Source organism: Ursus americanus, chromosome 5 (assembly GCF_024610735.1).
Source record: "Ursus americanus isolate L20-20 chromosome 5, mUrsAme1.1.p, whole genome shotgun sequence".
In the NCBI taxonomy this organism is placed as follows: domain Eukaryota; kingdom Metazoa; phylum Chordata; class Mammalia; order Carnivora; family Ursidae; genus Ursus; species Ursus americanus.
In genome coordinates this window covers 19,286,610-19,863,325 of record NC_142131.1, presented here as the reverse complement: position 1 = coordinate 19,863,325, position 576,716 = coordinate 19,286,610, and the positions used below count along the sequence as shown (strand labels likewise).

The 576,716-nt window shown below is 36.2% G+C and overlaps 1 long non-coding RNA gene across 1 annotated transcript; it reads right to left on the bottom strand.

The window, feature by feature from the left end:
* Positions 1–212,814: 212,814 nt before the first annotated feature.
* LOC123791492 (uncharacterized) lies at positions 212,815–576,511 on the bottom strand. The gene is made up of 14 exons (XR_006779396.2): positions 574,457–576,511; positions 525,393–525,453; positions 412,822–412,952; positions 362,854–362,991; positions 362,650–362,750; positions 337,633–337,720; positions 236,523–236,642; positions 229,255–229,345; positions 225,919–226,017; positions 224,565–224,708; positions 222,799–222,880; positions 217,072–217,351; positions 215,235–215,453; positions 212,815–214,766 (listed from the first exon to the last, which is right to left on the bottom strand). It is a non-coding gene; the product is annotated as an uncharacterized LOC123791492 (long non-coding RNA).
* Between the last annotated feature and the right edge of the window lie 205 nt (positions 576,512–576,716).

The following is a 576,716-nucleotide window of genomic DNA, read 5'->3' as shown; positions in this document are numbered from 1 at the left end:
TGTAGGCTTGGTTATTAAAGCCTGCTCACATGTTGAATTTGCTAATGTTTCTCATAAAAATAGTAAATAAATCAGTTAATAATATGCACCATAGTTCAGGAAAATAATCTTAAGTGATATGGCAAAAGAGTCCTTAGCTACTCTTTAAGAAAGCAGATGAATTGTATAACTGGATACCAAGACAGAGCCATAGATCAGAGAGGTAAAATGTGGATACTTTTCAACAGTTGGATGAAAAAATAGGCATTACCCAGGGAACTGAAGAAACAGTTGATCAATCTGTCAAAATAGTAATTTTTCCTAAATATTGTAAACATGACTGCCTGCTGAGTTAAGAATACAATGCTAAAATTAGATGAGGAGTATGGCCAGATCTTCCAAGTAAAGCGATTGTCATAATAACAACTGAATATCTATTGTATGTTGGCTTTTACACTGCCACACAACTGGTTTGCCTCTAACATCGTATGAAATGGTATTATACCTGTAGTGACCAGTAAATTGCCTTGCTTGAAGTAGCTGTTCTATAAATATTTCTTATACTGAATGAATGAGTTGCAACTGGATGTAATTTATATTTATATAAATGTCTTATATTTATATTAAAGGATTTTATGTTAAGAGTCTTATATTAAAATGAACAAAATGCCATGGCTTAAAGAGAATTGCAGTATGGGACACTTCATTACTATATTTATTATTATTTTATTATTTATGACATGCTCATGAAGTTTGTTCAGAAATGAACCATGGGTTTTTTATGCTGGATAAGACACAGTCAGCACACTTTCTTTTTTCTCTGTCACTGAATGCAGCTATAAGTCCTGGAGAGAATGCATTGAGCAGCTCTGAAAACTGTGAAGAGCAAACAGCAGAGCAATTGTAGAAGATCAGAATTTGAAGTTTAATCTAACTGGCAGTGAGTTCACCTTTTTGTTTCCCCTAGTTACCCCAGGCCTAGACTCAACTCATTCTGAAATTTGGAAGTGGGCATCAGCATGGATAGAGGAAGTGCAAAAGGAAACCCTCTAGTTTAGGGGTATCCTATCAGCAGCAGTGTCACAGCAGGGGACCCACAACTCTAAAACTCTGAGGGATAAAACCTTCCTGTGTTGGGATCTGTGGTCCCATGTGGGCTGGACAAACCCATTTCCTTTTCCTTTGTCTGCCCTCCTGTTCCTTGACCCTGGATGAGGGTGCAGTAGTGTAACGTGCACAAGATAGAAGGACAACTAAATCTCCAGCTTTCTGGCCAGAAAGTACTGGGGATATCAATGAAAAGGGAGAAATTTGGAGAGATGACCACTAAAGTTGTTTATAAACTCTGGGCTTACTCCTCAGCTTTGTATACATGGATCTGATCCTAAATGTTATACTAAAATTTCTGGGAACTGAAATAAGACATAGACTACCACCAGTCTTAGACTGGCAACTGGGTGTAGCAAACACAGGAGATATAAATAGCATTTCAAAGGCTTTGAAAATGGAACTGACACTAAAACCACAACCCTCAAAAGCCTAGTTAGAATTTATGGCCTGAATCCAACTGAGTCAATTGCCTTCTAAACCAAATACCAACATTCTCCTAAGGATTTAACCAAGACCCAGACTATCATAACATAGCAAAGTGTTCAGAACGTGATCCAAAATTTGTCAGCATAGGAAGAACCAGGAAAGTCTTAACTGATATAGGAGACACAAATACCCAGTTGGTATAGAAGCCAAGGACTTTAAAGTGGCTATTACGAAAAATGATACAAGAAGTAAGGGCAAACACTCTTGAAATGAATATTAAAACAGATATTACCAGCAAAGCAAAAGAAAATCAAAACAAGGACCAAATAGAAATTTTGGAACTAAAAATTAAAGTATATAATTATATATTATATATATAAGTATATTAAAATAACAAAACTCATTGAATGGGTTCAGTAGCAGATGACAAAAGAATGGATCACTAAACTAGAAGATGACAGATGATCAGAAATTATTCATTCCAAATATAAAGAGAAAATATACTTAAAAGTAAATGGACATAATCCCAGGGACTTGTGGAACAATACCCAAAGTTTTTTGGAGTTCCAGAAGAAGAAAAAAGGTAAGAAAAAGAAAAAATTTGAAAAAAAATAATGGTTTAAACTTCTCAAGTTTGGTAAAAAATGTAAACCTATGGTTTCAATCAGCTCATTAATCCCAAACATGATAAACATAAAGAAATTTAGGTCCAGACATATCATAATCAAACTGTTGAAAACTAAAGAAAAATTTCTTCAAATCAGCTAGAGAAAAATGATGTGCTATATATAAAAGAACAAATCATTTGAATGATTGTGGATCTCTCTATAAAACAATGTGGTCAAAACAAAATGCAACAGTTAAACAAGTGCCAAAAAGAATTGTCAACATAACAATCTTATCCAGTGAAAATACCTTTCAAGAATAAAGGTGAAATAAATACATTCTAAGGTAGAGGAAACTAGGAGAATTCATTGTCTGAAGACCTGCTCTAAAATAATTCAGAAGAAGATTTTCACAAAGAAGGGGAATTTTTTTTTTTTGGAAGAAGTCTCAAAACATTTGGAATAAAGTAAAAGAAATAGAAATGCTAAACATCTAGGTAAATATAATAGACTATATTTCCTTTCGGTTCTTTATTTTTTATTTTTCATTTTTTTAGAGATTTTATTTATTTGACAGAGAGAAAGACAGCCAGTGAGAGAGGAAACACAAGCAGGGGGACTGCGAGAGGAAGAAGCAGGCTCCCAGCGGAGGAGCCTGATGCGGTGCTCGATCCCAGAACTCCGGGATCACGCCCTGAGCCAAAGGCAGATGCCCAATGACTGAGCCATCCAGGTGCCCTCCCTTCAGTTCTTTAAATGTTTTTCAGAGTTGAAAGAAAAAATCATAACATTTTATGAAGGAGTTTTTAATGTATGTAGATGTAATACATAAACCAATGTAATATAAAGAAGGGAAGGTAAAGAGACATCTGAGTTGGTAAGTTTTCTACATTCCACTTGGAGTAGTAAAAAGTTAATTCTAAGTAGACTGTTAAAAGTTAAGAATGTGTATTATAAACCCTAGAACACTTACTAAAAAACTCATACAAGATATATAGTCCAAAAACAATAGATATGTTAAAATGGAATACTAGATGAGGGGGACGAGATCTAATAGTCCAAAGAAACACAGAAGGGGAAGGAAACAGATAAAACAAAAAAGAAGGAACAAACAAAAAAAAGGTAACCTAAACACACACATATAACTACAATCAATGTAAATGGTTTACAAACCCCAAATAAAAGACAGAGACTATCAGAGTGGATTAAAAAAATGACCCAACTATACTAATTTTGTGTGTCAACTTGACTGGCCCATAAGGTACTCAGATATTTGATCAAATGTTATTTTGGATGTGTACATGAGGGTGTTTTTGGATGAGGATAACATCAGAATCAGTAGACCGAATAATGCAGATTGCTCTCTCTAATGTGGGTGTGCTTCTCCCATTCAGTTAAAGGCCTTAATAGAACAAAAAGGCTGACTCTCCTGAGAAGAAGAAACTCTATCTATGTAATCATAAGGTTACCGATCAGTTGACCTTACTTTAAGATTACCCCAGTGCAACTAAATTAATCATATGATCCCTTTTAAAAAGTTCTAGGTATCTAAAGCCTGTTTGACTGCGACCCACTGTCATATAGTGATTCTTAAGCACAAGGAATCTGCTCTAAAGCTTCTAAGGCTGTTCTTTGTGACTAGCTCATTTACAAGGAATAATTTCATTACTTGAAGAGTAATATTTTATCTAATTAATCATCTTGACCAGAGTAGGTTATCATTATATACTTGCTGAAGTAATGAATGAACGAGCTATACAGCTGCATAATCCCCTTTCCCATGTAAAGGTTTTTATTTTTGTTTTTAATTTAGGAAGCATTAGGGTACCGTGATGAAAAATCTTGGAACCCTCATCAAATATAGCAGGTGAGCTCTGTCCCATCCTTGTGCAACAGCAAGTTCTTGGTAGTTTCTAATGAGCAACTCTGGCACAATTTTTCACATCCTGCTCTCTCCTTTTATACTAGCTCTCATCTGGAATCCTGGTTCTCCTTGCAGCATCATTCACATGCACCTGAATATGCAGTTAAGAGTGCTCAGTGGATCCATCTGTGAATCATCATTTGTATTCTGTACGCACATCACGAATCAACTGCAGATTTGAAATAACTAGGATAATGTTTAAAACACTCTTTGCTAACTCATTCAGCTTTGATTTATGTACTCACCATTGTACTTTCTACAGGCACTTAAAATTAATCATTCACTACATGTATACACACTGGGAAATAGCAAGTCTGAGCCAGAAGAAAGCCATACACACAATTTAGGCAATGAGTTTCAAATAGTGGCCAATCAAGGACAAAGGTTTTTTTCTAGAGGTGCTGGAAGAGGCTTTGAGTTCATCTATTCAAGGAAAGACCTTCAACAGCACTTGCTAAGAGTGGCCAAATAGCCTCTGTGTTGAGCACACATTCTCACTCTCAGGAGAGGCATCTGTTTGCCAGCAGAGATTCTGGCTGCCAGGTAATGACCAGGCTGTACTCACTACCCACACAAAACAGCCTGGATAATTTCCATTCCTGCCAGGTAGAGATTTTTACAATGGCCAGCCCCTAATGCTCCTGGCTCCAGAAAAGTGCTCGAAGTCTATTCCTTATCTGAGGTCAGGTCATCCCAGAAGGAAAACCTGAGCCAAGATTTCAAGTGCAAGTTATTTATTAAAGCAGTGCTCCCAGGAGAAACTGTTAATGGAGTTCAGAATAGGGAGAAAGAAGAACCAAAAAAAGGGGGGGGGGTACTATCAGGTGAAATTCCAGGCACAGCCAGATTCCAGAAAAAGCTGTGGAGCTTAAATAGCAAGTCAGTTTGTCGTGTCTCTATGCAAAGGACTGGGCTTTGTATCATTTTACCAGACAGTCCTTGAGTCACCCCAGGGAGACATAAACTCCCAGGCATTTTCCAGCTAGCTCTCTTTCAAGAGCAAAATAGCTCCAGTAACCTCAGTACAATCCTTTGAGAGATGTTAGAACAAAACATACAGAAGTGGAGCACACATCATGGTTAAAGGGGATTGAGGGATCTGGCCAGGGTACCAAGTGAGGGCCATTATATATCTTAGTTCTGTAGATCTCTGGTCAAGGGCTCACCTATGTCCTACAATCTGTCTCCCACCTCTATGACTCTCCTCCTAGCTGTTTCTCAGAGAATCACCCTATTGCTTGTGTGGACTTTCAGGCAGGGAAGTGGGAAAGATTTCCAGTGCTACAAGTTACCATAACCAATATAACAGAAACAGATACAAAGGAATTTTGGCTCCAAGAACAAGTTCGTCACACAAACATTATGTTCATTAATAAGCTGTTCTGGGTGTTTTCTAAAGACCCCTTGGAGACATAGTGCTTTGGAAGGCAGTGTGGTATGGCACAAAAAAAGAGCACAGGCGTCAGAATCATGAAGACAGAGTAGGCACCCATAACCTCTGCGCTGGTGTTATTCCCTGGCAATTACGTTACATGGCAAAAGGGATTCTGTAGACATAAACAAGATCACTAATGAAGTGATCTCAAGATGGGGAGATTTGTCTGGTGGGCCAAACCTATTGGGGTGATTCCTCCCTGAGCCTCCAGGTAAGATCCCAGTATGGCTAACATGTTGATTTCAGCCTGGTGAGACCCTAAGCAAAAAAATCGCAGTTTCAGCCCGCCCTGAATGTCTGACCTACAGAACTGTGAGAGAATAGATGCGTGTTGTTTTAAGCAGCGAAATCTGTGATAATTTGTAATGCAGTATAATACTAATACATTGTGTTCAAATTCTAACATTATTACTGCCAAAGTGCTGTAGGTGTGTATTAGTTTCCCCCAGGCTGCTGTAACAAAGTACCACATGTATGGTGACTTAAAAGCAACAGAAATTTAATTTCTCACAGGTTCAGAGTCCTGAAGTCTGAAATCAGAATCACAGAGCCAAAATCAAGACGTCAGTAAGACTACGCTCCCTCTGGGGGCTCTAGGAGAATCCGTCCCTTACCTCTTACGTCTCTTGGTGGCTGTTGGTATATTTCCTGGTTTCTGGTTGTATCACTTCGATCTCTGCCTCTGTCTTCACAATGCCTCCTTTTCCTTCTTCTCCTTATTCCCCACCGCCTGTGTGTGTGTGTGTGTGTGTGTGTGTGTGTGTGTGTGTTTAAACTCTCCTCCCACTTTCCTTTTATAAGAGTACATGTCACTGTACTTAGGGACTTTCTGGATAATCCAGAGTAATATCGCCATTTCAAGATCCATAACTTAATCACATCACAGCTGCAAAGATTCTTTTCTATTGCAATATAAGGTAACATTCACAGATTTCAGAGATTACATCATGATATCTTTTGAGGGGCCATTTTTCAGTCTGCCGCACATTATGAGCATTCAATATCCCTGTGGATTTTGGTTTCCTCATTGAAAAAATGGGACGAAATAGGACTATTTCAAGAGGTTAGTATAACAAGTAGTAAAATAATGTGTCTAAAATGTCTACCATAATGCCTAGGATGGGACTTACACTCAATTAGAGACAATTATCACTGTTAACAGAAAAGCCATGATCAATGGGGACACAGGTATCTGAAAATCCAAGATGAAAAAAAAAATGAGAACCTTCTAACGAAGATATAAGCTCATCTTTCTTTAATCCTTTTGATGCTAGAAATTGTCCATTTATCAGCTGTGTGTCTGTTTTAGAAAATTGTCAGATGACTGCTGTCTTACTACCATTGCAATTCAATTGGATTTCACTTTAACTCTGCAAATGTTCACTCATTCTGCTATGTGCAAGGAACTCTGCTGTTCACCAGGACATGCATATCTAAGCAGGACACAATCTGTGATGTAGTCAGCCTTACCATCCAGCAGGAAAATAAGAGTTTTCCATAAATACTTGCTTCATAGAACACACACTATGTCCCTTAAATAAGTTAAATATTAACTTAGTTATTCCCCTTTTATGAGATTTGCATCCAAACTTGAAAACAAATACCATGAACAAGAAAGTACATTAGCTACAATTGTTATATTCACTGTGATATGACAACATAGTACTCATAAATTGTTGTGTATGAATTTTCTATAACTTTAACAAGCACACATTGTTCTAAGAAATATTTGAAAATAATTACAATCACAGGTTTCATTAAGCAGCTGACTCAGTCAAGGCTGCAAGCCCCTGTATCTCTCAGTAGGGTTGCCTTGGGCTAACTGGAACTCACAGAGGAACAACTGGCTCCTGGACCCTCATCGAGTCCTTGGGAATGTTTTATGAAAATTTAGGCATCCACGATAACATGAATGACTCTGAAATAATTTTTTTTGCTTTAAATATTTTTGTCATAAAACTATACTTGTGTTATTGCTGTCTATGTTGGCAGTAGTGTTTTAAGTCAACAGAATTTCCTATAAAACAAAACGAAAAGACAGTGACTCACTAATCTGTTTAAAGCAGACAAAACATTAGATAAAGCAACAGAAATTGTTCCAAGGTTTTATGTTTTCCCTTCTCTCTCTCTGTTTCGTTCTTTTTTTCTTTTCCTTCTTTCTTCCTTTTTCTCCTTTGGTTTTTGTCCATTTAGATTTACTTCTGCAATTAAGTTTGCCTCAATCGTTTTGTGATACATAAGGTTAACTGTCACCCTCAAAATATTCCAATGCGGTCTTCCCCCTCCCATCATCATCTGGTGTTCCATAGACGTAAACAGAATATAGCATATAAGGACTGGGAAGAAAGTGCAATAAAATTAAGATTTATGCGGAGATTTTGTTGTTGTAGAAATCTTTATCTTTTACAAGAGAGGCCAACTGCCAGCAAAAGCAACTGGCAAAATAGCACACAAGCTGGTAAGGGGCTGGATGTTAATATCTGAACTATGATTCTTTAAATCTGGGGGGATGGGAATACCTTATCTCCCCCATGCTAGGGTAACACCTCATGAAACAGACCTGAATAACAGTTATTCAGTGCTCAAAAAGATTCTTTGTATGTTTGTGGGATGATGCAACTTCCAAGTGGAATATTTTTGAAACGGTATTGTTAAGCAAATTATTAGACTGTTACAGTAGACTTTCAGTGCTACATATATTCCTGCTTGATTTGTGACCTCTACAGAACAAGCAATCCAGAGGATATAGAGAGACAAATTTCAGAAAGAATAGCTTCTTTCTAACTTTAATGTGGACAGAGTAAATTATGCTTTCCTTCTTGAAAAATAAAATTAAAAGCTAGAAGCCTTTTTTTATTGTTTATTTTTTGTTGCTATTCCCTGTCTAGACACAAATTCAGGATACCAGATGAGCATCTAAGATCTGACAAAGAAGTAGCAATTTGGTGGCCTTATGCATGTCTGGGTATAGTGTCATTATAAAAGTTCCCTGCACATTTTGCTCACTACTACAACTAGTTTATGGTTTAATAATGATAAAAGAAGAACTTGTCCTGGGTGAGAAATAAACAAAGAACCATAAAAGAAGTGATCCTCATTAAAGGGCCACCTCACAGATTTCAGGCTCCTTTCCTTTGCCCTACCTTTTGTACCTAGTCCCACCTGTAAGGATGCCAGGTAAGGCCAGGATTGAAAGACTGTGATTAGAGATGTCAGAATTCATTTTGCAAAATGTTTTCCTTCATCAGTAGATGTTTTTATTTTCCCAAAGGGGTAAAAAGTCATTCACTTTGTTTCTCATTTATTTGAATAGAATCACTTGATGTAATAGTGAAGCAGTGCCTGTTTGCTAGTCAATATCATAATAAAAGAGGATTCCATTTTACATAAGCCATAATTTTGCCACCCTCCCAGAGGTGAGCAATAATAAAAGTGTGGGTATCATACATCTGAAAAATGCAGAGGATCAGCTTTCACGGACTCTAATCAGAAATTAAAATTTACTCCTATAGGCTAGAGCCTGTGAACTTCACTGACCTGCATCTAGATGGGGCAAACTTCCATAATTTTCAGGATGGGAGGAAAACACCCACACATATTTCAGAAAATATTATGGTTTCCATTCTAATCTAAGAAGTAAATAGAGCTCTGGGTTTTGACAGATTCACCGCTGCAATGTGTTGGGAAAGAAGAACAGAAAAAAGGATGGGACTGACCCCCATCTCACTGCCTAATTTTGCCAAAAGGAAAACAGACTCAGTGCCATCGGTATGTGGCACACGACTTCTCTTTGTCCTTTCTAAAACGATGGTGTTTAAAAGCATGTGCTGGAGTCGCAAAATTTCCCAGGTCAGTTTACAAAGAAAAAGGGATCTTCCAACCATAGCTCTGGATGCGGGTACTTGCTGCAGCAATGAATTTGAGAAGGTGACAGGTTACATAATGGGTTTGCAGTTATGATTGCACCTGGCCCTGGAAGGTGGCCATGCCATGAAAAGAGAGTATCAGCTCACTTGCACTGGTGAACAACAAGCTAGTGCTGCCGTTGCACACTTGATAAGCTGCTCTTGTTATTAGGGACACTGATTCAGCTGTTCCAGCTGTATATGCTTTTGTTTGTTCTTACTTGCTCACCATATATAATGATTTCCTCAGATACGCAAGAATACTTGGACTTCGCTTTTATTTAGAAACTGTTTTTTTTTTATACATGAGTGATTGTTGAGTATTCAATTACAGCTGAATTTGAAATGGTTGGGATCCAATTCTAATTGATTTCAGTGAAAATCAATAGAGTTTCTAATCAAGCAGATAGAGCTGTATGAAGTTCAATGCTGAATGACTAGTTAAACCTCTACCATTTTTACTCATGTCTAAATCAATAAGCAGTATTTCATTTCATTTTTAACTGGATCTTTTTGCGTCTTGAATTGAGGCATTTATAGCAGTTTGCTGACATTCAAATGATGTGTATTATTTTGTTAACCTGTATATTCCAGGCCAGATAGAAGCACTTAAAATGTAAAAGTTATGAACAGAAGTACCCAGGAAGATTTTTAAATCTAAGGAACATTTTTTAGGGGAGGTGAACAAAACCAGGAGCTATTTGACAATAGGTGTTCAGACTGCCGGTTTATGGTAAACAAAAGAAGTTTAGTGTTGTTGTTGGTTTTTTTTTTTCTTAAATTCATAATATCATGATTACAGAGCATCACTGCAAAGAGGGTTAGGCTTCAGAAGATAACCAGACAAACCAGTTCTTAAGAGGGTGGCTGATTGGCTGCTTTGCTAAAGATAAATTTTTCCTCTTCCAAATATTCTGAAAAAAAAAAAGTAGACTAATAGCGAGAAGTGTAGTGATTTGCACATTATCCAAGCCATTGAGTTATTCCTGCCTGTCCTCATTCTGGTTCTTGATTTGCAGGCCAGCTATGCTCTGCAGCTGGAGCAAATTATATCAGAGAAGTGCTGATGTGACCACAAGTTGACAAAAGGACATGATTTCTAGTAGCAAAAAAGCAACTAGATTTTATGAAATTGTATCTAATAATGTTGTTTAACTCATGGATCCTGCATCTGACGCCTGCTTTTTATCCAGTCCTTTCAGCGGCCCTTTGTTAACAGTCACTCAGAAGAGGAAATAAAATGTAGCCATTGAAATAAAAATTGCTCTACTCTTTTTAATAGCTCAGCTGCAGGCTCTATTGTTTTATTTAATGGATTGTGTAACTGAAGTCTCTCCTCCTGATGATTCCCATTTGGCTTCTGAGTCCCCAAACTCTGTCAGAATCTTGGGGGTTCCAGAAAGGAGGGGAGTCTGGTGTTTTGCTTTTTCAGAATACAAGTGGATAGTAAAAGTACTAAGATTCTTTAAAATGTAATTCCCACTATGGACTTTACAGTACTCTGTGCAAGAAACAGAGCTTTCGCATCAAAAGTAAGCAAGATTAGACTGTCCCTAGATTCAAAAATTCTAGTTCACGACAGAGAAGTTTGCTTGGCTTAAGTACACAGAGGCAAGTAGGGTTGGAGGCAGTGGCAAAGAGATAAAAAGGAAATAGAGAGACTGGAATAAATAATTGTCTTCACTCTTGTCAAAATCACTGCTGTCCTCTAATTGATAGATGTGTTCTCTGCCCTAGATTCCCTGCAGTGGGTCCTTCTCTACTCCTCCCTATCCATGGCCAACGTGCAAAGTATACCTACAAGTCATTTGACTTACTGCCATTCTAAAGAGTATCACATGAATATTATATTTTAAATTTTAAAATGTTTTTTGGTTCTTCAGAGCAGTTACGATGTGTCTGGATTCTGCTGGAAGGATTACAGGTGACTTTAAAAATATGTATTTTGCTTCTGCTTTTTAAAGATAAATTGCATTATGGGTATATTCAAAAGATCAAAGTTAAAGAAAAGTGCCTCCTATATACGAAAGGTGATATAAAATACCAAGGGAAAGGATCGACTCCTCTGTTCCATACTACTTATAAACATCTTAAACATGAATGAATTGCAGACTATTTACGTGACTAAAATAAGCTGTTATGTGATGGTTCTTGGAGGATTCTGCAAAAAGCTTTTATCATGTATTTCTGTCCTGCCTTGATATGTTCCTTCAAAGCAGGTTCATTGTTTTAGAAGGTAGAGGAGAAAGATTTGTTAAATCCTGAAGTGTAAGAAGCCTTTCAGCTGAGGAAGATACACAATGTACAAAGCAGTTAAAACAAATCATACAGTATAACCTGTTAAGGATGTAATTGAGATACATGTAATCATTAACCTTGGAACAGACTGGGAATCCGTTAATGAATCAAATCAATACCCTCTCCACTGATCCATAATAATTTGAAAGAAATGAAAAATTTAACAGTTACTGTATGTGAGGTTATCGTGGGCTGCAATTAGCTAGCCTCCAGGAGATTATGTTACCTAGTTACCAGAAGGTACGTATAATTTCCGTAGATGTTCTGGAAAGATTGTCATAAAGACAGGTGTCAGACGTGGAAATGGGTCAGGAAAAGATATTTGCTACGGCCAAAACCTGGGTTATCTTTCTGTTATTTCATTCCATACATCCTTCTTAGAACATTTCCTACTTCCAGTTAATATGGATGAATTGCTTTGAAAAGACATTACAATTGAATTTTGTCAGTAAAAAAAAAAAAAAAAAAAGTGATTATCTCTTTTTATATCTTACTACCCATCTAGATTTCACATGAGATGGCAAAGAGGTCAAGGCAAAAATTCTACATTTGGTAACAGAATAACACATGAGCTTTCTGCTGGAGGCAAGATACTTGTGTATGAAAATATTTCATGTTTGTACAACTCCCTCATCTTAACATTCCCAGCATGGTCATTATTGCCAGTGTAATTTTATAAAAGGATAGTGGAAAGAAGTGAATGTTTCTGAATCCCCACATTTTTATGCCCCCATTTTACAAGTAGTATGCGGCGCCCTACAAAATAGTGTGGAGAGAACAAAATGATCCCAGGGCCCATGGCTTTTACATACATTGCTTTTATGTAAATCTTAGAAGCAACAGTCTCAGTATGTGAACTTCCATAGGCAAATCTCAATTTAGGGGAGATATAAAAAGAGATATTGCCATTCTCTAGGGAATCAGTAAATAAAACGGAGAACAGAATTTTAAAAAATGCATGTAAAATATATGCGTATGGAAATGTTAAGAGCCTTATTTTATAATGCCAAGGAGGGCACAAGATAAAAACTGTTGTCATTTGTTTCCAGGGAAAGCAGTCGGTGAGACCCAGGCACAGTAGGATAGTTAGTTAGCTACCACATGTAAAGCTGAGAGCAGATGGTGCCGTTGATATAGAGCGCAGGAATGTGCGTGTGTATGCGGGTGCGTTTCTGTGCGTGTGCGTGTGGAAACCAGCAAGGAGTTTGACACTGATGTACTCCATCAAGTCCAGTTATAAAGAACAAGTAGATAGAACAACATTCTGTGCATCTGGCAGCCTAACTAGCTCTGTCAATCTGTGGATACTGCTGACATTGTACTATAAGCTTCGATTCCATCTGTGTTGTTTATTTTGAGCTGGATTTACTGCACACTATGTGAATTGATGATGGCTAGAAGGTCCAAAAGATTCTGAGTCTGTTTAAAGTTCCAAGGTGTCAAATTACACAGGCTTGTGTCACGAACATTATGAAAGGGTAAGTGGAGAGGCAAACTGATTTCAGTATTTGTGAGACGTCCAAGAAAAATTGCCGAAAATATAGATGAAGAAGGTTTATGAAAACATCTAAAGAGTACATATGAACTCCTGCAATCAAATGTTTCTTTTTCAAGTTGTATTGTGTCATTTTAAAAAATTCAAAATATGTACAAACAAATAGACAAGTCAAATCAGCTCTCCACTCTGAGGTTGTGACATGCATATTATTCAAAACTTCCTGATCAGAACCATATAAATTTGCCAGAATAAAGGAACGGACTTAATGGGTTAGGGTTGCACCTGCCTTCTTTCTGAATCATTAGAACTGAGGAACAAGTATATTTCTGTACATTTACTGTTAAGTTATTCTGTGACATTCTTTTCTTGCTTCAGTTTCTTCCCCTATAATAAGGTATTTATAAATCTTTCTACTATACAGTTAAGGGACAGGCTTTGCTATCTTCACCCAGAAATCATTAAAGAGTCTAGAATACAATTTTTAATGAAAATTATATACATTTATATGAGGAAGAACAGCACTGTTTGATGTATGTCATCTATATCAAGGCTTTTGTTTATTTTCATTTTCAGCATAATGTGCAGCTGAATGCTATGTCTGTATAATGCCAGAACATTCCTATGAACTTGAAGAAAAGAGATTTAATGATTCAGGTGTTACATAAGCATCTGCATATCTTATGTCATTCAATTCTTATAGCTGTTCTTGTCTGCTTGTGTGGTGAGTAGCCCGGATTAAAATTTTCCTGAACCACAAATGATACAGACGAGACTATATGCAATTTGGCTTGTAGTCACTGAATGAAAAAGCATTCTGCTTATAGTATACAAATTTCAATTCATGCTTTCAATCCCCATTCAGTTAGTGGTTAGTTACGGATTAATTGTGTCACTGAATACAGATATATGTAACTCTGTCCTTAAAGGGAAAAAATTTAATCATCCCGCCTCATCCATCTCAGAGCTAGGCCATCAGACAGAATCTATGAAAGTGGTTCAATTGTTTGGCAATGTTTAATATTCATTGTTTATAAGTATTCATATTCATAATATATGCTAGTTAATGTAAAATACACAGCTTATATACTATATGATCCTTATCCTCAAGAAACTAATTATCTAATTGATGAGTTAAGACATTCTTATAAAAATGTCAAATAGCAATACATATGTTAAATATCAGTTAAAAAACACAAGGTGACACGAAGTAGACTAAACTTAAGGTGAAAAACATCACAACAGTCTTCTATACTGCTAGGTAGCAGACTGGAGGCTTCCTCTCCATTAGGTATCTCACCTAACTTCTCAACCCTGTGAAATGTCCTTGCACTTTTCAGGGAAGACAGGGGCTGGGGAAGTAGATTATCTGGGTCACAAAGCCACTGAGTGACTAAACAAGGTTTTTCTTCAGCTCACCTCCATAAACATATATTGAACATCTGTTTTGTACCAGGCATAGTATTTGGCACTGGGATAAATAAAATTAAAAACCAGTCTGAGTAAGTGTGCAGGCTTCTAAGGAATAGATATAAAAAGTTTAATGTGAGCATAATGTCGTAAGTGCTGAAATAGATGTGTGCATATGGAACGAGGAGAACAGAGAGGGCACCTAACTTAGAAAGCTGATGAAGCTAGACAGGGAAGGAAAAGGTGACAGGCTTCCCAGACAGGCACACGCATGACAGGGAGAGTGGGAAATGCAGCTCTGTGGCACATGCTAGTAACTCAGTTAGGCCACTGAGGGAAACACATTGAATATTACACATTTATAACAGCAAGTAATCCCAGGAACTGAGGTAATAAGGAAAGGTTTGAATGACGTTGGCCTTGACTTATGAAGGGTGGGTAGATTCTGAATAGAGAGATAAGGAATAATTGGATATTGTACGGAAAGGCAAAAGAGACCAACAAATACTTGCAGATAAAGATGTATAAAACCAATACGATGAAGGGATGCACAGGCAAATATGGCTGAATGTTCATTTTCCATTTTTGGCTATCAGTTCCCATGTAGAAACTTGAAATTTGTTATTCCTAGAACTAATCCATCTCTAAAATTTTAAATTTCCCTCTCTGGCAACAATTTCTTAGCCTTCCAGGTTTCATTCAGTCATCTCCATTATCCAAACTGATCAAGACCTTTAGTCCCTTAATTCTGAAAAGTGTGTATCTCCATTAGCCCTGATCTAATTCCCGACAGATTGAGACTCCCTGGTCTACTACTTCAATCTCTTTTTTCACCTCAAAGTCCTTCCCAGATTTTCCTTCTGTATCACCATCTTCGTGGAAAATCCTCAAGATTAGATCAATTCTTCCTTGTTCTGGCTCTCTTTCCCATTATTCAAGAGACAGTTTTTGTCTCTATTCTCCTTTATGCTGGCCACCTTTCTACCTTCAGCTTACTGTCTCTCCACGAAGAAAACAGAACCCATAATCAAGCAAATGAACATCAGTACCCACTGCTTCTAACTCTTCCATCCCAGGTGTAGAGGTGTTATTCCTCATACATGAGAGGCCAATCCTTCTCCCTCTTCCTGCCCCCCACACACCCGTCTTGGGTTGTTAAGGGTCATAGTAGCTCAAAAATCCTGTATTTTTTAGATTCTTATATTTTTAACTGGATTTTCTCAAATAATATTGTTTCAATATTCTTAAGTCTCTCCAATTTTAAAAATAAACCACCATCCTCATCCTCAAGTCACTTTTTAAATACTGTCTTATCTCTTCCTTTTATAGACAAACTTTTTGAAAAAGTGGCCTAGAGTCACTGTTTTACCCTTGCCTCATTTTCTAAGCATTCCTTAACCCACTGCAATCTGGAAACCACCCCCAAGAATTTCCTGAAACTGTTCTTGTTAAGGTCATCAATGATGTCTTATTTCTAAATCTGTTCTTACCTTATTTTACTTGTAAAATTTGATATTCCTAATTCCTCCTCTTTGAACACATTTTTTTTTTTTTGGTTCAGTAATATAACACTCTGTCATTTTCTTTGTAGACTCTTCTTTCACTGCCATTTTCCTAAATATTAGTGTCTTCAGGGCTATCTCTTAAACCCTTGGCTTGTATCAGTATACTCCTTCTACCTGAAGAATATAATTTATAGCTTTAATTGCTATCTACATGCTTGTAGCTTCACTTACCACCTCCATGTGAAAGAATCTAATCCAAGGAATAAGTCCTCAACTATTATCTTTTTGATGAGCTTCAGTCAATCCTACATATTTAACTACTCAACTTCTCTGCTTCAATGTCCCATAACTATATGGAATTACATGTCTAAAACTGAATGTATAATCTCCTTCCCTCCTCCTTCCAGACAAACTTCCTAAATATTTCTCAAATCCGTGAACTTTTTTTTCTAAAAACGTTCTTCTCATTCAGACTAAGGTAAATTAAGTGACCTAGTCATTTAAGACATTTATTATTGAGTATGAAAGTTATAATTCAGAGAGATAAAGGAAACAATTAAAATTAAATGGACCCAACAATATACTTCTTCGAATTGTAACAGTTGAATGAACCACAGCTAAAATACTAAATTTCAAAAGCCTAAGTGATAAGAAATACTTTAAGCAAGTTAAAGACAAAAAGCCTTTCATTTTTATCTTCATATTCTTAGCTCTAAGCACTGTGAACCACAAAAGAGTTGCTGGTCAATTAATCCTTCTTTAATAAATTAGTAGGTTTGTTTTTCAATCCTGCAGAAAAGTAAGAAGCAGTACAGGATTGTCACCAAATAATTCACATACTATTATGACTCTCCTAACTTTTCTGTATTCTGAATGGCTGATGAACTGAGGATGTCAAGACTTTTCCTATTTATGTCTGATGGAATTACAGATTTCCTTAAAACATAATAATAAAGGAATATCAGGCATTACAATGATTAGCCAAACTAACTTTGTATAAAAACAAAGCTCTACTCTATAGCCTTAGTCTGCAAAACTGACCACTATCATAGGGATTTTTTTTTTTTTCTAGCTCAACCCACCTATCACCATAAATGGAAAACTAGCATTTTATACAGTTGCTAATGAAGAAAGTGGATTCTCCTTTAGACGAAACAAACTTTATCTTCTTTTTCCTCAATAAAGTCATTTCCTTCCCGATCAGTGAGTATGGACTAAAATGTTGATAGAAACTGGTAAGTCCAGTTCAACTTTAAGTAATTCTCTGGACCTAGAGCAAACTGGACCTAAATTTTACTGTGGTGTCATCCTTCTATTGTGAAATATGCAGATATAAAGGACAGAATAGAAAACCTAAGTGCATAATTTAATGAATTACAATAAATCAAATATCTCTGTAATCACCACCAGGTTACAAAATAGAAGTTTCCCAACAGTCTACCCAACTGCAACACCTTCCCTCCTACTCTGTCTGGATGTTTATGGCAATCATTTCCTTGCTTTTCTTTGTAGTTTTATCACCTGAAAATGTATCAGTAAATAATATAACTCAGTCTTGCCTGTTGTGAACTTTATATAAATGGAATCATAATTATATATTTATTTGGTGTGACTTCTGACCTCTTTCATCCAGTGTTAGCTTTTAAGATTTCTGAGGTGTATCTATCTTTCATTCATTTGAATTGCTGTTAATAATCCTTTGTATGAATATGTGTTATTTTATTTTTCCATCTATTGCCGATCCACATTTTGATTGCTTACAGTTTTTGGGTATTATGAATAAAGATGCTATGGCATTTGTGCATACATATACTAATGTATCTAATCATGCCTTTTTTATGCTATATAATTAGAAGTGAATTGCTGGGTATGAAAACATATATATCCTTAACTTCACTAAAAACAAAAACAATGAAATTAAAAAAAATTTTTTTACCAGCTGGTTGTACCAGTTTAACTGGTTTTATTTAAGAAAAGAGTTTCTTAAATTCTAAAGGCAAATTCCATCTAGTATTCCATAGTTCACATGGAAAGAAATGCATAGTATGACAAAAATTTCACAATAAAAGGCAAATCAAGTATTAATGCCTAAAACAGATTTAAAATATTTGTACTTTTTTCTGATGAAAATACATGTTTTTCTCATAAAAGTGCCAAGAATGTATTAACCACATTTTTCTGAATTCTTAGTCAAGCAATAGTGTAAAAGAAAAAGAATACAGAATATTGAATATAACGCTTAGATTTTCATTTTATGGAATTCACATTTCTTTCATAATTTTAGAAATGCTGGAAATTTTGCCCGACATGCAATTAAACAATCACTGTATGGGCTCATACATTGTATGGGTTCTTAATATGTAGCTCCCACTTTTATATTTATAAAATCTCAAGCAGGGGAGGCAGCTTCACACTAAAAACAGCTAATAAAAATAGTACTCTCTTTGACCTGGGAACTACTTGTAAAAAAAAAAAAAAGTCCCCATGCTTTATCATAAAATCCCTTTTCTTAAATTACATCAGGGTTTTTGGAACCAGCATATGAGAGATTTTTTAGAAAGTATGTGTCACAGTCCTAAAGATGCCACTGAGAAGAAGGTAGATTTGGTCTCTGCTGTCATATAGTTTAGAGTCAGAAGGGAAATGCAGAAGAGGAGAGAAACCGAGATACTATGACAGAGTAAAAAGGCACATTAAAAAGGGCACTTAATCAAGGAAGACCTGAAGGATGAAAAAGGCATGACGGAGAGGGAAGGACAAGCTGTCTTCTAGGAAGAGGAACAATGGCCCAGAAATGAGAAAGGAACGATAGGAGGATCATAAATTCACATAAGCATCTTTGAAGTCAGGCAGACATAGGATGAAATCTCAATTCCTTCAATTAACAGCTGTGCGACTTTGGTTAAGTCACTTACCACTTCTATTTCTCCCTGTAAAATGGGGATAACAGTACTTCAATAAGATCCTTGCAGGGATAAGCTAAGCTAATGTTTACAAAGCAAAACAACCCTCCACAAAGGTAGATGGCAATTTTTGTAGCAGAATCAGATATTTTGGAGTTAGGTGAGGCGGGATAAGGAGAAATGAGTAGTTTAAGTCATCAAGATCATTTGGGACACATTAAACAATCTAGTCCTTAATGCTGAGAATAAGAGGGAGCGGCACTGGCACGTCTGCTTCAGAAAGGATACTCAGGGCGAAGGAGAAGTGGTTGGAAGGGGGGAAAAAAAGGCAGAAAAACAAGTGAGGACCTGAATAAGGTTAGTGGCAGTATAGATGGTGGGAACTGGATGCATTTAAAAGATGCTGAAAATGAAGGACATCCATTTCTGGCGGTATGACAGATGTGGACTAAAACTCTTCCTTGATATATCTTAATAATTGTGTGTGTGTTTCTGTAGGCATACAGTTTATCTATATGCTTTCTTTAATAAATAAATTAGTATTCAAGTAGGAAAGGAAATGCAAATGCTCTGGGACCAGAAATGCAGCATGGACATGAATCCAGTGAAGTCAGTAAGCAGTGAAGGTTAACTGCTACCCCGGTTGTGTCTACTGATCTTGGGTAGCCTAGAGCTTAGATTTTAATGGCCGGCATATGTGGGGGACAAAAGACAAAAGCCATCCTCTATATCGACCCCTTACTAACCTCCACACGGATCCTGGATTCATAAAGAGCTACTTCAAGAAAAAGGATAATCTACAAAATAATACTATGTAATATTAATATCATATAAGTAGTGTGAAGGCAAAAATCCCATTGCTAGAAATGAAAAAGGTAATAATAGAATGATAAATGCTTCAATTCATCAGGAAGATGCAATAATTTTAAACTTCCCAACACCTAATAATATAGCTTTAAAATACATGAAGTGAAAATTTGACATCAAAACGAGATATTTCAACACAGTTTACAACTATTGAATCAAGATGAAATAATCAATAAGGATAAAAAAGATTTTAATGACACTAATATACTAGGTTTTGTTTAATAAATAACACATATGTGTAAAGTACATGTAAAGAACTGTACACCCACCTTCTGTTGTTGTTTCAGGAAGTCTTGAAAAATTCAGAGTCCATACACACCGATCAGAATTGCTTAATACTAAATTAATGTCTAAATTACTAAAATTTAGTATGTTTAGAAATCAACAAAACCAAAAATATATTAATTTTTTTTAAATCATACATTGCATAAGCAACTCATGGGTCAAAGCAAACTTCATAACAGAAATTAGAAAATATATAGACCTGATCAATAATAAGGAAAATTTCAAATCTTGTGGGATGCAACCAAAAAAATTCTCAAAAGGAAATCTATACCCTTTAATATTGATCTCAGAATTTAAAAAGCTGTATTCAACTTCAGAAGTTAGCAAAAGCATAAAAAACTGAAAAGCACATAAAGTAGGAGTAAGGATATAATAAGGTTAGAATCAGAAATTAATGAAATAGAAAATGAAGTGACTGTTAACAAAGCCAAAAGTTGAACTGTAAGGAAAAAAAAATGATAAGATAGAGGTAAATTATTACTGCTTCCACTTACCTTATTCTAGATGTCCCGAAACTCTCTGTAAAACAAGAAAAATAAATAAGTCTTAGGTGTTAGAAAAGAAGAAACAATACTGTCATAAATAGATGACATAAATCTATATGAAAAACTCAAAAGACCAATTATTAGAATGAAAGTATAGCAACTTATTATATATAATAAGTATACCATGTTCAAGAATATGTTTATTCAATATTGTGACAATGTCAGTTCTCTGCAAACATACTGATACTTTCAACACAAATTCAACAGGATTTTTCGTAGGCTATGGCAATTTTTAAAAAATGTAAAGGAAAGAGAAAAACATATTCAGGACACTCTTGAAGCAAAGCAAGGTGGACTTGCTCTATTGGACACCCAGACTTATGATGAAGCCACAGATTTAACGGTGTGATTTTGGCATAAGGATAGAAAATATACCAACAAAAGACAGCCACGAAGTAGACCCACCATATAAAAACATGATCCAAAATGGGGAAACTGACACATTGTGCAATCAATGGTAACTGAATAATCAGTTTCTAATTGTAAGAAGAAAGAACGAAAGAAAAGGAAAAAGAAGGAAAGAAAAGAAAAGAAAGGGAAGGAGGGAGGGAGTGAGGGAGGAAGGAAGGAAGAAAAACTCTTTCAGGAAGGAAGGAGGGAAGGAAGGAAGAAACTCTCTGGTATCACATCATACACAAAAATCAATCTCAGATGGGTTAAAATCTTAAATATTGAAGAAATATTTAACATTGTTTAGAAGATTTTATTTATTTATTTGTGTGTGTGTGAGAGAGAGAGAGAGAGGGAAAGAGAGAGAACACAAGCAGGGGTGTGGCAGGCAGAGGGAGAAGCAGACACTCCGCTGAGCAAGGAGCCCAATGTGGGATTTGATCCTAGGACCCTGGGATCATAACCTGAGCTGAAGGTAAATGCTTAACCAACTGAGCCACCCAGGTGTCCCAGAAAAATTTTAAATTTTTACAAGAAATTGAAAGATATCTCTATGACTTTGGCAGTGTAAATGGATTTCTTAAATGAGACACAAAATCACTTAACAGAAAAAAATTAGAATTACCTAATCTACATTAAAAATACGAACTATTGATCAGAAGAGCTCTTCTGTTGATTACAAATAAATAAGAATAAGCCACCAGTTGGGAGAATAAAATTTGCATACTCTTAACTGGAAAATAATGTCTATAATATTCACTAAGAAATGACAACCTAATAGAAAAATGGACAAAAATATATACACATATATTTCACAGAAAACAAGTGGCCAACAATAAATAAAAGTATATCCACCTACATTACATTTCAGAAAAATTCACATCACACCCACCATACTGACAAAAATAAATGTCTTGAAAAATCAAATGTTGGTCAGGATATGGAGCAACAAGAACTCTCAAACACTGCAAGAGGGAGTTTAAATTTTTAATCTATACACTGGAAAATAACTTAGCATCAACTTGTAGAGTTGGAATTACGCATGTGCTACAATCCATAAATTAAGGCTCTTCTTCATATCACGTGACTTGAGGATACGTACAATTTCATAGTAGCATTGTAATAAAAGAAAAATTAAAACACAAACGACCACCTTTAAGTAAATGTATAAAGTTATATATTTACAAAATGTTATACTGTTGTACCACACAGATTTCAAGTTAACTACCTCTACGTGCAAAAAGATGGATAAATCTCAAGACAGCACTGCGTGAAAAAAGCAAATTATTGAAGAAAGCTTACATTAGAATACCATTTTTATAGAGTTCAAAACCAGGCGATGCTAAATGTGTTGTTGGGGGATACATATAAAGAAGAACAAGATAATGATTAACACAAAATTTAGAACAGTAATTAACTCTGGGGGAGGAAGAACTGGGATATGCTCTATAGAGAAACACAAAGTGAAATTCAACAGAAAGTAATAGTGACTTTCTAAATTTGAGTGATGGGTTTATGGGTTTAATTTTATGATTATGCTTTATATATCTGTGCTACAAATATACAACATTCATCATTAAAATTTTAAATGAAGCTCAAGTTGAATTGCCAGTATTTGTTAATTTGTAAATGGTAAGGAAGAGGACAGAGCAAAGGAGTGCTATGCTGGTGAATTGAGCCACTGAGTGGATGGTGTTGCTTTTAATGATGAAGCGGATCAGGTGAGTGGGGTGTGAGCAAGTAGGGGGGAAGAATGGTGATGAATTAAGGTTTGAACTGTTTAGATTCAGTTACCTGTATTACATCTTAGTAAAATGTTGGAGATTAATTATGATGTAGGACTGAATATGGAAAGAGAAGTTTGGCCTTTACATAGATAGTTCTGGGAATCACTGGCATATCAGATTGGCTCTGAGGCCCCTGAAATGAATGAAATTACCTGGGGGTGAGGGTGGAGGTTGAGTAGTAAAGGAGAATAGAAGGGAGCTGGTATATACCTTAATATATGTCACAAGTTGGAAATTCCAGGGAGCTCTCAGGAAGTAAAGGATTAATAAGTATAAGCTCTTGAACTGAAATTTACATACAATAAATTATGCAAGTCCTTCTTTGAGTCCCAGAATACGCAGAGAAATGTACAGCAGGGAGTCTTTACAATCCCTGATTTTAGACTGGCTGCAAGAAAAGCCCAAGTAAAGCTCTTCCTCCTTGATGTGGCCTGCTGGCACACGATCATCTCTAAATAAGTTTCTTTCTTTCTTTCTTTCTTTCTTTCTTTCTTTCTTTCTTTCTTTCTTTCTTTCTTTCTTTCTTTCTCTTTCTTTCTTTCTCTCTCTCTTTCTTTTCTTCCTTCCTTCCCTTTCTTCCTTCCTTCCCTTTCTTTCTTTCTTTCTTTCTTTCTTTCTTTCTTTCTTTCTTTCTTTCTTTCTTTCTTTTCTTTTCTTTTCTTTTCTTTTCTTTTCTTTTCTTTTCTTTTCTTTCTTAACACTAGAGCCTAGGGAATTCTGAAATGCTCCACTCTCACTCTCCTGTCTGCCTTAAAGAAGCAAACAGTGCCAGTGTGAGCCACCTATGGAGAGGCCCAGGTGGCAAGGAAGTGCAGACAGCCTGCAGAACCTACAGGCCTTGGTCATATAGCCACAACAAAGTGGATTCTATCCAAACCTGAATCATCTTGGAAGTAGACTCCTCCCCAGATGACCTTCCAGATGAGAACCCAGCCCAGGTGACATGTGGGTTGAAGCCATATGAGAGTCAGAGAAGAAAAGCAAACTAAGCCACACCCAGAATCCTGTCCCACAGAAACTGTGAGATGATAATGTGCACTATGTTATTTAAGGTGCTATGTTTGTAGTAATTTGTTATGCATCAATATAAAACAAATGTGTGTGTGTGTGTGTGTGTGTGTGTGTTGTATATATTCATCAAAACCTATCTGCACAGTGGGGAGGAAAGCGCAAAAGATTGCAGGCATATTTCTGTAGGAAGATTTTTTTTCCTGAAAGTTTAATGGTTTGGTGGAACCAGCCTTCTGCTCAAAGAATGTATGTATTAAAGTAGAAGTCCTCATCACGGTAAGATGAATGAATCGGAAATATCAATTTCTGAATGGGCAGAGTGCTAGAACTTTGCTTGCAGATTGTACCACTTACTCCCTCAGCTTTTCATTTGATCATTTTGAGTTTCTGTCCTTAACTGATGTGTCTCTCTTCTAAGATAAGCATTCGTAGTTTGCAAGAGGCAATAGCCAACGGCAGTGCTCTCCTGTTTGAAACCCAACTTCCAACGAGTAACATTTCTCCCTCGTTTAAAATGCTACAAAGCCTAAATTGGGCTGGTTAAGCAAAGAGAATGAGTTCAGTTTTTCTGAGCCCCTGATATCACTGACTGACTGCTTTTACAAATTGGTTCAAATTGACAAGCAAATAATAAAACCCTGGAATGCTTGGGGGAACAGACAAAGAAAGGGATAGAATTAGGATAAAAAAAAGTGATAATATTAGGAATTCTTTAGTATTAATTCCATTTAACATTAAGAAACTATTTGTATCAGGCACAAAAGAGTATAAACCCGGACCTCACGAATTCTTAGTAAAAAGAAATTCTCAATGAAATATTGGGCATCTTAAATGCCTCTCTTTTTCATGTGTCTTTCATTGATGCTACAAAGAACTCATTGAAGGTCAGCCATTCTTTTTGAGGTCTCCATAGTGACTGTGATCTTTAACCACATCTTTGATTTAGAACATCAAAATGTCAAAATTGATATCAAACTCATGAACATCAGATCAGGGCACTGGTACCATTTTTGATGCAACATCAAAAGTACTCACTTGTTTGTTCTTGTGTGTTCATATTGTTTCGAGCTCTCTTCTTCTATTTTATGTCTTCCCTCATAAGGGACATAACTAGGAAATCTGAAAATACTGACAACGGAGAACTTATCTGTAGGCCAAAATATACCACAACAGCTGGAGAAGTTGCCGATATACTTAAGGGGAAGCCTCCAAAGCTGATTTTTATAAGGCAGGAGCAGCTCACTGGTTGAACCATTAGATGAGAATTATAAAAATTAGGAGTGTGTGATTTGATTCTAGAAAGATATTTTATTTAATTCTTTTAAAAGATTAGTGCTATTTATTTACTTATGTATTTGAGAGAGAGAGAGAGTGAGCATGAGTGGCGGGGGGGGGTGGGGACAGAGGGAGAGAAGCAGACTCGCTGATAGGCAGGAAGTCTGATGCGGGGCTCAATCCCAGGACCCCGAGATCATGACCTGAGCTGAAGGCAGACGCTTAACCAACTGAACCACCCAGGTGCCCCTAGAAAGACATTTTAATCAGAGAGGGTAAGCTAGATGAATATTACAAAGAAAAAAGAATGGCAATAGTCATTGGAAAAACAGAAGAACAACCAGAGAAATAAATGCAGAAGGATTATATTAGCAAATGAAGTTGGGAACTGCCCTAAGAGTATAACAGGTGGAGGAAACATCAGACCTTGAAGGGAGCAGAATTCCTTTGAACTACTTATAGATGGTGACCTCAAAGGCTGGTAAATTCGGGAGACAGCCTCAGCTTTAACGCAGCTGCTCTCTGGCATTATTAATGGCATGAGAATGGATCTAGGAATTGGTAAAATAGTAACAGCTAAACCAACAGTTAAAAAATAGAAGTCTGCAAGTCATGAGGCCTATCCATCAATTATGTAAGAAGGGTTCCTTCTTGCTAGAAATGAAGACAAGGCAAGAAGCCTCAGCTCATATTAATCTCAACAACTCTGTCTTTAACTCTAGTTCATTTTGATTTAAATCCAGCCTAGTTTAAGTGTCTAGTTTATGGTACAACTCATTTTTGAGCTTTAGCTCAGTTGTCCCTATACTTTCCTCCCCAGCTGCACAAAGGGACCACTCTGGGAAGATGAGAAAAAAGGTAAGATGAGGTTCTCAATGATCCATCCAAGCACTGAAAAAACTCTTTCCAGTGGTCTGTTATTTATAATTATACCATTTGCCCGAAGGAAAAAGAGAGAGAAGGTATGCTGCCTTTTCAGTGATTGAGCTCAACCCACTAAGTAGCTATCATAAAAAACAAAAAACAAAACCAAACCAAAAAAAAAAAAGAGCTACTTCAGGGCTCAGAAAAATTATTATTCTAAGACCAGAGCATGTCACACCTTAGTGTACATAATGATCACCTGGGGAGCTTGTTAGAGCAAAGATCTGGCCCCTGTGCTCAGAGTGTCTCAGCAGAGCTCTTCAGTGATGGTTTTTCCCTTATCCGGCCCACACCAAACGCTTAACAGTGAGGCTTGGCTAGAGAAAATTAGGTCTGTAGGAAATTCTGTATCTCTCACTTTTTTCAAACACATCTCAGTAGATGCTAAGAAAGGTAGAATTGTCATCAATCAGTACCTTGGCCTTATTAACATTTCTGTTTAAATTAAAAACTTTCATACGATTGGTTTAACATCTTACTAAAAGATGCTAAATATTATAAAAGTTTTGTAAGATTGCTTAGCTTCCTGTTTTTAGTAGGAGCATCTAAAATTTCCCCACATTCTGAGAGAAAAGAGGTGCTGATACTTATTGGACATCTACCATGCCCAGGCACAGTACTAGTCCTTTATTTAAATGACTTTACTTAGTTACTTAATCCCCACAATAGCCCTTATGAAATAGGACTATTCTCATCCTCGTTTTATAAATGATATGAGATACAGAGATATTGAGTCCCTTCATAAAACTGCATGGCTCAAAAGCAAATAAACTCAGGTTTGAATCTCATTTCTCATGATTTTGTCAAATAATTTGTCTGATTTTCTGAAATGCTTTAAATTGCAAATTACCCCAGGGTCATTCTGGTCACACTTCCAACATCTTTTCTATCCTAAAAGGTAGGAAATCCCTCAATTTATATTAAATAATTATTTTGTCTGTTCACAAACTGAGAGCCTGGTGAAGACAGTATTACCTTTCTTGTTCTTTTTCCTTTATTGTTCACTGACAATCTAACCAAATTAAAATACACATGAAAATATCTCTGGTTCCCCATAAAAGTGGGTCAGCAGTGCATTTATTCCATGCTTAATAATTGTTATCACCACACTCCTTAATCTATTTAAAATGTCCTCTAAGAATAAGGAATGAGAGAACTTTTAAGACACCATTTCATAGGTTAAAGCCAAATTTATACCATTTAGGAAAAAAAATGCTTTCAAATGCATCATAAAAACTTGGCCTCCTTGGACACAATACAATTAGAAAGAAACTTGTACGTTTCCCTTTTTCTTGAAGAGATCAGTAATTTTCAGCCCCATTACAAATTAACAAGGCCTTTTAAGAAAAATGAGGCTATTTTTTTATATTGTCAGCTACCCCTAGTTTCTTAATCTATTCATGTATTCAACAAAACTTTACTGTACTCTTATTGTGTGTTCAGCATAAAGAATACACTTGTAAACAAAACTGATCAGTTGTTATCTCCACTTTCATGAAATCTGAAGGTCTTTCATGAAATCTGTGATCATCACTCAATTCCTCCAAATTTCTATATAAAGTGTAGTGATAAAAATCCTAAAGCAATCTTATGAAAGTTTTTAATTTAAATAGAAATGTTAATAAGGCCAATTCACTGATCCATAACAATACTGCCTTTTTAGCATCATAAATTTATGTTAATTGTGTGATTCAATCACAAAACTAAGATTTTCATGGCATTTTTCCCCCTCTGGGGTAGAGTTTCAAGTTCCACGTAATAATAATAATAATACTAAATCTAGTAACATTAACAGGAGGAATGAGCTGTTAGATGTTTTACATAGTACAATTTCTACCTTTAACTTACTAATTAGAATATCTTTAGAAACTGAAGTAAATATGATTACATTGCTTATTTTTATTTTATTTTATTTATTTTTTTTTAAAGATTTTATTTATTTATTTGACAGAGATAGAGACAGCCAACGAGAGAGGGAACACAAGCAGGGGGAGTGGGAGAGGAAGAAGCAGGCTCATAGCGGAGGAGCCTGATGTGGGGCTCGATCCCAGAACGCCGGGATCACGCCCTGAGCCGAAGGCAGACGCTTAACGACTGCGCCACCCAGGCGCCTCTACATTGCTTATTTTTAGATGTCTTTAAATATATAGATGTTTTTTTACAAGAAAAAGTTTCTATCCAAACCCTTTTGTCTCTTCCTTTCAAGTACTACCCTCTTAACACACTTCCATCTTTCATTCCTACAAAAAAATTATCATTCTGGTGATCATTAATCAAAGGGTCAACTCTCTTTGATAAAGATCTTACAAAAATACATTGGACAAAGGCACCAAGAATATACAATGAGGAAAGGATAGTCTCTTCCACAAATAGTGTCAGAAAAACTGGACGGCTACATGCAAAACAAAGAAACTGGATCACTATCTTACACCATATACAAAAATCAACTTGAAATGGACTAAAGATGTGAACATAAGACCAGAAACCATAAAACTCTTAGAAGAAAACATGCGGTAAGCTCCTTAACATTGGTCTTGGCAATGACTTTTTTGGACTTAACGAAAACAAAGGCAACAAAAGGCAAAATAAACAAGTGGGACTTTATCAAACTAAAAAACTTCTGTAGGGCAAAGAACCATCAACAAAACGAAAAGGTGACCCACTGAATGGGAGAAAATATTTGCAAGTCATGTATCTGATAAGGGATTAATATCTAAAATATAGAAAGAATTCATACAACAGAAAAAAACCCCAACCAATCCAATTAAAAATGGGCAGGTGATCTGAATAGACGTTTCCAAAGGTTATACAAATGGCCAACAGGTACATGAAAAGGTGCTTAACATCACTTATCATCAGGGAGATGTAAATCAAAACTACAATGAGATATCACTTCACACCTGTTAGAACAACTGTTATTAAAAAGACAAGAAATGAAAAACACTGGCACGGATGTTAAGAAAAGGGAACCCTCATGCACTGTTGGTGAGAATGTAAATTTGGTGCAGTCTATGGAAAATAGTACGGAGGTTCCTCAAAAATTTAAAAACAGGACTACCATTTGATACAGCAGTTCCACTTCTAGGTATTTATCTGAAGAAAATGAAATCACTAACTGAAAAAGATACTTGTACCCCCGTGTTCATTGCAGCACTATTTACAATAGCCAAAACATGGCAACAACCTAAGTGTCCATCAACAGATGAATGGATAAATATATAAATGTATTTATGTATATATGTATACTTATATGTTTATATGCATATATTATATATATATATGTTTCTATATACATATATATTTATATATATAAAATTCAGCCATAAAAAGGAAGGAATACCTGCCATTTGCAACAGTGTGAATGGACCTCAAGGGCATTATGCCATGTGAAATTTAGATAGACAAATATGGTATGATCTCACTTATATGTGCAATCAAAAACAAAAACAACACAAAAAAACTCATATACAGAGAGCAGAATGATCGTTGCCAGAGGCAGGGGGTTAAAGGGTGGGCACAGTGGTTGAAGGTGGTCAAAAGGAACAAACTTCCAGTTATAAGATAAATAAGTTCAGGGACGTAATATACAACATGGAGACAATAGTTAATAACATATTGTATCTCCAAATGATGTAGGAAAGTAAAAGTTCTTAAAGTTCTTAAAAGTTCTCATCACAGAAAAAAAAATTAGAACTATGTAGTGATGGATGTTAACTTATTGTGGCATTCATTTCATAAAATATATATAATAAATAATAAACATATTACACATCATATATATCAAGTCACTGTGTTATATAATATATATTATCAAATTATTGATTTGTATACCCTAAACTAATACAATGTTATATTTCAATTATTTTTGAATTAAAAATGCACTTAAAGTTGTCTGTAGTGACCCTTTAAAACAGAATAAAGCAGGGGCAGATAGGTTAAAAGCAACATTTCATAAGTGCATTAAATATTATAGATTATGAAAAATGAAATTTGATCAAGTGTCTATTAAAATACTTACTAGTTTTATAAGGTTTAAATAAGAGTGACAAATAGACACATAAAAATACCTGAAGCATAAAAAAACAAGATGAGAATCACTAATTTGAAAGAGCTAGAACAATGAAAAAAAAAAACTGCAGCTGAGTATCTTTGAAAGTATACAATTGACCTGATTCTCCATGACATTACATCGATTTCTATCATCTGCTTAATTCAAGGGACTTTGTATACAGAGAGTGATAGACGTGTCCTTGTTGCTTATTACCTGTGAGATAGGGATGCATTTTACACTGCCCACGTTTTCATAGAGGAAAGCAAATTTCTGCTCCACTTTGCCAGAAAGGAGAAGTATGAGAAGGATACTTGCAATATTTCTCCCTCCTTTCTTTTTCTCCATTCAATGAATCTGGAGTGACTTACCTGAGGGACGAGTTTAAGAGAAAAGCTGAATATAATTGAATGTACCTTTGTACTTTTTCAGAGCCACACTCTGATACATGCATTCTTTTCTACTCTCTGCACTATGGTTATGCTCTTAAGAGCAGTCTGTATCTCTCTGGGGGCATTAGTTCTTATCCATTCAAATCTGATTAATTAATTTAGCTAACTCATTTGGTCACAGATCAAAAGTCATTCTCTCTGATAAACATTATCAATAATAAAACTAATATTTTGTGCTTCATTTGTCATTTCTCAAGTAGTTACAAACTCAGAAGGAAGAGATAAATAGGAGTGTCATTTATTGAATCCCTACCCTAAAATTCTTGTATTACAAATTCAATTTCTTGGCATTAGGAACATCTGTTTCTTTACAGAAGAATTCTGAATAGTTTTTAGGCAACTTCAAGCATAAAATTCATTAAATGGTCGAGCTTATGAAAAGGATGATGTGAGTTTAGTATAAATGTCAAGAATATATAAGAACCACAGATATAAATATAGAGAACGAGAAATGATAGTTCTTTTCAATACAATTTTCAATACTAAGTTATCCAGTTTTCGAAGAATTGACACAGGGGCACCTGGGTGGCTCAGATGGTTAAGTGTCTGCCTTTAGTTCAGGTCGTGATCTCAAGGTCCTGGGATCGAGCCCCACATTGAGCTCCCCACTCAGCAGGGAGTCTGCTTCTCCCTCTCCCTCTCCCTACTGCTCAAGCTCTTGTGCTGTCTCCTTCTCTTTCTCTCAAATGAATAAAATCTTAAAAAAAAAAAAAGAATTGACACATTAAGCTTATGCAAAATTAATCAAATTTTTCCAAACCTATATTATCACCGGAGAAACACTATCAAGTTTTAAGTTGATTATTTAATCATAATTCATTTATTTCAGTTTTTGGTTATAGTCCTTTTGGTTTAAGAGTTTCACTATGATCATTGTACTCAAATTTTTTTTCCTTCCACCGGTTACAAAATTGTGTGTGCCTGTTTGTGGGTAACGTACATGTGTACACACACTTACAATTGAATTTTTAAGTTACTTGCTGTCAAGAAGGTCTTTCCCTGGAAAAGCATGCTTTCTAACCTTTATATTATTGAATAGAAATTCTTTGGGTGGTTTTAACTTTACACCGCATTAGAAGCAGAACTATAAGCAAAGTAATCAGACCCATGTAACAAACATTTCCTTCCTCATCATCCAAAAGCTAGCGTTCCTCTTAGCCTTTAAGAACCAAATTTTATTATTTCCTCATATGTATTTATTCACAAGAATGCTATGCATACCTAAACACATAGCATATATACACATAAATACACGGCATTTTTTATTGCATCCTCACATGCATACACGTACAAACAGGGATACATTACTCCTTTTTCTCTGCTAAGTAAGCATTTAAATGCCCAAACAACTGTGAGGAAACTAATCCATTAAATGCCAATTGCTTGCATACAATAATTTATTTTTCAAAGGATGTTTTATGTTAAGATAGCCCTTAGTTTACTGTTCCTTGTTCATCTATACCTCACATTTTCAAATAGTTAAAATTAAAATATGTTGTCTGGGCTTTTTCTCTATTTTCTCTCTGGGTGACCCATAACTTTACCAATTGTGTATACTCTGAGCTCCTAGAGAGAGAGAGAGAGAGAGAGAGAGAGAGAATGTATACATTCAATAATATATATTCAATTCAATCATATATACTATCTACCTACCTACCTACCTACCTACCTACCTACCTACCTATCATCTATCTATTGAACTACTTATCTTGCTGCCCGCTGCATATCTCCAACATGTCTAAAATTGAATATCTGAAGTCAACATGCCTAAGAGTGAATTTGGATCTTTCCTCTCACACATGCTCATCTTATGTTCCTTATCTCAGAACGGGCACCTCCACCCAAACCAGAGATCTTGCTTTCATCCTGGGTACCTTCCTCTCCCTACTTCATCAATCATTTGCTTCATATCTGATTAGTCATCAAACTTTAATCTCCCTAAACATACTCTGTCTGTTCACAGACCATCACTTCTCACTAGATTTTAACAAGTTTCTTGATTTATTTCCAATCTGTTCTGTCCATAACCTCTACCAATCTACCCTCCATCTTAGTGTCAAAATGATCTAACATGCAAACATGATCATGTTGACTCTCAAAGAGTTATAGGGCTCATCCCATTTCTGACATCACTATGATATGGAAAGATCAGATAATTTGGTAACTTAAGGGCATGAACACTCTTACCTTCCTATCTAGTGCTCTTTAAATTATACCATCATGCGATGTTCTAAAACAAAAGAAGAGTAGACTGATCAGTAAGGAAGGCATTCCTATAATGCATGTTTTGGTTTAAGGATGAAAACTAGTTGCTGCTTTTTCTGTTTGGTGGAAGGAAATAGTTGAGGCCCTCCTGAGTCAGCAGTTGTGCAATATTGTCTTGACTATTTCAGGCCCTGATTTCTACAACTTGATATAATGCTATAGTTTGCAAATCTTCACTTCACCAATAAACTGCCAAGTTATTTAATTTCACATAGCTCATGCATTCAACATAATTCCTGGAGCAAGGTGGCCTAGGATCTCTTGCACCTAACATCCTCTGTCTTCATATCAGAGCTCAGCATGTAGGAGTCAAATGTGTGGTGGGGTTGTCCTCCAACAACCGCTCTTCCAACATGAAGCTGTTATCAGCAACAGAACCAAGCAGAGGAAGCAAGTTTACAAGATCACACCAACATCCTAGTCCCCAGTCAGGCCTCTGTGGTTTTAAAAGCTACAAATTCTGCCAACAACAAAGACTACATATCCTGTTTTTCTATTTTACTATGGCCCTCTAGTTTATTCCCCAACTCCAATATCTGTCAGTTTCTTACTTCCAATGATCACCAAAGGTCAAGTCAAACATTCTCTGCTTTACCCAGTGATAATGTGGATTCCTATCAAAGTCACACATGGTTCCTTAGACACACGTCAACTTGACTGCTCCTTTACTCTCATCTTTTCCCAATCTTGTGAATTCATTTTTCTATACCATCAAACACTTTTCCATTACTCCGCCTTTCATAGAAACTTGACTTTACCTTTGATTTGATCATTTTCTTAATGACCCCTCACTAAACAATTCTTAGGGAGCTGCATACCTGTCTTCTTTTCACTGACAATTCTATTCTACTGTTCTAAATTATTTCTGAGTGTTTCATGTCCATCATTTGCCTTACAGTTTCAATTGTCATCTTATGCACCCAAGACCCAATCACATGTTATGCTATTAATAACTTGCTAGATTCCCAGATACGTATTTACTTGACTATTTTAATATATAGGTATTTTAATGTCTATATGTATTCCATTTTTCTAAAATAAATTGAATTTACTGTATTACCAGAATTTTCTTTAATAAAAATTAATGTGTGCAACAGGTAACCTACATCCTTTTTTTAAATTCAGCCTAATGCCTTACTTAATTTCTCTGTCATTTCATTACTGATAATCATGTCTAATCTCTAACCCTGCAGCTCACTCTGTCCCTAACATTTACCTTTTCCTTGGAGTGAGACCCAGATTTAGGTAGTGGTCATTTATAAGTTGGCTCAGTCATATGTCAGGAATGAGGGAGAGGCAAGAATTGAATCTCAGGGATAGGGTGTAGATCAAAGATGAGGTGACCGTCAGGACTAGTTTGAGGCTTACATATTTGATGGAGATCAAATACAGAGTTAACATCAGAGAGAAGCTGAGTCTCCAGTGATGAAAAAAATCTGAAAAAATGATAAACTATAAAAGTTTATTGTTTGTTTTTCTGATCATGAAATGCCCCAAATCTTAAAATGGATTCCTCAATCTTTTCAACTTTAGATACATACCTATTGTCTTGTACCATGCCAGCATTTCTATCTCCCTAGTCTTGAATGGAATTCCACTGACCATTTTCTCCGACTTGACTTTCAAGCTCCTGGTCATTGCTGAGACTGTTGCGAATCTAAAATTAACTATGTTTATGATATATCTGTGTATCCGGATCCACTTTAGCAGAGCCCGTAGCTCCTAAAACTTCTGATCTGACATTGTATGAATCCTCCTTGTCACATTGCCAATATCCTAGTATTTCTAATGTTTCAGTGCTCTCCAACATCCTCAAGCCCCAAAGCCACGCTCTACCTTCCTTTTGTTCTATAATCAGAATAACTTTTTTACTGAGATCAGAGTTAGCTTCTGATAAGAGCTATTGAAGTAAAGTTGAAGACTTTACTCTCTCTATAACAGAATTTGTTTTTAACTCATCCAGATCTTCTCTGTTGCCACAGGCAAGAGATGCTCTCACCCTTTTCAATATCACATCTTTACTTGCACACTATCACTAATTTCAAAACCTTGCTCAATTGATCTTCATCTTCAGTCACATTTCCATTGACTTTTTTTTAATTTACTAACATAAAAGTAAATAAGTAAACGTCTTGAAAAGCATGAATGTGTATGTGTGTATATGAATGACTATCTTTCCTGTCCCTTGCTGACCATTTCTTTGTGGGTTAGACATATTTTATGAACACCACAAAAGTGTGTGCTATTCCCAGCTAGCTGATGGCCTTGCATTGGAAATTCCAGCTTAAGTACTGAAAGTGTAGAATGTGGCCATCAGTCAGCATGGAGGGAGTGGTTTATGGGTTCTAACCTTACTCCTTGGTTGTTTCTGAGCTAGACACAGGTCTAACACTAAACTGTAGGCGGTGAGGGCTGACTTAGTAGGGACGTTGTCTCCACTCTTCAGTGTCGGGTTATGATTTCTCTGAGGCCTAAGCAATGGTCAGGATAAGCCATGTTCAGTTTCTGGGTTGAAGTTTTATCACAGCCTTTCCAACTTTCAAATGAACTGGGGTCAGGGTTGGTGAATTTTTTTTAACTGATCTATGATTTAAGTAAATGCATTTATATTAAGTACATTAATTGAGATTTTTCTCTAAAATGTGTCAAAGACATCATAATTATCAATAGTTTTGCTTAACTAGAAACATACAAATAGACTGTATAAAAAAGGATGTAAAAACAATCAAGAAAACCAAGAATTTGAGGAATGTGTCCTATCTATGCAGAATCCATTTTACAATTCAAATCTTATCAAGAATAGGCCATTGTGTTTTACATGCATTTAATTTAAGCACTTATAAAATGCTGAAATTATCTATGATACTGCTTTATATTCTATCACTGGAAATAAAACAAGATTATTTTTCTTTCTTTTGCAAAGAGCAAAGGGTTTCAGAATCAAGTTTGTCTTCAAGCATCAGCAAAGGCTTGCTGACAAGATATTTTGGAACAACTTGCTATTAGGAAGGAAGTCTGAGTAGGAGGATGAGAAATAGCTCATGCCCATATGACACATACAAGTTGTGAACGTGTTCAAAGTCCATGATGTAGAACATAAAAGGATGTAACAATTTATCTCAGTGACATAAAGGATCTTATTCCATTCTTTTGTTTTTAAAGCTCTATGCTGAATTAGATTTTCTTTCTCTCTCTTCTCATTTGCCTGATGGTTATAAACATTACAATTTATTACATCATGAGAAAATGCAGAACCTGTCAAAATATCTTGAACAAACTGCACGGATTTTCATGTTGAAGCCATTTGACCCTGTTTGTCTAGGTACATGGTACAAACACTGCTACATGAGAAATATCAGTAAACTCTATCCTCTTTTTTTTTAATCTAATAACTTATGCTTTTAGAGTTACTTTATCTAAAACTGTCACAAGGGCTTCATATGTAAACTCTGCATCTCGTAGAAATTGGTAGCAAAAAAACTTCACAAAAACCAAAACCCTAAAAACACCACTGTCAAATTATTATCCTAGGACCGAGGTAACCACATGATTCCTTTCTAACATTATAGTACACAGAAATTGGAAACCCAACTAACATAACATAATAAAAAATTAAAAAAAAAAAGAAATTGGAAACCCATGCAATAATTTTTCAACAATTCTTGAGCTCCTATACATTTTGAAATTCTAACAGGTGTTTGAGGAATCCATAGATGAATGGGCCAAAAGCCTCTATAATCCCATTTTTATCACCGCTATATCCCCTGTATTTACACTTATCTCTATCCTCTAGCAAACAGACTCTCCCCTTTAAGCCCTCATAATATTCTGAATTTCCTTATGCAACAAAGTTTTGTCATTCTTGTATCACAGTCACATATTTCCTTATACAAATCATCTGACTAGCTTGTAAGACACTGAGTTCCTTGAGGGCAGGAACAATACTGTATATAAGTTTTATCTTCTAAAATAGAGGGCTTAGTACCTTAACCTTTGTAATAAAATCTCTTCTACCCATCTCACAGGGCAGTTTAGAGGGAATGCCAGATGAATGGTATAAATAGTTAAGAGTTATGGGGAAAAAGAAAAAGGGAGGGCAACTTCCAGCTTCAGGCCACATAGAAATGTTACGGAGAGGCAGCATTTGAATTACAGACCAAGTGACACCCTTTGATGAGTAACATTAAGATGTATACTTTCCTAAATTTTTAAATTTATTTATTTTTTTTTTAAAGATTTATTTATTTATTTGACAGAGATAGAGACAGCCAGCGAGAGAGGGAACACAAGCAGGGGGAGTGGGAGAGGAAGAAGCAGGCTCATAGCGGAGGAGCCTGATGTGGGGCTCGATCCCATAACGCCGGGATCACGCCCTGAGCTGAAGGCAGATGCTTAACCGCAGTGCCACCCAGGCGCCCCCTAAATTTTTAAATTTAAATTACCAAATTAGCCAATGGGGAAAAGGGACATTCACAATCTTTGTTTTATTTATTCATAGGAATTATAAGATTAGTGCAGATTTGTTTCAATTACGTACTACATAATTACATGTTTATTTCATCCCGAAACTTAATAGAATAAAACAACAACTATTTCATTTTGTTCATGATTTGCTGGGTCATGAATTCAGGTAGGACATAGCAAAGCGGCTTATCTTTTCTACACGATGTCTGTGTCTCAACTGGGGTGGCTCAAACATCTGGAGATGACTAGGGAGGCTTGCCTGGGGCCTCTGTTCTCCCTGTCCGTGGTATTCCTTCGTTCTTCTCCACAATGTTCTTGCAGGTGCTGGCTGGAATACCTGGCATGGCTGGGGGGCCCACCCAGCCACTTTCTTTCCACTCAGCCTCTCCATGTAGCTAACTTGAGTATACTCATAGCAAGATGGTCTTAGGGAATGTATGGTAGCAAGAAAACTTCAATGAGCATTCCCACTCAAAAGGGGGAAAGAAGGCAAAGTAGTAGTTACAGTCCATAACAGTTCTGAAATCCAGCCAGGACACCAATGCCAGTTCCTTAATTAGAGCCCAGTCCTGCCTTCTTTGATCTGTTTTCTATGGTTTTAGACTCCACTCTCCAGCTTATTGGCTCCACACTCTTAAGCATCCTTCCTTTTCCATAGGAAATGGCCCATGTTTGCAGCTGTTTAACTTTCTCATCCTGCTCTCTGCCTGTAGAAAGTCTGGGACTCTATGATATTTTTCTTTTGAACTGACCCTCTTTCATTTAATATAGGTGTCAGTCTTTCCACAAGTATAATTGTCCTAAAAACATTGTGGTTTTCTCGGGAATATTATTGATGTTTATTAGACAAAAGCACATCACAAATGTCTTTGAAATAGGTGGCTCTGTCTTGGGCTGAGAGTCAGGGTGCTGTGGTATAGCACCCTTAAAATCCATAAAAAACACTCTAGGAAAAGAGGTCTAACAGGTGAGCTTACAGCTTTGTTGTCCTTGTCATCTTTGTCTAGTGGAGAGGGTCTGTGAGGAATATCATTAGATCAATCTCCAGTCTCAATAAAGGAATCAAGCTGCATTCCTGCCTCCATCTTTAAACTGAGATGGTATTTTATTAGCAGGTTGCCAGGTTGATCATTACCCTGAGGCCACTTCTTACTTTGTGATCCTTATTCTAGATGGTCAACTTTCCTTTACCTAACTCTATAGTCCCTCTAAATTCTTCTAAAAAGTAAACACTTCCTCTGTAAGTTTACCTCTTTTCTCATATTTTGCCATATGTAGTTAGAAGCAGCCAGTTAGAACTTCCAACCTTCTCTTTAGCCAGATCAATGAGTTCCTTAGGTAACCTTTCTGTTTTCCATGTTACCACAAGTAAGGCTAATATTTCTGCTAATACATAACTTGAGCTCCCTTTCCTCCGGCTTCCAATAATAATTTCAGTGTTACCCTGTAAGTCTTCACTGACCCTGTAAGTGTCCTTGCAGCCTCTTTCCATTACCAGCCTAAAAGTGGATGTCTCTGTTTTAGTTTTTTTATGAAAATCAACCCAGTTCTGATTCCAATAACTCTATCAGTCCATATTCAATCAGAGATGCAGAAGCACTATGTGCAGTATTGGGGAAAAAGAAATGTATTATAGGAATTAGGACTTCTACAATTGTGAAAGAAGCTAGAAATGTAAAAATTAAAAAAAAAAGGAGTCCTAACTTCAGAGAAAATTAACTAACCCCACCTGTCAGAGGTGAAAGAGTTGGTTCTTACACGGAAATCTAAAAGCTATGCGTATCCAGCTGGAGAACTGGGGTCACAAAAGGAGGCAGGTGTAGAAATCTGTGCAAGGTTATTGGCTCTTCCTGACTATGTTCTCTGTGAGTTCATTGTAAAACATCTGGTGGTGAGCCTAGGGCTGATTTTCGCCAGAAGATTTGTCAGTCAGGAAGGAGAACTAGACACAAAGATGGGGAGAGAAAGGAAAAATGGGAAACCACCTGCAGCTCTCTATCTGTTTCTCATTGTCTGTGGCTAATAATAACCATTAGGGTATGACTGTATTTTGCCTCCATCTTCCAGAACACACACATCACTTTTGGTCAGTTAAAACACAGAGCCACCCAGGGAAGGGGCTTCCAGAAAACATAGTTCCCCACCTAATCAAGTTGATAAGAGTACATAACTATAGTCATCGAAGAAACTGTGAAAATTACAAAAAACATATAAGAAGAATAAAAATTATCCATATGATCAGGACTGAGAGATAAATGCTATTAACACGTAACAGATCTTTACTCTGAAACACTTCATTTTATTATAGAGGATTTAACATTGGCAACATAGTGATTATAAAGTACAACATGATGATTAAGGGCCAGGTTTTGGTTTGCTTAGCTAGGTTTGAATACCAGATTTCTCACTAAGTTTATGACCTTTGAACAAAATAATGAACGTTTCTTTACTGTTTATTTTATCCAAAAGAAAGATAAAAATAAATAGAACAGATCTGTGGTATAGCTTTCCAACAGTGTCCATGTCCTAATCCCCAGAACCTGTGACTATATTAGGTTTCATGGAAAAGGGGCATTAAGACTGAAAATGGAATTAAGTTTGCTAGTTAACTAGTAGACTGTGAGATGGGGATAGTTTATCCTGAATTATCCAGGTAGACCCAATGTAACCACAAGCAGTTTTACAAATAGAAGAGGCAAGAGAGAGACAGGAGTTGTGGCCATGTGAAAAGAACACAGCCTGACCTTTCTCTTAAAAGATATAGAGAGTGCCCAAACCCAAGCTAGAAAGAATCCATAAAAGGGAAGAAAACAAACTATCTCTAAAGCCTCCAGAAGGACACAGCCCTGCCAATACCTTGAGTTTAGCTCAGTGAGACCCATTTTGGACTTCTGACCTCCAGAACTGTAAGAAAAGAAACTTGGGTTGTTTTAACCATTACAGGCTCTGGTAATTTGTTATAGCAAGAATAGGAAATACATGCACTACATCATGGCAGTGCTTTGAGGATTAAATTAGATGATACATGTAATCATGATTAAAATAGGTCCTGGCACAGGGTTAACTTCCCAATACATGTGATTAATCGCTATCAAAATTTATAATTTTCCCATTGATGTGTATCTAAATCTATATATAGATATATCAATATCCACATCTACATCTGTATCTATAGATATAAAATATCTCCCCTGTTGTTGGACAGTTAAGTTGTATTCAATTTCTTGTTATTAGAAAAATGCTTCAACGGAAAAACTCAATGGAGACCTGGTCTGTCTTGATGCCTATTATAGACTCCACGGCTAATACACTATGAGACACATAGTAGGAACTCTATAAATATTCATTAAACAGATAAATGAAGAAATGATCAACATATTTGTGCCTATATATATTTTCACATTTGTCTTTTGTCTTTAGGCTAGATTCCCAGAAATGGTATTACTGGATCAAAATGAGCTGAACATTTTCATGCTCTTTATACCTACTGCCAAATGGATTTTCAGAAAGGTTACACCAATTTACACTCCCACAGCATTGTATGAATGTGACTTTGTCATCCTACCCATGCTAACATTGAGTATCCTACATTTGAAAATCTCTGATAACTTTTTGCCTATTTTTATCATTCCTTTAATTGCATTTTTTGATTATTTATAATGTTGAAAAACTCTTTAATGATTTTACTATTTGTCTTTTTTAATAATTTGTGAATTCTGTGATGATTATTTTCATATTACAAATGATTTTAAAGATAAGGAACATAAGGAAGGTACAGAAAATAAGCTCTCCTTAACCCTCCAGCAAAGTTTGACAAATGTTAACAATTTTATGATATTAGCTTCATTTATTGATTTATTTATTTTTGAAACAGATCATGATAGCTAAGTTTGAAACATCTTCTATTTTCCCTTTCCCCTTTCTCTCTCCCTAGGGAGTATTTCTGCATATTTTTGTTTATATTTTTGTACTTTCATGTGTTCACACGCAACACACGTGCGCACACAATTAGTATGAATTATCTATTTCCTTTTCCAGTGTGCTAGTATTTTTCATATTAATCAATGAGTACTTTGTGTCAGAGGATTTAACTTTGTTTGTCATATTTGCTGTGCACATTCTCCCAGTTAGTCATTTTATTTGCTTCTAAATTGATTTTTAACTGATTACATTTATTTGATAGTATAGAATTGTATAGAATTAGTATTAAAGTTACATGGGTTTCATTCATATAATTAGGTAAATGGCAAAGCCTGAAGGTAGTAATTATTAACTTTCTGATTCATGATTTCTGATCTTAGAATAAATTGCCATAAATAGAGGCTGATAGCAGCTATTAAAATCTGTATTATCTGATTATCTTAGCGTGGAATTTGCAAAATTTAAGATCTCTTTATGTTTTGTATCTTGATTAATTCTCTCTTTTTACAATATTAGCATATAGTGGAGGCTGAAATGATAGTGTCAGTAATTAAAACTTATCCAAAGAAAAACAAATTCCAGAGATGTTCCAATATTCATTAAATTTCAAGTAATTTTGGGAGAACACACTTTTTCTGAGCTATTAAAAGGAAAGGAGTAAAACATGACTTTCAGTGGTAGGTACACTTCCCTGATCTTAATGGATAGGATAGAAATCATTCGACAATGTTTAAGGCTGTGATATTTTCATGAAACATAAAAATGAATGCAATCAAATAGATGTAAGGTATAATAAAATGGCTTCCTAGTATATATAGGCAAGAGATTATAAAAAGAATTTAAGAATAAAAAACTTTATTTTAAAATATCAGACAAAATTTTGCCAGTACTTCCTCTAAACCAGTAACATCTAATCAATGGGTAAAAATCTAGGAATCACCTTCCCCTGAATTTTCCTTAGATGCAAACTGTCAGAAACGAGAAGCAAAATGAGCCAAAATGTTGTTGTAGAAATTTGTGGAGAAAGACACGATTTCCCCTGGCCCCCAGAAAACATATAAAAATATGACCATTTATTAGACGAAAAGAGTAAGTTATAATCTTAAAATCTTCCATTGGAAAGTATGTTCAAGGTGAAGGAGCTATGTTTACGTGTTCAGAAGTCAGCAGACAGAATACAAGGGGTATATTTCTACATTCGAAGATAGCAATTACCTAATATCAAAGTATTTTAAATTTTTGAACATAGGCACACAAAACAATACAAAGCTGCTGCATCTAATGTTATCTCTGACCACAGACACAATAAAAACAAAATGAAAAATAAAGGATGAACAGCTAGAAATTGGGTTTAGCTGATACTACTACACAGAAATATTTCATTTAAAAATGTGAAATTTAAATACATTTCGATAAAGTAAACAAACAGGCACAATTAAGTCTACATTTGTAAGTAAATGATAAAGAGAAGAAATTAAAATGTGCCTTTGGTGAACTCTCTGTTAAGAAAGTGCAACCACTTAACCTATTCACTCTGATTTTAAATCAGTGCCCTTCAGCTTTCTCTCAGCCAGCTCTGCTGGAAACTGGCAAAGAGCACAAATGGAGACTAAACTTAGATTCTATTGCTTTCCTCTAAAAACGACTCATCAATTTAAAATGCTTGGGCAAATGAAACTGACAAATGGCTTTCTACACTGCATATACCTAAGAGCTATGAAAATGATAATAATTTGCTTTTTACTCCTCTATTCATGTAATAAGAAAGGTTACGAATTTCATAGGAGATAGGGCACTATTGTGGGAAATAGTTTCAGGAATGAAAACATTAGAAGGTAGGCTATTTATAACTTTGTATAATCTGATGTAAATATCCACTGGCAATGGGATAGCCAGACTTGAATTTGAAAACTTCCTACTGTTATTCAGAAAGCGTTCCACTGTTTCATTACGTGTCTTTTTTTTTTTTTTTCTTTCCCCTCTTTCTTTCAGGATTAAAGTGTATGTAGAAGGCTATCTTTAGTAACCTGACCTAATGGTCTCTTTCATCCACTCCTTCCCAAAAGCCCACCCTAATAGAAGGAACCTTTCCCAAGTGCCCTGGGAAGAAATCTCCTTGGGAAATTCTTCAGAAAGCTATTTAGAGAACACATGGTGACTGAAATAGTTTCTGAGGAGATGCACTGGCTTTTCTTGAGGGAGGGACTGTCTGGGCCTCCCTTGCCAGATTCTTCTGTGGATAGTTCTTTACTCTCTCTGGTCTTTAGCCTGGTGGAACTTTATTTATTCCATTAGATTTACATAATTTATTTTTTACAGAAAAGAGATTTCACAGTCAACACTCATTTATAGTAAGAAATTTGGAAAAAGAATCAAAAGGGAAAACCTGAAGAAAAGGGATGGGGAGAGTGATTAGAATTCAAAAAGTTTAGAAAGTGAAGAAAATATGGAGTTTAGGGTGCCGCCAACTGGACACTCTGTTGGATGCCAGAAAAGGTCTCCACGACACCTTCTGACAGCTGCTAAATTGTACAAAGATGAACATGTATTTTAATAAATACATCTCTTGGGTGAGATCTGGCCTGTCTGGCAGAGATTATAAAATAAGGGAGTTAGAATTTTTAATTACATTTCTAACCTACATCTTACTTATTTTTAAAAAAGTTTTTGTCTCTAACTCCTTAGCAAATACATTACCCTAAGAACAATATAGTTCTAAAGATACTGACTTCATTTCCAAAGATGAGATAGTTTCATTTTGTTCTCTTTTTTTCCCAGGCCACATCCCTAACTGTGGCCAGTTCGTGCTGCGACAGCCATGATGTTTTAAAAAGAAGCTCACATTTTAAAAAGAAACCTTTAAATCGGATTTATCCTAAAGCTTTCCACACAATCCAGTTGTCCAGGTTTTGCAATTAATCATGAAAATAACATGTAGAAAATAAACCAAGCATGTAGACGACCGTGGAAACTTTACTACCCATCCTACACTAGCCTCGATTTTAGAACTGATGCTGGGAAATATCTTGTTGATGAAGATTGATAATATCCAATTCAGGTATTTCCATCAGAAAGACAAAGATCCTCCAAGTCAAATATTATCTACATGAAGAAAAGAAGGACAGGCTCAAACGACAAGCTCAGCTCCTGACTAATTGCCACAATAAGACAATGCGTGGCTTTGCTGCTAGAGAGCTAAATTGGCACACTGTACGTTCTTGTTGGAATTAAAAGATGGCTGGGGGGGAATACAAGAATACTCTTATAAAAAAAGTTAGGAGGTAATCTCGTTATAAGTTTTCCAAACTTCCCTACTGAATGTTTGTTCCAAACTTTATTTAAATAGCATGTTACAGCGATACCTCATTTACATGGTATGTCAAAGTGTTATAATTTCCACATTTCTAGATTCCCAGGTCCAAGACAGCATTGCATAATGAAGGGAAAGGTTACAAGATTTCTAGGAATGAATTTCAGGGTAAATAATAATCAGTTATTTTATCAACCTTCCGTGGACAATGAGGTATCTCTGATGTGTTGGCTATTATATACTCAATGTTTTGACCCTCCATGGATTTAGGCACTTTTAGTAAACACGGAAAGGAGATTCATTATACTGTGGAGTATTTCTTTTTAAATTCTGTTACTTTTTTTTTTTTTTTTGCATTTGCGTTTTATCACAAAATTCATCTAAGCATAGAAATGGTTGTTTCTCATTGGGGAGTTTATCTGCCAAAATGTTATTGCTATAGGAAATGTATGTCACATTGGATTATCACTTGGCACTATCAAGCCAGAACAGTGTGAGCTTTAAACTTGGTTTAAAGAAATCTAATTAGTATCAACTGAAAAAGAAGATCCCTAAAGATATTTCTTACTTACTTTCCCTAATATAAAAGGTGATTTGTGATAAAATTGTTAATCTGTAATCATTTTTGCTACTCAAAGATCAAATGTGACACTTTCGGAACATATTATTCTTAGTAATAGGCAAATTTCCTTAAAACAAACCTAAAAATATAGAGGGGGATAATGAATGAATAGAAAATATTGATCCTAGTGAATAGGAACCATGAAGACACTGGTGAATGAAAATATTATAAGGCTCTAAGGTATTTGTAAGTGTGTTTGGTACAGTTCTCCACACAAATTTAGTGATGTTTTATTTATTCAACCAATAATTTATTGAGTAATTACTATGTACCAGATATTGTATTAACAAAGGAAATGCAAAGCATCACACACATATATGTATTTATATATAAACATATATACATATCTGGACATACATATGCACATTTATATGATATGTGTATGTTTGTGCACACATATTTGCATGTACACACAAGTAAAAGGATGAGTTAAAAAAAGCACACAAAGAGCATCCTCTACAGAATCCGACATACTTGAATGTTCTGTGAAAAATGTTGAGCCTCAATTTTTTCATCTATGATTGGGATTGACAATACTGCCTACAGAGGATTTTTTTAAAGTATTAAGACAAATAAGAGATGCAAAGAATTTAGCTCAGTGTCTGCCATATGAAAGCAAAAGAGAGCTATAGTTATTATTTTGTTTTCTTTTGGGAGACTTCTTGGAGGAGGCACTGTATAAGCAAGCATTAAGAGATGGGAATATGAACTAGTTCCATTTAAAAATAGGTAATATGAATATATTGTTAGGAAAGAAGGAGAAAGTCATTCAAGAACAGGTATGAACTTCTACCACCACCAAGTAGTATATGACAATTTACTATTCCATGTGAAATAAAATTCTAAGCCTGAAAGGAGGGTGTTTTTTTAAAAAAGAAATTACTGTTTACAATGAAATAAAGATGTCAGCTTAGATCTAAAGTACACTAGAGAAATTAAAACATAGTTAGTGAGGAAGATATATTATTTATTCAGGAAAGTTTAGGGAAGATGAGGAAGAAATAGGAATTTAAGGCATCATCCATAAGTTTAAATTAAAAAAATACATTTCTGTGATTAAAAATATGAAAATATTTTGGTTTTAACTGGATCCTAGAATAAACTCATTACACACACTCCCCTGCCCTCACCCCTCCCTTTCTCTTTTTTAAACAAATATTTCACATTAATACTTATTTATATTTCTTCTTTTAAATTGGTTTTTCCATTAACACAAATCTTATCCTTTGGGGTGACTGCTTTCAGATAAGAGAGATTTGAATTTATATTTAAATTGGGAGTCTTTGTGGTATAGAATTTCACCTATGAATTATCTTAAAAACATGAGTTTAGGCCGGGTCACTCTGAAAAATTTCTATGAAAGCATTTCACAGAGAGCTCTGAAGCATTACAAATGCTCTGGCATGACATCTGGGGGTGGTATTTTGAGAACAGACTTCTGTAAAACACACACATACATATTTGTAACTCTCTAATCTATCATAGACAAAATTAGGTAGGAGATAGTTTACACATATATAATAGTTGAAAATAGGAATTGATAGAAAAAATAGATGATGGAAATGGATTAGAGATAGAGGTGGAAATGAAAAATCCATTTTGTACAAGCTGCTCATTCATGAGCTCTGGCTGCTTAGGGTTGGTCTCCTGAGTGTATAACTTAATATCACTTCCTCTCTCTTACAGATCATTTGCCTTCTACTTACTGAGTCAAAGTGAGCTAATGACTTTATTGAGTTTTATTATAAGCAGTTTTATGTGAGTAGACTTATACTGGCTTTCATCCTTGAGTTATGCCCCCGCCCCCATAACTTTCCATTTTGAATTCTTGACCTTTTTAATAGTACCATTCCAAATGCCAGCCCTGCCAGGAAGTCTTTTCTGATGCTTCAGACATTTTAGATCCCTGTAAATTCCCATAGCATTTTGTTTATACTTTTTGAGTGATGGATTTGTCATGTTTTTGTTTTTTTTTTTTTTGTTTTTTTGTTTTTTTTGGTGTGAGGGTGCGGTATTCCTTCCCTTCCTAGAAACACTTTGTGAGAAAAACTGGCATAGAGTAGGATCTTGATAAACATTTGTTGAGTTGCACTGAAATGAACGAAATTTGTAGACAACTTGTAAGCTGAATGATTAAATAGTACCTTTCTAAAAGCCCATTTATCTGCTCTATTGATAGCAGTTATGCACTATCTTCCTAATTCTAGTTATAGATATACAGATATAAATAAGCTCATCACTTCATGTATTAGAATTACTAATTTTTCATTAGTTTTTCTGAGTATAGGCCTGTCATTCATCAACAACGTTATGGTATAACTTTCATACTAACAAGCATCTAGCACTATTCGTTGCACTCTATGCAACTGTCATATTTTAAATGGTTTAATGATAGCAAGTAACAAATCCTTCAAGTACTTCGTATCAGCCTATTTATCCATATTCTCATTTGTTTTGAGGTAGAAACACTAAATATTATATAAATCACTGTATAGGCAATGTAAATGTTACCATCATGACTGCCCCAACAGGTGTGTAATACTTTAAAATGTAACAGCAACATAGTGAAGAGTTAAAACAATTTCATTGATTTTGATTTCTAGCTCTTAATGCATCACTGGTCTTCTTCCTCTCATGAGTCAATTTCCTTTACTACTCTTGCTCATTCAGGAAAATTTTTTCTGTCATAGTTCTGCTACCATCACTAATAATTAAAATATATGGGAATATCCTAATGCTTAGCTACAATATTTCCAGAGACAATGGCAATGGAACTACCGTTTGTGGGAAACCGCCTTATACTTTTGCTTTCCAAAAGTCATTTTTGGTACTCTCCTTTGATTAAGAGTCCACGCTTCACTCAAACAGAAGTCTATCCTGAAATTCTGGTCCATTACATAATTTTCAGAAGCTGGAAGAAAGGCATTTGCATCATTTCTGTTCCCAGATCTGTTCAATATATACTTCCAGTCTGTCATGCCTGAAATTAATTTTTTACAATCTGGATCTTTACTATATGCTAAAAATTCAGTACAAAAAAGGACCTCCTTCTGCAGAGAATATGTAAGCCAGAACATCATGTTCCATCTTTATAATGAAACACATAGTTCCTATCAAAAGGCAAATTTTTTGTTTCAAAATGTTTGAAGAGAATAATGCTTCAAAAGATTTCAAATAGTTACTTTTATGAAAGTGAAAAGATTCCTATGTCAGATATATTTTAGCCTGGATTATACAATTTTTGTATAAACTGAACAACTTTTTATTTACTTAAAGCTATTTTCCTCTGTATTTCATGCTTATGAGGTTGGAAAACAAAAGCAAATAATCCTAGAAATAGTTTCTCTCAAAACACTCACATTTAAGTGAATAGCTATTAAAACGCAAACTAACCATTAATATCTATCGAGTTTAAAGCAAATGATAATACACCACTTTTGTCTCTCGAGTCAAGAAGCTTATCACACTCCCACCTTAATATTTTGTTTTCTCAAAGTACGGAATTACGTGTCTTGATTTTTTCAAACTAGTGTAGCCTCCCAAAAATAAATTTCAAGTATCATAAAAAAAACCACGATGACATTCAAAACCAAACAAATACACTCTGTATGATCTTTGACAAATTAATTACCTCCGAAAGTGTGTTCATTCTTCTGTTAAATAGGAATATGTGCATGGGGGGATATGATGAAATAATATACATAAGGGTCATAACACAGGACCTGGATTAGGTTCTTCTCTTCCTCCTCCTCCTCCTCTTCCCTCTCTGTCTCCCCACCAACCCTTCTCCTTCATCTGCTTCTCTTCATCTCATTTTCCTTTCTATTCCTTATTCTTCCTTAATTTCAAAAAATAGAAATTTTTGAGGCTTCAGAACTTCATAGCATTTGACCTGGGTCCAGGATTCAAAATGAGACCTATACCACAACATAATCTTTCTTCATCCTAACTTATTAATTTTCTCTAGAGGTTCTATTAATTTTGCATAGTGAATGTGCCACAGTCTATGACAATAAAACTTGCTTTATTTTCTTACAAATACTGTATTTCTAAATATTTTTGCTTAATTCTTTTGGGTGCTATATCGTTTGGTGCATGGGTACTTATTAATGTTTGGCCTTTATAATTTTTTCAAACCTAAATAATAAATAATAAACTTTAGTTTTTTTCATTAATTTCTAATTTGTTTGATAATACTAACACTCATATGATAGATTTATACAAAACTTATTCATAAATATTTGTCATTATTCTAGCTATGTGATTCTTTTTGCTCTGGGTCCATTTCTTACACATAGCTAGCATTTTTTTTTCTATTCAATCTGGTATTTTTTATTTTGTTTGTACTTCATTTCCACTCATCTTTATATAAGGTTTGCTCTTTGTCATCTTCTGCATGATTTTATTAGTTAGGTTTAACTGATACTTCCTTTTCTACCATTGGTTTTATATTACGTTGTTTATATTACGTTGACTACCATAAGACATTATACAAATATCCTTATGCACACTACATATACCGGTCTAAACTTTTATGGAGCATAAAGAATACTGTGCTTTTGTACAACCTCTTTCCCTGATCTTTTAATTTTTCACTGATTTTATCTGTATATTTGACATTGATTCTTTTCTTTTTGTATTCTTATTACTATCGCTATCCCTTCCATTTGTTAAAAGTAAGTCTTCTTTGGATTGCTCAACCAGTCAAGATCCACTTCTCTGTTACATCGCAAACTGATCATGAAGGGGCACTACTTAAGTCACCTGGCTACATGTGGCTACGTGTGGCTAAAAACTCAATTCATAGTGGCTTAGATAAACCAAAAGTTTATTTTTGTCACATCACCATATTCTGAAGGGGAGAAGTCCAGGGCTCTTGTGCCAGGTTTTCCATGACATTAATGATGTGATCTCCTTTAGGCTTTCTACTCAGGTGAGTTTAGAATGATCTTTTGCCATTGGGCTTATCATTCCAAGCTCGTGAAATGGCTAGATACCACCAGCGTTTATCTGAGTTTTGGGGAAGAAGAATATTAAAACCAAAGACAAAAGCTTTATGACTTCTAACATGTTGCTGTCCCATGCAAAATCAGGATTCTATTATAAAAATAAAGATGTAAAAAACAGATCCTGGATAGGCAAGTAGCAAAGTCTGCCAAGGGGACTATTTCCATGTCAGTATCATAGGATTCTACTGTCCCCTACCCAACCCCCAGTCACTGCTGATTTGTTGTGTGGTGGATTGGACCCCTAACTTTGAGTAAAACAGATTTTCCTATTTGTCAACTGGAAGTTGTGATTCAAAGAGAATATTTAATCTGTGTTGGATGCTGGAGCTCAGAACCAAGGCTGGGGCATTCATTGTCTACCGTATGTATATTGAATTAGGGACAGTCCGGAGAGAGAAAAGAGGAAAAAAAAAATTCCTCTCCAGAAAATCGCAGAGCTTAAATAGCATGTAACTTCAGTAGACAGAGAGCAATTCCTCCCCCTATTCCTGCAACACATTACCCTTTTTGTTCCAAGTAGTTTGACAGTGTTTCTGTTTCCCAGTTCAGATATGCAGAAGACTATGGTATTCGCTCTTGGCATTTTTATTTAATTTTTATTTTGTTTTCGTACTTCTGTCTAGCAAAAATTTAAATGCTGTGGAAGCAGGTATCGCTATGTCTGCTCAACATTGAATTTCCTCAGCTTAGCATGGCATGTATCAATAAATATTTGTTTAATGAATAAAGCTTTATTATAAACTAAGCATCCCCTAATTCTTTTTATTATTTCTTATCTTTGATTTTTTGGTTGGTTTCACTAGTAATTACTGGTTATTTTCTACAGCAGTATTCTCTTTCAAAAGTACCTTTGTTGAAAAATATCCAGACAAGGCTCTTAATGGTCTTGTAGGAACAGTTAATTTTGGTGTGGTCAGTTACCTGAAAGTATACTTTTTTTTTTTTTAACGTTCAGTTAGCCACTGTAGAGTACATCATTAGTTTTTGATGAGAAAATCTTTCTTTTGCCTTCACATAGGTTAGTATTTGAGGACACGAACAATTAGCATCTGCATATTCCCTGCCATATTCATAAACCAACTGAGAAATAATATAAGGAGAAAGATAGAGATGGCAACTAAAATAATATTTCAATAGCAACTATTCAAGGAAGACTAGTATTCTAGTATGCTTCCTAATGCTGAACCTCCGAATTAGGCATACTCACTCACCCAGAGGCTCTGGAATAAGACAAAAAGCATGCATTAAATTACACTGCCCTTATGAGATAAAGTTCAAAGAAATTAAAGTGAAGAAACCCAGTTGGGAGAACTCTCCCAACAAAAGGTTAATTTTGGCACTATGCATTTAGCATATGGTGGGGTTTGTAATCCACTTATTCAGAATTCCTCCTCTCAGAGTTCCATTTGAGCCATCATTACATTCTTCCATATGTTTGTATGGCAGAATATGACTTGGTAGCATCCCCATTGTGAGGTCTTTTACAAAGTTCTTTCTTTCCTACACAGAGCAACTGAATTCCCGTTTCCCTCCAGTCCCATATTTTCTGCTCTGCAGAACTGCACTGACTTTTCACCCACAAAGACCACAGCCTACTTCTAAGCAGGCATTTTCTGATCTCTGGCACTGAGATTATTTCCACTGCCTCTTATGGAATTGCCCAGGCATCCTACTAAATACACTTGTGAAGGAAGTTTTCCTTCTCATATTTAACCAATTCAGAACAAATGTGTAATCACGTGGTGGAAGGTAATTCTTGAGCCTTATGCAAAAGGCTACATTAGTTTTAGATTACTCTCCTTACTTTTTCCTTCCTGATACTGAATGTAAAGTGGATTTGCGTTAGCTGATCTAGAACGGTCTGTCTAGGGATGGAGCTCCAATTTAAATTAGAATTTCACTAGGTCACGAAACACATTTGTTAGTCAATTTAAAAGCAGTGATACTGTTTTTAACCCACTGCTATAAAGACTCAAGAAGCCTGCTCTCTGTGACCCTGCTCGCCTCCCCCACAATTAAATCTTTGCCTCAGCTGCTCCTGCTTTTGTGTAATTTGGGAAATGGAAAGAGGCCAGGAATGTTAGGCGGACAGAACCCCGACCTACAGAGGAGAAAGAAGCTTCCCGTCCCCCACTCCCTCACTCCTTAATTCCAGCCATAAATTAATGACAACTCAGTTTTGCATGGCGTTTATGTATTACTGTCTTGCTTTAAGCATTCTGAGGTTAGCCTTCCCTTATATTCTGGCATTGACTTGATACCAACTTTAGATTCAGTTTAGATTTAGATTTGGTTAAACCTCTCAAGTCTTTTCTAATTTACTCTCTATTTTCTTTTTTTCTCTCCAACGGATCTGTCAAAGACATTGCACTGCTTCTTTCACAGAATTTCCCATAATCAGATATTTCTTACTGCATTTTTATATGTTCCTCTGTACCCTGCACGTTGGGATTAGATCATTAGGCTCAATGAGATTCAAGTTTGAGTTTTTGGCAAAAATTCTCCACAACCGGTGTTGTATACTTCCTTCATAATGTATAAAATTTCCAGGTATCTCAATTTGTGATATTAATTGGCACTGGTAATCATCACCCAGAAACGGTTTCATTAGACATTTTAAAAATGGTGATATTCTTCCACTGTCTTCAATGTCTGTCATTTTATCTCATAATTTATGATATCTTCCACATTTCACATGTTTCTTAATTCTATTTCCTGTTTTATGAACTGATGGCCAGACCATTTACTTTTCACTACTTACATTATTTTTAAAAATGACTTGAACTGTTCTTTAATAAGGCGTACTCGGTTCAGGTTTTGTTTCCCAGCTACTCTGCTGTCTTTTATTCCTTATAAAAGAAAAGCAGCTGTTTTCAAAATTTACATTTGTGTTGTTCTATATCAGGGATGGGATAGATATTATTTCCCTCACCTTTTTCTCTTTTACTTGGTTCTTTAAAACTTGATTATTTCAGTTATTATTATTGTTCCTCAACTTCCCTGATGATTATTTCGCTAAAACTTGGAGACCGTGTCTAAGAGCAAACAGATCTGTGGTACAGTGCCAGTTCCTCAGTTTATGGTTCTATTTCATACTGGGTGAAGTCCTCCTGGTGTCATTGCTAGAAGACAAATTCCGAGATCCAGCTATAAACTCAAGAAATGATTTAATGGGGAACAAAGGAAATTTATTTCTTTGATGCTAAAACTTCTGTTCTTGTGTATTGGCTTTATATTCATTGAAGAATTATTGGCATGATGTATCACACGGACTTGGGAATGAAGAGCACACTATCTTGAAGAGAAGTTTTATTCCTCTTCCCATACTCTGTGCAGTAAAGGTTGGCCCTTCTTAGTAGCAGAGTGTATCTTCTGTATTTAAAAAGTAGGAATGTGTCAACTGGAGAGCATTTCATTCCTGCTCTTTTTCTGAGAATTGGATTTAGGGTTCAGGCCAATTTTTTTTCCAGGTTTACTGCAGTATAATTGATACATAAAAAAACTGCACATTTTTAATGTAAAGAACTTACGAGTTCAGACATATGCATACACCTGCGATACTATAACCACAATCAAGGTAATAAACATAACCATCACTTCCAAAAGTTTCCTTGTGTCCATTTGTTTTGTTTTCTAGGTAAGAACACTTACAATGAGGTGGACCCTCTTAACAAACTTTGAAGTGCACAATACTGTATTGTTGACTATACATATGCAAGCCAATTCTCGCATCTACTATTTTCTTCTTCCAGGCCTGACATAATTGGTCGTACTAGGGGCTGAAATGTTGAGGCCATCCTCAATATTATATTCCCTATACAGTACCCAGAAGATTGATCCTACTAAGCCAGGTTCCAGAAATCCAAGCTGTAACTATAGTGGCAGCAGTTCATACCTCTCTTGTTTGCAACACCTGACCCCTGGCAGCATGCCTTTTCAGAAAGACTGCCTAGGGATCTGAATGACAGAAGACACTTTTTTTGGGTTCTACCCTATCTATCTATTAGGTGAGAGAATCTAGAAATTCTTGTAAGTTTTGGAAGTTTGATTTCTATCATTCTTCTAAATAGTTAAGGATTATTTTTATCTTTTAGATAATTTCATGGATATATGAGATAGAAGAAAAGGGGTATTTTTTTTATATTTGTATCTTGTAAGAACGTTGTATTTATTTATAAAAAGCTATTTATTTCTTAATATGCACCCATTGTAATTATTTTACCTTTACATAAGAATGCAGATTATCTAATACTTGAATATTACTTTTGTATTCCCCACCTTAGTTTGGCAAAACTGCCCTCCTTCCAGTCAGTCATACTAGAAAATGACTTTGTCCTACATCAACGTAGGCTGCTGTGGTGAGAAACCCCTGAGAACACCAGGAGTTTCATAAAGTCAAGATAGCTCTTTCTGTGATAAATGTTACCTCTTTTTTTCAGGGCATGGATCAGAATTATCAAAAAAGAATTAATTGGAAACAGTGCCTAGAATACAATTCTGAATATCATCCTAATTTGGCATAAAATATAGTTCTCTTATTTCCTACCTAAACTTGAGATTTTCATTTTGATTTTAAAAAATGAAAGAAAATTTCAACTAATAAAGTGATCAAAAGGCTACCTTCAGAATAAGATTATTAAACACTGGGACTAGTATATTTACAATGCAATGTGTAAGTGGAAGGTTTCTCTCCTCTGTCGTCTCTCCATCCTCCCCTTCCATCCATCCATCCTTCCTTCCTCCCTCCCTCCCTCTCTTCCTTCCTTCCTATCTTCCTTTCTTAAGAAAGTTTTAACTCCACATTTTGTGTTCATTTCTCACTTAGGGAAGGGCAAAATGAGTTAGAATACAGAAATGTGTGAAAACTGTATTCAGAGTTGCTCTGTATAATTAATGAGTCATCATCTCCCTTAAGCAGAGAATCAGGATGTTAGATTTTGCTGACTGTGATTATTAGTTTGGAATCTCTCCATTCTGACTCACTATTTTCTCATCCTTAAGGTCTTAATCTTTACTAGTATTCATATCACAAATGTTGAACCCAAAGGATTTGACCCTGGCCTAAAAGACTTCAATACCAGTTTCTGTAGACTTGTGGGCCTCCAAAGAGAAATAAGAACATTCTTATCCAAGTGCTACTAACCTCAGTTGCCTGAGTTACTGGACTAACTTCTAAATGTTTAACTATTCAGTAATAAAATGTTGGTAATAACAATTTTGTTTAGTCAAAGTGCCACACTGAAATTTATAGAGATGAACTTATTTTTTTGCAGTGGTAATAATAAATAAGCCAAATTGAGTAAATTCTTTTATGAGTGAAGGAGACATAATCTGACATTTCCAATTTTTGCAACAATAGTATCTCATGGAGAACTGCATCCGATCATAGAATCTGTTATTTAGCAACCTTAGTCACTTTTCAAGCCACCCCTTCTTTTCCTTTTTTGTATTTTCTCTTCCTAAAAGGTTGGAGTTACTTAGTCTATCCTCTCTCTGCTCACTTCACATATACTATTACATGGTTAATTAATAACATCATCTCACATATACAGTATTTCTCAAGTCACTTTTCATTTGTTACATTGTCAAATGTGTGATATATTTACTTAAAGCAAAAATACTACCACCACCACACTCAATTTATTCTGGTTGCCAAGATACACATTAAAATATCCCAAATGTGTGTTTGTCTTTCTATCTTCACTACTATTGTACTCCATGCCATCAGAAAATTCAACTTGCCTGCACTACGGATTCTGGAAAAGCTTCCTATTTTCCTGCCACAGTTTTCCTGCTTCACCACTTTTTGTACCATTTTGCGACTAGAGTTACCCATCTAAAAACTAGAAACAATTTTGTCCTTCCCTCCCATAAAACCTTTACTGAACTGCCTTTTGCACACAGACCTCCTTAGTTTGATGTATACAGCCTTTGGAATCCACCTCAAACTTGGATTTGGTAGATGTTCTCCTCTACAGTCCAAGTGACCCTCCTGTACTTTTAGTAAGAGAAAAACAAAGGTCCAGGTAGAACTCTGGTTTTACATCTGGCAGGAAGAGAGGTTTGACACATTTCAATGTCAGTTGTGGTGACATCGACTCCTTCAGAATAGTCTATAAATAAGGACAGACTCAAATAAAAAGTCCAAAACACAGCATTTCAGCCTAGAAACCATACATCTCAAAACATCTTAGAGGGAATGGCCCAATGGAGGTGTAAAATCTTAAATGGTTTAAAAGCCAAAGTAACCCTAGGCAGTGGAGTCTAACAGGTGAATCCATGGGTGAGAGTCAGGAGGTATGACCATTTTAAACTTTTGAGCAGCCACCTTCATTAATTTGTATTTACTCAGAGGGATAGTAAGTTGATGCAGGGTCCTGGATGATTAGAAAATGAATACTGAGTGTAAAATTATCTCTTGCATTATATTAGTCAACTTATGGTGCTTTAATAAGTAACTCTGAAATCTTAATCACTTACAAGAACAGACATTAATTTTTTAACCTGCAGGTTTGCAGGTTAGCTCAGCTTTACTCCATGTGTCTTCTTATTTTATGAACCTAGGCTGAAGGCAGCCTCTATCTGGGATATGCTGTTCTTTTGGCAGAGGACAGAAGCAAGAACCCAACCAAACCATGCACGCACATTTAAAGCTTCAGCTGAGAGGGTATATGTCACATTCATTGGCGAAAACAAGTCACATGGCTAATCCTGACAATGAGGTAGGAAAGTGTCCACCTACAGAAAGGCATGGTAACAGTGGGGGTAAATTACACTGGTTAAAGGGAAAGAGTGGATAATTGACAGCAATAATAAAATATATCATAGATCTCAAATATACTAACCCTTATGATTCATCCCTTCTCTCATATAGAATTCATCATTTCAGGAAAATATTTTGTATGCTCAGCCTTGTCTTAGAGTACTTGGAATATTTGGTATCATATGGGCTCAGATTATATATGAAATCAGGTGATCATCTATAATAGAATGAATGACAGCTTTTAAGCACTATGGAGTTATTTTCATTATTATTTGTGTGCATATCTTTACTTAGATTACTGGATCACAATCTAAACTTTCAGGCACTTATAAACCATATATAAGGCATTTTCTTGTAGTGCATCCTGGCAACTGCTCTGGTGCATGCTTCTTCATTTCCTGATATTAAAGTGGTTCAAATATGACTTTTCAACCCTTTTTCTCTGTGTGCATGACTTCCAGTGGGTACACTGGGTAGGCATAACACATACTACCAATATACTAGATTCACCTATACTTCCAGGTTAACTGAATGTCATACTTTATATGTATTTGTATGCAATGATCCATAAAAATATTCTTTACAGATATTAGTTTATCCTAATATCATGAACATGGATTTGAGACAATGCTATTATACCACATGTAAAGTCTCCAAATAAGTACATTACTTTGAGGTTCAGGGTAGATAACCAAGTCAGAATAGCAAGAAACTAAAAATTCTGAAGAATTTAATAAGTTTTCATGAGTTTTTATTGAATATTTGATTTTTACTTTCAAGTTTAGCTATTCATATATAAGAAATTAAATAGAAATTGGACCCTCTGAGCTTTTTTTTTTTTTAAAGATTTTATTTATTTGTTCGACAGAGATAGAGACAGCCAGCAAGAGAGGGAACACAAGCAGGGGGAGTGCGAGAGGAAGAAGCAGGCTCATAGCGGAGGAGCCCGATGTGGGGCTTGATCCCATAACGCTGGGATCACGCCCTGAGCTGAAGGCAGATGCTTAACTGCTGTGCCACCCAGGTGTCCCCGACCCTCTGAGCTTCTGATAGTATAGTTATGCATTAGACAAACCTCAGCGTGGGTTAGAATACTCTCCAGTGAGCTCACTGGAGCAAAAAATATATATAAAAAAACAGGGATAATGACTAAATACAGGGCTTGCACTGAATCATGAAAAATTTAACATTTTCTTTACTCTAATTTGCAATTTTGTTCCCATGACATTTTCCCCTGTTTTTCAGTTCTTTATCTTTGCTATGCTGATCCTGCTACAAGTCATACAATAGGGATGACATGTACATGAAACATGAGTAAAATGCTATCATTACATTTCCTTCCTATATCAGGATGGTGAGATTTGAATTGTTTACTTTTCCATTTATCAAGAAGAATCTCAGGATGGAGGACTTTTTAATCAATTTATGTAATTATCTAGTTTGTGGATTATTCCCCTGGTGCTTAATTTGCTAATTTCCTACAGACTGAATGAAATCTATCTGTTGTGTTGTTAATTGGACAGCAATACAAAAAGAAGTAAATATTTTGTCTATCCATTTTGCTACAGGATAATTGCACTAATAAAATTTCGTAAGAAATTATTGGTTGGAATTCTTGAATGAGATAATGGTCAAGTAGAAAAAGAACATTTTACTTTGTTTGATTTCTCCTTGCTAACTCTATGTTGTGTCCCATAGAAAATTTTGCTGCATGTTTTCATTGTTTCATTTTAGGATGCATAATAATTTTTTAAATATGTGTAATAATTTTAAAATCTGTAAGCCACCCAATCTTGCACTTGTTTTTAATATTTATGGTATTTTGGAAAGAGTGAGAAGTCTGGATGTGTGATTGAGCATTAAAATACTAAGTCAGTAAATATTAAATATTTAGTAATCAGAAAGATAACCAGTTAAATATGGGGCCTACCGATTATGTGACAGATATAGAGAAAAGCTACTAAAAGACACATCACTTATAGCATCTTCTTACTGCCCCTGTTTCATGTTCTTCTGGATAGGAAGTTGACTTAACTGGTGAGTTAAGAGGTCCCTGGCTGACAGGTAGAGAGGACAACAGGAAGACTGGGGGAAAGTTCAGTCTTCTGCTACCTACAAAGAAAAAGGTAACATCTGGAAGAGAGAAAAAAAATGATACACAAGAAGAAGTCAGAGAAGCTTGATAAAAAAGAGAAGAGAAACGTGAGTATAAAAATACAGCATGGGACGGAACACGCCAAAGGGATGTAAGTGCCAACCTGGATGATTTCTCAATGGTCAAACTTGGAACAATTTGAGCAACAAAATAAACAGCATAGTTTTATTGGCTTTGTAGGTTGCCACAAGAAATTACCACAAACTGGGTGCTTAAAACAACAGAAATTTATTTTCTGCCAGTTCTGGAGTCTAGAAATCTGAAAACTAGGTGTTAGCAGAGCAATGCTCTCTCGGAAGGTTCTAGGGGAGGATTTTTCCTCACCTCTTTCTTGCTTCTAGTGGTTGCAAGCAATCCTTGGCATTGTGGTTTGTAAGGCCACGTCATTCTAGTCTCTGCCTCTGCCGTGGTGTTCACTCCTGTCAGTATGCCAAATTTCCCTCTTCTTGAAGGACATGACTGATACTGGATTTACGATCTATCCTAATTCAGCAGGACCTCATATTAACTTGATTAAATATGCAAAGCCCCTATTGCCAAATAAAGTTACATTCACACAATTGGGTGGACAGGAACCTTAAGAGGTACTATTCAATCCAGTACAATGATATAAAATTGGAACCCAAGGTATAAAACAGATATATATGAATACATACTGGCATAAACAAATAATGAAATAAAATAAATAAGTGGGGGAGAAGAGGCAATCACTACATGCAAAATAATTTCAAATATACATGCAGATACTCCTGTTTAAGAGGTGCAGCATATTTCCCCAACCTCCTCCACCACCATCATACCACACACAAACACACACACACACACCAACCCACCCACCCACACACACACCTTGAATATGTGATGGATTTAGTAACTCATTCAAAGAATGGAGTATGGAAACAGAAACCAAAGTAATTTACAGAGGAGAAATATGACAAACATGGCTTTACCCAAATGATCAAGTTAACATCACCTCGATACATTTTATGATAATAAGTACACCTTAATATGTTAAGTAAGGAAATTCACCCATGTGTTATACTCTAAAATGCAGAACCCCAAACTAAACATGAGAAAAATATCAGAGAAGACCACATCAAAGGACATTCTACAAAAATACCTGACCAGTAATCCTCTAAACAGTTAAAAACATTAAAAACAAAGAAATATGGGAAAAAATGCCACAGATCAGAGAAAACTAAAGGAGGCAGGATGATTGAATGTAAGATGGTATTCCGAAGTCAAACATGGGACAAGGAAAAAGAACATTAATATAAATCTAAATTAAGTGAAATCTAAATCAAGCCTTGAGTTTAGTTAAAAGTAATGTACCAGCGTTGACTTCTTAGTTTTCACGGATGTACCATGGCAATGTAAGATGTTAACATCAGGGAAAACTTCATGAGGAATAGAGGGGAACTCTATGTTCCCATTTCGATATTGCTAAAATCTAAAATTATTCCAAAATGGAAAGGTTTATTAGGAAAAGCACCTGGTATTTTTTAAAAAGATGAAAAATATGAACAATTGTTTGATGTCTGAGACCCTGGGGAAAGCACTGGACATGGAGTTAGTTTAAAGGAGATTTACAGTGTTTGTGCAATGTGCTGTACCTTCACTGTGTTCTTAAAAGATGATGGACATTAATTTATTTTAAAAATCATTTTCCTCAGATCTTAGTTCCTTCTGATGTGATTCTATATTGAGACTGACCTTGAGGTGGGAAGCAAAAAGCTGTTTTGATTACATACAAGATTTGAAAACAACCCACAACTTTCATTGTATAGTTACAGGAGTTAAAGAAATGGAAGCTGTCTTGTAGAACAGTTTAAAACAAACTTGTTTTATATCAAAAATTCTTAACCCCACAGAATTTACCTCTGCCCCTTCCTTGATTAACAATATTACGACATTCTATCTTCCATTTTAAAATCTAATCTTTTCAAATGAAGGATTCTTCCTGGCTTCTTTCTCCAGAACCTTATGTAATGCTTTATTTAATAGAAATACACAAATACTGGCTGTTGAACTTGTGGCTATGACTCTCAAAATTCTTTAAAAGTGTTGCCCTAATGAGTTATTTTAATGTTAAACAAAATTTCTATTTTTCAGTTATCTGATATCTTTGAATACTCTTTCATTTTTCCGGTTCTTAGGCAACCTAAATAGTTGGGCTGTGTGAACTCTCTGAGATCAAATCAGAGAACTCCATCCAGCATTAATAGGCAACTTCTCATGAAAAAGTATGAAGTAGAGCTAGATATTTTTTATATAAAATGTGCCTTAGTTCTTGAATTCCATTTGAAAAAATGAAAATTAAAACCTTCCTTTCAATCTATTTCACCTCGCCTTGTTAAAATGTACCTACTACTGAATTTTAAACCTCTGTATGTAAACACACTTGTATGTGTGTTAGAGACACTCATTTAACCTACGTACTTACTTAACTATTGAAACGATTTTCTAGAATACACTATAATCATAATTTAGGAAGCAAGTTTGGCTTTTAGGAATGTAAGAATGTGAGAACTGTTGCTATTAGTACTAATAAAGAAAAAAGTTGAGTATCAGTATATTCATGGCTGAAGTTTCAAAATGTACTTTAATTATAACTCTAATGCAAAGGCATTATCAGGTGTATGCTAAATTTAAAATGGATATTTGTACAGATAGAGTGGCTAGAAAACATTTAAATAGTTGTATTTATAGACCACTTTTCCCTCCCTCCCTTCCTTCCTCCCTTCCTTAGAGAGAGAGAGAGCACGCACACAAGCAGAGGGAGGGGGGAATCTAAGCAGGCTTCACGCCCAGCATGGAGCCCGACGTGGAGCTCCATCTTACCACCCTGAGATCATAAGCTGAGCCAAAATTGAGTCTGACACGTAACCAACTGAGCCACCCAGGCGCCCCTATGCACTACTTTTATACTGTTTTGAGACAAAAATATTTCTCTTCAAGATAAAAGATATAGACTATTACGATATGTATAATTTATAAGATATTTTAGACATATCAGTAATAGAAATAATCATTACCTTTAAGATATTTTAGTCTTGAGTAGTTATATTATCACCACAGTTTTGTCATTCACCATTTAGAATTTTAGTCAACAATGCTAAGACCCATGATAGAAACATCTAACCAAATTTATACTTGCCTCTCATACTGACTGGTGATGGAACAAACGATAATCATGGGAGAGAAGGGTAAAAGAATAAGGAGGTTTCCCATGCACACAGACCTCTGCGAAGGATAAGACAACCACTGATAGGTCCTGGACAGGAGGATCTGGTTTGGGAGACTGACAGAAGCAGATGGAGATGAAAATGTGACTATCAGGGAAATAAAGGGACACTGAAGATTTAAAAACAATAACAACAACAACAACAAAAACAGAAGTAAAGAGCAAATTGAACTAAGGACCATTCCAAAGAAATCACTGTCTTGAGCAATCAGCTTAAAATAACACCAGTACGATTTTATTTAACCTTTAGTTAAAAGTCATTTCCTACCACAGAACCATTTTTTGCTGGTCCCATGGGTTATCTCCTCAGACAGATTTAATGGAATTTCTCTGTGAAATGTATGTACAACCCACAGACTAATTTCTAATGCTAGATTCCAGTGAGGATTAATGTTTGGTGTCCATCAATAATATCTGTAGCCATTTTGAGAAGAAAGACCCCATGAATTTGATTCTTTCTGTTTCTCCTTTTTTTTTTTTTTTTTTTACCATTATGTATCTCTTAAAATAACCAGTTCCTTTGGGTATATTATGATAGTTTTCAAATCTTCACTGAATCATTTGTCAGTAATCTTCTAGTTGTTAGGAGAGTTCAAAAAGGTATATAATTTAGTTAATCTCCATTAATTACTATAATTTCAATTGACTTTAAGAAAATGTGATAATTGAAAATTATACTGTGATGGAAAGAATCATCAAGAAGATTGGCTGAGGATTGGCATAATAAATAAGGTTTTGTTTAAATAACTGAAAATGGCCTAAATATCATTTATTACATTTTAGCAACAAAATGGTATATTCACTAATCATCAGTTTGACTCATCTCCCTATCATTGATTATTGATATTTTATAATTAACAACTTAAAATTCCTTAAAATGAGATCTGAACCGGAAAATAGAATCTTTATAAAGATAATTTCATTAATTTTGATATGGTTAAATAGTTGTTTCATAAACTGATTCTTGAAAGATCTTCTCAAATAAGAATGAATAAAAATGTAAATTAATAGAAATATTTTTGAAATTATTTTTTCCAGCTTTATTGACGTATAACTGATATACAGCACTGTATAAATTTAATGTAGACAGCATAATGATTTGACTTACATATATTATGAAACGATGACCACAATAAGTTTAGTTAGCATTCATCATCTCATACAGGTATTAAAAAAAAAAAAGAAAAAAATTTTTCCTGCGACGATAACTCTTAGGATTTACTCTCTTAATTTTCAAATATACCATATAGCAGTGTTAACTACAGTCATCACATTCTACGTAATTACATCTTTAGTACTTAATCATCTTAAAACTAAAATTTTGTATCTTTTTACCACCTTCATCCAATTCTCCCTCCCCACCCTCCCAGGTTCTGATAACCACAATTGTGACCTTTTCTTCTATGAGGCTGTTTTTGTTTGTTTGTTTTTAAATTCCACATACTGTATGAGATCATATAGTATTTGTCTCTAACTTACTTCATTCAGCATAATTTCCTTAAGGCCCACCCATGTTTCTGCAAATGGCTGAATATTTCATTGTATATGTATACCACAACTTCTTTATCCATTTATCCATCGACAGACACACAGGTTGTGAAATTCTTAACGGTGTTTAAAACAGTGAGTTCTCGTAGCTCTAATTGTAATTTATTCAAACTATTTTTCCAAAAAAAATTAAAGGTAAACTTAATCTTCTTGTTCAAAATGGTCAAAATATGTGTTTTCTTTCTCTCAAATTCTCTTTGAAGAGAAATGATAAATTTAAATGAATGATATCATGACACTCTGGGAAACAAGAAATGTGTACCATCAGTGAACCAAAATTTTATAAAAATTCTGGGAAGATAGCAAACAAATGAAATATGACTGGTGGAGAAATGAAAGATAAAATTTAACAAAAGTCATGAGAGATTCCCAAGATGAATCAACAAACACAGTGGGCAGGGATAGGCCAGGGGCCAATCTGAGGTCATTATTTAGTAATCTGCTTTCCAAACAGCTGAGGAAGTTGAACTCTCTACCTCTACAGGTGTAAACAGAGCTATGGTTTGAAAGCAAAGGCTTCTGCTTAGCAGCGAAAGCCCAAGAGCTGTTCTCAGAATCAAGTAGGCACGTGGGTAATGTTCCTAAGAAAGTTCTCTCGTGAAGATGCTGCCATCTGAGAGGGAAGTTGAGCAGACCCCCACACACCTCTAGACTGCCAGGCAGACACAGAAAACTACAGGTTTAAAGTGACAGAAAGCACTCCCTTTCGGGAGTGGAATATCCTAGGCCTGGAGGAGGTTCTTCTTCTGCAACCTGCTTTTTTCCCAGGGGCACTTGAAAGAGACTGCCTGTCAAAACATTCCCCTGACTTTCCCTACTTACGCAGAACCTTCAGTCAGCTTGATTCCCACTGAGGTGAGAGGCCTCATGGGGAAAGAGTCCCAAACAAAAGCAGAGTATGTGCCAGCTACCTTTACTATTCAATATAGTCCATCATTTGTAAGTGTGACTACACATCCAAAAATCTTGAGAAAGTTGAGGAAAACCAACCATACAAAAAACGAATATGAACAAACAAGCAAACCGATGCACTTGTCCTCAGGACTGAGGGAAGTGGTACGAGACTTTTCAATAGGGGGTAGATTTGATATTATTTGAATTTTCGGATTATATACTCACTGCAATATGGAGAATTTCAGGGGAGCTCAACCAAAAGAAACCATTTAGGAAACTGTTTCAGTGATTCAGGGGAAACATAATGGTGACTGGAGAGGATGTGGTAAAGAAACTCATGAATGTAACAGAAGTTTAAGAGACAGACCTGGCGCTGATTAGAAGTAGGGGCAAGGGAGAGTCAGGAGTCAAGGCGATACCCAAATTTCTGACTCACACTTTCACCTTCATTATTTTCATTTTAGAGGTGAGGGGATATTCTTCTCCAACTGCCTGGGCCAAGTTACTCAGCAAGGGACATAATGAAACCCACCTGGTCCAATTTGCTTTCTGATGAAGCTGTGAACAGTGCACTGATTCAAAGGCAGCCTAAGTCTGCTAAGTTCCCAACTACCTGGTTTTGGCCCTCAAGTCACCTTACTGTTCAATAAATCACTGTATGTTAAGTATCTGCGTAGTTTATAGAGTTACCAGAGCCCTTCAAAGATAAAGAGGATAAGAATAATTTTAAAGTATAATATTAACATAGATCCAGGAAAAAACCTGATTTTGTGATAGAATAATGTTGAGGAGATTTGAGATTGTTAATTATACATGCATATATTTGTATGTATTTATATATATCAATATATAATATATAATAAACAAGTATTATAAAGATATATTTAAAATCTGTTCCTAATTGGTTTTATTTTTTATATTTGGTATATAGTATGATGTTTCATAGTTTAGAAAGAATAAGATCCATTGCGAAATACTTTAGAATATTAGCATTGGTAGTTGAAATTCATTCAGCTTTTCATCAAATAGAGCTATCAATTAGACATATAATATGACACATGCCATAATCCTAAATCTACGCAATTGCAATCTATGAAAACGGGTCATATAGTGTTTGGTTTTGCCCTAGACCACTTTTGGGTAAAGTGGAAATGTCTGGCTGAACGTACTTCATTTTAACTTGTATTTTCTAATGCTTCATGCACTGTGGGTATAAATGGACCTCAGTGACAATAATATAGAAAGCTTTACTCTTTCTTGTCTCCATTTCAATCTGTTAAACAGAGGACCGAATCCTCTGAAATATTTCCTCAATTACATCTCGAAGTTACCAAAGGCTGTTTCTTGGATTCCAAAATAAAACCATGCACTCTAATAAATGCTTTGTATGATACAAAATTAAAACCCTATTTTTAATTTTAGTTCAGTTTTAGTTTAATTTTAGTTTAGTTTAATTTTAGTTTTCACATATGTTCAAATATCTTCGAATCCGTACCTAGAATAAAACTTGGTACCCCGCGAATAAAAGAAAAAGGCACAGACCATAAAAGGGAGATAAATCAACGTTGTCTTAAGTGTTAAAGGATCCTTAGAACTGTATTGAGTTTCCTGGCATCCTAAAAGGTAGAAATAAGCATTTGTATGTAGGCATCCCAACAATTACTTTATAAAATCTGAAATGGCAGTTAATTTCAGTTCCAAGAAAGTAGTGACGTTGTAATTTCCCTAAATATATTGAACTTCATTTCCACAACAAATTAGTTCTAATATAGAGGAAGAGAAAGTATTTTAAGGTTGCATTTTGTTCCATCTTATAGTATTTAATTAAAATAGGTTAAATTTGCATCATGTTCCTAACTTTGTCTAAGCATCCTTGTATCCAATAGTTCAGTGGATCTCCACCATCTTTTGGGGCACAGCTAGAATCACCATCTCATTTGACTCATGAGGGTCTCTGAGACCCAAAGAGATGAAGCGATCTTCCTAAGAACATAGGGCTAGTGATTGCTAGGACCATGGCTGGAAAGCCGGGTTCATGACTTATAAACCAGTATTTCATTTAGAAATTAGCAAAAATGAATATCTGAATTACAAATACAGAAGTTAAAGGCCACACAAATGGTATGATTTGAGAGACTTCGATATTTTCTCAACTGCCTTCCACAGAGCCTGAACGCCTCACTGTTCCAGTGAAGTCACTATCCCCAGAAAGTCCCTAGTTGAATGCAAATACCCAGGGTTTCTGATTTACCTCAAATCAATGTACACAATACCTTCTTGCCTGCCACACTTTTCCCACACACTAGTCCCTTGCAGCTGCTGAAATGGGAACCACAATGCAGACGAACGGGACTTTTTACAGATTCTATGGTGCAAGAAGTTGAAAATGAAAAAAGGTCCCTGAATCATGAGCATTACAGACAGAAAGATCCAGAGGCAAAAGTCTAGACTGGTATGATTTGCCCATGTGTTGGCGGCTGCAAAATAAATCCTTACATATTATCTGAACATTTTTAGCTGTAGTTTTTTCTGTTGTATTACGGTTCTACAAATACATGATTTATTTCGGTAACAACTATTCTAACCACTCAACCTTTGGGAGTTTAAGGGATTAACAGTCATTCGCACTTTCATGAAAGAGTGGGAATTAGTACTCTCAGACTGTTTTCCACCAACATAGCTGAGATCACCTATTCTAGGAGACTGACATTTCTGATCAGGAGAAGGGGTGGCCAGGAGGGGAGCAGGGGTACTCAATGTTAAATATAAGTTCAAGATTTTATTTGTTTTCTGTGAATTTAGAAGCACAGAAACCATTTATAACATTATTTCTGTAGATAATTCTCTGAACAAAATCCCTTGATAGAGCGGATGTTTGCTTGCTTGTTACATAGGATGTGTAGCAGAGATTGGTACCGTTTCATTACAGTCCATGGCACTCAGAACTCTAGTCCAGAAAATTGTAACAATCAATGAGAATGAACAAAATATATAAATAGGGCACTTTCTAAAAACCCTACATTCTTAGGGGCAATAAACTGTGGGTTCCTTGGGGCTTTGGAGAGGGAACACAATCTAGAAAAATGTACTAGAATATATACGAGAATAAGAAGAAGAGATGCAGAAGGCAATAGAACAAAAACTGACTCCTTCCCACCACTTATATAGGGCCGGCTTTGACAAAGAATAATTTTCATGACAAAACAGATGTAAGAGATCTCAGGCACTATTCCTAGCCTCCATTTTCAATTTTAATTTTATAAAGAAATTCAGGACACATGCTCGAATTAAAGTGCCTTCTTTATTTCAAGGCAACATGTGAACAAAGTGACAAACTTCACAAACATCCTCACCCTGTAAAAGAGCAGAACACAACTTCGCCTGTTTCATTTTGAGATTCCGTGTGTGTGTGTGTGTGTGTGTGTGTGTGTGTGTTGAGACTAGAACAACCTCAATTTGTTCAACCATCACATTAAAAGAAAACAATAAAAGGACTCCCCTGCATCTTTTAAATGTAATCTTATGTCCCACATTTAGCCAATTCTTATCCACAGTGCAAAGGATAAGTTACTTATCCTGGTTATTATGCATTTAATTCTAACCTAACTATGACCCAAACATTTTTAAAATAAGATTTTCTTTAAGAAAGTACTTGTTTTAGAGATAACTACATGAGTTATACTTCTGTTGTTGTAGTCGTTTATGTGTACACACACACACACACACACACACACACACACAGAGTTTACTACATTTAAGCACGCTCAGTGGAAAACTTTTTTAACTTTTGAGGGTCATGGCTGCAATATATCTAATTATCCTGTAAAAAGTAGACAAAAGAATAAGACTATTAGTGTAAAGTCTTATTTTTAATCCTAAGTCAAATTTCAACTGGATATACATCATTTGGTTACTTCCAAAGGTGACTGTCTAACATAATTTGTTGGAAGATGTATAAAATCTAGAAATCCTGAGGACAGTATTTCTCATAATATTCAATGTGCTATAAGTGCATTTTCATCCTAGAATTTTTCTTAGCTTCTCAACTGCTTGGGTTGGGAGCCTCGGTGTCCAAAACTGCAACTGACACTAGAAACACAATGTCAGATATTCTCTCTCCACTCTGCTTTACTGTTTCATTTAAAAATTGGTGTATTACATTTCTGCTAATAAAAGCCTTTCTAAGGATTCTGTATCACTCTTTTGCAAGGCACATTCACATCCTTCAATGAAAGTTGCTATTATCAGAGCAATGTGCTCTTACTATTTATTTATTACAACAGCCCTCATGACTGCTTACCAGGCAAGCACTAGAAATATCTAACTCATTACCACTACATAAAATAGCATGGGGTATTTACAGAATGAAAGAGATCAGAGCATGACAAATTCTAAAGTTGCTCGTGTCCCTGTTTCTAAAGAAAAGGAATGCTTTTCGACAAGCTCTGGTAACTTGAACTATCGAAGAACATATATTAGACTTCAAGTGAAAGTACTGCCCAGACAAGATCTTGGTGGAAATACCTACTTGCCATCCCCCCCCCCGCCCCGCCCTTTGTTCCAGTATGGTCCGATACCCCGGGGACGCTCTCAGGCCAGCCGATGAAAGAAAACGGACCCAGATGGAGTCCGAAACCGAAAATGCCTATTGACTTACTCAGCTGGAAGTTGATCCCGGTTGCTATTTCAATCTACTGCTTTAAGTGTCAGCAGACATGCTGCATTCCTTACAGTGGTTCAGAGGGCAGACATTTGGGTCAAAATATTCTTGCCCATTCTGCACCTAAGGTAGGCTTTACAATGTTTACAAACAGCTGCTACAATAACCCAAAGATTCAAAGAAAAATGTGACATAGTCAAGAGTCTGACAGCTAAAACCGAGCATTTGTTCAGATAGCACCTTGTGGTTGGAGGTAATAAGACCCATGATGATAATGGTATTTGTCACATTCAGAGCAGCTGTATTCATGAAAGTGGAAGTGACTACCCTCTTCCACACCCAGCCACTACTTTGAACCCAGGTCTATATTTTGGCTGCCTTGGCAACAGTGCAGCATAACAACTGGAGCCATAATGGCGGTGTCAATCCCAAGACATTTTTGGATAAAACAGGAGTCTTCACTTTGAATACAGAGAGACAGAGAGAAAGCCTGTAAAAGAAACCGAGAAGACGGTATCCCCAGCACAGATATATGGAGTATACAGAGACTTTATAGACAGAGACTCTAGGATCTTTATTGTAATAATTAAGTTTTTAAAAGGCCAACAATTTTCTAGTGGCTGTTCTTGTGTGGAAGAAACATGTCAGGAAGAAGGATCTTGGTAAGAAGGGGACTTTTTTTTTTTTTTTTTTGGTCTGAAACGAAACTATAAAGAATAAACTATTCATTAAGTTTGACCATGTTAATCAATGTGGGTTTCCACATAATCATTATGATGAGAAGAATTATAAACAACAATGAAAACAGACAAAATGGACCGCTCGGCCTTCCCACTGGTTAGTCTAACTGTGACTGGCCACTAGTAACTCTTCTTTGGGTCACACGGTAAAATTGCATTTCCCTGTCCTCATGACATGAAACCCTTTTATATCCTTATGACTTGCTCTGGTTAATGAAATGTGAGAAGTGACAGGTGTCACCTCAAGATGGAATCTTTAAAAGAAAAAGTTCAATTTGCTGTTCCCTTCTCCTCCCAGTAACCTTCCAAAGGATAGAAACATCTGCCTGGAGTGAGAAGATGAAGAACAGTGTTCCCAGGTGTCCTGGTATGCGCGAGAAGCTCACGTACGTTGTGCTGACGTACTGCACTGTTGGAGTTGCTATCTCAGTATAAGCCAGCCTCTCCTGGTTATGCTCACAGTATGATTTGCAGAAATTTGAAGAATACTATTCTTTGTTGAAAGCTACTGGACATACAATACCGCGTAAATGTAAGTTTCAATTATAAATAAATACACATGTTAAAAAATAAAAAAAGAACATCATTCTTTATCTTTTCACAGAATCAGAGGCTATAATGAAGATAATCCTTCAACTGTTTTCACTGGAATAAGAGAGACTGTTTCTGTTCTGGCTAGAGATAAAGTGCAGGATCATGAATTTATAGTCGAAGTATGCTCTTCAGACGGAAACTCAAATGCACACTAGGCCCAATCCAGATGAACCATTTCACTGCCTACACTAACCAGAAATAATTTCTTTAACTTGCTGTCTTGTAAATCAAACCAAAATTGTATGAAATAATACTAGTTTTCAGCCAGACCCCATTCATCTTCCTTTTTATTAGCCTTTTCCTTCCGTATAGTAAACTTCACACCCTATCTTTTTTCCCTAGAGCCTCTTTCTCTCTCCTTTACTTAAATGGTATTCTCCTGTCTGACAACAAGAGAAAGTGATTATTACTACTTTATATAACAGATTCTGGCAAAGTATTTGTGCTTCTGTTTTCACATAATTTCAACTGTTTCTGCTGTAAGTGGAAAGCAAAGTTAGATGTTGGCCTTATGGAATCTTTGCTAGGATTATCAGTTCCATTCGGTATTTCTAGACTCCAAAAAATATTTGGGTCCTTTGTAATATGGGTAAAATAAAAACACATGTAACTCTTCAGCAGTCCTATTGTATTTCTCTGTTTACTTGTGAGATTATTCCAGAACAACAGCTTGAGTGGTATTTCTGTGAGCACAATTAAATGCATAAAATCAAGGAGTGTATGTACATACATGCTCATATATTTAAAGTAAAAAAAAAGAATAATCAGTTAAAATGGACATTTCTAAATTTTTAAATTATGACAAGCGATACCATATTTGCTCATACTCTTTCTCCAGAATTACTGCAATAAAACTCCACACTTATGGACTTACTTGGCAGAAGGCCATGAGGACTTCCAAAAAAATCTAAATAGTGACAAAGTGTATTATTTACATTACTGATTGGAAGTAAATTCTTCTTCTTAGGCCTCAGAAATTGTGAAGCATTAATTAATTAAAAGGTAATGAAGTATTATGGTATGGTATATTTTTTTCAGAAAGATTCTTTTCCTTTGCAGAGTAACAATTTTTCTGTAAAACAGTGGTTTTGCACAAGGTTTACTAGTAGTCAGTTCCACTTACAGTATATGCACCAATAGACAGTCTGTAGGTTTATAAAATTTATTTGACTATGACAATAACACAATTCTAAGTATTATTTGAATGGCTCACATTCCATATTCATGTTCTCTGAATCATGGATTGGGATGTATATACATGAATTAAGGAGAATTTGTTAGCAAAGAAATAATTTTGATAATTTTTTAGTGTACTCATAACTCAGGATAATTATGGCTTTCAACAGGGGATTTTTCAAAGAAAACTCCCCTACCAGAGTCACCCACATACATCTTTAAAATATGAAAATCTACTTCACATTGATCAGTCTTTATTAAGAAGACTGTTGACTTTAATACGAAAAACATCCCAAAGAAGGTCTCATTGTTCCAGAAAATTTCTGAGCAATCACTTTTCCGGTGATCGAGCTGATCACGCACCATTAGACAGTACAGGATGAGGTAGGCTGGGGTGGGGGACTTGACGTTTTCTAAGCACCCACTATGGGCCCAAACCTCTTTTGGGCACTTTACATATATTATCATGTTTAGTATTCATAATCAGTCCATGATGAAGCAATTATTATCTCCTGATTACAGAGGAGGAGGCTGAGGCTCAGGGAGGTACGTAATTTGACAGGGGCCACATACCTGGTAAGAAATGGAGTAAGAATTTATAATTTAGGTCTTTTGATTTTAATGTCTGTATTATTCCATTACGTTACATTGCTTCCCAGAGAATGCAATTGCTGCTTCTCTAATTTAGGGCTTATTTTCAAATGCAGTGTCTATAAGTACTTGGCCAATTATTTTCCTATGAAATTAATTTAAAATATAAAGAAGATGTATGGTTCAAATTTTTCATCATTGATATTCATCAAGAATTTGACACAGCACCAACAACAAAAGATAATTTGACAGAACTGGAAAGAATTACTGAAGAAAACTTCATTAACAGGACCAAAAAATGTACAAGACATGCCTTACAGTTGTAGCTTAAGTCCTACTTAGGAAGGGTTGGACTGACCCTGTTTCTACTCCGTGGTCTCTCTTTCCAATCTCTTTTCTTCCTTTCTTTTCTCTCTTTTTCCTTTTCTTTTTTCCTTTCTTTGGAGGGGGGGCGGCTTAGTATACTAGAGATGAAGCAGTTCCTTGATCTCTACCCATTTATCCCGGATTTGGAAAACTCTGAGTTAGAACTGTAATTTACTCTCTCACTGCCAGTTGAAATGAAAATGTAAATATATGGGCATTTTATCTACTACCCATACAGAGTTCTGCTGCTTTGATCCTGCTTCCTTCCCAGATCAGATCCTGGACATCTCACTAATTCCACTTTATGTTATTGAGAGGGTGCTGTGCTTCTTATTTTCAAACACATAAAATCTTTTGGTATCTTTCCACTCATGTTGATAATTCTGACTTTGATTTTGGCATTCACATCTTCTAAATTTTAAAATAAGGCCTTTCTGCAATACTTTGTTCCTCACTAAGAGTCGTGGCAAAATTCTAATTAACAGATTGAACAACAAAAGAACCCACTGAACATCCCCTAGATTTTTTTTTTTTTTGAAGGGGGAAAACATTCTATAAAAAAACACTGACTGCTGTAAGACACACACTGATGAACACCTAGTGCTTAATGAAATTCATCACCACCTAAATTCAGTTCCTTCCCGCCCCACTTCATTGCTTCTATCCCCTCTACACACACACAAAAGCCCTTGTAAGATCATTTTTAATAGCATCTACACCATAAAATACATTTTTCGAAGAGGGTTTGTAAAACTGGAAAACTTGGTTTGTGTTTCAAATAGATGAGCTAATAGTTTCTCTGATGTCTGCGTTCCATTTTGTGGCATCAAACTAGACGAGTCACTCTGTGCCCTCCTAATTTAAGGACCATTTAAAAAATATTCCCTTCTTTCTAGAAATTATAAAAATATAATTTGCTGAAATTTTTTTATGGTAGACTTTTTAAAGAAATGTAGTTTTTTCAGCAAATTAACTCGTGATAACCGGAATTAAGCCAGAAACACACGAAGGAATGATTTATGATGGACTATAGATGACAGCAGTGTTGAGCAAAGGTTTTTCTTTTAACGTAAAATATATGACAGGTAGTGTTCAGCCATTTTGTAATGTAAACTCCAGAAGATATCACTTTGGGCTATACTTAGTGTAGGTATAAGCACATATATCATAGGTGTTAAGAATGAAAAAAAAAAACACTTGCTTATACATTATTAAGTTTTGGGGAGAGGGGAGAGCCTAGCAATTTTTACATAAGCAAGGTTTAGGCCATAAAGAGGATAGAAATATCTTATTTTCTATTCAGTTAACAGGTTTTAGCAGTTTTCTGAATACTTATGAGTAGCTCAGAAATTCATATAAGTTCATGTAATTCACACAGCATCTGTTGTGAAAAAATAAAGTGATAATTTACATCCAATTAAAATATTTTTCATTAGATAAAATGCTTTAATAAACTAACAAACATACAAGAAAATAGTATTCATTGGAAATAAAACAAGTTAAATTTCTATAGAGCATGAAAAAAAATCCAAAATTGGTCAACTAAAAAAAGAATTAAGAGCCCAAGTCTTTCATATAAAAATTTAATCCACTGAATACTTTTTAAAAAACTGTGTGTCCTTAATGCCTTACAATTTATGTAAGTTACCTGAAAGCATATCTGCTTACTGGGTGCATTCTTATTAAACTACTAAAAAATATGTATCTACCAACCCCTTCATATCTACTATACAAGGAGAAATATCAGGAGTGCTGCTGAAACATAATCACCTTTTGTCTTTTAAATGTTTGACAATTACACTACCCGAAATATATGCAGCCATGGCTTAAAAAGAAGTTAAAGGTTTTTGTTTTTTTTTTTAATTAATTTCTTTTTTCTGATATAAGGATTCTTTACCTTTAAAAATAAGCTTATATCCAATTTGGCAGGCAATTATGCAAATGTATTCTGTTAGGGCAGATTCCAATGGTAAAACATAAAATAAACTTAAGAAAAATGGGGGAGTCAAGCAAAGAGAAAGTTGGTGGGTCTTGCTATTTTTTTTTTTACTTTAAATATTTTTAGGCCTCTTTACCACTGCTGTTGGGTCATTTCTCTTAGCTATACTAAAGAGCCTTTGTCAGTCTGGAGGAGGCAGCCATGTGTCCATGAATGCTTATTTAGTACGCTGAGGACAGATGGCCTAGAATTGCTGAAGAAGACCTTAAGATATATTTAAAAGAGGAAAGGGAAAGAAACAATAAGGGAGGAAATAAATTAGAGAAGAGGCAAATGTGTAGCCAGGAAAAGTACCCGCATACACACACACACACACACACACACACACACAGGCACACACACAGGCACACACACACAAATGAAGGCAAACTATAAAGTGGTAAGTAGGACCTGATTTTTTATAGAGTTGCTTTTTCTGTAGAAACTTTAATTTTCATTATTGTTGATTTGTTGTCTTTTTAGGAGAAACCTGACAATCATAGTCACTGCTGGTTTGGGCTTAGTCTGTTTTAGTTGATATATAACTGCACTTTTGCTTCTTATAGCATCCAAACTTGAAATATAAATTTTGATTCAGAAAAGCTCAAGGGATTTACTTAAATCAAACTGAATTAAATTGAAATCCCCGACACCCTAAGAGTCAATGCTTTAACACAATTTGTTTGAGTCTATCGTAATTAATTTACCCTGCTCAGCATTTTATTTCATTTTTTTCTGTTATTTTAAGAAAATGTACACACGACTGCCCAATCCAAACCTCAGGAAGGGTTGTTTTCTGTGTACTGGGAGTGGGAGAGGACGTGAGGGTGGAGAACGGACAGGCAAGGAGGCGGCAGTGGGTAACACTGTTTTTGTTTTTTTGTTTTTTGTTTTTTTCAAATACACTGTGTGAGATGTTGGGAGATGATTAAAAACTGACATTAGTGGATTTTTACTGCATATTTTTTTCTTTCCAAGTTATCAAATTAACATTTTCCCATTTTCTTCAGATTTATTCTATTTCAACCATGCTCTGACTATGCCAGGTAACAGAGGGCTGCTGCTTCAATTGCCAGGTTTTCTAATGCTCATAAAAAAAATATTAGATTCCAAATTTCTTATTGCCTTCTGAGTTGTCATGGTTATCAAATGACACCTTCTCTAAATTCTCTCTCATTTTAACTCTTTTTCGTGCTTTGTATAAACAGGCTGCTTGAAAATCAAGAAAAAAAAAACCATCAAGTTTGGGTGCTATAAGAAGCAAGAAACACAGAAGGAAAGAAATATTTTGTTAACCACAAATTGAAAGTGGAAAGATTTTATCCAGAAGCATTAAATGTCATTAAACATAAGAAGTCTAAAAAATACCTGCTTTATATAATGGTTCTCTGAACAAGCTCTTGGTAACTTGCAGCCTGCTAAGTGAGTGACTCTTGCATTGTGGTTAGAGCTTCTCTGCAACAACCACCCCCCACTTCACCCTCCCCAACACACCCACCAACCACCACCACCAATGAAATGGGCATCAAGGATGCTGGATCATTCTAAAGTAAATATAAGGGATATTTTTTGGATACAAGCACCTTTAAAAATAGAAAGGCAAGAGGATTCATAAACAGAGCCTTTGAAAATGTACAATACTTTTGTCTTACAAAAACATCTGTTGCTCAGATGAGTATTTGGAACACTGAGTGCTTCAGATTACCCCTCAGAAGGTGTGCTGGGAGGTGGCTCTCTATGGACTTGGCCCCAGGGGAGGTCAACCCGACTCTCGGCCTGTTGGCTCAGCAATTTACCAGTGGTCAGCCCGTCTTGCCATAATCATATGCTGGCGCCCCAAGCCTGTTTCTTAACTGTACTCTGTACCTTCTAATGAAAGCATCCCAAAATATCTCCAACCGCCCAAATTCTGGGACAGCCATGACCTCAGACTGGAGTGCTGGACATGCTGCATTTGCTCAGACAGAATCACTGATAAAAATCTCCCTGCCTTGATGACTGAAATTCTCACTCTGCTGGTTCTTGTCACTTCCTAACTTATGGTTACTTGCATGAATTCCAGAATCTTTGATGTGTAGCTGATGAGGAAGCTCTAACCCAATGTATAACACCACCATCTCATGTCACTTGGAGCTTTTACAATCAAGAAAAGAAAAAATAGGGGGGAAAGGTCATTATAAAATAACTTTTTATGCTTAAAGCAATAAATACAACAGCAACAAAAAGTAACATGTGCAAATCAAAAGAGATAATTCACTGGCAAGTTATTTGAAAACTGTAGTTTATCTCCTATACAAATGGGAAAGGATTTCATGGTGGAGCCACCCTAAAGTGGCCGTGGATGAATGTGTACGATCTCAGACTTTACTACAGCCCTTTAGGTAAGCTTTCAGCTTTGAGGATAATAATACAAAATGAGGAGATACCAGTTTTCCTGAAAAGTTCAAATGGAAGAACAAACAAACAAACAAGAACTCTATTTAAATTCAACAGGTGTCCTTTGGACACCTTCATCTTGTCAAGCCTTTGTGTTATCAAGTAAGGTAACTCAGGGTCTTGTTCAATGTGGCTCGAACAGAAAAAAAGAGAAAAATTAACAATCTGTTAAGGAAATAAGCAAAAGATAAAACTTAGATAAAAAACCAGATCTCTATTGTTGTTTTGCCATGTTTTATATGCATTTTGAAAGCTTTGAAGCCTCTTCAAAATAATGCTCATAGATATCCAGCACAATTTGCACAACTTGATTCTTAAAAGTGCCTTCTGTACTTGGATAATATCAGTTAAAGCCTGTGTTTGAACTAGCCTCCCAGTATTAATGCTTTTATTTTCTTATTTCAGAGAAAAAATTCACTTGTAAAAAATGGGTAATACAAAACATACCGACATGGTTTTGTTAAAAAATACAAAGCATTATCATTTATGTGATAGTGACTTTCTCCCACAAGTATGCTTTGAAAACGTGATTGAATGAGAAGGAGAAAAAAATCTTTTATTATCTCAGCTCTCAAAAGCTTTACTGTTTAAGCTACACTTGCTCCTAAGTATAGCAGAATTACAACACGTCAGGATGTTGTAGAGCAAGCAACTAACAAGGCACTAATAAGGATCCTTGCATGCATTTAAGTACAGGTTGGCAAAAATAATTCCTCTATTATTTATTTAAAAATATAATGCTGAAGGCCCAAATTCTGATGTAGTGTTTCTATTACTAGCCCATTTCCTTCTAAGATTCACATATTTCAAATCTATGCATTTCATTTTGCAGTGAGTCAATAGTGTTTCCTAAATGTATGCAAACATATTTATGTATAGAAGTCAAATACATGTGTATAAATGCAGATTATATATATTTATCTCATTGTATATGTCTTTACATATATGATAATAATTACAGTGCACTTCTTACAACTAGGAGGGAAAAAAAGCACAAATTCACTGTAACCTAGGAACTCCGTGGGTCTTTGGCTACTTTTATTTTTCTTTCTCCAGGGGTGGGACAAATCTGTTGACATCACAAGCAGTGTTGAAATCAAGTGTGAGTCAATAGTACCTTGCTAATTTTTCATACGCCTTTTTTTTTTTTTAACTGCAGGAGCTTTCTTTTTTTTTTTTCTTTTTCTTTTCAGAATCACTTAAAAATTTTTTTTTGCAATCTATTTTTTCCCCTAGAAAGTAACCCCTTGTGTCCTACCTTAGGCTCCTCACTGAATGATCTCTTTTTCTTCTAATTATATTTCTTCACCTTGGGAGGGACTCACACTGCTTCAGGATAAGCAACCCAGAAGAGCCTAAGGTCAGGTGTGCCCTAGAATCCAACTCTAGAAATTACAATCACGGAATAAGAGCAAGAGAGGGAAAGAAGAGGCAGAAGAGGGAATTTCTAATGATATTGAGGCTCATTCTGAGGAATAATTAACCGAACAGCACCCTATGTTACATCACTTGCTTGAAATCTCAGAGGACAGACTAAAGAATTTAGGAAGCTGATCTGAATCAGTCTCCTACAGCCATGAGGTTAACACAGTAGTTGTAACAGTGATCAAGCCTCCAAGTTTTATTTCCCAAGTATTTACCGCTCGGGGTCCAAAAAAAAAAAAAAAAAAGAGAGAGAATTTTATTCACAAACCAGCAGAACACAGAGAGTAACGATGGCCTCTTACACATTAAGGATACTCAAATTTAAATCGTCCAAAGAGTATGAAATAGACTTAATTTGATAGGAGGCTTTCATTCCTCTTAAAATGGGGTTCAGTGAAGGAATTCATGGGGGTCAGCAAGACAGAAGATTTCTAAGATAATCTTGAAGTAAAAGGAAGAAGTGCGGGGACATTTGTGAAATGCAAACTCTTCAGGTAGAGGAACTGTAGGTAGAAAAGGGAAGAACATTGGGAGAGCTTTTAAACCAGATTTTCAGCTGGGCTTTTGTTTAACACATATGCAAATGTGTGCACTGCTTCATTTGAATATTTATTTACTGCATTTGTGAAGGAAATTGGGGGATTATAGCCTCTTCCCAGCTGTGTTTTAGTTAATGACTGGTCAGCCTATTAGCCTGCTCCACTAAACGGATTCTCTGCACAAGCAACACCTTTTTTACCCTGCCTAGAAATTCTTCACATAAACAACAGTGGGGAAAACAGCAAACCAAATCCAGGGAGCTTTACACCAAGAATGAAAATATTCCCCCAGAATTATTAGAAATAAGTAAGAAAGTTATTTGACAATGATGACTTTTGCATTTTTATAATAAACAAAGCAAACATTTGCTATCAAACGTTGTAGGGGAAAGGGGAGCCAGCTAATCAAAATTTCTCTTTACTGAGAATGAATTCAGGTTACTGCTCTAAATGGTCTTTCTTTTCTTTCCCTGGTACTTGCTCACTTATTGTCCCCTTATGAGCATAAACACACACGTCAATGAAAATGTCGTGAATTACTTGGGCAATTATTAACATTTGACAAATTCATTGGAATGTGAATTTCATAATTTCCCCCTATCTCCTCACTACCAAAAAAACGCAGGAGGAGCAAGAGTAAATAACATTTCTCTAGCAACCAAACTCAGTGTACTGTCATTGCTCAAACCAACTTATTTAGAGGCATCAGTACTGGTAATGAGATTAAAGACTTATAGCAAGACAAGCTCATTTCTGAGGATTAACGGTGAGCAAATCTTTAGGTTGGAAAGCTCTAACATAACGTGGGTAGCAGTCTATAACTTATTGATTGTTATTGGGGAAAAGCAGCGTCTATTTTCTGCTAAGTTTAAATGTCTCAACCAATAGGAAAAAGCTGACCTTATTTCCAAAATGTCTGTCTTCTTTATATCGTTTCAGATTTTATTTACTAAAGATCCAGCCATCCAGGTGAGAACACGCACTAATTTTAATACAGTCAGAATTAATCCATGGAAATACAAGAGCCAAATTCTTATCATCAAAATTCTGAATTTTCCTGTCTGGATCTAAGAAAAGCCTGAACTTCAATTTTATTAGCAAGGTGATTTTTATAGAATACATTTATAAAATAGTTATTTATCAGAAGTACTAATACTTAGGAGGATTTTTTGTCAACAGCTTGTTTGTGCTTGCTTATGTATGAAGTATTATGGCAAATAAAGAGACAACAACGGAGGACCTAAGAGCCACAAGGACATGAGAAACTGTGGAGTAACGTTATCATTTCCCACAGTTGGAAAAACTGAGTATCATACAATAGACTGAGAATTCAAATATTTATCGAACAAAAACAAATAATAAAGGAGGACATGCTGTCAGACCTCAAGAGATATGGAGAAGTAACAGCTATGTTGACGAAAGAATATTACAAGAATAAATATTCTACCTAAGAAAACACCATTAGCTACTTCATTGCTAAGATCCTATCGGTCCTGCCCCTTATACTTAAAACCATGCAAAAGAGCAGAAAGAAGTTTCGGGGACACATTTCATGCCATCCTTCTACATCAGAAGTGAATGGTGTGCACTTCTCAATGGCATCGTTTCCCCCCCTTCCTACATGAGGTTCGAAACCATCTCATAAGCTTGTCAGGCGTATTTCTTGTTCATTCCTTCTGTGGGGCAGAGGCAGACAGATTGCTGGATCAGAGAGTGCAATACGCTGTATACTGCATTTGAAATGTGCCTTTTTTTAAAGCAGCAGATTTATTGATTTTCTTAAGTAGAAAATATGCACCCGGACATTAGACAAACACAGACTAAACACAGACTGAGGAAAAGCTGATAATTTGATTAAACTGACTGAGCTTTTGTTGTCTGTGTTTGGGGAATTTCCAATAATGCACAAGTGCCAAGCGCCCCTCTTCTTCTGAATTTAACAAATGTAATCCCTAAGCCCAATGAATGTTACAATTATACTGTATTTGGAGAATTGTTTTTCTTTAGGAAAATATTTTGATGAGCCCATATATTGCTTAGGTTGAAAGGAAGGTGGGGTGAAAATCTTGCCTTGCTCAAGATATAGGACTTTACTCAGAAAGGGGTAAGTATTAGCTAGGCAAAAATCATCCGTTCTACGGAAATATTTTCTTTCTTTCTATCTACCTACCTATCAAGATTACGGAGATATAATTGATTAGATGTAATTTGCTCAATTTGGGGGTCAAATTGAGTTCAATATTTAAGGTTTGTAATGCTTCACAGTGTCATTTCACATGTCTTAGGGAACAGTTTAGTTGTCTCGAGATGTCAAAAAGCTCTGGTTATTTAATTTACTCTTGTGGATGCCTGCAATGAAGTTAGTGGCAGAAGGTGTGTGTGTGTGTGTGTGTGTGTGTGTGTGTGTGTGGGAACAGGGATGAGGGAATCACAGCTGAAGGTATGTGAGGATTACTGAGTTTTATGCATCAGTTGAATGATACCTTGTGAACCTCAACTGTAAACACCTCTGTCCCTGTAGCTTTTTTTTTTCTTCATCATTTAGACTACAATATTGAGAACAAAATCTAATTCCCTAATATCCTGCAAGGACTGTGGCACAAAAATACCCATTTTTAGCCACTTAACCGTAAAGGCCTTCACCTTTATTATTTTCTATGCCTACATTTACGGGATTTTTAATCATTCATAGTGTTCTCCACCTTCTATCAACCATTCTTTTGCAATGCTGTTTTGTTCCTTCTTTTCCACTGGCTCAATCCTCAGGATTTTATGTGTTGCCCTAATGATATTTAACCTCCTGCTACTTTTTGCCTAGTCCAGTTCATATTGGATAGCTTTCCTAAAACTCTCTACTCCAGCTAATCTGGCTAATAATACAACTGATTACAACTTTTCACAAGTTTGTTGTGATCATATTTCAACGCGGGGCTCTTTTCCTTGGCCTATGCCTTTTCCCAAGCATAGGCTTAGACCCCAAGTAGGTAATCATTACGGTGACCAGATACAATCATAACCTAGAAGGTCACCACTTAACAACTGCTCATCAATGATGGGACAGCTAAACTATTAGCAAGATCATCTCAGTTTTGTTTTTACTTACTGAAATGAATTTCAATTACAGATTCTACTGTTCTTCTTAAATTTCCTTTGAGTCAAGGATATTTATGCACAAATTCAGGTAACACTGAAGTTTAAAATCACTTTGCCTTCCTTGTATTAATATAGGAATTTATTTAATGATTCATCTCAGCTGGCCTGAGGATGTTTAAACAGAGCCACATAGGAGATAGATTTAAAGATAATTTAAATCTATCCTTTTTCTGACTTGCCTCTCTGCCTTTTCAAATGCATGACAAAGATAATTTCCACTAACTCTTTTTCATCCCGCATGAACTCATGAAGGAAATAACATATAAAAAAAGCTGCCAATTTTTAGAGAACATTTTATAATTGTTGTGAAGCTTATCGCAATACGTCCAATGGCAATTCAAGCATATTCCATCTCCTCCCACCATTTGTAATTTTAGCATTTAGAAATTGTGTGTGTGCATATGTGTGTGTGTATATATATATATATAAATTTATCTAATTATATGAAAATATATAAATATAAATTATTTAATTATATAAAATATTTATATCTGTATCTTATATAAATTTTCTTTGGGGTTCTAAGAACTAAATCATATGTAACCAAATAATTATGGTCCGTTTTAATTTGACATACATTCCTGCTCTTTTAATCTGCTCTTTTAAAAAGAATCTAGGGGAAAAAGGTATTTTTGCTATTAAATACAACATTCGTTGCTTAATATTAAGGTGGTAATTTTCTTTAGAGAAGTCAGCTTATGAAGTCCAACGACTAGAAGTCAGGAAGCCTATATTCATCTTGGGATTCTACCTTGGGCAACTTACTTACCTTTCTCGGTCTGTTTCCTTATCCACAAAGTCACAAAGTTAGAATAAATGTCCTTTACAACTTAAGAATTGAAAGTCATACATTTAAGTTCTGTGGATTTTTATTTTCTCTGTGTGAAAACTTTTTTGGCAGTGATGAGAATCTTTGAAATCAACAATCAGGGCTTCACTACATTCTCAGATGTCTGGGTACTGAATTGAACTTCTAAGACCCACACTCCATGAAACCCTAATTCAAATCAAGAAATGTGCTGTGGGTGGTGTAGGTGAGCTCCACCAGCACACAGGAAGCTTTACCGGAAGGTATCAACTGAAAGGAAATACACATGGAAATATCCTGTCACCCATACTGAAACCTTTTGCAGCCAACCGAGGCCTTTTATGGGATCTCCCAAGCATGGCCACCCACAGCTGCCATCGCCTCAGCCAGCATCTCTTCTCTCTTTTAAATAATTACTAAATATAGGCTTTTATGATGTGTGTTTTGCTGAGGATGTATCTTCTGTATACCTTCAAATAACTGGCTTTTCTGACAGGGTTTTAAGGCCTTTTTTAACCTCGGGCTTTCTACACTACTTGAAATTTCTTGGACTTCAGTGGAATTGAGGGAAAAGAAAGACTTTGTAACCTCTATTAAGAAAAGTAGTTTTGAGCATAACAATGTTATTTCCCATTTTTAAAAAGGAAAAAAAAAAAAAACCTCACTCTGCCTTATATATAACTTATTAAATTACTTTTTGAAAGTAGCAGAAAGGTTTATTCTATTAAAATAATCTTATCTCTTGCCAAAAATAATTATTGAATATAGGCTCTTTAACTTGTATTGTTTTCATGGAATAAACTATACATTTTACATATATTATGACACTCATTAACTGGACTATTATTCTATTACAGATTAACTATGACCAAATTTTATCCATAATCTATTTTTTAAAAATTATTTTTCTATTCAAAATTCTACCCCTAATGCAGATACATACATTCATGCAAACAAAATTACAGTTACCCATTTTACATGCAAACATGGAGGTTTTTAAAAAACAGAAGGATGCAGCTGCCCATGTCACATCCTACCAACAAAATACATTAAAAAAACTAAAGACTTCTTCCTCTAACCATTAACAGTATAATAATTATTTTAAATAGTTAATTGTGTCAGAAATAACAACTAGTGATAAGAACTGAGAATTTTTCTTAGTAGTAATTTAATTATTTTATTTTATATTTATTCAAAATATATTTATCAAGACTTAATCTGCATTATTTGAACAGATATTTATGGAGCCATGCAATTTTATTTGGTGGGGAGGAGAAAGATATAAATAAGACCTGATTCTGGGCACAGAGATCTTTCTAATATATTAGATGAGATAAGGAGGGGGTATAAATAGCTTTAGTACAAGATTCAATCTGGTAAGGCACTGAAGTTTAAAAATGTGCATGTGCGCACACGCGCATGTGATGAAGAACGTTTGGGCAGGTAGAAACAGGGAAGATTTCAACTGAGGTTGAAGTCTGGGCTGCCCTTTGAAGGAAGAACAAGTCGACAAGTGGGAAGAGTGGGGAAGCATCTCGGCCATGTGAAGGCAGTAGCATCACCAAGGTGTTTGTAACTACATTCATTCAATAGTGGTCAATTCTGACTTAGCTGTAACAGCGCAGGGTGACTGAAGGGGACTTCTCAGTGGAGCATCATAAAAATGAGGTACAGCCTAATTTGCAGAAGGCCTTGAAAGCCAGGGTGATGCCCAGGGTTTGTTTGATGGGCCCCGAGGACTTATTCGCGGGGATAAAGATAAAAAAGAAAAGGAGTGGCTGAAATGGTGATCTTCGCAAGAGAGGATGAACAGAAACAGAAGCATCATTTAGGAGGGAACACAATGTGGGCCATGTAAAACAAGAGTCTGAACAAAATAATGAAAAGAGAAATGACATGGAAGTATAGGGTACAAGAGAAATTCCCAACAGGATCAGAGTTGTTGATGACCAATAGATACTGTGAATTGGGGAGAATATGAGGATGCTGAAGAGGTCTGAGTTTGGATTATGGGCAGGGAGATAAAACTACTAACATTAAACATGGGGATGGTTACAAAAGAAGACCGATAGGGGGAAATCAACTCTATACACACACTCTCTAGGAGATATCCAAATGGCAACCTGAAAAGTAAGTCAACTGTACCAATGTGATTATGATACAGGGTAGGAGGGGAAGCCTGAGTTTTTGTTTTGTTTTGTTTTGTTTGTTTGTTTTTAACACTGAAAGAGTAATTTAAAGTGTTAAATGAAGTGGTCAGATCATGAATCAGCTAAGAAGGCTGTCAAAGAGACTCATCTTAATTATTTCAGCGCTCAGTCATCAATCAGAAACGTCATGTCTTCTTCCTCCCTGCCCTGTAAGCTCACATGCTCCCTTTTCAGGCCTGATCCTTTCCCAGGACTCGGATCCTGCTGATGGCCTGAATCTTAAAGTCTGGAGCTGCAAAGTTAGAATAAAGAAAAGAGGGGGATGTCATGTTCACAAAGGCAAAAATAAAACTTTTGGAAGTGGATGGTATCACTATAAGCAGAGGGAACAGGGAGGAAAGGGAAGTGGCCTTAGGGGAAACACTAAGATTTAGGTTTGCAGAAGAAGCAGGAAAAATTACAGATGGCATGGTAAGAGGCATTGGAGGAGGATCTGGGGATAAAGTGTCAGGAAAGCTGAGTTTCCTGAAGAGCAGAAAAGAGAAGTGGTCAAGGAATCTGAAATGTTGCCGGCAGATTCATGCACAGAGTTCTGAGGAAAAGCAACGGAGAAGAGATGTTATTATAAGAAGGTTAAATCAAGGCAAGATTTTCAGAGTTACTAAAGGGAGAATTGGGGACTATATTGACTAAGCGTGAGTAGGATAAGATGAGCACTAGACGGGGAGGAGATGGGTGGACAGGATAGGTCAAAGTTGGCTAAAGAAAGATTAAAAAAAAAACAGTGGAGAGAAAAGGTCAGAATTTGTGTCAGACTGGTAATTGTGCGTAACAGTTAATTGGAGCAGTGTGCAGGGACTTCTTAGGGAATAAAGGAGATTTTGATTAAACTAACATATAGAGCTAATCAAAATAAAATCCGCAGTTACAATGCCAAAATGTCTTACAATGTGGAATCTCTGTGATCAATGTTTATTGGTTCTGCTGAAAACTTTTCCAACAATCTGATGAAATCAGGTTTCGAATTTTGAAACAAGTCTGCTAAGGACTGAACTGGGTACCACCCCCCCACACACACACAAATTTAGATTTTGAAGCCCTAAATCTAATGTGATGGCATCTGAAGATGGAGTCTATGGGAGCTAATTAGATAATCAGGTTTAAATTAGGTCTTAAGGGTCATAAGGGTAGCGCTCTCATGGTGGGATTAGTGCCCTTATAAGAAGAGACACCAGAGAGCCTGAATCTCTCTTTCCCACCATGGGAAGACATAAGGAGAAGGTAACCATTTGCAAGTCAGGAAGAGAGCTCTCACCAGAAATTGATCATGCTGGCGCCCTGATCTCAGATCTCTAGCCTCCAGAAATGTGGGGAAATAAGTTTGTTGTTTAAACCCCCCAGTCTATGGAATTTTGTTATGGCAGTCCAAGTTAATTATGACACAGTCAGTGATTTTTGTCCCTAATTTAGGGTATTTTTAGTATAATATTTAATTAAAGTATAATATCCAAGTTAAGATTATGGAACTTTATAAAACAAAACAGAATCTTACTCTTTATAAGGTTTGAAGACAAATTTAGAAGCAGAAAAAAATGAAAGAAAGGAAGAAAGGAAGGAGCAAAGAAACAGAGTAATTTGGAAAATCTTTAAACATCTTGCAAATGTCCTCAAATAAATAGCTAAGAATAGTAATAACGGAACTTGATCTTTTCCTGTGTCCCTAGCGCCTTCCCAAACCATCTCATTTAATCCTCAGGAGAACCCTTTAAGGTAGGTAACACACTACTGCTACCCACTTTTCATAAGGAAAAAAAGAGCCAGGGTACTAAAATGAAACTTGCCCAATATTACCCACATGCCATTAAAAGAGCTAGAATCTTCCTTCTACAGTATCCATATGCTTTGAAGATTTACTTCAATTAAAAAAAATCATTTTCCTTCATTTTCTTACTTTCATATAAAGCTACACTTATAAAAAAATATTCCACGCTAGCATTTGTTTACTATCTCTCTGTCTCAAAATGGAGACAGTGAGCAGCAAGGGTAGAGACTAACATATACATGAAATGTCTAGAACAAGGTTTAGATTTTGGATTTTCAAGGTCATGTTCATTGCAGCATTATTCACAGTAACCAACATATGGAAACAACATAAATGTCCTTCTACAGACGAATGTATATATCTATCTACCACATTCCCTCCTTCCCTCCCTCCATTATGGAATATTACTCCTTAAAAAAGAAGAAAATCCTGTCACTTGCAACAACACAGCTGGAGCTGGAGGACATTATGCAAGACACAGAAAGACAAATACTGTATGACCTCACTTATATGTGGTCTGCATAGATGCAGACCGTAGGATGGTGGTTGGCAGGGTTGGGGGGGAAGGGAAATGGGGAGATATTGGTGAAAGGATACAAAATTTCAGTCGTGAGAGATGAAAAGTTCTGGAGATCTAATACACTGCATGGTGATGGTAGTCAACAATAGTATAGATATACTTGAAATTTGCTAAGAAGATAGATCTTAACTTAAATCTCACCACACCTACAACAACACAGGTGATGGATATGTTGATTCATGTGGGGTGATCATTATATGGTGTATACATTTATCAAAGTATATTTATACACCTTAATATATATAATTTGTATATGTCAATAACTCAATAAGTTGTTAGGAATTGTTTTCTGAAACGTCCATTATTTAGCTAAACTCTTATTTTTTTTTTATCGTACACAAAACCTCAGCAAAGATCTAGTTTCTTGATCAGTCCAAGTGACAGTGAAGAACTTCTAACCCTCAAAATGTCTCTTCTCTCTTAATTGCAAGTTTTTAAAAAGCCGTCTATCCAAAATTAGCTGTAACATTCAAACTTGGATTTTAAAAAAAGAAAAGGGAAATACAATGATCTTCTAAGTGTAAGTCTACAGTTTAGGTGCACTGTCATTTCACAGAGCCAGGAACAAGCTCCTACTCTATCTAGCCCAGGCAGTTTTACATTTAGTTGTTTTTACTAATGAGAGTTCATTCAACCCCCCCCCCCCATCTCTTGGCAAGAGCAGTGACTGAGCTAGGTGGCCTGTGCCTTATTTAGATCAGCACATCGTGTGGCTGTAGGATCGTGGCACATTTCCTTGGGGCCCGGAGGTTGTGGAGGCAAGTAAAGTTTTACTAGGTGGCCTTTGGGGGAATCCGTGGTTTTATACTTTTTCCAAGAGTTGAGGAGCAATAGGGAATGACTTGATCCTGCTGGAGACATTGCCCAGTGGTCTGTTAGCAGGAGAGCTGAGAGTGTCTAGGGCAGAACTGGCCAACTCTGCCAGCGGCCAGCAGGTATTCATGTGGTGTATCAGGATCATCCCTATGACTGTCACTGAGGAAGCAACATTTCACTTCTTAAAATATCCTGTACAAAACTAAAAGGAAATTGTACCAAGTATGGCATCTGGGAGCGAGGTACACAGCTGCTAAAGACAGGAAATTCAAATTAAAGCTGCTTTCCCCCATCCCCCCCGATTAGATTCCTTTTTATATTTTTTTCAGTTCTCATGATAATAGAAGATGAATGCAGAGTGTCAGAGAGATTGTGGAATTTCTCTATTTTCTAAGCAGTCCAATCCAATGGACCTCAAATTTTCCACTGGGGGTTGGTCCGATGATGTAAAGAAGAAGGAATAGGTTGGTGGTTTGAAGAAAAAAGAAGAGGAGGCAGAACAACTTCCAATTGCTCTCAATTTACTGTTGGCCGAGCAGTAAACGTAACTTCTAGACTTGCCAGCCTCCTTACGCTGGCCATTTTTATCTCCCTTTCTCTCTCCGTAAGCTGCTCAAAGCCATACCCCAAAGTACTCTGACACAAAACCATTGGAGGGTGTGGTCTCTGCTTGTACTGGGCAATGAATAGGGAAGCTATTTATTTCTAGGGCATCTCTGTTCAGTGACTCATGTTTGGACTGGAAAATTGGCCACAGCTTTCTAGCAGCTCTTTCCTGCCAGCTATCCTGGCATTCTACCCAGTGCTTCCACTGCCCCTCCCCCTTTCTCCTTGCCCAGTCTGCTTTTATATTCCTAAAGCCCCCACTTAATAATAGTCATTGTTCCACGTTAACCTTGAGGATCTGGGAGGAAGGACAGTGAAGGGCGTAGCTGTATGCTATAATGAGCATTTGGCGCTATAGCAGGTGGAAAAGGCTTTGGGGATCTGGGCAGATTAGGAGGAGAGGGGGCTCTAGCAGATGTTGAAGCAAGATGATGTATTGCTGCTCACTCTGGGATTCAGACAATACCAGTGCAAAAGTGGAACAGGGGAAAGGGGGAAAAATTGATCCCTTTTGATACAAACTGGGCTAGAAACCAGACACACTTGAAAGTAAGCTTTTAAGGAAGACAAATTTGTTTCCAGGCACTGGGTTTTCCATTTGTCCGTTTTTTGTTTTTGTTTTTGTTTTTTTTTCCCTAATGGCAGATCAATTGCCAAATTGTTCTTTTAATTTAAATGTTAACTGCATCCAAGGCTTGACTTATTTCCCCTCAGCTAAAGGCTCCTGTTAATCTGACTTCCTTGTAGTAAAAGAAAAATAGAAATAGTTGCATCAAGAATTTCAATTTAGCCTGCCTTCAGAACTGAGAACCCCAAAAAAGCAAAGGTGAATGATGTTTAATTAATGATTGGTTTTACCATTTGAAGAAATATATACTTAACGTTATTCGTTTGCTTTGTAACGTTATTCGTTTGCTTTGTACTAAGCAATTAAATAATTTTAAAAGTTGATGCAAACAAATGTTCTATTCACTTTACAAAGAATAAGAATGAAAATTAATCTTAATAGATCAATGCTAACTATTCCAGTTCTAATTTCTAATATTTATTTCAATATGTTTTGTGAAATTCTAAAAATAGACAAAGATAAATTACCTACTGTACTATATGGTTTGCTTATTCACACATATTTGCACATATACATACACCCACACACATATGTATACACATATACACACATACATGTATATAAGCATATAACATATTTTGAATGTGGATGGACAGATGGTACCCAAGAGCTAATCAAATGTAACAACAACAACAAAAAAATCACAGTCCTTAAATGTTGATAGCACTGTTAAAGACAGTTATAACCAAATATATTTTAGGGAATATTATATATAGGAATTGAATTGTTAAAAATTATTTCTAGAAATTTTGGCCTCTTCCCTTTCTCCAGAACTCAATACATGTATTCTACTAAATCAATTTGGGTAAAAAGGGGACTAAAGCCTATCTATATTTCACTCTAGTCAAGGATGACTAACTTGTGTAACTTAGACTGCATCGTTTATGACTTGATTGGTTTAGGGACCATCTATATGACTGGAAAACGATCATACGGTAAGCAAAGAAAAATTCTGAGAAGAAATTATGAGAATGTTGTCAAGGTTCTCCAGAGAAACAGAGCCAATAGATCATTTATTTATTATAGGAATTGGCTCACTGATTTTGGAAACCAAGAATTCCCTTGATCTGCCTGATGGAGGTTAAAGAACCAGAACAGCCACTGATATAATTCAAAATCGGAAGGCCTGAAAACCAGGTGATCCAAAAGATAGTATCTGAGAAAGAAAAGCCAGAAAGTGAGTAGTCTAAAAGACCAATGAGGAAGCGGCAAGGCTCCTCTGACAGCCTTAGAAGTCACGTGGTTTCCCTCCTGCCACATTTGATTGGTTTCAAGAGCCCCTAAGGCCAGCCTAGATTCAAGAGGTAGGGAAAAAGACTCCACAACTTGATGGGGAGTGGTAAGGTCACACTGCAGAGGAGCGTGTGGGATAGACTACGGTTGCGGCCATCTGTGGAAAATGCAAAGGGCAACGAGTTTTTTGTACAAAATATTACAGTCAGTTCTTCCATTTTTTAAAGCCAAACTTTACACAATTTCTGAAAATAAAAATACGTGCACATAAATATAATAAAAATATTAAAAATCTGTAAATATCTATAGATTTCTAAAGCACTGATGGTTGATTGTGGTTATTAAACCATATTTTCTTGAGATCTGATAAATCAGTTTGAATCCATTTTTCTACTCACTAGATGTAAACATTGGGGAACTTTATAAAATCCCTGGAGCCTCAATTTTTTCTCATCTGCAAAATGAAATTATGAAAATAATTTCATCTACAAAATGAAAATAATATGAAAATTATGAAAATAATATATGCTTTATACAATTACTAGGGTTAAGTGAGATATATATATATATATATATATATATATATATTTTTTTTTTTTTTTTTTTTTTAAAGATTTTATTTATTTGAGAGAGAGAGAGAGAGAGACAGCCAGCAAGAGAAGGAACACTAGCAGGGGGAGTGGGAGAGGAAGAAGCAGGCTCGCAGCGGAGGAGCCTGATGTGGGGCTCAATCCCAGGACCCTGGGATGAGGCCCTGAGCTGAAGGCAGACGCTTAACGACTGAGCCACCCAGGTGCCCCATGTTAAATGATATATAACAATGAAACCAAACAACTTTTAGGATCTCAAAAAATGCTTGTTATCTCTGGGTGTAGGCATTGTCTGTGACTATAGAGATAGGAATCCAGACATTTCTAAATTAATATGAACAAGAGTATCATATGGTACGATTTGTGACAAATGTTCTAAAGTAATACAATGCTTTATTTTTTACTTAATATTATTAAAATTTTTGGTAATTTTTTCTGACATTTACCGAAGCCTCCAACACTAAGTAAAATGCATCTCTAAATCATGTGGTTCCTTGTATACAGACTACATTATTGTCACCTCCAGAACTATTAAATCAACATTCACCCACTCAATGACTATTAAGGTCTTTTAAGCCAGTCCCCAGTGATACACTGGTGATAAAGACGGAGTTTTAAAAACAAAAAACAAAAAACCACAGAGCTTACAATTTATGGTAAGGAGAACGTCTTGTGTTAATTCAGCTTGTGTTAATTCAGCTATGTGAGAAATATTAGGAGAGATTAAAATGACAGAGCCAATGGACACAAGAAAAATTCATCCATCCATCCATTCAACAAATACTCAACCAAGTAACCACTGTAATGCAGATTCTTATAGTAGAAAGTTAACACAGAAAGATGATTAAGACACAATCCCTGCCTTAGAGGAACTCTCCTTCCCTAAGGGAAACTGACACATTAAAAGACAATTCTAAAAACAAAATGTGGGAGTAGTAATAAGCACATTTGTGTTTGGGTGGGGAAGGCTTCTTGAAGGAGGTGATGCAGAAGCTTTGTCTCAAGGACAGTTATGAATTAACTTGATGAAATCAAGTGGGAGAGAGGTGTGGGGAAAAAAAGGTTCACCAACTTTCCCTGGAAGGTTTATTCTGAACTTATACTATTTGTCTAGATAAACATGAGCGAATATGAGGTGGATGTTTTGCCCAGTTCATCCTTGGAGGAGGAGTTTGTGGTCCACATACTGGACATGCTATTAGAAGATAAACTTTTGCTGGGAGGCCCTTCAAGAGATTGTCTCATCTGGACAGAGCAGCCTCATCTAAGGCTACGCCTTGTCTGGGAGGCCAACATACCATGACATTTGGGTACAAAGACTTGGCCATTTTGGAGTCAAGATGGGGCAAGAATGAAGGGCCAATTTAGTTACAGAGCTCCCAGTGGGGTCAACCAAGGTTGACATGGGGCTTATGACATAGTTCAAGTTCTCCCTCTGCTCCCTTTCTTTCCTTTCACAGGTATTGATTTTTAAGGGCCCTTCTCAATAAACATCCTAAATCTCTGTCTCAGAGTCCATTTTCTGAAAAACCCAACCTGGGACAGTAAGATAAGCAGAAGGCATTTAACAGAATTTGATTGTGAATTTATCTTTGTACATTTGATCCCTCTAATAGGAGCATTTCTCCCACTTTATGTTTTTAACAGACTGCTCAAATATTAGTCACATCAGTCTGCATTGTAAAAATAATTACTCAAATTTGGTTGAAAAATATTACTTAGAAAGCACAGCATAAAGCTGGGTTTTACTCATGAATCTCTCATCCATTTATCATTTGATCATATTTTTGGATAACTGCTTGCCAAAGCTAAAAATTTTAATCAGAGCCATTTTTGAGTAGGAAAAGCAAAAAGGATGCCTTTGAAAGCAATAATTCCTTTTTTGTTTCTTTTTACTTTTATACAATTTAAAAACAGTCAACTGGATTTTTAAATTTTAAACTGATAAATAAAAATGCATTTGATCCTCGCCAAGTTGACTCATATTTTATAGATGAAATTAGATTAATTAAGATACTACAAATTCCATGAAGTTATTTATTTTACTCTTCTGTTGAATAGCAAATATTAGCTTTGGTTACACAATGATCATGAGAAATAATTATCTTGAGAGGTTTCACAATATTATTATGATAATTTGTTATATTGCATTTACATAATATTTTTAAATATTTTGTAGTCTTAGAGCCCAATCTTGCCATGCATACTCACAAACAGGGTTTGTTTCTTGATGCACATATGTAATGACTTTTCCCAAATACTGTGGTAAAAATATAATGGAAAAAACACAGCTCTTTAGCTTTGCCATCTTTGCTTCAGCTGACATTGATGTGGCCCCCATTCTTCTCCTTTCTTTGCCCTATTCCTTTCTGTAAAACCCCAGGACCATGTGAAAGATAACAATAACAATGATGCCAATAATAATAGCAGGTATTTGTTGAACTTATACTACGTGCTTGTCATTGTTCTAATTCCTCCACCTATTTCAATTCATTTAATTCTCGTAACAAAACTTTGTACGGAGGTACTATTATTTTCCCCATTTTAAAGATAACAGATGACCCTTACCTAGAATGGGACAGGACCACTGAAAGAATATTGTACATTATGATTACTTTCACTTTGGAGTTAAATATAATCTCCACCTGCTTATGAGATGAGAGGCATAGCTTGTATGTTCATTAGGAGCCGTGAGGAAAAGAACCAGAGTGTTCATGTAAGTGTATCAAACTCTTCTGAGTACGAGGCAAGGAATTCAGAAATCAAGAGACTGAAATGCAGACACACCAGTGGGTTTTTAGATCTATTTAATATAGAGAAAAGCTACCGTTGTGCATGTTCGGGCAAGTGTGTTGGAGGGGAGGTTGCTGAAAAATGGAGAGAGAATTTACCAAATTGTCCAGTGTCTGTCCATGCATGCTGGAAAAAGTGACATTTTCTCTTTGAATTTCCATAATTTCTGGTTTTCTATAATGAGTATGCCTTACTTATATATTTGAAATACTAATATGAAGGAATTTTAAATGCTAACATTCTATTTTCATAAATACTTGTCTGCTCCTACAACAAACGACTATGCCCTGTTACCTTACTTCCAAAGAGTAACTCCTTTCTTTCACTGTATGATTGTGGGGCTGCCTGGGTCCTACACATGCAGGGATGAGGACTGACGAAATGAAGGCTCCAGAATCATCTTTATCAAATTCTGAATATGACAGGGAATATCAGGCTACTTAGGCTTCTTATATACCTTCACAGTCATTAATGTTTTAAATGGGAAGTTAATGTGACTAATATTACTAATTTATATATTAGGGCCTCGTTATAATGCCATCTTCTCATTCTTTGTGGTAGTATTATCTGAAGCAAAACCCACTATGCATCAGGGACACAGGGACTAGATTACTGAGCAAGAGCAAAACGGTCCTAACCTGACTAAAGCACAGACAGGGGCAGAGGACCCAACTTTGTTTCAGAACATCATTCACATCTTTCATTTCACTTGGCTTTTTATTATTATTTTTTGTTTAAGGATGGTAAAATTTCATGTTATATTACATTTTCGTGTCTTAGCTGATTTTCTGGAAAGATCTTGGTTAATATCTAATAAGAATTCAAGTAGTCAACTTATTTAAGTTTTGCTTAGCACACTCCAGCTGACTTCACAAGCAAAGCCAAGCATAGAAAGAAGGTTTTTAGATACAGGGGGAGTTGGTGATTCTTCTCATTTCGTGGAAAATATGAACTGCTAATTATTTACATATTGACAACTAGTAAAACTACTAGCTCTGCCCAGTGTATACACTTCTGAGCTTGATGACAAAAACTTCATAGTAACTTGAAACTTTGGATTTTTTGTTTTCTTGAAGAAAATGCTTCTAGTCTGTTAACATTTTTAAATGTTAAACTTTTAACAAATTTCGTCTATGTATACCAGTGGGCATAAAAACCTACTCTGAAATATTTACTGTCATTTTGAATTTATTCAAAAGTCACCATGAACATGTGTACATTTCTTATACCTAAGGGGATGTTATTGGTGAGACGATCTCGTATGTGTCAATACCTTGAGGATAGGGACTTACTCAGGCTCGCCTCTAGCAAGCACTAAGTGCCTGGGAACATATAATAAATATTTGATGACAGCAAGATGTTAGAATAAGAGGAAAAACCAGATTCTTAACTAAAGAAATTATACTTATTATGTTTTCATTTGTATGCCATTATAACTATAAAAATACTTTAGTTAGGAATTAATTTGTATTATTAATACAAATACTTGTTTTCTCTAAGACTACCACACACACACTACTGAAAACTTAGCTATCACAAAAATTTGCAACATATATATGCGTGTGTGTGTGTGTGTATGTGCAGAGAGAGAATAAAATAATAAAATTTTCATTCTACCATACAGAAATAACTACCATTTGACATTATTTGCCTTATAAATGTGTAGTTTCACATAGCTAAGGTTATCTAATATATTCACTTCTGAATCTCATTTTTAACTAAATATCATATACATTAGAATGTTCAATGACATTACTTATACATGTCTTTAAGAAATCTGAAAAAAATAGGATAATTTATATCTCTACAATTATTTAAGGTTATCTAAAATTTAGGGCTTTTATTGATAGTAGCAATTTGCAATCGTTTCTTGAGAGTTTGCTCTGTCAGTTACCATGTCCTTTTTATAACAAATCCATGATATTAGGTAAATTATCTTCAATTTCAGATGAAAGATTTCAGTTAAAAGAGGTTCAACATTTGTCTCAAACTAAATGCTAGTTCAAGGTGGAGGCAGGATTTTAAGACAGGTTTTACCTGACTTCCAAGCTTGCCTGTTAACCACTTTGCTGTTTTGGCCCCATATTAGATGTTTCACGTTGTTCAGCATCTTTGTGGTACAGACTTTGTGCACTTTTTGGGTGACAGCCTTAAGTATATTCTCAGAAACAGAATTAGAGAGGCAAAGGCGTGAAACCTTATTGAAGCTCTTAATATGTTTGTCCAAATGGGGGCGACTGGGTGGCTCAGCTGGTTGAGCATCTGCCTTGGGCTCAGGTCATGATCCTGAGCTCCTAAGATCCTGGGATGGAGCTGCGTTGGGCCTCCCTATTCAGCCGGGAGTCTGCTGCTCCCTCTCCCCCCCCCCCCCACCGTGCTCTCTCTCTCTAATAAATAAAATCTTTAAAAAACATGTTTGTCCAAGCTATTTTCCATATGTGTTAATCAAATTTACACTGCTATCTGAATTCAGGGGATCATATTAGTATTAGTTAGTCTCACTTTATTTAAGAGTTATTATATAGAGAAGCCAAAATGTATTTTATGGATTTAATATTCATATTTTTGATTTTAGAAATAACAACCATCTTTTAATTTACTGACTAGCTATTTGTATTAATTCTTATGTGAATACTCTTATTATACTGCTTCGTTTATCAATTAGGTATTAGTGCTAATCTTACTGATCTCTAAACTTGTCAGCTATTTAGGGTGTTACCCATCACTGACGTATTTTAAACAAATTTTTACATATGCATTCCTCAGTGTCACAGTTCAGAGCATTTTATATTTGTCCCTCACAATCATTTCTAGAGATGGGTACTATTGTTATCCCTATTTTTACAGATGAGGAAGTCTGAGCACAAGAGACAGTGAGTACTTTCCCCAGCTCATAGAGCTAGTGAGTAAGGAAGTTCAAACTCAGGCAGGCTGGTTTGAGCCATCATGTTTTTATACTACATATGTCTTACAAATATTCCACAAACTTCACATTTTCCATTTTATTTTGTTTATTATTACATATGTGAAAAATTAGGTTTCAGGGGCACCTGGGTGCTCAGTCGGTTAAGCGTCTGCCTTCAGCTCAGGTCCTTATCTTGGGGTCCTGCAACTGAGCCCCGCATTGGGCTCCCTGCTTAGTTGGGAGTCTGCTTCTCCCTCTCCCTCTCCCTCTGCCCTTCCCCCTGTTTGTGCTTTCTCTCCCTCTCTCTCTCAAATTAATAAATCTTTTAAAAGATAGGTTTTATATAATCAATTACACTGATATATACCTTCTTCCTTGGTATAATTTTTTCCAAATGTATCCCAAGGAAATCAAACTGCACAAAGATGTTTGATCAAGTACATTTGTACTGATATTGTTTAGAAGAGCAAAACAACCAGAAGCAATTTAAATGTTCAACAACTAAGAACTGAACAAATATACTGTGATATATTCATACACAGAACTTGTAGTGCTATCAGAAATGATGGGCAATCTATATTTGCTGACAGAGAATATGGTCATGTCATACCGGCAAATACAAAGGTAAAACTTGGAAATACAAGCTCACTATGTTTAAAAAACATGTGAATTACATTTTTACCTAAACCTATTCATACATTAGTAAGAATTTCTCTTGGTAAAAAAATAGCTTTTTCAAAAGAATCAAGGCCCAACTCTTTCACCAATGCACCTGGTTCACTGATTAAAATCAAGAAACATCCTTATTTCCAGGAAAAAAAGCCTTTTTTCATCAAGAGTCCAAAGAAACATGCACTTGTTTGGGCACTGATAGTTTTTCTAAAAAATAAATAATCAATATTAAGCAAACATGTTTTTTGTACCTCTTTCTAGATCTCCTTATGCACTGTAGGTTGCAAATACAAGTAATCCATTTGTAGGGTAAGACTGGCCACAACCTCTTACACATAGACATCTCTAACAATCCTCTCAATACACCATTATTAACTGAATACTTATGCTAGGGGTCCATAATAGGCACAAAGTAAACATGCGCTCCCTACTCAGCACTAGCATGCTAACCAGAGTTCAAATTTAATCCCACTGAAAGTTAAAATCAGAAGCCTGTTCTTATTCTTAAAATGATTATAAAACATGTATATATGTGCACCGAAATGTAAACTTTGAGGGTAGAGATTTTTATTGCCTGGTCATCGCTTCATCCTTAGTTTCTGGATCAGTGCCTGGCACAGAACAGATGCTTGATAAATGTCATTTTAAAAAGTAAATGAATTATGTACTATGTAAAATAACCCATTTTTAGAAAATAACCCATTTGTCCTAATAACTGACAACTGAGGTCAGTTTTATTGTCACCATGTCACAGATTACAAACTAAAACTCACAGATTACGTAACTTGACCAAGGTTTCACAGCTGATAAATGCTGGATCTGGGACTCAAAGCCTCTTGGTCTGACTTTCAAGTTCATGGAGGCATGCGTTACAGCTTCTCTGAACACACCACTCTGGGAGCTCTCTGAGGAAACGGAGACTTACGGAACATGCTACCCTACTCTATGGCTACTCAACTGTCCTTTCGTTCATTTGTTGACCAAATATTTACTGATTCCCCAGCACACACCTGTTTAGACACCGGGATTGCAATGGTTAAAAAAAAAAAAAAGTCAGGTGAGGTCTGCTCTCACATAGTTCTTACATTCTCCCATTGAAGGCAAAAACAACAACATGCCAACTGGGGAATAAATAAGGTAATTTTAGAGACTCATATGTGCTCTGAGGAAACTTTAAATAGGTTGATGAGGGATGGTGCTTCTTAGCAGGAGGCCCCCTCCACACAAAGATTTAGGGAAGACTGTTATAGGCACAGGATCAAATAGCAAGTTCAAAAGCCCTGAGTAAGAAGTAAATAAGGTCGGCACATTTGAAGATATAAAATGGTCAGTGTGCCTGGAACCAGGGAAACAGTCGGGAAAATGAGAGCTAGGTGGGAAGTCCTGCCAACTCATTTTTATTTCTTTGGAATTCTTAAAGCTACTATGGAATAGGTACTCGATTCAGGCACATTAAGCTAAATAATTAATGTAATGTCCCAGTAAACCACAATTACAAATTATTAATCCTTCTATCCAAAACTAAGAGTTATTTTAACTTTCAACAATACTTTTTTTAAAGTAAACAGAGAAAATAGAGATAGTATAAATTAGTATTATGAATGCAGTGAAAGATGAATTTAAAATCAATTACAAGGGATGTTAGACTGGCTACAGAAAAAGTTGCTTAATACTGGCATTGGCTTTCAAGAGAAATCATGGAATCTCCCCTCTGGAAATGGTTTAAAATAGGATTAGATATATTCACTCAGCGCAGTCTTGCCTGAAAGCCTCCGCTGACCTCTCAAGGTCTTGCCAGTCCTGTGATTCTGTGATAAAATTAGACTCTTTCATTGGGCGAAAACAACCCAGGGTTCACCATGCCAGCTGCAACCTGGAATAATTGGAAGGGACTGATTTTGGAGTAGTGTACCTCCTACCTCTGAGACAAGATGCAATTAACAGATCCCCGAACCTCTCTTATTTCATGCTGTACTGAGTACTCCGCTGGTTCTCAGCCAATAACGGCTGGTATCAGTGATACAAGCAAAGTCAAGTGGTCTGATCCATGATTAAACAGTAGATGTCTTTTTTAGGTGCTGACCTTGCTTTGAACAGCATGCCTTCAAGAATTGTGTACCTATTAGCTGATTCTTTGATCCTTGAAAATAGGAACCAGATGAATCCAATATGCATTTTTATTTGGCCTCTTTTCTGCCAATTCTCAAGATGAAATAACTCAAGTTCTGATGCCATGAGCCTTCACATCATTAAACGACTCAGCTCCACTGTTCCAGATACTTAATCATCAGCACTTACCCACTGTATTTTCTCATTTAACAATCCCTACTTTGACTATGACTTCAAGCAAATTTTTTTTTCTTTAATGCCAGCTCTTTCCCACCCAAGGTGTGTGAACCTGAAGAAGTTGCCAAACTACTGAGAACATTAATTTTTTTTTTATCTTTGTATTAGGGATACCAGGAATCATACCTCACAGACTTGATATTAGGATTAAATGAGATAATGTAAAGAAGCCTTCTTCCCTCATCTTCTGCATTGTTTTTCATCCTACCTCTGATGCTCATTTAACATAGAAACTATCAGATATATAATTTCCTATATATTTATATGTTGACTTATTATTCTTTCACGTCCCACCTTTACCCTCTGTACACACACACACACACACACACCCAGAGGTTAAGCTCCATGAGGCAGAGACCCCTTTTGGTTTGTCCACAGTGTCTACAAAGAGGCTGCATAAAAATGTTTCTGGGAAAATATCATGGAGAAAGTGAAAGCACGAAAAAACTTGTACAGTGGTGTCTGATATGTGATCAGCATTCCACAGAATACTAGGTGACTTTTTCTCTTGGAAATAATGGAAGGTTTACTACACCCATCGGTTCAATATCTGAAGCAGCCTTGGGCCAAGGACAGAGTGAAGGAAGCCTCTTCAACAGATGAGAGCTCAATTCTGGCTCTGAAAATAGTAACGAAACCTGCAACAAACCATTTTATTGCTTTGGATTCCTCACATGCAAATTACTCCCATATATGAGATTGCCTGAGATCTATGTTCTGACTGATACTGTCACTGACTATTGTGTAAATACAGATCATGTTCCTTAGTAAAAGTGACAAAAAAGACCAAGGGAAATATGCAGGTAGGCTGTTGGATGCTTTTAGAAACAGCTTGCCAAATTCTGGGCATCTCCAATTAACTTCACTGTAAATTGAGGATATAAGGAAACAGATGAAGGAATGGATGAGTACGTAAGCCCTTCCCAATGAATATCTGCATTGCTACCCTTTTTTACCCAGTCTTGCCCCAGAAAATCCCTCAAGCTTGGCTCAACCAAAAGAATCTGAGCAGCTTGGTGTGAGTTCCTGGATCTTATCTGTCTACCTTGCACGCCAAGATACCTACATGTTTGTGTTCCAGAAAAAGTGTTTCTTTAGTCTCTTTCATAGAATTTCCTTTGCTTTTTAACTTACTTTTCATACTTATCCATCACATTCATCCTGTACATTCAGGTCTCACAAGCTAGGCAGGGCAAGGCTGGGAAGCAGAGCAGTTCATGGCATGAGACCAAAATTGTGAAAGGAGGAAGAGCTAACCTGGAGATTCAGACTCTCACATAGCTCCTTTCAATATAAAATTTTAAATATTTATGCAAATTGAGGATTAAAGTATACATGCTGCTTTGTGTTTCATTAAGTACTTATCTGATGAACATTACAGGATGGTACGGATAATCATGGAAAAAGAAGAAAAGGGACAAGAAGACAGAATATAGACAAGAAAATGTATGAAAGAAAGAATAAAAATAAATGCAAACTCAAAATGAAAAGAAATGCCATCAACAGGTGGACTAATAACTAGAAAAAGTGCTTTAAGGGCAAAGTTTTTAATTAAAATTTTTTTTCAGAATTTAGAAATTAGATGGTGATTTGATTGGAGAGATGTTTTGAAAAGGGAAAAAATGAATAGTAGAAATGTCTAAAGATGCTGATTGAGAGGAACAACAAAGCCAGATGGCATAAATGGCATCTTTAGGGATTTTGTGGCAGAAGAAGCTATGCTAAAAAGTGCCCCCGGTGTCCTGAAAATGCTGCAGTCACACTCTGAGCATGCTCTGTGTCCTAGCTAGCCACAATAACCCACTTACTGGGCTCAACCCTACACCCTCTCACTCGCTCTCAGCCACTCAGGCCTTTGCTTTTTCAGCTGTCTTCAGTACTTCATCAAGCAGATTTTGCTGCCCCTGTGGATATCTTAATCAGTTAAAGTTGTCTTCTTTGTGAAATTGTTATGACACAACCACACTCACCAATTTTAAGCAGCTATTAAAAAGAATGGGAACATGTATATCTAATGAACCTAGATGAAGTTAAAAATTAAGCTGCAGAATAATTTATATAGTGTGATTCAATTTTGATTACCAACAACATGTGTATCATTTATTTGTATAATTCTAGAGAAATGTGGGAAAATACACCTAACTGCTAGTTTTGGTTTTCTGAGAGGTAGGGAGGGAGACCGAATGGCGGAGAGAAATGGGGGAAATTATTAACGTTTTCTTCATACTTCTACGTTGTTTGTTATAATAACGATGCATTGCTTTATTGTGAAATAGTAATTAAAAAACTATTCAAAGACTTCCTTACAGTTATTGTGGAGGACTGTTAATTTCTATGGACTAATCTTTCATGTGAATTATTTGGAAGCTCATTCATAGTCAACTAATTCTCACGTTTGGTATTTACTCTATGCATAGTTCAAACACTGTCACAGACACTGCTAATTGTCTATCCAATAACCATTTGCCTTCTTCCTTACTGTATGAAACTTTAGAACAGTAGCCAGCTTAAAAATAAAATAGAACAAAAATTAAAAATAAAATAGAACAGAATGAAACAAAACAAAACAAAATCCAAACAAAATAGAAGCTTTTATCTCCACACAACTAAGGGCGGTCATGAGAGTAAAATCTAGCCAAAGTGACATAAGAAGTTGTGTAGGGCTTGCAGAGCTCCTTAAAAAGGAAATCAGGCAGCCTGTGCACATTCTTCTGCCTTTCCCATCATGCCTCTTCCTGCTGCATGGAACAACGACGTGAGGACAGAAGCTCCAGCAGCGAACCTGAACCACAGGGTGACACTGAGGATGGAAGACACAGTGAGGACGAATAGAGCAGAAAAAGAAAGGAAGGATTTCTGGTGACTCCATGGTTCCAATTATCACCCTTGACTGCCTACTTCTGAACTTCTTTTATCTGAGGGGATGAATTTGGTCATGTGTTCAATCACCACTATTTTTGGATTTTCTGCTATATGCAGAGGAATTCAGTACTAATTCATATAGACATATAAAGACAAATGAAGTGCATGTGGAAAATAAAAATTCTTACGGGAAAAACAGAATTATAAAATTAGATTCCATATTTTTGCTTTTGTAGTAACAGCCATATTCTTTTCATGGCCAGATCTAGAGTGGCTCCTTGCTATATCATGATAATTCTGGTTGTGTCTATTTTGCTTCCATAAAACACTACCAATTCTGATGAATAACTGAGTGCTTAGAGCTGTCATGAAAGTTTTTGGTCTCTGTCTTTCTCCTGCTAACAACAGAAAGTTTTGATGAACTAAGTAAAAATAAAAGTGCAGTGAGGTACGAGTGCTACAATCACATAATCCTGTTTTTAAGGGGTCAAAGTGCTAATCTGTGAAATTTTAGACAACAAAACATCACTGCAAATAAGAAATCTGAGCTGAAATGGAGCACAAGACTTGTTCAATGACATGAGAACAGACCTGGAAGTAAACTGTCTAATGGGTTCTAATTCTGGCTCTACCATCTAATTATCTTTTGTGCCTAAGTGATATCATTTAGCTTATCCATGCCTCATTAATGAAATGGGATAACTGACCCATAGGGAAAGGAAATATTTCATGGTGGAGTGAAGCATGGGTTGAGAGAACTTTGTAAAAGTCTTCCCTCTATGAAAGAACATACGGTATGTTCTGAATGCCCATGTGCCTAGCAATCCTGATATACTTTTGCTCAAAGGATGATTTGATCCCTGGCAAATCGTGCTTTGAACATATGATGAGAGGCAAAGAACAGAGAAGGTTATTGTGTATAGGGGCTTTGTGAGCAAGCACCACGCTTTCTTCCTCACTCCTCCCTGTTTTGTCAATTGCCATGACAGTAAGAAGTAACTGTAGTGCTAGCTCCTTTCATTACATAGAAAATAGCTCATGTTACATAATTTTAGAAAGCATCCTGAATCTCCTGTGCAATATGTTTTTTAAAATTTGATTAAGCAGACAATGGGAATTACTATCTTTATTTTACAGATGAGACTACTGAAACCCAGAGACAAGATGTAGGTTGACCAAGGTCACCCAGGAATCGAATGGCAGAGCCAGAACCCAAACTTAGAGTTTTCTTTATTTGAGACTTTAAGTCTAATAGTCTAAATATAACATTTACTGGTTTGCATGAGATAAAGGAAAGCAGGATGTAACTAAAGTGCAAGCTTGAGAGGCATATTTGAAGGCGTGTGAATTATTCTCTCATTACCTTTCCCTCCGAGCTGTGTACATTCTTAACTAACCAAATATTTTCAAGTACACACACATGGGTGCGCATGCATATACATACTCCATGTCTACAGGTTGAAAAGGGAAAGAAAAACCATGTCCTAGGTTCCCTGAGAGGAGGATATATATGAGCAAGAGCCTTTACACGAAGATATAGTATATATCTATATATAAGATATACAGTAATATAAAGATATAAAGTAATATAAAGATATAAAGTAATATATATATATATTTGTGAATAAAGGTATGTTTGAACAAAATCCTTCTACCTGTAAGTGAAGGGTCCTTTTGAATGTCTAGTCATTCTGAAAATCTGATAGCTTTATAAGCCACTCAGTTCAGGTTCTTGGATCTATAAGACTAGAAATTTAAGAACTTTGCACAATGACATTACAAGATTCTAAGCCCATGAGGGCAGGGAAAGATGACTTTTGTTTTTACTAGTGTGTTCTCATGAATATCATAGTGCCTGGCACAATTTAATGTTGCAAAGTTCATAAATCAACGATGCACTAGGTTCATTTTCATGTAAATAATGGCTTTGCTACAGTAACTAGAAATTGAATGGCTTTGAAGAGTTAATGCAGCTTTTACAAGAGGCTAACTTTACACTTGGTAGCAATGTTGGCACTACAAAGTTCAGTTTCCAATGGAATCATTTATTTATGTAAAATTAAGGAAATCTTAAAAGAAAAACAAAATGTATGGATTAGGCCATCAATTACCATGGCTTTAAGTTTAGACCAAAAGGACAAAGAATGTTCCTCTGTTCACCTCTTGCTCCAACACAGGTAATAGTGAAGACATTAATTTGGATTACAATTGCCCTCACTACATGTAACAAGAATTTGTTTTTGTTATTGTGACCACATGATATGCACCAACACTCCTGAGTTTATGGAATTTCCCTCAAGCAGATGGGAAGCCATTTACTCTGGGAAGGGCATAACCCTTTTTAAGATTTGATTTGACAAGAGAACATCAAATGAGAGAAATCTGGTGGCTCTGGAGCAAGGTCCCTCTGCCAAGAGGACCGAGAAGGAATTTCTCTGGGAATCATACAGGAAGAAATGCTTCAAGGAATACATAGGAACTTAGACCATTAGGCCCTTTCACCTTCTGCTAAGGACAAGGATTAAAAATCTAAATGAATCCAGGGGCGCCTGGGTGGCACAGCGGTTAAGCGTCTGCCTTCGGCTCAGGGCGTGATCCCGGCGTTATGGGATCAAGCCCCACATCAGGCTCCTCCACTATGAGCCTGCTTCTTCCTCTCCCATTCCCCCTGCTTGTGTTCCCTCTTGCTGGCTGTCTCTATCTCTGTCGACCAAATAAATAAGATCTTTAAAAAAAATAAAAATAAAAAAAAATAAAAATCTAAATGAATCCAAAGAAATCCAAAAACGGGATGAAAAACAACCTAGAGTACAATGCTTATTTTGTCTACATATGTCTTTTCTCCACTGAATACAAAGTCAGGGGCTTTCCCTGGCCAGAGACTCAGACTACAACAGAGAATAAACTATTTATTAAACCATATAGATGAGAAATAAAAACAAACTTACAACAATACAAATGAGCCAGATAAGAAAAATAAATTGTCCAAATCACTCTATTGCTTCTTGGCAGACCTAAATTTAAAACCCAATTCTTAATTCCCAACCAATTTAATGTAGTAAACATTTGGGATTGTTTTATAAATAACTGCACCACATTTGCCAAAGAAGCTAGAAACCTATTCTATAAAAATAAAATTTTAATTATGATTTTTGAATTCGCCATCATCAATCACCGAAATTCAGATTTAACACTACACATTTCCCAAAATAGGTAAAATAAAAAATATAATACAAAAACAGTCTTGGGAAGGACTTGAAGCAATTGGAATTCTTATACACTGGTAGGAATGTAAACTGCCTCAACCACTTCATAAGAATATTTGTCAGTATCCACTAAAGCTACACATATAGCACTCTATAATTCCAGAAATTCCACTTCAACACATAAACCTAACAAGATAAATGAAAGCATGTTCGCACAAAGACTTGAACATGAATGCTTCTGTCACTTTATTCATAAAGGTCAAAAACTAAAAACAGCCCAAATGTCCACTAATAGGATGCTAAATCAATATATTTTGTTATATTCATATGATGGAATACTACACAGCCATAAAAACTAAATTGCTGCTTCATACAACAACTGGATGACTATCACAGAAATAATAATGAATGAATGAAGCCAGACACAAGAGACAACCACTGTATATGATTTCATTTACGTGATGTTCAAGAACAGGCAAAATTAATCAGTGATGACAGAAATCAAAATAGTGGTTACTTCTTGGCAGGGGGTGGTGGTGAGATGTGGATCAATGTTGGTATTGGCTATGAACCGAAACAGGGAACCTTCCAGTGTAATAGAAATGTTTTATATCCTAATCTGGGTAGTATTTAAATATACATAGGTATGTATGCATGTGTCTATCTATTCATCTATCTATATGGTATATGTGTTATGTGTCCATTTAACCACTCCCAGCTATACACAAAAATACACACCATGGCTATCAATTGAGCTGTACACTTTAGGCCTACACACTTTCCCCCCTCATTGTGTATATTTACACCTCAATTAAAGGTCGTGTCTAAAATATTTATCTTGAAAACAATTTAAAAATATAAATTGTATATATTCTCATTGAACATAAAGGTACAGTAATCTTTCCAATAAAAATACAGTGTTTGACAAATGAGGGCTACTGAATGACATATTAAAGGGATAGCTATTTACTTAACCTACAGAAGCAAAAGATGCCCATAGTACCAAAACTGTGAGTTATAATAATCCATCAAAGGGCAATAAAGTCATCTCTTTAAAATATTTTGTATTCTTTCACCTTTGCTCCTTATGTTCAGAAAATGTAATCTTAAGATGAATAATACTAGTTGAGATGAATAAGAAGAGCTGATTAAGGAAAGGATCAGATGACTCAAAGAAGTACGAGGAAAGACAGCATGGGCAGGTGATGTACTGTCAGTGCATTTTTGTCTTGACTCACAACTTAAGCCATCTCTGAGATGGCTCAAAGAATAAAAGGAAACATAAGACACAGAGCAATTCTAGGGATTTTAGGGGTTAAGATGGGAGATGTTGTCACTAACACTGCCATCCCCTCTCACCATGTTTCATAATTTTCTTAGGCACCTCTACATGGAGAAGAACATGTCCACAGGTTTAGGGTCTCTTCTTACAGTTCATGAACACAGCCTAAGGTTTCGATTTTGTCGAAAAGACAAACACCAATTTTTTTCATCCCACTTTTGTTGAAGACTTGCCCTATGTATCAGAATAAGGTCATATCAAAATAGGAAAGTAATAATGGGGATACCTGGGTAGTTCAGTTGGTTAAGCATCTGACTCTTGATTTCAGCTCAGGTCATGATCTCAGGGTCCTGAGATCTAGCCCTGTATTGGGCTCCGCACTCAGCAGGGAGTCTGCTGGAGATTCTCTCTCTCTCCCTTTCCCTCTGCCCCACTGTCTCCTACTCTCTCACTCTACCTCTCAAATAAGTAAATAAATCTTTTTTTAAAAATTGGGAAATAATAAGCCAGAAGGTTTTGTCAGTTGTCAAGTCCAAAAACTATGAGTAGAACTTGTTCTTTCTCATGTTTTGCCCCTAAGAGCCATAAAAATAGTTAGCCCTGCTTTTCCTCTTCCAATGAATTCAACTTACTTAATGTTCGTCTGGATGTCTGATCTTACACAGCTCGCATTTTGCTCTTTCATAGCACTTTGACAGCTCTATGGTCAAATAATCACAGTAAATCATGTTGACTGACTGACAAACTATTTCCTTTTCATATCAAAATATCTCAAAAGACTTCCTCTTAAAGACTACTGACATCCACAGTTCATCATATAACTGGTATTACTAGCCATAAAAATATTTTTATTTGAAGGGGATTCTGCTGATGATATTGCTACTCCAGGGTCTGACAGAGCTTACTGGGCAAACTGTTTCACGATTAGCCAGTATCTGGCAGTAATTCTTCCTATTTAGCCCCCAGGTTTTTTCTTCTTAAAGTCCATAATAACCCTTAAACTCAGAGTCCTCATCTTTGACTGCTATGCAGCAGGTCACTCTAAGTGCCTTTCTTGCAACTGGTTTAAATAACTCAAACTTGTATGTTCATCAAAATTTCATGATTTACTACCAGTGACTAAATAATTTTGAGCTATCTTAACAAAGCTTGCAGAAAATACTCAGATCAGAATTCTACCAGCATATATTTATATATTTAAACAAGCTGAATATTAAGAAGGGCTTCAAAGTCATCTTAAGGTCATCTTAAGAGCTAGAGAAGGCTTCAAGGTCATCTTCAGACCTAGAGAAATTAAGCGACTTGTTTGAAGCCATATGTTTCACTGGCAGATGAAGAAAGTAACACAACAATAAAAACTAAGAGCCAACATCTGTTGGATGCCCACAATGTGTCAAGTGCTACAGTAAGTGCTGTAGGTGAATTATCTCATTTAATCCCCACAGCAAATCTACAAGGTAGGTTCTATCATATCCTCTGATAGCCAGGTTGAATGTTTTTTCCGCTGACTTGTAAGACCTCTTGTTAATGTTTGAGGAATGATGATGTGCTTAGCATTGATGTTAATCTTTTCACAGAAGTGAAATGATAGAATGCTAAGACTGTGTTTGTTTTTGACATTTTTAATGTCAGTTATATGATATCCATATTATAATTTAGACAGTGATTTTCTTAACTTTATCCCCATATTATTGTGCTATCATCCTCTGACCATTGTGATTTGTTTTTCTACTTTATTATAAGTCGGTAACTGAACCTTGGCAGTAAAAGCCAGTGGCTTTCATTAAGTAATTCGGAGATAATCATTGGTTGCATTTTTATTTTATGAAATCTGACTGGTATATATTAATCCAGAGGTCTTTGAAGAATATGCAAAATAACCTGTTTCATGAGTTTGTGATATATATGAGGTCATTTCTATTTCTAGTATTCAAATTAATCTCTAGAGCCTTTACACGCCCATTAGCAGAAACTCAAGTATCTCTCTTGGGACACCTCCAACTCCCCACATATTTCAGAACTCTGGAGACTTTCTCACTCAAAGTGATCAGTTCTGCTTCACACTTTGAGAAAAGAACTAGAAAATCTATCAGTTCAATGGAAGAAAGTTCCCCTGTTTCTGATGCGATCACCTTGTTCTTAGCCACATTTGTCATTATAGAACACATGTGGACCCATATATTGGGATGCTAAATTTATCTGCTGCTGATATCACTGGCATTCTGGCAATACTTTCTCATGGTCTAAAGGGCAGGAGGTATATTTACCAAATATTTCTTTAACCACTACAAGCCTAAGTCCCAGTTCTGAAATTATTCCTACCATCTTGGATCTCAGCCCTGAAAGTAAGATCCCATGGTGTGAGTATGCAAGGGACAAGGGTGCCCCAAGCCTGGGATCCCAAAACGTTGTAGTACAAAAATTGGTAGACACTAGAGTCAAACTGCCTGAGGTCACCCCTGGGTCAACCACTTAATAGCTGTGTGATCTTGGTCAAGTCAATCTCCCAACTTTCCTATGGGCAAGATGTATATCTAAAAGTTGTTTTGAGCAGATTTATATGAGACACACAGAAAAATCCTTGCTACAGTAATGTTATTATTTATTGTTATTAATAATAAATAGCATTATGTGAAAACACAGGCTTTTGAAATCATGTATGTCTTCACTATGCTATTGTTAATTCAGAGAAGAACTGATTAAAATTCTCCACTATGGAAAACCATCTGTAGTAGATAGGTCCACAAAAGCTTTTTACGAAGTTGCATTGCTGGTAATCTGATCGTATTCTATGCAAACATAAATCTCCCTCAACATCACACCTTTTACTATGTCTGCATATAGTAGTAATGTACCTAACACTGTGTCTGTGCATCCAGTAAATATTTAACCCACTCTATTTATTACATGTTTTAAATCTATCTTTATACTATATACATTCTTTGCCAGTGAGTACTCTATGTTTGTGTTGTCTCTTTCACTTAAAAGGGACCAAGGTAATGAAAAACTTGATATAAACATTGTGCACTTCAGAATGCTCATACTAAAAACTAGAAAATAATGATTATACTTCATACAATCTCATAAAAATCATATAGTATAAAATAGAATTCATAGAAATAATATTTTTATGTTTTGAAGGACCAGGGAGAAAAGAATGTATCACACTTTTAAAAAACAGTCAAATTAACAAAAACCATTAGAATTTATACACAGGGTGACTGAAATGAGATCTTCTGCCCCAAGAATCTAGGGTTCTATCATCTAGTTATTTGAGAAGTGATTGTTGTTGGTTTATAAAGTATACTGTGGTCAGGACATAATTTTTAAAGGAAAAACCACATGATACTTAAGTGTGAAAAGTAGATGTGCATTACTTACAGTCTTTGCTTATGACACAGCAGAGCATCAACATCACTTTAACTGTCTTTGTAGCAAGACTGCTATGCTGCCATCAAGAGAACCAAACTTTGGTAGTCCAAGTTCATGGATACCCTATTATAATGCCATTATGGTAGGAAAATGATTTCAGCGCAAGTTAATGGAAACCACATTATACTGGTAAGCGATTTTATTGTAAGTCTACGAAGACCACATTATAATGGTCAAACAATTTCCCTGTAAGTCTATGAAGGCTGCATTAATAATGCCATTAGAAGAGCAAAACAATTTCAAATAAACTCTACGGGGACTCATTTCACTGTCATGATGGTGGCAAAATGATTTCAGGGTATGTTTATGGAGAACCCCTTACAATGCCATTATGACAGCATTACAATAGTAAAAAGAAATTGTGGGGAGCCCATTATAATGCCATTATAATTCCATTACATTGGTTAAAAGATTTCAGAGTAGTTCTACAGCAACACTACTACAATGGTAACAATTAGGTCATAGAAAATATCACAGTGGATAACACTTACAAGGAAAAATCTTTCTATGTTGGGAAAGATCAGATTAATGTCCAGGAAAAAAATCAGGTCTACTAAAGTCTTAACCTTACTGAGGTTGTATAATTTTATGAAAATTTCACCTCTAGATTATCCAATCTGTCATCAGGGATGGAGGTATTGTGATTTAAATTAAAAATTCAATCCCTTCTCTATAAGTTATTTTTATTGTCCCTAATACATTACCACCTAGAATATGGTGCCCCTGGGGAACCTATCCTACCTGTGGACTTCTATTGTCTAGCTGCCACAATCCATTAAGGATGATTGAACTTTGAGCCCCAAGAGGGAAACAGTGGAGGGTCTTGATCTCTTTGTTCCTAAAAGATTCCTTGACTTTATGCAAATTTGCTCATGCAAATTTTAAGTGGATATTCAGAAACCAATTCATAGTTGGCTAATGTTCAAGATTCTGCTACCCCATCAGTCGAATTCAGTCTCATGAAAATCAGTCTATTGTAGGACTATGAATTATATCCCTATCTTCATCTAGCTGATCAACAAGCATGGGCTACTGACAGAGTGTAAGGTATGTAAGGAAGATTCTACATGGCTTAGTATGGTAGGCTGAATAATGGCCCCTCAAAGATGCTCACGCCCTAATCCCTAGAACCCGTGAATATGTTCTCTTACGTGCTAAAAGGGTCTTCACAGACGTGGTTACATTAAGGATGCTGAAACGGGAAGATTATCCTGAACTATCAGGGTGGGCCCATTATTTTTTTAAGAGTCTTTATGAGAGGGCGGCAGGAGGGTCAAAGACAGTGAAAGTGATATAAATGCAGAAGCACAGATCAGTGAGATGAGACCATGACCCAAAGAATGCTGGAGGTCTTTACAAGTTGCAACAGGCAAAAACCAGATTTTTTTCCCCTAGAAATTCCGGAAAGAACCGGCCCTGCCAACACCTTGATTTTAGCCCCATAAGACTCATTTTGGACTTCTTACCTTCTCTTCTTTATAAGAGAATAAATTTCTGTTATTTTAAACCACTATGCTTGTGGTAATTTGTTAAAGCAACAATAGGAAGCCAATATACTTGGTGAAATGGATTTGTCACCTATGAAATGAGCAAATTTAAAAACTTTGTTCTAGTGACAAGACCAAAATCATCACATTACATTCAACTTCTAAAAGAGACAAGATATAATTATTGATTTTTAGTTACTTACTTGTTTGCATGTCTTCAGGTGTTGGATGTTTACCCTTGATCTTAGCGAAAAGGCCAGAAGCGAGAGGTGTTGGATGTTTTAAAGATAACTGTTTTCTTCCACCGTTATCATACTTTTCCTCTGGATTCAAGTCCTTCCAATACTGTCTTTCAAATAAGACATGTGGAGAAAAGGAGAAATACCAGACACTTTGAAAACATAAAGAATGATACTGGCACTAAGAAACAGGAAATTTGGATGAATATTTTAAACTAAAGGTATCTCTAGAAACATCTCAACCTACAAATATTTATTTTTTCTTTCCTGGAACGGGAGAGAATATATGCATATGGAGATACTTCAGGGGCTAAGAAACAGAAAAAATAAAAGGACAGAAGATCAGTTAGCCAGCTTGGAGTGAGGGTAGAGCAAGTTTGGCATGGCATATAAGAACCAATAGTGCTCAGCAAGGGTCACTGTGCTCATTCACACTTCCCAGCCTGCTTTGCATTTGGGCTATAGACACAGAAGTGAGTTCTTGGCATATGAAAAATGTGAGTAAAAGTGATGTGTCACTTCTTGTTCAGAGCACATAACAGTCAGTGGCCTCCTACTCTCTTCCCTCTACAACGAACTTGGAAGTCATATGATGATAAGGGGACAGGACAAAATGGAAGAAACTTGGATCCTTGAGTTACCAAATGGAAATGAACTCTCTGCTAAGCAGTGTGGCATACTTTCTTGCGTGAAGATACAAAGACTTTGGAGTTTCTCTGTTGTGGCCACTAGCATTAATTACCTTAACTAGTAACAGACGGGGAACAAAAAGGATAATTGAAAATTCCATCCCAGAGTTATTCTTACATTTAGAATGAACTCCATTTTTTCCAGAGGTCATAGTATCCGACGTCAAAATAAAGGCTATATAGTTCTTAATTGCCACACCGACATAAGAGAAAAAACTATAGGAGATGGAACTTAGAGATACGATTCTTCAAAAAGAGATTGTATAAAGAATTGATATCCTAGAAGAGCATTACTGTGAGAAGGGTGTTACAAAGGGACTTATTTTATAACTATTTATCATTTAATTTTCTTAGATTTGGAGAAGGAATGAAAATAAAAACAAAAGAAACTTTTGAAGAGGTAGAAGGAAGTTCAAGAGCAAGGTAAGCTTTGGGAAGCCTAACCTCAAAGGTGTTTGCTCAGAGAAGGGGAATGAATCTAGTTTAATGTAATTGTGTGAGCTGACTTACACCTAAACAACTAGTTTTCCAATGGAAGGCTCATTTTAAGACACACTAGTGAATTTCGAGCCCCTAGAAAAAGACTCCTGCTTTACCAGTATTCAAGAGCATGTGAGCAAGAACGTTATGGCACTAAGCTCTACCCAACAAAACCTGGTCATGGGCACAATTAGCTGAAGGCCTTCGGCTGGAGCACCTCTAGATCCACTCTGTTTTCGGTGCTGAGTCCTTGCTTCCCCTAACTTACACCATGCCCAGGGACAGACTCCAGTAAGCGGCCTTTGCTAGGGGACTCCTCATCAGGCTGGCTGATAATTTCTTGGAACTGCAATGTATCTGAAGTGTTTCCTATCCAGTTCCCCTGTCTTCCCATTCTCTTTGCATAGATGTCAGACAGGCATTGTGCCAGGGCACAGGTCTTCTTCTCTTCTACTACCCTACCCCCTCAACCTTCACAGACTTTTCCAGCTTGTCATCCAATGTTTCTTAAAAGACCTAGAGTGACACAAGTGACACTGGAAGTTACAAACGAGGGCTAGCCCTCCTCCCACTCAGAGAGCAATGAGGAAACCCAGCCTGGGTTAGCGCCTGGCACCAGGTGACTGCTACTTTTTTTAATATCAGGGTTTTTTTAATCCAAAAATTATGTATGTGTTTACCTATTTTCTCATTGTCCTATTCATAGGTTTTGTCTGGCTGTTGGGCAATCTAGACTTGCTGTGGGTCAGTGAAAACCGAAACAACATCAGTGAGGTACATCAACAATTTATGCCAAACCTACTTTGTTCATATTCATTTTAGCCTAAAGAATCAGAAAAACCAGGCTTCCTCACTGCCCCATCCCAAAGTTGCCTAGTAAATCATTTCATGAAAGTAAATCATTGCACACATGTATAAGCAGTATACGTAGATCTTCCTTTAACCTTCAAGGTTTGTATCTTTCAGATACTGACCTTAGGAGACATTTGAAAGAATTTATCTCTTGATTCCCTCATACACAAGAGGAACGGATCAAGCTGGTATATGGATCAATAAAGATGTCTTGTGTGTCCTTATCTATAACAACTTTTGACCTTCGAAGCAGATGAAGTATAGTATCTTTTCTATAGTATCTATCCCTGGTCTCCCATGTTACAAAACCTAGTTTGTAGTTAATTTTGTGGAGCATGCTGGTGTGGTGCTGGTTAGGGGAAAGAGAAAAGGTAACCAAAGGTACAGAACATTTGCCTTTGGACAGAATTTATTATTGGATTTAAAATTGTGTGAAAAGTCCCCATGTGCAAGAACTCAACAGATATAAGGCCTTTGCATATCTGTGTGTAGAGTGTGTACTCAATACGTGTCTATTGTTCTTCAACAAAATTAACAAAGGCAACATTACAACCAGAGTGTGCTAAAAATGTTCCTTTAAACAAATCCACTACAAGAGAAAAATGAATTGCCAAAATAAATGCGATTAAACAAAGGTAGACGAAAATTACTAAAAGGTGGATGGAAGATCATACCGAACCTGTCATGGAAATCAACCTACTGGAAATCAAAGTGTGGAAATGTTCAGTATTATTGACATGGACTATTAAAAGTAACATAGCAATTGCTTAGGATTGTTGAGGCTTCTAACAAACTTGATCCAACAAAAACTGTAGATAATCCATGTTAAAAACCACAGACTCATCCCTAGAATTTTGTAATACCAAAGCCATGTTTCCTGTAAGGATTTATTAATGGTGCACTTGATAATACATATGGTTAGAAGAATAAAAATATGTTAGCATAAAGCAAAATAGAAAAGCAAAGCAAAACATCCTCTGGAAATAGAGTAAGTCAAATTTGAGGTTGTCACTATAAATATTGAAGACCAATTTCTCCTTGATTCTATTTCATACATAAAAAATAAGGCATCACACAACATTCATGCACCCCCACACCCCAAATTTCCAAAATAATATTTTGGATATTTTTGGTTCGGTGAAGTCTAAAACTGTTTTACTCTCTTCCCTTTTAGTATTAGCAACTATGTGCAATTTCAGAGATACTTCATCCTTATGTTTCTGATTCATTTGCAATTATAATGATTCAAAAAGTAACTTTTGATGTTTTTAGAATTTTTCTCCACAAAGAAAGGGAGGTCATGCTTTTCCAAGAAGGTATGAACTTGAATATTCAAAGGTTTACGTTAGGTTTAAAATTTCAACCACAAAAACATTCACTGAGTTCTCAACCCAGAGAAATAAGTTCGCAAATTTTCTGTTTCTTACTGACTAAACTTCCCAGTGTCCTGACAGGCATCTTAACTAATAAATTTGAGCCTCTCTAAAGGTGAGAAATGACTGAATTTTGTGAAGACGGGGAAGCTATGTTCTAGATATGTCCATCTCTAATCCTGAGGCTATGAGAAGGGACAGGATTACTGGGGACAAAAATATAGCCTCTCGAAACCCACTGATACCACCTGTACATCTCCTGAATTCTGACAGATATTAAGATCTAGGTTCAGATGCATTCCCAAGCCACACGGACTTACAGTGGTGCATTCTAGAAAGCCGACGATGCTTTCTAGACAAGATCCTACAGAAAGTTATCCAAAGCTAGATTGAGGTATACTTTGTACGACACTTCTGCTTGGTTCCAGTGAAGCCAACGCTAGATTTATCTTACACTGTGTGAGGAAAAGTGAAGATCAAGTTGATCTCAGAGAGTTTCCGAATCTGTTTTTCATGAGAAAAACCAGTTTTTTCTGAGAAAGGGTCAGATGGACTTCTGCCTTTAAGCTGGACCTGAGTTCAGAGCGAACTACAGCAGGAGAGCTTTCAGGCACCTACACCTTGCCCTTGTGCATGACTTACATTTCCCTGGTTTTTCCAGGGTAGCAGAAGGCACATAAATGGCCTGTTGCCCTGGAAACTTCGAAGTGGGCTGCCACAGTACTTTCCTGGCCTGTGTGGGGAGGTGGACAAACCCTACTTGACTGCCGTCATTATTAAATGCAGAAGGAGAAAATAGTAACAGTTAAGTGCTTCACACAATACCCTACTGTTTATACCCACTTCTGCCTTCCTAGTTGCTTTTAAGGGCCAGGGTTGGGACAAAGTCTATCTTTATTTTATACATAGCAGCAACCATCACTGACACACTAGAGAGGGTAAGAAGTGTGGTCGAAAGGACACTGGACTGAAAGTTGCAAGATTTGGTGTTAGCCACAAACCAGTTCTGTGACCTTTCACAAGTCACATAAGTTAAGCCATTCCCAGTATTCTCATTTGGAAAAAAAAAAAAATGCCCTGGTGATCCTTTGATTTCCTCATTTCTGTACAAAAGTATAGTTCTGTGTTTTTAAGTGGTGGCATAGGGATCAGCAGGAGTTACAGAATGTCCTTTACTAATACATAGGTTATTTTCACAGAAAGGTTAGACTGTGTTTGTGTCGTGCTGAAATTAAAATTTCATCCAATTTCCAGGTGTTTTAGTTCCATGAAAGGACGGAACTGGTGCTTCGGGGTATATAAATAGATGAGCTGTTTAGGTTAGCCTGGAAAAATATCTTGGTTGCATGTGCCATACAGGGGCCATAAGTGATGGGGAAACAGAGTCCAGTCGGTTCATCTCATGTCATACTTGAAAGATCATTTATGCATTTGTGCATTTATGCTTAAAAGAGCTGACTCAGGAATGCTGTGACAGCTTTTAACTTAGAATTCTCTTATTTTTCTGGATTTCTGTCTCCTTCTTAATGGTATTTTAATGCAGTTTTTGTGTTCAATTATAATAGTGTTGCTAAATACAGTAGGTCTGATTCCACAGAAGAAGAATAGTTTTTTCAAAATCAGCATTTTCCTGCTGATTTGCCAGCTGTTTCAATAAATACTCATCTCCCAACTTCAAACGAGTATATTGCACTCTTACTAAATATAAATGCCATCCACAGCTACTGTATTCTGGCTTTTGAGTTCTCCTTAGAATCAAACACAAAATCTGCTCTATGAGGGACCCCTTTCTCGACCATGTGCAGGTGATTTTGCTGACTCAGGTGTCCTAACAAGTAGTCAATGATTGTTTCTCCAATCATTTCTTCCCCATGTAGAGGGCTAAACACGAGCAAGTGAATTAGCACTGCCTCTTCTGGTTTTGCCATCTCTACTATTTCTATCTTTAAACTACAAGAAATGATTAGTCAGGGCAACTTACATCTATAATAACAATCATACCATGTCTATTTCATACCTGTTTTTTTTCCCCCCTAAAAAAGACTTCTGACCTACCTAGCAGGATAGAATCAAATGTGTATTAGGTTCCAAGCATAAATTCTTACTTTTGGACACAGTGAAGCAATAAGACACATAAATACAATGTAAAGAAAGGGTATTATTAAAAAGAAACTAAAATGGTAGTATCTAGTACCCTCAATATAAATGTTGTACTTTTATACACGAATATTGTAATAACCGTGGCTAAGGATCAGCAGGGACATCGGAGTATGTTTTCAGACGTACATTGTTTTTCTAACAGTCCTCACTGAATTGTATGTGAGCATTTTTCTTATTTTTAATCAGCATTACAAGAAATCCAACCAATTAAGCCTTTCAATATCTCCTAACAATAGTAAAAAGGCAGCTATAGTAATTGCAGTAAGTATATTTGTTGGTGTTTGTATTTAGAAAAATACTAGTTGGTCTTTTATTTGACAGAAACTAAAGCTGGGGAATTGTTACAGAAACAAATGCAATTCAAAAGCAAAGTTGCTTCACTTAAAATAAAAAAATGTTATGCAAGTCTTCGCTTTTGAGTAAACAGTGCTATCCAACAGACCAGGGAGGTTAATGAGGGTACGCTTGCTGGGTTCTTAGGTAGCAGCCCCTCTTGGTTGATCCTTGGACAGATAACAAGCCTCTATGGTGACTATGTCTCTGCAACCGCCAGGGAGACTATTTTCCAATCAAAGTATTTTCCCCCCACACCTTCAGAAGATGAGAAAAAAATGTGAGGCCCTAAGGTACTCAGCCTGGAGTACTACATTCTTAGACATGTGGGTGGCCAAGAGCAAATGGCCAGAAAACACTCTTATTTGGTAACATGTTGTTTTCACAAAATGACATTAGTGGCCCACCCTGAATTCTTGATACACAGACTATCTATACATAAGCGCCAACTTGAGGCAGCAAGAAGGCTAAATGCAAACAACCAGGTATTTACTAGATTTGGCCACTTTTGGTTGTTGGTTTTGTCAAAATAACTGGCCATTTAAATGAATTCAATCATTTTTAAAATCAGTTTGTGGATGCAGACACAGCCACAGTCTAACATAGTTGACATTCTTTTCCTTGCAGCTGGAATTAGAAAGTAGACACTTTTTTAGACTCTCATCCATTCATAGCCCATTTTCTTTGCATACTTTATGGTTTGAGATTTCTGAAATAAATCTTATATGCAATGTTTGATTTAAAATGTTGTAAGTCAGTGTAATGGGAATTGTTTGCAGCATTTTCTGTGACTTTTATCACATGATCGTCATACTTACATTGAATCATACACATTTGGAGACAGTCTGAAGTTTGATAGGAGATTTACAGATAAAACTTCTAGTTTAGTATAATTTTTACAGTTTATTCAGAAATTTTGGTAAAATTTGCAATTTGAAGAAGAGCTGTCTTTCTGATTTTCCAAAGCAATAACTGATTAGAAATTTTTAAATAGCTCTAATTTCTCAACCATTTAGAACGCAAGTGTGTTTATTTATTCCACCCACTGTACCATAAGCTCTCTGAGGGCAGGGACTTCGTCTGTGGTTTTCATAGCTGTATTCTCAAAGCCTAGAGCAGTGCTTATTTAATTACAGCATGCTGCCACCAAATATATATTATATTAAGATATTTCACGAAATGTTATTATGTGCATGACACATTCCAATGCCATGGTACCTTGCCTTGGTTCCGTAGTGTAATGGTCATCATATTCACCTCACAAATGCCACGGCAGATTCTGGGGTCACCATACAAAAGATGAGCTTTTTGTAATAAGGGAGCTAATGGTCCAGTAAAGAGAGATGAATAAAGAGATGATTACAATATAGAATAAATATCATTAGATGTAAAGACGGAGAGATGTGAAAGCACAGAGGAGAGATACCCTAATTTAGAAAAGTGGAATCAGAGAAAATTATCCCACATAAGTGATGTCCCTGCTGAGATTTTTAAGGATGCACAAGAATTGGCCAAATCAAGGAGCAACAGACCGATGGCTAAAGAAGTAGGTAGGGAACTAAATCTTGAAAAGCCAAGTGAACTCAATTAAAAAAAAAAAAAGACCATAATTTGAAGGGAACAAAATCACTGAAAGGTTGTTTTGGGAACATGGCATAGAAGAGTTGAGGTTCAGAAAGACAGTTAACTACAGTATGGAGAATGGGTTGGAAGAATGGCTGAAAATAATTCACTTGAGGCATAGTGCAGATCTAAAACAGAGGAATGGCTTGGGAGCTGGAGAGACTTAAATGGATTTGAGAGAGTTAAGAAGTAGCATAGAAAGAACTGAGACACTCACAGGTTTAGAAATGGGATGAAAGAGTTGGTAGAGCTAAGGGTGATTGATTCCCAGTGCACAGCTTAGAAGATGGACTAGATGGTGGTGCCACGCAACAAGACAGAGAATATGGAAGAAGTAAAAGTTTACAGGAGGTGGGTGGTTGGGAATCATATAATTAATTTAGAGCATGTCAAACTTGAGATGCAGTGTCACACAGAAGAGCAAGTGTCCAGTAGAAAGTGAGAAATATATGAGCGCTGCTGCAGAGTGATGCAGGTTGACAGAAGGGCCTTGGAAGTCATCACATGGAGATGAAGTGAGATCATAAGATGAGATCATGAGAAGAGAGCTGAAGATGGAACCAAGAAAAAAGAAGCATTCTAAATCAGAATTAATAAAAATGTAAGAAAAGAACATTTAAAAAGGCATTGAAAGAAGTGAACTTTAAGGGGAACAGAGCTGCTGTCAAAAGTGACATTAAAATCAGGTAAGATGAGGACAGAAAAAAAAAAGGTATTGAAAATAAAAGTCTATCAGACTTGGCAATTAGGTGGTTATTGGTCAACCACACTGAAACAGAATAGTGTGGTCAGTGGCCTGGAAAATAGAGAGGTTAGGAAGTGAAGGACAGACTCCTTTTCATAGACCTGGCTAGAGCATGAAAGAAATCCAGAAGCTTATAAGGCACAGAAGATTTACAGAGCAGCTTTCCAGTTTTAGCCATGAGTATTTGTTTACTCATTTGTTTGTTTCAATATTGGATAGAGTTAAAAAATTATAATGAAAAGAATAGAGTCTCTGAGTAGGTGTAAGTCAATGGGATCCAGGCCACAAGGGATGTTATTAGCACTGCTGGGGGAGAGGCAACAGTTCTCTGAGATACTAGGGGAGGAATGATGTGTATGTGGGTACAGATAAGCTAGTTGGGGGGCACCTCATGGCTTCCATTTGATCTTTGAAGTCAGGCCAATAATGGGGTAAGCTTTAGCAAGCTACCAATGTTTTGAAATAACTCCTGTACAGAATGGGAGAAAAATCTCTCTGGGGTGCATTTTACAATATAGCAGCGTAGGTTTAATCTTGTCCAGCTTTAGGTATTTTTATGTTTAGTGGTTGTTTATCAACATCTATAATCAATGCAGGACACCTGCGTGGCTCAGTCGGTTAAGTGTCTGCCTTTGGCTCAGGTCATGATCCCAGAATCCTGGATCCCAGAGTCCTGGGATCGAGTCCCATATCAGGCTCCCTGCTCAGCGTAGAGCCTGCTTCTCCCTCTTCCTCTGCCTCTCCCCACCTCTGCTCATGCTCTCTTTCAAATAAATAAAATCTCAAAAAAAAATCTACAGTGTTAATTTTGTCCAGCAGTACTATCTCTATTACAGCTTATTCCTGGTGACCAGCTGTGGTCAGAGATGGATGAAGAGGTAGTAAAGATAGGGGAACAAGAGCAGGTTCATATTCAACTGACCTTGGCTTGGACACCTGCTTTTCCATCGGTTGCTGGGCGAATCTGCCACCACCACTATGAGCCTAAATTCCTCATCTACAGCACAGAGATAATAATCTCTGATGTCCAAGGTTTCACAGGGTGATTAGTAGGATCAAAAGAGATCGTGCATTTAAAATTCCTATATAAACACAAGCTATTCTCTTACAGAGTACAGTGTATATCACGGCAGGCATCTAGATTCAGGAGATAGTTCAACTATGTCCCATGCAACTGATCTTTTTGAATCTACCAGAGCCAAAAAAAAAAAAAATACTCATTTGGATGGATAATCCTGTATTTCTGTGAAAAAAAAAAATTTAACTAAGGCTTATTTTTTATTAAAAAGAATACGTTACCAGAATTCTTTAAAGTACACTATTTTGAAGAACATCTAAAATTTGTATCAGAACAAGTTCAGCAATGATAGCCAATTGTCTACAAACCTTTAATTTTATCATCTTTGATTTACTGTTAGATGCAATACAGTCATTACACCTGGTATATCAACAATTACAGTTATGCTTGGAGCTAATTAATTAAGTAGGCAGCTGTGTCCAAGCACTGTGCTAAAAAGTGATACTCACAATAACCTATGAAATTGGGCATTCGCCCATTACAAATGAGAAATTTGACGCTCAAGAGAGATTAAGTTTTCTTCTAATATTATATCTGAGTAGATTTGAACTAAGGGTTAGGGAGGTGAAAGGGGGAAGGGAAATAGAAAAAATAAAATACATGGTACTGGACATCCAGCCATTACCACTACTTGGTGGGAGATACTGAATGTACATTCAAATGTTGGATTTAAATATGTTTACAAATTAATTAAATATAACCACAATCATATGTTGACTATACTCAAATATATTCATTTCAATTCAAGCCTATATTCTCAACTTCAGGACCATGTATCTAAATACTTCCTGACACCTGTAGGTCCCGTAAGAATCCCCTTCAGACCAACAAGTCAAAAACGACGCTCCTATATACCCTGACCACTTACCTGTTCACATCAAATTCTTGCCCTTTTATAAAACATTTGCAGCAACTGATTTAATACTTAATTTAGACACTGGATATTTGCTAAATATCTCTGGTTCATTTACCATTATCTAATCAGTAACAAATTTGGATACTTGTATGCCTTAAAATCTGTCTTTTCAGGCTTAAGAGTACTACTCTCATTCAGATTCTCATTTTCTTTTAACTAGACCATTGAAGTTTCAATTTATTCAGTGAGTATTTATTGACTACCTACCATGTATTAGGCACTGCTCTTGATATTAGAGATACAGATAAAAATCTTGTCTTTCTTGGGTTTACATTTGGTGAGAGGAAGGAAAATAGAAATAAGTACAATAAATAAGTTGTATACATGTTAAGAGATGAAAAATGCTGTCCGATCTCATCATTTTATCTATCACCTGCCACTTGACTGGATTTAACTTTCTAAAATATTCTATTATTTCTAAAATAAATCTCATTAGATCAGGTAACCACAGTCTCCAAGCTCAGATTTCGTAGCCTGGCACTCAAGATTGCAGATGAACTAACTTCCTACTCAAACATCAAGCTTTATCCCTTCCCATCTTTTGACATGCTCAGTTTCATTTTGAAGAAACTATTTTCAGTTCTGCAAGTTCACCATAATGTTTTATACCTCCTGCCTGTGCTGTTTCACCCACTTAGATTGTCACTTTCTCGGCCATTTTTTTTTCTGGGTGAACACACTGCAAGATTCAAAGACTTGGCTCATGGCCACTACTCTCTGAAGTCTTTCTGGTACACACGTACAAGGGAGATCTGAGATACCACTGTCTCCCATGTATCCCAATGCCACCCCATGCCTACTTTTATCATTCCAATTATAATATTGTACTGAATGTTTTGCTACAAAACTGCTTCCCAATATTAGTCCTCAGGCACTGTGAATGTAGCGACCATCTTTTGTATTGCCTGTATCTAATGAAATACTTGTCATCAGCTATGTAGATTACTATTTGCTAAATGAATATCTATAAAAGAGTTTAAAAGTTTTACAACTAGCATTCTGTGTTATAGCCGATGAACAAATTAATCTTTCTAAAAATTATTCTGATTGCCTCATAGACTATAATATAGTTTATATTCATGATTGCTTTTTATGTGATAGGCACTATCCTGAACACGTCATATAAATTATTCAATTTCCTGCCCACGAGAACCATACAAAGTAGGTGTTACTATTATTCTTATTTACAGATAAGGAAACTGAGCAGTTCATCAGTCCTCTGCAGTCTGACTTTAGGACCTAAGCTATATATCCCTACATTGCTCGGTCTTCCCTCACATGATCACCTATTATATTTATTCCTGGATATTGCCCCAAATTAAAGAGAATCTGAGAACTATTTAAATAACTGATTTATCTGACTGATGGAGAATGCCATATTGGATGTTGGTTGCTCCTGGTCCTCATCTGAGCCTCATCTTAAATTTAACCTTTGAAGGTTAAAACTGTCATGCCTTCAATTCCATTTATTAAACCCCTTATGTTTATTCATCATTTACATATGGCTTGTCTAGAGCTGCTCATTTTTTTAAATCAGGGTTGGTAAGCATTTTGACATAATTTTATATAATCCCAAATTTTTAAGTCTATGTTTCTTATTATAGAGACATTACCTTGTAGTCATTAAGGATATATGTATGTATTTAAATATGAAAGCACTTCTCTACATGATTTCAAATTGGGTGATGCGCATTAAGGAGGGTACTTATGTAATGAGCACTGGGTGTTATATGCAACTGACGAATCACTAAATTCTACCCCTGAAACTAATAATACACTATAAGTTAACTAAATTGAATTTAAACAAAACATTATATATATGTGTGTGTATATATATATATACACACACACATACATATATGTATATATGACACTCCTCTTTCAATAGAATTACATGACTGCAAATAAATGCAAACCTATTGTATTTATACATACAATTGCAGAAGCTGGAAACAGGCCTAATAACTTTTTTTTTAAAGATTTTATTTATTTATGTGACAGAGAGATAGCCAGCGAGAGAGGGAACACAGCAGGGGAGTGGGAGAGGAAGAAGCAGGCTCCCAGCAGAGGAGCCCGATGTGGGGCTCCATCCCAGAACGCCGGGATCACGCCCTGAGCCGAAGGCAGACGCTTAACGACTGCGCTACCCAGGCACCCCCTAATAACTTTTTTTTTTTAAATCAAAACATGAGGGGCGCCTGGGTGGCTCAGTCAGTTAAGGTGTCTGCCTTTGGCTCAGGTCATGATCCCAGGGTCCTTTGATCCAGCCCTGCATTGGGCTCCCTGCTCAGTGGGGAAACGTGCTTCTCTCTCTCCCTCTGCTTGCCACTCCCCCTGCTTGTGCTCTCTCTCCTTCTCTCTTAAATAACTAAAATCTTTAAAAAAAAAAAAAAACTATCATATTTATGAAAAAATTCACTCAGCTTTTAGTTCTGTTAACCCCTGCATAGGCCCCAGCTAGGCACAGTCCTGGACATGAGAAGAAGAGGAAAAAACTACCTTTGCTTTCTACTTTTTTCTTACCACGTAAAGCCTTGAATAAGTCCGAAAAATGTGAAGATTGTCTTTGGTCATCACTAGATTGATTGTTTCATTCTTTTCTTGGGGGAAGTAAGTAGACTCTATAAGGGGTATTTCAGGCACCAGTAAATCATTGGTGGACATGATATGGAAATCAAAGGGGTCTTTGGAAGGACACTGAAATCTAATCTGAACACCAAGGCCTTTCATTCAAAAATAAAAATGACATGAGTGAAAAAGAAAGAGGCAGGAAACCCACAGCATAGGAACACAGACACAGATGCAAGAGAAAGGATTTGCTATATTTCTTTAAATATGGATCCTGGGACAGTCCTGATCATAATAAATTTAGAAGAACATAAAATACATAAAACACATTTTGTTCCCCTTAAACTTAAACTCATTGCTTACCATCTTTAGTTGTTATTACTGAGGATTTTACGGTTATTATTTTTTTTTTATTTTTTAAAGATCTTATTTATTTATTTGACAGAGAGAGAGAGACGCCAGCAAGAGAGAGAACACAAACAGTGGGAGTGGGAGAAGAAGAAGCAGGGTCCCAGTGGAGCAGGGAGCCTGATGCGGGGCTCAATCCCAGGACCCTGGGTTCAGGCCCTGAGCCCAAGGCAGACGCTTAACAACTGAACCACCCAGGCACCCCATATGATTAATTATTTTGAACACATTCATGTATCCCTTTCCATAAACCATAAACCCTTAAAACCTAAGATTGTATTTTCCTCATCTGAGTATCCTAATTACATAGCATAGTGTCTCAACTAATGTGTAAATAATTGAATGAATGGCTAACCAAATGAGTATCTTTAGCAGTGGGGTCACTGGCTTTGCAATACCCATGTGTTTAGTAATTTTTCACCAGAGCACAGAAGTTTTGAGTACTGACTCTAGTCATATGGATACTGTGGCAGTACCTTTCACATGATGGCCCTGCCACCATGCTCCCTCACCCCTTCCATGGGAACGGTCTCCCCAGCAGAATGGGGAGGGGTTCCTCTCAGTGGTTTTATTCATCTTTCCTGAACTGATAGTTGGTCTAGTAGTAAGTAGATCTAGTAGTCACCTGATTTAACTTGATCCAAACAGACACTCTCTTCTGAGATGTTTGGTAGATAAAAACCACAAGGTCAAGAGTCACTGGAGTAAATTCTGAACAGGAAGAGCATTCCACAAAGAAAAACCTACAAACTTCTGCTGTTGTAGTTTAATTTCCTTTTTTCAAATCTTAATTATTTTCTTAAATCTCATAAGCTATTTTTCTGTTCTCCCACTGAGTTTTCTGTTAAACTAGCCAGAGTTTTTATGCTTTATGAACTGCTAAAAATATGAGTGAGGAATGAGTCTCAATCCTTTCCTTTTCTCTCTCATCTTCGATAGAGAGCTGGCTGTTGTGTGCTATATTCTGTTTCTGTGAGAAGCTCAGATTTTCAAGTGTTTCAATTTTCAGGCCAAATTGCTAGCCCATGAATGGCACAGGTGTATTCTTTCTAGAAATTCTAAAATATTGGGAAGGGCGATAAGAGCAAAGATCTAAAAATAGTATCGAGGATTGTCATTCACCAAGAGAAATTCTTTGACAAGGAAGCCTCAGTTTTATTGTTATTTCTATGGTTACCATTTTCATCCCAGAGATTAAAAAAAGAGACCAGTTCTTTTGCAAAATTTTTTTTCACTTTTCCCTCAGGGAGAACAATCTGTTTCCTTCTGATTTTCTGTTACCCTGTTCCTTACCCTTCTCTTATTCGGTTCTTTGAAGTTATAAAGTCCTGTTTCACTTACGTAAGACTGTTTAGATATAGCTAATGTGGTAGAGACATTGAAGTTTAAACACCAACACGAGCATAACAAAAAGATGCAGGTCACAGGCAAAAAAATTCCAATATTCTGCTTGAATTAGAAAAAAAGTTTCTGTGTTAGAAAACTTAAAATAAAGAAAAGCACTTGTTTAACAAAACGGCCAAGAAGTAGCAAATACTATTCACTAGGCTAAGAGACTCAAGATAAGTAAATAGTGCATAATACAATAATGTTAGTTTTGCACTTTATACTGTTTACTGAAGAAATAAGACATCCAGAAATTCAAAGAGACTCTAAATATATTGAGATATATTAACCAGCCTTTAAATTTCTTGTGAATTGCACATTTAATTTTGACAGGGTGATAATTAAAAAAAAAAAAAAAAAGGAAGAAAAACTTGCCTGTTGATACACATTTACTGGTAAACAGCCAGGACTGTATTTTCCCTAATTTGGTCTATGCACTCACCTTAAAGTACTATAGGCCCTAGACATTAAAAGAGCAACAGGTAATACATGTTTTGAAATTAAAATCATATAGCAACCTACTTCATAATTAGTGCCACAAAGAGCATCTTGCCGAATTCAAAATCTCAAACTCCAAATGCTGTCTTCCTTTGTCACGCAAAATAGTACAAAGATTTTAGCTAAATCCCTTGTTTTTGTTAAAATCAAATATTGGCTTGAAAATTATGTATTCAGATCCCCTTTTAAGTTTATTTTTTTATTGTGAAATAGATCAGACAAAAATAAAGACTACCAGACCCTATTTATTAAAATATATGTTTGACTGCATGCTCCCTTTTTCACAACAGAAGATATGATCAAGCCCATGTTAGATTCTTAGGGTAATTTAACAAATTACTCTTCAACTGTAAAAATAAGAATGGTGATTTCCAAAGTGTTCAGAGCTTTTCAAATTTTATGAAGTACTTAACACAAGTACATATAAGCAGCTGAGTTGGTAAAATAAAATAAAATGACCCTATTTTTGTTTTTGTCAATATTCTAGCCACTAATAAATGTGATACTCACCTATTCACCATGACCACAACATACTCAAAATGCAATGCTGATTATAAATGTACATGTCTCGTGGACCCTGAGCCCTATTCTCACAAAACTTGCCCCCTTAGGAGCAGGGAAGTTGTCATAATATAATATATAGCAATATATGGAAAATACCCAATACTTGTGCAAACACCATGCTATTGGAGTTTGAGGAAAGGGAAAATATTTTCAAAATAATATTTTAAGTCTAAATATTTTTAGCAGCTATTAAATTCCTCAGATTTACTTTGCTGTTTAAGTCCCTCGTTTTTCATTAACTTTTGGTTATTTAAAAAGTCAAAAAGAATTCTTTGATTAGTTTATGATCAGATGTGAAATCTTGCTCTTCGGTATCTTCACTACCCTCTGCTGGATACTGCAAGAGCACAAACTAATATTCTTTCAACGATTATCTTAGTTTCCACATCTCATTAGCACTTGCTTCGCTAAATACAAAGAAGAGGGTCCAAATTTAATGTCATCCTATGGCTCCTTAAGGTACTGCAAGAGGAATGTCAGCTCCAGAAGAGTATTGCCTTGATTCAGGATGTGCTCTGAAACACAGTGAAACTTGGGGCATATTTACAGTCTTTCTTCTTCCCATCCCCCACCCAAGGCAAGGCTTTTAAGACCTATTGATGGAACTCTCCCAGAGCTCAAGCTGTTGCCTGGTTGTAACTTTACCAACCCTTGGAAGCTGGCTCTCTCAGACCACTTGGGAACTGCTGTATTTAGGTCACTCACGAGCAGGACTTATAAAATACTACATAATACTCTGATTCAGCTTCCAAATGTGCCTCATGAACTTCTAAGGTGTAGTTCAGAGACCAAGATCTGATTTTTAAAAGTTATGTGTCTTTGAGTTTACCAATATGTTATGCAGCCTTTCTTCATTTTCACTTTGCTTTTACTTTTATTAATATATATATAATATATATTATAGTAATATAAATAATATATTAATATGTATTAATATAATACATAATTTAATATAATAATAATCTTACATAACAACTAACTAGGGTTAATAAAAGATGAAATGTAGATAAAACATCTAATATTTCAGGAACTAATAACCATCTACAAATGTGTGTTTGTATCATTCTCTGAGTGCCAGGTAGAGTAGTACTCTAAGCCAGTACTTGCTGTATGCTGAAGATGTTTTTAGAATACCCCAAGAGAGAGACTGGGCAAATAACATTACATTCACTGATTCACAAAAGAAGCTTTATAAATATTCCCTAAACATATGAAAAATGTCCAGACATATTGGAATTAAAGTATTTTAGAGTAAAGCAAAAGTATTTTTGTCTGCCAAACATTCTTTAGTACTCATTGTTGGCAAGGGTACAGTGAAAGAGGCACTCCTGCATATTCCTGATGGGACTGTGAACTAGATCAATTCGGGAAGGCTAGTTGCCATTTGTATCAAGAGCCTTGATAGTCACATGTAAAATGGGGGAAATTGCAAAAAGCATTCCATTCTCTTTTCTTCTCTTTGTACTTGGCCCTATATAGTTCTTATATGCCTTTTGTAGGGTCTTACTTTCCATTTAATGGAAGAGTTTCTATGAAAATATTTCAACAAAATTGGAGGACAGATGTCACAGACTGTGAAATCAGAGAAGTTTAATCCCATGACACATGGATATAGGACTAGAATATGATTTGGTTATCTTCGATTAGAGAAAGGCTTATGTGTAGAATAGTTGATTATGTTATATCAATTGTATGTTGGAGGAGAAGGGAATTTTGGTCAGCCAAGAATTGGATAGTATGTAAATTAGTTGTTGAATATAACTGATAATGTTTTTGTTTATTTTTTGTCTGAACAGCATCATTTGTTTGCAAGAACTGTTCCTCACTCTATGGTATTAAGTTCTGATAAGTCTTTCACCTTATGGAGAGATCATGACCCAAATTAGGCCAAATATTTCCTCTTTTCCAAGAATATGAATCTTAAATGGAGGCACAAGGGGATAGAAAAAGGTAGCACTGAGTCCTTTCATGGCCAAGCCTTAAGAAACCCTCCATTTATTTCTGCTGTGGAGGCCTTGCTGTCAAGACCTAAAGATTTATAACTTACTTTTGTTCTGTGAATTACACAATATTCTTTCAACAAATATTTTTCTTATTTAAAAAAGAAGGAAAAAGAAAAGGAGGAAGGAAGGAGGAAGGAAGGGAAGAAAGAAATTATTTGTAATTTTGACCTAATAATTTCACTCCCAGGAATTTTCTTCAGAAAATTATGAGATGTCAACCTAAAAATTCACATATAAAGTAAATTTACAATGGTGAAAAATAAGAACTAATGAAAGTAAAAATGAAAGGAGCATATGGAATACTATACTATTAAAATAATTATTTTAAATAATATTTTATAACAGTGGGAATGATTGTTAGTCATAACAAAACAAAGGAACAACGAGAATATAAACTACATACTATATGATCCCAGTGAAACACACACACATAGACAATCATGTAATATTAGGAAGAAAATCTACTACATGTTGACAGTGATAATTATCTTTGGGGTACAGAATTGTCTGATGTATCAACTTTAATGAAATGTCATTTCAAATGAATTATAACAAAGTCCTCATAATTTTTCTTCGTTTCCACATTCTATCTTAATGAAAAAAGGCAAATGTTATTCAGTTATTAAAAAAAAAAACTGCAATTTAGGTGTCATAATTTTCATAGTGAGACTGTGACCCTTTTACACTTCTTTTTCCAATTCATTTCCTCCAATTCAAAAATCCAAAGTAATTTTCTCTTCTAGGTAGTTGGACCAGGGGTAAGGAGATTGGTGGGGCATGACTATATACTAGAGTTCTAAGCCTCATCCTCTGGTCTAAGTGCCACTCAATTCACTTATCACAAATTAATTTCTACCTTCCAACTCTACATTGTAGTTCCTTATGACCTCTCACCACCAACTTCTACCTTCTACCTACCTACACACATTATTACTCAAAAATTGTTAATTTTTTCCTGACGTTGCTTAATTTTAATGTTGCTACTATAATGTTTTCATCTATTAATTTTATTTACATGACGCATTAAAGAGAATTTTTCTGGGGGCACCTGGGTGGCACAGTCGGTTAAATTCTGAATCTTGGTTTTGGGTCAAGTCCTGATCTCAGGGTTGTGAGACTGAGCCCCTCATCAGGCTCTGTGCTCAGCGTGGAGTCGCTTAAGACTCTCTCTCCCTTTCCCTCTGCCTCTCTCCTACCCCATGTTCACTCACCCTCTCTCTCTCAAATAAATAAATTTATATTTAAAAAAAAAAACAGAGAGAACTTTCCTGAAAACTACTATTTATAATACCAATCCTTTAAAAATGTGTTTTACATTAAATCAATTGAAAAAATAATCTTTGGGGAAAAAAAAAAGATGAAAGCTTTTTGTACTCAGCTTATAATACATTACTTTGCACATTCACTTACATGATGATAAGTGGTCTTATGCTATTTGAGTCTATTATCTCAACTGGACTGTCTGTTCGTTCGTTCTTTCTTTCTTTCTTTCTCTCTCTTTCTTTCTTTCTTTCAAAGATTTTATTTATTTATTCGACAGAGATAGAGACAGCCAGCGAGAGAGAGAACACAAGCAGGGAGAGTGGGAGAGGAAGAAGTAGGCTCATAGCGGAGGAGCCTGATGTGGTGCTTGATCCCACAACGCCGGGATCACGCCCTGAGCTGAAGGCAGACGCCTAACCGCTGTGCCACCCAGGTGCCCCTAGACTGTCTGTTCTTTAAAGGAAAGAACTATTATTCCATTCTCTGTGTTTCCCCTACATAGTGCTTTACACAATATCTTATATACTTTAGTGCCTTAACATATTTTCTAATCTACTTTATCATTCTTTATACGATGATTCAGAATTTTATAGTAACTAGTTTTCAAAGAGCCATTAACAACAGTACCTGTGGAAACTGAAGCAAACCTGGGGGTAATTTTTACCTGTTCCCAGTCTAAATAACCTACTGATCTTATATGTGGGTCATTTTAATTTACTTTGTCTAATAATGAGTTCATCTTGATGTCAAAGTTTGTCTCTATAAAATACAGTAGTCTAGCATTTAAAAGTAAAAATTGGATCTAAATTAAACCAGAAGAATATGACCTCTAAAATTCCCTTTATTGACCTCTTATTTAGAATTAGTTGCCATTTGAAATGGATCAGCCTAAGACAAAATTGTGTGAACCAGTTCATTTCAGTGAAAAGAAAATGTTTTCTTTAAAGAATCCCCGAATTTGTACAATAAAATTTCAACTATCCTATTTATCTAAAAAAAAGAAGTGAAGAATACAACATTCCTCCCATCTATCTCTCTACCTATAGCTATACACATGTACATGTAAACATATGTATTATTTGCTTGTCTTAAAAAAATGAAACAGTAGACTTAAAAAAGTTACCTTAAAAAGGAGAGCAACCACAGAATGAAAGGATAGAGACAGAACATAGAATTCCAAGATACACCTAGTTTTACGTATTGGACTTTGAATTCATGTAACTCTTTGAACATAATTTATAAAATAAAGCCAAACTGATGTAAATGCAACCAATACCTAAAAACCAAAAGCAAAATGAAACAAATAAACCAAATGACATAGTGTATTGGTGGTACAATATCACAGGGAAAAACTGTTTTAAGTGGTTTTAAACAGTGATTTTGACAGAACTTGGTAGTATGTATCTTAAAGACAAAAAACCACTTGGGAGGAAAAACAAACTTAAGTAACTTTCACTAATATTGTTTTTTAAACCACTGTGTTGAGGTATGGTTGACATATAAAAAGCTGTACATATTTAATGTATACAACTTGATGAGTTTGGGGTAAGTACACATACACCTTGGAAACCATCACTGCCATCAAAGATATAAACGTATCTGTCACCTCCGAAAGTGATATGTCCTCCTGGCCCCTTTACTATTATTATTTTGTGTATGTGGTAAGAATATGTAACAGAAGATATGTCTTCTTAGCAAACTTTAAATATACAATACAGTATTGTTAGCTCTAGAAACTACGCTGTATAGATCTCTAGAACTCATTTGTCTTATATAACTGGAACATTTTACTCTTTAATCATCACCTCTCCATTTTCCCTTCCCTAGCCCGTGGTACTCTCTGCTTCTACAAATTTGACTATCTTATATTCCACATATAAGCAAGATCATACAGCATTTGTCAGTAATCATATTGTTTATGATAATGCTAGTAGTGTTATTCTGAGCCTGTTAAATGTATATAACAAGATAGAGCAAGTAAGTAATTAAATGGGGTCATTTACACCTTGGATTTTTAGTATGAAGAAAGGAGATACAGATAAAGTAGAAGTTAATAAAAAAAAAAAAAGTAATCCTGAATTTGAATTGGAAGTACCAAGATGAACCCATGATTTTTTTTTTTTTTCTTAGCTAAAAAAGCCTAGAAAGAGCCGAGTTAGTACATTGGGCATCTCTAACATTTGTATTATGCTCTCTAAATATCATGTCCTCACTTGGAAAAGTGGCTGAGGGGAGGGCACTGGACACAGAAGCATCAAGTGATGCCCTTAAATATCCACCAGGTTTGAAACTCTTCTTGTCTGCCTCCACTGTGTAGCAGGATTCCTAAGCCCACAAGGGTCAGTTACCTATCTCAGTACAGATAATCCTGTCTTTATATTTTATAAAACAAGTGGCAGAGCTTCAAGTTCAGTGGAACTTGAAGTATGTACCCTGGCAAAAAAAAAAAAAAATTCTCTGCCCCACACATGAAAACAGAATCTCAAATTTGGTCGAGTTCTCTAAGACTGTGGAGTTGAGTATCAAAAATTTCACAACCGAGTCACAGCGAAGATGATGGAAGGGGACAATCACACTTCAACTCCTTTTTCCAATTCCCATATATTTTACTATTAAAGACATAGCACCTGATAATGGCCATGAGTTCAGGACATAAACCAACTCATAGAAGACAAAATCCCAGGGGCGCCTGGGTGGCACAATGGTTGGGCGTCTGCCTTCGGCTCAGGGCGTGATCCTGGCGTTATGGGATCGAGCCCCACATCAGGCTCCTCCGCTATGAGCCTGCTTCTTCCTCTCCCACTCCCCCTGCTTGTGTTCCCTCTCTCGCTGGCTGTCTCTATCTCTGTCGAATAAATAAATAAAATCTTAAAAAAAAAAAAAAAAGAAGACAAAATCCCAGAGCTGATGCTTTAGATGAGCATTTTGCAATGTTCTAATAAGCCAGGTGCTTCTGGGTAAGGAATATATGTTAAGACTAGTTAGAGTATCTTGTTCTAGGGTCTATCATAACACCTCCTTTATCATAAAATTGGTTATTTGGGCTGAAGTAACATTGTGTGGGTACCTACTATGTTGAGAGATGAGACATACTGGTAAGCCCTAGTGGTCATGATGGTAGCATTTCAGGAGAGGAAGGCAAATCTATATCAAGCGTATGATAAGGAACAATCTAGTGAGGATTCATCACTGATCATGCAGGATAGATGGCCCTGATGTAACAAGACTGCCACAGAGTAGCTGACTAATCTACCTTGAGAAATGTTGCCATATTGAGTGGTCAGAATCCATTTCTGGTAATGGCAAGTCAAGACCTCAGCAACGACAGTAGTGTGGTCAGTCTCACTGAGAAGGAATACATACTACTGGGCCCAAACAAAGCCTTCTGTCATACCATTATGAATACATTCTTCATGGGCCCATTGTACCTGCAGGAGAATGTCCCTCTAGTTTCTGAGAGCTTCTCTGCAATGGAGGATCATGTATGCAGTAACATAAAATTCTATTATGCCCAATTCCATCAATTGATCTATACACTTCTCCTTTAGACATCCTCAGACCTGTTCCTCTAATTTTGTCCCTTTCATGGCTCTAACCAAATCATTTACCACCAGACAGCAGTCTGTGTATATCTGCATTTCAGTCCACTTACCCTTGTATAAAAAGCTAAGAACTAAGTTTCCACTCATAGCTCTAGGCACTGAAGGATTACTTTTTACCACTATTAGAGTGAGCCCAAAATATGACAACTGTGCACTTTGGGCTAGTACTGTTCACATGGGTCTACACCAACATACTGAATAATTTACAGATTAAATCCTCTAATATTGTCACTTTGCTTTAAAATAATGAGAGTGGGAAATGATAGCTAGTAACTGCGCAAGGTATAGAAGAAATAAGATTGGCCATAAGGTGATAATTCTTAAAGATGAGCAATTGCTACAGAAGTGTGCCTTATACCATTTTCTCTACTTTGATACGTGGCTATAATATTTCATAATACAACATTAAAATAAAACTCCCACTACTACGTTCTGGCAAGCATGCAGTGAAGCTGCATATGCAATAACATGGGGAAAAATCATCATCTCAGCAGTTGGTATGATAATTCTTTTGTTGAGAAAGACTTACTCTGTAGAGAAAATAACAATCATACTGTGTGCTTAGTGATATGGCCACTCTTTAAAAACTTCAGTAAAGCTACAAAAAAAATATGTTTGATATATTCAGATTTTCTGGGAAACCTAATTAATGAATTCAGTTTTGAATTAAGGTGAGGGAGGTGCCAAAATATAATCAGCCAGAGCAGAAAAGGATGACAGCTGGCAAATGGTTTACACAATGTGACAGGTGTCTCTAAAGACGGATAACATTAATTCATTCCCTTTGTGTATGTACTTGCTACCTTATCATCCAGAAGGGAATCTATTTCCCCTCTCCCTGAATCTGGTCTGGCCTTATGACTTGCCTTGACCAACAAATTGTGGCAGAAGTGACACTGTGCCAGTTCCAATCTCAGCCTTTAAGACGTATGGCAGCTTCTGCTATCTCTCCGGGAAGAAATCAAAAAGACTGTAAGAAATGAGAAGGTCCTGAAACCACCATGTTATGAGGAGGCCCAAGTTAGATACATGGAGTGTCTAGATGAAGGAGAAACCAGGGAACAGGCACATGACCCGAGTCCCAGACCAACATCTGAGCTGGTCCCTAACCATTTGAACAATACCAACAGAGGCTCCAGACTTTATGAGCAGAGATAAAATGTCCCTGCTGTACCATGTCTGAATTCCTGACCCACGGAGCCATGATTAAATAAAATAATTGCAGTTTAAGCTACTATTTTGGGGGATGGTATTCTATGCAAAAATAGATAACTAAATGTCTAACAATAAGAAAAGTAATTAATGCTACATTCACTAGACAGAGTTTTATAGTTCTTTATGAATGATAGCAGTGAAAACAGCAAATGTTTACAAAGTAATGATGGATGACAAACTGATATACAACATTACATGTGTACTCTGATTAAAACTGAAGATAAAAACAATGAAAAGAGATATAGGAATTTTATATTAATGACATAATATTTATGTTTAGACTTGATATTAACTAAATTTACTAAGCATACAGAGTGAGTTTATTTTTATTTCATGACCACCACATTCCAAACGCTGTGTTCACTCAACTCGTTTTATGCCCGGAGATTTGTAGATGCTTTGGGACTATATGGTACCAGGATAATAGAAAAAAAGCCAAGCTTAGAAAATCAGCAGAAAAACGATTTCCATTTTCTTTCTGAATCATGCCTGGGGTGTGTAAAATCTTCTATAACAAAATGCCTGGCCTAAGGTACACTTTAAATAAGCAGTAGTTGACAAGAAGAGAAGAGAAGAAAGAGAGGAAGAAAAAAATGACAAATTTTAGATCTCGATTTCAAGGAGGAGGCACCCTAATGTTAAAAAATGCACCTCAAGAAAGATACTTTAAGACCTAATGCAAAAAGAAAAGAAAAGGAAAGACAGGAAGGAAGGAAGGAAGGAAGGAAGGAAGGAAGGAAGGAAGGAAGGAAGGAAGGAAGGAAGGGGAAAAAAAGAAAGAAAGAAAGAAAGAAAGAAAGAAAGAAAGAAAGAAAGAAAGAAAGAAAGAAAGAAAGAAAGAAAGAAAGAAGCTAATATGGAATATTCTCCCTTTATTACCAGCATTTGTTTTAAAATTAGTTGGTCAAACAGTAGAACCCATTTCCCAAAGAAATGACTGAACACTGGTACTATGCCAGAATGAGGTTTGGCTCTAGAAAGGAGCCATGAGTTTTGCTACTGGTTACAAAACTTGCAGAGGGCCAAAGAATCAACAAATCAAACTAACCACAAGAACTTTAGTATATTTTCTGGCTTTGTGATATTAGGTTTGGAGATCTGTTGGAGTCATGAAAGTACATAACTCCAGAAACATTTGACACTGCCAGGATCTCACAGATTTATAATTACACGGGTTGACAAATTATAATTGAATGAGACACTTTCTTTATTGATAAACACATGTGCAGGTCTTCCTCTAGAGAGTAACAGCATTTAACATCTAATTTTTATTTGGTCGATCAAAAATAATATTTCAGCAACATGGCTATTTGGTTATTTAACCAAGAACTATGTTCTTATCATATATAAGGAATTACTACAGTTCTCTAATTTATAGTTCTGAAAACAAATATCAGTAAAAATAAACTCGAAATATGTCATTTAAATAAATTAAATATATTTTCATATGTAACAACTCTTTCTACAGTATACAATTCACATTCATTACAAATCTCTTTTTCTTCTCTCTCTCTCTCTCTTTTTTTAATTAAAAGACACATAGCCTTCCTAACTTGGGATCACAAGATTTTAGAGATTCAAATGTGGGTTTTTCACTAGGTCCCTACCCTGGATCCAGCACTTAAGGGCTACATGAACTCAGGGGAATTTAAATTCTGTCTCCGTTTTCTCATCCTTGACTCACGGATGTTATTAACTTCCTCCTAAGTTTGTTAATAAGTTGAAAAAATTCCGTTGGGAGAGTGTTTAGAATAGCACACAGGACTTGCTAAGTACTCAATAGTAACTTAGTAAGTACTTCAGTAACATCTAACCTGATTTAGAGTACAAACTTTCTATGAAGAAAAGTTAAAAGAAGATCATAGTCCTTGATGAGGCAGATTGGCCCATTTTCCAAAGAAGGCATACTACAGGGTACCTTGACTTTTCACTGTAATTTCCTTCACCTCCTGGACCATTACCTCCTGCTTTAAACTTTCTAATATTCCCAAAGTTCTCGATAACCAACTTGCCTATCAAATCTCTGGAGGACAACTTCTAATTGTTTAAAGTACCAAAGGGAAGAGATCTCTTCCTTTGAAGCATTTAGAAATCTCTTTAAGTAAACCCAAATGGAAAATCTGGACTACACAAAGTGTTGCTAACTTGGAATATTATTTTCAAATTATAATATTTAAAAATGGGAACAGTTTATGTAAGAATATTTTATCAGTGATGCTATTATTATATATCAGTCAGCTGAAAGAGGGGCACTAGAGAATAAAATATGTACAGTGACTTTCCCAAGGTAATGCAGAACCTGGATGATCATTCCTGATTCCTTAAATCCCTGTATATCTTGACTGGTTATGTGCCTGGGTATTTTACATTGGCCTATGTCAAAAGGCGTAGGTAAAAATTGCTTTATGTGATGTGTCTGGCCTAACTTAGAAAATGTCTCAAAAATTTAGATTTTCTGATATAATTCCTAAGTATTATTGTATCATGTTAATAAAAATTAAGCAGTCTAATTTGTTTTCTGACACTTGTATCTCCAAATACCTGCTTCGTATGAGATTGTTTTGAAACAAAACAAAAAGTGAAAACTGTAGATTTTCTTGAAACCATTTTCAGTAATCCTGATTTGTTTGTATCCATGCTGTGTTATAGCCCAATTAGGAGACTTGCTTCTAGAATTCCTATAAGGAATTTTTTTTCCTAACAGAAATATGACTTTTGAGGATAAATTCATTTCAGCTGAGTATTAAAAACCTGGAAAGACAAAACTGTAAAACTCTGTTGTACAGTAGGGCCTCTCTCAGGCTGGGCAAAACAAGACTTGAGATCATGATTTCTTAAGTCATTCCTATTTATTCTAAGGAGCTGCTTAAAAACATTGTAGATCCAGTAAGGATTCATTTATAATCACAGGGATTTCAAACGTTTGCATAATTCTCCATTGATGTTCATACAAATGTGCATATGAACTGTCAACACATGCCTAGCCTTACAGTTTTATGTCTGAAACCACCCACACATGGTGAACCACCTTGGGCTACTGTGCATCAAAAAGATTATATCTGGTTTGTGTGGGGAAAAGGACATTCCCACTACTTTAATGAAATGATCTTACTGAATTCATTTCCAAACAGGTAAAGAAACCCACCCTGGAATGTTTTTAAAAGCTCACATATTAGCAGTTACTTCTGTATTTCCTGCTCAATTTCTTTGCTACTCCTCTCTTCGTGGAATTACGTTCTTCCATGTTAGTCTATCTCTAGAATCTAGTCTTTCAAGTATTGTAAATAAATGTGGGGAACTCAAGGTTATGGCATGTGCGATTAGTTGTTGGTGTGCTGAGAACTTTGATATTACAATCTCATCATTTTGGTCAATTTTTCAGTCTCCTTCCTATTTAACTGAGATCAGGTCACTTTTCCTGAAACTAAAGTTCACAGAACACTTGTGACAAATTTTAATAAAAGAAAATGCTATCAGGAACCACCATATTTTGCTATGAGAAGATTGGTATCCTGTGTGCAACCATACCCAGCGAAATACTTAAGTATCAGTGAATGTTCTGTTTAAACTCCTGAAAGCATTTTATCCATTTACCCACTCAATAACTTATTAGATCATTCAGAAAACATTTTTTGAAGACTTGCTAAATGTTGGGGATAAAAGGGTTAGAGGAGGGGGCTGTTTTGATAATTCATCTTAAAAATCTAGGTTTTCTATTCCAATGAATAGTTTGAGTATGGGTAGAAGCAAACATTTTTGTATGTCAGAATCTAAACCGTACAGATCAAGGACAGCTCTGGTACTAAGTGCAGCTCCGTTATTACGAGCTGCATGACTTCAAAAGAGTTAGATAACCCCCTAAGCTCAATGTCTTCATTTGTAAAGTGCATACGTAGTGGTATCCTCAGCACCCAGGAATAGAAGCTACTTCTCATGGCTTTCTCATTTATAGATTTCAAATAAATGATAATTTTAGAGTAAGTATATAAAAAATATTTCAAAATATATTAGTTAATGTCTGGCTGTTTCTTCAAATGTAGAAAGCAAAAGGGAGTGTTGCTCCCACCCTACCAACGGGAAAAAGACATGTAATTTACAAAATGATAAATTTTCTTGCACTCATCAGATTGGTGAGATTGCAGGATAACCAACTAGCCTGTAATCTAAAGGAAGATAGCTTCCAAGGAGATATGGTTCTTAAGCACTGATTCATCAGGAGTAGAGCAGGGGGAAAAGATGGGTAAGTAGGAGGAATTCAGCTAAAAATTTTAATTCATTGCTGAAGTGTAAGCTAACATGAGAATATAAGGCCCCTGGGAGCCAAAAACATAGGGGAATCTGTAGCCACTCAAAGGTTCTTCTCCATGAATCTCCACTAAACAGGGAAACCAGAAAAAGACTCCCTCACAGTGCAAATGAGGGCAGAAGAGGCCCCTGTCAAGACCATTCGGTCCACGGCACAAGAGCCTAAAGTTGTGAGAAAGCCAAGAACCCTTACCACTCTGGGGTACAGGTATAGACCCACGTAGCTGGGGAGGGAAAGGAAAAAATCCCATCAGTACTGAGGAATTTTTAGTCTCCTACCACTGAGGGAAGGGGAGAATCCCTGAGAATAGTTCAAGCCAGGGACAAAGAGAATAATACTATATAAAGATGGTAGAGAAGGCCCCTGTCTTTCACCAATAGACTGGCAAGCATAGAGTAACAAGCAAGAGCGGTACACATCTGGGGGAAGGGAAAGAGCATGGAGACAGATCCTCCCTGAGTGCAGGCACAGAGAAAAAGCTTCATATTAACAGAGAAACATTGAGAAAACCCTCTGGCAAACCTGTCCCACCCCAAGAACAAGGTCATGCTAGAGAAACCTGAAGTCAGTAGTACCCTGAATATAATCAGAGCAATGATGAAAGATAAACCCAGCTAACCTTTTGACCAGATTGACTCATACTCTCACACAAGTAACCAAGAAGAAGAAAGCACATGGCTATTTCTAGGCATAAACACTATTTACAAATCATACAAACTGTATGCTCTGCTCATAACAAAATTTAACTAGGAATTAGTAAAAGCATATGGGGGAAAAAGCAGATGGAAAAAACTCAAATATTTAGAAATTAAGCAATACACTTCTATATAACTCGTGGGATAAAGAGGAAGTCTCAAGGGTATTTAGAAAATAGTTTAAATTGAATGGAAATAAAAACACAGAATATGAAAATTCTCGGAATTCAGCTAACTCAGTACTTTTAAGGAACATATAACATTAAACGTTTTCTTTAGAAAAGACAAAAGCCTGAAATCTTGTGAACAAACTAGAAAAAGAAGAGCAAATAGAAAAAGCAAACAGGAAGAAGAAAATAATAAAGGGCATAAAACAATGATATTGAAGACAAAAAAACAGAGACAAACATTATAATAAAAAAAACTGGTTCTTTCAAAAAAGCAAGCAAAATGGATAAATCTTTAGTCAGACGTAGCAAGAAAAAAGGGAGGAGAGTTACCAAATCAGGTATGAAAGAAATGAGATTAAAGAACCCACAGATATTACGATAATAACAAAGGACTACTACGTACAACTTTAAACTCATACATTTTGACAACAGATGAAATGGACAAATTCCTTGAAAGATATGAACCACCAAAGCTCCCTCAAGAAAAACCAACAACTTGGATAGTCTTACACATAGTAAAGTAATTGAATTTGTAGTTTAAAAGCTTCCAACAACAACAACAACAAAAAACCCCAATAGGTTCACTAGATGACTTCTACCAAACATTTTAGAAAGAAAAAATATCCAATTCAGTGCAAAATATTTCATAAAATGGGAGACAGTGCCTCCCAACCTCTTTTATGAGGCTGGCATTACCTTGAAAGGAAAATTAAATAGTGCCATTACAGTAAAACAAACCTATAGCCTAATATCCCTCATGAACATAGACACAAAAACATTTGAAAAATTGAATCTAGTAATATATAAAACTGTTAATATATCATGATACATCAAAGCAATTGTACCATACCAACAGATTAAAGAAGAGTAAAAACATACGATCATCTCAATCAATGAAGAAGAATCATTTGACAAAATACAATACCTGTTCATGATAAAAAGTCTCAGCAAGCTAGAAATAGAAGAGAATGTCCTCCATCTATTAAAAAGGCACCTAAACAAACTCTTACAACCAGCTTCCTACTTAATACTAAAAGACAATTAAGTATGAAAAGAAACACAAAGTTGGGCAGCTCATATTATCTGACTGTAGGAGTTGCTTTAAAACTACAGCAACGAAATCAATATTATATCAAAGAAAGAAAAGAAACAAAAATCAACTGTAAAGAAAAGAGAGTCCAGAAATAGATGCACACATATATGGTGAATTGATTTTTTGGCAAAACTGCAAAGGCTGTGGAAAGTAGATGTTCTTTTCAACAAGTGATGCTGGAATATGGGCATCCATAATCTAAATAATTAACTTCAAATTGTATCTTACACCCTAAACAAAATTAATAAAAACCAATCATAGACCTAAATGTGAAGCCAAAAATTAGAAATCTTCAATATAAAGCATCGGAGAAAAGACTTTGTGAACTTGTTGGGCAAGTGTTTCTTTGTAACACTATAATCATGAACCATAAAAAAAAATGATAAAATGGACTTCACTGAAATTAAAAACTTCCAAAAACAAAACAAAACAAAACAAAACACTCTTCAAAAGATAATGTTAAGAGAATGAAAAGACAAGGCACAGATGGGAGAATATATTTGTAAAACAGTTATGTGATAAAGGACTCATGTCTAAATGTACAGAGAACTCTCAAAATTCAATTATAGGAAAACAAACAAACCAATAAAAAAATAGGCAAGATATTTCAAAAGACACTTCAGTGAAGAAACAAAGCTGGAAGTATATAACCACATGCGCAACACCATTAGTCACAGGGAAGCTCAAATTAAAACCCAAATAAGCTAGATGATAGGAAGGATCCAACGTGACCCTCCAATGACCATGCCCCTTGCACATCTGCCTCTCCTTGAGTGCTGGCTGGGGCTTGTAACTGTGATGGGCTATCAGGCCCATGATTACATTACATTATATGGCAAAGGTGAAAGGGTTTTATCGGTATGATTAAGATCTCTCATCAGTTGATTTTGAGCTCATCCTAAAGGAGATTACATTGGTGGGCCTTTTCTAATCAGGTAAGCCCTTATAAAAGGGCTTAGTGGTCAGAGACAAAGAAAATCAAAGGGATGTATTTCTGTTGGCTGCAAAGCAGAATGCAGCTGCCCTGTTGTGAGAGAGCCCATGATCAAGAGACCTCTAGCAGCTGAACATGACCACAGACCAACAGCCAGCAAGAAAGAAGGGACATCAGTCCCACAATGCAAAAAACTAAACTCTGCTAATGACCTGAATGAGTCTGGAAGAAGGTCTGGAGCCTCAGATACAGTTGCAGCTCTACCGGTATCTTGCCGGCAATCTAGTAAGACTGTGCAGAGTAGCCAGATAGCCCATGCCTAGCTTTCTGACCCCCAGGAACTTGAAGATAACAAATTTGGGCTGCATTAAGGTGCTAAGTATATGGTATCTTGTCACACAGCAAAAGAAACCAATACAAAGTACCATCAAACAGTTTATAAGAATGGTCAAACAAAACCAACCACTGATAAGAGCAAGTGCTGACTGCAATGATACTGAACAACTAGAACTCATACATTACTGATAAGAATGAAAAATTATACAGGTACTTCACAGAGCAACGTGACAGTTTCTTATAAAGCTGTACATACAACTCACCGTATGACCCAGTGAGCTCATGCCCGGGTATTTATGCAAGAGATGTGAATAGGTATGTTCACAAACTTGTAGGCGAATGTTTACAGTGGCTTTATTCATAAATGCCCCAAATTGGAAACAACCCATATACCCACCAACATTTGAAATGTTAAACTGTGATACACCCATGCAATGGAACACTCACCAACAAAGGTGCATAAGCACTTGATACAAGCAGTAACACTGATGGATATCAAATGTTCATGCTCAATTACTCAAAAGTCTACATGTTGTATGGTGCCATTAATTTTACATTTCAAAAAAGATAAAACTAGAGGGAAATAAAACAGATCACTGTTTTCCGGGGATGACAGTGATCAGAGATATGGACTACAAAGGGGCATGAGTGCTTTTTTGGGGTGTGAACGAAAAGTTCTAGATCTTGATCGTGTGGTATTGACTACGTACCTTTGCCAAAATTCATAAGCTATACACAAAAAGGGTTAATTTTACTGTATATAATTATGCTTTAGTTAAAATAGTAATAAGAAAACTGAAATACAGCTGCTGGTTTAAAATCCCAGCGACTTAATAAGTAAAGTTTATCTCTTGCCCAGGAAAGTTCAAAATAAATCTCTGTAATCCATAAGAAGTTTCCCTGCATATGTGATTCAGGGAACCAAGCTCCCTCCATTTTCCTTCTGCCTGTGTATTCGTCAATCGTGGATCACAAGTTCTCCTGGCCAGTCTGCCTCAGGCTGGCAAAAAAGAAAAATCATTGGTTGGCTCCCCTGAGAGGGCCAGACCTGAAAGTGGCACGCATCACATCTGCTCACAACCACTGCCCCCACTGAATCCAGAGTCACAGCTATTGAAGGGAGTAGTAAAATTTAGAAAAGTGGTTTATATGGGAAATACAGAAAAAATATCTTAAGAAAAGATAATCAGTCTATTATCTTAAAATAAATACAAAAACATAGGGATGCCTAGGTGGCTCAGTCGGCTGAGTGTCTGCCTTCAGCTCAGGTCATGATCGATCCCAGGGTCCTGGAATTGAGTCCCGCATCAGGCTCCTTGCTCAGAAGAGAGCCTGCTGCTCCCTCTGCCTGCCGCTCCCCCTGCTTGTGCTGGCTTGCTCTCTCTCTCTGACAAATAAATAATATCTTAAAAAAAAAAAAAAAACTATTTCCCACAGATAATAAAGTCTGGCCTAACAATCAAACAAACAAACAAATAAAAAAACAAAAATAAAAAGAGAACAGAGTAAAACAAACAATACCCACAAGGATGGTTGTTAATTTTTGTAGAATATTAAATTCTTGCGGAATATTCTTCTTGAACAATTATTTAAAAATGAATTCATAAAAACTTGCTTGCATAAAATGTTCACCTATGGTGTCATCTTTCCAAATTTTTCCAATGAGACCTATCTCCTGCATTGCTGTTCAGATATTTTTCCACAATAACAATTTGCCTCTACAAATTCAAATTAGAGAGGTGTGCACTAGAACAAAGATGCTGTCCTGAAGAAAAGCTCCACAAATCACTTTTATTTAATATGGATAACTTTAGGTGATGTTTTAGTCTGTTTGTTCAGCATTAGCATTCTAATAAGATTTTTCTAAAAAATTACACTTGCCTGATTAAACACACACACACACACACACACACACACGGATAAAATACAACAATTTTGTTCCTGGGTTCAACTTCAGAAAAAAAATTGAAAATTGATGGACTCTTCAAAATAGTATTTAGTGACCTAGATTGTAAAATCATTTGAAGAATGAAAAATAAACTTAATTTAGCTCATTTTAATATTTTGGTTAGTAGATAATAGATCACATAATTGCACATACGCAAAATGCTATGATCTGTTTTTCTGTTAATCGTTCTCTTAGGGTTAGTTAGTGAATAGCATTACTCCAGTTCACAATCTACAAAGCAATACTGTTTTTTACTCATATAATTTTAACACAGTTTTCTAAAAGCCATCTTTTAAAACTTGGATTGAATAATTCCACACATCATCAGTGATAAATGAGAGACATTTTGTATGCTCTAAGAATTAAAGGAAATTATTTTCTCATTCCATGAATATCACCCAACTATTGTTTTAATCGACTGCTAGAAGAAAAAAAATGTCTTTACAAAGGGCACGCTGGTCCCCTTTGAAGGATGAGAAAAGCAAAATGGCACAACTGCCTCTTGTTTCATATATGCAACAAATCACAGAAGGCATTCTAGATTCTGGTCATCTGTGTAAGAGTGCAGATATGGTTCTCCTGTGTACCCGAATTTCATTACTCAAATTGTTTTCTGATCTGTAAGTTGATTTTAAGTTGCAATCTTATGAACTTCTTCTATCAGTCTTCATCTATGGTTATTAATGCAAGGGATGTGGCATGTTTGTGTTAAATTGGCACAGCATGAAGCGTGAATTTTATGATATATTTTAAACTCCATGTTCATGAATTGTTTTCTTCTGAGTGGGTGGATCACAGCTATATAAAGACACGTTATGTTTCAAGGTCTGTCTCAATTTGAAATATATGTATTTATTTACAGAGTATAAATAAGAAACAAAATGAGGAAAATTAAAATTGAAGAGCTCAATATTTCAAAGGCTTTGAGCATTATTTTAAAAATTAGCTTTGAGGAGAGGCTAATCAGTGGAACAAAGATTAGAGAAAACTATCAGCCTGATTCTAATGAAAAGTAATAGTGTCAAGGAAGAGTGTGACCAAGCGAAGAAGAAAACCAAGCAGTGTCAGGGAGATGGGGTGGAGGGGCCTTCTGTGTTCTCAGGGATGTCAGAGCTTCATAGGTTTTAGGCTGCATGATATGCCTGGTTTTAAAAAGATTAGTTACTAATCAATTATTAACCAAGTGACTAATTTGCTGTTTGAATGGATTAATCTAATAATTCATCAAATTTAGTCAAAAGAACCCAGAAATTTATTAATGCTGTATATTAATAATAAATTCTTACTTTAGGCATGTATAAAATGTCATACAGCATAAAACTGGGAATAATATATACTAGATGGGTTCAGAAAAACACATTTGATTATATGGCAAGCTTTCAAAATTTACTATCTCCCTTTGGTTTTCATCTCCTTTTCTGTGCCATGGTCATATTAGAGAAACACAAGGTTAGTTCTCTATTGAAGTTCTAGCCTCATAGTAGCATACTTCATTAAAAATGACAGTTGAGTGCTGTCTAGTTCATTCACTTGTTCACAAATAGTTATTGTGCACCTACATAATGCCAGGCATTTTGACACACTGGTGAGAAAAAAACATTCCATGGTGCCTGCAGGGAAGAGGCTGGAGATGGAAATTCTAATACTCCTACCAAAGGGACTTGATATTGTGATTCAGATACATGCAACGAAGCAGAGTTTTATGGTGAGATGTCAACATATATGAGGAGATCATGAAAACCTTGAGTGAAGAACACTGGAGTGAGCAGCTGTAATCTGGAAGATGAACATGCCTTAATTGTGTAGAGTATCCCTAGAAGAGGAAACAGACTGTGGAAATAGGTTATAGCAAAAAGAGGGCACAGATAGGGAGCTGAAGTGGCCAGACAGAAAGAGTGAGAAGAGGAAGAAGCCTCAGGCTGGAGAGGTATGCCCTGGCTGGCCCTTGCAAGGCCTGGTAGGTACTGCAGAGTTCATCTGTCATTCATCCGAGATCAGGGACAAGGTCTCAAAGTATTCTGTGTTTGTGTGCTGGGGGTGAGGGTAGGAGGTGGCAGTGCAATGAAAAGATTTGCATTATAGAAAGATCTTTCTGACTTGCAATGAGGCGAACAGATTCTGGGTCAGGAAGACCAGTGAGGAAGTTACTATGGTTGTCTAGGTGAGAGAGATTAGTGGCCAGCCCAGTGCCCTAAACAGAAATGATTTTCTAAGACTTTGAGACCTATCCTACCAAGAAGGAAGATTTTATGGTCTTACTTGTAACCTACTCTTAATTACAGTGATAGTCTAAATCTAGCCGGTTGTAAGAAATCAGAAATCTTCACCAAGCAGTGCTGGCCATTTAGAAGCCAGAAGTGAAGGAAGATGAAGCCAAAGTGAAGGACCTATTAGTGAGAAGTTAGAAAGAGCTCTTGCAGAAAATGAGGGCAAAAGACTAAATATAAAGTCCTTGTAGCATCTGATAAATCCAGTCTCTTCCAATCTGTATTTGTTATCTACTGCTGTTTAACAAATTATCCCAAGAGACAGTGGCTCGAAAAAAAGCAGCTTTTATTATCTCACAATTTCTGTGGATCAAGATTCTGATTGTTGGCAGATTCCATTGCTTCTGTGCTATTGGACACAATGTTTCGGTTTCCGGCTGACAGTTGGCTGAAAGTTACCCTCAGTTTATTGCCATATGGGTCGTACTATGGAGCAGCTCTCAACCTGGCAGAACACTTCACCAGAGCAAGCACACAAGACGAGCCACAGAGAGAATGTGTAAGGTGCTACTGCCATATTCTATTTGTTATAAGCAAGCCACTAGGTCCAGTGCACACACTAGGTGAGGAAACCATCCAAGAGCATGACTGACTACCCAGAGGCGGGGATAACTGGAAGCCATTTTAGGGGCTGACTACCACAGAGGGCAAGCTTTAAAATGCACAGCTAATGTGAACTGGGAGACAAGATGAAGTCATGATTTACAAGTTGCCTATTCAAAAGAAGGATAATAAAATGCATTCTCATACATACCAAGAAACAAGCCTGCAAAACAGAATAGGAAGAGGGAAAAAAGAATAGATTTAAACCCCTAGAGCTAATGGTGACACGGAAGTAACAGGCTCCAGGCCAACTGGGGATACAGACTGCACTCGACAGAACTGCCTATTCACTCTTCTGCATTTCCCACTAGACTATGAGCTCAAGAGGACAGGGGTTGTGTCATCACTTACCCTTACAACCTCAAAACCTTGTACACTGTAAGAACATTTTAGGTTCTCAATAAATATTATATGAAGGATGAAGGACAAAAAACTCTGACCTCTTCACCTTGTTTTAGGAAGCCTTGTCTACATAAGGGGGAGCAGTAATCCCCACAGATCAGATATGCGATGCCAAGGTCTTCTAGTTTAATAATATTTGTTTATGATTATGGTTTAGGAAAAATGGGTTAAGTTTAAAAACCTATTTGTACATTACCAGAGTAAGATTATATTCCTGATCTTTTAAATGGCACACAGTTGTGAGAATTTGGACAAGGGACAGGAGGAAGTGGGAGTAGGACAGCTCTAATTCTTAGCAGCTATCTTCTCTGTTCTTCAGAAGTTTATAAGTAGAAAGTCTTTATACATAACAGAATAACCAAAAATTCAAGACAATTTGTAACAAGTATCAACTAAATTATCACAGCTTAAGAGCTATGGATATTTAAAGGAGAGCAAAGTTACCAGAATTAGGATGGTCAGGAAACCTTCGTAGATGGCTTGGGAATTCAAAGGATGGAATTCTGAAAAGAAAAGAGGAAGGGACAGACAGGCTACATAAACAAGAAGATGTAAGAATACTTAGGGAATTGCTACAGTGAAACCAAGTGCAGCGTAATGACTGCTGATATTCTTTTGACCAGTGTGAGGACTCACATGTGGCTTGTGGCCAATTTATAGAACTTAAAATAAGAAGTATGGTTTAAAAAACACTTTGCACCTTGCTTTTAGCTTCAGTTCACTGACCTGAGTCTCAATTTCCTCATCGGTAAAATTGAGAATCATAGTAGTCCAACATCCTGGGATCTGTATGAGGATGAAGTGGTATCTGTGTTTAGGGGACATTATCATCTGGCATGCTCACTTGGCAACCATTGCAAATCATCTTCTCTCTTATTTCTTATATCACTTAGGCTGGAGACACAGATTTTCTACGGTCTTAGCCACCTCCCAGCCAGAGGAAACCCCTTTCTAAACCTGAGATTTCAGGAAGTTGTCTAGGAAGGGCTTCTCTTTTCACAATTAAAAGACAAAACCTTCCAAACGGCTAACATCTGTCCAAAATTTTAGCTAAGGCTGCAACACACACAGAGATGTTAGGTGGTAGTTCGTGGGTATGGAAAAAACAGAACTTAGAGATATCAGCACCGTAGGATGGTGAAATGGTCCACAAAGTGAACTGATAGAGCAGAAGCTTGGAGTTAGACAATGTAAATCCCCTAGAAATTCACAAATTCCCTGGAAACATACTGCATCTTCCGTAGACACATAGTAGGGACAGGCTCAGTGGGAGCACAGAGATGGGGACTAATATTAGAGTCAGAGGCATAAAAAGAGAATTGTCCTGACCAGTGATCAGATTGCATGAAATAGCTATAGTATGAAATTCTTTAATGTTTGTGTGACTTACATCAAGTTTCTCATATATTTAATATTATTCAGTAATACAGTTTATTTATAAATTCTTTAATAACTCTCAACTTCTAATCCAAAAAATTAGAAGGTTTTCTTAACTAGGGTCATATAATTTATTATAAGGACAGGAAATTAGGGGAGGTTTTTGCAGACATTTTAGAGGAGAGGATTTGAGAGAAAACCTGGGATGACCAGGTGAATACTTCAGAAAATTGATGAAGGGATGCCGTTTTTTGGCCATACTTCTTATTTTTATTGCAGACCTTCCACTGGATGCACATACATGAGGGCATGCCTTTCAAGGAGTTCTTTGCTTGACTGTTTAGCATCTGACACTTCTTCAGTGTCCATGCCATTAGATTTTTCTGATCTTCTGCCTTTCCAGTTTCCTTTAAGAAGATTTCTTCCTCTTTAAACTTTGACAGTCAGTAATCCTCAAGGTCTCCCCTGGTTTGCTTTTATCTTTCTACACCCTTCATTTCTCTGTCTATCCATGACACACTTTTCTACACCTCTGACCCATACCTCTCCCCTAAGCTTTTCCTGGATCTCCAAGTCAGCAATTCCAAGGCACATCCACCATTATCGTCCCCCTCCAAATCTACACCCTCTCCTAATCTCAATCCGGTGAACGAATACTACCAATGTCAGACTTCCAACCAATTACCAAATTCACCAACACAAATCATCTGTTACCTGTATCACTCTAGCCAAATCACTACTCCTCTCCAGGCCCTTAATATCGCTTACCTGAAGTCATGTCCTAACCAATTACCCTGCTTCTAGTCTTATGACTCCATCCCTATCTTCCACATTGTCACCAAAGTCATCTTTATAAAATGCAAAGCTGTTTATCACTCCTCAGATTAAGAGCTTCTTTAACACATAGACAGTAAAGTAAACATTAGATAGCATTTAGGGCGTTCAGTGATTGTTTCTCCACTGGGCCCATCATGTCGCCTCACACACTGGGCTTGCCCTTCCAAAATGTCCAGAGGTGTATTACAGTTCTATGCCTTTTCTCAGGCTGCTAGGCTACTGAAATGCCCCTTTTCTGCCTGGTAACAACCTCTGTAAAGACTTTTTTGATCCCTCATAATTAGAAATTGAATACATATATTTACATGCACACACACACACACACACACATACACACATTCTTTCCCAACACTGGTATATTAAGTATTCAATGGCTATGTGTTAAATGAATGTATGAATTAATGACCACATGGTGAAACTAAGAAATACTAGAATGAGTGGATAGTCTTGGTCCTTTTCACTTATTTCCAATTAGAAATCCACTCTGTTTTCTTTAGCTGCCACAGTTCACGTTGCTGGCTTCCACACACTAATTGTTGCATAAGTCACACCACTCTTAAAATCCATGAATCAATCCTTACTGGCACTGACACTTTCATCCTTTGATCCTTCACCACTTTGTTATTTCAGCATCCAAGAGCTTCAAAGCTTTGAACGAGTGGTGGTTGAACTCAGAGCTAGTTGGTGTCCTCAAGCCCCAAACCTCGCTCCCCATTGCAGGGCAAACTCTATGTTTAGCTTACAAGAGCCCATAATATCGAGTGCAGTCAGTACCACTTTTTTCTTTTCTTTGCTTATTTATCACATATACCTAAAAATATTGAGACCCATTTTAATAATTTAGTATCAAATATCAAATATATATAAACTATTCTGTTTACAAATGCATTCTAACAGCTATGCCAACTTTCAAATAATTACTATGTACCAGTTTAAATCTTTATTTGTATCAACTCAGTTACTAACTGTAACAACTCCTTTAGGTAGATTCTATTAATATTTCCTTTTAACAGGTGTGAACCAGGCAGGACAGAGAAATCAAGTAGTCTGACCAAGGTCACAGGGCAAGTATGTGGCAGAGCCTCATTTTGGACTCAGAGAGATGGATTCCAAAGCCTGTGCTCTTAATCACTTCTCTCTTCTAAAAAAACACACCAAAAATAAGTTTTACTTTTCAGAGCAGTCCGCTAGGGAGGTAACACTTGTTCAAATGATTCTATGTTCTCCCATAACATTAAGTGGATTTGTCTTCAGGACTTATCCGCAGAGGTGGTTTGTTGGTCTCATAAGCATCATCATCGGTAGACTACTATAAGACCCGTTCTCTTCCTTTCCAATTCTTTCTTTCTGCTCAGCTCTCTCCTTTCCTGAACTCTGGTATTTGGCCAACAGCCAATGGATATCCCAAGAGTGTGAATGGGCTGTAACATGGCGCTGGTAAGCTCTCTCCCTCCCACTCCCCCCAGAGGAAGTGCTGAAGGGCCACTCTGAGAGTATAGTCTGGGACGCTTGAGCAGAGGCCCTCAGGAAGCAAGCCTAGAAAACAAGGGTGCATACTACTTCTTCTCTATGTGTGATAAATTGGTAACACAGCAGCAATGGGCTCCAAGTTATTAAATCAAGCCACCTTAAATCAAAAATCTCTTTCCTATAGAGTGTGTTGGTAGTAATAGTGGATGAGTATCTATGGTGTTAGATGATCCGTTAGAGAACGGATTTCACCTTCATTTTTCAATTTCCATGTTGTGATGGCCTGACCTGCATAGTTCAGGGTTGCACAGGTGACCCCAAAATGGCCGGTGAGCGTGAGGCCTGGAACTTGGAGTACAATTGTTGGGGAAAGAGCCTGCCAGAGAACAAAGCCAAAACAGTGTCTAGAGAGAGAAAGAGACAGATTACTTACGTTATCATGTGAGCGCCTAGATCCATATGTGCCTAAAGCCAATTAATTCCCCTGGACTTTTCAGTTAAATGTACTGACATATCAGTAATGCACAGTAAAACAATTTTTGCAAGCCAAAATAGTTATGACTAATATAAATAATTGATAGCACACATATGCCAATCAGGTAATGCTCATTCAAACTGATTATCAACTTGGCTGGATAAACCTTAACTAACACACTTTTCCTAAGTATCTGCCAAGCACGTATTAAGTCTCATGTACTCATGCATCATAAGGTCATTGGTCTTCCAGTTTTCGGAGGAATGTTATAAAGTGACAAATTTCTCGTTCATTTATCATAAATATTGATTACACATCTACAATGAGCCTGCCACTGTATTTGGCAGGAGGGTGTAATAATAAACATAATAAAACCCATTCTCTGGCTTGAGGCCAAACACTTGTAGCAAGGTAGACATCGAGTACATAATCACACAAACAAGTGTACAATCACGACATTCAGGGATTACCACATAGTGATCTGAGGGCCTATAAAAAACAATAGAGGCATTTGACCTTTCCGGAAGATTAGGAAAGACTTTCTCAGATAAGTGACCACTGGCCTGCTCCTTTTATGGGCCAAACGTAAGTCCTATGAAGCCCCTGGGAAGCCACCGACCACTTCTGTTTCCATCCCCAGACCACCATCTTCGTGAACGGTTGACATAACCTCCACCTCCTTCTCCTTCTCTGGGAAAGCATACCGGTGCCCTCAGGACAAGGAACCAGGGAGATACTCCAGCACAATCCCTGAGCGTGATCTCAGGAATATTTGGGCAAGGAATCTGGGGGTCCTGAGTACCTGAAGTGTCATCCAGTTGGGTAGGTTATGGGCTCCAACCTGGCCTGTCCCCCAAGCCAGCCCAGTGGATTTTGTCAACCTTAGGAACGGCACAGTGAGGGGAGGGTCATAGTGGCATCCTCCAAAGCACAGGGTTCAGAGCAAGAATCATGTCTGACCATGTCCAGAGCACAACAGAGAAACTTACATGAGCTCTGAAAGAAAAGCGCGTGAGATAGAAACACAGAGGAGGTAGGTAGGCGCAAGTGAGGAGAAGATGGCATGAATTATCATTTCAGTGACAGAACAAACACAGTCTTCACCATTAGAAAGCCTCAAGTTACTTGTTTATGTTCTTAAATATCTTAAGTATGAATATGGACAATGCAAATAATAATAATAATAATAATAATAATAATAATAATAATAATAATAATAGCAAATAGCCACAGAATGTAGGTGGGCTAAAATTGCTGCACAGTGTAATTTTTGCACCAAGCTATCTTCTCAAAATAACCAAACCACATAATTATACACAGAGATGAACAACAAATAAAATACGTTCCCCTCCCCCCTCCAAAAAAAGTCCTGCTGTGTTTTTGAAAGAAATGATATATTCTGTATAGCCTGCAGCTACCTAATCACTCTGAGACTAGTTTAGCTGAGTGACAGTCACTGAACGTGTCCACAGCCTTTATAGTGACAAGAGCAATTTACCTGTACTTTTCTTGTTTAATTAAATAGCAATCAGTGAGTGGTAATTTAGACCCCCATATATATGGGTATATAAGAAGTATGACAGCATGATTTGCTAAACTCCGGAGTGTTAATCGTATTTAAGGCACTGGCTAAATTTCTAGGTTTCAAGACACTTAGTTAGGCCTGCTGTTGAACTTGAAAGAATTTATAGCTTTAAGGCATGCAGATTTATTAAAGGGACACATTAAATCCACAGACATACAACTGATTTAGTATGTAAAATACTTTTTTTCTAAGTACTGGGACATGATCTTTCCACAATATTTTCTATTTTGGCTCGGAATGCTACAATAGTGGCAAGTTGGCTATGAAATGGTTTGCCGCTCTTAACCAATTTTATCAGTTACTATTATTAAGAATAAACATCTTTTTAAAAAAAAATGATTGAGAGTTCACAGTCTGCAGAACACTTTAAAAATAGCACCTTAAAATAAGTCCTTTTTTCACTATAAACTAGATAGAGCTTTAACTGGATGAGATTTTATCTGATTTTCTTTAGAAAATGTGTATATTCATCAGACATTATCATAGCATCAAGTTTAGCGAATTTTGTCATTTAAATAATTTCGGTTATAAATTCCAGTTTCCTTCTCTTATGTAAATAGCCTCAAAATTGCTTTGGAGCAGAAGCTCTCCAAATATGGTCTCAGCCTAGAGGTGATTTTTTTTTTTTCTTACAGAAAGATTTTTTATTTTTTTAGTTATATTAACTCTCCAATGTAAAAATCCACGAAACCCAGTGAAAAAGAATCTGAGAAATTCTTTCACTTTGATAAATCCGAAATGTTGGAACTTTCAAGTTTAAAATTTTCCCTGGGGCACTGTAAGAAAACTGACAGGAGATAAGTTTTAAAAGAATGTTATAACATTTAGAAGTTATAAATAAATTAAACAACATAGGTCATTGCATAAATGAGCATTAACTATTTCTATCAGGCTTGAAATTTTCATGACCTACATTTCTTTGTATCATATTATGAGGTCTATATTCATTCCCAGTGCATTTTTTTTTCAGAGCTATGAGAGCTGTGTGGGAAAGAGGTGAAGCAAGCGAAGGTTAATGAGGGTGAGGGCGAAGGAGCATGCTCCTGCCACCTCTCATTCACAACCCATTTCACGGAAGGGCCTTCTCCTTCCAGGACTGACAGTCAGGCACCTTGCATCACTCAAAAATGAAGCCACGTTCAATTAAAGTAAGAATGAGATATTTCATATATGGCAAAGGAGGCCACAGTCTTTGAGGTGTAAAATACACTTCTCCATCCTAAGTAATGGTAACAGGGATGAGGCAGTTTTCATGCCTCATCCTACCTACTCACCAACAACCACACTATTTTCCATCTCTTTTATATAACCTACTTTTTTAAAAAAATGCCTCTGCTCTTCAAAATTGTTCCATGGCATTCTCCTTCAGATTGATCGTGAATTTATTTTTTTAAAAATTTCAAATTAAGAGCCAGGTAGCATCCAAATAACTCAAATTGCCACGTGTCTTACACTTAACTAGAACATTCCAGGGAAAGCGTGTCTTTAAGCCAGAAAAGCTACAAAAATAATGATTGTATTTATTTTATTCTCCACGTCCTTCCTTGGGTGGAAAAGGGCTAGAACATTTTGGATACAAATTTGTTGAGTGGATAATGGAATAATTGCTGGCTAATTCCAAGGACAGCAACTAATAAGTCCTATGGAAAAGAACAAAGCCAAGCCAACGTATGCAAAGTGTAAATGTTCAAAGTTGCAGAATGTCAACTTACTCAAACTTAAGTAAGTCATCTACTAACACTCACAGTCTGTCTTCCCCTCTGTTCCTGACAACTCCCAATTTCATATCATTTGCAAATTCAATTAGCCTGCTCTTTACTCCTGTCACATAACCCATCTGACCTCCTCTGTCTTTCTGCTCCATTTCACCCTTCTATCCCCACAGACTCTCCCAGGAACAGAGGAATACATTTTTTAAGTCCTATCCATCTCTGCTGCCTATTTTCTCTGCTGTGCTCAAAGGAGGAGAATTATGAGAACTAACGGTTATGTACATTTTGGTAACTGAATAGAAAATCTCCGGAATGATTATTCATCCTACTCATTTTTACCTAATCTATGCAATAATTCAGTAAATTCATACATGATTAATTTTTATGCAACATTTCTATGTGCATTTATTATGTATTATTATCTACAAATGCCCTACCATTTATAATTGCCATGTGGAGAATTTGATGCCACATGCCTGTGACATCAAATTCATATTGTGTATCTCAGTGTGCACAGCAAAGATAAATTTACCTTGGATACTAAGCTAACTGTGTGGTTATAGGCACAAATATTAGCATTAAATAAAAAAAGTATTTACGTGTCGGCATTGCCCTTTTAATTAAATGGAAATGGCCAGAGTCAATCATCTATTGACAGGTATTTACACAGCAAGTAATTATAGGGTAAAGAGATTATTTCGGTTATAAAATCAGAGGGCAAGTCATACAAACTTTAGAAATAGAGTCACCAAGTAATCTGTAAGAACATGTAATTGCTATGTTTTTAACTGCCATTTACCAAGCAAAACTAAATTCTTACGGTAAGTAATATTGTGAAGTGACTTGTAATTGGGGGCAATAGTATGGTTTTATTTTCTTAGTGATCAGGAGTCTGAAATCTCTAATAATATTTACATTCTTACTAATATGTGAAGGAATTTCAGAGCATCTCAGCATGGAATTTTTTGTACAACTACTCTGCTCTATTGTTAGGAAGCCAGGGCATTTCAAAGCTGTTGGGGAGGATCACCTCAGTTCATCCTGATTTTTGCCCCACAGATAGTTCTTCATACCTTTAAGAGCCCTAGAAACAATATCTTGAGAAATATTTCTATGTCCACGATTGACAGAGGACATGGAGAAACAACAGAACAGAATTTCTGAAAATTTGAAGATTTGATGCATATGTTTTTTGTTTTTTTAAATACCATACTTTAATATAAAGGTATCTGGATTCTGGCTCCAAGCATTAGATCAAACCTTGGGGGAGGTCACTACCCTTTTTCCCTCCCTCTCTTCTTTTCTCCGTTTCACTTTACTGGTTACAAATCACTACTCAGGGGGCACCGGGGTGGTGCAGTCGGCTAAGCATCAGACTCTGGATTTCAGCTCAGGTTATGGTATCAGGGCTGTGAGATTGAGCCCCCGTGTCCGGGCCAGCTCTGTGCTCAGCGTGGAGTCTGCTTGTCCCTCTCCCTCTGCTCCTACCCTGTTCTGTCTCCCTCTCTCTCTCTCTAAAATGAATAAATAAAATCTTCAAAAAAAAAAAAATCACTACTCAGTTTTCCTAGTCTCTAAACTCTGAATCTCTTCAGTTATAGAAGGTACAAATTAGGACCTATTGTGATGGATACGACAATTAAACATTTTTCACACTATGCATTTGCTGAAATTATTTACTCAAGTCACCCCCCAGTTATTTATGTAATAATGGATGGCTGTTTCCAATGTTCTGTTGTTAACTCATAGTATCAGTGGGCTGTGAATTCAGGCTACTGCAAGTCCACAATACAGATGGTTTATGTTTCTCAAATGAAGACAAATGCTCCAGATGAACTCCCTGCTCCCAGTAGTTTCTATGTCATTGTGGCTTGGATATTGCTGAAATTTAATGGGGAGTTATCAGTGGATCTGGCCATCACATGAAAAGGTCCCACCCAACTGTACAACTGGATAAACCAGGAGACTGGACAGATGAGAACAGTAAAACAGAAATAAAAGGAACCTTCAAACTCAAAACATACCTTTTTAAGCTATCACTAAACGACTGTTAAAGTAAGTGTATGTATAATTAAGTAACTTTTACCAGTCATAAGAGAGGGAGAAGAAGATCTTTAGTTAACATAAGTAAAACAAATTCAAATAATTTTAGCTCCAGACAGAAGCATGGGCAATGAAAATTCTACCGAGAAAACTTCGCTATGATCTGATTTCCTGTCTACTGGCACTTCCCAGGACTAAACAATAGCAGGCACAGAGAAGGAACAAATCCTTTGGAGCCCTTGCTATGTGCTAGGCAAATCTAGAGTGCTCAGTATCTATCTGTTAACTCATTCACCACTGTATGCAAATGAGGAAACTAAAGCATGGAGACGGAATTCACAGTTCTGGGGACTTTTATCCTTATGCTAAACTTCAGTGTGTTTCTGTTTCTAGCATTATCAGCTTCACAGAGACCAAGGACTTTGGCTCTTGCTGCATCTTTTTCGTTTTTCATTATGTTTACTCTATGAAGTCAATTTGCAGAAAATAAAGTTTGGTATTAATCTGGCTTCATCCACTGAGGAAAGGCAGAGAGAAAATATGCGTTTAGCTATAAAAATATACACACACAATACATTGTTAAAAGTAACAGTGCCCTCCCTTTTTTTCCATCTTCTTTGCTTAAACACTCCTCATAAAAATGGTATTTCTTGGCAAGAGAAACCATTTTTCCTTTATGTCAGAGTCACTGTTAAGTTCACATTTGTGTTTGCAAGTTCTGTTTCCAACTTTCCACTCCAGTTCTATCCCCCACAGCAAGAAGAAAATCACAAAATTTGCATATTGTGCTTATGAAGTAGAGGAGCTGTCTCAGACAGAAGCACCAAGGGGTTAGGAATCATGAACACACACACACACACACACACACACACACACACACACACACACACACACACAATGCGCGTGACGCATGTACGCGCACACGTTGTCGAAGAATCTTAATCTAACATATTTGTCTTCTACTTTTATGTATTTCTCTGCTTTCAATTAAGACGCCTTATTAAATAGCATTCAAACATGTGAAAGCAAAGACAGAGCCTGACAGAATTTCAACAGGTTCTGTGCATTCATACTGTATGTCACCTCTTAATTAGCAACCAAAATGCAATGAACAGATTGTACAGTTTACCATCCTAGCCCAGCTCCTACATTTGCTATTTGTGCGTCTGCAGCATATTTAAAGAGACCCCCATCCAGTGGGATTTTCATACTTGCTCCATCCCTTGGAACAGAACCACCATCAACTAAACGCCACTTCATGGATGCCTTAGCCTGCAGCAGCAGCTGGCATTACCAAGCAGTTGAAAGGACATTTTAATCTCCTGTTTAATGCATTTTTCTCCACCTGGGATAAGAAGCCAAAATTGCTGTTAGCAAAAAATGCCTTAGTCATTAACTGAAAGTGCCTTTTTTAAAAGTGTTCCATTACTCCCCTACTGGGAAATTTCAGACTTTATTAGCATTTTTTGAATTTGTATTAGTAGTACCTGAGTGGTAAAATGCTAACGGATGAACACTTAGCTATTTTCCACAGGGTTCTCTTTTGGGCTCTCCTTGTACCGAGCAAGAAAAAAAAAAAAAAAAACCGAGAGAAAAAGAAAGGGGTCAATATACTGCACTCCTCATCCTGCTCTCCAAAAGTGAGGTCCATAGTCAGAGGAATCATATTAATTGTCTATTATTCTATCCCTGCAAAGGACAAAAGAATGGATTTAGGGACTCTCTCTTACCTAAGGGCAACTAAGAGGATATTAAATGTTCTTTAAATGGAAGTCTGTGTATTTAAATCACATGCATGCTGGGCTGGTATTACCTTGCTTTGGTGATCGCACTGCATTGTATTTAGGCTGCAGGGAAATAGAAATTCTCCCACCGAAACACACACTGCGAGTGAAAAGGCTGCTCTGTTATTTCGGCACAAGAGACCTGAGAATCATCTAAGCAAGGATTTGAATCAAACATAATTTAGATTGAGGTGGTCCTATTTTTAACCATTTTATTCTGTGTCTGCTAAACAGACTCCTCAATTTTAGAAATCGTCTGAAATAGCAGGTAAGCCTGATGTAGTTCTGGTTTGGTTTGGTTTCTGTAAGGACGACATTCGTCGGTTATGGGCTAAAATAAATAAATATATAAATGTAATATAGCCACTTGTGGGCCAGATTGCAGATATACTGAAATCTTCTTTCCAAAATACCTGTCTGTCTAGTAAGAACTGAGGAGGAGAAGCAGAAGGTCAAAACATTTTTCAAAGTAATGTAGCCAGTATTTATTCCTTCCTTTATTATCAAATTCAACCGAGTAATATATTGTCATCTTATATGACTGCCCCAGAGACCCTCTTTGTGCCTGAAATTTTAGTTCTGTTATTTCCTGGTTTGCTAACAGAGGAAGGACGCCTCCTCTGATATACAGAAACTATGATTTCCTTAAGGTATAAGCGAAATTGTGGTACTTTTCTAGTAAATGGTGGAGGCAGCAGGGATAAAGAAAGGCTATTGTTTTTAACAGGGATTAAGGCTAACAAGGCACAAGTCCCCAGCGATGTGTTTTCTGGAAAAGTGTGAGACAGTAGGCTAGAGGGTCTGAGTTACAAAATATGTAGGGAATATAATAGGAAGAGAAATGATTAAGCATTTTCTAAAACTGTTCTGAATTATCTGAATACTCCAAAATCATAATTAAAATAACACTGAAAGTCACAAAATAGTGGCCTTCCAGTGGCTTGGCATACGTCTTTATTACATCTCGGCCTCTAAGTCTCGCCAAAAATGCAAGCAAAAATGTGGTAAGCAACTGCAAATGGCCAGTTTGTCTGGCTTATTAGAACATATAGGTATGCATGTGGATGGATGGATGGCGGGGGAAAGGACGGGGGAGGAGGAAGGTAGTAGGTATTCAGATCCCACTGAGGAGGTGATCTTCCCAAAGCAGTCTCCTGACTGAATCATTAACAAATTGGACTGCATCTGTTATGCAATATGGCTTCATTGTGCATTATATAAAAATTTAATAGAGATTTTTAGAACACCCAATTATGACTTCTCTTTTATAAACTAATTTAAAAGCCTCAATAGTTAGAAGATCATAAACACATCCTGGCCTTTGGAGTGAAAGTCAATAGAATACTTTTGCACAGAATCCGAATGCAACCTCAAATTCTACACCCAACTACATGGGTGTTTTCCAAGGTTTTAACTCATAAATTCCTTTCCCGGAAGCACATAATTTTGAGGAGCCCTCTCACTATTTTTTAAAATTCCTTTATAATTTTATGTATATATGGAACGGAATAAAAATATTATTTTAAGATTTTTAAAAAATTTGTACTACCTTGTTAGAAAAGATTACATTATAAAATTGATTTTCATATTCTGATAAATTTCATAGCATGTAAAGACAAAATTCAACATATCCCACTTAGCAAGTCATTCATATTATTTAATTTACTTTAACTTAAATGTTTATAAAAATCTTGACTTTGAACAAATTTATAAAATGACATATCGCATTTGAATTGGGAGACTGTCTATTACCATGCAGATTGAAATAGAACAGTTTTAAACAAAACAGACAAAAATTCTTAGCTGAACTAATATTTTGAATTTTCATACGTTTTCATTAAAACTTTTTAAAATACGATTTTTGTGTTCTTTTCTTCTAAATGACAATTTAAAAAGAGTTCAGCCTATTTACGAGCACGTGCACACACAGGACACACAACGGATATAGACTATCTTCATCTCAACAGATAAATATACAAATTAGACATATTCATCATGATATATTTTTTCTTTTAACAATGGCTTTTGCAGTAGTAGAGACGTGTTGATTCTGGTCAAGATGAAAGCAATTTAGGACTGTGATCATATGAAAGCAGCTGAAGGCCTTCTTCAGACGATTTTGTAGAATTAAATTCTCCTCACTCATCTTTGTTTCATATATTTGTTATGTTTTCTGTCTTTTATCAACATTACATTACAAATAAAAAAAAATAGTATATGACCGAGAATAAAAATGTGAAATTGCATAATGGTCAACCATCATAGTTCCTAGGGATTTTTGCTGGATTGTAAAATTGAATAACTGTCGTGACATTACTCACCACTCAGTTGATAGACCCTACTATACTATCTGCTCAGACCACTTCATTTCAAAGTAAGAAAATATTTAAATAACAGTATTGTCAATTTAAATGGAAACAGATATTATTATCATTATTAAAAATGTGACCCCTAATTTGTATTATGTTAACTAAGTGATGACAGAGACCACCATGCTCTCTCATCATCAGGGTCACATTTCAGGCAGAATCCGTGCCCAGGTGAAGCACAGAATTGTCTCACAGAAGCACTCTCTAATTCAACGATTCAATATGTACCTCTCGAGCTCCACTAGTATTAAACCAAGCAGGGTGTCTGGATTTGAGGGCAGGAGATACAGAAAACAGAATCCTAGTTTTTGAGCCACACACTAGCTAATCAGGGCATCAAAACCTAAGCAAGAGCATTGCAGTTCTGTTCAGGGCTATAAAAGAAGTATGAACTATTGGATGAAAGGGATGGGGGACAAAAGGTATAAAAAAATGATAAAGTGTGCAGGGTACAATTAAGGAAATCCTCACAAAAGTTACACTTGAACTATATCTTCACGTATGAGCGGAAGTTTGTTGGGCAACTTCAGAAGGGAAAGGACATTTCAGTAGAGAGTGACACATGCAAGGTAGAGCATGACCATTTCAGAAGTGATCTGAGTAAGCCTGTGATTTAAGTTCACCTGTAAGAGTAAGCAAATTGGAAAAGGTCATGAAAGATGTGGCCTACCAGGCAAAGCATGTGGATTTTATATATAGGTAACGGTAAGATATTGAAGGAATCTCAGCCCTGGAATAAAATGACTAGAGGTGTTTAAGAAAGATGATTTCTGACAACAAGGACTCCTTCTACCCTTGCCATCCTCTTTGTCTCCGATCCTCCTGTCACCAACATGTGATGAGAGAAGAGGAAAACCACAGCATAGTGATAACATTTGATCTAGGTGTGTGGCGAATTGGAGAAAAAAAGTTTAAATGAATCTGAAGGTACTAGATTTTTTTAACTTCTATGGGTGGTCAGGAACAAGTCAGAGTATTGTTACCGATATTTTTTGAAATCCTTAGCGAATACTCTTTTATATAATTTTATTTGCTTCTAATCTAATCATAGCTTGCATCTAGTCCCTAAGTCTCCAAGAGTGTTTAACATTTATAATGTTAAGGAATATATGCCATTTTGAAGTTTCCTAAAACCTTACTGACTTGAAATTACAGATTAAGAAACAAATTTCTCTTCCTAGGAACTGACAACATCATAGATCTAACTTTAGAAATAAAAAGATGTAGCGCGTATATTCATTATATATACATATATATGTGTATACACATCCCATTTTTAAACTTTTAATTTATTCATGTAAACAAACTGACATTGGCAGTCTGGACATGCATGAGGACACGGTGAACAATGACACACGAATGACTGTGTTTGCCTATACTGAGTAGAATACTTTGATGTTTGAGGAACACTGTTTCATGGAAAATCTTAAACTACTGAGTCAGGTCACAACCAAATATTTGAAATCCCAAGGTTTTCTTCCCTTGTAGTGGCCATTTACTGGGTTATAGCTGTAGGTCAGGAACACTTAGGTGCATTCCGTGCGGTATGTCTTTATCTCTCAACTGAAGGAATCATATCCATATTTGAGAATGAAAAAGCTAAGGATCAGACAAATTATACAAACTTTTCAAGAGTTTTCTTTCCCCTGCTATACCTTCTGGTGAGATCTGGATCTATAATAATTTACCCTTGTCTTCTTGTTTGTTATCCCTGATTTTACTGATCGAGATTGCAACCCAACTCTGTTCTCTTCTGGGTCCCTGATTTTGACATGACAGCCTGGTTGGTATTTTACATTCCATTTACATTCCATCACACAACCTGATTCTCAGCTCCTAGACCCCAATCTCGATATCATCTTTGCTATTAGCAAAGTCTTTAATCTCTCTGTCCAGCATAACAGGATAAATTGACTGCAATCTGAATCTCCTCAGTCATAGAAACTGGTGTCTCCTGAAGGTCACTAATGTAGTGAAAAGATGCGAGTCTAACTAACATTCAACTTTAACTAGTGACACATTTTTTTAGGAAGCCCAATACAGAGATTATTTAACACTGTTTTCAATTAATATGTGATTTAAAAATTATAGAAAGAAATGGAAATACTTTCAAGTCCAAAGCATGATTACCTAGAGGAGAAGATGGAAGAGAAAGACACAGAGTTGGGAGGGGGGGGTGGCAGGGAAAGAGAAGAGGAGAAGAAGAAAGAGAAAGAAAATAGAGTTTTTACAGCAGAGTAAAGAGCACAGGCATGGAATGAGGCAAGACTTGGTTTGAGTTCTGTTTCTTTCTTAATCACTGTGTGATTTTGGGGAAGTTATCTAACCTCTCAAAGACACAGTTTCCCATAAAACAGGATTAATAACATAAATTCATATTGTTGTTATGAGGGTTAAATGAGCTAATATATAAAAAGTTCCTGGCCAAAGTAAGAGTCCAGTTATAGGGTGGGCATAGGGAATATGGTCAATAACATTGCGACAATGGTGTATGGTGACAGATGGCAACCACACTTATTGTGGAAAGAAGTGGGTAATGTATAGAAGTGTAGTAAACCTGGGGAGAGGAGTTAAGATGGCGGAGGAGTAGGGGACCCCTTTTTCAGCCGGTCCCCTGAGTCGAGCTGGATAGGTACCAGACCAGCCTAAATAACCACGGAATCAGCCTGAGACGCAGGATGACGCATCTGGATCTCTACAAATGAACATCTCCAGCGCTGAGTATTGAGGTACGAAGAGGGGAGCTGTAAACCGTGCACGGATATCGGAAGATAAACGGAAGGGGGAGGGAGCCGCCGCGTTTGGGCGCCGGGAAACGGCAGCCACCTGCACGGGGGAGCGGGCGGACTCACAGAGGGCACCCGCGAGAGAGCGGACTGAGACTGGTGAGCCGTGAACGCGCGCCACCAGGCATCTCCCGGAACACCGGAATCCCGGTGTGCTCACGGGATCCAGACTGAGACCGGGAACTCCCGGAGCGCGCGCGGGGCGGCTGGCGGCTGGCGGGCCACCTGCACGGGGGAGCGGGCGGACTCGCGGTCGGCACCCGCGAAACAGCAGACTGAGACCCTGAACCGGGTGCGCGTGCCACCAGGCTTCTCCCGAAACTCCGGAATCGAGGTGTGCTCACCGGGCATAGACTGAGACCGGGAGACCCGGGAGCCTGCGGGGCGGCCGGTGGCTGGCGGCATTAGAAACACAAAGGACAGAGACGCGCCAGCCCTGGAAGTGAGGGCAGGGACGCCGGGTGTGGGGCGCACATCCCGGGACGCTGCAGGTTTGAGCAGCACCAACAGTAACAGAGTTAAAGTGGCCAGAACATCAGTGGAGAACGGGCCGCAATCCCTCTGTTCTGCGACAATGCAGCCTCTGCTGCTCTGACCCTCAGAAGAGGCATAGCCGGCCGCCAGGGAAAGCCGCCAGAGAACAAAAGCCTGGAAATACCGGCTCAGAGAGTGCCCATCCCCATCCTCCCTCGCAGGGGACACGGAGACTCTAACCAAACAGGGTTGCCTGAGTATCGGCGCGGCAGGCCCCTCCCCCAGAACACAGAAGGCAGGCTGAAAAATCAAGAAGCCCACAACCCAGGCGCCTGGGTGGCGCAGTCATTGAGCTCCTGTCTCCGGCTTAGGGCGTGATCCCGGCGTTCCGGAAAGGAGTCCCTCATCGGGCTCCTCCGCTGGGAGCCTGCTTCTTCCTCTCTCACTCCCCTGCTTCTGTTTCATTCTTGCTGACTGTATGTCTCCCTCTCTCAGATAAGTAAATAAATAAAATCTTTAAAGAAGAAGCCCACATCTCTAAGATCCCTATAAAACAAGGGGCACGGCCTGGGACCCAGTCAATAATTTTGGGCTCTGGAAACCCCGCAACCTCTCTTCATCAGAATGACAAGAAGGAGAAGCCCCCCCCCAGCAAAGAAAAGACAGTGAGTCAGTGGCCTCTGCCACAGAAGTAACGGATATGGATGTAACCAAATTATCAGAAATGGAATTCAGAGTAACAATGGTCAAGATGATGAGTAGACTTGAAAAAAGTATTCAGGAAAATATTACTGAGAATATAGAATCCCTAAGGGCGGAAATGAGAGCGAATTTGACAGAAATTAAAAATTCTATGAGCCAAATGCAGGCAAAACTAGAGGCTCTGACGGCCAGGGTCACGGAAGCGGAGGAAAGGGTTAGTGAATTGGAGGATGGGTTAATAGAGGAAAAAATAAAAATAGAAGATAATCTTAAAAAAATCCACGCCCACGAATGTTGGCTACGGGAGATTACTGACTCAATGAAACGATCCAATGTTAGAATCATCGGCATCCCCGAGGGGGTGGAGAAAAACAGAGGCCTAGAAGAGATATTTGAACAAATTGTAGCTGAAAACTTCCCTAATCTAGCAAGGGAAACAAAAATTCGTGTCCAAGAGGCAGAGAGGACCCCTCCCAAGCTCAACCATGACAGACCTACACCACGTCACGTCATAGTGCAATTCGCAAATATGAGATCCAAGGATACAGTATTGAAAGCGGCCAGGGCAAAGAAATTTCTCACGTACCAAGGCAAAGGCATCAGAATTACGTCAGACCTGTCTACACAGACCTGGAATGAGAGAAAGGGTTAGGGGAGCATTTTTAAAGCTCTTTCAGAGAAAAACATGCAGCCAAGGATCCTTTATCCAGCAAGGCTGTCATTCAGAATTGATGGAGAAATAAAGACATTTCAGAATCGACAGTCACTAGCCAATTTCATAACCACGAAACCAGCCCTACAGGAGGTATTACGGGGGGTTCTATAAAAGTAAAAAGGCCCGAGGAGTGATACAAAACAGAAAGTCACAGCCAATACAAACAAAGACTTTACTGACAACATGGCAGAATTAAAAGCATATCTCTCAGTACTCAGCCTGAACATTAATGGTTTAAATTCTTGCTTTAAACGCCACAGGGTTGCAGATTGGATAAAAAGAAATGACCCATCCATTTGCTGTCTACAAGAGACTCATTTCGAACCCAAAGATGCATTCAGACTGAGAGTAAGGGGATGGAGTACCATCTTTCACGCAAATGGACCTCAAAAGAAAGCTGGGGTAGCAATTCTCATATCAGATAAATTGGATTTTAAACTACAGACTATAGTTAGAGATGCAGAAGGGCACTATATTATACTTAAAGGAAGTATTCAACAAGTGGATATGACAATTATAAATATATATGCCCCCAACAGGGGAGCAGCAAGATACACAAGCCAACTCTTAACCAGAATAAAGAGACATATAGATAAAAATACATTAATAGTAGGGGACCTCAACACTCCACTCTCAGAAATAGACAGAACACCCTGGCAAAAACTAAGCAAAGAATCAAAGGCTTTGAATGTCATACTCGACGAGTTGGACCTCTTAGATATATATAGAACACTACACCCCAGAACCAAAGAATACTCATTCTATTCTAATGCCCATGGAACATTTTCAAGAATAGACCATGTTCTGGGACACAAAACAGGTCTCAGCCGATACCAAAAGATTGAAATTATCCCCTGCATATTCTCAGACCACAACGCTCTGAAATTGGAACTCAACCACAAGGAAAAATTTGGAAGAAACTCAAACACTTGGAGACTAAGAACCATCCTGCTTAGGAATGACTCGATAAACCAGGAAATCAAAAATCAAATTAAACAATTTATGGAGACCAATGAGAATGAAAATACAACAGTCCAAAACCTATGGGATACTGCAAAGGCAGTCCTAAGGGGGAAATACATAGCCATCCAAGCCTCACTCAAAAGAATAGAAAAATCTAAAATGCAGTTTTTATATTCTCACCTCAAGAAGCTGGAACAGCAACAGAGGGACAGGTCTAATCCACGCACAAGGAAGCAGTTGACCAAAATTAAAGCTGAAATCAATCAAGCAGAAACCAGAAGTACAGTAGAGCAGATCAACAGGACTAGAAGCTGGTTCTCGGAGAAAATCAATAAAATTGACAGACCACTGGCAAGACTTATCCAAAAGAAAAGAGAAAGGACCCAGATTATTAAAATTATGAATGAAAAAGGAGAGGTCACGACGAACACCATTGAAATTGGAAGGATTATTAGAAATTTTTATCAACAGCTATATGCCAATAAACTAAGCAATCTGGAAGAGATGGAATCCTTCCTGGAAACCTATAAACTACCAAGATTGAAACAGGAAGAAACTGATTTCTTAAACAGGCCAATTAATTATGAAGAAATTGAGTCAGTGATAAACAACCTTCCAAATAACAAAACTCCAGGCCCGGACGGTTTTCCTGGGGAATTCTACCAAACATTCAAAGAAGAAATAATACCTATTCTCCTAAAGCTATTTCAAAAAATAGAAACAGAAGGAAAGCTACCAAACTCATTCTATGAGGCCAATATTACCTTGATCCCCAAACCAGGCAAAGACCCCCTCAAAAAGGAGAATTACAGACCGATTTCCCTAATGAATATGGACGCCAAAATCCTCAACAAGATACTTGCTAATAGAATCCAACAGTTCATTAAAAGGATTATCCACCACGATCAAGTGGGATTCATACCTGGGATGCAAGCGTGGTTCAATATTCGCAAATCAATCAGCGTGATACATCATATCAACAAGAAAAGACTCAAGAACCATATGATCCTCTCAATCGATGCCGAAAAAGCATTTGACAAAATACAGCATCCTTTCCTGATTAAAACCCTTCAGAGTGTAGGAATAGAAGGTACATTTCTCAATCTCATAAAAGCCATCTATGAAAAGCCTACTGCAAATGTTATTCTCAATGGGGAAAAGCTGGAAGCCTTTCCCTTAAGATCAGGAACACGACAAGGATGCCCACTCTCGCCACTATTATTCAACATAGTACTAGAAGTCCTTGCAACAGCAATCAGACAACAAAAAGGGATCAAAGGTATTCAAATCGGCAAAGAAGAAGTCAAAATGTCTCTCTTCGCAGACGACATGATACTCTATATGGAAAACCCAAAAGAAGCCACTCCCAAACTATTAGAAGTTATAGAGCAATTCAGTAACGTGGCGGGATACAAAATCAATGCTCAGAAATCAGTTGCATTTCTGTACACGAATAACGAGACCGAAGAAAGAGAAATCAGGGAATCCATCCCATTTACAATAGCACCAAAAACCATACGTTACCTTGGAATTAACTTAACCAGAGACGTAAAGGACCTTTATTCTAGAAACTATAAATCACTCTTAAAAGACATTGAGGAAGACATAAAAAGATGGAAAGATATTCCATGCTCATGGATCGGAAGAATTAACATAGTTAAAATGTCCATGCTACCCAGAGCAATCTACACTTTCAATGCCATCCCGATCAAAATACCGAGAACGTTTTTCAAAGAACTGGAACAAATAGTCCTTAAATTTGTATGGAACCAGAAAAGACCCCGAATCTCCAAGGAACTGTTGAAAAGGAAAAACAAAGCTGGGGACATCACAATGCCGGATTTCGAGCTGTACTACAAAGCTGTGATCACAAAGACAGCATGGTACTGGCACAAAAACAGACACATAGACCAATGGAACAGAATAGAGAGCCCAGAAATGGACCCTCAGCTCTTTGGGCAACTAATATTTGATAAAGCAGGAAAAAACATCCGGTGGGAAAAAGACAGTCTCTTCAATAAATGGTGCTGGGAAAATTGGACAGCTACATGCAAAAGAATGAAACTTGACCACTATCTCACACCATACACAAAAATAAACTCCAAATGGATGAAAGACCTCGATGTGAGACAGGAATCCATCAAAATTCTAGAGGAGAACATAGGCAGCAACCTCTACGACATCGGCCAAAGCAACCTTTTTCATGACACATCCCCAAAGGCAAGAAAAACAAAAGATAAAATGAATTTATGGGACTTCATCAAGATTAAAAGTTTCTGCACAGCCAAGGAAACAGTCAGAAAAACTAAGAGGCAGCCCACGGAATGGGAGAAGATATTTGCAAATGACACTACAGATAAAGGACTGGTATCCAAGATCTACAAAGAACTTCTCAAACTCAATACACGAGAAACAAATAAACAAATCAAAAAATGGGCAGAAGATATGAACACACACTTTTCCAATGAAGACATACAAATGGCTAACAGACACATGAAAAAATGTTCAAAATCATTAGCCATCAAGGAAATTCAAATCAAAACCACACTGAGATACCACCTTACGCCAGTTAGAATGGCAAAAATAGACAAGGCAAGAAACAACAATTGTTGGAGAGGATGTGGAGAAAGGGGATCCCTCCTACATTGTTGGTGGGAATGCAAGTTGGTACAGCCACTCTGGAAAACCGTGTGGAGGTCCCTTAAAAAGTTAAAAATTGAGCTACCCTATGATCCAGCCATTGCACTACTGGGTGTTTACCCCAAAGATACAGACGTAGTGAAGAGAAGGGCCATATGCACCCCAATGTTCATAGCAGCAATGTCCACAATAGCTAAATCGTGGAAGGAGCCGAGATGCCCTTCAACAGATGACTGGATTAAGAAGTTGTGGTCCATATATACAATGGAATATTACTCAGCAATCAGAAAGAATGAGTTCTCAACATTTGCTACAACATGGACGGCACTGGAGGAGATAATGCTTAGTGAAATAAGTCAAGCAGAGAAAGACAACTATCATATGATTTCTCTCATCTATGGAACATAAGAACTAGAATGATCAGTAGGGGAAGAAAGGGATAAAGAAAGGGGGGGTAATCAGAAGGGGGAATGAAACATGAGAGACTATGGACTATGAGAAACAAACTGAGGGCTACAGAGGGGAGGGGGGTGGGGGAATGGGATAGACCGGTGATGGGTAGTAAGGAGGGCACATATTGCATGGTGCACTGGGTGTTATACACAACTAATGAATCATCGAGCCTTACATCGAAAACCGGGGATGTACTGTATGGTGACTAACATAATATAATAAAAAATCATTATTAAAAGAAAAAAAAAAAAGAAAAAAAAAAAAGAAGTGTAGTAAACCTGAAACTAATTTAACGTTGTCTGTCAATTATACTTCAATAATAAGAAATAGTAAGGGCACGGAGGTAGACAAAATAGGTTCTGAAGAATAAAGCTAGCTACTCTTAATTTCATGCTTTAGGTTTTTCATTTTAGACTAACATTTTTTCTCATCGATAGAAATTCCAGTAAGTCTACATCACTGTTCTTCTTAGCTCTTCGTCCACCTTTTAGATTTAAACTTAAAACTTTTTAACGACCATAGACATGAGACCGCCAAGAAAAAAAAAAAATATTCTAATTCAAAGACAATGGCTAAAGCTGTCCAAAAGGAAGGACCTGATTTAATCTTTGAAACAGTTTACTACCAAGCACTGCATGGTAAGTAATAAGTCTTTGCTGGAAACAAAGTAAGATACCAGTCTGAAATGCCTGAAAGAATGTTAGAGAAATAGCAAAATGATCCCCAAAGTAGCTCTGTAGAATTTCGTTACTGGAATCTGAACTCATAGAAAGCCAAACATTCTAGCAGGAAGATGGGAAAGCGGAGAATTGTTCCGTAGCAGAATTTAAAGTGGCATAGATGTGCTTACTGAATGTAGCATGAATACCACACACAATCACCAGGCTCCACTTACTGTGCCAAAACATCTACAAAATTCATTCATTTAACTCTGCAAAACCTTGTAGATTATAACAACCAAGAAATTATTCCTTTGTTACAGATAAAGAATATGACACTTAGGCAAGCAACTTGTCTACAGGCGTACAGCTAGTACGTGGGGGAGTTCCTGACCCAACTGAGTCTGAACCCAAACACGCCATCGAACACCTTGCCTGTGACATTACGGTTCTTCAGTGGACTTGGCCACGTAACTGCCATACTTTTCTAAGATAAGCTTACTAGAAAAAAGTCTCAAAATTTCCATCAGAAATACATGATTTGAACATTAGGACAATTTCTGTAGACTCCGCATCTTTCTTTGGAAAAATAACATTTTCTATCCTATTAGCCATTTCAGCACCGATACGTGCTCCATCTATAGACAAGTAAGAAATCGTTTCTACTGTAAGTTCTCCAAATAAGATTCATCCTGACACCCTGTTGCAGCCTACTGAAATGTTAGAGATTTGTACAAAATGTCAGATGTATTTTTAAAAAAAACAAATAATGATGGCTTTCTCAACAGTAAATTCTGTGAGAAAACACCTAATAAAAATGCTTAATATAAAAAATCTTGATAACAACAATAATCTGTACCAACATTAGCAGATTTCCTATTCAATTTTATGTTCTTGAATTTCTAATCTTTTGAAAAATTGGGTGTTTTCTATTTAATTATTATAACTAGAGATAAATTTTAAAATGAAAAACTGGTTTAAAATTTTAGATGTCAGTTTACTTAGTTTTGTCTACTTAATAAAATAAAAAACAAAATTCTGGTTTGGGAGAAAATAGCTACTGTTGGATAAACTTCCATATATTCATAAAAGGTTAAAAGGAAATTAAAATTTGAGATCAAAGTCAAATATGAATCACTAAGTAAAACTGTATAACAGCCACATTTTGGCACTAGAAATCATGGCCACTGTAAATGTACAGACTTCAAAAATTTAAACGGACAAAAATCTTGTTTTTCTTTTACTCTGTCAGTACAGAGAAAGTTGTTAAATTATATATGAAGCTGTTCCTTCTCATTTGCTATATACTTTTATCACAGCAGAAGCGTTTTGATTCACCATTCTAAATACTGCTTTCAAGGCAATAGTATGATTTGGTAGTTCCTCTCATTCGAGATTGCTTTGTTTTTGAAGAAATTCCTTTTAAAGTTTCAGGCACAGAATTAAAAGGGATGGGAGATAGCCCAGCTACAGAAAGGGTTCAAAACAATGTTCCTGTACAGCACTTGCAGAACCCATTACCACTACCCAAGATGACAGAGTATTTCTGCAGGTAGAGAAGGGAAGGACAAGTCCTGGCTGTCCTGCCTGTTGACAGAGGAAATAAATCACCCTACACACTGGAGGATACCTTTCCAGACTGCACGCTGGGAACTTCATTACACAAGCTGTGCCACATATTACTATGCATATTGCTGCTGATTGGACATGGACGCATATCCACAGCCTATTTCTGTCATTGTCTTATGGGGGAGATATCCATTTTTCCTCCACAGACAGATACAGACTTGAACAGGACATGAAGAAAATGATGGTATGTGCCCAAAAAGATCTCAATCTTTCACAAAATATACTCTTGACTAATGATTTGTCTAACTTGCCCTAAGCCTATCTCTTGCTGCGTAAAATGTAATATTTATGGTTTCAAATTCACACGATCTCATTTGATCTGAATGTGATTCTTATCAAACATAAGTCTTGTTGCCCCTGGTCTCAGCCTCATTAAGAAGAGGGCAAAGTCTTTTCCAATAGAAGAATTATCCGTACCTTGACTTTTTTTTTTTAATTGGTAAATCTTTTTAGTACATTCATAATAGACAAACTTTATTTGCTCAGGTTTGTTCATATGCCATGAATGTAGTTTCATCTGATTTGGACCAGGGTGATAATGAAAAAGATTGCAAAGGAAGACTTACAATCTTCAGGGTGGAAACAATGTCATTTTTGCAGTCAACAACATAAAATTAATGAACCAAAGGAGATAAAATTAATGAACATAACTATTAGCAAGTTTCCTGTAGTTTCAGAAAACTAATGTAATTTGAGCTGTAGATGCCTCATAATTTAGCCTCTTCTTGAGGAATTTTCTATGTCAAATACTTCAGCCACTTCTGCTTGGGTGGATAATATGGTCCACCAAAAAACACATGCGACCTTACTGTTGCTATGCGTGATACCGTAAGCATTGTAAAAGTATAAGGAAACAGATATTTCCTTCAAACTTAAGTTATATTGGTTTTCTGAGTAAAATAAAATTATAGTCTCAATGCTCAAAACCCACCAATGCATATAAGAAAACAAAAACAAGGGCTTAATACATCAATTGTCATTTCTTGCTTGTGGGCAAGAGGTAAATAATTTAGATTCTACATTCCTTTACTACTAGAATGGCCTAATATGCCATTTTAGGTTGTATTTATGGTCTTAACAGAGATGGTTATCTTTAAACAGTGTTTCCACTTCGACTGACATCAATACCTCACTCATCCAAGAAATGCTTCTAAATCTCTGTGAGACTACCAAGATTAGCTTCTGAGTGGCAGCTGTCACATGATACATTCCTGCAATCAAGAAACTCCTACTAGACTTAATTTTTTGAGTTATAAATATATTTGTAATTTTTTGAATATGAGCATTATTTTCTGCTGATTGATATTTGGAGTCTGAATTTACCAGTTTGGGTCTGCTTTTAGTATGTATCAATTTGCCTTAATCCCTGTCAATAAGAAAAAAACAAACAGAATTCAATATGCCTTTCTTATTTTACCACCAACATTTACCACAATAAGGTTAGTTAACACATCTACCACCTCACATAGTTATTATTTCTTTTTGTGGTATGAATATTTAAGATCTACTCTCAGCAATTTTCAAGTATATAATACAGTATTATTAACTATAGTCAGTCACTATGCTGAATACTAAATCCCCAGAATTCCTTTATCTTATAACTGGAAGTTTGAACTCTTTAGCCATTGAATCTACTCATAGACGGCTTTGGGTAGTATAGCTATTTTAACAACATTAATTCTCCCAATCCATGAACATGGGATATCTTTCCATTTATGTGTGTCTTCTTCAATTTTTTTCACCAATATCTTACAGTTTCCAGTGTACAGATCTTTCACCAGCTTGGTTAAATTTATTCCTAAGTATTTTATTGTCTGTATGCTATTGTAAATGTTTTCTTTATCTCTCTTTCAGATGTCTTGTCAGAGTACAGAAATATAAATGATTTTCATATGTTGATTTTATACCCTGCAACTTTACTGAAATTTTTCATTAGTTCTAACAGTTCCTTTGGGGAGAGGTGAACTCATTAGGGTTTTCTATATATAATATCATGTCACAAACTCCTACCTACATCCCAGAGTTCCCACAAAGGCACATGTGTCCACAAAATGGATGGATGCCAAATTATTGCTGTTGAGGGGGATTACATGCAAGGGATGTCTTTTTCAGCCTTCTTGCTGATGTTATTCTTTCTCTCACTACCTTCGTTATTTTTGTTTGGGATATAAATGAGTGTTCTTAAACCACAATTGTCATCAAGTCAACACTTTTAAGACACACATAGAAATAATGTTATAATGTCTAGAACCCATGCGTTTGAACTCACTCTGTAATCCCAAATGAATTATCTAAAATTGTAATTTAGCTGAAGATGATTTTTCAGAGCTAAGTGTATAGGAACAGAGTAAGAACAGGCTAGAGAGGGTGAGCCAGAATGGAGAGGATATACTGCACCAAGACAAACAATTTGGCCTTCTTGGGCCGGAGCAATATGGCAAGCAGTGTGGACTGAGAAGGTTAATCTGACAATACTGTAACGGATAACTGGATGATTAGAGAGACTAAAGGTGGATAGACTATTGTTGTGATCCAGAAAAGAAGTACTAGAGACCTGACTAGAGTGGTGCTGATGGGAACTACAATAGTAAAAACAAGAATAATCATAGCTATCATGTGCTGAGGCCTTCAGAGTGGGACACTGTGTCAAGCCCCCATGTGTACTATAATTCATATCTGTAACTACTTATTGGGATCTATAATATTTTCATTCTCATTCTGCAAACAAGGAACTGACCTAATATCAAATGTCAGAACTGGGGTTTATACACAGATCATTTAGAATACCACAATATATAGGAACGTAAGGAAATATCTCATTCAGAGCTATTATGGTGTCAAAGTGAGATGTCTAATGACTTACTGGACATAATGGTTAAGGAAGAAATCAAGAACATTACTCAAAATTCGAGTATAGACAACAGAACTAATAGTGAAAAAATAGGAAAATTAAGAAAAGGGCAGTACTGATGGGACACCCCACCCAGGAAGTGATGTAAAAGATACAATGGAAATTCTATACAATTTGGAGAGAAATCAAAATATCAGCTACAGTGTATCTGACTGGTATCCCGACTAAGTTCTGAGAATATGATTAATGGTTGCCCTAAAGTTTTCTCTATTCTGTGCATCAAATAGGAAAGGGAGAATACAGTTTCATTAATGTTTTTCAACTACAACTTTAAGTACATTTCTTTGAAAAGAGATATTCTTCTATTTTATCTTTTAGGAAGAAGAATTCCTTTTCTTTATGAATAAGTTCACTGCTTTTTGTAACATTCTTTATACTTTACAATAGCAATTATACACTCTAGTCCCCTGCTTACCTTAATTAATGTCTAGTTTGTTAAAGAAAGAAGTGCTTTCAGCTTTACTCTAGGGTAAGGAACAAACTAGCTACAAACGACTGGTGATGGATCAGCCTGGGGACTAATCATTAGGTGTATCTCGGCAGTGTGTAAGATTAATTTGCCTTAGATTATTTAAATGAAAATCATGTTTGTTCCTCTGTCTCTCTTTTAGTTCAAGTTCTAAATTTCCCTCATATGCAATAAAAAAATCATCCAGTCAAGAGTAAAGATGATAGTTGCAGATACAAGCAGAGGGTTCAGCTTCCGGCTACTGGGGTGCTAATAAGAGCTAACATCTTCAATGTGCCAGGCAATGTTCTAAGTATGTTGAATACTTAATGACTCTAATTCTTCCATATTTTTGAAGCAAATATTGTTATTGTTTGCATTATATACCTACGGAAAATATGAAGCACCAGGTTATTGTCCAACCAGGAAGTGGTGGGGCTAGGTTTCAAATCAGTAATTATGACTGCAAGCCCCTTGCTCATCTACTGTCTCTTAGATTCAGTTCTGTTAAATAGCAGTACCTCATCTTAAAAAACATAAGCTTATTCACACAAAGCAGTGGGAAAAAGCTTTCATTAAGTACCTATAAAATTCAGGCTCAATGAGTAAGAAACTCCTGCAGAAGGAAATTATTATTATGAAAACCTTTATACCAACAAACTGGACAACGTACAAGAAATGGACAAATTCCTAAAGCGATATAAACTACCAAAACTGAAACAGGAAGAAATAGAAAACCTGAACATACCAATAACCAGCAGAGAAATCAAATCAGTAATCAAAAAACTCCCAAAAACAAGAGTCCAGGACCAGATGGCTTCCCAGGGGAATTCTACCAAACATTTAAAGGAAAGTTAATACCTATTCTCAAACTATTCCAAGAAACACGAAAGGAAGGAAAACTTCCAAATTAATTCTATGAGGCCAGAATTACCCTCATGCCAAAACCAGATAAAGACTTCACTAAAAAAGAGAACTACAGGCCAATGTCCCTGATGAACATAGATGCGAAAATTCTCAACAAAATACCAGCAAACCAAATCTAACACTACATTTAAAAAAATCATTCACCATGATCAAGTGGGATTTATTCCTGGGCTGCAAGGGTGGTTCGGTATTCACAAATCAATCAACATAATATACCACATTAATAAAGGATAAAAACTATATGATCCTCTTAACAGATGCAGAGAAAGCATGTGACAAAGTACAATATCCATTTGTGATAAAAACTCTCAACAAGTAGGTTGAGAGGGAACATACCTCAACATAATAAAGGCCGTATATGAAAAACCCACAGCTAATCACATCCTCAACGGGGAAAACTGAGAGCTTTTCTCTACAGTAAGGAACAAGACAGAGAGGTCCATTCTCACCACTGTTATTTAACATACTACTGGGAGTCCTAGCCACAGCAATCAGACAACAAGAAGAAATAAAAGGCATCCAAATTGGCAAGGAAGAAGTAAAACTGTCACTATTTGCAGAAGACATGATACTATATATAGAAAACCTGAAAGACTCCACCAAACAACTGCTATACCCGATCAATGAATTCAGTAAAGTCTCAGGATACAAAATCAATGTACAGAAATCTGTTGCATTTCCACATATCAATACCAATAATAAAGGAGCAGAAAGGGAAATTAAGGAATTGATCCCATTTAAAACTGCACCAAAACCAATAAGATACCTAGGAACAAATTTAAATAAAGAGGTGAAAGACCTGTACTCTGAAAACTTGAAATGGAAAAAAAAAAAACATTCCATGCTCATGGACTAGAAGAACAAATATTGTTAAAATGCCTATACTACCCATCTCACATTGAATGCAATCTACACATTGAATGCAGTCCCTATCAAAATACCAACAGCATTTTTCACAGAGCTAGAACAATTCTAAATTTTGTATGAAACCACAAAAGACCCTGAATAGCCAAAGCAACCTTGAAAAAGAAAAGCAAAATGGGAGGCATCACAATTCCAGACTTCTAGTTATATTACAAAGTTCTGGTGATCAAGACAGTATGGTACTGGCACAAAAATAGACACATAGATTAATAGAACAGAATAGAAAACCCAGAAATGAACCCACAACTACATAGGCAATTAATCTTCAACAAAGGAAGAAAGAATATCCAATGGAAAAAAAGACAGTCTCTTTAACAAATGGTGTTGGGAAAACTGGACAGAAGATGAATGAACCTGGACCACTTTCTTACACCAAATACAAAATAAATTCAAAATGGATTAAAGACCTAAATGTGAGACCTGAAACCATAAACATCCTCGAGAACACTTTGACATCAGTCATGGCAACTTCTTTCTAGATATGTCTTCTGAGGCAAGGGAAACAAGAGCAAAAATAAACTTTTGGGACTTCATTAAAATAAAAAGCTTCTGCACAGCAAAGGAAACAATCAACAAAACTAAAAGGTAACCTACAGAATGGGAGAAGACATCTGCAAATGGCATATCTGATAAAGGGTTAGTGTCCAAAATTTATAAAGAACTTATCAAACAACACGGAAAAAACAAATGATCCAATTTAAAAATGGGCAGAAGACATCAATAGATATTTTTCCAAAGACGACATAAAGATGGCCAACAGATACATGAACAGATGCTCAACATCACTCATCATCAGAGAAATACAAATCAAAACTACAATGAGATATCACCTCACACCTGTCAGGAACCCTCTTGCATTGGTGGTGGGAATGTAAACTAGGGCAGCCACTCTGGAAAACAATATGAAGATTCCTCAAAAAGTTAAAAATAGAAATACCCTATGACCCAGCAATTGTACTACAAGGTATTTACCCAAAGAATACAAAAATACTAATTAAAAGGGATACATGTACCCAGATGTTTAAAACAACATTATCTACAAGAGCCAAATTGTGGAAACAGCCCAAGTGTCCATGGACTGATGAATGGATAAAGACAAATACCATATGATTTCAATCATACGTGGAATTTAAACAAAACAGACTAACAAAGGGGAAAAAAGAGAGAGAGGGAAGCAAACAAAGAAACATACTCTTAACTACAGAGAACAAAGTGATGGTTACCAGAGTGGAGGTGAGGAGGGAATGGGTCAAATAGGTGGTGGGGATTAAGGAGTGCACTTGTCATGATGAGCACTGGTGATTAAAATAAAGATAAAAAATACAAATTAAAATATGTATGTATTTGCTTTCATTCTTGTGATGTGAAAGTTTGGGTGGCAATTAATAGCAACCACTAAATCACTAATTTTTATGACATTAACAACATACAACCTTGATCTATAGCCTTGAGAAATGAGTTCTGGTAATTCAATTGTTTTCCTCCCACACTTTATGCTCTGTGTTGAGCTTGGCTGGAAGGGAGAGGCAGGAGGGATCACACATCAGAAATCATTCAACATTTCTAGAAATCCACTATGTATTCAAGTGTCCTTGTCTCCTGAGTGGTAAGGTTCTGCCTGTTGAAACCCTAAGACGACCCCTTTCACCAAAACAAGCACGTACAAAAGCAGTTGTGAGAAAAAAAAGAGATATGCTCCTTACCTCTCTCATCCTTCAGGAAGTGTGCTCTGTGTAGTTTTGGCTCCAGGGAACTGTACTTCTTCTTTCTCCCATAATCTTCTCTGACTTTCATGTTTCATCTTCTTAACTTTGAATACCTAAGCATCAAAGAATCTCAGTGTCCTGAGATAAAGAGAAAACAAGGCTCATGCAAACAAATGCACATTTTCAATGAGTCTCAAGGAACTGCATCCTTCTTAGACTGTGATCCCAAAGTGATTAGCCCTTACCGCCCCCTCCCACCTACCCTCAATGTAATAGCCGTACCAAAATATGTTTTGGTGGACTGAAAAATGGACAACTCCAAAAAAGGGCTATCGAAGACTATCTAGCTTATGAATGGCATTTTGCCCTAACTAGGAGGACAAAATGTCACTTTCTGTGGATTAGCAACTGTTGAAGTAAGGTTATTATCCACCTAGGACATAAAGAAACACAGGAAGTCTTCCTCAAAAGTTTTAAAGTAATTCTTGCCTCTAGACTTTGACTGATTGTTTTGCCTGAGTCTATAGCTTGTCTTCTCTTTTGATAGCATGCAGTCTGACCTGAACATTACTTCTATTTTGGCTATAAGCTACTCTTCGGACTAGATGAAATTTCACATGGCATAATGTGTATGCTTGTACTTTTATCACTCTCACTTCATAACTGGGACAGGCATATTAAATTGCCATGTGTTATTAAGTAGATTTTTATCCTTGATTTCCTGTGCTTCAGTAATGGATGAAAGCTTGGGAAGTTGGAGAAGGCTTTGACAATTGTTAATTTGACAATGAGAAGAACTGTATTAAGAAATATATTACAATTTCACAAAGACAGCTACTGGTTACTTTCCAGAAGTTTCATAAATAGCATGGATTGATGTATGTATGTTCTGGAATTTTCCAGATACATCATTATACTAATGATACTTCCAAGGTGAGTTTTTGTTCTCAGAAAGGAAGAAAAAGTTCAGTATCATTCAAACTGTTATTCAATATATCAAATAGTCATTTCCAATCATTTTTTAAAGATCCTCTTAAACACCTTAAGTACTGCTATGAAATGCAGAATAGAATCTCAAAAGAAGGGGTGCCTGGTGGCTCAGTCGGTTAAGCGTCTCCTTCAGCACAGGTCATGATCCCAGAATTCTGGGATCATGCCCCAAGTCCCATGTTGGGCTCCCTGCTCAGCAGGGAGTCTGCTTCTTCCTCTCCCTCTGCTTCCCCCCCCCCCACTGTGCTCTCTCTTTCCCTCTCACTTGCTCTCCCTCTCAAAATAATTAAAGAATATCTTTAAAAAAAAAAAAGAATCTCAAAAGAAAATAAAATCAATTTAACTCAACTTAAATTTATAATAAATATTTGTATAGAGAATTAAGCAATAAAACAGAGATTGAATAAATTTTTCAAAGTCTGATTTACCCAGATGTTAAATAAATGTTCTCTTACATCTTCCTATTGTTTGTTTTACATTCATTTATTTTAAAATAACTTTTTAAAGTAATCTCTACACTCAGCGTAGGGTTTGAACTCACAACCCTGAGATCATGAGTTGCATGCTCTACCAACTAAGCTGGCCAGGTTCCCCTGTATTCATTATTTTTATGAAATGTTGATATTAATGAATACATATGGAAATTAAGTCCATGTTACCAACAACTGGAATAAAGAAAGGCAAGAGTTATGCTAACAAAAGCAACTAACCATAAGCCACTGTGGTGAGGTGAATTTTGTTCCTCTAAAATTTATATGTTGAAGCCCTATCTCCCAGTACCTCAGAATGGGACGGTATTTAAAGGTAGGGCCTTCCAAGAGGTAATTAAGTTAGAATGTGGTTCTTATGGTAAAACGTAACCCAATCTGACTGTTGTCCTTATAAAAGAGGTGATTAGGGCACACACACAGCCAGAGGAAAGGCCACATGAGGACACATGGAGAAGGTAGCAAGCCAAGGAGAGAGGCCTCAGAAGAAACCCAGTGTGCTGCCACCTTGATCTTGGACTTCTAGTCTTCAGAACTGTGAGAAAATAAATTTCTGTTGTTTAAATCACACCATTCTGTGGTATTTTGTTATGCAGCCCTAGCATACTAATACAGCTATCAATTAGCAGCACCAAGTCCTTTCAATCTGGAACCATACCCAAAATAACTATATTTTAGATTTCCAGTCAACTGTTATTTTATTTCACTGTAAACTAATCAGCTGGTTAGTAATCTGAATAATGGCTTGATGACAGATATTTTATGTAGTCTCTCACCAAACTCCAACCAAAAATGTCAGAGCACTGGAATGATTCTATTCTGTACATGCATCTTTGTCATAAAACACCATTTAATCCAAAACAAATAACTGAGATTCTACAATGACCTTTCATAAATGCTGGTGATTCATTCTTATATATAGACATCATCCCACGAGTTAAAGCAACAATTGCTAGCACCCTTGTAATATCATTGTGAAAATACAGCAAGATAAACAATATTCAATGGAAATAGATGCTCTTTTTTTCTTCCTTTTGTTAACAAGTATGTTCTTTGTTCCAAAATTTGTTTGCTCAGATTATTCATATGAGAAGAAGAGAAGTTATTGGGGGAAAAAAACGTTTTGTCACCGTTTGCAAGGCAGATGGAAAAGTAGGGAGTAGCAATGCCAGCAAATCTCACATTTGTTACAACTAACTTGAAAAGTAGCAGTTAGGGGGTTTACAATAGTCTAAATCATCCTATTTGCAACATCAACATATCAGGGCCTCTTTTACATTGAAATTGCTCTTGCTTAAGCATCCTACACAAGTGGAAGTGTTGAAAGACAACAATGATAAACCCAATCTTATCATCAATATCTGCCCCTCCTATGACTAGTAATGATTTCTTTTTTATGGAAACTTGTCAAAATAATTGTGCGTTGGATTGCGATGCGTCTTCATTTTTAAGGGAGGCTTAATGGATATATTTCCTGCATCATCATTTTCCCCAACATAATTTTGTGGACATTTGCTACCACACCTTGTTACTTTAGACAGAGTTGCTGAAGTTGTTATGACTCATACTACAATCGAGCAGGAGGTGGCTCAACCTTTCATGTGAAATAATAATTAGAGGCTTTTATCACAAACAACTTAAACACACAAACAGAGGCACCAAATTTCTAACTGTGAAAAGGTAGAAAATTCCATTTCTCCAGAGGAAGAGTTATGGAGCTAATATTATAAGAATTGTTATGTTTAATTTTGGCTTGTGCAGCAGGCTTTGGCCCATGCAATTTCTATTTACCCTATCAGAGATAAATTCTTATTTACAACTCCCTATCTCTGTAAAAGTTCATCGTGTTAAAGATTTTATTTATTTGAGAGAGAGAGAGAGAGAGAGAGAGAGAAAGCACAAGCCAGGTAGGAGGGGGTGAGGGGTAGACAGGGAGAAGTGAGTCAGGGCTCAGCTTGGAGTTGGATCCCAGGACCCCAGGATCACAACCTAAGCCAAAGGCAGATGCTTAACTGACTGAGCCATGTAGGCAGCCCTGTAAAAGTTTATTCTTTTATTTTCATCTTCTTACTGTGTTAAAATAGTAGCCTAAAATCACACTCCTCTACTTGCAATGAAAAAAAAAATCTTACATTAAGTGATAAGCTAAAATTATTTGAGTTGTAAACTGTACACAAAGATGGACTAGTAGATTCATCTTTTAGAGAATGATGTTCAGTCAATATTAAATGCACCATAGCAACTAACCCAAACTGATCATCTCATTGTATAAAGCCACTTTTTTTTTAAAGATTTTATTTATTTATTCGACAGAGATAGAGACAGCCAGCGAGAGAGGGAACACAAGCAGGGGGAGTGGGAGAGGAAGAGGCAGGCTCATAGCAGAAGAGCCTGATGTGGGGCTCGATCCCATAGCGCCGGGATCACGCCCTGAGCCGAAGGCAGACGCTCAACCGCTGTGCCACCCAGGCGCCCCTTGAATCCCACTCTTATTTTGCTTATTTATTTGGGCATCCTGCTTAAACATGAAGAAGGATTTGGGGATCTAATAAAAAGCAAAAGATTCTCAAAATGACACCTTGGAAAAAACTGGGATGAAGTCCTCCCTGGCCTTATTAGGTTATGTCTGGCATGTTAGTCTTTTGTGTTCCAGAGGCTGCATTAGCTTTGTGGGGTATGTGTGTGTGCCTGTGTGTGTGCACATGTCCACGTTTATTAGCATACACTAGAGAAAGGACAAGTAGAGGAAGATAACTTTATACCTGGTGTGTACAGCATCCAGGCCTGTGGGTTTGTAACATCATGTATGTCTGTGAAATTGAAATTTTCCACACATAAGTACACTTTTACTGCATCAAATGTTGGTACATGAGAGAAGCTCGCAGGTTTGCCTTTTGGTGCAAGGGAAATGCAGACATTGAATATTCTGGCAAACTTTGTCTTCAAATATATTTCTTTAGATCCTCCTTTTATGGTTGCAGGTTTTGTTCATTTTATAATGAACAATTTGGTAGTGCTAGTCCAGGCATTTAGGGAATATCTGTTAGCCAAGAGTTAAGCTGAGGCACAGACTTCAGAGACTTGTAGATTTCAGGAACTAGATCCTTCACCTACGTTCTTTTGCCTTTCCATTCTCCAAGTTGTTTCTGCTTTTGGATGGCTCTGATGGCACATGGAGCCAAAATCATACAAAGGGTAGAAAAATGAAAGCATTCTGGTATATAATCTTAGGAGTTCTCTGATCTGGAAAAGAATCTCAACTATCTCCAGAAGAAAATAGATATGCAAAGCCAAGTTCTTTGGTTAAAAAGATTCAGACTAAAAACTACAAAAAGAAGATTATTACTCTATGCTAATCAGTGTTGCTAATTCATCCGCTTGGCCGTATTCCTTTTAGGGACAGATGACTGCTCATCAGCCAGTGTGACACAGGTAGTCAGGACTGAAGGTGGTGTTGGTAGGAATGAATGAGTGGGCAAGGCGATTATTGATTGGATAGTGTGGGCTGAGTGGTATGTATGCCACAGCTTGCTGAGATTCAGTATGGAGTTGGGGTATAGGACACAGACCTCTTACTTCCTGTGCATAATCTCTAACCAATACAGCCTTTTTTTTTTTTTTTTGTTTTGTTTGTCTCTTTCGGATACTGTAGTATTTCTGGCTTTTCTCTGTATGTGTCTCTCTTACAAAGTCTCAAGGACACTGAGGTCAGGGAGGCCCATATGTCCTTTTACTATTTAGTTGTGTGAGATGAAAAGTCACGGGCATGTGTTTCACTGGGGAGCACCATTCTTCCCTCTGCAGCTCATGACAAGAAGGGCCCGTCCCAGATGTGGTTGAGAGGATGACTGCACTTGCATTCATTCAGAAATACAGTAAAAATGGTGAACAGTTCATAGTTTCTGGTAGCATGAAAACGGAAGAAAAAGTTGTGGCTCTTACCCAGGAAACTGGTTTGGCCAGAGGGAATATTTATTAGTGTTACCACTAAGACAGGGAGTGTCTACTTCTGACTCCCTTTCCCACTCTCATCCCCTTAGGCTTTCCACCATGTGGGTGCCTGTGGGTCTGCCTCCAATACAGGAATAAAAGTCTCTTCTTTTTTTTCCCCACTTCATTGGAATATTGAGGAGTACTGCACTCAAGGGCTTACTATTTCTGTCTTCCTAATAGTTTCTCTGGTAAAACCTGACCATTTTCCCTGCGGGGATGGAGAGAGGCCATTAACCAAATGTTAGTATACAAAAAAGCATTTCAGGTTGGACCTAAGGGATCTCAGACTGAATCTAGCCTTCAAGCTTCCACAGGTTATTTAGGAAACCTATGATCCTTTCATTACATAACTCCACGACCAAGTAGCATAGAGCCCATCACCCAGGAAAATTCTAGGCCAATCCATTTCCCATTGAATATTCTGGCATATTTTGATCATTGCCTTTGCAATGTTGGATTTAACTTTCCTTTATCTGTTATTCCTCTTTTACCTCCTTGAAAACAGGAGCTGAGACTCGCTTTTTATACCTTTGTAGCTGCATGCACACAGTCCATATTCCTTAGCTGAAAAACTGGAGCTGGAAAGTAGACATTGGCCCAGGGCATTGCTCCACTGGTAATGCAAAATCCTAAGTAATGGCTTAAACCATCCTAATAAAGCTTTTATCAACCCTTTATTTCTACTTTGCTCTGAAAAGATCACTCACAAATGATATATTTTAATCGAGTTGGATCCCTTCATCTTAGTATCCTTCATTTTTGCTTTCCACGTAATTCATAGAAATAATAATTAACAAAAAAAAGCAATAGCCAATATTCATGCATTACTTGTTATATCCCAGGTGGTGTTTTAGGTGTTTTATACATATAAATTTCTTTAAGTCATACAGTAAATTCATATAGTTTTATTTTACATAATGAAAATTAAGTCGGGGGGGGTCCCCCTGCATTGACAAATTTGGTATTTTTTGAACAATACAGTGGTATTAGAGTTGCCTTCAGCTTAATTAAACCTTATCTTCCTGATTATAGGCCCCTGATCTCCCTTTTCCTAGAAAACTTAAAGTTGTTAATTCTCTCTCTGTCCCCCTGAGATGTAAATCTTCTACCAGCCTCTTGATAGATTTATAACCCAAGAGTGTTTTTGTCAAGGACCTGGTATCTATTCTTCTAAAATGTAATCATCAAGAGAGATAGCACCCCATCTCCAAGTCTCTGTGAGAAGGCAGGGGCCTACCTTCATAAGCAACAACTCACCAACACAGATGGCCTAATCACATTGACCAACCTCCCCCTAACAGCCTCCATTACTTTTTCTACTCGCTCACCCCTACCTTTAAAAACATCCCACCTTTCGTTTCAGCAGAGTTGAGTCCAATCTCTCCCCTATTGCAATAGTCTTGACTCTTAACTACAATGGTATTGAATAAAGTCTTCCTTGCCTATTTAGCTCTATACATTGCAACTTTTCTTTGACACTTTCAAACTTATTTTCAGCTTCCCACCAACATTTTACATGATCTTTCTCTTCCTCTTTGGTTCTCATAACCAAGTATTTGCCTTACTGTCAGCTATATCTTTCTAGAAATTATATATTCGTACCATCTTCCTTTCTGTCCATTCCAAGAGGGCAATTCTAACAGTCCTTCATTTATTCCTATGTCCCCAGCACTCTTTTCTGCATGTTCTTTATAAAATCAATTCGACCAACTTCAAAGAAAGTAATTTTGCTCCACGTACTGTTCTTTAGTCTGTTTCTTTCTTTTCTTTCTAGAATTTTCCTCCCACTATGACCATTTAATCTTTCCCCCACCCTCCATAAATGTATCTTCCATGTTCCCAGCCACACAAACCCAATTTCTGTTCTGAAATTATCAAAGTGAAATAGACGAAAGAAACAAAAAAGCAGCTATTTCAAAGTTTTCTAAAGCTTTAGATTGCATAAAAATCCAAGCTCTAGACTGCATTTATTTTTACCATTTTTGAGAATTATTTTTGAGGGTAAAATCTTCAGAAATGTTCACAGAGAAAGGAAATAGAGTTAATCTGTGTTCAACAAGTGGGAGAGAGGGAGCAAAGGTTCATGAGGCTGCCCTACTGCTCCAACAGCAGCAGCCGTTCCTACAACAGCAGGGGGTAGGCAGGCTGCTTACCCTTTTCTCCCGTGATGGATACATCCTGTAAACACCTTGTATTCCTAAGAGAATTCTTGGCATTCATGACATTGTTAATAATAATAATAGATTTAAGAAACCGATGAGTCCCCTGCCTCTTCCACATGAGAACAAAGCAGTCCTAATTATCTACCACTAGGAAGTCGGTGCCAGGGTGGATTTATTTCCTTTCCAAACTAGCATATAGCATCACAATTGATTTTCTTTTTCCAATTCTAATTTTCCAGACCTATTAAAATGACTCTAAACCAAACTGCTTTGAAAGAAATAATATTGGCTTTCTCCCATTATTCCTTTCTTTTCTCCCTTGTCTCCTTTCTACTAAATCAAATTAATCTGCTTTAAAAATAGAAAAGATAAGTGATTATATAATCTTCTAAGGGAGGCAGGAAGCTGTGGGACATAAGGCACAAATGAAATGCTCACACATTGGGCATATTTAGACAATATGCATGTCAATCCAAGCCTTTTGTGGCCCAGTACTGTGGGGATGTGGCAAATGGAGGTGGGGAGACTCTCCCCATCTGAGGCCCTCAGTGATATAAAGTGCCTTCCCAGGGAAAAGAAATGCTTCCACAAGCCCAGAGAAAATGTTACGATGCACTCTGAGCTCATGTAGTTCAGAATTACAGCCTGGAGGCAGTAAGAGCCCCTGTGACTTAATCCTGACACAGGAGAGAAAAAGGGACTTTTATCAGCCCAGTTGGCACTGTCACTGCGGCTTTAAAAATCTTATTTCAGTCTTGCTTTTAATTTATATGGGGGGAAAAACATACACAACTCAATGAGAAAGCAATAGAATCATTTCAGGTAAACAGTGAAGCTTTACTGTTACAGTAACAGAGGGTACTCAGCCCCTAACTCCATTCCTAAAAACTCAAGCTACAGTCCTGCCCATCCTGAAAAGACCAGACTTTGTCCAAAGAAAAGTCAGTTGAGGGGAAGGATGATATTCTGGGTGAACAGAGTTATTTTAAGAAGCTACCAGCATTTGCATTTCTAAACTATTAGGAGATAAAATGAAGGGAAATTTTTAAAATGCATATACATATATACATGTTTTAAAATCTAATTTGGGGTCACAGCTGTAATTGCAAAAGCTTCAGATTGTGTGTCATGCTGGAATAATGTCGTGTTAGTGAATGTAAAGCATTCAGCATTACTTTATGCCTCATTGCATCCTAAGTGCGATGCTATTTCAATACAACACCTACCACTTTTAGGTCTTTATGCTTAAGTATGTCTTGCTGGATGAAATCAAGCTACAAATTGGATGAAATTGGGTCCTCCCAGTTGATTCTACTGCTACAAGCTCCAAACCCAATTGTTTTCTAAGTCCAATTCCATGAATTCAGAATTCAAATTATCATGATTTCTTACACTGAAAAATAAATACAAAAGCTCAACTTGCTGCAGAGAAGAAAAGCAGTTTTTTTGGCCAGAAAAATAAAGTTAACTTTTGTTCACACGGACTCAGAAACGGAGCAAGAAATGCTAGAGAAAACATAACTTACAGAAATCTGAGACATAGTGTATCCATCGCTTAGGCAAAAGAGGTCTTTTGTTCGATTTCATCCAAAATACTTCATAGGAAAACTGCTCTGTGTTCAGTTTCCTTTCATCCTTGCAAGACAGATCAAGTCATTTTACTGTCACCTACATTTGTGGTTGCAACAAATTTACAGATTTTTAAAGATCCCAATGTCCATCCACTTGGCAGGTAAAGACGCATTTGAAAAGATGACCACGTCCATTAAGTCTGTTCACTCCACCCTCAGAGGATTTATGTTTCACTAAATCATACAGAGTGTGGTGAAATGGGATACAGATTTTTAGTGTAGCAGAGAAAATTAAAATTGAACCTATCTGGAATTGGATCTAGGTTTCAAATGGCAATTATTACTACTGCTGATTTTGAAGATCCTTAAATTAATTCTCACGAATTCTTTTCATTGTAGAAACAAAAGCGTCTTCAAAACAGTAGTATTTTGGCTGGCAATACTCTTCGGAGTAACTCCAATAAAACAAATTGCTAAAAACAGTCAGAAGTTTTTATTCTACACACATATTTTAATTATGCTACTAAGTGATGGCTATATTTTTAAGACAAAAAATAGCTAACTAAAGAAAACTACTGTACTATCCACGGGTGGATATTTTAATAACTTATACAAAAACTCATACTTGATCCTGTTATCAAAAATAATTAAACTTGCCAATAGCTACCTTAAGAGAAAAAACAGACTAAAATATGGCACTATAAGTGGATGTATTTATTTTCTTCTTTTTTTAAAAAAAATTATTTATTTTAGAGAAGAGAGAAGGAGTGGGGCATGGGAGGGTAGAGAGAAGCAGAGGGGAGGGGAGAAGGGGGGAAAGAATCTCCAGCAGACTCTGCATTGAGCCCCACTCTGGGCTCTATCCCACAACCCTGAGATCAAGACACGAGCCAAAACCAAGAGTCAGACACTCAACCGAATGCGATGCCCAGGTGCCCCCATCTGCTTTTTATTTTTATTTTTTTTCAATGGAAGAGAGAGTATATTGATAATGTAGTGGGTAAAGGCATTCTAGTAAATGACAGGAGCATTATGTAGGGATTATCCTATCTCAGATCAGGCATTAGGATTCTCTGACATAGGCCTCATCCCTCATAGGAGAACCTGATAATTCAGACCACGCCATCCTGGGAAAACTACACTGACTTAAACTAGAGGAAGACGCAGAGTCATCAACACCAGATAAAGACAACTTATAAACAATAATTCCATCCATCATTCTGAAGCAATGAAGAAGTAAAATCGTAAGGAAAGCCACAGGCACAAATACTTCAGTGGGCTGGAAGGAGGCACTGACAAGATGCAGTTCTCCCCTAACCACACACCCAAAAACAATCCCAGTTGATGTTTGGGATCGTGGGGGTAGTTTATGATTCTTCCTTTTATGCAGTTCTGATTTCTGTTCACAGACTATGACTAGCTGTTCAGCTTTTCTCCTCGATGATCTCTGGCCAGTAATCTAGGGACTAGTTCCAGGCCTATCTTCCCTGTCTTATTCTTAACCAATCTCAGTCACTGCTGCCAAGTCCTTTACCTAGAATCCTCCACACCTAAATGGGGTAATCTGCCTTGATGATTTTCCTTACTGATTTAATTTACTAGTCCAGACAACTAACACAGTCTGTTGACCTCCCATGCCCAACTCTCAAATCCCCACAAAACTAACCTGGGAAAATTAGAAGTGTGAGAGGGAATCACAATTCTGAGGGGCAAGGGAGAGAGAAATGTATGCATTTCTTTGTACACTTCATACATACAGTCAATGCTCATTATTTATTCGTGGGCTCTGTATTTGCAAATTTCCTGACTTTTAAAAATTTATTTGTAATCTCCCAAATGAATTCTTGCAGCATGTTCACAGTGATTTGTGGTCATGGGTAGAGTGGTGAAATATGTGAGTCCCTGATGGGCTGAAGTCCAACAAGGCGATGCTCTGCCTTCCTGTTTCAGCTCTCATACAGCAAACAAGTGTCCCTTGTGTGGTCTTTTAGTGTCACCATTTCCATATTTTTGTGCCTTTGTTGGTAATTTCGCTGTTTAATATGGCCACCAAGTGTAATGCTGAGATGTTGGCTGTCCAGGGTTCCTAAATGCGGGCCGCCTGTGATCTGCCTGACAGAGATAAGCTTTATTCAGGCATGACGTACAGTGCTATTTGTAATTAAATGATAATAAAAACAGTGCATGCCAAACTTTGTGAAATGTAACCAAAAGAGAAAAGAACACTGATTAAAAAGTATAGCTTTAAATATGTACATCTAGAAATTAGATTGAAATTAGTATTCTGAAACTATAATGAAGGAAACTTTAAAACCGATGGCATAAACATGGTCTGAATAAATGGAAAGGAATTTTATTTTTTCAGTAGGACAACTTAATGTTATAAAAATGTCAATTCTCCTAATTAATATATAAATTCAATGCAATCCCACTCACTTTCGGCTAGATGGTTTGATAAATATACTTAAATTTACACAGAAAATAAAGACCACAAATCTCTGTTAGATAAATACAAAAAAAAAAAAAAACAAAAAACGAAGGGACACTTGTCCAACCAGATATGGCATTAGCACAAGAACAGACAAATAGATTAAGAGAGAGTACTCAGAGATAAATGTGTATCTGGGAACTTAATGTATAATTTAACCCAAAATGGAAAGGACGGTTTGTTCTTAAATGGTATGGGGGAGACTGGCTCATTTTGTGGAGTACAATAAAACTGGCCCACAACACTGCATGCAAAGTTGAACTCTAAATCAATTGAAAACCTATCAACTTAATGGGAAAAATGTAGAAAAACATCACTGTGAATGAGATGGATGAAGAGGTACATCTTAAACATGATATTAAAAATACAAATCATCGACCAAATAATTATAAATAGATAAAAATAAGAGACCTGTGACAGATTGAGGGAAGATATTTGCAATGTTTAAAAAGAGTATGTATTTCATTTTTTTTTAAATTCCTTTAAGCCAACAAGAAAAAGACAGGAAACTCCAATGGAAAAATACAAAGGAAATGAATAAGCATTCTAGAGAAGGGGAAATTAAAAGCCAAAACACTAACAAATATAGAAAAATGCTTGAATTCATTAGTAACTAGAAAATGAAAATTAAAAAAACAATATAATAGCAACAAGCCATCTCTTTAAACTGATAAAAATTAGAAACCTAGAAAACACCAAATGTTGGTGAAAATGTGAAGGTGTAGTCATTCTGAAGAGCATTCTGGCATAATTTGTCAAATTCAGTATATTCACACCCCCTGGTACAGAAATCTCCCAATTCTTACATAGGGTTGAGGAAGTTCATCAGACTATAATTTGCTATGTCAGGGCTTTGGAGACAGACACCATATCCAACACTAGGAGAGCAGACAGGTTAATGTGGATAAATGCACACCCCAAAGTTCTATGTAGCAGTTAGGAGCAACAGACTAAATATCCACCTACCTACGTAGATCTTTTAAAAAACAGTACTAAGAAAAAAAAAAAAAAAACACCATACACAATACCACACCCCTACATTACAAATGCATGCAAGACAAAACAATACATACTTGAAAAGACCAAGGATGATAAAGTCCTATGACCTAGAGGATATAATTCATTTGACCCTCTCCAAATGATTTACACATAATTAAGTCATTTAAAAATTATATTAGAAACAATGATATCATGATAGACCTCTATCCCCTGAAGATGTGGCATTTTTAGTGAGCCAGACAGTTCTTGATAAAAAGACCGTCTGGTCAGAGAAAATCCCTCATTATGTTTCTCACAGATCAGATTCTAATGGAAGTACTTAGTCCAGATTTGAGGCTCTCACTTTATGCAGAACCTTGATGAATGGAAAGCACATCTTGTTCAAAGAGCTTGGTGGCTGAGGTGACTGCAAATTACCTAATATGAAGAACACGGAGGTAAAGGAGAACCATTTTATCTTGAAGTACAGAGCATATTATCTATCTCTTTTCAATTAATTTAAGAGCTCTCATGTAGAAGAGAGTCAAGACATTGCATATCGCTCAGGGTGGGGGTGGTAAAAGCAACAGGTGTTCCATACAGACAAGTAGATTTAGGATAAGAATAGAAAGGACACTTCTACCAGTGAGAAAAGTCCAGAATGGGCATTGTTACAGAATGAGTTCCTTGCCTGGTGCTTTTCAAGCAAAAGGTAGACATCATTTGTCAGGAATGCAGAGAGATTCCTGCCCTTGAAGGGAGGTAAAGGAGCCCGTAATGCCCCTTCTACCTTTTAAAATTTTGTAAATCTAAAGACTTTAAAAGGCTCAAATTTGGATCAGGCAATGATTCTCAGCTAAATGAGCTACTGAATTTTTAAAAACAGAGAATAATCATACAGTTTTCTTTCTCCCTGCATATTTGTAATGATGGTCCATCCTTCTTCAACAGTTCCCAACAAAGTAGAGAGATGCTTTGATGTTCCAAGTATTTACTCACACAGGAATCTGTTTTCATACCTATGATCAGAAGATCTCCACAGCCATGATCATGTACCATAGGCATCTGTTTTTCCCCACTGGGTTGGGAAGAACAACCCTACGGTGTGAAATATTCACAGGTGGAAACACCCCATATCACCGTATGATTCAGGTTTCCATAAAATTAACCAGCAAGCTTGCACCATGAGCTCCCTCAGGAACTCTATCATTGCTTGCATCCCCGGCATCTGAACTATTCCAATGGTATATTCTCACACTGTGCCTCAAAGACAAGGTTAGCTCATTTTTTCCCTCCTTTCTAAGTCTTACTCCTATTTTCTTTTCCCTTTCTTCAGTCAAACTCAAATTTTACCTTCAGGTATTGAAGGCACTGTTGGAAGCAATTATAACAGCACTGAAATGGCTAAAGCTTAAAATTTGATTTTCTAAATGAAATGAGTAATGGTGAACTTTATGCCTCCATCCTGTACACTCCCTAGAAAGTATACTCGTCAACTCTTATTTAGTATTAATGTGATTCCATAGTGAAAACAACTCAAGACTGGAGACATCATTCCTTCTTCATTTACCGGTTATTCAAAAACACTGGATTACACTTAGTTCTTTTTCACTGCAGGTATAACATTCTTACTCACACAACAGCACTTCCCATTTTCCAAACTTAATGAAAGGATCAGAAATCTATCTGTTGAGGATTATGAGAAGAAGAAAATAATGAAATCACTAAAACCAGATTTATGACATTAGATGCCTAAACTATGTATACATTCATGAACTCAGAGCTGTTCTAGCAGGTAACCAGCACACAACTTTGTGGATGGTCAGGGGTCAGCCAACAACAGATCTCAGGCCAACTCCAACCTATCGCCTATTTTACTAAGTATTATTGGAACATGCCCCTTTGTTTACATATTGTCTAAGGCTGTTTTTGCACTACAAAGTTGTTGACTAGTTGTACCTGGGACCATAAGGCCTGGAAAGCCTAAAATAGTTAATATCTGGTCCTTGCAGAAAAACACTCTCGACCTCTGCACTCCAGATCCTCTGAAGTTCTCGGAAGGGGACTTTCAGATCCTGAGTTCATCCGAATGTAATAAGCCTGAGTAAACATAAGTAAATAAAAGGTGCCACAAAGCTCGATGGAGAGGAAAGGTAGCACGGCAGGACAGGAAACTCATCCAGAGCAAAAGTATGAATTAGGATTTTATTAATTCACTAAACATAAATGTTTCAAGGGTCTACTATGTGTTAGTCACCTGGCCAGGCCCTCAGGACACAAATCAGAAAAAAAGAAGATGTGATTCCTATCCTCCTAGAACCTAGTATAAAATTCCCATGTTAAATCAACTTTGAAATACATCTAAGACTGCAAACTGTAATGAGTGCTATTACTTACCACAGGGTGTTGTGAGAAGTAAAGCTAACAAGTTTAAGGTGGACATCTGCTTTATTTTTTCCTGAACTTATTTCTCCCTTCTGGTAACGGTAATCCTCTTTCTTTAGGGAACTATGTCTCCCCAGTCTAAAGTGGGATTTCTGGAGAGGCTTGCAAGACCACCCTTTCCCTACCCACAGGGTTGGAAACAGGATAGCAGCTTGGTTAAATGGAGTAGCCCATGTTTGCAGTTACTGTGAATGGTGCGGGAATAGTTCCATGACTCAAGTCTAGCCAATCACAAGCCCTCCTCAGTATTTATTTATAGCAGAGGAGGGAAGTTATCCTTCTTCTTTCCTCTTTGGTCATAAAGCAGTAAAGATGTCAGACCAAAGCTGCCAAAGGTCTTATCCTCCTACATGTGAACTTGTAAAGAGATAGGGACAGACAGAATATATATATACATATATTAGAGAGACAGAGACAGAGAGACAGACAGAGGGTAAACTCATAACATTTGAGATCCTGGATTCAATCGTCCCTGGAGCCAAAGATAAACTACAAATTATCAGAAAAGTGGGTTTTCCATGTAAGATCTCAGGATAAGCTTCCCCAGATGCTCATAAAAAGGGAATAGTTGTTCTGAGATTGATATTTTCAAAGCAGAAAAAGGACAAAGAGCTGCTGATGGTATTTGCCAAGTGTGACTAAAAACGACAGTGCGTATGCGTTTTGGGGGGGGGTAAGTATCAGGGGAGAGGTATATAAGAAAAAGAGAAGGGAAGTGAAATGTAAAAATTCAAATAGTAGGTAAGTGGAACTGCCTTTTGACAGGACAATGTCAGACGCCACTTAGAAATTAAAGACTATATGCACACAAATGTAAACACGGGCATTTCTATTGCTGTGCACCCTTGGATTCTGGGACCCCTCACTGTTCTTGTTTTCCTTAAATTTTTCAATATTTTTCCCATCTTCTTTGTAAACTAAGTCTCTTGTATGCAGCCACTTAATTCAGAGTCCCTCCGACTGGGTCCCAAGTCCCCTTGTTCCCATTCAGTAAACTTGCCCTTAGCCACAATGTTAATTACATTCACTATATGGAGAACTACAAAATTCCTATCTTTATTTCAGAGTACTTTTCCAAATTTCAGGCACATATATCCATCACCCTATTGACATTTTCTCTTAATGGGTCTTGAATGAACTTCAAACTCATCAGATAAATCAAGGACTCATGAAAGCCTCCTCTAAAATTTCAGTTCCTCCGAACCTAGTATATGACATCAACATGGTTCAAGCCAGAAATCTAGAAATCATTTTTTTTTTACTACTTTCTCCTTCATTCCCAACATTCACTCTACTAGAAATCCTATGAATTTAAAATAGTGGTTCTTGAGGTGTAATCTCCTGGATTGTAGCATAAACATCACCTGGAAACTTGTCAGAAATGTAAATTCTCAGGGTTCACTCTAGACCTTCTACATCAGAAACTGATTTTAAGGTCCAGCAATATGTAAGTCACACTTAAGTTTGAGAATTCCTGAATTAAACTCTTAAACAACTGGACTTAGTTAACTCTTCTCAATCTCACTGCCATCTACCTAGTCAAAACGTCACTATCTCTAGTCAGCACTTCAGAGCAGAATCCTAACTGATGTCTATAAGCATAAACATTACCTCCATTGCATTTTATTTTTCACAGAGAAAATTATCTATGTTACCTCCATTTTATTATCCTCTGTCCCTTGGCATATATGAAAATTCATTCAGCAATGCTGTGCCCTACTCTTGAAGCCAGCCTGAAGCCCTCCAATGTTTGGAATCCCCTCCAAACACTGGCACAAGTTTCTCAGGAGGATTTTCCGGCTTGCTTAGTCTATTTTAAGCTGCTACTGGTTAGGTTAGCAAGCAGCACAACTTCATCCATTCATTCATTCATTCATTCAACAAACATTTAGCACCCACTACATGGCACAGATGATGTTCAGTTCTTGGAGTCCAAAGGTAAGATAGATATGAGATTTGCCTACACTAAGTATCTGGTCTCACTGAAGGAGATGGTAAACTGGTGCTAAGAGCTAAGTGGATAAGTGACATGTGAATAAGTCTTCTGAGGGAAACAAACCATCTACAGTATAATAGGGGGTGTATCTTTACACAGAGCAATGAGGAAAGGGCTCAAAAAGATGGGACCAGCTATGTGAACTGCAAGGAAAGAAAGGTAGGAAAATAGGTGCAAATGATCTGAGGCACTTTAAAACTTGATGCAGTGAACCACTAAAAGGCCCATGAGGTTGGTAAGAAGCAAAGCAGGAGAAAGAGATGAGATGAGGCTGGAGAGCATGGTAGGGCCATATCATAAGGGCCTCCCAAATCAGTGTAGGCAGTTTAGATTTTATTCTAAAAGCAATAGCCACATTACACTAACTCCTCTTCAAGAGAATAGGCACGAAGGAGGCAAGGGTGGTAATGGATAACCGAAATAAAATCCAAGATCAAAATTCAGAAAACCCAGTTTTGTTTTATAGGGTCAGTACATCAGTATAGGCATACTAACAATCTAGGAGGCATTTGTGGGCTAACCTGCTGAAGTTATCATAATTTCTAACTTTCTTTCTATAGTAAAACACACGCCAAAATTTAAAAAATTAAGAAAAAAAAGCTTTAGAAACACAAGGCTTAAAGTTGGGGATGATCCCAGCAATTCTAAGCATATTTTCAATTAAGTTACTTGGTATCAATACTGTTACCTCTGAAGTTAAAAGTTAAACATTTCTTTAAGTGTTTTTTTCAGCCTGTGATATTTTATCATTCAAAGAATCAATTACCGATGGTTTCCAATCCCACTGTTGGCTCCAACATGTCAACCACATATTGTTCTTATTTATATTTTATTTTAAGCTTTATTAGCTCTTTCCTTGTTCTCTTTATTTAAATGTGAATATGCTCAGTAGGTAGGTGGCTCTGTTTGTCAAGCCTCCCCTGGTTTTCTAGAAATAAATAAAATAGCTCTTACGTGATGGAAAAATAAATTGTATAAATTAATTAATGCAATATTTTCTTCCTACAAAATGTCCTTTCCCAGATTATCTCCCTTCTTGTTGGGTACATTTTTTGCTGCCTGGAAGGGGAACCGAGAAGTATAAATGATATGCACACCCGGTGACTGGTGTAATTTACAGGTCACTAGGTTAATCCACAGTACCCGTCCTGTTTCTGGTTTCCCTGTGCAGGCTGAAGGAACCAGATTAGATGCTTCACGATCTGTCCGCACACTGGCAGAGCTCTGGCTTCAACTCGCTGCAAGTCACTGGCAAGGCCACGATATAGTACCATATTTCACAAAGATGCATGTTCAACAGGCATTTTCTAACTCACTCACAGCTATTTCAGGTGTACCATTGTTTCCAATTCAGGAAATGTTTTCCAAAGCAAGAGAAGGAAAAAAAAAAGATATTTTTTAACAACTCTGCAGAGAGAAACCTTGCTTTTAAACTTTGTTCTACTCTTGATGTCAAAGCAGATTGCCCAACTAATTAGGGCCCTAAATTCTCAGTTCAGAGCCCTAAGCTTTCCTGAAGACTTTGCCTTGACCTTGTTTACAATCAACTCAATCTATGAAGATATTCTAATTATCAACTAGGATAATTTTCAGCTAAATTTCTTCACTCTGACCCAAATGGTTGGTCTCTCTTTAAAATTGTATGTAATCAGCAAACCATGGAAGTTAACATTTGGGTCTCTGTGGGTCATGTACAGGGTTTGAAACCTGGCTTCTGTGTAATTTTAGATAAGTTACTTAGCCTCACTGGGCTGCATTGCCAGATAAAATACAGCATGCCCAGTTAAGTGAATTTCAAATAAACAATTAATATTGTTAGTCTAAGTATACCCTATGCCACATTTGGGAAACCTCAATGTGGCAACCCTACCTTGGGCCTCAGTTTTCCTACGTGTACAATTAATATAATAATGGGAGAGTTGTGATTACATAAACTAATCCAGTTAAAGCATTTACTGTGGTTCCTGGCACAAGGTAAGTCCTCACTAATTCTTAGCTACTGTGTTGCTGTTGTTATCTTGTTCTCTAAGAAATAAATGAAAGCAACACAATAATGTCTAGATAGAATTTCTGACATTCTGGCCAAAGAGGGACTTAAATATGAGGAGGATATAAACTCACCCAACAGAGACTTCATTTGATGCAAACATGGGCCAGGGATTATGTGTTCTCATTTAGTGATATAATCTCATGTGCTCTAGCTGTTTCCAGACCTACTTACAAAGAAAGAAACTGGGCTCTGAGAAGTCCCATAACTTGCAATCAGATACATGCGTAATAGCTGGACTTTGTTTTGTGAGACTCCAACACACGGGCTCTTTTCTCTCTTATGACCATTGTCCCAGAATAAAAGTGTTAGTACTCAAAAAAAAAAAAAAAAAAAAAAAGAGAGAGAGAGAGAGAGACTCAAAAAAATCTTTGAATTTAAATCTAAAAAATCAGACCAATTCTTATTTAGTGAACATCATTATGAAAAAGGTAACTAGAAATAAGTATGTAACTCTTTAAAAGGGTACAGTGCACTGTCACATAATTTGTGACCTATCTCACAATGACCTCTTAAGGTGGGACTTTTAGTTACCTTCTTTTCACAAATGAGGCAGCGAAATTCAGGAAACAGACATCTCCCCTGTCAGCATGCAGCTATAAGTGTTAAAATCAGGACTAAAACCCAGGTCTACCAGGGTAGCCATAACAACGTACCAGACTGGGGGCTTCAACAACAGAAACTTATTTTCTCACTGTTCTCGAGACTAAAACTCCAAAATCAAGGTGACAGCTGGTTAGGTTTCTTCTAAGGCCTCTACTTGAGGTGCAGGTGGCTGCCAGTTAGCTGTGTTCTCATAGCCTTTTCTGCGTGTCCGTACAGCCCTAGTGTCTCTTCCTCTTCTTGTAAGGGCATCAGTCATATTCGAGTAAGGCCTCCCCCTTGTGACCTAATTTAACCTATATTACTTCTTTGAAGACCCCATTTCCAAATACACTCACAGGGCGGATATGAATTCCACCCATGAATTCAGTTCACTGATACTAGGCTTTCTCATTTTGGCCCTATTGGTATTGTCAGTCATGCTGCTTTTCTGGGAGTAAACAATTCTCTTATTTTTGATGGTGGAAGAAATATGCAAAGTGTGATAACAGATACATTGAAAAACATCAATAACACATCTTTGAATAAGTGTAAGAATTTTCAAAATTCAGTAACTTACGCATAGACACTTGGGATTTGGTCCACTATAATACTATACCAGCATTGTGGACTCAGAGAAAAACCATCTGAGAGGAAAGTCTGATCACAGCTGATGTAATAACTAACCTCAAGAGTTAGTAAGTATCAGCAACTGAAAATCCCTTCTCTACGTGTACGAGCAAGAGGCAATGACGTGGGTATTCTCTTATCCTAATACTTCTAAATTTGAAACTTTCGAAAGCGTAGGCAGTACTCTATGGCTCAAAGCAACCTCCACATGTACCTACAAATACCAGGTTAGATTAATAGCTGCTTATGCTGAATGAGTCAATGGATGATTCACTGGACTACTGCTTACTCCTGGAATCAGGTGGATTCTGTGACAGTCTGATTTGTTTGCATTTAACAACAGTGGGAACCAAGTAAAGGAAGCTATTATGGTAGCAGCTGGAGAAAAATCTGTAGAAAAGATGCAAAAAAAAATCTTTCAACACTTAGTGAACGTAGGTAGAGAGCATTTAATATGGACATCACTATAAATGATTTGAGCTTCAATATTGGTTTTTAAAAACACAGTCTGCACAGTGGTATTTTTATAGTCAGTGTCAAGCACAGTCGTTTTTAGTTACAGCTTGCATAACAGTTCGAGATAAATCAAAGTGAACTGTTCTGAAAGAAAAAAAAATAGCACAGATTTGCTAATACTGTAATCATTGCTCTGGCCAAAGGCTACTTTGCACTGTGTCTACATAACACTCATTCAACAAATATTTATTAAGTGTTGATTATTTGCCAAATACTGTCCTAGGTGCTGGGAATATATCAATGAATAAAACACAGTTCCAACAAGCAATATGCCTATAGCATCTCCTAGGGAGAAAAGCAATGGCAATACTGGTGTTAAGTGCTCCCTGACATGAGAACTGCAGGCTCTATGTTCTGGAGAAGAGGGCAGCATCTACACTCATCTTGGCTAGGGGATTAAGGGTAAGTTTCCCAGAGGAGGGGATGCCTAAAGCTCAGATCAAGGGCCAAGAAAGAGACAAGGAGTTGGCAGAAGCAGCCTTCTGAAACAAGGGCTAAGTGTGTTCAGTGTACTGAAGGTCAAAGTTAGCACAGCATGGGAAGCCATTTAGCATGACGGGGGGGGGGGAGCGGAAAGCAGGGAGTGTTGAGAGATGAAGCTGAAAAAATTCTCAAGAGGATGCGCGCACAATGAAGAGGAGTTTGGATTTCACTCCAATTCACTCTGGGTGTACTATGCAAAAATGGATGTAGTGGGAAGACCAGATGGGGCTGAGGCAGTAATGGAAACATAAGACTATGGGAGCCCGAACAAAAATATAAAGTGGACCAATTTCATGTGTTTTGAAGAAGTAATACTGATAAAAACCAGTGACTGGATGTGGAAAGTGAGGAAGATAGAGAACTAAATATGTTCCCAGGCATCTAGATTAAGCAATTTGAGAATCGCAGTGTCATTAATTAAGAGCAAGGAACAAGTGTGGAGGAAAATGGTCAGTGGTGTGTGGGAAATATTCTTTCCCTTTGTTTATTCAATCTTTACTGGATGCCTACTCTGTGCTTGGCATTGTGGTAAACACTGGATGTAGTGGTAAACAATACAAGTGAATGCCTGTAGCTCATGTTTTAGTAGTTTCCATAACTAGATGGAAAGATCTAGGAGGCAAGTAGCTCACTACAGAGGTTTGGTGGGTTTTAGTACTTGGGTGGTATCCATAAAAGAGGACAGATCACCCATAGAAAATGTTGAGCAAAGAAGAAAAGAGGTTCAAAGTTTTTGAGGGACATCACATGTGATGGACAAATAGGTGATATGCAGCCTTGAATAAAAACTGAGAAGCGGTCAGGGATGCATGGGGAAGAACAGAACAGAATACTGGCTACATGACAGACTAGTCTTTACCTGATCTCTGTAGAAAGTCAATCCAGGTTACTGTGGAACAAAAGCATATTGTTTCTCTCTGAATTATTTGACGCCTATGCTCTTTGAATTGAGCTTCCTAAGTAAGCCTACTTTTAATACTAGGAGGCAGGAACAGAGATATGAACAAATAATAATACAACAGAGATACAGAGAAACCTAAAGGAATGATTCCTTCCTCTTATGGTATAAGAAAGAGAATGCCTTTTTCCCCACAGAAGGAAATGAAATTCTAGTCCTAAATGTGATTATGTAACTGAATAACTGAATAATTGCAAAAATAAATCCACTGAACTAATAATTCCTTTAACATTTTACTGTAGTTTACATTTTTTTTTGTTTCTGCCTCAAATGTTTCTGAATAGAAATTTTTCACCTACTTATAATATTGATGAGACAAATTTTGTTAGTACAATGTGTCAGACAGTAAGTGCCCCACATGCATTTATTTAATTCAATCATCACAACAATCTTTTGAGATTATAGTTTAAGAAACGAAGGTCTGGAAAAACAGAGTAACTTGCCTAAGGTCCCATGACAATTATATTAGTGGCAGCTGGGTTTGAACCAAGATACGCCTGACTCCAAATATGTATTACAAGTGGATTTGTTTTGTGGCAATACTTCCATGGAGATAAAAAAGCTTTGGGGTTTGCCTTTCAATGGGGAAGAGCTGTATTATGTTCAGAATCAATTTTAATCTTGTTATAAAACCAAAGAATATATTATTACATTTCATTCATTAAAATTACATAATGCCCTCATCCTGATAAACAGATAACCTCCATAAATGTGAAAACAACTTCATACGGTATTTTTCTCCCATGAATTTTTTAAAGAGCTAATTTATTCATGAGCAAAAATGAATAAAAGCACCTCCTCACCAGTAAGGTCGTGTTGTTAACATGAATCATTGTTTGCCTGACGGAGCTAGATAGTATCCACTGGGATTATGTTTTATTTCATACGCAAGTGCCAATCATGGAGGAAAAGTTACATGTTTAAAAAAAAATGGTCATTCATCACTGAGTGTCAGTTCTATTTAGGAGCAATACCAGGACTTTCTATGCTTCCCTCAAATCATTTAGATTTCTCCCTCAGAGTCTTTATTATCCTATTCTGCTCTATAGAGCAAGGAGTCCTAATAAGGCTTTCTTCTACAGGTATTTATGTCTCTCCACCCCCCCAAATCCCCCTACCACCAAAACTGATATGAAGTCCTAATCCTACTACCTCAAAATGTGACCTTACTTGGAAACGAGGTAATTGCAGGTATAAATAGTGAAGTTAAAACGAGGTCATACTGGAGTAGGGTGAGGTCCTAATCCAGTATGACTGGTGTCCTTACTTAGAAGACAACCATGTAAGAAGACATGTGGAACTATGCAGCTGTAAGCCAAGCAATGCCAAAGATTTCCAGTCAACTACCAGAAGCTAAGAGAAAGGCATGGCTCTGCTTCTTCCCTAGAGCCTTCAGAGGTAGCATCGTCATGGTGGCACCTTCATTTCAGAATTTTATCGTCCAGAATTGTGAGATAATACATTTCTGTGGTTTTAACCCACCTAATTTGTGGTACTTTGTTACAACTGTCCCAGGAAACCGAAACATCATTTTCTCCCCAGTGTGTTTGCCATAACTGTCAACTCTGCAGCATGGAATATTCTTGCAACGGTTACAATTAATAGATTCATTAAAAACACTGCTGAGAGGTTGAAGTGGAACTTCGGGTCATGTAGTCCAATCTCCCATACCTGAAGCATTTCTTTTGGAAGCCATTTTGTCAGATGATTATACAGCCCCTGCTTAAATTACTAATAACCCAATATGCCACATGCCAGGATAGGCACAATATGAGATATAGGAGGTATAAACCATTCCCTGTACTCATAGAATTCATAATTTATACTGGAGCAAATATTTGTAAGCAAATACTTATTAGAACATCCAAATAGATAGCAACAGGATTTGGGGGTATGTATGTATCAGAAAACCAGCTCTGACTGGTTTAAGCAAAAAGGGAAAGTAATTAACTCACATAACATAATAGTCCATGAATGGGGTCAATTTTGGAAGTAGCTGGATAAAGAAATCAAAATATATTACTAAAATGAATCTCTCATCTCTCCTTCCTCAATGTGGGCTCTAACCACCACGGGCTTCATCCTCTCATGGTATGACACACAAATGAAGCAATGTCAGGCATTATGGCACCAACCAAGTAAGAAAACAAAACAAAACAAAACATTTTGCATTGGCAAAATATATGAATTTAATGAACAGTAGATTTCCTTGGATTAAACACTCACTTTTTAAATAATCTCGGTGATTTCAAAGAACAAAAAACCACTCCTGGAGCACATGAAATTGTTAACATCGCTAAAATGAGAAAAGAGGTAGAACTTGTGAGAAAAATCTGGGTGCTCTTGACATGGTAAGGGGGACATCACTGGGAAGGTAGCCAACTGATATCCACTAGTTAGAAATAAAGTCAATCAAATTATGTAGGTACATATATGTAGGAGGACGATATTTATTCCTCCTGGGCTACTTGAGAAAGGTTCACAAGCACATTGTTTTCCTAGGTCCAAAATGATAGAGAAGGTAGAAAGAATCTATACAGCTATACAAAATGTCTGGGATATCATAAGTAAGCATAAAGAGACCTAACTGAGGTAATAGTTTTAAGGTATACTAAGCAGGAATTAGTAGGAAGCAAGGATGGAAAGAGGTAGGCATCGTGTTGGAAAGGGCCAGGAACGCCACTGGAAGCAGAGCTGCCTTTACACTGAGAGACATTAAGATTCAAACCAAGACTGGCCAAGAATGGTTCTCTAAGAGTGACTTGAGGGCTCAACTGAAGAAGAAACCAATTGGAGATCACAACAATCATTAAAAGCAAAATATGAAGCCCTGGATTAGGACTAAGGAGGAGCCAATGGACCATCAGCTTGGCAATCTGCAGGATTTGTCAGCAGGTGAAGAAGTATAGGGAGAAGTACCTCTGAAATCTCTTGAGTAATCAATGGAATAAGACAGTGCCTTTAACCAAAGCAAGAGCTGATTTAAGGAACGAGGAAACAGTGGAAAAGAGATAATGAGTTCATTTTTGGATACACTGATTTTATGGTATTTAAATATACTCATGTTTAAGATATAAAAAAAATGCAGTTATAGAAATATAGGTCTGAAATCCCTGAGAAATCAAGAGATTCAAATGTTGGAGTTCTTTCCCAGGCCAGCACATAACTTGTAGTGAGAGCAGTCCAAAAGGCAAACTATATGGATCTTTAATTCGTCCTTTGCCACAAACCATAAAAATCCTTCACTGAATTTATTTCACTGAAAATTTCCCCCAACTCAGGGTGTTCTACATTTTTGTCTTTTGTGTCATTCTTTGTTTTTAGACCCCCAAGCTCCTTGGGGTAAGGACTTTGTCATTAATTTAGCACAGCTGAATATATTACATGGTGCCATGTGTATTTATAGAAGTTTGCTAAGTAATGATGATTCAGATTCGGTAATCAGCACTTGAGATGATCATATGGTTATGCAGATCAACACTTACTATGCAAAAATCATTTCCTATAGGGGCAGATGTGCTGGTCTCCCTCTTGGTAAATTTTTAGATCTGTAAATTTCTTGCACTCTGAAAGTCAATTTAGGATTATGCCTTTGATTGTCTTCTTGTTGCCTAAGAGAACCAAGAACGCAGTATCTTTCTATGATGCTAAGCTGCCGAAGGTAAATAATGCTGATGGATTTAGCGGCAATTAATGCTAATAATTTAAATAATATAAAATGCCTTTATTGATCTAACAGCATAGTGATTTCACTTCTCCAAGTCAAAGAAAGTGGCTGAAACATGTTAAAATATTTAGTATATAGCTGTACAAATGCCGTTCCTATGTTAAGGCATATTGCAATTCCATTCGGAATTGGAAAAAAAAAGAATTTTTGTTACATTTTTTGGAAGATGACAAATGCTTCCAGATTTCAGATTTTAACTTCTCTCTAAAAATAAGAGGGGGAATGTTTCATAATCTCTTTGATTTCTTTTAAAATTCCAGAAACATCTGAACTGTTATTTTAAAAATATTGGTAAAGACTATGCATTAATTTACTCATACTCTATGAAGCAGTGATTCTATCAACCTAAGATAGGTGGATACCAATCCAAATTAGTAAAAGTGCAACAGTGGACTATGGTAGTAAAGGGTAGGGGGGGAGGAAAGAAGGGAGAGAGAGAAGTCTGGACAGTTGGAATTTTTATTCTATAATATTGGAACGCAACAGTCACAAAGTATATTAGAAGGAAGCCTCGTGTTGTAAGGCAACTGTCATGCTTTAATCTTTCAATATTCTCTGAAGTGAAATTTTGCTGTAATTTCCTACCTGACCTCTCAGTTCCCCACCATCCCTCCTTATTTATCATAATCATCAGCACCTGCTGACTGAAATCTTAGTGATAGCTGATTTGAAGTTGATAGACAACTCGAAGCCCGATTTTTAAAATCTAGCAATTACATGACATTATATCACTCATCCCCCCAAAACAATCTCAATAATAACACAAATATGTTCAAGTATCCAATTATATTCTGGGGTGAACATAAAAATAAACACCACAACAGAGAGTGAACAGCAATGAGGATGCGTTATAGCAACAGCAGCCACAGGCGCCAAACACGATGAAATGTGGGCTTTAATGGTCTTCTCCCTCCCACTCCAACATGGCAAATGACTGGTGGGGAGGAAGGCGGTAAACACATTTTTTTGCTTATGTGTTTAAATTTCTCTTTTTAATGTTTATCTTTGGAATCAACTAGAGTAAAAACTATTTAAAAAATCCTTTAATACTAGAGTGATTTTCTTCTTTCCTTAGTTGTTATTGATATTGTTTTTTTACAGATTCATGTGAATGAACAGCTCGCTATATATGTGTTTTTGGAGAGCTTAGTTGAAAAATGTGGGTCTACCCATTCTTGATGGGGATAAGTGACTAAAAAGCAATGCAAAAATTCAGAGTACCTGCTCCCACGTGCCAATGTGACAGAGATTACAAAGAGATATACTCAGAAAATGAGGTCTGTTGGCACTCAATGCCTTTCTTCTCGACTTTCCCCAAATTGATCAGATGGAAGATTATAAAAAAGGGACACATTCGAGATCAAAAGACAAAACCATACAACTTGTGGGTGGGCCCACAGAGTAGAGTGAAATAGTAGAGGTAGACCACACAACATCAGAACAGCTAGAATGTGACGCCAGAGCGAAGGGAAGAAATCTGGCAACTTTCTGATTCTCTCTCCTGAGTATTCCATTCTGTTCCTGAGACTATTTCTACAGTATGGGTGAAGGGGGAGTAGGACACATTGCTCGCGCACGCGCATGTGTGCTTTTCTGAAGACAACTATGTAGGCAGCATCCGTTGTGTCTGAGCACATTTATATGTGTCAATGCATGCAACACTTATTTTTTTAATTTCAAAAGCATTATATAAATAAAAGCAGGGAAGTCCCAGTCTATTCCTTCTAGTGGCTAGAATGCTGGCATAGGAAAAAAGGCCTCGCAGGACTTCAGAAGTAAAAATTTTGAAACACAGTGAAAAAGCAATAATAACTTATTCAAGCTCTTAGGTGAACAGTTTTCAGGGAATTGTTCAAAAGTCTTATAATGATAGTTGTAAATTTAAACACATCAAGGTCATTCATTACCTGCCTTGTTTAAAAAGATATGACTCTGTTACAGGTCTACTTTGGAACACTCAAAAGTAATATTCTATGAAAATGTACTTATTTTGTCAGACTATCAGAAATGTGAAGCTGCAATAGTCATTTGTACCAGTTAGCCTGCTGGGAATTAGACGATCTCGGATTTTATACATCATATTCTTTGCTTGTTATCATAGAGAAGAGGTGAGAAGAGGCTGAACAGTTCTAACTCAAAAATATCTTTGTATTTATTCTGGTCCCCACTCCCCCAGTTCCATTCATGGGTTACAACTGTTGGGTAAAATGCCCTTGAATTCCTGGGGCGCCTGGGTGGCTCAGTCATTAAGCATCTGCCTTCGGCTCAGGGTGTGATCCTGGGATCGAGCCCCACATCAGGCTCCCTGCTCTACGGGGAGCCTGCTTCTTCCTCTCCCACTCCCCCTGTTTGTGTTCCCTCTCTCGCTGGCTGTCTCTCTGTCAAATAAATAAATAAATAAATCTAAAAAAAAAAAATGCCCTTGAATTCCTAAGTACACTAAAGCCAGATCCGCCCGTTTACTAGCAATTTGCCTTCTATGCTATAGGTTTCATTAAATAAACACGTGTCCTTCCTCCCTTTCAACTGTGAAGCTAAATAATTAATAAATGAATAAGTAGAGAATCATGCCACTTATATAATCTCTGCTTATAATTATCCACTTACTCATTTATTATTATTATCCCATATTTAGATGGGATGGTAAGAAATGAGGCAAACTGTAAGGGACGGTCTGTCTCTAAAAGGGCCAACAAACCTGCACCTCTCAGTAATTGTTGTTATTCCTCCATGCAGGCTCAAGATTGCTAGGTGTCTTGACTTTCAAAGGAGTAATTTTTTGTTTGTTTTGATTAACTCGCAGAGTCTCTCAGCAAAATACATATGTGGGACAAATTTCCACTTGTTATCTCTTGTACACAGGCTCATCAGCAAACAGCAGCTTGTCGCGTTTACAAACCTGGACTGAATGATTACACCTGACTGCCATGTCAGGAAGACGGTTCTCTTTTATGTATGTCCTCTTTGGCTCTTGATCCATCTATTCTCACCACATACCTTCTCCCCTCCCCTTCTCTTCCCATACCTTTCCTTCTGCCTTTTTCAGTTTGTCTACCTATAACTCAAGCTTTCTCCTTTTGTTTTCTGACATTGCTTTCTCTTACAAATACAGACCACACCTCTATTCCAGTCCATGACCTATTACACACCCTTCTCTTACAACTTTTTTCATCAATTACTCCCTCTTTTTCCTGCATCCTATTTTCCTAATGACTCCTGTTTTTCCAAAAATATGTTCCTCTACATTTTAAGAATCTTCCTTCTACCTCTACTTTTCCTTTGAACTCTGATTCTCTCCCATCACCAAAGTTCTTGAAAGGAGAAAAAATGTTCACTGCTTCTATCTGCACATTATTCATAAACTTAACCTTAAATGAAACAAATGCAGCCTTTCAGTTTCCTCTCCCAAGAGTGTGTCTCTCTCCTCTGTCTTTAATTTCTCTGACTTTTATTTTGCATATGATAGATGATAGCTTAGTGTTCCCAATCTTCCTTCAATCAGTTTCCTACCTTCAATTTCTGTGACATACCACTATCCTTCTACATACATTCAAATTTAATTTTGAAAAGTGGCATAATTTTTATGTTACTCAGTGTTTTCAATCACAAAACTAATACATGTTAATTAAAAGCTGAAGAATGCATGAAATCTCAACAAATGGTGTTGGGATAGCTAGGAATCTACCTGCAAAAGAATAAGGGTGGACACCTTTATCATACCATATTCAAAAATTAAGTCAAAATTGACAATAGGCTTAAAAGTAATGAATCATGGAACTTTACATCAAAAACTTGGGATGTACTGTATGGTGACTAACATAACATAATAAAAAATTTTTATAAAAAAAAAAGTAAGAGCTTAAACTATGTAACTTTTAGAAGAAAGCATAGATGTAAATCTCCATGATCTTGGATGAGGCAATAGTTTCCTGAATATGACACCAAAAACAAAAGAAAAAAAATAGATAAAAAATTTTTTTGATGCAAAGGACACCATCAAAAAGTTAAAAAACAAAAACAAAACAGGGGCACCTGGGTGGCTCAGCTGGTTAAATGAGCCTTTGGCTCAGTTCATGATTGCAGAGTCCTGGGATCAAGCCCTGTGTTGGGCTCCCTGCTCAGTGGGGACTCTGCTTCTCCCTCTGCCCCCACCTCAAATAAATAAGTTAAAACTCTTTTAAAAGAGTAAAAAAACAAAAAACAAAACAAAACAAAAAAAACCCACAAAAGCACAACAACAAAAACAAATAAAATCCCACAGAATCTGAGAAAATATTTCCGAATCATATATCTGATAAAGGACTTGTATCCAGAATATATAAAGAACACTTACAACTCAACAGTAGATAAATAACCCAAATTTAAAATTGGCAATAAATTTGAATAGACACTTCCCCAAAGAAGATATACAAATGGCCAATAAGCAAATGAAAAGACACTCAGCATCATTAGTCATTAGGGAAATGCAAATCAACTCCACAATGAGATACCACTATGCACCCACAAGGATGGCTAAAATAAAGAAGGCAAAAACAAGTGTTGACAAGAACATAGAGAAATGAAATCCTCACACATTGCTGGTAGGATTATAAAACAGTGCATCCATTTTGAACAACAATTTCGTAATTGTTTTAAATGTTAAAGATAGAGTTACCATGCAATCAAGCAATTCCACTCCTAGGTGTATATACCCAAGAGAATCAAAGTATATGTTCACACAAAAATTGGTACACAAATGTTCACAGCAACATTATTCTTAAGCTAAAAAGTACAAACAACCCAACCGATTGATGGATAAACAAAATGTGATATATGCATACAACAGAATATATTATTCATCAATAAAAAAGAATGGAGTATTGATATATGCCACACCACATATAAATCCTGAAAATGTTATACTAAGTTAAAGAAGCCAGTCACAAAAGACCACATAGTCTATCATTACATTTATATAAAATGTCCACATTGGGTAAATTCATCACTGTTTCACTATTAATAGGACTGAGAATTAGTAGTTCCTAGATGATAAGAGGACTAGAAAATAGGAAGTCACTGCTAATGGGATTTTTTGGATTACTGAAAATGCTCTAAAATTAGATAATAGTGATGGCTGTATATCTTTGAGAATATACTAAAAATCATTAAAATGTCTATTAAAAATGTCTATTTTTAAAGTGTAAATGTGTTGTTATGTGAATTGTATCTCAATAAAGCTATTAGAAAAAGCATGCACAAGAACGCAAAGAAGAAAATAAAATCCCCATAAATTCAGTATCCAGAGATGTTTGCTCTGAAGTTAGAGAAATAGGACAGACTTTAGAGTCACCCAGACCTGCATTCAAATCCTGTCCTTTCATTTACTAATGTATTTGTAGCTAAGCGATTTAACTTCTCTGAATTTTTTAAAATCTGCAAATGGATCCATTAGTAAGGACAGGATAAACTTATCACAAGTAAATGGTGAAATTTAATAAACATAATAGATTTTTTTTTCTGGGCTCACATAATGGTCTAACAAGTTTGGGTTCATGCCAATAGCAGCTCTTTTCAGTGCTCTGGGGACCCACACTCCTTCTAGGATTTGACTACTACCTTCTAGGGTGGGGGCTGATAAATTTTTTATGTAAAGGGCCAGATAATAAATATTTTAGCCTTTGCAAGCCGTAACGTCTCTGTTTAAACTCAACTCCACTGTTGTAGCACAGAGCAGTCATAGGCAATATGTAAATGTATTGACAGACTGCATTCCAAAAAAACCTCTTTATAAAATACCCAGGAGGGCAGATTTGGTCAATGTGCCATAGTTTGCCAATGCCAGCTCCAGAGTCTTGTATCCAGCTAGCAAAACAAGAAAGAAGGTGTGGAGGAACCTGACTCTTCAATGCTCAGCCTGAAGTTATACACATTAGTCTGCCCACATTCTCTCAGTGAAAACAAGTCAAAACCATAAAAGATCATACGTACCTGTAAGAGGGTCTAGAAAATGCTAATGATTAAGTATTCACTTTCTAGCTTCAACTCTTACTATGCAAAGGAGATGGATCTGGTGGAGAGTTACTCATCTTTAGCACATTTTATGGTGCTGTTGTGAGGATTAGTAATAGCATCTACGAAGTGACTTGGATGTAAGAGAATTCAATATATACTATGGTTTTTATCATTCTGATCTTGTACATTTTCAACAAAATTCTAATCTCCTTTGGGCACAATTTCTCTGTCTTAATTGTGTTTTAATTATTACGCTCTTTCCTTAAAATGTGTTCTACTTTTATTATCCACACAGATCCTTTCTCCACTCTGTTCTTCACTCCATTCTAAAAATCTCTTAACTCTCGTTTGTAAAGACAGCACTAGTTTCTATATTCTATGGCCTCCCAAGTTCAAGACTTCTGAATCATTTTTGGCTCACCTTTGCACACATACTGACTTCCTGCATACATTTCCACCATTTTTTTCCATGTAACTTGTATGGCTTTCTCACTATTCTTGTTTCCATCTTCTATTGTCATGTGTATTCATTTCTTAAGGGCTTCTGTAAGAAAGTACCACAAACTGTGTGGCTTAAATGGACAGAAATTTATGTCTCACAGCTCTGGAGGCTAGGAGTCCAAAATCAGGGTGTTGGCAGGGCCACACTCACCCAGAAGCCTGCAGGAGAATCCTTCCTTGACTCTTCCTACCTTCTGGCAGTTTGTGGACAAACCTCAGGGATCCTTGGCTTGTTGGTGCAACATTAATCTCTGCCTCTGTAGCCGCATGGTGTTCTCCCTGCAGGTTACCGTTCACATGACCATCTTTTTATAACGACATCACTTATACTGGATTAGGGGCCCACTGTACTCCAGTATGACCTCATTTTAATTAATTACATCTGCAGTGACCCTATTTCCTACAAATAAGGTCACATTTTAAGGTCTTGGGGGTTAGAGCTTCAATATATATCTTTTTGGAGGGGATACAACTCAACTCATAATACCATGGCTCAAGCTTACATTACCTATTTGCTGGAACACTACTGTAGCTTTCACTTGTTTTGTTTTAATTCTCCATCATTTCCTTATTTCAATATACCTTTCAAGGTCAGAAAAACTTTTTTTTTTTTTAAGATGTATTTATTTAAGAGAGAGAGAGAGAGAGAGCAGGCACATGCATGCGGCGAGGGGCAGAGGGAGAGAACCTTCAAGCAGACTCCCCACTGAGCACAGAACCTGACATGGGGCTCCATCTCATGACCCATGAGATCACGACCTGAGCTGAAACCAAGAGTTGGACGGGTAACTGACTGAGCCACGCAGGTGCCTTTTCTAACATGGCATGAGTATGATATACTAGGTTTTAAGTTAGAAGTTCAGTAGCCTTTGGTAAATAACTTAATTTCCTAAATCTCAGCTATTTCCTCTGTTAATCAGAAATAATAGTACATACTTCATAACACTGTCAAGAGGATTAACTAAGGTCATACAGGGGACCACACCTACCATACGTAGTGCCTGACAGATGATCAAGGGCTTCCTCAATAAACAGTATACCTGAATTTATGACCTTAATTATACAATTCTGTTACTCAAAAATTTTAACATCATGGACTTGTTTTATTTCTTTAAATGTCCCATGTATATTAGCATTGCCTTGCCCCTAAGAGACACTCAATAATGAATTTACCTTATATTTTTGAAGGCAAGCCCTTGAATAAGCAGTTTCTAGTCTTCAAAATAACACAACTAAAAGCAAGAGAAAAATGTATGAGGAAATTAGGTCAAAGACAGAAATAAGAAAATAAGTATATAGGGCAAGGTTGAATTCATTAGGATTCTTCTTTATGAGTCATACCAACAACGTTTAGCTTATATAAGAAATATGTACAGTATTTCAAAGTTGGCTGTTGAAGGTAAAAAATCTGTTTTGTATTTTAAAGTAAGCAAGAAGTTCCTTTAAATAACAACATGGCATTGAGGAATCTCAGCGTTTTCTTGTTTTTACCCCAACAACAATCTGCTTTCATGCATACTCCACACAGAGTACCAACTCCTCAACATTATCTCTGAAAAACCACATGAAAGGTTAAGTAGTATTAGTCTCCCATCTTTTTTCTTCCAACGTATGATAATCTGAAATCAAACTATTACGTTTCAGAGCTGAAAGATGACTTAGTGATCATTCAATACCCTTTTTTAGATAAGAAATATCACCTGGAATAATTATGTGATTGAGATCACGCTGCCATTTAGTGGAGATGGAGATTAGAAACCAGGACGCCTGTCAAGTGTTCATTCTTCTTTGCCATACATCCTTGCAGTCAAACTGAAGATAATGAAGAGGAAATCCACGGATGATCTCTGGGGATGAGAACTCTGTACGGAAGCCCTCCTACACAGTGGCTGTGGAGTACCCATTGTGGCAGAGTCACCCTGCACACAGAACATTAATACTGCTTGAAAAATCATATATTAAGGCTGACATTAAAGACTTATAGACAACTAATTCAGGAAAAAAAAAAACTGGGAAAAGAAGGATTAAAATCCCTCTTCATACTCTGTATGCAGTGTTTCTCAAACTTCACCATGTATATAAATCACCTGAGGATTTGTTAACAAAGACTGTGATTTAGTAGGTCCACGACAGGGCCTGAGAGTCTGCATTTCTACCAAGCTCCCAGATGATGCTATTGTCTATGATCCATGGACTTATCTGGAACAGTAAGCTCAAGAATGCTGGTAGATCATAATCTCTCTTGTGTCTGGGTAGGGTCGGCTTGGTCTGTAGGAACCACAATGACTACAATGCTTGCTATCTCCTGCCCTGCTTTGATCCTTAGCTCTATTCTACTTTAAAACTATATCCAGTTGTTTGTTTTTTTTTTTCTACACAACTACAAAAAACTTTCTATAGGAAGGTACCATGACTTGTATTTGACTCTCCAGTGCCTACCAAATGTTGGTCACTTAAAAATGTTTATGATTGATTATAATGTTAAAAGAAAAAGAATGTTTGGAAGAAAATGTATTCTGAAAGAAGGAAGTCCTTTTTGGACACTATTCTCTTGGCCATAATGGGAATCATTCTGTAAGCTAGCCATGCTATATGTGCTATGACATTAGAATCAACGTCATATTGTAAAATATGTGATTTGTCTTATCATATGCATTAATCTATGGTATAATAGTGTTTTACTTCTTTTGAAAGGGAAATATTTAGTAATTCATTGATAATTTCATTTCTAACTGAAACTGGAAATAGTAAATCATGACTGATTATATACAAAAAGTGTTTTGCATATGATAATTGTTACAGAAAAAAGATCAACTAAAATTCAATCCATTTCAATTAATAATATTTTGGAAATTTATATTTAAAGATAAAAAATTTTTAAATAATTTATCTATTCAATTATTAATAACTTAATATTCACTGATAATATGTACTAATTTTGGAATAAACAAGTTCTTTTTTGGAAGGAGGCAAATTTTTCCAGTGAAATTCTTTAAGGCATATAGAACATGTTGATATTTCTCTGACCCAGCCTGATCATAAAATGATATATACTTGAAAAAAATATTCTAGTAATCTATCAAGTTTCCCAAGTCCTCTCTTGATTTTCTGGCATCTCAATATTCTCTTAGGGGTGCATAAAATATCCTCATACTTGGAAATTTTCTTTTGCAGATGGTAACTGGTCTCACTCTTCAATATACCCAGTGGTCAGTGTTTTGGCTTGTCATTCCAATAATCCTTCCCTGTAACTTTCAATGTATCGAATTATAAAATTTTGCTTAGAATACCTGACATTTCCAACTCAAGAATCTATTAATTTCAAGGAAATGTTTTCAATTAAGTTTTCTCTTTCCAATATAGTCAACATACATTATTATACTGGTGTACAATACAGTGATTCAACAATTCTATACATTACTTAGTGGTTATCATGATAAGTGTATCTTTTTCAAGGAAATTTATTAGTACGCATAATTGGAGGTAGAGTGTGCTCAATGACACTATCAAAAACTCTTGTTTGTTTTCTCAACCTACCTTCCATATCCTAAACCTCATCCAAAGGCTGGTTCCCTTGTAGTAGCACGAAGGGAGCCCGAGGTATCTGAAGGTTATTTATTGACTTTCATAAGAAAAGAACATGTGAAAGCTAAGACTCTGTTCCTCTCAAAATCTACCACGGAGGTCATTTTCATGTCATGAATAGACAGCTTGAGTCACAGGCTTATCCTGGTTCAATGACAGTTAAGAAGGAGATGCCGGGCATTTGAATGGTCTAAGTAGAATTCCCTTTGGAAATGAGGATTTGTGTAGGTCCCTGGAGGGGGAAAAAAAAAAATTCAGAGCTCAGTTTGGAAGAAAGATGACAATGTGGGATTATTCCAAGACACACTGATTTCATAAGTCTACCTTCTTTTATAAGATTCGGGTTTATGTAGCAATACATTTGACCCGTCTTTTATTTGAACTGTCTTCTGACAATCAGTTGAAAGTGTTCAATAAAAACCTAATGAAAAGCAAATAGGTGCCAAGAGTGGAGGGTAGGGACTAGTTTTGCAAGTGACCGTTCCATTAACACATGTACTTGTGTTACAAGAATTTTGCTATCTTACCAATCTTCTGATACAGGAACAGAAGACTTACATATCAAAGACCCCCAATATTTCATTTACGCTGCACGTTTGACTTCTTAGTTCCAAAGGAAAATATACAAGCAATATTTGCTGTGTATCAACAAAGAAGAATGAAGAAATTAACAGTCTAAGGTGTCCATCCACATTTGAGTTATAGAGAAAAGGACCCCAATTTTTTCATACACAAGTATGGAATGAATTAGAGGTATTCCCTAAAATACTGGGGCATCCGAGTGTCAACAAAGGATGTGAGGTTACTGGAAAAATAAGCTCTTTCCTTGTAGTTTTTCTCTGGCACAGGAGATACAGGAACTATACTTCTCTTATTTGGGTGACTTGAACAATTTTTTTTAGTTCTGATGTGATATGCAGCACTTGTTAACCCATGTAAGAATGAGTCATGTTCTAACACATTTCTTTTGTATCTTATGGTTAGAGAGCTGTGCTGAACTGACAGACAAAGACTGTGAAAAAAGATGGGCTTTTTGTTCATATACATTGAGGACTGAATCTGTGAAAGAAGATGACCCTCAAAAATGATACATTGTTTTTCAAGAGTGACAGTCAGAAAGGCGAATGTCAGTGGTGACAGGAACACGGCAGGGACATCAGCCAGCAGCATCAATGCCTCTGTCCTTGGTCATAAAGTAACAAGCAGTGGGTAAGGACTAAGGAATGCTGGCTCCTGACAACTAACTTTACATATAACTAGAAAGAGTGTTAAGATAAAGGTCAAAATGTTATATCAAAAGAGCAGAATCTCTAGACTGGTGACTAAGGCAACAAGTACTGAGGTTCAGAATAAAAGATGTCTGGAAATATTCCCCGAGCATGCCTAGCAACATGCTCTGCCTTCGTTTTGACTGTTTGTTGTTTACTTTCTCCCTTAGCTTTCTAAGAGCAGCAGAGCCATACGGGGTGTATGTATGGCCTTCGGGAAGGGAGAGAGTGGTGGGGGTTGGGGGCACGGGGCAACTCGGAGTTAATGAAAATGCTAACCTGGTCCCTTGGTCCCAGGAGTCAAACTGAACTGTGAGAAACAAGTGAAGTCGACTCTGTCTTAGACTTTTGTGATGCTACCGGGCGGAATAAAAACCCTCCTCTGCTGTCTCCTACAAGACCGACTTTTCTCCCCGGAGTGTTATCAAGAGAGACTGAACACAAGATAGAAAAGCCAATAGGGTGCGTGTTCTTATTCTTGTCTGAGTATCTTTTCTTAGTAGTCTCAATTGGAATAACAGTCTCCCCAGCATAATTTTAAGGAAAAAAATACCCACACACATACATATATATATATATATGTATGTATCCAGACAAAAAGAATGAAGGTACAGATTCTGTCTATTTTGAGGCAATTTCCATAGAACAGATTAAGTAGAAAAATGATTTGGGGAGCACCTCTCTAGTAAACCACTTTGGAACCTGTTTTTCTCCTAATTCTCTGGCACTGGCTAGCTTTCCTCAGAATCAGGAATCCTGCTCCTTTTAGCCACTGCCACACCATCCTCCTGAAAAAAGTCCACTCGATAACACACCAAGTTTAACATATAATAAAAAGAGCAGTTGAATGTAATAAGCTTGCTGTTCGCCAGAGATTTTTTAAAAGTGTTTTTACATTATTAACCCATTTGATATTCACAATGACATCTTGTAATGGGTCGCTCTGTTTTACAGAAGAGAAGACCATGGCACAGACAGATTAAGAAAGATAATTAACAAAGGAAAAAAAAAAGGGAGGGAGGCAAACCAAGAAACAGACTCTTAACTACAGAGAACAAGCTTATGGTTACCACAGAGGAGGTGGTGGGGGGATGGGTGAAGTAGGTGATGGGGACTAAGGAGGCCACTTGCTGTGATGAGCAGCAGGTGATGTATGGAAGTGATGAACCTCTACACTGTACACCTGAAACTACTATTACAATGTATGTTAACTAACTGGAATTAGAATAAAAATTTTAAAAAAAGAAACATGCTTAAATCATAGAGTTTTAAGTGGCAGAGCTAAGATTCCATCCCAGACAGACTGGCTTTAAAGCCTATCCTAGTAGCCACCGTAATTTATTACCCAAGACCATTTGTGTATAATATTTGCTAGTAAAATGTTTCTTACTTTGAATTGTTCTGGGTTTTTTGTTTGTTTTTGTCCTATTTGCTTCTTCTAAAAAAAATAGAATGTCACTTTATCCTCTTTTTCATTTTGGGATTTCTGCATGATTCTCAAAAATAAGACAACCCATTTCTTAGTTTCCTCAATGTTATGGGGGATTGATAGCTACAATAACTGCACAGATAATTATCAATTTCAATTTAAGAAGATTTTGTACTTGCCACAAATATTAATTTTTTTTTTACACTTTAATGGATTGGAAAAATTTGAAACAAAAATCTAAGTTGAGGAAAAGAAGAGATCCCTGGTGGCCCTATTCCTAGTGCATGTTCTTGGGTAAATCATGAGGGCTTTAGTTCCACCGTTTACAAATAATTGGATAAGAGGAGCTAAAATATCTAAAGAAGCTTCCAGAACTAAAATTTGATGAGTTTGTACATTACTGGGTTTGTACATTACAAGACTTTTTCCCACTTTTTTGGTAGCAAGAATTTCCTTATTTGGGACATTTAAAACCAGACTGTACAACAAATAGCAGAAAACTTTTCTCCCTAACCTTTGTTCTAACCTCTATTAAGCTGTTTCAAAACATGTCCTCATTTCTAAGGCTACTATATAATATTCGTTTATGTGTTTGGAAAGTGAACCACTTCTCTGAGAGATTCTGATTTCTTGATACTCTGCTAAATATTTTTAAAAGCAAATTATTATTTGAAGGAAAATAAATAACAACTTCTTCCAGCAGGCCAGAGAAGCCACAATCACGCTAGGGTTTATGATGACATAAACTTTTCCTAGACACTAAAGCAAGACATTGCTCCTAGCACTCTACCATCTGCTGCAGATATTTTAAAATTCTAAAGCACTAACAATGATGCAATTTGCTACATTTTGAGCTGCATTTTACAAATCTCTCTTTGCTGAATTACTATTGATGACATTAAAACCCTTTACAAATCAAGACAACACATTTGCTTGCTAGTGCCACCAAAGAGCTGTCAGCTACTCTCTTTCTAGGAGTCTACCTGCCACCTCCTTTGGGGTCAGCAATGTTTAAACCCTCTTAGAGAATGAGAAGGAGATCCATCATTTTCTACACTACTTATCGCTCACGGGAGAAAATGCCCAGGGAGAAGACAACATTAACTTGAAGAAGGAGTAACTGGGAAGCAAAGTGAGCAATTTATTATAATTTTTTTCATCTTCTCGTAGATAAGGAGGAGTATTCTCCAGATTTATGGAAACAAAAGATGAAAACTTACTAAAATAAGTTATACAACAGAGGAGGGTCGAGGAGCCAAAACACTTTTTCATGAGTGCAGGTGTAAAACTTAGAGAATTAGAGAAAATAAGTTGCCTGAAGGAAGAAGAAAAATGGCAAGAATTAAGACTTAAATGTTCGATAAGGATTTAGAAGTTTTCTTTTTCTCCTGAAAGTTGAGCAACGGGGATAGCTTCATAGATTTGTAGGTTTTAAAAAACTCCAATTTCAAATTATTTTCAGCCAGTGACAGTGTGTTATCTGGCTCTCTGCAAAAAAGTTCACTTAAAGGGACAGGAAGAAAACACATCGCCAACAATCATGAAAGAAGTTTCAGCTCAACTCCACACCTGATGACTGTGGTTATCAGTTTCAAACTTCAGAGATTATTAGCAGCTGTTACTTTCTAAAGGCACCTAAGATATTCAAACATTTGCCCTGGAAAAATGACACCTGTCGGAAAAAGTAACAGGATGAAATACGTCTTCATTCATTTTAAAGGACATAGTTTATAAGAGATTTTCATCTAACTGAAAAAATCATTGCAAGCATTTGTGGTTACCTTCCTAGCCCTTTCCCTTTATACTAGACTCTTTTTAAAAGATCTTAAATTCAAATTCCTCATATTCTTATTATGTTTCAATGCTGAAATAATTTTAACTGTTGCTATACCTGTTCTAAAACCTGTATCTACAAAAGGCCTGGAGCAGTAGACATATGCTTATTTATTAGACAGAAAATATACTTGAATTTTCATATTAATGATAATTTCTGGATACTCGTCAAATTCCCCTTTCATTTGTTTTATAAGCAAGACATTATTACACAGAAAAGACAGGACACATTGAGAAATACCTTCTTTTGTTAAGTTTCAACCTAAGAAAAAATAAAGTTTACATCCTTGAACATCTTTATTCCCAAGGTTTGCTGCATCAAGTGAGGGGAAAGTAGGTGACTTAACAAGCAGAGCTGAGGGCTGAGTCACCACGCTTGTAAGTTGCAAACTGTCATCTAATTTTTATTACTGAACACTTAATGAAAGAGTGGTGAGGTTACAAGCAGGTGGCCAGGCAAGATGCGAATGAATCACTTGCAGAAAAGGCACAGAGTTTGCCACAAGAGCAAGATATTTGAAAAAGATCAGCTATTACATGATCCCCACACGAGTCCTCACCCACACAGTCTCCTTTCCCCAGAGACCTTGCTCCCATACGAACAGCAGGAATGATAATAGTAATAATATCCACCGTGCACGTGTTAAACACTAGTTCCCAAGATAGACACTTTACACGTATTATTTCTAAACACTAAACTACTCCTACAAAGTGAATGTTATCACTTTTGCTCGTAAATGAGAAAGGGGAAGCTCAAGCAAGCAGAGCTGTCTATGATCCTAATACTAAAAAGTACTGAGCTCAGGAGTGCCTAATATCAAAGCCCATACTCTAGGCAACACACTTTGTTGCTCCATCTGTGGTTGTATACAAAGCGGTTTCTGGGAAGAATGGACTAATAGAAGGGGAGCTAAAGATACAAATTTGAGTCTTTAAAACTCAGTTATTTATTCATCTACCCAGAAAAGACAGTGGGAAACAAATATAACAGGCATACGAAATATAAATTTAATACACAAGCAAAGTCACTAAATTAGAAATTTCGATGTCGTATTATATCCTGCAGCACTTATTTTAAAGGTACCGCCTAAGATACTGGATGGTCTTAATGAATCAAATAAATCCCCTCCCACTCTTTTACTTTCTTACCTTGTAAATGCTGAATCAGGCAGAAAATGAACTTATTCTGGTTTTGATCAGAATTTTGGTTAGAACCAAACCATACACAGTCCTGAGGGTAAGAACAAAGTTCAGATGAAGGGAATGAAACAAGGCAGGACTTTCCATCCTCCACAGAACCTGTAATTCTATTTTATTAGCCCTGACCTGCCCCGGACCAACCAGGAAAGCTAGTCTCTGGCTCCTGGGACTCTTCCTCCCTAGTCCTGATGCCCAAAGGAAACGCTTCTGGCTTCGCAGAACTTGTCATGTGTAATGCATTAGTAATAATAACCATGCAATCACTGCTAGTTCAAAATGTGGTCCTGAACATTTTCGTCAATACACAATTGTAATTTTAAATGATTCTAGAAGTTTTACTGAGCTATGATTTTTAGTTTATAATCAAAGGCGGCCAAATTTGGACTTCAAGAAATATTCCAATTACTTGGAAAATTCACAAACTCCCTAGAAACATTACTACAGAGTGACAATCTCAGGGAGAATCCTACAACTTCATAGAATAAAGGGTCCATAATTATAAACAGAAAGACCCCCCTCAAAGCAGTGTGTACTGAGGGGAAGGCAGCTTGCTCTGAGAATAAGCACTTTCCAGGAAAGGGACACTTGAAGTTGAACAATCCTTTATCTTCCATTCTGTTTTATTTTACCCTTGTTTTTCTTTGTAATTACACTATAAACAGCTCATTGCAGAAATCTGTTAATATGCTGCAGATGGTGAGGGGATCGTACGGTACTTTATTCTTCAGCATCTTGGTCACTTACCTCATGAAAATGGGTCCCAGTATTACATTTAAGAAGAGCTATTTATTTTCTAACGACTTTTCTATTATTCACACAAAAAAAGTATCATTCCTCAGAACCAAACACCAGAAACCCAACACTGGGTTCTCTTTTTGACTTCCCTTGAAACTGTATTTGACTGCATAAAGCGTATTTACTTTTTAAGTGTTTAAGAATGTTTAAAAAAAAAAAGACACTATTACTTTCTAGAAAATTGTATAAAGCTTAACAAATTAGCATTTACAAAATAATTTAAACATCTCGAAGTTTCATATAGCTTCTCAATATTAATATATAATTTCAGTATCTACTTTTTAATCTTGATTTTTTTTAAATTAATGTTCTTCCCCCAAAATATTAGTAAAAAGCTATCAGAGTAAGCTGAGTAACAGATTTCAGCATTATCAGTGAGGCAGTTTTTGTATGCCTTGCCAATATCTTTGTAGGTCTCCTTGTTAATCATTTTACTTTATTATTTATTCCATATATATTTCCATGAAGAGTTCTTAACTTGATGAAAATCTGATTTCTTGATCCACAATCAAATCTTACTATGGCCAGCTGCTATGTCTTCATAACTGTGAAAATATTATATCTCTTTGCAAGTTGGCTCTAATACAAGGAAGGTTACTAAACTAACCCAATTAAATTGAGCATATCTGCAAGTTTAGATGATTATTGCTGTTGTCTGGGAGGGCTGGGATCCAAAGTGATGGATTGCTGGCTACCCTAGTGAATTCTAAAGGGGAAAAACATCCCTTTCTGGATTAGCTTGAATTGGCTTACATAAAGGTTTTATGATGCAAATTGGAGATATTGGACTTAGTAACAACCTACACTATCTGTTATATTCTCCTGTCTCATAGTCACAGGAAGCTTTCTTGAGTATGACGCTCCATCCTCATTAATAAGCTCTGTGTTGTACATCTTTGTCTGATATGAAGCTGCCATACCTTGTCACCAATTATAGACTCTGAAAAGACCCATCTCATTATAGTACTTAAATTGCTTGTTCCTGAAGGTGATGCTTGGTGTGTCTCTTCTGCCTCTTGCCAACAGGAAAATCACCCTTGAAGTGAATAGATGTCAGTCAAAAGCTACAAAAGAAAAGCAAAAAGAATAATAATAAAAAAAAAAACCTGGCTAGAATATTTATCAGCTTATTGCACAGAAAAAAAACACAGATCAGACAAATAAAATGCAAGGCTAAAAGAGACACTTTTAAACATTTTAATAACATGAAACATATCTGTCCATGAATTTGGGACCAAGCAAATATTCTGAATGCGAATCACACATGTAGGCCAAAGTAGATTATTTACCATTCTGTCATTGTCACACTAAGAGTAGGATGCAATGTTGGAAAACACTTTTTATCTGTTTCTCATTGCATCACTAGGTGATAGGAAACTAAGCCTCATTCAAGAGAATTCTCATTCTTGGATGGCATCGCTCTGTATTGGAAACCTGGTCCTCAGGGAGTTTTAGATCAATTGTGATTGATCAGTAAATTGAGATATCAATTAATATGAACTGCTAGGTCAGCTGGGCAAGAAAGGGCATAGCAGAAAACTCCTCTGCTAAAGGAAAGCTAACATATTAGTCATAAAGCATATGCAAAACACATCTGAAATGCATTCAAAGGATGTTCATCCCCAGGTACAATAAAAATCTATTCCATTTCAAAAGAAAAAAGTATCTTCACAAATTCCCCTTATTAACAAACTAATTATAATCATGTATACGAAAAAATGAATATACTTTTATTTTTTCCTCTTTGCTTTTGGAACGTTCAAGTTTATTCACAAGTTAACCCAGTAAAGACTATTTTAATGATGGGGACTCTCCAAAGGCAATCTAGTTCAAATATCTGTCCTACACCATCCCCAGAATTGAGTCAGCTGAGGGCAAAATGAAAAGGCTCACAAAAATCCTCAGAAGCTAGCATGTGGTCCCCTAGCTCAGCCCCTGGAACACGAATATACCCTAGTCCTTTCCAATATGTATCAAAGGGTTTGTAGGTCTTATGGTGTTATTCAAAATGTAAGCCTCATTTGGAAAGAAAATGTTCAATATTAACACCATCAGTCTTCCCTTTCACAAGAAGGTCAATAAATTACGCCCACTCATTTAAGTAGTCCCCTTAGCTTGGTTAACTATATGCTCAAATGTAATGAGAACATGTTTTCATACAATGTCTGTTTGTGTGTACGTATGTACCCATACACAAGCTTTCAGAATAGAGCAAAAGATAACCACATGAAATAGAGAACATATATGTTGAAAAAAATACTTGGTACAGCATACCTGTATGAGATATAACACATATTTCCAGTTTCAGATGTTGTGTTACTGCCACCATTCCTTCCTGGCAGTTTGCAGAATCTTGTAATACATGACCTGAATCTGCAAGAGAGAGAAGACTCCACTGTTGACTCCTGGACAAAAGGGGAATGGGATTCTGGCATACTCACTGAATTCAAAAGAGTCTTGCATTAACTGGTGTTTAGGTGCATTTGGTCTTTTTCAGCACATCTGAGAACTGAGAATGGTATTACTATTGTCACTATCTTTTTTCTATTCCTCTATAAAGTTTATTGTAAACTGTAAAAAATCAAACATTTCTAAGTTCTTATTACTAACCCAGCTCTTCAAAGAGAAGTTATGATAGAAAGACATTTTGACATTTTGAATATTCTTTTTCTACTCTGTTATTTAGGTATTTTTAAAGGAAACTTATTGAAGTATAAATCCACAACACATTTTGGATTGAAGTTGAAGTCACATTTCCCCAGGTATCAAATAAACATAAAAGTGTAAGTGGTAAACATGATGAAGGCAAAAAGTTAAACACACTTTATCTTTATTTATGGCAAAATATATAAGCTCTTTCTTTGAAAAAGGTTACCTTCTCTATCAGATTCTGATGACAGGGTGATTTTTTTAAGTATGGGTACTGGGAAAGGATTTCTTCTTGAACACATCTTTTTTTTTTTTTAATAATTTTTTATTATGTTAGTCACCATACAGTATATCCTTAGTTTTTGATGTAGTGTTCAACGATTCATTAATTGCGTATAACACCCAGTGCACCATGCACTATGTGCCCTCCTTAATACCCATCACTGGCCTATCCCAATCCCCCACCCCCTCCCCTCCCCTCTGAAGCCCTCAGTTTGTTTCCCAGAGTCCACAGCCTCTCATGGTTCATTTCCCCTTCTGTTCACATCTTTTTATCTGTCACATTGGTAGCAATATACTGCTAAGGCCACTTGAGTCACTGTTATTGTATTCTCTGTGTACATCAGTTTTGAGACCATAAGCAAAAAAAAGTTGTAGTCCTTCTCTGAAAAAAATGCCAACTCAAAAATGAAAACAAGAAATGGAATTAGACAAAATTTTTTTTAAAAGAAGGAAAACTGAGTAATAGGAGGAACTGAGTTGACTTCGCTGCATGTGACTTAGGTGTCTACACACATTATACTTGAGTTTGTAAAAGAAACAACCAGTGATAATATTTTTCTCATTCTATGTGGCTCTTGATAAACTTTGATCTACTGTGGAGATTCTTGTTTCCTTTGCTTCTCTTAAAACCACTTAGCTCTATCTTCCCCTTAGGTTACCAGTTCGTCCGTGGTCCTCCCGTAACAGAAGATAAGCTATCACAGTCACTGTTTCACTAGTCCCTCATATTCCACTACGTGCTGCCTTCTGTCCCTAGTACTTTTCAGAAATGTATATGGGGAATTAAACTTATTCATTACAAAAAGATTCAGCTACTGATGTTTGCAAATCTTAATTAAGTGGGCCAGTATTAGATACCTAATACCATAAAATACCCAGAATCTGATGTCATTCGGGTTGGTTTCATCTTCTGCTTAGGTCTTGAAACTGGAATTACCTTATTTTCAAAACATTGGAACAAATTTTTAAATAGCTTGGTAGAGTTCAGTATTTTTATAAAAGACAGCTCATTTTTACCTAATACTTTTTAGAGCTGTCATGTTTGGTTGTGCAGTTTGGCATTAAACAATCTTAGGGGACAGGGGTGCCTTGGTGGCTTAGTCAGTTAAGCATCTGAATCTTGATTTCAGCTCACGTCATGATCTCAGGGCTATGAGATTAAGCCCTACATCAGGCTCTGTGCTAGGCAAGAAGCCTGCTTGAGATTCTCTCTCTCCCTCTCTCCAACACCCACTCACGCTCTCTTTAAAAAAAACAAAAACAAAAAACCAGCAACAAAAACAAGCTATCTTAGGTGACCCTATTCAGATAGACAAGGTGAATCCGCCCCCCCCCCCCCCACGTTCCTACAGGAAACAAATGGCACTACTGTGGATTGGCAGCCCTGGGTGACAGGACGGAGAGAAAATGTCTGAACTTCTAATCTCCAAAATGTACGGCCCTGAACATCTTTAATAACATGGTTATTAGTATCCATGGGAGTAACGATTGGTATTTTTAGAGTGATGATTATTATGTCTTAATATTAAAGAGACCTGCAAACATAAGCCCATGGGTGTCTCCCGGAAATAGTGCACATTCATAAAGAATAATTACCAAAAAGCTCTGTTTGCTCCAATCTGTCTGTCTTGATCTGTTTCAAACAGAGAGTCGCATCAGATAAATAAAAACAGAAGATTTCTTTACTCTCCCCACTCAGGTAAAAACCAGCCTGTATTACTCTGAGGACTTTCATGAATGCGATCTTCCTCTCTCACTGCACATGTAAAGCACCATCTATCTGATCTAGCAGGTATACTCGCTTCCAGACCACTTTGGGCCTTTGACTCTTTGATTATGTGACTGGTAATAAGAGATTCAAATATTACATGTAAAGTAAAAAACAGAATACAGTATTTGAGAAACAAGTTGTCTCTTATTCTTTAATATTACTAAACAGAATTCAAAATAATTTCCCATCACTTTAGTTGCTGTTATTATATGCTTCTAATGGCCAAAACATACGTGAAATGAACTAGCAGCTTTTAAGTCCCTGTTCAGAACCATTTGGTGGTTCTGATGGTGACTCCTTGCTGAGAATTCAAAATCATCTTCCTTTTTTAAAAGAAAAAAAGTAATTTTCTCTCAAAGGGATATCTGCTTCTGAATGCTTCCATAATTCTGTAGAGATTTCTTTTTTGTTATGGCTCACTCATATTTACTTAAAAAGCAATCAGTAAATTGTTTATTTCCCTCAAAAATATACAAAGGGATTTAATTTCAAAATATAATTTAATACTTATTAATGACTGAAAAAAATTTTAAATCCTACAAAGTAGACCAGAGCTGAAAGTTATCCTTTTCCTTTACTAAGTAAGTAGATGAATTTTCAAAATTATTTTACTATTCACATAGCATTCAACTTAACATTTGCTGGAGTACAATAAGAGTCATTTAGCCGATGTATAAAATACTATACAAGAGTTCTTAACACGAGGCAAGTTATAAGAAATCAAGTACATGGGGGTGAATACTTCACTCATATTTTTGCTTTCAAGGAAAAGATTATCTTTGGTTTCTGTCAAGAATAGCCTTAAGAAAACTTCTGGTTCTTAAGGTTAGTTCTTGTATTAATTCTGCCTTTCCTTTCACTTCTATAGCCCCCTAGTTTTGAATCAACATAACCAAAAAGATACTTACAATTTTTATGAAGTATGACAGCAACCCATTTCCACAATCTCAATTATATCCAGATTCAGGTTCCGGCCTCACAGGAAATAAATAAGAATGCCTTTGGAAGAATGAAGAAAAATCTTGTCATCAAGCCCATGAGCTTTGCAGAGGAGGCATCCAACCCTCAAATAACAATCAAATGGCTTGGGAATTCATGTAGAGTTAAGTGTATTCACTTAACAAGCTTTTCCACCTGGTTCTTTCGGAAACCTTGATTTCTTAACCCAGTGACAGTGAACACTTGTTAAGAAACATAAGAAGGGTTAGTAGGTGATCTACTGTGAAGCGATACTTTATGTTGGGGGGGGAAGGTGTATAACGCGCTTCAGAATTGCAATTTACCTATCGTCATTACTTTAGAAGCAAACCTAACCTCAATAGCTGTGTTAGAATTACTACAAAAACTATTGGACATAATTATCAGCCCCGTTAGTTGAGAAAGTATTAAATGTTATAATAAGGCAAAAAAATGGTCATAAATTTTAGATAAGCATCTATGAAAAAAGTAAATAATTTTAAATATTAGCTTTTAAACGGATGCTTTAGGTGTCAGAAATATTCTTATTTGTTGAAAATTTCAATTTCCCAAAATACTAAATATGAACCAATTTTACTCTATACACAGCTTAATATAAAGAATTGCATGAAGTAAATCCTGCAAATGTGAACTCATTAACTAGGAAACTACTCTTCTCATATTAAAAGCAGTTTTTAGTGTCTTAACTATTTCAAGTGACCAGATTGAGAATAAAAGAATATATAATATGACAAAGGAGGCAAGAATATTCAGTGGGGGAGAAGACAGTCTCTTTAATAAATGCTGAGAAAACTGGACAGCCTATTGCAGAAGACTGAAACTGGACCACTATCTTTCACTACACAAAAATTGAGTCAAAATAGACTACAGACTTGAATGTAAGACCTGAAATCACAGAACTTCTAGAAGACAACATAGGTAACAAGTTGCCTGACATAGATCTTGGCGATGATTTTTTTAATGTGTTACCAAAAGCAAAAGCAACAAAAGCAAATAAAGAAGTGGGACTACATCCAACTAAAAAGTTTCTCCATACCAAAAAAGAAACAAACCAAACAAGCCAAAAAACAAACAAAAAACCAACAGAAACCCAAAACCAAAAACATCAACAGAATGAAAAGGTAACCTACTGAATGGAAGAAAATATTTGTAAATTATGTATCTGATAAGTGACTAATATCCAAAATATATAAAGAACTCATACAATGCAACAGCAGAAAATCAGTAGGCAGAACGAAGTAGGCAGAAGACTCTACCGCAGATATACAGATAGCCAACAGGTACATGAAAAGATACTCTATATCATTAATCATCAGGAAAAGGCAAATCAAAAACTGACAATGGGATATCACCACACACAGAATGGTTATTATCAAAAAGACTGAAAATAACAAGTGTTGGCAAGAATGTAGAGAAAAGGTAACTGTTGAGGCCTGTTGGTGGAAATATAAATTGGGAGCAGCCACTATGAAAAAAAGTATGGAGGTTCCTCAAAAAATTAAAAATAAAACTACAATATAATCTAGCAGTTCCACTTCCGGTATTTATACAAAGAAAATGAAAACATTAATTTGAAAAGACATATGCACCCCCATGTCACTGCAGCATTATTTAAAATACCCAAGATATGGAAAAAACCTAAGTGTCCATCAATGAACAAGTAAAAAAATTGTGTGTGTGTACATATACACACAATATCATTTAGCCTTAAAAAAGGAATGAAATCTTACTATTTGGGACAATATGGATGGACCCTATGGGCATTATGTTAAGAAAAATAATAATATAGGTAATATTATATAATTATATGTAATTAAATATATAAGAATTAAACTATGTATTTTATGTATATTAATAAATATATTTTTATATATAAAATAAGCTCATATGTAAAGAGAACAGGTGGGTGGTTGCCAGAGGTGAGGGATGGGGAGTGGGAGAAATGCGTGAATTGGTGGGGCACCTGGGTGGCTCAGTCCTTGAGTGTTTGCCTTCGGCTCAGGGCCTGATCCCAGGGTCCTGGGATCGAGCCCCGCATCAGGATCCTTCCCTGCTCTGCTGCGAGGCTGCTTCTTCCTCTCCCACTCCCCCTGCTTGTGTTCCCTCTCTCACTGGCTGTCTCTCTGTCAAATAAATAAATAAAACCTTTAAAAAAAAAAAAAAAGAAAAGAAAATGCGTGAACTGGATTTTTAGTTTAAAAAAGTTGAATTTAAAAAATAAGTGAGAAAATATGTATATATGTGTATATATGTAACGAATATATGTATATATGGTAGAGTTAAACAAAACACAGTCTTGATTCCTTTTGTATTAAATGAAAGCAGCATGTAAAGCAAGGTGTGGCCCTATCTAATACTGTCTTCTATTACAGTAAGTAGTTTTGTTTCTGTAAGAATAAAACACCTGCCCAAGCCTTTTTTAAATAACACTAGCTCCTGTTGACAAAGTAATCTAGGATGTTTTTTGCATATTTGCTCCAAACTCACTCTTTCACTTTTTCACTCAGTTGTCATTTTTTCCCCACACTTAAATTCTACTAATCCTATATTATTTGTGTTTCTGTCATCTCTGGTCTCTTTGTGAATTGTCAAGCCCCAAGCAATAGAAAATCATCTTTAGTTAAAAATAGGAAATATCATCTGAATACACTTAGCAGATTGGTACTATATGACTCTTCAGGGGAAAACTTTCATTCTTGACCAAAACAACTAAAACAGATTGATGCAGAGATAGAGAAAATAAATGGTTGACTCCAAACGTTGGTAATATTCCATAGCAGTGTCATCCAATAGAACTTTCTGCTATGATAAAAGCACTCTAGGGGCGCCTGGGTGGCACAGCGGTTAAAGCGTCTGCCTTCGGCTCAGGGCGTGATCCCGGCATTATGGGATCGAGCCCCACATCAGGCTCCTCCGCTATGAGCCTGCTTCTTCCTCTCCCACTCCCCCTGCTTGTGTTCCCTCTCTCGCTGGCTGTCTCTATCTCTGTTGAATAAATAAATAAAATCTTAAAAAAATAAAATAAAATAAAAGCACTCTATCCGTGAAGCACTATAATATAGTTGCTAGGCACATAGGGCTATTGAACATTTGAAATGAGGCTAGTAGGACTGAGAAACTGAATCTGAATTGTAATTTGTTCTTATTTAAAGTTTAAGTAGTTTCATCTGGCCATTGAACAGACAATGCTGTTCTATAATATTAATGGATATCATGGTTAATTTTGTTTGATTTCAAAGTCTAGAATGGTCAATACAAGGAATCTAACAGAATGAGGAAGATACTTACATACACATATAAAATACATAAGTTTTATACTCTGTATTTTCCAAAAGATTACTGAAGGTTATTTATAATGTTAGCTAGATTTATGTAAATATAGTTCTATAAATTAAGAATTTCTAAATATCTGGTATAACATTTTAACTTCCCCACATTTACTATCTAACTCAAAGTGGTTTAAAAAATCTATCCTACTTAAAGCAGAATGTGATAGAATATACTCATTTTTAACTTTTTGTTACAGAAAACGTCACATCTATCTAAAAAAAAAAAGTCTAATGAACCACCCTATACTCCTGTATATTGATACCTCCACCCATTTTCTTTAAAGATTTTATTATTTGAGGGGGGAGGGGCATACACAGGAACTGGGGGGAGGGGCAAAGGGAGAAGGAGAAGCAGACTCCCTGCTGAATGGGGAGCCTGACGCACGCTCAATCCCAGGACCCTGAGAGCATGACTTGAGCCTAAGGCAGATGCTTAACCAACTGAGCCACCCGGCGCCCCTCCTCCCATTTCTCTCAAAGCCCAGATTATTTTAAAGCACATCTCAGACATCTGACTTCAGAGGCCAACCTCTTAACTGCTACACTACGCTACAGTAATAAATTGAATTATGGTCTATGTCTGAGGAGGGAAGGCACAAATGCAAATTGTTTTCTAAATAAAATGATTAATCTGTGAAGAATAATGAAAATTGGATTAAATAATCCAAAACTGGGGGGCCCAGGGGGCTCAGTCAATTGGGCGTCTGTCTCTTGGTTTCAGCTCAGGTCATGATCTCAGGGTTGGGATCAAGGCCCATGGCAGGCTTCGTGCTAAGCAGGGAGTCTTCTTGAAGATTCTCTCCCTCTGCCCTCCTTCCACTTGCCTGCCCTCTCACTCTAAGATAAATAAATAAATCTTTTTAAAAAAAATAAAAAGCCTAAAAGTAACAAGACTCTACATAATTGTCTCATGACAACAAATATCCACAGCCTGAAACATGAAGTAAGCATCTAAGAGTTATGGTTTTGTGCTAAGTGATGAGTGAAAGAATTCACGCATGGAAAAGAGACACATACACTATTCATAACCAATGTGACAAAACTTCTCCAAGGCAGAAGAAATTTGAAAATAAAAAATAATAAAAACAGTAAAATTTTCAAGTCTCTTTTTAGAGCTCTCCTTCCATTCCTCTACTTCTCTATGTCAAAAAGTACAGCCCCCTCTGAATCAGAGAATTCTCTGTGAGTCGTCTGCAGCTACTTGAAGCAAGGATAGTGACTTTTCTGGCACAGAATGTCTGACAGAGGTGGACTGTATCTTTTTAAATCAGCATCTGGCAGAAAGAACTGTGAAGGCCTTTGACACTGTGCAGTATTTTGCATCATTCCTCAATGTCCTCAACAATCTCTATTTCCCAAGGTTCACTTGACAAAAGTTGTTTGTTTGTTTGTTTGGCAGTTGATTCTTGTTTTTACTTCATGAGTTATCCTCAATTTTCAATTTCCGAACATCTTTCTTCTTCATACTTTTTTATAACTTCAAGAACATGTTATATTATCATTAAGCTTAATTAATATGACTACGTCTCAACCTATAGAATGAAACTAAATATTTTTATGTCAACAGAGGTGAGGAATTACTGTATAAATTATGATTATTGAAGTTAAGTCTCTAGGGTACTGTTTATATTGAGTAATAGTGCCTGGACATTACAAAGTCTTCTATTTTTGGAGAAGTGCTAGCCCACGATACCTTACAGCAAACATTGTAATGGTTGTTAAGAATGAGAGAACAAGTAATGTGTTCAGAACATCTCATCTCTTTTTTAATAACTGGCCGAAAGGCAAAATACAGGAAAAATAAAATATAATCTTAAACTATGGTTTATTCTTGCAGTAGAATACTAGTCAGCGTTTTAAATGAATTAACTGGAGCAGGAACTATACTAGATTGTCAGCCAGGACATATGTCAATGCACATAATGTTGAGTAAAGCCAAGGAAGTTACCAAATTACATAGGGTTATTAATGTCACATATGTAAATATTAAAATACTCATAATATAAATATATATTATATATAAATTACATAATTATATATATGTATTTATATAAATTATTTAAATATATTATTTGTATATAAATCATAATATATTTATATATATAAGTTTAAAATGCATAGAAGTCAAAATTGGAGAAATTTTGCAAATCATATATTGATAAGTAACTCATATCTAGAATACATAAAGAACATTTGTAACTCAGCAATAGACAAACAACCCAATTTTAAAATGTGTAATGGATTTGGTAGACATTTTCCAAAGAAGATACGTAAGTAGGGAGTAAACACATGAAAGAATGCTTAACATTATTAGTCATTAGAGAAATGCAAATTAACACTGGGTGTTATACGCAACTAATGAATCATCGAACTTTACATCAGAAACCAGGGATTACTGTATGGTGACTAACAAAATATTAAAAAAAAAAAAAAAGAAATGCAAATTAAAACCACATGACATAACACTTAACACTGACAAAGATGAGGAGAAACTGGACCCCACATACATTGTTGGTGGGAATAAAAAGTGGCAGAGCCATTTTGGAAAACAGGTAATTCCTCAAAAGAGTAAACAAGGAGTTATGATATGATAACCACAATTCCATTCCTAGGAATATACACAAGAGAAACACAAAACATATGTTCAACAAAAACATGCATACATATGCTCAGAAAATTTTTCGTAATAGCCAAAAAAGTGGAAATAACCCAAATGTCCATCATGTGATAAACAGCTAAATAAAAAATAGGATAACCATACAGTGTGATGTTATTTGGAAATAAAAAGAAACAGTACTACAACACGGATGAGCATTTGAAGGTATTTTACTAAATAAATGTAGCCAATCACAAAAGACCATAAAATGTATGATTTCACTTACATAAAATGTTCAGGATGGGCAAATCTATGGAGACACAAAATAAATTATTGATTGCTTAGGGCTGATGAGGTTGGGGAGGAATGGAGAGTGACCACTAATGGATCCAGGTTTCTTTTGGGGGAACCAAACAGGTTTCAAATTTAGGTTGTAATAATGGTTGTATATCCTCTAAATAGACTAAAAAATGTTGAATTGTACACTTTAAATAGATCATATGGCAGGCAACTCGTACAACAATAAAACTGTTAAAAATATAATATATAATACGAAACAATTTTGGAGTCAAACCTTGATTAAAGAAAAAAATAGAAAGGGATGCAGGGGTTTTAATTTACCTGTGCTACACTTTTTTAATGCACAATGTTAAGATTTCTTAAATGTAATTATCTGTATCTGTTTATATGTTTTTGTCCTTTAAGTTGTAAATAGTTCACACTAAAATTAAATATTTAAAACATTAAAAAATAGGTGTAGGTGCTTTCACACGAATATTACTAATTCTTCGTAACTCTCTAAGGTATGTCCACGTTGCCTACAATGAAACCGAGACTTGGGAGCTGAGTTCAGCAAAGTTACAAAGTTAATAAAAAAGTAATACTAAGATGTGAATCCAGAGCCATTAGTTACACAGCATCTCACACCACACCATACTGCCTAGCCAACCACCTAATAAAGCAATTTAAAAAGGAAATAAACATTAAGGAAAATGTGGTAACATTTCCACTAATATTTAATTTTAAAAGTATTTAATGTCACTCTGAAATAATACTCAATATTTCATACTCAAGTCCTTCCAGACAGTTTATCTTCAACCTTCAAAATAGGTTGGCATCAAAACATCTCTGGCTGTTTAGCCTGGCAGGATCTTAATTATCTCTAGCTTTCTCAGGGTAGTTGTTAAATCTCCCAGTTCCCCTATTTAAAGTCTGATGGCTTGTCAACCTCTGCTTCCATCTTAATGCTGAAATGCTCCAGCACACAACTCACCTTTTTTCTTCCGTGTCCTTGGTTTCCTAATGCCAACACACTTTCCTCACATAATGCAGACAACTGGCATTTCCTCCAACTTGGTCAGTAGTTGCCAACTTCAACTCACATTAGAATCACCTACAGAAATTTAAATATATTAGTTCCCCAGGAAAAAAAATTTTTTTTGGCCTTGCACCTTCTTAATTTTTTATATTATTTTTCAGTTTCTTTTAATCTAGAGTTTTCTCCTCCAACACATTTATTTCCTTCGGGTCGATCTGTTAAAGACCCAGTCCACTTCACCTATTGAGTTTTCCACAGTTTAGATCTTGCATGCTCCCGGTATAGTTAAGCGTGTGTCTCTGTTCTCTGTGTTTCCTGTAAATTGGAAACTGGATAGAGCAGCTTTCCTGGACTTGAACTGGGTCTTTTTGGCAATCACGTGAGGAGTGTTGCATTCTTACACCAGGAGGCATACCATTTTTGTCTTCTTCTCTTTATGTTAGCAACTATTGATACTCAGTGCATAGACCTATAATTCATTGAGGCTTGCAAATGGTGATACTCAAATTCTTTTTTTTTTTTTTGATCTGCTAATTGGAACATATAAAGAAATATTTCTCCTTATCTACCATTTGGAAAAATACATGTTTGGTATTTTTTTCTATATTTACCTGTTTTTAAGATAATGGTTTCTTATCTTTTGAAATAACCAATTCTTCATTTTAAAAATTATATACATTTAAACATACTTTGTGTGCTTCAATCTATTGCTGTTAATTTTTACAGAGTTAAACTGTGCCACTTTTGGCCACTGGAAGCCTCTTCACAGTTAACAGCTCCTGCATTCCTCTGATAGGGCTAGTAATCTTTGATAGCTATCATTCTTGCCAGTATGAAAGGTGATCCAAATTAATCTTGCACATTTGCTACCAGAGACATGGAATCATCCATTTCTTCAAGACATCTTTATTTCTCTTAGTAGAATATTACCAGATCACAATCTGAGGATGAGAGATGCTACTGAATTTGTTATTATTTCTAGGCTTTTTTAGTAGTAAAGAGATATGGTAGCAAGAGATATTTAAGTGTTTAAGTAAATACTTTAGAATTATTTTAGTAGCAAGAGATATATAAACAGATGTGAATAATTTATTATTTAAAATACAATATTGCATAAGTTTATATTGATCCTTTTAATTCGAATACAGAACAATGGGGACTTAACTTCCCCTCTATTACTACAATATTTGCTTTCATACACAAAGTATGATGGAATTAGAATATTCCATAATTACTCATTGGCCTTATTTAGCCATACAAATCCAAAAGCCCCAGTGAAATACTACTAACACTATCACTCCAATAAATAGCTAAATTTTTTTGCACTTGCAATCTACATCTCCCACAATTTCAATAAACATGCTATATTGTAATTAATGGAGTACACAGCTATTAAATGCCAAATATATCCCTTCTAACTTTTATTTCATCTTAGTTATAAAACAATGTGGTTTTTTGCTCACAACCGGTCCTATGTATGGACATAGTCTTCATAGGTTTGGGTTTTTTTTTAAAGATTTTATTTATTTATTTATTTTAGAAGGAGAGAGAGAGAGTGCGAGTTGGGGCAGAGGGAGAGGGAAAGAATCTCAAGGAGACTCCACGCTCAGTGTGGAGCCCAACATGTAGCTTGATCTCACAACCCATGATCATGACCCGAGCCAAAATCAAGAGTTGGACGCTTAACTGACTGAGCCCTTCACAGTCTTTTTTAAAGGAGTATTTTCATTCAGAAAACAAAAACAAAAACACTCGTAAAAACAGTAAGTATTAATTTAAAGATTAAATCTGTGAACTTCACACTTGATATTCCCTGGATTTTCATAGAGATTTTGTTTCATAAACAAAGGTTGTATCTCACTATATAAAAGAATAGATACTATTATAAAGAGTGTTATACCCACCATTTAAACCCTATAATTTCATAATATATCTATGGAAAATCCTATGCTGTTTGCCTTTGTCTTTTAGAAATCTTAAGAAATGCCCATTTAAAAAAAAAAAAAAAACCAACCCGTAACATTTCAGTATTCACTCCCCTAGGTTGGTCAGCAAGGTTAAGTGGCAGCATGCTCAGAGGTCCAGTCCCTCTCGTTTAGTTCCACAGGTGTATTCTTTCTCATTCTGGGAGTGAACTAAATACCAAAAATCATGTCAGAATACATTTCAATGGTCTCATCCTATCTCTTTCAGAGTCTGAGATTCTTGCAGTTTGCCTAGTTTTTGACACACCCTACTCAGATGCTGCCAGCGCCTTCCCAAGGGCAGACTGCACTCTGTTAGTGTATACGGGCTCCACTGTTGGCTCGAAGTCTCAGCCTACTTGAATTTTAATAAAGATTCATAGGCAGTTGTTATGAAACAAACACCATAATGACACCCAGACAGGCTGTAGAATTATTTTTAGGCGGATGATGTGTGTGGCCCATGCCTCAGGCCCACCAAATGATAATAATAGTAACACTATGCAGTAAGCAAAGAGAACATTTTTTTCATAAAAATTGCATAAATCAAAATGTTTCCTGCCATCTTTCCGCTTCCTGCTCTCCTTCCTCCCACTGCCCTCCTTCCTTTCCACACCATCAGAAGCTGCAGAGCTTAGTATCGACTACCTTGCAGAATCCAATAACAATCTAAAGAAAAACGAATCCATAATTTTGTTTCAGTATTCATTAGAGAAAAACAAGGAACGGCTTTACACATGTACAATAAAAATGCCCAGGCATTACGTGGTTTGAAAAAAAACTAAAACCAGATCTCTTTGTCTTTTTAAAATGGGGTCAGAAATGACTTCTTCCATATTTGATATCTTTCTTCATATATATATATATATAAGTTAATATGCAGTAGTGGCATGAGACCCAAATTAATGCACTTCAGAAAAGAGCTGTCACACTGGAAACACTTAGAGGGAAAGGACCACTCAATGGAAATTTAAGAAATGTTGCTATCCTAAGGAGAATAATGAAGTCCTTTATGAAGAATGCTATGTTCGGCTATTGATAAATTTAGATTGCCAACACTGCTTCCAAATCTTAGAAGTCAGACAGCCCAAATTTCAGTTTCATCTAGTAGTTAAAGAAGCTAATTTTTTTTCTTAAATTCCGTATTTGCTCTTCCATGTACTGTTGAGAACTGCAAGATTGGCTAAATATGGAAACCATTTAAAGGAATCTTATTAAAAATCCAACTTCCTAAAATTGAACCTTAAGTGAACTCCAGCATCAGAGGAAACCAGCAAAGGGAGACGAATGTGTAGCGTAGTGCAAGAAAGAATACAGAGGGGGTTACAGTATGAAGATCCAAGATAAGAAACATTTTAAATCTGTAAATTTGCTACATTTTTTGTAAAAACAACGACAACAACAACAACTCAGGGGGACAGGTGGTGTGACAGACTTGGGTACATCTGGGTCAAAGTCCTGGCTCAGCCCCTTGTGGATGCCTCACCTTGGGCAATTTTTCTTTTTCTCCCCGTTTCCCTAGCTATGAAAAATAGCAAGCAAATAAGAAGCAAAACAGTGGGGTTTTTCCTAACTAGAAACTAAGAGAGAAAAACAAAGAAGGGAGTTACAATAAAACAATTTCAGCTCAGACTATCTTTTTAAAAAGATTGATGTCAATTATTCTGTTTCATATATTTAATTTTGTTTTCTTCCATCTCTTCTCAATTTTTGACTCCTAAGTAGTCCTACTTTTTATCCTTGCTTGAATTCTTTGTAATTTTCTGGGATTTCTTATTTTATGCCTACCTCGAAGTATTTCATTTCCTATCGATGCCTGGTAACTCTCACTTGTATTTAATAATACGAATAAACAGTATCAGATTTCCCCTCTACCAGCTAAAGGCTCATACTATCCTAACTTAAAATTTCCTCCCAAAAAGCATGAACGGATGCTATCCTGAGAAACATATACATTTTAAGCTTTGCCAGACCCATGAGAGAAATGGAGAAAGTGAGTATGTATGCTGCATCCTTTTCCTAATTCTAGCTGCTGACACAGGCTCCCCAAAACCTTTAGGGTTACTATAGCTTATTGTGATCCAGACCACCTTCCCTCCTATACCTTAGAAGGCTGAGTTCCCTGCCAGTTGCTCCAGTGTCTTAAAGCACCTTCTCTAATATTAAACCATTATGTTAAAGCTTTGAAACTGGGGAAATAGCCTCAACATTAGAGGAATGACAAGACAATAGTGATGATCTCTAAACATCTGCAATTCTTTTGGATAAGGCTTACTGACATTCACTCAATAAGAAGTCCATACCAACACTTGAGTCCCAACACATGTTACTGTATTCTGGGAGATCCTTTGCTGGTACAAGCCTTCCTTCTAATTCCAGGACAAGACCGCCTTTCTGAGTTCAGTGGTATCCTCTACTTTTTTGATACTCAAGTCCAAAGGCAGAACATTTCCCTAGGCTTAGCTTTAAACATATATATATATATATATATATATATATATATATATATATATATATATATAATCTCCTAAACAGAAACAAAAAAAAGTAAATTGAGCAATAAAAATTTGTCAACAAATTAAAAATAATTAATAGCCAAGACAAAATCCCTGGCTAGTAACCAGTTCCAATTAAGTCAGTAAAGATAGAAATTCTTTTGCCAACCACTGCTGATCAGGTCTTGCTTTGCTTCTCTGCTTCATCTGATGGTGCACCTGTTTGATATTTTTAATAGCTCTTAGTCTATTGTATTTTGGTTTTTAATGCTCTTTTAAGTCTTCCTCAGTAGACTCTGAGGCTTTTGAGAAAAGAGGTTATGCTTTCTTTGCTTCTGTGTCTGAGCACCTAGTCTAATGACTAGAAAGTACTAGGAATAGCAGGGTAAATGTAATAATAACTAGGACTTTTGGGGAACCTATAATGTACCATGTATTTTATAGATATTTTATGTATTATATCAGTTGTTCTTTATTATAACCCTACAAGTATGAGTAACCATTTTTTATATTAAAAAATCTTATGGAGGTTAATGAGCCTCCCATATTCACATAGATTATAAGGTGATATTTTAAGCCCAGATTTATCACTAAATAAGGAGTAGTGATTTTTTACCAAATGAATAAATGTACAAATATATGAACATAGGGATGCATGCATATAAATACGCTCTCATATATGTCTATCATTTTACTCTCTTTCTCCTTTACATATAATTCTCGGACATGTATAAAGAGGGTTAAGTTGGAGGCAAGGAGAAACTGGGTATCATCTTATCTTTCTTTTGTTTTCTTTTTTAATTATGTGCTTAGTGAGAATGAAAACTCACCATGGTATACAGGTAGTTATGACTGGTTGCAAAAGAGAAGACATAATTACCTTGGCCCATATTCTATCCATAAAGGCTCCAAGTAAGGAGAAGAAATTATGATCACTGAATTTAGACAGAATTTGGGAAAGAGGACAATTTTCAGATTCAAACTCAAAGGCAAACCATTAGAACGGGTGTTCCTGCTGCTCCTGGAGAGAGGAGGAGAGGGCATTGACTAACATGGAAAATGATCATTAGATAAATCTTTTCCTGTTATGTCAAAATCCCAGTCACAAGACTGAGTCTTACTGAGGCAACAATTCATTTTAGGAGATGAAATAAATGGTCTTAACCTAATACTATAATCTCTCTTGTGAAAAGTAATGACAGTATTGCCTAAGAAATTTGAAAAATGCTTCCTCCTATCCTGGACACTTTCATTCAAGGAAATGCTTGTAAAATCATGGTTCCATGTCTGTTTTCTGTCCCATAAGAAAAAAAAAAAAAAAACAGCGCATCTAGCAGTTTTACAAAGATAACACTCACATGCCTTCCTTCTTAGACATCAAAAAAAAAAAAAACCCAAAAAACCTGCATTAGGAAAAAAAGAGAGTAGAAAGTAATTTCAATGAATGGCATAAGAGTCATTCCCTGAACCACAAATCCTAGACCCCAAAGGGTCAAAACTAAGCCTTCTGTCTCTTCCTTCTTAGGACTAGCACTCTCAGCAGTTTTTAGAGCGGGGTGCTAAATACATTCCATAGTAGGACATAAAAAGAATCCGAAAGACCTGCAAGCATAAACAACTTTATGAGAGCTCAAGAAGTTATTTGGGGTTGCTTACCCTAAATTTCTGTTTGAGGACTTCAGCTTTAAATAACAGTGGAGGAAAATATATTTCACCCATTCAAAGCAGCAAGACAAGTCTCTATGCAAAGAATGGGAAGAGTAGCTTTAAGGATTTTGTGCTTTGCCTTAATCTATGTGCGGCCCACTGTTGACTGTACTTTTTAAAGAAAATGTCCTTTCAGACTATCCACCATTTGAGCAAAAGAAATGGTTCTATACTTCTACTTTCTTGCTTAAAGTAACTAATAAAGCTGAACGATACAATGTTCTATGGTATAAATGCAATGAAAAGCAAAGCAAAGTGAAGGAAGAAATGAAAATTTACACCTCATATGTGAATCAAAAGGAAAAGAAGAATGTCATATACAAGAGAAACAATGACTTGAAATCAATGTCTTAAATTTTAAATACAGTACTTTTTTTTTAAGTACCCAGGAACATAGTAGGTTTGTAATACCTGTCATTGCTTTCTGAGATCTTTCTACAGGTACATAATTTAATCATTCCACCTGAAGTGTCAGGCACATAAAGGTATTATTAGTTAAGAGTGAATAGTAGTTTAATTTGAAATAGGAGACTTGAATTTTGCTTTTAACTATTAAAAACAGATAAAAATTAAAGTGAATAATTTTATAGTTTTAAATAACCACATTTCTTGCTATTTTAACTTTAGCCAAGGAGATCTTCCAAAATGTATGACAACATTTATTTTGAGCTTTATTATTAAGCTTTAACTTTTGTAGCAAGATAAGTATAATACGCCACAAAGACTTTTAACCTTTGAAATTCTTATTGAGAATCGGTTTTAGAAACAGAGATTGAAATCAATTTGGTAAATGCAAATTCAGTGATTATTACATGTCACGCATCATTAGGCATGTATAGAAAGATATGGCTAAGCCCCAATTCCTACTATCAAGAATCTTATGGACTAATGGGTAAGATACACATATATAAATACATTATATGCAATATGTTAAAAGCTAAGGTAGGTGTACGCATACGGTTTAAAAAGAGTATATGAAGAGAGTAATTCTGAGTGATAGAAGTTTCTGAAAGAAGTGGTAGCTGAACTGAATTCTAAAGGAAAGATAAATGTTTGTTCTGTAAACAAGAAATACAAGTAATTCCTGGCAGACTGAAGAGTATAATGGAAAAGAGAGTAGAATTATATATTTAGAAGATTATATAACATAAATAATTTTAGAGTATAAAGAGACAATAGGAGTGAAGGATAACCCTGTTAAAAAATGTTAATTGTTCACTCAATATCACAATGTAGTGTAGTGACTAAGGCCTGGGGCTCTGAGGAAGACTAATTGAATTTGAATCCTGACTCCGGTATTTACAAGGTATATGGACTTGAGAAATCACCTTAACTCTCTATGGTGCACTTTTCCCATGTGTATAATTGGATTAATTATAGTACCTAATTTGTAGGATTAACTGTGGGGATTAATTTAGGTAATATATTTAAAGTGCTAAGAACATCACCTGCCTTATGATAAGAACTCCACCAACAATAGTTGTTGTTATGACATGACAGCCTATGGACTATTGTGGATACTACCCATCAATTGTAAAACAAACTCTTTTAGTAATACATAAAAATAACAACAGTATATCAATTAATTTCTAAGACATTAAATGAACATTGATAGGGTACCAGGGAGTTCCACATCCATTTAGGAAGTACAAGTGATTAATTCCCACCGTAACAACTGGGACAAATTTTAAAAAAGATATACATACATACAAACACGCATATACATATATATTTAGATATATGTATGTATAAATATATTTAAGACTTCAGGGAGTATTGTAGAAAAAAAAAGAGTCTAAAATAACTAGCTTCCTCTCTAGAGAGGAAAGAGACTTTTTTGAACCAATACCAGTATCACTTCCCTCTCTGGGAGCATTAGCCATTTCTGAGAATAAATGGGCAAGAAATGGGTCAGTCATGAGCAAAAGAACTTTGATGGAGTAAGTAGCAAGAAATACAGTAGAGTTTTTAACAGGTGCATGAGCTGGCATGAAGAACTGGACTAATAATTATATCCCCATACTCAGTGAGGATTCCTCTGGCCAACCAATGCTTCCCCAAAGGAATCTGGTTCAGAGTATGGCACCACTGTATGCTATGGGCTGGTCTATAAATCAGGGGGAAATCTCTACATTTTGTAGTGCTTCAATCCCAGATTTCCCCTAAAAGGTGCCTGTAATCACTCAGGATAGAGCTCACTCTTAAGACTTCTGAAATTTGAGGTAAACTGAAACTCAAGCTGCAACCATGATACAACCCACCTGAATTCCTATTTAGATTAAAATAATCAACTGTTCACCCTAGCTGCCTGACAGAGAAAGGGCTGTGCCCTCTCAGAGGAAAAGTGTTTTTGTACCAAATTCTTTGTTTCACTTAAATATGCAATCATGCATATGTAAAATATGCAAAAATGCAAAATATGCAAAAATGCCAAAAAAAATGAAAGAAATAGAAAAATAAATCTGTAGAAGCAGACCCACAAATAAATTAGATTATATAGGCTTTAAAATTACTGTCATAAATATGTTAAAGAAATTAGAAGATAGACAAAATAGGGAAAAATCCATCTCCATAGAAAAATGGAATCTCTAAAGATCAAATTGATATTCTAGAATGGAAATTTTTAAAAAACCTGAAATTAAAAATTTATTGGATATGGTACTTAATTTCAAACTGAATATATATAGTAGAAAGGTCAATGAATTTTAAAGTAGAGCAATAGAAATTACCCAAATTGAAGCACACAGAGAAAAAACAAAACAAAACTAAAAATTCTAAGAATAGTTCATAAAAAACATGTAGGACAAAAAAAGCACTTGTACAACCAGAGACCCAAAAGAAGAGAAATACTTTAAAAAAATGAAAAAAACCATGTTGGGAAGATGGTGGAATAGGAGGACCCTACGGTTGCCTCATCCCATGGATACAGGTAGATAATACTCACATCAGCGTAAATAACCCAGAAAACAAGGGGAGGGGCTTGGGGAGATGGGGTAACTGGGTGATGGACATTGGGGAGGGCATGTGACATGATAAGCACTGGGTGTTACATAAGACTTATGAATCACAGATCTGTACCTCTGAAACCAATAATACATTATATGTTAATAAAATAAAGTAAAATGAAATAAAATAAAAAATGAAAAGCAGCTGATCTTAAAAAAGAAAAAAAATAATAACCCAGAAAATCACCCAAAGACTGGCAGAACAAATCGCACAACTACAGTACCAAAGAGGCCACATCAAAGAAGGTAGGAAGGATGGAGATGCGGTCTGGCAGTGACATGTGACATGGACCATGGTCAGCCTTGGTCGAGAGGGAGCTGGTGGTGTGGAGACGGGCGAGAAACAGACTATCACACTGGGGAGCCCACATGGGGAAGACAAATCCCCATAATATTTGCCTCTGAAAGTGAGAGGAGACAAACTTCATAAGTTCTTACAACCAGCAGGACTTAAAGACTGGAATTTTAAAAATCAGTAGGTTTGGTTCATGTAGATACAGCATGGCAGTTTGAAAAATGCCAGGAGCAGATGGGAGGAAGAATGATTTGCTCATCTCAGAGCACGGTCCAGAGAGACAAGGATCACAGGGAGACCTCTTCAGGAACACAGGAACTGGCTGGCACCATTTCCCTCCCCCACCCCCAGCAAAAATAATGGCCACCTGCAGGAACCAGTGGGGAGCCCACACTCACTACCCAACTAAGCCCCAAATCCTCATGTTTCAGTGAACCCATCCTTCCCAGTCACATTTGCCTCTGTCCTGGTGCTGCAGAACACCTCCCCCAGAAGACTGGAACAAACCCCACCAACGCCACATTTCAACCCTGGTGTTTTGAGGGGCTTGGTTCTGGCAGCAGTGGCAGCAAGTTTCATTTTGCAAGCAGACCAGCACACATCTTGTTAAAACACACCCCACCCCAACAGGAACAAACAGTGCCCACACAGGTAAAGAGAACCTCTGTAGACAACTGGACTGAAGGAAAAATAATCCAAGACACGACAGCAGGGCATAGGCAACAAACACAGGAAAGACTCAAGTGACAGGTCCTGGGGAACAGTAAACACTGTACTACAGGGCATTACAGAACCTCTTCTTCATAAGGACATTATCTTCAAGAGCAGAAGACATAGCTGACTTTCCTAATACACAGAAACAGAGAAGCATACAAAGATGGAGAGACAGAGGAATATGTCCCAAATGAAAGAAAAGAACAAAACCACAGCAAGAGACCTAAGCAAAGCAGATATAAACAATACATCTCAGAGAATTTAAAGTAATGATTTTAAAGGTACTCACTAAGACTTGAGATAAGAGTGGAGGACATCAGTGAGATCTGTAACAAAGAGATGAAAAAGAACCAAACAAGATGAAGAACACAATAAATAAAATTAAAAATACTCTTGATGGAAGAAACAGCAGGCTAGCGGGAGCAAAGGAATGAATTAATGATCTGGAAAACAGCGTAATGGAAAGCAATAAAGCTGAGCATGTGAGAGAAAAAATATGCAAAATGAGAACAGATTTAGGGACCTGAGTGACTCCATCGAGTGTAATAACATTAACATTAAAGGGATCCCAGAAGTAGAAGAAGAGAGAAAAGGAGGCAGAAAATTCATTTGACAAAATAATAGCTGAAAACTCTAATCTGAGGAAGGAAACAGAAATCCAAATCCAGGAGGCACAGAGATTCCCCCAAAAATCAATCCAAGGAGGTCAATACCAAAATGTACAGTAATCAAAAAGGCAAAAAGTAGTGATAAAGAAAAAAATTTAAAAGCAGCAAGAGAATAGAAGACAGTTACATACAAAGGAAACCCCATAAGGCTATCAGCTATTTTTCCAGCAGAAACTTTGCAGAAGGGAGGGTCATGATATATCCTTTTTTTCAGCAGAAACTTTGCAGGCTAGAAGGGAGGGTCATGATATATACTAAATGCTGAAAATATATATATATATATGCACGAATACTTTATCCAGCCAGAATATCATTCAGAATAGAAAGAGAGATAACGAGTTTCTCAAACAAAAACTAAAGGAATTCGTGACCACTAAACCAGTCCTAAAAGAAATACAAAAGAAGACAAATTGAGTGGAATGAAAGACCTTAAGTGAGAGTATGAAAAGCAAGAATCACAAAAGCAGTAAAAATAAGTCTATCTATAAAAATCAATCAAAGGATCCACAAAATAAAAGGATATAAAATATGACATTATATACCTAAAATGTGGGGGTAGAGGAGGAAAAAACGGATTCAAACTTAGCAACCATCAACTTAATATAGACTGCTATATGCAGGAGATGTTATATACAAACTTACTAGTAACCACTAATCAAAACTCAAAGAAAAAAGAGAAAGGAATACAAGTATATCACTAAAGAAAGCCAGCAAACCATGAAAGAGAGCAGGAGAAGGATCAAAGAAAAACTATAAAAACAACCACAAAAGAAGTAACAAAATGGCAATAAGTACATATCTATCAATAATTACGTTGAATGTAAATGGACTCAGTGCTCCAATCATTAAGATATTGGGTGACAGAGTGAATTCAAAAAAATAAGACCCATTTATATGTTGCCTACAAGAGATTCATTTCAGACCTAAAGACACCTGCAGATTCAAATGGGATGGAGAAACATTTATCATGCAAATGAATGTCAAAATAAAGCTGGGGTAGCAATACTTATTTTGGACAAAATAGACTTTAAAACAAAGACTATAACAAGAGACAAAAAGGGACACTATATAATAATACCAGGGAAAATCCAACAAGAATATTTAACAATTGTAAATATTTATGCACCCAACACGGGAGCACCCAAATACATAAAACACTTAATAACAACCATAAAGAAACTTATCAATAATAATACGATAATAATAGAGGACATAACCACTCCACTCACATCAATAGATCATCCAATCAAAAGAAATCAACAAAGAAACGGGGGCCTTGAATGATATACTGGATCAGATGGATTGAACAGATACATTCACAACATTCCATCCTAATACAGCCAAATACACATTCTTTTCCATGCACATGTAACATTCTCCAGAATAGATCACCTATTTGGCCATAAAAAAAAACTCAACAAATTAAAAAAGACTGATGTCATCACATGCATCTTTTCTCACAACAGTATGAAACAAGAAATCAACCGCACACAGTATGAACAGTATGAAACATAGTATGAACAAGAAATCAACCACAAGAAAATATCTGGAAAGACCACAAATACATGGGGGTTAAATAACATGCTACTAAGTAATGCATGGTTCAACCAAGAAATCAAAGAGGAAATCAAATAATACATAGAGACAAATGAAAATAAGTGAAATTAATATTATACTGCATGTTAACTATTGAAAATCAAAAATTTTAAAAAATGCCATGAGATATCACTGCACACCTGTCAGAATGGATAAAATCAAAAACACAAGAAATAACAAGTGTTGGCAAGGATGTGGAAAAAAAGGGAATACTCATGCCACTGTGGAAAACAGTACGGAGGTTCAAAAAAACGTTAAAAATAGAACTACCCCACGATTCAGTAATCATACTACCAGTATTTACCCCCAAAATACAAAACACTCAAAGAGATACGTGCACCCCAATGTTTATTGTGGCATTATTTACAATAGCCAAATTAGGGAAGCAGCCCAATGTCCATCAATACATGAATGGACAAAGAAGAATTGGTATATTGACTCTTATTCGGCCATATCAAAGAATGAAATCTTGCCATTTGCAATGACATGGATGGAGCTAGAGAATATAATAAGCAAAATAAGTCAGAGAAAGGCAAATACCATATGATCTCACTCATATGTGTAATTTAAGAAACAAAACAAACAAGCAAAGGAAAACGAGAGAGAGAGAGAGAGAGAGAGAGAAAGAGAGGGAGAAAGAGAGATGGAAAAACCAAGAAGCCAACTCTTAACTTTGGAGAACTGACGGTTACCAGAGGGGAGGTGGGATGGGGGATGGGTGAAATAAGTGATGGGGATTAAGAGCACACCTATCATGATGAGCACTGAGTAATGTATAAAATTATCAAATCACTATGTTTTACACCTGAAATTCATATAACGCTGTATGTTAACAATACTGGAATTAAAATTAAAAACTTAAATTTAAAAATTTGAAAAAGCAGGGGTGCCTGGGTGGCGCAGTCGTTAGGCGTCTGCCTTCAGCTCAGGGCGTGATCCCAGTGTTATGGGATCAAGCCCCACATCAGGTTCCTCTGCTATGAGCCTGCTTCTTCCTCTCTCACTCCCCCTGCTTGTGTTCCCTCTCTCACTGGCTGTCTCTATCTCTGTCAAATAAATAAATAAAATCTTTAAAAAAAAAATTTTGAAAAAGCAGTTATTTAAGAAGCTCAGTGAACTCATGTAAGACAAGTACAAATAAAACTGTATTTCATCACAATCAAATTACCAAAGACCAATTAAAAAACAATTCTTATAAACAGACTGAGAAGACACTTTACATAAAGGAGAATAGATGACTGATACCAGAAAAAGATGAATTATATTTCATCGGAAAAAATGCAAGCCACATGTTCATGGAATGCCATCTTTAAAGTGATCGGAAAAGAAAGAAATGGCTGTCAAAATAGATTTCTATACCTAGCAAAAGTCTCATTTGAAAAAAGACAAAAGGAAGGCATTTTCAAACAAAAGCTGAGAGAATACAATGTCTGTAAAGCACACTATAAGGTATAATAAAGAACAATACTAAAGAAAGTCTGTCAAGCTGAAAGGAAGTTATTACACAAAATTATCCATTTCTGTTTCTCTTCACTGGTTCCTGTGAATTCAAATTACCACGCAGTGTCACTTCCTTACTCCACTACTGATTTGTCTTCACCCATTTCACAGTTCTGTTATTGTTAAATGTATTCCTGTGCACTACAGGCCCAACAATAAAGTTATACATATATAAAACTCCATAATGATATATATCCATACTCACATATAATTTTATGTGATTGATTTTTAAATCAATTAATAGAGGAAAAAAGAAAAATATGCAATTATTCTTTCATAATTGCCTACATAATTACATTAAGCGGTGCTTGTTTTTTCATGTGATTTTAAATTACTCTCTATGTCATTTGCACTCAGGCTGAAGAAGTTATTTTAGTGTTTCTTATAGGGTGGGTCTGCTAGCAACAAATTCTCTAAGGTTTTGTTCATCTGGAAATGTCTTAATTTTACCCTCATATTTGAAAAATAATTTTCTGCATATGTAATTCTTGATTCAGATTTTTTTTTCTTCTTCAGCACTTTGAATATGTCCTTTCACTGCCTTTTTGCCTCCATTATTTCCAATGATAAATTAACTTTTAATCTTATTGGGATTCCCTTGTATGTGGTAACTTTTCTCATTGCTTCCACGAGTTTCTCCCTAACCTTGTCCATCAACATTTTGACTATAATGTGTGTGTGTTGATCTCTTTTTATTTATACTATTTGGAGTTCATGGAGCTTTCTGGGTGTTTAGAATAATGTTTCTCAACGAACTTGTCAAGTTTAAGCCATTATTTCTTCAAATATTGATTGATTGCTCCTTTTTTTCTTTCTCTTCTCCTCTGGTACTCCCATTAGTTATGATGGTACACTTAATAGTGCCCCACATTTCTTTGAGACTACTTATTTTCCTTCATTCCTTTCCTCTCTGTCTTCATATTCCATAATCTGTATGGATCTGTCTTTAAGTTCACTGATTCTTTCTTCTGCCAGCTCAATACCGTTGAATCCCTTTAGTGATTTTTTTATTTCAATTATTCTATTTTTCAACTCCAAACTTTCATTTAAAAAAGAATGAAAATTTATTTTCTATCTTTTATGAAAATTCTCTATTTCAGGAGACATTGTCAACCTACCTTTAATTCTTTAAACATAATTTCCTTCTTTTTTTTTTAAATCTATTTTTAATATCTGCCTTGAAGTTTGCTAAGTCCAATATCTGGGCCCTCTCAAAGACAGTTCCTACTACTTGCTTTACTTTATTTTTGTATGGATTACACTTCATTGCTTCTTTACATGCCTTGGACATAACTTTTTAACTTCTTTTGCATTGCTAATGCATGTGTTTAGCCATACAACATACAGTATGAATTTATATGGCTCACAAAAATCCATCTCTATTAAAGAGAACCAACTGAAAAAACTACAGTCATGCCTTCATATTCTACCATTAAAACAGCCAAAATTGTTGCTAGGAACTTATACAGAAAAGAAATTACAATTCTATTAACTTCCATGAGTTTTCTCTGAATAGCATGGGCTAATAGGAAAAGTTTTCCAACACCAGCACTTAGAACATATTCAAGGTCCCTTGGGATGTATCTGGAAACATTTCTCCATGCAATTACATTCCTAGTCTGTTTTTCATTACAGGTCCCCAAATATTTATTTGCAACCTGATGTTTTATACCACATAATAAACACCTAACTTGGTTACATTCCTTGGCACTAGAACTAAGCTCAGATGGTGACCAGGGGTTCATGATTCACCCATGCACACATCTATTTCAGACATCTAAGTTCACTAGCTTGATATTTTGAGGTATTTTGTCTGTGTACAAATGTTGCTTTATTTCCAGAACTTTGTTTTTCTAATTGGTTTTATGTTTTAATTTTAAAAAAAATCACAGCATATTTTTCATCAAATTGTATTTAGGGAAAATAAAGATGATTGATAAAAATTACAAGTGATTAAAGTAATTTGATTACCACATATATGTCTCTAGATAGTGTTTAACTTGGCAATATTCTACCAGTCATTTTTTGCTCTCTTATGAAAAAGATGTAAACATTTCCAAGATTGAGTTAGCCTTTGTATAATTCATTCAGGGGTAGTCTAACAGTTTTTGCAGTCCTGCCTACAAGCATTCTAAGATTTCTGTAATGTAAGTTTTTCTAGGATCAATAGTTGTTAATTTCCCAAGAAACTCAGGGGAAAAAAAAAAAAAACCCTGAATGAATGGCAAGAGAAACTATGTACTTAGATAAAAGGGGTAGTATGAAGATCTCAAGTCTCCCCAAATTAATTTATGAATTTAATGCAATCATAAAAAATTAGTAACTCTTGTTTTATCATCCCTGAAAAAATTGTTGAAAGGATTTTTTGGAGGATATATATGAGAGAAGAGTTACATAATATTTGAGAAGTAACACTGCATATGTAAAAATAACTTTGAAGACTTAATAAAAAATAGAGCAGAAACAGACCAATAAAGATAAGGAAAAGATAAAATATATTCAATAACTGAAAATATAATAAGTATTTATATGCCAAATCAGTGGAGAAAGAACTCAGTAGCATTTGGAAAATTGTTAACCACAAGGTAAAATAAAAGTGAATTCCCGTGTCACAGCATACACCAAAATTCTAGATGAATTAAAGATCTAAATAAACACAAGAATAAATACAGATGCTAATTATGCAATTTGGAATGAAGAAAATTTTATCTATGACACCACCTAAATACAAAGTACAAAGGAAAAGATTGGATTTCACTATACAAAAATACAAAGTAAAAAGCCCCATCATAATTGTGGTGGATCTGAGGGCAAAAAATCAACAGAATTAATATGTAAATCCTTTTCCCAAATCAAGAAAAAGTCACCAATAAGGACCTGAACGAAAAATCAATGAGAGGAAATACAATGGAAAAACATTCCCCAACACCAATAATTAATAGATTCAAATTACAACAACTTTTTTTTCTTATCAATCTAGAAGAGACATTTGACGAGGCTCAGCATTTGGAGAAATAAGACCTCATAATACCAAAGCAGATGCAAATCAGTATATTTTTTAAAAGAGAATTGATCATACATACCAAAAATGTTCAAATATTTATTACTTACTGATCTTATAGCTATATTTCCAGAAATCTATCATAAAGAAACAATCTTGAAAGTATGAAAGATTTAGCTACAAGAATGCTTATCATTAGAATAATAAAATTTTCAAAGTATCTTCCATCTTTTCAACAAGTCTTACCCTGGTGTCAACAGTGTGTGTGCTCTTTAGCCCTAAAAGAACTGATGAATGATACAATACGTGGTACACAGATATAATAAATGATAGGTAACCAGTAAAAATAAAGCCCCAGATGATATTAATGGACCACAGCATGGAATTTGTGTTAGATAATATGTAATATAATCCAACTATTGTGTGTGTGTGTGTCCAATTAACAGTGGGAAAGCTATGCATTTGTTTTGTTTTGTTTTTTTCTCCTTCTGCCTACCTGTATTTACTAACATTTTAACAATTAACATATAAAATGAGGGAAAAGAGTTATTGTTAAATTAATTATTAATATATGCCTTCATCAAGCCTCAAATTTCTGGGTAGTGTTTTTTATCTGTGCTTTTATGTCAGAGTCTGGATAACAATAGCTGTAATCTCAATTAAATCTTGCAAGGATTTTATCTTGTCCATCTCCCTGCCCACCTGAAACACAGTACAGAGTTTTAAACAAATTTCCAGGTACCTTCTGTTGGATTTAATCTCCCCAATTTGCTTTTACCCTTGACCCACTCAGATTAATTCTCCCTTTAGTCATAGTAAATTCCCCAGTGATCAGGAATGAGGTGGCTTCTCCATGCTCCACTGTTCATTTTCCCTTTTGTTTAGCTTAGAGATCTAGGCAATGATTACAGCCTTGACTACTCCACAGCTCTTCTGCTTCAAGGGTGACATTTTGTTCTTTAATTTAGAATATAAGCTCCTCAAGTGCTGGAACAATGCAAAGTTTTTAGATTCTTTTTTTTTTTTTCCTCTAATGATACCTGTATTTTACATAGGATGGACAAAGAAGGCAGACACTTGGGGGAAAATCATAAAATGGATCAGAAAATGTCATTTTCTTTTGTAATATTCTATCTCCACAAGAGGAATTTAGCACTCATTCTTTTATCTGTGTTCCTCTGGCACAAGGTAAGATGTGTGCACTGTATTTTTACCTCTTTATCATAATTTCTTATAACATAACTTCCACCTCTGCCAGAAGTAAATGCTTTGAGATCAGGGCATTGGCTTTACTCACCTCTGTATTTTCAACCCCCAATACCTTAGAGCATACATACTCAGTAAAAATTCATGAATTAATGTGTCAGTTGATCATTCTAGCACTGGCTCTGCTGTTTACCAACTCCTTAACTTTAGCATGGTCAACTAGGTATTTGAAATTTTTTTTTTCATTTTTATAATGACGATAATACTATCTACTTCATAAGATCAATGGTAGGATCAAATGAGATAACTAGGGCATATGTTGTTTCCAAAATATTATATTAAATGTTAAATAAATACACAAAATGATTCTATTATTATTGCTGAATCCAATACACTTTTCATGTATAAAAGACCCCATTTGCAGCAAGTCTTACTCTGGCATCAACAGTTTGTATGCTCTTTAACCTTTTTTAAACTTCCTTCCCAGCCATGCTATCAATGATGGTGGCATACTTTCATATCTTTGTAAAGAGATCATAATGTCATTTGTAATATTTATATATACAGAAACTTGGCAGTTCTTCCTTCTTTATTAGATTGTAATGTCCTCCAGAGCACATTGTCCTGTTCATATTGTGACCTCAGAATTAAAAAATCTGCCTAGGTTAGAGTCTAACACATATGAGGTGCTTAATACATTTTTTGAACGAAAACCCTTTAAAAAGAATTAAGGATAAGAACTTTAAAATGTCCTTCAAACCCTCTCCCAAAGTATGCAATATCTGCATATACTGACATAGTTTGCAGCATCGGGAATGTTATGAAAATAATTTATATGAGTTGTACTATTAGAGCTGACCTAAGCAGTTTTCTAGGTTCTATTTTCCTAGTCTTTGTCCCGGAACTGAACTTCTGGCAGGTAGGAAGTATGCTCTAGTTATTCACTTTTATCCTGTGGAAGGAAGACCATGGGATTTCAAAATTAATTTTGACAGATATGACAAATGGGGGTTGCCATTTCACACCTAGAGCGTGAATATTTCAATGGCAAAGAGTCAGCAACTGTTAATTAAAAATGGGTATTGTTAATTGGGCCCAGTGTTGTGGTTTTGTCAGCAGCTTCAGACCCTTTCAGACCTATTTCAGTGGATCCTTATGGTCTGATAAGATAAATGTCTTTTCTTTCTGAGGTGGATGATAGCAATTATGACCCCGATTTTTTTTTTCCTTCATAGTATTAGTTCTATAGGTGTGTATAATTTTATGAAGTGGAGAAACTCACATGGACTGAAATTTGTCTCAACACTCTTCCCATTATCTCAATCCAAAATATTCATTAAACAAAACAGTATGATTGACACTGATTCATTTCACACTCTGATAGAACATAGAGATGGGCAATAATTCGGTAGACTCTTTTCACACCAAAAGGGAAATTTTGCTTAAATAAAATAACATTCATTTTCTTTTAGGTTATTACAATCTATAAATGTTCAATCCTTCTGTTTATTTTTTTACCATCAAAATGTGTCATTGACACAATGTAGTATTTTCATGCACAAATAGTATTTCTGTAGACAAAGAAAAAATAATGATAGAATTGTATATTAGAAGAAAATATTCACTGGGCCGATATTAACCCAATAATTCCATTTACATCAATTTAGCAAAACAAAACAAAAAGCCTGAAGCTTGCAGTTGGAGATTAGGTTTGATTTTTAAATTATTCCCAAGCAGGTTAACTTCAGGATTATATAATAACATCTCCATGTCTCCGATAAATATGTGGAAGCTAATCTGTGTGCATGTAGAGGTTGTTTTCAGGGGAGAGGGCAACACAAAGAGCTAGTGACTTTATACAACTTCTCCCTTTCATTTTTTCCATTGCCCTAGTATTTTCTGATTCACTTATATTGGGAGCCAGCAGCCAATACACTACAGAAAGAAATACCCCAAAGCCATTATGAGTGTGCACATTTGAGGACAAAACATTCTTCCTTATTATTAAGTATTTGTGAAGCCAAGTGAATGTTATTAATAACATAGTGAGGCAATCAAGTTCAACAGTGCAAATGCTAGAGGCCTTGCCCAGCCCTCAAACTAAATTAGGTAAATTCCTCTTAATTCTCTCAAAGATCCTTTTAATATATTCCACAAAATTTTTCACAATGTTTAATTGTAAACACACACAATTACTAGGCTGAAAGCTCTGTGAAATAAAGTAGCATATTGCCTTCATTTACTCATGGCTGTGCATAACTAAGTAGCTAGCTTGGTTATCTGGTACAGAGCTGGTGTTCAGTAACCTCTTGTTGAATGAATGTATAAATGAAAGAACAGAACAACGATGGGAACCCTGGGATACTGTTTTAGTCTGAGAAACTCAAGCTATTGGTTAGTTTTATCACTGGCATTATTTGCTCATAATTATTACCTGAATCATTACAACAATTACACAAATATGATGGAAACTATGAATTACAGTGCTATTCTGAGGGTTTTGACCTACATTTCAAACCAAGTAGAACTAGATATTCTTAAAATTCTTAAAAGTTTTGTTAACATATTTAGTCCAAAGCAAAACAAAACAAAGCACTAACACAATGAGTCAACAGTCTTATAATAAATAATAGAATCTATTTCTCTACCAATTTGTGGTAATAAACAGGGCTCATATTTAAAACATAATCTTTCTCTCACACACAAACACAACAAACACACACTCACAAAAAGCAGTTGTTCCTTTTCATTTTACTCTTCCGCAATTACAAATAAGCAACAATATAAAGAAGCCCTTCCAAATAGGCTTAGGCATATTACAACCTCCTGAAGTCATCAAAGTATACTTCTAATATGTTATCTAAAATTACCCCTAGTCCTAGAGGTGTGTATGTTGTTAAGTGCCTACTCAGGCTCTGGCCTTCTGCAGCTCCTAGCAATGATGCCATTTAATGCTGATGCAAAGATAACCTTTTCTTTTTAATTTTAATATTTGCTAGGAAACCACTAATTAATTTTATATTCACTACTAACAGCTATAAAATTGTATTAACTGTGGATCTACATCAAGCTGGCTTGTGTTCCATCTTTTTATCTCCAAGGGATAGTTTTCATGTCCTATTACCAATGCCCTGAGCCAAAAGAGACCCACAATAGACTTACTCATAACCGAGCCCTAATGACCAGAAATATGGTGATAAATGTTGAACTGAAAAGGTAGGATTTCATGAAGCTTTTGTCTATAATCCTCAAAGTAGGGTTGGTTCTGTTGCAAAGTTAATTAGCATACATGTGGAAGCAGTTTATGGATGCAGTTTAATCCTAAACAAATGTGAAAATAAGCTCACATTGTTTTGTAGAATGATTTACATTCATTATCATCTACTTAAAAAAATGCTCTAAAAAAAAATCACTATTCCTTCCAGAAAATTGGAGTAAAGCATTTCCATATTTGTACTTTTGAAAATTATGTATTTCCAGAGAAGGTCATATTTCTTCAAACCAAAATAAAGTGAAAGCTTTATCTAAAACCATGGTTTCCAAACTCCATACAGATACAGAGAAATTACTGAATGACACAGATTCATAAAGTCAACAGATTTAACCGACTGTACATCATTACAAAATCAAACTTGATTTAATCGCTTCTATAAAAGACATTTTGGAACTTCATTAAATGAGATCACTGTAAAAAGCTAAAGATAGAAAGACTTCTAATACTATAGCAAACAACAAGGCTATACTGTAATACAGCTTGTAAAAGTGTCTCCTTATTTGTGATTATGGTTTTCAGTGGACATGATCTGACCAGAGATATAGTTTGTACCTTACAGTTGTAATGATGAATCATATTAGGATTAAGCTTGACGGTTCGTGGGAATCTAGCATCAAAATGAATATACCACAGACTGAGTGGCTGCCTTAGGACTCTCTGAAACAATCAAACCAGAATGCTCAGAAGAAAAATGGAGTCTCCATCTCCAATCTTCTTGAACCATTATACCAAGAACCAGGCCAAAACTCAAGTGACCCATAGATAAGGTGGATGAGGCAATATTTACCTATGAATATCTTACTTGTAAAGCACTTGATCAACTTACATATCCTTCAAATAAGCCTTTATTCAATCAATAATTATTTAGGGTACTTACCAAGAGCCACACATAGGACCAAAGACTTTGATGCAATGATGAACAAGAAGGAGAGAGCCTCATGGGGGAAAAGGTTATGGAATATGAAAATTATTAACTGTGGGACAGACATTATAATGAAGAAATTGCAGAGTAGTTATAATGTATAGGAGAGCCCCTAACTCAGGGATGGAGATAGGGAGTGCATCGGGGTGACTACAGGTAACTGAAAATGAACAGAAGGCAATGCAGGAAGAGGAATAGGAACATTCAGAAGAGATACTGTCTGGCAACAGCTGGAATCCTGAGTTTGAATGTGGGAAGTTAGTGGTGCATGATGCTGGAGATTAAATTAGGAGTCAGTCCTGGAGGCATACTATGGACTTTGAACTTTATCCTCTGTCTTAACAACTCTATGCCTCCTGATGCCACTCTTCTGTAACATTTGTTAAATGTTCACTGTTCAATGGTGCACCTAGCACATATCTCATGTTCAAATTACCACATTCTCAGTTGGAAATTTGGATATGATGGATCTATTGAAGGCTTCATCTAAAGGTGTTGGTTATAGTAGATTCAAAATGAGGCACTCACCCTTCTTAATTTCAGTACTGTTTGTTTCCATGATAGACACCCATGGAAACTACTGCAGTATGTTGCTAGTTTAAAGGCATAGTGCTCGCTCAAACTTTATCATGTTTCAATATAAAATTTTACCACATCACCGATACTCCATTAATCCCACTTAAATTTTACTCTCTCTGGCAGACAACTATAACATGATTACCTTTTCTTGGGAAATATATAGGGTGGGCTAAGAATGGGCACACTCGATTTGCGTGAAGTGCAAATTTGATTTTGAAAACCTGATTTCCTGGGTCCAGGATTATTTATTGCAATCAGATTTGGGGGTTAAGTATGTTCCACTTACAAGCAATGCTCCTCAGATTGGCCCTTTTTCACCCTATCATGACAGCATCAGGAATAGCATACAGATTTATGCTTCCAGAAGTGGGATGCTGCAAGAAACTAAAGTTACATCCTAGTGATCTTTTTTGCAGGGAATTATACATCAAACTGTGTTATTATAAGCTGTCAGTTTGAGATTTTTAAGAATACATTGATCTTTTGATTCTCTTCTAAGTGAGGTCAGTATAAAAGAGGAAAGTCTGCTTTTATTCAAACCTCACGGGCATTCCTACAGTTACACGAAAACAGCTGAGTTTTGTGAAGACAGATCCCTACCAACAAATTCGTATGTAATAATTTTCTTTCTGTGCTCCCCTTTTTAGGCAATAGAATGAGAACCCTCTGAGAAGGCTCCCAATAGCTGTCCTGGATTTTTAATCTCTGTCTTCCTTTCAGAGGCAAAATGGGGCATTTCCAAATTCGCATGGACACTAGAGACACCATTACTTGCATGGTGCCAACTAATAAATCAAGATTTTCTTTTGAAACCAGTAACACTGTAATCCCCTATTATCTGGCCAACCATACTGGCAGACCCAAATATTATAAATGACGCATCCCTTTTTTGGTAATTTCTTTTCTTTCCAATGTTCCATAAATTCTCTTTATTAAAGAGGATTTCCTCAAAGAACTTAGAGGTATAGCACTAGGATTTAACTTTTTCTTCATTTTAAGAACACTTTAAATCAGTAACAAATCTGTGGCAGTTTTCTCATTTCTTACCTTCCTAAGTAGGAAGGGAACACCTGTTTCAAATTCAACAATAATTTGGATAATGAATTTTCATTTAATTTAGACTAGAGCATTACTTAATTTCCCTTTTACCCCCTGAATGTGAAAATCCTTTGGAACTTCCAAAGTGAGTTATTTTTATTAGTAAAAATTGGTGAGGGAGGTGTTTCTGACACAAGGCTATATAAAGTAACTTTTACTTCTTTTCCTCAGTTTTTTTTTTACTATGACTCAATAGAAAATACAACTGAGATTGACACTCCTGATACACATAAACTCAGAGGAATAAATACAGTTTTTATCTATATATTTTTTCTCATTGACCTCCTCCTTCTCAATTTGTTTTTTAAAGACAAATTTAATCATGTCATTCCACTGCTAAAAATCATTTAGTAGATAATCTCCATTGCTTTCAGAAGGACAAAAACAGCAACAATCCTCTTCCTGATTATGTGGGGAAAAAGTAGTTCTCAATCCACTCAAATAATTAATAAATAGGAACATTAGTAATATAACACATTATGCAAAGGCACTACTCAAAATGAGTTGAGAAAATGATGTTCCTACATTATTTACTCAAGAAAAAGAAAAGGCTAATTGTTCTTTGGTCACAGTAGCAAGTAACCTCTAGAGCCAATTTTGAGCCCATCCTTATCAGGCACTTAGATTAGACAATAATCTATCAGTAGCCATACTTCTGAAAGTCAAGCAGTCAGTGACTCAGGTCTCAGTCACAGCCTCATTCTAGTGACTATGCTTCTTGCTTCTTAGCGTCAACCATGCTGTAAGAACCACACTGCAAGAGCCATTCTTCCATGGCTTCCTGAAAGTGTGCCAATCCCAGAGCTCTATACTTACTCAACCCCTGACAGTGTGTTCAGAGAGATTATGTTTTCTAAGAACCATTCTCCTTTGTTTACTAAGCAGTACATTCAGCCCTTTGTTTTAGATATTGAGTGGTGGCCTCTTCAACAGGACTCATTTATTGAATCCTCACAATAGTGCCAGAGGTAGGGCTATTATGGTGTCCACTTTACAGATAAAGAAATGGAGTTTAAGAGACATTCATTCACTTGCCCAATGTCCTTCAACAAATAGTAGTACAGAAGAATCTGAATGTAAATCATCTGGTTCCTGAGCCCATGCTCTTAACCACTATTACATATAGATACTCTCAGTTTTTTTAAGCGCTAACCCTTCATCCTCACTTCTCAAAATGCCCCAGCATTCACTACTCCTGTCTTAACAAATTACATACCTACAGTTCTCTGAATGCTCCATGTTTGCCCTTTCCTCTGATTTCTTTGTACACATCATTTCCTTAGTGGGAAAAAAAAAAAAAATCCCCAAACACACTGAGGGTTGCAGAGAGGAGGTGGGTGGGAGGATGGGGTAACTGGGTGATAGATATTAAGGAGGGCACGCGATGAGCACTGCATGTTATATGCAACTGATGAATTACTGAACACTATATCTGAAACTAATGACGTACTATATGTTGGCTAATTTAAAAAGACTAGAAAAAGCAAACGAGGAAACTAAAATTTATAGAAGGTAATCTGAATATATTATAAGGAATTTTCTAAGCATACACTCTCAGTATTTTCAAAGACTTTTCATTAATTTAATAAACCTTTATGAGAACTTTGAACCAAACGGTATTTTAAATACATAGCAGGTACTCACGGTTCTAGACTTTGATTACTCAAAATTCAAACTTTCATATTTAAACCATGTTTTTCTCACCTCCTTTTAAAGTATCTATGACAAAGTCTGGTTTTGTTAAAGTTTGGGTGCAACTTTGCACATATTTTTTAAAAATGTATCAGTAGATGTAAATCAAGTTCTAATTAAATTTTTATTTAGGATTTATGCTCTTCAGTGCTTATCTGCATCCAGTGCTGAAGTTTGGGTTTTAAAATACCTTTGAGTATCTTTTGTTTTTAGAATTGTTAAAAAATTTGAGTATACACTGTGTTGACACACAACGTTACATTAGTTTCAGGTGTACGACATAGTAATTCAGCAACTCTGTACATAATGTTACGCTGTGCTCACCATGCAAAAAAAAAAAAAGAGTTGCCAAATTGATCCTTGTCAGGCACCAGTTAAATACTATTCATGATTAAAAATAAATAATGAATATTATATGGTATCTATATCTCATATCTTTAAAATGGCAAAATTATTACTAAATCTTGTTGCCATTATATAGGAAAAAATTTCATTTTTTCTCTAATTTTAGGTGAACTTGGCATTTTCTTAATAGCTTTAAAAACAGAAAAAAAAAATCCCCTTCCCACCTCCATATGCCTAGGATGATACCCATCCTTCATCAACATTTACATTTACTTTGTTAATGCAGCTATACAAGTTTTATAGATGTGATATTAAGATACAAAAAGATAACTAATGTCTTCCAAAGTTATATAGCTGAGTAGGAAGAAAAGCAACACAAAAAGATGTTAATACTGACTTACAGTCCTGCTGCTTCTCATAGGAAGTATTTTCTGCCAGTTTAATCACTTAGTTCTTTCTCTCAAAAACCTCTGTTTTCTCTACAGTCTCTTTATTTTTTGCCTTCAAATGGGACATACCAAAGGCCTGACCAAAATAAACCGAGTAGAAGGCTTCCTATTTGGATTTCACACATCATAAAATTCCATGTCCCATTTGTCCATCTCCCCCTGAAAAGCATCCCTGTATTACTGATTTATGGTCATACTGTAGATGTGACAATGGTACTTGACTCTAACTTAGCGGTCCAGAGATACTATCCGAAACCCACCTGGTACACTGGCAGAGATGGTGCTCAGTAAATCACAGGTATTACTGTTAACTGTGTCCAGCATTTATAGTATTTTTTTCCTGCAATAATTATTTCATTAATGGTCCCTATGCAATGTACATCTATGGATTTCTAGCGATATATGATTTTGAGGTAAATATTACACTTGTAGGCTGGTCTCTTCACCTTCTTTATCAAAGCCTTAGAATTCCAAATCCATAAAATAGGAATAACAACATGCTTGCCTCCTGCGATAGTTTTGAAGATTAAATATGACAATTCATACAATGTGCTTAGCATAATTGCTGACACCTAGACAGCTCCAAGAAATTGTGGCTTTAGTGTCCTATTTTAATCATGCCTATTTATCTCTTACTAAATATGTTTAAATAGTACTAAGAAGTCATTCAAGAAAGGCTTGCTGTTTGTGATCAGTTGTTCTTCATGCTGGTGGAGGACAATCACTTTGTCCCCAAAAGATGGGGTTGCTTTTTCACAAGCTGTAAAAATTTCATTGAATATGAGTATTTATTGGGTTCTTGACTCAATGTGAAATCACATCAAAATGGGTTACACCACAAGGGTAACTTGTGCCACTATTTATGCCACTAAAAATCCTTCATATATAAACCATTCCATCTCAATTTTTTACACACTAGTGCCAAATTAATCCCTCTAAACTGTAGCTTTAGCATTGATTTCTCTGCTCATGAACTTGCAGGGATTCTCCATTTCCTACCAAAAGCAGTCCAAATTTATCAGCTGAGCATTTATCCCTTGATCCATTTTCCTAATGTTTTTGCCCATCACTTCCCAGGAAGGGTTCAATATTCTCATGAAGCACCTCCTTTTCCTGTGGATGCACCAGGATTCCTATCTGCTTTTCTTTCTCCACATGTTCTGGACATCTTTCAAGCCCTTTTTAAATCATCTTTCCATTTCTACATGGTATCCGCCAGGGTCTAGCACAGCTCTGGGAAGCCTTCCCAGCAACTGGATATAATCTTCCCTGCCTGATGCACTAGTCTCTTAGCTCTCTTCAAATACTTCCTACTTCCTGCCTTACAGTACAATCCACTAAAATGAGTAATTTCTCCTCCTGGACTACAGAAATTAGTTCAGTTTGAAGTCCACGTCTTTTCAGCATCCTATCACACCCAAACCTGGTGGTAGAGCACTTTGAACATTATAGGTGTTCAGCACATTTTTGTGTTCTATCAATTTACATTTGCTTATAGAGGCTTAGGGATGCCCTCAAATTTTCTTTTAATGTTATAATCATTTTAAAATGAGGTTATCGCCTTATACTCGTCAGAATGGCTAGAGTCAAAAAGACAAGAAATAACAAATACTGAGAGCATATGTTTAGAAAATTCCTTGTAATATATTCAGATTACCTTCTATAAATTTTAGTTTCCCCATTTGCTTTTTCCAGTCTTTTTAAAATTCTATGATGGACAGTATTTTATTTATTGTTTATACAACAAATGCTTATGTTAAGAAAACAAAGGAAAAATAAACAACTTAGCATTACAACACAAGGAACTAGAAGAAGAAACTTAGCTGAAATTTGGTAGAGGAAGGAAGTAACAAAAAAAAATCAAAAATAAAGACCAGAATAAGCACTAACATAACAATACGTAATATTACTTAAGTAACATGAAAGTAATGACCAGTTTTCTTCCAAAAAACTAAACAAATTTGACAATGCCTTAACTACATTAACTAAGAAAAAAAAGAGAAGACTCAAAAACCAAAATGAGAAATGGAAGAGAAGACAATACAATGGATAACCACAGAATTTTAAATCTGTTTATTTCAGCATTTGAGCACCACCTGAACTGTTGAGAGCAATCACTCAACCTGAAAACTAGCATTGCAATTTACTCTCAAAACACAAAAGTTCATTAATATTAGCATTTCCACGATCATAACTTTTATCACCCCACAATATGTCATACTTGGACTGAACTTAACGGAACCCTAAGAAAGATCTCAGAAAGTATAATGGAACAGTATAAAGTAAGACTCTCAAGACACAAGTAAATATTTTCTCCAAAGGAAATGTAAAGTAAGTATACTGAAAACAAACTCCTCCTGCTTCACCTCCAGATACTGTTCTAACTTCTCCTAACTTCCTTTTCAGAACTACTTCTTACACTAGTTACAGCTTGGTGAATACTTTGTCATCACCTATCACCTCTATGTTTCATTCCTCCTTTCTTTGTTTTCCATAAAATACCATGCACGCAGTGTTTTATGTGTATGTGGCAGATTTTACTGAATGTTGTAGAGAAATAGGCTTTATAATGTAACTGTCCACAGAAATTAAATAGTATACAGCTTGGTTAGTAAAAGAAGAAAAAAATTGTGCCACATTGTATTTTTGAACTATTCTCTTCCTCTGCTCCCCTTTTCCAGGCCCTCATATACTTAGTCATTCTTAGAGTTATCCATCTGTTTTCTTCTCTCTAGCCATTATATTCCCTTAAAGTTTAACTTATCACCCCAGGCCACACCATCATTCTAAGCATTTATCAAAGAATTATCCCAAACCAAGAGGAACCAGACCAAGATAAACCCAAGTGTTATCTCTACCCCAGAGGAATCTTGGTGCCAACTGTCAAGGCTGTTTGAAAGCCTGCTACAGGTGCAATCTCTGAACTCTCCTCAACCACACTCCTGAGCACATGTTATCTGGAGATGGTATTCTGGAATCTGTAAATGGAAATGTAACCAAGCATGACCTCTGGGTGTCAAGCAGGGCGGTATTGTCAGCCAGTGATGGCTTCCTCTTGCCTGCTTCTACTCTCCCAAAGAGGGAAATCTGTCCCTTGCATTGAGTTCTCATCTTGGCAGGCTGTCTTCTACTGACTCTTACCTTCGGGTAGAGATCTATTTTCTATTAATGGCCATATTACCTTCTTTCTTACCTTCTAACAAATCCCCACTCTGAAACTCTTCCAGTACAGGAGAAAATCATCTGATTGGGATGAGACAAACCACTTACTGTAATAAAACAAAATGCTGTTTTTTCCACTTGCTTTCTCTATCAAGAATAGGAAATTAGGATTTAAAAAAAAAAAAACAGCAAGAGCTTGTTCTTATTGCATTTCATGCTATTTCTGAGTTTGTGAGCTCTCAGCAGCCTTCCATGGTGTCAACCCATTATATACCTTAAAAAAAAAAAAGAAAAGAAAAACTGCCTCCATTAAACTTTAAGCTGTCAAGGATTACAACGAAAAGATGCAATTTTTTTCACTGCAGGAAAGGTCTGATTTAGTAACAAGCTATAAGCTAATAGAGCAGCAGAATCCACATATAATGTTTCATTGAAAGGGGAAAAAAAAGCTTTCTTCTTTTTTTTTTTTTTTCTTTACTGTATAGTCCACTTAGCTTTCAAATACAATAGAGACTAGCAAGTGTGTTCCTCTTACATTTGTGGCTACAAATCTTGGTGTGGAAGCACATACAGACATGCGGTTGGTTTATGCACCTTTTATAATGGAAGGGCACCACTGAGGGAAAAAAATGTTAGTCCACATTGCTGTCTAGCCTACATGTTTAATATTGATTTAATTAGTCATTTAATTCCAAACACCCTTATTATCTACTCGTTTGAAAAGGCTATTTACTTTCACCGCAATGCATACATTAAAACAAGTGACTGAGTAGAAAGCCAGGCTTGTGGCCTGGTGCTTTCTCGGCTCAGAAATGCTACCTTCCTCCCCCACTTTAGCTACAGCATCACAATGTCAAACATTCCGCACACATTCCCTAAGGAATCTGCAAGGCTAATTAGGGTGAGCTTCACCGTAAAGAATACAGTTGTTAAAACAGCTTCTGTACACACTAGAGTAATGAGCATTCTTTACACACGCTGTGATTTGTTACTGCAATTTGCAGTCATATATCTCTTAGGAAATAACTCATGTGTTGTTATTTATTGCATGTATGATTATTAATGATATATTAACAACTGTTGAAAGTAACTTATTTCACCTCAATAACTCATGTACTTAGCTCAACATTTAAAGAGCCAGGAAGGCATCAATTTTCTCAGAAAACTATGTCTTTTGTGTTTGTTTTTTGTTTTCCTCGAGGAGAGTAAAGAAAATGTCCCAAATCCGATAAATTCAAAAAATGTTATTTAACTTTCCTTATGAAACATTTTATCATGGTTATGGGAGAGTATATTTTTAAGGCCAGACTGTTTACAATTTTCAATAATTCAGATCAGCCCTATAATCCAACGTCTGATATAAAAAATAAAACCAAAATATCATGTGCCAGTTTATCAGTGACTTGAATAGGGACAACATCATGTCTATGGCTATTTTTTTTAAATTATTAACATTACTAGAAAAAATACGTTGCTCATTGAAACTCAATCCAAATACAGAGTTACCTAAATACTTTGAAATGCTGTGTTGGTAGTTTATCTTGCATAAAATATACAAGGGTGGTTAAGCTACTGACTTAAATATTATGTGTGAGACATTGCACCATTCAGCATCAATGAAAACTGAACTCCTTACTGCTTCACCTTCAGCACTGACAGATTTTTACCAATTAACCACTATCCAAATGTCTTCTGATAATTGGAACATAGAAGCAAGAGAGCTTTTGTTTCAGGAATTAGAAATCTAGCATTAGACCTCAACTTTCATGACTCATTGAGCCACTGTGTGGAATGATTTCAGGGTCTCAAGACCTCTCTCGGCTTACCTGAAATCACGGATGCCGTGTGCCTGCATTCCTGCAGGCCTCTCTTCCAAAGATACACACTGCATCACAAGGGTGGCACATTTCCAGACAGACAAAAGATTCTGCCTTTTGAAATATTCAGAGATCTGAAGAAAGCACTGCACTATACTCGGGTTCATTACCAGACACTCAGATAATGTCATAGATCTACATGATATTAGAGGCAAATAAACAATTACATCCATTTTGATGATCAGAAAGGAAGACTGTTGACACAAAGTGATACCATGTGATGAGACAGCACCTTAGGTTGCTAATTACTTAAGTTTACAAAATCATTTCTGACAAGCCTTCATTTCATGAGGCTTGTCGCGCTCTTGTGAAACAGTTTTGCCAAGAACACTGTCGGAGCCATTGAAAAAGCTGCTATTAAATGCTACCTTCTTTGAACTATTATCCATTACACAGTTTTGTGTGTGTGTGCATGTGTGTTTTCAAATGGGTTGCATTAAAAAGTCAGCTGAAGGCATTCAGTTCTCAAAGGAAGAGTATGATGCTAGAGGTCTGAGGCAGAAAACAGCATAACAATAAACAAGCAAAGAAACAAATAGACAAGCAATGGGGGTGGGTCTACGGAACAGTCTTTCTAGCAAGACTGAAGGGACAGGACTGGAAGGAAAGCAACACATCTGCATATCTAAGGAGAATGATAACAACATCAGATGAAACAAGTGAATATCAGGATTGAAAAGGCTGCAGGAGTTTGCAAGCAGATGTCAAAAAGCATACAAGAAAATGTCAAGAAAAGTATAACAAGCAGCTAAAACTGGTTGCAGAGATTAGGGTGCTAAATATATGCATGATGAGAACACTACTCTATGGCTTACAGACCCAAGAGCTGCTTCACAAGCAAGAAGGGGAAAAGAGAGCTTCATAAATAATTTTTGCAAATAAAATTGGGGTCAGAATGTAAACAAATGTAGAAAGAAAATAAAGCTCTGCTTAGAACTCGCTTCCAGGTTCCCTGTGACAGGACTCTTTACCAGATGACGAGAGAATGACCTTTTATTAAATAGAAATTGTAAAATGTGCTAAGTCTAGAAGGGAAATAGAGATGTCCAGAGGTAATTATTATAATCTCTAACTTTCAGGAGCCTGCTTTATGAAATATTACAAACAGGAATTTGAATTGCCAAACTGCAGACCTCTTCATTGCGAAATCTTAAAGCAGAATTAAGTTTCCTAAACCCACCCTAAGGGATCCTTGTTTAAGGTAATTTTGGGCATAACTCTATTCTAATTCCAAAAAGATTCATAAGTTTGCTCTACTCAGATATGCATGATTTACAGATGACAAGCTACCTGATCTACTAGGCAGAATCAATACGGTTTATAAGCAAAATGCCGTGGGGACACCCACTATTAGCTTAATTTTTAGCTTAAACCCTCATCCTTCCTGGGAACCAAATGATAGCACAAAATCCTTTCCTCCTTAGAATGTGACTAAAAGAGTTCATCATTCCCCAAGAATAAGCACTACTATACCAAGCTTTATGCCTAAGCTCAGTTAGACTAATGAGACATTACTGATGGAAGAACAAAACAAAACAAAAAACTTTACAAGGTTATGGCAATCCCAACTCTGCATGTCAGTTTCTCTTTCAAGGACAAATTACATCTGAAGAGACCAAAAACCCTAACAAAGTAGTCTTAAACACTTTGCAGATTGGCTTCTACTGTGTAAGTTTCTCCTCAAGACAGTCTTGGACACCAAAATTGGAATGAAATAAATTCTCAATACACGCACACACACATACATAAATTCTCAATACATGTACACACTATAAAAAGCAACTTGGATCCACACTATGAAAATAAAAACAGGGGTGCCTGGGTTAAACATCTACCTTTGGTTCAGGTCATGATCCCAGAGTCCTGGGATCAAGCCCTGCATCAGGCTCCCTGCTCCGTGGGGAGCCTGCTTCTCCCTCTCCTCACCCCCTGCCACATTCTCTCTCCTTCTTTCTCTCTCTCTAATAAATAAATAAAAATCTTAAAAAAAAAAAAAAAAAAGAAAAAGAAAAAAATTTTCATCCCATTCCCACTCATGACCTGGTCTCTATCCGGGCTTAACCAAACCTGCTTCTTCTGGTTGAATGAGAGGAAATGAGAAAATCTACATATTAGGATTTGTCTCAAGATGCATCTCCTTCTGAACAAGAATGTATCATGGATGCAAACATCATTGATCATTAACACCTGATATCTTATTACCTACTCTTCTGCCTTCTGTTTCTATTATCCTATCTGTGGAGGTGCTCCTACTTCTCAGCTGTAATAACTCCATATTAATAATTCTTTTAAGATTTTATTTATTTATTTGAGAGAGAGACCAAGAGAGACAGCACAGGTGGGGTGGGGGAGAAGGGAAAAGGCAGAGGGAGAAGCAGACTCCCCATTGATCAGGAAGCAGGACATGGGGCTCCAACCCAGGATCCTGAGATCATGACCTGAGCCAAAGGCAGATGCTTAACCAACTTAGCCATGCAGGCCCCCCCGTACTAACAATTCTTAAACCTGTATCTGCAGCTCTGTACTTACTCCCTAATCTCAGGCCTCTCTAACTTGGATATTCTGCCAACATTGTAATCCAACAAACAAATTCACAATGCTTCCTATTGCCCGAAAAGACATACTATTAAAAAAATTAAGCAAATTATATGGTATATTAGAAGGTGATAACTGATATAGAAAAAAAATTAAGCAGGGAAAGGGAAAAGGTATTATCAAGGACAAGGGTAACAATTACTACAGAGGAATCTCTTTAATCATTCCTTGTTTTTGCTTATCTATTGCTTCCCTTCCACTTAAATTCCTCACTTCTTCAAATTAAACTTCTGAAATATTCCCCAGGGCCATTTTCAGCACCTTTACCATAAAACTGATCCTTGAGAAATATTTTCATTGCGTCATTCTTCTGAAAATTCTCAATGCCTCTAGTCATGTATAGAATTAAGTCTAATTTATTTTATGTTTTAAGAAAATTTCTCTAAACATGTTCTCTAATCCATTCATCACATCCACTCTAGAACAGAACCAACAAAGTGCCTTTCAGGTGTCAGGGGCTGTGTTACATACTCCAGAATTAGAAGGATCAGGACACACTCTACTTCAAGGAGTTTTAAAATCTGGCAACGACCAACAGCAGACAATAAATACCCCAAACCAACCACCCTTGATCTTTAATTCTCAACTTCATTCACAGTTTTTTCCAACTCTGAAATGCCATTCCATGCTTACGCCTCTTCTAATCTTACCCAGCTCTCACAGCTCATTTGCAAACACTCCCATCCTCCTCCTCGCAAGGACACATCAACCACTAGAGGTCACATTGAATACTCCTACAGAATTGGTCGTAGGTAAAATTAATTTTGGCACTATCCCGATATTAGAATCTGCCTACTAAAAATCTACTTTCCCTCCTTCTATACTAGCAGATACTCATCTTATTCCCAAAAGAAAAATGTACACCTGCCATGCACATGGTGGCAACGTGTAAGAGTAAGAATAAGGACTGCGGGGAGGCTTTCCAGGAAATTCTTTAAAGAAGCTGGACCCAGGTGGACATTTCCCTGTTTTGCCCTCTCCCTGCTTCCTCATTCTCTTTGCCTAGAATATGGACATGAAGGCTGGAAATCCATTAGTCACCCTGGATCATGGAATGACTTTGAGATCGGCAACCAAGTGCTAACCACTGGGGAGAAAGAGCGAAGATGTTACATCTGATCACTGTGGGGTTGCCACAGCAACTCCCCACAAGTAACAAAAGAAAAGTATAACACTCATGACTCTCACCCACTGTGGTTTTGTTGGGGTGGGAAATAGCAAATTTCATTTCCCTTACCCGAATGCAATTCCTGACAGATGTAGCACTCTTTAGCCTTGAATTCAGTCATGAAGAAAACATTTGTTGTGCACTGGGCATTTATTACATATTTATTATATAAATGTACCAGACATTTTGCAACATACTGATGACACAAAGACAAATGAGAAGTGATCTTTGCCTTCCAAGAGCTCCCAAATGCAGTGGGAAAGATAAACAAGAAGAAGTAATTAGTACAACATGATGGACTAAAACGCTGTAGTAGAGGCGACTCTCAGGGGCTATGAGAGCATACAGGAAGAACACCAAGAAAACTCTCTTGAGGAAGGGACGCCCGGCTCAAGTCCTAAATGTATCAAGAGTTACCTAGAAGAGGAGTGAAACAGTGGGCACCGACATGGGGCTGAAGAGGTGTGCAGAGGACAGATTATAAAATGCTTTCCATGCCATGCTCAGGAATTCAGGGTCTTATCTGCAGGTCATTAGAAGAAATGGAAGGATTTTCAAAAGGAACGATACAATCAGACATACATTGGGCTCGTCCAGCTAGGTATTATTTGGAGAGAATTTTGAAAAGAAGTTCAATTGGAATGTTCCTGGAGAGGTTTTTTGGACAGTATTTCATGGGGATTCATTATGGGGGAAAGGGGTAGTAGGTAGAGTCAGGTATGATTCAGGGTTCCAGTTTCTGAGACAATGAGAATGTCACCAAGTAAGAAAGGAAAGACAGGAGGAGCAGGCTGATTAAAGGTTGTAAGAAAACTATAAATTTAACATGGACATTATGATTGAAGTCGCAAAAGATAACTGAGTGGATATTTATTCTAGCTGGTTACACATAAACGTCTGAGTTCAGACTAGAGGTTTAGGTTGGATTTCAGAATCATCAACATCTATGTAGATAAAGCCATGTACAGGTGCAATCACCCAGAGGAGAAGGAGTTACACGACTAGACTTCCGGGGAGCATAGCCATTTAACAGACCAGCTAAGGACAAAAAGGCCATGGAAGAGACAGAATGTCCAGAGAGATGAAGTCAAAATCCAGAGAATGGTAAATCAAATGCTAGGAAAGGGAAGTTTCAAGATGTGGGGAGAGAAAAAAAAATGTGGGGAGAGGTCAAATGTTACATATCAGTTAAATGTTGCAGCAATAAAAATTTTAAGGAGAACTTTTAAAAGTACATAGTATTTGGCTACAAATACAGATAGAGCTGCTTCAATGACGTGGGGCAGAATCTAAATTGAAGTAGGTTAAATAACAAATAAGAGATCAAAGTACAATAGAGCAATTATGCTATATATCATATCTTGTGTCCTCAGTTAAACTCTAGGCTTCTAAAAGGCACTTTTTACATTTCTTTTCTCTCCTATTTATGTCCCATTTTTATATATATGTATATGTGTATATATATATATACACATATATATGTGTGTGTATGCATATATACTTAAGTATTGTGCATAGATATGCATCTATTGTGTATATATATTTATGTATAAATGCATGAGCATATGTGTAGTTGTATGTTTAGCCCATATACGTAATAGTGGCTGCAGAAGTACCAATGACTAAGGTTGACTTAATGAATATCCAACTGAAGTTCCTGGGTCTCCAAGTCCACTGGCATCAGCAACACTTTATTCCCTTCTTCGCGTGTCTCCTAAGCAAAATCGAACTTGTTTTTGCCAAAGTCTTATACGTACACCAAGTATGTAGCCTGATGTTCCTCTTTACTCCCATTTATTTTCCTCTTTCGTATCTACATTTTCTTTCCTCCACCGCTCAGATCATGAGCAGTCTGACTTCAGCAGCTGGCATTTATAGAGCTATAAGTTTCCATAACTTCTCCAGGAGCTCTGCATGCATAAGCATGCCAAATCAAGCCCTTAAGCTAGACTGCAAATAATTTCTACAGTAAATTTCACTTGTAATGACCTGAAGTTGAGTATGTATCCTGTAGGAAAAGCTCTATCTTCCCACAGAACTCACAAGCTCTCTCCTTGCAATGTTAAACTCAAATTTTACTAGTATAATTAGTATACATATGGAATTTATGGCACAAAAAATGTAACTGATTAAAGCAAACTGAATCACTTTAAAGCAGCACTAAAGCACAAACATACTTTTGTTTTGAAAACCTCTTATTCTTCTTACTGTGTCTCTGGGTTTAGAGCTCCCTCTAACCACAATATGGTATGTTTGGGGCTTCTATTATCGGTTTTGGCATTTCACACATGGAACACCTGCATGAGATAGGTTCCTTGACTCTACAAACAGCTTGCAGGATAAGAATTTATTATTGAATGAGTCTTATTCACGCTGTTTAAATGAAAGGAGGAGCTCCACTAATGGTTTCTCCAGTTTAGTAACTGGAATATTTTATAGTTTCATCTAACTTTTATTTTCCCCCATCTGCTTAAGTGGCTTTATTCCTCTCAAGCTGAAAATTTCAAGGCTCTTTACTAATAGTATGTTCAAATGTACTGGTGTACTTTTTTTTTTTTTCCCCCTGCCACCTTCTTTTTCCAGCAGTCTGCCTTTGTTCTTCTCAGAGGCCTTTTATAAACCCTTCCTTTTCCCTTCTCTTTTCCACTGATGTTGTCTGGTCTAAAACAGTTCCAGAAACTCAGTGAGGTCACAAAGGAGAAGACGACTTGGAAGAATGAGGATTAAAGTTTAAGGTGGAGAAGCAAGCACTTTGCAAGCAAATGGACTCTCTAGGGCCTCAGTCACTGTATTTTCACCAACTGTTGAGTCAGTACCACTCCAACTTTTAACTCTCCGGATCCCTCCCCACTGGTCTGCCAAAGGGCCCCCAAGCATTCACGCTCTTTCCTTGATATTATACCTTCCTCGCTCTTGTGAATCACAAACTCCATGGTATCTTGTTTTCTTAGAGCAGCAGGAAACTACAAATATCAACCCAGGCTATTTGTGTTCCCTCCTATGATTCCAAGGAACGTTGGGATAGGAGGGCATTCTTTCTTCACCTTCCCAGAGTAGCTCCAATTCCTCTCACTACAGTGACAAGGAGTTGTCACTCAAAGGCCATAGCAGGCTGGTTAAACCCCATGTCTTGAATTTCGCCTTCTTAGCTTTCAATGCACATTGAAAAGGGGTTGTACATGTTGGGGTATCAGGGGGTGAGAAAGACAGGAGGGTAGAAAACTTGATTTGTAACATTTGCCAACATCCATGGTGTAAATATTTCCACCATGGTAAACTTCAGTCTAGCAGCACTTTAGGAATTGGCTCCCACATTTTTTGTAATTTAACAACTGGCGTTCAGTAACTGTTATCAGCTAGCTCCTGCATACCATTGCAAAAAGATGCATACAAAAAACTTTGAGGAATAATACACCCCTTTCACTTTCTGTACTACTAATTACATTACTGAAAGATCTGCCCTTGGATCTTTCTCAGGGCCAGTTCTAAGCAAACTTGCAAAACTGGGACTTACCCTCAGAGCCTTTTGCTTTACCTTTCAATTTCCCTGGCTTTTCATCACTTTGCTGTTCCCAGTGCCTGGCTGGTGTCATGTGATTTAGCAATCTTACAACATGCTTTCACCGCTATTAAAATCACTTGCCTTGCTTAGCATTCTGTCACTGATCTAATAACTAAAGTGAGCCAATAAACTCACAAATGAGTTAATGGGCACTAAGTGTTAATGGAGATAACAGCTTGATTCGATATTCTTTCTTGGGTTATCTGCAATATTAAGACTGATGGTCTCGAAAGAATGTACTAGCTCTGAATCGTGTCTCTGTGGCACTATCAGGCACTAGGAAAATCACAGAGCTTTTAGCCCCATGATGGCAGTTTTCAGATGTTACCCGGACATTCGTCCAAGTATCTCCGAAACAGGCACAGAAAACTTTCACAGCGAGCAGTCTGTTTTGCTCAGCACTTTTAACTTCTCAGAGGCATTTCAATCATGATTCCTCTAAAACCTTGTTGAGAACCAAGTCTTGTCTCCATTTATTCCTCAAGCTTTTCACTCTTCTTCATGCCCGTGCTTCCTCAAAATACATGGACTCCTGACCTTCCTCCCACCTAAAAGTCCTTATTTTATTCCTTTGAGATTGTGCTAAAAATTTAACTCTTTCCAAGAGATCTTCCCAATTCCTATTCCATGCTATCTCGCCTTCACCCTGATGTCATTAGGTCCCTATACCCTGTTCGTCTTACGAGGTCAATGATCTGGAGCAAGTGACTTCAACATTCTGTGCCTTAGTTTCCTCATCTTTAAAATGAGAATGACAGCAACACATGTTCAGAGTTACTGTGGGGATTCTGGGAGTTAGTATGTCAAGTGCATGTGATAGGGTAACTGCACACGTAGTGACTGCAAGGAACAGGAGCTTTCATAGTGGTATTGGTAATACGGAGTGCTATTTTATCCCTCATCAAATGCTGAGTTCTTTACAAGCAAAGAGACGATATCACAAACGTCTTTGTATCTTGAGCCTCTCTCTCTTCACACCTGGCATTTAACAGAGGCTCAGTGCAAATTTATTGACTAACATAGGGTACCTGGGAATTTTTGTTTAGTTATGTTATAGGCATGTGTTAGGCCTTCCAAAGGAAACTGTCAAATTTTCTAGGAAAGTGATATGTTCTATACTTTTTTAGATTCCTCAAAGAACTTAATGCAGTAAAGACAGGTGCTCTGAAATAACATTAATGAACAAATCGAGTATGAATAGCTGTTAACCCTGGACAACCTAATTGCATCGTGTTCTCTCACGATATATTTTTTTTTCTTGTTCTGCAATATCGGTTGTGGCATTATGGATAGGAGCTGCCAGGGCAGAAACTACACTTGGTTTAGTTTCTGCATTTTAAAGTATTGAAAGGTTTTCAGCACTCGGTGAACAGTAATGACAACAATAATAAAGATAAAAACTGCAGTAAACTGGTTAAACAAGAATTACTCACAAAGCCTGGCCATTCTATTGCAGCTGGGGAAATGAAGCATGACTAGTTACTTTTCTTTTAAACCAAGGATACATCAGTGTCCACAAACAAATAAAGATGACTCAAATAAATTAAGTAGAAAATGCAAAACTGAAAGTTCTCCATATCAAGCTAATGTTTTAAATAAATATATTGCAAACCATTGAGCCCACCTACATGAGCTGTAATTAAGACAATCCTTAACAGTATTAAAGCCGAATTAGAGGCTCAATTCTATGAGATAATAATAATCTTTATATTGGAATCCAAAGGACTTCAAATTCCTACAATCCATGCTATCTGTATTCCTTCAGGAAACTAGCACTATTGAAATAGAAATAGAAAGGGAAAAAAGATTACTGAAAACAAGGAAGACAAAGTTAGCATAAATGAGTCGAATCATCACATAAGAAACCTTGCAAAATTAAACTCAATCTCCTTTTCATGGTAAAAAAAACCAAACCAAAACAAAAACAAAAACAAAACACACAGACACACACAAAACCCAAAAACAACAACAAAAACCAGGAGACATGTGGGCAGCTGGGTACCAGTGTCACATCACTCCTGTCAATATATGCATTCATTCTGCAACCGTTTAGTACATTAGTACTGTACTGAATACCGGGATAGATGCTCACAAGTTACCAATACCTTGAGGTATGTATGTTCAGGCATTATTTAATACTCATGAATGGATCAAGATTCATGGATAAGATTCTATGCCAGATTTAGCTTTTCTGTGTGTCAAAGTGTTATGATTAACAACAAAGCTACTAAGCACCCACTATATGTCACATACTGGTCTAAAACCTCCCTGACACTAAAAGAAATAGTTGTTAATATAATCTCCTTCTTGTTATATGAGGAAACAGACAGCCAGAAGAGTTAAGCAAATTGTACCATGTCACTAGTAAGTGACTAGTCCTAGGAAGTGAAGAGCTGGTGTTTGAACCCAAGCAGCCCTCATGATTAAGTGCACTATGTCTCAATAACGGCATTAGGGCAATCTGATTGAGTGCCTCTTGAGTGCTGTGGACACATTAGGTCATTGACGTTCACAATTCTGGGAGGCAGATATAGGTGAGCAACTGAAAGAGGAAAGGCCCCTTCTTCAACAGCATGTAGTTCATAAGCAGTGAAGTTTAAGTTTTAACCAGGAAGGCATCCAGTTCAAAAGCCTGTGCCTATAACCACCACAGCATGCTGCCTCCATCTGACTTCATTTCCATTCCTATACGAACAAGGCATATTCCTGCACAAATTCTCTGCATTGTGCATCACTGAGAGCCATGCAGATATTTTGTTCCACACGAAAGAGAAAAAACCTGACTCCCTCCGTAAAGTTTTTTCAATAAGACAGACGTTGCAGCAGAGCTTCTAATAAAAAGTCCGAAATGAAGCAGTACGTGCCCTAGTTCACCAAGCCTCTTTCCTCTTTACTCCTACTTCGTGATCCAAAAGCTGAACAGAGCGCTGACCCCATTCAACAGGGAACAATAATCAGAAGGACACCAGCATGAGATGAGGGATCAGAAGATTACGCATGTAATGGAAGACAGTCGAGAGCCTTGAACAAATCTTTCACCATCATGGCTTAAAGAAAACAAACTGTGGTTTTTGTTTGTTTTTTTAAGAGTTCAAAGAAGAGATGTATGTGGTCAAGGGGGACAGCAAAGGATGCCAGAAAAAAATTAAAAGTGAGTCAGCAATACTAAAAATAGAAATGGAAGGTGAATGTAAACCACTTTGTAAATAAAAGCACATTAAAAGAAACAAAAAGTATTAGAAAAAATATGGAAAACTCAACTGGGAACAGGGAAGACCAGCTTGAATAAACAGAATATAGTTAAATGGAGGAAAAAATAAATGCTTAGACATAATAAGAGATATGGGAAATGAATTTTATACATGCGAGTGTATATTTGTGTATATACATATTTTCATATTTCTGAAGAAAAGAACATGAAGTTTCTTAATTAGGCCATTGAAACACCAAAATAATAAAGATAAAAATTTCTACAATAAAATGATAAATTCTATCCTCAGGAAAAAAATGAAATGTGTCAACCAACACCTCAGCATATCCCAGAGCAGTTGCTGGACTTTAACTATAAAGAACTAATCCCAGGCAAACAAAACCAAACAAAGAGCCATTAGGAGTAAAAAGAGACAAACAAGACAAACAGATAATCTTTCAGAGTAAAAAAGACAGTATGTTGCTGCGGTAAAGAAAAGGTGGCCTTCATTTTTTATTCTCCAACAAACTGTTTTTGAATAATTAAGGCAACAGATAAACACTTGATTGAGCCCAGGCTGACCTGATCGCTGTGAGCACACTTAACAACTACTCAGTCACAAAATCCAACCTGACAGAGATGAATCAAAGTAAAGACCAGGAATGGAAACTTGAAATGGAAAAAATGGTGAGCCACTGATACCACTTATTTAGAAGAACTAATGATAAAGCAAAGTGGGTATTACTATTATTTGTCAATTACAGGGTGTTATAACCAGCAAAACTAGGAGAGGGAGTGAGAGAAGGGAAGTCTGGTGAAGTGAACGTACACTCATTTCCCAAGTGAGAACTCAACAGATAACTGGCTAATTCTGTGAAGTAAATTTCTCAGATAAAAGTTAAAAATAATAACAAAATCAACTAAAACTAACATATATTGGGAGGTAGAGTAACCCAAGTGTTAGTGAGCTGACTTCTTCATACTCTGATGTAGAGATTCAATGGATTTTGTAAAGCTAATCAATTAAGAAACAATTTTTAAGATAGTTAAACTTGCAAGTCAATAAACATTCCAAGTAATTACAAGAAAAAAAGAAGTACACAAACAGAAGGTGGCACAGTAAGATACAAGTGCTCTATTCCACAAGAGACTGGAAACAAGGAAACATAAAATACAAGATTATAACACTAAGATCAATCATATTTCTCACATGAACGAAGGTAAACAGAATAAAATAAGCTATTAAGAATAAAAGATTATCTAATTTGATCTGCAAGGAAGTCTAATCCCATAGTGAAATAAAGTGAACTTTTAAAATAAAGTGGCTTTAAAGGAATACAAGAAATGGATAGGCAAAGATATACCAGAGAAAATACAAACAAGCAAGCAAAATTTGTGATATTAATAGAGTTGAAATCAAGGAGGAGAAAAAATATTAAAGGAGTTAAAAGAAGTACTTTAATGAAGTAGAACATACATAACAGCTCTAGAGTATTTTTAATTACATCTTTCAACTCATTTGGTCAAATAGACCAAATAAATGTATACAGATGTGCCTATTAAAATATATCAATCTCCTTACATAAAATAGCATACAAATTAAGTTATAAAGAAAAATTAAAGCAATTTTTGACAAGCGATTAATTTCAAGAAATCCCCTGCTTACAATGCACTACAATTACAATAATACAGAAGAAAAACCTAACATACCAGCTGTTTAAAGATTTATAAGTTCTGTGTTCAGCAGCTCATGAGTTAAAAAAGGAATGTGTAGAATATCCAGAATATAACAATAACAAGTAATTATATATCAGAACCTATGAAAATTGACTAAAATTATGATCAAAAGAAAAAAAAATTATAGGCTTTAATAATTACCTTTCTAAACAACCAAGAATGAAATAAGTTAATTAAACATTCTACTGAGGGAATTAGAAAAGTAACAATATCATGGAACTAAGAAAACCAGAAGGAAGGAATTGCCATGACAAAAGCAAAATTAATAAAATGGAAAATAGAAAAAGAGTAAAACAGCAAATTCACTAATTGACAGATATGTGGTCACATAAATAGGTATCATATATAACTGAACACATGTTATACACATATGCATATACTAATATATAGACATATATACACTTGGTATATGAGTAATACTGAAAAATAACATTAGGGAGAAAGCACATATAATTAAAAAAGTAAAACTCAGAGTGTTAGTAACTGTATATATTATATACACATACTATGTATTATACACACATATATATAACCATATGCATATATAAAGCTACATAAATATATGTGTGCGCCTGTGTGTCTATGCTTATGTTTGCATACATATATGTGTATATATATAAACTAATCTTAGAAAAATAAGTTGAGGAATATAATATTACATGTAATAAATAAAACAGGCAAAAAATGAATTTGTTAGTAGATACTAATGCAGGGAAAATGAAACTAATTATGAGAAAATACTTAACTCACGCACTGAAGATAAATATGAAAGTCTGAATAAAATGAATGGTTTATTATGATAACAGAAGTGACAAAGTTGATCTAAAAGGACAACAGAAGTCAAATGAAAGTAAATTTTTAAATTTTTGTGGGGGAAAAATTAAGAAAACTATTTATTTATCCTCAATAAGCCAAACACTTCTTAAACCACGGAGTTCCAATGAGGAATTATATAATAGCCCCTAAGAAACAGATAATTGAAAAGCTATTTGAAATTCTAGAAAGCATATAAACTTGTAACTTCCAAACTCGTCTTTATGAAACCAACATAAAACTAACATTTTAAATCTGGAAAAATGATCTTTCCAGATTTAAAAAGGGGCCGGGGGCGGGGGGGGGGGGGAAACTACAGCCCCATACTGCTTTTGTAGACAAGACAAAGCAAAAGGAGGAAATTCTTAGAATATTAAAAGAATAGAACACAATTAAGAAGGTTCATTCAAGGAATATAAATACATGCATCTTTATACAAAATCTATCGATATATTTTAAAATATTAGAAAATAAAAGCACATGATTATTTTGTAGGCAGCACAAATTATTTGCTAAAAACTGATATCTAACCTTGATTTTTGTAATTAATAAAATGATAACTGATATCTTCTAAAACTTTATAATCTGTTTGTTATATATGTCTAAAAGCAAAATCCATGATAACACTGAAATATTAAAGCATTTTCCATTCAATTCAGTAACAAAACAAGATGTTTATTATGATTACTATTATTTAAATATTTAAAATGGTTCTAGAAGTACCAGATGTACTTTAAAATATTTCTTAAAAACTTAATTTTTTAAATGGAGATTTAAATACTGGAAAGGATAAAACAACATTTTTTTTTTCAGATGATACACAACTGGAAAACTTCACTAAAATGAAAAGCAGTAGAAATATTTGCTGAGGGAACCAAATACAAATAAATAAAATTAATTGCTTTTTTTGGAAACATACCCCACTATAAAAATAGGAATTAAGAATCCAACTTTAAAATAAAGAGAATAAATACCTAGGGGTGAAGTTAATCACAAATGTGAATGATGTCTCTGAAAAAACAATTTTTAACTTTACTAAAGGATATATATTCTTAAAAGGCTTCAAAAATAAAAAAGACAAAACTAATTCTTGCACAGAAAGACTCACTATTGTAAAAACGTAAGTTCAAACTAAATTAATCTACAGATTTCACATGATCCAAATAAAATACCAACAGCCTTATTTTTGGAACTTGAGCTGATTCTAAATTTCTTATGTAAAAATAAACATGGAAAATTGGCAGTAAGTTTCTGAGAAAATAAAAAGTAGTAAAAGAAGATACCTTGGTAAGATAGTGAGGTATATTTTCCTACTACTGTAATTGTTTGGCGCTGGTATCTGAATCGGCAGACTGATCAACTGGATGGTAGAAAAAGTCAAGAAATAAACAAATACCCATGAAAATTTACTGTATGATAAAGATGGCATTTCAAATAGGTAAAAAAAAAAAAATTAGCTTTCTCTATAAAGAATGTTGACACAACCAGCCAGCCATAAATTTAAAAAGCTGGTTATTGTCTTAAGAGTAGACCCCAATAAATTCCAGATGTATCAAAGATTTAAATGTAAAAATAAAATTTTCAAAGTACTAACAAAATTTACATTTATAAAAATAGTTTTGATATGGAAATGCTCTTTCCAAATAATAGGAACGATTCAGATGCAGCAATTAAAAAAGATTAATAAATTTCACTACATAAAAATTTAAATATTCTATGCCCCAAACCTCACAATATAAGGAATTTTTAAATATTTTATAAGGCTTATTAAATAGAATAATTTCCTTTACTTGTAAGAAACATATATAAGTTTTTTTTCTTTTACAAATCATAATTGGAAAATAGGCACACACAGAAGAAAATTCTGTCACACATAGCTAATTATAAATTAAACTTAGACTTTGACTCAGTAAGGCAACTTTCAGGCATTTATCCAGCATTTATACATGCATCTTTATTTTATTTTTATTTTCATATTTTTATTTATTTGTTTATTTATTCATTCTAGAGAGAGCTTGTGAGTGGGCGGGGGGGGGGGGGAATCTTAAGCAGGCTCCATGCCCAATGCAGAACCTAACTCAGGGCTCTATCTCAGGATCCTGAGATCATGACCTGAGCTGAAAATCAAGAATTAGAAGCTCTTTAACCAACTGAGCCACCCTGGTGTCCCTATACATGCATCTTTAAACAATGAAATAAGAGTAAGGATGTTCATTGCAGCATACTTGCAACAAAATTCTGCAAAATCTTTAAATGTCAAGCAGTAATAAATGGGTTAAGTCAATCTCAGGCCACCCATAAATGAAATACTCTGCAGCTGTGAAAAGCAAGGGACGTTATAGAGCTGATAATGAAAATACCACCCAAATATAATACGAAAAAAAAGTATTTTATGTCTGCATGTATAAAATTCATTTGGAAATATATATAAGACTTTAACCTGAAAACCGAGACTGGAGAGCAAAGATGGGAGAAAGAGTTCCTTTTCATGTTACAACTTCTTTACTGTTTGAAATTTTTTATACATGTATGTATCACTTTTTAAATTAAAAAAAAGGAAAAGGATGAAAAACCTAGAGGTTCAAAGCAAGCACTCTTTATAAACTTCATATTTTCACGTTTTGAAAATGACAAATAAATTTTACAAAAGTATTAAAGGTTTACTAATACAATTTTATGTCATCATTTCTCCCCTTAATATTTGTCCCCTCCAGGCAAAAATAATCCTGGGGGACAGGGAAGGCAAAGAAATGTTCAATAATCAATGTAATCTCTTTAAATCCTAGTAACATAACTGCAAAAAGATTCATACATATAAATGAAGCTATAAGAACTTAATAGCATGTATGTGACTTAAAGGAAAGAATACAGGCATTGAATCCAGATCATCTGGGTTTCAAGCTGGCTCTACCACTTACTTGGGCAAGTTATTCCATCTTTAAAAGCCTCAACTGAATGGCAAAATAGAGATATAGGTAACAACCTTATAGCATAGTAGTGAGGATTAAATTATAACACATTAATGTTGAATAAAGATTCCAGGACTTTCAGTGTGATCGGCAGACTATACAAAAGAGATTATCTTTGTGGTACTGTCTACAACACCATCTTCAGGCCAGAAAATGATTAGAGGTCCCAACAGATCCAATGTAAATTCCAAAAAGCTATAAAAACAAGAGAATGGAAACCACATGCAACTTAACAGAGTCTCAATTCACGAAGTAACTCCTGACCAATGGGAAAAGCTCACAGAGACATGTGGGTTATATTCAGCTGGATGCATTTTAAATACTCCTTCATTTGTTGTTGTCTTTAATGACCTGATTGAGAATTTTTAGGGTCTACTAAAGGAGCATTTTATTTGTTCCTTAACACTATCTCTTTTCCTCCAATTTTCTTCTCTCTCTGTTTTCTGCCTCTTCTTCCATTACATAAATAGATAGACCCACGCCATATGTGTAATTTGCTTCAATTTCACTCTTTATCCTCTTACAGAAATCTGTTTTAAGTGGACTATACCAACAGATCTAGAGGTGCTAACTAGATCAAACAGTTAATTCTGAAAAATTTGAAGGCTTTCCGTAACATTTGTTTATGTTGGCTTTTTCATTTAGTTTCTAGGAAAATTTTATCACTGTGACAGTTAATTCAAATCCCAGCAAGACCTGGTAAGCAAACAACTTGCCAAGTTTTAACTAGAAGTACTCCTTAGCCTTTACCAAAAGAAGGACCAATTTGAGGTGTATTTCTATAATGGATGAGCCTTCTGTCTGAGTATTCCATTACCTCATTCATTTTCAAGTCAATTTAGAACTCCTAAACAGTGCCAGATTTACAGCCCTGAGTCCAGACTCCCTTTTTTAGTCTAGAAAGAAGGCATTGCATAAGTTGTCATGCTGCAAGCCTTCTGAGCTAGCCCCACTCCATCACATCCTTATTCCTGAGGGGACACAAGGGTTTCAGACTCTTAGTCTGTCCAATAATGTAAGTACCATTAAAGATCAGCAAATCTAGCTGCAACCTCAACTCCGCATCTTATGGGACATTATCACATCACTAACACAATGGGCTGGCAAACGCAACCAAGGTCTAAAATACCCAGATCAAAGCCACTGAAGGTCTCTGCATTCACTCTATGATTACAATCGGTAAGCAGCAAGTTCATAAAATATTTAATTTTCCAAGATGTTTTTAAGAGCTATCCCCAGAGAAACTTGGACCCCTAAATGTACAGAACCTAGATTCAAGGAATGACCGATTACACCATCTTCTCTAAGAAGCAACAACGTCATGGTCGCTTAGGGAGTTAAGCCTATTTGTGTGCACACCCTATCTATAATTAGAATTTTCTGAGGGACAGGCTAAAGCATGGCTGGAGTAGGATTACCTTTGCTATTTCACAGTATTACTGCTATTGTGGGGCTGCTTACATCATTCTGTCAAATGTCCTGATGCATAAGGGAACAGAGAGCTTTGGCCCTACCGGACAGCTTGCTTTTTGTCATACATGCCTGGACCTTTGCCGTCTAGGTCTTTTCCCCATAGTTTCCTCTGCCTGAAGATACTGAAGTTTCCTCTAGGTGGCCAAGGTGAACTCTGCAGGGACATCAGGTGGGTGATATGTGGGGCACTGTGCTTTAGTAAGTAAGGCAAATCTCTGCCCAGGTGGAAGTTCTGAACCGGGAAAGACAGCCATTTTCAAGGGTAGGATCAAGCAACAGAAAACCACATCAAGGAGGCTGGGATTTGAGAGGGGAGTGGAATCCAAGAGTCTAAGAGGAAAACTTTCAAAAAGGTCAAGAATGTGTACACAAAAATGTGTCCACGGTTCATTTTTAACACGAGAGGACAGCACAGTTCAAGGAGGCATCAGTCTGCTGGAAAGTCGACTCAGGACAGCCAAATGTCTCTTCTCTTCTTTTTCCACCTACTGACACCATTTTCAGTCTCCACAGCCTAATTCAAATATCATCCATCTGAAGTCTCCTGAAACTCTTTCCTGACTCTCAACAAAATGAATCATTCCTTCCTCTGCACTCTCTCAAGACTTGCTCAAATTGCCTAGTGTAGAGCTTATCATTTTAATATAGTTAGTTATAGATTTATCTTCTTGAGTTGAGGCCAGGTATGGTATTTTATTCCTCTTTATATCCCTAAAACCTAACCAATTCATAAGGTGGATGCATAATTTAGATTAGATGAATTGGACTCAAATATGACTTGCATCCTCCATGAGATCAGATTATACATATAATAGGTCACAGAAGCTTTAAGGAACCAGAGTTTATTTCTTACTTGATTAATTCTATGGCCACCATAAAAGACATCTTAGCATACTCTTGGATTAGACAAGAAATCTCCAAACAAATTGGACACAAGGAAACGAAACTAAACAAAACTCTGACTGGAATCATCATGTGTATATAGATCAAGTGAGGTGAGTTTCAGAAGATAAATTTACTTTCTGCAGCTGAGTTCAGAAAAGAGCTAGTAGGATGATGGGGGAAGAAATAATTCGATTGAGCCACCTACTGTGGCAGAATATTAAATATCTATGATAATTGTGATACCAGTAACTATTTCAAAGGCAAAGAATGCTATTTATATTACTATAGTGGCATCCATGAAACACTTGGATAATTTTAGCTCAAGGTTTTAATCTTCCTGATTTTCAGAGCTTTCACACTTGCAGTGCCCTATCATGTTCGGGAAGGAGTGCTTATTCATAAGAAGCTGTATCTTCATTCTTCAGTCATTAGTAAAAATGGGTCATAGATCATGTCATGTTGTCTGTAACCTAGTTATACTTCTGGCAGGAGGGAAGTTTCAAAATCATGATTGCATATAGGAACCTTTAAAAACTCATTAGCTTCTGATAATTATACTAATATCTGAAGCACTAAAATCATGGAGCTAATTTCTGCAAAAGATCAGCAGTGAACGTGTTCTGGGGAAGTTTTCTCTTTCAATTTTCTGGGAACAAAAGAGAAGGCAGTTCAGGGCTCTAACATGACACCCTATTTCAGATGCAGAAGAGAGAAAATTTCACAGAAGCATCACATCGTGAGTTAGCGGATTCTAAAATGAAAAGCAAGAATATTAGAGCAACATCTCAAAATGGGACTCTGGGCACTGGAGAAGCCTCTCCACTTGTGATTGATTTGCATTTCTGCCTATGTCTGAATTCATATACCATAAGCACAGATGGAGGTGTGATAGATTTTTTTTTTTTTTGAGCACATCTATTTATTCAGATACCGGATTCAGTCTCTGAGTAGAGAGATGGTAAAGGCTGCTGTGAGCAGATGGCACATAGGCACTATGACTTCAGAAACAACATTCCTAAAGATAAGTGGCGCAGTAATAATAATAATACTTAGCACATACATTGCACCTTTGGTCTGCCAACATTAACTAATTAATCTTCAGTAGACCCCTGTGAGATTAAGTAAGTGCTTATAATGATCTCTATTATGCAGTCAAGTCACCTAAGAATGTGTCTGCACATACTGTGGAAGAATTGGCCCACGTTAAAGACCGGGTGGATCCAATTTGCATGGCTCTTTAAGATTTCTGCTCTAGTAGCAGAGACTAGTATTTCTAGACACCCTGCTGCTTGAGGCATCAAGAAGATTTGAAGCAGGCTCTCAACTGCAAGATACATTTCATTCAGAAGGTTTCTGCTGCAGGGATCTCAAATAGGCCTGGGAGAAGTCAAGTCAGTTTTTTGAAGCCTGAGAGGCCGCGGCTGGTCAGTAGCTGGTGTGGAATTAGAGTCTCTGCCTATTTCTCTAATTTAAAGTAGACAACTTGACTACAGATCAGATCCGAGTCCTCCCATAAAGCCATTCCTGACCTCCACGGTTCAAACTGTTCTCTTTTTACTCAGAATCCACAAGATTTCATCTTTTAAACATCTATCTGGTATTAATGGCACATGGCATCTATTTTTTTAAATACTATACCTATTTGTACTGTTACCTGTTTAGGCCATGTATACCTGTGAGTTAAGAGTATTATAAGAATTAAATGAGCTCAAACACACTGAACTGAGAACCATGTCGGGCACATAACGAATTCTCCATAAATATTATTATAATTATTTTATCATTATGAAATCTTGATTTTCCTCTGCTAGATCTTTCCCTACACTGTCTTGTACCAAGAAAAGCTCATAAAGGTATCTTACATGTTCTAACAGTTTACAGTTTACCAAGCAGTTGGACAACCATCTGATTCTCAAAAAAAAAAAAAAACCATTTAAGAGGTAGGTAGTATTAGCTGTCTCTGATGGAAGAAGAAATTAAGATTCAAGAAAGGTTAACAAATTCAACAAGAGAATTCAGCTAGAATGTAAGTCAACAGGAACCTCAGGACTCTTGATTCCAAGACCAGTCCAGGGGAAGAATTCATCCATGATGGCAAATGTGCTGACTCAGAAGCTCTAATATAATCCCTAGGCCGTCCTTTTTCCCTTTGCATTGGTCTGTACCTGATTTTCAGGTTATACGTCTTCTATTTAGATTATAATTTCCTTGAGGGAAGGTCTTATAACAGGCATTTTTAAGTTGTCCCTAAACCCCTTGTTACACCACTTCTTACTCTTCGAATATTGAATATTTTAATGGCTCATGTCCATTAGAATCTAATCTCAGTTTGACTACTCATTTCTCATATGACCACTAAGATAATATTGACTACAAATATGTTATCCGGATATATCTTAAAAAGTGACTGCCAGTAAAATGAAAAATACTTAGACTTTTGGGTTTTCACGAAAACTACTTCATTTAATCAGGTTATTTTCCATAGGCTGAAAAAATTATTAAAAATATAAATGAAGCACACTGGATAGTTCTCAGACTTCCTCTGATAGCACAATCCTCAGAAATCGTGGTGTCCTTTGTAGAAGTCCAGCTCATTCACAGTAATTCAGCATACATGTTGGCGTTTGCCGTTCGATATTTTACTTTATCAGTTTTATGTTTAAATTAAATGCATAGAATGAATGCAGAGTAACAACCAAAGGCATTTGTATCCATTCATGAAGAGCTGGGATTTATGCAGGTGGTGGTGTTTGTACTGAAATTCCTCCTTACCTGTTCACTCATTTTTGCTCCCTAGAAAATGAGTAATGCTAGGCACCAAATCTCAAAGCACAATCATGAGATTAATGCTGAAAATGGGGGACATACTAGATAACGATTTGATTATTTTCCTGGAAATTGGGGGAAAACAACTTTGCCTGATTTTGGTAATGAAGCAAAATGTGCAGCCCAGAGTAAACCAGTTTTGATCCTCAAAGTTTGTAAACCCCTGCACTAGAAATTAAGGTAAACCTAAACTGTCCTTCTAGTTTGTCCTTTATTTAAAAATAATTTTAAAAAATAATCAGTATGTCAATTTGTTCATTGTTTCATTTACCTCTCATATCCTTAAGAGTGCAACCCATGCAAATTTTACAGAAACATAATTCTTTAAGAATATGTCCTTTCCTAACAAGGGGAGTCTAGGTCTAGGGGTTACAAGAAAACTGGAGGTCATAACAATTATGTGAAGGTCATGGCCTTCTAACGTTTGCTAGTACCACAGCTACAGTTGGGTGCAAAATTTTCATGTTTGCTGCATATTAAAAACAGAAATTAATCCAAGGCCACAGACTGAGTCCAGAGAAGATAATAATTGTGAAGTTAAAGGTTCATACATACACATATTTATATCTATCGAAAGACAAGTGGAGTGGAAGACAAGTCAAGGAGAATATTTTTCTTATCAGCCATAAAATGTATGTATAAAGATTCCATTGCTATTTCTGGTGGTGATAGAAGGAAGAGTGGAGAACTAACAATTATGATGCAACTGGAGGAGCAAATTCAGCTTTTCCTCCTTTTATTAAACATCCCTCATTCATTTTATCCATCAGTTCTAGGAAAGCTTCCTTCTCAGAGCATTTGTTCTCAGCTTGGTGAAGCTATACAGGTGGTGCTGCCTCAGCAGGAAACTGTCTTCTTGCTGAGGGACCGCCAATTATTTGTAGTGAAACAAAAACAGAAGAATAAATATTACATGTTGATGGATGCTTGTCAGGCAAGGGAGTGAGATGCTTTCAATGGGGCTTGTCAGACACAAAAACCTTCAGCAAATCTGCATTTTCAATGGCAAAGTGGCTAGAATTCTCCAGCTGCTCCACTGGTGAACCTCAAGATTTATCTCATAAATTTAAATTATAGATGACATAGCACTGGAATGGAAATAGATGACACCTTTAAAAATAAATCTAGTGCAACATTTGGGAAAAGGAATCACACATTTAAAAGGGAAAAAAGGAAAGTTCCAATGTGCCAAAACAGAGCTTTTATTTATTGTCCTATTTACTATTCTCTGTCCAAAATTAGCATCTCTCTTACTTTCCCTTTTAGTCCCCTTTATAAGACATGCTGTGGAGGAGCTCTGGAAGTTTTGTGCAACTCAAGGAGTAAGCTGGGTTGCAACTATAACAAAAAGCTTGCCAAGGTTGAGAGCCAAACTGGCAAGGTTTTCTGTTGTGTCAGCGTTTAAGTATTATTGCAATGTTATCGTATCACTGAAGAAAGGGGGGCATGGAAACAGCTAGAGCCAAATGCTAAGGAACATTTGAAGGGAAGTGTGTACCTAGCTTCAATAGAGTTTGGCAGTATTGGTCAGGGCTTAACTTTAATAGGAACCAGTCAATTCAACTTTAATTCAATCATACGAAATTGTGCTTTTTAAATTTTTTCCAGGAGATCTTGGTTCCAGCCGTCTTTCTGAATCAGATAGTGGTAAGGAATAATAAAGAATATACGTCTGAAAACATGCAACATCACATGAAGACTTGTTTGTATTAGAAGGAAATTTCCACTGGCCGGAACAGGGAGAATACTTTTCTCTTGAAGGGAAATTTCAGAACGATAAACTTGACATTTTTCCCCCTTTCCTGTATTTATTCACATGTCTAGGTAAAAGTCAATGAAAATCTGGACATTTGTCATGAGAAACCACAGAAGAATTCATGATTTGAGCAAAGACTGTACCAATATCAATAGAACGAACTGAGAAAAACAAAGATGAAAGCAACAGTTAGAAGCAAATGAGTTAAACCAAAGCCTCAACCTACCATTAACATTAATACGTTTACTGAGGTGGAGAAACGTATAGCAACATTTGATCATCCCATGCAAGATATTATGAAAGACAGGTTTCTCTAGATTACAAATCTTTTTTTTTCCCCCCAACCAAGTAAAAACCAGAGAAGACACAGAAACATGAGCTCTACCAGAAATCACCTTTCCCACCACCACTGATGGTTTCTGTTCTCAGGTCATGGAAGTACACATACAAAATTCAGAGGATTTAAAGACGGAAGTGGTGAGTTTAATAGCTTTACCCATGTTCACTATTTGCCTCCCTTGCTTTTCAATTCCCTGTAGCTAGAAAGAGTCAAATATATTCTCACCCAGTGATCAGTGTTGGTTTTCAAGTGACACTCTGCATGTGGAGCTCAGAAAAACCAAACACCTACAGGAATGTGTCGAAGAAACCGGATAGCAAGGCCGCCAAGTGACTCAGTCTCTGCTTCCATTCCCTGGGGTTTATCAACTTTGTTAATGGGGCATATGTGCTGAGAATTATGTAACATTAAACATGGGGAACATTTCCTGGAATTATTTTTTACTCTTCCTCAAAGCCAGTGCACTGATAGGTCTAGTGTCCAGGTAAAACACCACCCTCTAGTGTACATCTCTAAATAATGCTTTTGTGACTCCTTCTATGACAGTGATAATGATAGTTAAGAACATGAGAATAGGATTAAAATGAAAGGCATTTCCTATTAATATCCATAGGGCAATACATGCAAGGACTAACTGCACAGTGGGTGGTACGTAAGTCATCTGTGTGGTCAAAGTAACTTGATTTTCACTCAAAATGAAGCCAAGAGTTAACTAGATGGGAAAAATCCAACAAAACTCATCAATATCTCAAGTATGTACAGAGTATTTCATATGGGGCAGATGTTCTGTAAAACAACAAAAATGATAACCACTTAAACTATGAAACTGAAGAAAAGTATTCCAAGAGGTGAACATTTTCTGCAAAATCCCCATGATGCCAGTTCTTTAGGAAAAGAACACATATTTGTGGGATCGGGGTGGCATTCGATTACCTAAAGAAAACTAAAAATGTAATAACAAATATTTCTGTTAATGTTTCTCAGAAATTCTCAAAATAATGGACCAATAAAATGTGAATTCTCCTAGATCATAAGGAGAGAAATTAATTTATAAAAGTCTAGATTAGAGGCCTTTTTGCTGTTATATAGTGTGATTCCCTGTGAATAAAATGAGTAGAGGGAGCAATTAAAAGTATTTTACAATTCTCTAGCAGAGAAGATTGTTAGAAAATCCTGTGAGGACACCTGACATTGCTCTCTTCTCTCTTACACAGAGCTCAAAGAAATTGAACTCTTTTGTTGAAAATATCTATGTCTCTCCTTTCTACAGTGGTTAATGTCTCAAGAAACTTTTTTCTTAATCATATCTGGCCTACACTATTGAAAGCAGATTTGGCGGGGTGCATAAAAATGTGAAGCATTCGAGTGTTAAAAATTCTCCCACAGGAATGAAATTTATCAAATTCATACACATACTATTTTTCCAAATAGTATCTTCAAAAGGCCTTATTAAAATTCTCTCATTGGTATTTTCTGATGGAATCAGAGAACACCTAGTATCTCCATCTAACAAAAACATCACTGCTCATCAATATCATCTTTTAGTTATAAGCAAGTTATTTAGACTTTTGCCACCCACAAATCTTTCTCTCATATGTACAATTGGATCTAACTGCCTCAAAACATTTTTGGAAGTAGCTGGAATATAATTAAAGACCCATATACATATGCACATGCACACTTGGTCCAAGTTCTCCTGTGTCTGTTTAGTGAACATCAGCTGAACACGACGTGCTCAGGTAGGATATACCCACCCCCACCCCACCCCCCGCACCACCAAAAGAAAGTGAATTTGGCCTAGATTATTATCTTCTCTTATAACTAGAGAGAAATACAATTAATCAGCACAATGGGAGTCAGAAGACCCAAATCTTCACCTTGGCTCTGATTCTAACTAGGTGTAGGAGTTGAAAAAAGTAACTTTACTTCACAAACCTCAGAATCCCAAGTCATATAATACATGTGTGGGTAGGACTGGGTGATTGCAAAAGACCCTCCACATCTTAATGGTTTATGAATATTAAGGCTTTGTAATTTGGCTTTCTAATTACTATTAAAAATCTAAGATTATTTGGAAAAATTTTTAATTAATATTGGCTATGACCAGCACCAAGTAAGTAGAACATCTCAAAGAAAGACCTACAAATAAATAATTTCATCCAGTGTTGATGCCTCCTTCTGTTGGTCTAATACTGGGTAGGCTATCGGACAAGATGTGGAATGACGTTGCCGGGAGGAAAATCCCAGCTCTACCATCACTGGCTACATGACCTGAATTATTTAACTTCTCTGTGCCTTAGATTTCTTATCAGTAATGCGGGCATAAAATAGCATCTCCTTGACTTTGTAGGATTGTTTGGAGGATCAAACATATTCAACACATAAAGCTTTTTGGGCAGTTTATACAGATCAAGATTCCGACAATATTTGCATTACTACTACTACTCTAACAAAGAAGAGAGAAAATAATGAAGGAGGAAAATCATCTCCAAATCTTACTTTTAACAGAATTTTTAAGGGAAAACTGAGTTTTAAATTTGCATCGAATGGTTAATAGTCTTTATATCTCTACCATTAGCATCATCTGTGGTTAGAAATACAGGTAGCATCTGGCCAACACTTTAGTTGGTACTATGGAAAGAGAGCATGTTTGAACTCATGCGGAAGTTTCAGTGAGACAGAGCTAAGCTGTCAAGAATGGATAATGGATAATAAATTAGGTATGAGGACATTCGTTATAAAGGCATCACTGTATTCTGAAAAACACATCTGTAAGAATTATTTCGAACAAATAGTAGCCATACAAATATCGGCTACCACACATACCACGTGGGAAGAAAGGCACATTTTAACTGTGGTGAACATAGCAATCTATGACAGGCAAACTATATTATTTAGTTAATCCAACAATAAAGTTTGACAGGTTCTTTAAAAATAAACAAAACAGTGCATTTTGAAATTTATCAAGTGATTTTTTTTCAAATAAATATCCATGCCGTGTTTCGATGTTTTTGAAAACCTTGAAATTCACGTTCAGTTATAAACTTGCTAGGAAAATGCGAACTTGGATTCTTCCAAATGAAAGCCTTCTGGAGTTAATAATTCTCACAGCAGTTTCATAGATTCTATCCAAACTTCAAGTCCAAATGCCAGAGCTAGAGACTATGAAGACTGATAAAAGAAGTTCTGCTGATGTTTTCTATTCTATTGCTGTTCTTATAAAGGTTTTTGTTCTAGCTACATACAACACATCATATTGTCTTTAGTTAGTGCTGGCAGAGAAAAAAATGAGTTTGCAGACTTCAGAAAGACTAAATAGACAGAGATAATGTGGCCTGAGGATATCAGCTTCTATACATCTATTTCTTATATTTAGCAGTATTCATAAAACTAAGTGGGCTTTGAGTAGAGAGCATTATCTTAAAAGGGTGCAAAAACACCCTGAAAGTAAATTCATATTTTGAGAACTCTCACAAAAAATGAGGAACTGAGGCCAAACTGACACTACTTTGCAATCAACAAGAGTTGTCCGTGTATTCAATGGCTCTACTGGGCACATTTAGCACAATTGATCAGACTAACTTTGAGATGGATCATACGGATATAAAGACTCCTTCAAAGCAGTAGGAAAATGAATAGCTGAATGGAGAAAATTGTGCCACACATCTTCTTGTCCTATTACTGTTAACGCCAGCAGTCACAATCAGTAGTTTATTGTATAGGGCAATCTTGTTGATTAGAAACTGGATTCAAGTTCATCAAAATGGAATGGCATGTAACTCATCCCTTCTATTCCTACAGAAATAACTTATGCATCTTTATAGACATTTTTATTTGTAGCACTATATTATGTCATAAGAATTGGCTTTGGAAATGCACATGGTGCCTTCCTTGTCAATCACTTCTGCCACTCATTTCTGGAAGGAACTACAAAACAAGTCAATAATAATAATAATAATGTTTCACTTTGGCAAACAAGACATTTCTAGGCTATTTTTATTTAAAAGTTTCAAAATATTTGTCTTGAAGTCCCAGTGCTTGGTCGTATTATTTGGACTATCTTTATATCAGGATGAAGGCACCTTGCTAAAGGCCCCTAAAAGAAACAACCCTATGGAGGGAGAATAATGTGCTCAAAATTACCCAGAGGGTCCCTAAGTGTGAAAACAATGCAAAGCCAAGAGGTTTAAAGTTCACCGTCAGCCACTAACTCCTTTCTCTGACATGCAACATCAGCTCATTACCCCCAGTCCTGACCCAAACAAAAGAGGATAAACAAATTTAGTTGCTTAGCAACGGGACTGCTGAGCAAAGAGGTAGAATTTGCTTTAATGTTGCTTCTTGGGCTGATCATTTAAAGGTCCTTGCAGATCATGCAACCTCTAAAACCAGCAACTCTCCATAAATACTGACTTAGATCAAGGATAACGTTGATAGTCAAATACAGAGTGCAAAGCCATTTCAATAGCAACAAGAAAATAATTTTTAATTGATATTTACTGGTGTATGACTATGTTAGATACTGTTTTAAATGCTTTTGGGTATGTTAACTTCTAATGTAGAAAACGGAGAAGAGATGAAAATGAGATACTGCAAATACACTGAATATATACATATAAATTCAAGAAAAGATGGACTATACATAAGAAAAAATATGTATTAAAAAACAAAAAATGGTTATTAGGTTAATCCATAAGGCAAAGAGCAAGACATCAACAAATGTATACTTCTTTGTTTAAAAATAGGTATATGAATCCTTTATTTATATAAGCTTTCAACAATGGTAAAACACTCAATTTGACTTTCTCTCCCAAGTTCTTTGAGAGCTGAATACAGTTACAAGTATGTTTTCCTTTGTATAAAAAAAAATAATAATTTAAAAAGCTTATCATAAAGTCATTGCCTCTTCTTAAAGAAGAAAGATTAGTCCTATAACTCATGAGCTGTAGTTTACTATTCCCTTTAATTACACTTACAAAGCAGATAGTGTATGAGTGTGCACGTGAGACTTCATCATCACAACTCAACTGGTACACAAGGTAACATTGCATAAGTAAACAGAACTGTATTAAAATCAGTTTGCTAAATAGTCACCTTGGCCAGTTCAGTTATTTTATAACCATCAATTACTTGGATCTAACCCTAAGGGTGCTGATGACTAAGTTCCACAGAGAAAGGACAAGGAACACAGCATCCTCATTTTCCCTCCTCACAGACACACACACTGTAGCAATAGAGCACTGAAGACATTCGAAAAAAAAGGGGGGGGGGCTGATTCCAGATATATCAAAATTTAGCATTTTCTATGTACAATGTTAATGCCAATATACTTGTTTTGAAATATGAAATGATTCCATGGTTGCTAGAAAGACTACAAACTTCATTTATAACTTCAAGTCTAGTTGGTTGTCCCCCTAAAGGAAGGTCTTTCAGACTCTGTAGACTTACTTTGGGGGAAAAAAAAGCTCACAGTGAGAACAATAGTTCCAGACACCACAGATGGAAATTGAAATGTGGTGTGATACTGCACATCAGGAGCCAGCTAAGGTAACTGTGTTACAATCTGTGAGTTACTCTTGTGAAAAGATCCCTTGGCATTTTCTTAACAAGAGCAGAGTGTTAGTGCCAGTGTTTTTGGCTTGCTTCCATTTTCCAGTGTCTAAGTTCCAACCACCAATACTCTCTCTACATTTCAAATATTAAATGATTTTAGGGTTATATAATTCACATTAATGTTTTCCTCATACACCTCAGTGATACGGCAACACAGACCATATTAGGTGTTTATGAGATTCCTCAGGCAAAACTGTGTTCTACCCTTGAGGTACAGTAAGAGCGCTATTAGAGCTTTTTTACCAAGATCCTGATTGCATTTTCTCATATTACCTAGTGCTGCATCAAGTTAAATACTCTTAAGAAACTGAACCAACTTCAAGACAGACAAATGAATAAAAGCAAAATAGAGGAGACTAAGAGAATGAACACACACTCACACACACACACCCCACACCCACAGACGTAATATCTGGCAGCACATTGGAATATTTATCCTTAAAATATTGTTTGTTTTTTTTGCATAGGAAAATAAAATATAATAAAATATAAGTGTATATTTTAAAAATATATATAATTTATTTTGTCATCTTAACACTCCATACTCTAATAATGAAAGCTAAATAAATCATTGACACAAGGATTTGCTTAAATAGCATATTGGTTTCAAAAATAAAATGTTTTGAGGACTAAATCTGAAAGTCATTTTTAAAAATTATTTTCAAGTATCTGTGAAAAATATCTCAAGTACTTAGCAAAAGTTGATACAGGGAGGGCTTCCAGTTTCCAAACTAGCATATAAGAACCTTGGAAGTTGCCACTCTGTCCACACATGTAAAAAGCTGAGCAGACTGAAAAATGGATAACTCTTCTTAGAACCATAAACGAAGTGATATCACAGGGAAAACCACTGCCCTGAAAGCTGGAGACAATCTGGGCAAAACAGAGGCTCACAACTTACTGGAGCAGAAACTCCTGAGCAGAGACATCTACAGGAAAGGTGGTGGCGGGAGCAGGCTGAAGGAAGGGGAGACAAACAAGAACCGCAACCGACCAATTACCAGTCAGAGTTAAAAACTCTAAGGGGACCCAGTCATAGGGGTGGCCCCACACCGCTGTGAACTTTACCTCTGGGAGTTCGACCTGGCTCTCAAAAAAATTCCCTCATGCTTCCAGCAGGGTAAGGAAAAAAGGAATCATTAAGTTCTGCCCTCCGTAGATACTGTTTAACCAGAAACTAACCTGCTGGGGTGCTATCACTGGCTAACTGACCCAAAGGAAGGGAAATACCCAATTCCAGCCAGTTCTAGATGGATACCTAACGCAGTAAAATGACTTTGTATGATACTACAATGGTGGATACAAGTCATTATACATTTTTGCAAACCCACAAATGTAAAGCCCCAAAAGAAAATCCTGATGTAAACTATGGTCTTTGGGTGACTGCGGGATGTCAGTAAAGGTACATCAATTTTAACTAATTGACGGTTGGAAGATGTTTAATGGGGGAGAGTATGCATGTGTAGGGGTAGGAAGCACATGAAAAATCTCTATATGTTTTCCTAAATTTTATTATGAACCTAAAACATTAGCTCTAAAAAATAAAGTCTGTTTTAAAAAAAATTGAAACAGCCTCAAACTAATTTTTTAATCTTTTATTTTTGTCTAATCATTCCCTTGATTATATTATTCAGTTATCTTTTCAAATCAGTCCAATTGGTTTTTTCTCCCTTAATTCTATTGCTATTATTTATTTATTGAATGGCCACTTGGCGTTTAGAACCTAATGCACACAATCCCATTTAACTATTCACATCTGCAGGCTGAAATAGAAATGATCACGGCCAATGTACAGGTAAGGACTCTTTGAAAATGTGAGTTAATGTGACATTAAGGTTGGAACATAATGCTGCCCATTATGTTATATAGTCTTACCACATTATACAGTTATTGGCAATGGTAAGCTCTATCACATGAAATCTCATCAATGTTTGGTTGTTTTTTTTTAACTGAATTTTTCAAGGTTGTCTGGTATGCCTCTGCAAAGCTACTTTCCCCCAAACTTTTGAGTAAAATTAGTAATTTCTTCTTCTAGAATAGTCAATTCAAATTTCTAAAAGCTGGGTAGAAGTTTCTCATTTGATTTGATTTGTTATCATTCAACATTTTCCGCCAATATTTTTGGAAAATTAGAAGCTATATTTATGGGATAAGGACATCTAGACTGCCGATTATGACTTACATACTCCAGAAGAAATAGATGATGTTATTAAATTATAATTAGGGACGAAAAGTTACCCCAACAGTACTTTGCAATGGCTGAGGAACAGAGTGAAATTAAAGGAGATCAAAACAAAGCTTGAGGACATGGAGGTACATACATATGAATACATGTAATTTCAAGATGTATATAGATATTCTAGTCCTCTGGAGTGAAGAACCGTTAGTGTAATTATAAATGAAAAACCTGTGTATATTTCTTTTGTAAGGGAAAATATCAAATAGCTTTTGGAAGGAAGAGTCTGTGCCATTATGAGAAGTATCAACATACGAAAATGTTGACAGTCTTTTTCTAAAAATGCTAGATTTGGTAAATCGTACTATAATTTCGAAACTCAGACTAGCATTAAAGACTACAAAGAAATCTTAAATTCAAATCAACAAATAATTAGTATTAACTTTAGTATCAAATCATATTTTGTCTCATTTCTATTTTATTATCTTTAATAAACACACAGCCGTGGCCCTCAGCTGTGACAGATCTATTACACAGAAGCATAACGAGGCGGATACAGAGAGATTGAACAAAACTTTTGTTTAAAAGGGGGAGGAAGCAGAGAGGAAGACGGGAGTTTGGGTGACTATAAAATAATCAGATCTAGGTTGGCTTCAACTTTTTCACCGTTTTCATTTGTCAGAGACCAAAAAAAAAAAAAATACAATGCAACCTGAATGGCATACTTTTGAAAATATAGAAGCATTGTTTCACAACCAGTTCCAAAGAAGTGGAGCAGGACAAATTTAAGAAGCAAAACAATCACATTTTAAAAGCCACGAGCACCCTTTGGTTTATTCCTTATTAATGGACTGTAGACTTCCTCTAGAAAAGAAAAAAAGGAGGGGTGCAAACAAGAGGTCTAAAATAGGAATTTTCAGAATATTTCTATAAAGACAGAAAATGCTACAATTTAACCACTGAGCTGAAATGTGAAATCCTTAAAGTGCGTTTTTAGGCTGCTGATCCTGACCTCCTACAGACCAATTAGAGCTAAATAATTGTTGTTGGTATGACAACCTCAGGGAGAAACAAAAGACTTCACTTTCTTTAAGCAAAGCCACAAAGTTGTTCTTTAAAATAGAAAATAAGCAGGGGTGGCTATAAATTGTGGTAGCTTATGAGATCACATTGGATAATGACATTTTTCTTCTAATAATGTTATTAAGACCACAACGGGTCCAATGGGTCAGAGAGGGCTAACTCATGCACATCATTACTTTGTGCATTTCAGCTGCCTTCAATCTGAGAATTGATTATCAAAGGCAAATTGATTATTTCATTCATATGAATAGTCAGTAAGGCATATTGAATCCATATTTTTTAGATATAACTTTAGTTTTATCCCTCACTAGGAGCTATATTAAAAGGTCTGATGGCCAAAGCGCATGAGCATTTCATTAAAACACATACAGGACATGAAATGGTCAGACATGTAAATGCGCACTTTTGATCTATGTAAAAGCTGCTATTACTGATTATAGGGAAATGAAGGTATCTGCAGTCCTCATCACTTTAATATCGATATATTACTCTTGATTGTAGAGCTTTACTGAAGTATGATTGATGTACAATGTAATGTAAAATTTCATGAGTTTTGACATGTATATATACTTGAAACCATCATGACAACAGAGATAATGAACATACACATTACCCTACCCCCCCAATTTTTGTGCCACAGTGTAATCCAGATCTCATTCCCTCTCCTCCACTGGCCATCTCTAGTGAACCACTTACTTGTTTTGTCAGTACAGACTGTATTTTCTACAATTTTACATAAATAGAAACACAGAGTAAGTACTCCTTTTTGTGTGGTTTCTTTCACTTGGCATGACTATTTGAGATTTATCCATTTTGTCATATTCCTTTTTACTACTGAGTAGTAGTTTTTATATGAACATACCATAATTTGTTTCTATGTTTATCTGTTGATGGCCATTCAGATTATTTTCTGTCTTTACGTATAACAAATAAATCTGTTACGAACATTCCTGTGCAAGTAATATATAGAAATATGGTAATATTTCCCTTGAGTAAATATCTATAAATGTGAAGGCCTGTACTATATGGCGGGAATACGTTTAACTTTTTAGGTTCCCAAGTGTTTTCTAAAGTGGTTATTGTATCTTTTACTCCCCATATCCATGTATGAATTTAAGTCATTCCATAGCTTCAGTCAGTCAGTATGGTTAAACTTTTTAATTTCAACCATCCTAGTGGGTGTGTTGATATATATCTAATTGCAGCTTAATTTGCATTTCCTATGACTAATGATGCTGGGTACCTTTTTTGGTGAACTGTCTATGAAAATCCTTTGCCCATTTTCTAATTAAGATTGTTTACTTACATATAATGGAGTTTGTGGGTTCATTGCATATTCTGAACACAAGTGCTTTATCAAATGAGTTTTGCAGATATTTTTCCAAGTCTATGGCTTATCTTTTCATTTTCTTCAGTGTCTTTTAAAAGCTGAAGATTTTAATTTTGATGGTGTCTAACTTTCAAGTTTTTTATTTTATGCATTACGCTTTCGTCGTCATGTTAGAAATGTCTGCTTAACCCAAGACACACAGTGTTTCTCCTGTTCTCTTTTAGCACTTTTATGGTTTTAGGTCCTTCATTTCGGTGTACATTTCAATTAAATTTTTGAACACGAAATGAAGAAAAGGTCAAATTTCTTCCTTTATTATGGTTATTCGATTCTCGCAACTATTTGTTGACAAGATGACCATTTCACAACTTTATTGCTTTAGAATCTTTATCAAAAATCAATTGACTATATCGCGTGGCTCTATTTCTGGATGCTCTCTTGTGTTCTATTAATACTTTTGCCAATACCATACTGTCTTGATTACTGGAGATTTACATTAAATATTTTTATCAATTGGAGTAAGCACTCCAATTTTTTCAAAGTTAGAAAAGCCAAAGTCATTTTGCAATTCTAGGTCCCACATCACCAAATAAATTTAGAACTAGTCTGTCAACCTCTTTAAAAAAAACAAAAACAAAAAAACCTGTTATTATTGATTTAATTGGAATTGCATTGAATCTACAGACCAATTTTGGAAAAATTAACGTCTTGTTAATATTCAACATTCTAATTCACGAACATGGTATATGTGTCCATTTACTTAGGTCTCATATAATTTCTCTCAGCAATGTCTTGTAGTTTTCAGTGTAGAGATAATGCCAACAAGTATTTTGTCATGTTTATCCCGAAATATTTCATTATTTTTATGCGATCTTAACGCATTTCTTAAAATTATTCATTGATAGTTCATAGAAATACAGTTGATTTTTGCATTTGGCTCTTATTGAGAAATCTTGATAAACATGTTTGAAGTTCTAGTAGCTTTTTTGTAGAGCATATATATTTTCTAAACAGGTTATCATATCATCTTAAATAAAAACAGTTTTCATTCTTCCTTTCAACCTTTAGGATTTTATTTCTTTTTCTTGTCTTTATGTACTGATTAGAATCTCCAGGACAGACTGAACAAAAGCATTAAGAGTAGGTATCTTTGTCTTGTTCCTGATCCTAAGGGGAAAGCATTTAATGTTTTATAATTACATATACTGTTAACTACAAATTTAACTATAACTATAGGTGACCTTAATCAAATTGAGGAAGTTCCCTTCTATTTCTAATTTGTTGAGACTTTTTATCAGGAAATCAATACTGGGTTTTTGACAAATGTTTTTCTGTCTCTGTTGAAATAATCCATTATCCCCTTCTTCTTTAGTCTCAATACAGTAGGTTACACTGAGATTTGAATCATAAACACATCTTGCATTCCTATGATAAACTCCTCTTAATTGTGATCTTTTTTTTTATATTGTTGGATTTGATTTGCTAAACTTAGTTAAGAATTTTTGCATCTATATTCATGAGTGATGTTGGCTCACAGATTTCTTTTCTTACGATACTGTTTCTCTATTTTGAGTACCAGGATGATGCTACTCTTATGGAGTATTTGTAGAATGAGCTGGGAAGTATCCTGCCCCCTTCAACTTTTTATAAGACATGTGGTATTATTTCTACATGAAATCTCTGATACAAATTCACAAATTAGAATATCAGAACATGTTCATGCCATTACCTATCATCTTAAACATATAAATATTAGATTGATGACTATCTTAATGTCCTTTACTAATTCTGTCCTCTGCTTCATTGTTTTTCCATTGATTAATTTTTCTCCTCATCATGGTTTATACCCTTTGCATGCCTAGTAATTTTTTATTTGATGCCAGATTTTTTTTTAACCTTATAGGGTATTGATATATTTTTTATTCCTTTAAATATTCTTGAGCTTTGCCTTAAGATATAAGTTACTTGGAAATCATTTGATCCTTCCCAAGTTTGCTTTTAAGCTTCGTTAGGCAATTCCAGGGCAGTCTTTTGTCCAGGGCTAATTTTGACTCCCTAATGAGGCAATGCCAATTTTGAGTAATCTACCATAAGCCCTGTGTATTGGGAGAACTTTCTCTAACTGCTTTGTGGGAACACAAACTATTCTCTCTTTGTAATCACCAGGGATTGCTCTGGCAATTCCTTTCCAGAGACTCCTTCTCTGGCCTTGAGTAGTCTTCTCATATACATGCACGTATTCTGTACACAACCTAAGACCTGGGGAAAACCCTGACCAGATTTCCAGAGCTCTCTCTGTCTTTGTAGCTGTCTCTTGATAAAACAGCTCTCTTTTCTGTCACTCTGCTCTGCAAATTCTAACCATTTTGGCTTCCCTGCCTCTTCAATTCAGGGACTACTAGGCTCTTGTTGGTTCTCACACTCCTTGCACAGGGCTTGACGATAAGTAGGACAATCATAAGCAATAAACTGGGACAATTGTAGAGCTCAGCTTAGTGATTTCCATTCTCTTAGATCACTGTCCTGTACTGATTTTTGTCCAATGCCCACATTTTCATGCATTTTGTTTGTTTTTACAGTCATCGGGAGCGAGGCGAAGTTAATTTCACTATTTTATCAAAGCCAACAGATACATTACTTTTAAAGATAAAATTAAGTATATTCAGACATATTTATAAGATAAAAATTCTCTAAGGGGTAAAATGTATTTTCCATCCTTGTGACATAGCCCTATGAATAGAGGGGAAGCTAAAACCTCTTCCCGAGGAAATTAAGAAGGTACTGAGGTCCAATCAGGAACATACCTACTTTCAGGTCTTAGGAGCCTGTTTAAAGACTACATTAACATTCAGGTCTACTAATTTCAGATTCAGTGTCTGGTTGAACCTATCTTTTATTAATAAATATTTTCAAACAGACATTTAAATGGGATGCCTCTGATTGATAATTCTATTTATTCAATATACTATAATCACAAAGTACTTCATGTCTATTACCTGATTCAAGCCTCATAACTTCCCTGTAGGTTAGAACATCCAGGTATTTGATTCCTTTTACACAGAATAAAGATATGAGTTCCAGAAGACATCAGCAGACCCCTCCTACCCCTCAAAGAGCAATGATCTTTTAGAGGCAGAACAGAGACCTTGAAAAGGTCTTCTTTTTTTTTTTTTTAAAGATTTTATTTATTTATTTTGACAGAGAGAGACAGCCAGCGAGAGAGGGAACACAAGTAGGGGGAGTGGGAGAGGAAGAAGCAGGCTCCCAGCGGAGGAGCCCGATGTGGGACTGGATCCTGGAACGCCAGGATCCCGCCCTGAGCCAAAGGCAGCCGCCTAACGACTGCACCACCCAGGCGCCCCTTGAAAAGGTCTTCTAACCCTGGTTCACAGCTCTATTTGCCTACATTTGTTATGCTGACTAGTGCATTTAAATAAACCATTTGGATCAAATGTTGAAGCCTGCTAATGCCAAACCTTCAGGTCACTGCGTGTGATACAGCCTAAGTCTTGGCACCACTTGTCAGCTAAGTTCACGAAATAAAAAAGATGACAATATGAATTAACTACTTATAATAGTAACCACCTTGACCTGATTCAACTTCGCTAATTCAAGTTATTTCATCATGCCTATTGTGATGTCCAACTCATAAAATTTAATCAAAGTTATGTGTTGTCTCAACTTAAGAAAATACTTTGAAGATAAATGTCTTTTTTTTCCCCCTTCAGTAAAAAAAAAAAAAAAAAAAAAAAATCTTAAACTACCTCTGTCTATTTAAAAAAAGAATAAGCCTTTTAGGTGACTTGCAGTAGTTAATGGCAATTGGGATGTATTAGCAACACATCCTTCTTAATTGATATCACAGGGGATTGACTTCTCAAGCATAATTATATGTTGTCTTGAATCCCCAAACATTGAAACAGTCAACAAAATGCACCCATATGCTGTACAATTTTTTTTTAAAGTGTTCCCTTTGGTCACAAAGGTATAGATGCTCATATAATACAGGTTAATAAAAAAAGAAAAATGCATCAGATGTTTCACCGTGGTAAGGCATATGCTTCACGAAAAGCAGCGTATGGTGAGAATTTGTATTTTACATTGTGTGACCACACAATTAGCATTCTTACTCTGGGAACTTTTCAGGTATCTTTTAATCAGTCAACATACCAAAGATAAATGGTCATTAACAAACAACAACCAGGTTTTCACCAGTAATAAAGAAAGCTTAAATATTGTGTAATTTCTGAAATAGCTAAATAGTATTCTTAGGTAAAAGTTAGTCCTCATTTATATTCATAAATTTATTATAATTATATATTAATTATGAGTAGTTAACTCTCATATGAGGATTTAAACAACTAGGTAGAAACTCATATTAGACTCTATTAGACTATTTCTTGGCCTACTGAACACAAACAACTAAAAATGTATGGAATAATAATTTAAGGATTTTTCTTAAAGCAAGATGTTAGATTCCACCAGATACAACTGAAAAGCTTCCACTTTTCCAGACAAGTATCTTGATGGTGAAGAAAAGAAACCTTCTCAGACCACTCTAAGAAACAAAGTGGAAGCAGGAAGCCATGAGGAACAAGACAGTTCAGAAACCTGCTCCTGTGTGCTGGTCCCGCACCAGCTGAGCCCCGGCCCCGCTCTGCCCCGGCCCAAGCCCTGCCCCGGCCACTGCCCCCACCATTTCCCATGTATTCATATTCTTAGGGGTTCTTAGGTTCTTTCACTAAAGATTCTTTATTGTCCTCCCCACTTACAAAGGTCTCTCTGGTCCTTTGCTACTTATTTTAATTGAACATGCTCTTATGACCTTTTATAAGAATAAAGACCCATTTCTTCCTTCACACCACTCTTTGAAGTTGTAAGGGTTGGATGCAGAAAAATGTTAAGATAGTACACAAAAATAACTAACAAAAGCACACATAAATCTGCGTTATCCTCAGGGAGATTTTCTAGTCTCCATTTCCTGGATATCTGGTGTCTCTATTAGTTGGGGGACAATGTAAAATTTAAGATTTGGACAATCATCATGTCACTATGGTTAGGAAAGTTGTAGACCAAATGAGGTACCATAACATGTAGGATGTATCAAGATTTCCTTAAAGTCCTTAATGGGATGTTTTAGTTGATTGAAATTTTATATTTCTTTCTAAAATGTATTGGTTCCTTTAAATTAAATGACTGATAATACAATATTTACAGAAAAATGCTTAAGATTAAAGCACCAAACTCTCTATAATGTTATATATTTCACATGAATGAACATATTATCCATTTCAATTTGATCTAAAAGCACTGAAACTGCATGCTTCATAATAAGGATCATGTCTGCTGCCTAGGTGACTTTGTATGTTTTCACGTTAGTGTATGCTAGGTCTTGTTTGATCCATTTCACAGGTGTGTAGGGCACGACTAGTTTCCAACCAGGTTGAAGCAGCTGCTGCTAGTTCACTACAGTTTATAGAAACAAACAGATACTTCCACGCTGACTTCCTAACCCAAAGTGTGGAAACACTAACATTTCTCCCAAAGCATTTGTCATGGCATAACTATTGTAGGCACATTAAAGTAAGACTTAGGGAAGCAAGGCCTCAAAATCTTTCTGAATGGTACCCAAGTATTAAGTTAACACTAGGCAGGAAAACAGAATTCCATATCCAATGCCTTCTACTCCATGGTCGCCTAAGAAAGAGTGACTTCTCTTAATAGTTATTAACATTATCCATTGTGGTAGTCAAGTCATAAGGACTGCTCAAGAATTTTCCATTTCATCTCCTTCAAAACACAAGGTAGGAGCATTTCTTTCCCATGTTTGGGGCTAGGTAATATCGTGTGGTTTTCTCTGGCTAAGGAAATGTGAAGGGAAATGACGCATACCACCTCCAGACAGAAGCTTCAAGAGCCATGGAGTAATTCCCCTTATTCCCTTTTCCTGCCTCAACAGTCATCAAAGTATGTTTTGAGGTAAAGCTTCCATCCACTATTTGTGGAGTAACTACGATAAACAGATTTTCCAACTAACTGGAAGGCTGTTGCTTTACCCTGTTGAACATACAGTGTGAGAAATTATCTTCTGTTTTATTTAAACCATTAAGATTTTAAGATTTACGAACTGTCATCACAGCATCATCTGGATTACCAACATAAACAGCATGACTTCATACACACCCCCTCAAGAACATCCACAAACAAAATGGAAGGCAATTGTATCAAAAACAAAGATTTCAACAGAAGATTAAATTGGAAACTCAAAGAATACCCTGTCTTAATAAGTAAAGCAAAAATATTTCAGAGGTAGGAAATCTACTTTGAAAAACAATTCCTAATCTCTCAGGGAAAAAAAAAAAGTGTGGGTATTTAATTGTTTTATTTGTGAATTCCTGGTACTTAAAATTGTAATTTCTTACTAATGACACTGAATGCTGAAAACTATCTACTTCATAACTTTAATTCTGGGACTATTTACATTTAGCTTAAACCAAGAATCAGACTTAAAAACAAACAGAAAATTAAATGTGCACAGTGCAAAAAACTAAAATACTATTTAAGGAGTGTTTCTCCATGATGACTCCTAACATATTAGAAATATTCTAGTGACTGGTCTTATGCTTTTGACAACGTCAAAATAACACTCCAACAGAGTCTCCTCCGCCAGCTATAGGAAGTGCCTATTAGTTCAATCAAAGAACAGTGGCTGTTAGCACTACTAGGTACTAATGACCAATCAGTCCCTTAATTCCTCAGAATCTAGACTATCTCCTCAAAGTTGAAGCCTTTTATATATTTAACAATATGAGTTTTGAAATATTATAGCAAATGTTATAATCTATTGAGCCACTGTGTCACATAAGTACATTTAAGAACACTATTAGAATAATAAATCAGGAACAAGAGATCTGTAAAGCAAAGCTATCAAATGCCTCTAGTGACGTCGTCTTCAGAATATACACAAGTCTTAACACCTACTTTTAGTGGTATAGGGGAAAAGAGGCTAAGATTTTTATAGGCACTGATGAAAATGTAACAATTTTTGTTGTTATTGGAGTGTTGCAGGTAGATTCTAGCAATAACAGAGATGATTTTCAAACAGCATATTCATCCACTGCTCCCCATCAGCTGATCTGTACCTCCTCAGAAGCCACTGGGTGGTTGTGAAACATACTCTGACCCCGATGCAGGACAGTCCTGCCCATTTTAGTGAGGACATGATTTTGACCGTCTGGATGATCTTCAGTAACGCTTCAAATCAACAACACATTTTCCCCTGCAAGCTCCCACAGAAGATTGTTGCAAACCTTTCATCTCTACCTGTAGTACTTTGACTAGAAAAAGTAAAATTTGTTATGTTCTTTTCATTTGTCATGTAGTCAGTGAATTTAATTTACAACAATATTAAACCACTGTAGGAGCAGACATTAGAGTATGTTCAAAATTTTTTCTAGGATGTGGATCAATAGCTATCATGCCCAAGAAAACAATTAAGGCCGATTCTATAGGTAAATTATATAAGTACTATGCTGAAATCTGAAGGGAATGTTAGTTTTAATGAAATGCAAAAAAAAATGATATAGAATATAGTTATAAAATTCTGAGAGCTCAAAGTCTTATTTGTAAATCAAGGATTGAACTTGATTATCCTATCTTTGCCAAATATTCTAGATTTGGTAAAAAGCCCTATCTTATTATAATTTCTTTTAATGTGATTTCTAATAATTTAAACAGTGTAACATCATACATAATACATGTCAATGTACTGTGCCAATATAGGATGTGATATAGCTATACTCCTCTTTTATATTTAAGATGTATGAACTCAATACATCCTGTTATCCAATGCAGCCAGGAAGACATTTGTGAAGAAAAGTTAACTCAGTACTTTCTCTCACCAAAAAAAAAAAGAAAAGAAAAAAAAAAGAGAGAGAGAGAAGAAGAAGAAAAAGAAAGAAAGTAAAATATTTCGGGGAGGGGTTGATTTGAGAACATTACCAAAACAATTATTTTCAATATAGCTACTTAGTAGGAAAAATCCTATTAAGAGAGAAACATGGATTTTATAATAAATGTGTGAAAAGGCCCATCTGAAGATACATTAGCATACCTCTTGTTTACTTTTAGGTAAAATAATGATAATGATAATAGAAAGAAGCTTCTAATCTTTTTTAGGAACTTATAGTGCCTTTGGGGGAGAAAACCCCAAAACATCATAATCAAAATTTTAATGAGACTTCAAACCTTCGAGATGTTGTCAAAGAAACTGCTGCCTGTCCTCACTTTTAAAAAGGAAATGAGAAATGTGAAAGCTTAGGGAAAAAAAAAAAAAAAGAGGCTGGCAGGAAGAAATTCCATCTTGTTGGGTCTCTGAAACAGCGGAGGACTGAACACTTGTAAACACGGTACCTTGAGCAATAGTTGCCTTATGGCTTGTAGTTTGAGGCCAAGAATAGCATGATAAACTTAGAATGTGTTTATCTCTTGGCAGCCTCATTTTACTTACAAGCTGGGAGGGACAAAGACCAACAATTTTCCACCTACAAAGTGCATCTAAACTGGCAGGCAGCTCAGTGAGTAAGTCAACTTGAACCTCCAGATCACAACTACTCTCAAAGACAGATGGACAGTTTTGGAAAGGGGGATGATTCAGCCAATATCTCGAGGCATTTGCGGTTACAGGGTCCTGCAGTGGGGGTGCGGTTGGGGGGAAGCTTTAATTTGGAGACTTCACATACGTTTAGCGCTATTTTAAGAGTCAAACAGTATGTATGCAAATTTTTATAATTCTATGTTCATTGCAAGTTGAAAACAGGTAGGAAGGTGGCAGCATTTTGAGAACCTGTGTTTTCTCTCCGAGGGAGAAAGCTAAACAATTTTCCCAAATACTGATTTTATTCTGTTATTTTTTACTTCTTTTATAATAAAGCATTGTGCTCGTTTAATTCAATGGCTCAATGTCAGTTGTTTAATGGCTGATTATAAACCCACGTAGACTTTTATATTTTATTTCCAAATGGCTTAATTTAAGAATGGCATTAATTATATGAAGTATGGCTGGGAAAAGAAGAGCATGGATGCTGTAATTTTGAAGACCAAGCAGAAGAACTTCCTGTTACAAGGTTTGAGGTATCTGTTGAAGCTGGGTTATGCGTGTAGTAGGCGTGTTATGTTTGAAATTACGGAAACATGTTGAGATCACAAAACAAACTCTTTTTCTAACCTGCTGGATTCATATTTTTTGCTTTCAATACAATCCTCTTCTGCTTCAACACACAGCTGAATACCCAAGATTATTCTTAATCCTTGGAAAGTGCAGGTAAAATCTTTTGGTCCTGGGACAGCTTGTTTTATGCATACAGTTGGTTCTGATTTCACCAGTTAATGATTTACATTATCAGAAGGAATAAAAAGTGATCCTGCCCCTTTTCACAGAACACTCCCTGATCAAGCAGAAAATACAAAATAACTTCAGAATGGAAATTAAATATGATCAGGTATTTATTCAACCAAAGAATTTGTTAGAAATTTGTTTCAGGTAAAATAAAATAAAATGATTTTTATGCTTTTTAAAATAAATTGTTAAAAAGTAGGTCTGTGAAGAGAAGAAGGAATGGCCAGAGCAATAAATACTTGGAAGTGTTAGAAGTAGATTCTAAGTAGTTCGGTGAATGACTCATCATGATTTCTTCCCGACAGTGGCAAATTAACATATTTTACACCCAGAGCAAAATTAATGCAGTTGAGCCTGCCAAATTCCAATTCCTTTGCCTTACCACATGTCCAGAATAATTGTTTCAAAAAAGGGTTTCCTGTGGACCTCCATCACAGCTCATGCTGGAGTGTAATTCCTGACGAGAATGGATAGTTATCTTTGAAGTTTGCACCCTGCCACCCTTATTGAAGAGATCCAGCCCAATCCAGGCCTGTGTTAACTACCTTTTTGCCTTATATTGCACACAGTGAGTACTTCACTTGTTCTGTCTGAATTATACCACTACATGGAAAACTAACTTGATTAAATATTTTCTAATAGTAAATTTCCACTTTTTACAAATATGTCATTGGCAAAATGTTAGTTTAAGGAACTGAATTTTCTCTTGAGAACAACCTTATCCCTTCTTTAAATTTTACAAGGTTATTTAATTTTTTTTAAAGATTTCGTTTATTTATTTGTCAAAGAAAGAGAGAGAGAGAGCACACAAACAAGGGGAGCATTAGACAGAGGGAGAAGCAGGCTCCCCACTGAGCAAGTAGCCCGACACGGAACTCGATTCCAGGACCCTGGGATCATGACCTAAGCCGAAGGCAGACGCTTAACCGACTCAGCCACCCAGGCATACCTACATTTTACAAATTTTTTAAAGCTTCGATTTGGATTAATAACTGGTAACATGATTGGTCACACAGGATCTTGCTGAGTCCACTGCAATTGTGAATCAGATGTGACATAAAGGCTCCTTGCTATTAAAGGTGAATCAGTCCAACCCAGAAAGTAACTGTATTTAACTGAAATTTATCATTCTCGTTGTCAAATCATTATTCTTTCCATACCGCTGTTTTAAATACTATCATATATATTTTATGGAATCAAAACTGTATGCTTTCTGAAAGAATTAGGAAAGGTACTTGTGTGTCATTTGATTTTCATGGCACTCTTTGATTTCTTTTCCTTCCTACCAAATACCAGAGAAGCTACAGCCCCAATATAGACAGTACTATATCCCCAAAGGAGAAAATTATTCAAAGGGAGTGAGGAACCAAGGGAAAAATATGAGGCAAGGTAATTATAAAAAAATTCTCAAAATATTTGTCAACAGCAAGAATGTCAGAATTGGAATACAAATAATTCAGCCCCCATCCAGATATTTCAGACACTAGAATATAGTCTCATAAAGGAAGGGATGTTGGTGACGATGCCTGTGACAACACAGCCCTTGGGGATGTACATGTTAATGGAGAGAAATAAAGATTCAGAATGAGAAAAAGTAAAACGGGATCAGAATAGGGGATAAGCGCTTCCCTGCTTTGAAAAGGAGAGGGCGCATATGGATGCTGTCATGGCCACTACACATGGAAAGGAAGGAGAAAATGTCGCCCATGTTCTGAGAACATGCAGCTCTATCCAGGGAGAGAATGTAAGAATGTGAAAAATGAAACAATGCACCATCAAGACAATAATGCCAAAAGGATCCCTACCTCTTAGCAAAAGTGAACTTCTTTTATCTACCAAAAACCTAAAGTAACGTGTGGTTTCTAGGTTTTATTGTCATAACCTGGCATAAGCACGAGAGCTTTGAAAAGTCTGAAAACATAGAAAGAAAAAGTTTCTTTTCTCTTCTATGCCAGGGGAGACATTCTGCCAACTACCTCTTAACTTAAAAGAGAGAATCCAATCCAATGAGACTAAGTGAGATGACGGGAATGTAACACGCCACTGTCCAGTACAAACAGCCAGAGAACACTTTCCATTTAAAAACGTCTTGCTGAACAAACATAGCTAACTCCCTTGAAGATTATTTTAGCCCTCATTGCCTTTGCACAAAGATTCCCCGTGTTACTTTGAGATCATCCTTTCATTACACTGAGAACAGGCCATCTCTTTTTGAGTGTGATGAAGAACTTAAGCCACTGAGGCAGTCTGAAAGTTTGGCTCTGGACCATGCCTTTGGAAGGACGTTCCAATGTTTACCAATGCTTTTCCTTGGCTACACAGTACCTGCACCTGTGTGTTATGCTAAGAAAATATTTCTGTCCCTGGGAATATTTAAACTGCTTGAATTCAAAACACAGAAGACAACTCTAACTCTGTGTTAAGGACCTAATTATTCTACCTTTGTAGAGAATTCCAATCTAATTTTAGCTTCTTCCTACACACTTTTCCCTACATTTTCTTACTACCCTCTCCCCTACCTCTGTTTTGGCTAATCCCTTGCCCAAGATTTCCACTGGATTAGCCAATGGAAAAAGAGGTAAAGGAATCCAAGTATTTCATATAGAAATGTCTTCCCTTTCCCATTATGCAAAATAACCAAACAATAAAAGCAATCCCAATTTTAATCTTTGGAGTTTTGATTCCTAGTAATAATTATGTTCAGCACATTTGTCTGGACTCAAAATGTATCAAGCCAATCCCTGAAAGTCTATTCAGTACAAGAAAATTCACTGAAAGTTAATTTATTGAAGGCTAATGTACTTTTATCTGCTAAACTTTAAAAAATAAGTTACAAGAGACCCTATTGGATAAGACAGCTGTGCCATCTTTTCAAGATTTTTGTGAAGTTTTAGTTGACCACTTTTCAATTTGTCTTCATAACAACATCATAAGGAATGCTCAGTTTCTCTCTGCCCCAAGAGAAAAACATATCCATAAAATATATCAGAATGCTTTCATGAAAAATTATTTTCATGAAAAATACATTTACATATTCAAAAATATAGTTTTTAATAGTTCTTTGAATATATTTTTTTCCAAGTTCTTATTTAAATTCAAGTTAGTTAACATATATTATGGTATTGGTTTCAGGAGTAGACTTTAGTGATTCATCACTTACATATAACAACCAGTGCTCATCACAAGTGCCCTCCATAATGCCCATCACCCATTTAACCCATCTCCCACTTACCTCTCCTCCAGCAGCCCTCAGTTTATTCTCCATAGTTAAGAGTCTCCTATGGCTTATCTCTGTTTTTATCTTACTTTATTTTTCCTTCCCTTCCCCTATGTTTTGTTACTTAAATTCCACATATGAGTGAAATCATATGTATTGGTCTTTCTCTGACTGACTGCTTTTGCATAGCATAATATACTCTAGCTCCATCCACATCATTGTAAATGGCAATAAGTCATTCTTTTGGTAGTTGAGTAATATTCTATTAACACACACACACACACACACACACACACACACACACACACCACATCTTCTTTATCCATTCATCAGTTCATGGACGCTTGGACTTGAATATGTTCTAAAATAAATATTTTAAATACAGTCTCATAAATATCTTCTTGTGACCCTCAGATTTCCCCCTCTCTGCTCTGACTCCTTTATTTCATCTTATTATTCCAGTACCCTCCTTCAATACCCATCAATCTCCCCATGCATGCCCCATCCTTATGTCCCCCTCCAATTTGTCCCTAGGTAGGATGACCAGACATCCTGTCCCAGAACATTCCTGGTTTTTCACTGGAGGTAGTAAAATAACGACTGTTAAATATTTTTGTGTCTCCTTTACATCTCAAGTGAATCCTGGTTGAACAATATATAGTTTCTCTCTAAAATCCTCCTGTCATCTCCAGTCTGGAATTTGTTGTGTGATAGCAGTCCTAGCTCCCATCAGGCAATCTCTACCCTTTATCTCACTTCCTTCCAGATGAAGCAACAAGTTGTCAAGGAAAAACAAATTAGAATTAGTAAAAACATAGTGAGAAAACAAAATGACAACTGTCAAATAAAACTTTGCAGGAAATCCACTGGTCAGTAAAGCTACTCCATATAGCGAAACTTACTGTAAATTTGTTCAAAACAGTTAAAAGAACAAGTAAATGTGGATGATTAGATTTTTATAAATTGACCTTCCTAAAATTGTCTTTCAGGGACTGAATGTAGAGCTGGATAAGGACAAGTGGAAAAGGGAAAAAGGGCAGTCTGCCTAAGTCCCCAGGATGACTGGGATATGCCCCTCCAGGAAAGTATTATCACAATCCAAGAGTCAGTGCTTTAAAAGCCTCAAATCATGCTTAATTCCCCCTTCTGGTTACCCCCCTTTCTTTATCCCTTTCTTCTCCTACCGATCTTCCTACTTCTTATGTTCCATAGATGAGTGAAACCATATGATAATTGTCTTTCTCTGCTTGACTTATTTCACTTAGCATTATCCCCTCCAGTGCCATCCATGTTGCAGCAAATGTTGAGAAATCGTTCTTTTTGATAGCTGAGTAATATTCCATTGTATATATGAAGCATGAGAGACTATGGACTCTGAGAAACAAACTGAGGGCTTCAGAGGGAAGGGGCATGGGGGAATGGGATAGGCTGGTGATGGGTAGTAAGGAAGGCACGTATTGCATAGTGCACTGGGTGTTACACATAACTAATGAATCATGGAATTTTACATCAAAAACCAGGGATGTACTGTATGGTGACTAACATAATAAAAAAATATTATAAAAAAAAAGCCTCCAAATCAAATATGCACAAAGGGTATAATGTAAACTCAGGCAATCTAAGATAACTATATTTACCGAATGCTTATTCTGTGACTGAAACTATGCTATGCAGTTATCTCATTTAATATTCAAAGTAGCCCTGCCAATTAGCTATTATTTCTGTGAAGACGGTACTGTGTAAAGAAGTTTTGTCATTTATACAAGGTGGTGCATCTAGTATGTGATGAAGATAAGGAACACAGCACTGCTGAACTCCATAGCGGATGCCCATACACATTATGTAAAGAAAATCTGGGGAAGTATGATGCAATCTAAGACAGCTATTTACAGTAATATGGATATATGATAAGTAAGTACGATATGCAAGCTTTAGCATTCTTTAATAATGGGAGAAATAGAAGACTTTCAGGGAATCTTCACAGAAGAAGTAAAGTACTTTTGGAACTTTTTTGGAAGGGTGACATTTTTGGTACTTAGAAAATGGGAGAGAGGCATGAAAGAGTAAGCATTTCTTCATTTCCATGATGCTAATTAAAATATATAAAGCTCTTAGCACAATTTCTGGCATATATTAAATGCTAAAATACATTGTAATTTAAATAATGTCTAAATAATATTGTTTAATACATTAATAATATCGAACACCAAAATATATTATTTGACGTGACTGAGCTGGTAGGATACATAACTGAGGTGGCTGGCATTTCCAAAGTCAGTGTGGTTTTTTCAGCATAGTTTTGTCAGCATAGATTTGACAAAGTTACACCTCTTCGTTTCCACAGGAATCAGGCTTAAAGGCTTCAGCTCTTCCAGATGTGAAAAGGTATATATTGATTGAAAGTGTTGTGACAAATATTTTCCCATGTGATTTGCATGTTTTCAAACTCATAAAGTACATGAATGTGTTTGTAGACACGTGCTTATGTAAGTGTTAAAGCAACTTTCATATTCAGAATCAAGTTATCCAGGGGCAAGGAAACAATCTTATCATTGTAGCCTGACCTCTACAGTAAGTTAAAAAAAGAGAGAGAGAGAGAGAGAAGGGGAGAATTAAAACCACCAGAAACATTAAAAACAAACAAAACAAAGCTTGAATTTAGATCATAATATTTGAAGATTTTCAAAACTTATTGGGGAATTAAAGAGTTTTTCACTTTTGTGAAAAACTGGAAAACAGTAAAATATTTTGAAAAAAAGCCTTTTTCACAAAAACATCACACACACTGCATATAATTGCTTAAAAGCAGAAATATGATGAAATTTCTACTTACATTTCCTTATTATTATAGACTCTGATTTTACTCATGGAGAGAAACACATTTATCCCCCTTTAGGTAGGAGTAAATATTTTCTGTTAATGACCTAAAAAATACATGTGTTCAATGTTAACAATATTTCTGACTCTTCCATAACATTTTGATTTTCCTGTCCATTAATGCAATAAAATAACCTGTTCTTAAAACTCTAAAATTTCTCTTTAAACACCAAACAGCTCTAAAAATCATTATTTTGAGAATTTCATTTAAATGAATCATAAACATATGGATTAGCTTTCACTGGATAACAATGATAGTAAAAGTTAATGCAATATGTTTTTGGTATAATATAGCTCAGTTTGAATTCATCAAAAATGTCTGAAAAACACTGCTTCTATATTGTTCAATATTATAAAATATGGCTGGGTGTGTCCCAATGTTGAAGAATTTTTTTCTAATTTTTTTTTAAGTCTCAAGAACAATCCCAAAATTTAACTTCTATAAGAATATTTTCATATTCAATATTTCTCCTACATCTTTATTATTTTTTTAAATATTTTATTTATTCATTTGACAGAGAGAGAGAGCACAAGCAGGGGGAGTGGCAGAGGGAGAGGGAGAAGCAGACTCTGTTGAGCAGGGAGCCTGATGTGGGGGCTCAATCCCGCGCCCCTGGGATCATGACCTGAGCTGAAAGCAAATGTTCAACTGAGCCACCCAGGGGCCCTGAAATTACTACGTATTTAATGCAGAAAATTTTAATAAGCACAGAAGTCACTTCAGTTTCTTTCATGGACTTTTTATAGTTCTGGGGATGCAGGACTTTTATCTCCTTGGTTAAGTTTATTCCTAGCTGTTTTATTATTTTTGGTGCAATTGTAAATGGGACTGCTTCTTAATTTCACTCTCTGCAACTTCCTTATTAGTGTAAACAAATGCTACAGATCTCTGTATATTGGTTTGTATCCTCTGACTTCACTGAATTCATTTAATTACCCGAAGAGCCAGTATTGTTAAAATATCCATACTACCCAAAGCAATCTATAGACTTAAGGCAATTATTATCAGAAGACCTACAATATTTTTCAGGGAATCAGCACAAATTATCTTAAAATCTGTATGGAACCACAAAAGAGCCCAAAGAGCCAAAGAAATCTTAAAAAAAGAAGAACAAAGATAGAGGTATCTCAATCCCAGATTTCAAGATATACTACAAATTTCCAGTCATCAAAAAAGTATGGTATGTATACAAAAATAAACACATAGATTAATGGAACAGAACAGACAGCTCAGAAATAAACCCACAAATACATGGTCAAATAATCTAAGATGTTCAAATAAGGAGGCAAGAATATACAATGGGGAAAAAGATAGTCTCCTCAATAAATGGTGTTAGGAAAACTGGACAGCTACATGCAAAGGAATGAAACTGGACCACTTCCTTACACCATACACAAAAACAAGCTCAAAATGGATGAAAGAACTAAACATGAGACCTGAAACCATTAAAATCCTAGAAGACAACACAGGCAGTAATTTTGTTGACAGGGGCCATAGAACTATTTTTCCACATAGGTCTCCTCAGGTAAGGTAAACAAAAGTAAAATTAAACTCTTGGGACTACACCAAAATAAAAAGGTGTTGGGTAGCATGCACATCAATGAAACACAAAGACAACCCAACAAATGGCAGAAGATACTTGCAAATGGTGTATCCAATAAGGGGTTAATATCCAAAATACAGAAAGATTCATACAACTCAACACCAAAAAAACAAATAACCTGATTTTTAAAAATGGACGAGGGGACCTGAATAGACATTTCCCCCAAAGACGACAGCCAGATGGCCAAGAGACACATGAAAAGACGTCCATTGTCACTAGTCATCAGAAAAATGCTAATCAAAACCACAATGAGGTATCACCTCATACCTGTCAGAATGGCTAAAATAAAAGACATAGGAAACAAGTATTGATGTGGAGAAAAAGGAACGTTTGTGCATAGTTGGTGGAAATGCAAACTGGTGCAACCACTGTGGAAAACAGTAGAGGTTTGTCAAAAATAAAAATAAAAATAAAAATGCAATCATCATCAGATCCAGTAATTCCACCACTGGTATTTGTCCAAAGAAAACAAAAACACAGATTCAAAAATATATGTGCACCCTATGTTTATTGCAGCATTATTTACAACAGCCAAAATATGGAAGCAACCCAAATGTCTATCCATAGACGAATGGATAAAGATGTGTATATATACACAATGCAATATTACTCAGCCATAAAAAAGAATGACATCTTGCCACATGCAACAACATGGATGGATCAGAGGCTATAATGCTAAATGAAATAAGTCAAAGAAAGACTAATACCATATGATTTCACTCATATGTGGAATTTGAGAAACAAATGAAGAAAAAAAAAAGACAGACCAAAAAAATACACTTAAAAACAGAAAACCAACTGATGGTTGCCAGAGGGGAAGTGGGTGGGGAAGGATGGGTGAAATAGGTAAAGGGCATTAAGAGTACACTTACCGTGATAAACAGTGACTAGTGATGAATTGTTATTAAAAAATGAAAGTACAGAAGAGTTCAAGGGAAGAAACACATGACAACAGCAATACTCACCACCTAGGTAGAGATAAACATTGTTAACATGTAATTATGCAAACATTTTGGTATTTACACCAAATACATGTGTCTTCCAAATAGATATGAATATTCCAGATAAATAAATATAAATAGTATGAAGTCTCATATGATGCCTCAACTTATAGGAGTACTGCTTTAAGTCCTTAGGGAAAAAGAAACAAAGGTATCTGAAATATTCAGAAATAAAGGAATGGCAGATGAAGCAAGGGAGTAAAAAAAGGGGGGGGGGAAGAGTGAAGGGGAGAGGGTAAAATAATAGTTTTCCAAGTTGAAGTGATTCACCTGCCATCCCCTCCAAGAGGATTTTACCCGGGTAAGCCGGGAGAAGCAAACCCATAGTCCTAGATTCTCATCCCCACTCCAGGAAGCTGTTGTTTATTTGTTGTTTAATGACCTGCCTGGAACAACTCTGTGGAGTCTGTTTCCCCAGTGGTGTGCCACAATGAAGACTCCTCAGGTTTTTTTATATGATTATTTTTATTCTTTAAGTCTGGCATCAATTACCAAAAAGTTAGGTTAGGATTTACTTTTGTGAGGGAGATGAAAGCTACTGATTCATGGGGTGCAGGAGCTTTTGGGAAGTGGTAATATTCTATATTTTGACCAAAGGGGTGGCTATGAGTGTTAGCCTTGTGATCAATCATTGAGTTATACAACTTTGTTTTGTGTAACTTTCTGCATGCTTATTTATTTTACAACAAAAGGTTATATTCATCATCTTGCTTGTAGTGATAGTTTCATGGAGATGTGTGTATACACACACACACCTGGCTTTGGTGTTATACACCAATGTATAACTTAGCAAGTTATGCACTTGATATATATGCAGTTTAATGTGTATCAATTATAAATAATTCAATGTGGCTTTAAAAGCTATAAATAAGTAAGAGCTTAAGATGTATTATTTCTTTAAAAGGAATCAGCACTATATGTTGGGTGATAATCATAAGATTATTCAATCTCAAGAAATAAACTGCCAGTCCTCAAAATAGACTTATTTCTCTATCTAGTATCTACTTTACTTGGTAGTAAGTATGAAAACTTGAACTGCACCTGGGAAGGCAGGGGTATGCAATATTTTTTTAAAGACTTGATTAACACCTGCTTAAATATTTTTCCCAATCTTTAATTAAAGAGTTAAGGTAGGACTTCATTTCTAGATACACAATCAGACTGAGTCTGAGTAAGACTCTACAGCTGTTAAGTTCCCTTTCCAAAGAGAGTTAAACACCAAAAGATTCTTCACTTTCCAAACACAGTACTCTTAACTTTCTAAAAGAAGCAAAAGCCTTAGATTAAAAAAATACATACAAGTAGAGAAAACAATTCCAACCGTTTTTTTTTTAATTCTGAAAATTACAAATATACATTTCTCCCTCATTCTAGGAGGACTGTCTAAAGATTAAAAAAAAAAATTAGCTCAATAAAAAGTTGAGCAGATTTCTCCAAACACACCAACTATTAGTACTACTTTCAACATCTAAAAATAGTAACATTAAGAAATTAAGTTGCAGAATTTTAGTCCAGCCATCAGTAAGGTAAGAACTTTACTATAATTCCTCAATTACTTTTAGCATCACCCAAGTTCTACAAAGCAAAGTAAAAAGGTATATAGAAGCCATTTAGACTCTTAAGTATATAACAATTCAGTCGATACTTATAAAATAGTTAAGCCATACTGTTTTCATAAGCATAGTATCAAATTTCTTGTCCCATTTTCTGATTTGCAGAATTTTACAGCTCTTTCAAGTCCTTGACCAGCTAATTTTCTTTTAAATAGCACACTGTACTTGGGATAGAGAGAGAGTGTGAAAGGGAAGGGGGGATGGGGGAGAAAAGACAAAGGAGGGAAGCAGGGAGAGAGGGAAAGCAAGAGGAAGAGCACCTGTGTGATACTGTTATCATAGCATCGCAGCAGGCTTAAGGGTAAAAGCCATAGTTTGGTTAAAGGAACAACTTTTTGCTGGTAATTTCCAAAGCATAGTAGTGTGATCAAGAGACACTATCTCCCTGTATATATGTAGATTGTCACTTAGGAAGGAAGAGTCAGATTCCTTGTGAGAATGCTTTCATTAATAAGGTGGCCAAGCACTCAGTTCTGACTGTGTGTCTGATTCGTGGCTCTCTTAAACTTGCTATGTGATCTCAAGCAGGTCACTTAATCACTCTGAGCATTCGTTTTCTCGTGTGTAAAATAAGGATACTAATCAGGCATACTTCGTAGGATGGTTGGGAGGATTAAATATGTTCATATATTGAAAAGGTTCAGATCATTGTTTGGCATATTTCTATGTAAATGTTTAGTATTATTCTTTTTACACTTATTACCTATGTGATGATTTTTGTTGCTTAATAAAACAAGAATTTGGTACAAAAAGCCATTTTTATTTATCTTGTGTACTCCTTAATCTTGCAAAATTATCTATCCTACCCACAACAGTTAAGTTCCTATATAGTTCCAAGAAACTTTATCACAACATATAATTTTTAAGGAGTTATTCTAAGAAATTGTGATTTAATCCATTATAGTACCCAAAATGCATTCATGAATCCAGATCCAATATCCATTGAAATAATAGTATCAGCCCTTGAACTCCTCCAGAGGAAAAGGTCTTCTAATGTTTAGAGTTAAAAACAAGTGAATCACAGAAGAGTTCAGAAACTTACCTAATTTTAGATCAAAAGGTCTTTAAGATTTTCTAAAATAAATTCCATCCTAAAAGTTATTAATATAAATATCCTCCATTAAAATATTATTTTTTAGTGAATCCCCAGTGACACAATAATGAATTTCAGTTAACTAACAGTACATTATATATTATCAATATAATAACCATCTAGCCACATTTTGAGTTACGAATATTATGCTTCAGGGAAGAGTGCAGAATGACAATAAAAGTCTAGAGCAGTCATGGAATAGGTGGAACTATCTGGTTATTGTCCCTTTATGTTAGCTTCAGTATTACCCCTGAGAAATCTGTGAAAACAAAGCTTAAGGTGAATATTTTGGGGAATAAAATATTAATAAAGAGTATAATATTAAGCAAAATAAAAATGGCTGACGACAGGGAAGTATTAATCATACCACAATGTGTCAGATGACTTCAGTGAAGAATGTATACAGCTTTAGTGGATACCGTCAGTCTCTTACCAGATCCACTTAGTGGCAGATATATCCATCCCCAGCTGCTATGAGTGTTGGCTATTAACGGTTTGTGAATGCCCTGTTCTCTGGACAAGTGACCCCACCATTTGAGAGCTGCATCACCAAGAAGGTGCCCTCTCACCTGGCAGAGCTAAAATCAGGTACAGCTTCAATCCTTTTCTTAGGCTTTGCCTCTAGAGAATCTAAGGGACCAATCATTTTCATTTCCTCCTCAAAATCAATCAAAAAGAAATAAATCTGGGATTTAAGTTAGAAGAAACGTCATTTAAATATAATTGTTAGTCCCTACGAGAGTAACGCATCATTTTTTCCCTATCATTATTTCAACAGGAATAAAACAGTCTTTTTGTAGTGTTGGAACACTTGTATAAATGGAAGTCTGTGTTTTATGTGCGTGTGTGTGTGTGAAACTATCTGTGTGTTTATGTGTTTATACAGTACAATTTCTGAATCACAACTGTCATACTCTCACACACACATACACATGGCATTTTGCTATGTGGTCAGCTGACTGAAATCAACACATTTGAAAGTAAAAATTCAGGAGAAAATGGACTCGAAGTTTATCAGCATTATCTCAAACTTCCTTTCAAAGAGTTAATTTTCTATGATTGCTATTGTTGATGGATCTAAGAATTTTGGAAGCTGGATAGAAAAAATTATGCCTTTGTCACTCAATAAATACACCTGAATGAATATAGGTCCAGGACTTACAACATATTCACAAGTAATTTATATGTCTCAAGTCAATTATCTATAGGGCTAAACTTAAAATTGCAGTTCTTTTCAGAATTTAAAATAAATTTTTAAGATTTTATTTATTTATTCGACAGAGATAGAGACAGCCAGCGAGAGAGGGAACACAAGCAGGGGGAGTGGGAGAGGAAGAAGCAGGCTCATAGCGGAGGAGCCCGATGTGGGGCTTGATCCCATGATGCCGGGATCACGCCCTGAGCCGAAGGCAGACGCTTAACCGCTGTGCCACCCAGGCGCCCCTAAAATAAATTTTAAGAATTAAATAGACCTCTCCTCTTTCACTACATTATCTGCTGAACTGTTAGAGATAGTCTTAATCTGCATAGTTACAATTCTCAAGGAGTTTGATATTGTTGACATTTTCAAAGATCTATGATCATTTAGTAAATTATGCATTGATCCCTGTATAGATCAACTCTCCCTCAGGTTAATAAGAGAAGGATGACAGAATAGATATTAAGGGAAGCAAATGCTGATCACGTTTCTTTGACTTGCTTGTCTACTGACTCATGGAAGGATAAGAAAATGCTATGCTTTCTCAAATACAACCTCTCTTACCTGCGCTTATCTCACCCCCCACAGGATTTTAGTGAGTGTGGCATATGGTCCTATTGTTATACACTCTGCCAGTTGGATCACTGATAGAATTCCTTTAGGCAGTTAGGGCCTGTAGGACGTGAGAACAGAAATAAACAGAATGCGTAAGGCCACTTCCTGTTGGCCTAACCAGCACTCGCTTCAGGTCTCTTTTCTCTGAACTCTATATAAATAGAGCTATTAACTGCTGCATGTAATATGAAAGGAAGAAGGGATTACTGGATTTTCAAAGTGTTCTGATTTCAATTATTTTTGGTCCAACCTGCAATTTAACAATATCTAGTACTTTTCAAACTGAGGATGCACTGTTTAGAAAAGGTCTTTTTTTTTTTTTAAGATCTTACTTATTTGAGAGAAAGAGAGAGAATGCACAAGGTGGGGGGGAAGGGCAGAGGGTGAAGCAGACCCTGGATCCCAGGGATCATGACCTGAGCTGAATGCAGATGCTTAACCGACTGAGCCACCCAGGCACCCCAAAGAAAGGTCTGTTTAAATTGAAATAGGAAAATACTCTGATTCTAACACGGGATGCTTAGAAACACAAGGCTAACCCCATGGAAGCTAGTACACAGATGGGGAAAAAGAGATGGGGGAGAACAGTGGAGGGAAGAGAAGGAGAGTTAAGGGGAGACCAAGAGAATAGAAAAAAAACTTAAACTTTGCCTAAAATTGTTCAGGCACAAATGAATTTCACAGTTACTCAACTTACTATTACCAGTATTTGTGTTAAAAACTAACAAGAGAAGTCTGGACTTCTACAACACCCATCAGATGAGTTAAAAGCAAAGGGAGGTTTAGAGGATTTTAAGTACAGAAATACCAAAGTTCAAAAATTCAAGACATGAAAAACAAACCTAACTCAGAAATGATATCATACTTGGCAAAAAGGACGAGGAAATAAATATGACAAGTTCATTTGTTTCAAAGAAAATTCTCCCTCTAATCCCCTCATTTTGGTTAGAGTTAAAAAGTCATTTAAATGCATGACCTTAGAATGTCTGTTTAAAAGGGTTTAACACGCCATGATGCAGCTTCTCCAAATTCTCCAAGGTATTAAAAAATACCTATGAATATATATTTTAAGACAAGTTTTTTTTTTTAAAAGATTGCAATCAACAACATGAAGCTCTGTAGTAAATTCATTAGCAGATTCTTGAAGAAATTTCCATTAAAACCAGGATGGATGGAGAAAGTTTACAAACAAATTTAATGAGCTATATATGCTTAGCTGCTGAAAACAGAGGAAAGCTGTTCAATTGAAATAAGATTAGAAAACCTTTCTCTCCCCTACCCTGACACATTTTAACTCTTAACTCTGAAGTCCAAGAGAATTATAACCTGAAAATTAGGCATCCATTTCTCTACTAAAAGATGTTTCTCCTAAGAAACCTAAATATCCCTCTGTACGCACCTTTCATATATTTCCATTTAGTGGCTTGATTCTGATAGCACAATTGGGCATAAAGAAGAACGTAGGCTTTGAAAGTGGATTTGGAAACTTGGAGAAGCATAAACCTGTTGAGAGCCGGAACAGAAATTCTGTGGAAATCTTTGTCTATCATATATTGAGTGGACCAGCAATGTCCAAGAACCAACCAAGTAAAAGACTCTCAATTCAGTCCAACGTACCCCTACCCCAAAAGAGCTTGCTGGCCACCTGGATGGCACCTGTTATACTCACTCCTTACAACTGCAGAGCTGAGGAAGGCACTCAATGAGTACCTGAGTGGCTGGTAAGTAAACTCAAGAACAAAATTATCTGAAAATATTATACATGAAAATATCTATTTTAAACTAGAATGATGAATGAATAAAAAGAAATAACTTATTTAAAAGGACTATTATAAAATCTGAATAAAAGGAACATCATCCTAGCAACCATATCGTAAAACACACTTCTTACGAAACTCGGTAATTTTTTTAAAACCTTGGCAACCACAATAAAATATAAGAGGATACCACTACAAGTGGGAAACCACACAGTGAAATTTAGAAAAACAAAGATTCTTCAGGGGGAAAAAAACAAACAAACATCAAAACAGTGAACTAGAGTTCATTTTTGTATTAGTTTTACTTTGTACATTGTATGGAACACTGACAGACTGAAAAAAGTGAATCATAGAATAGCATTTCTTTAAAAATCCTTTTATAGGCTATTTATAGAAAAGCAGATATTGCTTGTGGAGGTTTTGACTTGCATTTTCCTAATGATGAGTGATACTGAGCATCTTTTCATGTGTCTTTTGGCCACCTGAATGTCTTCTTTGGAGAAATGTCTGTTCATGTCTTCTGCCCATTTTTTTTTAAAGATTTTATTTATTTATTTGACAGGGAGAGAGACAGCCAGCGAGAGAGGGAACCCAAGCAGGGGGAGTGGGAGAGGAAGAAGCAGGCTCATGGCGGAGGAGCCTGATGTGGGGCTCGATCCCATAACGCCGGGATCACGCCCTGAGCCGAAGGCAGACGCTTAACGACTGCACCACCCAGGCGCCCCTTTCTGCCCATTTCTGAATTGGATTATTTGGTTTTTTAGTACTGAGTTGTGTAAGTTTTTTTTATATTTTGGATATTAACCCCTTATCAGATACACCATTTGCAAGTATCTTCTCCCATTTAGTGGGTTGTCTTTTTGTTTTATTGATGGTTCCCTTTGCTATCCAACACCTTTATTTTGGTGTAGTCCCAACAGTTTAATTTTGTTTACCTTGCCTGAGGAGACATGTCTAGAAAAATGTTTCCACGGCCAATGTTAACAAAATTACTGCCTATGTTGTCTTCTACGATTTTTATGGTGTCAGGTCTCAGGTTTAGGTCTTTCATCCATTTTGAGCTTGTTTTTGTGTATGGTGTAAAAAAGTGGTCCAGTTTCATTCTTTGGCATGTAGCTGTCCAGTTTTTCCAACACCATTTGTTGAAGAGACTATATCTTTCCCCAACACATATTCTTGCCTTCTTTGTCATAGATTAACTGACCATGTAGGTGTGGGTTTATTTCTGGGCTCTCCAATCTGTTTCATTGATCTCTGTGTCTATTTTTGTGCCAGTACCACACTGCTTTGATTTGCAGCTTTGTAGTATATCTTGAAATCTGGGGTTATGATACCTCTAGTTTTGTTCTTCTTTTGTAAGACTGCTTTGGCTATTCAGGGTCTTTTGTGGTTCCACATAAACTTTAGAATTGTTTTTTCTAGTTATGTGAAAAATGTTGTAGGTCTTTTGATAGATATTGCATTAAATCTGCAGAAAGCTAGGGACATAACCCCCCCCAAAAAAAAACCCACCCAAATAATCTAATTAAAAATGGGCAGAAGACAGTCAACATCACTAATCATCAAGAAAATGCAAATCAAAATCACAATGAGCTATCATCTCACACCTGTCAGAATGGCTAAAATCAAAAACACAAGAAACAACACGTGTTGGTAAGGACATAGAGAAAAAAGAACCCTCATGCCCTGTTGGTGGGAATGCAAATTGGTCCTATCACTGTGGAAAACAAAATGGAGGCTCCTGAAAAATTAAAAACAGAATTACTATATGTTCCAAGAATTCCACTACTGAGTATTTACCCAAAGAATATCAATACACTAATTTGAAAAGATATATGCACCCCTATGTTTACTGCAGCAGTATTTACAATAGTTAAGATATGGAAACAACCCAAGTGTCCATTGATAAATGAATGGATAAAGATGTGGTAGATATATATTTATTACATATAATGGAATATTACTCAGCCATAAAAACAAAAGACATCTTACCATTTGCAACAACATGGATGAATCTAGAGGGTTTAATGCTAAGCGAAATAAGTCAGAGAAAGACAAATACCATATGATTTCACTCGTAAGTGGAATATAAGAAACAAAGCAAGTGAGCAAATGAAAATAGAGACACCAAGAAATAGATTCTTACTGTAGGTAAGAAACTGGTGGTTACCAGAGGGGAGATAGGTGAGGGGATGGGTAAAGTGAAGGGGATTAAGGGTACACTGATCATGATGAGCACTGAGCAGTGCAGAGACTTACTGAATCACTATTGTACACCTGAAACTGACATAACACTATGTGAACTATACTGGAATTAAAAAAAAAAAATTAAAGTAGCTATGGCTGAAATCAAATCAATAATGCAGAGGAAAAAGGCAAAGCTCTCCCAAAAGCAGAGGGAAAGGACAAAAAAGACGAAATCAAACAGAAATGAAGGTAGAGATAGTACCAAAAAGCATGGGGACCCTAAGAAAACAGGACTGGAAGAGAAACAACCAAGATATATTAAGTAGCAAAACAGAAACTTTTCAGAGGTGGGGTGGGGGGAAGCCTGGGCAACTGCTGGCAACTTCTGTAACAATTATTCTTCTTTTAACTCAAGTAATACATATATAGTGGAAAAATTTTGGAAAGTGAGAGAGAACAAGAGGGACAGAGATAGTGTGTGTGAGAGAAAAAGATACAGTGAGGAAGGGACAGGACAAAAAAGAAGAAAAAGAGGGAGAGAGAAAGCACGGGGTGATTATATATAATCATAGCACCTTCATGAGAGAATCATGTTAAAATTTATGGCTCACTTACTGGAAATGGATTTGTGAGTGAATTCTGCTTCTTAGAACTCTGAAGTAATTCTCTTTATCTTCGTTACCTGTTCCCCCAATACTTTTATCAGCAGTATTACTAAAAATAATTAAATGACTACCTAGTTTGGTTGACTTATTTAACCAAGTTCCTATCAAGATAGTTACTTTGCAGTTTTCAACCACTGTATCATGATGCAATGATTTAAAGCAAAATAGTGCTCCCATTCTTCTGTGACAAAAAGTTATGTAAAACCTGCTATTTTATCCACACGACTTCATTAAACATCATCTTGTGGAGTTTTTACATATATTAATATTAACCTCATCTCAGGGCACCTGGATGGCTCAGTCGGTTAAGCATCTGCCTTTGCTCAGGTCATCATCCCAGGGTCCTGGGATCGCCCACATTAGGCTCCCTGCTGAGCTGGGAGCCTGTTTCTCCCTCTCCCTCTGCCTATCACTCCCTTTACTTGTTCTTTCTCTCTGTGTGTCAAATAAATAAATAAAATCTTTATGAAATACATTAACCTCATTTCTTTTGGCTGAGAAAAAGTGAGAACCACTGGAATCCATGGTAAAAAAAATCCTTGTCTCATTATAAATAATTCTGTTATTGCCTTAGAGTAAGTTCCAAGGATAAGAATTACTGGGACAGGTTGAAAAAATTTAGTATACTGGTTGGACATTTCTATTTCCTTTTGAGAGGTATGAATTATTTATTCATATTCTTTGTTCATTTTTTATGAAGTGTTAGGTTTATGAGAAGATGAGAGGAAGCGTGTCTTTTTCAAAGTTGTAATCATTCATCTATTATATGTTTCACAAATTTCTGAGTTTATTGAATACCTTTGTTTTCTAATTAATTTAATTAAGTTTTAAATCTTTAATATTGGACCATGAATCATTTTTCATTGTGACTTCCCTCTTTGGTTTAATTCCTATATATATAAGGCATTCCTTGCTTAGAAGATCAGATAAATATAACAGTATTTATTGCTATTCGAAGATTTTAATTTTTATATTTAATGTCTCCATCTGGAATTTATTTTGACATATTTTGGAAAGTATGCATCTCTTTTGATTCTATTATTATTCAAATAAACATCCCATCACCTTTAATTGAACTCTATCCTTCCTGATTTCAAAGGTCATAATTATAAATCTCCAAATATATATACATATATGAATGATTAGGTTCTTCATGGCTCCAGGAGAAGGAGAGAAATAATTACTGTGAAATAAGCCAAGAATGTATTCCATAACAATGGCCTACTCTCCAAGGAAAAGATTTGCTTTCTTTTCTTGAAAAATATATTGGATATTATATTCTCTGTCTTCCACACCTTCCTTAGTTTTTTTTTTTTTTTTATGATTTCATTTATTTATTAGAGAGAGAGAGAGAGAGAGAGAGCAGAGAGCACAAGCAGGGGGGAGGGGCAGAGGGAGAGGCAAACTCTCTACTGAGTGGGGACCCCGATGCGATACAGGACTCTATCCCAGGACCCTAGGATCATGACCTGAGCCAAATCATGACCTGAGCCAAAGGCAGACGCTTAACTGACTAAGCCACCCAGGAGCCCCTCCTTAGTTCTTTTTTAATCTCTGTAATGTCATTCCTTTCCTCTTCATATTATTTGAGAGTTTCTAAATGTTCCTTATATTTTGGTGTAATTTTCTGCAATACCCTCAAGTATTATATTGTTCTATCACATAGGACATAGGAGTAATGTTTCTACTGTAGACCTGTTGAATCACTACATTTGTCAGACTAAAAAACATGCCACACAAGTCTAGAATTTACCAGTATTAAAATACTGCTGTCAGTGATAATGGAGTACAATATATTTTATTACATACTTCTCAGGAGTGAATTTTGAATTGGCTCTCAATGACATCTCTGGTATAGTCCTGTTTCCCATATATCTGCTTGACAAAATAAACAAAAACAAAAACAAAAAAACACCTTCAAATTTTCTTTTAATGCCCTAAATTTCTCATGGTATTATGCATTCTTCCCCATTCTCATCATTTTAAAACTTTAGTCATTATTTTAATGGATACCTGCATGAGAAAAGGGGTGGAAAAGGAAGCAGGCAGGATTAAGAAATAATCCACACATTGGTTAAAAACATTAAAAAAAAAAAAAACCCTAACTATCAGCTGACTTCAAACTTCTCAGTAACAATGCAAGCAAGAAAGGACAGGAGCACTATAGTGGAGTATAACAGCAAAGACTCAAGTCTAGGCTCCACCAATTTTTAGATTTATGACCCCAGGCAAGTTACGTATTTTTCCTAGTGGCATCATCTCTGAACAAGGACAATAATACCAACCTTAAAGGGTGATAGCAAAGCTTAAATGATACTGAGTACATAAACCACAGAGCACAGTAAATCATAAATAAATATGTTATTAAATATAAGATTTCAAGGATTATAAAATACCCCATTATTTTATCAACTATTAAGGGAGCAAAAGACTGTCAATTAAACTGTGACATAATGCCTTAATGATAATCCTAACTGACAATCCATCACACCAGCTTCTCATTTGCTTTGAAATTAATTCCAGCTACACCAAGATTTTTATGGCAGTTTCTCATACTTTCATTTGCATTCCTTTGAGTGTGACAGACAATATTTGTGCACAAAAATCTGTAATAAATAAATAATTAATACAATTCAGTCCTCTACTTTAGAGTTTTGTCCTTTCTTTGATAACATAAAGCACTTTGTTAGTCTTTGCAAAAAAAGAAAAAAAAACTATAATCATTCCTTCAACAATTAAAATTTCTGCATTAATATCAAATTTATGCCTCTCTTCTCTGATCTATGACTTCCCTTATATTCAATAACTTTTAACTGCTGAATTAGTGTGTAATTATTTTGAAGACATTTGACATGGCATTTAAACTCGGTGTGCACAGCAACACCAATGCATACACTTAATTGAAGTGATGACAAATAATTGTGACCAAATTTGTGTATGCCTAACAAAACTGTCATTTCCACCTCAAAGTACCTCCCCAAAGTGACAGTATGAGGTTATTTTATGTTTCATCAGAATTTCAGAAATGTTTAACATAAAAAATGTACATTTTCGAACTGCTAAATATACTCAGTAAATATTATCACTGTGTATTATAACTGAACATTGAGAATCAAAGTTTATGTTCATAAAGATAGTCTACCTATTCAAATTTTTATCTTTTTTTTGAAAGGCATCAGAAAATTTCATGCAGATGAGCAAACACTCAAAACATGTTCCTACTACATACTGTTTTCTTATGAAAAAGATGACTTCAAGATTATCATCTATGAAATACTGTGGTATAGCTATACAATGGGATATTATTCAGCAATAAAAGAAATGTCAATTTATGTGAAAAGACATGATGAACCCAAAACACATATTGCTAATTGAAAGAAACCATTTGGAAACAGCTGTATACTGTCTGATTCCAACTATTTGAGCTTCTGGAAAAGACAACAGAATAGAAAGAGTAAAAATATCAGTGCTTCCCAGAGATGCAGAGATGTGGATAAGGTTAAATTAGATAGAGAACAATATTAGGTAGAGCACAGGGTAGATTTTAGAGCAGTGAAACTATTTTATATGATACTATAATGGTGGGTACATGGCACTACGCATTTGTCAAAACCCACAGAATGTTACATAACAAATCATGGAACTTACATCATTTAGGAGATCGAGGGATCTCAAGAAGGAATGCAAACTGCAACAAGAGAAGCTAACTGTATTACAAATGTATGCAATAACCTCACTAAAGAGGGTGGGTGTAAAAGGTCCTGACTTAAGTAATTCTGAACATAAACACAGTCCATACAACTAAAAACAAAAATAACTGTGCATATGTACTCTGCTCTAGTTGGTAACGTTGTTTCCCACATTGGTACTGGTTAACAATTCAGATAGTGCTATACATGTGGGCTGAAACTGAATAATTAAATGTCTGGTAGGTAGTATGAGACACTTCTCACTGTTGGACTAAAACTTTACAGATAAGCAAGAAGAGGAGGCTAGAATGATCCAGGTGTTAAGGGATTAGAGTTGGAAACATAAGTATGAACTCATGTTTAACTTAATATAGTGACCAATATAGTGACCAATATTTCTACATGTAACCATCTGTTACATGTAGAGATGGTTACATGTAGAAATATTTATAAATGTGTGTATATATACAGGTTTTCACATACACATGTTTCCTCATTCTATCAGTTGAGGGGACCTAGAGAAAAATCACACTCCAGTAGCAATAAGTGCACTAGCATCCAGATCTTGGTTTCTAATGCCCCCCTCCAATTTGGAGCAATGGCTGATTCAAGGACAAGTTGGAAACATATAAGAGGCATCCTATAGTTCCATAAAGTAAGATTGTTATCTAAAAACAAAAACAAAACACCAAAACCTTTATTTTTGAAGGTATGTGTAAAGGACACAGGAGTCAACTGAAGGAGCTGCCAATAACCAAAGCTAGAACAATTTAAGTGACCAAGTAAGTAGCACTGGATTATAACCCAAAGTATGAAGCAAGTCCATATTGATATAAATGACTAAATAAATAAGCAAATGGGGAAGGGATTAGACAAATCTCCCTTGCAGAATTTCAAATAATTTATGTAAATATTCTGCCCATGAGAGGGGGGGAAGCATAAATCCCCACTCCTTAAGTGTGGGCTACATATAATGAAAAAAAAAAATGAGCAACTTTACAAACATTTCGTAAGACTGACAAATACTACCTCAGCCAGGTGATCTAATAAGTCAACAAGAATAGTGATAAATCATTTTCACAGTAGGTACTTGTGATGGTTAGTTCTGTGTGTCTATTTGGTTTGGCTAAAGAAACCGGTTATTCAATCAAACACTAATCTAGACATTGTTGTTAAGGTATTCTGTAGATGTTGTTAAGACAATCAACTGACTTTAAGTAAAGGAGATTACCCGCCATAATGTGGGTGGGCTTCATCTAATCAGTTGTATACCTTAAGAGCAAAATGAGCTCTCCCCTAGAAAAAGAAATCCTGCCTCAAGATTGCAGCATCACCTCTTGAGATTCTAGCCTGTGGACCTACTCTACAAATTTCACAATTATGTGAGCCAATTCCTTTCAATAGTTCTCTTTACATACACCCAGTTGGTTCTGTTTCTCTGGAGAACTCTGATGCAGTACCCTTGATATAATGTAATGTGATAAAAACTGGATGCTCATCTCTGTGGACTTCCTCTCAAAAACCCGTAACTCCATTTGTATCATTAGAAGAACAAGAGGCAAATTCCAGTAGAGGGACATCCTACAAAATACTTGGCTAATACTCTAAAATTGTCAAGGTCTCACACACACACACACACACACACACACACACACACACACACACACACACGTCTAAGAAACTCTAACAGCCAAGAGGAGCCTAAGGAGATATGACAACTAAATGTAATGTGGTCTCTTGGGTAGGATCATGGAACAAAAAATGATACTAGGTAAAACTAAGGAAATGTGAATACTGTAAGGTCTTTAACAATGATGTATCAGTATTGGTTCACAAACTGTAACAAATGTACTATACTGACCTGACATGCTGTTAATAGGGAAACTGGCTGTGAGGGTACATGGGATTTCTCATAGTAACTTCTCAATTTCCTCTAAATTTAAAACTGTCCTTAAAACAGTCTATTATTAAAAGTAGTTTACATTAGATGATAATCTATTGAGAGAAGAAACAAAAATAAGAATTCAAAATCTGGGAGGTGATGTCAGTATAGATTTCTCATTTAGAAGTAAAATACACCAATTTTTAGCTTTATAAATAATTATTTTAAGTAGCTTTAAAATAAAATGCAAATATAAAAGACATGAAAAAGAAAATGTGCTGTGTAAAAAATGAACAGTTTAACAATTTAAGAATACAAATACAGGTTGAACATCCAGGTATGTATTAGCAAAGTAGAAGAGGTAATGTTTGGGGAGTAGAATAATGGGAAAAGTAAAATCTTGCTCAATCTGTGCTCAAAAGACAAAAGATTCTAAAGACTAAGTTTTCCTTGAATGTGAGAATTTGAGAAATAAAGATTAAAGGTTGCTTTTTTCCTCCAAATTGCTTCAAAATTTAAAAAGCAGGGTAGTATCTATATGAAAAGGAAACAGTAGGCAAATATGAAAAAGAGAAAGGAGAATAGAAATGACAGTTGTAGGATCAAAAGTAGTAGCCGTGAAGATAAAAATAGAAGTTTTTAAACTTACTTATTAAATTCCAAGACTATAAATTTGGGTTAATATTTTCTCTGGACAAATGAGTAAGCTAAAAAAAATAAAACAGGGGGCGCCTGGGTGGCTCAGTCGTTGAGCGTCTGCCTTCGCTCAGGGCGTGATCCCAGGGTCCTGGGACCGAGGCCGGATCAGGCTCCCTGCTCCGCTAGGAGCCTGCTTCTTCCTCTCCCACTCCCCCTACTGTGTTCCCTTGCTCGCTGGCTGTCTCTCTCTGTCAAATAAATAAATAAATAAAATCTTAAAAAAAAAAAACAGAATAAATATTCAGAAATACAAAACAAATTAAAATAATCAGAAAAAAACCTGTAAGATTGAGAAGACTGGCAATATTTATTTAAGGCAAATTGGAAATTCAATCACAGGGAATACAATGGAACAAAAATTATTTTAATTGATGCACATACACTATTTTCTAGTGACTAAAGTCAAAAATTTATTGCATATTTAAATGATATACTCCAAAAAATTCAGTATATAGAGCCATTTTTATTTTCAATTAAATGCGTAAGCACTCAAATACTGTATCAGAAGTCTAATTCCTTCCTATGGAGCACCTCTCCCAACACTTCAACTGCTCTATTCTTTTTCCACATACCAACCAGAAGAGCCATATATTAATTCACCACCTTCACAGACTCTTGCTGACACAACACTGCTGTTCAAGACTCACTCTGTCCTTTGTCGAATCACTGCTTAGGTTCCCCTGGTTTTTGGATAGTCTGGCATACTCTTAATGCACACAACTGGGATTCCAAGGGAAGGGACTTCAGACATCATTCCAGAACAAATCTATTGCTCTAGATGACCCAGCTGGGAGAATCACCTTGAATCAAGCTCACATTGTACCAGAGAAGCCCCCCAAGACAACATTTTATGACAAAGATCTGACTTCATGCCAGCATAAGACTTTTGATGTCTGAGATCACTATAAACAAAAATAGAAGGGAAGTATACACAAAAAACAAAAACAAAAAAACCCCAACCAACAAATAAAACTGGAAACAAGGTAAAAGCCGTGAAATAGGCAAATGACACAAGCACCCTACCCCCTAAACAAACACATGCATTCTCACACACACAAGCATACACCCACCAGACGACTAGGCATGTGGGAAAATGCTTAACCTCTTTGGTAGAAAAATCCATGAAAATTCTAAACATACACACTTTTATTTAGCAAACTGGTAATTATTTGAAAAACAATATTCAGTTATGACAAAGATCTGGTGAGATGGGCCTGTCAAATTCAGTCACATAGTGTGAACTAAGAAGATATTTGTGTGAGCAAATAGGAATATAGGTCTAAAACATTTATAATGTGCAAATGTTCTATGAAGTCAATGTCTAGAAATCCGTCCTATGAACATAGTTAGCAATGCACCAAGTGACTGAAATATAAGGTGTTTATAGTATTTTTGAGAATAGCAGAACTATAGAAAACAACCTAATTGTTTAGTTGAGACTGTTAGAGTCTTCCAAGATTGAAGACCCACCAGTGATATCATTTTCATTGTTTTCAATTTATTTTTAGTCTTCACCATTCTTGTTTTGTTGTTGTTTATGAGTTAAAGGTTGAGATACATAAATATTGAGTATCATATGTATGTTATGTTTACAAGTGTAGTCTTCAACATATGGTGGCAATAGCTACAAAAGAATTGAATAATAACAGATAAACAGGTTATAAAGTAATACTTGAAGGTAGTAGGATTTATTAGGTTGTGTTAATGATAAAGCCAGTGTTAAAGTAATTTTGTGCATCTCAATGGAATCTGGTGTTGTCTTAGCAAAAATTAGTATCACCTTGGGCTCAGGAATGCATAAAAATTGCCCACTATAAAAGATGTTAATTATACATATTTTTTACTTTTGAAAATGAACTGTATGATATGTTTTTCCAAACTATTATTACCCTCAGGAGATGGGGAAAACAATCTGTATAGCTACTGGAGTCAATAATGACCAGCAGTGTAACTCCAAAGAATTCTCTAATAGTTTCCCACTCAAAGATGTAGAGGTCCCTGCCCCTCATAAAAACAAGACTTACCCAGGGGAGGAATGGATGAATAAACAGAGGTAGTACATACCTACATTTTCACTTTATTATCCCTAGTTTTACTTCAGGTAGAGCACTCGATTCACTACTCAACTTTTACGGTAAACAGGGACCCAAGTTGGCTGATAAAAAGTTAACTTTAAAAGCCGTGTCTAGAATAGTATCTACAAGTTAGTACTCACTTGATAACTACTTTTTGAGTGAATAATTGGCCCCCACCTAATATTTAAGATACAGAAACTAGTGTGGAAGGGAGAAAAGGACAGTGTGGTTTCACGTAAGAGTCACCAGCAACTGGGACATGGCCCGGGATAGGAGTTTTTTTCCTCCTTCCCATTTTTCTTAATGATTATTACAAATAAAACCACCAAATTTATTTTCTCCAAAAGAAAAGCTGACAAGGTCAAACAAATATGGTATTATGGAGTGCCCATATGAGACATATGTTTGCTGTGAAAAAGGCTGGAGCTTACCTTATATCCCATGAAATTCTCTGCGAAAGAACAGTCTCCTGGATCCCTGATATGTATTACTGAGAACAGCCAAAGGTATCAGGAGCTCCTGTAACCAAATAGCATAGAAATCAACTTACCCCACACATTCCAAATTTTCTACAATTAATTTTTTTCATGTATAATCATAAAGAAAATAAAGCACATATTCATTGACAAAAGCCACTAAACTTAAAAGGCCAAACATCACCACCCGGAATAACGTCTAAATATATTAGAATAATTCATTAAATGCCTAGAAAATACAACTAATACAGAACTTTAATATGAAATGAACACAGATCTCTGCTTCATCTGGTCCTATGTATGTCAGTAATGCCTACATGTTAGTCTATGTTCAGTTTTAAAATCACCTATTCTAAAATTACAGAGTTAAAATAAACTGGAAAACTTTCATCTTAGAACTGTAACTGTAATAGAAATTCCAAATAACAGAACCAATACTTAATATTTATCTCAGGCAAAATAAGACTATGGCATAATTTGTGAAAGCACTGGACTTGCAACCAGAACAGGCAAACATGAAAATATTTTCAACTGCTTACAGCTTGTGTCCTTGGGTGCATCACTCACTTTCTTTGGCCCTTGGTTTTCTGATCTCAAAACCAGGATAACAGTAACAACTCCAAAAGCCTTGTTGAGATGATTAAGTAAAGGAATTTGTGTTAAAGGTGCTTAGCTGACAGTATTTCTCAGAAGAGGAACTCACTGTGTTGGGGGAGGAAAATGTCCCATGTTCAGTTAGTAGAAATAAATAATTAGATTCACAGGGATGGAAATTGGTCATGAGGACTTCATGGAGAAAAAGAACAGGAAGGAGGAAACCTCAGAATGACAGCTTTCCTGCCACCTTCAGAATAGGATGAGCAAAGAACACAGCTGGAGTTTGGCAAAACAGTAGAGATCTAATGACACTAAACTGTGCACAGGCCATGGTCACCATGGCAATTAATTTCCACACAGTAGAAATGATAGATTTTAAGGAAAAATGTCAATGCATTAGGAATAGAAGAATGACTGGTCTAACTAGATCTACCTTGAGCAAAAGACATTGGGAGGGTTGTATGCAATAAGGCCTAAGAACATGAAGGGAAGAATTTACATTATATATTAGGTATAAAAGACTGAAACTAGGCCTATATGCTCAGGGCATGGCAGACCTATTGTATCCCCTGCTATTTGCAGCATAAATAATAAGTTGATGTGTCTCTGTGTTATCTCCTCTGTCCTGTCTGATAACATTGCCACAAAAAGGAAACTAAAAATGTCAGAAAAAAAGATGCCACAAAACAACACTTTACTAATTTTTCACTGTATTACTTATATGAATAATATTATAATATTAAATGAACAATTTAATAATATTTCATCTTTCTCTTGTTCGACAAGGCTCTTCTAGACCAAAGTAAAAGGCAATGAAAAAGGTATACCATTTCTAGTTCTTAGTGTTGCGTGCTATTATTCCTTGTTTCTCTTAACCCCAGGTCTACTAACTGTAACGTCTATGCCACATGGCAAACAATCACCTGACTATTTCTAACTACCTTTGCTTTCCGGTCACTGGAATGCTTTCAGTCTCTGTCTCTGTTCCTTTCATTCAGGGGCTCCAAAAGTAAGGCAGCTAATCTGATAAACCAGTAAATCAGCACAATTATATAAATGACCTTTTCTCAAGAATACTGTATACATTTTAATACAGCCTTTTTAGATCTCATGACAAGGGAATAGTGAGAATGACTTGCTTTAAGAAGAAAAAAGCAGTCTACCCATTTGGCCTAAATGTGAAATCAGCCCAGTATATAACCATCCAGATCTAGACTGAGGGTCACTGCTCAGCTGTTGCCAGAGTTAAGGGGATGGTGGGAGCTGAGGAGAGGGTACAGCCATGGAGACAGAGATAGGAGGCCTGGTTCTTTCAATAATTACATGAAGCAGAATTCCATATGGCACCATCACCCCTCCCCCAACAGTTTGTAACACGGCTACTTCACTTTGGCCTGTGATGTGATTAAGGACTGAAGAGAGAAATTTCCCCACTGGCATTGAAGAACCATGTGGAGACAGACACATACGGAGGATGTCAGGCGGTCTCTAGAAGCTGTGAGACTGCCGCACCCCACTCACCAGTTTACAGTCCACAAAGTGTAGTCACCAGCCATAATGAACTAAATTCTGCCAACAACCAGAGAGCATGGACAAAGACAGTAAGTCTTAAATGTATTTGTAGCTCTCACCAATACCTTCATTTCATCCTGGTGAGCAGAGAACCCAGCTACACCATGCTCGGACTTCCAACCTACAGATTCCTGAGATAGCACATGTGTGTTGTTTAAGCCCCTAAATTTGTTCTAACACGCAGCAATAGAAAACTAGTACAGTAGCTACGCCTATGTTGTGGATACACAGTACATAATATATAGGCTTTTATTACCAAGTGAGGAGTTGAAGAAACAATGTACAGCAAAACCATGAAATACAAGCATGTACTCAGATTAGTCTTTTATGCAGGAAAGCAAAATGAAATTATTTCCTCTTTTTCACCAATGGTACAGCAAGGGCTACAGAGGTTAACAATGCCTATTAGGTGTCATTTCAGAGAAAAAATTCACAAAAGCCCTAAATTCCTTAAATATTGTCATTAGTAATCACTAGCAGTTAATGAGTACCCACAGAAGGCGAGTAACTGGGCACATACTTTTTAAATTAATCTTCTCAGTATCTCTGCAATGTAGGCTTTTTCCCCATTTTGCAGACTAGAAATCAGGTTATTAAAAATAGTCAATAATCACATCAATCTACCAGACGCCAAATCACTGATGTTTTTACTATACGACATTGCCTGTGATAACTTTGCTTTAAGCCTTCAATCAAAATTAAAATACAAATACTAATGGAAAATGACAATTATTTACATTAATGTGAACTAAAAACCAGTTGCCAAAGGATCAACAACTTATGTATGTAGCACCTTCACAAAAAAAAAATCTCTCACTGTGATTTCAGGAGAATCCTGTGAGGTAGTCAGGGTAGGTATCATTCGTTTACCTATTTTACAGGTAAGAGAACTGAGGTTTAGAGGGTTACACCCAACTTGCCATTGACTGGACATAATGCTGATGACATTATTAGGTCTCAATCTCATGTCTTCTCTTCAAATACAGAGTCTGTTTCCCCAAAATGGGATAGGTGCATGGAGGAGGAGGGCTGATGGGGAAGGAGACTGCAGGAATGCTGAAGAGAACACCCACCTACTTCTTGGTTCTCAAAGGATCAGCCCCGTGATGGCTAGTCTACAAGACTAGCACACCGAAAACACTTATGTGCCTCAGGATCACAAAACCTAAAGCTTCTGCTGTACCTGGGAAGAGAAAAAGCTACAAGGCCTGGTGCTTTGGAATCCATGGTAGTTATATATAAAATAAACACATTAGACCACGTTTATTTGTGATAATTAATCTACTTTCATTTGATGAGAATTGTCTTGAAAAAAATTCCCAGAGCTATGCTCTGATTTTAACAGTTACATCTCTTTTTTTATGTGGGTCCTATTCTTCCATGCCTGTTCATCTGACATCATTTGTGGAAATATAGAGAGAATAACCAAAACTGGAAACAATACAGGCTTCTCCATTGCACTGAATAACACTCACTTATGGTACTGATAAGAAGAACAGTCTTCAAGCATATTTTATTTTGCTAGTGAGTTATAGTTAATAATATCACAAGTACTTTGGTAATATTATGGAAGTAAATCCTATTTCTAATAGGTGGTAAAGCATAGTCAAATACACTGTCAACAATGTTGTCAATTGTCAATTACTAGTGCCAAGGTAAAGGCGAGCTGTTTGTTTTCTGAGCAAACAGTTCATTGAGAAGATTGTTTTAATTATCAATCTCTCACGTCCTTCCACATTAAGTGTCTTCCTAGAGGTTGAACAGTCATTAATGTCTTACATAGTCGAGCCTTTGCAGCAATTGTTTAACAGCTATTTTGCAATTATAAGCAGCACACTAGTTAAACAAAATTAGAGTCCACAATTATTTTTGTAATGAATTGGAAATATAAAAATACATGCAACTCTCTGGAAGTCAAAGCATACTTAATTCTCGTTAGCTTCCCACGGAGTGAAGGGTTAATTTATTAAGGAATGCAGTATGATTACAGTAATTATTGTGTATTGGTTCTTGAAAAGTGGGACTTTCACCAGTTTTAAATCCAGCATGGTAGAACACCTATGTGATTCTCTTAAAACTCCAGAAGGCACATTTTTATCTCTTATGAGCTGAAATACTATGAATACACTTACCTTTAACTAATGGATTTTTTGCAAAATTAAGGACACTGGGTTTATCACTAAGAAACAATAAATACCTTTTGGGTTCAGAATATTAACCCCAAGGAAGGACACTTTTTTCCCTTTCTGTAATTTTATTATTTTAGGCTTACTGTACCACAGTAAAATGAAATCATAATATTTAAAAGCCCACTATGATTACTGTGCTTATTTCAATGCATGCGGTACTTCATCAGTTCCAAGCTAGATAACACAATTGGTGCTATCTCGAGAACACAAGAACAAAAATGATTTTGTAAATCTCAGCTTTTTCCCCACTACTTAACAAGTGCTATCGAACACACACAATGTCAACAACCTGGGCCTAAAATGAAAACTGTTATCGTTTTAATCCCACCTTCAATCTAGGAACCTATATGTTCTTACCTCAAATGTTTCTTTCGGGAGAGCTGAATTTGGCCACCTGACCTAAATTCTCTGTCACATCAACCCATGCTATCACCTTAGAGCAGATAAGATTTGCAATCATTGGGGGGAAAAAAAGGTATATGTTTATTACAGATGCCCTCTCTAGAATATAAGCAACAGAAGTCTGTCACATGAACTTCTGTACTTCCAGTGCTCCATATGGGCTTGGTGTAGAATACATTTTCATATATAGCTGTTGAATGGATAGATTAATAAATTAAGGAGTAAGGGTTTATGGCCCCAGCTTCTGCAACCTGCCGTCAATCTAGAAAAGTGGCAACAGTTGAGCCTGTAATGAACGCTGTGAAGATAAGGATCAGCTGCTGCCCGGAGCCATGTCTGAGAACACCTGGGCAATAAGGGCAGAGTGCATCTCTCATTAAACACACACCCGAACGTGGCTGTTAAATACAGCCGCATGGCAAAGCTTGTTACCGGTTGCAGCAGAAGCACAAATCATCGCAGCATCTAAAATGGCAAACAGGGGGCAATCCAAAAGGAAGTCTTCACATGCTGGAGAACATAAAAGAACTGCTAATCATGAATCTCTCTACTCTGTTTTATCCTAACACAAAATAGAAAATATAAACAGTAAGCCTCACTCTTCTTTGAGGAAATTCTCACGGAAGAGCTGAAGGAATGACTGAAGTGAGTTTAAAGTCATTTGATTCTCTATCCCTGTGTACCAACTTCCCCATAGAATTTCCATAGTCGAGGTGATAGAATTCACCACCAAAGATGAACAAAACAGCAAAGTGCAGGATCACTTTGGAAAGAAGATCTAAGGAAGATTTGCATAAAACCAATAGTGCCAAATCATCAGGAGACAAAGAAAGCCATTATCAATGATACTCTCTTCCTGCCTGGATCCTCAGCAGCTCCCTCCTTAATGACATTTAAGGTCTATTTGGTATTAAAGACACTTGTTTATTGGTCTTCTTTTTCCCATGATTCTCTTGCCCCTGACGGCGGTTCTGTGCCTTACCCCTTAAAGATGTGACTGTCCTATGTTGCTTTATGTGTGGTGCACACTAAGTAGTTCCTGAAATATGTTAAAACCTCCTTCACTTTTTTATAAATAAAGTATTGCCTATAGAAAAAACATCGGTTCTGACTGCACAAGCACAAATCGTTCCTTGAGGGTGTTCCCCCCTGCCCATTTCCATGAGCAGCTAGGAGCTAACACATGACTAGGCCACTTCAGAACAAGGCCTGCCTGGATTGGATGATTAGACCAACAGAACAAAAACTAATCCAAAATACTCATTATATGTCCTATAGCACTTACACATTATCCAGCACTTCTGCTATGGAGCAAGCCAACTGGTCGCCGGTTCTAACCATTTCACACTTGTAACCATTCTCAAGTTATCGTGTATCTTGTGTGACTTAGACTTAAATGAAATGTACTTATGTGGGCCCACCGGAAATACGTATGTATTCTGCTAAAGAGCTAAAAGCCTCACAACAGAAATTTACTTGGCAAAGAAGAAATATATATATAATGTATATGTCTATTATATACACATATAATTCCTGTGGTATAGGAAAAACAATTAACAATTTTCCACTGCCATTTGGAAAACACAATGAACTGAAGAAAAGGAGAAAAGGGGTAGTTAAACATGTTATGTGGAAAAATCACAAAAGCTAGATTGTAGTTTCCTTCATCAACTAGTCTACAGTAAGTCACAGATTACTAACAACTTATGCAAGTTTTACATGCTTGGTCCATCTGCTCTTCATTAAAAAAAAAAAACACTTGTCACCATAGCAACTGCCACATGCCATGGTATTTATGCTGCATCTGATGTACAAAGCATAGTTTGTGTAGGAAGGAGTGTGTGTATGTATATGATGTGGCAGCTGTCGTCTCTGCCATTTTGTTACTGCTCTAGAATAAAACAAGGAGTGGTTAGGAATACTCATTTTAGTAGCGATACTAGTGCTCATTTAACTAAATCCTGACCAAAAAAAAAAAAATCCGTATCTAATCATCACACTGGTCTGCTGACATGCTTTACTGATAAGGGATTGTTTTAAATGGTCGTTTAAAGAGAAAACCCCACTTTTCACCTAATTTTTTAAGACAGACTTGATATAGCTGAAGTTCATTTTTCTAAAACAGTCAATGCCATCTTTTGTGTGAAATTAGAATATATATTGGCCCTATTCAATAATGGCACTTATCTCTTAGCTATATCCTCTGCAATAAATGTGCAAAAGATGTCTCAGTTCCTTTGTTGTCCCGTAAATTTGTTTTGTCGTCAAATTGCTAGAATTCAATTAGACCTAAGATAGAGCTTGGAAATCATAGATGCTGCTGACGTAATTCTCCACCCTTTATCTTCTTGCTGACTTCCACCAGAGAGACTGGACACCCTAAATATTTGTTTTTGTTCTGCGAAAGGTAAATCCTTAGAGTTCCAGCTTTTCTTCCAACTGGAGATGTCCATGCGATACAATTCCAGCCAATAATAACTAATAAGCTTATCTGGGAAAGCAGTGCTCTTTTGGGGGAAAAACACTGACAGCCTCTAGTAGCACTACCCTTTCTTCTAACTACAACTGGAGTTTCAATGGTCCTTTTACAATGGAGTGGCAAGCACGTAGAGTGAAAGGTAGCAGAAGCAGATATTTTATTTTGGCATGACAGAAATGCTGCACAAGCTTCTTTGTCCCTACTTCCTCTTATTTACAATAATTAAATGTCATTGCTTAGGCCACTGTTAGGGATATTTTCTGTTACTTACAGGTGAATGCATTCTTATGTGATACAGAATTTTTTATTCTGCAAAGAATGCTTTGTGTAAGTTCTGTCTTGATAAAACAAAACCTATTCTATTTTAGAGATTATTTTGTTTGCTGAAAAACCATACATGTGAGAGAGGGCATATTTTATATCATGCCCTTGATTCTTTCTTTGATAAAAAGCTAATGTTTCAATAAAATGGATAAAAATCTTAGCTTAAAAAACAAAAAGAACTGAGTAAATCTAAAATTCCAACCAAATTACAATCAACCCTTTTGAATCAATTGAGATTGAAAATGTTTTCTGAAGTACTGGTTTGGCATTTTAAACTCACTTTCAATAAAAAATTTTTAACATCTCAAGATAGCTTTTGACGTCTGCAGCCTCACAAGGATCATTTAAGAAACAGACTGATATCATTTGCTCTTAATGCCTAGTTCAACCAGGACAAAGTTTCAGACCCAATGTTCAAAACGTTACACACATGTTCTGAAAAAAGAATACAGACTGGACAAGCACACAGGTGAAGCTTCGGTGGCCTCCAAACCATCTTAATGGAAAACAGCTTTTGGGTTTTTGCCTTTGATAAAGGTTAACATGCTCTATTAAGTAATACATTATGGTAGTGAGAATTAAAATAGTTTTTTGTTTTGTTTTTTAAGATTTTGTTTATTTACTTCTCAGAGAGAGAGCATGGGCGCACAAGCAGGGGGAGCGGCAGGCAGAGGAGAAGCAGGCTCCCCGCTGAGCAAGAAGCCTGATGCGGGACTCCATCCCAGGACCCTGGATCATGACCTGAGCCGAAGGCAGATGCTTAACCCACTGAGCCACCCAGATATCCCGAGTTAAAATAGTTTTAATATATTTATAAATATGAAAAAAATAAATAACTAATGAGCTAGCAGCAAGCTGAAAGCAACCAAAACAGAAACTAAGCACCAACTGTAGCTCATTCTCCTCAGAGACTCTTCTGTAATCAAGACTTAGCCTGTGTTTCTCCTACCCTTCTCCTACACACATACCAGAAATCCTATTAGCTATAAGGAGATCCACTTAAACCTAGAAATAATTACCAGTGATAGGAAACTCCAAGGTGTCTTCAATTGCACATCCAGGGGCAGTGAGAGTGTTCAGAGAGCAGAAAGAAAGCAAATGGTTCACAGCCATAGCATACACTTTGTTCATCTAACTTTCCTATGTTCAAATTTGAAAGTATCTGGTTAATGACAAGATGTGTGGTCATACGGTGATGGCAAAGAGCCAAGAAATACTGCCCACTTAAAAGGCTGATCTATGCTCAGGATAGATGAAGTTGAAAATATTTATAAATGAATAAATCTAATATAATTTTTAGTCATAACAAATTTACACATTTAGTTTATTCACTTGTCCATACATACAATTATCCACTTACTCATTCAATAGTTACTGACCTCTTTAGGTAAACTACTTTAAGCCCTGTGTAGAATTATTTCCTTCCCTAAAAAATTGCCATCTATTTTTCTGAGAGATAGGAAATAAGTAATTTTGAAAGCACAGAAGATCTTTAAACTCTGTTGCACATTTAAGGAAAAATAGCATTTATTTTTGCTGTTTGGAATCAATAGCTTCAACAAGACTATAGCTAGTGAAGCATACTACTTTTCCCATCCTATATTTATACAATTTTATTGTAACCTAAATTTAAATGTTAGGAGAAAAATTCAGGGGATGGCATGAAACAGGACATAATTTGTCAAAGCATTCACCAACTTGTAATGGATTCACTGTTACAACTTGCTGAAATCTTCTTTTGGATGTCCAAGCAAGAGCAGGCAGCATGTATACACGGAGTGGAAATACATTAGCCAAGTTTATAAAAAATCTCTATGTATGTATGTGTGTGTATATGTATGTGTGTGTGTATATATCTATATATATCTTACTACAGTGTATATTGCCAGATGGAATTTCAGGTGCCTACATCATCATAGCTATTATTAAATTATCCTTTGTGATGATACCTCAGGTAGTCAGGATTGTTATGCAACAGGGAGTTAGGGAAACATCTTAGGTTTTTAAAGCTATTAAAATTTCTTGCAGGTGTGTTTGAGAGAAGCACAGCACAAATTCACTTGCACACTATGAGGATTAGAGACTATGCAGCCCATCCACAAGGGGCAATTAACACAAACTGTGGAGGAAGAAACAACCAGAGTTGCAAACTAAACAGGACTTACATTGTACTTGTATCCCCCAATTATATTGCAAAGCACAGATGTTTAATCCACAAAATAAATGATATTGGCAGTTTTAGGCTATGATATAATCCTACAGGGTCTACCTTTCTAAATACCTACTTTCTACTGATCTTGTTTTTCCCTTGTTCTCAAGATTGTGTTTTCTCTTTTCTCTGTGATGTGAGCCTATTAAAAATATGAAGAGTTTTACTCACCTACTTGTTGCAGCTAGCAAAAGCCTCAATATGCCACATGCGGAGTAGAATTTCTTCTGGCAGTCAGTTCAGTTAAAGGCTTACAGGAGCATATTAATAAAAACCTTTCTAAGGTCCAAATCTGGTATGTTTATAAGAGGCTAGCTCTCACTTCTGATACTGTTAACTTCAAAAACAAAACTGCGAGTTATTTTATCAGCAGAAACGGGTTTAGACGGAAATAAGAGAATTGCAATTCGAGACAAACAAACCACAGCAAAACTAAAGGCAAATCTGCAAAACAAAGGAGAGGAATGCTCCTTTATAGAGGAAAAGGGGAAGTTGGGAAGGCTTTATAAACAAAAAGGCCTTTGGCCAAAACGCGGAAGTTCTATGTATAGTGGCTTCTCATTGGCTGAGATGTGACTGCCTGTCATTGGCGGAGCTGTTGCCAGGAGAGCACGAAAGCCCTGTTCCCTCCTGCTGGGATAATAAAGTAGTATCACCTGCAAGGCCCATCTTTCTGGTCTGCAACTAATGATCTGATTTTCTGATCTGCAATTAACGATGAGTGGTAGCGCATGAGAACCCCCCTCTCCTGAACCTCCCAACTTCATTTTAGTGAGGTTTCCCCTTATTAATTTTTACAGTGCAGATTAAAGTTCATTCTAATTAGCCCCAACACCAGCGCTCCAAAGAAAAGCTGATTTTCCCCCATAAGTGGTGCCTAAGTCTGTCTATTTTTTTAAGAAAACTCAAAATCCTTATTCTTTCCCCACATTCCAAAATGAGTCATTCCAGAAGAACAGCCTATAGAATAGCTTTGACTGCCATACCACACCTGTCATAAGAAAGCTAGATTAATCAATAACATCTGAACAGCTCAATTACTAAATAAGAAAGCAAAGAAATGGAAAAACGATTAATAGGTCTTCCCCAAAATTAGACCCCTAAAATCAAAGAGGAGCCATAATCTATGATGATTTGAAAAGACTATTAATGCTTGAGTTAATATATAATTATCAAACCCTTTTATTTGTTTTTTTTTTTCCTACATACAGCAGCTGGTTTCACTGACAATTTTCCTCCTCTGAGAATTTTTCACCTTTGATTAATGACACTTAATAAAAATTCCAGCTAGTTGCAATGAAAAGAAAAAGAGTCATTTGAACCAATGGTGAAGTACCTTATAGAGCTAGGCTAGGAAAGGTTAATGGCATCATTACTTAGGTCTTTGGAGTACATATATCCCTCCCTCGGATTATATTGGGCAAGTTGGAGAGTGCATTAACCCCTTCCAAACTCGAGGTACATTGAGAATTGTTCATTTTGAAAGATAATTAATATTTATAAATACAGCCCATTTTTTCCTCAAAGGATTTTTGACATTACAATAACATAGAAAACAGAATTAATCACATCCAATAGGATAATAGTAAAGAGAAAAAAAAATGCTTCAAGAAAAGAAAACCCAAGTCCTGGGTCCACAAAGTAAGTAAAAACCAATTACCTAGGAAAAAAAGTTAAACTATTTTTCATATACTCAGCCTGCCAGGAATGCATCCTGAGAATACTCATACTTCATACAAAGAAATGGACATTTTACAGTGCCACAGATTTCATAGTTTTTTTTTTTTTTCCTAAATCATCCCTCGATCCTGACCAATCATACTGCATCATGGTACTACTCAAATACATACATAGATGTATATATCCTGCAGCGAGGAAAACTGGCTATTCATTAACCAAAGTTCACTGAGCCCCTACTTTGTGACATTCATTGTTCCAGGTGCTTGGAATATATCAATACACAAAATAGACTCCCCCAAAATGCCCTTGTGAAATATACATTATAGTGGGGGAAGTAGATAATTAAAAAAAAATAACAAATAGGACAAACTAGAGTGTTGTAAATTCTAAGTGTGAGGGGATATAATAGAACGAGGTAAGGGCAAATGAGAGTGACAAGGTAGACTATTTTAATAGGAAGCTATTTTAATGGGCAAGAGGGCTTCCACTGTGGTAGCTAACATTGGCCTTTTAGTCACCTACTCATAATCATTTTGATTAATCAGGAAACACCTTTGCTGGCTGCCTCTCCATTTAGCCTCTAGGAATTCCACGGCCTATTAGTCATTGATCTGCAGACCAAAGTTACTCTAGCCGTGTTGATCAGTAGAAGAATTGTATCCATCTCGCCTTTAATAGTAAAGTGCAAGGTGAGGCTGTTCTCCCCTAGCAAAGCAGAGGACTGGTTCTGCTAGCCTAGAAGATTCAGCGAAGTCTGGGGGTTAAGGTTTTCAAATATATCGCTACCTCCTTTCCTATCAGGTCATAAATCCTGCTTCTTCTCCATCGGGATCCTCACCTTAGCATAAGATCCTTGCTAGAAGTTCATTCAGCCTCTTTTGTGCCTCTGCCATCCTTGTAACAATTTGGGGGCCTGATTTATAGTATATTAATCCCTCTAGATGCAAGAGATCAGAATTTTGTTAGATACTTCCATAGAAGCTTTCTGGATTTCATAACTGACCTAAGTCTAACGGTATCCTTTTTCAAGGCCTCTAAGTCGACTGAAAAACCAGCCACCTCTACATTAGTTATGATTGCCATACCCCTTTATTGTTCAGGTGCTGTAGAGCTGTTGTAAAAGCCAGCACCTTTCTCCCTGCCAACCCGACCAGGATGTCAGTCCAATGCAGGGATAGTCTAGGAAATTGTGACAGTTCAATACACAAAAGATTTTCCACAAACTACTTATTATCAACAATTGGGTCCTTGTCATTTGCTGGCCAAGGGATCCAACACCAAAATCATTCCTAAAAGCCTGTTTTCTAGAGCCAAGTCTGTTGCAATTGTCTTAGGGCTTCCCTAAAATCAGACCCTAAGATAAGGGCTTATGTATCAGAAGTTGGAAAAAATCCCAGTAATAACTGGTAGCATGTGGAATATGAGACACAAAAGGGAGAGAAGCCAATAAAGGGTATATGAATGAGTGAGGCATTGCTGCGGACAAATATGGGTCAATCCTACTATGAATTCTCTAAGAACCCATGGAACATACCACAGGATCATCCCACTAGAGGACTGAGTGGTTGGGGCATTTTTCTCCAAATTCTGTCCTCCGTGGTTGTGAGATATTCTTGGAGTAGTTAGCTTTTCTGCATAAGGTAGACTGTGGCTAATGTGGTGAAATAAGTTTCAGAGAGCTATAGAATTCCTTCAGGAAGGGAGGAAGAGAGTTGTAAGCCCTCGTGAGATTAAGTTGTCGGCTTGCATGCTGGACAGTCTACTACACCAACAGATATCTCTAAGTGGGTGAATGGATTATGGCTCAGGGCAGCAATAGCATCTGCAGAATAGCTTATACTCTAAATTTAAACATGCAGTCTTAACTTAACAAAATTTAGTATTTTGCAATACATTTCCTTTTCTCCAGGACAACATAAGGACTTTGGAACATCTTAAATCCATTTATTCAATTCAAAATTTATAAGCTATTGCTGTTGCTAATGATATTAAGCCAGAAATATATTAAAGCCCATAAAAGTTTTTGTTGTTGTTGTTGTTTTAACCAGGCAATAATTAGGTTTACCTTCACATTTAGCATCTTTTCCCCCCACATTTCTGACTTCTCATCTGGGATTATGTTCCTTCTACTTAAAATATGTTCTTTAGAATTTTCCTTAGTATAGCCTGATAGTAACTAATTCTTTTGTTGTACAATAGTACATTGAAAATAGTTCATTTGAAAATGTCATTTTGCATTCATTTTCAAGGCTGTTTGTACCATAAAATTCTAGTTTTGAAATGGTTGTTTTTTTCTAGGACATTGTAAACATAACTCTTTTGTCTTCTGGTTTCCATTGTTGCACTATGTGTTTAAGAGAAGACAATTTTTTTTCCCACTTTTGACTCTTTGGGCTTTTAAAATATGAAGACGGCTGTCTTTCATCTATGCTAGAGTAGTTTCAGATACTTTCTCATCAAATATCATCTATTCTAGTCCTTTCTAAGATTCAAATGAAATGAATATTAGATTTTCTCTCTGTATCTTCTAAGCTGTTTATCCCTCATCTGTATTTTTTATCTTTATATTATTTATACTTCTTTCTGAATAGTTTCTCCTGATCTATTTCTAGTGAACTAATATTTCTTCATCTGTGTCTAATTTTCTTTTAAATCCATAAGCTTAATTCTTAAATTATTTTATCATAGCTTTATACTATATCATTTTATTTGCTTTCTTTTTAAATTGCTTATGTACTTTTAAGAAGATTTTGGTTTTTAGAGCATTTTTAGAATCACAGCAAAATGGAGGGGAATGTAGAGCGATTTCCAAATGCCCTCTACCCCCACACTTGCATAGCTTCCTCCATTATCAACATTCCCCACCACAGTGGTATATTTGTTACAAGTGATAGACCTCCATTGACACATAATTATTCAAAGTACACATTAGGGTTCACTTTTGGTGTTGCACCTTCTATGGGTTTGGACAAATGTATAATGACAAGTATCTTTCATTATGATATCATACGAAGTATTTTCACGGCACTGAAAATCCTCTGTGCTCTGCCTGTTCATTCTTCCCCTTGTCCCACAACCCATGGCAACCACTGATCTGTCAATGGCTCTGTAGTTTTACCTGTTCCAGAATGTCATATAGTTGGAATCATGTCGTATGTAGTCTTTAGGTTGGCTTCTTTCACTTAGTACTATACATTTAAGGTCTCCCCATGTCTTTTCATGTTTTATAGCTCATTTCTTTTCAGTGCTGAATAATATTACCTTATATATGTGTATTACAGTTGGTTATCCATTTACCTACTGAAGGATATCCTGGTTATTCTCACATTTTGGCAATTATGAATAAGGCTGATATGAACAACTTTGTGTAGGTTTTTGTACGGACAGAAATTTTCAACTCTTTTGGGTAAATATCAGTGTGATTGCTGGATTGTATGGTAAGAGTATGGTTAGTCTTGTAAGAAACTGCCAAACTGTCTTTCAAAGTGGCAGTACCATACTGAATTCCCACCGGCAATGAATGAAATTCCTCCCATCACTGAGCCTCCTCACCAGCAGTTAGTGTTGTCAGTGGTTTAGATTTTGGCCATTTTAGGAATATATTGCTATCTCCTATATTGTTTTTATAGTTTCTAGTTTCCTGCCAAATTATTCAATCTTGCCTCTTATTTTTTTTTAAACTATAATTAGAGTAGTTGTTTTCTTGTCTGAGTCTGAAAGTTCCACAGTCTCATGTCTTTGTGGATCTGTTTCTATTGTATGCTGTTTCTGATGTTTTGTACTTGCTTTGTTATTTTTAATTGTATAATATAAGTTTTATTTAATAAATTATTTGGTAGATGATTTTGATATCAAAAATAATGGTAATGTCTTTCACAGACTGTGATAGCTTCTGAGAGTTGTTAGAGAGATTTGGGGTTTCCCTGACCATAAGTAATAAAATTCTGGCTGCAAGTCCCTATAATATCTGATTTCCTTCTAGTTCACACTTCCTTGAGAACATAGTTCTTCATGAACCCAGTGTTAACTGGAGGCAGAGTACCCACCCTCATCAGAATCTGAGGATCATCCCGGATCTATGAGACCACTAAAGGAACAGGTTAGTTTTGCAGCTGTTCTTTCAGAATGGGAAAATAATCCCAAAGCAAAAGCAATTTTGAGCACCTTTTCTGAGTTGTCCAAAACCTTGGCCTGACTATTCCTCATTTTCTTACAAGCTCTTTGTTACTTTCAAAAAGATGTTTTTTTAAAACTTTGACCAGGTTCTTCAGTTTTTGAGAGAGAGAACTGGTTTGGGTCAACCAGTTATTACTGGAAGTGAAATTCTCAAAATCATGTGTTTTTAATTTTGATCAGAGAGTCTTTCATATGAATATTTTTATTAAGCCAATATCCTTTAATAAAAGAAAAGATTAATAAAATTCTAAAAATACCTGAAGAAATACAGAGTTTCATTTACTTACAGTCATTGTATGGCTGATGCTAAGACACAGTAGAAAGAAATGAATATACTACTACTTAAGTACAGAAAGAGTAGTTTTTACTGAGAAATAATTGACATATAACATTATATAAGTTTAAGGTATAAAATGTGCTAATTTGATATATTTATATATTAGCTAACATCTCCATCACATCACCTAATTGTTTCTTTTTTTGTGCTAAGAACATTTAAAGTATAGTCCATTAGCAACTGGAAGTATATAAATACAGTATTGTTGACTATAACCACAATGCTGTTCATTAGGTCTCCAGAACTTCGTCACTTTCTAACTTTAAGTTTGTAACTTTTGACTAACATCTCCCTAATTCCCCCACCTGCTGTCCCTGGTAACCATCATTATACTCTTGCTTTCTGCAAGTTCAGCTTTTTAGATTCCATATGTAAGGTAGTATTCACACAGCATTTGTCTTCTCCTGTCTCACTTATCTCAGTTAACATAATGCCCTCAAGTTCCATCTACATTGTTGCAAATGGCAGGATTTCCTTCTTTCTTGTGAGTGAATATATATTACTCATTATATAATAATCACATACATGTATCTCACATCTTCTTTATTCATTTATCCATTAACAGACAGGCTGTTTCCATATCTTAGCTGTTGTGCATAATGCTGCAACAAACGTGGGGGTGCAGATATCCTTTTGATATCCTGTTTTCATTTCTTTTGGATATGTACGCAGGAGTGGGATTACTAGGTCCCATGGCAGTTCTATTTTTAATTTTCTGAGGAACTTCCATACTGTTTTCCATAGTGGCTGAACTGATTACATTCCCACCAATAGGACACAAAGGTTCCCTTTTCTTTACATCCTTGCCAACATTTGTTATCTCTTGTCCTCTTGATGATGGCCATTCTAACAGGTATGAGGTGATATTCATTGTGGTTTTGATTTGCATTTACTTGATGATTAGTGATGTTGTTTTCATGTACCTCTTGGCTATTTGAGAGTTATTACTAAATTTATCTACTGCCATTCTCCTCTGAAGTTATGCTTTGTCAATTTTGGAATTAATCAAACATTCATTTGTAAATCCTAAATCTCTTGTTCAGCTGTGAAATGTATAATTATTCCACTGAATTGACCAAATCTGCTCCCTGTACAAGGCAGAGTGAGCAGGGGCCTTAGGGAGAAGAAACCTAACAGAATATCCTTAGCTTTAAATATATAAAAACACTCTTTGACTATAAGTAAATATGCAATGTTAGACTCATCCAAGAATATAAGGCTGTATTCATTTTAAGAAGAAATTGCAGTCATTATTATTGCTACATTTACAGATCTCTGGACATCTGCAGACAATCTGCTGGGTAGGAATACAGCATATATAAGGGACAGCCTTGTGAGAAGTCATAATGAGTTAAGACAGGCCACAGAATTTGCCCCCAAATATTTCCTTTACTGATATTCCATGGGTCATATTTTCTTTCTTCAAAGCAATAGATTAGGGGATGACAGTCATTAAGTATTGTCTTTAAATTGTTAATGTGCTTTTGTCCCTATTAAGTATATTTACATAGACAATTTTGTCTGATTATCTACAAGGTGCAAAGAGATGGCCTGAATCAAAAAGCTGAAAAAGTTTCACTTGGAGAAGTCAACATGACAAGCACATGCTCAAAGATTAAGACAAAGGAGGTACAGGTGAACACAATAGAGCAGAGAAAGAAAGCTCAGCATCACTCAGTCCCTCATTTCTTCTTCAATTCTTCCATGTGAAAATATGTAAATGGGTAGAAAATCAATAAGAATAAAGAACATGTACTGAAAAAAGACTAAAAGTGGGGCGCCTGGGTGGCACAACGGTTAAGCGTCTGCCTTCGGCTCAGGCGTGATCCCGGCGTTATGGGATCGAGCCCCACATCAGGCTCCTCCGCTATGAGCCTGCTTCTTCCTCTCCCACTGCCCCTGCTTGTGTTCCCTCTCTCGCTGCTGTCTCTATCTCTGTCGAATAAATAAATAAAATCTTAAAAAAAAAAAAGACTAAAAGTGTTAAGGTAATAGAATCATTGGTGGCTTGCAAGGAATTAAAAGTTGGGGATAGATGGGGGGCGCCTGGGTAGCGCAGTCGTTAAAGCGTCTGCCTTCGGCTCAGGGCGTGATCCCGGCGTACCGGGATCAAGTCCCACATCGGGCTCCTCTGCTGGGAGCCTGCTTCTTCCTCTCCCACTCCCCCTGCTGTGTTCCCTCTCTCGCTGGCTGTCTCTCTGTCACATAAATAAATAAAATCTTTAAAAAAAAAAAAAAAGTTGGGGATAGAGAAGAAAGCATGACAGTTTGAAGACAGAGGAAGACAGCATGATAGACAGTCTAGTATCTTTTGAGCCCTCATAATGAAGAGTAACAATATCATTTACAAACATAGCAAAGTCAGTCTGGGGAAATAAAATAATGAGCAATGATTTTAGTTTTGAAAATGTGAACTTTGTAAGATATCCATTCTGCCATGAATTAAGAAATGAAGATATGCAGTTGGGACAAGATGTTGGTGATATGTGTGTGGCAGACATACACATATACAAAGAATGTGAGAGTCCATCACTTTAAGAAAGCCACGTCAGGAAGAAAGAAAACAGAGCTAAAGATGATGGAGTGACTCCTATCTCAGACTTTGACTCCAGGGAACATGACCTAAGACTAGATGTCTTGGATGGGCAGAGTAAAATCAAGAAAAAATTGTGAGAGAGATATGGCTATATCCTAGAAATGTAAGAGAGAGAGTCTTGATTGAGGGGATAATGGTCACTGGTATCAAAGGTTGTTATAAAGGACAAAAACAAAAGTTAATTAGAAATTTTGGATGACAAAAATTTGAGGGGACAATTTCAGTAGGGTAGTACAGATACATTTTCCCAAGAAATTTTGATATAGAAGGATGAAAAGATTTTGAATGATTGATGGAAGAAATGGCAGGATCCAAATCCTGTTATTCAAAGCATATATGTAAAACAGAAAATCAAATGAAAAATAAGAACAGAGAACACAACTGTTTTGGCTGTAGTGTGACTAGAACAACTCCGTGACTTTTATACCTTCTTCAGTACCATCTCTTCCTCTCCTCTCTCCTTCATTGGTTTAGAGGAAGAGTAAGGAATATTAGGGAGAAGTATTAGAGAGATTAGATTAAAATAAAAAGTAAGAGGTGTGAAAATTCTGAGCGGATTTATGTGTGACAGGTATCTGGGCCTCACTTAGATAAAATGGCTCAGTAAAGGCTCTGGGGATACCTATAATTCTGCCTAAATTACCTCACCAAGCTAGGATGTAAGGTTAACTTTAAATTAACCTTTACTAAGGTAGAATATGGAAATCTAGGTAGAAATGGTGAACTCCATCCTTTGAAATAAAAACAAAGGAACAAAGTCAAATGTATCTTTCAGGTTATATCTCAGATGGCAGTTAGAAACAATATTAAGTTCTTTATACCTTTCTTACTTCTTGTTTCTTATAACCTATCTATGACCAAGCAGCCCAAATGAAAAGGACTAAGATGCTTATTACACAGGGGCTTCAGAAAAGGGGCGGCTGAATAGCAAGGTTTGGAGAAGAACTTCTATGATATATCACATACTGACAACTACTAAAGGAAAGGGGAGTTTGGTGCAATGTTGGGGCCAGGGACCCCAGAGTCTCCTAAAAAGAAGATGATGTGTCATCAGTCTAAATTGAAAGTCAATTACTGGGCTGAAGCACTTGAAAGTGAGGTTATGAGGCCCTACCTGATCTTGTTGACAGTAGGGAGATAAAAAAACAGAGGGGCAATGTCAGAAAGTTTGTTGGGCTTGATGACCATCTAGATATGAAAGATACTCTCAGATATTGAGAAAGATCATTGAAGAATGAAAACCTTCATATCCTTGTGTAATGACAATTTTAATTTAAACACAGTTTGGTGATGAGTTTGTTTTAATAGTATGATATCATAAACTATAGCAAATATTCTCATGAGCTCTATCTAAATATTTTTCCACATTTATATTTTTGGGGGGTTTTGGTTGTATCTTTCTATAGAACATGAGAAAGCATGAAGAAGGAAGTGCAAAGTTGGAAAGCTTTTGAATCCTAAACTTCTTTAAGGGAAACTGTGTAAGTGAAAATTTGGAACTACAGGGTTTGTTCCATGGTCACGCATTAAATTTGCTTAAAATCATATGGACTTGTTTTAGAATGTATGGGGTCATTCCTAGTGCTATAAAACCGGTAAGGTTTTATCAGTAAAACTGTGGATACTATCAACTGATTTGAATATAGGAAGAGCACAAAGGCCTTAATAGTTCATGAGGAGTAGCATTTCATCCTTGCACTGATTTTTTTTCTTTCTTAGAGAAAAAGAATTATTTTTGAGTATAATAAAAACATTATCAGCTACATTTCCTTTTTTATACAACAGATGTTCTAAGGGCTCAGAGGACAGGAGTTACCCCTGTTCACCTCTTCACCACATCACCATTAGCCACTCTAAGACTGCCCTGGATAATGCAGAAGAGGGTCAAGGGCAGAGGCTTCTGAATTCATCATGAATCGATTCACTCTCCCAGCTGAACACCTCTCTCCTGCCTCTAGGACAGCACATCAGCAACAACGAATCATTGCAACCATGACTCCTCCGTAATGGCCCAGGCTTGGGACTCAGCCCTGCCCCAAAAGATGCAGGAGGGTGCAATGAAGGTGAGATGAAGCAATCTTGATATTCTTCCCTGGAGCAAGAACGCAGATAAGGGGCAAGGATGAAATGCCTAAAATACAACTGATAATACACCATCAGAAAGAAGACAACACTAAAGTGAATAAGCATAAATTGATTACAAAGGCTTTCTTTATTAGAACCCACAAATGAATTCTATTTGTAATTAGGAAACATTATTTAATATTTAAAGTAAGTGACTGAGTTCACATTTTATTTAGCAGAAGAGTTTCACTTTCTCTCTCTCCTAGAGGCCTCTCGGTGATCAATTTTAAAACAACCAGTGTTCTTCCTCTGGTTTAAGGGATCCATTATCCCTTAGTAGTACGGAATAACGTAGTGTGATTATGATTGTATGATTCTGACCTATTTCATAGCCTCCTTAAGTAAGTTTTTCACTCTATGACAAAAGGATCAATAAGGCAACAGTGGTTGGTACTAGAAGGGTAGGCTCATGGCTATGACAGCGAGACCTCCTTGATGAGATGGCTGCTTTCCTACTCTGACAGGTATGTCCACTCCCCAGTGGACCATGGACTTTCTAGTTAAACCTAAGGGACAAGAGAACGGGAGACTTGGAAATGTCACTGTTTGAGAAAACCTCCTTTATCTTTGATTTAAACATGTAGATGGACATGAATTAATATAATACACTCCTGTATTCCTTCAACTTCCTTACTCTGTATCCCAGATAAGAAGTGAACAGGGGTATCTTCATGAATTTGTAGCCTGTATATTTGTAGCACAGGGATCCACATTTAGAAGGGCTCATATTTGATTCAATGCTCTACTGTTACCATCTTAAAGTTCATAAAAATTTTTGAACAAGGGGTTCTGCATTTTCATTTTGCACAGGGCCCCATAAATTATATAGCCAGTTATGGGAATGGAGTTGTGGAAAGTGTTAAATTTGGGAGCAAGAACCATGTTATTAATTAGCTCAACCCTTCCCCTCTCCTCCTCTCTTTGGGATCAGCCCACCTGGAGAGTATATAGTTGGATCGATTCTCCACTTGTAGGAAGCTTAGTGGTAAAGAAAATATTCTTGTGGGCAAAATTGTGGTTTTCCAGGCTGTCTCTGATGAGGTGGATAGGTCTGCCTAATTCTGGGGCACATACTAGTCATATGCCTAAATCTTGTTTGCCATTAGTGCTGTTACTATTGAAACTGATACTTTTATTTCTCTCTACCTGATCTTTTATGTATCTCTCATTTTGGTTTAGAACTCAGGTAGGTGATAGAGTGGTTCAAACGCCAATGAGAACTACATGTCTTTGGCAGAAAGCACTTTCCATCAACTGAGACGGCTGGCAGCCTTTCAAGAGTGAAGTATTCAGTTACAGACCCTTGTTCTTGATGGGGAATAGATATGTGAGAATGGCAAATGTGGTTAGAAAAGAAGTACACACAGATTCCTACACTCAAAAGTCTCTGCCCTACTGCTCAAATAGAGATGTGTTTAGATTAATGAATACTGTCTTTTAAACTTTAAATATACCTTGAAGGAGTAAGTTCATGAAATCTTCATAATGTGGTCTTACTTAAGTACTTTAATCAAATTTGTATCCTTCTAACTGAGATAAACCAACTTGCTGAACTGGCAAATTTAAGTAGAAAAAAATACATTTTTAAATATTAAATGGGAAGCATAATGTTTTTGGGAATCAGGGAGAGGGTCTTCGTAAGATTGGGAAGGGAAGATGATCAAAAGAAGAGAGCCAACCTTGCAGTTTTTCATAGTGCCCTAGTGATCTCAGCTTCCTGCACAAATCCCCCAAGTCCCTGAAAATCATCTCCTTTGAGAGCTTTTCTACTGTTAACACAGGTGGCCAATAGCATGAACTACAGAAAAATCAATCAGCAAACTTCTAAACTAGCTGGCACCATCAATCACCACCCAGAGTACGATGCATTAAAAACTATGACTTTGAGAATATCAAGTCTCTGTTTTTCCCCTGGCCTGATGCATCTTCTTTGGCCAATGATACGGGCAGGATAAACAATCCAAAAAAATAGGATACTAGGAAATCTTAGAATGACCACAGGGCATGAAGAGAGCCCGTATTGTCCATTTCCTAGCCTTGGCTGCGGCTTTCATCCAAGAACTGATGATCTGTAGCACTGCTGAAACAATGTGGATAAGCAATCATATAATATTTTTTTAAAGATTTTATTTATTTATTTGACAAGAGAGAGAGACAGCCAGCAAGAGAGGGAACACAAGCAGGGGGAGTGGGAGAGGAAGAAGCAGGCTCCTAGTGGGGGAGCCCGATATGGGGCTTGATCCCAGGACTCCGGGATCACGCCCTGAGCCGAAGGCAGACGCTTAACGACTGAGCCACCCAGGCACCCCACATAATATTTTTTTATTCAGATTTATCTAATCAATCAGTGGGAGAACGACAATTCAGCATTCCTCAAACAATTTTACACATAAGCCCTATTCACTGACCCTATGTCATCAGTATTTTCATCAAGAACCTTAACAAATGCTTTAGAGGAAGCCACAGCGTTAAATACTCTTGAATTCATTTACTCTAAATTTTCTCTTCATAATGCTATTACCACAGAGTGGGGTCCTTTCAATAAACTCATCTGGAATAGCACCGTGTGTAGCTCTGACCAAAGATTCAAGGCTATTTGGTCACATGCCTTTTTGTTCTTGGTTAAAAGGATACAACCCATTCCACACATCTAACAGTTTTCTTGCTTTCTTTCTCTTTCTCCACAAAACTCTTTCCTTCAAGTTGGGCAAATCTGCACAATTTCTCCTGAGTAACAAACTGCATCTCTTGATGCCTTTCCATCCTGTGTATATCACACATCTAAAAATCCTTGCTAAACATACATTAACTTTTTGTTTGCTTCTATCTTTTTATCAAAATAGCTTTACATAAAATATAACAAGTCAAACGACTGACAACTATAAAGAAAAGTTACTTATCTCAAATTGTGCTTTTATGAAACTGGTTGTTTCCTCTCTGGTTACCAACTTCAAAAACATGGTACAAAAATCAGCCAAACAAACAAACAAAGTCTCCTCTTTACAGTGAGGCTCATTTCTGTCTGGTTGTGCTGTACGTTATAAAAGTATATATTCTAATGTCAAAATCCACCTTAAAAGACCAAGTGCTTTCCAATAAGTCAAATGGATCTTTCTGTATCAACACAGTTTCTTTCCAGAATGTGATCGAAAGGCGCCCATCATTTGGTTTCAGAGATAGACCACAGACTCCCTGGTATCCCAAAATGATCTCAGTGCTATCCCAGGTTCTTATGACCATTAGCGAATAACTCCAGTTGGAAGACAGATCACTCTCAGTGGAGGGAAGGTGGTCACTGTGCATACAAAAGTGAGTAGAGAACATGAAGCTCTCTCACAGCTGCTTGCAGAGTGGTTTGATTAGGGACACACTGAAGACATCAAGAGCTACATTTAACCACTATGAAAACCTCTTCCAGTCTTACCGCTCCAGATGGGAGTTAAAACTGACTTCAGGAAGCTAAGGCGATAGCAGGACACACCTAGATGATGTGTAATTAAAATAAAAGCCAGAATTTTCAGGAAAAAACAGGCCAGATTCCTTTTGTATTAGTTTTCTGTTGCTGCATAACAAATTGCCACACAGTTAGTAGATGAAACCTTCAATACATTTATTATCTAACAGTTTCTTTGGGTCAAAAGCCTGGCACATTTTAGCTGGATCCTTTACTCACGGTCTCACAAGGCTTAAGGCAAAATGCTGGCCCGCTGTATTCTCATCTGGAGAATCAATCAGGAAAAGTTCTGCTTCCAGGCTCCCTCTGGTTGTTGGCAGAATTTGTTTCCGACTGAAGGCCCTCTTTTCTTGTTAGATGTCAGCCAGGAATTATCCTGAAACAACTAGAAACCAAACTCAAGTCCTTGCCATGGGGCCTCCTTCATTGGCAACTCACAGCATGGCTATCTGCTCCCTCAAGGCCAGGAGGAAATGACTAACTTCTATTTGTGATCTCTAAACTCCCTTTACAACTCTCACCCGATTACATTAGGCTTAACCAGGGTAATCCCCCTTTTGATTAACTCAAACTTGACTGAATAGGGGGCTTAATTACATTAGCAAAATGTCTTCAACCTTTGCTATATAATGTAAACTAACCACTGGAGTGATAGTTCTTTTATGCATAGATGATATTTTCATTTATACATTGAAGGGGAGGGGATTCAGGGCATGTACACCAGTGGCTCAGAAACTTAGGACCCATGTTACAGTCTTGCCTACAACATCTGTATACCATCAGTCTGCTAGCATTTCAAGACTTTTAAGGAACAACAAAAATAGTATGCCTACCTCTGTTACCTATAGACTTGATCAAGTGGTGTGCTTAAGGTCCGTTAAGTGTTGGGAAGTTTGGGAAAACAGCCATCATTATTTCTCCTTCTTTTGGCTTCCTTACCAGTGTGAGAAGAAAGAGACAAGAACTGAGTGGGACCAAAAAATCTAGCAAAATTACCAATGGTGAAACTAGTAGGGAACACAGCAGGGTCTTCTTACCTCCTTTCTTGATTTAGACTTTGTTATTCCTAGTCTGTTATGGGGGCAGGGCAGGGAGGGTTGGAAGATACTGGAATGCTAAAGCAGACTCTGTTTGTCTCTTTTCCACATGAAGGGAAGTCACCTGTTTGCTGATATCTAGAAGAGAAAATGAGACCAGAAAGACATGGACGTAGGTTGGCGCTGTTTGAGCTTCAAGGCAGTGAATCTACTCTCCAGTTAACAAGGCTCATCGGTCAGCATAGACTACGTTGTGAGGCAGGAACAAGAAATCACCAAATCTCAGTGGTTAACATACCCAAGGATACTTCTTGTTCACGCTACAAGTCTAACACTGGTGAACAGGCCTTTTCTTTTTATCAGTCACTCGGGGACCCAGGCTACTGGAAGCCTTATCTGGACCTGTGCTTCTTCAATCACTGCAGCAGCAGTCAGAGGAGGGCTGCAAATCACCCCTCTTAACATACATAGTGCAGAGTAAAACACACGGCACTTCTGCTCAGTTTTTATCAACCTGAGCAGTTTACACGGCCACAGTGGGAGGCAGGAAATGCAACCCTACCATGTGGCTTCAAGGTGAGAGAACCAAAAATATTGGTGGACAGCATTAACAGCTACCACACACGGCTTAGTGAATGTCAGTCCTCCCCGTGGATGGCACTGGAACCAAGGAAGGCCCCAAAGGTATTTACTCCAATACTGTCCCCTACAAGAGAGTAGAGTAAGTGATCTCTATTGGAAATGTGAAAAAAGAAATATAACCATTTCCTCTTAATAGTAAGTACAGGCAACAGAAAATGCTATGAAACAGCCCCGTAGTGCCACACCTCACCTTCGTGGACATCGCTTCAGTGAGAAGCTAACAATTGCAACTCTCTCGAGGCTGCCTTGCAGGCAGCTGAGAGTGGTCCTAGCCCCACATGATGGGCTCCAAATAGGAAGAGGGAGACGGTGCCTGCCACATTTTAGGAGGCTGCCTTCAAATTCAGGCTGCGTGTCTGGAGTTGCTGTGCCGAACAGGATCTGTGAGCTGGCTCTGTGCTGGGTGAGAAGTGTAAAGCCTGGTGCCAGAATGCGAGTGCACATCAAAATCCTGGCACGGGTGCTCTTTAGAAACGGACAGAAGACCAACTAACATACGGCTCATTCTTCTCACGTCATAAATGGAAGGCATTAATCACTGGGAGGCCTCCCAGAAATTAAAGTTCATCTATTGGTTATGGGGTGTCAAAAGGCAAATGTGGAGTGTTTTAAATTTGCTTACTTTTCCTGTGATATAAAATACAGGTTTCAAATGCTGGCTTTATCATCAAAACAGGCTCCTGGCCCTGCCAAAGCTAACATAAAGAACCCAGAACTCCACACAGGTTTCTCATTTATAGCATAATTTCCTCCAAAGACAGCTATTTTAAAATGTAGATTAACCCTTAATGTCTAAATTTTCCAAACTGAAACTTTGAAACAATGAAGTCCCATCTGCCAGCACTGAAAAACCAAGTGGCAAAGGAGTCGCCTGCAGCTCTCTACAGTGAGGGCCAGAGTCTACTGCCCGGCCTGCGGACTCTGCACGCATCGTCAGGTGCCACACTCCACCCCTGGGGAGTCCTCCCATGGAGAGGGAACTGTGGTGCTCTCAAACTACAAATTATAATCTGATCAAAGAAGAAAGGAATTCATAATCTGTTTTTCTTCTTGAGAAAGTCCTCAAGTGAGTGTGTATCATGACCACTAAGTGAAACAATTCAAGCAAAGCAGTAACTCCTTAAAAGTGATCATCCTCCATTCATCACTCAGTCTGCAGGGTGTAAATATGAGTACACACAAACCAATGACTTCATGTTCACCTCCAAAATGCACTTATGTATTTCTTGACCTAGATTAAAAATTTTTGCCTAAGGAAGAAGTGATAGTTTAAACGGCCACAGATCGGGGTGCCTGGCTGGCTCAGTTGGGAAAGCATGCAACTCTTAGACTTGTAAGTTCAAGCTTCACTTTGAGCATAGAACCTACAAAAAAAATGAATAAATAAAACATTTTTTAAAATACAAAATACAAGGGGCGCCTGGGTGGCACAGCGGTTAAGCGTCTGCCTTCGGCTCAGGGCGTGATCCCGGCGTTGTGGGATCGAGCCCCACATCAGGCTCCTCCGCTATGAGCCTGCTTCTCCCTTTCCCACTCCCCCTGCTTGTGTTCCCTCTCTCGCTGGCTGTCTCTATCTCTGTCGAATAAATAAAAATAAAATCTTAAAAAAAATACAAAATACAAAATAAATAAAGAGCTGCAAATAGGTGACCTGCATGTGTGTGTGTGTGTGTGTGTGTGTGTGTGTGTGTGTGTGTGTGTGTGAATGTATGCATTTACCTGCACAATGTCATTACAAATTAAACCTGAATGACGTGATGTGGGGCATAAACTCTTAATTTCCACAAACCTCACCAGTCTTTATCATCTCTCTCACTCTTTTTTTTTTTTTGAAAGAGAGGGAGAGGAGCAGAGGGAGAGAGAGAATCTTAAGCAGGCTCCACACCCAGCACCGAGCCTGACATGTGGCTGGATCTCAAGTCCCTGAGACTGTGACCTGAATGGAAATCAAGAGTCAGACTCTTTAACCAGCTAGCCACCCAGAAGCCCCTAGTCCTTATCATCTTAAAGTCTGGTTTACTCAATAATGTTACCTGTTCTAGTCATATAGACGTTTGAGTATGTGTGTCCTACTTTAGTTTTTTAATTAGTCAAGCAACATTTTTATTTTTTTAGTATGTTAATAGATTTTATTTTGTGAATCATACATGTTACATATATATTTAATTTACAAAATAGTAAACTTATTAAAATTGTTTGGTTTATTTCACTCCTACAATTTTAACAAATGGTGAAATGGTATTTTTTTTTTCATGATAAGTGTACTCTTTAACCCCCATCACCTATTTCCCCCATCCCCCCCACCTCCCTGTGGGTAACCATCAGTTTATTCTCTGTAGTTAAGAGTCTATTTTTTGGTCTGTCTCTGTCTTTGTGTGTGTGTATGTTCTACTTTAAAGGAACTTATAGAGGAAGACATTGGCACATAAACATACCCCAGAATTGTGTCCACCTTTGAGAGCTTACTGAACTAGAGACAGAGTAAAGATAACTCATATGCAAAAATGAAAATGACTAGTCCTTATGTTCTTATTTGGACCGTTCCCATAGCATGAAATTTCATCTGTGAAATGGAATAACACTGCATGGAAGTTGAGCACAACAGACATGAAGAAGGATCTAAACCCAGGGCCCAGCACACAGCAGGCACTCTATAAGCATCGGCAGGGACGGTGATGATCCTTAAGCTGCAAAATTAGTTTTAAGCAGAGACGTGACTAAGAATTTAGGCTTTAGTGTCTGCAGGCCTGGGTTCAAATCCCTGTTTCACCATTTGCCAGTTGTGTGGCTTCACAGGGACACACACTGTGGAATGAACAGTGTGTGAGATGTCCCAAAGGAGAGGAGTAATTAGAAGAGACTGCACCGATAAAAGAAGGTAAGAGCACTAAGGAGAATCAGTCTCTAAGGTTTAAGATTTAGAGGCATGAGATGATCAGAAATCCAAGATAGAGAAAACTTTTAAAAAGACAGGTTATTAATACTGCCAGATTCTATTACATAATAAGTAAGATTATTGTCAACAGACCCATGGAACCTGAAACAGAGGACTTTAAACTTAGACCCTTTTTTGGTATCACTCTCTGAATCTCTACTCTGATGTGTTGTTGAAGTAACACTGGAGTAGTACAGTTCTTATGAATTCTAAACAAGGCTTGGGACTCAGAGAGTTTGGTCTTAGGGTCCAAACACATAACTAAAGGACTTGGCACAGGAACCCCGAGGACTTCGCTTTTCTGAACCATGTCTGCAGAATCAGGCTTTCTCTAGAGAAATCATTTTCAACAGGAACAGAACACAATAAAAAGCTTCAAACTGATTAATAACTAACGGAGTAATTGCTAGAAAACACCTTCTTTCCCTCAGCACTGAGTACTTCCTGATAAAAAATATTTTTAAAACAGAACATTTAAATACAATCACTAATGAAATGTAAATATTAAATAAGATAAACATCTGTCATAGAATCATCATTATTTATTCTCCATGCTTGCGAATTTATCCCTGCCCTTTATTTCTCTTCCAAATACTCATTTTACTTTTTTTAAAAAGTGACTATCTATCCTTGGATTAAATATAAGCCTTTGGAGAATAGAAGCTGCTGCCACATACCTTTCTTTACACATGCCTCTAGTGAATTCAATTTTGTGACCTTATTTGGCTTTCCAATCCAGTGAGAAGTAACTTATTTTAAATAAAGGAGGAAGTCAACTTACCCTTAAACCCAGAGGTTAATCTCCATGTAAGCCATCTGTGGCATATTTAATTGGTATGGGAAATTCTGCTAGGACAATTTTGCAGGGGCTTCATAGAATGCTCTTCAGAAAGCACCCCCTGGATTTCATGAAATCACCACAGTCTTCATGCTCAAAATAACATCTCCAGGCAAAGGGTTCATGTGTTGTGAATATAGGGTTTTTAGAGGTTCACATAGAAATATTGCATAAATTTCAAGGGAAGATTTCAGTTCCTAGAATAGGTCCACTTTTTGTACCAAATTAAATAGGTTCCAAATATTAATTTCATCTAAGTCCTTATTTAGCAAATATTTACTGAGCACTTACCATGAGCAGTATAGGAAATATGGAGATATTAGATATTAACAACACAGGTCTTCAGGCGGAAGGAAATTAACATTATTGAGGATCAACTGTATGCTTTACTATTAGATTGAGGATGTTTCTACCAGCACATTAATATAGACAATACAGGGCTGCATATACATTTCACAGAGACTCTGTAACTGTTTAACACATGGTATGAGTTCAAAGGATTGGAAGTCATTTGTGGCTGACCATAGAGGGCTTCATGGAGCAGTTGCTGTTTCTACTTGGAAAACCTAAGATTTTAGTTGGTATCATTGGAGGCTACCCAAGGAGATGGAGATGGTATAAGCAGTCACTAGCATCTGAAAATCTAACTATGTTAGGGAAGGAGTGTAGTCTAAGTTTCTTAAGAAAAAAGATTCCTCTAGGGGGCTGTCATAGAGGGGACGTTGGGAGCATATGGTGAGGTCTTTAATGCCAGTGTGGGGCTTTTTATTAACTCGGTAGAGAGGAGGATGCTATAAAGGTTTGATAATGACATGTTTTAGGAAGATCAATTTGTCAGAGATGCATATGAAAGACTGGAGTAAGAAAAATTTTGGGGTAGTGTGTCCTATTGGAAGACCAAGACCTAAATAATCTAAGCACAAAAGGTTAAAGATTTCAGTAAAATACTGATTTTAAGTTTCAGTATCTGGAGTATATAGGCCAAATTAACAGAAATAAAGCATCTAAAAAAAAAAAAACAGGTTGGAAGGGCAGGGTGAGGGCAGTTTTAGGTTAGGTGAGTTGGAGATGACCTCAGTGTATATGTAGAGAGAAGTGGTGCTTAACTAGGGCATGTCCTATACACACTGAAGATGAGGCAAGCTTCATCCCATCATCTGCAACAATGAACAGTATTACAAATTTGTACAACCACCACATACAGCAACACTGATAGTGGTCTTTGGGCGTATTCCCTTTTCAAGTTCAACTGTGAAATGGAAATAAGTTGAACTTCAGTAATTCTTTTGATAAAATTATGAATATTTGCTAACGCCAGAGGAGAGCAGCAGTTGGTTTTATACTTTTCAGAAATGCATAAAAGAAAGAAATAGAAAAACACAAGTCTTTCAGGTCTGCTTGATTTGTTATTGTTCAGGGGGAAAAAGCTGTAATTATTTCATCTAGTTAAAAGAGAGGATATAGTCTAGGGCTATCCTGAATAAACCAAATTTAGATAAACTGTCCAAATAAAAGGAAACACAATACCGTAAGTTAAAATTTTATACCTCCCAGCCAAATAGTTTTAAAAATTTCCCTATCTTTGCAGTTTACAAAATACCAAGATGCCAGGTGGAGAGGTGCCTTTCCCTCACTGGCTCTTCATCCTTCCCACACCCCATATCACCTTCATTCTGCCTCCTGTTTCCTCCTATATGGGTAGCACAATTTGAACAATATTTAGGCTTATTGGTTGCAATATAAATATTTAACATAGTAAGTAGAAGTTTAGCCACATGTCTGCCACTAACTTCACTTGTAGTAATATGATTAAGTTACTGTTTGCTTAATTAACCTCTGGATCTGACTCATCATAAGGATGTCATAGTTCGAACATTTTTAAACTATAAAACAAGGGTATCAACCTAATGATATGCATAAAAATCACTTTAATGTGTTTATTTGTATAGGTATCATTGCAATGACAAATCCATAGAGATTAAACAAGTCTGAACAAAGGATAATTTGCAAGCACCTACCAACTGAAAAATCGGTCATGCCTATTTTAGCTACACAGACAGACAAACTAAAGGTTATTATCTGGGCAACTAGAGTTTTGAAAAATGCTGTAACTACTTGAACATTTCAGGAACCATTTTCTTGGTAGTAGGTATGAACTTTCCGAATAGTTATGACATTTCTCCAACTTTACCTTGTTGTAGATCTTCATCTTTACACTGAAAACCTTGTGTAACAACACAGACTCTGTCTATTGCATTGTTTCCACTAAACATGTTCAAAAAGTGATTGATCATATATCTTTAGCACGCCAGAAGAATGGAGAATGAGAAGTAATCTTGCCAATATATTGATATTTACTGGTTACAGGAGTTACAATTTTGCTTCAAATACCTGTCACCAAAATCTCCATCTGAAATTATCCATTTTAGTTAAGACACCATCTTTTTTCTCTGACCCAATAAATATAATATATAAATAATATTACAAATTCTCTGATATGTTTCATTACACCCATATCTCCAGTTCCACTCTAATAAAGACTTTAATCAACTCATATATACAATTTCCAACTGATCTTATTGCCACCGGACTCTTCCCTCTCTGATTTTTTTAATATCCATTTGCCAAATTAGTCCTCTCTTTAATCATGCTGTTCCAGAATTTACGATTTCTGGTACTTATATATGTAAATCCATAATCTCCAACAATCTGGTCTTGCCTATATAATTTTTATTGCCTATATCATTTTACTTTCCATGACCGGCCAGCATGAGCTTTCAGCTCAAGTTTGATGAGTTTCATTCACATATTCTGCCTCTTCCCCAACCAGAAATCCCTCCCATCCTTAAGACCCATCTCAAATACGGCTTTCCCGGGAATGTTTACTTGCCTTACAAACCATACAAAGTGTCTTCCTACTGTCCATTTCGCTTACCCTACAATTTTGGATTCTGCTTTGTGTTATTTTGTAATTCTTAAATGGAATAAGTTCTTTCCTACACAAATTCAGTTGCCTTCATAAAGAATAGCATGTTATATTTGTATCTGACACAACTCAAAACAGAAAAGGTGATCACATAATGGTCATTCAAACCATTAGTTAGATAATTTTAGATCAAGCTGATACAGCCACTCTGGAAAACAGTATGGAGGCTCCTCAAGAAGTTAAAAATACAGCTTCCTTACAACCCAGAAATTGCCCTACTAGGTATTTACCCCAAAGATACAGATGAGGTGAAACAAAGGGGCACCTGCACCGCAGGTTCATAGCAGCAGTGTCCACAATAGCCAAACTGTGGAAGGCACAGAGTTGTCATCCTACAGATGAATGGATAAAGAAGATGTGGTTTATATATACAATGTAATATTACTCAGCCATCAGAAAGGGTGAATACCTACCATTTACATCGATGTGGATGGAACTGGAGGGTATTACGCCAAATGAAATAAGTCAATCAGAGAAAGACAATTATCATATGCTTCCACTCATATGAGGAATATAAGAAACAATGCAGAGGGTATATGGAGAAGGGGGGAAAAACTGAATGGGAAGAAATCAGAAAGGGAGACAAGCCATGAGAGACTCTTGACTCTGGGAAACAAATTGAGGGTTGAAAAAGGGGAGGTAGGTGGGGGAATGGGGCAACTGGGTGATGGGCATTATGGAAGGCACATGATGTGATGGGTACTGGGTGTTATACACAATTAAAGTATCATTGAACACTACATCAAAAACTAATGATGTACCATATGTTGGCTAATTGAATTTAAATTTTTTTTAAAAAGATAATTTTAGATCATATGCAATTCAATCTGATAAATGATTTTCCCATTTCCCAAGCCCCTATTTTACTACATGGCACTAGTCCTCTCATTTCCTTCCATTTGTTTTATATGTGTTAGTTTTTAATTCTACTTTTTTTTTTTACATCGTGATTATTTATTTATAACCATTCTTATTTCCAGAAAATTTCAACGTGGCTTACAAGAACACATGTTGGTCTTGCTGCTCACATTAGAAGTAAACAAGAAAAAAATTAACAGAAGAATATAAAATGCTATCTAAATTGAAATGTAAATAAATAAGATATAACAAAGTGCTTTAGTAAGCAGATAAGCACCATGTTAAACTTTTCAACTGGTTGAGATCTCCATGCATATCCGATTTCCTTTCTTTACTTTGTAAGATTTAAGAACATCTTCCAATGGGGGCACCTAGGTGGCTAAGTTGGTTAAGCGTCTGACTCGATTTTGGCTCAGGTATTGATCTCAGGTTCATGAGATGGAGCCCCACATTGGGCTCCCCACTCAGCAGAGAGTCTACCAGAGATTCTCTCTCTCTCCCTATCCCTCTGTCCCTCCCCCCACTCATCCTCTATCTCTCTCAAATAAATAAATAAATAAATATTTTTAAAAAATACCTTCCAATTATGTATGTGGTTCAGTAGTGGTTTGTTTTGTTTTAGCATTTTTATTTTTCTCTTGTTTTAATTTTAATAAAGTCTATAATTCCAAAGAATTTAAAAGAGTCAAATAGTTCTACAAAGTTCTTTATGAAAAACAGCAGACCCCTACGCCTATTCCCATGTTTTTCCCTCCTCGTGGTGACAATTTTTATCTCTTTATCTCTTTAGCTGATTATGTTGTCACTTGTCACCATGTCTCTAATATGCTCTTATTGGTATTTTTAGATGATTAGTTTGATAAAACTCACTATATCTCTAAGTAACATGATTTTTCTTTTTGCTAATTTTTGAGTGAGTTTTAGGTATCATTTATTTACTTACATACTAAATAAGATTAGTATTCAGAACTCTCTCCTCCCACTCCCTTATTACCCCCAACTCAGAATCATTCTATGTCCCATATCACCTTAGTTATATTGTAACCTGTTTAGATTAATATTCAAAGTATATATTATTATGACAATAAATTTAACTCAAAGCTGATGCATATGATAGACTATTTATGTCAGTTTTTTCTGTAGTTTTCCCTATAGTTATCACATATTTCTTGTTTTATTCATTTGCTTGGTTCCTTTTACATTTATTACTAATTCAGCTCCAAACTCTTTATCAGTTACTAAATCTCCACTCTAGAGGTTCAGCTGTATCAGGTACGCTATCAATTTCATCTACTTAAAAAGGAAGTTTTCTTCCTAAGGAGCCTCTGACCTTATTCTTTCTGAGCAGATTTCCATGTACAGGTAGTACACAGCTCTCATTTGGGGGCTTCCCTTCACTACCCATCTATGCTGGTGGATCTCCAGCTCTGCAAATCTCATGTCTTCATTTTCCTTGTTTTTCTCCTTTGACTAGTGGCACACATTCTCCCATCTTATTAAAGAAATACATGCCTTGAGAAGGTGAATGGTTGAAAATATCCTTAGATTTTTCCCATCACTGATAGCTTCGCTAGACGTACACTTTTTTTTTTTTTTAAAGATTGTATTTATTTACTTGAGAGAGAGAGAGACAGCCAGCGAGAGAGGGAACACAGGCAGGGGGAGAGGGAGAGGAAGAAGCAGGCTCCCAGCGGAGGAGACTGATGTGGGGCTCAATCCCAGAACGCTGGGATCACGCCCTGAGCCGAAGGCAGACACTTAACGACTGCGCCACCCAGGTGCCCCTGGACGTACATTTCTAATTAGAAATTATTTTTCTTTAGAATTTTGTTGAAGTCAGTTCTCTATTGCCTCTTATCTTTCAATGTCATTTTTGAAAAGTCCAGAGTTATTCTGATCATATAGACCTGTTTTTTTCTTCTCCCCGGATTTATATATATATATTTTTCATTTGTCTCTGTAGTTAGGAAATTTTGTGATGGCATGCTTTGGTATGACTCTGCTTTCTACTTTTATATATAGAAACTCAGGAAACAACTGCAATCTGCAAGAAAATTTTCTTGACTTATTCCAAGAAAACAATTAATGTTTTACTTCCTTTTTTTCTTTAAATTTCCTATGGAATACTTATTTTTCAGATATTAGACCTTCTGGACAGGTCCTCTAAATTTCTTATCTTTTCTCTCCCATTTTTAGTCATATTGGCGTTTTGCTCTACTTTCTGGGAGATTTTCTTAAATTTATCTTCCAATGCTTTATTACTATTTTTTTCTCTCAAATTTTATATTTTCAACTGCTCTTTTTTTTGCTCTGTCCATTTTTGCAGTACCCCATTCCTGTTTCATGGTTAAAATATTACTTTTTTTTTTTTAAGTTTTATTCTTCCTCATCTGTTTCCTCTCTTTTTCTGATGGTTTTGTTACGATTCCTGTACTACATGTCAGAGACTAACATTGTAATCCTTGGTTGTCTGTCAATATATTTTAGGTAATTATACCATTTTTTAAAGATTTATTTGTTTGAGAGAGAGAGCATGAGCAGAGGAAGGGGCAGAGAGAGAGAGAATCTCAGGCAGACTTCCCACTGAGCACGGAGCCCAACTCGGGGCTCAAATCCATGTCCCATGAAATCATCACCTGAACCAAAACCAAGAGGCAGATGCTCCACTGACTGAGCCATGCAGATGCCCCAATAATTATACCATTTCTGTTTCTCAGTTTCTAAATCCACTTCAAGAAAGAAAGTACAAGGCTTCTGATATTTAAAGATGAAAAGTAAAGGGAAAAAATAACAATGTATATTACATATAACTTTAATAAATTTGAGAGTTTAGTTGAAAAAAATTAAAAATTAAAAAGAAGTCAGTCAAAATAAGCCTTTTTAATAATTATAGGAAAATAGTCATTTGCTGCAATATTTGGGAAAATTTTTTACTCTAAAGGAGAAAAGACTTAAAGAGAAATCAGTTTTCTAGCCGCCAAATAGTTTGCCAGATAAAGAAAGTAGAAATTTTTGGCCCATAGAGTGCTTTCAGAGCAAATGAGATTTGTAGTTCTCTCCAAATGTTCTGTAGGAATTTAGATTAAAGTTAGAAAAATGAAAACCTCATTCACAACTAACTAATTTTAAGAGTCTATTAATATCTAGAATCTGCATATTCTTTAGGAGATAGGTAGATAGATAGGTAGATACACAAATACATGATTTTATTCCTAAAGACAATTTATCACATCTCTAACACATCAGCTAACAAAGAAAGAAAAATAAGCAGATTAGTCATACAAGCACTACAGATAATTATTTTCAAGTGAACTTCGCATAAAGAGTAAGTTCTAGAATATAAAAAAGCTTACTCCTAAAAATTAATAACTATTTTAATTAAATTATTTAAGTAAAATTTATGCATATAAAATTACTAGATATTACAAGAAAATTTGAGAACTCTGTTTTTTTAAAAATTTAAAATTTTTAAATTTTTTAAATTTAAAAAATTGTTACTTGAGATTTAGATTTAAAAATCATTCTCAAGCCTACAAAGAACCATAACAACACAATTCAAAACCGAACAAACGGAGTTACCAAAAATTTTTAAAAATCACTAAACAACACAAAAACAAAACAAAACAAAACAAAACAAAACACAACAACCCAGTAAACCATGCAGAAGAATAAAAATTAGAATGGTATGTCTTACCTACTAACACAAAATTTTCTTGGAGTTTGCTCCTTATTTGATTTCTCTTTGAGTCATAAGCACAGTAAATATGAAAAGACTGACAAATACACTTTACTAAATCCCCAAGAGTTTACAGGTATTAGCTAGAGAATGTTTAAACTTTAAAGTAATGTTTGTAAGAGAAAATAAATAATGTCTTGGATTAATTTAGTTGGATGTGGATTTCTTTCCAAAATGTTCAACAAAATTGATGAAAATGAAAATAATCTGAAGCCATTTAATACCACTAGTTTGAATAAATATAAAGAGTTTTACTAAACACATACACATTAAATGCTATAAGAAGCAAAAAAACTATACACATTTCTGAGATATGCATTCTTTTATCAATGCATATATCAAATATACAGCACTATATTTTAAAATATACAAACCTCCAGCACCCTCCTCTTTAAATTTTTCAACCAACTTTAACTTAGAACTTGGTGACTCAAAGAAAGTCATTGCTAAAAGGGCAAAGGATTCCAGCAAAGTCTAGGACAAGGAGGCTTTCTCTAGTTTATAAGGAACAACCTCAAACTCAGTCACCAGGCTGTGTCTTCACTGCCACAATCAATGCTGTTTTGCCTCAAAGAGTACTGGAAATGACGTGAAAAGCATGGCTATGCTGAACAACAGATAGAGCTGAAGATAAGGCTCTTCCTGAAAAAACGTCTTTCTAACAAAATATATTCAGTTCATGTGACTGAAGGCTGGGCATTACCATGGAAAGGGAGTCATGTTAGAAAGTGAGAGAACTGAATTCTGGTCACATCTTGGTCACTAATTCTGGGACTAAAACATTGAACCTGTCTGTGTGCCACTTTTCTCATTGTAATGGATTATGGTATATAGTGAAATCAGGTTGGGAAGTTGAATGAATTATAGAAGAAACTCCTATTAAACAAGAATAAATTTCAACAGCACACTTCATTGTCCAAAATGTCATTACCAGAGGTAGTCATACTAAAAGAGACTTGGCAATGAGAAAAATTAGATGAGGGGAGGGGAATAAAGAGGAGGGACAGGAGACCTACTTGACAGCCAATTGACCTCATTTATGGAGTGTGGAAAGGATGGAGATAATTTCTCAGTCCAACCATTTCTACCATCAGCTATCTGACACTACTAGGCAGAATGTAATGGTTTTCTTTCCCAAGATTATGAAGATGAAACTATCAGTTAATCAACCATCTTCAATCTAGATATCTACCTACACATAACTTATTTATTAAAAGATCTCTTTCTCAAGCTATTTGGAATAATGTTCCTCAAGAAGAAACATTTAGTTTAAACATTTCAAACTAAATTATGAAGTAAAGAAATGTTTTTACTTTGATTTTTCAAGTCTCTTTGCTGTTAATCTTCAACTTTATACAAAATTCAGTCATGACTTTTTATCATTTAAATCAAGGGTGCTCAATGTATTTTCATTGATCAAGAAGAAGACTAGAAGCTGTTTAAAATGCAACTTTGAGGGGCACCTGGGTGGCTCAGTTGGTTAGGTGTCTGATTCTTGATTTCAGCTCAGGTCATGATCTCAGGATTGTGGGATCAAGCCCCACACTGGGCTCTGTGCTAGGGGTGGAGCCTGCTTAGGATTCTCTCTCTCCCTCCCCCTCTCCCTCTGCCCCTTCCCCCTTCTCTTTCTCTCTCTCTCTCCCTCTCTTTCTCCAAAAAAAAAAAAAAAAAAAAAGCAACTTTGAAAGAGACAAAAATAGATTCACCAAAGGATATACAATAAACTTTTTCACAGATTGTTCATAATACCATACTAAACAAGAAGTATTATCATTGCAATATCTGCATGAGAAAGCAAAGAATAATTCCACCAGATTTTTACACCAGAATTCTAACAATTCTAGTCATGAGAGGTATTGTAAGCCATGGTTTCTGTAAAAAATTTTATTTTTTGTTGCCTCTTTGTTTTGCAATGATATTGGCTATGTGCCTGGTGCCTTTTATAAGAATACATTTCTAAGTAATATTTAAATAATTTAGCTTTATTATATGGTATTTACAGGAACAATAATAGATATTCATTTAAAACACCATTTAATACTGTATGCAGTCTCTAGTTCCTTCCCCTTTCTCTTAATGGTCAATGGAAAAAATCACTATAAAATTTGAGGCATTAATAAATTTACTAAATGCTTCTTTTCTCTTTCTCTAAGGTTAACTAACTTGTTTTTAAATTCAGCATTTGTTAGATTCTTCAATTCCAAGATTAATTTTTTTTTGTTGCTCTAATGTAATGTTGCATATTCATTTGCAAAACAAAGACACATGGGCAAAAACTTCTGCAATATTGTCTGTCTAGGGACAGCTCTGAGGATTACAATATGCTCAGCTCTCAATTTTTTGAAACAACTTAGGGATGCAATCTTTAGTTGAATTTCAAAATGGATTCTAATTTTTACATGGATCCTTCTGGCAAGGAAATTCTGGGTACCTTAAGGAACTGAAATAAAAAGTATAAGGCATAGATTCTTGAAATCCCCCCTCCATCTAGATGAAAATGAGCATAGGAAAACATACTGTGATAATCCAAAACACTCATTATGAAAATCATGTAAGATTTGAAACTCTCTCTGCAAGCTGCATTTGATTACAAACTTCTCTTGGGACTATGCCTAGGTATTCTTGGGCTTGTGACCAGACTACATTGCTTAGCCTACCAACCATTACTGAACATGCTTTAATATCACTTAACTCCACAAGACCTATACTATGGAGAAGTACACATTTGAACTATACTTTCTATACAGCCCTGATTTTTTCCCCAAAATTTCATATTAAACTTAGTAGTATTGTTAAAATGCGCACTTTATCTTCTGTAAAACTGCTGCTCTTATTAGATTTCTGAAAGCAACACTTCTTCTTCCATTGGCACTCCATTACTATTAATCTCTCCTTGCTCTGTACCCATACGTATCTGATGGCAATGCTGGCTCTATTCACACTGCAAAAGGAAATGCCCTGAGTCTCATCCAGTAATGAGTGGCCTGGAATGAAAAGGAGGCTACAGAAGAAAAGATGCAGGCAAAAGGGAGAAGCAGGGTCATAAAGAATATAGTTATTTGAATTATGCTATATTGAATCTTATGACCATGTATATTCATCAGAGATAGTATATATTCAAAAAATATCTAAGTCAAAATAACTTTTTTCAGGCAGAGTATGGTCTGGAGCGTGCAACTAGAAGGGTACCCAATCCTAAAGGAAAGTTGTAAAGAGGCCTTTATATTCATATGGCAAGGGGCAAGGAAGGAGAAACTTTAGATCAATAGTCCTATAAAACACACTTTCATATAACTTAATGTCTCTGTTTCAAACTTTAGTTCCTCTTTAATTCTTAGAGGGTGATGATAAACTCTTAATTTTAACATTTGAGATCCTCCTTAGTTTGACTCTACTTTTTCAGCTAACTTAACATGTCATGACAGTTAGACAATTCTACAACTTTATTTTAATATTTCTTTTGTTGCTTCATCTTCCCTCTAAAACATCCTCCCCTGGCTTCTTTACTTAAGCAAACCCCACTAAGCTTTTAAGATACAGTTAAAATTCTTCTTTGATGCTTTTCCTGCTTACTTCAACTGTATTTATGAACTCCCTTTAGTGACCTCACCTTCTTCTACCATCCTAAAACCCTGTACACTATTTATTTATTAATTCAATAAATGCTTACTCAGTTCCTACTGGTATAAAATTAAATACCTATACAAACAGCAAAAGTATAGTCCTCCAAGATTACAAGCTAGAAACATAAGACAAAGTCATATACAACTACAATTCAAAACATAAATGGCATAGGTAAAGTATAAACACAGTGCTATGGAATGTCAGAAAAGGTAAACTACATTTAGATGGAAGAAATACATATAATTTGGCCGACAAACTTAAAGTATTTCTTGAGGGTGTGCCTGAGTGGCTCAGTCAGTTAAGCATCTGACTTTTGATTTTGGCTCAGGTCGTGATCTCAGGGTTCTGAAACTGGAGCCCCGCATCAGGCTCCATGCTGGGTGTGGATCCTGCTTAAGATTCTCTCTGTCTCGGGGCGCCTGGGTGGCACAGCGGTTAAGTGTCTGCCTTCGGCTCAGGGCATGATCCCGGCGCTATGGGATCGAGCCCCACATCAGGCTCCTCCGCTGTGAGCCTGCTTCTTTGTCTCCCGCTCCCCCTGCTTGTGTTCCCTCTCTCGCTGGCTGTCTCTATCTCTGTCGAATAAATGGATAAAATCTTTAAAAAAAAAAAAAGATTCTCTCTGTCTCTGTCCCTTTGTCCCTCCCCCCAATTAAAAAAAAAAAAAGTCATTCTAGTTCACTGTTCCTTTAAGTACTTTTAATATAGTGCGGAATTACATTTTCACCTTGCTTGCACTCTGGTTTGTAAGTTCTTTTTGGATATGGGAACTTGCTCAGTTAGTTTACCTCCAGCTGAAAGTAACAAGAAATCCCGATTTCAATTAGCTTAAACAACAAAAAGCTTATTTAACAAATTTAGGAAATCCAGACACAGCATAATTTCAGGATTAGTTAAGAGATCATTAAGATCAGATACAAGGTAAGGATGTCCCCTCTCACCATTCCTTTCCAACACTGTACTGGGAGTTCTAGCTAAGGCAAGAACACAAGAAAAGGAAATAAAAGGTATACAGATTGGGAAGGAAGACATAAAACTCTTTGTTTGCAGGAGACATGATTATCTATGTAGAAAATCTGAAAGAATCAATAAGAAAACTCCTGGAACTGGGGCACCTGGGTGGCCCAGTTGGTTCAGCGTCCAACTCTTGGTCTTAGCTCGGGTCATGATCCCAGGGTCCTGGGATAAAGCCCTGTATAGGGCTCTGTGTTCAGAGAGGAATCTGAGGAATGTTTCCATCTGCCCCCCCTTTCTCGAATAAATAAATCTAGAAAGAAAGAAAGAAAGAAAGAAAGAAAGAAAGAAAGAAAGAAAGAAAGAAAGAAAGAAAGAAAGAAAGAAGGAAGGAAGGAAGGAAGGAAGGAAGGAAGGAAGGAAGGAAGGAAAGGAAGGAAGGAAGGAAGGAAGGAAGGAAGGAAGGAAGGAAGAAAGAAAGAAAGAAAGAAAGAAAGAAAGAAAGAAAGAAAGAAAGAAAGAAAGAAAGAAAGAAAGAAAAAGAAAACTCCTGGAACTAATAAGGGATTATAACAAAATTGCAGGAAACAATGTCAATTTGCAAGTCAATCATTTGTCTATATACCAGCAATGAACAAGTAGAAACTGAAAGTAGATACAAAATATAATTTAGATTAGCACCCAAACAATGAAACACTTAGTTATAAATCTAACAAAATATGCACAAGATCTATAGGAGGAAAACTACAAATCTCTGATGAATAAAATCAAAGAAAAACTAAATAAATGGAGAGATATTCCATACTCATGGATAGGAAGACTAAATATTATCAATATAGATTCAATGTAATCCCAATCAAAATGCCAACAATTTATTTTGTGGATATCAACAAACTAATTCTAAAGTTTATATGGAGAGGCTAAAGACCCAGAATAGCCAACCCATTCTTGAAAGAGAAGAAAAAAGTTGGAAAACAGAAACTATGTGACTTCAGGACTTACTATAAAACTAGAGTAATCAAGACAGTGTGGTATTAGTGAAAGAATAGACAAATAGATCAATAGAAAAGAACAGAGAGCAAGAAACAGACGTACATAAATATAGTCAACTGAACTTTGACAAAGGAGCAAAAGGCAATACAACAGAGAAAAACAAAGTCTTTTCAACAAATAATGCTAAAACAAGTGGACATCCTCATACAAATTTAAAAAAATGAATATAGACACAGACATTACACCTTTCACAAAAATTAACTTAAAATGGATCACAGACCTAACTCTACAATGCAAAACTATCAAACTCCTAGAAAATAACATGAAAAATCCAGATATCTTGAGTTTGGTGATGAGTTTTTAGAAGAAACACCAAAGGCACAATCTACAAAAGAAAGTATTGATAATCTGGACCGTATTAAAATTTAAAACTTCTGCTCTGAGGAAGATAGTGTCAAGAGAAGAAGAGGACCCACAGACTAAAATATTTGCAAAAGATACATCTGATAAAGGACTGTTACCCAAAATATGCAAAGAACTCTTAAAACTCAACAATAAGAAAATGAACAATCCAATTTTAAAAACTGACCAAAGACCTTAGTAGCCACCTTGCCGAAGAATATATACAACCAAAGAAGACATACAGATGGCTAACACACACATAAAAAGATGCTCAACATCACTAATCATCAGGGAAATGTAAACCAAAACTATAATGAGACACTACCTCACAGCTGTCAGAATAGCTATTGTCAAAAAGATAAGAAATAACAAAAGTTGGTGATGTTTTAGAGAAAAGGGGAACCCTAGTGCACTGTTGGTGGGAATGTAAATAGGAGCAACCACTATGGAAAACAGTATGGAGTTTCCTCAAAAAATTAAAAATAAACTATCTCGCAATTCCACTTCTGGGTATTTATCCAAAGAAAACCAAAAACACTAATTTGAAAGATACATGCACCCTCACAGTCATTGCAGCATTATTTACAATAGCCAAGATACGGAAACAGCCAGTGTTCATCAATGGATGAGTAGATAAAGAAATAGATATATACATGATGAAATATTATTCAGTCATAAAAAAAGAATGAAATTTTCCATTTGTGACAACATGGATGGACCTCATGGGCATTAAGATAAGTGGAATAAGTCAAGACGGAGAAAGATAAATACCATATGATTTCACTTATATGTGTAATCTAAAAAAACAAATGAACAAACAAAAAGCAGAAACAGACCCATAAATACGGAGAACAAACTGATGGTTGCCAGAGGGAAGGAGGGGTGAAGGGATGGGCAAAATGGATGAAGAGGAATGAGTGAGGGAGGTACAGGCTTCCAGTTATGGAATGAATAAGTCATGGGGATGAAAGGCACAGCATAGGGAATATAGTCAATGATATTGTAATAGCATAGTATGGTGACAGATGGTAGCCATACTTGTGGTGAGGATAGCATAATGTATAGAGTTGTTGAATCACTATGTTATATGCCTGAAACTAATGTAACATTGTGTGTCAACTGTACTTCAATAAAAAAAGAGAAGATACATGAATTACAACTATGCATATGAAAAGATGCTCTACATCATATGTCATCAGGGAAATACAAATTAAAACAATATGAAATACCATTACACACCTATTTGAATGTCCAAAATCCAAAGCACTGACAACAACAAATGCTGGTGAGGTTGTGCAGCAGTGGGAACCCTCGTTCATTGCTGGGGGGCTGGGGGAGGATATGCAAAACGGGACCGCTACTTCGGAAGACAGCTTGTTGGTTTCTTAAAATCTAAACATAACCTTAACATATGATACAGCAATCATGCTCCTTGGTATTTACCCAAAGAGGCTGAAAACATGTTCACACAAAAACCTGCACAAGGATGTTTACAGCTGCTTTATTTGTAATTGCCAGAACTTGGAAGCAACCAAGATGTCCTCAATTAGGTACATGGATAAATAAACGGTGGTACATTTAGACAATTGGATATTATTCAGCGCCAAAAAGAAATGAACTATCAAGCCCTGAATAGACATGGAAGAACCTTCCGTACATAGTACTAAGTGAAAGAAGACATTCTGAAAATGTTACATCCTGCTTGATTCCAACCATACGACCCAGAAAAGTCAAAACTACAGAGACAAAAAGATCAGTGGTTGTCAGAGGGTAAGGGCATGGGACGGATAAATAGTCAGGGCACAGAGTGTTCTTAGGGGAGTGAAAATACTCTTTATGATACCGCAATGAGAGAGACACATGTTATTATACGTTTCTGCAAACCCATAGAGTGTACAACACCAACAGTGAACCTTAATGTAAACTGTGGATGTAGGATGATTCTGATGTGTCTGTGTAAGTTCATGAATTGTAACAAATGAGCCACTCTGGTGAGGGGATGTTGATAATGGTCGAGGCCGTGCTTGTGTGGGGGGCACAGCTATACAGGAAATCTCTGTACCTTCCCCTCAATTGTGAACCTAAAAGCGCTCTAAAAAAAAAAGAAAGTCATTAAAAAAGTCATTCGCAAATGTTTCACACTAGTATCCAAATTTTGCAAGAGTTCTATGAAATGGATTATATATTTTTACATGTTATTAAAACTCTTTAATGAATTTCCACTACATTTAGAATAAACTCAAACTCATTAATGCAGCCTAAAATAAAATGCTGGTCATTTCTAACCTCTCCTATCTCATTTCATACCACTACAGCTCTTGGCACTACTCTCAAGCCATACTAGCTTCTTTCTTTTCTTTATCTGTACTCATACTCCATATTGAGTCTTTGCCCTTGGTTTTCTCTTGGTTTGGAAACCTGTAGCCTCAGTGTTCAAAGCCAGCTTCTAGGAAAAACTTAGTGCTCACATCATCTCCACAAAGAGGTCTCTCCCGACTACCTAATCTAAAGCAGATTCCCTTAATCTTTATATACCATATCACTGTTTCTTATCCTCACCAAATTATCAACTTTAAAAATTATCTTGTTAACTTTTCTGTGTATTCCTTTATCTTTGTCTATGTCATTCCTCTACAATATAAAGCTCTATGAAAGCAGGGATCTGGCTTATCTTATTTACTGCCGAATTTCTAGCACCTAAAGCAGTATCTAGCACAAATTGGTCGCTCAACAAATATTTGTTGAATACATGAATATCTATGTTCCTGTTTTCTCTAAAAATAGGTTTATTTTTTAAGAAGATTTTTATTTATTTATTTATTTGAGAGAGAGAGAGAGACAACATGAGCAGAGGGGAGGAGCAGAGGGAGAGGGAGAAGCAGGCTCCCTGCTGAGCAGGGAGCCCAAGGCAAGGCTCAAACCCAGGACTCGGAGATCATGCCCGGGCGGAAGGGAGACACTTAATCAACTGAGCCACCCAGATGCCCCTAAATATATGTTTAGATGAGGATGGCGAATGTAAAGTAGAAACTGTTGTGTAGAGAGACAAAGATATGAATTGTCTTCTAACATTAATTTTGTAACATTTTTCGTAACACCGTATTTCTGAAAACTTTTTCTATCTCTGTCAAAATAACAAGCAGCATTTTCGAGTGAGTGTATCTTTTAAAATAAGTCTGAAAAACAGATTTGGTTTCAATAGCATTTTTGCCCTTCTTACTTGGGAAAAGACTCTCATCTACAAAACAGAACAGAAAGAATCCTTGTGAACTTACATGTGCTGCTTTTTCCCTCCCAGTCCATTCCTACCCAACCTGGCACAATAAATGTAAGAATGTCATGGAGGACCTACAGGAGTTAGAGGTAACTAGTTAATGCCCATCACCTCCATGATCTTCCACTCTCCTGTATTCCACTCTATCACAGTTCATCAGACCACGAATGATTCTATGCGTTCATAACTATTGTCTAAATTGACCAAGTCTTAGTCCCTCAGAAAGCAGAGGCTGAAACAAAACCTCATGTACTATTATCTTATTAGAGGATGCAAACCCCGGGAAGCATAAGTGAGAGAGCAGAATGAGGCTAGGAAAAATACATAAGCTAAAAATTGGGTATTTTATGGAGCTGGTATCAAGTACAACTGGTTGTTGAATGTTGGAAGACCCAACACGTTCACTATCAAAATGGAAAGTCTCTCTTGGTCAACAAAAGGGGAAGATTTTATCTACTAGTTCCATTCTCCATTGGTCAAAGTTTTGTTCTGCAGAGTAAAGAGTTCCGGCCACTAGCCCTCTGTTCCTTCCCTCCTCCCATCTGCACTTCTGGATTGTACTTGTATAAATGCTAAGCTCCTCTATCGGGGTCTTCTGCCTCAGTATCAAGGAAGCCAGAGGGCAAGAAGAGAAATCCTCAACACGATCATAAGAGGATGTATGGTCAAGTGATGTCTGCATGTAGTCTGTTAGAGTCTAAGCAGAATTGGTCTCCTCGGTGGTGCCTGAGACAGGACAAGCTGCCAAAATAATGGAGACAAAAAAGTACTACAAATCCTCAAGTGTGCCTGGTACAATTACTCACTCCACTTTTCAGTCCTGAGTAATAATCTTACTGTAAATCTTGGAAAGACTCATAATTATTGAAGTTGAAATAGAAAACAATAGAGTAAGAAATATCTACCCTTAGGGGAAAAGAATCTCCATTTATTGACTGATGGTTTTGTGACCAGTATTGGGCTGAGCATTCTTTAAAGCACTTTCCATATGTTAATTTTAGGGCAGGTGACAGCAAAGTCCTGCTGTTGAGCAGTCCTCTCAAAGCTTCTAAGAATCAGAAATGCTTTGGACTTTGGGCTACAGAAAGGAAAATGGGGGGAAAAATGAGGAAACAGTAAGGCAGAAAGAAAAGTGAGCAGAAGAAAGAAGTAGTTCAAGTAGATGTAGAAACTGTCCCTAATTACTTTAGGAACTATTCAGAGACATCTGTGCTGCTGATATTCAAGCCTGACCTTAAAAGAGGACCTAGACAGAAGACGAAAGTGAACAATCATTAGAAGACAGGGAGAATTCAAATCAGCTATAGAACTCCAGCAAGAAAACACAAGTAAACCTTAATCAAAATAACTTTGAAAACTTGATTAAAATCAAGTACCATAAAAGAATCACTAATAAGTACAAGCCACAATATTAAAGAGGCCTGAATGCCTTGCATAACCAACTCAGGACGGTGAAAGACAGGATTATCTTGGTGGTTTTTTTCATAGAATTACAGAGACAAAAGGAACTTTGGTGATCATGGGATCCCAAATCTTCAAATACAGAAAAGGAACTATAAACCTGAGGAAATGAGTCACTTGTCCAAAGTCACAGTAAGCTAATGGCTCCAACAAGACCAGAACACAAGACTCCAGTCTTAATGTCAGTGCCTTTCAATAATCTCAGGAGATTTAACTTTCCTAGGGAAAACACAAACATTTTCCTCCACTCAAAAAAAAAAAAAAATTAAATTAATGAACAGGGTGAAAATAGGGCTTTAAATTATTTTTAAGTTATATATATATAACTTAATATATATATATATATGACTAATAATGTTTTAGGCAAAAGCACACATGCAAAGAAATGTGTATTACTTTTTGATATTTGAACACACATTTTTCCTAGTCATAAAAAAAGATTTACTGACCTGATAGGAAATTACTAGCTAAAATCAAACCCACAAAGAACTGTTGGCTACTCATTGCTTTGTTTCATCCTATTCAAAGGCTCCCATAAATGCTAAATCTATATCTATTCATAGAACAATGAGCTGCCAGCTTCTGCTCTAATGTACCACATTATCTACATTGACCAGATCGCTGCAGAATCTTGGCAAGGATTCCTTCTGTTACAAAACTAATTCATTGCAGTCAGACACATATTTATGCTTTATTTGTGTCTATTGGACAAAAGATTATTAAACAGAATGGATGTTAAGATTACATTAAAAGGTCTGACAGAAGGCAGAACTTCAGAGTGAAGACTCCGTCCTCCCTTTAACTCAACCCAATGCAACTCCCCACATAGACTCAGGGCCTGCTAGTTTCATGATCACATTTGTCGGGCAGAAGCAGAGGGTTAAAGACTTAGAGAAAAATCTTGCCCTCCTTTTAAACAGGATAATAAACAACCTTATTTTGTTTTGTTTCAACACATTGGGAGTGCTTCTGCTGTTCTAAAATCTGCCTGTGCCGTAAGGGTCCTGGAGGTAAGCTGCTGCCAGTGAGGCAAGTGGCTTGATTTGCATTGACTCCCGGTGACCTCCCTGCAGGCAAAGCCCTGAGGACACCCTTCTGGAAGTACAGGTAGAGTTTAAAACACAGATCCTGCCTGTATGATATTTTTAAATTGGCAGAGTTAAGAGAAAGAGAACAAAAATTATTACTAACATGATTCATTTTCTCCCAAAGCGCCTCAAGAGTCTCCAGAAATATTTAGCAACACTCCCACTGCATTTGTATTATTTAGATTTATTTTACTTGGAATAAAGTCATTTCTTTCCAACCCACATGTCCGAGGTTTCTCATTATCCTCCGAGCAGTCACATGACAGATGGTAATGGCTTCTTCTGTGCTGAAAAATGTCAATTGTCACACTGTAGAGAGATTTTTACATTGTGTTTGAAATCTGCTGAAGAGAATGGTGTCAGTCTTTTAAACACGGCAAAAGGCTTGACCCTACGATTTCATCTAAAGAGCCGGTGTGCACAGCTGAAAGGGATGTAGAAGGATCTGACTGCATCTGAGATATTAGGGAAAATATGTTATTTTTTCTTCTGATATTTGGGTGATTCGGAAAAGAGCAGTGCGTATAGGGGAGGCATTATTTTGTAGCTATCATTGTTATTGTTTTTATATATGTTTGATTGCGTACTTGCTTGTTTTTTTTTTTTTCCTGAGTTGTGTGCAAAATTATGACTATAAATATGAGGTATTTTAGATGAGGGCTATTCTACCAAAGCACGCATAGAAACTTCTTTTTTTCCTACGAATAACAAATCTCTAACAAGAACTCTAGCAAATGTCTTTGGGAGTGCACCTCTATAGACCTTTTACTTTTATTTTATGGATAGTAGAATCACAATAAATTTTAACCACGAAATGAATACTTGTGGAAATTAACTGAGACAAATCCAAAGTGTGAGTTTCACTTGACATCAGTAGGAATAGAGAAATAAACCCTATGGCTCTAGGTAAATGCATCACCTTAGTCTAAAGGGATAACTAATTTCACCACTCACTCACCTCTTTCTAAAACTGAGACAATTCTGCAAGAATATTCTACTTAATCACATTCTTCCTGATTTAAGTTGAATAATTTAGTTCAATAAAAATTTCTTGAGCATGTACTGAGCTCTAATGATACAAAGATGAATAAGATCAAAATAGGAATGTAATTCACTTTAATATAAATCAAGTACTATTTAAAGGTATAAGCAAAATGGTTTAGGATCAGAGGAGATGGATTGATCAGGAAAGTTTTCATGTAAAAAATAAATTTTTACCTGCATCTTAAAAAATCAGTGTGGTTTCACCAGATGGAGGTAGGAGATATGGAATATCATTTTAAGTAGTGGTAAGAGTGTGAAGGTATCAAAGTATATAGGATACTTGGAAATATTTGGAAAATGTAAGTGATTTCTAATATGACAGAAGAGATACGATGTGGATGAGAAGACAGAAAAATTGTCCACACAAGTGTGCAGAGTTTTGATTTCATTCTATAAGCAGGGAGAAGCTATCCAAGGTGTTTGCGGTGTACTCATGGGTTTGTTTGTTTTAAGCAAACTCATCTTGGTATTGAGAAAATAACCTTGAGAGTACTGAAAAAAAATCAATTTGAGGGGAGAGACACTGGGTCGAGTGGCCAGTTAAAAGGATTTCTATAATATTTTATAATAGATAAGGGCCTGGACTAGAAAAGTTATGCATTTAGAGGGAAAGACAAGATTAGAAAGTGAAAGAGAGAATATGAAACAAATTGGATGTGGGATTTGAGAAAGAAATGAATCAGAACCTTTAAAAAAATGTTTCTAGGTAGCAAGAAAATTAACCAAAAGAGCTAAGGTAGAAACAGTATTTAGATAAGTTAATGTGTTTGATTGGGAATATTTTGAATTTGAGAGACCCAAGGCAGAAAACTTTGACAACTAACTACATAGTACTTTTGTCTCTATGAGTTGGGGATTTAGATTTGGGGGGCATGAACCTAAGTGACAGTGAAGGCATAGGAGCAGATGAGGTCCTTAGAGAGGAGGTGAATTAAGTCAACACCTGCAGGAGCTGGGCTGAGGAGTGGCTGGCTCCTCACCAGTGCATCGGGTCAGTACTCCCCAGAGGCCGTGGCATACTCCGTCTCCTCAGGCCATTGCTGACTTCTTGGTCCATTTCTTAGGCAAATCCCTGCAGACTGCATGGCCTGCAATCTTTAGTAAAAACCTCAGGTCCTAATGAAGTTTACATCAATAAACTGAGAATAAAAATAGAAGGTAGAATATTCCCCCTTAGCAATTTTGTTCAATTTTATCCCTGAAAATTATATTTTTTATATGTTTTGAGTTTTATCATTGAATTAAGCATGTAAAAGCTTTGCCTTTTATGAACTTTGATCATCAAATTATATATGATTTTTTTTCTTTTGAAAATAAATAAAAGGCATTTCAAATTTTTTAAGAGACAATGATATCTTAAGGCTAACATTTACTTAAGTCATTCTTACCTCAATATACACTATAGATAGTTTTAAAAGCTGTCTATATACTTTACTCTTTGGCACCATTTTCCAGTGTTCGCTGTTGATAACTTCTTCAGAATTAGATTACCACTTTGATTTAGCACATTACCTACTAAAGAAGCTCAACTGTGTTTGAGCATATTTCTTCTTGGCTTGGGAAATATTGAGTATAGATATTAAATTCAAAATTTCCTTTCCCAGACATCCATATGAAAAATTAGGGAAAAAATCAGTATAAAATTTTAATCAATGTTTAAGTCAATTTAATATAATTTAATATACAATCATTAGTTATCCATGTCTAGCTGTTCCTTGCAGTAATTCTAAACATGGTATTATAATGCTAAATACTACCTTTCTTTTGTAGGTGATATGAGGGAGTAGGAAAGCAAGGAAGTGATGCAAAAAATAGATAACTAAAAAAAAAAAATGCAGAAACCTCTGTGGTTTGTGATATGTGTTACACAAGAGATTTTAATAAAGCTTCCTACAGTATTTCTCCTAATGAGAAAATTATATTCCAGACAAAGGGGCTAGCATAAATTGTCAGAAAGGTGAGAGCACACTGTTGTGTAAACAAGAAATAAATCATAAAAATCCTAGAGTGGCCTTCGTAGAGCATTTTGTGTGTTCCTGTGTAGCCAAATCTTCTAAGAGAGAGAAGAGACTCAGCCTTTCTCACAATGGCATAAGGGAAAGTACTAGGGATACAGCAGCTGCTGTTGGTCATCTACCAACATCTACCTCGTTTACCTTTGGAAAACTGACCTCAAGTTTTGGAGGTGCTTTGCCAGCAAAGATAAAGAAGGAGAAGTTTCTGGGAATTTATACTGCCATTCCTTCCCTGACGGCCCCTCCCCGCTGCTTGCCCTGACCCCTACCCTCCGTGACTGAGCCTTGCGGGAGTGTGGAGAAGCCAGATCCTTTGCTGACAGTAGCACCAATGGTGCTATGTAATTTATACTCGGAAGCTCCCCCATGGGGGAATCAGTTTGAGGCTTTGCCTGTCTGACATTATTTATATATCCTCACTTTGATTCTTCCCCTTCTCTGTCTTGTTCCCCTCGCTCCCTTACTGGATTTTCCTGGGAGCTCTGCCTTGATACATTCCATGCACACAAATCCTTGTCTGAGGATCTGTTCTGGAAAAAAAGGCTGAAAAAATATCCAGGATCATATCACGGAGTATCGTGAATGCCAATCTCAGGTTTCTAACTGAAATTTGTTATCTTCCAAGTATTTGGCATAGTTTAGACACCATCCTTTTTTGGCAAGTTAAATTCTAAATAGAAGCAGGCATGCCCCTAATATTTGTGGGGTTTGAAGCAAGAGTATTAATAAGACCCACATACCATAAATTAACCTAAAACCTCTTAAATGTGCAATATCTATTCTATCTTTTCAATAGTGTTTCAATATTTTAAAGTTGTCCACATTTGCAAATTCAAAATCACACAGTGAAATACAAAGAGAAGCAAGAAAATGGATGCTTGATGCAAATGAGAAACAATACATTGTTATTTTTTCTTATCTAGGTAACTCCAGGTCAAACCCTTTCATATTCTAACTGTTGGGCAGTGATACCACACAAAACCCTTTGTTTCATTTGGACACAGTTACCTTTTATCTAAAAAAGGGCGGGGAGATGTTAAAAAGCATTTCCTTGGGCCCTGAAGTATACTCATCAGGAGAGCAAATGTTTAGGGATATTTAAACAACTGTGCCAGCACCAAGTGCCCAATCCCAAGTATCCGAGGTGCCTCGTTCCTTAATAAATAGTGTGTGTGTGTGTGTGTGTTTATAATCAGTGAGGCATTCTAAAGCATAAGGCTAGGGCCTCACTTGCTCAGGTCTGGGGTTATACTAAACAGAAAAATGCCACCTCAACTTTATTTTATGAGCACCATGTCCATAGGAAAATATGCTGAAACAGTTCTGTTTGAAGGTTTAAAAAGTGGAATCTATACATAAAAGAATGAAGATTAGTGTTTCAACATAAGATATAAACTGATACACATGGTTTTGTAAGTTAAAATGCATTTCACCAGCTCTCTCTCATATGAAAAAACTTACGTTGACATACATTCCAGAATATGTAAGCCACATAATTTCAATAAATCTATATTTATACATTGCAAACAACAAAAAGACATATTTTCCTTTTGTCTTTGAATTCGTTACAGTAGACATATGATGCCAGTAGACCACTGTTTTTTCAGTGGCATCGAAAAACAGAATTTCAAGAATATTCTTCAAGATGTATTTATAATAAAAAGTAGTTCGGTTCCGTAATGCACAGTAAAGTTAAGCTGGTGCCCCTAAAGGACGTTTTATTCTAGTAAAGGACATCATTTCAAACAATATAGAATACAATTTACATGTTCTAATCCAAAAAATGTAAGCTATGCGACAGAATGGAAAAGAATATAACGAGTTTGGAGTCACCAGCTATTGCCCCAAGAGGGTCAGTAAAGCATTTAAGTCCAACACTAACTCACACACTTAATCTCTCCTCTTTGGCAGGACCACCATGCAAAAGCATCCATTGTTGCTATTATAACATTGAATTGTGAGAGCAAACATTTAATACTTGTTTGTTGAATAAATGAATAAATGAATAAATAAAAGATCAATCCATTTTGACCGCTGTTTCCAGAACTGCACAATGAGGAAGCTTATACTACTACTGAATAATTAGGCTGTGTTTGTATACATTTGATCCAGGTTTGGGAATAATTCAATAAAAATAGGACCTCATTATACTATCCAGTGTAACATTTTGAGATGGTTTGTATCTCTTTTAGTTTTCTAACCAGCAGGTATCTAGACCTGAAATAAACTACCTGCAGTGCTATGGTTAACAGTAACTTGAGTGGGATGTGCTAATAGAATCCTAGGTAATTAATCTGTATTTCCTTTACTAGTTCTCAAATTTTTGTTACACTGCAATGCATTTACACTCCTGATTCAGAACTTCCAGTTCTACTCCTATTGTGAAGAAAAAAAAAAGTGCATAAGCTATCTTGGGATTTTCAAAACGCTGTGCGTCTTGTGCTGTACAAATCATAAGACTCTTTGTCTGAACCTCGTGTTACTTGCATGGAAAAGCATGAGTAAGTTCTTCTCTGAAGTTCTAAAGAAACGTTAACATGCATATGCTTGAAAGGAAATGAGCCACGAATTACAGAACTTCGCAGCATGCAGGCTTGTCCCGTCTTGGCTCTCAATTCCTTCTAAAGCTCTGCTTCCCTGAAATAAATGTCACGTGCAGATTTTGTTCATAGCTGAGCAAAGGGGTCCCACAACTTTACAATGGTTTGCCCTGGCTTCAAACAAAATTGCCTGTGTTGGGGTAGAGATTCAAAAAAAAAAAAAAAGTTTACGTTGATATTACTCAGGCCCAGACAGCATTTCTCATTTTCCTTTCAACGTGTTTTTCAAAACCCAGGGCATAGGTCTGCTTGAAAGTTGGAAACATTTTTGATGATAACTTGGAATTTCCTCTACCCTAATATACCAGCTTCAAAATGAATTATGAAACCATTTCAATAGCAGGTAGTGAGCTCCAAAGCAGCTGCGTACACATGGACTGTCTTACACAAGACAGCAGTACCTACATTTGGCAGAATAATTGGTAATGATGGTTTTTAAGGAAATGTATTGTTGCCATTCAGTTGAAAGACAGAAATTTAGAAGAGTAAGAGTCAGACAATCATTTAAGAAGAAGAAATAGAATAATAAAATGCATTATAATGCTTATATATTGGCGAATGTGAAATGTTTTTAGTTTTCACTTTCCCTCATGGGGAAAAAAAGTGTTTGTTTTTGCTTACACATTTTTTTAAAGTTTAAATAAGTTTTCTCAAATATTTCAATAAACTTGCAGTTTTGAATCAGTTCAGACTTAATGAATGCTTATCACTGTAGAACGTATTAGAAGGAGAAGGCAAAGTTATTTAGATTTCCTTAAATAACTCAAAATGTAATTGGAAAGACAAGATAGACCCATATGTATTAATTTATACTTGAGATATTTACAAATAGAGTTGGAGGAGTGTTTTAGTCTCCCCACTTACATATCAGAGTTCTGTTAAGGCACCAGAGCTAAATTTCCTTGTCAATTCATAATGAGCATTCAGTCATAACATTCTCTTATCTTAGAAAGCTTGTTGCCTTTCCCTAGCTGTTAGGCAGTCAAGATGTAACTTGAAATTCATCTCACCATATCAGAAGAAATCAAGAATTCAAGGTTAGTGTAGAAAGACCTAGATCTGTCAGTATTAATGGGTGGATTGTTACCAGACGGCAAAATTCACTGGAAGAAAATATAAGCTACTCCCAGGATAAAGCAGTTGAGTGTGGTGGCAAGGTGAGTTACCCTGGCTTTCCTCCCTTCCCCTACTTCTAGGTCATAGAGTGTGGGCATTTATAAGGTCCAATTGTGAAAGGGATGAGATCTAGAGAGGAACATGCAATGGTAGTCTGAAGGAAAGATCTCAGAGATCTTGGAATATGAGACTTTAAATGATGATATCTCAATGAACAATATATTTCTCAAGAAAAAAAGGAAATATGGTCTTCTCATTCAGTTAGTCAACAGAAAGAACTTCATTATGTAACATTTGCAACAAAAAGTCTGCATTATCTAGTTTAGATAAGAAGGCATATGACAGTCAGCTTTCATCAGTTTTGATGTTTGAATGCCAAAATTTACTTGACTCAAAGAGGTCTTTTTACTTAAATTGTTACTAAAATTTCTAATAAAGTTGTTTTTCACTTTTTCTCTACTTTTCGTAAAATGACATAATACATAAACAAAAAGGGTCAAATGGACACAGATGGTAAATTACAATGACTCTTTTTTCCGGTATATTGCAGGTTAAGGACAATTATATACAGATATACATAATTCTTCAAAGTTTTAACAAGGCTGGTGTTTCTTTCCAAGTGACTGCCGGGTTTCAGTTTTTGGGGAAAATAAGGAGAGCAAATTGCAACTTTAACATCATTACATTTTGCAAAGCTAAGAATATTGGAATGGAAAGAAAGATGATGCTATTTAACATATATGGGAAAGAATGAGAAAGAGAACTAGTATTGGGTGGGCAGACAGATGAAGAAAGGTGGAAATAGTGAACCTGATCTTACATTTGACACATCATGAGTTGCTATGGAAGTATAATACATTGCACACAATTTTTGACATTTCAATGGAATATTTGGAAGACACTGGAGATTTATCTGCTGAGCAAGGCCATCCATAGATACAAGAACCTCATCATAAAAGGAATGCTTGAAGTCGACAGAAGCAGCTTCAAAAAGGCTAGGCAGCGGTGTGCTAGACCTGGTTTGTACAAGCTTGTGAGGACAATTGTTGAAGTGTCAGAAATTTTGCAGCCAATTGTTAGATGACCATTATTAAAAATTAAATGATAGAAACATAATGAATGAATTATAAGCAAATGTAATAAATATTCAAAATATATCATTTTCTAATTATTTTACTTTTGTATTATCTATGCTCTTGAGGTTATTTATGTGCGTCTACTGGGCAAGGTATATGTACGGTGTGTGGTACAAATGACAGGTGTGCTCTTCCCAATTCCTCACTTAGAGACATAAAGTAGGTAGTTGAAAAGCTTATTTTTATGATAGACTGCTAGTAAGATTTCAGAATTATTTGATAAAGTAATCCCCCAAGTTAGAATGAAATCTTTATAGGAAAAAAGGATCCATGTTACAATTAAACTGTTCTGTAATAGTTTCCGGTTAGACTTAATGGTAAAAACTGAGGCCTATAAACAGTGATTGAAAATAAAAGCCTAGAAGTATCTGCATTTCACTTGATTACTATTAAAGAGCCAATAGGCTGTTTCCCTTTCATTAAGGGAGGTAATGTTCCTGAGGAATTAATGAGTTTCTTCATCAGTTCTGGGGGTGCTTATAAAGTTCCTTTGAAACAACTCATCAAATGGTCATTTATACCCACTCTAGAACTAGTATGCCAGAGACCTACAGAAATGATCCTTTCCTTCTTTCCAATTTTCCCTAGGTAAACAACAGAGCAGGCCCCGTTTAACCCCAAAAGGATCAGATTTTCAAATGAATTGTGAAATTAGGACTCTTCTTAAAAATAATTAGAAAGGGTCCCTTTTGAAAAAGATATAAACAAATTTCAACATTGCATGTTAGAAACCCTGTTAAGAAAGTATGTCTCTTAACATAGTGAGTAAATGAGATGAAAGAGCCCTCGAGTTATTTCCAAACTCTCACAGGAACCCAGCACCATTTCAGACCCATGGTATGGAAAATGGGCTGAAGGTGGTGGGAGGATGTTGCAAGGACCAGCCCTAGCACATTCCAGCACACTCCATTCTGTTTGCTCAAACTCCATTCCTAAAAGGCAAGAGGATCTCTCTCCAAACCTGTTGGCATGGACTTTCAGAGACATACATCTGAGAGTTAATCCAAGAATAAGAACAGCTAAAACATGAGACAATATTTCAGAAAAGACCTGAGGACAATAAAATATATATTGTTTTCTCACCTCAGAAGAAGCCTCAGTTATTTTGAATAGGAAATCATAAAATTTAAGTTAAGGAGAAAACACAGAATGTATTAGATCGAGGCTCTCTTAAAAGAGACAACATGTACCAAGAGAAAAAAATAAAGATGAGAAATCCTTCCAAACTCCAGAGGCCTATTTAGTCAGCAGGTGACTTTCCAAATGTTGCTGTTACATTCCATGTATATGTACTCTTAGCCTGAAAAGTAAAAAAAAAGACTTTAGGACTTAAACAACTCGTTATAGCACCTGGCTTTTTAAATCACAGAAAAAGTTGTCTGTAACCTAGTTTTCTTGTAAATTAGTTTTCAACTAATTTGGTTGTTGTCGTAGTAACTTATTTCTGGCGAACTCCAAAACACCCATCAAATTCCTCTTTAACCAAAGCAACACAATCTTATCCTCTCCCAAATCAAATCAAGCAAATCATAGAACAGAGAAAAGAGAGCACTTTCCCCCCTTCGAAGATAAAAATGCATGGTGGATAGACTGAAAGAAAAAATGACAAGGAAATTAGAAGCACACATGTATCAGGAGAGAAAAGGAAGTGCTGCCATAATAAAAATGGTAAACTTTCGGAATTCAGTGTAGTCTTTGCTGACTCTAGCGGGTTCAGCATATATAATGATCAAAGGAAGAATCCTGACGAGGTGTGGAGAACTTTAAACAAAGGGCTCTTAGGTGCAGATTCACATGATAAAAAAGCATTCACTCTAGCACTTCACTGACTTCTATCTCCTCTAAGATTGAAAGTAAAGTTTATAAAAAACAAAACCCAAAAGACTTTCTTCATCCCAGTCAGCAGGTGCCAGGTGCTGTGACTGTGACTTCTACAATATTGTCCCCACTCTCCCCACATTGCCCACTCTCTCCAACTCCTACCACCTCCAACACCCACCGCACCAAAAAAAGGTTAAAGTTAAAGAAGAATGTGTCTCACCTGAGAGCCTGTGAATTCCTGTGCTAGAATTTTTAGTATTTTACCAAAAAAGAAAGTTGGTCATTTTGAAATATATAAAATGCAATCCTATTTAGAGCAACGGTGAAATCAAACATTGTGTGCTCACTGTGAAGTTTGCAACATTTGACAAATTGTAATTCTGTTCTTCGCAAACTTCTAAACACTTCCTGCTAAGTGACAACAAGCTTCAGCAAGTTTCTACAAACCTTCTGCAGCTTCTTCATCTCACTATAAAGAACAGATGCCGTTTAGGGGCTGCTGTGAGCTCTTCTGTTCTCTGTACAATATGTACACGTACAAAAAGGAATTCACATTCGATGAAAATGTGATAGCCAAGGCCTCCAGAAAGCTTCAGCACTAAGTGCACAGCACTCCAACAGCTGGCCTAAATCAAGGGCTCTCTGTCAATCACTGAGAAATGTGACAGACTTGTAACTTTGTGGCAAAAGCGACAAAATTTACAGTTTTAGAGAATCACATCAATAACAAAATAATTTGTGTTGTTAAAATATACAAAGATGCTCCAAATTGTTTTCTAACAAGTTTAATGAAAGTGAATGTATATTTTCATATTTAATATTAGAAAAACTAAAAAAGTAGGTAAATAAATATAGTTCTAGTCATTTTCATGTAAATCATTAGAGAAAAACATAGATATGGCACTATTTCTTACCATGAGAATTAATGCCAGTAAATTCAAGTTATCAAAAAGGAGCGAGTGCATTCTGGGAAATTCAAGTTCACCGTGTACTTGATTACCAAGTTTATTTTTTTAATAGATTCAGTCCCCCAAAATATGAATCTACTCCCAGAGTTCAAAAATAGATATTTGCCAGTACAAAAACTTATTTTGTAACATTTTATATGGATTTTGTTGTGCAATTTAAAACTTTATCCAATAGCCTTGTAAACAAGGTTTCTTCAGACTTTGTGTTCTACTCAATAAAACAAAAACCATTCTAAGTCTTAAACAGTGCTTCCCAGACATGCATGTTCTTCAGATCTTGATCTTAAGATTCATCTGTGTTACTTGTCAAAAATAGCAATTACTAGGCCTCTCCCCTAGAAAGTCAAAGCAGCAGATTTGGATTGGGGCCCCCCAGGCAATAATTAGAATCAGACAAGTTTGTCACACAGTAGTCTTTAAAAAAAGATTGAGAAAACAGTTTTCTAAGAAATTTACTTGTATACAATTCTAATAATATTTAGTGCTTTAAGGACAACAAAAAGAAAACAAATACATAAATCAAAAAGGCAAAAAAAGAAAATAAAATCATTAACTTTATAGCAACTGAAATATTTCCATACCTATTTCCATACCATTGAGAATGGGGAGTTTGGAAATCAAGTCAAAAATGGAGGGAAAAATACAGCCTTTATTAAACATACATATCACTTCAGTTTATTAGTAAATTTTGATACAAGATGTTCCATATATATGTATTATATATATACAGGCCCATCTTGTATCAAAATTACTATTATATCTATCCATTATCATTTGGTGTGTATATATACTCATATGTGCAAATATATAGTTTTAGTGATAAAATTAGATTAGTATATACTAATATATACTATGTTTGTGTGTATGTGTATATATATATATATATATATATATATATATATATATATATATATATATACACTATATAAAAGACCCAATTTTATCACTAAAACTGTATGATTTGGGGTGAGAGAGCCAATATTATGAATTTTTTTCCCCTCAGGAAATAAATTAGATGTATGATATAATAAATTTCCCCATACTATTCCTTATTTTTGTCTACACTAGATTTCATAATTGGCATCTTCCAGATTGCAATTTTGGTCATAATTAGTAATAATAGGTATTATTTGAGTTCTAAAACTTTGATAAGTATTGATTTAGGGTTTTCTTTTTCTTTTTCTTTTTTTAAAGATTTTATTATTTATTTGACAGAGACAGCCAGAGAGAGGGGGAACACAAGCAGGGGGAGTGGGAGAGGAAGAAGCAGGCTCCTAGTGGAGGAGCCTGATGTGGGGCTCGATCCCAGAACTCCAGAATCACGCCCTGAGCCAAAGGCAGACACTTAAGGACTGAGCCACCCAGGCGCCCCTAGGGTTTTCATTAATGTTATTTTTGTTAATTTTAATTAAGTTAATAAATATATTAAATGTGAGAGGTGAGAAAATATAGTGTTCTATCACTTATTTGCTTTGTGATCTTTAGGAAGTTTCTTGTCTCTGAAGTTCATTCCTCTCATCTATAAAATGGTGTTGGTAATAGTGCCTAGCTCTTAAGGTTGTTATGAAGATTAAGTAAGTTAAAAGTTACAAAAGTACTCACAGTAGGGTCTGGCACATGGTAACTGCTCAATAAATATTAATTATTAGTAGTAAAAGCAAGATGGCATCATGTCTTCTCAAATAACAGGTCTTTAAAATGACCACAGACTATCACAAAACAGGAAATTTCTAAGAATAACCATGACACAATAACTTCACAAAACAGGGATGCCTGGGTGGCTCAGTCGGTTAAGCATCTGCCTTCGGCTCAGGTCATGATCCCAGGGTCCTGTGATGGAGTCCCGCATCGGGTTCCTTGCTCAGTGGGGAGTCTGCTTCACCCTCTGCCTGCTGCTCCACCTGATTGTGCTCACTCTCTCTCTGACAAATAAATAAAAAATCTTAAAAAAAAAATAATAATTTCCCAAGTGCAAAGTTGAAAACCTGAGCAGTAACAAGAAAACTCCCAGTCACTTAAATTTCATTAAATATGTTTTAATTTATCGAGAAAAAAACAGGCTAAGTAGAATGAAGTTAGGAAAAATTTATAGAATTTCATAGCTGGAAGAGACTTTAGAATCACAGTGCATCATTTTGTTACTTCACAGATAGGCAATTTGAGGCCCAGAAAGCGGGAAGGAATTAACCAAAATCTTAATGAGAAATTGGTTTCTAAATCTGGTAGGTAGATGGGCCAGAGTGATTTGGTTTGGTAATTCTGTTCGTCACAAATTATTTTCAAAAGATAATTCAATACAATATTTTTTTTGTTTTGTTTTCCCCAAGAAAAAGCTAACAAAATTTAAACAAGGAACTAAATTTCTAGCCAAGTAAGCTGGATTTTATTGTTGAGGGTCAATCCCAGAAAGAAGATGGAAAACGGGGAGGAAACAAAAGGAGATGGTACCATTCCAGGCTGGGCGAACACTTAAGGCTCAATCAGAATTTCTTGGGGCTGGGGGGTGGGGCTGGGTATATTTTTAAATGGCCTTAGGTAAATAAAATATGCACACTGAAGAAAGTTTGAACGGATTCTTTTCCTTTCTTAAGGCAATACTATGTTAATGTTTTGTTTTGTTTTGTTTTGTTAGAACCACTCCTCCCTACCCCCAAATCCCTGCTGAGTTTAAAGCCGATTCTTCCTTCTGATTCCAGAAATAGAGTTGGTGGCCTAGGATAAGCCAACCCTCATGCAGAGAATACCTTATCTACAGAGGATGCTGCAGAAAGAAATGGACACAGAACTCCAGATAGGCCAATCAGAGTCCACAAGGCTGAATTTTCGGGCTTGGATTTCAGCTACTGGGACTCTCTTCTACTGAGCTAGGGCATTGATAATAATCCTAAGAACGTGCCATCTAGAGGAAGTGAAATGAAGAGATGAGACCATGTGATATCATATGAACCCCAAATTTAAGCTACATCTGATACCAGAAAGCTTTCAAGAGCCAATTAAACAGTATTTTGCTTACTCCAGTAAAGACCAGATTTTTGTATCACTTACTAACTCACTTGTAAATGTACCTACATCACCTCGTTGGACACTAAGGTGGAGATGCTTGCCTATGTTGAGGTCGGCATTGGAACCAGAACAGGCCTGGGTCTGCAGACAGAACTCACCAACTGATGGCAAAGGAGGGGGAAAATGAGACAGGACTGAAATACAACCAAAACAATGGTTCTCAGCCTGCTTGCACATTATTATAGTCACCTGCTGACCTTTGAGAATATACTCAGCCCCTCCCCTACAAGATTCTAATTTAACTGATCTGGGGTGGAGCCCACACCTCAAGATGATTCTAGTGTAAGGTTAGGGCTAAGAACCATGGACTAGAATCCCAAATCCATTAGAAAAATTTCTCATTTCCTGATGACTAATGGGAAGTCCTCTAGCATAGTCAGGAAGAACCTGGGCTGTGGCCTTATGTGGGCCCAAGTCTGAATCTTACAGTGCTTCTGGCTAGTAAGTGTGCACAAGTCTCTTAAACTCTTGAAACATGAAGTTGGTTTGGGTTTTGCCCTGTTTTAAATGTATAGAATGGGAATTACATGTTCACACTGCTGTGAAGTTTGAATGAAATAATGTAGCTCTTTTTTTTTTTTTAAGATTTATTTATTTATTTATTTATTTGAGAGAGAGAGAGAGTGTGTGCATGAATGTGTGCGCACATGAGGTGAGAGGAAGGGGCAGAGGAAGAAGGATAGAGAGAATCCTGAGCAGACTCCCTGCTCAGCTCCTTCCCATGACTCTGAGGTCATGACCTGAGATAAATCAAGAGTCCCATGGAGGGGCGCCTGGGTAGCTCAGTCCTTAAGCGTCTGCCTTCAGCTCAGGGCGTGATCCCAGGGTCCTGGGATCAAGCCCCGCACTGGACTCCCTGCTCTGCTGGGAGCCTGCTCCTTCCTCTCCCACTCCCCTGGCTTGTGTTCCCTCTCTTGCTGGCTGTCTCTCTCTGTGTCAAATAAATAAATAAAATCTTAAAAAAAAAAAAAAAAAAGAGTCCCATGGAAGCTCAATGGACTGAACCGCCAAGCAGGCACCCTGAAATAGTGTAGCTCTTAACACAGGGCTTGACACATATGAAGTACTCAGGGGTCAGCTGTCTGTGCTGGTGAAGGAAGGAATAGTACAAAAGCAGGCTGTGCAGGCTGTGGCATCAGAACTCTGTACTCAACAATTACTCAATGGGTGGCTTTAGACAAATAATTTTCCCTTTCTGAGCTTCAGTTTTGTAAATTATTCAATGGTACAATAAAATGATTCATTAAAAGATGTAAACATATATCTTTTGTTGGTTACATATATCAGATATGGTAAGTGACAGTGCCTAGAACACAGCAGTCATTTAAATCTTAGTTTGCAGTCTTAATTTTACTTAAAGCACAAATACAAGAAAACCACAATTTTTCTGATTATAGGAATAAAAATTTAAAGTTAAGTGAATTTGTGGGAGGTTTCACATAAGCATGGGAAGCATATGCTAGAAAATTGATTCGCATGGGTGAATTCATACTTCCGAGATAATTAACAGGAATCATAGATCGCCAGTGACAGAAGGTACAAAGTGACAGCATTAACAAAGAAATACATTACATGAAAAGTTAAATTGACCTTTCCAAAATAGCAGAGTCAGGCTGACGGATGAAAAGTAAGTAACAAGAACACTTCCTGCAAATGAACGAGAAAAACAAAACAAAACAAAACAACCAAAAACACCACAGGGTGATTTCTTAACCAAGCTTTGGTAACCTGTCCAGTTGAACTCATTCAGACATAACGATCCTTTCCCCTATTTCCATGGTGCTGGTTACAGGGAATCCCTGAATGAATTGATTGCTTAGTGAGCAATAAAATACATACATGAGAAAATAGGTACACACACATGTACACATAGGAATAAATAAAATAAATAATGAAGATCAACTCTAAATAGAAACATTGGTTGATGGCATTTCCCCATAAGTCCATACTTGTTGGATGGAAACATTGAGTTGCAGCAGTTCTGTGTACTTGAAGAATATTTTTGAAGATTTCACCTTAACTGGGAGCAGACCTGTCACACCTGCCTTGTTAGAGCATCTGATAACCTCCATAATTAGCAGAGGACAATGAAAGTAAATCTAAGCTTAGGAAGCAGAAGTAGAAACTTGAAAATGGAATTTAAAAAATTGCAGCAAATAATTATTCATTAAATACCCCTTGACTCTCCAATGTGAAATAAGACCAGTATTGAACAACACAGACATAATCATGACGGGCGAGTTTTCTGAGATGCAGGTAGAAGGTGAGTCTGCTCTCCAGAAGTGGGGTGTCAGCTCTGGGATGAAGGTTAGTGACTTCTCCAGCAGCATTCACAGGAACTCTGGATGTGTCAGCCAGGCCTGTGTACTCTTTGCACTCAGTCTCAAGTCTCAGTTTTGAAATGTGTGAAAATCACCAAATTAGACAGTGTCATGTGAAACTATGAACATTTTCCTTCTTGTTTTTAATTATTGGAGATTGTCATTGACCTGTGTTAACTGATGTCTGTTGCACTGCTTAAATAGCTGAGCTCTGATGTGAACTCCTTTCATTGGTAATGAAGAAAGGGGTATTTGCTTCAGTAACCTGAGTGTGACAGAGATGTCAACTACGAAAAACATGGCATTTTTATCCCTGAAACAAAGAATAATTTTTCTGCTGTGTATTTTTTCACTGAGGCACCATATGATCTATAACCATATGATCTACAAATCTGGTTTCCTCTACTCCTCTGAAAATCTCAGGGATTAGAAATATTCTTGTTCTTTCTTAATTACCTTCCTCGTTTCCGAATTAAGTCTATCTTTTTAATAATCAATTTGTATTCAAGTTCTGAATTCCTTCATGGCAGTAAACCAAGAATGAAAGAAAATATTGTTGGTTAAAAAGGCTATAAGTGAAGCTAAGGAAGCCTGATTTATTTTTGTCCATTCTTACTCATTCGTGCTTCAAGAGGGGTTTTTCTTAATTTCTCTTCAGTCGGTTCATCTTTCTTCCTTCCTATAAACTTTAGGTAAGACAGCTGGATATCTTAGGATTCTGCATCTTCTACATCAGCAAAACTCAAAGTCTGTGCTATGAAAGGGGTGTGATTCTGTTTAATCACAGTGTTACATAACTCTGCAGATTCTCTAAGGTGTAGTGATATTTAGAGGTGACAGTAAAAGCATTACAATCCCACCAAGTGTTATACAGAGAAACCATGCACAGGGAAGGCTGAACCCTTTTAAACAGCTAGTAGGAACATAATGAACTATTTTTTTTTTTCTCTACAACATTTTGATCAAACAAAAATAGCTAGTTGAGATTTTGGTCACAAACATGAGATGCTGTTAAAATATACCTATTAAGCTGACAAATAAATCCTGCATACTATTTATGGATGTTCACTACTTTCATAGAATATACATTAAGTAGGAATGAAAAAAATTCAAATGGACTAATGTGCAGTAGATATTTTTAGTCCTTTTTGAATGAAAAATACATTGACACATTTAGGAGCGTGGCTAAATTCCTTGCATTATTTTTCTTTAAAAGTGCTCCTAAAGCCGTTTTTCACCATGACAGGAGTACTAGAGATAGTAGTACAAAGAACAGCAGCAGCAGCCGCAGTAGTAAGAGTAGCACTAGTAGGATTTAGGCAGTGTTTTTAAAAATAAATGTTACTCATAGTATCCTTATGAAATTGGTTATAACTGAGAAAGCTGTTACACAGGTAAGAAAAATTGTGTCATAGTGAAACTTTAAAGATGAATATAGCATTTTATAAAGTTCTGACTTTAGAAAATTTCACCGGCAACTCTGAAATTATATGACAGTCAAATATAACAGTGTGGCTTACTAGCAGATCTTAAGACTTATTCAAATACAGAAATTAAGAGAGTTGATAGTAATTAAGTTGTGTTGATGGAAGGATAGCCTAATTCAACCTCCCTTCAAGAAAAGTGGGCAATCATAAAATAGCAAAAAAACCCACAGATGGGGCGCCTGGATGGCGCAGTCGTTAAGCATCTGCCTTCGGCTCAGGGCGTGATCCCGGAGTTCTGGGATCGAGCCTCACATCAGGCTTCTCTGCTAGGAGCCTGCTTCTTCCTCTCCCACTCCCCCTGCTTGTATTCCCTCTCTCACTGGCTATCTCTCTCTTTCAAATAAACAAACAAACAAACAAACAAACAAATAAATAAATAAATAAATAAATAAAGCTACAGAAAACAAAAAGAAAAAAACCATGCAATAAGAATGAAATATCAATAGAAATATTAGAACTTTGGATCTTCTACTAAGAGCTGATTCCTGAGGTCCAGAGTAATGTGATACAAATCTGCATTTGCATTTTGCTAGCCCCTACTGATCTCACGAAGCCTGTTGGCATTGTGGGGTAGGAATATAATATCTCCATACCATACTTAGGAGTAAGTTTTCACATAATTTTATATGATTCAAAATTCTTTCAACTTTACATTATCATTTAAAATCTCTTTTCATTCCAAACTTTCCCCAACTCCCATCACTATTATAGATGACATCCATAAGTACTGAGCAATATTGTTAAGGAATGAGTTTAAGTATTTTTTTCTTCAAGATTTCTTTCAGCCATATCCTGAGTTCTTATTATAGTCTTATATGCCTCTCTAGTAAACCACCATTTGAAATTGTCCCAAGATGGGGGAACACCAACATCTTGGAAAATAAAGGAGATTTGGGCAATATTAAATATGACTGTAGTAATGAATCAAAGAAGTAATCACCTTGTAATCTTTCCTGGAAAACATGAGGAAGCAAAAAATCTACTTCTACATATGATTTCCCAATTATAAAATGTTCTAAGACAAAGATGACAAATTTGTGGTACTTATGATACTTCCTTAACACGGAACAGCAACCCCTCTCCCCCAAACATAGTAAATAACATTCATTTGTCAGGACATTTTTTCCTGCTGAGTCTAAATATGCCCTCTGAGTTCTCAATACTACAATCCAGACAGCTTTAAGCAATTGCTGGCACGCAAATTTAAGTCTGACATCCTAATCTATAGGAGAATTTAAGATCTACTAAATAGGATTGTTATAGAAGAGAATTCATAATATAAAATGTCACTTGTAGCAAATCCAAGGGAGAGATTAATGCAGACCAAACAGCTCATGTCTCCTCAATCTGAGAATCTCCCTCTTAGAACATTATCCAAAAACTTATTCTAGTTTCTTTTGTTGATACTGCTGCTACTTTAGTATTTTGTTTGCTTGGGTTTCAATATCCAAAAACCAGTATAGCTGACTTTAGTTTGATAATTTAGATTAATAATACCTTTATGCACCCCAATTTTTCTGGTCCGCTTAACGCAAAATATATGGTTTATTGTTTGTTTCACTGTTATTTTGCTATGTTTTGGCTTTAAAATAAACTTTCCAAGCAGGAAAAACTTTCAAGAGATTTTAATACAAATGACAAAAGCTGAATATATGCCCCAGAAAAAGCTGTTCTTTCACTATGGTGACACACAATGTTCACGGCATCTGATACAAAGTCAGAGTCTAATCTACATTTCTGAATGAATAAACAGTAAGAGACAATCCTTCAATAATATATCCAGTCAAGATAGTATTCATCAGTCTCTGTCAAATGACCATGAAATATATCCATTTGTCCAGGTTCTTTCTCATCAAAATCTAACACAAAAAATATCTGAGTATTCTTAAGCTCACCCACACTTAATGATACAGAGAAATATTTAAGACGTATTGGTGCCTTGCTTTAGGAAAAGAAACAGATAAAAAGTGCCCTAATCCCTTGTGCTGAATGGTTAGCGAAATTCTGAACATTTTTATGACACTTGTTCTGGAAGTAACAAGAGCAGCTCATTTAACAAGCTGATAAATATTTCTTAATGAGCCTCTTTGTACCAAACTAGTATTTCTAATTAAAATAGAATGGGAGCATCTTGTTTATAAGAATGTGGGCTCAGAATCCATTCAGATTTTCTTTAAATTCTCAGAAGAATTCTATTGCCATAACCCAAATGGCTTAGGTTAAATACTATGACTCACTGAGGGAACAGTTTGGAAAATGCTAAAATTATAAAAATGTTTTCTCCCTTAAAAGAGCATTTGAACCTGGCATTGTTGATAGAACTATACAGATGACTTCTCCTGGGCTCTAGGAACAACAGTCCTCCCCCAAAACCTCTGGGCCTCTAAATTAGGTACGACTTTCTCCTTCCTGTTCCGGCAGGAACATACTACACACTCCGTCCAGCTGTGTCCATTTACCAGTGGTGTACTCATCCACCACAGCTTGCTTTACATTCCAATAGAGAATATATCTACTCAACACTCAACAGTTATATTTGCAGAACCTGTTTGGTATATATCATCTGTGTAGAGATTACAAAGGGGCACACATTCCCTCAAACAATTTATAATATCTCAAAGCTGGCTATGACAGGGTGTCAAGTTAAGAGCCAGACAAGACTTGAGAGGCTAAAGGAACTCTTATGACCTACTTCAATGGCTGGGAAAGGCTTAAGATGTAAGGTAGCACTTCAAAGAGGCTCTGATCAAGTATTCCTTGCTATTTATTCTTCACGAAATTCCTTGTGGGGATTATTCATGCGACATAAAACGACCACAAAATCTCTGCGGTTTCCAACAACAAGTATTTATTTCTCATTCATGACTTGTGTTCACTGTGGGTCAGCTTTATCTCTGCTCCAGGTTCAGAGAGCATTCTCCCTGGACTCAGGCTGATAGAGCAGTCGTGAATGAAGCATTGCCTGTCCTTAAGGCAAAGGGAAGAAAGAACACTGAGTCATGCACTGGCTCAGAAACCTCTGCTAGGAAGTGGCTCATTGCTTTCACTCGCATTTCATTTGCCACTGCTAGTCACTGGTCGATGCCTAAGTTAAACAGTGCAGGGCTGTGTAAGCCTCCTCTAGGAGGGGGTCCACAGGGAGAAACACTGATTACAGTAGAAATGTTCCAATCTTCTACAGCAAGTCAAAGTAATCTCCACTGCTAATTTGCACAAAGTAGAGGAAGGCCAAGAATTATTTTAGTCAATTCTATTATATAAGCAAGAAAAGACAAGAGCGAGAGTTATTGGGCACCTCCCAGGCTAAGTTCTTTACATAATTATTACATAGAATCATCTCAACACAGAGTCGGATGGCATCAGCTGCTTGATTTTACAGAGGAAAAAATAACCATGCTAAGGAATAATAATGTTATGCTGAAGGCCATAAATATCAGATTGCAAGTGAATTTGATCCTTTAAGCCAGGTATACAGAGTGTTGTCCTCATCATCAAAAATATTTATTAAGAACTCATTTATATGTGACAGGAATTAATACAGACATAGCCCCTTTAGAGTTGACAATCATATAGGCACATTTAGGACATGCATACTTTTAAAAATGACAGAATAAAACATGAATAAAACCCAAGTCAATGGAAAAAGGTTTACAGTCCATAAAATAAGAATTTATGAAACTTATGCATATATAATAAGAATAGGAAAAATAGAAAGAAATCCATTCACGTTATCATTACCTTAAAGCTCTATAACATTAGAGGACAAAGGTAGGTGGAATCTCTAGCTAAACTAATATGGTTTCTTAATATTTTTAAGTAGCTCAACAAAAGGGAAATGAGTAGCATTCATGTTCTCAACTTTCCTTGTTCTGAGAATACTAAAACAACAAGGCATTTTTATAATCATGTGCACTCAGATTCCCCAAATTGACTAGGTAATTAATGATTAGGCCTGTCAGTCTCTACTTTTACAGAATAAATACATTTATTTCTTTAAACTATAGTAATTCTCCCTTGATAATGCTAATCACAGACAAATAAATATTTTCACTTTTATTCTCTATAGCATCTCCCATCTGCATCCTTTTTGTATACTTAATTCAGTCAGTGTCCTAGGCCTCACTTATCCACACAAAACCACATTTCTGGTTACACGTTTGACTCTTGCATCCACAACATGTTGAACCACAGCCTGAGTAGTTGGACTCTTCCAATCTACAGAACCATGGTTATTAACCTTTAGTTTCACAAGTATTACCTAAGGTACTTGTAAGAAAAAAAAAAAAAATGAAAAAAGAAATTTCATCCTGTTCCTTCTCCATTCTGGTTCAATCTCTTCAATACAGAGAGGAATCTAGGAATCAGCAGTTTAAAGCAATCCCTGGGGGGGAGAGGGGGGATCTGAGGGCTTTCCCAGGCCACAGGAGGAAAGTCAACTCTCCATTGCTCCTCCATTCTAACACCACATTTTGATGGGTATTTCCAAAGATGTTTTATAGCAAATTTTATTATCTCAGGCTAGAACTTATTTTCATTCTGCACTATAGGAATGAATTACTGAATCCTCTTCTGAATTATGCATTCTTGGGTTACTGTGACCCAAGAAGTTATGAGAATGTGCTTATTCAAGGTGAATTTTCAGACTAAAAAAAAAAAAAAAAAAAAAAAGTTTCTACTTCTTGATTACAATAAATATCAACTGATGGAAAAGCAATAAAAATACCATGGACGGAAACTCAGGAAAATGCAAACAACCTCAGCTTGCAATGAAAAATTCTGATTTGTTCAATATACAATATGAAAATTTGACATAATTTTTGCTCAGAAAGGTAAAAAACTGCTATAAGGATCCTGATGTGCATATTTTCAAAAACAAACACTTATCTAGCCTATACCATTAACATCTGGGTAAAGGAGGAAAGAACTTCCTAAGCACATCTCTTCACATGCTCTACCTCAAGGCAAGCTTGGCCACCACTGACAGCGCCCTGAGCCTGCCCTGGTTCCGTGTGCTTTCTCACTTGTTACTTCCCAACTGTTCCTTCACTTCAGCATGTTTGAATCATGACTATTCTTTAAGACCCAGTTCCAGGGCTAACTTACCCATTACATCATCTACAGCCCTCCAGCCAGAAATAACCAGTCCCTCCAACTTCCTCTGGTACTTTCTGTCTGCTCTGACATAATTAATCAGTTTTACTTTAATTATAATTATCTTCATTCACAGATGCCGACTTCTTACTATAAAACCAGAGACAAGGACTTGTTTATCTTTATATTACCTAGAGTGCCTAGTGTGGACAAATATTCCAGTGTGTATAGAAAAACAGATCAGTGAAGAAAGAAAGCATATTAAAATACTTCAATTACCAGTAGCCTCTCTAACTGGATACAAGCGGAGACATAGAAAAAATTAAGAAAACATCTTAATGAAGATGAATATTTCAATTGTTTTAAATCAAATTATCTCAAGCTCAAGATCATTAGTTCTTTGCTGTGTGGTGATATCCTGTGCATTGTAAGATTATTAGCAAGTGTGTTTGGCCTCTATTCATGAGATGCCAGTCACAACTCCTCCTTCAGCTGTGACAACCAAAAATGTCTCCAAGATATTGTCAAATGACCCCTAGGGGTAAAAATCACCACTGGTTGAGAAGAGTATTTTACAGTATAACTGTTTTCTAGGATTGTACAAGAAAAAGCCATGCATTTACCTGTTACTCATAGAGGATGGAGAAAAAGTCCAAGATATAGTAGAAACACTCATGTGAAAGACATCTGTGACATAGAAAAGAATATTTAATGTGCAGTCTCATAGTTACAGAGAGAATGAGGAAAATGACAGAAAACTTGAGATGAGCAGCTTATACTATTTTCAATAAGGGAAAAAGGTAGATACTGAAAATCTGTGTGGAAAATCTTGTCCCCAAAAAAACAAGTTTTTGAAATATTTCCTTAAGTTGTCAGAATTTAGGAAGAAATGGGTAGTCACTAGGATTAAACATGGGTCCATTAAGGTCAGACTGTGCCATACTGACTTCTTTTATGACCATATAAATAAATTGGAAAATACTGAATTTAAACTGCAAGAAATCTGATAAAAACTGGAATGATATCCTTTTCAAAGGTGTTGGAGCACAAACTGAATGCCACCCACTTAGGAGTCTTTCTACAAGAAAATGTATGCAGCAGATAAACTAGGAGACCTTCTATTGCTAAGATTGTATAAGTGAAGATAGTACACCATACTCAGGTCACAATTTCTTTTCTCATTGATCAAACTCATGAGGAAGAGTTCTTGGTAGTGCAGTCTGAGGATCACAGAAGAGTGGAAACTCACCCAGCAAAAATACATAAAATGAAACCTGAGAACAAGGATGCAGATCCACAACTAGACAGTAAGTTTCAAGAGGACGAAAATAGCACTGCTTTAGCTCATTATTGACCTGGCACATAGTAAGTGCTCAATAATTATTGATGAAGAAATGAATGTCACCAATGTACTTTCACTCCCCTTATCCATGAAGGTATGGCGGCCTTCACTTGGAGGAGCCAGAAAGCTAAACAACACATATTCTTTGACTGCAAGTTTGAAACCTATTAGACAAGGTGAGAAAGGGCTTCCTGTCCGCTGCTTCTTCTGAAGTGATTCATATATGAGCAAAACTATTATCTTCTAAAGATTCCAGCTTGGTGCTCTCCTAGCAGATGAATACATACTACACACAATTTATCGCTTCCATGTACACTACCACCTCAGTGTGGTTAGTACGGCTGATTGTCTTTCCTTCTTTGACACAGAAGAGAGGAAGACTCAAGAACAGACATAACCATGCAGTCTGTTAGCACTCTCCGAGGGTCATGCTTACATGTCCTCACATTTTCAGGGCAGAGGAAGGGGGGTGGGAAGCCTAGCATGACAATCAATATCAAAATTACAGCTCCATGATAAGAAATGCTGTCAACGTGGTAATGACTTGTTTAAACATTTATTAAATCACTTCACAACAAATAGTAACACATGAAGTGTTATCTTCACATTTCACAGCGACATCACTTCGAAGCAGGAAAAAATGCTAGCCAAACTGTTTTAAAATCCTCATCAAGATATTATTTAGTTAATATTGAGGGGCTTAATTATTCTTGTTTGTTCACAACCTTTTTATAAACAAATTTGGCAACCAACGCAAGCATGGATGTATTATTATTACCGAGAAAATAGAAGTCTAATATCAGGAAATTCAGTATCAGAATATCCACAACAAAATAATTTTAACCTTCTCTATGCACTTTTCAGGCCTTCTCTATTTTAGTTTGACTTTCCATGATCATGGATTATAACAAAGTTATTATTGATGACGGAATCTTCACTAAAACTTATAAAAATCATGTGAATTTAATGTTCACTCAAATGTTGCTCTTTTCATCATTTTTAAAATTTGTACTCCAAAGAAAAGAAACAAAGAAAAGGAATGACTTTTTTTTAAAAACCACACTCTTATTGGTCATCCCTAAAATGCCGCCCATTCTGGTGTACACACACACACACACACACACACAAACACACACACACACAAGTTCTGAATAGTAGTTCAAGGCTAGTGTGGCATCTCCACAAAGCTAGAGACCCTACATCCTTCTTTAATGTCTCATCACCACCAGTATAAGCTCCTTGAGGACAGGATCGTTGGAGTGCTGCCTGTCTGCAGTTGACGGTGGCTCACCACCATGTCTACTGCGTCCTCATTCCAGTGTAGGAAATTTGCGTTGGACAGGGGAGGAGTATAAAACAGAACATGCCCTTTCACTCAGGGCACTATTTAGAAGTTGTTCACATCACATCCCTTTGACCAGAGCATAGTCACTTAGCCACTCTAAAATGCAAGACAGATTGGAAAATACTGCTTTGATCATGAGGTAGCCATGTGCCCAACTACAATTTGAAGGTTCTGTTACAAAGGAAAAAGGAGAAATAGATATTGGGGACATCTACAAGGCTCTGACAGACTTTGAACTATTTTTAGTGTTTGACCCAAGTTCAGTCTTGCTGTTACTCTAGGACGCAGAAAATGCTTTCTTTGATTAGCCAAAACACCTGATCCCAAACATGGTAAAACAGCCCGTGCTGGAAGACACTGAATAGGTTTTTGTTTTAACTTTCTGACAAATTTTTCTCAAAGTGGCACATTCTGATCTCAGATCCAAGAAGTTCTGACTGAAGAGTCTGTGTGCCACAGAAGCCTGGATGCTAGCTGTGACCACCATTCGTGCCACAAATGAGAGCAAGTTACAAAAGCAGGCATGATTTTATGCTGAAGTTAATTCCTCCCCTTTGCCTGATTGAGCATAAATCTTGTTTTTTAAAGATTTTATTTTTATTTATTTGACACACAGGGAGAGAGAGAGAGACAGAGAGAGAGAGCACAAGCAGGGGGAGTGGCAGGCAGAGGCAGAGGGAGAAGCAGACTCCCTGCTGAGCAAGGAGCCTGATGTGGGGCTCGATTCCAGGACCCTAGGATCATGACCTGAGCCGAAGGCAGACACTTAACCGACTCAGCCACCCAGGCGCCCCAGAGCATAAATCTTTTAGACTGAGAAGAACCTACCTTTTTAAAATTTGGACTCTGTGATAAGCTGAAGCTCCTGTAGCTCATTAGTGGCAGATGGGATGACACCACATAGTCTGATTCCCAGTTTGGTACTTTTTCCACTGCATCAGTGCCTCTAACATGGCAACCTGTATCAATAAAAATACAATGACAATGCTCAGGTTATTATATTGATATCCCAACAGTCCAGTGGGGGGCAATAGGAGAGTAAAAATCTAGTCAACTAGAAGAGATTTTTATTCACAACAAAGGCTTAGACTTCTCTGTAGTATAAGCTCCTTGAGGACAGGATCGTTGTATGTTTTGTCTATTGCTATTCCTGTCACACAGTTCACACTAAATAAATATTTGTGGAACTGATGAACAGATGAAACTCGTGCAACCCCCAGTCTCTACCTGAAGCTCAAATTCTGCAAACCCTGCTCTTATATTGGCTGTTCTTAGAGCAGCGCCCTTGGTACTGGAGGCAACAGTGTAAGAGCCTCAGTCCTTTTGCTGGCCTCCCAGTCGTTCCCCAGGAGCAAGGATACAGCCATGCCCCCTTCTCTATAGGAGCAGTGTGCAGCCATCTAATCACATATGTATACCATCAGTTCAGAGTTTCTCCTCAGGGAACATTTTCCTTGTACTGTCTAAAGATGTTTTCTTTTCCCTGCTGCCTCCCTCAACTCCCCATCTCTTCCACTTCTCTTTAGATATCATAGTCAACCTGGTCCTTCCTTGTCACTTAACCACACCCATATGATTTTAAAAATAGAAGATATTCTTGAAATAATGATAATTCAACACTGAAAAACTCTCTAAGTAATTCAGCAGTCCCTGATCATACACTGTATCCTAACTACTCAATTGTAAAAATCCCAATTCACCAGAGAAGCTCATGATGAACTAGAAAAAGCAAGCTGTAAAAGTACTGTGGAGCTATCTCGACTCAGGAAAGAAAATGAAAGAGAAAGGGGAAGTAGAAAAAGACAATTACTGTGCCTTGATTTTGCTGTTATAATAATAACAACTCAAAACTATTGAATATTTTGTAGTTTACACCTTCCTATGGTGCACATAATAAACCTGAGGCTCAGTATTATTAAGTGGGTTGTTCAATATGATATAACTGATACATCTTGGAACACAGAACCAGACTGAAGCCTTTTGAGTCTAAATGTTATGTTCTTGTCAATACATCATGTTATTTTTTTAAAAGATTAACATACGATCTGAAATCATAAAAAAAAGCCTTACATCTTCTGGAAAGTCAATGGATCCAATAAATACAACAGAGTTTTTAAACTACAGTTTTTGTAGCCTAGTAATTTACCTTGGTCACTTAAGACATTTTGTTACAAGTGATTTATTAATAATAATAAGGTGCTGTAGTTCAGGAGTGACTAATTTTTCTCTAACTTAGAGTAAATATACCTGTCATACACACTCACTCAATATAATACACCTTTTTGTGGGGGACACAAAATCTGTGCAGTAATAGCTACCACTACCTGGCCAGCATTTGCACAGAACTCTGCCTCCCCAGTGATAGTGTACCTCAAAGAGGGGGACAGCATTTTTTGCATGTGTCATGTGAGAACCTGAGAATCTTCCTGGTCAAAATAAGGAATCTGGGGTTACAAATTTTATTGCCATTATTTTTTACTGACCACAATGCAAATTTGTGGCACTCAAGCATAAGTAAGGCCAATGAAGATCTCAACCTGGAAGAGATCTGGGGTTATTACTAGAAAAGAAATGAAAGATAATCATCATTATATACAAATGCCAGCATATTGCCTTTGGTGAGGTCCATTATTATGACTAAAGGAGTGTAGAAAACTAGGAAACAATTCAAAGAACAGGGTTCACCTTCCATTAGCCAGAACAAATGCTGTTTCTCTGAGATCTTCTCTGTCTACATCATGTAATTTTAACTGATTTCCCTCCCCCTCAGTATCCAGTGTTCTGTGCACTCATTAAATACTATGACAGTTATTGCTCTGGTAATTATTTACAGCATTTTTATCTTTTCTCTAAACGTAGAACCTACTACCAACATCCATGTGCAAGTTTTTGTGTAGATATAAGTTTACCTAACTCCTTTGGGTAAATACCAAAGACCAGAAATACTGGATTATATAGTAGAAGTACGTTTAGTTTTTTAGGAGACTGTCAAACTGTCTTTCAAAGTGACTGCACCATTTTGCATTCCAACCAGCAATGTATCCTGTTGCATTACATCCTCATCAGCATTTGGTGTTGTCAGTGTTTTGGATTTTGGCCATTCTAATATGTGTGTAGTGATATCTCATTATGTTTTAATTTCCAAAGCCCTGCTGACATAAGACATGGAGCATCTACCTATTCATATCCTTATTTGCAATTTGTACATCTTCTTTGGTGAGGTAACTACTAACTAATGTCTCTGGTCCATTTTAAAAAATCAAGCTGTTTGCTTATTGTTGAGTTTTAAGAGTTCTTCGAATATTTTGGATAACAGTCTTTTACCAGATGTGCCTTTTGGAAATATTTTCTCCCAGTCTGGGGTTCTGCTTCTTATTCTCTTGACACTGTCTTTGGGGAGAAGTTTTATTTATTTATTTATTTATTTATTTATTTATTTATTTATTTATTTATTTATTTATTTATTTTTAAGAGAGAGAAGGGTGCAGGTTGGGGCAGAGGGAGAGAGAGAATCTTAAGCAGGCTCCGCACCCAGCTTGGAGCCCAATTCAGGGCTTGATCACACAAATCTGAGACCGTGACCTGAGTGGAAATCAAGAGTCAGATGCTTAACCAACTGAGCCATCCAGGTGCCCCAAAAGTTTTAAATTTTAATGAGGTCCAGATTATTAATTCTTTCTTTCATGGATTGTACTTTTGATATGCCATCTAAAAAGTCATCACCAAACCCAAGAGCATCTGGATTTTTTCCTGTCATTTTCTAGGAGTTTGATAATTTTGCACTTTACATTTAAATCTGTGATATACTGAGTTAATTATTGTAAAAGGTGTATGCTTTATGTCTAAATTCTTTATTTTTTTGCATGTGGATGACCAATTGTTCCAGCATGATTTGTTGAAAAGACTATTTTTAAAAATTTATTGTATTGTATTTGCTCCTTTGTCCAAGATCAGTTGACTACATTTATGTGGGTACATTTCTGGGCTCTCTATTCTCTTCCATTGATCTATTTGCCTAATGATGACTTTCGTTATTATTATTTTCTTTTACTGGAAGAAATTACAGCACTGGAGATGCCCCAGTGAAGAGGGAAAACTTAATGATATAACAGAGACAAGGGTCAATTACTTGAATGAACTTGGATCTAGTGATTAACAAAAAGTTATATATGCATAGGAGTACAGTCAGCTGGGCTGCATTAAGGACAGGGAATGTCAAATCTGTGGCTCTCCCTGCACATGGGGTGTTAGATGTGGTGGTAGGACAATGGGAACAATCTCTTCAAATTGTTACTATGATCTCAGTGTAATATTACTCAAGATTATCAGAAGAGATTGGGAATAAGAAAGGACATGAGTCTTGAAAAGAGGGTAGAGATAATTGGGGAAAATAAAACAGACTAAGGAAGCTAAAATGCCTGACAACAATAAGCTCCCATTGAAATGATCATGAATTTAAAATGAAATAAGATGAGTCAGCATGAATTTTTCCTGAGTCAGGTTCAGCTACTTAGGTGTAGGCACAAATTAGGCAGAGTTTAAGTACTACTCCCCCACTATAAGCTATATAATCCTAAAAGACTTACTTAGTTTCCCCAAGCTTCTATTTTCTGATTTATTTTTACAGGTGTGTTGTAAGACTCAGATGAGATAATAAATGTATACTGGAGTGATCAAGAACTCAAACACTGGAATTAGTCTCATTGGGTTTAAACCCTGACTCCTGTGTTAGTAAAAGAGACAGGGGGGTGACTGGGTGGCTCAGTCAGTTAAGCATCTGACTCTTAATCTTAGCTCAGGTCTTGATCTTAGGGTTGTGAGTTCAAGCCCCGCATTGGGCTTGGAGCCTAAGTAAAAAAAAAAAAAAAAAAAAAAAAAAAAAGAAGAAAGAAAAGAAAAGAAAAGAAAAGAAAAGAAAAGAAAAGAAAAAAGAGAGGGACAAGGGAAATGAGGGTAAAAGTAAAGTAATGTTTATAATTACAAACCATGGAATCTAAACTGGATAAGGAAGGAAGTGAGAATATGAAACAGAATAAGGGAAGACAGTAAAATGTAACTGGATCAGTGTGGGGGAGTTTTTTGTTTGTTTGTTTGTATTGGAGTCAGGTTAACAGCTGGAACCATAGGTGGTCAAAAAGTAGTATGCCTAAAACTGAGATTATGGTAGGAATGCAATAATTGGTATGATCTTGGAAGTAAATGTCTCATGGAAGGCAAGGGAATAGATTAATGAATTTGAAAAGGTCAAGAAGCTAAAAGCCTGGGGCACTTGCGTAGCTCCGTTGGTTGAGCATTTTACTCTTGGTTTCAGCTCAGGTCATGATCTCCTGGGTCACGGGATGGAGCCCCCTACTGGGCTCTGTGTACAGTGGGGAGTCTGCTTGAAGATTCTCTCTCACTGCTCCTCCCCCCACTCATGTTTGCTCCCTCTCTCTCTCAAAATAAATAAATAAATCTTTTTAAAAAAAAGAAGGTGAAAGCCTGAATATCATCTCTGTGGATATAGAAATCACTAAGAAGTATGGCAGGGAGTAGGGTTGATAAGAATGACAACGAATGGCAACATTTCATTCTTTTTAATGGCTGAGTACTATTCCATTATCACATCTTTATCCATTTGTCAATCAATGGATAGTTGGGCAGCTTCCATATTTTGGCTATTGTATATAATGCTGCTATAAACATAGGGGTACATGTGTCCCTTTAAATTAGTGTTTTTGTATTCTTTGGATAAAAACATTGATGGAGCTAGGAAGTATAATGCTAAGAGAAATAAGTCAGACAGAGAAAGACAAATACCTTGTGATTTCACTGATATGTGGAATTTAAGAAACAAAACGAGCATGGGAAAAAAAAGAGAGAGAGAGAGAGTCAAAGGAAGAAACAGACTTTTAATTATAGAGAACAATCTGCTGGTTACCAGAGGGGAGGGGGCTGGGGGCATAGGTTAAATACAGGTGATGGAAATTAAGGAATGCACTTGTCATGACGAGCACAGGGTGATGTACGGAACCACTGAATTACTATACTGTACACCTGAAACTAAAATAACACTGTATATTACCTAACTGGTTAAAACTAAAAAAAAAAAAAAATGACTGTGAAGCGCAATACTCAGGAATAAGAGGGTTCTTCCTGTAAGTGACTGTAACACGGAGGGTAGTGTGCCTAATCTCCTGGCTGGACCTTCAAAGGCAGGGAGGAGTAAAAGAAGAACAACAGAATGAAAAGTATGGAGGATACTACCCTACCTGGAATCTCAGTAGTACAAGATGTATGGGAAGAAAAACAGCCACTTGACAGAGTGGAGAGCACATTTGAAACACCTAGCTTCCTAAGACTCAAAAGTCATATTTAGGTGATAAGCCAGCCACTCAACTCTGCCACACTCCATAAGAATCCACCTCTATATGACACTGCATTTTTAAAAGAGTCTGGAGCAAACAAAATATCAAGCCACGTAACAATGGGGTCCAAAAAATTGTGGAGATATGCAACAATTGCAGTCTCAAAAAATATGCAGAGTAGTCAACTAAATATATTCCTAAAAAGTTAGCATCAATGGTGTGATGAATACGAATCACTATTTGCTTTCAAATGAACTTTTATATTTTCTTCATTCTTCCAATTTTTTTATATTAATATAGGGGTAATTTAGGGAAAGACTGATTTTATTCTCTCTGTACATATATATATGGAATATATTCCGAGGGGTCGTTTGGCTCTATTTAAGCCAACTGCCTAGTTTGCCCCCACAATACTACAGTAGTGAAGTTACCCTGTAGCAAACGGGCAGCTGGAGGCAGTTGGCAATTGTAATAGGCAGTTATCAAAATGGCATTAAAATTATATAAAACTACACATAACAACAATCTTGATAAGTTTTTAAAATATCCTTTGAAACTATTTCACATCTGGAATGGCTAAATTGAGACGACAGTCACAGGAAAATTAAGTCACCAAAAATAATATGATAATAAACCATTACAACACACAGCAGCTTTATATCAGCGATGTTAAGCTAATGGGAGAAGTGCAAAAGTCTCAACTCTATCACCATTTAGCCTGGAATAAATAAAAACTTATGACAGAACAAATTAAGGAGTGAACGATTTAATACCGTAATTAGTAGTGAGAAATGTAAAAATTAGTAATTATTGAAGAAACCATATGTTTAATGTATTAACTGTAGCTATTAAAACTGTATTATATTATTTTGTCAGATTATGTAATGAGTGAGATTTTTCCAAAGTATAAGCTACTTCCTGGGAGGAAGATTAGGTTTTGGGGAAGCCTCATTATTTAGGCCACAGTTAACTGTACATTAGTTTTGTATTATGGTTTGCACACTGGGAGGTCTAATTCAATTGTAAAAATAGGTTTTTAAAAGAGTTTGATGAGGTGTCAAAAAACAATATTTAGCAACTGGTAATTCCCAGGCACTGAATAAATCTGGAGCCTCTACGCTTCCCAGAATCATGTGAGATTTTAGGAAATCGACCTGACAAAGTTCCAGGTGTCCCTCACTAATACAGGAATCCTTTACCACTTAAGACTTAAACTCATGCTCACTGCTCAAAATATCAGGTTAATTCCAGAATATTCCCAGGAATACCAATATTTGCTAGATGAGATAAATCCATTCACAACTACATGCAGACCCACCTACATTATTTAGGATATTTCTAACTTTTCATGGTTTAATACAGGGAATATGCTTATCATTGATTTATTAATTCTTCACAAAATATTAAACACCCCCACTGTAGCATGTGCTGGGATGTACTTCCACTTAGAGGCCTTATATTTTATTAGGGAAGAGACTAAATATATACATGTAAACATGCATGCATACGTAAATGAAACTAACTCAAAGTTGGGTTAAATGCTTTGAAAGAAGTTCACAAGGGACCAAAAATATTATTGGAGCCAGGAATCTCCTTTAAAAAGACAGGGAAGCCTTCTCTGAGGAGGTAACATTAGCAACAATCTGCAAGAACAGGAGCCAGGCTTGACAAGTTCAGGAAAGAACGTTCCAGGGAAAGTATGAGCAGAAGAATTTCCTGGAGCAGAGTAGAATTTGGCAAATATTCACAAACAGATAGGATTCCATCATAGCTGGAATATATCGGAGAGGAGAGTACCTGTCACACATACACACACACACACACACACACACACACACCTCTCTCTCTCTCTTTCTCTTTCTCTCTCTGATTGCCCTGAAATACACAGCATGCAAAATTGGAATAATGTGGATATAGAGCTATAGAAACTGATAAACTTTCAGAATCATAGCCTTATTCAGGTTCATTTATATGCCATAAAATTCAATTATTATAAGTGCCAGTTCAAGGATTTTTAATAAATACATACAATTGCGCTACCATCACCACCAACCACTTTAAAACTTTTCATCACCCCAAAAAGTTGCCTCATGGACTTTGCAGTTAATCACCACTCCTATATCCAGCCCCAGGCAACTAGTGATCTGTGTCTTTTCTTCATAGATTTTCTTTTCCTAGAAATGTCATATCAATTTAATCACACGATATGTAGTCTTTGTGTCTGGTTTCTTTCACTTAGCATAATATGTTTGAGGTTCCTCTGTCGTTTCATGTATCAGAAGCAGTTTGTCACTTTTTATTTCTGAATTGTATTTCATTGTATGGATATACCACATTTTCCTTATTCATTTACCAGTTGGACATTTGGATGGTTTCCACTTTGGGGCTATTATGCATAATGCTGCTATAAATATTGTTTGACAAGTCTTTATATGAACACAAGTTCGGGGTAGAAAATTCAGAGTGAAATTAAAGTGTAACTCCATGATTAACTTTTTAAGAAGTTGCCACATTGTTTGAGCCATATATTTTTAATTCCTGGCTCATAGACTAGTTTTGGAGGATAATAACAATTACTGGAGAGCCTACTGGGATACTTGATGGAACCTGTATCATACTTCTCTTATTCCAACCTGACACTGCAACATCACAAGGAGCCTGGGTATGAAAATAACAACTATTGCCATTTACAGACTGGGACAGTTCAAAAGAGTGAGAACAATGTGACCACCTTATGAAAAGTTCACATGAACTAATTAAATGTTTTTAATGAACCTCACAGTTCATCATGTTAATACAAGTTCTGTCAAGAAAAATCTATTCAAATTATTGGAACTCAGGTGTGTGTACAGGTCCACCCAGCTTGGAAATGAACTTTGTGCTAAACAGAAATATGTACCCACCATGAGGTCAAAAATATAAGATTCTCCTTTCTCCTAAAAAGAATTGTTTCCATGATATTTAAGTAATCCTAGCTGCCCATCATCTACATCTGAAAATGGACTTTCTCATATCTTCGGATCTCAAAAATTTTAAAGGTAAATTAAATGCTAAATGGGCCTGTTAGTAGAGAGTGGCAAAACTGATGAAGACAATGTGCAATGACTTTCTATATGAGGCAGAAACATGCACAACGCATAAAGAAAAAGAAACTAAATATATCTGATGTTGTTATAAAGGAAAACAGAGCCAAAAGCAATTTGTCTGTGCTTCTTTCCCATCTGTGTGGCTCCTTCAGTTAAACAGCCAATGTAGTCAAATCTGATTTGCTTTCCCATTATAAAAGTTGTGGCTTAACTAGGAGCTATGCTGGAATGTCTAGATAAAGACATCTTTACATAAATACTGTATATACATCTATGTTTTACACATATGCTTTCTACATGTGATTTTTATACACACACCCTGTTTTCCCATCTTCAGGTAATATATTAGCCCATGAGACACATTTAAAGGGAAGCTTTTCTTCCAGAGCTGAGAGAATTGTTCTTTCTCCTAAACTTGACTATAACACTAGAAAAGCTACAAAGAGTTATTTGCCTGTTCTCATATTAGAAAAGAAAGTTGTTATCTCCTTTACAGTGAGGACTGAAAGAAATAAACTGAATGCTTTAAGAAATATGCCCGGGCAGATAGAAGGTATATGTACTATGGTCCATGTCCATCTCTGACTGGGGACTAAGAGGCTAAGTCCAACATTAAGTGCTTCTCATGAGGAGTCAAACATAACATCAGATAGCCTTTCCTTCAGACTAGGGCTCCAACCAGCTGACCATTCTAGCTATAAACATTTGCCCCAGCTGTATTTTCCCACTCCTGGATGATTGTCTGCCTGGCAACAAGATGACAGAAGTACTAAGCCAAAATATCCTTATGTGGGCATAGCTGCCTCTTCATGGCAGAGCCAATTTGGAACCTATCCATTGGCAGGGATGTCCCAGAAGCAGCCAATTTTAGTTCAGCTTCTTTAAAACTCTGGATTGTAAACAAACAGTAAGATTTTCCACTGTGGAAGGGAGAATAATGAGAAGAAGGATACAGAAGAGAAGCATTAGGTAAGACTAACACCTAGTTCACCAGAGCAATTAGGAATTAAAAGAACGAGCTGAAACCCTTCAGGGACTCTACTGATGAGGCCCCAGATCTTTCACTTTTTAGAATTCGTGAACTACATGTAGCTTTTCCCTCCTTTTCTTCCCTTCACTTAAGTTATGAAATCTCCATACTTGTTTTTTCTCCTCCTTTTACCTAATATTTGAAATAGTAGGTCAAAATTGGTCATATTTAGTAGGTGGCTGCTGGTTTAATAGTAAGGGGTAGTTGCTGTAATTGTTTCATTTGAATAGCATTAATATGATGTCATGGATTTCGTAAACAAATTTTTCTAGATTAAATATTCTTGAAAAAATCATAATTTTTTAGATTTAACAAAATTTATGGCAGGTCCAGTTATATCCATTCCATAAATATATGCCTTCTAGAGTCAAGAACAACTTTGATACACATGTCTCACCTGTCATCCTGCTCTGAGGTACATTAGAGTCAAAAGAGCAAGGAGGTTAGAGTCAGATGGCCAACCTAGTTGAATTAAAGTCCACATTACTTATTAGTTTACTGAGTGTCCTAGGGCAATATCCTTAAGTTCTCTGAGCCTCGGTTTCCTCTTGACAAACAGGGAATAATAATAATGATTACTTCACTGGGTTCCTGTAAAAACTAAATGACTCTCTGCATGCAACAGAAGAGTTATCAGAGTTCTTAATTATACTATCATTAATGTATTAGTGTGGTGTTAATCAAAATGAACGTAAAATTGCTGATGATCAACTCACAATATGGATATGATAAAAATTCATTTCAGTTTGGAATCAGTAAGGTACCTATGGTCAATAATGTCATCTTAAAATTTAATGCATTGAGCACTATCAATTACAACGTAAAAAATACAGGTAACCCAGTACCATCCATTAACTGAGAAGACATAGTGGCAAAAAGCCATCTTGAATTTGAGAGCTCTTTTAAATGTATTTGTATTTTATTGATCACAGCAATATTTATATGCATTTAGGAAAAAACACAGTATATTTTCATGTTAGAAATATTTTTCAGATTACTAAAAAAAAAAAGTTTGGTGTGCATATGGATTGGTGGGCTCTGTCCAACAACTCCATCACTCCTCACAGTCCCTTGGCACACAGACTGGGAATCACCAACGTTGGTTAAGGTCAAAACAGACAAGGGAGCCTTACGCTTACTAGCTCTGCTTGCCAAGTAGAAATGCTAACCTGCTCTTTCCCAGGATTTTAAAAAAGCATTTGAAGATATTTCACAAGATAAATGGAAATGGGATAAACACAAGGCCTTAAGGAAAATATACTTCTGGTGCATTTATTAAGCACTTGGATCTGATGCATGACACCTGCTTGAAACTCAAAGAATTATCACAGGCTTTTCCGAGGAAGAAAAGACAAGAATTATGACTACGCACAGGCTCATACTTCAGCAAGTCAATGTTTTTAAATCAATGAAAAACAATCCAGCAATTGTGTTTGCTTCAAAGAGAAAGCAATGTAAGATGACATACAGTATTTCAAGCTGTTCAAATTACTGATGGCAGAGTGGCAAGCTATATATCCATTAAAACCAAATAGTTGTTTCAAAGTATGTTGGCCAACAGAGATAAATAGTGTCTCTCTGAAGTAAATATAAAATGATTTCTTTACTCAGAATTTTGGACCCTACAATGCTTTCAACCACAAGTACCTCTTACTTATTCTAGAAATCTTCATTTTGTACCTTCATTCAGGATTTCTTGAGTTAGCCCATCAAAATCATTTCTGCCTAGCAAAGAGGCATATGCATTAGGAAGAAAGTATGCATATTTCTATAATAGACTCTCTGATGGTCTTATTCATATTGATAAATTGATCATATCGAATGAGTTAAACATGAATGAGTTAAATGTGTTAAATGCAAAGGCTACTCTCATAGGAGTTATCATTACATCATCAATATTACCACCAGGCCAGAAATTAATGAGCCATGTTTAAGAGTATTATTTTTCCAGAGGAAGAAGTATGTGTAATTACCTTTCTTTCTTGATTCTTCTCTCATCAGCATTTTTATTAATAAACTTTAAAAAAGAAAACTTTGATACACAAAGTACTAATCACCATCTACTTTTCCTCAAAGGCTTGTATCCTCCTAATCAGTGAAAATTATTCTCTCTTCTTTATCTGTCTAGAAAGTCCAAGGTAGCTAATGTGGGACCACAGAATATTGACAAATCAATAGCATTTGCTAATTCTTGGTGTTCAAAACTTAAATAGACTTCTTCTATACAAGGATTCTGTACAAATGATTTTTAAAATGACCTTAGTATTATTTCAAGCCCCCTTCCTCTTAACTGTAAGCTATATATAAACATAAGTTCCTCAAAACTGGAAAAAACTACTTTGTCTATTCTCTCCTACTATACCCCCTTCAAAGAAATTATTATAAGCCCAGAAGCCAGACTTCCATTTTCATCAGAAACCTGGAAAAACGCAAGAGAATTCTGTTTGATAAAGACACCGAACAGAGAAGAGTAGTGTTTGTTGAAGGCTAGAATATACTATGATTTTTTTAAATAAAAGGCTAAAAGTATATGAATAAAGTGGATAATTGCTGGTTCCTAGTCTTTATAAAAAAAAACCACATAAGATAATGAAGGATGTGAAAATGACCAATGTTTGTACTGATCAGTGGTATAAATATCCATGAGTGTTAGACAACTGACCATGAGAAAGCAATACATTACTATGGTTAAAACAACACTGTGGTATATTTAAAAGAAAGTAAACTTGTTAGTTAAAAAGTTTATCAAACAATAACACTACTGTTTTAATTTTTAAACTCTGCAATTTGGGCAGACATCTTGGAGTCATGGCATAAAATATTAGCAAAGAATATTAAAATTTGGAAAATAGAAAAAATAGATTACAGATTCTAACCTTCAAATTCAGTTAATAATGCTGATGTACCTAAGCATTCTCTATGAAGTATCTATTTTTTTTTTCATTTTCACAACCCTATGTTTATATTGATCTCCATTTATGCTCAAGACCATTGAGTTCAAAAGTACCTAAGCCAAGAATTAGATTCAGGTATGCCTAACCTCAAAGTCTGTGACCCTAACTACTATTGCAGGTTATACCATGAAATCTTGGTTTTATCTCTAGACCTATTTCTCCCTAAGTTTTCCCCATAATAATAAAGAAACCTTCACCACTCAATTAGTCAAGCCTTAAGCCTAGGCATTACTCTTGACTCTCTCTTTCACTCCCACTCTACATTCAACCCATCATTAGTAAGCCCTGCCAACCTCTTTAAATTTTTCTCCAAGTTTCTACCTCTACCATCCTGTCCTGAGTCATCATTTTCTCTCACCCCGGATACTCAATATCATAACTGGTATTCCTGCTTCCATTCCTGCTATAACACACAGCAGACTTGGTAATATTTAAAAGTGTAAATCAGATCTGGCTCCAAAGTCTTCCCACTCTGCTTAGAATAAAATCTTTAATCTCTATACTGGCATATCAAAGCCCCACACGACCTGGTCCCTCCCTCTCTCCCCAACCTCGTCCTCTGGACTCCTTCTTTTCTAAAGAGAGCCAGCCATTTACATGCTAATTTTATCTCCATTTATAGAGTCCTTGCACTTGTTCTTACCTCTCCCTGCAGTGCCTTTGCTTAGGGCTGGCCCTGTCTTACAGTCAGATCTCAATTTAGATGTCACTTCCCCCAGGAAATGCCTTTTCTGACTCCCAAATCTAAAGTAGCCAGCCATTAACTATTCACTTTACCCTATTCTAACTCTCTGTGTAAAATTTTTCACATCAGGCATTTTCTTGTTTTTGTTGGTTTGTTCATCTTTCTTTCTTTCTTTCTTTCTTTCTTTCTTTCTTTCTTTCTTTCTTTCTTTCTTTCCTTCTTTCTTTCCTTTAAGATTTATTTACTTATTTGAAAGAGAGAGAGCACACGCACCTGGAAGGGTAGGGGCAGAGGGAGAGAGAGAATCTCAAGCAGCCTCCCCATTGAGCGAGGAGCCTCACACGGGCTCCATCCCTTGACCATGAGATCACAACCTGAGCTGAAACCAAGAATCAGAATCTCAATGAACTGAGCCACCCAGGCACCCCTGTTTATTGTTTTTCTACCCCCAAAAGAACAAGTTCTATAAGACTTTGTCTTATTTACTGCTGGATTCCAAGTGCCCCAGACACTAGACAACCAACAAATATTTTTTGAATGAATCACGAATGAAGAGAGCTGCTGCTCACACGTGGAACGTTTTACTAACTGCCTGCACAGAATGATTACAGCAATTCTGACAGCTATCCTCTACCCTCTTCCCACCCTCCCTTATCCAAGTCATAGATATTATAACCCTGTGATTAAAATTTCAATCTAAGAAAAAATGCTCTTTGTTAAAATTAAGATACCTATCCCCAGTGGCTTACATTTTAAGCTTTAGCAGCCATTTACACCTCAATGTAAATAAGTGTCATGATTATATATCTGAAGATAAGGATGAAAAAAGTAAAAAAAAAAATAAAATAAAAATAAAAGCCTGAAGCTATTAAGTGACTTAAAGCGAGGAAAACAGGAACTTGGGCTTCAAGACACACCTGGCGAATTCAAAGACTGTCCAGCTTCTGTTCTGAAAAGGAGCTTTGTCTAACAAGTGAGGCCTGATGCAGACTTAATGTTTCTTAGAAACAATCTTCAAGTACTGACAAAAGATGGCCATCTGTTCTTCTGATGCTAAAGACAGACAAAGGGAGAAAGAATAAAATGTAGTACAGAGGGTTTGGATTAGATACGGATAAGGATGTCTACACAGAAATGTGAGGTGTTACACAATGGAATAAGTTTCTTGAAGAAAACAGTTTTAAGTTCTTTTAATATGGAGCTCTTTAGAACTAATTACGATTTGTATTGGCAAAAGATGCTTAAGAAGTCAGGAAAGTGGACTTCATTCCTCTGTTCTTGTGAGTGACATCATTTGACACAGTAAATAAAGATAACCAAAAAGGGCTTGAACAATTAGAAATCCAGAGCAAAGACTGCCTAATGACAGATGTGATACATGCAGGACTATCAACTACACGCTGCAGATTGGAGACCAAAAACTCAACCTGAGCACATTAAGCTTTTGTATTTAATTTACTTGTATCAGAAGTCACTTTTTACATGATACAGAATTGCGTGAATGGTCTGCAAGGAGAGTACCAGAACACAAAGCAAGAAAGAAGAGTGCCAATGGCTTCTATTACTTTTGCAACTTTCTCCATACAATATCCTTCCTTTCTTCAAATCCTCTCTTATTTGAGTATCTAACAAGCCACCAACCTGCGAAAGTTCATGTTCATGATGCAAAATTTCTCTTCTGTTGTGCTAATTTCCATATTCACTCTATACTCCCAAGACAAACCAATGCACCAAAGAATAGTTACAGGTTTTTAAGGATCTCAAGAACAAGGGTCTACACATTTTGGTTTTGAAGCTCTGGAAATTTTGTTGTTCTCAATGCTTTTAATGTTATGTATTCTTTTCTAAAAGAATTTTAGAGTACTGATATTAGTATATTCCATCCAATCTACATGACTGCCTTATGACCAGATACCTTATTTACATTCTATCACATTCTAAGGAACTGAAGGCCAAATGACATCCAGCATGCTTTCTGAATGAAGTTTGCACAGTAGTTGTCATCAAAAAGCTTGTAGTTGTGGGGCACCTGGGTGGCTCAGTCAGTTAAGTGTCTGTCTTTAGCTCAGGTCATGATCCCAGGGTCCTGGGATGGAGCCCCACATGAGGCTCCCTACACAGTGTGAGGGCTCACTCTCTCTCTCTCTCTCTCTCTCTCTCTCACTGTGCTCTTTCTCTCAAATAAATAAACAATCTTTGGGGGGGGGGGAAGCTTATAGTTGTGAAAATACACTGACCAGAAAAAACCTGCCCGACAGACAACACATCCTAGTCTGACTAGAGAACATCTTGCAATAGTTCATTATCAGTGTATATAAAAACAAATATGCTCTGGAGAATGTTTCATTTATCATTTTTATGATTGTATTTTACATTTTGTACATATTCTTAAATTGATTGGCCCATGAAAATAAGAGTAGTTGTTAAAATTAAAAATTCATTTAAAAAAGAGAATTAAAGCAATGATGAATCAAATTATAGTACCTTGTGTTCAAAATAAAAAAAAAATTACATTGACAATGAGTGACATGGTAAAAAAGAAGTACATTCATTACTTTAAAATACAACATAAAACATAGAGCCTCAATAAAAAATCTTTATTTTTAATATTTGTAACTTGAATAGTACATCTTTATGGTTTTGTTTGGACTTAATTTATACATTATGGTGCATTATACTTTGCTTTATGCTTATACAATATTTAAGAAACTTTATATTGGATATAATTTAAGTCAACTCTAAAGTCAAAAAAGTGTTTTTTGTTTTGTTCTTTTTTTTTTCTTTAAAAGGTGGTGAAAAATTATCTAAGATTAAGAAATACTAAATAACTGAGCCCTATATGGGTTAAAGGGAAGATGACTTGGTTACTTGATTTAACTAATGTACACAAACTCGCCAAATAGTTAAAATCATTTTTAAAGAAGCGTTGGTAATCCAAACTAATCTTCCCCCTGTGTTTTGTGCCTAGATATGCAACTAAACTCAGAGCTGTCACTAACTGGAATCTACTTCCCCACACCCCCACAACACACACACTAAATGAATGCTGATAAATCACATTGACTGATTTGATATCCAGAGAGAACTGTACTTATGAAACTTCAGTGTACCTAAGAACAACCAGGTACTTGGGGAAAAGGCAGATTCTCAGGCACTTCTTCCAGAAATTCTGATTTCTTTGATCTTGGTTAATTCTAAGACTCTGCACTTTCCCCAAGTACCCCAGGTAGTACCGATGCAGGCGGTCCCAGGTCTACCCTCAGAGAAACATACTTTACTATGATATTGTGAAAATAAGAAAAGGTTACATTTGTTCCTTGTAATTGTGCCATGCAAATAAATGACTGGGTCAGAGAAATGACTGGAGAATTTTAGAGACCTGCAACTGGAGGAATATTCAGGACCACTCTGGTACTGAATATGAGTTAGTGATCATCATTGTTCAGTCAGGTTTTTAACCACAAAATAAAGTTTGCAGACTTATCTGTCCTTTTGGTGTCCATTTTTAAGTGTTTACATTTTTATGATATAAGAAGCTTCATTGTATAAGCTGTTAGAAGACTAAGCTCTTGATATTTACCTCCTGGGATCATATCCCAGTTTCTCCACTTACCAGCTATGTGACTATGGACAATTACTTAACTCCTTGGTGCCTCAGTTTTCTCACCTATAAAATGGGAATGAAAATAATCGCATGGAAATAATGAGGAAGTGAAATGAAATAATGTGTGAAGGGGGAATCCTGTCTAGCTACAGAGTAGGTTTGGATGGTCTTTTTACTCTTATCATTATCTTTATCATAGCTGTTTTCATGATCATTATATAAGTTTTTAAAAATCCACAAGTATTTATTAGTAATTTCTATTCATAAAATACTGCACTAGAAAAAGAGGGCAAAATTCAAGCTCTGCTTCAAAATACTTATAAGCTAATGGAATAATTTAGATATGTATTCAAGAAAACCTAATAAAAAGTAGAGAAAGCAGAAATTAATTAAAGAGAAAGGAAATGTGCAAAGAGCTCAGAGAAGTGTGTCATTATTTGCAACCTACGTAAATGACAGAATCAGAGATGTTCCATGGCAGAGAGGTCATTTGTGTTGAGAACTGAATGACTGAAATACGGAAGTGAAGAGCTAAGAGCTTTCCAGGTAGATTGGAAAAGCAAAACATGAAGGTACAAAAATATTTGGGCATGTTCTTTAATAGTGAGTTATTCTGTGTGCTAAAGCATCAAGTCCTCAGGGACAGACAACTTGGAGATGAGCAGAAAAGATAGATTGGGGTCCACATGGTAGAAATCCCTAAATACCTTGCTAAATTTGAGCCAGATTTGAAGGACCACAAGAAACCAATAAGAGGTTATGAAAATGGGAGCACTGGGGCAAGACTGGCTTTAAAGCAATTAGCAAGATGTCCAAGCATCATTCTCAAAATATAGTCCATAGACTCATAACATCAGTATCACCTGGGAAACATTCAAAATGCAAATTCTGGGGCATCTTCATAGGCTAACTGAACTCGAACCTCTAAGGATGCTGTTATGTGTTCCAAAAGCCTTCTAGGTGATTTGGATACAACCTCAAATTTGAGAACCACTGCTGTAAGTACTGAATAGACTGGGGGTCTGTGGAGAGAGACTGGGAGGTGTGGGGTCCACTGTGAACCAAGTAAACCAGTTAGGAAGCTATCAAGAAAGCTATTGAAATTCCATATGAGAGGAAGTTACGGCTTGTACTAAATCAGTGGTAATAGAGATAAAGGGGTTGAGCCAATAATATTGTGAAAAATAAAGTCAACACTCTTGGCATTTGTTAGTCTTTGCCATCATTAATTGAAGAAAAATGATTTATCAAAAAGATAACCCTTAGTTCAATTTATATATAGTCTGAAAATATGAAAGTGGGCTAATTGCACTAACTTTCTCTTACTTTAAAAATTTAAATTCCATTAAAGGAGAGAAGCGAGACGATTCTGCTGCACAACCATTAAAATTAGCATAGTAAATTTTGTATGAATTTGACAATCTCTGTTATCAGTAAATCTAGAACTACCAGACCTCTCTTGCTAAATTCCAACTCCATTTAGTTTCACACTGTGATTTTTTAATGGTCTTATTTGTGCATTATTTCAATTTTTCATTATATATTGTGCCATTTAGTATTCTCCATGATTATGTTTTCACTGAACAGATGCACTACGGTTTCACTGCACCAAATTCTATGATCCATAATTAGATGTCAATATGTTTTCTTTATGAACTAAATACATTTTTAGTTACTTGGACATTAATTAAAATCACATGCTGGATTGTTACATCCTTTCAACACATTTTTGAGGAAATATTTTTGGTTTACTTGAATGCTTTAAAACATTCAATTTTATACTATATAATTCTTTTTTCCATAAGAACAGATACTGTAGCTAATATATAAATATTAATTACAGAGTTACACCACAGAAGCCATTAATGAGATATAACCATTCACATGCAAAAGCATCAACATTTGATGAATTAGGAGAAAAGAATAAATTTTTCTTAATTGTCGCTCTTTAAACACATCATGATCTATATTTATTTTCATGGCAATTCTAGGAAAAGAATAAATGAAACAAAATTTCAGAATAACAGCAAACATTGACCACTATCAAAATACCATGGGAATAGAAGCAGGTTTAAAAATTCATAAAAATTCACATACAGATAACAACAGCCAGGATGATAAGGTGATACAGCACTCACACTCATTAGTCATGTTATATTGTACCATTTGAATATTCTAAACTCATGAATTTGAATGATGCACTTATCTCACAGAAAAATTGAGAACAGGCATTCCAAAGGAGGAAGAGAACATTTCTAGTCTCTAACAAAATGTTGGAAAATCTAACCCTAGACTTCCACTTAACTCCAGGCATTCCGATCTCTTTTTGTAAATGTAGTATGGAACTGACCAGAGGTTAGAGAAGAAAGGGAGGTAAGCATATAGAAATTATCCTAGCATGTCTCTATCATTCTATCCCTGTTACTCTACTGTTTACCCATTTAGATCTACATGCAGTTCATGCAAAATTTCAGGTATAAAACTCCCCTCAATGCAGTTGGTAAAATGGAAGCTAATGTGTTTCCTAACATTAGTTCAGATTCTACCTCAAATACAAGGGAACATGAAGGAATAAGCTGTTACCTACTTTGGAAATGTGTCTATTCAAAATGGCTCCTCCCCTTGGGGTTTTAGGGAATATCACATATGGTACACTGATATTTATTTGGTCATCTATGAAGCATCCTGAACTACATATATCTATATGAGTGGGTCAAGGGAGCAGAAGTGAGTTCCAGTATTTCAGCATTTTAACAATGAGGTAGTATTCTGAGAATATGTTTCATAAGGACTACCTACAAGAATTGAGCCCACTGAACCCATAGGCACATTTTATCAGTGATATTTACAAGCATGCTAACAACAAAGTTCAAAAGCTGAAAAAAGTATTTCTGACTTGAAGGTCCTAGGAGGGAGCAGTAGAAGGTTCTTGTCTACTGAGGAGAGATTATTGCTTGAAATTTCTCTTATCTGAAGAGGAGATGGCAGGTTTACATTTAGAGCAGAACCCATTCATGTTAGAAATGCAGAATCTGAAGGAAGGAAGGAAGGAAGGAAGGAAGGAAGGAAGGAAGGAAGGAAGGAAGGAAGGGGGAAAGGGGGAGGGAGGGAGGGTGGGAGGGAGGATGGAACTCATCACCCACCCCTGACCAACTAAATAAGAATCCACAGTTTGGCAAGATACTCCTGGTGATATGTTTTGCACACTAAAGTTTACAAAGTACTTCTCTAAGGCTTTGATTTAGTCAAAATAGTGCTTATAAATCATACACTCCATGATATCCAATATCACCTTAGATACTTGGGATGAGAGATGGCTGGATGAAAGCAAATAATTGGGACATATGCTTAAAAATATTCACTACATATCTGAAATTCAAATTAACTAGATGTCCTGTACTTAATCTGGCAGCCCTATCTGGGATGCACACACTGACTTTGTCCCTCCAATTTTAGACAATAAAACTCCCTCCAGCCTATTCTAAGACAAACCTCTTCCATAGGAGTAGCTTTTTGGCCTCTATCCTGAACTACTCTTCACAGTCAGGAATCACTCTCCTATTTGGCTTGCCTGTGCTGAGACCATTCCCAGGATGAGAAAATTACTAAAACCAATGGTAACTTTTTTATTTTTCCTCTAACTTTTACTTCAATATTTGCTAGTCAAAGCATAGTCAGACTTCCATTTCTAGCAATATGGTACACCCACCTCTCCACTGAAGAAACTTCTAAAAATGTTAATAAGATATCTTCTTAAATGCCTTGATTGATTCAAAAGAAAATAAGGAATATTCAGACTGAAATATAAGTAAAAGTGGAAAATAGTGTTAAGAGACTTTCTGAAGTCGGGTTTCACCTTGAGAGATTTATTAAACAAGGTAGAATTAAAGTTTCCTTTTCATGGCCTTCAAGGGTTCAAGAGACAAGAGGCATAGATGAAGTTCTGGTCAAGAAGGAGTCTAAGGGAAAACTCTTAAACAGCTATGTCCCTGAAGTTTCTGCCTTCATAGCAGAAGTGAAGTTAAAGATATTCCCTGAGATTTCATAAGCAAAAGCTAGTTTTCACATGGGTTTACAGCCTAAATTCATATATGTGGGTACTTCAAAAATCTCAAGCCAAAAATCTGAATTTACATTGTTTCCAAACTAGGTAATAGACACAGATGCTACACAGAGGCAAATAAAAATTCTCTCTTGAGCACCTATCTTCACTCGGGACTGAAATATTTCCCACAGCTGAGATTCCAAGAAACATAAGGCCATTGCTCCAAATTGCATAACTCACCAAATCCCCAAGACATCAAAAGAGAAAACAAGCACAAAAACAGCAGGAATAGATTTATGAATATAAAATATTAAATAAACATATATATTTTTAGGTAAATATTAAAATACAAATAAAAAAACTGGTAACTGATTAAAAGAAATTGACCAAGCAGATTAAAAAAATAATGAAAGAGAATTTATGGAAATAAAAAACAACTGAGGTTTAAATTTTACCAGACAGAATTACTAATAGACTGGGGGGGGGGGGGTGCCTGGGTGGCTCAGTCCATTAAGCATCTGCCTTTGGCTCAGGTCATGATCCCAGGGTCCTGGGATGGAGCCTTGCATCGGGCTCCCTGCTCAGCAGCGAGCCTGTTTCTCCCTCTCCCTCTGCCTGCCACTCTGCCTACTTCAGCTTTCTTTCTATCTCTCTGTCAAATAAATAGATAAAATCTTTTAAAAAATAATAGATCAGGGATATGGATACATAAAAAATAATATATCAGGGATACATTAGTAAACAGATGAGGGTCTTAGAGAAAACCCCTAAAATCTGTGACATTCAAAAAGTCCAGTCTTCATAGTAAAGACAAAGTTTAAAACTTAAGTAAACAAAAGCCAGCTTCTACATGGTTTCGCAGCCTTAATTCACACAACTGGAGTGCTCTGAAAAACTCATGCTAATATTTGAATTTATAGAAACACATACAGAAGAAAAAGAAAAACTAAGGTACAGGCAGTATTTGAAAAGAAATTTCTGAAAATTATCCAATACAAATGAAAGACATGAATCCACATATTCAAAAGGCCTCCAAATTTCCAAGTTAAAAAATAAAAAGAGGTCCTCACCTAGATTCACCAAAGATAAAGAGAAAATCTTCTGAGAATTAAGAAGTCAAATTATTTTCCACAGAGTGAAGGACAGGCTGATAGTCGACTTAATTTGACAATGAATTAGAGGATTCAATGGAACTATATATTCAATGTGATGGAGAAAATAACTGTGAACAATTAATTTCATGAACTGAGTATTCTTAACAACAATAGTAATAATTTATTGTGGAGTTGGAAAATGTAGACTCAAAACCCATAATCCCGAAATCACACACTTTGGGATAGGAGATACTAGAGGTAAATAATACTAAGGTCCTCATATTTTTGGAAGAAAGATAAAGCTATTGTTTAATATTAGATGGTTGTATATTAAATATTCATATTAAATGTCTAGGGTATAGTGATCGCAAGTACACAGACCATATTGCTAATCACAGTGTAATTAAATTAAAGGTCATTAAAAAAAAAAAGATAACCACATGGGGCACCTGAGTGGCTCAGTCTGTTGAGTGTCCAGCTCTTGATTTCAGCTCAGGTCATGATCTCAGGGTCGTGAGATAAGAGCCCTGCATGGAGTTCCATGGTCAGTGGGGAGTCTGCTTGAGATTCTCTTCCTCTCCCTCTGTCCCTCCCCCACTACTCACACACTCTCTCTCCTTCTCTCTCTCTCAAATAAATAAATAAATAAATAAATAAATAAATCTTTAAAGAGATTTAAAAATAAAAAAGATAACTACAATAACCATACTTAAAATTTTTAAAAACAGCATTCCAAATAATCATGATTCAAAAAAGAAAACGTGATGGAAATAATAATATATTTAAATCCAAATGATAATAAAATACTATGTATCACTATTGTGGGATAAAATTAAAATCGTATTTAGAAAGGAACTTAAAATTACTTGTCTATTTTAATAAAGAAGTCAAATAATCAAATAAGATAGAAGAATATAAAAATAAACCTTAAGAAAGCAAGAAAAGTTACTGATTCATTCTATTGTAGGTGTATTTTCTTTCATCAACTTCTGTTTTTTATCCTTATAGATTAACAAATTTCTCACTTTTTAAAACAATCATAAAGTTCCCAATCATCTGGCACAATAATTTTTAAAAATTAGGTAAGTTTCTAAAAATAGAAATAAAAATGAGGCAGGGCTACATTATAATAAACTCCACAAAGACTGAAAATCGGTTTTATATGAATAAATATTAAAAAAACAAGATTACATGGAGAAATTCCTATAAAAATGTAACTTAATGGAACTGTCTAAAGATGAAATGGACTATCTAAAGAGTTTTATAACCTTTAAATAAATTAAATCTGTAGATAAATTCTTCCTGTACTGAAAATTTCATGTTTGGTCAGGTTTACCAGTGAGTTTGATGAAGCAATAATGGACCCTATAATTAAAACCCTAAAAATCTATTGTAGGATATAGTAAAAAATAAACATTCCTCAACTTATTTTATGAGACTAGGATATCTTGGATAAAAACCCAGACAAGTAAAATATGAGAAAGACAGTCTCATAATCTTTATTTATTTATTTTTATTATGTTCAGTTAGCCACTGTATAGTACATCATTAGTTTCTGATGTAGTGTTCAATGATTCATTAGTTACATATAACACCCAGTGCTCATCACAACACATGCCCTCCTTAATACCCATCACCCTGTTACCCCCTCCCCCAACCCCTCCCCTATGAAACCCTTTGTTTCCTGGGGTCCATAATCTCTCATGGTTCATCTCCCTCTCTGATTTGTCCCCCTTCAGATTTCCCTCCCTTTCCCTATGGTCCTCTGTACTATTGCTTATGTTCCACATATGAGTGAAACCATATGATAATTGTCTTTCTCTGCTTGACTTACTTCACTTAGCGTAATCCCCGCAAGTTCCATCCTTGTCGACGCAATGGTGGGTATTCATCCTTTCTGATGGCTGAATAATATTCCATTGTATATATATACCACATCTTCTTTATCCATTTATCTGTTGAAGCGCATTTCAGCTCCTTCCACAGTTTGGCTATTGTGGACATTGCTGCTATGAACATTGGGGTTCATGTGCCCCTTTTTTTCACTATATCTGTATCTTTGGGCTAAAAGCTAGTAGTGCAATTGCTGAGTCATAGGGTAGCTCTATTTTTAACTTCTTGAGGAAGCTTCATACTGTTTTCCAGAGTGCATTCCCACCAACAGCGTAAAAGGGTTCCCCTTTCTCCACACCCTCGCCAATATTTGTTGTTTCCTGTTTTGTTAATTTTTGCCATTCTAATTGGTGTAAGGTGGTGTCTCATTGTGGTTTTGATTTGCATTTCCCTGATGGCTAGTGATGTTGAGCATTTTTTCATGTGTCTGTTAGCCATTTGTATGTCTTCTTTGGAGAAGTGGCTGTTCATGTCTTCTGCCCATTTTTTGACTGGGTTATTTGTTTTTTGAGGGTTGAGTTTGAGAAGTTCTTTATGTATCTCAGATATCAGCCTTTTATCTGTAATATCATTTGCAAATATTTTCTCCCATCCCATGGGCTGCCTCTTAGTTTTTTTCATGGTTTCCTTTGCTGTGCTTTTTATCTTGATGAAGTCCCGAAAGTTCATTTTTGCTTTTGTTTCACTTGCCTTTGGAGACATATCTTGAAAGAAAGTACTGTAGCTGATGTCGAATAATCTTTAGATGCATAAATCTAAATATATATATAAGCAAACTAAAACTAGAAATGTGTGAAAAATTATGACTGATTAGGTCATCCTAGAAATGTATGGGTTATCTTTACCTTCAAAAACAAAATATTGTAATTTATTACATTAATAGACTACATGGAAAAATCATATGATAGCGTCTGTGGTTTAGAAACATTTAATAATTCAGGAATTATGCATGATTAAAGAAAAAAAAAACCTTTCAGCACACATGAAATAGAAAGGAATTTCCTTGACTGGATAAAGGTATTTTGGGGGAAAAACAGTAAACACTATTCTTAGTAGTAGAATAATGAAAACTTTCCCTACAGCATCAGGAACAAGACAACAATGCCTATTATCTTCACCTCTATTCACGATTGTACTAGGTGTCACAGCCAGCATAGTAAGGCAAGAAAAAGAAATCAAAAGAAATGAAAAACATAAAACTTTCATTAATCATGGATATATTACTGCCTAGCTACAAAGCCTAAGAAAATCTATATACACATTATTAGAATTGATTAGAAGTCAAGTTTAGCAAGTTTATAAGATACAAAATAACACACAAAAATCAATTACACTTTTTAAACCTCAGCCACAAATTTGTAATGTACAATATTTTAAAATGTTATTTAATGTTTTATAAAACTATATGAAGTCTGAGAAATAAATTTAACAAAAATCTATAAAAATTTTGTAGAGAAAATTATAAATTTTATTAAATATTAAAGAAGACTTAAATAGTGATGTACATAGGTTGGAAGATTTACTATCATAAATTTCAAATCTCCCCAAATTTATCAATAAAATTCTAAACAGTCTCTAAATAAAATTTTTTAAGTTTAACTTGACAGGCTGATTAAAAGTAGAAACGTAAAGGGCTAAGACTTGCTAAGACTCTCCTGAATAACAAGTTGGAATGTATCTCCTACCAAGTATCAAGAATTATTTTTAATTTATTAAAATTAAGAGTGTGGTATTGCTAGAGACTAAAAAATAGTTCGCTCAAACAACATATCCCAGAAAAAATATCCACACATTCAAGGAAACTTGATTTATGACAAAGGTGGTATTTCAGATCAATGGTAAAAATATGGAATTTACAACAAATAGTGTTGGGACAACTGGTTATCCAAATGGAAAAAATAAATAAAACTGTAGTTTTACCCCAATACCCTTCACAAAAATCAATACAGACCTAACTATGGGAACCAAAACTATAATACTTTAAAAAGGTAATATAGAACACTATTTTATAAACAGCAGAAGGACCCCATACAAAAAGTGCAATCCATCCATACAGGGTAGGATTGAAAATTGAAACACTTTCAGATTAAGCAGTTTGTTAAACAAATGATGCCATCCAGAGAAAAGGGAAAATATTTTCAACATATGTAATGAAGGATTAGGATACAAAATTTCTAAAGAATGGCTAATAAATAAGAAAACAGAAGAGAAAATGAGCAAAGAATTGAACAGATACTTCAGAAAAAAGGAAATCCAAAGAAATGAAAAAGTAATATCCGGCATTATTTTTCAGGGAAATGTAAATTAAAACTACATAAGGTAAGCATTATATACTCACTAGATGGTCAAAAACAAAAACAAACAAAAAACCACAAAAAAAAACCTTCTGTCTGACAACACCAAGTGTTGGCAAGCATGTTATCCAAACAAATATTTTATACATGTATACACTGCTGGTCATTGTGCAAACCGGCAAACTACTTTGGAAATGGTTTGACCTAATCTGACAAATTTGAATGCGCACATTTCTTTTGATGCAGAAATTCCATTTCTCGGTTTAAACTCTAAAGAAACACTCATACATATGTACCAGGAGAATGCTCATGATAGCACAGTTTGTAATAGCAAATGCTCATTAAAAATATAATAAATAAATCAGGGTGTGATCATACAATGGAATGCTGGAGAGCACTAAAAAGTCAGTTAATTACATTAACCCGCATCAATGTCTAAACATCGGAAACCTAATACTGAGTGAAAAAAGCAAATCACTGAATACATAAAGTATCGTTCTATTTATTTAAAGTTAAAGGGGCACCTGGGTGGCTCAGACAGTTAAGTGTCTGACTCTTGATTTTGGCTCAGATTGTGATCTCAGGGTCATGAGACAGAGCCCCATGTACGGCTCTGCACTCAGTGGGAGACTGCGTAAGATTCTCTCTCTCCCTCTCTCCCTCTGCTTCTCCCACCCCTTGCATGCATTCACTTTCTCTCTCTAAATAAATAAATAAAATCTTTTTTAAAAAAGTTAAAAGTAATGTGCAAAAGCAAGCAATATATAGTTTAACGTTAGAAACATAGTTAAAAATATAAAGGCAAGCAAATGATAAACACAAATTTAGACTAGTGATTTTCTCTGAATTACATGGGAATGGAATGGGTTCAGAAAAAGGAACACAAAAGATTTCAAAGGCATAATGTTCCATTTTGTAATTTTGTGATCCATACATAAGCATTCTTTGAATAATGATTTCTACATTACCTATATTTTATAAATATTTCTTGGAATCTACTTAATATTTTATAAAACAATTAAAAGTATTAACATAAAGTGAATGGATTTATTAATCTCACAAAGTCAATACAATTGATTTTAAAGGTAATATTGTCCAAAACCAGCATAGAACTGGAAACTGGAGATTCCATAATGTATCATCCTTCTGCACCACGTGAAACACTGAAAACAACTTAAACAAATCCTCTAATTTCAGTCTCTACTTGGAGCTGTCACTGAATTCTATTTCCCTACTTGTATTTAGTAAGTGATGAACTAGGGCCCAAAGACTGTATGAAAAAGTCCACACAATGATTAAATGTTTATCAATATGTTAATATATGCTAATTCAATAAGCATTTACTGAGTACCCAATACATATATGCAAGGCAATATGTCAAGTGCTGTGGAATTCACAAAAATACAGAGGATACTCAGTTCTTCTCCACCTCTCACCTGGAATTCCTAAAGAACTTCTTAGTATCTCACTCTCCGTCTCTCTCTCTCTCCCTCACTCCTCCCTCTCTCCCCATTCTGTCCCTGGCAAACCCACCCCAAACATCTTCTTTTTGTTCCCAGACCCATATTGCTACTGTACAGAGCCCAACACAGTACCCAAATGATGATAAAAATTTTAAGTGGATTTCTCTGATTAATTTTTTCCTTGAAAGCCTCTGATGGTCCCCACCATGTTCAGGGCCCAGATTTAAATGCCTACGAGGCCCAGGTGGTCATTTAGATGAAAGAAGCCTACCAATGGAAAGAAAAAATATGGAGAGCAGAAGCCCTATATAAAAAAAGCAGCAGCTAACCTGTTCCAGCCAAGTATTGCCTCATAGGAATAGAGGCTCGTTGTTCTTTCTTAAGAAAATCATGAAAACTGGATTTTTATTGAAATCACCTAACTTATCAGTTCATTTTCAAAGCCATAAAAAGACCTTTTGACCTACAAAATAGAGTAGTGTTCCCTCCTTGACATAGCATTCAGGGCTCTTCAAACTCTGTTTCCAAACTAACTTCCTTCTGTCTCTTCCCACACTCTATGTTCTGCACTCAGACGTCCTGAACACGCCATGTTCTTTAACGGTTCCAAGATGGGTGCACAGTTAGACCGTGGGCCAGTCCCAGATCCAAGTATACTTACCTCTTAGGACAGCACTCGAGACACCTCTACTGGGAAGTCTTCCTTAACACCTAAAGGACAAAGTCAGCCATGGCTTACTATATCTGTCTCCTTTTCTTTGTTCATGTACATACAGGCTGTCCCTGACTCTCATATTTTCAGCTTCTGAACAGCCAACACTTTCATGCATTATACATCGACACTCCAAAGTGCCTTTTGTATGCCAAATCCAGACTTTCATACATCAGCAGATCAACGAACATTTTGCACTAATGTGTGGTGGCACTGCCTGACAGCCAAGAGTTCTGTTTGGGCAGTCATGCCATCTTTGTCTGTAAGAGCAGGCTTTATGTAATTATTTGAATGTTTTTTGCTCTTTGCCCTTATTATTTTGCCAAAATGAGTGGAAAATGAACATTGAAAATGCTGATAATGGTGATAAAATCATAGGTCTCATAAGCTTAATACAGTTGAAACAAAGATGAAATCATTAGTCATTCCCATTATGGCACATCTTTAACCTCAATCAGGCTCTTATTAGATTTAAATCCAGTCAACTGTGGTTCAATTATGAAGGAAAAATATAATATTAAGGACCTTGTATAAAATGCTGGAAATAAATTGTTGAAGATTGCATGTAAATGGCAAGGTAAAATTAGAGATTATGTCATATATACTTTAGACCTCAAGGGAAAAAGAAAACTCTGTATAACATGTAAGTCTATTTTTTAATTTAACATTATGATTCTATTATGTGTTTAAAGAATGTATTATGTATGAATCCATGGATATTTGATGAGCTCTTTCACTGGGAATCATGGTGGTTTTACTACACCCTTAACCTTTGGGTGCCCCTGATCAACTTGCTCCTTCATTTGCTCACTCACTCACAAACCGTTTTAGGAGCACTAAAAAATCTAGCCTTGTTTATCCTCCACTTGATAGCCACCAATTCCAAGGTGGAAGCTATGGTATACCTTCTGCCACTAGCAGAGATGAAATAAGTGATTTAGAGCAAAGATGGCACATACCTAGTGGAGCAAGGAGATAAGACCTCAAGTACTGCCCCCAGTAGTTCTCTAAAAGAAATAGTTCTAACAATTTCTGACTATATGTCAGGTACTGTTTTAATGTCACTATATTAATTCTCAGAAAAATTTGTCAAGGGCCATTGAACAGAGGAAAATGAACTCAGAGAGTTTAAGTAACTTAGCCAAGGTCATACACACACACAAAACTACACAAGATGCAAATTAAAACCAACTGCATCTAAATCCAAAATGCATCCTCTTTCAAAAATACAATGCGTTCAGTGTGTTCAGTATTACAAATACTGGTCAAGGCTAATTTTTTTTTAAGATTTATTTATTATTGATTGATTGATTGGAGAGAGAGAGAAAAAGAGAGTGTGCACGAGTGGGAAGGGCAGAGGGAGAGGGAGAGAGAATCTCAAGCAGACTCCACACTCAGCATGGAGCTCAACAGGGGGCTCAATCTCACACCTCTAAGATCACAACTTGAGCCAAAACTAAGAATTGGACCCTTAACCGACTGTACCATCCAGGCACCCCTGGTCAAGGTTACTATTAAATGATTAAATGATGATGGTTCTTCTGATCCATCCTTTAAACTTGTCCCTCTGTTTATGATGATTTTTCTTTTTCAGAAAGTTTTATTGTAGCCATTTCCCAAATGGTTGGTTTGAATTGTTGCTACAAAGAAACATCCCATTCATCACCCAATAGGTGGTGATTTTCTAAAATATTAAACTTTTTACACAGTTCATCTAGAGCCAAACTTTTCTGAAATGAATTCCTTTTATTCTTCTCAGGAGTGAGCTTAGCCTGTGTGCATCTTCTCATAGTTTGTCCATTCACAGAGATTTTAAATTTTATAATATACATGAAAGTGATGAATAGTGTGCACAATAAGATGAAAATCAAACCTACATTTCCTGATCACAGTCATGCGCCATGTGATGCCATGGGATCCATGGGATCATGGCAGTTTCAGGTTTTTTTACTCTATAAATTGATGCTCAAATACATGAATGAATAATTGAAGATTATTCTTGTGGATGTCTTACCCCTTTCCTCAATTTCTCACTACCCTTTTACTCCTTGAGGCATTAGTGCCTACAAATCTAATAAATATATAGGTATTGAAGTTTTCCAATATCTACCCATTTCCTTTGGCTTCTTTATAGAATTTAATATGTGCATTGTCCTTGCTCTATTTATAGCTTGCATGCTGGCTCTTCTGAAAAAAATAACTACCAGAGGTTGTGAAGACTCTATGCTCTGGCTGCAATCACTTACCTGTATCTATATTTATTTCTACCAGCTCAATGACCATTGAAGATATTATAGGTGACCCTCTCAGACATACATGGATCCCTTTTGCCTGCTGCTATTACCTCACATCTTCTACCTCCTCAGACAGGATCTTGGGATCACCTAACCAAACATACCTGAGAGAAACACCCCACTTTGGGTGACTCTGAGCAAGTGAGTAACTAATGTGGATACAAAAGCCTTACTGCCTCAAGGTGGGACAGACTCTCTGGTGTAATTTATATTCCTGTGCTTCCCTATGAGATCAGGCTAAAGTTGAAAACCTAAAACCAAGTCTTTGCTTAGCTTTTCCCCCCTCCCTATCCTCTTCTCTCACTCACATAGAAATTTCTCCTGAATACATACTCTCCTTCTAGTTTTAGACATTGTCTTAGGTAGGCTCTACTTCTCTGGGAGATGATCTAGAGAAAATGCCTAAAACCAAAAGAGAGTATGTGGATATGGATTTTTTTTTTCTGTAATCAGTGGCCATAACCCAGTTTACTGGTTGTTTGACTCCAAAATTTTAGACTGTGGGATGTTCCTTCTAAAATCTGTTATTTGTCTGCTACGCCCAACTGGAGCTAAAAATGGATGTTGAAATCCAGCCTGGTAATATAAAAATAATTTCCTGTCCACCGCTTCATGCCTTGGCCAAGCTTCTATATGTACCTGTTGCTTTTCTGGAATAAAAGGGAACCTGGTCATGTTGGTAGGGTGGAGACTCACGACCTCAAGATTTGTGGACCTATGGATGTCATGGCCCTATGAGTAACTGAGGAGAGCATCTTTGATAGGAAGAAGCCTCCAGATCAAAGAAATAATCAGAGTAAGTCTAGTCCAAGAAGACAAAAATAAATTCCAAAGCAAAGAGTTTATAATAGGGTTAAGAGATGGATCATGGAAGTTTGGGGGAGTGAATTCAGGGCTGAGCTTGATGCAGTATCAGGAAGCACTGACACACAGTACACAGATTCATGACCTGGGGATAAGTAGTGACCTTTTACAATTAGAGCTATTTTTCACATACCTGGAGGATGAAACTCTATCCACCTACTTAAAGATTAATTGATCTGTTTTCTTCTGACTCCCAGAATGCACTTTTGAAAACTAAGCCCTTCTTACCATTCCACTACCATAAACCTTTAAGCTTGTGATGAGTTCCTTTCAGTTAAGATTCTTATAGGCTATTCTCCCTGAGTATCTGACCTCCTTGCTATAAGGACAACCATACAGAAGCCAGATTTCCCATAGTCTTGTGTTTCCAAACCACTCTCTTCTGTTGCCACATAAAAAATAATGTGGTAATTTTGTAGTATTAAGTTTGACCATCCAAGTTATTATACACTTTTTTATGATGGATATTATTTTTTAAAGATTTTATTTATATATTTGACATCGAGAGAGAGAGAGAGAGAGCACACAAGCAAGGGGAGTAGCAGAGAGAGAGGGAGAAGCAGGCTCCCTGCGGGGCTCAATCCCAGGACCCTGGGATCATGACCTGAGCTGAAGGCAGATGCTTAACCAACTGAGCCGCCCGGGTGCCCACAAGTTATTATATATTTTTAAAATTGTATATCTGCTTCCATCTTCTTGACTAGATTAAAACCTCCTAGAAGAGCCATATTAATATCCCTGTAAAATCTTAGTATTTTGTCAGAGTAGACCTTTCATATTTTTAGGATGAATGAATAGCATGTTATTTTTTTAACAAGAAATTATTGAACACCTATGCACTAGGACCTTCTCTACCCTTTTGTATAAGTGTATCACTTTGAATGATACACACATCATGGTCTCTTCATGGAAGTTTACATTTGATTGAGCAAAAATGGCCAGTAAATAAATCACAAATAGTAGTTAAGTTTTTAAAGGCAATAAAAAAGGGAATTATGAGAGAAGAGAAGCGGTTTGGGAGAGAGGCCCCTTTAGTTAGAGTGCTGAGGGGGCATTGTCTGAAGAAGTGACTCTCAGGCTGAGAAAAGATAAGAGAGAGGAAGGTGTACTGGGAGGAAGCATTGGCAAGCATAGTTTCTGAAGTAAGAAACAGAAAGAAACATGTTGAAGAAGCAGATAGAAGACCAGTGAGGATGAAAGGCAGCATGAGGAAGATGAGTTTTACCAGGTGCAGCCTGAGGGGAAGGCAAAGGTGAGTCAGGCGAAGTCACTAAGCTTCTTAAGATTCAGCAACATATATCAGCATGAGCTGCACAATTTGCAAGACCTGGTGCAAAATGAAAACGTGAAGCTTCTTATTTTTAAAAAATGGAGGGAAATGCAGTTTAAAGTACTAAAGTACCAAAATATAACCCATTTTGCTTTCCTCCTCAATCTCAAGCTGTCACGATGTCTTTTATTTGCTGTTTAATGCCTCACTCTCTCTGGCATGGAGATACTTGTTAGGTAAACACATTGGGACACCTAGCACCATCCTCCATCCCCAAACAGGGTGGTGAGGCCCAACTCCACACATCCCCATACCCCTGACTCCCCTCAGAGACTAAGATGATATAAGTTCTCTGAGTCAAAAAAACTGTTAATACCACTTTCAATGGAAAAACTAGGTTGTGGAGGGGTAATGCCTTGACTAATCAAACACAAAATGAAAGTATTTGAAACATAATTTTCAAGGAGTAATACACCTAAAATGACCGTGTATTGCATCCTTCAGCTTGCAGGAAATACCTCACAAATCCTAGATCTAGAGACAATCAAGAGAGAGCTGATGAATCTCTTCCAATTCTGTTCTTTTTTTTTCCTTTTACTAAATTCCCAGTCAAATCCCAAGATTTCTGTTTAGGCCAACATTTTCTCATTCAGCATTTACTGAGTACCCACCATGTGCCAGTCACATACCTGAATACATTAACTCCCAAGCTAAAATGCAAACCACAACATAACTAAAACTCAGCTTTTTAAATAGTACAGTGTTTTTACAATGAGATTTCCATGTTCCCAATGAAACCGAACTTTTAAATTTAGCATTTTTAATGTCCTAAATACTGCTCCATCTTCTTTAACATCTCACACTCTAAGACAGATTTCCACACTTGTAGATGAGGTAACTGAGGAGCAGAACTGTTAGGTAATCAGGGGAGATGCACAAAAGGAGACCGAGCTTTCAATTCAGGGTTGTCTCACTGTAAAGACTTTGAATTTTTCCTATAAATCACCTTCTCCCCCTTCTTTCTCTTCTTCATTGAATTACCATGCCTCTTATATCCTCACATTCAGAAGTACTCCATAAGCCAACAGTTCTGAAATATCCATTTCAAAATTTAAAAAAAAAGCCTATCTTGTTTGTATTTACTTAGTTTTAGAAGAGCTGTACTTCACATCGTTTGAATTACCTACAAGAAATGTTGAATGCAATATTAGTAAACTGCAACACTTGTACATAGTACCCATATAAATGTTAAACATAAATGCCTCACTGAAATACTCAAAATCAAGCATGGAATTAGGTTATTCAAAGAGACAAGTTTGTGACTTAATGTTATTTACTACCTTATTTGCAAGGATCACATCTTCCCCAAATTCTAACAGTTGTATGTCTGTGCTTAAAGAGAGGTCTATACATCAAGGCCGTGATTTTCTGAATACATCAAAAGTCTCAGAGCATTCCCAGGGATCTGCTGATTAACCCAGTAGGATATTAATTATGAACACATCTGCCATTCTTACTTTTTGTTCTTTTGCTTTAAATAGGAGTGGAGTAACTCAGACCTGTGTGTATGATTAGGTGTAGCTAGCAGTACATGATGAGCTAGATTTAGAAGCATTTATGAAGCAGTAGATAAAATGAAACAATTTACTAGAAAACACAACTTGTACTGGAGATTAAATGTTTAAAGTAGGGAAAAGTTGGGGTTTTTTAAAAGCTTAACCTTAAATGAAAGAGCATATGAGGTGGGTGAATGTGAAAGAATAGATTAAGCTTCATTGTTTCTGGAGAACAAGAGTATTTATAGTTCCTTACTTAGTGACTCATTACTGTGCTGTAAAATATTTGGGGTATTACTCATAACTACAAAAAAGACATAGAATAGAACAGTTTGATGTTAGGGCAAGGGACAAGGTGAACAATCTGGCATTCTACTTGTGACATTCTCATTTATAAGAAATTGAACAATTTCTATAATTTTTGGTTGCTTTTCTTTCTCTGCAAAAATGAATATACCATTTAAAATAAATGATAATCCATGTGCCTCAAATCTAAAACTATCCAAACTGGCAGAATGGAAATAAGACACAGGAGTACAAGAAATGTAGCAGATTGTAATGAACCTTCCCCTCCAGCCTCAGATTTTTGAGCAATGTAAGTTTATGATTATTATGAAGACATGCGTTGGAGAGCAAACATATTATTCCAAGGGCATTTCCTTCAAACATTCCTTCTTTCTACAGATTAGATGAGTACCAGAAGGAAGGAGACATAACAAAAATGGAGGAAGTATTGATAATGGATGAGAAGAGTGACATGATATAAATCCTGTAACATTAAAAAAATATATATTTTTGCAGATAAGACTAGTAATTTTAAGCAATAGCTTATTAATAGAAAATGATTCATTTTATAGCCTTTTTCTAGTCTTTTTCACTAAGTACTAAATACACTCTAAAACGAAGTTAACTTTCCACAACAATATTAGTTCTTCTTAAGGAAAATGTTGATTAATTATCAGTTGCTCAAAGCCATCTCAAGAATAGAGATAAAAAATATGTCAGAACGTCACTAACTCCCCAGGAATATAATTTAATATTACCTCTCTTGAAAACTATAGGAATTTTTGCTTTGTTACTTACTTTTGCCTATATTAACTACTGCATTCGGCCAATTATAGTTCTAGCATTTTACCATTAAGATTTTCATCCTCCAGAAAGACATATCTGGACAAGTTTTTAGACTTTGTATTTGTTCTAAAGGATAAACTGAACATAATGGAGAAGCTACCCTCTAATGGCAAAAACCACTGGGAATAGCTTATTCTGGAATAATGTCAGGTAGTTGCTACGGGCTTAGAGTTATGTTAGGGATACATATAATATATCTATATCAAAATATATAAAATAAGTATAGCTGGGCTAGTTTCTTCCAAGGTGGTGAACTATCACTTATTGGCTTTATCCCCCAGAATATTAATCCTGGAAATTCCAAAGAAATCTGAAGAAGGTGAATGGCTCTGTCAGTTTACCTAGAAACTGCTCAAAAGTTCTGGGCTAACCAAAGGTGGAGGTTCTGGAATATGTCTGTGTGTGTTGGGAGGTAGTGTTCTAAACCTTGACACTCTTGACATTTTTAGTCAGATAATCTTTTGTTGAGTGGGGCTTCCCAGTGTACTGTAGATGTTTTAGCAGCACTCTTGCCCTCTACCCACTAAATACCAGTAGCACAAGCACCACCACTCCCTCCAGTCATAAACATCAAAAATACATCCAGACATTGACAGTCTTCCCTGGAAGGCATTGAAAACCATGGATATAGATGATTTTAATCCATTGTCTCTTCTAAAACCTGTATCAGGGCACATGTACAGCTTCCAATTTATGATATAGCAAAAATTCTAAGTTAATAAAATGATTCATTGCAAAAATCAAATTAAGGATATGGCCTTTTAATTTAGGTCTAATAGCCTCAAGGTAGCCACTATAAAATTGAAAAAGATATTAGGATCAAAAACATTTAGCAGATTAAAGGATACTGTCTAAAAAAGCATTTGGGGTGGAACATGAAAGTTACTGGAAACAAATAGATTTGAAGCTTATTAAGTTTCTAAAGCATCTGCATTATCTAAGAAACCACATGACTAACTGAAAAATCATCTGCTTTCTTAAAATTTAAGACAACTCTTTGGCCCCCAGCCTTCTAAGAGCAGGAAATGGGCTGAGAAAAAGGTGCTAAGTTTAAGATGGCACATTTCTCAGCATCCACTTCACATGGGACCTCTGAGAACAATAGAAAAGGAATAGAGCAGAATCATGACCTAATTAAGGAAATCCCCACCCATTCCCTGCCTCCTTGAGGTAGGGGCCTTCACCTTATCTGTACAGGGATTTCACATTTGCTATGAGCCAAGGACTGTGGTCTGTTTCCAATCCTTCCCCTTTCCTAATTAGAAAATGCCATTGTTGTGTTTGCAGAAGAGGGCAGATATAATTTGTCCTTCAAGTTTGTGGGACTGTGGAAAAAGTGAAGACACAATTAGACCTAATTCAGAGGCTATCATGAATCCAGAGTTCCTGGACTATGAGTTGGATTCAGTGATTGAATAAATTTTAGATAATCTCTTTGGGGAGGGGTTGAGTTTGTTATATGAGTGGGATGAAAGTAGCAAGGGGATATTTCATGACTGGAAGGTTGAATTGTGGCAGAACACAAATATCCATATGGCTCTTTACATTCCCCAGCCTCTCTTACAGTTAGATTAAAATTATATGACTAGTTCTGGCCTCCAAAGTACTATAAACAGAAGTGACACTTACCAGGCAGTTAAACTTACTGAGGCAGTTTAGAGCACAGTGCTTCCTCTAAATCTTTTTCCCTTTGGCGGCCTCCTTGGAAGCCATATGTTGAGAGAGTGGAAGCACAAAATGGAGTGGATCTCTGAGTCACTGTGTGAGGAAGAACCTCTGCTACCCTTCACTAGGTTTTGTTGTGTTAGACTACAGAGATTACAGGGTATATTTGTTACTGCATGGACTAAACTGTCCTTTCTAATACAGTTCTTTACCAAAGAGTTCCAGTATCATCACAAACATGGATAGAGCTAGAAAATATGCCACTACTGTAGGGCTTATCTACAGAGCTGACTGCTGGCGAAGATGTATTTAGGGTTTCATTAAAAATCCATTAGACAGTATGTAGCAAAGACATGAAAGAGATGTCTTTCCTTACTCAATCCATTCTTCATACCTCTACCAGATGAATTGTTTTTAAATCAAGATACCTATTACAGTTTTCTTACTTAAAATCTATCTAATTTCCCCCTTTGCCTACTATACCACATCTTCATTCTGTCGCTTAGAATTTTCCTCACTATAAACCTAGCCCATGTTTCTACTTTTGTATCTCATTTCTCTCCTACCTTTATTCTGCAATTCAGAAAACTGGATTGTCCATCCTTACTTGTGCTCTTCTAAACCAGGACTTTTGCTAATACCACTTCCTTTGGCCAAAATATTCTCCCTGTCTTCCAATTCATAGTCTTCCTATCCTTCAAGATTTATCTCACTAGGAATGCCTGGGTGATTCAATTGCTTAAGCATCTGCCTTTGGCTCAGGTTATGATCCCAGGTCTTGGGATCAAGTCCCACGTTGGGCTCCTTGCTCAGCAGGGAGCCTGCTTCTCCCTCTGCCTGCTGCTCCCCATCCTTGTGCGCGCTCTCTCTCTCTGACAAAAAAAAAAAAAAATCTATCTCATCCGTTACATCTTTAGCAAAACCTTTCCTAATCCCACCAAATGGTATTAGAGTCTCTTTTACAGCACTAACAAATTTTGATTTTTGGTTATGGCATTTAGTGGAAACCATTTTTTGTTGTGTCTTTGTATTATCTGAGTTACTACTAATTTATAAGTTTGATGGCAAAGCCTAATGTAAAATAAAAATTAAACAGATGGAATGAATTGGTGTATGGAAATACTATAATCAGTCTACTGCAATAAAGAGTCTTTCTGCTGCAACTCTCTGCACTTCTTTCTTCTCCACCTTCACCACAGGTGTTTGAAAATTCTCCTCCTTTTAGGCACAGCATAATTCACATGAGTCCGGAAACCTACTATTCCCACTATTCTTATGATGACAGCATTACATAAGAAACTATCTTAAGCAAGTTTCACTTGTCCTATTTGGACCCTGAATATCCTTGCTCTACTACTTCCCCCACTATTGATTACTCAGTTCCTCTGCATTATAACAGTACACTGCATCAACTCAATTCAACCCAATCAGGAGCTCAACAGAAAATGTATCTTCATGAATATTTTATTAAATTGATCTAAGCAAAATTCCAGAGAGATTTAAATTCCCATCTTGGTTTCTGCATATATGCCAACTTTTGTAAACATAGCTACATATCATCCATGTCGATAAACATATAAGATGAACTTTCGAGGTGGATTGTTCGCTCTGTGCATTTCTCAAGACAAAGTCACACCTGCCTTTGCCCACTATTGGGTCAGATCGTAGAACAATGATTTTAAGAAAATAATTATCAGTTTAAGCATGAGTGTGGATATACCCATGATCCTCTGTTTAAGCATGCCTTGACCTACTTTCTAAAACTTTGCTACAAAGAGAACTGTTCTATTTCACCCATGAAAGTGGCTGTTGGAGTACATACACCATGCATATGGATATTCTGGACTTCCTCTCTTTTCCCGTGATATATCTACCAGACCATTTTAAAAAAATTGATTGAATAAAAGGGAAATATAACATGGATATATGTACTCAAACGCTTAAGGCACATATCTGCATTCACTTCAAGGGAAGCCCATTGAAAGAAAGAGAATAAAAAGCAGCTCCACTATTCCCATACCCCTTCCTTGGGTGACCAACTGTTCTGGCTTGCCCTGGACAGAGGGAGGTTCCCAGAACAAGGAACTTTCAGTGCTAAACCAGGGAAGTCCCTCCAAATTAGGACTAATTTCTTACCATACCCTTCACAGATTATTAATATGATAGCCGCAGTTCTTTGCAAATTCCAAAATACAGGAACTAATTCCAGAATTCATTTTGCTTTTTCATTTCTATAAATTATGGTGGCCAGATATGATCTGTTCTTAAGAATTCCAGACATTCCTCCTCAATCTCAGCAGGGCTAAATCACCTTTCCCAAAGTGTTTGAGTTTCTGGGTCTCAAGCCATAAAACAGTCGGGGAGGTTCTCTTAAGGAATCTACTCTCTGGTGGTTCCACTGTATTAGCTAAAAGAGATCCTTTGTTTCCCTATCTTATATTTTCTGTCCCAACTCAATCACAAAATGAGAAAAAAAAAATTGTCATGGGGCAGGAGACTTTTTAAACTTCAGATAAATTCTCTAAGCTAAACTACTCCATTTATACATCTTGGCAGTATTTAGCAGTGAAAAACCTAAAGAGACAACAAAAGAAAAATGTTTGTGTTTTTGGTTTTTGGGGGTTTTTTTGTTTGCTTGTTTGGGAACTTCTGAAGTGTTGAAAAGTGTTTCTATTTAAAACTCCCTGACAGTGACTGGCAGGACCTAAGAAGGCCTCGCAAAATGAGCCCCACCCTCTGAGAATTATTATCAGAACAGTAACTGGGAACACCTAATCCATTCTAACCACAATTGAGGGATCGTGATCTGATTGCTACTTGGTGGTCCTTCTCAAATGCCCCAAGAAGAGAGTGAACAAAGCACAGATCAATACTAAACACCAAGGAAGTGCTACCCAACCTCAGAGAAGGGGAGAAGTTCTAATATTCTAAACTAAACTGACAATAAAGACGGGGAAACTTGTATAGATTGATTGAGTGAGTGATTACTAACAGGCCCATTAGGCCAATATCTTCTCAAGAATCTGACATTTAAAATCAAAAATAGGACAGGCCTAATTTTAAATTTTGCAATTAGGGAATTTAATTTAAATGTGAAGGAGAATGGGAGGTGTATATATCAACCCAATTTAGTGCAGACAGAAAAATAGACAGAAATGGAAATTACAGAGTCAATTCAGAATAGACATAATGAAGCCCATTTACGTTTGATGTAATAGATGTTTAGAATATTAATGACCCAAAGGCAAGATTTGAGGGTACTGACAGTTGGAGTATTTAAAGACGAACTTTTGAACTTTATTTTTCACAAGCATCTTCTAAATTACAAATATAAGTAACCATGAAAGGGTTAAACCAAAATTTCACCAATAAAATAATTGATCTTAAGGACCTAAACCAATTTGGTTATGATTTAATCAATGGTGCCTCAGTAATAGGTAGCTCTGATTCTCCTAATGAATCACCTTGAAGGTTAATTCTAAGTTCAGAAAGTTGATGGTCATCATTATTAGTGCAGAAAAACAGAAGCAGAAAATGGGCCTTTGATGTTTATCATCAAACATGGAATACAAATGTACGAATAATTTACCTTTAACCATCTTTATGTAGTAATCAAGAAAGATGCCTTCTAACTCATTTCCTTTGTCAACTAGGCAATAGCACATGTCATCCAAATTTTAAGAGAAATCACTTGGAAAAGAAGGAGATTCTAAGAAGAGGAATAGCACACATATGCTCAAACTGTGAGATTTCAAATGGTATGTCATAAGATATAATATCTAATCACACATATAGAAGGGAACCATTTCTTTGTCGAAAAGAAAAACACAAAGATATTTAAGCATCAGTCTGGTGCCCAGAGATACTACATATTTTTTACAAAGTTGGGCAAAGAAATTAAGTGAAACTCCACTTCAAGTCAGATTTTCCTTTCAAACAAGAATCCACCAGGAAAGATTGATATCTGTGAGATCCTTCCACTTTGTTAACAGGGGGTCACAAGTCCTAGTAATTACCTGCTTTTAAAAAATATTCAAGAACAGATTGAGAATCTTGGACCCAACATGTAAGTGAGAACAATAAAAACAGTCTTCAGCTGCCATTACATAACTTCTTTCTTCATTATCGCACAGCAGATGATACTTGTTTCTCTGTTTCATGTTTTGCTTTCTAACCTGAGCCACAGGCCAGATTCTCCTCCTCTGTAACTCTGCAGGGATTCTTTGGTTCGTACCTTTTGTGTAATTCTGCTTGGCATTCTAAATATGACTCATTTCCCTGGTTTCAATATATTTCTTGATTTTTACCTGCAGACCATCATTAAGTTGAGCACCTTAGAACAAGGGGTAGTTTTTTTCCAGCAGGAGAAATCTGGGGATTTTATGGGTTTGGAGATATAATAACTAAATTTCTATTTCTTAAATTGGAAAGGGGGAGAATCTTCTTTGAAGAATGAATTTTATCTTTTTGCAACTCAAACTGCAATGTATTGCTACAGTGTCTAGTGACCACTCCCTAGATTAATGTAGTATACTTATATTCTATCGAGATAATTTCCAAAATGGTTTAACAAAGATGAATTACTGGATTTTAATCTTTGTCGTCTGAGATTTCTCAAAAACAAAGCTGGATCTCTGTATTGCTCAAATTACAATAACTTACACCTCTTGTCTAAGAAATATAATTTCTGAAATGAAGTCAAAATCACTTCAAATTCATTCAATCTTTGTTTAAAACAGGTGATTTTTATGTTCCAAGTGTTTCACATAATGTTTGTGTGAAGTGGTCCCTCAAGAGACAATCACATACTCTGTGAACATTTGTAATATTTTCAACCATTACTTTTTTCAGCTCCCTTTGATGATTCATGCTAAGGGTAGAGAACCGGAAGGGATATTTTCCTTCAAAGCCATAAAAATAGCCAAAATGGATTTTCTTTTGGCCATACATTTCAACATGCATAAACTCTCTGGCTGATATTTCTTGCCATTTGGTCCAACTATACTTCCTGAAGACACTGTATGAAAAGAACTAGTCTAATTTAAGAAGGAATCTGTCCCTGGTAAAACAATACATACAGAAAGGAAAAAAAGAAATCATCCAATTTAGCCAACTTCCTGAAAGCCTTGATCTTAGAATCTGGTTTTTAAATAGAAAACTTAGGGGCGCCTGGGTGGCGCAGTTGTTAAGCGTCTGCCTTCGGCTCAGGGCGTGATCCCGGCGTTATGGGATCGAGCCCCACATCGGGCTCCACCACTATGAGCCTGCTTCTTCCTCTCCCACTCCCCCTGCTTATGTTCCCTCTCTCGCTGGCTGTCTCTATCTCTGTCAAATAAATAAATAAAATCTTAAAAAAAAAAAAAAGAAAAGAAAACTTAAACAAAAGTTACTATCCAAGTCATTTTGCTCTCCGTACGTTAAGGATCATTTGATGGAAAGTAAACACAGTACATTTAAACTAATCATAAGGTCAATGAAACTCACACAATTTAAGTAGATCCCTTCTACACGCTTCTATTGTACCTTGCATAAACTCAGGTATATTTCACTTTCATTTGTCATCAAAACTCTCCTTTATTAATAATTTCTATTCCAATGATAAGTTTAGTTTCAAAGAAATTTACCATAATTTTTCCAGAGATTTATTAAGATATATATGGCCTCCCCAAAGTGTGAAAAAGCAAGATATTCTGAAAATAACTTAATTCACAGCATATGTATTCTTTATATATGTATAAGGAATCATATTTGAGTAATAAAGTTCTCCCATTCTCCTCTACTGTGGTTTAAATCACCTGTTTTGGAAAGCATATGAATTTTAGGAAAAGACCGAGTGTTCTATGATTTTTTTTAATTTAAAAAGTCACATGCACACAAAGGAAGTAAAGTGCATATTTACAGACTCACTACTGTGTTCGGATGGCAGTAACTATTGGGACAAACACTCTCAGCCATGGAATCTGCTCGATTGAGAATGGTCTCACCATCAGAACTAAGAAGCTACAGCAGAAAACATGCTGTGGATTATCATAAATTACTAACACTTCTGAGTCTGGTTCAGTGGGGCTATTATTTTACTGGAAATGGAGATAAAACTCAAGAAGAAAAGTGTAACAAGTACTTAACAGGGTAAACATCATGATATTATTTGCTAGGTATGTGTTATATATGGGAAAAACACAGCCCTGAATTCTAGATTAGTGGTCCTTAAAGCATGGTTTCTGGACCAGCAATCACAGTATCTCCTGGGAATCTGTTGGAAATGCAAATTCTCAGACCCCACCCCAGACCTATCTAATCAGAAACTCTGGGACTGAGCACAGCAAAGTGTTTTAACAAGCCCTCCGGGCTATTCTGATGCACACTCTTGTTTAAGAAACAGTGTTCTAGATAATCATCTTTAGGAGGTAGTAAATTCAAACACAGACAGAGACACAAAATATTTTGCATATGCAATAATAAAAAAACACAAATTTATATAGTGCTTTGCAAATTACAAAGCACTTTCAAATGTATTTATCTCATTTGATCTCTCAATGTTATTGTGAGATGGCCCGAGGAGGCACTCACATTTTTATTTTACACAATTAAATGGAGTTTGAAAGAGGTTAAATAAATTCCACAACCTCACAAAGCTTGTTAATAGAATTAGATTAGAACCCAGGTCTTCAGGCAGTAAAACATGCAGGCTGCTACAAAGTAAAAAAAAAAAAAAAAAAAAAAAAAACAAGAAAAAAAAGTGTTGGTGGGAATTAGTACAGATTCTTTGTTTCACAACCTCCACTGGCATCCAAACAATGTTGTAAACTCTTCGAATATTTTTAATTAAGTAGCATTTAAAAATGCTAAAAATGCTGTGAAGAATTTACACTGTACACATCCATTTTAGATAGATATTCAAGTTAAGCTGTATCTCTAACCAAAATCAAATGAAATAAATTCTCAAATTTACCAAAGCCCTAGTTAATAAGTTTTTACCTATAAGCAGAACAATCATTCATTTTTGCTCTTTGTTACAAAAGAGCAGTTAAGAGTCCGAGATGGTTTCAGAGAATTCTATTTTCATAAAAGCATAAAGAAGAAAGAAGCTTAAATTTGTGGGAATTCAGTTAATCATTTCTTAATATTAATTTTTCAATTTATAGTATAGGAAGTAAGAAATCTTCTACCTGGAATTTTTGTTTCCTATCTGGAAGACAGAGTCTAGATATTCTTCACATAGTGCTTTTCTAGTGAGTGGAAAGACATAACCTGGACCTGCTTCTTACCATTAGTTGAGTGCATTTCTTCCAAAACTTTAATAATCATGTCATTTATTCTAAAATGGTTTCTATCATGACCCAATCTCTTTTTATGGATTCCTCTCAATTTTAAAAAAGGAATTTAAGGATACTAACAAAGTTGACATGTTCTCAATTCAGAGTGACACTACTCAAGACAGAGGTATAAATGGTGTTTACTCAGTAAAACTAATATATCACTGAATCTGTGAGAATGTCTGATATCTATAGAAAGATTAAAGCACAATGCTGGAGAAAACATGTTTCAGACTGCTGCAGATGTTCTCAGATCCAAAGCATCTCTACTAAATAAATAAATAAATAAATAAATAAATAAATAAAATAAAATAAAATAAAATAAAATAAAATAAAATAAAAAGTATGAGATGTTTCTTTGAATGACACAGTAGGACAATTTAAAAATCTACCCCAGGATTTCTTGAACTGGGATCCAAGAATGTATTCTGAAGAATCAGAACGTCCATAAGAATATTTTAATTGTCTATTATTTGTGACTGTGATGGTTAATTAAAAAAAAAACTAATCAGTTATAAAGAAACTTGTTTGAGATGATCATTCACAATTGAATAAAGAAACTATTTTCAAAGATTGAACATGTGCTTCTTTTTTCTTAAGATTTTATTTATGTATTTATTTTAGAGAGAGAGAGTGTGTGCTAAAGAGGGGAGGGACAGAGGGAGAGGCAGAATGTTAAGTACACTCCATGACCAGCATGGAGCCAGATAGGGGGCTCCACCTCACAAGCCTGAGATCATGATCCGAGCCAAAAGCAAGAGTCAAACATTCAACCAGCTAAGCCACCCAGGAGTTCCTGAACATGTATGTGTTTCTTAAGTCATTCTTTCCTGAACCAGGGTTCAAGAATGTACATCCAAACAAATTATGAGAATCTTTTCCTTTTATTTTTTTTTAAGATTTATTTATTTATTTGGGATAGAGAATGTGTGCTCACATGAGAACTCGGGGAGCGGCAGAGGGAGAGAATCTCAAGCAGACTCCCCATTGAGTGCGGAGCCCAGCAAGGGGCTCAATGCCACGACCCATGAGATCATGACCTGAACCTCGAGTCAGACACCTAACTGACCAACCCACCCAGGTGCCCCCAGAATGTCTTTTCCTTTTAAAAAGGATCAGTCCATCATTCACATTTGAGAAATAATAATTGCAGCAATTTACTTAATGCATAAAGTCCAATCAATCTGAAAAAAAGAAATGAATTTTCCACTAAAAAGTTTAAATAAATATGAAACATTAATTTGAAAGCAACATAGAACATAGTGACAATGGCAAAGTCTAGCTATAAATTCATGCAGTATCAGTTGGATCAATGTGATTAACCTTAAGTGATACAACAGTGGGACAAGACAGGAATATTCCACCCAAAGGAAAGAGTATTTTATCACCAAAAATGTTTAAATTTGCTGATGCATGATTATAATATAAATGAGACTGGTTTTATTTGGTTTTATTGTTTTAAAATTTTTTTACAGACATGTCTCTTCTTACCACTTGTGCCTGGTCTGGGTGCTACCATTGCCCAGGATACATTACTGCTGACTTCACGACACAGTGCAAAGACTCAAACCAGCTATTCAGCAGAGAAAGGCCCTCCCAATGTTAAAGTAAGACCACTATCTGAAGATAGTCTTCAAGATAATCCAAGTACAGGGATGTTTAAAAAACCTAATGGGTTAAAAAAAAGTATGGCAGGGAGTAAAGGGGGCAATATATTAAAAGAGAGTGAGAGGGGCACTTGGTTGGCTCAGTTGGTTAAGCATTGGACTCTTGATTTTAGCTCAGGCCACGATCTAAGATTAAGCCCCATGTCAGGCTCCACACTGGGCATAGAACCTGCTTAAGATTCTCTCTGCCTCTCCCTCTACCCCTCCTCGCCTGCTCTCAGTCTCTCTCTCTCAATAAAAAGAAAGCATGAAAATGTCCAGGAAAATCTGTGTTCTCAATAATTGTACTCAATGTACTGTACTTCTTTATTCTGCCTTGTTTTCAGTGATTTAATTTAAAGCTGAAAACTATAGGGGCACCCAGGTGGCTCAGTCAGTTAAGCATCCTACTCTCGATTTAAGCTCAGGTCACGATTCCAGAGTTATGAGACTGAACCCTGCACTGGGCTCCACACTCAGCAGGAAGTCTGCTTGAGATTCTCTCTCCATCTCCCTCTGCCCCTCTGCCCACTCATGCGCTCTTTCTCTCCTCTCTCTCTCTCTCTCCATCAAATAAATAAATAAATCTTTCAAAAAAAACCCTGAAAACTCGTCAGAATTTTTTAAGTAGAAAAGCTGGCCTTCTCTAACATATTAAAATATAGATAGCCAGCCAGATTTCTCAGTCTAAGAACAGAGTTACAACTATGGAAAGGAAGGAACTCTGACGTTGATTTCAAACTGGAGATATCAGGGGTGCCTGGGTGGCACAGCGGTTAGGCATCTGCCTTCAGCTCAGGGCGTGATCCCGGCGTTATGGGATCGAGCCCCACATCAGGCTCCTCCGCTGTGAGCCTGCTTCTTCCTCTCCCACTCCCCCTGCTTGTGTTCCCTCTCTCGCTGGCTGTCTCTATCTCTGTCAAATAAATAAATAAAATCTTTAAAAAAAAAAACAAACTGGAAATATCAATATAAATAGGTTAGATAGATAGATAGATAGATAGATAGGAGAATAGATATAACTATGTGTACATAACATATATATACATGTATGTATGTATGTGGTGTGTTGTGCCTTCTGAAAGAAAAAAAAAAAAAACCTAGAGGCAATAATACCGCAATAGCAATGACCACACCTAGCATCCATACCTTGGGTTTGGATAATAATAATTCCAACTAACAGGAAACTGAGCTTCTTGGCTAATTGGTTGATGCCAGGGTTGGGACTGGGAAAATATATAATGTTCTTGGAATATCTTGAGTCCAGAAAGAAAGAATTTTTGCCTTGCCCCCAAATAAGGACATGTCAAAATACACACACACACACACACACACACACACACACACACACACACAGTTTGAATGGGCTCTAACTGGCCAATCTGAGACAAATTGTGCATCAAAATAAACAATGACAGGAACAGCATATAACCCACTGAATTAAATGGAATATAAGAATCCCTGAGGCCATTCTAATATAATAAGTAAATACATAATTAAAGGGGGGAAAGGTCATCCTTATATAAAAATACCAGCTAATAAATACAGAAAAAAAGTTATCAAATTAGAAATTCACTATATGGAAGCAATCATTGTGATACTATTTGATTCAGACACAAATCATCAATGGATACTAAAATTAAAGGGTGAATATTTGATGAGACAGGATACTTACAAAGTCTCAAAGTATCTCTCCACAAGATACTTATTAATTATGAAGGGGGAAATAGTAACTTTATGGGAGAAACCTAGCAGACACCACCTTAACCAAATGATCAAAGTTAATTCACCAGTAATGGCACAAATGGACATCAACTGCCTCCTGAGAACACATCACTGCTAAAAATGCATAATCTGAATCTAATCATGAAGAAATATCAGACAAACCAAGGTGGAGAGACATGCTACAATATAACTAGTCTCCACTCCTTAAAAACATCAAGGTCATGAAAGACAAAGAAAAATTGGAAACTATTCCAGAATAAGGGAGACTAAAGATGAGACTAAATATGGCAACTAAATGCAACATGAGATTGCAGACCAGAAAAAAAAAAAAAATTTTGCTATAAACATTACTAGAAAACCTGGCAATATTTGAATAAGTTCTTTACTATTATTTATTCTATATTTTTACTATAACAACATCGGATTGGATGTATGGGAGGATCAATCCTTAGGGTCCTTGGCTGAGTCTCAAAATTAAATTAACAGGATTAACAGGAGAAAAGCATACAAATTTTATCATATTTTTAAATGTACATAAGAGCCTTCACAAGAGAATGGGACCCAAAGAGGTGACCAAAGCAGGAAGCTTCCATACCTTTTAGACAAAGAAACCATAAATTTATGAAGAATTGACAAGACAAAAGGCTTTGGGCTAGAAGGAGTGAATGGTGAAGAACTTTCTGGGAAGGTAAGGGTTAGCTTAACAAGATTTGTTAATTTCTTGTTTCTGGTGCTAGGTACTGGGAGTGTACCTACACTGGGGAGATTTATCTCCTTTCAAGGAAGAAAGGCAAGAAGGGAGAGGTCAGTTACCTTCCTGCTTCTGTTTTCTCAAACTCACTCATTTTAAGATATTCAATATGCCAAGGTGCCATATTTTGTGGTAGTGTGTCCTAAATCCTATCAGTATCAAGCCAAAGGCAGACACTTAACCAACTGAGCCACCCAGGCACCCCACTTCTTTTCTTATCTTTCCTTTCTTTTTCCTTTCCTCTTTCTTTCTTCCTTTCTTTTTCCTTTCCTTTTCTTTCTTTCTTTCTTTCTTTCTTTCTTTCTTTCTTTCTTCCTTCTTTCTTTCTTTCTTTCTTTCTTTCTTTCTTTCTTTCTTTCTTTCTTTCTTTCTTTCTTAAGAAAAAAACACACAGAAGAATTTAGATGTAAAGGGACAACATACCTGCACTTACTCTCAAGCAGCTTAAGAAAGGTGGTGGGGAAAGGATTAGCACTCAGGGAAGCTGGATGAAGGTTAAACACTTGTACTATTTTTTCAGTATTTCTGCAATCTTAAATTATTTTAAGATGGAAAACTAAAAAAAAAAAAACACATCCCCCCATTTGGTGGAAATGTAGACAATGGCACAGAAAATTCCTCTGGAAGGTTAAAGAAAAACCTCGGGAGATAATGGTGTTATTGTCAGTTGTCATAGGGAAGCAAGAACAAAGGTGCCATGATCCTCTCTATCAATGAGAATGATCTACAGGAAAATGCAAAATCAGTACTGAATTAGAAAATGAAAAATGCAAAGGCATAGTAGAAAGCACCATGCCATTTAAAATGTATGTAAACACTGAAATCTAAAGAGCAACTTCTTGGCAAACTGGAAGGCATCTCTAAAGTTCGCCAGGAAAAGCAACTTGGTTAACAATTGCAGATGTGAAAGTCAATCTATCCTTGGGGAATTCAAAGAGACCACAGAGTCAAGGATATCCAGGTGCTACTCAGGAGACAAGCAGATGTTTTCATTCATCTTAAAAAAAAAAATGTAGATCTTAGAAGAGAAAGATAAGTTTGACATTATACAGACAAAATTCTGAAACCGATTTTCAAATATTTAGGTCATGAGAATTTAAGAAGAAAAAAAAAATCCCTGCAAGGATCGCTAAGATGAAACCAAAGCAAACTAACCTTGTTTCTTTTTCTGAGAAGTTAGTAGATAGATATGCAGGTCAGGATGCAGGTCTTTGCTACCAAGAAGCCACTGGTGAACAAAATAGAAGGGTATGGGCTGATCGCACATTTTAACACAGTTGACAGGAGGTAGGTTTAAAATCATTTAGAACATTATTTCAAAGTGTATTCAAACTGGAGAGAAGGATCTCATACAGTAAAGGATTCCATCCTGCTCAGTATGCACTAGAAAGGCAAATATGCCAAATTTATTGGGCATGGCTTCAGAATTGAACTATAGAAGCAGAAATGAAGAATATCTCTGTAAGTTAGAGTTATTGGTTGAAGATAACAAGGCTATTGGTTCAGTAAATTTCGCCTGATTATAAACTATAGAGAGTTTGGAAATTACTGAAAATATAAAAATAAAATGTAATGACCAACACAGAGATTGACATTGCTAGTATTTTGATGGTTTTTCTTCTTAATTGTGTGTATATATGTGTATGTGTATTTTTAAGTGGAAACATACTGCGTATTCATTCATTACGTGATTTAGCAAATATGTACAGCATGCCTGCCAGTGCCTGGCACTATTCTACGCACTGGGGACAGTCAGCTATAAATAAAACAGACAAATACTCCTGAACTTCTAAAAGTTACAGTCTACATATACTTGAATACTTCATATTCTTCACTTAAAATTACAGTGAAAGCATCCTTTATGTCATTAAATATTTTTTGAAAATGATACTAAATAACTGTATAATGTTTCATTAATGGTATTATGATGCATTTAACCACTTCCCTATTGTTGGATGTCTACATAATTTAAAATATCATTGTCATAACTAACACTTAACAATTTGGGGCATAAATCATTAATCCTATTTCTCATTTATTTCCTTATGACTCAGGAAATGTTATTAATGTTCAATCCTTCCTCTATATTTATACCCAAACCAATAATAAATGAAAGCTTGTATCCTTCTTTACCATGAGTATTGAATTAAAATTTGAAAACAACCAAATACCATTTGGCAATTTGATGAGTTAAAAATATTTGTTTCACTGAGGTTTTAATTTACATTTTTATTACAAATGAGGGCTGAATTTTCGTATGTTTAGACATCATTCACTTTTTTGTGAATTGTCTGTCATATGTTTTTCTCTTGGTAAGTAAAAATGTCTGTCTTATTTACATTATTTGTAAACACTCTTTATATAAGTAGGGAGAATAATTCTTTGACAAGGTAAACTTTAATATGGAAAAAGAAAAAGAAAAATGGAGTTAATCTCCCACTCCCTCCCTCTCCCTTTCTCTCTCTCTCTCTCTCTCTTTCTCTCTCTCTCACACACACAAACATCCAAGCACAAGATGAATTCCTGACTTAATTGCACTTCATCTCAATTTCAAAATCTGAAGTTTTGAGATAATATAAATAAATAATGACCAACATTGAAATATATGGGGAAAAAAAGTGATATTAAGAGAAGGCATGTGTTCAAATGTGGAAGATAATAATTTTACTGGTTTTTAAATGTAAAAAATCCCCCTCAAATTTAAGTGTACATTTTAAGAGGGGATATTGACATATAAAGGTTTGTCAGAAGACAGTAATCAGAAACAGAATACAGTTTAAAATTATATTGTGTCAGGAAAAGCAGAAGTGAGGATATTTATATTTACAATGTAGTTTTTTCTCTTTCCAAATATAAGAAAAAGTATATACCAAAGTAGACTAGTTTTGTTGTACCCTAGGGCCCTGAGCTTGAATAGCCCCTACACATGATGGAACCTCAACAAATAACTAAATAATTATTAAGTGCATGTATCAATGAGTGAATGAATGAATCACCAAATGAGTAAAACTGATGTGCTAAAACAAGTATAATTTTCAACATATATGTTTTTAGTTGACATAAGGATTACCTTTCTAATCAGGAGGTTTTCCCAACAAAGAAAGGGCTGCCTCAAGCAACAGTGAGCACCCCAGGATTTTTAAGTATAGAGGAAAAGGAACTGGGGTGACAGAGAGATGAGTTAGCATCCAGACAAACATTGAGTAAGGCCACTCTTACTTCTAGGATTCTTAAATTGTATGAAAGAAGACAAATTATATATATATATATATATATATATATATATATATATATATATATACACACACACACACACAGACACACACACACACACATATATATATGGAATATGGAATATATATATGGAAAATATATATATGGAATCAAAAAAGGAATGAATGGAATAAAATGAAAGCTGAGAAATAAATAGACAAAACTCTGATTTCAAGCCTGAGGTAAAGATAATAGGTTGAGGAAGAGATTATTGTGAATAGCAGAGTATTTGAAAACACATTTCAAATTGGAAACCTGATTGTCCAGAGCTCAGATTTTAAGTATCTTTTAAAGTAACTTATTCCGTTTATACTACTTTTTGTGTTTTAGAATGGAATCATAAATTTGAATGTGATATTTGACCAAAATGTTGAATGAATAGAAAATGTTAGTGAAGTACATTTCATTCATATTCAAATTTTTTAGTTTTGTGGGTAATAAAGAGCACTCAATAAATATGATGGTGTTTCATTATTATTAGCACTCATCATTTAAACACAGCAGCAGTGATAGAATAAGTTATTCTAGAGAATGGGTATAATTGAGATAAGAATCTTCCTCTAAACTTTTATACCTAATACATTAACTGCAATCATGTTTCCAGCCAAATTAATCAAAGAGATATATAAACTATTTAAGACGTTTGAGTGGGAGAGCAGAGCCACTCTTTCTAGGCTCAGTCTGCCAAAAACCATTGGAGGCGTCTCTATTTCTAATATTAGATACTACAATTGGACCTCCGCCTCCTGTCTCCAGATAGCTACTCAGTAGGGCCGACTTTCTCTCGGCTTATGTGAAGCTAGAGGAGAACAAGATTTGTGACATTCTGGGATTTTGCCAGAATTCAGTGGGAGGTAGGACCAAGGCTGAAGGCCAAGTGACAAATCCACTAGATAGCTGCACAAAACATACCCTCATGCTTTTGTTGATTAAAGTGTCATATTATTTTTTTTCCCTGAGCGTGGGGGTAGGGAGGAAATAATCTACTTTTTGCAAGTATCTCTCCAAGAAAAATAGTTCCAAGTTGAGGCTGGTATACTGTGAGGGGGAAAAAAACAACTAAAATAAAAAGCTTAGCTGTAGTTCATTAACTTTAATTGGTTTTTGTTGCCTCTCCTCAGGTTTCCTGGATCTTTCAGCTATCTTCTCCCCCAACTCTCTGCTTCCCCTTCTTCTACCTCTCGCCTCCTCCCCCTCCAATCTGGCTTTCCCTCCTTCCTGGCAGCAGTTTTAGCTTTAATTTGATAGTAAAAAACTGAATCCAAAGTTACAAAATTCTTCAGATTCAACTTCTTTGAGAGAAAAAGAAGTTTCGGAAAAAGAATGGGTCTCTCAGCTTAAAACCAGCACTCCCTCAAAGGCACTTGTCTCCGCATGTTGCAGGTGCTCTAGGAAGGTGACGTGGAGAGGATGAAAGCCTGAAATCATTCATCTGTTTGAAAGGTCTTTGGGAGGACTGACTTAGTAGAGGCACTGTTCTGGGCCCTAGAGGCAAGCAGAGAACAAAAGTCCCCGTTCTCATGGAACTTACAGTTTATGCAAAAGACAGACAAAAACAAATGAGCAAACCACTGTATTAAAGCCTGTTAGTGAAAAATGCTATCAAAAACCATAAAGCACGGAGAAGGAATTAGAGCACTGGAGTGCACTTTAGAGAGTTTGACTAACAAAGGCTTCTCTGAGGAAGTGACTCTTGAGTAGACACCTAAAGAAAATGAGAGTGTAAACCATGTGACCCCAGACAAGCGAACACACAGCAGTAAGAAGGCCAATATATCTAGAGTGCAGTAAGCATGAGGGACATGAGAGAAAATGAAGTCAGAAATAAACAGAAATATATGTCTGTCTCACACCCCTACCCCATGGAAAATAAGACTGTATTTTATCAGCCATGTTTGGTATTTAAAACGTGGCTTCAGAAAATATAAGAACCTATTTTAGAGCCACTCAGAACTCCCCACATATACAGATTCTTTTTAAAACTAAAGCAAAAACAGAAAGGAATGCTAAATTGCTTTTAGGTCCACTGGATGATTTCCATTAGCCTTGACTTATTTTAAGCTCAAGGCACACACAAGTGCTAATTTTCATCACTAATGTAGTCCAACCTGATCTATCCATGCAGAATTGCACCTAAAGCTCAGACTTAATTCAATGCTTCCTAATGGAAGTAGAAGCCAATTCCGGAAGAAAAAAAAAACGTTATGGAGAAACAAAGTATAGCAATAACGACTAGGCAAAGAATATTGTCCTGGAACCAAGAAAATGGCATTCTAGTCCCAGTATATGATCATCAGAAAGTGATTTTATGTCTCTGAGTCCTCGTCTGTGTAAGAAGGATATAACATGTTGATGATTTCTAAAAGTTACTTAAGATTTTAAATTCTATCATTAAACTTCGAGTAGATTCAAAGATTTGAAATAGATTCTCAGATAATAAATTCATATTCATGCCTTATCCTTTGGGGACACTGTATCAAACAGAATATTGGTCAAGACTGACAATTGTTCCTTATGGAATAAGATTTAATGTAAGAATACATGAAAAAGGAAAAGAAAAATAAGGAAAGATTTTGAAAAGAAGAAAAAAAGAAGGTTAGGGAAATGAACTAATAAAAATGAAATCGAAAGTCCAATATAATTCTGTGGATACTCAAACTACTCACTGCATGCTGAGAGTAGAACAGGCAAAGAGGAAGTCCATATAGTTTAACACTAGGAAGACAAAGAGTTTCCATTAATAATTTATTTCCCCTGTATCCCATAGGGTTAGAGTCAAGTTGATTCAAACATGTCCCAGGACCTTAAATATACATATATCACCATAAATTTATATATTATATATACATGTATATAAAATTTTACATGCTATATATATTTTACACATATGTATACACACAAGGTCCCCCAAATTAACTTATTGGTTGAGGTCCTAACCTCTGGTGTGATGGTATTAGGAGATGGGGCCTTTGGAAGGTAACTGGGTGTTAGCTCATGAGGGTGGAGCCTCCATAATGGGATTGGTGCCCTTATAAGAAGAGAAAGACACCAGATCTTTCTCCCCCTCCCCCCACTCCCTACCATGTGAAGATATAACAAGAAGGCAGCTATCTGCATGCCAGGAAGAAGGTCCTCCCAGAACCAAACCTGCCCACCTTGATCTTGGACATCTCAGCTCCAAAACTGAGAACAAATGATAGATGTCATGTTGTTTAAGCCACTTGGGTCTATGGTATTTTGTTATAGAAGCTTGAGCTAAGTCACATTCATTGCCACATTGTCCATGAGCTACTGGATCAAAAAGGTCACCTATTAAATGAATTTAAACCCAGAAGTCTTTTTTTAATTTTTTTTTGGGGGGGGAAGAGAGACAGATTGAGACTTTACAAATTTCATATTAAAAAAGATATGGGAGGATGGGGTGTCCTGGTGGCTTAGTCAGTTAAGCATCTGCCTTTGCCTCAGGTCATGATCCCAGGGTCCTGGGATCGAGCCCCATGTGAGGCTCCCTGCTCAGCTGGGAGCCTGCTTCTCCTTCTCCCTCTGCCCCTCTGTCCAGCTCATGCTCACTTTCTCTCTCTCTGTCAAATAAATAAATAAAATCTTAAAAAAACAAAAAAAAAAAGATAGGGAGGGGCACCGGGCTGGCTCAGTCATTTGAGCGTCCAACTCTTGGTTTCGGCTCAGGTCATGATCTCATGAGTTGTGAGATCAAGCCTCTGTAGGGCTCCATGCTCAGGGGGAGTCTCCTTGAAGATTCTCTCCCTCTGCCCTCCCCCACCCCTTTCTCTCTCTGTCTCTCAAATAAATGAATAAATCTTAAAAAAAAAAAAAAAAGGTATGGGAGAAGAGAGCAAGAGGAAGTTGAGTAGAGACTTTGAGAGGATGATGCTACATGCACTCCTCTATTCTGTATTCTTCCCCCTTAGCATGTTCCCTCCTGGACCCAAGAGGGAACTATCAAAGGACTTTGCGTCCTTCCAGAGAAGGAGGGATAGAATTTAGGTGGAAAGGAAAGGAAAGGAGAGGAGAGGAGAGGAGAGGAGAGGAGAGGAGAGGAGAGGAGAGGAGAGGAGAGGAGAGGAGAGGAAAGGAAAGGAAAGGAAAGGAAAGGAAAGGAAAGGAAAGGAAAGGAAAGGAAAGGAAAGGAAAGGAAAGGAAAGGAAAGGAGGGACATCGGGTTTAGAAATGATAAGTGTCCTAATCCAAGAGGCTGATACTGAAGCTTTCCCTATCCAGAAGACACTGCTCCCCCTCACTGTGACAGATGGCATATATTTGCCAGAATTAATGTTTCATCTATAATCATTTATGTAAAAACATAGTCACTTAGATCAAGGCTTTTGAAAATTTGAGTTTTGGCTAGTTTCTCAAATAATCCTCAAACTACCCTTTTTGTAACTCTATGTCCCCTAGAATTTTTCTTCTTCTTAAGCTTAGTCTGACTTACTTTATTTGAGAAACAGGATTAATTCTGTTTTTAAAGGGGGGGGGGGCATGCCAGTTAGTTTAGTGCCTGACTCTTGGTTTCAGCTCAGGTGGCTCAGGTCATGATATCTAGCCCATGTTGGCTCTGTTCTCAGTGGGGAGTCTACTTGAGATTCTCTCCTTCTCCCTATGTCCCTCCCCCTGCTCATGCTCTCTTTCAAATAAATAAATAAATAAAATCCTAAAAATAAATAAGAGGGAAATCCTGACATTTGCAGCCACATGGATGAAACTGGAGGACATTATGCTACGTGAAATAAGTCAGAGAGAAAAAGACAAATCCTGCGTGGTATCACTATTATGTAAAAAAAAAAATTTTAAATTATACAACTCAGAAACAGTTAGAATGGTGGTTGCCAGGGGCCGGGGAGAGGAAATAGAAAGAAGCTGGAAAGGGTGCAACTTTCAGTTAAGATGAATAAGGTCTAAGGATCTAGTGTAAACCATGATGACTATAGTTGATAATACTATACTGTAATAACTGAAATTTGTTAATAGGGTAGAACTTAAGTGTTCTCACCAAAAAAGAAAAGGTAAATATGTGAAGTGATGGATATGTTAATTCAATGGTGGGAATCCTTTTACTATATATATATATATATATATATATATATATATATATATACACACACACACACACATATATATTTGTTATATATACAAATCAGCATGTAGTACACTTCAAATATATTTCAATTTTGTCAATTATGCCTCAATAAAGCTGAAAAAAGAAAAATTAATCTTTATGGTAACTGTAAAATTATGAATAGGATAGTTGTTCCCTGACAGTGCAGAATCAAAGCATGATTTTAAAAGTAAGAATATAAAAAATGCAATTAATTAGCTCTTAAGTGGATCCTTTGCCCGCAAATACTCTACTGCAGTAAACCTACAAAGCTTATCAGGAATAAAGGATATGATGCCTAAGGATGCATATTCAGCCATCTCTGTGAAAGAACAAAAAGGGAGAGAGATTAACAATTAAACATCTACACCAGGAGAGACACCATTTCAGTTGTTTTACATACACTATCTTAGTTAATCCTCAGGACAACACTATGAAGTGTGTATTATTCATTGCATTTTACAGCTGAGAGCATTTGAGATTCAGTGGATTTCAGTAACTTGCCTAAGACCAAATATTAGTAAATGACAAAATCAAAATTTGAACCCAGGTCTAATAGCCATTCTCTTTGACTAGAGTTTGTCAAAGACACAAATTAGCATGAATTTACTTTGGACACTGTCAATCACCAAGATTTGTGGTCTTTGGTGCATTGGGACAAGAACTGGAACCATGCAGATAGGACAGCATTAATCTTTCAGGAAACAATTTGCATGTGTACCATATAAAGAACACTAAACTAGACCCTGTAAAGAGCTTACATAAATATATACATATATTTATGTGCATGTACCCATTTCTCAATTATTTGATCATTAATTAGCACCTATAATTATGAATCACCTTTATGCCTAAGCATACTATTTTTCTAAGAAAGGGATACAGAACGATAAAACCAAATAACATCAGCATGTAATTTCCAGAGTATGTTCTGGGTGTCAATAATCAGTCAACTCAACCTCTTCTCCATTACATGTATAGCTGCACTACTGGAAAAGGATAATTTCATATTCTGCAATAATCTTGGGCACCATGATATCTTCAATCATTAAAGTCTGAATCATGTTGGCTCTAAACTTATAGGAGTAGGAAAGAATATTCATAAGTACATTTGAGGAAAAGGGTTATAACAAAATGAAAAATCAGATTTTATTTCTCCATTCAATCTCATCCTGATAAAACATGCCTCAATTTCTTTCCAGCCTTTAGGTATCTAGTAGGAAAGAAGTGTTTTCTCTCAAATTTAATGACAAAATTCCCTAAAAGACTTTACTTCTGGTGTCATATCTGAGCTGCATACTGTGTGATAAAGGTATAAGATTATATTTTCAATTGCTTTGATCCCTATGTGTTGCTATTGATATTTATAAAAATTTGCTATTAATATGTCTTTCCTAAAACAAAAATATTTTACAACTCCATGCTCCCAAAATTCATCAATTATGTATGAACTTGTAAGTTTAAAGATGACTAAATGTCATCCAGTGTACTTGGCACACCTTCTCCTTGAGCAGAATAGTAAACCATTTATATCTTGGGATATCAAGATGTCACAAGCAGATCTGCTACTCCTTGAACTAGTCTCCTTGAATACCTTCAGCATTCTGACTCCTGCACCCCACACTGGGAATTATCTAAAATTCCACTTCTGGAATGTAATTTCTTAAGTTTGAATTCTATTAAAATACAAAAGTATTATAGAGTGATAAGCATGAATGAATAAGTAAATGAATGAAAGGATGAAACTGCTATTAAATGAGTTTCAGATTCATTCCTGAGAACTGACTTGGACTGTGAGGACTTAAGGCCTCTTTCCTATGGTTGAATAATATTCCATTGTATGTACAGACACAACTTCTTTATCCACTTATCTGATGAAGGACACTTAGGTTGTTTTGTTTTGTTTTAAGATTTTTTAATTTATTTATTTGACAGAGAGAGAGAGTGCGCACAAGCGGGGGGAGCAGGAGAGGGAGAAGTAGGGTCCCTGGTGAGCAGGGAGCCCGATGCAGGGCTGGATCCCAGGATCCTGGGATCATGACCTGAGCTGAAGGCAGACGCTTAACCGACTGAGCAACCCAGGCTCCCCACTTTCGTTGTTTCTATACCTTGGCTATTGTAAATAATGCTGCAATGAACATGGGGGGACAGATATCTTCTTGAGATAGTGCTTTTGTTTCCTTTGGATATATTCCCAAAAGTGGGATTACTGGATCATATGAAAGTTCTATTTTTAGTTTCTTGAGGAAACTCCATACTGTTTTCCACAATGGCTGTATCAGTTTGCATTCCCACATGAGGGTTTCCTTGTCTCCACAGCCTCATCAGCATTTGTAATCTCTTGCCTTTTGATAATAGACATCCCAACAACTGTAAGTTGGTATTTCACTGTGATTTTGACTTGCATTTCCCTAACATTTAGTGATGTAGAACACCTTTTTGATGTACCTGTTGGCCATTGGTATGCCATCTCTGGAAAAAAATGTCCCTTCAGGTCCTTTGTCCACTTTTTCATTGTGTATTTGTGTTTCTGCTATTGAGTTGTATAAGTCCCTTGTTTATTTTTAATATTAACCCTTTATTGGATATACAGTTTGCAAATATTTTCTCCCATTCCATAGGTCGCCTTTTTGTTGATCATTTCCTTTGCTGTACAGAAGCTTTATGGTTTGATGTAGTACCACTTATTTATTTTTGTTTTTGTTGCCTTTACTTTTGGTATCAATTCCAAAACTTTATTGCCAAGACCAATGTCAAGGAGCATTTTGTCTTATAGGACTTTTATGGTTTTGGGTCTTATATTCTAATCTTATAGGAATTTGCTGTCTTATAGGAGTTTTATGGTTTCAGGTCTTATATTCCAGTCTTTAACCCATTTTGTGTTGACTTTTCTGTATGGTGTAAGACAGAGGGTCCAGTATAACTCATTTGTATCTGGCTGTTCAGTTTCCCCAACACTGTTTATTGAAGAGACTATCCTTTCCCCATGGTATATTCATGGCTCCTTTGTCATAAATTAATTGACTAAAGGGGCACCTGGGTGGCTCAGTCAGTTAAGCATCCGACTCTTGGTTTTGACTTAGGTCATGATCTCAGGGTTGTGAGATGGAGTCCCCACATCAGGCTCTGCGCTCAGTGGGGAGTCTACTTGAGATTCTCTCCCTCTCCCTCTGCCCCCCCCAAGCCCCGCTCATGTGTGTACTCTCTAATAAATAAATAAATCTTCAAAAAATTAATTGACTAAATGTGCATGGGTTTATTGCTGGGCTTTTTGTTCTGTTCCATTGACCAATGATCTGTTTTTATACCAATAAAAACCATACTGTTTTGATTAGTAGAGCAAGGAAGTACAGTGCCTCCAACTTTGTTCTTTCTAAAAATCACTTTAGTTGTTCAGAATCTTTTGTAATTCCATACATTGTAGTATTGTTTTTTCTATTTCTTTGAAATACACCATTGGAATTTTGACAGGGAGTGCACTGAATCTGTAGATTTCTTTGGGTAGTATGGACATTTTTACAATATTAATTTTTCCAATCCATTAGCACAGAATATCTTTCCATTTATCTGTGACTTCATCAATTTCTTTCATCAATGTCTTATAGTTTCTAATGTACAGGTCTTTCACCTGCTTGGTAAAATTTATTCCTAAATATTTTATTCATTTTGATGCTATATTAATGGGATTGTTTTCTTAATTTCCCTTTCTGACCATTTGTTGTTGGTGTATAGAAAAGCAATTGATTTTTATATATTGATTTTGTATCCTAAAACTTTACTGAATTCATTTTTTAGTTGCAACAGAATTTTGATGGAGTCTTTAGGGTTTTCTATATATAATATCATGTCATCAGAAAACATAATTTTACTTCATTCTTTTAGACTTTTTTTGCCTTTTATTTTACTTCTTCCCTAATTGCTCTGCCTCCAGTGCTATGTTGAATAAAAAGGGCAAAATTAGGCATCCTTATCTTATTTCTGTTCTTAGAGGAAAAACTTTCAGCTTTTCACCATTGAGTGTGATATGTGCTATAGACCTGTCATATATGGCCCTTCTTATGTTAAGGTACCGTCCTTCTGCATCCAGTTTATTCAGAGTTTTTAATCGCAAGAAGATGTTGAATTCTGTCAAATGCTTTTTCTGCATCTATTAAGATAACCATGATTTTTCATCCTTCATTTTGTTAATATGGTGTACTGCATTGATTTATTTACATACACTGGACTATCCTTGCATCTTGAGAATAAATCCCGCTTGGCCATGGTGTATGATCCTTTTAATGTATTTAAAAGTTTTGGTTTGCTAATATTTTGCTGAGCATTTTTGCATCAATGTCCTACCTATCAGGGACACTACCCTGTCATTTTCTTTTCTTTTAGTGCCTATGCCTGGTTTTGGTCTTATGTAAATTTTGGCCTCATAAAATGAGTTTGGAAGTTTCGTCTGTTATTTTTTGGAAGAGTTTGAGAAGGATTGGTATTAATTCTCCTTTGAATGTTCAGTAGAATTTACCTGTGAAGCCATACATTCCTGGATTTTTGTTTGTGGGAAGGTTTTTGATTACTGATTCTATTTCCTATTCTATTACTGATTCTATTCCTCTCAGAGGGAATTACAGACTAGTAATTGGTCTATACAGATTTTCTATCTTCATGGTTCAGTCTTGGTAGTTTTAGGTGTCTAGAAATTTATCCATTCCTTTTAGGTTGTCCAGTTTTGTTAGCATATAATTATTCATAGTAGTTTCTTATAATCTTTTGTATTTCTGTGGTATCATCGGTAATATCTCCTGTTTCTGATTTTATTTATTTGAGTCTTCTTCGTAAATCTGGCTAAAGTTTTGTCAATTTTATCTTTTCAAAAATCAGCTTTTAGGGGCGACTGGGTAGCACAGTGGTTAAGTGTCTGCCTTCAGCTCAGGGCGTGATCCCAGTGTTCTGGGTTCGAGCCCCACATCAGGCTCCTCCACTAAGAGCCTGCTTCTTCCTCTCCCACTCCCCCTGCTTGTGTTCCCTCTCTCGCTGCTGTCTCTCTCTGTCAAATAAATAAATAAAATCTTAAAAAAAAAATCAGCTTTTAGTTTCATCTTAGTTTCATTTTGGTTTGATCTTTTCTATTGTCTTTCTAGTCTATTTCTCACTTTAGATCTGTTAACATTTGCTTTATATATTTAGGTGTTCCAAAGTTGAGTGCATAAATATTTACAATTATTTTATCTTCTTGATGAACTGACCACTTTATTGTTATATAATGACCTTGTTCATCTCTTGTTACAGCCATTGGTTTAAAGGCGCTTTTTTTTTTTTCCACCTGATAGAAGAAGCCTTTCTTTTGGTTTTCATTTGTATGGAATATCTTTTTCCATTACTTCACTTTCATTTTATGTGTGTCTTTAAAAACCAAAGTGTCTCTTGTAGGCATATGATTGGGTCTTTTTTTAAATCCATTTAGCCACTCTATGTCTTTTGATTGGAGAATTTAGTTCATTTACATTTATTTTTTTAAGATTTATTTACTTATTTTAGAGAGAGCACATGCACAAGTGTAAGTGGGGGGTGGGCAGAGGGAGAGAGTCTTTAAGCAGACTCCCTTCCGAACATGGCCAGCCCAACAGAGGGGGATCAATCACATGACCCATGAGAGCATGACCTGAGCCAAAATTGAGTCCATGCTTAACCAACTGGAGCCATCCAGGCACTCCAGTTCATTTACATTTAAAGTGATTACTGATAGTTATACACTTACTATTGCTGTTTTGTCTTGGCTGTTTTGTAGTTCTTTTGTTCCTTTCTTCCTCTCTTGCTTTTTTAATTTGTGGTTTGATAATTTTCTTTAATGGTATGCTTAGATTTGTTCTTTTTACCTTTTGTGTATCTACTGCAGGTTTTTGCTTTGTGGTTACCATGAAACTTACATAAACTATCTTATCAACAGTCTATTTTAAGCTGATAAGTAGTTGAGGGTGTGCCAAGACCCATCAGTATCCCAAAGGAAAGGACTTCAGTATGTAGATGCAGGCTGATGAGAAGCTGAACCCTCAGACATTAGCTGAGAAAGTATGTACTGAAGCCTTTTCCAGAGAAAAACTGGGAGATGGGCATTTTCACCTGCTTCCTCTGCACTGAGTCCAGGTATATAGCTGCAGGGGAGGTGGGGGAAAGGGGTGTTTCTGTTCCTGTATAAAAATTGTTTCTTTTTTTTCTTTTTTTTTTTTTTTTTTTGCTATAGTCATGAACACAAGCCCCACTGACTATCAAAGCTAGGTGATTTAGCGACCCATCACTTGGGTGGCAGTTATAAAAGTTAGGACACGAGATATTTGGACAAGTTCATATAAGAAACTTGGTTTTATTGTTGGAGTAAGCCAGAAAGAAGAGGTAGGGGAAATGTACACTGGCTTCCCTGCTCTCTGGGAGAATCACCACCAGCCTCTAGCTGTATGCAAATTAGAAGCTGGACCCTCAGGCAGCAGTTTATAAACTATGCATTCAAACCTCTCCCAGGGAAAGACAAGGGGACAGGTCTTGCTGCCTGCTCCCCTCTGCCCTGAGCCCTGGGAGGAGAGTCACAGGGACTGCTTGCACACCCATTAAGACCTGCTTCTTTGCTTACTACAGGTCCTATGAGGCTTCGTGAAGGCAAGCCCCATGTACTTTCAGAAATTGGTTTTGTGGGGGCCCATCCCTGCAGTGGGAGCTTAAAAGTGGGGCACTAGAAGTGAAGTCCAAACTCTTTGCTGCTTAGAAAGAATCTGGAAACTGGGGTTTTCTCCCAACTGTACGTCACTGTGTCAGGGATGGAGTATATGGCAAGAGTGTGTCTCTCAACCTTTCCTACCTGTTTCAATATGTGTATTTTCTCATTTGCCCAATGTGTAGGACTCATACAGCTAGTTTCTGAATTTCTCACAGAGGGAACTGCTCCATGGATGTCTGTACGTTCAGTGTCTGTGGGAGGAAGAAGTTCAGAAGCCTACAACATCTCTATTTCTACTGTGCTGCTCTCTACTAGGGACTGATGATTACCCAAGGCTCATGAGTCTGTTTCTCAACCAGAGAAAGTCTGATTTATTTTTTTTAACCAATTTATATACTGTATTTTAAACTGTGTTATACATGTTCCTGCCTCTCTAAATCAAGTATTTTGAATACTTGAACTTTTTATATCAACAAATATATTTTCAAGCAAAATATTGAACCACTGAAGTAAAAAGATTAAAAAAAAAAAAAGAATCTTAGCCATCTGTGAACTCACAGCCTAGTTAAGGAGATAAGGACGTCAAGAAATAACTATGCTATAAGCAGGCCCATTCCTAACCTGAGCAAGGACACAAATGGAGGTTCACATACCTAATGTCTAAATATTTTTTTAAATCATAAATTAAGCTATAAACAGTTGAATACAATGTTTTTTTATTCTACCTTGTCAAATATGCCTTCTTAACAACATGGACTACCAGGTTCAAATTTAGAATTCCTGAATTCCTCGAGTTCCAGGTTGGAGATCATTGTCATCGAAGAGGCTGTCCTTCAGCCCCAGGCCTGTAACTTTCCTACCTTCTCTCACCACACTACCCTCAGCTCTGTCTTTTACCATAAGGGCCCTTGGGCACGTGTGTGTGGACGCCATAGGCAACAAGACCAAGCTCCAATCACATTCCACCCAACCCTCAAACTTAGTGGTGCTCACACCAACTGCATGGACTCCTCTCAGATATAAAGACCCAGGGAAAGGACCCCTGGCAGTTTCTAGGATTATATTGGGGCCATCCGGGCAGGAAGTTTTATGGTACCAGGTATCCAGAGCATAACTCAGAAAGGGGGAGGTTAGGGCTTCGGATAAAATCCTTTTGACCACATGGACCTCTCCCAAGCTGGAGGATGGTCAAAGACCTTTAAGTCAGGGATCTTCTAGCCCACAGTTGGGGGTAGCACTATCTATGATTATCTTAAGAGAGGTGTCCACAAAAAGCTAGTGGATCTCTGAATGGCAGTTCTTCTTTGCAGAAGTGGGGAAGTTTTCAGAGAAGAGATGGCATTTGAGCTGGGTCTTACAGCATGAGTGGGAGTTTGCCGTGCAGAGAAAGGAGGGAAGGGCACTCCAGGAAAAGAAACAGCATATGGGAAAATACAAAGTTTGAAAGAGTGGCATATTCAGAGAATGGTGAGAAGTTCCTTGTGGCTGAAGCGTAGGGGGCATGTGGGAGATGAGAAGAGATGAGGGTGGCAGGGTTTGTGGAGGGGAAAGATTGGGGAGGCATCATGATGAATGTCGTTCTCCCAGAAGGCACTGGAGATTATGTAATGGTAGCATGGCACACTCTAGGATCAGCCTTGTGATTTCAGAGAGGACATCTGGCAGTGTGGACAGATTAAAACTGGGGAGACTAAGTGATAGGCACTTGTACCCAGAAAACAATGACGCACAATGCCCTTGTTATCAAGCACTGACAGCCTATACGTGAACATTCTTTGTTACAGCTAATCTATGGGACTGGATACGAAACATGAAGAATGAAGAATAAGGTCTCAAATGTGCAATAATCCAAAAATAAAGCCATGGATATTAAGACAGGGACCCAAAATGAGGAGCTACTTAAGAGGGAGAATCAGTAGGATGTAGCTAATTGAGTAAGGAAGGAGGGGGAAGGGTAAAGGAAGGACTGAGGATGACTCAGAAGTTTCCAGGTTCAGTAGTTCGTGATGCTGTTAACTGAGATGAGACCACAAACTGAGTAGTTTGTGATGCTGTTAACTCTAGCTGTTCTAGAGTTAGCAAAATTCATTTCATTTCTATTATATTACCCTCATGCAGAAGCATAGTGTTAAATCACAAGATTCCTGGCCTACCCTGAAGACCCCCACCAAATTTTACAATTTTTCCTTTTTCTGCTTTTTAAAAATTTCTCTGTCCTGGTCCTTGTTGACAGATTGTCACTCGTCCTACCTTCATGTTGTCAAAGATCCAAAATGGCATGTAAATCAAATCACTCTATATGCTACAATTAGGAGATTAAACGAAGATCAAAAAAGATGGATTCAGGGACGTCTCTAGATTAAAATGTGGAAAATTCAAGGCATCCCTGCTATGATTTCTTTCTTGGTTGCTTAAAAGCTCTAGCCCAATAAACTGAAATTGTCAGTTTTGACCTCCAAATAAGAGGTATAACTGCCAAAATGTGCAAAAGAGGCCTTGGGGTAATTTGAAGGAATGGGGTGTTTATTTTTAATCCTTCTGTCTATTGGCTTTATCTTCCATGAAATGCTCTTTTCTTTTCTTTTTTTTTTTTTTTTTAATGCTCATTTCATAGTCTCCTAGACCACACCAACATTGTTGGATAATTTTTTATACCAACTCAGTACATGCTTGAAATATACAGGCAAACTTCAACTCAGCCATTTAAATTTCTCCCTCCCATTTCTCCCAAACCTTTCGGATAGTTTAAAAGATTCTAGGAGAAGCATTTACATCTAGCTCAGTCCTACGAGAACAACGGAGTAGACTGACCTAGAAATGAAGCTGGCATCCTCAGCCGAGGCCTGGTAGAAATCCTGCAGCAGGTACCAGCCGTGCTCTGTGGAGTTCACCTCCCTGGCATGGGAGGCACAGCTCTGCCTACAGTGTCAGGGCCGGGAGGGGCTTTCCCTGACTCCACTTGGGCTGCCTGCATTCTTCTCACCCTCCCAGCCTGTCAATCTGGTACCACTCAGTGATTACTCAACAACAGCCAAAAAATCAAATACAACAAAAACAATATTAACCCAGGAAGGAAAACGACGATAAGTAGAATATAGATACATTATCACTCATTGCTTTCAGTATAAAAGAAATATTTGTTACATCAAAAACTAATGATGTACTATACAGTGGCTAACTGAACATAATAAAAAAAGAAAGAAATATTTTTGTTTCAGCAACTTGAATTATGTAGATACCTGCAATTGGGATTGCCATATATAAAAACAATAATGAACACTTTTTTTTTTTACATTCTTTCAGGCATATAATTTTTTTCAGGTATATAATTTTAAGGAGATTGCTTTAAAGACTAATTTCTTACAATTATATAAACATATTGAGAATTTTCTCATGACTTTTAAAAAAACATTTTTATTCCTCCATTTTTAGGTTGCTAATTAATTCAAGGTTTGGGGGTTTGTTTTTTGTTTTTTGCTTTTTTACAATAAAAACATACTTCTGAAAGAACTCAATTATTTGTTCTTCCTAAATGTTTTTCATTGCAAGGATTAGAGGTGATAAATCACATTCAGTTTATCTCCTACGGTTTCTTCTAGCACATTGTCAACTCCCCTCTCACCCTCATGAGCACACCCCCTGCATAGTAACTGCATATGGGACAGTGTAAAGGCTGTGGGATAAGTGACACTATTAGCACAGTGTGGTGGCTTTGATGTGTAGCTCTCCACAGGGTTGCCAGAAGAGTGACAGACTCCTGCTCTAATGCAAAGACTATTTCTCATTTATTCGGTTCACTTCTAATAGTCTTATGCTCCCATTAGTAGCACAAAGCAGACAGACATCATGGCTGAAAAATCTTACATCCTTGGTATTAGATTATTATATTAACTGCCAGCTTTCTGCATCCAATAAGCCCTTTAGTAAAAACAAAAATAAAGAAAATATTTTTATAAAGAAAAATAATCAAATGAGGTCAATCATTTTTACTTTAATTCAAATGAAGAGTGTTATATCCCACCCACCACCACCACTCCACACTCAGGGGTAGGTGTATGGAAAACTCAAATTTTTCTGTGCAATTTTATAAGGCAAAAGCTGTCCTGAATGTGCCAGTGTTCCACAAATTTAGTTTGCCAGTTTCTAAGCCTTGAGCAAAACGCTGTTCCCAAACAGGAAAACAACAACAAAAATTAATGAGTAATTTTGTATCTAAAAATAAACCATATTAACAGTTGAAAATTGGAAAAAGAAAAAAAAAAAGGATCAAAGACACCCAAGAAAACAGAGTGGATTGCACTCTGTGAATGAAGGAGGAGTTAACCAATGAGCAGTTAACCAGTGGGTTTAAAGCAGAAGCCAAGCTACCTATAAATGTGGGAACATTTTAAGTGTGAGAAAGCTGTTAAAGGGGACTTAAAAGAACAAAAAGTACCATTTGTTCCCCTAATTAACTTTGAAGAGTCTAATTAAGGGCAACATAAAAGCCTAAGAAATGCTGGTTATTAGGCATGTACTTTAACTTGATCAGTGAGATGGTATTCTTGTAAACAAAGATGCTAATTTCACCCAGCCCAAAATAAACTTCTCTGCAAATATCTCACAACATAATCATGCAGTACCTTGGGAGCAGAATCCCTATCTAGCATAGGCTGCCTCTTGAGGTTCCCAATTGTAGGCATTAATGGCACTCAATTTAAAGACACATGAGAGGATAAAGAACATTCTGATAATTTGGTCTGAACACAGACACTCCTCAGAAGAGTCTTCTTTATGTCATATTATGACTTGCCTGGGCAGCTCCAAGAATTGGCCATTTTAATCATAAATAGGTAGAACTTTATCTCCAAAAAGGAGAGGAGCCAGACAAAATTAAAGAGTATTTATATCTGATTAAAACAATATATCAGTATTATTCAAAGTTAGCTTAGGCTTTGCTTTTGCTTCGGGAATCTGTTTAGATTTTAGTTTGAACACTTAAACAGATTCAGAGAAAAAAGACAGTGTTTCTTTTTAGAAAAGGAATCTTCCAGAATCATAAAAGTTATTGTAAGATTAGAATAACAGGATGATACAATGATGTTTTTATCTAGTTTTCCTAAGCGGAGTGAACCCTCATCCCAGAGTTAAAAAGTGTGACTTCTGGGAACTTGTTTCATGTTTTGATTTGGTGAAGATCAGTGTCTTCAGTTGGAGAAACCCAGAGGAAGGTACTTTCAGGGAATGCTTCACAGGGATGCTGTAAAAAGACCGTTTTAAAGAGCTTTGCATTTCTTATGAAAAATGTATGATGATTCTTCTTATTGTCAACACAATGCTAAGCACAGGAGCATGAAAAGGTAGACAACTGTGGATTTATGATACAATCCCACCAAATGGGATTCCCCACCTTATTTAGTGTTTGGAATTAGCCGTAGCCTGCAGTAGCTAGGGAAGCCTTGCAACTGGCATGCTATTAAAACTAACCGTAAAGCTTGTAGTTAGGAAAAGGAGTGGCTTCTGTGATGCTTTGAGACTTTGGTTCTAACATCAGCACTCAAAAGGACAGCTTTCAAAAAAAGGTAGTGTCTAACAGCCCTGAGATGAAGGATTACCGATTATAAATAGGACGAGCTTTAAAAATATATTTTGGCATACAGATACTTCTAAGCATTTTCTCCTGCTGGAGTCTCAAGAGCTGGCTGCCTGTACTTAACCTGGCAGAACCTGTAGGGAGAGCTACTTTGCTGAGGGCCTTCTGCCCCTGGAGAACCAGCTGAATGTAGACATTACAGACCACAAAATGACACATCCCAGAGTCAGACTGGAAGAGTTACACAAAATTAAGCACCCCAGACTTGGTAAAAGAGCAACCTAAATTTTACACGTGAAAACAATGTTCTTAGTTGTCTTGTGCCTCAATATGCACAGAGTATGTAAAGAACTGTTTGTACTGTATAGAAAACATGGTGTGTATGTTTTTAAGAACAGCAAAAAAGTGGGTAGAAAGTAGACATAAGAAGCAAGAAGACATCCAGAAGACAGAATCACTGAATCACTTCCTTGAAGCTGAGATCTTTTAATTCAGCCTTGAAATTAAGATTCAGAAATTATTGGGCCCATGAAAATTATGTTGCATTGCTCCAAACTGCAATTATATTGTCTGAGAATACTCTTGCTGCTCCCCACCCAGCCATTTCCATCCCTTTCTACTGTAGTTCTTTCCATCACTTAAGTAAAAGGAATACCATCTTCTAGAAGCTGATACAGAAATTCAGGTTACTCACACCAAATCCCTTGCAAAAAACTGATAAGAATGAGGGGCAGAATCCATTTCAGATCCATTTCCAAATATACTTAAGCACCACCTATGATTTTATAAGCCTTAATCATATCATTCTTAATACTTTTATCTTCATATTCCTCATCAGTTAGTGACAACAATTATCCCCAATAAAAGCAACGGAGACAAGAATCATTTTTTCTAGTGAAAGAGATTAGAATATAAACATTCTATAGGTTTTTGATTAGAATATTCCTCTCTGATTTGACCAAGGCTATTTATGGTATTTTCTGCTACACTGGTCTGTTAGACTTCAATATGCCTATAGCACTCAATGTGTCTTTACTTGCAGCAAGAGACTAATTTAGTGCTAATTGCTCAGTGTTGTCATCAAACAGTCAGTGTTGTCTGCAACACCTCACTACCTGTGCATAGCTTTGGGTAAGAATGCTCTGTCTGCACATACATCCATTTATTAGCCTTTTAACTCATGATAGCCTTTATTTTCCACCTTAGCCAAATTAACATCAACAACAACAAAAATGAATTCTTACCAAGAGCACCATAAGTGCTGGTCTGTAAGTAATATAAGGATCATTTTTCATTCCTTTCCAGATTAAAAAGTTTAGGGAGAAAATAAAGAAAAGAATTGAGAAGACTGAGAGGTACCTAGGTCTGTATTCTGAATCTCTTGTTCAATGTCCTATATAGCTATATACACATTTTCTCAAAACCTCCACCCTTTAATGAATCATGGAACTTTACATCAAAAACTAGGGATGTACTGTATGGTGACTAACATGATATAATAAAAAAAATTATTAAAAAAAAAAGAAAGAAAAAAAAAACCCTCCACCCTTACACCTTAGCAGACTTCTGTAAAGGGAAGAAGTACTTCCCTGGCCTTCTCCTTATCAGAGTTTAGATGATTACGTATGAGATCATGAAGCAAAGCTGAACATTCTTCTCCCTATCAAAAGAAAATCAGGAGTCATTTCATTTTTTATAGTAATCTTTTATTTTATTAGTCACCATACAGTACATCCCCAGTTTTTGATGTAATGTTCCATGATTCATTATTTGCGTATAACATCCAGTGCACCATGCAATATGTGCCCTCCTTAATACCCATCACCGGCCTATCCCAATCCCCCACCCCCCTCCCCTCTGAAGCCCTCAGTTTGTTTCCCAGAGTCCACAGTCTCTAATGGTTCATTTCAAAACCTAATGAAGAGCCATGCTTCCTCCCAGTTGTTTCTCTGGGCATCTAGAAGCATGCTTCTTGTGGTTGTCTTACACAGCTTTGGGTTCAGTCCTGATAGAAACAGAAAATCTTCCTCAAATTCCATTAAGCATTTCTCTTCAAAGCTGCCATTTCTTTACAGGTGGTGTTTGAACGAGTACTTAACAGAATTCTACAACTTTCCTTTGAAAGGCCCTGAATATTTTCTAACAGCATATTCATATAAGCTGTGGGAGCCAAAATTTAGCCTCCAGAGTCCAATACCAGAGATAAGTTGTCAACCCGCATCCACCCTACTCGATACTTGGATGGGTGAAACACTTTATCCAGATGTTCTAACACCTCGGGTATAATATATGACTATAAAAATAATTCACTAAGATACATCAGAATCCATTTTTGCAGTGTAGGGGGTCAATGATTTGGGATGGAGTTACAGACACCCATATTCACAAGTATCAGCCTGTTTCCTGTTATAGTTGGAAGGAAACTCACTGATGAGAATGGTGTATACCAAGATAAAGAAGAAATAACACTACAAACCCACTTTTTATGCAGTACACACTTCAGGGTTTCTACACACATGAAGCAATGGAACTGTACTAATCGATCCATATTCTGCTTCCCAGTCTCCTAGTGTGGGCCAACCGCATCTACCCAGGATAAGTAACAGAAGGTTGGAGTCTCTTTGCTGACATGGGGCAGAGAGAAGGTAATTCAGTCTCAGGGATATAGACTTGGAATCATTGAGAAAATGCTATATCCAATCCACTGAGCTAACCATTTGGACAAGGAAAGCAGTGGTGCTAGAATAACGTGGGTGGGCCAACACAATTTTTTTGTAAGAATTGCTATCTTTCAACCATTTAGATTGACACATCCCTGAAAAATAGGTTTCAAATGCATGCTGCAGGTGAATCTAAATTGCACAAATGAAAAAAAAAAGAAGAAGAAGAAGAAAAAGATGCTAAAGATAAAAGTGCAAATTTACATACCATCTCCTAAAAGTTATTCATTATTAGCATTGTGAAATACCTGAAAAACATTTATGATTTCTGTGTGACTTGTTTTATTTTTTAACAAAAATTCTGCGTTGGTGTTAAACAGATTTTCAACCCTCAACAAACCAGATGGCTAATCCAAAATTATTACATGAAATATGAATAGGAAACTAAGAACTGTACTCTACAAAAAGATAATGAGAATTCTTCAGCATTTACATTTTTACCAAATAAATTATTTCTATTTCATTGGTATCTACTTTGGAATTGTAACAAATAGGCCCAGTGATAATTACCAAATGTCTATATTTAGGGAAAACTAGCAAATGTGTATCATAAATAATAGCACAAATTGATATTTCTGAATTGCCTGTTTTTCTAGATATAGACATTTGGTAATTATCGCCAGAGTTGGCATGTAAAGAGGTGTTCAGACAATTTTAAAAATGCATATTGCTTACTCAGACCATGCACTAATGATATTCTGCAATGAAAATCCAGATTTAGGTATGTTATGATAAGGTGAGATCTTGACCCAATAGATAATAAAGGAGAAGTATACAGTTTGGCTTAGTGAGCACAAATACTTTCCTTTAGGACCACCTAAAGCAGTCCTGTCTGTGCCTGATAAATCACTTGTTAATCTAATAATGGTCCCAAGGTGAAATAACTTTGACCTTAAAACAAAAATGTTTACTGCCCAAATATTATTTTTGTACTTTGGCACAAAGAAGTTCATTAATTCTGCATCACTTTGTCTGTCTCCTGCAGCTATTAGTTCTGACTTATTGCCTGACTGGCAAAGAGTAACTTCCAACAGAGAAAGGCTAAGCACAACTTGGCCAGAAAGGGCTTGCTTTTGGCTCCACCTGGTAGAACTGATGTCTGTGGAAGCAAGTCTCTTTTTCTGCTCAGGTAATATGCAGGGTTTACACAGACAGCAAATGCAGGCAGCAGATGGAAGACTAGCTTGATTCTGTCCACTATCATGTCTGGCCAACTCTTGGCAAATATTATTTTCAGAGCACAGGGAAACATGTGAAATACCATCCACCATTACCAGGTGACACGAACAACAGTGATGGAAGCTGTGACTTGGGCAATGGGGAGGACCAACTGGCTGGCGGTAATGTGGAGCTACTAAACTGAAGCTCTCTTGCTTGTTGCTACTGTGAGAAGATGATGCAGCTCAGTGGGCTGCTAATGAGAAGCACAAGAGGAATAAAAGGCAATGCCAACAGGCATAAGAAAAGGAAGGAAGATAATTAAGAGACAGTATTTAAACTTCAAGTAAAATCTAAATTCTGTAGCATCACAATTAAGGAACAGGCCAGTTTGGAATGACTCGTAATAAGAATTTAACAAATACATACGTGAGGCTTAGGCGATAAGAACAATAATATAGCATAACAAAGTAGTTGGAATGGAAAAACAACAACAGGATTTATAAAAACATAGTTAGTAACACAATTAAGCCAAATACCAAAACGACCTCAAGCTAGGATAAGTTAGTATGATGAGGTGTTTGCTGGTTCTTGATAGGTTTCTAAGAATTGGATAAAATTTTCCTAGATTAAATGTCTTCAATAATCTATTAGTTCAACTTAGATGATGAAATGTGCATATTATATAATTAAATGATTGTTCTCTTTCTCCTTACACATCAACTCACAGGGCCATTGATTCACATATCTTTTTTTGTTGTAGCTGTTAATGTGTAATGCCTCATGAGACACAGTATAATGATCTCATATTCTGACAGAGACAGAGCTCACCTATTATTCCATATGCTTCTTTGCAATGTTTTTCTTCTTCTCCTTCTCCTGCTTCTCCCCTCCTCCTCCTCCTCCTCCTCCTCCTCCTCCTCCTCCTCCTCCTCCTCCTCCTTCTTATTCTTATTTTTATTCTTACTCTTATTCTTCTCCTGCTTCTACTTGGCCAGCTACAGTAAATCAATCAAACACTAGTGGGTGTGGCTGTGCAGGAAGTTTGTAGATGTAATTTAAAAAGCCACAATCAGCTGAGTTTAAGTAACAGATTATCCTGGATAATTTGGGTGGACCTAATTTAATCAGTTGAAAGGCTTTGAAAACAGAGCTGAGGTTTCCCTGAGATAGAAAGGGAAGTCCTCCTATAAATAGCAGCTTCAGCCTGTACCTGTGAGTTCCAGCCCACTTGTGATCTCCACGTCCTACTGTCCCTCTCTGTGGATTTCAGACTTGCCTATCCAGCCCCAACAATTTTATAAACGAATTCCTTATAATAAAGCTCTTGATATCTATATCTCCTACTAGTTCTGCTTCTCTAGTCAAACCCTGACTGATAGACCCCACACGATTTCCTCAACTCCCCTTGCAATTAAGTTGAAGCTGTGTGACTAGTTTGGCATATGGACTAAGAGGTGAGAATGGACACATGTCACTTGCATACTGAGGGAGCTAAAATAAAAGCGTCCTCTGCCTCCTTTGTCAGTGGCAATCTTAGAGGCCACATGTGTAGATGATAAAGCCACAGACAGAAGCAGCCTGTAACCTTGAGTCCTAGAAAGAAAGTGTCCCTTGAATTGCATCAGACTTAGTGAAATTGAGAAACAGACCTTCCTTCGATTAAGCTTCAGATTTCTTAACCTCATTTACAGGTTTATTTATTATGTCAGTATAGCTTTCTTGTCCCACATAACATATTCCTGTCTTCCAGATCTCCATATACATAGATGGAAGGTACTCAGAAACTCGCAAGGCACACTTTTGTCATAAGTTACAAAGAAGTAGCACTAGTATTTTATGATAGGAAACTTCATTTTTGTTGGCAATGATTTACACTAAAAATAAGACAAAGGTGGAAAACAGAAACTAGGTCAAAAGCATGGGTTGTAAAAACTGAACTGACTATAACTATTAGCAGGATCTTTGTCACTTTGTAAGATGAATTTTACACTTGTTTGTTCTTAGTTTCACCGTAGCCCACATCTATTACAATCCAAAGCGGCTCCTATGATCAGAGTCAAACATGTAAAGGGTACCACACCACAGGGAGAAGGATGAAGAATTAATGTTCTATTAATGGTTTTCAAGGATGATGAAAGAATCCATACAATAAACTGGAGGGCTGGTTGACTGAAAAATACAAAATTTTCAATTCGTCAGTCTTACTGGATCCTGATCTATGTGGTCTATATGGTTGGGCTACTGATGAATAACTTCAGATTAGCCCCTCTGACTTGTCTACAGTGCTACCAGCCTACCTGAAAGTAACAGATAGCCTGCTACTTGTGCAAAGCATTATTTTTCAACTGTTCTCCTTACTAGATTTTATTTATTAAGACAAGAAAATGTAAGAAACATCTGAAAATGTGTTTTTAATTTAGAAGAACAGTTTTCATATACAATGTAAGGTGGACTATGTAACAGAATGCAAACAGAGAGACACATACATGCATTTAACACACACCCGATACAAGGAGGAGAGTAAGAACACTAAAGCTTTCACCAGTAAGGAAGATGATTATTCCTATAGGGGAATAACAGACAATTTTAAAATTATTTTCTCTTCTCTGCAGTCTTATTTTCCAATTTTTCTAAAATGAAGATATATTATTTTAAATCAGAGGAAATTTTTATAATATAATAAAGGAATTAATTAAATGTGAAATATTGAGATAAGCATTGCAAAAGATGATAACATTATAAATATAGGTCCTTGCATTTATTACAACATTTGCTTTCCAAATAGATATTCATCGAAGATTCACAGCACTTGGATTATTAATAAGTACCTTTCCTACAGAATTATCAAAAGTATTTTTTAATGAACATCTAATCTTTCCCTAGCAACTAAATGATTACTTTATGCAGTAAAATCTAAATCTGAATGCACACTTCTCCTTTTAACAAATATCTACTTAGCTTTCTTAGCAGATTTTTTTTAAAACAAATGGGTAGGACTAAGTTATAATTAACATCATCAAATGTGTTTTATGTTAAAAGATGCTGCTAAATGCATAAATACGCTGGAAAACACTTTATTTCTAGTCAGTATGAACATTATATTCACTTCCAAAATGTGTAAATATTAGCTTCCACTACCTCCTGCTAAACAAAAGTAGGGGTCAACTAGTCCCCACCCAAACGATCACAAGGTCTTGATTTGCAGGAACTTATTAGCAGGTTTTAATTATTACTCAATTCTCCTATCATCACATTTACCTATTTTTTACTATTAGTTTATTTTTCTTGCCAATATCCTTAATTTTGCAATTTTATTCTATTAGTTCCACGCACATAATGGAAATCATTTCTAGCCTTCATATACATGTTATTCCCCTTCACGTACTATATTTGCCAATAACTGATTTAGGCTTTTCTCCATTTTAAAATCTTTACCACTTATGAGGTCAATAGAGATTTATCTCCATGGATGCAGAATTGGCGTAAGTAACTAAATAAGCAAGTAAGTAAATAAGTAAATAAATAAATTTTGAAAAATTAGCTTATTTCAGAGACCAGCTGATAGAGTGGAAGGCACTTTGTGACTTGTAAAGATCTGAAAGTGTTCAACCTCAGAAATGAAGGGACAAAGGAATATGAAAGTGATTTTGGTCCATTTGAAGTTTTAACGTCCCTATAAGTTAAAAGGAAAAGAAGCAGTCACTTTACGATGATGAGGTTCAGGGCAGTCCTCCCCAAAATATACCACTTTGGCATACTGATTATTTTGAATTTAAATTACTTAAGAAACAACCAATGCAAGAAGGACACACTGACCCTCCTTTGTCCCTCTGCCAGCAGGAAGTAAGTCACCCATGCAAAAGGTATCCTTTCTGAACGAGGAGAAAGACATCCTTAGCACCAGAGATAAGGAACTTAGGGCCAAGAAGGCTATATTGATAAATTCTGTTACTTCTTCACTATTTTACTACTCCAAGCCCGAACTTCTTTCTTACCAATTCTTCACAAATCTATTGTTTCTTCGGCTAAAAGGTATAAAAGTTGCCTGCGTTGGTCACTTTTTTGAGTCTCATACCTCTATGAGCTCCTGTATGTACAAAATTAAATTTGTTTTTCCCCTGTTCATCTTTTTTCTTTTTTTTTGAAGATTTTATTTATTTGTCAGAGAGAGAGAGAATGAGAGCACAAGCAGGGGGAGTGGTAAGCAGAGGGAAAAGCAAGGAGCCTGATGAGGGACTCGATCCCATGACTTTGGGATCATGACCATGAGCCAAAGGCAGACGCTTAACCGACTGAGCCACCCAGGTGTCCCATCTCCTGTTAATCTGTCTTATGTCAATTTAATGACACGACTAGCCAAGGACCATACAAGGGAAAAAAGGAAAAGTTTTTCTTTCCTACAATTACTGTCTGATCTGTTCTTCTCTGACTTCTGCCTAACTTCAATGATTCTTTCCTTTTTTCCTTTAACCCTTAATTCTACATCAACCTCAAAGTACTGAAATGTTACTTTGTCTATGCCACAGTATCAGTCTAAAGACCAAATATAGTTCTGGTTTAACCTGTTTTACTAAAAGGCTCCATGTTTTTGAGGCATTTTCTAGACTAGTTTTGGGGTTTATTTTAGAAAAACTCTTTAATGTTTTTCAAAAGATAAGTAAACAAGAACAATTATACCTTTTTCTTAATGAGCAGAAGGAATCAAGGGTGTCCCTAAGGCTGTGGTGAATAAAAGAGCAGCTGAGGTGAGGGCAGGGGACTGTCCCCTTCGAAAGTATCACTGTGGTTTTGCTGCAGAAGTCCAGAAAATGAAAGCCTTCTGAATCTTAATAAATGTAGTCATGTCATCACTACCATAAACATGTGCACAGCCCTGCCACTAGAGAAAAACTACAGAATTAATGACTTTTGGGTGCCTATCTACTCATCTGGATCCCATGACTCCGACCACAGTGCCCACACCCCTATAAGTGGTTTTTGAAATTAGAAAGCCACATATATTCCCAACCATATATACAATGCGTGCACAGAAATACAGCAAAAACAGCCCCATGACATTTTCAATGAACGCTTTCCCAAAATACCAAGTAACTGTTTGCTGTTCCAGGACCTGTTTACTAAGAGACATAAATATAAAAATACAAATAAGCATACAAATAAAACACAGAAAGTAGCCTCTTAGCTTCAGAGAGACAGAGAAAAATCATGTTCACAATATGCGGTTGTAACGATGTAACCAACATTTATTTAAATTCTAAAATAATGACCCAGCCACAGAGTATAGAAGTTTTTTCACTTTAATTTTTTGGTCCCACAATGCTGAGTTACTGCAGGCATTACTGATGGCCATGGGGGAAAATTAAAAGTTTTACATGATGGAGGAATTACATAAAAATGATAAGAGCCAGCCTACGAATCAACCCAGTTACTGGCTTAAAGTAAAGACAGTCTCTTCTATACTGCATTTTACAGAATAACAGAGAAACTATCTCAGATGCCAAGGCTAGCATAGAAACGCACATGGAGTAGTCTGCCTGTTCATCTTGAAATATGTACCAAATGTACAAAGAAAAAAAATAAGATTCATTATCATTAATTAGCTAGCATGTAATAAAACCCAATGACAATTTTTTACAGTTCAGTATCACCCCTCTATACTACAGCTGAGTATTTTTCTTCTTCCTGAAGTGCCACAGCTGTTTCTGATTCTCTCACTATTGTTATAATTTAAAGACCAAAAAGTTTGTTTTCATTTGCAATATATTAGATTTTCAAGCTATTTGCTAAAAACTGCACTCTAATTTCTGCTGTTACTGTTCTTCTATTTGAGTAGCATTAAAAGCCAACCTTTTCCTGGTGTTCCAATTCTGAGATGGTACCAATAAAAAGTATGCCAACAGAAAGACAACAGTCAAAATAAATCAACCACTGCCCTGTAGAATCGGACACCTTTCTCATTTCTGTTCCTCCTCCAATCAACAAGTTTGTGGTTCTACCAGAACCTCTGGCTTTTTAAAAATAGTAAATCAAATGCCAAAATGGGCCACAAGCAGGATATAAATAAGGGGCATATTTATATATTTGATACACTATATATCAAGACCTAAAGAACTTAACAAAAATGCAATAATGTGGAAAAGTGTTACTTTTTCTTTATTTTCTGTAAATTTATGTCTTCTGACTTAAAGGATATCAACTATTCAGCAAATCTAGTGGAAAAACTAGCATTCCTCTCTCCATTAACTGTGCCCTCCCATATGTTCTTTTCCTGATGAAATAAGAGCAGAACACATTTCCTTTATCACAATTATCTCCCAATAACTTTTGTAATCACAAATAAGCTGTTAGGCCTTGCACAAATTATTTAACCTCCCTGTGCTTCAATTCACCCACCAATGAAATACAGATAATAATAGTTTCTATGCTATAGGGTTGTTATAAAGATTTTTTTAATTAATAAGTACAAAACCCTCAGAACAGTTCCTGGCAAGCAGAAGGACCTGATAATTGTTAGATGTTGTTTTATTTTTATTATCATCATTATTCTTTCATCATCACACTTCACAACAATGTAAGGTTTATCACAAATTGTTGATCATGACACTCCTAAACTAATCAAATATTTCAAGATCATGGAACCCAAAAAGATCTTAACAGTAATACCAGAACTCTGTGTTTCTCAGAGTTCCATTCTCATGATCATCTTTAATATTCCATATTTGGATTAAGTCATATCCTTCCATCACAAAAGAAATTTCTCCTAAATTGAGTTAATTTCTCAAATCTTAACATAAATTTTATACCACATAAATAAAAATTATATTTGTGTGCAGAGGTCACTTCTATTTGGAAACTTGAAATATTTAATTATGTCTTATAATTCCTACGAATTTTCTAGAGAATAAAACATTAGTTGGAAATGTCAATTGGACAATTTAGACTGGTTACTGTTAGATCTGTTAAGTTGCACACATGTGTTTGTATGTATGTGAAAATATAGCAAAAGAAATAAATCAGGTTGGACTTTTATCATAACCTGTTGATTAACTACTAGCAATCTGTCATGTTCTGAATCACATTACTACAGAAAATGGAGCGTCACCTCCTGGAGTGCCCCTTGGAGAACCTCAAGTTCATGGGAATGAACAGTAGAAGGGACCTCTGAACTCTTTCCCACAGCCAAATGACAGCTGTGATTCTTTGGCCTCAGCTTGCCTTCTTAAGCTGATTCGGCACAAAATTTATGGCGCTTCCTCCACAGTATCCCATGCCAGTTCTGAACATTTATTATTTTGGCCAGTTATTGAAGGATATATGTTTTTCCTATCATCCAGTTTGATCAAAATTCCAGCCTATAAGATAGTAGGAAGAAGCCAGAGCTGAGGAATGCAGTAGGAGTGTATTCAATACGCTGCCAAGTTTTGTTCCCCTGCATCTGAAGTATAAACTTAAGACACTTTAATACTGTTTTTAAGAAAGTCATGATAGGGCTTTATATTATCAACAAGTTTCTCCCATCAGAAGCACGTAAAGGGGAAAAAAAAGACATCAAAGGGGCAGATGAAGAGCTCAAATTCATTTACAGGAACGCTGGGTTTCAATCTTTCCAAGCTCCCACTACTTACGAAAAGTGGCACCTTTGGTAGAATCCCCTAACCTCATCAAGCCTCAGCTTTCTCATCGGCAAAATGGAAATAACAATGCATGGCTCACAGCATTGTGAAATTCAAACAAAATAATACTGTTAAACATTTCATACAGAAATGATTCGATGAATATTTGCTTTTACTAATACGACTAAGGAACTTTGGGTTCACATGTACTTGGTTTGGTCTTTACTGAGATTTTTGAATTACTGACTTACCTCTTGAATACTTGAGGTTTAATAAGCTTGTGTACTAAGTCATTTAAAACTGCAAAATAACTTTTCATTCTTAAATTCATAATTAAATGAGTCATTAAGTATGATGAGTTTTTCCATTTTACTTGCACATAGAGGCAAGTATTACTATACTTCCACAGAGAGGAATTATTATATTGGTTTTTATTATCAGGTTTTTTTTGTTTTATAGGATTTTTTCAAAACTATAAGAAAACAAATGTCTTCATGAATTTCATTACTATAAAGCCAGAATATGAAGCTTTATTTCTTGTAGCAGCATTAATTTAACCAATATTTATTGAGTATCTGCTTTGTGCTAGGCACTGTTCTGGCACTGGATAGTCAATGGTGAAAAGGCATAGTCCTTGTTCTTACGAAGCTTACATCTTTGGGGAAGGTAGACATAAGTTATACATAATAGACTGTGTAGGGTTATAGAGGAAAAATAACAAGGTGAAATGAAATAATAGAAACTAATACTGGGAGAAGGGGTTTGAACAGAGCCCTCTGGATAGGGCTTTCAGATAGGTGGGCATGAAATATCTCTAAAGAGGAGCATTTAAAGTGATTCACAAGAGGGGCACCTGGGTGGCTCAGTCGGTTAAACATCCGACTCTTGATTTTGGCTCAGGTCATAATCTCAGGGTCATGAGATTGAGCCCCATGTCAAGCTCTGTGCTGGGCATGGAGCCTGCTTAAGATTCTCTCTTCCTCTGCCTCTGCTCCTCCCCCCACCCCACACTCCCCCCACCCCACTTTCTCTCTCTCTCTAAAAATATAAATAAATAAACAAACAAACAAAGTGATTCACAAGAGATAAGAGAAGGAGTCAACCACATGAAACTTTGGGAAGGAGCATTCCAGGAAGACGAGGTAATGCTGTCAAACATCAAAGTGATCTTCGTGTGTTAGAGGAACATGAGTAGGCAAGACAGAAAAGCTAGATGATGCAGGATTTGGGAGGCCATGGGGAGAAGCTGGTTTTATCTTAGAAGTAATGGAGATCGTTGGGTGGGAAATGATCTGGTCTTTGAAGTAAGTTAAATAAGAGAACTATGAAAAAACCAGCAAGGATACTTGGTAGATATTAAAAGAGAAACAAGAGAGATGTGGACCAGGGTAGTGGTGATGAAAACAAAAAGAAGTAGTCATATTTAAATATCATTTGTAGATAGAATCAAAAGGACGTTCTGATGTATCATATGTGTTGAAGAAAAGGCAAGAAGCAAAGAGGGCAAAATGGTGGTGCCATTTGCTGAGATGGGAAAGAAAGAAGAAAACTGCTTAACTGAGGTGTGAGGATGGGGTATCAGAACTTCTCTTCTGGTACATGTTATATTTATGAGGACCATTCGATAAGCATGCAGATGTCATTAGGGCTGACCTCACTGTAGATCATCAAGGCTGTCATCGTATTGATACTAAGGAGTCAGTCTTAATTTAGCCAAAAATGCCCTTCAATGACCTGATGTAACAACAACAAGCCCCTCCCATACGAAATTCCCTTAATTAGAGTGTCAAATATATACTGGGGAGAAAAGTTTGCCTGTTATGTAACAGGGAAACAGAACTCTGGCTGACTGAAATTTCTCTATTAAGCACATAGCCAGACACACCTTTGTCACTTATCTAGGCCTGACACATGGATTACAGAATCAATCAGTAAGGTCAGGTGTGGGACATGGGAATTTGGGTAGAGAACAAATCAATCAGAAATCTTAAGCATCCAGAGGACATTAATTCAGTGTTTTTGTAGAAGGTAATTCTGGAGATGGCATCCAGGATAGCTAGGTAGGGTGGAACAAATCAACATCAGATGTAAAAGATAAACTTCTTCGTAGATTTCCTTTGAAATCGTAATAGGTACAGTGAACTCTCAGTTACGGAATCATGAAATCTTGTGTCTCCAAACATTAACGCTACATATTAATTTTAAACTCCTCCAATTTACATTTATAAAACAACCAACAATTAACCATACACAGATTTACAGTGAGCTTATCACTTGTTCTCTTCATTCTTTTCCTCAATAAATGTGCTAATAAAATGTAAAATGAAAAAAAATGCAGCCAAGAAGCAATAGTAGAGTCAATATATTCCATGTTTCAGGATAAACAAGGCTTTGTGAATACTCAGAACTTGGTGGGTTATTTTCAAGCTAGGATTATTTCTGAATATCGTTTAATATAAATCAGAGTTTCTGTTCATAGAATGTTAAAACATATCTTGAACAATTTTCCCCTCTCTGTCCAGAGGATAATACTTCGTAAGAAAGGTGAAATGTATGTGTGAGTGTGTGTGAGTGAGAGAGAGAGAGAGAGAGAGAGAGAGAGAGAGAGAAGGAAAGGGAGGAAAAGAGTCAGACAGAGAAAGAGGAAACGTTCCAAAATATTATTTAAATTCTAGAATGGAATCATAGCAATTGGTCTTTGGAACCCTGGTGAGCCCCGAGGTTGGCATTTGAGCTCTTCGCCTGAAGTCTTGCACAGTGTGGGGTAGTGGAGTGCTGCTGCCCTGCAGCTGAGCCAGCAGAGTTACACATGCTTTTGGTCTTTCCCATCTGAGCTGCTACACAGAGAGCAGGTTTCGGAGCAGGTTCTTACAGCACGAAGCCATCAAGACTGAAGCTTGGTGCTCCAAACACAGACACATTCTCACTTCCACAAATGTTTAAGTAAAAAGAGAATGTGCTGAAGGAGGAAATTATTGTCTTTTGTTTCCTTCCTTGCATTTTCTTTTCCTGCACAAGCACACCTCGTATGGTGTTTTGACTTACAGAAAATGAAAAACAAAGATTAATTCTGAAACTGTTAATGGTGTAAAAACAGGATTTTCAAAGAAAGTAAAAGTTTATTACCTTGGAAAAACTTTTGAAGAGAAAGTTTCAACCCTTTTCCTTAGAATCTTTCTTCTGAATAAAACAGATATTTGGGAAAGATATATCACAATACACACACACACACACACACATACACACATATATATACACACATATACAGATATATATATATATATATGTATGTATATATATTCAAAAAAAACCTGCCATAGCAAGCTGATTTTTCAAGTTTCTATAGGATTGTATTTAAAATCAGTATAATTTCTAATATAGAAATATTCCCCTATTTAACAGCAGATTTTCATTTAAGCAAAATACATTGATTTCAGATAGTGATCACTGGAATTAATGTAGTTAATATTAATGAAATAAGATCCGTATTTCTCTTAAGCCAAGAAAAAGAGAATAGAATGGTAAGACCAAATAAATTGAACACCATTTCCCAGTGGTTAACTCTTGCCAGAAATTGAAATTAAAAATCTCATCTCTGGCTTTTTTCAGAGATTTCTTACCACAGCTCCTAGATCTGGCAAGCCAAACATGAAAATTAAGAAGGCTCCTCCTCTAAAATATTATTTCCGACAAATTTAGGAGGAAAATTATCTATTTAGACACTTTGGATAAAGATTTGGTGTCTTCCTGAGGTACACGATACCCCTCAATTTTCTGGCATACACTTTTGGTGTTAGCCATTGGCATTGAGTCTGTACACTAAACACATTACTTATTGCCCACTCTACAGGAATGAGAGATTAAATGTGTGTATGCACAGGTGGCTTCTGAAATAATAACCCCAAAGGAAACATAACTGTAGTTGGTATCTTTGTGAAGAAACTCACATTATTTTATGAAAATTATTCAAGGTGTTCCTGCATTTTGATTGTTGTAGAAAGGAGAAAACAATGTGAGTCCTGCAAGGGGATATTTATTTTTAAAAGCTACAGGAATAAGTTGGTCAATTCCCATTTACTGACAAATGAGAGAATAACCTAAATCAAACTTCAAAATGGGCAGAAGAATCTTGATGAAGAGTACAAATCAAAATGCTCTTATTTATTGGCAAGTTGTAACTATCCCAGGGATTGTGGAATAAAACAGTGCTCATCTCTGCTTCCACCATTCAAATGCCTCCTCTGCTTTGTGAGCCCCTCGGGAAATCACAGTTCTCTGTAAGTTGCACTTTCCCTTCAGCCAAGTAAACTTATTATGCGATTATACTGCCATTTAATCCAGTATAATTGTGGTAATATGTACAGTAGGGCCTACTCAGCAACAATGCCCCTCTATCCAGGGAGGTAAAAGCCTCATGGAGTCTGGGCACTACAGTGCCAAGGAAGATGAAGCTCTCATTGCTCAGGATGGTGAAATCACTTGCCCCAATGGCTGGGACTGAGGAATATATGGACTTCGTTTTCTGAAGAGATGACAAGTTAAGTAAATCATTATGGGAAAAGACTGCGGCAGGTTTCTGGATACATGCTAACAAGACTGATGCTCTAGTAAAGAAGAAAGGGGGCATAAAAAAAATCATAAGACCAAATAATGTTGCCTCCAACAAGCTTGTCTCTCAGTGGTCGTAATACGTTTTCACTCTCTTGCTCTCTTCATCTGCTTTTCTCTGGCAAAGTGAGAGGTGAATCACTTTTGTTCTGCTGTGATTATTTTTACCCCTCAAAACACAGCTTAAGGGCTCCATTTTAGGGCATAATTGCACACAGAGCCAACTTGCTCAAAAGGTTAAAAAAAAAAAAAAAACTCCTCTAGTCTCAGTAAATATCAAGCAGCAGATGAGTCAGGTTCAAGTGAAAGCAGAGGAAACATTAACCATTTCTTACTAAAAACACACAGTACATATTTCATTGCTTCTCATCAACCTCACTTGGCTCTTTATCTGTCCTTCAGGTTTCCTCTATGCAGTACACACAATACAGTCTCCATCTTTGCAAATAGCTTGAAATCCAAAAGCACATTTGTAAATCAGTGAGCTCGAAATGTGTCTTACCATAAGGGAAGAATATCATATGTGGGGGTTAGATTTCTAAGCTATCCAAGGGCGGTTAATTTCATTTTGATGTATTTAAAATGGTGAATATTATATTTGTGGTGAAAACTGTATAACTCAATATTCTTAGAATACTAATAATCCTATAAAAAGAAAAACATTTGAACTGGTGTTTTGATTTTTTTCAAGGTGGAAAGCTGAAAATTAAAGTGATGAAAGAATACTAGATTTCGGTAAAAGACTCATAATCATTGTCTCTATGAAGGAAACTAAATTTAAGAGTTGGGTTTTGATATTGCAAAGAACAAAAGGATCAAATTCAAGCCAATCATATGTAGATAATTGCAAGTCACATCATCAACAAGTGTATTTATTTGGCATGTGTCTTCTGTGAACAAGAGGTTGAACCACAGCTACCAATCATTTCATTTCAATCTCCAAACCTATTGTAGTTTTCAATCCTCTTTGGGCACAAGATGAATGAAATTATCTCTCAGATCAAAAAAAAAAAAATTAGTTCAATGACCACTTTGAAGCTTTCCTGGATCTTGTACTGCATCTCACATTTGACCAATGAGAAAGGTCTACCTTGAGACACTTTATATCCCTTGTTTTCAAGACCTGCAAAAACACAGCATTCCATAGTTGTCCTCTTTACTTGTTCGGATCCTTAAATTGGACAGTGGAGGGAAAAAAGACATATGGAATGAAGAGATATGTATGGAGCATGAGGGAAACCATATTGTCAACAGGTTCCCCTGCTTCTACTATTTTTTTCAATAACCCATTTCCACACAGCCCACAGGGGTTTTGTAAGGTATTGCATCACAGCTCTGTCTAGATCTTATGCATTCAGTGGCTTCCGTTCATACTTAGAGAAAAATCTAAACTCAGTACCATCACCTTCCAGATGCCATCTGACTAACCTGGCCTCCATCATCTCACTGAGCCCAGCTGACATCACTCTTTACCTCATCCCCAAGCTCTTCCACATCTGAGCACCACTCTAGTCTTCAGCCTGAAGTGCTCTCTCCTAGATCTTTGTATGGCCTTAACACAGTTTTGCTCTCTGTAAAATATCATTTCAAATGTGACCACCATTTTTAAAACTGCCCCTGACCTTCTTCCTTCTAGTTTCTATCATCTTATGCTGCTTTACTTTTTGGGGATCATTTATCACTATCTGAAATCATATTGTCTTACTTGTTTCTATTTGTTGTCTTTTTCCTCCCCACTAGATTATAAACTTTATGAGGACAGGGACTATTTATGTCACAGCTAACTAACACTGTTTCCCCAGCACCTAGCCTGGCACAGAGTAAACAATAGTGTATTAAATGAATGAAGAGCTATTTATGTTAAAAAGACATCCTTGAATTTATGTTGATGTCTGTAATCATTACATTATTGTTAAGCGTTATTATAATTAAATCATATTGTGGCCTAGCAAAAGAAAATCACACCCTTTTTGACTGAAATGCCAAGTTCAAGAGGTGAGAGTTCAAGACACAAAGTCTGAAAGCACTTTAAGCCAATTCTTCCACAAACGAACTGAAAGGAAAGGTTAGAGGGATCGAGTTTTTTAGTCTACCAAATAGAAACTCTAAGAGATTAGTTAATTATTGTCTTCACATATATGGAGACATTTTTATCATGAAAATGTCAAGCTTTTATCTGTCTATGAAGGAGAAAGAAAAGGAAACAGATTTAAATTAAAGCTAAAGGCAATTAGGGTGAACGTAAGACTCAATCGGCCACAAAAGAATGGGCTACTAATAGTAGTTTGGGAATATAGGGGCGAAAATTCTGACAGGACAGAGTTGAAAACATCCATTCTGAATACATGGACAATAATTTGTGTGAGAAGTGGGCGCAGCTGAAATACCCAGATGGCCTCATTTGAGTAAGGAATGTGTTGAGCAATATAAGGTTAACACAAATTGATATATGTTTATATAAAATAGTTTAAATTCATACAAATGTCTATAAATATATGCTTCACTCTTTTCTAGTCCTCTGCATGCTACTGATATTCTCTACCTGCCGGTCCAAATAAGCAGCTTATCTTCCAAATAGAAACTGAGTGCATCATAATTCTGTCACAGCTGATTTCTCCTTCTCCCTCCTCTCCTCTTACTTGGTTTATGCAGTAGATCCCACAGGAAAACAGGAGAAGATAAATGTTTTAACCACCTGTTATATAAAAGGTATTCTGTGATACCAGAAAAACAGTTTTTCTACCCCAACATTAGCTAATAATATTAATTGACAGTTATTAAATATGTATTATTTGCTAAGTGCTTTTCAAAGGGTTTACATGGATTACCTCACTTAAATCTTACAACTATTTAGGAACTGAGACTCAGAAAGGTGAAATTCATTTGTTCAAATTGACACAGACAGTAAATGGCAGAGCCAAGCCTAGAACTTGCCCTGTTTGACTGCATTGGCTATGTTCTGAACCACTCTGCTAGATTAAGTTGAAATAGACTAGGAACGGACAATAATTCATCACATACAGGTGGTATTTTCATTTATCAGAGAGCATTAGCATCTTCCTGAGTCCCATGAGAAAGTGATTATTCCTTTTTTTCATCCCATAATCTCTCCTTTGAGAATCCCTTCCCATCCAACATTATCCAAAACTGGCCACCAGCCAGAAAGTATTTTTAAGTCAATCCATTTAAATTTTGGACAGACAACCATGCAGAGACACAGAACAGTTCCAAGAGTGTGAACTGGAGAAATGCCCGCAGTCTCCAGCTCTGTTTTCAGCATCCCCTTGTTGTGCTCTCTCCAAGATGCCCAAGTGGGATTATAGTTAAATGAACTCTATCCCCATGCATACACTAAAGAACATTGTTATTCTGTGTAGAGACATAAATGCTGCCTTAGTTGGGGTTTCTTGAGGGTAATATGGCAGGATATAATAATTTTTTAAAATATATATAATGTTTGCCCTAACAATTCTGCAAATTCACAAAGAACGTTATCACAAACACACACAAAGTTTAGTCAAAAGATTGTTCCTTGCAGTGTTTTTTAGAGTATTAAAAATAAATGAAAACAAACTGCAAATTCCCACATAGTGGATTGGTTAAATCAGTCATGGTACATCCATACAAGGACATAAATATGATGTCTAAAAAGAAGCATTAGTTTCTTTTAAAAAAAGTTCATAATACATATTATATGAAAAAGCAGTAAATAAACAATATGCACATTATGGGCTCATTTTTGCCATACTATTAGGATGTATATAAACATGCATAAGAAAGGCAAAGTTAAGCATTTAAAAGTTAATAATAGTTATCATTACATGATGAGATGGCATATTAATTTTATTTTTTGCATATATATGCTTTCTAAAACTTTTTTTTTAAGAGAGAGACAGAGTGTGTGCATATGCATGCATGGGGGGAGGAGCAGAGGCAGAAGGAGAGAGAGAACCACAAGCAGGCTCCACACCTAACATGGAGTACAAGGCAGGGCTTGATCCCACGTCCTTGAGATCACCACCTTGAGCCAAAATCAAGAGTTGGACACTTAACTGACTAAGCCACCCAGACGCCCCATAGACATAGATATGTGTGTATATATACTATATATACCCACACATATATATACATATATGCTTTCTAAAAATCACATGCATAACTTTCATTATGAGAAAATTGAAAGAAAAAAAAGATACAGTCTACTATATTGTCCTTGAATAAAGAGTATAAACTCCTGTTTTTTAACAAGATTACTGTTTGTTTCAAATGATTTTAATAAAACTGTATGCCTAGGGATTTGGCATTTAGTCAGAAGTAGAAAGAAAGATTTATCATAAGTTTAAGATAATGGAAATTTCTTATTTTCATCTCTTCATGGAATTGGGAAAGAAAATGTGACATTTGATATTTATAGACATAGCCAGCACCTGAGCAACCCCTGTGTGGCAGAGAATGGATGGAGGAAGTCAGCCAAGGTGCCCAAAAAGAAATCACTGAATATGTGTTAGTGACTTGAAAAACAGCCAGAAATTAATTGAAAATGAAATATAATGAGAGGCACCATTATGCAGAGTATCAAAATATTTTTAAAGCAACAGAATACAGAAATTAATCCTTGCATATAGATTTCCATATATTCAGTGTATAGAAAGTGGCATTTCAAATCAGCTTTAAATGTTGAGCTCTTTAATAAGTGATGTTCAGATAACTAGGGTAAGAAAAAGAAGAAATTAGATTCCTACCTCACACCATTCAAAAAAGTAAATTTGATAAAGATCCACATGTATGAAGTCAATCTATGAAGAAATTAGAATAAAGTAGTGGATAGTGGAAATGGCTTTTGATGTCATATGTGAAACCGCCAAGAATATTAGTCATAGATTAAAAAATAAAATATAATCTAAAATTTCTGGGATGCAAAATAAACAACATAAAAGATAAGTGGCACTTTTGGACAAATTGTAATGTTTAATGCATAAAAATCAGCTGACATTCTTAGCACGTAGCTAAACTCTCACAAAACAGTAAGAAAAATAGAAAGGGTGCATAGAAAAAGGAGCATAGGATAAGAATAGGCAATCCAAGAAGTAATCCAAATAGGTAATACATGAATATTTTAAAAAGGTTCAACATCACTACTAACTGAGTAAGTGAAAATTAAATAATGAGACACCACTTCGATTCCTGGAAGATTAACAAAATTGTTTTAATTAGAAAATATGGAGGGTTGGCAATGCTGTGGTGAAATGGAGATCTTCATACACTGGATTAGTGGATTATACTTCGAAACATCCATTTTGAGGACCAGAATAATATTATCTGTCAAAAATTTAATTGTACTTTTAGGTATCTATCCCTAAGAAAACCTCATAGTTAATAAAGACATGCATACAGCACTGTTGCTAGTAGTGAAACTACGTGTTAACCAACATGGGAATGGCTAAAGAAAATACACCCCCATATACACACAAAAAGCCAGACCTATATATACTTGTATATGTTTTGCAAATACATATATGCACAATATGCAAATATAAACCCTAAAACAAAGCCTAAGTCTAGGGAAGTATAATCTCTACACTGTGTGAGGGAAAGAAAGGATGAAACCTAGGTTATTAAACCCATTGTTGGCAGAGGCCTGAACAGCAAAGTGCATTACTTTCTCTTTTCATATGTGAAGAAAAACTCAGTTCTCAGTTTCAGACAAGGACCTGGAGAAGCAAAATTTTTCTATATAATAAAATCAGATGATACTTGTTTCTTTTTGAGAGTAAAATTTTTGTTCCTGGGAGAGAAAAAAAAAGGCAGAGAAATGCGGTATTAGAGCCAAAGGACTCCTAGGAACTATAATAAATAATTTCATCTTAAATTGCTTGTGCTGTTGTGGCATCAAATACTCTATCTTCACAAACTTGCAGAAACATCTGCTCTACACAAAAACTTAGTGTGTATGTAGAGGGTATGTGGTGTAGGTATGGGTGCGTGTGATTGAAGAAAAGGGTCTGAGTTCCATGCTTTGGTTGCAGCCAGGGCAGAAATAAAGAAGCAGCTAGAAGATACAGAGAAATGAGGAAAATAAAAAGAAGCAAGGAAGCCAGATCCATGAAAATGTAAGCCTACCAGCAATACTCAGAAGTCTTGGAGGTGGTATGTTCTTACTCCAGGTCAGATAACAGGGGTTCAAGAGTATCTTGTCTAAATCATAAAGAGTAGAGATGTCCTAGCTGGTATGCAGGTTACATATGTTTGTAAATATAATGGTATAATGTTTATAATATTCAAAAAAATTACAAAAGAAATATATGCTGGTATAAGAAATATCATAAAATAAAAAGAGAAAGCCCCTTGGGGGGACTGGGTGGTTCGTTGGTTAAGTGTCCAACTCTTGATCTTGGTTCAGGTCTTGATCTCATAGTCATGAGTTCAAGCCCTGCACTGGGATCCACACCCAGTGTGGAGCCTACTTAAGAAAAAAAAAGAGAGCAGCTCTCTTCTCACTAGCTCCTCCTATCAGTCCTACTCACTCATACAGCACAGTGTTCTAGACACTCACATATTCATTGACTTATAGAGAGGCTGAGTTGAACTGTTACTATTAATGTTGATGCTTCATGACTCTCCATGAACTGCTCTACCCTGCCACCCTGACTGGGATATACTAACAAACAATATACCACCTATCTCTATGTAGAGAGATAAAATGAGTATAATTGTGCACATTAATTGACCAAATTGAGAACCAGAGATTCCTAAAATGTAGTTAGGCTTACGGGTCCAAATGAACCAGAGAATGAAGAGAACTGCATCTACATAGAAGATGAGATCAGTGAATAAAATACTGTTTTGTAGAAACCAAGAAAAAGAATAGCCCAGCTGATCAAATGTATTGATTATTAAATTCAGAAACTAAGTTGAGAACTTGTTTCTTAGCAAAACTTAAGACAAGTTCAAGTTTGACCAGAGATAGAGTCTAATAAAAAACAGAAAGACTAGAGACATCACGCATGATGAAAAGGCATTGACAAAGACATCTCTAAAGTCTGACAAACCCAGGAATAGAATTAAGAGTCAATTTGCTGCCAGTACCTATTACCTCAACATATCAGACATTACTAATTGATCCCAGCCCTGTTTGCCCTGTTTGTGATAAATTCACAATCCTTTTTTTCACTTTGTTATTTAAATTAAATTTAGTTAACATATAGTATATTATTAGTGTCAGGGGTATGATTTATGATTCATCACTTGCATATAACACCCAGTGCTCATTACATCAAGTGCCCTCCTTAATGCCCATCACCCAGTTACCCCATCCTCCCAACCACCACCCCTCTAGCAACCCTCAGTTTGTTTCCTATAGTTGAGTCTCTTATGGTTTGCCTCCCTCTCTGTTTTTATCTTATTTTATTTTTCCTTCCCTTTCCCTATGTTCATCTGTTTTGTTTCTTATATTCCACATATGAGTGAAATCATACAATATTTGTCTTTCTCTGACTTCTTTTGCTTAGCATAATACCCTCTAGTTCCACCCACATCATTGCAGATGGCAAGATTTCATATTTTTTAAGATTTTATTTATTTATTTGGGAGAGAGAGTGTGAGTGAGAGAGAGCACAGGTAGGGTAAAAGGCAGAGGGAGAAGAAGACTTCCTGCAGAGCAGGGAGCCTGATGTGGAACTCGATCCCAGGACTCTAGGATCATGACCTGAGCCGAAGGCAGACACTTTACCCACTGAGCCACCCAGGAGCCCAAGATTCCATTCTTTTTGATGGCTGAGTAATATTCCATTATATATGTGTGTGTGTGTGTGTGTGTGTGTGTGTGTGTGTGTACACACACACACACACACACACACACACACACACACACACCATGTGTTCTTTATCCATTCATCCATCAATGAACATCTGGGCACTTTCTATAGTTTGGCTATTGCGGACATTGCTGCTATAAACATTAGCGTGCATGTGCCCCTTCAAATCACTATTTCTGTATCCCCTGGATAAATACCTAGCAGTGCAACTGCTGGATCTTAGGGTAGTTCTATTTTTAACTTTTTGAGGAACCTCCATACTGTTTTCCAGAGTGGCTGTACCAATTTGCATTCCCACCAACAGTGTAAAAGGTTTCCCCTTTCTCTGCATCCTCGCCAACATCTGTTGTTTCCTGAGTGATTCACAATCCTTCTTAAGAAGACAGCCCAGGCAGCAACTATCAATGGATCAGAGTTAAAACACAAGAGATAAAATCTTTTTACCACCTAAGTGATTGCATGGAGATATGCAGAAATAAGCTCTCTGTAAGTAAGAACATCTCTAAGATATCTCCTTGCCAAAGCAGAATCCAACATATTTGGGATATATATGTATTGCAGCCACGTATAATACAAAGTTATATGTGTATAGATTTTATCCCAAGTATTAAATAAATTCCTGTCAATCACTGTGTGTAATCAAGTGTTACAGACCAGAGGTGCCCTCAAGGCTATAATCAGGAAAAAAATCCACCTCAGTCTCTAAATTTTAACAATACCAACAAATAGCCTAGTCATGGTATAGAAATATAAAATGCCAGAAGGAATACAGAAGACCTCATTCCAGCTTTCAACTTCCTCTCTCCTGCCTCACCATGAAAAACTCAAAGCAGGGATTACCAGCTCCCCAGACAAACCTGTCAACCCACTCCACTCCTAATCATGCAGAGAACAAAAATCTCCTGCTACACAATATTCTGTGGCTGGGGGAGGGGGCAGGATCTCTGCTCTAGATCAGAAGAGAAAAGAATTGCATTTGTCCTAGAGAAGGCTCTTGCAAAGTTTCTGCTGAATTGAGCTTTACATGTGGATGGAAAACCTAGTGTAAGGCATGTGGTTGCATTAATTATAAGATTTCAATTTGACAGTTTAATTAGGAAAAGGAGAGTTAGTGTAGGGCTTGCAGAATTCATGATGAATCACATACTCCAACAGACTTCATTTTCATATTTCAATTACACACATTTCTAACTGATGAACAGCAACATAGCAGTTTCTGTTTAATAAATGTGATATCTGTTGGAATTGATAACATTAGTTCAGTAATTACTGAGCCATTATTGTCAGGCTTTTAAAAAACATGGAAAGAAGCCTTAGTTATTAAAGTTTAGCATCAGCACAAAACTACATTTTCAAATGTTCCTAGTAAAGAGCTTTTTAACAGTGCATTAGCTATCCCTTACAGGGAGAAAGGTAAAACTCAATGGCAGGTATTTGCACAGGATTGATTTTGATCTAATCACACCTATTGATTCCCTGACATACTACTGTGGTTATTATGTTCCTTCTCAATCTTTATTTAGAATTCGGGACAAAAAAAAAAAAACCCAAAAAAACAAGGGAGCAGAACTTAGATTTGAGTGACATAATTTAATGCAAATCATGCAAAGATTCTCATATTTGCTTAAAATAATAATAAATTATAACAAAAAACTTATTTTCATCAATCTAAAGATAAATGTGGATTCGAAGGGGAGCTAACTTTAAGTAACTCCGTCTGTCAAAACATGTGGAAACTTATGAGTTCTTTCTCAGAGTGCCTACTTTGAGTTCTGGGAACCAAAGTTGAAAAGCTGGGTATGTTCATAGATGCACTAGGGTCTTTTCTTTTGCATGGGGTTATGAACAAACAGAAGTTCATTAAATCAAATACAGATGTCAATTTCCTCTGGGACTAAGAAAAAGATCATATCCTATAATAAACACAACTGCATATACTAGAAATGCAGCACAATTCTGTTTTTAAAATTACTTCCAAATTTGTTTGTAATGAACTTGACTTCTATCTACCTGAAATACCTGCTTACTACTGTTTGTCTTGCAAAACTCTTGATATTTTGCTTAATAAAGCACATTTATGTGTTTATGTGTTATATATATATGTAACAAACATGTTTGTATATGTATCAAACATGTTTCTAAATATTCAAGTCACAAAACATAGCTAAGAAAAATAGTCTTGTAACATATCACCTATTGCATGTTGGAATTATACATGTAAAGGATTTGTGTTTTATAGTTTCAAAAAGTAAGTCCTATTTCTTCACATTATTGGTAATTCACTTCCATTAGTTTAGGAAGAACCTTGTGGAACTGAGTATTTTGTTGACTGCTTCAGAATGTTAAATAAAGTCATAACCTTAAAGTAGCTAGCATACTGCCTAACACATTGCTCAATAAATGGTAACCATGATTATTGTTCACAAGCCTGATTTTCTTGTACAAAAATTAAAATAATACAAAAATATAAAAGTATAAAAATTATGATCACACAAAACTAAAAAGTCCAAAAATTACTTCAAATTTAAAAAGAAAAATCAGAAAGAAATGGCATTCCTATCCACAAATGGCACACCAGTAAGAAAATATTTAAAATTAACATTCTTAGTTCCTTCCTTGACACAAATTACAGCTTGATTAACGGGCAAAGGGCTATTTTCAGGACTTAGAATTGTTCTGCCCTGTCATGTGGTGGCAATATAGATGCAAACAAAAGAAAATCAGAAAAGTATAGCATTTAAGGGCTAGAGATTTCCACTTTTCCTCATTTCGGAAATAACTGAGGCCTAGAAAAGCAAACTTCTTTTTTTGCAGAATCACGACAGATAATAAATATCAGCCTACATTGTTCTGTCCACCTTAGCAACAGTTGCCAAAATATGGCCCACAGAGCTCAGGGAATCCCTAATTCCTTTCAGGGTCCATGAACTCAAAACTAGTTTCCTAATAATCCTAAGATATTATTTTTTTATTATTAACTATTGACATTTGCTCTAATGGTGCAAAAGAAATAGCAGATAAAACTGCTGGCATCTTTGAATGAAAGTAGTGGCACCAAACTCTACTAGTAGTCTTTATATTCATCACTGCCACACTCACTATAAAAAAAACAAAGAAAAAGCCAGTTTCATTAAATTTCAAGTTTTGAGTACACATCTTTTTAATATTCTGTGTGACAAAATAGGAAGCATACCTAAATCCGTACTGCATATTTAAGGATAATGGTCATCACTGGGAAAAGCGCAATGTGATTGTTCAAGCTTCCACTAAACTAGCCACTTCTCTTAATGGAACAATTTTTTTACTTGAAAGAATGAACTCTGGTTTTCAGATTTGCTTATTTGGCAGACATTGTCTTGGAATTGACAAAAATGACTCTGTCACTTCTGGACAACTGGAAAACTATCTGGACATTATTTTTTGCCAAAGGTAAAATTTAAGCTTTCAAGCAGAACTTACAACTTAGGAAAATTTACATTTGTCATCATGATAGCATCCCAATACTTAAAGACTTTTCTGATTAATTGCTGGTGACATTAATGAATGTGCTTTATTGATATTGTAAAATAAAATGTGTCAGTCATTGGTAAATATATAACTTAGTAGACCATTATTTTCTAAATCATCAAAAATGATGTTATAAAATCATATATGGGTAAAAGATAAATTTAAAGTATAAGACAGCCCAGTAGAATTTAATGTAATAAGTACAGAAAGTTGTTGGCATGCTTTCAGATTCTACAATGCAAATGACCTTTAAGATTATTAGCACTTGTTGAGTTTTGGTGTAGTATTAAAAAAAAATAACCATAATTATCTGAAAATGCTATTAAAATATTCCCCTTTTCTAACTATATATGTGTATAATATTAGATTTTCTTTATATAACTTAACCAAAACAATATATAACAACAAATTGAATGAAGAAGCAAGCATATTTTCTATTAAACCAGACATTAGAGTTATTTATAAATATGAAAAAGAATGCCATCCTTCTCACTAAATGTGCATGTGTATTGAAAAACATAGGTATTTTCTCATAAAAATGTGTGATGCTACTTTTTACTTATATCAAGTAATGGCTTTAAAGTTATTTTTAAATAAATTAATAAAAGTTTTCAGCTTTCTTAGCTTTAATTTCTAATATGATATATATTGATACTTTTCACAAAAACAAAAGGTCTTTTTGATCTTCGACAATTTTTAAGTCTCTAAAAAGCTCTTGAGTCCAAAAAGTTTGAATCACTGCACTGTGCTGTCCAATAGAGATGACAAATGGATTTCAAATAGCATATAAACTTGGATCAGTTGGTAATGGCTGCATGGAATTGATAGAGAAAGACCTAAAACCCATGTTTTGAGTTATGAAGATAGAAAATTAGAAAATGTGGTGTTCAACAATCCAGATCTTTCAGAACATTCCAGATAGTCCAATGTCCTACTCAACTTTCTCTTCCTCACAGTGTTAAGCACAGTACCTACACAGAGTAGATTAACAAATATTTACAAATGTAACTAATAAAAATGATGCCAATAACACTTTTTTACAAATTCTGATACACGGCAGAGTGCCAGTGGTTATGGTTCTAAGAAAAAAATGCCAAAAAGGAAGTCTTAAGGTGAGGGGAAAATAGAGTAGACAGGGAGCCTGGGTCACTCAGTCAATTAACCATCTGCCTTTGGCTCAGGTCATAATCCTGGGGTCTGGGGATCGAGCCCCATGTGGGGCTCCTTGCTCAGCAGGAAGCCTGCTTCTCCTCTCTCTCTGCCTGCTGCTCTACCTACTTGTGCTCTCTCTATATATATCAAATAAATAAAATCTTAAAAAAAAATAGAGTAGATGACTACATAAGTTGCATGATTTTAAGGGAACAGAATAAACTTCTACCTTTGAGAAAACTTTTTTTTAAACCTCTTAATTAGTGTCTGAATTCATTTTTATAATTGGAGAGATGGCCTTTTATTCTACAATGAAAATGTCAAAATACAAATACTCTAAGGAGAGGTAGCATATCATTTGAATTCACGATAAATTTAAAATGATTGATATTATCCAGGCTTCAAAGTGACATGATCAAAAGTAAATGAAAGGGTAGTAGATCCCAAATGAAAGACACTAAGAGAAGGTAAAAGAAATGACATTAAGTAGAAAAATCGAAGGTTCAAAAGAAAACTTTTATTTATTTCATAATGTGATACAAAGACAGTCGTGTTTTCAGATTCCCTAGATTAATAACAATAAAATTCTAATCATGTATTTTGCAGCCCACATAAAATATTGTAACCTACACAAAATAAAAATCTACTCAATAACATCCCAAACATAAATCTAGTTTACTGGACCCCTACATGGCAGCTAACATTCTATCAAGTTACTACACTGCATGTCTAGTATGCAGACTTCAACAAGACTTCCTTCTTGCAATGAAAGGAAAGAAGGCAGACTTTCAAATACACAGTGATGGTTCAGCATGATGGAAAGAGAATGAGAGTAGAGATAAGTAACTTGGGTTCAACCCAACCCTGACTATCGATCCTTAGCCCTGTGACTTTGGGCAAGTTTTTTATGCTCTCTTGGTCTCAGTTTTCCCTTAAGGGAAAGGATCTAATGATCTTTTTTGAAATATAAAATGCAATAGTTTTAAATTTAATTATTTAGATAGGAAATTAACATTTCTGTCACAGACATTATTTTTAGCCTGTCTCATTGGAATTTTGTAGAACAATATTTCCTTCAAGGAAAATCAGAATACAGAATATTAAAAGCATTTTAATGAGACAAATTATGTGAGGAGAAAAATCTATATTTAAGCAACTCTTTTGTTTATCTCAATTTTTCATTAACCAGTTAAGAACATATACTTTCTCACTCTGCTTTCCCAAGCAATGCCCAAAGGGCTACCACCTGAATAATAAGAAAATGCTTATAGAGTTTAAAACGGGAATTTGTTTCTATCAAAATCCATCTCTGGCTATTTCCTAAGGGAATTTTAAGACTTCAAGATGTCAGAATCATGCATTTTTCCAGCCCTTATAAAAATGTTATACCATATAGAAAGAAAATCTCTTTTCTTCTTTCTGTTACCTCAAGAAACACCAAAAATAATTTTTTGTGGTACAGTGTTTGTCATTTTAAATCTGTTGACAACTATGTTGACTTGTCAACTATGTATGACAGGTTTTCCCCATTCTTTGTTGAATATGACTCCAATCCTAGAGTCACTTTTAGAATAGAAAGAGTAGTCTTTTTTAATATAAGGGCTAGTGCTACATTGTGAACTCTCAATAGCTTTAAAAATCTCCCTCCCATTTTTAAAATGTGTTGTACCAATTTTTAAAAATACGCTCTTTACCAATAACAGCTATACACTAGATTTCATGAGACCACCAAAATGATCAGTCACCCAAATTCTCTACCAGGGCTCAGTGTGTCAGTTACTATCCCTAATCCTTCCTTTTACTTTTAGCTTCTCTTTTTTATTTGGAACTCTTTGACATCTGTTGATATTTGTATGAATTTCCCCTAAGCTCCTAAAAAAGAAAAGAAAAAGAAAACCTAACAAACAAAATGTAATTAAACACCAGAAAACAGAATGGCTGTCAAATTATCCCATGATTACAATAGATTTATTGGGAGAAATTTTCCCTTTTACTTGCCAAAGGCTGTATGACTGACAGAATTATTGACTTGGAGCATGAAATGAAGAACACCTGTCAATATGGAGCATTTTTTTTTAAAGCCAGTTAATCAACAAAGATTCCTATTTGGTCTTCGGATAGAGTAGTGCACAGTAATAATACTTTAGGTTATAAAATTTGCTCTGTGTGCTGTACCGCATATGGGCCATTGCCTTTGTGCCAAAGATCTCAGTCACTCGCTTTGGGTTGGGGGAAGGGAGATGACTTGAAGAAGATAAAGTCTGGAGCTGGGCTAGTCACCATGGTAATTCACATCCAGAATAATTGAAATAATGGTCTCCAGACTTCATTTGTTTTTTATGTTCTTTTTTTACTGGAGTTTCTAAATTATTTTTAAAATTCCAGGAAAAGCATTTGTAACAAATATAGAAGGCCTCTAAGATTTTGCTGTCCTTTCGAATACAAGTCAAGGATCAATTATCAAAACAAACTCATCCCGTTAATCAGTTTACAAAGGTGCAAATTATTTGTTCAGAATACAATGCCAGGGAGGCTGCTTTGTTTAATGACAATCCTAACAGCAAGAATCCCTGGGGCAGGAAGCAAGTAATCAAGAATCCATCTCTGAAACTTTGAGAATGCTGGCAACAGTCTATTATAATGCATAGTTACGGGGAGACCTTGTACAGAAAACAATACACTGAAATAGACCAGACTTGTTATGAAACAATAAACTTAAATATAGCTCTGGACCTGACACAACTAAGTGATTTTTGCCTTCTAGGATCGAATTTAACACGCTAGGCTAAATATTTCACACAGATTTTTACTGTCCACTTCATATGCATGAATACATATACCTTAATCACATCTGGTGTGCAACTTTAACAATGTGTGTACCCACAGAGGGTCATGACATCTTTAAAACCCAACTTGAATAGCTAAAGGAGCTGATGTAAAGATTGTTTGGTCAATGAAACAGACTATTTAAGTGCTTCCAGTACTCACTCTATATTAGAAGAGATAAAGAATACCAAAAAATTGTTTTAATACAATCCACAAACACAGCAGCAGGAAATTTGTATGCAAGTGAAATATCAAGTGAAGAGAGTCACAGCATTTGAGAGGAAGGAAAAGAGTGAAGCTGAACTGAAGAGCTGGGTTTGGATTGAGCTTAAACATTGAATACGCAGATAAGCAAGTGCAGCAGACATTGAAGAAAGGTGTAGAATTGCACATTATGTAGAATAGACAGTGAGTCCACCACCTGGGCTGAAAGTAAGGGTCCCTGAGAAAGAGTAGTGGAGGGCAAATCCAGCAAGGCAGGTTGAGACCCCATTGTGCAGAATATAGGGCTGGCCTTCTGAACACAATTCCCATTTTTTTTCAGCACAGTATCTCATGGCTTTGGGAGAATGCTGTGAGGGTTACATGACAAGCATTATTTTCCCCAACTCAGAGGTGGGGTCAGGAATGCTGGGAAGAGGTCAGGGTCACACAGAGAGTGACACAGGGAATGACAGAGAGTCCTGTTTCCCAGTCCAGCCATCTCTTAGCCAAGATACACTACAATCTCCCTGCCTCTTTCCCAGGTTCCAAAATACTGAAATGGAATGACCGTGCTGGAATGAGCTAAAATGCTGGAACCACCCCTTATTTTTTCCTTTCTCTGTGACGAGAAAGAAAAAAGAGGAGGACTATTGAACTTTAAACTTCCTGATAAACTCTAATGTGGGAAAGTGCCATTTTTAGGTTTACATGAAGGAGTTACCTCTGAGAATGGCCTCTTGGCCTGTGAAAAACTAGAAACATCCCAGGAAGTCACTGAAATGTTGTAGCACTGTGAGAATTTGTATAAAAATAAACACTGGATTATTTCAGGCCTTCTCCCTTGAGAAAATGAATCAGAATTACTCAGAACTACTAGCCTAATCTTGACAGAACAGAGGAAATTAACAACTGAAGCCAGATTTCTTTTTTCCCCTAAAAAAAAAAAAGAAAAAAAAGAAAGAAAAAAAAAAGCCTATTAGTGATATTTTGGAAAATGAAAAAAGAACCAGGTTAACCATGTGATTCAAATGACCCTGAAACTAAGATGGCTGAGTCTCCTGATGAGAAAATGCAGTGCAGACCAGGGCTTCTTAAAAGGCATCGGCTGGAACCTTCAATTCAGGGATTCAAAAAGCCACATAATTCAGCTCTCTGTAAATTCTACTTTGTAGAGCCTGGTAGATTTTTTTAAAGCTTTGCTCAAGTTCTTTTTTTTTTTTTTTTCTTCAGGAGAAATAAAGATTTAAAAGCCAAAAGCAGCACACACTATGTCACTGTGGAAGCTGCCCCCAAGTTTGATTAAAGTGCTTCCCTTCCACTGAAAATTAATTTCCCACTGAATCTCTGGTTTGAAAGAAATCTCTTTTAGGTTGCCAAGTCAGTCCACAATCCAATTCATATTTGTAACAAGAATGACTAAACAGCGGCTCAGAGTCATTTATTGAGATGCTGAAGACAATCACTTCTCGGCAACAGCACACTACATAGTTCAGTCAGTAGAGCAAGTATACGCTCAGTACCTCCCAGTGCCCAGCACTGTTCCTTCAGCTGCAGAAGTGTAAACCACAAGCCTTCTGTTCAAGAAATTAGGCCACTTCTACACACAAGCAGAACTGTTAGACCCAGAGCTTCCTGACTTGTACCTTTCTGCGGCCACAGAGACAACTGAGGGACATAACATAACATAACATGAACCAGAGAAGGAAAATGAAGTCAAGGTCATGCCCCCTTACTCCTTACACCTAACTATATGCCCTTTATTCCCGATGCAGAAAATTAACTCATGAAAGAGAAAGGGATCACAGGAAATGCCACAAAAGAAGACAGAGCTTCTGCTAAGACTAAATGATTGGCCAGGCAGTTTGGGGTTATTATGTGTTTTTTTTTTTAATAATGATTTTTTATTTTATTATGTTAGTCACCATACAGTACATCCCCGGTTTCCGATGTAAGGCTCGATGATTCATTAGTTGTGTATAACACCCAGTGCACCATGCAATACGTGCCCTCCTTACTACCCATCACCGGCCTATCCCATTCCCCCACCCCCCTCCCCTCTGAGGCTCTCAGTTTGTTTCTCATAGTCCATAGTCTCTCATGTTTCATTCCCCCTTCTGATTACCCCCCCTTTCTTTATCCCTTTCTTCTCCTACCGATCATCCTAGTTCTTATGTTCCATAGATGAGAGAAATCATATGATAGTTGTCTTTCTCTGCTTGACTTATTTCACTTAGCATTATCTCCTCCAGTGCCGTCCATGTTGTAGCAAATGTTGAGAACTCGTTCTTTCTGATAGCTGAGTAATATTCCATTGTATATATGGACCACAACTTCTTAATCCAGTCATCTGTTGAAGGGCATCTCGGCTCCTTCCACGATTTAGCTATTGTGGACATTGCTGCTATGAACATTGGGGTGCATATGGCCCTTCTCTTCACTACGTCTGTATCTTTGGGGTTATTATGTTTAATCGCACAGAAAAATGAGAATATGGGTGGCTTTTTTCTTTCCATGCTTGAGTGTGTCCCTGAGAAGACCGTGTTCCATTTAGGAACCAGGATCTCTACCATAGAGAACTCAGTTGCAAGAACGCCTCTGGCCACTTCTTCCACACAAAGTAGGTAACCAGGTGCACCATTAGAAACTCTTTTTTTTTTTTTTTAAGATTTTATTTATTTATTTGACAGAGATAGAGACAGCCAGTGAGAAAGGGAAGACAGGCGGGGGAGTGGGAGAGGAAGAAGCAGGCTCCCAGCAGAGGAGCCTGATGCCGGGCTAGATCCCAGAACGCCGGGATCACGCCCTCAGCCGCTTAACGACTGCGCCACCCAGGGGCCCCACCACTAGAAACTCTTAACAATGGAAAAGTTGTCTCTTAACTACTGTCTGAGGATAGCTTACAAAGCAACCACATACATGATGAACCAATGTATTTGATTATTTAGTGAGGACTCCATTGATTATTTGGGATTTTTTTCTCTTCCTTCAGCAGTGTAAAGGACATCCCCAGATGACCACAAATATGAGCTGAGGAAGGGTTCTGGTGCAGACGATGGGGGAGAGATCTAAGCTACCTGCCCAGGCAGTTTTCTTGTGCTTTCTGGTCTGCTCAGGCTCAACACAAATTTATCATTTATTCTGACAGTTCCACCCAACTTAAAGCCTTCAGGAATCCAACAGAACCCAGCTCATAGGGGTCTCTGTCAGGATCCAGTAACATCTCAGGAGCTATTTCCCCACTGCAGATGGCAAGGCTTTGCTCTAGAGTTGTAGGGCCTTCAATATGATTCTCCCAGCAGGCTTGCTCTAAGCTGTGAACTGCTTCTTTTCCTGCCACTGACACCTCCAGCATCCTAGAGTCTGCTAGAAACTATACCCCAAGAGGATGTTTGCTTGCCCTATAACCTTAATCTGCTGCAAAGTCCTTTCCTGTTCTAGGCCCCACACAAAGCTAAGCCTTTTGTATCATTTACATATCAGCTAGAACATTATTTCAAATACGGAATGTATTGCCTCCAGAATGCAAAGAGGTTTACCAAATGTTATGCCCTTTCTGTGGCAGGGGCTATAAGTAGCTATTTGTCTTTTTTAGATGAAATATCCCAGCATGCCCTTGACTACTATATCTCTAAAAACTACAGACACATCAGGTCTCTGAATCTTTGATGGGTTTGTCTCCCACACTCTGAGGCACATGTATCTTACTGAGACCTCCAGCATGCAATCACATCTCTCTCATTCTTCCTTATCAACATATTATTAATGCAAGACAGACCAATGTGATGCTCTGTGGCATGTCTAGATGTTCCAGATATCTTCTGACTATATCATGACAGAGAGTGGGAGAGTTAATATCTATCTGGAACAAAACTTCAAACGTACATTATTGTCCTTTCCACATAAGTACAAACTATTTCCAATCCTCCTTTTGACTATGATAGAAAAGAATGAATTTGCTACATCAAGCAGCATGCCATATACTTGAGAATGTATTCACTTACTCAAGCAAAGATAGCACATTCAGCACAGCAGTTTCACTCAGGTCTATACTTGGTTGAGTTTGTAGCATTCTATAGTCCTTATCAAGGTCTACACAGTTTCTGCAGGGACCAGACTTGTAAATAGAAATATGATACAGACCACCAGTCCTGCATCCTTAAGATCCTTAAGGGTGATTCTAATCTCTAATCCCTCCCAGAAGTCAACAGTTTTGATTCACTGTCTTGGTGGTGGGAGGAGGCAATTCCAAAGGCTTCGACTTGGTATGCTCCACTGTAATAGTTCTTACTGCATAGTCCAGGGATTCAGTTGGTGTTATTACAACTGCTGATTATCAATGTCAATTCAGACCCCGTGTCAAATAGCCCTGGAAATATCTGGCATTTCCCTTTCCCCAGTTCATGGGCACTCAAGTAAATATCCATAGATCCTCTTGGAGAAAGATTAGAGGAATCATTACAGTATATACTTGACACTGTGTTGCCAAGGGTTCTCTGAGGGATCTAGCCCCCTCATCAATCACTGGGCTCTATGTCCAAAAACTAACTCAGGTGCCAAAATTGGGTAAGAGAATACAGCTTCTGTTTAGAGCAACCACCATCAGATACCTTCTTATCATCCATTCTTGTCTTCTTTTGTAGCATATATTAAGTAGCTCACATGATAATAGCTGTCTATTTGACCCAAGAAAGCCATGTTCTTTCAACCACAGCCTTCCCTATGGACAACTTCCTTAGCCCCTTAACTTGCTGTAACCCCTCTTACCTTGCCAATTCTTAAAATAATTGTGACACCCCTGGCTTTTAGTGGTTAAGCACTGCTTATTGTTTCAGAGACTCATTATTATCGTTAGTATTCTCACTATTATACACATTCTCATGAGCTCACGAAGATCCCAGATGAATGACTTCTGCCATCAGCCCCAGCCTACAGAGAAAAGCCACCACTAACCCTCTCAGAGATGTTGACATTCCTCTCACCAATGAGTTTCTGATGGCCTTGGTGAATGGGGTGTCCCCTGGAACCTCCCTGAAACATAATTCTCTGGTGGGTCTTTTGACCTCACATAATATATACATTCCAGCATGCCCACTTCCCTGAGCCTTCCTCCACCATCTACCCCAGCAATTCGGGCATTTTATTTTACTAACTATGAGCCATCACTGCCTTCACGCTTGATCAAACACCCTCAAAATCCAACCCTGTGGCTCCTACCAGTACACACTAGCTCATCCCTGCAGTTCCTTCAATATGACTGCTATAAATATGCCCTTTACCCTGATCCTCAAATTCCCAAAGTATCTTTTATTTGCCCTCAATGGCATTAAGATCAAGCCATTCAATCATAGACTTATAATAAAGAACACAGCCATTCATTTTTGCCATAGAAGTATTTAATTTTAATTCAAAAAATTGTATTTGTTCAGATACTTTTAGAGCAAGCCATGGATACCTCCATGGTTGTCCTATGTTCTGATTCATCCTAAGCCTGGTCCCCTCACATCCCCAAAATGGCTGCCAGTGGCAACTGGGCCGGGCTGCTGTTTTGTTTATGTCTAGAGGGAAAGAAAAAGAAAAAAAAAAACATTTTTTTTTTCTTTCCTGCAAGCAGAGATAAAAGCCTTGCTCTTCAGTCTGATTAAGGCCATTTGGTCAACATACCCACCACTGTCAGTGCACCATGAGAATAACTGAGGGCTGTTGTGGCCAGATTGGCTTTATTTTGATTAATTCATTTACTCCAATCATATTCGGTAGGTAGTTTTGTCTTTTTATATTGCTTTTGTTTATTTGTGATATTTTGGCTTTGTTGTTTTGTTTTGTTTTATTCTATTTTCATAGCTATATTCCCAGTACATTGAGCAGTGCCTGACCATAACTGGCACTCAGTAAATATTTGTTTAATGACTGAATGAACTGATTAATTAAAATGGCCTTCTGAAGTGAGGATAGGGTGAATTTCTGAACAAAATTGAGGAACTTGTTAGGAAAGGGAGCTAGACATAGAGCAGCCAACAAATATAATCTGCCTTTCTATTTTGAAGCAGACTTTGAGTAAGTAATTTTTTCTCAAGCTGTGGGCTGCACATACCTATCTCAATAGGAGAAAAACACCATTTCAACTGATGAGTAGAACTAATCAAACAAATGTTCTTTGTCCCTATGAGCTAGTTCTGCCTGTTTGGAAATACTTAGTTTTCCTGGTATTAATCAAAGTTAAGATACTTTTATTTTTACTTAAAGTAACTAGTACTTACAATGCTCTTAAGGAGGTGTTATACTTTTAAAACCATCATATACTCATACGTCTGATATTCAAAATAATCACTCTCAAGCAATATAATATCTAATGTGAGAATTCAATATCTTCTGCCATTAACAACATCATTAATAACAAATGTCTGTTTAATTACTCTTGCTAAGATTAAAAAGGCCATTATTCTTGTAACTTCAGAAATTCATTAGCTGGAAAAGGCTGTTTAATGCCAAATGCACTCCTTAAAGATGCAGTCTTCGATATTTGAAGGTATTTCTGACATTCATGCATTTGCATTACTTTAAAAAAGCACTACCCAACTGTGCTGAAGATCATGCTGTGACAATAAGCAAGCACTGTAACATTTCAAAATCAGAAATGAAGCTACAAGACATTTTACAATACCATACAGAGTCTGTTCTTTCGAATATTTAAATTCCACACACAGCCCATTATTCATCATTCACCTCTCACTAATTCTGTGCTCAAATGAGTCTTGTACCAACATAGTGCATCCTAAGGTACAGTTAATATTCATAAGCACCTCCTCCAAAGGGATTCAGAGCCATAACTTAAGATCTCTGCAAGTCAATTTTAAAGTCTGAGACTTCAAGGAATTTAGACCCATTAAATGAAAATTACAAGATGGGATTTAGAACAACATCTTTCTTAATCCACTGTTTCAGCTCAATATATTTTTAGCACAAAAACCTGCTTAACATTTAGTAAAAATTAGATCAGTGACAGTGTACTCACAGAAAGCAATTCCAATTGCTTCAGTAGTAATGGTTATATACAATATGTTGTACGATTCTTTCACTTTTTTTGCCGTGGTGAACAATAAATCAGACTCATAAAACAAGCTACAATGAAGGATATCTTCTTACTTCTAGGCTCGATCTACTTACAGAATTTGATTTACATGTCATACTCATGTTTTGGGCTCTGAGAGACAAGATTTCAACAACAGAGTTCCAGCCAATCAAGGTGAATTATTATCTGAAAGAAGTTGCTGTTCAGGAAGAGGAACAAGTGTCTTGCAATAAGGGAATGTTTCCTCTTCTTTCCTTTCTTCATATATAGAAATAAGTATAAATTAAATTAAGTACCTCTTCAGGGTCAGGAACTAGCGTACCATCTATTCAGAGCTGAATAAGCCATGGTCCCTGACATTGTGGAGCTCTTACAACCTGTTCCAGTTGCTAAACCTGTAGGCCAGTAGAGGCAATCGTGCTATGGGTGCTGTGCTAGACATCTGTGCAGGATATAGTAGGACACAAAAAGGAAGTGAGGAGTTCTGTAGAGTTGATAAAAGCATATGAAAAAAAGCACAGAAGAATTCAATTTGCATGGATCCTAAAGGAACAAAGAGGGCTTTGGTCATTTTTTCTTACTTATCTTTCATGTGATAGGGAAGAATGGGTAAAGGGAGAGTCTAATATTAACCTCGAACTTTATCCAGTGAGTTTGATTCCTGTTCCTCCTTGACACAGGAGCAGTTAGTCTTATTTTGTTTGTTTGTTTGCATCTGTCTGGAAAGGTACTAGACCCAATGAGCTCACAGTTTTAGCACCATTTGCCACATTGCTTCTTGGGATGTGTACCTTTGAGAAAGGCAGGGTCTTTCAAACTTTGTCTAATCGATTTTCATCTATCATTGCTCTCTGTTGCGGTGTTCTGGTGCTCAAAGTATAAATTTATAAGGATCTTAACCAAAAGCAAGAAGCTTATTTTTCTTCATTTATCTGCTTGAAAATACATGCCTATGTGATTTTAAGCACCTGGGATGATTAGGTTCAGTAATATGTTGTAACAATTTGGGATAATAGTCAAGTGAAAGTAACATGTACCTGATTATGCAGAAAATAAGTATAGTTCATTTTAAGAAGGAAACTGTTAAAGTTAGCCGTCCATGGAACAGACTGCTTTCTAATTTGCTAAATTCCCTTATATTGGAAGTAGGAAAGCCAAAGTTCAATGACATTAATTAGAGAAGTTGATAAATCTCTCTATTTTAGAAAGGTTATTTGAATTACATGACCTGCCATCTCTAAGATTTTTATCATTCCATAAGTATTTAAACAAAAGGAATTCCTATAGCAATCATGTTTTGGTTTGGGTTTTTTTTGTTTTTGTTTTTGTTTTTGTTTTTATGATTTTATTTATTTATTTGACAGAGAGAGCACAGAGGGAGAAGCAGACTCCCCGCCGAGCAGAGAGCCTGACACGGGGCTGGATCCCAGGACCTTGAGATCGTGACCTGAGCTGAAGGCAGACACTTAACCAGCTGAGCCACCCAGGTGCCCTAGCAACCATCTATTTGCTCTTAAAATTTTTCAAGGCATCAATACCTATCTGTTTTCTCAAATACAAAACAAAGGTAACAAGAACAAGTACATTGGTCTTGGCATGTTTTCTTACTTGGAACTTTTTACCAACTTAATGCTTGTGAATTTTAATGAATATAAGTAATGTAGGGCCAAACATAAGATACTAAGTGGCATCTTCATCTGTATTGACAACACTCTTATAAACACACACACAGTGTTTTTAGTTGATGACATGAATTGCTCTTTGACCCTGGCTGGAACTTAATGTCTGAATTTAGCTATGCTACCCATTCCTGAAAGAAGGCCAAGAAAAAATAGATAGAGCTTTATCTGGGACTCTTCAGCAGTTAGAGTTCTGATAAGGAATCAGAACAGGAGTCTATGGCCATGGGATCCCCTTGGGCTTTTAAATATTGCAAATAAACATAATGAGTCCCTTAGGGCTGAGACACCATCCTCATGAGAATTGTCTGGTACCTGAGAAGTGTGCATGGATGGATTTGAGTCTGTCCAGACATCAGCTTCACTCTTCTTTTGTTCTAATTTTATGTTTTTATTTTTGAAGTTTCTAGTGAAGGAAATCATATATAATTTTTCAAAGAATGAAAACTTCAGAAGATGCATTAAAATAATTCAAATATACCACATGTTTTCTGGAGAATCTTCCCTTATTATGCTTCAACTTCCAATAACCCTAGCCCCTTGAGCTTGCTCCACAAGGATAAAAGGGTCTTCTGGCCAAACTTATCTGATTTCATTATCAGAAACAGAATATTAGCCTATATGACTGGTGCTTTACTCTTTGCATGATTTTCCTCATACACATATACAAACACATGCACACAGATATTTTAAACTTGAGTTTGCATTTCCATGGGAACTAAATAGACGTTTATAGTACAGATAAAAATGAAAAGAGAAGAGATTTTTTTTCTTCTATAAAAGAATCATTTTTATTCTGTGAAACTCTACTGGGAAAATTTAAAAGGTAAGAGTGTAACTCCTTAAGTGGGAAAAAAGCTTCAGTTTTTGCTATGAACATTAAAATTCACACCAAATTGCTTGAAAGTCTAGCCTAGGAGAAGAAAATGTGTGTGTGTGTGTATGTGTGTGTGTGTGTGTGTGCACATGCATGTGTGTGTATACATATGCATATATATTATAAAAATAGACAAATATGTAATGTTCCAAGTTATTTAAAAATTGTGAAGTTTTTACTTTAAAAAAATCTATGAGTATAAAACATATTGCAATATTTTACATGGAAATTAATTTTCAGTGAAAGTGATCAAGCTTTCATTTCATGAAATAAATAACTTCACAAAGAGCACAAAGAGTTTCATATTTCATAAACCAACCTAGAATTTGATTCTTTGGTACATGGTTGGAAGACTTTGGAGAAAAATTTTGACTGAGGGTCACAGCTTTGTATTCAAGACACAGTAATAGGAAAAGGATAGAATGGACCATGTGGTTGCTCAGATAGTTCTAACAGAAAACCTTTTAAGCTAGCCTCATGAAAAAGGTGAAATTTAATATAAGGATAAAGGAACTCAAGAACAGAAATGCAGCTGAGCTTCAGGAAGAACTATACTGAAAGCAAGGACTAAAGTGTTATACATAATTTGGGAAGTCACGTCTTCTAATCTCTCATTACCTACATCTTTTTACCAATGTTTATTCAAGATCTCAGTCTAGACTAACTCTCTTGGCTTCTGAAATCATTTAAATAAAAAAGTTCCCTCCAGTTCCTGATTTTATAAAAAAGCAGTCAGAGTGAAGCCACAATGTAATAGGTGTAAGTCCACAGTCAAACACTCTGATTAAATATTTTGGGTAATATACCTAACTTTGGGCCAGTCAACTTGGCAAGGTGACTAGAGGCACATTATATGCAAATGGTTGCCTCTGCAATTACTAGGTGGGCTGAAGGGGAATAGCAATGTTCAGAAAAGTGGCAGGCAATAAATTCAACCATCATCCTTGTGTACCACACAGATTTCAAAGGCCACGTGAGGGAGAAGTACAGCCAGGGAGCAATCACAATAAGCAATGAAGGAGTTACATGATCACTTAGTTAGCTGTGAATTAAGCAGAAAGTCAGAAACTTATGCTGGAATCAGAGTATTGGGAGATAAACTATGGCAGGGAGAATTAAGCAGTTTTAAAAAATTATCTTTCATCTACTTAAATAGACAATGGAAGGAATAGTACACATATTAATGTATACAGTGATGTCAGAATGTCACCTGGGTAAGTTCTCATGGGAAGCCTCAGAATCACATAGATTGTCTTTGAGAATTTTCCTTAGGCGAGGCCCTGTTCCTTAGATTTGCAGGCTCAAACACTTAACTTTTTCAGGGCCTGAAAGCAAAGTCATCTCTCTAAAGCAGATGCATGTTAACTCCCCCTCTAAATCAGTCAGGAGACTGTTATATAAGCTTCAGTGCAACATAACATCACATATTCACATATAGTTTTTGATATATAGATATACAGTGTGATATAAACCCAAATGCAACACACATTTACATGTGCCATAATACTCATGTGAACATGATAGACACATTCTTTCTTAAAACTAAGAAACCCGGAAAGCAACTTCTTAAATTTATCTTACTGACATCATTGCATGTGTTTAGAAAGTATGTAAAAAAGATGTTTAGAGCATTATTTGTACAACAAAACATAGGAAAAAACCTAAAGGAATGACATGTTTGTTAAAGTAAATAAACAAAAAAAGAGACAAAAAACCCAAACTCTTAAATACAGAAAACAAGCTGGTGACTGCCAGAGGAGAAACGGGTTGGAGGATGGGTGAACTAGATGAAGGGGGTTAAGAGCACCCTTATGGTGATGAACAATGAGTAATATATAGAATTGTTGAATCATTACATGATCACTGTACACCTAAAACTAATATAACACCATATGTTAATTATACTTCAATTAAAAAATAATTTAAAAAAAGATGACACACCTACACACAAAAGTAAATGGAAAACTATACAACCATTTAAGAAATGACTATACATTACAAATCAAAAAGCTCTTATATGCAATACTGCCTTTTAAAACAGACACATGGGAAGTAAAATCATAATCAGAATACCAAGTTATTAACTTACAGTGAGAAATACATTTACTTCAGCAATCAGAATTCTCTTGTCCAGATAACCAATTTTTTCCCTAAAAGAAAACCAAATAATAATTAAAAGCTTGCTCAATGAGTATGGAACTAGAACAAGAGAATTCAGTTAGCTAAATCAATGTTTAATGGCATTAGGATAAGAGAACCTTATGTCTCCATTTGTAGATAAAGGAGATGGTCTTGAGTACACGAAGGTTGTTGTTAACTACAACTCACTGTAGTCTTTCCCTCAGAAATTATGGTTTACTAAATGGGAACAAACAACATCAAAGCCTTTTAGCCAAGGAAGGCTCCCTCCCTTGGGAAAACTACATGGACATCCAAAGTTTATCTCTGTGACTTTCCTTTCCCTAAACATCACAGCCAAATACTACCCTTATTGTTACACAAATTCTTTCATTAATACCTTCATTCACAAATAGAGTTTCCTACAGTGTATCTTTGAAGCAACTTGGCATTCCCAGTTTTGATGCAGTTATACAAAAATTTTAGTTTAGAAGGCAAGGGGAGGATGGTAGCAGAGTAGGACAACTCTAGGCTTGACCTGTCCCACGAATACAGCTAGATAACCATCGAATCATCCTAAATACTCCAGAAATCAGTCTGAAGACTGGCAGAACAAACTCCACAACTAAAGGTACAGAGAGGTCATACTGAAGAAGGTAGGAAGTGTGGAGACAAATGGATCATAGCTGCTGTGGTGGGGAGGGAGCCATGTTCACAGAGAAGGGAAAGAGACAGACTAGCACAGAGGGGAGTGCATGGGAAAATGAATCCTCATAGCAATTAGCTTGGAAAGTGAGAGGAATGAATTTTCTAAGTTCTTGCAACCAGAGGCATTTAAAGCCTGTAGTTTTAAAGGTCAGTGTGCTTGGCTCTGGGAGAGCTGGGAAGACCTGGGGGCTGCTCTTAGAGAAAAGGCAGGGCAAACAGCCTGCAGACATAAAGCATGGAGACCATGATATGAAGAGTGCCAGGGGCACACAGTGGGGAGGTTAGCTCCTTATCTCAGAGTATGTCCCAGACAGGCGGTGTTCACAGAGAGACCCCCTCCAGGAACAAAGGAACTGGCAGGTGCCATTTCCCTCTCCTGCCCCTCAGTATTAGTGGAAATACTGTGGAAAGACCTGTGGAAATCAGTGCAACATCAATACTCCCTACCTAACTTGCTTAGACCAAACCCCCCATCCCCACACTCTGGAAGAACCACCCTTCCTACTCACACTTGTCTTAGTCTCAGCACAGCAAGCCCCCTCCCCCAGAAGACCAGCCCAGACACTCCTGTGTCTCCTGAACCAGGAGTTTTACAAGGCCTCGATTCTGGTGGCAGCAGCAACAGGTCTCATTTCACAATAAGACCTAGTTTAACACCTAGTTAAAATGCACCACATTCAGGCCAGGGACCAAACACTGCCCACAACAGGCAAAGAGAGCCTCTGCAGATGACTTGCCTAAGGATAAAGCACCCAGGACGCAATAGCAGATTGCAAGCAGCACACATTAAAGACCCTCTGGAAGTGCCAGGCCCTGGGGAACAAGGGATACTACATGGCAGGGCACCACAGGACCTTTCCTTCACAAGGCCATTACCCTCAAAAGAATAGATGTAGCTGACTTTCCTAATATATAGAAAAGGCACAGAGACTTAGACAAAATGAGAAAACAGAAGAATTTGTCCCAAATAAAAGAATAGGACAAGGCTGAAGCCAGAAAGCTAAGCAAAACAGATATAAGTAACATGCCTGGTAGAGAATTTAAAGCAATGATCATAAGGAATACTTGGTAGACTTGAGAAAAGAGTGGAAGACATGAGTAAGATCCTTAACACAGAGATAAGGAATTACACAGCAGAGATAAAGGGCTCAATAAACAAAATGAGAAACATGCTTGATGGAATGAACAGCAGAGGAATGAATTAGTGACCTAGCAGACAGAGCAATAGAAAATAATAAAGCTGAACAAAAGAGAGAGAAAAGAACTGTGTGAAACAAAAATAGACTAAAGGAACTCAGTGACTCCATCAAACATAATAACATTCATACAACAGAAGTCCTAAAAGAAGAAAAGAGATGAAAGGAGGCAGAAAATGTATTTGAAGAAATAATCACTGAAAATTTCCCTAATCGGGGAAGGAAACAGATATCCAGATCCAGAAGGCACAGAGGACTCCCATCAAAATCAACAAAAGCAGACATATTGTAATTAAAATGGAAAAATAATAGTGACAAAGAAAAAAATTTAAAAGCAGCAAGACAAAAGAAGACAGAAACTTACAAGGGAAAAATGCATAAGGCTAGCAGGAGATTTTTCAACAGAAACTTTGCAAGCCAGAAGAGAGTGACATGATATATTCAAAATGCTAAATGAGAAAAATGTGCAGCCAAGAATACTATATCCAGCAAGGTTATTACTCAGAATAGAAGGAGAGACAAAGAGTCTCCTAGACAAACAAAAACTAAAGGAGCTCTTGACCACTAAACCAGTCATGCAAGAAATATTAAAGAAGACTCTCTGAGTGGAAAGGAAAGACCAAAAATGTCAGTATGAAGCTAGGACACAGAAAAGCAGTAAAAATGAATATTTCTGTAAAAAATCAGTCAAGGAACTCACGAAATAAAAGGATGCAAAATATGACATCATATACCTAGGGGAAGAGTAAACAATGGGTTGAAACTTAAATTACCATCAACATAATATAGATTATTATGTGCAGAAAATTTATATACAAACCTAATGGTAACCACAAATCAAAAACCATTAATAAATTTTCAAAACGGAAAGACAAAGAAATCCAAATATATCACTAAAGAAAATCAGCAAACCATTAAAGAGAAAAAGACAAGAAAGGATCAGAGAAAGTCTTCAGAAACAACCCCAAAACAAGTAATAAAATAGCAATAAATACATATCTATCAATAATTCCTTTGAATATAAATGGACTAAATGCTCCAATCAAAAGACACAGGGTGAAAGAATGAATGAAAGAACAAGACCCATCTGTATGTGGCCTACAAGAGACTCATTTTAGACCTAAAGACACATGCAGATTGAAAGTGAGGGGATGGAGAAACATTTATCGTGCAAGTGGATGTCAAAATGAAGCCAAGGTAGCAATACTTATATTGGACAAGATAGACTTTATAACAAGAGACAAAGAAGGATATTATATAATAATTAAGGGGGACAATCCAAAAAGAAGATAGAACAATTATAAATATTTATGCACCCAACATAGGAGCACCTAAATACATACAACAGTTAATAACAACCATAAATGAACTAATCACCCCACTGACATCAATGAACATATCATCTAAACAGAAAATCAAAAAGGAAACAGTGGCTTTGAATGACACACTGAACCAGATGGATTTAACAGATATATTCAGAACATTCCATCCTAAACAGCAGAATATATACTATTTTCAAGTGCACACAGAACATTCTCCAGAATAGATCACATATTAGGCCACAAAACAAGCCTCAACAAACTTAAAAAGATCGGAGTCATACCATGCATCTTTTCTGAACACAACACTAAGAAAATAGAAGTCAACCATTAGGGGAAAAAAAAAACTAGAAAGACCATAAATACATGGAGGTTAAACAACATGCTACTAAACAATGAATTGGTTAACGAGGAAATAAAAGAAAAAAGAAAACAGTGAATAGGCTAACTAGGAAATAAAAAAAAAAAGAAACCCATACATGGAAATAAATGAAAATGAAAACACAATGGTTCAAAACTTTTGGGACACAGCAAAAGCAGTTCTTAAGGGGAAGTTTTTAGCAATACAGACCTATCTCAAGAAGCAAGAAAAATCTCAAACAACCTAACCTTACACCTAAAGGAGCTAGAAAAAGAACAACAAACAAAACCTAAAAACAGCAGGAGGAAGGAAATAAGATATAAAGAGATAAAGAAAAAAATGATATATAAGAAATTGAATCAGTAATCAAAACACTCCCAACAAATGAAAGTCCAGGACCAGATAGCTTCACAGGCAAATTCTATCAAACATTCAAAGAAGAGTTAATACCTATTCTTCTCAAACTATTCCAAAATATAGAAAAGGAAGGAAAGCTTCCAAATGTATTCTTTGAGGCCAGCCTTACCCTGATATCAAAACCAGATAAAGATACCATTAAAAAAGAGAACTACAGGCCAATATTGCTGATGAACATAGATGCAAAAATCCTCAACAAAATACTAGCAAACTGAATCCAACAATATATTAAAAACATCATCCACCACGATCAACTGAGATTTATTCCTGGGTTTGCAAGGGTGGTTCAATATTTGCAAATCAATCAACATGATACATCACATCAATAAGAGAAAGGATAAGAACCATATGATCACTTCGACGCAGAAAAAGCATTTGCCAAAGTACAACATCCATTCATGTTAAAAACCCTCAACAAAGTAGGTTTAGAAGGAACATAACTCAACATCTAAAGGCCATATATGTAAAACCTATAGCTGATGTCAACCTTAATGGGGAAAAACTGAGAGCCCTCCCCTATGGTCAGGAATAAGACAGGATGTTCACTCTCACCACTGTTATTTAACATAGTACTGGAAATTCTAGCCACAGCAATCAGACAATAAGAAAGAAATAAAAGGCATTCATATTAGTAAGGAAAAGTCTGCACTTTTTGCAGATGACATGATACTATATACAGAAAACCCGAAAGACCCCACCAAAAAACTGCTAGAACTAATAAACGAATTCAGTAAAGTCACAGGATACAAAATCAATCTACAGAAATCTGTTGTATTTCTATATACTAATAATGAGAAAGTAGAAAGAGAAATTAAGAAAACAATCTTATTTACAGTTGCCCCAAGAATAATATGACACTTAGGAATAAACTTAACCAAAGAGGTGAAAGACCTGTACTCTGAAAACTATAAAACATTGATTAAAGAAATTGAAGGCAACACAAAGAAATTGAAAGGCATGCCATGCTCATGGATTGGTGCAACAAATATTGATAAAATCTCTATACTACCCAAAGCAAACTACTCATTTAATGCAATCCCTATCAAAATACCAGCATTTTTTATAGAGCTAGAATAAACAATCCTAAAAGTTGTATGGAACTGCAGAAGACCCCGAATAGCCAAAGCAATGTCGAAAAAGGAAAGCAAAGTTTGAGGTATCACAATTCTAGACTTCAAGTTACATTACAAAGCTGCAGTAATCAAAACAGTACGGTACTGGCACAAAAACAGACCCATAGATCAACAGGACAGAACAGAAAATCCAAAAATAAACCCATAATTATATGGTCAATTAATCTTCAACAAGCAAGAAAGAATATCCAATGGAAAAAAAAGACAGTCTCTTCAAATGCTGTTGGGAAAACTGGACAGTAACATGAAAAAGAATGAAACTGGGCCACTTTCTTACACCATACACAAAAATAAAATTAAATGTGAGACCTGAAAACATAAAAATCCTAAAAAAGAGCAAAAGCAAGTAATTCCTCTGACATTGGCTGTAGCAACTTTTTTCTAGATCTGTCTCCTGAGGCAAGGGAAACAAAAACAAAAATGAACTATTGGGACTTCGTCAAAATAAAAAGCTTCTGCACAGCAAAGGAAACAAACACTAAAAGACAACCTAAGAAGCAGGAGAATATATTTGCAAATGACAACTGCAATAAAGAGTTAGTATCCAAAATATATAAGTAGTTTACAAAACTTAACACCCGAAAAACAAATAACCCAATTAAGAAATGGGCAGAAGACATAGACATTTCTCCAAAGAAGATATCCAGATAGCTAACAGACACATGAAAAGATGTTCATCACCACTTATCATTAGGGAAATGCAGATATAACCTCATACCTGTCAAAGTGGCTAAAATACAAAACACAAGAAACAAGTGTTAGCAAGGATAGGGAGAAAAAGGAACTCTCTTGCACTGCTGGTGGGAATGCAAACTGGTGTAGCCATTCTGGAAAACAGTATGGAATTTCCTCAATAAGTTAAAACAGAATGACCCTACAATCCAGCAATCACAGTACTGGGTAAATACCCAAAGAATACAGAACCACTAATTCAAAGGGATATGTGCACCCCTATGTTTATAGCTGCATTATTTACAATAGCCAAGATATGGAAGCAGCCCAAGTGTCCTTTGACTGAATGGACAAAGAAGAAGTAGTATACATAAACAATGGCATACTATTCAACCATAAGAAAGAATGAAATCTTGTCATTTGCAACGACATGGTTGGAGCCAGAGAGTATAATGCTAAGTGAAATAAGTCAATCAGAGAAAGACAAATATCATACGATTTCATTCATATGTGTAATTTAAGAAAAAAAATGAAGAAAGGGGAAAAAAACAGAGAAAGACGCAAACCAAGAAACAGACTCTTAACTATAGAAAACAAACTGATGGTTACCAGAGGGGAGGTGAGTGGGGGGATGGGTGAAACAGGTGATGGGGATTAAGGAGTGCACATGTTGTGATGAGCACTGGGTGATTAAAATTTAAAAAATAATAATTGAGTGAAAAAAGCAAATTGCCAGAAAAAAGTTTTTTGTTTAAGTTTCTAGGGACAATCTTATTTCCTTCACTTCCAAATTCTTCAGGGAAGCTTCACCTTAAACTTCATGCAATCAATCTGCAGATTCTCTTATACATTATTCTTTGGTTAACTGATTACAGGATGTTTAAAAGTTTCACATCTGACGCTAGCTGACTTTACAAACCATCCAAGAACCTTCACGGAGAGCCACAAGAAGAATGCAGAACCACCTCGAAAAAATCCAAATGTAGAACTTAACCCTGAAAAAGGCAGTCCATGATTCACATCCAGAGTGGGGCATGACATCAGGAAGAGGCAATATTTGAAATATTCTGGTTGGCAATATCATAGAGCGAGTGGTATCTTACTTCAGATTAGGGACTCAGCCAGTGGCTAGATAAATGTGAAAATGTGCCAATTTTCAGAAGGAAGGTATACTGTTAATTCACAGTAAATATTCAACAACAACAAAAAAAGCTGCCATTGCAAGATCAATAGCAGACAAAATAAAATTCAGGGAAAATAGTATTAATAGAGATAAAAGGGAACCTACATAATATTAAAACAATTCACCAATAAGATATAATTGACTTTACATATACCTAAAAAGATAACCTTGAATAGATTTTTTTTAAAAAATACTTACAAAATTACAAGAAAAATACTGATAAAACCTCAATCAAAATGGGATATTTTAGCATTTTTCTTTCTGAAACTGACGAAACAAACAGGCAAAAAAAAGTAAAAGAGATATATAAAATTTGAACAACACATTTAGATGGCTCTATTAGATATATTTAGAACACTGTACTCCCCAAAATACAAAACATATACATATTCTTTTAAAGCACAGATGGAAACTTTTACATATATTGATCGAGAGTTAGGTCACAAGGAAATCTCAATGAACATAAGAAAAAAAAAAAATCACTACCACACAGACCATGTTGTCTGACCATAGTTGAATAAGAAATGAACAATAAAAATAACATATAGTATATGTTTGAAAACTGAAAACACATTTCTATATAGCTCTTAGGTTAAAGAATAAATCTCTAAATTAAGCATATGATAAAGAGTAAGTCATGAAATAATGCACTGGTTAAAAAGTATAGGGGAAATTATGAAATATTTAAAATTGAATGGCAATGAAAAAATTGCATTAAAAAAACTAGCGGGCTTCATCTAATGCAAAATTTAGAGGTAAGTTTATAATCTGAAATAGATTTGTTAAAAAGTAAGTACAATTCAAAATAATTAGCAGAGAATTCAGAAAATCAGCAAAAGAGCAAAGTAAAATCAAAGAAATAGGCAAGATGGTAAATTAAGATGGTAACAGTTAAAAGAAAAAATCATAGAAATTTTCAGTGAAAGTTGGTAGATTAGAAAAACTAGTAGAAAAATACTTAGAAGACTAATCAAAAGAGAAAAAATTACAAGTATCAGAAGTTTAAAGAAAGATGAATATAGAACATAACCATTGGAAGAGTAGAGATTTTTAACATCATAGTACTATAAGCAAATAAATGACAATACATTTTTAAATTTCAATGAAATTTAGTTTTCTAGAAAAATATACATAATCAAAACCGACTAAAGAATAAATGGAAACTTAAAAGGGTCATGAATATTCAAAAACACAAATCATTAATCCAAAAGCAGTTCCCATGAAAAAGATATGAACCAGAGGCATTTTAGAAGTGATGCTACAAAGCCTTCAATAAACAAATAATTCCTATCTTATGAAATCTGTTCGAGAGACCTGGAAAGAGAAAAGGCTATCCAGCTCATTTCATGAGACTAACTAAGTATGATTTCCAAAGAAGACAAAACTATTCGTGAAACTTTAAAAAAAAAAAAAAAAAGGATTCTAAAATGCATACCTAAGAGTAAAGAGCGAAAAATAACTATGGCAATTCTGAAGAAGAAAGCGGAGGAAGAGGGGTTTACTGAACAATGGAACATAATACAGAGCCCAGAAATGTATGTGTGCACAAATGGCAACTTTACATAAACCAAATATTAATAACACTTTGGTGAGAGAAGAACAGATTATTTGATAAAAAATGCCAGGTCACTTTGATAATTACATGGAAAACAATTTCCTATTTCTCCATGGATAGGAATATCAAGTAGAATAAGGGAAATGGATCCCTCTACACACCAGTTACAAAATCAATTCCAGACACCTTAAGAAAGTATTACGTAAAGGATAAAACTTGAAAACTTTTAGGAGGAAATTTGAGAGAATATTTTAAGGTCATAGTAAAGAAAAATATGTCTTAAATAACAACCATAAAACAGGGTGGGAGAGTAAATTGACTATATTAAAGTTTAAAATTATGCTATGACAACAGATTCCAAATCTTAGCTAATAGACACATTCATTTATTTTCTAGACATATGCTTGGAAAACATAATTGTATCGTGTGTAACAAACAAGATGAAAGTATCTATAAAATATAAAATACAAAAAATGAGAAAACTAAAATTATCAAATAGAAAAATGGGCAAAAATCATGTACATTTCCAAATGGGGAAAGTTTAATGTCCAATGAATATATGAACATGTACTCAACCTCCTCTACTTGAATGAGGGAAATTCAAGTTAAAAATAACATATTTTACCCCCAAAATATTGACAAAAAAATTTAAATCTAGGAGTGGGTCAGAGTGTGGTAAAGAGGATCTAGTATACAATGTAGTTAACAGTGTAAATTTGAAAAACAAATTGGCAATATCTCATTAAGTTAAAGTTGTATATACGTTAGGTCCGAGAATTTCACTGCTGGGCATATATACTAAAAATAAATCTAAATGTATGTACAAGGAGACTTGAACAATGATGTTCATTGCAGCACTTTTTGTAATAGAGAAAAACTGAAAAGTTAATATCCATCAGTAGGATAATGATACACATACACAGTGGAACATTTCTAAACAGGACGCTATGGGTTAAGGTTAGTAAAACAGATGTATTAAAATGGATTGATTTTGAAAACATAATGTTGAATGAAGGAGTTTACAAAACAATGCATATTGCACCTCTAAAAATACTCAAGTATACAAACAATATTCTGTTTTTCATAAATTCATACATAAGTAGTCAAAGGAAAAAAGAGGAAAAACATTTTTAGGAAGGATACAAACCAACTTAAGGAGAGTGGTGACTCAAGAGTGGGAAGGGAACAGCATGTGCAAGGACTGCAGCAAAGGGGCCATCAGTTTTATCTGTAATTCTATTGAAGTCTGAAACTAAAATAACAAGTTATTAAGATGCTTAAAATTTGGTGAGTAATTATATGGGTGTTCATTGCATTAATCTTTATAATTTTTTATGTTTTTAATATGTCATAATTTAAATAAAAATTTGAAAGCTTCAAAAAGAGAACAAAGAGATAAAAATGGCCTCTATCTTAACATAATTGCCTTAGGTATTGCTTATCCAAACTGAGGTACCCAGAACCCTGGGAGCATACAATACTGTGCTGGGGACTCATCCAAGTCACATAAATAAGTCACATCTTCCAGGAACATCAATGTTGTTCAGGCACTGGGGAAATATACATAATTATAATAACATAACAAATACAGGTTTTCATGAGTGAGAGTCTGAGTTGCCTTTTATTGTCTCTAACCTTCACACAGGTATCTCTTTCATTTTACCCTTTCACCAAAAATGTCTTCACTATCACCTACAGCTACCATTGGAAGTATCTCTGCAGAAATATCTGTAAAAGCAATGCCCTAGGATAAATCACATGACCCCATCAAATTCCCTTAACAAGGAGAAGAATCTATACCAAGATGAAGAGCCCAAAGGCAGGACATAGGCTCCTAAGGATTTACTCAACGCTTGAACTCATGTATTAACAACTCTTTTTCTTCAGCTTCATGATTTTTTACGTTTGTTGGAGGCATAGTAGCCTGATAAATGCCAGTGAATTTCTTTTAAGAATTGTGTTTTGATGTGATGCATTAATCTCATACGGAGAGACACCGTAAACAACCTCACAAAATTCTAACAACACTGCTGAAAATGTTCACGATATTATATATCATTTTATGGAGACTCTCAAAAGTAATTTCTTTTTGATCTTATTTCAAAGAAATCTTTGTTTCTTCTAAGTCATTGGTTTGTCTGTATATTTTGAATAAAGTGAATTGTGGAACAGATTACACTTCTCTTTTGAGTAAGAGTGAAATGTGGCTCACCCAGGGCAGGTAATGCTATTTCGTGCCCTTTTCCTTTTTTTTAAACATAATTTTTATTTATTTATTTATTTATTTATTTATTTATTTATTTATCCATTCGTGCATTCATTCATTCATTTTTTAAAGACTACTTCAAAATTTTTCTATTTTGCTTAATTTTATGGAACTTTATAAACTGCCTTAAGTCTGAAATAAACTAAAGTAAATAAATAAATAATAGCCCATAGAATAAAAATACACACCTCAAAGTTTATGAACTGCAGATGTATTTTTTGCTGCTTAATTAACTGGGATTTTTTTAATCAGGTAAATGTTCCAATTTTTATTCTAAAATTCAGTGTTTTTCCTTTCAATTTATTTTTGATTTGTTCTTAATCTGACAGTAACTATACCTCTGAACTTTTGGGTCAAATGGATAATGTAGAAGGCATTGATATTTGAGTAAAAAATCATGAAATCAAGAACTGCCTCTGCCACAAATGAGGTATATAACTTTGACCATCTTAGTGAGATTTTTATAAAGCACACTTTCCTTGGCAAAATGTGCCCACAGGAATGTTTTTATTATTAAGTAGATAATGTATATAAACCATATTTTAAATCATGAAGTTGCCTAAAAATATAAACCATGAGAAGGAAAGCAAATATCCCAAGTTTGACAAATAAAAGCCTAAATTTAACTTTTCTGCTTCTATTATTTACTAGCTGTGAAGCCTTGGGCAAGTCTCTTAACCTCTAAAATCTCTGAAAAGTAGGGGTAACAAGCTACTTCAGAAATAGCTGTGAACATTAAAAAAGGAATATACGTAAAAGTGTTCTGTAAAATATAAAACTCCACAAAAATAAACCACTATTTTTATAAATCATTCTTCACACAATACATGACTATTAATTTTGTATTGCCAGAGCCTAAGACATTGCTTAAAATGTAATTGCTATTTAATAATTAGGGTAAATTATATTGAATTACATTTTAGAATATAAAACACTTGTGAAATGGATCTATTTTTTAATATATATTTTATCTCAGAACTGTTTTTCTGAAATAACTGATTGAAAGAAAGAAGAGAGAAAGAAAAGAAAGAAAAGAAAAAGAAAAGAAAGAAAAGAAAAAGAAAAGAAAAAGAAAAGGAAAGGAAAAGAAAAGAAAAAGAAAAGAAATATTTAGGAGTTCTGTTTATACACACAATGACTTATCTGGTATTTTTCCACTACACTAATTGGTACATTAACTAGATTTCCTATGTTAAACTAATTCTTTTTGGGGAAAAAAAGCATATGAAATACAACCAACCTCTATGTTGTAAGTGGTATTTTTGGAAATATCTCCCCACACATATTTCCTTTCAGTAAATCAGTTTATCCTCCTGCATATCATCCAACATTATCATCTGCTCATCTGACAAATATGTGTATGCATGTTGACTTCATATGTACATATGTATGTGTGCATATTCATTATTTCTTACTATGTGCCAGATACTGTTCTACTAGTGGGGATATAACATTCAATAAAACAAAATTTCTACTCTCATAGCGTTTACATTCTAGTAGGGGGAGACCAATAACAGAAATATGTATACAAGTAAAACATAATATTCAGATGGCTAGTACTATGAAGAAAGAATAAAGAAGGATAGAGGGAACAGAGTGTGGAGTATATTAGGGGGAAGGTTCCCATTTTACCAAAAGTGGAAAGGAAAGGAGTGTATCACAAGATGATCTTTGAGCAGAGACCTAAGTAAGATGAGGGAGGCAGCAATGCTGATATCTGGTACATGTGAACTTTCACATAGTAAATAAAAGGTCCTCTAGGCTACAGCCCCTTCATATTTTTGGAGAACAATGAGGAGGTCCATGTATCGAAAGCAGAATGAGCAAAAGGAAAATTATTAGGAGATGAGGTCAGAGAGGTGCTGAGGGATAAGTTCACAGGGCGCTTGATGGAACTGTATGGATTGAGGGGTTGAATTTTGAGTTAGATAAAATCGGAAGAATGTAGTGAAACTGAAAAGGAGTATAGAACTATGATTGTTAATTTTATGCGTCAACTTGACTAGGTGACAGGGTATCCAGATATTTGGTTAAACATTATTTCTTGATGTGTCTGTGGAGGTACTTCTGGATGAGATTAACATTTGTATCTGCTAGCCTCAATAAACCAGACTGACTTCCCCAATGTGGGTGAGCATCATCCAATCCAGTCAGGGCCTGTACAGAACAAAAATGTGGAGGAAGGGAGAATTCATTCTCTCAATCTGACTACTGAATTGGCACATCGGTCTTCTCCTGCCCTGGGACTGGGACTTACATACATATCATCAGCTCTCCAGCTCTCAGGCCTTTGGACTTGGACTAGAAGTTATACCATCAACTCTCCTGGTTCTGAGGCCTTTGGACTAGGATTGGAACTACATCACCAGGTTCCCTGGTTCTCCAGCTTACTAGATCGCAGAGGTGGGACTTCTCAGCTTCCACACTCTTGTTTTCCAATTGCTTATAATAAAGTTCTTTATAGCTATAGATAAATAGATGGATAGAAAGCTGGGGGTGGGGAGAGGGAGAGATACTATTGATTCTGCTTCTGTAGAAAACCCTCATGTGTTGACTTACAGTAAATTATTTCCATGTATAAAGAGAAAGCAGAAAGTCCTCCCCTGGTGGCCCTAGTGGAATAAGAATCGAGATGAGAGGGCACCTGGGTGGCTCAATTGGTTAAGCATCTGCCATCAGCTTAGGTCATGATCCCAGGGTCCTGGGATCGAGTCCCACATTGGCTCTCTGCTCAGCAGGGAGTCTGCTTTTCCCTCTACCCTTCCCCCCTACTCATGATTTCTCTCTCTCTCTCTCAAATAAATAAAATCTTTAAAAAAAAAAAAAAGAATCGAGATGAGAGCCAAAGGTAGAGCAAAAAGGGATCAGACTTGAGGAGGGGTATATGGAAACTCTAAATATCTATGAGGAATTTGGGAATATGAAAAAGTTGCAAGTCTTGGGCAGTGTGGAGGAGGAAAGGTAGTACAGCACCAGTAAAGAGAGGTGGCTAGAGACATGAGCCAGAGACAGTGCTTCTAGTTACCAGTGGTCTGCATGTAGGGGCTTCTGCATGCCTTGGTAAGGAGTGATAAGGGTTCTGAGGGGAAAGGTGAAATAGCAGAGGCCTACGATCAAGATCAAGAAATTTTAGTACATGAGGGCAATCTGGCTGTGAGATCTGTCACCTCATGGGTTTCCAGGGCTGATGTGGCTGATCTGGCTGCCTAGGTGAGTGCCCCCTTCCTCTTTTCACCACTCCATATGCATCCTTCCCATTAGCTGCGTGCTTGGTCTAAGAGGATGACCTTCTCTTTTTTTTTTTTTTTTTTTAAGATTTTATTTATTTATTTGACAGAGAGAGAGAGACAGACAGCGAGAGAGGGAACACGACTAGGGGGAGTGGGAGAGGAAGAAGCAGGCTCCCAGCGGAGCAGGGAGCCCAATGCAGGGCTCGATCCCAGGACTCTGGGATCACACATTGAGCCAAAGGCAGATGCTTAACGACTGAGCCACACAGGCACCCCAAGGATGACTTTCTCTGAGAGAGGAAAACTGTTCTTCAAGTACAAGTAGCTGTGCTCCCTTGCTAGAACCTCCAAACAAGCTCTTGATGCCCATTTGTAAGAGAACATAGGGTAGTCAAGCTTCCAAGACTCCAGACGCATCCAAATGAGGCACTGCATATGGGAGTCTGCCTTTCCTTTTAAATATAAACAAATGAAAAAAAAAAAAAAGAAAAGAAATTTTAGTGAGCTTTTAATATTCTTGTATGCAAATAAGTGGGACGATGGACTTCAGTAGTGGCTTCCTTCATGACAACCATAGAAGCCATATATGGGACTACTCACACTCTGCTCATTGCCATCAACCTACCCAGATACTATCTGGGGGTAGATGGGTAGAAGAGGAAACTCAGAGGACTAGCATTGTTATAAAAAAAAGACTCTTAAATATGAAGAGGCCAGGAGACTACTGATTGTCAAGATTTCTTCCTACCACCCCTCCCTGCACACTACTCAGAGATAGGGGTGGTCATGAGAAAGATTACTTACCACACAATTCAGTTGCAATTTATGAATTGTGACCTCAGCTACATACCACATTTTGGAAATCTCAGTTTTATATACTGTTTATCAAAGATGTATGCCATACATCAAAATGAGTTTTCCCACTTTGTATGAGCAGACGTAACCAATAACATCTAGTTAAAAAAATAATGGTGCTTAATATTAACTTGACTTTATAATAAAATCTATTTTAATTGTTTGAAAGTTTGATAGGGCATCTACCACATACAATCTACTTACTGGGCAAAATCTGTTGCCATAAGTCATTTGCTAAAGTGCCCAACATTCTCCCTGCACCTCAACTTACTGAATGGGTCTACTAAAAGCATGAGCTAGTCCTGCAAGGGATTTTTTAAGTATTAGAGAAAATAAATGAACTGCTTCTAAGGTTTACTATTTATACTCAACTGAAAACAAAACAGTGGATCTCAAGCTAAGTGAGGAACTTTATCACTTTCTTCCTCTCCATTTAAGTTCAAGTCAGATAATATTTTGAAAGTGATATTTACTTGGATAAAATCAGAAAACCAGCCTAAACAAGGTCTTTTTGTGCTATTATTCCATTGCTATTTTTGTATGCATTTTTTCCCTCTTCCTTAACAATCCTTATAACTTAATCCTCTCTGGGGTTCCTCTGTGTTAAAGCAGATAAGCAAAAGTGAATCCTTCTATTAGCCGGAAGGCAGCAGGCATGAGAAGAAAAGAGTAGTGGTCACAATCAAAGGACATGCTTTTCAATAGTGGTTCAGACATTTTAGAAAAGCTTACTCATCTCCTTTCATAACTGCTAGTATGACCACCTTCTTCTTTTCCAGACTGCCTTCAGGGTTATCTGCTGTTTGAGAGTCATTACAAAAGTCAGGTCTGCTCAGGATCATGTCAAATAATTTATCCTTGTGTCCTTATTTTAACTCCCCATTGCTTCTTCCCAGCCCTGCACTCTGGGTCCTAACCATACATCATGTAATAGTAGCCGGGTGACTCCTTGTATCACTTTCTCTCTTATTATGAATACCAACTTTAGGCAAACCCCTCAAGAGTGTCTTATGTTGTGGTTTTGCTGGGACATCTGAACAAATACAAAGGCTCTTATGGGGAGCAAAATAAGGCATCCTTAGAAAGTGTTACCTCTATAGTTTATTTCATTTAGATTCTCAATCACTTAGGAAAAAATAATTTCAAAAATTAATTATACCTTATAGATATCTTACAAATAAATCCATACTTTTAAAATTACATGCTGCTTTAACTTTGTCTGGTATCTTACCTTCTGCCCCCAAATTTAACAGCTTAGTTATCCATTGTCTAAGCATTTGCCTTACATTTGAATAATACAGTTTAATCAGATTTTCTAAAGCTTTTATTAGATTATTTTAGAGTGGCATAAATAATGTAAAGTAAGCCTAATTTCATATTAGATACCTTCTGTGGTTGCTCATGCAGCTCAAGTTCCTTTTTTTTTTTTAATTAAGGCGATTCCAGCAGTCATTTTTGACTTCTGTGGCATCTTTCTACAAATCCTATCTACTTTACTGCTATACCGAGGTTCATTTGTGTCATTCAAATTTCTGCTCTTTAAATATCCACTTATAAATTTATTATGGCAATACATTCATATCTTTACATTTAATCTGAAACTTCGATAACAAGCAGGAGATGGAATAAATGAGTAGCAGACACACTTGACAAAATTAAAATGCTCTCCTGTCAGTGCCCATATGAACTATTACAATGACAGAATAGCATTTTAATTTTGTCCAGTTCTTCTTTCTCCTTTTCACTCTTCATTTCTCCTTCTCCAGCTTGCTGTGGAACCTTTGATAAAAGACCCAGACTTTAAGTGCCCAACATCCTCACAAAAATGTTGGAGGGTGTTTTAGAATCATGGATTTTGAATGACAGAGATGAACTTCGCTGCAGCACTGCTGCAGTGGGGAATTTATCATTTTGTTAATTAAGGAGGGTTTTCCAATAGTCACTCCAGAAATTGCCTCTGGAATATCATTAATTAACAATCTCACTTCCACCATGGGAGGGAGGGGGAAGGCCAAGCAGCAAAACTGACAAAAGGAGTAACTGTTAAAATACACACATACAAATTTGAGAAGCACAGGACAAATTTGGAAAGGAGGAAAATTATTTAAAGCTGGTATTATAGGATCAACCTAGTTAACAAAAATCCAATTCATAGAATTAAAGCTATCTCTGTTCACAGGCCTTGTGCTAGTCTCTAAATAAAGTCAACAGTTTAGAAACTCTTTATCTGAACTAATAATTTACCATGTTGTTTAGAATTTGGGTGGTTTTTTTTATTTTCCACGATGACTATTACTTTCTAGGGGAGAAGAAAACAAGTCTTTTTTTCCAGTTTTCTTATTTGTTGAGTATCTAGGTAACAAACTACTTAAAATCAACCAAACAAAACTTGATAATTGTCCCCTATCCCCATCTGAGCCACAGAAGAATGTAACCATGGCAACCTGTCATTTAGAACAGACCATCTTGTGTACCTTTCAGAATTTAAGTATGTGAGAATCTATCCATTCCTAAGTAGAATTATCGTGCCGGAACATTTTGTTCTTTATTGTAAAGGAAGTATGAAGCCAGGCTCCTAAACAGTTCTCAACAAGGTATTCGGGTGAAAGAGAGGTTCAGTGGCTGTGAAGATGCAGATACATACTCTAAACTGAAGTTCTTTCTGTTAAGGAATAAACAAGAAGTGGACTTTATGAAAGGGCAGCAATTAAAGCCACTAGAACTGTAGCAGGGTAGCCTGCTGAAACCTTAGTTTCCAAAGTAAGAAGCTTTTACGGTTAGAATGCAGTCACAGCCGGACACAGAAACCAACTCGCCTCGATTTAAAGTGGTTTCGACTTGCCAGTAGGCATATTTAGCATATACCAGTAAGTACCCTTCACCTCACTTTTGTTGTTGTTGTTGTTGTCCTTCAGCAATCAAAACTACAAACAGGACTTCACCTGTCTGGATTTCATAATACATGAGAACAACTGTTATTTCTAGTGACAGGGCTTAACCTGCCGGGAAATGATCTTACAGACTTAATCTTCAGTTGTCCCAAATTGTCAAAACAGTTTGAAAAGTGGTCCCTTTGGGCGCCTGGGTGGCTCATTCGGTTAAGTGTCTGAGTCTTGATCTTGCCTCAGGTCTTGATTTCAGTCATGAGTTCGAGTTCCACCTTGGGCTCCATGCTGGGCATGGAGCCCACTTCAAAAAAAAAAAAAAAAAGTGGCCCTTACTGAAGAGAGCAAGTCTCTTTTCTTTAACCATTAAAATATTGTTAGTTCTGATTAAAATCTGTGATCAGTTTTAATTCTATCAATAAAACTGGTAGTCAACTTCTCTATTTCCACTAGAATAATTTTAGAGAGTAAGAACATAAAAAAAGAACTTAGTGAGTGGATATCTCCAATTGTAAGGCTTGCAGAAATAAAGTAAGTTTTCTTAGAGTTGGCTGTATTCTCTATGTCATCTCTACCTCAAGGGGCTACAATGGGTTTCAGAAGACAAATCAAGGGTGGATTTTATACTTTATATTTAACATGCTGTCAGCAAATTTCTATTTCTACGTCACAGCTATGTGGGGGATCACTGTGAATACAGCTAACCTTTTTTTTTTTTTTTTTTTTAAAGATTTTATTTATTTATTAGACAGAGACAGAGACAGCCAGCGAGAGAGGGAACACAAGCAGGGGGAGTGGGAGAGGAAGAAGCAGGCTCATAGCGGAGGAGCCTGATGTGGGACTCGATCCCGGAACGCCGGGATCACGCCCTGAGCCGAAGGCAGACGCTTAACCGCTGTGCCACCCAGGTGCCCCATACAGCTAACCTTTTTATCTATACACAATATCAAAGCATCTGTGATAATTCTCTAATTCCTATTCAAGTCTCAATTCCCATTCAAGTCAACAAATGTGTATTGAGCACCTGTTGTGTGAAAGGTACTTTGAAAAGTGTGTCAGGGCACTCAAAGGCGCACTGCTTGATTTCGCATGAAGCTAATGTAACTTTAGCACTCCTCCCATCCTTTCGCAGGGATCTTGCAGGGAAGATGGCAATTTCTTAATTCACAATTTGTATTATTTTCTTTAAAAATTTTTCTAAAATGGTATGACCTTTAGGTTCCACAAACCTAGATATGCATCCCTATCATCTTCCACTGAAGTTTCACCGAAGTTTAATTTTAATACTTGCACATGTTTCCGTGTGGAACTACTGCAAGAGCGGTGAGGTGCTGACTGATGGTGCTGGTAGAGGTTCGGAGACTTTTCAAGCTAAAGAAGAAATTTGGCCTGGGCGACATAGCAATGAAACCTATAATAATTTAAAGGAGCCCCTGTTTGACTGTTTAGGGCATCTATATTTATTTTTTTAAGATTTTATTTATTTATTTGAGAGACAGCACACAAGCAGGGGGAGGGGGAGTGGTACAAGTGGACTCCCCTCTGAGCCTGGAGCTTGTCACAGAGCTTGATCCCAGGACCCTGGGATCATGACCTGAACTGGAGGCAGTGGCTTAACCAACTGAGCCATCCAGGTGCCCTCAGGGCATCTATATTTAAAACTACTTTTAATATGTAGAAGTTGTTAACATTTTTTTTAAGATTTTATTTATTTATTTCAGAGAGAGAGATCATAAGCAGGGGGAGGGTCAGGGAGAAGCAGACTCCTTGCTGAGCAGGGAACCCGATACAGGGCTCAATCCCAGGACCACAGGATCATGACCTGAGCTGAAGGCAGATACCTAACTGACTAAGCCACCCAGGCTCAGTAGTTAACATTAAATTAAAGAAACCATTTTGGAAATTCCTTCTTGCTAACAAATATATGAAGTCTAAAGTAAAAAAATATATAAATGGAATAATAATTTGTGTAATACATAGGCACTTATAATCCTAATAACTACTGTTTGTTGACTATGCATTTTGTTTTTTTTATTTTTTTAAGATTATTTATTTGAGAGAGAGAGGAAGAGTCAAGCACGAGCAGGGGGGAGGAGCAGAGGGAGAGGGAGAAGCAGACTCTCTGCAAGCGGGGAGCTGACATGGGGCTCAATCCCAGGACCCTGGGATCTTGACCTGAGCCAAAAGCAGGCGATTAAACGACTGAGCCACCCAGGCGCCCCTGACTATGCATTTTGTATCAGCAGCATGCAAAATATTTTATTACATTAAAGCCTCATAACTTGTGAGGAAGATCCTATTATATTCGCTACTTTACGGAGGATCTCTGGGACAAGAAAGATTAAATAATTTTCCTAAAGTTATATTACCGTTAGGGGCGCCTGGGTGGCTCGGTCATTAAGCGTCTGCCTTCGGCTCAGGGCATGATCCCGGGGTCCTGGGATCGAGCCCCGTATGGGTCTCCCTGCTCCGCTGGGAGTACTGGGAGCCTGCTTCTTCCTCTCCCACTCCCCATGCTTGTGTTCCCTCTCTCGCTGGCTGTCTTTCTGTCTGTCAAATAAATAAATAAAATCTTAAAAATAAAATAAAGTTATATTACCTTTAGCCATTTAAAATCACTAGAAAAAAACAGACTGTTCAGTCACTATTTCATCAAAATAAATACAGGCACTCTCTTATGGAATCTTGATTTGGGATTGTAAATTAATAAAACTGCCCTTGAAAGTAATTTGACAACACGAGTTTTTTTAACCATGGAAGTTTCATACCTTCAACCCAATAATTCCATTTCTAAAGGATTAACCTACAGAAATCTTCTGAAATTGGACAAAGATTATATCTAAATATGCCCTTTTTCAGTATCATTTATAACAAGAAATAACAAATATTTAAAATTATTAAAGATATATAAATATAGTGGAATGCAAGGAAGATTTATATATTAGAATGATATACAGCCATCAAAAGTTTTGTTTAATGTTTCACCTAACATTATGATATAAAAGTATTAAACACATAAAAATGCATTTAAAAAAAAAGATTGGAATAACATATGCCAAATTGTAATAGTTGCTTGAGTTTATGGCCATCTAAATGGAAAAGCCCTATGTGCAATTGAAGGTAGGAGACTGAACCTGGATTTTAAGATGTATCTCAAGGAGAATCATCAAAATAATGATAAAAGTCAAAGTCAATAAAACAGCATTAGATCATAGTTACATGTGGGTTTTTTTTCAACTTTTTGAAGCTTTTTGAACTTTCAAAATCTTCTATTTAAAGTCTATATTATGTCACAATAAAAAAAGATTTTTAAATGGGGGATCATTGAAAACAGAAGATGTCGAAGAAGGATTTCAAGAGGCAGTAAGATTTAAGTTGGATTTTGAAATATTAGCAAGATTTATATGAAAGAGGAAATGTCAATCCAGGGCTAGTCCTAGGAGTAAAAGCTTGGAGTAGAGAATGTTTGGACTGCATCTGTGAGGAAATGTCTTAATTTGATGAAATACAGGATTCCCTTTGGAAAGACAGAAAATAAATTTTAGCTATTAGCATGAAACCAGATTACTGAGCAATCTGATGTCATTTGAGGATTTGTAACATTATCTAATAATAAATTGCAGATCAGTATCAACCACTGAGCCAAGGGCTAGCATGTAAAGCTGTAGGAAGACAAGTGGTGTGGCAGTGTGTAGATGAGACAAGAGCTCTCGAGGTCTTGAGAATAGGGAGTACTCTGCTATAATCTTCAAAGCACATGATTATTACTTTTGAAACTAGTTTATTCATAACAGTAATAGCAAAGAATGTACAGACATCAGAGGAAGTTTAGACCTTTCATATAGCATAAATAGCATTTGGGGAAAATGAATGTATGAGATTAAAATGATGGGAGGGTATAGACCTTGAGTTCTGGTGACTTCAGTGGTAACATTTTTTTAATATATATATATAAAGGAGTAAGGCAGAGTTTATTTGTAAAGAAAATGATCTCGAATTTTAAAATGTGTAGTTTGAGGAGATAGTCCACCAAGGGAACAAGTCCCAAAAGCAATTGAGATAGAGACCTCTGAAGCTGGGGTAAATGGAACAAAAGTTTCTCTTATGACTCAGACAAAGCTATGAGCCAGAAGAGAGGAAAAAAATAATCAACTCTGCCTAGTACCATCAGAGGGTGTTAGCAGTTACTCATTTTAAGTGTCACTTTGCAAACAGACTTAAACCAACCTTTTGGAACCTGACCAAATTATAAATAGAAGAAGTTCTGTGAAGAGGAGGGCCATCAACAGGGAAGTGAAAGTCAAAACCATGAGTCATAGTTGATCCAGGGAAAGTATATAAAAAGGAAAGAGAAATGGCCAAGAATTAAACTCTGGGAATGTTCACAGATAAGAAAAAAAGAAAGAATAATTTAACTCCAAAACATAGCGCCTTTAACTACTTAGAACTCTAAGATGCAAGGCCAAATTTGCTTTTCAGGTCAGATGTGGACAACACACATTGAAACTCTATAAACAAAAAGCCAGAGGAAAACAAAAAGTAAACTATCAAGTCAGAATTCAGGGTATATTGCTTACTGAAAAACAAGAAAACTCTTCAAATCAACCAGTATGAATGTGTGTTTCACAAAAAATCAATCCATTACTAAAACAAAAATTCTCTAGGGAAAATAAGAAGTAGGTACATTTTGGTTTCAAACTCAATGACCAAGAGATTTAAGACTAAAGAATAAAGAATATATTTACCTGGGAAGTAGCCCAATTAGCAAAATTAACCTGTAACGCTGCAATTGTAGCTACGTTTTCCGTCTAAAGACACACATGTAAATCAAAAGGACATTAAAAATAATTACCTACATAAACTATCACAATTTTAATTCATTTTATATGTGTTCTTTAAGATAGTTTCAAATACAGTGACCTGCTTTCTCTTTAAATGATCCTTGCCTAACTATGATTTCAGAAAGATAATCTCTACTCTTAGAGAATCTCACATTTATGGGTTTTCAAGATATAATTTGACTTTCACTTGAATTAAAGCAAATATGCTCTTTCTCTTAACGGCCAAATCCCAAAAGCCTCGGTTAAATTGAAGCTGGACAAAGGTACCAGGTCTTGAGAGCACTTATTGGCAATCTAGACATGTCTTATCACCAGAGTTACAGTAAAATACAGCACCAACAATGGAGGTAAGAGACTGTGGGTCAAAAAAACAATTAAAAATGTTAAACTGGTGGGGTGCCTGGGTGGCGCAGTCGGTTAAGCATCTGACTCTTGATTTCAGCTCAGGTCATGATCCCAGGATCCTGAAATCAAGCCCCGAGTCAGGCTCTACACTTAGCAGGGAGTCTGCTTGAGATTCTCTCTCTCTCTCCCCACCTCCCCTCTCCCCACTCAAGCACGCACTTGCTCATGTATGCTCTCTCTCTCAAATAAATAAATCTTTTTTTAAAAAATGTTAAACTTGTTTTATAATGCGAGATTCAAAAAAAAGTAAGGCTCCTATTAACATATCTTTATTTAAAATTAACATCACCCACATTTTTCTGTATCTTTTTTCCAGTCATGTTTTAAAGAAATAAAGCAGTGCAGATAAACTTAAAGTCCTCCACAGCCACCTCTTATTCCCATTTCACTCCCTTCCTCCCTAAAGGCAAACTCTATAGATAGATTTCTATTTCAGAAACCTTCAGTAAATGCTCAATCTCACAGTAGCCAGGGAAGTGCAAATTAAAATAATGAGATAACAATATGCATACATTGGATTGGCCAGAAATTACAAACTCGAACAGTATCAAAGCCCAGGTGAATCCTGGGGGAAGCAGGATTTTCTTATACATCTGATGGGAATGTAAACTTGAAGCTATCGCTTTGGGGAGGAATTTGCAAATATCTTATAAATGCAGAATGTGCTTACCCCATGACAAGACAATTTCATGGCTACGTTATGAATATAAACTATTCTTTCCTCTTTCTGGGGATATAGAAGGATTATAGTCCTCAGTACCCTTGTCTTTAGGTCTGGCTAGTTCTGGCCAACAAGTGGGAGACAGAAATGGAAGTTACATGTTGCTGGATATATAATTGTGAGTGTAAGACCTCTAAGCTCCAACTTGCCTTGCCAAGATGATCCTGGAAGCATATGCTAATGTGATAGGAACATAAGATCAAGGCAATCAGGGGAATGCTGAGCCAAAGAGAGGGAGGAAAGCTGCCCTGGGGAGTCACCTGAATCCATAACAGATTTTATATAAGAAACAAATTTCTTTTGTGTTAAGCCACAGAGATTACGAGAGAGTTCTCTACGGCAGCACAAATAGCTTACCCTAATACATAAGTGTATATATATATATATATATATACACACACACACACACACACACACACATCAAACAAAAATTCTCACACATACACACAAGGAGACATGCATTTTTGATGCAATCTTTGCAATAATACGAAAGTGATAAATATCTCAATGTTATGAGTAGTGAGATTGATCAGTTGTGGTATATTTATACAATGGTATAGTAACTGAAAATACAGAAAAACTTAATTTATGTGTGTATGGATTAATCCTAAAAACACAATATTGAGAGAAGCAAGTTGCTGAAAGATATGTATAATATGATAATGCTAGATATAAACTCAATTAGGGCAGGAAATTTACTATCTTATTCCCAGTGCTTAGAACATCCTGGTAGGTAACAGTAACGATTCAATAAATATTTGTTAAGTGAATAAGTAAATGGTTATTATTTTGGAAAGTTTAGAAATATATTCTACACTACATAATATCTATAGTTCATACGTGTAGTAAACAGTTTAAAAACATGTAATGGAAACATCATTTTGTTACCTCATTTTCAGCTGAATAAAGTAACTATGAGATAAGCTTAATTGCCTTGTCACCCCAAATTAATCTTTCCCTCTGTTAGGACACTCCAATTTGACATTTGCTATTGACTTTAGGCAAGTTACTTAATTCTTTCTTTTAAGATTTTATTTATTTACTGTAGAGAGAGAGCAGGGGGAGGAACAGAGGGAGAGGGAAAAGAAGACTCCAACTGAGTTCAGAGCCCCATGCGGGGCCTTATCTTAGGACCCTGAGATCATGACCTGAAACAAGACCAAGAGTCTGATGCTTAACTGACTGAGCCATCCAGCACCCCGTAAGCTACTTAATTCTTCACTGCCACAGTCTTCTCACTAGTAAAATGAGGATTAAAACATAATATTCATTAAATTCTTGTGATGATGAAATATCTTTCTTTTCTGTCTCTCACTGACAACTAGTTAGAATTCTAATGTGAAGACAATTGGTCATATTTAATCCTTTATAATTTGTAATAATAAGGATTGTTAATTCCTACATTGCTTTGTTTTATCTTGAGTCATGGTAAAAAGTTGCAGTCAATAGCAGACATCTGCTCACCACACAGTATTTCTTCGGATAGAGTATTCCTTTTGGAAACACGCATTAGTAAGAAGTGATAGTGGATATCCAAAACAAGAGTCAGTTTATAATGCCCTACTTTAAATGAATCTGATGGTTTTACTGTTTCATGTGGAACAACTTTTTGACTACTTTGTACCTACCTGCAATATAGATATAAATTATTTTTAAAAACTAAGAGACTCCCAAATTTCAGGCAAAGCAGTTTACCTTACAGCTAAAGTTCAATGTGGAAACTAGTAACATAAACATACTCTATGTCCACTGCACAGTTTTATTTGTATTCTTTGAACCCTCCGTGTTCTATGCTAATACCAATAATTGATAAGTATGTTTGTTGCAAATAGAGCAGATAAATATTAGGTATTTTAATTTTCAGAAAATAAATACTGCTTTGCCACTAAACTTTATCCTTGGAGAGTTTTATATCTTGTCGATTTGGATAGAAATAAAAGCTCATTAACAGAATATTTTTTACCCAAACCATTACAACTTCATCATTTTGAATCACAGCTCATTAAAACAATTATAATCAAATGTTTCATTTCTTTTTTCCCTTGTGAGAAACAGCTGAAAAGGTTATGTTTGTTTTTCTTTATCTAAATCTCTAGGGTGACATAAACAGGCTACATAGATTCGTGTGCTGTTTTTCATATATGCTTCAATGTGTCTCTGATGCTAGTTTCAGTTATTTCATGTTTATTTTAACATTATTTCAACACAATTTCAGAACTTGGTGTTAGGAGCATAGTTACATTAACAAGACATTTAATACCATCCTCTCAAAATTCAAATATTGGCAGATGATTGCTTAATGGAATTCAGTTACTTTCTCTTGCAGGTGTATTCTATTTTGGATCTCTCTAAAGTTGTAAGAGGATAAATTCTCAATGGTTAGTTTTAAGTCTTCTTTATACTTTGAGTTCCAATATAACACGCCATGTAACCCGAGCAACCCTGGACCAAAAAATAGAAAAATGAAAGGCCAACACCCTGGCTACAGTAGCTCAGTTAATCCAGAATTGAAGAGAGCCATACATATTCTAAAAGCCACAGGGATCTAACTGAAATATCCCCAATCTTTCTTTATATTGTCTTGTTGTGTCTACTTATTCATTCTAAATGCATATAAATTAAGTATAAGTCTGTACTTAAGATTTCATTCAGATTGATCCATCCCAGGTCTCTGAATTGATATCTAACAAGAGACTTGCTACTAGAGACACATTTTTAAGCAGAAGTTTGGCATCTGACTGCAACTTTTTTTTTTTAATATTTTATTTATTTATTTGAGAGAGGGATCAGAAGGGAGAGGGAGAAGCAGACTCCCCGCTGAGCAAGGAGCCTGATGCCAGGACACTGGGATCATGACCTGAGTCAAAGGCAAACACTTAACTGACTGAGCCACTAGGCGCCCATGACTGCAACTTCTCATACGAATGCTATTCCACTGTAATATGCTATATTTATAGGATCATCACCTTTTTTAACCATTCCAACAATATGTATAGTTTGGGTTTTAATTAACAATTAACAAGTGCACAATTACTGACTTAAGTGTACAAAACTCCAGATATAAAACTAAATACTTTGCATCATAACCTGCACAGTGTAGGCAAATCTTTTGTATTCTAAGATTAAATATGTATCATTTAATCAACACTTATAAAGAAACGATTCCAAGTAGAGTACTGTTCAAAGTGTTATGGAGAAATAGAACAGAACAATGTCATCTTCCTAAAGCTCATGTGCTCAAACAGAAACATATCAAGTTTCTTTAAGAATACTGCATGTACAATTTCACTTCTCTTTCATCAGTTCTTTCCCAGTGACACAGGTTACAGACATGTTAGTCATACATGAAAAAAAAATTAAGAAGTAAAATTTTCTTCTTATGCAGGCCAAAAAATATTGTTTTCTGACATTTTTTTTCTTTAAAGTATACCCAATCCAACTGAATGATTGTGTAGGCAAGTCAAAGTGTATAAAGCAGATTAAGTGAATAAGATAAAAATTCCAGGTTACTATTATATACTGGATCCATCTTCCTTTTTAAGTTTCAAATCATGAATAATAAAAGGGAGGTTACATTGTACCATGATGTTTAGAACTTGAACTGAGTTGACTTTACTTGAATGACATGGATTTCTTCCTAATGCACCTATGTTCTAAATGGCCAATAAAAACACTAAATTATTTTCTGTGATGTAACCTCAAATTCTTGACAACATTTTAGAGCTGCAAAGAAAATCCACTTTCATCCAACTGGTCCTATCAATGTATTTGCCATGAAGCATAAAATGGTTCCATAAATGTCTTTCTAAGGGTGACAGGATCCAAACGGACAATGAAAGCTAGCTGAGTTTACTTTCCATAAGTCAATCTGTCTGTCATATGTTATATCAGTCTATACAGCTCAAGTTATTCAGATAACCAGTAAGTCCAAAGACCCCATATAAAGACTCTCATTCACCTTGGCTTTAAATACGACCGATTTATCATCAGTCTTTTCTATAATCAAGACGACATGTAACTGACCATTGATTATTAGACCGCTATCTATTAACTTTAAAAAATGAAACTAACCCAGGTGCATCTTCATGCTATAGATAAATGTCCATTGCAAAATTTACCTAAATCTCAATAGATACTTAGATAAGTTGACTTAATGGTATGGAAAGAAAAAAAAATGTACTAAAACATATTGAAAACTGAAAGAAATAGCTTCATCATGTAAGCAAAAAAAGTGAGCCCCAGAGAGCAAATGACTTGCAAAGATCAAGTTACAAGCTATAAAGATGGTACTTGAACTCATGTCTTCTGATTTCTAATTTAGCTTTTTTTCATTCAAACCATATGTTCCAGTTAGCATGACTAAGTAACAAAGGACCCCAAAACCTAGCGACTTCCTTCCCACCCTCTAAGATGGTTATAATAAAACACACACACACACACACACACACACATACACACACACATTAACAACTATTGGTAACGATGTGGAGAAATTGGACACCTCGTATATTGCTGATGACAATGTAAAATGATACAGCCATTTTGGAAAATATGTTGGCAGTACCTCAAAACATTGAACATACACATGCCATATGACCCAACCATTTGACATTAAAATAGCTAAAAAGTTAAAACAACCTAAATGTTCATTAATTAATAAAAAATAAATATAAAATAAATAAAAAGGTGGTATATCTATACCATGGAATATTATTCAGTCATAAAATGAGTGAAATATTGATATCTGATACAACATGGATGACCCTTAAAAACATGCTAAGTTAAAAAAGCCACAAAAAGGCCACATACTGTATGATTCTATTAATATAAAATATACAAAATAGGCAAATTCACAGAAATACAAAACTGATTAATGTTTCCTAGAGGATAGGGAAAGGAGAAGAATGGGGAGTGACTGCTAATGGATACAGGGTTTCTTTTTCTGATGATATACTCTTAAATTAGACAGCAGTGATGGTTACAGAAACTTGTGAATATACTAAAAACCACTCAACTTTATACTTTGAAATAGTAAAGTTTATAGCATGTGAATTATATCTCAACTAATATAATTAATATAATGTAACCAAATAAAATATCTCAATGAAAACTCATTTTTAAAAACTTGACTTAAAACTACAATAACATGTATTTTCCTCACAAATCCACAAGATTATCAGGGCTTTGTGTGAAGTCTGGGCTGGCTAGTCCTGCTCGAAGACTGAGATCTAGAGTTATCTGGAGGCTCACTCACCCACACATCTGATGCCTGGGCTGAGACTTGCAGAGCCAGGTCTGGAACAGTTAGAGATCCTCTGTCTCTATGGGAGCTGTAAGGCAGCCATACTTCCTACATGGCAATTTTGGCTTCCTGTGTCATACATTCCAAGAGAGAAACACACAGAAGCCTTTTCTGATTTAGCTTCTGAAATCATGCTACATTACTTTCACCACTTTCTCTTGGAGAGGCAGTTGTTATATAGGTTGGCCCTGGATAAAGGGGGGAAGAACATAGAACCTACCTCTCAGTGACAGAGTATCAATGTTACTTTGTAAGAAAAGCACATGGGCTGGGATATATGCCCATGCAACTATCTTTGTAAAATGAAATCTGCCACACCATACTTACTAGTCATTACAAGAAATCTAAGGCTACTATATTAATATGTGCATGTCTTCTGGGGAGAACAGAAAAAACAAAGGCATTAATTGTGCAGAAAAAATGAAATGAAATATGGGCCACTTTGAACCAACTTTTTGGTGATGCCAACAAAATAATTCCTGCTTCCCTCTTTCAAATGTCCACCCCACACATACACCCTACACCATTCACTCTGCACTAGTTTCCAAAATTTCCTTAACAAGAGAACAAGTATTTAGTAATGCCTGGCCTTGGTTTCATTTTTTCTCTTTAATTTAGATAAGCACGTTTTAGTGTGTTGGGTTTGAAGCAGTTTTCTTTTACAAACTACAGAAACACAAAGTAATCTTCAGCAAGGTGGAAAATTACCTAAAATATGGATTATGAGGGAAATCTTAGCACTTCCCCCTCCCCAAAACCAAATATATATATATATAGAATCAATAATAAAAATGGAAACTCAACTTTACTTACCAGCCTGAATTCTGCTTCCCTGCTTCACCCATACATATAATAATAATAATTTGAAAGCAATGGAAGAATGAAGATAGATAGATAAAGAAATACCATGATTCTAAGTTTTTTATTATTTGGCATTTTTTTCTCTGAATATGAGTAATTTAATCTTCCCCAAACAAAAATCATTTTTTTCTACAATAAGTGCTATTTAACCCCTTTACATTACTTAAGATATGAAAGGCTATGCTGTGATAACAAACAAGCTCAAAATCTCAGTGGTTTAATACAATAAAAGTTTATTTTTTCTATTATGCTAAGCCAGCTACAAACCCAGGCAACTCTTGACACAGCTATCCCCCAATTAAAAACCTAGAAATCTAGGCTAATCTGATTTTGTGGTTTACCATCTCAATTCCTTAGGATCCCAGGGATTGCTTCCACAATCCCTCAGACAGAAGAGAGTCTAGGGATGCCAGGAGGACCCTGCACAGCCTCAGACTAGGAGCATCGCACATGACTTTTGTTCATGTTGCACTGGTTAGAATTAGAAACTAGTTCTCCTAACTGCAAGGTAACTGAAAAGTATGGCCTTTCTTGAGAAGGAAAAGGAGAATCTGATATTAATAAATCATAGTAATGTCTATCACACTTTATTCTGGTTCCTAATTCAACTGGAAAAGGAAACACTTAAGTAAATTCATAGATACCTCTCAGACACCCACACTGGAAAATCGAATGAACCTTTCTAAGATTTACACTTGCTACACTGAGTACTGTAGAAATCTCCTTTCTGCACACCAAAAAAGCAAAGGGTGAAAGGGTATTAGATGTCTTCTACCAGCACAAAGACGGTGTTTGTAATTTGCAATGGCTTTAGAATTCCTGCATAAGAATACTTTAAAAATAGCAATTTCTTGGAAGAAGGAGCTAGGTCATTTACCTTAAAGGCAAATTTTCAGAGCAAGCACACTCTATTTGCCAAATTGTATGCTGATAGAGATTTGTGGGATGCTAAAGTGCTGCTACTGACTGCAGCATGGGTGAGGTTCTGACATCTTTTATTTTAACCTTCCAGTTTAATTTATATTAACCTGCAACTATTAATTTTTATTAACCTTTAACATTTTCAACTAAAAATATTTGTCTCATCTATTAATGTTAGATGTCACACAGATTGCTAAACATGACCTTTGCCCAAAGCAATCACGACTTGCTTTCCATGGCTCTGTCTGCTCACTCTGTCCATTCTGTCTTCTGAAGTAATCTGTTACGGTACACTCTAATGATTGATATTCTATGAACTACCTGCTATGCTATCTTGTAAATCACAAACCACTTAGATATGCAAACATAGTTCAAATGCCTCCAATATGGCACTCTGTAGAAGATCAGGGGACATGATGATTCTAATTCTGAAATATTTTAGAATTATAAAGTCCACTGAGCTACACTGGAAATAATAATCTCTACTGAATAATAATTTCTAGGATTTATTAAGCACTTACTATAAGCCAGGCACAACTTTAAATACCTGTCAAGTACCTACCAGTACACATTTCGGAGTTACTAATCAGCACAACTCTGAGATACATACTAGGATTTTCCAAATTTACAGAAAAAGAGGTTACGTAACTTGCCCCGAGGATATAGTTAGGTAATGGTCAAGTCAAGAGTTTAGGTCCAGACACTCTACTTGAGAGACTTTTACCCTCTATCCTTTATGCAATGTAGAAAAAGTGGCAGTTTGCAACCATAGGAAACATTTTGAAGTGCCGGTTATGGCTTGATTTACCATATCAAACCTATGGTTTGATTTATTTCCTTCTCTCTTCTTCTCTCACTTCATCCATCCCAGCTTAATAAATTCTAGAAAATCTACTTTTTCACCTCCATCCATCAAATCTTGTTTGCAGCCACCAGAATTTAGAATTGAAAAAACAGCAAAAGAAGCCATTTACTTAGGGAAGCTTAATGTGTTTCCAGACCCTGATCTCAAACCCCAGTTACTACTACTCTGGAAATGACTCACCAGAAGGAATAAAATGCCTTTGATTTGTGAGCATATGGAAATGAATTAATACCTTATGGTTCCTTATCACAAATGTCACAAGGACATGAAGATAGAGCAGAAATATTGAGAAGAGCTGTACTGGGGGATCAGGAAGGAAAGCTGAATCACCTGAAAGCCTCCTGAAAAGGACTAGAAAAGGGGCCCTTCAATTAGAACTCTTGTTACATTTCTTCCATTATTCTTCAAGTTTGCAGTATTTCTAGAAATTTTAGAATAAAATTTAGGATAATAGATATTTGAGTTTCCTTCACGATATGAATTTCTTTCAAGATATGGCTTCCTTAAATCCTAAAGAGTTATCATTAGACATCCAAATATTTAGGGTCAAAGTGCATTGAAAAGGAGATAAGAGAGTCTAAATGTAGGAGGAATATAAACACAATACTCAGATTTTCTTTGGAAATTGAAAGTACAAAAACACTGTGCTTTATGGAATTCCTTATTAATTCAATACAGCCAAGATCAAGCCTGCAAATTGTTGATGTCTGATACTGTAGACATCCTTATGGCCCTAACTTGGTTATTCCAACCTTCTTATTTATTTATAATTTTCCCCAAAGCTTTCCTGTTTTCTTCCCTACATTTGTCCAAATTGTATCCCTCACTTAAGACCAGTTTTTCTTACCACTTCCTTGATGGAGTTATCTCCAGATCTTTGAGCTCATACTAGTGTCCTCTTTTTCATAAGAATTCTTGGACACTTCATTGCCTCTACTTACAAAAATAGCTGTTACGTTTACCTGCCATGATAAAATCATTAATTTCCTTGTACTGGAACACTTCAGTTGTTTTAGTATCACTCAAAGGATATAATACTGTGTTTTCCACTAAGTTAGACCTCAACAAGTATGTCTTGAATTTAACTGAATTTTTGTTGTTGTTTTGCTAATCTTCCATATTTGGAAGTATTGGAAGACAGCTGTTACAATTTTTATGATCACACAGTTTTAGCAAAATTATATGTCACATACTTGAGTTATATTTTACTATGGGGAACGTGGATAATAAAGTAATAGATTTTATTTATCAATCTATCTTCTCCAATGGGAAGGCAAGTCTTCATTTAAAAGTAAACTGACTTGAATGTTACATTTGAATTTCAAAAATAAAATCATTGTACATTTATACTTTTGAAAATCTGGATTCCTTAAAAAGCAAATTGGGATGTCTTCCAGTGAAAACTACTTCAGAAAGTACTACTTAAGAATAGAGTTTGAACTGACCCTAGATTTTTAAAAATACTCAAATTTAAGAAACAGTTACAAAAAATAAGTTATCATAAAACTCTTCTGACTAATTCTATCTTCCTAGGTTATTGTTAATCATACAAGTATAAGCACTTACTAAATAAGAACAAAGTTCTGACATATTCAATATGAAGCCTCTGAGACACTGGACATTGAATTTATTCAAAAAATGAATTAGTTTATCTAGCAATGTCAAGCTGTCAATCAAATTGTCATTCTATCTAAAATTGTCAAGTACGATAAGAAAAACAACTTCTAAAAGAAGGAGAACCAGTAAGAACCATAGGGCAGTAGTAAAATGGCCTTTTGATAATAGAGTCCTTAAGAAATGCTCTATAGATTATCAACGCCTATCTTTATTTCCTTACCTGAAACTGACCTTTAGCAATCTTTCTCTGAGCTCTGAACTCAGGATTTCTTGGGCTTAAGTTTTGGTTTTATCTTATAAAAGTTTTATTGGGAGAAATGTGGCAATTGTGGCAATCCCATTCCCATCACTATATCCTATAATGAAGTAGAATCTAGAACTATCCTTAGTTGTGCTCTTTGTCCAAAAACTATTATCACATTTCCTTTTCCAGCTATGATATAATTATAACCAGTCATATTCTTTTGTGTCAACTTAAGTTCTACTGTTTTTTGAAATAACATAAGCAATCTGGCTATTTTAAAATATATCTGCATATATGCCGCTCTGAATTTGTAATGAAGGGTGTTAGGTCTATGGTTATTGAGATTTAACTGAGCAAATCATTTTCATGGAAGAAAAGAACCTCCAAAGTGTGCATAAAATTAAGAGGTATGCACGGCTTCTATTATTTTTATGTTAGAGCTAATTAATGCCAGCATGAGCTATTAGCAAAAAGTAACAGTATCTTAACTATAATATACATTTCTCATGATACCCTGATTCTAATATTAACCACCAATACTCTGTCCCCACTTGATGTGTTTGCTCCAAAACTGAAAGGGATTATGAGGGTTCTAAAAAACTAAGAAAGCAGACAAACAAATAAAAATGGTCATGTCCCTCCATCTTTCCCCCATAATATCACATTAGATAATATTTTTGCCTTTTATCTAAAAGCTTATTAATGCATTGCATGACCAACCTTTAAAAAAAAATAACTTGAACTTTTTTTTTTTGGCTTCAGCTGCATTTATCAATGAGCAATGCATCCTCCAAGTACATTTTAGAAATTAGACCTTGTATTCCATTACACATTTAGACATTTATAGCTGGATGATAAACCTGTGTGCACCTCTGGGGGTTGGACTTATAAATCAGTGCTCACTGTAAAAATATTACACTCCTATTTGAAACCATTGGGGTTCTATATCTTGTTCTTCTAGTTTTCCAAAGAAATATGAATTCTTATGAAGGAAAAAGATATAATTTTTTTCTTAGAGGTGATATATGTTTATTATCCAGAGATATGTTGGTAAAAATAGAGTAACATATTAATGAAATAATCAATTATAGTCAGTAGCTATATTGAGATTTGGGGAACTTTAAGATGCATATTTCACTGCATAGAAAATGAGCATTGTTTTATTATTATTTTTAACTTACCACAGATGCAACTTTTGTATCACTGGTTATTAAGCAGACAAAATGATACCAACTTTGTGGTATCTATCTGTGTCAAAAAGATACAAATATTTGGGAGCGCCTGGGTGGCTCAGTCGTTAAGCGTCTGCCTTTGGCTCAGGTCATGATCCTGGCATTCTGGGATCGAGCCCCGCATCGGGCTCCCTGCTCAGCGGAAAGCCTGCTTCTCCCTCTCCCACTTCCCCTGCTTGTGTTCCCTCTCTCACTGCCCCTCTCTCTGTCAAATAAATAAATAAAATATTTTTTAAAAAAAGATGCAAATATTTGATTTGATGTAAAATGTACTCTTTCCTTTATTAAAGGATACTGAGTTATATGGGTCTCTTTCTAGATAGAACTCTAGATGATATACTAAACTCTCCACTAATAAAAGATTCAGAATAGTAGTTCCTCCCATAAAAAGCAGAACTTTTTATCATCATGAACCCTACAACTTCCTTAATTACTTTGAGAAAACATGTTTGAATAAAACTGTAGGTAAATAACATATATATCTACCATTCTGTGGCTATAAACTTACCAGGGTTGGGCTTTTCAAATCTTGCCCAATTACAAAGAAAAAACTGTCTTAAGACCGGCCCTTGGCCTGGCTCCTGGGAGATGACCTCTGAACCCTGGGAATATTCTGCCTGATAAGAATGTTTTTTTATGACTGAAGCCTTGGGCTACTCTTATTTCAGTTTGATCTGGGGTGGCTCTGAAGTCTGACTAGCTGAGGCCAGTCATGAGGATGCCTACATGACATATCCCTAATAGAAACCCTGGTCACCAAGGTTTGAGCAAACCTCCCTGGCTGGCAACACTTCACATATTTTGTTACACATCATTTCAGGAGCATTAAGCACATTCCTATCCAAAGCCACAGGAAGGGAACCCCAGAAGCTTGTCAGTGTTTTTCCCCAGACTTTGCCCCACAAGCTTTTCTCACTTTGCTGATTTTAACCTATAACCATCCCTTCCTGTAATAAACCATCACTGTGAATATAACAGCTTTTCTGAGTCCTATATGTCCTTCAATCCTCAAGCCTGAGAATGATCTTGGAGACCCTCAAGTTTTCCAAAGAAATGTATTGATTTCATTCAGATCCCCATTTATCCGCACTGGAATTCCTAATCAGAATTTGGAGACCCACCCAGCCATTTTGCAGGCTTTTTTGATTGCTCGCCAAGCCTGCTAAAATATGTCCATATTATTCCCCTCTCTGCCATATTCCACACTTTGTGGTATGTCTGCATTCCTAAACTTGCTGGATTCCTAAACTTTGTTTGGATAACAGATTGTCTATCATCAAAAATAATGGGAATAAATTTGTGTCTTCAGAAGTGATCCACTAGTAATTACAAGGAAGATCATATAAATTTACAGAGAGTAAGGTTCAGGATTTTCAAGAAATACAAATCCTACCAAAAATCTTATGACTGGAATTAAAGAATTTGCCCCTTTATCGCTGACTTTAAAAAATGCTTCTCTCTCTAAATTTGAGAGTCAAGCCATCACTTCATCATGTTATTTAGGCAATATTAAGATTTTTTTTCTGAATGACTTTATGTCGACTGGATACATAGTCCTTAGGACCTAGATAATCCATTTGCTCTTTTAATTTTATATAAAATGGTAGGCATTTAAATATTACTTTATTTAGATTCTATTAATCTATTACACTAAAAATTAACCCCAAGTCTCAATGAAAATAAATCAATATTTACATTTTATTCTTCTAATTAAATGACATTTTAAAAATCTTAGGTATGTAGTTTTCAGTGATTCTTCATAATATCAATTTCTATTTTTACTGAGTTGCTGATGTTGGGTTTGTTGATTTTTCTAAACTGATTGAAAAACTACACTATCTCTCGAAGATCCTAAAAGGATTTGTCAGACCAAACTAAGATTGAGGACCAGTAAAATGTATTTGAAATTGAATATTACATACAACATAATTTTTTTAAACCTGTGTTTAAGTTTTTAAGTACAAGCAAAACAATATAAAAGTAAAATATTCCCCTCTCTGCCAAAAATAAACAGCCTAGGGGTTGTTATTTAGATATTAATATCAATAAATAAAAGATATAATTATTGAATAGTATGGGTGCATATGAACAACTTCCCTTCATCAGTCCTGTCCTTCATACATTTGTATAAAGTAAAGCCTGTAGCTATAAAGGGACAAATGATGATTATATCTGCAAGATTCTGGAAAATGGTGAGGGTGTTTCCATTTGTATAGAGAAAGAGAAAAGTCTCACAATTCAGGGACAGGAAGCTATGATTTACATAATGAACATGGCACAGAGACCTATAAAGAAGCAAGACTTAGATGGCAGGAAAATCACATTGGCTTAATTCCAAGACACCAGGCACATCCCTGGAAAATTCTGATGTGCCGGAATATAACAGTATGTACTTTTCCCAGAGCCAGAATCAGTGCAATATTTGGCTTTCCTACTTACACTTGGAACATGGGATTCTTTTTCTCAGAGCCTATCAGGGTTCCATTTATGTTTAGCACCTGCATGCAGCCCAGGGGCTCTAGGAGGGGCTTTTTACATATAGGTATAAATTTCTTTACAGCCATTTTGTAACTTAAAGTTATTCAGTTTGATAATTTCCATACTCTAATATCTGATAATCATGAAGATGAAAGTGATACACTTACATAATTGGAATAATCCCCTTTAAATGAGTTTCTACAAATTTCTCACCATTAAAGAGAGAAATTGCTCAGCAATGTCAAATACAATGATAAACACTGATCAGTAATAAAAGCCAGGCCACTATGTATCACCAGGGTCAAGAAGCCGATCTCTGAAGTGTAAATTCCAGCTCTACCATTTACTACCTCTGTGACACTTAGTAACTATAATAATCTCTTTAAGCACCAGCAAATAGGGGTAATAATCTGTAAATAGGGGTAATAAATTTAGCTAATATAAAACTCAGGTGAAACTGAAAAGAATACGAATGGATATAAAACACTTTCTCACAGAAAGTGTTTCAATTCAGAGCAAGTGTTCAACTAGAGCTACTGAGGTAGGACAGAGGCTTTGAACATGAGAAGGTCCACACCGTTACTTCTCCCTCTTTGCCAATCATGTGGGAAACTGCACGGGAAAAGAGTACTAAGTTAGTACATGCAAGTTCTCAAAAGAGGACCATGGGACAAACAACTTTTCTCCCAGAAGTTCCACTCCTTGAGAAAAGACAGGATCTAGTGAGCAAAACAGCAGGGACGGGTAGACACAGATGAGGGCGCCATATGGGATAAAACTGTGAGAAGTTCCCAAGAATTGGGAATGTTTGAAGATAGGAAAGGACAGGAGTAAGTATTAGTGCTGACAAAATCAGCAGATGCTTATTAACTGAAAGAAGTATGATGAAAGATTGAAATTTTTGCCTGAAGCTTATTATTTTTTTTAAATGCAACTCATTACAGATATGGGTTGCTGGGGTCACAGATTACAGAGGTGTTATGGGCTGAACTACATCCTTCCAAAATTCATATGTTGTAGCCCTAACTTCCAGTACTCAGGATGAGGCTGTATTTGGGTCACAGGGTCTTTAAAGAGGTGACTAAGTTAAAATGAAGCCCTTAAGGTAGGTGGTCCCTAATCCAATCTGACTGGTGTTCTTATAAGAAGAGGAAATTTGAACACATAGAACATACCAGAGATATATGAGCAAAGGAAAGACCACGCGAGGACACAGCAATAAGGCGGCCATCTGCAAGCCAAAGAGAAAGGCCTCAGAGGAAACCAAACCTGCAGACACTTTGATCTTGAACTTCTACCCTCCAGAACTCTAAGAAAATTTATTTCTGTTGTTTAAGTCACCCAGTCTGTGGTATTTTATGGCAAACCAAGTAAACTAATACAAGAGGTAAATATTTATACTAGCTATTAAGGGGCAATAAAATGCTTAGAGGTTAAAGTGGTAGGAGAAGGGGTTTGCCTGAAATCAGACAGATTGAGTTTGACTTCTCAGTTCAAATTTTGGTTCCATTACTTTCGGTTTGTACAACCATAAGCAAGTTATTTACTCCCTCTCTACCTCAGTTTCTTCATTTAAAAAGGGGGGGGGTGCATTATAATGGTGTCTACTTCATTTGCTTGTTATCAGACCTAAAGGAGCTGAAATGATTAATACCTAAAACAGTGACTGGCATATAGTATTGATCAATGATCTTAACTATTTTAAATAGCTATTATAATTCTTTTCAAAGGTTTTCAATCCTTCTGACCTTCAGCATTATCAAAGACTATGGCAACAATGTGGAGAAAGTCTCTGGGTCAGCAGAAGCAATTTTGGCTGTGGAGCTTTCAAGGGACAGCTTACCCCAATTCACATATCTTTTTTCACTGGGGTTACAACGAGAAAGGGTCTTCTCATTTTATAATGCCCAAAAGTTGCAACTGATTGTAGGAAATATATCCAGTAAAGAAATTTGGATACAAATCAAGTTAAAGAGGTAAGAGAGAAAACTGGTTTTTAGGTTTCTAAATTCTGACATTCTGAAATATATTTGTTGTTTTTTTAATAACTAGTCTTTACTTTTCTATTAGTTTGCAGTTTCAGATACTATTTTAAGTGCTTTACATATGTTAATTCATTTAATCCTCCTTATAAACATGTGATAGAATTTATAAATGAAGAGACAGAGCGAGGTGCAATAATGTGCTCGATTTAAGGAGACAGCAAGTAGCAGTCAGGATTTGAATTTTGGTGATCTATGGCCAGAGTCCATCCTCTTATTCATTCTATGTACTACCTCAAAAGTTTATTAGGCAGATAGTAGGGGTTTCTTCTTAAGTAGATTTAACCCAAAATGTTCATTCACAGGATGCTACAGTGTTGTCATTTATTAGGGGAAAAAATGGTGTGATTCATTCCTTGAGCATTAAACAAATATAGATGCATAATATCATAGTGGTTAAAAGCAAGATTTCTGCTTTTAGGCTTATATTCCAGATCTATATAAACTTAGGGTAATTTATATATGCTCATATATCTGAAATTGTTGAAGGTTACTTTCAAGATATGAGGAAAGGTGACCTATAAAAAATCATATCATTTACCAAGAACATTATCATGCAGTTTTCCTAAAGCATTTATGGTAAATTGTAGAAACAACACTAGAAAGGTAGGTTTGGGGTCAGCTTAACTGAATTCCAAGAACTCAAGTATGATTTTCAAAATGAGACTCATCATTGGTTCTTGAGCAGGAAGTTAAATTAATCAGTGTTCTAGAGGGAATGTGCTGAAGAAATTGAAACTGGGGCTGTGAACAGAAACACCCTCACCATATTTGCAGGTATTAGACAGTAAGGACCTGAACTTGGTTTGTGACAACAGCCATGCAAAAATAGAAAGCAATGAGAAGTGTTGCAAAAGAAAAGTCAGATTTGGCCACTCGTTAGATGGAAGTAGAAAAGAAAAACAAAGTAAGATTCAAAGAAGACTGAGGCTCCTTGAGTCTGAGTTCATTGGCTCATTCAGGTGCTGTCAAGAGAAAGTGGCAGAAGAAGATCCTGGTTTAAAAAAAAAAAAAAAGATTAAAACTTTGATTTTATGAAATAAAAAACTGAAGTCTGTTTTTCATCCATATAAATCCATTCATGCTATTTCTACCTTAAGAAAGTAAAGTTCTAATGATCTAAAATAACAGAGACCCAGGAGAAACACCTGTGAATTAAAGATACATAAATTCAACATTATTTGATCTTCAGTGAGCCAGGCAAACACATAAAGAGATTCTCCTTTAGGCAAACCATTTGCTAGTGACACAAATGACTATTTGACAAGGGATTAGAAAAAAGAGTCCCAAGGAAAAAATAAAATGTCAACAGAGCTTTATCCTCTTCCTTTCTGCTTTTTGTTAGGTGCCTTACAAATTGTGAGCTAACTCTGTTTTCAGAGTTTTAAAAACAGTTGCTTGATATTAGCTGTTTCTAGAGGCAGACTGCACTAGCACCACATTTTCAACTTTTGTATTTGTACAGATAATGTAATTTAGGTGACTTGGGAATTGCTCTTCAAATTAGAACTAGTTTTAAAATTAACAACATCAAGTTAATGAGATTTTACTGAACTTTTAGGAATTTCAGAAACATGGAGATTTTTACAGAGGTACTGAGGATTATTTGCAAAACCTTCGGCAAAATCTCCAGAGTTGTGTGGTTTTGTTTTGTTTTTAATAAGTCATTACGCTTCTACAGAAGCCAGTGTATTCTCTGGAGTTTAACAGATGACATTCTTCACTTTGCCAACAAAGTACTCCAGGATGTACAACAGACCAATGAATTACTCCAGCAGAGCAATAAATGGGGGCCTGAAAAAGTTAATGCACTTCTTAAATGCCAAATTTTTTATAAAGTGGTTTAGTTTAAAAGATACATGTCAACCTAGAGTACTATATACATTAGATTCCTTAATGACAGATATTACTTAACAATATAAAAGTAACAAAGAAAAGTAAACACACTTTGGGAATAATTTTATTTTTAATTTTCTGGCTTCTTAGGAAAATAAAAGTCTGATAAAACCATTAAAACTTTCCACCCACCCCCTAAAATATAATTAAATGTAGAGGAATGTTGGTAATTTCTGCATTTTGGTATTTGTTTAGCCAAGTGCACACAGCAAAGACTAATTTACTTGCTTTTAGTTGCTCCAATATTATAAACAAGTGGAGATATGTATAAATATATATACATATGTAGATGCTCATATATACATATACATATCTAGTTGCTTATGTTATTTTATTATTTTACTGCACATATATACATATATTCCCATATGAAACTCTATTAATACATTTCTTTCAAATACTTAATTTTGTGCTTTCAGGGAAAATGATGCATGAGCTTAGAGGTCAGCAGATCTGAGTTCAAGAAGTGGCTCTTCTACTTTCTAGTTTTGTAACTTTGCGCAAGTTACTTAGTCTAAGCCTCACTTATCTCATCTGTAAAATAAACATAATAGTAAGGTTGCTATGGATACTAAATGATTATGAAATCACTTATCATTGTGCCTGGACATGGCGGCTTTGATAACAGCAACTTTATTGTTCATTTTACTCCTTTCATCAGATTGTAAGTATCTTTAAGGCAATCATTATACCAGACTATGTTTCTATAATTCTATATGTCGTCTAACACTGCATCTATCACTCCCAGCCTTTGATGACAGCCTTTCAAAGATACCCTCTCCTTTATCATCTGTGTAAGGTACTGACACATTCTACCATCCCCTAGATGGATGTCTATGAAACTTATAAGGAAAGTCAGCCTAACGTGGAGCTTTCATCAAAATTTACCTTGAAATTTGAAAACAAAAACACTGAGGCAGAAGCAGAACAAATATTTTGCCCAAATAAAAGGAAAACTTCCCAAGTTAGAGTTTCCATCCCTGTAAGGTTCTTACACACAAGCACCATACTACTGGGAGCATGTATGACCAGGGTTAGTGCTTGCATTCATCTGATAAAATAGCGCTGTACTTCCATTTGTCTTGGATAAGCAGTTGTCTACCCATCTTCAGCGTTCTTCTTCTTTCCACTGGTAATGGAAAGAATTTGTCTGAGTTGGGAAGATAAGACATACACACGAGCTGGTTTACAAGTTCTCTTGGAGTCCTCTAAGACTGAATATCCTTGGTATGACTTCAATCCATTTAGAGGCTAATCCTTTGGAAGACCTTGCTTTGCTGGCTCCCTTTTCTTCTGCTTAGCATAAGCAGTCACTTCACAGTCACTCTCACTTATCTTTCAAAACCAATTTCACGGGTAACTTCCATAGGAAAATACTTCTGACATCCTACGACTGAATCAAATTCCCTTCATTTGACCATTACTTCAACAAATATATGAGGACCTACTATGTGCTGAGTACTGTCTTACACATGGAAATAAAGCAGTGATCACATTAACTAAAATCTCTCCTGGAGCTTAGCTCCTAATGAAGGGAAAAAGAGAAAACACCTAATATACCACAGGGAATAATAAGACATGTAACTGAAAGTAAAACACAGGATGGCAGAAAAATAAAGCAGGCTGGGGGAGCCAGGACATTCCGACCAGTAGGGTAATTACTGTTAAATAGGAAGGTCAGGGAAAGCCTTAATGATACAATGGCATTTAGGCAGTAATTCCCAGGAAGTGAAGAAACCAACCTCTGTATATTCAGAGAAAGAATGTTCCCGATTGGAAGAACTGCAAGTACAGAAAGCCTGAGGTGGGGAACATGCTCAGTATGTGTTAAGAACAGGAAGGATGCCTTCATGCCTGGAGCTCTGTGACTGCGGCAACGTGCTGATGAGATACAGGTAAACATGTGAGGCCTTTCACCTAACAGACCTTGAGAACTCCAGCATTTACTCAGAGTAAGTTGAGAAGCCTCTGAGGGGTTTGAGCTGAAGAGTGTCATGACGGGACTTAGGTTTAAATGAATTAGTCTGATTTCTGTCTTAAGAATGGACTATAGTGGGACCAGGGGGGAAGCTGGCAGATCAGTTAAAATTTTACATGGTTCAGAGGAAAGATAATGGGGGTTCCCTATGTGTTCCTTTCTCAAGTTGACCACAAGTACAGCCTACCATTATCCTACCCTTCTGCTTCTGTCTTGATAAAATGGTGACATCCCTAAAAGGAGAAACAGGTTTCTTATCTCTGTACCATCAACATTTTACCAAAAACTTGGCATATTACAATGCTCGGTAAATGTTTATGAACGAAAAAAATCTATTAATACAGACTTTCAAAGAAATTCAGACCCTGAAGAGATCCAAATATCACGGCTTTTTAAATGGAAATATTTATTTAAAAAATAATCTGGGCTGATTCACTATAGGAGAAAAGTACTAGTATTATCCTATATTTTTTGAGATATTGCTCTCCAACTCTATGCAGTAAAAATGGAAAGAAATAAAATTAGGGCTGTGAGCCAATCCCAGAAATGGCAACTAAAGCAATAAAGGTAATGGATTTTGATCAGTTCCTAAAATGAAAATCATAAATAATGTGCATGAAAAATGTAAAGTGACATTAATAAACATCTGTTTAATATTATTAAGGTCAGTGGAGAAAAAACTAATTGTAGTAAATATTTTAATTGGTGTTTTGGCAAAAAGCATTTGAAATTTGAACGATAATAAGGAAAATTTTATGAATAAAGGCAGGTTTTAATATTCCAGACCATAGTGAATCACAAAAAAAAGCATTTGCCTATGTATTAGTTTGCTACTGCTGCTGTGACAAATCCCCATAAACTTAGTGAGTTAAAACAACACAAATTTATGAGCATAATTTGTAGTTCGGAATTCTGACACAGGTCTCACTGAGCTAAAAATCAAGATGTCAGCAACGCTGCACTCCTTTCGGGAGGCTCTAGGAGACTTGTCTTTTTCAGCTTCTAGAGAATGCCTTAAGTTATGATACATCTATATGATGGAATACCATAGAGTCCTTAAAATTAGGTTTCTGGGATTTTTAGTTATATGACAAAATATTAAAAGTGACAGGTGTTACAAGCCACATTATATATGTAATATAATTTTCAACTATACAAAAATATATGGACAAATATGCATGGACAATGCATGGACAAATAACTGAAAAAAGGTATTATATGACTGCTTCTAAATGTTATAGTTATGAGTAATATCTATTTCTTCTTTATGCTCTTTTCCTAATTTTTAAATGAACTTGTATAAATTTTACTTTTAAACTAGCATATTTTTAAAAACAGCATCATGCAATTAAATTAATAGCCCATGTCTTCATACAAATATTGCATTGTCTTCTTCTGATACTTTCTTCTTCTCCTTTTCCTCCAATCAAGCATGGAATTAAGACTTTGTTTTAATTTAAATGAAAAAGGGCAAAAGTTGCATCATGCTCTTTTCCCTTTCATTCATAACCTAAATTCTTCAAAGTACTATAACCAATGCCGTTTGGATTTCCTGACTTAAGTTTCAAAGAGATTCTATTTCTACGAAATCTCCTACCTTATTCTCCCGCTAGACGGTAGGTAACATTTTCCGAAAAGACAGGATTTTTAATTTTAACTCTGCAAGGCATTCTCCTTTCAGATCTGTTGAAATCTTACAGCATCCTAGGATTTTCTGGCACATACAAAATTGAAAAGAGGTACAAAACCATGAAGACAGTAAAAAGATCAGTAGTTGTGAGGTGGAGGAGTGGGAGGACGAAGGAGAGGATGAATAGAAAAAACACAGAGAACTTTAGGGCAGTGTATTAGGATACATGTCATTATACAATTGTCCAAACTCAGAATGTACAACACCAAGTGAACCATAATGTAAACTAAGGACTTTAAGAGACAGTGATGTGTCATCCTAAGTTCATCAATTGTAACAAATGTACCACTCTGGTGGGGGATGTTGATAATGGGGGAGGCTCTGCATGTGTGGGAGCAGGGGTACATGGGAAATCTCTGTAACTTTCTCTCAATTTTAATGTGAATCTAAAACTGCTCTAAAAATATAAAATCATTAAAGAACAGGTAAATTTTTTAAAAAGGAAATATAAGTAAATGCACGCCTCCTCATCCATTTAAAAAATAACAAAGCTTTGTCTTTCATCTGCCAAATGTAACTACTAAAAAGGCCAACAAAATCATTTCAGCTACTTTGTTTTCATACATGTTATACATCTGTACATTTGAGTATATACGTACATTACCTTCAAACAGGAAATAAATAGCCTATTATCAGAGAAATCAGCCCAGGAATCAAACATATTCTCCTCTGCCACTTGCCTTTTGATAATCACTTTTCTCCCACTTTGAAAAGAAAAAGCATATTTGTCTTTATTCATCTAGAATCTCACAATGGTACACTGCACTGAAGTATACATTTCCCTCGTGCCCATCAAAGGAACAATTTGAAATATTGGTATCTGTGAAGACTTCTTCAATCAAGGCACAATATACGCATGCCATAGCTTTGTGTCCATCCTTGTATTTATTATACCTTTTTCCATTAAGGGCTAAAAGTGAAATTAAGGACAGGGTAATTTGGCCCACATTGGAATCATTTGAATTTAGGTAAATTCTGAATAGGGCAGCATGACTGAAGACAATTTTTGTTGCCTACTCCATCTTGTCCCTTCACTGCCTATTGACACTACCCCTGAGGGAGAGCCCTGTAGGCACACAGGCACAAAATATTAAAGGTGCAGCCACCTTACTGGCAAATTCATGCGAAGACTCAATCCCTGCTTTACCCATCAGAATCACTTCTGGAAATCAAATGTGATGTGGTTACCATGAGAAAAATATCAATGTTTTGTAAATTTAAAAATGAAGTTGGACATTCTGTGACAGCCTGCCTTGGCTGATTCATTTGACAATGAAACTGAACTTTCCAATTAAGTTTAAGATGGGCATTTTCCATGAACTGAAAGAGTTAAGTCTACAACTAAATTTTGATAGAAATAAATATAAGATACTTTATAAGAAAAAAGTGCTTTATAAAAAATTAGCATAAATATATTAAAGTAAATGATATTTTTATTTCACTAACCCTTTCTGAATACACTCAGTTAAGCAAGGTGCCTTTATGTGAAAAAGTAATAGAAATGACTGCCACTTGAAAAGGCTTGGGAAAGCCTTTATGTTGTTGAAAAAGTACAAGACTAATAACTAGATAATAAATTCTTTTGCAAAAGAGATGATGTCTAATTCTTTGCTTACAAGGAAATTGAAGGAGATCCTTATCAAGTTGACAATTGAAATATAATTTTAATAATATATCCCCATATGATTTTTAACATAAGATTGATAAAGAACTTAACATAGTGACAACACTATAAAAATTTTTCCACCTACTTATTTAGTTGAAAATATCTATCAATGTTTTCAACTACAAAAACAAAAAATAGGAATAGAAGGCGTATAAAACTTGCCTCATTCTGGTAATATATAATATGAATCCATAAAGATATACTACCTTTCATACAAAAAAAAAAAAAAAGACTTTTGTTACCCAGCAAAAACTGATAGATTGAGTAAAATTCCTTTCACGAAATTGTGGTAATAAGAGTCAATACATTTTACCACCCATCCTCTCGGTGCAGAAGAACCTTCCTGTATATTCCATCTGGTGTGAATTTGTTTTTTCCACTTTCCTCAGTTTCTTCACTGACAAAAGCAGAAGCCGTATTTTTTCCTCATTTAAATGACTTATGCTTCCCTCCTTTGACAGTGTCTAGAAGTAGATGTTGTTTTAAAAGTCTCTTTCATGCATTTAATTTTTTTTATTTTACTTGTTATTGAGATACAACATAAACTGCATAAATCTTAAATGTACAGCTAATTAACTTTTGAAAAGCATATGTCAATGGAACCTCCATCCAGATCAGAATGTAAAATACTATTTAACACCACAGAAGCCTCTTTCTTGCATCTTCCCAGTCATTGCCACCCCTCCCATACACCAAAGAGTAAGCACTGTTCTGACTTCTACTATAATAAGTTAAGTTCTGCCTACTTTTCAAACTGCATAAAATAGAATCATACAATATATACCCCTTTATGTCTGGAAACTGAAAAAGAAAAGACACAGGATGAGAGAATATATTGGCAATACACATATCTGACAAGGGACTTGTACCAGGATATATAAATACAAATCAACGAAAAGACAGACAATCCAGTTTTAAAATGTGCAAAAGACTTGAACAAATATGTTACCAAAGAGACTAACCAAATAATATTTCATACATTTTGAGGATCTTCCTTTTAAGCCCTGAGTCTTTTGAGCTCTCAGATGCCAAAGCTTAAAGTTCCCTTATTTAAATTAATCTCTTCATTCACATATTCATAAAACATTTGTTTAATATCTCCTATGTTCAAGGAACTGTGTTGTGCAATGGAAGGTAAGATAGATAAGGCTCCCAGTCTCAGGGAATGAAGGGTCCAGGTGAAATAAGTCATGGGGAAAAAATGGCCATGCTCAATATAAATAGCAATACTGGCCACAACAGAAAAAAAAATTATTGACTGTTCTTACTTGACATTAGGGGAAGGGTAGAGAGAATTGATTAAAGAAGAAAAGGCGATATTTGGCAGATTTAATATCTCGCGTGATTAGTGTCATACACCTGAAACAAAACTTAGACAAATACCCCCAGGGAATGTCACTCCTGATGATTTTCTTTCCTGTGCTTCTCTCATCATGGAAGTCAGACTTTGGTCTGAGGAGGTTATAAAAAGCCTTATGGCAGTAATTTGCTGGATCAGGACCAAGAACCATTCTTACTTTTAATTCTACCCTGCCCTTGGTATTCCAAAACTAGATATCTGAACTACATTCCACAAATTATTGGATTTTCTAACCCTGACTCCTGATATCCTACTAACTGCATCCTTCACATCTACCTGTAAACCTTAGTCTAGCATTTTTAATGCTTAGATCACCATCCATCATCTATTTTTTTTCTCTCTTGTTTCTGTATGCCATATCTGGAACCCTATGCAGTCCTCAGGTTAATTGTAGCTTCACCTATATGTGTCTGTTTGTTTGTATTTTGACTTTGGAATTTTTTCCTTGGTGTTTTAAGCCCATAAGCACTTCCCCAAAACAACAAACAGACCTCTGGTCTTGCTCTTGAGTTTGGACCCCTGGTTTTCACTCAGTTCTGAACCACTTCTACTCTCTAGATTCAAGGCTTCCTCAGTCTAGCCCATCTTTCAGTTATAGAAGTGCCAGCCACAACAAAAGAAAAAAGAGGAAAGGAATTTTTTAATAAAAGCACACAATGGACACAACCTATTCTTTTCAAATTAGGATATCAATTTTTAAATTGCTGCATCTCTCATCAACGTGTATTTCATGAATTTTCCTTATGCTTTTGTAATACACTAAATCATAACCTAGAATAGTTTTCTCAAAATCTAGCCTATCTGCATCAGAAAATCCTAAGGGTACTTACTTTGAATAAGATTCTTAGACCCCGCTACAACCTACTGAATCAGAACCTTTGGACCCGGGGCGCCTGGGTGGCTCAGTCAGTTAAGCAGCTACCTTAGCTCAGGTCATGATCCCAGGGTCCTGGGATCAAGCCGCACATTGGACGCCCTGCTCAGTGGAGGGCCTGCTTCTCCCTCTCCCTCTCTCTCTCTCTCTGCCACTCCCCATGCTTTACTCTCCTGCTCTCCATCAAATAAATCAATAAAATCTGTAAAAAAAAAAAAAAAAAAAAAAAAAAGAAGAACCTGTGCACCTGAAGTTCACATACCAGATTTTTTCCTTAGACGCTCCAAAGGTGATTCCAAAAGGTGGTCCAAAGAGTCCAAAGTCTTAAAACAACTGAAATAGAACAATTCCATGAACAGACTACCCACCAAACAATTTAAGGACTTACTTTTACCTACTCTTTGATAGGCACTATGGGAGAAATTCAAAGAAACTTTCCTGAAGAGGCAGGGACTCCTCTGATACTACGTATAAGCCCAGGATAGCTTCTTTGAGGGATGAGAGATCACATGTGGAGAGAATCCAGCTTTCTCTTCTAAAGCAGCTATGTGACTGGACTAGACCATCTAATCCAAGCCAAAGCCAGCTCAGATGAGAAAAACTGCCCTACCAGTGCACAGAATTATGGGGAAAAATTTTGAAGTGTAACGTTTTAAGCAACTGAATTTTGAAGTGGTTTGTTATATAGCAAACACTAATAGACCCAGTAAAATTTCTTTCACAGAAACTTTGTGGTAAGGGTCAATGCATTTTACCACCCAACCTCTCAGTGCAGAAGATCCTTCCTGTATATTGAATCTGGTGTGAATTTTTCCTTACCACTTTCTTCAGTTTCTTCCATTCATTCACAAAAGTCTTGCCACTTCTTTTCTCCTTAAGAGCTTCTGACCACCTTTTAAATTTTGTTTATTACATTTTATTGGCACTAACCCTTCATTCACCATCAACTACATATAATGTTTTATAACAGGGTCAAAACATTCAATGAAGTTCTTTTTACAAGAGCACAAAAATTGAGAACTACCTAAATCACCAACATTAGGACAACTAGGTAAATTATGGAATTTGATGAAAAAAAAATTCAACTACTGAAAATCATGTTTTTTGAAGAATATTTAGTGACAAGGAAAATGCTTACAATGTAATAAATGAAAAGAACAGAATTAAAAACTATACATAAGGCTATTCATATACCCATATATAAAAGTGAAGGACATGCACTGGGATTTTAACAGTTGTTATCTCTAGATAATGACATAACAAATGATTTTTACTGTCTTCTATACTGTTTTTCTTTATCCATCTTATACATGAACATTTATTACTTTCACATTAAAAAGAAGCACATTTTAAAAATACGTAAATGGTATTCCTGCTTCCTGCCACAGTTCTCCAAATTAATCTGCAAAATATCTTTCCAAATTACAACAATAAAAATAAAAAATAATAAGAAAATGTAATTTTTGGTCACTAGAGCTTACATTTTGTCAAAATGGAATCTAATATTAGGGACACTATAGTAGGCAAAAAAATTAAAAACCAAAAAATACAAAAGAAAGGTCTTGCTACAGCCCCAACCACTCACATTCACTGTTTTTACATGTAAATGATCACACTGTGTTTTTCTTTCTCAAAATGAAATTTTTCTATTTGATATGAAATAATGTATTAAATTTATTGGAGTTGGGAAAACTAACCTAAGTACTTGTGTAAAGCAGTACTTTGCTAGAGCAGAGACACAAATTTTGTACCTCTAAGTAATAAGTTTGTTTTTCATAGGACTGTAAAAGACTAGCAATTGTGAAACTAACTTATGTGTCATCTAGGATTTGGCAAATAATTAAATATGTTGTGGTATAAGAGACAGCTATCTCATTGTCAGAGTAAAGATTAATAAATAGGATAAAAGAGAAGGCTAGAATGGACCTGGTGATTTGGATTAAAATTGGATTAATCAATATAAACCCTGTTGTTGTTATTGTTGTTTTTAATAGTTGGATCTAGAAATAGATACAAATGTGTATGATGTATGCACGCATGTGTATGTGTGTGTGTATATATCTTTTTCATATATTTATGTTCATATGTGTGTATGTGTATATGCGTGTGTGTGTGTGTGTGTGTGTCTTTCCTAGTTCTGTCCACTGAAAGTGTCTAGAAGAGGGATGCCTGGGTGGCTCAATCAGTTAAGCGACTGCCTTCTACTCGGGTCATGGTCTCAGGGTCCTGGGATGAGCCCCACATCTGGCTCGCTGCTCAGCAGGGAGTGTGTTTCTCCTTCTCCCCCTGCCCCTACCCCACCCTCCTCAGTTGTGCTCTCTGCTCTCTCTCGTGCTCTCTCTCAAATAAATAAAATCTTAAAAAAAAAAAAAAAAGGTGTCTAGAAGAAATTTTACCCAATAGTAATGAACATGCTTAACACCGTATTTTTTTTTTCCAAACACCATTTTCAAAAAAAAGTAACCAGGGCTGGGCTAGGGGAAATGGTATCAGAGGTTAAAGAGTGTCTTCTGACATGATGC